The 487,587-nt window shown below is 40.6% G+C and overlaps 1 protein-coding gene and 3 long non-coding RNA genes across 5 annotated transcripts; 1 reads left to right on the forward strand and 3 right to left on the reverse strand.

The window, feature by feature from the left end:
• Positions 1 to 59,867: 59,867 nt before the first annotated feature.
• On the reverse strand, positions 59,868 to 159,537 carry LOC144615695 (uncharacterized). Its single transcript, XR_013554153.2, has 4 exons — positions 155,963 to 159,537; positions 100,875 to 101,053; positions 97,393 to 97,769; positions 59,868 to 59,956 (listed from the first exon to the last, which is right to left on the reverse strand). It is a non-coding gene; the product is annotated as an uncharacterized LOC144615695 (long non-coding RNA).
• A 54,078-nt stretch (positions 159,538 to 213,615) lies between these two features.
• SUCLG2 (succinate-CoA ligase GDP-forming subunit beta) lies at positions 213,616 to 487,292 on the reverse strand. 2 transcript variants are annotated; one of them, XM_060631535.3, is made up of 11 exons: positions 486,908 to 487,292; positions 434,975 to 435,116; positions 355,833 to 355,932; positions 354,763 to 354,853; positions 350,331 to 350,483; positions 348,722 to 348,811; positions 340,427 to 340,523; positions 326,642 to 326,803; positions 324,247 to 324,389; positions 240,935 to 241,055; positions 213,616 to 214,672 (listed from the first exon to the last, which is right to left on the reverse strand). In XM_060631535.3, exons 1-11 carry the CDS (start codon positions 487,271 to 487,273, stop codon positions 214,557 to 214,559), a joined length of 1,581 nt encoding a protein of 526 aa, XP_060487518.2. In that variant the 5' UTR covers positions 487,274 to 487,292; the 3' UTR covers positions 213,616 to 214,556. The 2 variants fall into 2 exon arrangements, with proteins under 2 accessions (XP_060487518.2, XP_078298966.1); XM_078442840.2 differs by lacking the exon at positions 486,908 to 487,292 and adding an exon at positions 478,856 to 479,167.
• Positions 237,459 to 247,135, forward strand: LOC132678736 (uncharacterized). The gene is made up of 4 exons (XR_009609791.1): positions 237,459 to 237,511; positions 238,990 to 239,222; positions 243,857 to 243,992; positions 247,048 to 247,135. It is a non-coding gene; the product is annotated as an uncharacterized LOC132678736 (long non-coding RNA).
• LOC132678737 (uncharacterized) lies at positions 404,449 to 434,968 on the reverse strand. The gene is made up of 2 exons (XR_009609792.2): positions 428,663 to 434,968; positions 404,449 to 410,090 (listed from the first exon to the last, which is right to left on the reverse strand). It is a non-coding gene; the product is annotated as an uncharacterized LOC132678737 (long non-coding RNA).
• Positions 487,293 to 487,587: the final 295 nt, after the last annotated feature.

The raw sequence follows: 487,587 nt of genomic DNA on the forward strand, positions 1-487,587 counted from the left end.
GATGCGGGGCTTGAACTCACAAACTATGAGATCATGACCTGAGCTGAAGTCAGACGCTTAACCGACTAGAGCCACCCAGGTGTCCTTAGCCCACTCAAATTTTAAAGGAAAAAAAATAATGATCTAATCCACAAGAGAAAATGGTACACTTATCTCCGGACGATATACAGGTCTTATAAACATAGATATGCTCCCTGAATGAAATCTATGAGAATTCCTAGCTTCAAGCCAGAGCAAAGTATTCACAGTGTGATGTTACACAAGGACCAGGGTGAGCACAGTGAGATTTTGTAGCACACGGTTCCAAGGTAGGGGTCGATGCTGTTCACAGCAGTCTTTGGAGAAAGTGTGGCAAACCTGACTGCGTGAGTCCTCTATGTCTCTATTATCTTCCACCCAGGAAAGCAAGACACTTAGCCAATACCTCTTTATGTCCTCCAACAGCGTCTCAGCAGACAAGGGGCTTAATTCATATTTGTGGACTGAATGAAACTCAGGCTGGGCCTGTTCTTTATTAACATGGTTATAGTCAAGGTTGACTTAAGGAATTCTTAATAAAATTTATTTTCAGCACATTACTTCATGAATGCTATCCTTGTAGATTCATATATATTCAGTGGTTGATTTGAGAAATCTAAAAATACCGTCCCTTGGCATTTGCCCTAGAACAGCGTGCTGCCTTGATGTAGCCATAACAGCCACACCATATGGGAGGAAACCTGGGTACTTTCAAACAGACTCTTCTTTTAGGATCCAGTCTGCTGCTGTTGCTCGGGCTTGCAGCGTCCTGAAACTCTTTATTTAAGTACAGCATTCCAGGGCTATTATTTCATATGTAGCATTTTTAAATAGCTTGTAGTTTGGGCTTTTCACCACTAGAGTTCAATCTTGCTCTTATCTACATGATTTCATAGAAGAAAAATAAAACGGCACACCACCCAACACCCAAAAACAACAAAAGTCAGGGAAAACTCCCAAAGTGCTTTCTCCAATTCAAATCCTGACCTGTGGCTACCAAGAACTGACTTATTGACGTGCCTTTTCATTTTGACACATGTACTTCCTGATTGGTATTGTCAAAGTATAAAATTCTTGAATGCCTTTGCTTTGTTACAAGTAACTTGTCAGTGCTTGATAAATAATTTCTTTTTTAGAGTCAGTTTGTTTATTTCTAGGTAAAATCTTCAGTTCTAATTTATAGGCTGATTTATAGGAGAGGGTGCTTCTGGTCAGTGGTACTTGGGGGTTCATGGCAGCGAGAACTATAGTAAACACAACACTGCTCTGGTTCTCAAAGTTGATCACTCATTTTTAAAGAAGTTTTCAAAAAACAATTTAGATTTCTCCACGAGTCTGTGATTTCCAAATTTAAAAAAAACTACTGCTTATTCCCCTTCCTTTTTACCCACTGTCTGCAGATGTATTCCTGATGAGACCAATATCAAGTATAAGACTACTAATCCCAAATCTTGCTTCCTATATGACCAGTGACTCCAAAACTTATCATATATGCCTAGAGCATCCCAATCAAGTGACCTTAAGAAGTGCAGTTTTATAGGGTGCAGGCATTCATATTTATCATCATTCTGTCTCTTAGGGCCTTATTCTTTGAAGTATCTCTGATGTATCACACACAGCGCTCGAAGGATACCTTGGAATGAGTTCATCTTTGTCACCTATAGAGGTTTTGCCAGACGTTGGACACAGTTAAGACAGAGAAAACCAGACTGAGTTACATAATAACAGCCTGAGGAAAGATTTGAAAACCTCATCTCATAAATGAAACTTTGTTTTATAAACAACTCAGAACCATTTTACAAGTTAAGGTACAAATAAGTATGAGGTATGTTTTCCTATTATTTACTTTTTGAGGGGAGGTGGGCAGTTAGGGAAATGCATTCTATGGAAAGAAAAGGAACATTGACAAGAGAGGCAGCAAAGACACAATTTTGTCACAGTGATGCTATCAGGCAAAACCTCTAGAGCCTCTAAAACAACGGTGTACCAAATTAGGGATATAGAATAATATGTGATATTTACTGAGTATTTACTGCCTGCTTGGCATTTTCTGTGGTTTATTTCCTGTCATCTTTACATCAGCCTCATTATTCAAGTTTGCTTCTTAGTCCCATTTTTCGAATAAACATATTAATGGATGTGAGTAATTTGATGAGGGCCACCCAGACAGTAAATGGTGATCGAACCCAGGTGTCCACCTGCACAACGTGGTCAATAAGGGTTCTATATTCATATGGTCTGAACTTTTTGGAGTTACAGATTAAGAGAATAATAACAACCCTGATATAAAGAATGGCCATTTCCAGGCAGAATGGAAAGATCTGAAAGGCAAGAGAAGATCTTCAGGAGCTAGATGATAAATCATGTGCTAACAGTGAACATGATCATCAATGAGGGTGTGGCCACAGGAACATCCTGCTCAGAGAGTTGAAGTATGTAGGCTCCAGCATCTATAACAACAGAGGACATGGCCATGTGGCAAAAACCTCTCTCAGTCACATAAGTTAAAGCTTTTATCAATTTTTTTGATAGGAGAGAGAAAAATGAACAAATGAGCAAATACACAATATACATGATGGTGATAAGTGACATGGAGAAAAATAAAATTGGGAAGGGAGACAAGAGGCACTCTTTTGTTTTGTTTGTCTTCCAACTTTGAATAATAATAGTAATATAATAATAGTAATAATGAGAGTAGTTCTTACCACTGAGTCATTATAGACATTGGTACAGCTAACATTTATTCAGTGCTTACTATGTTTCAGGCCCTTTTAATTTATATCTCATGTAATCAACAATCTTTCTGACACATAAGGAAAAAAGACCAAAAAAAAAAATCATACAATTTGTTCAAATCACACAGCTACTAAGAAAAAGATGAGGGGCGCCTGGGTGGCTCAGTCAGTTGTGTGTCCAATTTTGGCTCTGTCCATGAACTTGTGGTTTGGGAGTTCAAGTCCCGCATCAGGCTCTGTGCTGACAGTCCAGAGCCTGAGGCCTCTTTCAGATTCTGTGTCTCCTTCTCTCTGCCCCTTCCTCACTCGTGCTTTGTCTCTCTCTCTCTCTCAAAAATAAATAAACATTAAAATTGTTTTTTAAAAAAGAAAAAGATGCAGACATTCTGAGTCAGAACCCAAGTTCTTAGTCCCACCAGAGGCTTCGTTTTGGGTACCCCTGCTATAGTCTGTAAATATCTACTTAAGAGACAACAATGAGTGAACCCTGCCAACTGAGTTTTCTAGTCCTGCTTTATTTCTTTCATGGCAATGTAAAGATTACCTGTTTATTTTCCAGCAGTAACTCCTCAAATATACTTGCTAAATGGAATAGCTTAAGCTAATTGGAATTATGGTTTATTTGTATGTGTAGAATATGTACCCGCTCTACATTAAAATATTTATAGCAGCTGACAACATTTAGTGCAAAACAGACTATTTGGAAGAATTATAAATTATAAATAGATGAATTTTTAGTAGGCTGTGCATAGGAAAACAAAATAAATCAATTAATGATAAAATCGAATAAGGTTCATTTGAAGGGGCAGGGGTGCAGGCAATATCAGGCATTTGAAATGAACTCATTACTGCTATTAGAAATTGAATTTGGCTATACATTTTCTAGCAGCTCATACAAAGAGAAAACCATGCTAGGTTACACGATATTTATTTTTCTGTTTGGACAAAAAAAGGCAGAAAAGTTGCCTTGAGAGAAACTTTCTCTTGCAGCGGAATTCTTTTAAAAGGTTCATGGGCTAACAGTGAAGAATATCTTCAACTTTGCAGGAGGCACAGAGTCCTGCCAGAGTGATTTTTACCAAGCTTCTATAATAAATGAGAGCATAAATGCAATTGGCATTTCTGAGGGGACCCAACTGAGATAATATGATCCAGGTATTCTGTGTGCTGCATATCTTATTTAATAAAGGGGTAAAGAATGGCAAATTGGATAGTTAACATTTCCATGGGTTCTTTCCCAAAATATCAATTACACTAAGCCAAGTTTTGGCATGTGCTATATCAAAATCAGTCCCATGGCGAGGAAAATTCTCCTCTGCTCAGGATAATCATTCTCTGGCTTTAGTCAGATAATTGCAACAGCCTGTGGCCACAACCAGTATCATCAGAATGTGTAGAAAACAAAACACGTACGTGTTCCCAATCGTCTAGGTAAAAATAACAAGTGTTAGCAAAATGAGAGAACCATAAAAATTACATGAAGTCAGCTCTACTCCTTATTGATAGAGAAAGGAAGCAAGGAACAACTCTGGACACTAATATAGCTGAGGATCCCTCCTCAGGTCCCAGTATAAGGAGAAACAGCTGTGACTCACAGCGGACTGCTATTTCAGAACCAAGGACAGCAGCAGACATCCCTTCCACGAGGGGGCAGAATGGTCATTGGAATTGTTTATGAAGTGAGCCTGCTTCTCCAATAGGCGGAAGACTAGCTCCATTTCCTTAGCCTCAGAGTGAGTAGCCAGGGTCCAAGAGCCCATATTTGCCCTAGATAATAACTTTGGGCCTCTTTAAGGATTTGCGCAAGTATGCAGTGGATACCTCAGGTTTTGCAGTTGGTATCAGAGTGTCAAAGAGCTGGAAAAAAGTACAAAATACCAAACATTAGAAGAGAGTTTTGACAATGTCAGCTTGAACCTACTCCTCCAAGCCCTTGTACAAATGTAGTTTTATTTCATATTTACCCACTGAGTGACAGTAATACAGGCCTTTCTAGGGCAGTTTTGGAACTAGCCTTAGCTAGGCTATTCAAAGATCAAGATGGGGGTTATTCTGGAAGGAATAGAACAAAAATGATTAAATAGATGGTCTTTGGAGACCAACCGATCTGGGTGTACACTTGATGCCTTCACTTACCCTCTCTGTGACTTTGAGTAAGTGATAACCGCTCTTTACCTCAATATCCTCAACTATAAAATGGGAATGGGGTGAATGAGTGGCTCGGTCAGTTTGGCCTCAGACTTCACCTCAGGTCATGTTGTCACGGTTTGTGAGTTCAAACCCTGCCTCAGGCTCTGTGCTGACAGCTCGAAGCCTGGAGCCTGTTTCAGATCCTGTGTCTCCCTCTCTCTCTCTCTCTGCCCTTCCCCCACTCACTCTCTGTCTCTCAAAAATGAATAAACACTCAAAAAATAGGAATAATAATAATGCACATCTTACACAATTGTTATAATGACTAAATGAGTCTCTGAAGTACTTGGCTTGAAGCCTAGCACATGATGCTCAGTAGATGATGATAACCATGATAATAATGATGATGATGGTTCTGTTTTGTGGGAAAAACAACAACAAAAAACCTCATTGTATGTCAACTTACAGTACTCAATATAGTTTATACTTCTCAAACAAATAAAGGAAATGCCTATAACCATTCACTGGTTCATTTACTCATTTATTTGTCAAGCATTTATTAAGCATCTAGTGTGTGCCAGGCAAGGTGAATACAAAGGTCGTCATTAAGAGAGATCACAACTGGGGCGCCTGGGTGGCGCAGTCGGTTAAGCGTCCGACTTCAGCCAGGTCACGATCTCGCGGTCTGTGAGTTCGAGCCCCGCGTCAGGCTCTGGGCTGATGGCTCGGAGCCTGGAGCCTGTTTCCGATTCTGTGTCTCCCTCTCTCTCTGCCCCTCCCCCGTTCATGCTCTGTCTCTCTCTGTCCCAAAAATAAATAAAAAAAAAAAAAACGTTGAAAAAAAAAAAAAAAAAAAAAAAGAGAGATCACAACTATTCTGGCATACGGTAAGGATTATGCCAGCCAAAAAATGACATGCACAATTGCCATGTGGTAGGTTCAAAAGCTTGTGTGTGTGTTGCCATGCTTTAAAAAAATTCCTCCAAAGCAATGTGTAATGCTACAGATAGAGTCTGCTCTGCCAGCCTGGGTCCCTGAAAGAGAATGATGACAATGCAGAGGAGAGGCTCCAGCTAACTCTTGATGGACATAAAATGTGCACAGAAATAAACTGTTTTTTTTAAGTCATTTAGATTTATGATCATTTAATACCTCAGCATAAACCTAGCCTATCCAATATGACGCAAGGCTATTGCTCTTAAAGCAAATTATAATGCAGAATCCAGGGACCAAGGAAGGGGGAAAGCAAACAGGTCAACAATTGTCTAAACTATAGTGAATGCTGTTAGAAAAATAAGAACAAAATGTTATAGAGCAGAAGCCAAAGCTATAACTTTGTGATATGATGTCAGGGAGACTTTCACAAAGAACGTGACACTTTATTGGACTTGAAGTAAATATGACCCTTTCTGGCAGAGATATACCTAGGGAGGGTACATCGGGGAACTCCATTCTAAGCAAACGAGACATTATCTTAGGGGATACAGGGTCTAAAACCAAAAATTAGATACTTCATGTCTGAATGAGTGGGTTTGTGTGGAGTATGTTGTGTGTATGTGTGTGTGCATGTGTGTGAGTGTTTATGAGACTGTGTGTGCCTGAGAGAGACAGAGACAGAGAGAGAGAGGGTAACTCGCTTCTCCTGAAAACTCACCATGCCTTCTTTTTCCTGGAGAGGAGAAATAAAATGTATTTCCCTCCATGATAGTCTACAAGCCCCCAAAAGAAAAGAAAGTAATCAGTGCTGAGGTGTCTGTAGCTACTACTGTTGTTAAAATAACTCATCATGTTACCTTGTAAAAAGTTTGAAGAAGTCAATGTAACCAAACCTGGCAGGAATAGAGAGAAAGGAGAGAGAAGGAGACGTTATCTCCTCTTAGGATACAATAGGAGCTTTCTCAATTAGGACTTGAAACCTCAACTCTTCAAGGAGTAGCAATCCCTTTAACATTTAAATTGTGAGTAGGCTGTTTATTTCTTATAGGATAATCTTGGGAGAGATAACCAAGGACACAGGGACGGTAGCTTAGAGGCAGAATGGACCAGGTACTTTTGATGGCTATGCCAATTTCTGAGAATAGTGCATAGATTTTTAGTAGATATAACTAAGACTTCAGACATTAACTCTAGTCACTGATATGGCCATTTTATTTTTTATTTTTTTTAACGTTTATTTATTTTTGAGACAGAGCACGAACAGGGGAGGAGCAGAGAGAGAGGGATACACAGAATCGGAAACAGGCTCCAGGCTCTGAGCTGTCAGCACAGAGCCCGACGTGGGGCTCGAACTCACGGACTGTGAGATCATGACCTCAGCCGAAGTCGGACGCTGAACCGACCAAGCCACCCAGGCACCCTGATATGGCCATTTTAATAAACACATTGGATACTGATTCCTTTCAGATAAATAGGAAGAAGCTTTCTTAGGGAAAAAGAAAGAGTCTAATATAGGGATTTTTCATTTTCGGTTAGTCAACCTGTTTTCCCTATGCACTGTAATACACAGCTTCAATGCAGACCCAAAGGGTCACATATCTGAAAAGGGGTCAACTCATATACCTGAACAAGGAAGGATAATCAGTTCTCTTAATGAGGCCAGACTGCTAATGTCAGAGCCACAAATTTGATCTCTACCAAATCTATTCATTTCCAGCTGATCTATGGCCATCATCCCTGCTATCAATTCCCTCTGACCATCTCCCAAAAGCTTCCTAAGAGTTTACTAGTTATGTGTCCAGTTATCAACTCCAGTATTACTACCAAAAAAAAAAATCACCCCACAACCCCCCACCAAACTCTTAAACAACAAATTCAGCTAAGCATGGAATGGAACAGGAACTAAGTGAGTAGCTAAAATATTTTTTATTGGAGGGATGAGGTTATAAGTGATTTACTCACTAGCAGGGCGATTCATACGATTCTGCTGAGTTACTTATGAGCATAATCTGATTCTAGTTGTTATGGCAACATACAAGAAAAAAGTGGAAGGAGTTCGCGATTAAATTTTTCTCAAAATGATCCAAAATATTAACTGTAAGTATGAGAATTCTGTAGAAAATGTTATTTAAACTCTTTCTCAGAGCTGCGGTCAGGCTGCAAGTGATGTCTGCCTGCAGCTATTCGGGCAATATAATCCTCTCTGAGACGAGAGCAGAAAAGTGATGAACATTTGCAGAAAAACAGAAATCTTGCTTTGCCCTCAGGACAGCTCTTTCCTACTCCCTCCTCTGTATTAGTATGCAAGGTGTGAAACACGAAATGTCACATCCATGTCATACTCTAATGCCTATGCACAGCGGAATCAGTGTACAATTCTTTGCCAACATGACTTGGGCTAAAAAAAATCTATTAACCAGAAGAAAAGGTCAAAAACATAATTTTTAGTTTTCCTTCAAATTTTCTACCAAAATGAGGACAAACTGGAAAAAAGATTTTCCCAGGCTTTTAAGACACCATTTTCTCAGTTTTCTAGCAGAAAACTTTATTCAGTGCCCTGAATAAAGATGTCATGGAAAAACATCAAACTCTCTTTTATCATTCCTGAATAAAAACTTATAGCTTCGTCCAGGAAAGGAAACCCATAAAACTTTTTAAGGAGAGGAGCCATTGTTGTATCTTCCTTTACAATAGTTTTTCATTGAGATTGTTTTCCAGAGGAGACGTCTATTTCTCACAACTAGGCACTCAGAAAGAAAGAACGTGAAGCACTGATTGTTATTTCCACACCCAGCAAAAGAGAACTCATTTTGTCAGTGATGGACCACTACTATCTCATTCTGCAGCTCTCTTGCACACACCTCTCGAATCTTTATTTCTTGTATTGATGACTCAATAGACTTTAGTGACTGAGCCTTTATGTGGGAATTTGACCAAGGCTAATTTTTCCAGTGGCGGGGCAAAAGCTGTCCACAACCATCAGAACTCCTGTGCGCAGGCTACTAGGTGGGATTAATATATACTTTTGTCCATTTCTTGGCAGGTAGGAGTCAGCAAGGTCACCCCAGAACATCTCTAGTCCCAAATGATCAGTACATAGGCTTTGGTGTAAGTACAACTCCAGAGGAGTAGGGGGCTGCTCTGTGCTTATGGAATATGTAAGCACTCGGTTGTTCCTAATTTGTGGTAGATGACACGGCTTTTGGATTAGCTTTCCTCCAGTCTGCCACTCTATAATTCACCTGTTTTCATCCTCTTTATGAGGAAAGAATTACGTTTTCAAATTCCACACAAGTGGTTTCCATCTTTCTCTGTATGTATAGCCCATGTTCAAAGACAAACTGCATCCTGGAACACAGCAGTCATTGCAACCTAAAGCTTATCATGGTACAATGTTCTTTGGCCTCAGTGCATCTATCGGAGATGTTGCATTTCTCTTGTGGTCACCTCCAAGCCTTGTCTTTTTACAGTAAAACTATTTATTGCCCTCATCAGGTAAATGGGTCCTGGCATGCAGTGGGGAGCAAACAGACGAGGTCCCTGTCTTCCTGTAGTTCAAGTCCTAGGGATGGAGACAGGTGTTAGGCAGATAATTATGCAAACTAGTTAGCCTTATCCTGATTAGTTTAACAGGGAGAGAGAGACAAAACAAGTGACAAACAAATTTAAATACTATTACAGATAAACGTTTTCTCTCCTCTCCTCCTTTTTCTCCTTTAAAGAGCTTGGGGGAAAGTGATCAGTATATTCTGTTCACATTACCAATCAGCAACCGTTAAATACCCTGACAACACCAGATGTCGACTCCAAAATGAAAGGCATCTGGTCTAGTGCAAGAGAAACAGCATGCCCAAGCACAGACCTGGGCTCTGAAACATGCTCTCACACACCTTGGAGGATCCCGGGGAATTTTAGGACAAAACTAGCAACTGGTGCCCCATCAGCCTGTGTCCTCTGGGGATTTCCTGTGGCTTCAAAGTGCTCCCAGAGACAGTGCTTTCTCTTGTAGCTTTTATCAACACAGGATATTCACCAAAGCCAGCACTGTGCCCTTCTGACCACAGCATGGTTGCTGATTTTCTTGGTAAGGGAAAGAGCAGAAATGATATTCGAAGCCCCGGCCAACCGTAAAAGGATTTGTGAACTTGGGAGAGAAAAATAAGCAACTTTGAAGGGCCAGGGGAAGAAAGCTCTGGATGGAGAATCAGGAGACCCAAGTTTTCGCGCTGGCTCCATTACTAAAAAATTGCTCGGAAATGCTGGGCAGGCCATTTCACCTCCCTGGGGGTCCCCTGTTAGTGAATGAGCTGGTGAGATCATCTCTAGGAAAGACAGGATAGAGAAGTGACTAACAAGGGGGCTGCAAGGAAAGGGCAGACGTGGATTTGCATCGCTTCTTTCCCATTTTAGTGGATGAGTAACTCAGGAAGTTACTGCTCTAAACCTCAGTTGTCTCTTCTGAAAAATGGACATGATTATAGTGCCTACTTCATAGGGTCGTTTCCAGGATAAAATTAAGTAAAGTGCCTAGCTAAGTGCTGCATGTTACCTGTTGTTTTTAAGTTTTTAAGAAAATTTATAATTGCCTTGAAATTAAGAAATTTACATAACATTTCATGAAAGGGTAGCCATAATAATACCAAAAATTCTACTTACCATTTCTTTTTATGTTTGTCTCGTAAAGTGTGTGTGTATGTGTGTGTGTGCGTGTGTGTGTGTGTAAATGTATGTGTGGGTATATAAGAACACTTGTTTATTCAATAAATAATTAGAGTACTTAATATGAAAATAATACTCTGCTAGTGCTATTACTGTGGAGATACAAGCACCATAGAATGTTCACTGCTTAAAGTGTAATTGGAGGTAGGAGTTACACCCACAAAATAACTACACATCTGAAGATACAACATCAAATGTGAACTTAGAGAAAAATGGCAAGTACGATGGGATATATGCAAAACCATCCATAGATCACTATTACTTTCCTGGCTTCAGAAGAGTAGAGATTATGCTAAATTTGGGCTTTGTCTAAATAGAATTAGTCACAGAAGTAGTGGAGGGCCTCTATTAGACAGCCTGGCTTCTCAAATGGTGTTCCTATCTACAATTAAAAGAATTCTCCTGAATGTGTGTAGAAGTCTAAGCCTTTCTTCAAAAAGTATGTTGCATGAGGATGAAAAATAAAACATTAAAACTTGTTTTAAATCACATTATGTGTTATCATTTATGAAATCTATAGTTTGGGGGCTTTTGTCAAGTAAGACTGCTCTCTTTGTGGTATAATCAGCTGATTAATAAAAACAAGTGTTCCGGAGATGTGTGCTGGTCTCCATAGGCAGCAGACATGTTTGTCATTGTTTGAAAATATTAAGATGGTATTATGTCCTCAACCACTGGCCTTGGTTATGAAATTTGATTGATTCATGGCCTTTTCTATCCATTTTATAACTTTAATGATAAAAAGACAGCATCTGTATTTGATTTCATGATAAATCACATCGCAGCTTTGTTTATACATACCTTACTCACATATGGTGAGTGATTCCATTCTCCTCCTGCATGTATCCCAGTGACGAACATAGCTTGGGGTTGTCAATCAATCAAGCCAGTGGATATTGAAAAGGCCGGTGTCTCCTGTACATGTCTTCATTCTCCTCACCTAATGGGCATCCCAATTCTGAGACACAATTCCACAAGGTGCCAGTGGGCAACCCCCTGGACCACTGTAGTGAACCTTCATCCCTGGTAAGCCTGATTGCTTCAAGAAGCATGGTGGTCATTTTGCTTCATGTGCCATCTTATCACAAGATTTCATATGCCATCCTTTGGAGACATAACTACATCACTGATAACTTCTATCTACCCCCAACTCCTGCCTTCAAAAAACCAAAAAACCAACCAACAAACAAAAAACTCAACAAAACTCCAGAAATAGTTTTATTTAAAACATCTCAATTACTTGATAATTGCTCAGAAGAGATCCTTCCTTTTCCTTTAGGCTTGTCCAAGAAAACCACCTAGCTGATACCCTGAGCTCCAATGCATAATCAATTGTCGGCTGTCCACTAATTACTATTACTGTTTGTGGATATTTAGTATGTTCCAGGCACTGGTAACTGTGCTCATTACATGGATTATTTTATTTAATCTCCACAGTGACCAATGAGGTGGGCACTGTTAATTGTGCTGGGGAATGAGGTTCAGAGAGGTTAAGAGACTTGTCCATGTAAACTGAGCTAAGAAACTGAAGGAAGGGGGATAGAACCCAGGAAGTTGTGCCACTGAGGTCCATGCTATTAGTCACTCCGCACACCTTGTAACACATAGATATATGAGCTGCCAATCACTGGGTGATCATACTGCATTGAAAGAATTTTCCTAACTATTGCATAGCTAATGGAGTAGTGCAACAGCGATTAACAGAACAGACTCTTGAGTCAGAGTGCCAAGCGTTTGTTTCTTACTCTATGACTTCTTATCTGTATGGCTTTGGGTAAGTTACTTAACCTCTCTGACCTCAGTTTTGTCCTGTTCCAAAATGGAAAAATAATAGAATCTTCTTCCAAGGATGCGTATGAAGACTGAACACGATAAAACAGAGTACAGTGCCACGGGCCAGATGCTCAAGGAACAGTACTAATTATCAACTATTATTATTCAATAAAATAAAGCTTGAATATTTGATTGTCTAAGGAGACATCAGGATATCTTTGTTGGGTGCAGGCTGTGGAGAGGAAACCAGAATAGAAGGCAGTTGCTTGCAAGGAAGAAAAAGGCAAAGTTCTTGGAAACAGGTGCTCAAGGCAGCAGCTTCAGCTGAACCCATCACACAGCCTCCAGCCCGTTGGAATTATTATGTTTTCCCTTTCCTATTAAAGATTCACATCTGGATATAAAGTTCAAACGCAGACTTTGTCAGAACAAGGGTGCACAGGAGTTGCTTCCGCAGATAACTTGGCTGCTGTTCACGGTGCCTGGGTTTTATGTCTCTTGTTTTCCTCTGAATTATTTATCCTGAGCATCTGTGTTACATTATCTTTACGTAATGTCACAACAGAAATGGGAGAATGGATGCTCCCTTCTCATTCACCCACTGAGAGCAAGTGCGCCCTGCAGCTTCCAGGTGTCTTTCCTGTCTTTCGCTCACTTATCCAGCCATCTCCCTGTCATTAATGGCTCATTCCTTCTCTTTGGAAGCTGAGGGAAGCCAGCCTCCAGTCAGCTCAGAGATGACAGACCGTCCCAGCTCTACTTAGAGATAAGCCCAATCGGTCTTTTCCAAGAGCTCCATGGTGAATCTGATTGCCTAACCAACTTGTACTGCAGACTGAATTTTGTTTTTCAGCCACCAAAATACAAATTTCTTCTGCATGCTTGTTGGAATCCCATGACCCAGACTGAACAGCACATTTCTCTGAGACCATGATTATTTGACAAGCAATTTCAAAGTGTCACATCTGGAGGTTTCTACAACAAAGCCAAACATGCTAATAACAATTCAACAACTACTATTTATTAGGCACTAAATATAAGCTAGGAACTAAGTCATACACTTAGTGTAATTAACTCATTTAAATTATACTACAATCCCGTGGGACAGGTATCTTATCTTCACTTTAAACAAATGGAAGAAATGCTGCTCAAAGAAGTGACTTGACTAAGTTCACCACTGAATAGGTAGCAGAGCTAAGATTCAAACCCAAATCTCAGCTCATGATCTTTCTTACTACTTTTTTTTAAAGTTTATTTATTTTGAGACAGGGAGAGGGAGAGAGAGAATCCCAAGTAGGCCCAGCACTGTCAGCACAGAGCCCAATGTGGGGCTTGAACTCATGAATCATGAAACCATGACCTAAGCCGAAATCAAGAGTTGGACACTTAAAAGACTGCGTCACCCAGGAGCCCCATCTTACTACTTTTTTATTAATATTTGCATAGTATGCCTTTTGTCATCCTTTTAACTGGTGTGTGCCTTTATATTGAAAATAATTTTCTTCTAAGCAGTATGTAGTTGAGCTCTTATTTAATCCAATTTAAAAATCTCTGATTTTTAATTAGAGTGTTTAGACCACTTACATTTAATATGATTATCAACATGTTAAAATCTATTATTTATTTTATATTTGTCTGGTGGGCTCTTTGTTCATTTTTTTTTTTTTTTTACTATTTCTTAGCCTTTGAATTGACTGTTGTTTATTTCATTTTGTCTTACTGTTGACTTATTGGCTCTTACTCTTTTTAGTGGTTTCTCCAGAATTCACAATACAACTTATTAGAGTCTACCTTCAAAAAAAATTATATTGCTTCATATATTTCAGCAGAAAATATCCACTTTTCCTCCTGTCTTTTGTATTGTTAGTATATATTTTACTTCTATATAATCTATAAACTGCATAACATGTTATAATTTTTGCTTTATGTATTCAAATAACCCTTAAAGACTTTAAAAAATAAGAAAAAATCTTTTATGTTTACCCACATATATACCATTTTTGTGTTCTTCCTTTCTTTCTTCAGTTCCACATTTCTATTTGGTATTATTTTCCTTCTGCCTGAAAGAATGACTTAAAGTTGTAGTAAAAGACATGGAGCTCCATGGTCTGTTTATGGCTATTCCTATTAATTAATTGAGTCCCAATGTCACCATCAGGGGTTACTGTGTGGCAGATGAGGTAAAACCATGTGAAGCAGGCAACTTAGCCACAGAAGCAATGTAATGCCTGTACACTCATAAACTGGAAACCCTGGCCAAAGTCTGAGATGGATCCTGGAAAAAAAGTCTCCATCAGAAAGCCCAGTTCGGCACCTTTTGAGTTTCGTTGTCTGTGAACAGTCCTTGAATGAGACTGAGCTCAGATTACCACTTTTTAGGAATCTCTTTCTACCCTAACCTATATCTTCATGCCTTTCTGGGACAGATGATTGAAAAGTGTAAGATGCTCTCGGCCAGCTGAGTCTTTACATTCGACAGGGACCCCAGGAATGGGGATGTGTCTTCTACAGAGAAGCTACCTGTTAGTCCTCCAAGGACACGTAACCAGTTCAGCCTTGGGAAAGCCGTTCAGTGGTGATCATACTGGATGGAAAACTGGGTCTAGTTCCAGGCACTTCCATGGCCTAGCTTCAAAAGTTAGAGATAATTATGATGGGTAATAATGATAAATAATACTAGTTGGGGATTTAGTAAGGTCAGTCACTGGTCTAAGAGCTTTACAGGCAGGTTCAGTTAATTCTGATAATAACCCTACTGAGCACCTCTTACTATTTGTGATTATTCCCACATTCTTGTAGAGAGAATTTAAATACCTCGTTCAAGACCATATAGCTATTATGTGTTAGAAGTGGGATTTAACCATTGAAGTTTGGCCTTAGGGTCCACACGTGTTAACATTACCCTAGAAAACTACTAAGCAAGATGTAGCTTCCCACTTTGTCCAAAGCTGCCTTGTTTTCTTCTCCAAACACTCCAGCATCTTGGATCTCTCTCTACTGACTTCCAAGAAGTAGAGGTTCACTTGGTTCCACCTTGTGAGAAAAGATCTCATCCGTTTAGAAGAAGCGGAAGCCCACAAAGGCTCAATGCTTCAAGGTCTCACTTTTGGGTTCTCAACATTGGCCAAGAATTTTTGAGATGTTTCTTTTCCTGGGCTTGTGTAGGAAGGACATAGGGGGTGCATGTTTCTTTTGTTTTGTTTGTGCAGGCTGTGGAAACATCTGGCCCAACTAAGCCATCGGTGCTCCAGCAGGTAAGGCTTTTATAGAACTTAGCCCCTAAAATGAATGCTACTTGTACAGTAGGACTTATCCTGAGGCACAACTTGTAGAAAGTGAATTTCTTTAGAAAGTAGACATCATAAAAAGACATAGCCCTTATAGATGTGGAAACTAAATTAAACAGACCATAATATTCATTGGCATAACACTCTTAGAGCAGAAGCCTGAGATATTATCCTTTAAAAGGAAGTATTTCCCTCACAGTAACTTAGTGGTCCTGGAGGCTCTTCGAATCATTACATGTAGAAATGGAAGCTGAAGTGTTGAGATACTGAGTGCCTTTAGGCAAATAGGGCAGAGATCTCAGTCATTGGAGCTATAAAACTTATAGCTGTAACTCATCGGGAAATGGCCATGGGGAAATCTTGGGGTTTGAATCATGGAGAGGAGGGCCAAGACTTGCTTCCTGACAGGGCAGGAAATGTCCTACATGAAAATGAAAAAGGAACGCTGGGATCCCATTTTACTTTGGTTGTTGAACGTCTTCTCTCTCCAGAGAAGTTGAGTTGACTGCAACTCAACCCAGTGATACCCAATTCAAATCTCACCAACCACAACACTCTGCCTGTAATAATAGATGACAGGGGGATCTTTGAGGTGGCTGAGCTGGCATAGTGGGTTCATGAGGAAGAAGAAAACATGTGCCTTCTGGCAAGCCATTCATATGGGCAATTTTGCTGCTTCACAGCCAGTATCTTTATTCCAAAACCTCTGTCCTAGGCATCATACACTGAAATAGGATTTTATCAAATTTCCCAGCAGAGAGGAAATAACATCTACAAATAACCAGCTATCTGACCTTGGGCATGAAGGTTAGCACTTGTCATTAACCACCCACCTTACTGTGATTCATACACCTTTCTGAGACAGTGGGCAAGGAAAAGGGGGAACATAAGTGATGTTTATTCTTCCATTCTTGGCCTCACAAGACTATCTGCAACTCCATTTTTCTATTGGGTTTCTGTTACCCTGATGTCATCTCACCTCTTATAACAGTGAGTTTCTTTTTCAATGGATGATACATTATGCAGAATTTGAGTAATCATTATTGGTGACCAAGATCAATAACAAAAATCATCAGAGCCCTGGACTTAGACAAGAAGGGCCCTAGCCCTGTGACCCTCACTTAAGAGACCATGCATACCAGAATACTAAAAAAATTAAAAATTTTAAAGAACACATGGGCCCTCTGCCACTCAAGATCCAGCTCTGTGCACCAAGGCATCATAATCTGTAACTTTAATCCTGTACCCCTGTGGCTGACCCTGTTGGGTTTGGGAAAGGCTTCTTCACACTGCCTGTGTACTCAGTACAAAAATGACTGCTTCCAAATATTGTCAAGATGTGTGGGTAGTTGCTATGGAATGCAGAGAGGTTTTGAGAGACAGAATTTAGGTAAAAGATGAAACAAGTTACTTCATACAAGTCCCCTCAGATTTTGAAAATGAATGGATGCTTGCAAAAAGAAGTGTCATTTAAAAAAAAAAAAGAAGTGTCATTTTCCATTAGGGTTGAATGTCCATTTTTCTAGATATTCTTCGTGTTTCCAACCTATGATTCTGGAGATGTAGACAAATTAGCATGGTATTCATAACAAGTGCATGCAGCAGGTGAAGAATATTGTACAATATTAAATTATTCATATTATTCACACATGTATGTATGTTGGTCTACTCCAGATACATCATGCATGAACTGTGTCACTGATGCTTTACGTTGCCAAGTAGGTGGATATTGAAGCCTAGCAGTGCCAAGAGTATTATTTTTATAAGTGGAGACAAGATAATTTGATTGAAATAAAACATTGTAAGACTTTGGACTTTAAAAATAATCGAGTTGTAATTTACAATTTCAATCAATGTTTTCCTCCTAAGTTTAACAATTGCTTCTGGATAATTAAGAAAAATAACATTGTGAGTACACTAGAAAATCAGTTTAATCTCAATTTTTTACATTTAATTTGCATTTCTGATTGAATGGCATTTCATCTTTGATCCTTTAGATTACTGTCAATAGAATATAAAATAAGTGAAAATTATGATTATAACAATTAGTAATTTTGCTTAAATGGAGGCCAGTAAAATAACCTTGGCAATAAATATGTAATCATTTAAGAAATGTCCTTATTTTATTGCTCCTATAAACAACACTATCTTTTTAAAAAAATTTTTTTAATGTTTTACTTATTTTTAAGACAGAGACAGAGCATGAGCAGGGGAGAGGCAGAGAGAGAGAATCCGAAGCAGGCTCCAGGCTCTGAGCTGTCAGCACAGAGCCCGACGCGGGGCTCAAACTCACAAACTGTGAGATCATGACCTGAGCCGGAGTTGGACGCTCAACCGACTGAGCCACCCAGGCGCCCCAACGCTATCTTAATAACAGACTACCCAGAACAGCACTCATAGTAATGAAATTTAGTTGCCTTTGATATTTGGCAAACTGTCAGTCTTATAAAATAGATATACATATTTTGAATTTGCATAACGAAGACTTATTTGCCAAGGTAGGAGAACAGATTATGCTTTATTTAGTACTTTGTTAGACTGATTTATAACTTTTAAACACTTAGAAGTTTTGTATGTAGGCTTCCATTTATTCTCTTGCCCCAGACCCTACAAATATTAGGGTCACAAATGAGGGGAACAAGAGTTCTTTCCAGAGTCACAATTTGTGATACCTATCTCTTGAGAAGTGATCATGATCACCCTCTGAAAGGACTATTTTACAGTGTTGTCCTCTTGACTCATCCTCAGCTGAAAACTTACAACTTAATATGAATAGTGCCATTTTTATAGCTAAAAAGTTGTAGACACAGATTTACTTTTCTATTAACCTTGACAAACTTAAAGGACGTTAGGGTTTAAAAATCTTGGAATTTGTTTCTGCAGCCACCACTAGTGAATTCAGTTCACACACCTCGCTAAGTTTCAGGGACCTATTCTTCTCCTACCTTCCCCAGACCAAACAGTGTCTCTATCCCTTTTCCGAGTCCACTCTGAACCTTTAATTTTCCACTCTGGACCTTTGTCTACCTTGGCTTCCTTAATTTTCCACTCTGGACCTTTGTCTACCTTGGCTTCCTCTCAATATCAACATTCTCCTGCTCTGCCTTTCCTCCTGGGTTTGCTCTTAACCTGGCATGAAAGCTTCCCTATGTCTTGAGTGATCTTATTAAGTCTCTTGCCATGGAAAGGGGCAAGGATAAGCTCCCCTCTTGGAGCAGAAAGGCGCTAGTAACCTCAGACTCAAGGAAGTACGTGCCCCAAGGCACAAGAAGAACTGTCTAGGTATTAGCTTCTTCTGCTGCAAGATGCAGGTTGAGGACAGAGGTGTGAAGGATCCCGTCTACGTGTGCTTCCTTAGGATAAGTTACTGGGGTCACAATAATATATCAGTTTGAAATTACATAAATAGCAGGATAATTTATATATTAACTTGGGTTTGTTTTTGCTGTAGTTTTTCCTTCACCCATTTCAGGCAAAGAGGTTTTATGCTTTTGTTTTTTTCTTGTGCTGACAAATTTTGCAGGGCCAAATAAGAAATGGCAGAAGGGAATCACTCCTTCCTTTCTCTTCTGAAAGTTTGAGCTCATGGAAAATAAGGTGTTAGGTATTTCTAGAGAGGGAGAGGGGGAAATAGCACACTTTGAGGACAGCAAGAAAAGGAGGATTTTTTTTTTTTAAACCTCTAGACTGGGATGGAAGTCAGAAGATCCCATGAGCAGAGGGGACCTATGCCTTACCACATGACAGTTTCTTATAGATCCAAAGCCTTAGCGGTATGATGTTCAGTTCACACATCTTCAGGTATGCTTAACAAAACCGAACCTTAGCTCTGGGATTCTCATTCTTGCCTCTGTGCCCCAAATATGACAACACAATTGTTGGTTTTAAGCGACTTTGTAGGGATAGACAAATGCCTTGAGGGTCCAGGGAGTTCTAAGGACTGGGACTAAAATTCCAGCCAGTCCAGTAAAATGAGGGTTTATAATGTAAGGTTTTTAATTTTTTTTTTAATTTGGAGGTATCTCTGGATTCACAGAAAAATTGCAAAGATAATATAAAGAGTTACCACATGTACCTCACCCAATTTCCCTTTTGCTACCGTCTTACATTACCATGGAACATTTGTCAAAACTAAGAAATGGACATTGGTACACAAGTATTTTTTTAAATTTATTTTTGAGACAGAGAGAGACACACAGCACAAATGGGGAAGGGACACAGAGAGAGTGAGACACAGAATCTGAAGCAGGCTTCAGGCTCTGAGCAGTTAGCACAGAGCACAATGCGGGGCTCGAACTCATAGACCACAAGATCGTGACCTGAGCCAAAGTCTGATGCTCAACCGACTGATTCATCCAGGCGCCATAGTACACAACTATTTAATAAACTCCAAACTTTATTTAGATTTCATCAGTTTTCCCACTGATATCCTCTTTCTATTCCAGGATCCAATCCAAGGTACCACATTGCATTTGTTTTCATGTCTTCCCTATCTCCTCAGATCCATGACGGTTTCTCAGTCTCTCCTTGTTTTCATGACCTTGACAGTCTTGAGGACTAGTGGTCAGGTACTTTGTAGGAAGTCCTCGAGTGGGGCTTTTCTCATGTTCTTCTTATGATTAGATTTGGATCATGGGTTTTTGGAACAGATAACAGAAGGCAAGTGCCCTTCTCATCACAGCATGTCAGGGGTATAAAGATCTTTTTTTAAATAAAGAAAATTGACGATATTTACACATCAGAATTTTTAGATGAAGATTCATTGCTATTTATATATTCATATATAAAAGGAGTTTAGACCACCACCTAAGAAAATCATTACTATAATTATTACAATTGAAGAAAAATTTAACAGCTCCTGAAGTTCTTCTAGGTTGGTAAACATTTCATCAAAGCTCCTAATAGACCTTTTTATGAGTTCCACTGCAATTCTGAGACTATTTAGAAAGGATTTCTTAAGTATTGAAGAAGTCTGTTGAAATCTCATCAAAAATAACTTTCTTACTTTCCATACTATTAATGCCTCTTAGGGCCAAAGAAAATCACTTTTGTCTGAGTCTTCAGGAAAAAGAAAAAAAGTATATAAACTACAAACACACTATGTGTTAGGGGCTCACATCAGCATTCTCTATTTGTAGTTTCTAGGATACAGGAATTTGTTCATAATAACTTGAGTTTTAACAGTGTAGAAAAAACAGGATTCATTATAAAAACCATGAGAAGGACATTAACCAAGGTTATTAGAAAACAATTATTCCTTACCTCTTTTTCACCACAACTTTCAGCCCTTGGCATCATCCAGGTCACCATGTAGGCATTAATCAAAATGTTTCCTCTAATGTTGCTAGAAATTCTGACTCCTGGAAAATGACTGATGGTTCCTTCCCAGAGATCAGATGGCTGTGTCTTAGAGAAGCTGAATATGTGACTAGGGCAGGGAGCATTCACAAGGCTGAACAACTGCTCAGCAACAGGTGTATATCTGTTCTGATCAGGATGACACCCCACCTTTCTTCGTCACACTTCCTTACTCTTATAAAAAGGTTTCGGGATATTGACATATGTCTCTTTCACTGTATGTATAGAAATCTAGAGGCTTTATAGAACAGGTGTTGCTTAATTGTTATTTTAAATAGTAATGATTTAATCACAAGGAACGCTAAAACTGATAGTCTTTAAGTAGGCAAGTTTTAGTGTGTAATGATGGAGTCATCAGAGTAAGAGAGAAGGTTCAGGCTGTCCCACAGAGCAATGAATCAGTATACACTTGGTCTGTTTGGCCACAAGGGCACATTTTCCTCTGACCAATGAGCACTTACATACCACCCTGCTCTCTCCCCTACTGAGGGCAGGGAGATCATTGTTTACTGTATGGAGGAGTCTCTGCCATCAATATCTTTCCCACTGGTTATCTTTTTACTCACAAGAAACAGTTTGATAATATTTTAAAAGAGAAAAAAAAAATAAGGGATGTGTACAATGGTTAAAACACCCAGTGAAATGTCAAAATGCAAGACACATCGCAGTGTCAGGTCAATGTGTGGAAGAGTCTGGGCAGAGCTACGTAGACAGCAAATCTTAAGGACAGGGAGGAGAAATTCTACAAGATATATGCGCTGTATGTTTACTGCAGCATTATTTACAATAGCCAAGAAAAGGAAGCAACCCAAGTATTCACTGAGATGAATGGATACACAATGGACTATCATTCAGCCATAACAAACAGTGAAATCTTGTCATTTGTGGCGACAGGGATGGACATAGAGGGCATTATGCTAAGTGGCATTTTACCTAAAAAGAAAGGTCAGAAAGAAAGAAACAAAATTAGGGCAGAGGAAAAGAAGAGAAAGATAAAAGAAAAACTCAAGTGTGTTCCTAATTTTATCATAACTGTCTTGGCTAATTCAGTCAGTTTTGCATCTTTAATGGATTGTTTGAAAAAAATGATGTTTGTACCAACTAAAAGTTAAGTAGTTAGAAGACTCTGGAGATAATACCTATCTATGTGTCTTCATAAAAAGGGTGAGAATAGAGGTATTTCCGAATTGAATATTTTAAGTATATCTGGGAGAACATTATCTAAAATCTCCATTACAAGTATGATTTGAATCTGCTCCCATAGTTCTGAAGTCATATAAGTAAGCCTTAGGGAAAGAAATGGATTTTCGCATGCCCCTGATGTTTTATCCATAGCCCACACAATAGAAATATAGCATAATGCCCAAACATATGCCTGTGTTCTGATCTATGAATTCTACTTACAGGTCTGCATTCTATAGAAATCTGTTTAGGTAGGTAAAGGTAAAGCGAACCAAGTTCCCTTAAGCATTGTTTGCAACAGTAAAAAGCAGGAAACAACTTTAATGTCTATCAATAGAGAACTAGCTAAATGTATTCTGGTACATCCACATAATGGAATTCTGTCGAACAGTTAAGATTAGGTGTGTGTGTGTGTGTGTGTGTGTGTGTGTGTGTGTGTATGTATATATATATGTACATGTGTGTGTGTGTGTGTGTGTGTGTGTGTGTGTGTTTTCATTCCTTTTTTTAAATGTTTATTTCTGAGAGGGAGAGAGAGACAGAGGGCGAGTGGGGGAGGGGCAGAGAGAAGAGGGAGACTCAGAATCTGAAGCAGGCTCAGGCTCCAAGTTCTCAGCACAGAGCCCAATGTGGGACTCAAACCCATGAATCATGAGATCATGACCTGAGCCAATGTTGGTTGCTTAACCGACTGAGCCAGGTAGACCTACGTTTTCTAACATGAAGAAATTTTTGTGATTACGTGAAAGAAATGGACGTCAAAATTTTGTATACACGCATATCTCTCTGTGTGTATACTTGTGCATACAATTATTCACATATAAACCCATAATAAAAGGTTTGAAAAGACATTCTTTGAATGTTAATAAATTGCTGAATGTGTACATTATAGGTATTTAAATTTCTTCATTTTTCCATAATTTTTAGATAGTTTAATATAATAAGCACATATCACTTTTTGGAATAACACAATGAAGATTAAAGCAAGCACAAAGTCCACAGCAAAGAATTGTAGAGTATTGTTGCTGATGGGAATGGAGAGTTGTTTAAACGTTACAAAGTTCATGGAACTCTTCCATTGTACAGAAGAGAAAACTAAGACCCAGAAGGGAATATCTAGCAGTCGGATTTAGGACTCCTTCCCATCATCCTCCTGCCTGTAACACCCGGCAGGTGCTCAATGATTGATGTAACTGGTTGATCTTGATGCGGAGGAGCCCGGGTGAGATCTCATTCCACTGTTGAGCTGTGGCAAAAAATCTCACTGTGGGCACAGAGATGGTTCAATTTTTCCCTCTGTGCTCATTATTCAAGCCTCAGATTTATGCTGATTGAGACATCTTTTTCAAGAGCAAAGGAATTGATAGAAATCTTAGGTAATGTAAGATTTCTTCTGACTGGGAGTATATTTCATTACCCCTACACTCAGGGGCTATTTTATGAGTGTTCACTGAGAGAAATATTTGCCCTAATTTTATTTATACACTATCTTATATAATATTTATCTTGATAGAGGGACCAGAGCTGGAGTTGTTAATAAGAATGTTCTAGATACAATTATTATTTTTCCCTTTAAGTTTGGAGTGTAAAATAATGTATTGTTGAGAAACAAAGTATGATGATAATGAGGAATTTGAAAAATTGTTTTCTATAAGCAGGCAAAATGCTCACAGCAGAAGTTTAGATTCCAGTTGTATGTTCAACAGTGGGCTTCTGAAGCTAAGTTTTGTGGTCTCTTGATGATGTAGTAGCCAAAAAAGGTGATGGGGTGGGGGAGGCTGCCTGTTGGAGCTCCATGACTGTCAAGAGACCGTTAAATTTTTCAGTCTGAAATGGAGCAGAACTCTTGCATTTTGCCCAATTTCCCAGTTCAGTGGTTTACTAAGAAATGACCAGGAGTTATGGTAACCAATGGCAGAATCTTCTGTTATCTTGCCTTGGCCAGGAACTGGAAGTCACAAAACCCAGGGCATCTTTATCAAAGAATTAGTAGAGCCACACACACAAAAACCTTATTTTCTGCCTCAGCTTCAATGGCGCTGACATCAATGTAGTTGTTAGCACAAAATGGGGGGGGGGGGGATCATGATCGTGGGGGAGAAATAACTCTCTACAATCATCTTTCTTGCCAACAGCTTACAGCCTGAAAAACTATTATTCAGAGAGAGAAAGTTTTATATTTATTAGATAAATCAGAGCCAACCCAGGAGGTGTTTGACAGGAGACATTTAATTTCCTCCTCAGTAGGATATCTTACTCAATAGACGGTGGTTCAGCTGATCCTTTATCCACTGTGTGGAAAAGTGGTGGGAACTGTAAATTGATTGGATTAAGTAACCAGAGCACTGAACTTTCTTGTCCTAGGTTTGTTTTTTCCTCTAGTTTTTTTTTTTTTCCTTTAACCTTCTACAGAACGAGTTATCTCCACAGTGGTGTGACTCACATGTCCCTTTACCTTTTGGGACATTATTTACTTTGCACAAAATATTCCAGCGTAAAAACTGTTAAACTAAAACCAGGATTCAAATGTTATTGCTCTGTGAGGATTTAAAATTTTTCAGTACGTCTAATTCTCCTGAAAATATGTGACCCTGAAATATAGAAGTACATGGACACACAGGACTGAAAAAGCTGAATGAGAACTACAGTCTTCTCTCTATACTTTATTTTGTGCCAATGTTGTGTTTTACATCAATATAATTATGCATCATGGTATAAAGAGCCCTGGATTGGAAGACAAAAGACCTGGGTTCTAGTTTCAGCTCTGACTCTAAATAGATGTGTGATTTTGAACAAGTAACTGCATTAATTTTCCATGGCTGCTGTAAGAAATTACCACAGATTTAGCTGTTTACAATAACCCAAATTTATTATCTCACCATTCTGTAGATCATAAATCCAGTAAACAGGACTGGTTTTTCTGCTCTGAGTTCCCTAAGGCTCAAATCAAGGTGTTGGCCACTGAGGAAAATTATCTGGGATGTGTGGGGAAATATCTACTTCCCACCTCATTCATTCTTTGCAGGTAATTTGGAGAATTGGGTCCATAGAGTTGTGGAACTACCGTTTCCCTGCTCGCTGTCAGCCAGGGGTTATTCTCCGCTTCTAGGTGTCCCCTACCTTCTCTATTGGTTCCTTTTATTTTTCAAACTCAACAGTGAGTTGAGTCCCTCCCAGATATCATATCTTTCCTGCCTCTTTTGCTGCTGGATCTTTCTGACTCCAGCCAGAGAAAATTTCTGCTTTCAAGGGCTCAAGTGACTAGAATGGGCCACCCAGATGATTCAGAGTAAATCCCACCATCTCAAGGTCCAACCTCAATTCCAATTACAGAGTTCCTTTTACTGTGCAAGGGCATGCATTCACAGGTTCTGGAAATTAAAGTGTGGACATCTTTGGGGGGACTACTGTTCTGCCTATCCTATCCCCCTTCTCTGGGCTGCCTCAGCTTCTTCACCTCTAAAAGAAGGGGGTTGAATGAAATTAGTGTTTCTCAAAATGTGTGGGAGACTTCCTCTGGAAGACTACACCAGAAGCAGTGGGATCTGGATGTGAATGTGACATTCAGTCCCATGGATTTACACACTGAAACTGTTATTCCTATGTCATTCTTTTTGAAGTGTTCCTATAAAGACAAGGATAAATCTGGATGGTACTAAGATTTCTTCTACAGTCATCTGATACTTGCTTATGTCTTTTCTCATTGGAGGGGGTGTAGGGAGGAGAGAGAATGGGACTCAGGCCCCAAGTTGAGGTGGAAGCAATCTACCTAGTTAAATTCGACTATGTGATTTTTCTTTATTGTATTCATTCAACTGCTATCTTCCACTTATGGCAAATTGATATTGGTTGTCTATTTACAACACTTACAACATTTTAATTTTAAAACCACTCTATGTAAAAAATAAAATGACTCAATTTTGAGAAAAACATCAAGTAAATGATAGCAGATATAATAAGACCTGTACTGTAAAGGGGACACAAGAATGACAGAGGTGGAGGGCATTCAGCACTAGATGACCACTTAAGTTCCTTCAAGTTCTGAAAAAGTCAATTTAACCACTAGAAAAATGAGCCAAAATTTGAAATAAGCACTTCAGAAAAGAGGTCATCCACATGGCCAGTGAGCATATGAAAAGGTCTTTAGCTTTATTAATAATGAGGAAAATGTGAACTAGAACCATAACGACCACCATTACATACCCATCAAACTGACGAAAATGAAAAGGTCTGATGCTACTCAGTGTGGCAAGAATGGAGAGCAATGGGAACTCACAGGTACTGCCCAGGAAGCATAAACTGGTACTACAGAACAAATTATAAAAGACTTTGGTAAAGACCAAAAAGATTACTAGCTGTCCTGTGCAGTACAACCTTCCAGGTTACTGCTATCTTTCATTCTCTTTCGGCCATTTTGCAGCTCCACAAATTACAGAAAACTGATAGCAGTACAAGTAATTCTTGTCCACAGAAATGTAAATTGTGTCCAGGTGAATGGCACTGATTATTACCCAATGTATCCTGACCAGTTTTGCATCTATTTGTGCATTCTATTTAAGTTTTTATTTTAATTCCAGTATAGTTAACACACAATGTTGTATTAGTTTCAGGTGTGCAATACAGCGATTCACCATTTCCATACATCATTCAGCGTTCATCCCAACAAACGGCCTCCTTAATCCCCATAACCTATTTAACCCATATCTCCCCTCTGGTAACTATCAGTTTGTTCTCTATAATTCAGTCTGTTTCTCGATTTCTGTTTTTCCCCTTTGCTTGTTTGTTTTCTTAAATTCCACGTATGTGTGAAATCATATGGTACTTGTCTTTCTCTCACTTATTTCACTTAGCATTATATCCTTTAGCTTGATTCATGTTGTTGCAAACGGCAAGATTTCCCTCTTTATTTTTCAAATGTGTATATATATTCACCCACTTTCTCTTTATCCATTCATCAGTTGATGGACACTTGGGCTGCTTCCATATCTTGGCTACTGTAAATAATGCTGCTAAAGACACTGGGGCACATGTAACCCTTTGAATTAGTGTTTTTGTATTCTTTGGGAAAATACCCAGTAGTGTGATTGCTGGATCATAAGGTAGTTCTATTTTTAAATTTTTAAGGAACCTCCATATTTTTTTCCACCGTGGGTTGATATTACATATTTGTCTGTTTTTTGGCTGTCACACTTACAGGTTCCCTCAGTGATTAATGAATTAAAGAAAATCTTTGACACATACTGATTTTGTATTTGTATGAGAGTCATGATTTTATATTTTTAAAAATATCCTTTCACAGTACAAACTAGGAAATAGTTGAATATGCATAGCTCAGAAACTCCACTCCTTTGTATATATCCTAGAGTAACCCTTTCACACACACAACAGAAGACCGAAGAGTATTCAAAGAAATAATATTTGTAAAAAATATTTGTAAAAAACCCTGGAAGAACTCAAATGTTTCTTGACAGTAGAGTGTATTAATCCATTATGGTATATTCACATGATAGAATGCCGTACAATGAAAATGAGTTAAACACAACTATGCACAACATGGATGAGTAAAGAACATGATAGTAAGAGAATTCAGATGCAAAAGAATATATATCTATAATTCCACTTTATGTAAGCTTCAAAAAAGAGGCAAAGCTAAACTATATTGTTTAGAGATACATGCTGGGCTGTATCAAACTATAAATGAAAGAAAGGTAATAAGTATTACTAAATTTAGGATAGTGGATACTTCCAGGAGGGGGTCATGCAGAAGTGGGATGTGGGCAACGTCCTATTTTGTTAGCCAGGTGGCACATACACAGGTGTGTCCATTATTATTACTCTTTAAAATGTACATATATATTTCATGTATTCCTATATATATGACATGTACTACAAAAAGAAATCTAAGTCAATGAATATGTTATTCTTGATGCTCTGGGTAAGTAAATTGCTAACTGAAATGTGAGAACAAATGACCTCCAGACACCAGCCTTTGAACCCCAGAGCTGGTATTTCATCATTATCCCTTCATGGTGACAATGTACATCATGCAGTGTAAGCCTAAGTTCTGGCCCCAAATGGCCTGCCATGCAGTCAATCTCAGATAAATACTGTCACCCTCTTCTCTTTCACATTAAATTGTGGGATGAGGGACAGAGTAACAGGAAGACTCAGGGACAAGTAGCAGCTTTGGTCTGTGCCAATTCTGGAGGAGGATGAAAACACCTCTCCCAGGTTCCTGTATCAAAGAAAAAAATGGGGGACGTGGTAAAGGAAAAGTGATGAGAGAACCCCAATTTGATTTGGGGGCCTAGATTTTGAACATAATCTACTGCTTGAGATAATGAACTTCTTCTCAGACAGTAGATGATACACTACATTGTTCCCTTCACCCAACCTCTGTACTTTTCAATTCACATTAGTTTTGGATATTGTTTATTATGATATCAGTAAATTGAGATCTTAGATGTGAATGCATTTTGTAACCTATAAATATAAATGGTACAGCATAGGTATGAATACACCTGTTCAAATTTACCAACCCTCTTTTGGGCTGTTTCATGAAGAAAAAAATTGTTTTGCCTAGTGAAATTCAGGAAAACTTAGATTTTAAAAGCCATCATAATTACTGATAAACCCATATATCTATAAATATCATAAATATACACATAAATCAAAGGTAAAGGAGGATCTTTTAACTTTTAACACCTAAAAGCTAATACAAATTGCTCTGGATGTTCACGCAGAGCGGAACTCTGTGTCAGTCCAATACTTGATAGAAACTGCACATCTCCTATAATCTAGAATTTCTATTATTTCTTTAGAGTATAGTAGACAGCTTATTAATTAAACAATCCGTAGGATAAATGAGTGGCTCCATTTGAAAAATCACAAAGTAGAATGTCAATGTAATGAGATTATAGAGAGAAGAAAGAACGATCTCTCTGTAAATAACCATTTATCACTTCCACAGAAATAATCTCCTAAAGGAAGGAACCTCAAATTCTAAAACTTCTTTGTTATTCAGGACAATTCCTCAATGAGGGTGCCTAGGAACTTTAAACCACCACAACAATGAGGTCTATTCTGTGTCCGAGAGTCCCTATCATTTGTTCAAAGAGAACTTTCTTCAGCTGTGTCATCTACTACTGTAATTACTACTACTAATCCTCTGACTATGATGGTTGCTGCTACAAAGGGCTAGAATTCTCATTTGTTGACTGCTTACTCTCTTCTGAGCTTTATATGTGCAGGCTTGAACCAAGTAGATGAGCCATTAACTGCAGTATCACCTCTTGAGCAGAGTTAGTTGGTGACGGCTGCATGTAATTTAAAAATTGTGCACAGTTAAAATTACTCTTGAAATTTCTTTACATCACCCATTCAATGTAGGCAATATTTTTGTCTGGCAAACCATCTCTTAAGAAGTCAAAAAAGCCAGTTTCCCCAGCAGCATTGGAACTAACCACTCTTTGGTTACATGAGGTAGTAGTGTATATAGTTCAGGGAGCCATGTGTCCAAGTTAAAGGTGAACACGATGTGATTGCCATCACTTTGTAAAACTCCAGTACATACAAAATTTGTTTAATGTTTATTATTATTATTATTATTATTATTATTACTATTATTTTTAAATTTTTTTGTTAACGTTTATTTATTTTTGAGACAGGGAGAGACAGCATGAATGGGGAAGGGTCAGAGAGAGAGGGAGACACAGAATCTGAAACAGGCTCCAGGTTCTGAGCTGTCAGCACAGAGCCTGACGCGGGGCTCAAACTCACGGACCGCGAGATCATGACCTGAGCCGAAGTCAGACGCTTAACCGACTGAGCCACCCAGGCACCCCTAATGTTTATTATTTTTGAGAGAGAAAGAGATAGAGCAAGCAAGGGAGGGGCATACAGAGAGGAGACACAATCTAAAGCAGGCTCCTGGCTCTGAGATGTCAGCACGTAGTCTGAGGCAGGGCTCAAACTCGCGAGCTATGAGATCATGACCTGAGCTGAAGTCAGATGCTCAACCAATTGAGCCACCCAGGCGCCCCCAAATCCAGTACTTTTTAATGAGTAATGATACATCTACTCTTTCTCTCTTTTCAGATTGCATTCTCTCTGTATAATGTAATTCTTCCCTGGAATAAGTTAATTTTCAGGGGTTTGTAACCTTAAATGTATGTGTTTGAAATCAAAGAGCATTCACGTCACTTGAGGACACATGAACTCTATCATGCAACATTTAGAATGGCTGATTTGTTAGCTTATTCCTGACTCCAGTCAAGATCTCGGGCACTAATTTGGATGGCTGGAGACACTGGGATTTAAACCAGTGCTTAATGAGTCTTTAAACAACGGCCTGCATTTAATTATATTATATTATATTATATTATATTATATTATATTATATTATATTGTATTGTATCGTATCATATCGTATCATATAATATCATTTATAAAAGCACCTCAACCAGACAATAAATCTTGCAGAGAAGACTTTGTAGAGAGAGAAATCACATTCATGGATCATTCAAAATACCGATTACCATTCCCATCTCTAAGTTCTCACCATAATAATTATTTAGTGATGTTTTATTATTTACTTTTAGTTTTTCTTAGGCTTCACACCCAGTGCTGAGCCCAACACAGGGCTTGAACTCATGACCCTGAGATCGAGACCGGATGACAAACCCAGTGAACTACCCAGGTGCTTCAGTCATGTTTTAAAAGGTACAAAGATCACATATGCTTTGCAGACCATGACTTTGGATACATTTTAGCCCAAGAAGAATCACTAAGTTCTGTTGTCCTCAAGACTGACAAGGAGAGGAGCTGGAAGTTCTGGAGATGGGATAAATACAAAATCAAATCTGTTCTTTCCAAGTTGTGGATTTGCTTGTGCTTCTTCCTCATGGTCCTTGACCAAGGACTTTCTCCAAACTACCCTAACCTTGAAGCATTCTCCTAATGAGTAACACTCAGAGCAACCGAGATCTGTGGAAGAATTTAACTTTTTTCAGACACTTCTACAGCAGCACCTGCTCACCCTCACAACCGTCAGTTGTGAGTTTCCTTAATTTACCAATGCAAACCACATTTAGAAGGAAATCAAGTGGCATGTTGAAGGTCGCGTATATATTCCGTATCTCACAGGAACCAGGACCAAACGCTAGCTTCTAATTCTGTGCTTCTTTAGCCAAGCCAAACCTGGGTACTGACTGGCTGCAAGGTTCATCCCTGAGTTTCTGAAGTTGTCAAGAAGCATCTCAAGAGATATGTCTGGCTAAGTTCCAGGCTCCTATGTTTAAAAGCCTACTTTTGGTGGTTACTTTTTTGGTGGTTGTTCTTCATAGCTGAAAGGGAGGAAATTTTTTTTCCTGTACCCTCTTACCTTTAGTGGCTGGGAGACTTGTGAATTAAACTGACAACAGATTAATTGAAGAAAAGGCATACACATTCATTAATTTTAATTTCATGCTCATAGGGACATCACAGAAAGAAGTGAATACCCAAAGAAGCAGTGAGGTTTGAGAGCTTACGTACTCTCTTAATAGAGGATAGGGAGCAGAGGGGCACTGGGGGCAGAAAAAATGACTTCTTAGAAGGGAGGGGAGACAGAACCCTTGGAAACAAAAATGCCTTTTTTTGGAAAAATAAATAGGCCCTTGGAGAATAGATGGGAGACACGATAGTGATAGTTTGTGACAACGTCTGTTTGGGTGTGGTGCGGACTACTCCTCTTCCAGAAGAGAAGATGAGAGTAGGCCCCTGGAGGGGATTTATGACAACAGAGTACTTTGGGGAGGCTCTTCTTTTATGCAGATAAGGGATATCAGGAACACAAATGCCTTCCATACAAAACAATTCTTAGGCCAAAGTTGCGTATTTTCAGCTTCCATACCATGATTCTCTTTCACAGCATTTTACGATAGAGTTATTGAGGCATAACTGAGTCACAGCAAGTACTTAAAGCATGTAAGGTATTGAATTTCAGCCTGAGCATGAGAAATAGTATTTCACATGAGTACGCACATGCCTGAGGATGATGGAACCGACACCACAATTAAGATAACAAATCTGTCCACAATCCCCACAATTCCTTGTGGCCTATTGTAATCCATCCCACAGAACAGAACTTTTTACTTTAAACTCCAAACATGTTTCTACCGTATTATGGCAGATTGCACTGCCATCCACCCTGATGCTAACCTAGTACCCTATTCCTCCCTATGTGTTATTTGTCAGTAAGCTGCAGGTACTCTAAACCCATCCCCTCTAGGGTCACCTCCCTAGTCCAAGCCATGTGGTCTACACGGTGGCTCCATAACTGGGTTGCCTGCTTCCACTCTTGCTCACCACAATCCACTTTTGATACAGCAGCTAGAGTGATCTGTTAAAAAAAACAATCCAATCAAGTTACGCCCTTGCTTGAACTGCTTCAATGGCTTTCCACCACCTCTGGAATGAAATGTATGCTTCTCATCAGACCTTACAAGATTGGTGGTTAATCAAGTGCTACCAACCTCTCTGATGCCATTCCGTCCCACTCTACTACGTACTCTGCCTCCATTCCCTTCCACGCCCACCCCAAACTCCCTGCCCTCACTCCACTCTATCTCTGGCTTTCTTTCGGTTTCTAGGATAAGGGAAACATATTCCTGCCCCTCTGTCTTTGCACCTACTCTTGCCCCTGCTTGGAGCATTCATTCTCCAGTTTTGCATAACTGGCTCTTTCTGGTCTTTCACATCTCAGTTCAAAGGTGACCTCTTTGGAAGAGTCCTCTTCTGCCTCAATCTCCCTACTCTTTACCTCCAACCCATTTCCCTCTTCTATTTTTTTCATAGCACTTCCAGTATTTGGAATTACTTATTTATAGTTTTACAAGCTTATTCTTTGTCTTTTCCACAGGAATGCAAGCTAATTGAGAGTTTATTCTTCAGTACTATTCTAGGCTTTTCATACAGTATCTCGTTTTATGATTTGATGATAACCCTTCTGAGAGAGAACCATTGTTACCACTGTTTCAAATCAGGAAACTGAAGCTCAGAGAGTTTAAGTAATTTTCTCAAGATCATACAGATAAGAAATAGTAGAACCAAGTGGCCTGGCTCCAGAATCTTCACTTCTGCTTCTCTGCATGCTGCCCCCCCAAAAATGAATGCATTGGTTCACTCTTACTTTAAACAACACTTGTAACATCTAGGTTCAAATCTTAATTGTGTAGTTCTGGATAAGTGATAGACTTAACCTCTCAACTTTGGTTTTACCGCCTGAACAGTAAGGATAATGTAGAATGTAGCTCAGAGCATATTCTTGAGGTTAAATTACTGTAGGTTTGGGATTCTCAAAGAGTGGTCTCTGGACCAGCAGCATTGGCATTACCTGAGAAGTTGTAAAATATGTAATTTTGCTGTCTCATCCCAGACCTACCGAATCAGAAACTCGAGGGTGCTGCCCTAGCAATCTGTGCTGGAATCCATCCTCCAGGTGATTCTAATGTACACCAAAATGGAAGCATCACACAGAGCTAAACCTTTTAGCTAGTGTGCGCACAAAATAAGTGAAAATAACCATGGCTATTATTATTATTTTTAAAAAATTTTTTAACATTTATTTATTTTTGAGACAGAGAGAGCGTGATCAGGGGAGGAGCAGAGAAAGGGAGACACAGAATCCGAAGCAGGCTCCAGGCTCTGAGCTCTCAGCACAGAGCCCGATGCGGGGCTCGAACCCACGAACCGTGAGATCATGACCTGAGATGAAGTCGGATGCTTAACTGACTGAGCCACCCAGGCACCCCACCATGGCTATTATTAATACAGCCAGGTAAACCATCCCTTGGTGTTCTCACTGGGGACATTGTTGATATGCTAGCAGGACAATTTCTTGTTACATAGGGATGTCTCTCACATTTCAGTATGGTTAGTGTCCTTGGTACCTAGACATTAAATGTCAGTAGCAATGCCTCCAAATTTTATGACAAAGTACACTTCCCCTGCATCCCTAAAAACCACCTGTTGGGGGGTGGAGTGGGAGATTCAGTTGTGTCCCCAGTTCAGAACCACAGTTTACTAAACAGAATGGTTCTCTAATGTGTTTCCTTCTTCAGATTACAAATGCACTTTTAAGGGAGATTTGGATGTGAATTGAGAGTAATTTGAGTTGCAAAAAAACACTGACATTTTGGATTTCCTTTAAGAAGGGTGTTTTTAACCAGATTCTGCAGGGAATGCAAAGTTGAAACAGAAATGGTTTCTTCCCTCAAGGAGTTTCAGTATAATTGGACAAGTTAAAGTAATTGCAAAAATAATTAAATTACACAGAATAGTGGAAGTTGCTAGGAGATGATGCCAGCTGATATTACAGTTCTGAAAGAGTGACCATTAACTCTGTCCAGAACTAGGATGGACTGATTGATGAAAGCAGTATTTGAGATAGGTAAATGCCTTTGGCCAAAAGAAGTTAGATATCCTAAGATCTAAGTTGAAGTGAACAATGACACTATGTCAATGTTTACGGATGAAGACAGACATATGTATGTGGATAAAAGACAGATACAAAAGACACGAAGCAATTATGAGTAAAAGAAATCCTTGCAGAACTAATGACCCACTGCCACCCAATACAAACAAAGTGACAAAGGTTTTGAAGATGGTAGCACCATGCTAACAATCCTAGCAATTCTGGGCAAATTCTTATCAACAGAGATCTCCACGTGTGCGTATCAACCAGTGAGAAGTTCCAGTAGCCTTTAAACAAATGCTGCCTCCCTCGTTGGGCATGAAAACACGTGTTTCCATAGAATTTTAGAAGTGTGGCCAGACCAGGCTTAATGTTTTCAACTTGCAAAATTCTCATGCTGTCCCTTGTTCTGGGGTCACTACAGAAATCCCAGGAAAGGGGTGGTGGGAGGTAAGGAGTGAATACCACCTTCAATGCTCATTTTGGGATGTTGGCATCTCCTTATGGTTGGAATGGCAAAAATTTTGAGTGCCAACTCTTATGAGTTGTTAATGGCTGTCTGTAAAGGATTGTGAGGCCAGAGTAAGAAAGAATGCTGTAATGAACTAGTAGCATCTACCATGAAAAAGTGTTAACCTGTGATAGGGAACAAAGTTTGTCTCATGTAGTTTCTGTGCAGTGGTAAAAAAAGGGTTTTATACTATTCTAAAGGGAATATTACTTGATCAACAGTATAACTGAATCTGTATTATACTGGAGACACTTCATATTGAAATTTTTCTAAAATATGTTATTTCTTAAGTCACACAGAGCAAGATAGATACCATATGTTTTCACTCTTATGTGGATTCTGAGAAACTTAACAGAAGACCATGGGGGAGGGGAAGGAAAAAAAAGTTACAGAGAGGGAGGGAGGCAAACCATAAGAGACTCTTAAAAACTGAGAATAAACTGAGGGTTGATGGGGGGTGGGAGGGAGGGGAAAGTGGGTGATGGGCATTGAGAAGGGCACCTGTTGGGATGAGCCCTGGGTGTTGTATGGAAACCAATTTGACAATAAATTTCATATAAAAAATAAAATAAAATACTTTATTTCTGCTTACACACACAGATCTCTGAAACATATTCTTCCATCTTGAAGATGTGTTCTTCTCTCCACTCTGAGAGTAATAATTTGTTAGTTTGCTCTTTCATTCAGTAAGTCTTTCAGTATTGTGGTTATCTAGTAGGGTGTAACATCACTCCAAAACTTGGTGGTTTGAAACAACAAAAATCATTTTATTCTGTCTCCTTATTTCTATGGCTCAGGAATTTTGGAAAGACTCCCCTGGCTGGTTTTGGCTCAGTTTCCCATGTGATTTCAAGTCAGATGGTGCCTGGATATGAAAGAGTGTGGGGCTGGAGTAGCCAGGGGATGGATGGGCATCTCTCTCTCTCTCTCTCTAGGAGTTTCAGGGACTCTCCATGTGGGTTAATTTGGACTCCAAAGGCAGTATGTATCACTCTGTACGACCTAGCCTCTGAGGTTTTACAGTATCACTTCTACCATACCCTATTGGATATCAGCCAATAAAAGCCTGCCTACCCATATTGAATGGGTGTGGAATTAGTCACCATCACTTGATAGGGAAGTAGTTAGGTCTTAAAAAAACATGTGGGATGGGAAATATTATTGTTGCCATCTTTAAAAAGAATGATCAGCCACAGTCACAAATATTTATTGGGAACCTATTATGCACCAGCCTACATACACATTGACCAAACAGTGATAAGAACAGAAAAGGCCCCTTCTCCTATACTAATTATGAATGAAGAGATAAACAATAGTAAATAAACAAGAAAGGTAATTTTGGGTAGTGATAAGTACTATGAAGAGTATTTAGAAAGGAGAGTAAATGGGTTTCGGGGAGCTTCTTTTGAAAAAGGTGGTCAGGCCAGGGCTCTCTTTATCAGATAACTTAATGAGAAGGTACCAGTCACATGAGATCAGGAAGAACAGAATTCTAGACAGGAGAAAGAGCATATGCGTGGCACATGAAGTGGGAACTATGTTGCATTTTGAGCAAGAGCAAAGGCTTGATGGTGGCAACATGGTGAGCAGGGAGGAAGGTGGCACGAGATGAAGTCTGAGACATCTGAGAGTTTCAAGGCTAAGATAAGAAGGATGGATTTTGTTCCAGTCCTTACGTGCCTTCTTACGAAGCCTTATGTGCTTCTTCTTACACGAGGAGAAGCACTTAGTCTACTTCAGGGTTGGAACTATGAGGCTCAGAGGTCTGCCTAACATATAGCTGGAATTCACATGAGTAGGTTGAATTGAGAGTAAATGAACGAACCCCAAATCTCAAGTCACCACCTGCCCATATCCCAAGGCAAGCTCCTCATGGTGGGACCATCTTCCGAGGTGACAGAGTGGTTGAGATCTCACTTCAAATCTATAGCTTAAGACCGGCTGGGCTACTCAATTGCATCTATTAGCACCTAAATGAAGACACATAATAGAGAGCTGATTATAATGTGTCTTGCCCTGCTCTTGAATAATTAAATGTTTTATTGTGATGTTACAATCTGAATTTATTATCCTTTGCTGGGGAACAAAATTAAACATAATGAAGGCTGTTAGTCTCTTCTCGGTTCGGCCTGTATCCTGTACCGTATATCATTTCTACCACGTTGATTAATGGGTTTAATTTACTTTGACTGGAGTATGTAGGAATCAGTAGAGGGAGGAGGTTAGACTGTTAAAATCCTTTTAATTATACTAATAATGCCAAATCTTCATCTGTTAACAAGGATGCACCATCAATTCACTTTTGTAGGTGGTTTCTGGAAGGTAGCAGAGTAGCTGTGAAGTACCCTTGGTGATACCAGGAGATCGGTTAAGCTGACAAACGGCGCATGACATTATATATTCCCTCATGAAAAAGAGCCTGTAGTATCTCCAGGGGTAGAGAATCGCACATTATAAATGCACATATCCCTACCTTGTTCTGTGGGACATCTTCTATGTATCCCTCCAGGTCTTCCCTTCCCCATCTGTCCTGCCTGGAACATAGACAAAGGGCTTCTAGTACAGGGTTCTGCTTGTTGGTTGGTTTGGCCAATGGAAGCCTCAGCAGGGGATCAGGGTATTTATTCCTTGATTTCTCTAGGAGATTACTAGACGTATCTCTGAAGCTGCGTGTTTCTCTTGACCTAAGATCACTGCTCCTAAAGACAACTTTTCCTACACAACTCTCTCCCCTCCGGGTGCTGCTAACATCTCTCTACTTTTGTCCCCTTTAGGCCAAGGAGAGGTAATAGCTCTCCCTCCATTACTCAGCCCTGATCCTTGTACTACCTCTGTAGCTCCCCGCACCCTACTCCCACCTCTGTAAATAATTCCTTTGAAAATGAACTTTCCTTGACATAGCCTGCTCTGGGTGTGCTGTTTTCTGTTGGGATGTGTCCTCTTGTTAATGCCAATGCTTGATTAGTCTTGTTATATTTTAATTTTGTACAAGTTTCATTAAAATTGACTGCATCATTTAAATAGGTTTCCATTTGCTGCTTTTGAGATGAGATAGGATGATATTTAAAGAGCTATGTACTTTCATACGCAAGCTTTCTCCACAGCTATTATTTGTTTTAATAAGAAATAAAGAGTATTTTTGGCAGATGATGGGTGGGATACTATCTTTAATAGCTGAAGCAAGTGCTTCCAAATACAAACAATTTTTAAAAATCAAGATTTCCCAGAAACATATATATTTTAAATATTTTATTTATTTTTTAGAGAGAGAGAGGGAGAGAAAGAAAGAAGGATATGGGCAGAGAAAGAGGGGAACAGAGGATCCAAAGCAGACCCTGTGCTCACAGCATAGAGCCCGATGTGGGGCTTGAACTCATGAATCATGACATTATGACCTGAGCAGAAGTTGGACGCTCAATCGACTGAGCCACCCGGGTGCCCCCCCGCAATGTATTAAATAAATATCATAATTCAATCATTAAAATTTCCCTTGGGTCACTATTTTTAAAGTACCAATCAATTATTATCTATAAGACGAGTACTTGAAAAAGCTTCACTGTTTATGTGAAGTAGATATTTTAGAAATCTCTATTAATACAAAAATCCACGTACGTTGTCCACACGCACATAAAACGGGCTGTAAGGTTTTAGAAGCTCCAACTATTTGAAGAGAAACATGTACAGAAGCTTCTTTTTTTTTATTTATTTTTTTAATGTTTATTTATTTTTGAGACAGAGAGAGACAGAGCATGAACGGGGGAGGGGCAGAGAGAGAGGGTGACACAGAATCGGAAGCAGGCTCCAGGCTCTGAGCCATCAGCCCAGAGCCCGACGTGGGGCTCGAACCCACAGACTGCGAGATTATGACCTGAGCTGAAGTCGGCCGCTTAACCGACTGAGCCACCCAGGCGCCCCTGTACAGAAGCTTCTTAACAGAACTTCCGGAAATTAGCCACAAGTTTCTTTCTATGTGTGCCAGAGGGAAGCTGACCCATGGTTCTCTCTGGGGAGAGTCCTTAAGCTTTCTGGTTGACAACTTCCAGCTTCCATGCCTACGCATGTCTTTCCATTCCTAAAAGGTTTCAGCATGTTCTGGGTGTCCTAGCTGGGGGGGGTAATGGGACCTGTTAATCCATTCAGTACCCATTTTTTTCAATTAAAATTTTGCTAACAGATTTTATTGGGAAAAGAAACGGTGTTAGCCACATATGAGTTTTGGCCACTGAGATACAAGTAGAGTTATTGGTAGGGTTTCTAAAAAACATGTTTTTTAAATTATGCCTTTTCTCCCTTCCCTTCTTATTTTGCACCTGGAAACTGGAGGTCCTGGCTGGATCACCAGAGACCATTTTGTAACTATTACCCTGAGAAAGGATGGCACCTCCTAAAATAGAAGGGGAGAAGAAAGGAAAAAAAAATGCTAGGACACTGATGATACCTTAGACCTCCTGCAACAGCCCCAGACAACTCACCACCGTCTCTGTTAACATCGCTCTTGTTTAACCCACGGCCATTCGTAATTTAGCGAAATTGCTAAATAATACTCAGAGGAAACTACCCTGGGTACCATCTGTGCCACTTGAGAGAAGAGATTATTTCGTGAAATGAGGAGAGTATATAGACACAACTTTACTTTACTGCCTGAACTTTTGTCCTAACAAGACTAGAAAATCCATCAATTCTTGGAATCTCCCTGCAAGTTCCTGTGCCTAGATCTTTCTCCAGACTCTTGAGAAGCTTCTTCACCCTAATGTGCCTTCTGTACAATTTGTAATATTTTTCAATAGTCTCATTAAATATGACATAGTATGTTGAATTTTTTATCGATTGGTGTGAGTACCAACGTTGAAATTCACAATCTTCCCTGCTAGACTGGGCGTCCAGGAGGGGAGGAACTATGTATATTCTGTTTCCCATGGATCTGATACAATGGCCTCAACAAACATAGGCTGAGATGAGGGATAAAAGAAGAGATCAATTAATAAATAAAAGAAAATAAGTTAGAACATAAATACTGTTTAAACCCTGAAGCAAAAAAAAAATAAAATAAAATAAACCCTGAAGCAATGAGGAGAACTATACAATAGAATTTAACTTTGACTAATGGCAATGGTGATGAAGAGGCTACTAACTGAATCCTGTGTGTATATGATGTGGAGGAAACAGGAGTTTGGGAGACCAGAAGACAATGTCTGTGAGCTCCAGTCTGTCTTGTTCCAGAAGCCAAACTGTGACAAAGACCCCAGGTCAGGAGGAGTGTCCTCAACAACCCCAAAATGATCCCTAAATTCTGGTCAACAGCATTTATGTCCATCATGACAGGAACAACAACAAAAAACTGTTTTGGTCACTATTCAATCAACAAATAACTTCAATCAGTATGTACTAACGGTGGGGAAACCCAGTAACCATAACCCATTTCACAACTGTGTCTGCTACCTTGGACCCTCCTGGCCTGTCTGCTGGGACGCACAAATTCTCTTCAGAAAGAAGCTCCCAAAACCAAGACACATCTGGAGATTGTCTCCTGGGTTTGCCACCTTCACCTTTAAGCATTCTTGCCCTTCTGGTTTCTCATTCTGCTGGCTCACTTATGAGAAGCATTATGCAATCATTTGACCCTGAGCCAAGGACACAAGCCCACAGAGGCCCCAGCTAATGTGAAAATAAAGCTCTCTGCTTTGCGGGGGCTGAGTCTGCTGGGCTAAGCAGCTTCCTAGGACCATCAGAAGGTTGGTGTTACTCATTGTGCAGTTGTTCTATCATATTCTTTTCCTAAGATATGGACGAGCCTTTGCAGACGAACCGTTATTTGCACTTCCCTACTGCCACATGGGTTTGTTTATAACATATCACCAAAATATGTTTCACATAGAATCCAGAGCTTTAAGAGGCTCCATATGGTGATGTGTGCTTTCTTCTTATCTGGAGATCTGAGCCACTGTGTGATTTATGTGAATCCACTTAGCTTTCAGGTAATAAAATCAAACCTACAAGTGGTCAGATTCTCTTTTCTTGCACAAACAACTTTGCTTATATCCGTCCTTTCAGACGGTGCCAGGCAGCGAGCAGGCTGGCAACAGGGGGAAATAACACCAATGTCACCGTGTAAAGGACACTGAATTCAGAACAGGATGACTGTGTACTGGCAGTTTATACCTGTGAATCACAAATTTACTCAAGAACAAGTATGTATTATTCTTTTAAAGCTTGATCATTTAGATTCATTAAGTACTCTACTTAAAAGGAATAAGATTGGTAACTGTATTTTAATAAAATATTTAAATACTTAAACATGTTACTATTTTATTAATAAACAGAGTATATTTGACTCTAGGAGCAGGCTATTATGGCTATTGTTGTTTTTAAATAGACTAGGACTTCGGGAGAAAACCTCGAAGGACTTTAAGTCCTGTTTTTCAACCTGTTTTACAAAGAAAAATACATTTCCTTCACACGCTCAACTACTCATATTTAACTATACATATCTACACTATCAAGAACATATTTGCCTTGACCTAGAGAAAACAGAATCCCAGCCCAGTTCATACTAAATGCCTGCATCGTAGAATACGGCAGAGAGATAGACATATGCGTTGGAATTATTTATGTTGCTTGTGTACTTTGGGGAATGAACATCTTGAAGACAAACTCAGAATTTCAGTAAATCAAATCTGGAGGGTTTTGTTTTTTCTTTTTTTCTTTTTGCAATAACTGAAAGCAGAGGGGCAAATAATCCAGAAAAGCAGATAATCTAAAAGCAACTTAAGTTTAACTGTGGAATATGGTAGGCATCCAACTCCCCCTGGATGCATCTAGTTATGTTTTATGTACATTCCTATTTAAATTGACCTGAGTACTTATTAGTGAAGAACAAGCTAAGGTACTGGTTAAATAGGAGTATGAAACAAGTTATAGAGGCAAAGTGGATTCAAAACCCAGATATAATTCCATTTTCTATTGCTTTTTAACTTCTAGGCAAGCTTACTAAAGAACCACTTTTCATACTGCTCTCAGAGAATATGTCTTTTTTTTTTCATACGTAAGCAACTCAAATGTTAAATGATCATAAAATACAGCCAAATATCAGCTTTTATTTCATCAGTCATAGCCACATGAGCCCAACCATTCATTTTCTATTTCAAACAAACTAACAATTTGGACTTGCCCCAAATGAATTACAGTTTCCCAAATTTGTGTGGCACTACTTGCTTTGCCAGGCACACTTTCTCTGCCCTTGCCCATGAATCAGCTCAGGAGTAGGGTGGCAATGACTTCTGAGGTTTGGAGCCTGATACAGAGGACTCCAAAAAATAGCAGCAATAATTGCAAGTAAGAATGGAGCCCTTCCTCTATTTGTGCCATGTGCTTGATGTGCACCATCTTGTAACATGTTGGATTGTGTTAGGGTCAGAAATATTTAAGGCCCTGCAGAGCAAAGACAAACTGAGCTTGTGTCTCAACCACTAAAAAGTACACTTGTCTTACATCATGGGAAACTCAAACACTCAAAGCAGGTCAGAGAGATGGGGAAATAATGCCGTTAAGAAAAAAAAAACTAGATGGATCATTTACCTTAAATAAACAAGGTGTAATTTATGAGCTATCCCTATCTTCCACATTTGCCTTGTTTTGTGACTTCACGCAAGTTGAAAAGCATGTTTCACAAACCTTAGAGCCAGCACAAGACTTAGGATCCTAAGACTTCAGATGACTGAACCCAGCTTGTGCTACAATTGACGATAAAGTCTTGTATCTTGGCACTAGACATTGCAAAAACACAATAGATAGGATCTGTAACTCACAAAGAAAGATAGGACAAAGCCACTGAATTTTATGAGAACATTGCATCCTGTTCTACTTTTGGACTGTCACAGTGCTTTGCTTATTCTTATATCATGTATTTCTCCCTGTGTTCTAGGTTATACTTTGCAGGTTTGTCTTAATCTCTCTACTAAACTCTACAAAATTTGATATAAGAGATGGATTTTATTTCCTCCTGAGGAAAAAAGAATGAATGACATGGCATTTAGCCCAGTGTCCCACACACCAGTGAATCTCAACAACCATCACTTGAATTGAGATAATAAAAGTTTGCGTGAGTCCAGAAGGATGTTGTTTGCAAGTGATCACAAACTTATGAATCTTCTACCTTCTTGCCCACGCAATAAAATATAGGGACCCACTAGGGAAACATCGTCTCCTACTCTCATGTCAAGAGAGGATCCCTGCCCATCCCCCACTGCAAAATACTCATAACAAATCAAACAGACAGAACTTTTGGAAAAGTAGAGTATGTTTTGCCTTTCAAAATGACTGAGTTTTTACTGGGGTTCACTTCTGGTTTCACTTTAATTTGGGATACAAGACCCAGGAATGTTTTGTGGTTGGCATCTGGTCAAGGATAGCAAACAAACCCAGTGGATAATCCTATCTCATTGGATAGCAGAAAATCATGACAGTTTATTAAGGTGTCAATTTGGCTAACTAGCAGTCTATAGATTACAATTTTCCTTTCTAGTGCTGTGTAGGGATAAGATGCTAAATTTACCTGGAAAAGCTCAGGAATAGCAGGTGTTCCACAAACAGATTAACATTAACTTTGTTCATCTGATCTCCTTCCCTCTCTCTCTCTTCTCTCTGCCCATCCCCTCTCTTACTATATCCCTTAATGCCTGTGGGGAGATTATGTGTTGCAGGATCAATGGGGTGGCCAAAGGGACCCAACTCCTTGAATACAGGTCTCATTTAGCTTAAGTACTTCACTTATCATGAAAATTTCTTAGTGAAGCCTTTAACGTATTGTTCAATCTAGATCAAGCAGATCAAAAAGTAAGGACATGGAAGAACTGAGAAATAAGAGGTAATTTTGGTTTTATAGCTATGCATTAAAATGTATTCCCTAGAGAGACTATACATGTTTACAAGATTAGAGGAACATCTCAACAAAGCCCTCCAATTGGAAATTGCACAAACTTGTCAGATTAGCAGAGAGGAAAGTGGTTAACAGTGTACAGGCTGAGTAAATTTCGACAGGCCCACCCATGTAAGACTGGAAGAAAGTCCCTTAAAACCAGGGCCAGGGAGTGAGAGTGAGTGTGGGGTGGAGCATGGTAAGTTTTCTGGAGAATGATACCCACAAAATGGCATCATCTTTAGACGACCTTCTCTGTGTGTCCTGTGGACAAAGGCTAATGTTTCAATTGCACAGTTCCTGTTGTCTTCTCTAACAGATTATCACCTTCCTCTTAAAAACAGTGCGTCAATATAATACTTTACAAATTGTTAAAATGTGACAGTTTGGGTAAATATGCTTCAGGAAAGCTCTTGGGTCATCACCCCTTCCACTCCCAGCCATGCACCCGGGTCATGTCTAAGAGCTCTGACAAGAGAGGAGGAGAGTGGGACATATCTAAGAACTGGGCTGGAAGGCCAATGGAAATCAAATTTTGCTTAGCAAAGCGATTTGGTTGTTACAAGCTATTCAAATACTGACTCTAACTACCAGAAACACAATGATGATTTAAATCAGGTTTTGCCCTCAGTGTGCAAGGGAAAAAAGCAAGAAAAACAAAAACAAAGTCCAACTCACAAATGGTAATGGAAATGTTACAGGACCAGGAAAGACAGGTGGGGGTTAGTGGAAAGTGGGAGATGGGGAGAGGAGTTAGGGAGCAGTACAACGAAGAGGCAACTTTTTAGTTGGTCCACGGTAAACAAGGGTTAGCAAAAGACTATCAAACTTAGGGAACAGCATGAGCTAAGTCTTGCAAAGAAGAAATAACACAGTCCATGGATAGTTTGGGAAGCCCTAAGAACCTTCAAAGTAAGTAATCCAAGGATTAGTAAAAGTATGTGTTTTTTATTTTAGTGCTTCCTTGACACTCTGAAGGAAACAATCATCATGTTTTCTCCTAATACATCTCAGTTACAGTGATGTACTTCTAAGATTTTTTCCAAACCCAAAGGTGCCAAAACCACAGAGTTAACAAAAACTCTTGGAGTTTACTTAGGAGAGGAACATTTGTTTTTCTCTTTTGATTACCCACAATGTTTCTAGTTGTGTCCTTTTGATCTCACAAAAAGAAACATCTTCTAATTAGTTGTACAATACATACATACATACTGGGAAAATATAGATAAGCATAAAGACAACAAGAGTAGGCTATAATGCCATCACCCAAATATATTCTCTGTTAATATAGTGGTATTGATCTTGCAATGCTTTATTCATGAATAAATACATATACATATATGTTAATATATGTATATGAATATATGTGTGTATATATATGAATAAAACATACATATGACACACCCATATATAGGTATATTATGTGTATGTGTATTTTATTTTTTTATTTAAAAAAAAATTTTTTTTTAATGTTTATTTCTGAGACAGAGAGAGCCAGAGCATGAGGTGGGGAGGGGCAGAGAGAGAGGGAGACAGAATCCGAAGCAGGCTCCAGGCTCTGAGCTGTCAGCACAGAGCCTGACGCGGGGCTTGAACTCACGGACTGTGAGATCGTGACCTGAGCCGAAGTCGGACGCTCAACCGACTGAGCCACCCAGGCGCCCCTGTGTATGTGTATTTTAAACAAAATTTAAATAATAAAATTAAATATGTACATTTAGGAATCTGCCATGTCCCCTTGCTATGGCATTTTCCTCTGTAGTATCATTTATTTTGCAAAATATTCCAGAGTATGGATATTCTAATTTTAACTTGCTATTGACCATCAGAGAATGGCCTAATTTTCACTACCTTTGACCATTTTTTGACTAATTAGAACTTGTCTGGCCTTCCTCTTCTCATGGATAAATTCCCTCAGGGTCTATCTATGTAGTGATGGCTGGGCCCCTCTTTTGGAGTCCTAATAAATTAGTCCATCTAACTGAACTTGATAAAAGACAATCTGGAGCCGGGCAGCTTTCACGCCTAGTAAGCAATGCCTGTGAGAAAAGAAGATCTAAGCCATATTAGTCACTAGATCCTACAATGCCCTACAGATCCCCTGCCTATTCCAATGCTCTCCCTTCTCTCTGCATGCAGGGAAGGACAGGGTCTCTGACTGGGCTTGGTGCTCCTTTTATCTGGTTTCTATTATATGACAGTTGCCGGCTTTTCTAAACTGTAAATGGCTATGACTTTCCGCCCAGCAGTCAAATAACCATGGTCTTTTGGGAAAATGTAAGGGAAGAAATTCAGGTTATGAGAGGAACAACATGAGGCAATACTTTGCTATAATAATCCTTTTACTAGCTGAGGTCCAAAATGCTAGATAGAGTTAAATAACAAGATTAGAATGAAATAAATAATGGCAGCTAAGCGAGAAATAGGTTACAGAGATGTTATTTCAGCCTCCTCAGAAAAGAGATGTCCTTCACAGAAAAAAGGCCCTTATGTTGAGTGTTCAGATAGAAGAAGGAAAAAAAGAAACCGAAGTCCAAAGAGTATGTTAGAAAAAGGGGTATATAATTTCCAACAACATGGCTTGGGATTGCAATGGGGTTTGATGACTGGGAGAGGAGTAGTGGTGGGGGCAGTTCCGGGCTTCATGGTCGAGACCAGTGGTCTGCAAACTCTTTCTCTTAAAGGGTTAGACAGTAACTATTTTAGGATCAGCAGGTCAGCAGTCTCTCCCACCATACCACTCATCTTTGTCGTTTTAATTAGAAAGCAGCCACAGACAACACCTACACAAATGGGTATGTGCATGCGCTAACAAAAATTTATTCATAAAATCTGGTGGCAACCTGGATATGACCCACAGGGCACAGTTTTCTGTGATTTAAATGATCAAAATGATTGTGGCTGTCAACCTTCAATTCCTTTCTCCATAAAATGGAAGTCATACTATCCCAGCTCTGAGTGTTAATGAAGATTAAATAATCGTGAAAGATCCCAACACACTACCTGGCCCTAAACCCACACCAAATGTTAACCTACCCACCACCCTCAAGTCAGTGATCATTAGCCACAAGGAGCATTGCCCCAGTTAATTATGCATGCAAATTAAAAACAGCAAAGCAGGTGGGGAAGGACATGATAAATGGAAGGCAGATATTGATCTGGGTGGTGCTTTTTCTACACACACAACTCAGGACATTATTAAAAAGCAACGTCTTACAAATTGAACAAACAGAACAAAGTGCAACTGCAGAAACAAATGGACTGGGGTTGATCAAAAGTAATTTCCATGACAGTAACCTCCTCATTTTCCTCCACTTTAACTGAGCTTTCCAAACTTTAATACATATCCTTACTTTTAAGAAATGAAATTAAATAAAAGAGCGGAAGCAAAAACTGATTTGTATAGATGAACGGTACTTTATTGAAAGTGTAAAATAGTTCATTTAAGATGATTAATTTCAGTCAATATGGCAGCTTAATTTTGACTGGGAGTGGAGTCACTATGATTTTACTTGAGAAAGTTCCTAACTACCTCTCTGCAGAGCCCCACTACAGATTCTTTGAAGCATTTCTAAATGAGGTAATTTTATTTTACACTGGGTTTCTTGTAAAAATTATTGTCTTTCTGTACATCTAATTAAAATAAAGATGTAATAAAGAATTTACTGTTTTAATTAGGGCATAGATCTTAAAGCAATTAAGGCACCATTAATAATTCTTTAACAGACTCTTGCACAAGATGAATAAAAAGATTTTTACACCATGAAAAATCAATACACATTACTCATTTGCATTAACAAAGCTACACGAAGCAATCTGAGACTTCATTAAATTATTTCTCCTGTAAACCAGAGGAGTTTGGAGAGCCATTAGCTATTTATAACCTAGTGGAACTTCACTTAAAAGGGAGAAATCTTACCCAGAACTAGGTACTTATAGTGGTGGTATTTAAATGCACAACTACATGATACCAAAATGTTAGTGAGTAGAAATGGATTGATAAATTCCATTAGAGGAACTTAATGATCAAAGACAACCCCTGTCATGGTGTTATAAATGGTTTTCAACTCTACTTGAAAAGTAAGTCTTAAATTTTTGTCATGAAGTTGTGATTAAGGTTCTCCCATCACTTTTCCATATCCTGCCTCCCCCATTTCTTTTCTTCCTCCACATTTGGGCTATCTTTCCAACAACATCTAGGAGACATGAAGACCAGTAACTTTAAATGCAATCATGAGGGCATCTCAAGTAGGATTATCAGAGTTTGGTATTTTCTATAATTTCATCTAGTATCATTGTCATATAGGAGAATCTAGGAGGGACAAAACACAAAACCAAAAATACTTGAGATAAATTTTTTCCTCTGTTGGTAAAAAAAAAGGAAAGATGGGGCACCTGGGTGGTTCAGTTGGTTAAATGGCTGACTCTTGATCTCTGCTCAGGTCATGATCTCAGGGTTCATGGGATTGAGCACCGCATCTGGCTCTGTGCTGACAGTGTGGAGCCAGCTTGGGATTCTCTCTCTCCCACTCTCTCTGCCCTTTCCCCCTCAAAATAAATAAACTTAAAAAAAGAAAAAGAAAGGCCATGATGTTATTAAAAAATACTGAGAGGAAGGGGCGCCTGGATGGCTCAATCGGTTAAGTGTCCAACTGCGGCTCAGGTCATGATCTCACAGTTCGTGGGTTCGAGCCCCGTGTCGGGCTCTGTGCTGACAGCTCAGAGTCTGGAACCTGCTTCAGATTCTGTGTCTCCCTCTTTCTCTGCCTCTCCTCTACTCATGCTCTGTCTCTCTCTCTCTCTCTCAAAAATAAATAAACATTAAAAAAAAAAAAAACACGGAGAGGGAGAAGAAAGGTTTGGCAACTTTAACTGAAGCCATTTGTCCCTAATTGATTAAGTGGAGGCTGCCCGGGGAGCCCTACACATGGAAGCAAAGGCCTCAGGCCAGGAAATGTCCAATTCCCCATGGGAAAAATGGCCTACGGGATTGAATGACCAAATGCATAACTCCAACAGTGACTCTGGGTTCTTGTTAGTGGCTGTGTTGTATCCTAAGGTGACAAATGATGGCAGAACAGGTAAACAAAAATTCTTACTGGGTTATTTGGTAAAGCTCTCAGCATGGCCAGTTTTGATGACGTGGGTGGCCAGTAATGTGGATGAAATGAAATCATCAGGTAAGTCAACAAATAACCAAACCAGTCTGTGCAAGAGCTGTTTCTGGGGCTTTGGGGAAAGTTGCTCTAGGAGCCTTCCAAGAATTTTGAGAGGATTTGTAAAATGTTCACAAACTTTTCCAACAAATCATTTGAAATTTGTAGGAGATTTTTAGTTCCTTATGTGAAGTCTCACAATGTGGCCAGAGAAAACCCTCTCAGGGTGCAGGTGAGTAGAGGGTTCTGCTGCAGGGGTGCCCGGAAGGCTCTGCATGTTTGCAGAATGTGCTGCAACACTGTGTCATGCTGTAATGAACTGAATTTTGACTCAGAGCACCCCATGTTTCAGTTATCTTCTATTAACCTTAAAATATTAGATTAAATCATATTATTGTCCATAATTCAGCTTACTGTAGATAGAATTAGCTTTAATATTAATGTATTTTGAAGTTCATGAACTACCTCAGTCCTGCCTACCAGGAAATATAAACGCACTGACACTAATAAAAATATTGATTACATCCAGGGAGATAGCTGGTTATCCTCCCCATATCTATTCTCCCATTCTTTCCAAGTGAGAGGACCCACAAATTCTAAGTGAGCTCATCACTGAGTGTGGTTTGTAATTTCTATCCAGTAACATGCATGGGGAAATTTCATGGGGCATCTTCCTTAAAAACAACCAGATCATACCCTTTATCCTCTTCTTATTCGTCCCCCCATCCTCCTTGCTTCTGGAACACAGATGAGATGGCTGTGGCTGAAGCAGCCATCTTGGACCATGCAATGACTTTGGAAATGGAAGCCATATACATGGAGCATCAAGACTGAAGAAGCTGGCCTATGAGGACTTCAGGGAGCAGGAACAAAGGTTCCGGAGAGGCCTTGCAGCTGACTGTAGCCTAGCTGCGAAGTGAGCAAGTTCATGGTCTGTTGTGGCAAGAGAGAGTTTGCATTTGGATTCTGCAACAATCATAAGGATAACCCTGCTCTGCACGATCAGGGATGTATTTTCACTTGGGATGCAATTTTGAATCTGTAGCCAAATTTACTCACTTTTTTCTTTAAAGTGTCTGAGTTTTGATTGCTAAGGTCTTCTTTTCAAAATCCACTAAAATTTTTTTTCTGTAATTTCCTTCAGAACAGTTGGGTTTTCTTTTTTGGTATTCAAATTCTGTACCAATCTTAAATAAATGGTACTGGAATTGTTTATATAGTAGAGTATGTGTATAATTCATACTTAAGTCCATTTCAATGATCCATAAGCAAGCATTTTCTCCGCCCCCCCCACCCCCGCCCCCCCACTACAGTGAAATTTTTGTTCTCAGAAAGACAGGAATCTATATTTGATAGAAGAAACACATACAACGAAACCTATGGAAATGTTTACTAACAACACTAATAAAAATGTTTTGAGTATTAAATTACTCAAAATTGGAAAAAAGCAAAAAAAAAAAAAAGCATTGCTGACTTGGGTATGTTAATACAGGTACTCTCATATCCTGGTGGTGGGAGTGTGAATTTCTTTTTAGAAAGCAATTTGGCAATTTGTTACAGAAAGCTTATTAAAATTCTTACTCTCTGATCTGGTAATTTCACTTTAGGAAATCTACCCTAGAGAATAAGTTCAATATTTTGACAAAGAAGTTCAAGGACACTTATCTCAGAATTATTCCTAGCAGTGAAGTCTTTTTTCAAAATGTCTGTCTCTCAAACTTGATTAACTTACGGCACATTTATCACGAGGATATTACACAGATGATAAAATGGTTTTTTTGAAGAGTTTGTAATGAAACAGGGCAGTGGTTATAATGACGAATAAGAAATACCATGTATGACTTTAAACTTAAGTAGGTAAATGACTTAAGTAGGTAAATGACAAATGACTTGAAGGAAATGCACTGTATGAATTACCCGAGATTATAGTTTTTATTTCCTGCCTTTATTATTTTTTTGTATTTTTAAGTTTTCCATAATGATAGATTTTTATTGTAATTATAAAGAATGATTAAAAATCTAAGTATGATTCTGGGTCCCGGTTTGAACAACATAAGGAGTAGCACTGCTTACGAAAAACTGACTCAACACGAAGTTTTCCTCTCTGGGTCTGGGTCTGCTGCTACATGTAATACCATTACTCTTTTGCCACCAAATCCAGAATTCGCTCTCTCATTAATAACTTGATGAATGTGAAATGAGTTATAAGCCAATTATAAAAAACTCATTACTGCCTAATAGACATAAAATAACATTAACGCAGAAATGCATCTCTTCGTGCACTGATAGTCTTGCTGCTCAAACTGCCTGGAAAATGAAACCCCCATCATTTAAATGTACCAAATCAGGAAATCTGACCAGAAACTCAGTTACTTCGTCATCTGGCAATGGGGTCTCTTCGTTGGTTAAGTATTAAATGATCATCAAAGTATACTGAACAAAGACTAGTTTTACCTGAAGGAGTCTGAAAGTTCAGAAACTCAAGAACACAGAAATACTGACATTCTGGTAGTCTAGAACTGGATTGATAGCCTCAATAAAGAGTGACATTACATTAGACAGAATAACATTCTACTGATACGGCTGAATATAGAATAAAATACTTTATTCTGATTAATACCAAGTTTCAATTAGCTACGAAATCCTAGCCAATTTATTTAAAATGACCCTAAAGCATGCCCAAAGAGCTATGCACCAAAGTATTGCTGATAGCAATATTTGTATTAATGAAAATAGAAGAAAATTTAATGTCTAACAATTGAGCTTTTTAAAAATACAAATTACGGGGGCGCCTGGGTGGCGCAGTCGGTTAAGCGTCCGACTTCAGCCAGGTCACGATCTCACGGTCCATGAGTTTGAGCCCCGCGTCAGGCTCTGGGCTGATGGCTCAGAGCCTGGAGCCTGTTTCTGATTCTGTGTCTCCCTCTCTCTCTGCCCCTCCCCCGTTCATGCTATGTCTCTCTCTGTCCCAAAAATAAATAAAAAACGTTGAAAAAAAAATTTAAAAAAAAAAAAAAAATACAAATTACGTTTCCATAAAAATCCTATGCCATCGTTTAAAAAATGTTGTCAAAGAATATGGAGTGAAATGGGAAAATGTAGACAACATGTATTAAAGAAAATTGTGGTTATCAGACTGGAATCCTTATACACATATATAGTATACATATGTGTATGTAGAATTTTTCCATTCCTATAAATATAAATTCATATACATGCAATTATATGTATAAAAACAAATATTGCCCCAAAACATCACCTGTAGTTGACAGTATCATAGTTAATTTTCATCTTTCTCCTTTTTGTTTTCTTTTTTTTAAATGTTTATTTATTTTTGAAAGAGAGAAAGAAAACAAGCATGAGTGGGGGAGGGGCAGAGAGCGAGCGAGAATGGGGGTTGGGGGGAGAGTACCCAGCAGGCTCTGTACCACCAGCACAGAGCCCCATAATGACCTGAGCTGAAACCTAGAGTCAGAAGCCTAATCAACTGAGCCACCCAGGTGCCCCGCCTTTTTGTTTTCTTTAGTTTTCTTACAACAAAAAAAGATGACCTTAAAGTCTTCATAATCTTCTCATCAATGAAGTCATTAAACAAGCCACATTAATAATAAAGACATCAATATGTGCTCAAGTACAGTAACAGAGACTAAATCTCAGTAGTTGTGAAATATTTATTTACAAAGCGGGGACAAAAAGCTATTTTAACACTACCAGCAGGTTTTCTATTAGTGGTCATATATAGCTCTTCTATAAGAGGGGAGGAGAAAAATTGGCTCTTCAGTGAAACGTTGGATTATGCGAAGGCAAAACCTTCCTGGAGTGGCCGGGTGTTAATCTGAGATCAAGAGAATTTAATTGCTCTGTGTAACACTGCAAAAGACTATCTTCATTCTGTGTTGAGTTTTCCCTGTAAGGTTTTTTTTGAATTGAGAAGTGAGCACAGAATATGGAGGAGGGGACGGAGAGGGAGCAAAGTTGGTTTCTCTTTCCTATGGGGCTGGACCAGGGGTGGTAGGGTAGTTGTCTCAGAGGCTGGGGGACACCTAGATGCTAAGTTTGCAGAACCCAAACAAAAGCAGGATCAGTCGGCAAGATGACCAGAAACTTTCTTGTAAAGCTTTGACTTTCCCCCTTCCAGAGCTTCCAAAACATTCTGAAAAGTAAGCAACATAATAACCACAAACAAGGATGCGCTCCTTGTCAGGGAATATTAATGAGCTAAGGTTGATGATACAGAAATACTTGGAGGATTAATATTCACTTGGAGTTAGAGGGCAGGACAGGAAATGTTTGTGTCTGTCTCTTTCATCGTCTGACATTATGTCCTCTATCAGGAAGGCAGTTGGCTCCAAGTAATAAATAGAAAATCCAACTAAGTGTGACTTAGCCAGTATAGACATGTATTATTCCATGGAATGACAGGGAAGTTGCTGTCACTGGTTTAGCGATTCAGTGAGGTCACCAGAGACTCAGTCTCTCCTTTCTTCCCTTTCTGCCATTCACAGCACACTGGGTTTTGTCCTTGCGTTTGCTGTCTCATGATTAGAAGGTGGCTGCCAGATCATGACATTATCTTTGCATTCCAAGACAGAAGAAACGGAAAAGAGACAAGCGCACTTGTTTCTTGTGCTAAAATAGTGAAAAATGTCCCCAGAACTTCCATCCTCACCACCAGCAACTTTCTATTGTATTTGTCACCTGGATACTTCTGGCTGAAAGAATGGCTGAGAAAGTGACTATTTCATTTCTTCCCAGCCCTTGAGGGAGGTGGCTCAGGGACAGTGGGCACAGATGTGACTCTCCAGGCAGACAAGGTCTCTCTCCCACTCCACCTTGTGGTTCTCACATTTACAGGACAGTTTTTCTATCATTTCTCGTTGCTCCTTTGGCTGCTCCCCCACAATTGTGGCAGAACGTCTCTATTTTTCCATTTTGTTTGATGTGTCCATAAAGACAAACAAATAACAACAAAATTTTGTGAACGTGGAATCTTAAACACAATGAGAAATTTACTGATGGTTTTGTACTGTACACACGGGCAGCAAAAGCTCTCAAAAATCAGTTCCTTCTGCCACGATGAAGGGAAGATGGTCAGTTAGACCCTGCCCGATTCCAAGAGAGTGGCCAACATTACGTCTTCTCCGCTTCTCTTGTCTTATGTACCTCAGGACACCAAGAGGGCACAGCTGCCAGGGAGATGAATCTGGCTACCGCACACCTTGAATACTCAAAGAGTAGTCTCTATCAGTGTTTCCCAACTTTTTTTGCATTGTTGTTCCTCTCAGAGCCTTTTTAGGCATGTGTTTGCTAATTGCCTCCCTCATAAAATCTTGGTGGACAGATACACTAAATACCTGTTCATGTATCATGTGCCTAACTGTATTTTATATATACAAAGAGTAAGATTTGGGGGGCACCCGGTAACTCCGTTGGCTTAGCGTCTGGCTCTTTTTTTTTTTTTTTTAATGTTTTATTTATTTTTGAGACAGAGAGAGACAGAGCATGAACGGGGGAGGGGCAGAGAGAGAGGGAGACACAGAATCGGAAGCAGGCTCCAGGCTCTGAGCCATCAGCCCAGAGCCTGACGCAGGGCTCGAACTCATGGACCGCGAGATCGTGACCTGAGCTGAAGTTGGATGCCCAACCGACTGAGCCACCCAGGCGCCCCAGCGTCTGGCTCTTGATTTCAGCTCAGATCATGATGTCATGGTTTGTGAGATCAATCCCTGTGTTGGGCTCTGTGCTGACCATGCGGAGCCTGCTTGGGATTCTTTCTCCCTCTCTCTCTGCCCCTCCCCTACTCTCTCTCTCTCTCTCTCTCTCTCTCTCTCTCTCTCTCAAAATAAATAAACTTTAAAAAAAAGACTAAGATTTTTATACTTCCCTCCAACCACAAACCAAGTTTTGCTACCTTGGGATAATATTGCTCCTACTGAGAATGCATGTCTGTATCATCAACTCTTCTACTTAGGGAGGGGTGAATGGCGGTGGGGGGATTAAGGAAAGTATCTTAATGGACTCCTGGAGGACAGGACCAACCTTACGTGCAGAGACAGAAGGAAAAGCATTGGATGTTGTGGGAATGCAGGAATAAAGCTGAAGAGGTAGGGGACTGTTAGGCATGTAGGGGGCATGAAGAATGTGCAACTCAGCTGGTGTCACAGGTATAGATGGGCAATAAAGAAAGATAATCCTCAAAGATATATTAACTTTCAGATGCTACAGCCAAGGGTCTCCATGCTGATACAGAGTATCACCTGTAACAAATGGGGGAACTCACTGAAGGGAAGTGAATTCATCAGCCATGGTGGTTTGGATGATGATTTCCAATTTGACTAGTCTCCACACCTTTATTTTTTAACTTTTCAAAGCAACTGCTTCGAAGTTATTATAAGAATGAGTCTACCTTAATAATCTTTACTAGTGCCGATAAGAACTCCTCAAGTTCCCACTGGACAAGAACAACTCTTTGTTCGGATAAACTATAATGGATACCTACCAAAGCAGCATTTGAGAATATAAGAGAGTAGTAAAAAATGACTTAGGAAGAAATTGCACGAATTCTCAAATGATAAGCTCTCCCTTGAGCTTCTTACTGCAAAGAAAACACCTAGAAGCTTCAGCATGAATAAAAGTTGCTTTGTGTTCTACTTTTCTGCCAAAATGGTCATAATTAATTTTGTTGACACAAATACACAAGAGTTTAAAGAGAGACGGCCCATTGTTGATGAGACCAACCCATTCTCGTCCTCATACACTGGAGAAATACGCCTGACCATTCACCCATGTGAAAGCAATCTTTCTAATGTCTCCAAGGTCAGTGAGACCTCTGTTAAAAACAAACCAAAAAGCTGTTGCTTGAATGCAAATGCACCGGGATCATAGCATGCATTTAATTTAATCAGCATTTCAATGAAATTATGTAATAAAAGTAATTGTGAAACTTACAAAGACTTCTTTTGTGTGCTCTCTCTAGTATTATTTTATCCCCCTTAGAATAACTCTCACTTTGAGACACATACACACACACACACACACACACACACACACACACACACACACACACACAATGGGATAATTTCAAGAGGTATGCATTAAAACTAAAAGAGAGGGGCGCCTGGGTGGCTCAGTCGGTTAAGCGGCCCACTTCGGCTCAGGTCATGATCTCGCAGTCCGTGAGTTCGAGCCCTGCGTCGGGCTCTGTGCTGACAGCTCAGAGCCTGGAGCCTGTTTCAGATTCTGTGTCTCCCTCTCTCTCTGACCCTCCCCTGTTCATGCTCTGTCTCTCCCTGTCTCAAAAATAAATAAACGTTAAAAAAAAAAAAAACTAAAAGAGAAATCTGTCTTGTGAGGGGTCAGTTAGATTAACACATTACAACTGGTAAATTCTTCATCTTTGAGATACTAGGTCAATAAATAAAAAAAAAAAAAAGGAAATGCAGGCAGATTTTTCCCATTGAATTTATAACTCTTTTGCTCTCTTCAAGAAATTTAGAAGTTATCCTATAGGGATTGATTGTTCCTTTTTTTCAGTCTGGGAAACAAATCTGTGTAAGGACCATGCCATTCAAAGCTGAGAGGCCTTCTTTCCAAACTGGTCAAAGAAACCAGTAATTAGATGCACTATCTTTTTACCCAATGGTCAGAATGCAATACGTAAATAGTGACAGAAGTTAAAATTTCTAAAGTTTAAAGGCATTTCCTAAATAAAATTTGGTATCCTGAAAAGGATCCACGATAAAGAATGTTAGTGGAAAAACTGGTAAAATCCAAATCAAGTCTGTAGTTTAGTTAGTAATAATGTATCAGTATTAATGTCTTAGTTTTAATAAATATACTTCCGTTAGGTAAAACGTTACTATTTTAGGGAAAGCTGGAGGAAAGGTATGTGGGAATGCTTGCACTATCTTTACGATTTTTTTCTATAAATCTAAAATTATTCCCCAAAAAAGTTTATTTAAAATTTTTTTTCTCTCCAGTTTACCAGTCCTAGAGAATATCCTTAGCATTTCTTGGGAAGAACCATGTTTTCTGGTCACTCTAACACACCAAGAATTATTTTGCTCTTTTTGTAGATAGAATCAGTTAATAACGGTTTCCTGCATTAAATTCTATGAACAGTATAGCAAAACTGTTAGCTCCGGGGACTAAAGCTAACTTTGCTGGCAGCTTCCCCAAATGCTGGGGATCTTGCGTTTGGATACATAGCAAGTGGTGAGATCCGTCCCTGTGGACAGCTCAATCTCTCCATTTACACCCCATCAGGACAGGACCCAATTACACTCATCTCTTCAGCTTGAGTAACAATTCTGCAAGAATTTCGATCAGCAGGAGGTTTCACAGTAAAACCAGTTTAAACCTCCAGTTCCCCCGCTAACAGGCATGTCACTTTGGGCAAAATCTTTAGCCACTTCTGCGTCCCCTTTCCTCATCTATAAAATGTACTGCTAAGAAGATTCAGTGAGGTGACACATGTAGAGCACCCAACAGTATGTGGAACACTGTGGAAGGTTAGCACACCTCCTCCATAGGACAGCACCATTCACACGGGATGCTATTTATTTTTAATTTTGAAACACTCTCCCAGTACTTATTATGTGTGAGACTCCACTCCAAATGTTTTTCACATAGTAACATTTTATTGTCCACCTTATGAGGTAGGCATTATTATTACTCTCCTATTTTACAGATGAGGAAAATGGAGGCTCATAAGGTATCATAGAACATATTCTACTAAACACACACTTGGGATCAGATATTGTGCTTGCCTTCTTCTCAGCAGTACTCCTCATGGTGCCCAGTACTCAGTAGGTACTCAAACACGTGCATGACCACATGCACTCCTATCCGTCACCCAGCATCCCCAGCATTGTAGAAAGGGACTAACGTTTGCCAAGGGCCTCCAACAATCTAGTCTACCAAGTTTCAAATGTTCGACTCTCATTCAAGTCTCAACACCGCCTTATAAAGATGCGCTGGAATATTTCCATTTCCACCTGGGGAAGTCAGAATACACAGACAGGTACTTAATTTCCACACGTCCTACAATTATTAGAAGCACAGCCAAGATCATAATCTCAGGATTCCTTTCAAAGATCAGGCTCTTTCCAATGTACTCGGTAGCCTCCCAAATGAGATCATTACTGGGGATATATTTTGCCATAAAGATGGCTCTTGATCCAGGTCCCTGCTCAGCCACCATGTCAGAGAGACTTTCCCTTACCACCCCCATGTAAACTGTACACATTTCCCTTGCTATCCTTTTATTGTGCTTCTTTCCTCAATATATTCATCATTATTTGACAGCATCTGGCTTTTGTTTACCTTCTGCCCCCGAGCTCATGGGTACATTCTAGGACAGGCATGGAATTGTCTGCCTTGTTTAGATTGTATCCCAAGACCCGAAACAATACCTGATACAGAGTAGGTATTCAACCAAATATTATGGGTGGGAATAAATGAACAGACATGTAGGAGATTCTAGCAACCGGTTGTTCTTGACCTTATTAATGTTACTCATGCCTTTTATCAGTTAGGTAAGTCATTTGGGACAAAGCTTTATTTACTAAGATAATACTGATAAGAAAACCGAATAAAGAATGTTGGTTTCAACTAGATCAAAGCACAAAGACCAAGCAACACCGCCACCAACCAGGAGACCCCACAGGTGCGGTGAGGACTGCCTCCCAGCAGGCTGCACAGCTGACACCACTCTTACCAAACAGAGCCCCACTTTTCCTGCCTGCTAAATCCTCTGGAGCTCAAAAATATCCCTCCACCCGCTGATCATAAATTGTCTTAATTCACCTCGCATTTTCCCATCAGGAAACAATTGGCTTTGGTTTATTTTTTATCACTTTATTTACATGTCTCCTGCAAGACTGAAGCATCGATTTCCCCCAAGATAATGTTAATAGGATCGATTAACCACAATGAGCACGCATGAAAGTGCTGTTGTTTCGCTCCTAACCCCGGGGAAAGAAAGAGGCTGCAAGCAGCCAGCCTCTGCTGAAATCCGCCCAGCTCCAGTGATTTTGAAGGTGGCAGGAAGGCACCTTTGCTGATAAATTACAAGTGAGCTCAAGCACTTGGATGACCCAGATAACACACCAAATACAGCACAACTGAGAACCCCGTGGGGAGTCCGGAAGCCTGAAGTCATATTTGAAAGCTATCTTTCAATACAGTCTATATGAGGGACAGAAGATGTGGAAGAGGTAGCTAGGGGCAAGGGTCACGCAAAGGATTAGCTCTTCTTCTGAATCCTAGTTGGAGCGCCGGCGGGGGGTGGTAAACTTGAACAAGGTGGTCTTACCTTTCATGGGCTTTCAGAAGTTTCTAGTTCCAGCGTGTCCAATGCAGACCAAGAAAGGGAGCTGGAGGCTTCCTGCTTAGTGGCAGCGCTGACTGGGCCTTGCAGGCGGGTTTATGTGAAGACACAAATGCAGCCTCAATCCCGCCTGTGTCTAGATTCCGCTCCCACCCAGGCAAGCAGGCTTGCAGTCCTGAAAACACACAGGCCAGAGTAGAGCCTCCCACTTCAAACACCAAGTGGTGTCGCCGCGGGACAGCAGAAAGCACTGAGTCTTCAGCTCTCTGGCAGAATCAAGCAGGGACTCTCCCAAAAGCATGCACCTTGGAGCAAGAGAGACCCCTCCCCCACCACCACTAAGCCGATGATTACTCCACTCACCTGTGGTTCCAGAGTTTCCGTGGTCTCAGCTGGACAGCTTCTGGACCTGGTAGATTCTCCCTTCCCACTTCAGACCCACCGGTGAAAAGGCTGGGGACGGGAAGGGTGTTCATTAGGGAATGAGAATCCATATTTTAATCTTTGTGTATTTATTTTTTAAGTTTATTTTGAGACAGAGACAGAGAGAACACGAGCAGAGCGAGAGGGAGCAGGGGAGGGGCAGAGAGAGAGGGAGAATGCCAAGCAGGCTCTGGCTGTCAATGCAGAGACTGACACAGGGCTCGAACTCATGAACTGTGAGGTCATGATTTGAGCTGAAATCCAGAGTCAGACACTTAATCGACTGAGTCACCCAGGCGCTCCAAGAATCCATGTTTTTTAAATACTCTCAAGGGATTTTATAGGACCCTTCAACGAATGTATCTCTGAGAACCAATTCTCCAAAATTTCAAAGGTTCTCAATCATGGTTGCAGATTATGTGAGTTACTGAAGAAGCTTTTAAATAATACTGATGCCTGTGTCTCATTCTAAACCAGGGTTTCTGTGTTGGGGCTGGGGGAGTCCCTGGTCCCTACCCAAAGAGATGGCCTAGCACCTTTCCCTCCCAAACAAAAATGTCTGCAGGCATTCCCTGAAAGGGCGGGCCTACGCCGGCAGACTCCATCTTGTTCTGTGTCCTTCACCTTGACCACGGCTCCTCCCCGTGAGTAACGCCAGGCGACCTGCGTGCCTAACAGGACTGTGACCCTTCCCCAGCCAATCGGCTGAGGCCACAGCCATTACCTCACCAACTGCCCCTAGACCCCAATAAAACTTTTGTGCTTTTGAAACTTGCTCTCTGTCCCCAGTATCTCACCGCTGCATCCGCGCAGGTAGGGGATTGAGCTCGAGCTAGCTCGAATAAAGGCTCTTTTGCTTTTGCATCGGACTCGGCTCCCTGGTGGTCTTTGGGGATCACGAATTCTGGGCATAACACCCAAAGGCATCTTGGGAGACAAAATCCTCTGCCCTTCCTCCCCCTGGTGGTAGTGATTAGTCATCTCATGTTTTCAAGCTCATTTGGATGTGCAACCTTTTCTTCCTTCTTTTCCACTGCATCCATCCGTGGCCTCATAATCCCTGGTCACTTTCAGTAATATGCATATCTTCAATATACACAGGCACATGTGTTTCAGGAAGATAACAAGCCCACATTCTGAGCTACGGTCCAGCTAGCGTGTATATCTGAAGTTACATGTTCATGGCCAGATTTGCATTTGGATTGACTTAAACAGTTCACAAAAGGGACCTGACAACTAACAGTAAATTACTAATGGTGTTAGCAACTTTTTAAAAGGCAAATTAAAAAGGCCAAGAATATTGGTTTTTCCCCCACTGGTTTGGCAAAATGGATTCACACATTAAATGTCTCATGAGTGTCTACAATGCGCCAGCCAGGAAGCACCACACGCGAGGTGGTTGCCATTATGGAGCCTATCCTTTGAATGAGAGAGACCAATAACATGTGAGATTACACACCAAGTAAGGCAATTGTAGAAGTCTTCAGTGTCATAAACGAAGGGAAGGAGAATCTGGGGTGGCACTACTTTAGGGCACCAGAGGAGGACATAGTAGAAATGACATCTGAGCATAAAACTGGTGGTGTGTCACCTGCTGGGGATGACGTGAAAACAGGTGCAGTCTTTTCGGAAGACAATCAGTAAACCACGATGAGCGTGCAATTGTCAATTGTCAATAAACGTCAGGGTGAAAATAATGTGCATCTTACGCAATCATTTAGCAAATATAAGACATCTCTGAAAATATGCCCTGTCAACACCACAACTGAAACAGTATGCCAAGGAAATTTCCAACACACTGCAAAATATCTCAATACTGCAAAAACTTCATAACATTTTGTAAAACTACAAGCTACTGAACTGCCAACAAAAGGAAGTAGTTGGATAAATTGTGATGGATCTACTGAAGTGTGGAGAATGCTTAAGACATAGTGTAAAAATTTATGTGAGATCACAGAACATGTGCATATTGGTCTCTGCTCTGGTTCTTGGCACAGTGCTTCTAAAATCTTCATAATTTCCAAAGTGGTAAGAGCACTAAAGAGCACTAAAAGCTCTTCTAACGTTTGTCTTGCATCCTCAACCTCTTATCAATTCCTGATTACAGCACCAGGAGCATATTTTGTTCCACTGAGGTGACTCTCGGTGGCCTCCTCGGGGCTCTTGGATGGGGACTGGTCACCAGAAAGACCAAGCCATGGTTAGGAGCTTGGAACGTTCAGCCTCTCCCCTCTCTGTCCTCCAGGGAGGGGAGTGGGGCTGAAAATCAACTTAGTTATCCATCATGCCTATGTGAGGAAGCCTCCATAGAATTCCAGGAGCTCGCTGAGCTTCCAGGTGGGCAAATATACCCACATGGGGAGGATGATGCATCCCCATTCCACTGGGTCAGAAGCTCCAGTTGGGACTGTCCCAGATCCCACCCTATGTATCTCTTCATCTGGCTGTTCATCTGTATCCTTTACCATATCCCTTAATAAACTAGTAATAATGATTGTAGTTAGGATTACTGTATTATAAACTTAAAATTTGCTAAGAGAATAGATCTTAAACATTCTCTTCACACAAAAAAAGAAAGTAATGATGTGACATGATGTCATTTTGCAACATATGTCTATCAAGTCAACACACTGCCTCGAACTTACACAATTTTTTGATAATTATATTTCACTAATGCTGGGGGAAAAAGAATTTTAAGGGAGCTATGCTCATTATAATCTGAGAAGCCCTATTCTAGAATATGGGCTCTCAAGATTAAATGGCTTGTTCATCCGTTCCATCTTTTCTGTTTATCTGAAGGGATGAAAGTATTAGAATTTTCCATAGTTAGAACCAACGCTATTGTAAACTTGTGGTCTTTGTTTTGTTTTTTAAGCAAATGGAAGGACAACCAGGCACAGTCAATTTGAATGTAGGCAGTACATCTAGTTTAGTTTTTCTGGATTGGACTATAACTTGGAGACAGTGTCCTAGATAAGGGGATGAATGGTGTAAAAAATCCAGTGTTCTTTAAATAAATCACAAAGTCAATGAAGAAATGGATGAAGGTAGAAATAAAAAACTCTTCAGAATCTTCCTGAAATGACTTAAAGCCAACCTAAATATGACAGTCCAATTTTAAAACAATAGAAAAGTCCTGAGTTTCAAGGGTAACAACGAAGGTGATTACCAGAAGTCATTTTTTTTCTTTAACCTGAGATTAGTCAAATGCCCTCAAAAAAGAGTTTGTACTCTATTAATAATTGCAAATAAATATTCAAATATATGGGAACAAACATCTCTATGATACATCAAGACCAAATATTGACTCTTCCTCTTCCCTACCTCCAGGCACTGATTTCACAGAAGAATTCAATTGTATTTATGGCTCACGAACAAACGTGATGGTAGAAATGCTTTGTGGATATAAACACATTTCTTCCCAGGGGCTCAAACTGCATTCTAGACATTATCTCATTAATTGCTCCCTTAAATCTTTCTCATTGATTTTTTTTTTTTTGAGCCAACAAGTTCACTATTGTTTGCATATGAAGGAAAGAGTTAGCTTCAGTTAGAATTTGAGATCTTAAGCATTTTAAAAACTGTGATATTATATCTCAACTGACAAGGGGTTACTGGAGTGGCTTCAAAAAAAACACAAAGTGGCCTAACAGCATCATTTATTTATTTATGTATGAACTAGCAAAAAGCTTGGAGGATGTCTTGGGAAGATTGTATCAGGAATATAAATATTTGACTAATGTACCTTGGCTGTGTCAACCAGAAAAGATATGTCTGAATACGAGAGATGTGCCACGGTCTCATTTTGGAAAGGGAAAAACAAAATGCTAGTATACATTATTCAATAAGCTGTCTGACAGAATGATGTGGTGATCACAGGGACCGGTAGGGATTCGCCAAGAACAAGGTTATTCCAAACCAGCCACATACCTGATTGGGACGGTCACCAGTTTGGTAAAAGGGAATGCATAGATGCTATAAATTTCAACAAATAATGATAACTGTTTTTCACCGAGCGCTTCCCATGTGCTGGAAACTATGGGGAACACTTTATATACAACTTATTTCATTGCTTGGAATGTATGAGAAAGTATTATTACTGACAGTGAGTATATGAAGAAAAGTAACTAGTCCAGGGTGACAAGGCTGTTCCTGAAGATTATATTCCTGTGCAGCGCACGGTACTATTTTCAGGAAACTAAATTTGCTTGTGACAATTATATGGTCAATTGGTCTCCCTCTGACTGATCTAACACTTTGTCCACAATTTCTGTTATAGTATTTCTCTGTGCAAGCAAAGATACTCAAACAAGGTAAGAAAAGATTAAGAAGCAACCACAGCGAGATACCACCTCATACCCATTAGATCAAAAAAGCAGAAATCAACAAGTGTTGACAAGGTTGTGGAGGAAAGGAAACACTTGTGCCCGGTTGGTGAGGATGTAAAATGGCGCAGCCACAATGGAAAACAATGTGATGGTTCCTCAAAAAATTAAAAAGAGAATGACTATATGATCCAAAAATCCTATTTTTGGGTATATATCCAAAAGAATTGAAAGCATGGTCTCAAAGAGAGTGTGCACTTAAAAATGATTAAAATGGTCTTTTACGATGATTCTACGTTAAGTGTGATTTTTTAAAATCACAATGAAAGAAAAGACTAAGGAGCATAAGAATGAAGAATCATGGCTAGAAAATCTGAAAATAGTTCTTGTTGGTCTCTAGCAAGGTGAATGCAATATAAGAGAAGAATAAAGAGATGAAGGGTAATAGGTCTGTCGCTTAGTAGCTATGATTTATATATTATCTTTTGATATTACTGAGGTTCAACTTTCTCATCTTTAAAAGAGGTTAATAATATCTCTCTTTGCTCCCTCGTAGGCTGTCATGAGGGTCGAAGCAGCTAGAAGTGCTTTGTAAACTTTAAAATCCTCTCGGAGCTGCCTTGTCCCCTTCCATTTCTTTTATTACAGTCTGTGTGCACTTCTGTCCCTTTAATTTAGAATTCAGCTCGTGTGCCTCTCACAGATCCATGCATTCAACGGCCTCTATTGGATGTCTCAGGGGTACCTCAAATTTGAAATGTTCCAAACTGGACTCTGTATTCTCCTTTCAACCCCACTGCCCCTCTAAGTATCCTTATTTAATGACTGGCACCAGTCTCTACCAAGCTGGACTTCCTCCTTCCCTCTGAATGATGCTCACATCTAATCAAAGATAAAGTCCGGTCCATTCTCTCACTCTCCTTTGCACTTATTATGTCTTGGGATCTTTTCCTAGCCAACTCCTATTCATCCTGCAGGGCTCAGCTCATAGTCCACTATCTCTAAGAAGCCTTCTTTGATACTCCAAACCTACATCAGGTAGGCCTGCCGTGTGCTCCCATTTCTATCCCTGTATCTCCCTGATCACTGCGCTTATCACAATGTGTGGAAATTACCTGCTTGTCAGAATCCCCCACTGGCCTGAAAGCCCAGAGGGTAGGACATAAACTGTGTCAATTTCACCGCTCTCTCACATAAGCCTTCTGTTGTCCAATAATGGCCAATCATTGAACAGTCATTGGAATCTCTGCCCTCATGGAGCCTGCCGCTTCGATGGGGAGACATATAATAGAAAGTTGAACCAAAAAGAATTTTTTTTAATAGACAAATGCTACAGTGATAATGATCAGGGTCTGGATTAGACCACATTGGAGGAAAGAGACCTAATTTAGCTGGACCACCAGCAAAGGCCTCTCTGTAAAATGTCATGTGGCTAGGACCTAGTAGTTAAGAAGGAACCAACCATGTCTTGGACCAAAAGAAGTGTCCATACAGAAGGAACAGTTCGTGTTTAGATGTAGAGGAAGGAAAGAGCTTGAGGAGTCTGGAGAACTGAAAGAAACCCAATGTGGTTACTATGCAAAAGAAGGGAGGCTCTAATGAGGCAACACAGATAGGCAATGGGCCACGCGATTCATCTTGAACTTGATCTGCAGAACAATGGAGATCTCTGAAGGGTTTTAAGCAAGGATAGGATAGTCAAGACCCAACTTAACTTTTAAAAGAAGATCAGGCTGACCAACACCTGACTCTGAAAACCACCAATTAATTAAGGGGAAATATTCAAGCATTCATCTTGCTTTTCCTGCACAAACTATATTTTAGGGTAACCAAGTACCCCAAGTTTTTGAGGGAAAAACAGTTTTTCAATTATGAAATGTAGATGAGTGGAGATTTATAAAGAGCACCCTTTTACAACCCCTGCATGAAATAACTCATTCAGGTAACAATCTTCAAGGGACAAAACTACTCAATGAAAGGTTGTGTGGGACCTTTACCAATGCAAGGATAATAAAGCAGCTACTTTCTGAACCCACAAATCAACCTTAGCAACAATGATCTGAGATAGTACACTGTAGCATAGTACATTATCTGAGAAGCACAGAGAGACTACAAAAGAAAGCTTTTTGCCAAAAAATTGAATTAGAAATTATCCAAACTTTTAGAGTTAACTTATGCTTGATATAGAAGGCAGAAGCAGAAGTTAAATACCACCATGTGAAAGCAAACAGAAAAATACAGAAAACCATGTTGTTTCTAGGATATTATAGGACAACTGATCCAGCTTCTTCAGTAAGTCAGTAGTATGGAAAAATAAGTAAAAGGAGAGAGTACTCAACTGTTAGAGACCTAAGAAATACAACACAATGGGGGCGCCTGGGTGGCTCAGTCAGTTGAGCGTCCGACTTCGGCTCAGGTCATGATCTCACGGTCCGTGAGTTCGAGCCCCGCGTCAGGCTCTGGGCTGATGGCTCAGAGCCTGGAGCCTGCTTCCGATTCTGTGTCTCCCTCTCTCTGCCCCTCCCCCGTTCATGCTCTGTCTCTCCCTGTCTCAAAAATAAATAAACGTTAAAAAAAAAAAAAAAAAGAAATACAACACAATGTGATTTGCAGAGCCTGTCTATGAATTTGAACAAGTCAACAATAACATTTCCTAAACAAGTGGGAAAATTTGAATATGGATAAGGTATTAGATGTTACCACACAGTGATTGTTAATTATGTAGGAGGCATAATAGCATTATACATATATAAAAAAATAAAAATTAAAAATGCAAAATAAAAAACATACATGTGAAATAATATCTGGGATTTGTATTTAAATACTTCAAAGATTGAGGAGGGAAGTAGGGTAGGCAGATACACGAAGGCTTGATAAGTCCAGAATTTTTAAAAGATCACCTAGCATGTGTGAGGAGAATGTATAGGAAGGTATAATGGTGTACCGTGTCTGCATGGGAAGTGATGGCAGTCTGGACTGAGAGGGGCAGCACATAGTAGGTCCTCAAGGAAGATCTTTTCAAATAAATCCACGTGGTAAGTTTTACACACATGCACACAAACACAATTTTTTTTTTTTTAAAATGTAAGAAAGTAGAACATGTTCTTTTTGAAGATCACATTAACTTCACAACAAAATTTATGGTCATTATCTGCTCAGAGAAATCTCCTATCAGCTCGTCATGCCCAGAACTCAAACATTACGCATATTTGGGTTTTTTCATAAAAATTGTTATGGCTAAGAGTCCTTGGTTTGTAATGACTGCAGTGATTGTTTTCTCAAATTCTTAGGTGGGAGAAAAGTCAGTCATGTACATCACTGACCCTATTCTTACACGCTTTACCTGCCAAGGCATTCTCCTTGGAATACACAAGAGTAGAGCTGGTTCAGTGTATGGAGGTACATATGTTTCTAGGCCTCTTATAGAAAGCTTCAACATTTTCTTAAGACTTTGTTATTTGACTTAAATTAATATTTAATATTCTAGGTTTGTCCTTTGTGCACTTCACTCAGTGGGAATTCAGCTGAGTACTTTCAGCCTAATTTGGCCAAATCCTTGTGTAATGGTAACCACACTGTGAAACAAACCCAAGCACCATGGCCAGACGGAAAAGCACTGCTTCTCTCCTTCCTGAGAGATTTCCACTCATGTCAGACTCATCTCATGAGAGCAAATCTGGCCACTCTCTCAGAGGTCGGGTTTGATATTTTTACTTTATCGAACTGTTGATTCTCGGAAAAGTCTCCCTCCTTGTATAATGCTGTATTTTTAAAAACCAGTTAAAGACCAAGGGGTAGAATCAGAAAAATATCATTTTTCAGTCCCCGTATGAAATAACTGATTCAGGCAACAATCATCCTTAGACATAAAACTACTGAATGAAAGGTACTGGATCAAACTACTAGATGAACAAGGGTCAGGCTGCAGAAACTCTGTGACGAGAAGGTGATGTGAGGACTGAGGAGGCACAGATATATAAGATGGCATAAGGCAACTGCTAATCCCCAGGGAGTGGGGACAGAGTGGTCGTCTGAGTCTTGCAGATTTTGAAGATGAAAGACTAACATTTATGGTTAATCACGGCGACTACGATGCCATCCCTTAGGAATTCATTCTGGCTGAATAAAGGTGGAATAAAGTTGGAGATATTCAATCACAGGGGACTGGCTTCAAAATGACTTTAGATCCATCACATGGATCACATTAAAAAGAAGATACAGAACTATATTTACTGACTTTAAATAATTTCATTATTTAAAAAAAAAAAAAAGGCAGGCTAACCAGCAGTATGCATGCTGAAATCCTATTTTTATGTATTTTATATAAAATGCCATATTTTCACATGGAACATTCTGAGAAAATTTATATTAAAAGGCCAGAGGGGTTGCCAAGGGATAGTGTTTTTTGTGTTTCTTGTGTTTTATATATTTCGCTTATTCAATTTTCTACTTGCCCAAATTTTTCCTAACATTTCTTTCTACTTTAGGAAAAGTGCACACTTGACGATGTGTGGCAAATCTGCATATTTACAAAAGCAATAGTGGATTAAAAGGGCAACATAAAAGCCAGCCTTTGGGAAGTAAAGGAAAAAGTGGGTGGTAAAGTCTATTTTTTCTGTGTGTGTGTCTCTCTCTGCTCCTCCCCAGCTCAGACTGTCTCTCTTTTTCTCTCTCTCAACGATAAATAAACATTTAAAAATGTTTAATAAAAAAAATAATAAAATAATATAATAATAAATATAAATAATAAATATATAAATATAATATATATAAAATATAAAAATATAATTATTATTTATTTGTATTATTGTATACAATATTACATATTGTATACAATACAATATTGTATATTGTATTATTATTGTATTTGTGATACAGCCCATCACTGTTCTCCAGACACACCATGCTGCCTGATCCCTTTGCCCTTCCTCCTCTCTTTTGTTTATCAAACCCTAAGCGTCCTTCAATCCAACTCAAATTCTCCCCTAAGAAATATTCATGGATCACCCAGTCCAAAGTGATTGTTTCCTTTTATGAATTCCTGAAGCGTGTACTCTTGCCACGGGTCATTTGTCACTTAACAGATACCATCCCTGGGTTGGGTTTCTTTTTTTCATTAAAAAAACATGTTTACATATTACATGTTTAATACATGCAATTGATTCTGGACATACGCCTAGTATTTGGGTCCTACGCAATGAGAGTATCATTGTGGAAACACTATCAGTACCACCAAGGTAACAAACATATTCATCACCTCTAAAGGTTTCCTTGTGCCTTTGTGTGTGGGCGTGCATGTTAAGAACACTTAACGTGTTAACTCTCTTAGCAAAATTTAAAGTGCACAGTACCATGTTGTTGGCTATAGGCACAATGCGGGACAGCAGATCTCCAGGAATTATTCGTGGCACACAACTGAAGGTTATGGCTCACAATTCCCCCTTTCCCCCTCTCCCCCCAGTCCCTGACAACCACCATGCCATTCTCTGCTTTTATGAGTTTGGCTATTTTAGAAACCACATATAAATGCAGTCATATAGTATTTGTCTTTCTGAGACTGGCTTTTTTCCATTTGGCCTAATGTCTTCCAGATCCATCCACGTTGTCACAAACTGTATAGTTTCCTTCTCTTTTAAGGCTAAATAATACCCCACATTTTCCTCATCCACTTATGTGTCCATGAACATTTGAGTTGTTTCTATATTTTGGCTATTGTGAGCAATGCTCCAATGAACATGGGAGTGACCTATGGTTTTTACTGATAATGTCTTATCTTTAAGCTCTCAGAACACAGTGACAATCACTTTTATAATTGCATTCTTAAGATCTAGCATATTGCCTGTGTCGTATGGCTGTTTCCTCAATAATTATTTTTTGGAAAGACACCTGGGTGGATGAATGGGCCACCCAAACTAACGAGATTGTAAAGGCCATGATTAAAAATAAATACAGAGTGATCGGGATGGTTACATTTACGTGTCAGCTTGAGTGAGCGAAGGGATACACAGAGAGCTGGGAAAACATTATTTCTGGGTGTGTCTGTGAGTGCTTCCGGAAGAGATTAGCATTTGAACGCAGTAGACTGAGTAAAGAGATCTGCCCTGTCCACTTTAGGCATGCATCATCTAATCTGATGAGGGCCTGAATGGAACAAAAAGGTGAACAAATGGCAAATTCCTTCTCTCCTTGATCTTGGAGTCTCCGTCTTCTTCATCTGCTCCTGCCCTCAGACGTCAGAACTCTTGGTTCTTCAGCTTTCAGACTCTGGGATTTACACCACACCACTCCTTGGTTCTCAGGCTGTTAGTCTCATACCGAGAGCTACACCATCAGCTCCCTTGATTCTCAGGCCCAGAGACTCAGACTGAATTATACCATCAGCTTTTCTGGTCCTCCAGTTTACAGGGGACTGATTGTGGGATTTCTTGGTCTCCATAACCACATGAGCCATTTTCTGTAATAAATCTATGTATCTAGAGATCTACCTATCATATTGGTTTGATTCTCTGAAGAACCCTAACTAATAGTGATTTAGTTGAGTTTTGGGCTTCTTAAATGATTGATGTTATGATTTTATATTCTAAAAACAAGTTTAAGACGTACACAAGGAATGTCAATGAAAGGAGTATTCCAAATGAAAATTCCAATATTAGAGGTGGCTGGTTGGGCTGGCTCAGTTGGTGGAGCATGTGACTCTTGATCTCAGGGTTGTAAGTTCAAGCCCCAGACAATTCCAACCTTTAGATAATTCACACTAAAAAAACTAACACTATGGAATAAGAATTTAAACAACTGATATTTATCCTAACACTTTAATTTCATAGAACACTAGAACCCTTCCAGTATAAAATCGTTAAAGACTGTGAAATTACACTACACAAAGTATTGTGAGGATAATTATTAAAATTGGTTTAAAAATTTCAAATCTATGAATGAAAATCAACTGGAGGAGGTAAGCAGCTGTCCAGCTAACCTAGGTAAGAAAAGTTGCTGTCAAGGAGGAATTATGGGCAGTGAGGGGGAGGATGGCAGGGGTGAGGATAGCGAAGGCTGCTGTGACAAATGGTGCACACCAGACAAGAATCACACTGCTTTCTATTTTATTTTCACCTCGTCAGTATTCCAAAATTGTCACCTGGATGAATTTGGTGGGGGAAAAACTGTACTTAGAAATACAACCTTGTAGCATAGGATTTTCCTTTTCCTAAAGGATGTATTTTTTAACCACAAGAAATTAAATTCAGTTCCTAGCCTTTCATTTAGTTTTACAATTGACCAGAGAGTTTTTCAGCACATTTCCATTTTTGTTCCTTATCAAAATGAATTAGAGACTTGGAGACAAGTTTTATCCTGCACGGAAATAACTTGCCATGCACGGGTTTTGCTTTTTGCTTAAGGCTTTCAAACAACTACACCATCGTGTTATGGTCGAACGTATGCATCAGATGTTTTGTATGACCATAAACCACCACATTTGCTCAACTACTCACTTCAGTAGAGAGTTCTCCTGTGCTGCAAAAATGCACACATAAAAATAAAAGCAGCTAATTACAACATGAATGCAAATGGAAGGTTGGCAATCTTACAGGTAAGACTGTAGAGATCACCTTAAATTGGAGACACGTGTGTTGCTATTCAGAGGCTATATAATAAATAGACAAGACATATGTCCCTGTTTCTGAAAAAAAAAATCAAAATGAGAATCCTCAGAAATTGCACAGACTGAGGTGGAAATACATGCTTGAGTCCACTGCCCTTCTCCATCAGGAGAGAAAGGCAAAAAAAAAAAAAAAAAAAAAAAAAAAAGAAGGGAAAGAGAGAGAGACAAATGGAGTTTTAAACAATTGTCTCCTTCCGAAACGAAAGGAAGTGCAGGATGGGCCAGAAACAACTATATGCTGTTTAATTTGCAAGCAACAGGCGAGCTCTGCCTATCTCTCCATCTTGATGTCTTTTCCCCCAAAGATCCAAAAGAAAGTTAAAACATTGAAAAGGACAATGCAGTTGGAAGCAGGCAGGCTGGCACAGTGATAATTAATAATTGAATAATTTAAGCACGCTTTCCAAAGCTGAGTGCCTGACAGGAGGCCCGCGCTTCATTGGCATGGAGGCAGGTTAGAGCCAAGGAAGACATTCTGAGAAGTTGACAGAGTCCCTCTGGGAAAATTCTGATCAAAGGAATGATTGAGGGGGGTTGCCAAGGGTCAAACCAAAGGCTTTTATTCTTTGTACTTTAAAAAAATCACCCAATTTGGGCATTTTTGTTGGAGTATGTGTTAGCAATTAAATATGTATTTGCCTAGCTGAATAGAGACTATAATTCTCTCTTAACCTTCTAAACTCAGCTTTCTGGAAGGTTTAAATCATAGGATGTCACTAAATATAGGTGTAAGTTCCACAGAAGTGTCATGAATGAGTCTGCCCACATTGTCACGTCTTCCCCTAAGAGCTGATACAGGTCTTGGCATAGAATATGTCCTCATGTTGAATAGACACATTCATACATTCAAATACACTCATAAATAAGCTTTTAAAGCTTGAGGCAACATTAGATGAAAATAATTAGGTCTAATTCCCCATAGTTTGCAAAATTGAGAAACCGAAAAGCATACTCATAAAAACTTGCGCAATATCAAACATGGATACGAGGAAAGGGAAAAATCAAAGTCAGGTTTTCTACTGCCAGGATTAGCGTTTTTCTACGATTTTATACTTCACAGTGACAAGGATTTGAAAACGTCACTTTCGGTACCAAACGCCTATGTATGAAGCCTTACGAAAAGCCCATATTCTCAAATAGGTGATAACCTTCACAAATAGTCAGTGGGTTCGGGTTTCATGTCACGCCTTACCTCTCCAAAAGCAAGGTCAGATGATGAAGGTCAAAGACTCTCCAGCTTCACACGTGGACTTTTGAGTCTCCAGTCCTGACTCTGCCACTGTTAACGCCTGATCTTGCCCGAATCACTTCATTAGCATATTTGAAGGAATGGAAAAGGATTCTTATCCTTAGTGTCACTATCAGAGTGCCAGGGGTAGTAATTTGTGGTTTTAGATGATGAGTTTTATATTTTATTTATTTATTTATTTATTTATTTATTTATTTAATCTATTCCCCTTCTCTTGTATATCTGGCACTAGATGTAGTAAGAAAGGCAGATACAAAACAAATACATAATAAAAAATTACAATCAAGTGAGAGAAGTCTTTAGAGTCCAGTGAGAGTTTCAGGGAGGTGGCATCCCTAAGGGCCAGGACTTTTAGCATGAAGGACTCATGGGAAGGTAACAAGCATACTCCGGCACATGTAGGTTATGGAGTCTAAGAGCTCCCCCAGAAGATGAACATGCCAAGGGAACTGCACCCTGCTCACGCTGGCTAGAAGAGGGATTAGGGCTGGTACAAGGGGCTAGATGGTACAGAATCTCTCATAACACACCAAGAAGTTAGGCTTTTTCCCTTTAACAGTCAACATAAAGCCACTGAATGTGGAAGCAAGGCCCTAGAGAGCTCATTCTGGCAACTGCTTGGAAGTTAAGATGGGACAGGAACAACCAGACAAAAAATTCAGGCCAAAAATGTCACCAAAATATGTTTATCCAACAAGATGGGAAGCACCTTGATGCCAGGGCTAATGTAATAATCAATAAATGTACCAAACATCTGACATATAGTCGGTGGTCTCTAAATATTTTATTAAACGATTGAGCACAGAACTATATTTTGGGTGACTCTAGAAGGAATATATTCCTTAATTAGGTCACACAGGCCGAATATTTTAACACATTCTTTTGAACTATAAATAATTAGACTTTTAATCATTAAAAAGGAAAAAAAAACAAGGGCCAAAATGAAAACACAAAGTGGATTTATTTTTCTAATGAAGCATAGCTGTTAGCAATAGTCCCTTAAATATGGTGCGTGAAATGGGCTGGTGAATTCTTCCAGTAAGGAAAGGGGCAACTAACTGGTTTTAGTTAGACAGGAAGGACAGTCCTACAAAGACTTAAATTACGAAGGTACTTAGACAATGAAGACCGTCGACTGGGTGACTCCAGTACAGGTGAGACTTTGCTCTCATGATGATTACAGCAAACCAGTCATTGCTCCTTGTCACTCTGGCCATCAAGACAGCCCGTGGGGGTCTCTGTCAATTCCCAGGCAGGCTACTCCACGGTCTAGAGATGTAATCAAAGGGGCTGTGACCGATCAGCTGCTCAGAGACAGGTTTGGGAAACTCTAGCTCTTGTTTGTTTGTTTTTTTTTTTCAAGTGTTTGTTTATTTTTGAGAGAGTGCAAGCAGGGAGTGGCAGAAAGAGGGGGACAGAGGATCCAAGTGGGCTCTGTGCTGACAGGCTGATGCCCGAGATCAAGATGTGAGCAAGCCCAAGTCAGACGCTCAACCGGCTGAGCCACTCAGGTGCGCCTACCTCTTGGTTTTTTGGGTTTTTTTTACTTTTTTTTTTTAACGTTTATTTATTTTTGAGACAGAGAGAGACAGAGCATGAACAGGGGAGGGGCAGAGAGAGAGAGGGAGACACAGAATCTGAAACAGGCTCCAGGCTCTGAGCTGTCAGCACAGAGCCCGACGCGGGGCTCGAACTCACGGACCGTGAGATCACAACCTGAGCCGAAGTCGGACGCTCAACCGACAGAGCCACCCAGGCGCTCCTAGCTCTTTGTTTTTTTAAAACAGAGCCTAGCCACCGCTTGGAGAGAACGAACTCACAGGGTCAGGAAAATAATACTAATAGAAGTTACTCATGCCTGAACGCTGCCCATGTCCAAGGCACTGTGCTTACCACTATACTGGCATTATCTCATTTAAGTCTCAAAAAACCCCTATGAGGTAGGGACCATTATTATCCCCAGTTTACAAATGGGGTAAGTGAGGCTGAGGGAAGCTTAAGAATTTGCCCAAGGTCACAAAGCTAGGAAGTGGCAGGACTAACACTTGAATCCATGCCCAGACATCTGCTCTGGAAGCCTACCCTCGTTAACCATGATTATAGGCTGGATTTAGGAAGCTGCCCTTCCCCCTGACAGCACTTCGCTTCTTGCTTTCAGCCACACTCCTTCTTCTGTTGAAACTAGAAGTGCCCTTGTGAGGTGGGTAAGGCATGGATTATGGTCACCCATCGACACATGATGGGACCTGTGCTAGACAATATGGCATACTCTTGAAGAGGGCTAACAAAAGAATTGCCTGGGTCCAAATCACAGTTGTGTTACTTCCTGGCTATCTGACCCTGAAAAAAAAAAAATCGCTTAGCCTCTTCTGAGCCTCACTTTCCTTATGTACGAAATGGAAAAACACCGCACTGCCTGTCTCACAGTGGCTAAGGAGATTAAAAGGGACAATGCACACGGAAACCTAAAAACATTTGCTGCATACTGACTATTCAGTTCAACGCCCCCCCCCCCATCAAATTTATTTCAGCTACTGATTATTGGGTGTTCAGCAGGTGACGGTATTCTAGGTCCACGTATATTGATTCCTAGTCTTGTGTGTTACTCATGACACTTGAATTTCTCCATCGCTGAAACCCATGGTCTTGTGCTGAGGTGAGGGGCTCCTGACATGAACACCTTATGTATCTCTGGAGAGCATGTACTATTCTCCAAATACATGTCTTCCTTCCTGTTGCTTCTCTCTACCACTGTATTCTTCTGAAACAGTATGGAACTTCTCATCCTTTCTCTGTCCTTTTGTCTTTGGAATCTATGTCTTGGGCACCAATGGCACTCAGGAGCCCACGGGGCATTGCCAAGTCCTGCTTGTAGCCCCTAAGTCAAGAAAGTGGTGAACCTAGTAATTTTCATTTCAAGGAAAGCAGTCATTTGAAAGTTCCATGATGAAATAAAGCTGAAATATGGCCATGCGCATATGAATAGGAGTGGATCACAGCCAGCACTCTGCCTGACGTGAGTGATGAAATACAACATTTGGAAACCATCGCAGAGATCCATAACTGGGCTCTCTTGTGGCCTCCTTCTGGATAAAAGGCTTCCACTGGAGTGCTTGGGTTCATGCAAGTTTGTTTAAGATACATAATTCATAAAAAGTACATAGCACCACCCCTGAATAACTGTGTAGTCCCCACTGGTTTAGGATTAGATGGACTGGCTGCCTCTCATGAGAGGCTCACTCTTGAAATCTGGCATGATCATTCTTCATGGCCCGGGATGGGCCACTGGCTACTCATTTCTGTATTCTCCTTACTCCTTTGTTGTCCCCATCAGCATCTATGCTACAGCATAGATTCTTGAGCAGGTGAAGTTCTTACCTCCCTGCATGTAGTTTCAAATAGAATCTAAAACAATGACAAGCATCTCTCAATCAGGCACCTTGTCATCCACCACCATTATACCAGGACACGGGAACTAACTTTCCCTGACTGTTTATTGCATAAAAAAAAAAAAAAAAAAAAGACGAGAGTGATTCAAAAGATGGGCATAAATTCAGCACTGCTCCTAAGTACTTTTGTTTGAGTTGACACGAGCCAGAAAACCATCTCCCTGGAATCCATGAGGTTGCCCAGATTATCTGTCATCCGATGCCCGATGCTGACATAATAGTCAATTTAGAGGTGATTTATGGTGCTCCTGGCAGGACGGATAAGGAGTAGCTGCACAATAAGGGTTATGTGGGGGAGGCATTGCTTGTGCTCTAACCTGCCCCAAATATCCTTTTCTTAGCACACTCTGATGATTTTTTTTTCCCAGTGTGACAATACCAACCCTTTTAACACAATCCATCAAATTAAGCTAGAAGGCAAAGATAACTTTATGCCCTGAAAAACTTTATGTTCTGGCTCAGCCAACAGCCATTACTATTCACGAGGGCCCTGATAGTGGGAGTTTTCCACCTGATCCTTGTATTTCAACCTAGATACGGGCCCTGTCCTTTGTCCATTTGTCCAGGGCCAAATGTGTAAAAAATGGTATCAATGAGAAGGTCGTGTTAGCTATTGTTTACAATCGACGTTCCTTTAAGGAGCTCAACACAGTGCCCATCTATAGAATTCTTCAGAGTAACTGTAAATAGCGGATCTTATTATTATCCCCATTTTACCCATTTCTGCATCTGTAAGAAAATCTAAATTGCATGTCAGCAGTAGCAGAAATAGCAATACCAATTAAAATACTAACAACGGTTGCCTTTTACAAAGTGTTTGCGAAGAGGTAGGCACTGTGAGAAGTCTCCTATTTCTCGTTTTATTACTTCCGACAAGCCTGAGGGAGGGGTCATTATCACGATCTTCATTTTTCTGACAATAAAATTATGAGGGGAAGGTCAAGCGTCATGCCGCAGGGCACACAGCCAGTAAGTTGCAGATAGGACTTGAACACAGGTCTGAGAATTCCTTCCTTGTAAAAACCAGACGCTGGCTTGCCGAGAGGGCTCTAGAGAAAAACTCCCAACCGCAGTGTAGACAGCAGAAACCGCACCGAAGGGGATGCCGCAGCAAATGTGGATTTGGTTACTAAAAAAGACGAAACCTCCTGAATGGTTGTAATTCATTTAATTTATTTCATTACACCCACTAAAATCTCAGGATCCCACCATTAAGGTGAGTGTCTCGGCACTTTTAATACCCTGCTGGTCAGCCCTTGAGTTAATGGCAGTCTGACCTCCATAAAACGGTGGGGACTGGCACCAGGGATTGCCCTGCAATCATACAGGGACACATAATGCATGCTGACTTTGCCTCTTTAAAAGAATTCCACCTGCTCAAGTAGAATGAAATAAGCTTTTTCTAAGAGAGACAAGGATATTTTTCTCCGGCTGCTCTGAACTGCTTTCTTTTACGGATAGCTACACATATTGACTCCTTACTAATTGCCAGTCACTGTACTTAGACACACTCTGGATACATTATCTCACTTAATCCTCAAGGGGGCTCTAGGAGACAGAGTCCCCTATTACTCCCATGTTTGCTTGTCTTTCGGGCCCCTCACCTGTTTTTCTAAGATGTTTCAAAGGTTAGAGGAGAAACTTGAAAAATTATATTGCTGTGTGAGCCAAGCACATGGACTCTTTATTGCTCTCAGGCTCCCAGGTACACTGTGGCTCTCGGAAGGGGTTCACTGAGCAGCGGCTGGTGGGGACAATAATTACATAAGAAGCAATGTTTTAAGCCAGTCTCCTCTTTCGGCAGGTTCCCAAGTCAACAGTTGTTTTCACTGAATCAAATCACTTAGAAAATTCTTGAAAACTGAACTTAGCCATTCTTCTGGAGGTATGTCCCTAGTCTCCACCCTTCCTGATACAGCTTGCTCAATTTTCAAAGACTGTGGTATCATGAATCCTCACTTAAACCTCACTTCTGTCAATAGAACCTTCTTGACCAATCATCCCCTGATCTCCATTTTCTCATTTGTGAATGGGATGATTCTAGTTATTCAAACAGATGCTTTTTGAGTACCAATTATGATTATGTCCCAGATACTGTCTTTTTTTTTTTTTTGAGAGAGAGAGAGAGAGAGAGTATTAGAGGGACAGAGAGAGAATCTTAAGCAGACTCTATGCCCAGCATGGAGTCCCCATCACAGGGCTTGATCTTAGGACCCTGGGATCATGACCTGAGCTAAAATCAGGAATTGGATGCTTAACCAACTAAGCCACCCAGGCTTAGATACTGAAGATACTGAAGATAACCCTGAAGATACTGTTCTAAGTGCTTCACATTTATTATCTCATTTAAATGTCACAAGAATCTGATGAAAAGGAACTATTATTGTCCCTGTTTTATAAATGAAGGCGCAAAGACATGGTGTTAATGAATGATAGCATTGGGATTCAAAACCTACTGGACTGACTCTCAAGTTCACCCCATTGTCCATTATCCCTGGGGTTCTCGCACCTGAGTGAGCATCAGAATCACCCAGACGGCAGATGCCCCAGAAACTACACGCTGCCCTGCCCGGGGCTCTGCCCCCAGTGTCAGGATCAGAATCAGAATCATAAAAATAAATGTGACTTCAATTCACAACAGGCAGACAGGCTAGTAATTAAAGTTATGGCTTGCTTAATGCATGAAAATAGACATCTCTGAATGAGTGATTCTCATACCACCTCTGACCAGTAAACCTGGGCTGAAATATATATTCATGAATACGTTCACCTGAAATATTTTATACTGAAGTAGCAAATTTGGCCTAGGCCCAGTGGCCTCATATTCAGAGCAGGCTTATTTTTGCCTTGAGGAAGACATACGATTTGTGACACTAAGCTTCACTACTAACAACTGGAATGTTTATCGAATTCTATTGGGATATCCTTGTGGCTGAGATAGGGCCAGGGTGACATCACATGTGAATCGAGAGCAACTATATGCATTTCTGTAAAGATCACCATCTCACCTGCAGCCCAGAGAGCAGATTTCCCACAAGCACGTTGCCCACAACCGTGAGTACTGATCATACTAACATAAACGCTGGCTCTTGTGTGCTGAGTCCTGCTTCCTTTGTGCCAGGCATTGTCCTGAACTCTTCTCATCTAATCCTAACTATAAGAGATAGCGAATGTGATGACTGATTCTCATTCTACAGATCAGAAAATTGAGGCAGAGAGAAGCTGACACACAGCTAATAAATGTCTGAACTAGAATCTGACCCAGTCACTGAAACTCTAGAACTCATGATTTTAACCACTTTACTTACCCCCATCTGGGTTTGCACTGATTGTAGCTAATGAGAAACGGGCCATGGATAGTGAATTAATAACAACAACAACATCGGAAGTTAACATGTGCTGCACCCATATTATAACCCCCCTTCCAATGTGCTGGGCCTTTTTCAATTAACGCTTTATCAATTTATATCTATATGTATAACAATTTATATCTATATCTATCTATATCTATATCTAAGGTTTTCAGAGGTTAAATAGCTAGCAAGTAGCAGAGTTGGCATTCAACCCAGGTTGCTTGAAGTAAAAAATAATACATATTATAAATTCAACCCCCAAGGTCATCCAACGTGGGGCAGCATTCCTGCCCTCTGTACACAGGCACTGGGCATTGGAGATGGAATGTTTGCGGGTCCAATGACAGGCAACAGATAAATCCCACATTTTTGCTTTTTTTTTCCAGATAAAAGCCCTTTAGAAAACATGGTATTTTTTTCCAACTCAATGGCTGTAAAAATCATTGGTTAGCTGAGTGAACATTGACTTGCTATTAATGAGAAGGGGCATTTTGCACACTACATAGTATATACAGAAACTTGCTGTCTTGGAATTAGGTAGCATTTCTGAAATGTCCAATCAGGCCATCCCTAAAGGAAGAGAAACCATTTTTTTTTTTAATTAAAAAAAGAGAAAACAAAAACATTTCTTACGTTTCTCTGCTTTCAAACTTATGTAATTGCCAACTCTTTGGGGGTATCTCCAGGCATCAGCTCTCTTCTTTGATTTCCCTAGAAGCACGTAGTCCAGCAGGTGGGTGTTAGCAGACCTAGCCTTCGTACAGCTGCTGCTTGGGTCAGAAAAGACATCTGATGCAAGGTGGGCCAATCAGGGCTCTTTCCCTGAAGTTCTGAATTGGGTCTATGGTAGAACAGAAAACTTGAAACTCAAAGGTTATCCTGTGACCATGTTATCCATTCATATGAAGTGGGGGGAAAAGTACTCAATAGAGAAGAAGCAATGTACAAAATGAAGTAAAAAGAAGAGAACTTACGGCCACAGAAGAAAAGGAAGATGGCTGTCCACTTCTTGGTTCCAGTGCCTCTCTTGCCCAAAGTGCATTCCTGGCCTTGAGAGACACTTCAGTGTCCTCATGATAAGGGCCCTCATCCCTCCTTTCAAAAACTTAATCTCGCTTAGGTGGGTTTATATTACTTAAAACTAAAAGGGCCTTGGGGCGCCTGGGTGGCTCAGTCAGTTGGGCGTCCAACTTCGGCTCGGGTCATGATCTCGCGGTCCGTGAGTTCGAGCCCCGCGTCGGGCTCTGTGCTGACAGCTCAGAGCCTGGAGCCTGTTTCAGATTCTGTGTCTCCCTCTCTCTCTGACCCTCCCCCGTTCATGCTCTGTCTCTCTCTGTCTCAAAAATAAATAAACGTTAAAAAAAATTAAAAAAAAAAACAAAAAACTAAAAGGGCCTTGACTTGGTAACAATTTAAACACATTTATGGGCAATTAGCTCCGAATTAAAGCAAGCAGAATTCCCCAACAGTTGCTCAAAGGGAAAACAGTTTCCTTGCTTTCTCTCCTGTTTAAAAGGATCTTCTTGAGGTTGGAACGCCTTTGTTCTTTAGCATAAAAAAGGTGAAGAAAGGTTCCAAGTTTGGGATCCCCAAACTAGACCCTGAGACAAGGCTCTGAGTGAGAACAATGTACTTGGGGAGGTAATTTAGGAAGAGGAGGAGGGAAGGAAGGGAATAAAGTGAGTGTTATTCAAACTGTGACTGCCATGAGGAAGGGAGGCCTAATTCCTCTGGGGGAGCTCTGGAGTTAACTTAGACTGTGTGTCTCAGAGCCATCCCCCGTGGGGACACAGAGCTGGGGTATTCACTTATCACCAACTCCCACCAGAAACTGTGGAGGGTTAGTGGGGGGGACGGTGCATTTCCAGCCTGCTGCTTGGAGGCCACCCTGCTTTGAGGACTAGAGAAATCCCCGGGGTGGGGGGGGGGGGGAGCGGGAGCCATGAGGTACTGGGAGTTGGAAGGCCTGGAGGGATGTGGTGAAGTGTTAACAGCAAGTGGATATGTGTGGGACCTATAGCTTCTGGTGCTGACGCATAGGAGAATTACACAGATAAGAAAGACTTTAAAGCATACACTTAACGAAAAGATTATTCTAGTCTATTTACTAGAAGGGAGTGATTAGGTATGGTTAAAAGGGAGCAGTTTGTTCCTCTCGAATTCTTTGTTCTTAGAGTCCTTTTTCCATTAACAGGTTGGACTGCGTAAGTGATGTGGGCCATGGGTTCTTCTAGGCCAATTAAAGGGGCCCAGATAAAAACAGTTTTGACTCACAGCTAAAACTGGAGGAAATAATTCTTTTTTTTTTTTATTTTAAAAAAAATTTTTTTTAACGTTTATTTATTTTTGAGACAGAGAGAGACAGAGCATGAACAGGGGAAGGGCAGAGAGAGAGGGAGACACAGAATCCGAAACAGGCTCCAGGCTCCGCGCTGTCAGCACAGAGCCCGACGCGGGGCTCGAACTCCCAGACCGTGAGATCATGACCTGAGCCGAAGTCAGATGCTTAACCGACCAAGCCACCCAGGTGCCCCTGAAATAATTCTTTTTTTTTTTTTAAAATATGTATTTATTTTGAGAGAGACAGAGAGGGAGAGAGAAGGGGAAGGGTAGAAAGAGGAGAGAGAGAATCCCAAGCAGGCTCTGTATGGTCAGCGTGGGAGCCTGACATGGGACACGAACCCATGAACCATGAGATCATGACCTGAGCTGAAACCAAGAGAGGGACACTTAGCTGACTGAGCCACCAGGTGCCCCCTGGAGGAAATAATTCTAAGAACAGGTTTCCCCTGTTGTCCTGAAGTAGAGCGTTCCTATGAAAACTTTCATGAGCAGAAATGGAGTAAAGCAAAGAAGCAATCACCGTTAATTTACATGGAAATTTTTTGAGCACTCCCAGACCCAAACAATAACCTCTCTTAGGATTTTCTGATAGTTTAGCACATATCCCTTAGGACATATCTTGCAAAGGGATGCACAAAATAAATCGAGATAAAGCACAGATGCTCACAGACACTGTTCGAAGCTAGACAGTTTGATGCCAAGGTGCTGAGGGTAGTTCCTGGGGAAGGAGCTCCGCGGGGCCACTCTCCGTGTGCTGGGTGAGTGCTGGCTCCATAAGAGCTCACCACGAAGCAAATGCTGAATGCTATTTTCGCGTTTCACTGTTTTTTGTAAAAGCCCATGCCATCTTTGCATTGTCTTCGGGCAGCCAAAACAACTACTAACCTAGGTCTTTCACAGAGGAAAGTGGTGGAATAGGAACTTTCAAGAAGCGCCTGTAATCCCCTGCATTCACCTCCTCTTGCAGCCTGCAGAGCTGGAAGAGAGGGGACCAGCTGAAGAATCTCCCACTCACAGAGTGGTGACATGTTTATTCAAAAGGGCCACAGAAAGGGCTGCAACCTTGGTAAGGCTTTGTATATATGCGGAGTCACAGAGGGTGGAAGAGGTCTGTGGTAGAAGCCAATGGTTCAAGGCCCAAGGGATGGCAGCTTTTCTTCCGTAATGACCCCCTTAAGGAAATACGGGAAACAATCCCTTACTTGGAAGTCACAGGGGCTAACGAAGCAGGGGAGACATACAGGGTTCTGCTACTATCTTGGAGAACAGAAGTGGAGGCTGACAGGAGTTCTACCAGCTGAGTGGAGCTTGGGTCAGCACTCACAACAGGCACCATCCAGGGGGTGCTGGGCCATCCGGAAGTGTTGATGTGCCCTCTCTGCTAAGCAGCTTCCTCCTTGCTTTTCTCTGCTGCTCCTTATATCCCTACCTCCTTTCAAACTCCTTAAGCCCCATCCATCCAGATCCTCCAGCCTCCCCACCCTGATTTCTGCTCTCTGGTGATTCTTTCCATGTGGGTGCCCACCAACATTGGACCTGAATCTTGTTCTGTTAGTAGGTTTTTTTCTTATGCACATGCCTAGTCCCTCTATTAGTTCACAACTAGTTCGGGGAAGGGATGGAGACAAACAAAGATAAAAGAGAATAACGAACGCCCTATTTTTTATCCATGTTTCTCACTGGCTGTGGTCCGATATTCTAAAATAACAGCATGGTGGCCAAACATGGATCCGAAGCCAGACTGCCTGGATCTGCATCTCTGCTCTGCCTGTAATGCTTATAGCTGTTTCCTACGTAAACTACCTGGGTCCAAGGGACCGGTACAGTTAGCGCTCAACAAATATTTGCCGGATGGATGAAGGAATGAACCATAGAACAAACAAATAAAGGGAATAGAATGTCTCCTACATGTTGAGAGTTCAAGGAGCAGGCCTGCCTGTACCACCTGTGAGACCTGGGACCGGAGAAGAAGGGAAGCCCCCAGCACGGCTCCATCCACAGGGAGGGGATCTTGCGTCATCTTGCTGGGTGTGCGGACACCCAGCCTGTATGTCTGAGCTCTGCTCTCCGCTACAGGGAAGTCACCATTAGACCACCAGCAGGGCTTAGGGATTGCGGTCTTGGGAAAGCGACCTGGAGAGGAGCCCCAAGCAGGGCCTGGCAGTAGTCTTGCGGCCATTTGGGCAGAACACTGGGGACTCCAAGTACTCACAAGCGGCCTGAGCACTCAATGTGCCTATCCCTTCATCCTGTAGATTCCCGTCCTGTGCAGAGAATATATCCAGAGGAGGGTCAGGTGCATTCACTTTGTGAACTTCACCAGTCTGTGTACACGTATACTTCATGAATTTTTCTGTGTATGCTATACTTTGATAAAATTTTAATGAAAGGTAAATAGGTGTACAGATAGTAAAGCGGATTCTAAATGTTAACGATCGTTGAATCTAGGTAGCACGAGTGTGTCCGTTGTACCGTTCTCTCAATTTTTCCATGTACTTGATTTTTCAAATAGTAACGAGTTGGAAAAATTACTGATAGAGTGGCAAATACTCTAAAGATATAGAGTGGCAAATACTCTAAAGGCCAAGTCCACGATGTGATAAGACCTCATCACACGAGAATGAACGTAGCCAGGGAGGTGTGATCGCTGCCAGGCCATCTGGATCCTTGTGAACAACTAAGAGGTTCCGGCTCCAGTGTCTTAGCTCTGTGGACTCACAGCCTCACAGGGAAACTTGTAAGAAGTAGAAAAAGGCATGCCTTCTGTCAGCCACACCAGTCCACACCAGGGCACCTGGATTGGGAAGCAGCCACTTTAGCATTGTGAACGAATTACATCATCATAAACAGCCTGTTTGGGGAAGAAGTTACTTAGGTAAAGAGGTAGGAAAGAAAATTCCCAGGTAAAGGGATCAGCATGGACCAAGGTCCTGAGGCAGGACTAAGCACGATCAGGTACTGACAGGGGCCTGCTGTAGCGTAGGTGCAGAGAACTTGCAAGAGCTTGATGTGACCTAAGGCTGGAAAGATCCGTGGGGAAGAGAAAATTTGTGACGCGGAAGCATGGCAACTACCCAGTAATAGCAGACATGCTGAAAAAGTGGATTCTGCCATTGGCTAACTATGATGTGGGACTTAACCTGTCTAAACCTCAGCGTCCTCACCTGTAAAATGGGAAGAGTTTTATATTAGAAGATCTAATGAACTCTGGCAAGTAACTCCAGGAAACACAATATTTAATAAATGTTCACAGCATTTCTTCTTCTTACTGCATTCCCTTCTAGCATTTACCCTCCACCGCCAACATCGTGCTGGCATGGCAGCTAAAACTTAAAGCCCATACAATGTGCCAGGTGCTCATCTAAGCCCTTTATATGTATTAACTCATTCAATCTTCACAATAAACTTTTATGATATGGGTACTACTTTGTCCCCATTTTAAAGACGAGGAAACTGAGGCATGTTCACTGATTTGGCAAAGATCACACAGAAAGTGGCTGAGCCAGCATTTAGCTAAGGAGCCAGGCTCTAGAGACTGTGTGTTTAACCACTGTGGACTATTGCTTCTTTCACAAATAGGCAAGAAGGAGGGATCTACACATTTAAAAGGCAGCATACCTGCAAACTGTCCCTTCTGCATCACACCAGGTCCACGGAACAACAGCTCGGGGGCGAGCAGCGCCACCACACCACTAACTTTGTTAGGAGCGCTTTTCTGTGTCCAAGCCCCAGGGGCTAAGACGCTGCTCTGGATCCCCTCCTATCCATCTCAACAAATGCCTCAACCTTGAAGCAAACCTGAGCTGGGAGAAAAATGAAATCAGCTCTTTGGAATGGCAGCATCAGTTTTTATCCACTACTGTCACTGAGTGTCAGTGGTGCAAAGCCTGGGGAAATGTTGACTCGTCGTGGGCTCCTTGTACAACGTGGGGCTGTGAGATTATTCCGGGGCTTCAGGAAGTGAGCCAATCTTTCCACCCCCCGCCCCTTTTCTTTCTGTTTTGAAGGAGCCATCCAATATATCTCTCCGCTTGGGCAGACTGAACTGAACAAATGGGACTGAACTGTTTTCATAACTCTGGGCTAGCTCAAGCAGGGACCAGTGGGAAGATAGAAACATCACTGGCTAATTGAACAGAGAAATTTTAACATAAATAACCGTGAACTAGAAGAAGGTGGCTGATCCCAAGTGAAATCCCAAGTGAAAGAACAACTCCTCCCTCTAGGCTGAAGACGGGGCATGAGGCACAAAGGACCCAAGTCTCCTCCTGTGAGGCAGGGTTCAGATCTCTGAAGAGGGTGCGGCTACTACAGAGCCCGGAGAAACTTGCCAGAGGGCACACTGCTAGAAGTCTCTAGAAGTGGCCTGCCATGGTCATGTTTGGGCCAGGAGTGGTGAGATCAGGGCCTGAGGGCACCAGTGGAGCTGGCCCCTTCCAGAGGACTCAGCTTTCGCATTGAATAACAAATAGAATACCGAACCCTGAAGGGAAGCATCCTCCTGCCTCTAGAGCCTTGCAGGATCATTTCAGTGTCCTCTTTTGACAAAAACCGGCATTCTGTCAGCCAGCAAACGGTCCAGTACTGGTTGAGTCAAAGCAGTGCAAAGAAAGTGAGGATTAGAAGCTGAGAGAGAATAAATTGATAACTAGGATTCAGATGCATATGAAGCAGTCAGAAAATGGGATGTTGGAACTAGCATGCCATTATACTTAATCCTTTTGAGAGCACCTATATCTAGTTCAGTCTCTTAAAGGTAGTAAAGGAACCCAACAGTTATATAGAGAGCGTGTGCAAATGTCTTCCTCTGGCAACAATGCGTTTAAATCTTACAGCTCTGTGTGTGTGTGTGTGTGTGTGTGTGTGTGTGTGTGTGTGTGTAACTGATGCTCTAGGGAGGTGCTCTATCAAATCCATGAAGCAAAAACTGTGTTTCATTCATCATTATATCCCTAAGGCTTAGTATACTACTCTGCATACAGAAAACACTCCACAAATATTTATTAAATGAATAAATGAGGGGTGCCTGGGTGGCTCAGTCAGGTGAGCATCTGACTCTTGGTTTTGGCTCAGGTCATGATTTCATGGTTTGTGAGTTTGTGCCCCTTGCTGGGCTCTACGCTACCAGTGCAGAGTCTGCTTGGGATTCTCTCTGTCTCCCTCTCTCTCTGTCCCTCCTCAGCACGTACTCTCTCTCTCTCTCTCTCTCTCTCTCTCTCTCAAAATAAATAAACTTTAAAAAAATGAATGAATGAGTGAATGAATGCTTGGCTTATCCTGTGGTATAGCCTGTGCTATACCCTTGAGTAACTAAAGGAGCTTACACCTACTCTGATGTGAAAATCAATGGGGGAATGAAGTGTTGGCTGATTGCAGAGGGTGGTACTTAAGGCTCCAAGGGCCGGGACCTCCTACATTAGAATGGCCACCCAACTTCCCTTAGCCAGACTGCAAACATACCCAGCCTGGCCTGGCAAAGTGCCTCCTGGATAACAGCTCATGTGTACTCTTTCCCCAACTCTTCTCATAACTGATTTTTCCTCATCTTTTGAATAAAAGGCCTTCCACTGACCACCTTATCAAAAGTGGCCTCCTCACTCCATCCCTCCAATTATTCCTTATCATAATGATATCCAAACTTTGCTGTCCATTAGAGTCACCTGGGGACCTTTTAGAAACCCAAATTACAATAAAATCCCAAGGCAGTGTTGCTCTGGGTGGGTAGATAGATAGATAGATAGATACAAAGAACAGAATTGAGAGTCTAGAAGTAAACTGTTACATGTATGCTCAACTGACTTTAGACAAAGGTAGAGAGATAAACCAATGGGAAAAGAATATTTTTTTCAACAAATCTTGCTGGGATAATTGGATATCCACATGCAAAAGGATGAATTTTGATGCCTACCTCACACCATACACAAAAGTTTACTCAAATGGATCACAAACTTAAATGCAAGAGGACTACAGAACTTTTAGAAGAAAATTTCTGTGATCTTGGGTTAGTCAAAGAGTTTTTAGAAATGACACCCAAAGCATAACTTATTTTTAAAAAACCTGACAAAACAGACTTCATTAAAATGAAAAACTTTTGTGCTGCAAAAGATATTGTTAAGAAAAATGAAAAGACAAACCACAGACTGGGAGGAGGTATTTCCAGAACTATATGTCTGATACAGGAGTGTCTAGAATATATAAGGAATTCTTACAACTCAGTGAGAAGAAGACAAACAGCCAAGTTAAAAATGGGCAAAAGATGGGAATAGGTATTTCACCAAATAAGGTGCATAAATGGCTGATAAACCGTTGAAAAGATGCTCAACATCATTAGGCCTCGGGAAAATGCAAATGAAAACCACAATGTGATACCACTTCACACCCACAATAATGGCTATAATCACAGAGACAATAACTAATGTTGGTGGGAATGTGGAGACGCCAGAATTGCAGAGAGCGCTAGTGGGAATGTAGAAGAGTACAGCCACTTTGGAAAACAGTTTTGAAGGGGTTTAGAAGGAGCTTCCTTAAAATGTGGCACTTTGGCATGTGGATTATTTTGAACTGAAATCGACCAAGGCCCAAAAGACTCAGAGCATTTTACCTCCTCCTTCACTGCCTAAAAGAAATTTCGATAGAGGGTCTGGTCCAGGAAAATAGCTATCACCAGGCATAACTGCAAAGAGTATGCGCCAGATGTGGTAAACTGGGGAAGTCTGGCAGGGCTTTCAGATAAAATTCCTCTCTGTGTCCCCCTGTCTCTGCATGGCATGACAACCATTTGTTTATCAAACATCTGCTCTTCCCATCTTCCTGTAAATGGTCTTCCTCCCCTTTGAAATACCAGACCCCTGCTTCCTTTTCCATAGCTCAGGATGCATATAAGCCCCAACTGCCTGACTGTGTGTCTTATACTCTAATAGGGCTCCCATATGCCTCTAATTAAATTTGTTTTCTTCCTGTTAATCTGTCTTTAATTTAATTAATAGACCAGCCAGAAGAACCTAGAAGGGTAAAGAAAAAAATCTTCCTCCCCTGAAATTTGATAGTTCCTTAAAAAGCTAAACATAGAGTTACTGTACGATCTAGCAAATACACTTCTAGATGTCCCAAAGGAAATGAAAATATATGTCCGTGTAAAGACCTGTAGGTGAACATTTAAAAAAAAAATTATTTACCAAAAACTGGAGACAATTCTAATGCCAGTCAACCGGTAAAATACACAGTATATCCATACAACGGAACCAATTAAGCAATAAAAAAGAATAAAGTCCTGATGCATGTACAACATCGATGAGCCTCAAAAACATTAGGCTAACTGAAAAAGACCAGGCACCAAAGACTATATATTGAATGATTTCACTTCTATGAAATAGCCAGACAAAAGAAATGTATAGAGAAAAAAAAGTAGAACAACGGTTGCCTAGGGGCAGAGGGCGAGAACAAGGATTGACTGCAAAAGTATACAATGGATGTTCTGGGAGATGGAAAGTGTTATAAAACTGGATGGCGGTGATGGTGGTGAAACTGTAGACATACTAACAATCGTTTAATTGTACTCAAAATGTAGAATAAAATGGATGAATTTTATGGTATATAAATTACTCCTCAACAAAGCTGTCTTTAAAAAATTCCCAATATCCGGGCTCCTGTCATTAAAATTCAATGAAAATTGCTGGAGTGAGTTTAGGCATTTTTAAACCTCCTCAAGGAGCTCTATTGGGCAGACAGGGATGAGAACCAGTGGGCTGTGGGCTATCACCATGCTGCTCAGTGTATGTAGCCTGAGGACCAGCAGCATCAGTATCATCTGGAAGCTGGTTAGAGATGTTGAATCTCAAGCTTGACTCCAGACCTGATTCAGTATCCGCATTTAACTAAGATCCCCACATGATGTAGATGCATATCGAAGTCTGAGAGTCACTGCCCTGTGACCACGCTTTAATGATTTGTTTCAGATATTTCCTTATTTCTTTGCTGTCTACCTCCAGGACAGTTAGTACAACTCCACGTTGAATGCAGTGTGGATAGAGCTTCAACCAAACTTTTGAGAAGGCAGGATCCCTGTCTGCCTTGCTCACTGCTACTTCTCCATACCAAGCAGAATCCCTGCCACATAGCTGATACTAAAGTACACACTTCTGGAATGCATAAGTAATTATCAGCCTTGACCTCACTCCTCTTTTCTAACTATTGGAATCCTACTAATATTCAAGACCTAGATGAAAGACTAGCTCTCCAGAAAAAGTCAGTTTCCCTCTTCTGTGACCCCACTGGTCCTGTATTCGCCTATCAGGAAGCGGTGGGAGCACCCCGCCCCATAGAAAGGGCATCAACCAATGGAGCTACACCATCGAAACGGTTGGAGCTTCTCTGCACAAATTAACCAGTTAATAACATAGAAAGCATTCTACTATTATGAGAGTTCTACTTAATGTTATTATGTGTCTACCTTATGGGCACCCACTGGTGAACAAGAACAATTATGGCCCCTTGTCTTCTTTGGAAGTTACACTTCACTGTGAGAAATACAGGCATAAAGATGCTGGCCATCTTTAAATATTAACAAATACTAACCTCCTTTCCTATGTTCCCCTTCCTTGCTGCATGGAGGCTAACTCTCCTAGCTTGGATTCTCCTAATCAGAGAATGAGAGCAGAGTCTGAGTGGAGGATTCTGGTGTAAATAATGTCTTTGGGAGGTATGGAAACATCAAGGGGGGAATAAGTGAGATAGGAAAGGAAAGAAGCACATAAAACAATGTGTTATCATGTCAGATACCACTGTGGGCAAGTGGGACTAAATCTTAGTGGGGAAATATGGGAGGACTAATGAACTGTCCCAACTGAAGGGCAAAGAAGCTGGAGTATTTTCTGTTGGCTTCCTATCTGTTACTGGTTGAAGGTTGCTCCTGGAACCACTAAGTCTCCATAGCTTCAGATTTGCCAGGGATGCTCCATTAGCCAGAGGGGAGAAAAATAGAGATGTGCAGATATTTAAAACAGGTAGAGTAAAAAAAAAAAAAAAAAAAAAAAAAAGGTAGACTATATGCCAAGGAAATAGTCATGAAAAGCTCAGAAAATAATGTTGAGGTGGGGGGGTGGGGAAACAGATACTTTGCCCTGGGAACTAGAATATGAATGGACGAGAGACAGTCCAATTTTCAGTTTAGTGGCTCAATGAGGCTAACCTGGAAGGACAGAAGTCTTCTGGTTCAGAGGGTTTCTGGTGAATCACAGAAAACAACAACAACAACAACAACCTTGTCTTAGAGGCCAAGTCAGTCGCTGGCAGCATGGAGAAAAAGCAGACTGAGTTAAATAGAAATGACGTTTCATTTACCTTGTCATCCACTCTGATGGCCACCTACAGGCCCTCTGATGAAATACCCAGTGACCATTGGCTCTGACCTCTGTTCTTGGGCCAATGTTACAACTTTGTAGGTGCAGCCCCCAGCGTTCTCTGGGGTGAGTGCTTGTGGATGTGTACTGTTTGGGGAGGGAGACGTAAAACAGGCACTCTGGGGCTGTACTGGGAGTCCCGGACCCAGCCCACAGATAGGCAGTTACTAAGTAGAGCTGAAAGATCCCAGTCAGCCAAGCCGTCTCCTCATTTCAACGTGGCACTCTTCCCAGCTGGGGTCTTTGGTGGCAATTCAAATATTCTATCACATTATTTTCCAATTTCAGGCATTTCCCTAGCTGGACTCTCAAGGGGTCTATTTTCCAAGAGTTCAGAAACATTGTCCTGCTCGCCATCTGCCTTGATGGCCTGACATATTGGACACTGACTCTGGGACCAAAACATGTGTGGCCCAAGGACACCATCCTGCCCTCAGCCTGTGGCACCTGGGAGATGGCACAAACACAAACCTCTGAACCCAGCTGAACCAAACACCAGGCCTCCAGGCAAATGGCCTCTCCAGCCTTGCTGGCATTTATTCAGCCCTTGCTAGGTGAATGCAGATTACATTCACCCCCAAGCCTTCACAATGTCCCATTTGTCAATGAATAATGTGACAATTTGGCTTTTTCCAATATGGTCATGCAGCATCTGTAAGATACCGAAGGCACTTAAATACGGCGTTTTAGTACCAGTTCGACCTTATTAGGTATCAACAACTGGACCTTGGCCCCTAGGCGGGTGGTTAGTTTTTTGACTTTTGCTGCCTCTCCAGCTCTCCTGTGAATCACCCTCTACATTTCAGGGGACTGCATCTAAGAATAATTCATGTTCTTTGAAGGGAGCGGAGAGGCAGGGGCACAGCTGGAGCCGGAACTCTGCAGCTCTCGCAGGAGCCAGCCTGGAATAGCTGCAAAGGACTTGAGCCAAAAATTGCACACCCATTAGTCAGTGTGATGAAAAGTGATTAGCATTTAGCACAACCATGGCAACCTTCGAATTCAGACAAGCCCTTGCCCCCAGCTCACTGCTCGATTCTGGCTCTCGGTGATACCGATGTCACTAATTGGTGACACAACTCATTTTCTTGAGTTCCCCCGCCCCCACTCCCTACAAATCTGTTGTTTGACCCTGGAGGGGTGTGTGTGTGTGTGTGGGGGGGGGTTGGAGGGGTGTGGGGGGGTGGAGGGGTGTGTGTGTGGGGGGGTGGCTGGGCGGGTGGCTGAGGGCGCGCACGCACATGCACACACGCAGCTAGGCAGGACCCAATGTAAGCGAGAAAGGGGAGGGACAAAAGTGGAATGAAGACGTAGGTTAGCTAATCACCTTGGCCCGTGTGAGATGGAATCCCCAGGATGCCTCTGTACCACACAGGCCCGGGAATTCTGTGGCTGAGACAGTGCTCCTTCTGACGGACTGGTTGGGTTCAAAGAAATTGCTCATGGGTTGGCTGAAACCAAACAACTGCTGTTTTCACTCTGATGAACGAGGTATGGTTGCTCATCACTGCACCAAGGCCTCTCTCAAGAGTTGCAGTCTGGCCTATTCTCCTCAATAGAGGAACCCCCTCTACCATACCCATTATAGGTGGTTAGCTCCCGCCTCTGCTTAAGCCAGGGGCGGCACGCTCAGCTACCTTCAGGTAGCTGCTTCAGCGCTGAGCCTAAAACAACAGGAGAACCAGAAACACATGCCTCAGTGAACGGGAGCAGCAGCTTCCGATCTCGGTTTGACTGTTAAACGCAGGATGGAGAGTGGTGTGTGTGTGTGTGTGTGTGTGTGTGTGTGTGTGTGTGTGTGTAGGAGAGAAAGGGAGAGGGCAAGAGCAAGAACACATCATCATTTCAATTATTATTCTTTTTAAACATCAAACTTAAAGAAAACACTGAGTGGGCAAACAGTATCCATCCACAAGTAAGTGATGCTTCACCGGCCACCAGTTTACAGCCGTGGCTTAAGCAGATAACAGGGAGCACAGCTCATAAAGCAACCCATCGCACATAAAAGCTTCTGTAATGTACTCATCGCTTTACGAAGATCTTGTTGCACGGGTCCCATTCATTTTTTTTTTTTTAACTCATTCAAAAAAATTTTAGTAAGTATTTATTTATTATGCTCTAGGTCTTCTTAACTGAGGAATCCATCCAGAAAACCCAGGGAAAAGACGGGGCTTTCTCCTGGAGAGTTCACCCTACCTACCGGAGGATAATTACCACCCCCCCCTCCCTCCGCATCCTTATCATCCCGGTCTTACCATCTTCTGTTTCTAGACCAAACAGCCCAACCCTTCCTAAAATTTCAGGGTTTCTCCTTTTGTTTTTTAGTTTGTTAATATCCTTCCTAAAATGTGGCACTAGGGTAAAGTACTAGTTACGGAGCCCCATTCTGAATGCGTTATGATTCAGAAATTTTCTCAAATACTTTGCGGCACGCATGTTAATGCACTGCTGTTCAATATACCTACCACCCTTTTATGGGGTATCTGGGTTTCGGTGAGGGCACATATCTTCATTTCTAAGAATCCCGACACATAAACTGCTCCACAGACATCTCTGCACGCAGCAAGTACAATCTGTTTTCATATCCTTCGTCACTTAATGGAACACGGTACACGCACAGCCAAGCTTGTTTGCTTTCTTGTGCCTCTATTTCCAAAAGGTCACAGATTTCATGAAGTGCCACGTGACATAAGCGTTTCCGGGAGCACTTGAGGAAAATAACATTAATTGCCTGCGACTCCAATTGGCTTTATGACAGTAGCCAGGCCGGTGGCTGGGAAAAGACACCCCAGAACAGCTGTCAAATACAAAACACGGCAGAAAGGCATCAAATGCCAACAGCCCTTCCTGCATAGAACTGGCATTCGAGAGGCCCACACAGACCTAGCAATCAGAAACATCTCCCTCCACGTGAAGATTTTCAAATCTGCTTAATTTAAAATGGTTTCTGTGGAGCGTGCGGAACATGCCACATTTCAGCTCTGGCTGGCAGTCAGCTACACTTGGAAGAACAAAACCCCAAACCCACTCATCATTAGCAGAATGTTTAGGAATGTACACAATGATTAGGCCACAATTACATTATTTATCCAGCCTTTGCTAGGCGCGTATTTTTGTAATTAGAGATGATCTGGGGAGGACCACATGGAAATGAACAACCTCGATCTGCCAAGAATAACGTGCTTGAGCAATCATTCAGGTATCCTCAAATGATCATCCTGTTTCTCTCCTCTCTAAACATTCATCAGAAATTGGGCATGAGCTCTGGGTAAGTGTTTTTTGTTTTTGTTTTTGTTTTTGTTTTTGTTTTTGTTTTTGTTTTTGTTTTACCTCTTGAAGACATACGAGATGTAAAAACTGAGGCCTGTGATGAGCTGGGAATGTTGGACTCGGTCGTCCCCCTCAGGGTTTGTGTTGCTATAGGAAAACCGGCTTGAGAATTGGAGATCAGGGTCTGATCCTGAATCCTACTGCTTAATACCGACCAGGTAATTGAACCGTCAAAATGATTTTCGAGGAGATCCCAATGCATCTATAGACCCGAGCTGAAAAATATGAAGCACTATGCGGACGTATTGAGCTACTATCATTATTGCTGTTCTATTTCCCCGAAACACCTATGCTGAAATCTTAACAAGTAGTTACAACTACTTGTCATGGTTTGCTTGTTTGTTTTAGCCAGAACTGCAGGATCAGTTACCCAAAGCCACTGCTACTCCTGTGTCTCCCACAGGCTGCGGACTACAGACCCCTGGCTAGATGGAGCCCACAGAGACATTTTATTGGACTTGCCATGTTTTGTTTATTTGTTTATTTTTTTTTTTTAATTGACTTGCTTGCCAACATTTTACATATGTGATTTTTCAGACTGATATTTTCGTTTGGCGTTTTCACAGGCAGGGTTCGGATTTCCTACATCTATTGAAAGAAGATTTGGCAATGTGGGCTTGGATTCCCTACAGCTGCAATTGCAGGAGCTGAGTAGCGGCTGCCCCGAGGGCATGTAACCCCCACCGACTGTGGTCCCCACCTGGCCTCCCTCACTTGTGTCTTCTGTCAAAACCCCATCAGCATCTGGATGTCAACTCCTGCTCTTCCCTTTTTTTTTTTTTTTTTTTTGTTGCAGAGACAAATAGCTCTCTAAAATATCAAAAAGGATAGGATCAAGAATAATAAAGAGAAGCAACGAGGCTGAATAACCAGCTTATTGGACATTAATAAAGAAGAACAGAGATGCCAAACATTATTCGTGAGAAGCAGTAGGGTAATGTGGTTAAAAATATGAACAAAATACTAAAGCAGTGTCAAGTCACGGCTTCAGTCCTGAATCGTGTAGGAAACTTAACTAAAGCTCTGGGGGCCTCGGTTTCCGGGTCTGCCATATGAGAATAATAATAGGTTTTTTAGAATTCATTTCAATAACAAGGATTTACTAAGCACCCACTGAATACCTGAGACTCTTCCGAAGCACTGGTAATGCAACTACAATTCAAAGCAAGTCTGGACTCATGTGGTTTGTATTAAACAAATGAGTTCACGTTAGATACCTAGGACAATCTCTGGCACATAATAAATACTCATTTATTATAATTTTATTCAAAATACGCTGTCGACTCAAAAGTAGTTACTTAAATCAGAAATGGTTAATCTAGGGGGCGCCTGGGCAGCTCAAGTCATGAAGCCTCTGACTCTTGATCTCTGCTCAGGTCATGATCTCACGGTTCGTGGGTTTGTGCCCCTCGTCAGGCTCTGTGCTGACAGTGTGGAACCTGCTTGGGATTCTCTCTCTCCTCTCTGCCCCTCCCCCACCCACGGGCACTCTCTCTCCCTCTCTCTCTAATAAATAAACTTAAAAAAAAACAGAAATGGTAAATCTGTTTAAGCTTATATTTTGTTTCCTGAGAGTAGCCACCAGAAATACGGTGTTAAGAATGAGGCCGAGGCCTCATCCAGGCTCAGCAGGAAGAAACGCAGTGATTGATTATTGATGCCAACACAGGCTTGAGTTACATGTGCAGAAATTTATTTTGATGGGTTTTGTATCCAGGTTTAAAGAATCCCTAAGTTCCGTAAATTACATTTCTGCAAATGTAAATGTCTGCCTCGCTTGTCGGTGCCAACAGTCTCTCTGAGACTCCTTGTTCGGGGAGAGACAAAAATCATCATCTTTGAGTTTGGTCTTTTTAGCAGACAGCTCAGAAGAACAAGGCCATGCTCTGGCGCTGCAGATGTGCTGAGAACACGCAAAGCTCGAAGGGCTACAGTCTGTGATGAGGAAGGGTTTGAAGACGTCTATTCCAATAAGTGGCTCTAACGACGACCCTCTCAGCGCTACAAACCCAACTCAAGGGAACGGAAATGCCTGCTCAGTAAGGATAAATTTCTCTTCAATAAAATACTGAGAAAGAAAGAAAGAAAAGAACATTCTAACAAACCATACCACAAAGCCCCAGAGTTAGCCCCTGGCAGGTCTAGAGGCTACAATGCTCCGTGGGGGTGCCTGTGCCCTCACTGATGTCTCAGGCTTGATTCCCCCTTAAGTCTGTTCTGCAATTCCGGACGAGGCAAAGGTGGAAAGTCATCGCGAGTTTCCTCCCTCACAGACAAATCCAAATGTTCACTCTTTGCAAACTCCTCCGGGGCAAAAATGAAATAAAACCTTTCCCTACAATATTAAATGTAAACCTACCGTGCTCCCTGGAAGCTTGCACCTGCTGCCCCAGCCCAGGGCTTCTTGCCATCTTCCGTCAGAATCACACATGGCAGCCACGTTCACAGGGATAAAGAATTCAGAGCCACAGGCTGCTGATGGGAGAGGTCACTGGATAATGAAATAGAGGAAGCATGTCTGGGCCTCCAGGTTAAAGGTGAACAGTCCAGGTGACATCCCGTTATTAAGCAGACACAAGCAATAATGGTGGGGTGGGGGAGACTCTGCACAATGGCTCAAATGTGCTCTTCCTGCTTAGCTCTTCTCGCCCCTTGGATGCTGGATGTTTGCAAATGGTCCTCTCCAGGCTGCTCACCCGTACATTCTGTTACAGTTCCAGAGGATCCATATTGTGCCTATCCAGGAGAGACAAAACCTGTGTTATGCCCAAGTAGGGGGACTTTCTGATGAATGTGATGGCACAAGCAGATGGCCTCCTGTTCCCTACATGGCACTCAGGTCTAAGCACCTTTCACGTATATCATTTATTATTTATTTGTACAGCTACTTGTTACGGTCAGTCTCCCCTACCAGTTTGTAGGCATTTTACCAACACAGACCGGGTCAGGTTTTTTGTTTGTTTGTTTGTTTGTTTGTTTACCATGCTGTTCCTATACTCCAGCACAAGGGCCAGAAACTTTTTCCTAAAAGGGCCATATAGTAAATACTTTTGGCTTTGGGGACGATAAGGCCTCTTTTGGGGTTATTCAACTCTACTGCTATTGCTTGAAAGCGGCCAAAGATAATATGTAAACAAATGGGCATGGCTGTGTTCCACTACAAATTTATTTACAAAAATAGATGGTGGGCTGTATTTGGTCTATGGGCCATTTGCTGCCACCTGACCCAGTGCAAGAAATCATTAATAAATCTACATTAAATAAAAAATAAGAATTTTCATCTCCTTGTTGAGTCCCATCGAGGACTAAAGACGAGAGTACCATATGATGGTTTGAAAGCAGGGTGGTAGGGACAGAGGACTAGGTACCAGGGGGATGGCCAGGGCCCTTAGGATGGGGAATGTCCTGTTTCCTGGTCTGGGTACTGGTTATACAGTGAATTACTTTGTGAAAATCTTCAGGCCATGCGCTTAAATTTGAGTACTTTTCTGCAAGCACGTTATACTCTGAAAAAAGTCTACAAGCTAAGAAATAAATATGTAAATAAAACAAGGTAAGGGCTAAAGAGAGACAGCACAGCATCACTGCCTGCTCAGTTTGAGCTTCCCTAATGACGGCCGATGAAAGGAAGTGTCTCTCAGCAAATAGAGTGTAGGCCTGGAAGATCGGCCATATCGCCTCTTTGCAAACACAGGTGAAAATACTGCTGTCAGTTCCACAGGTAAAGTTGGTGTCCTGATTATCAAATGACCTTGGAAATAAAGAGGGAGCGTGGAAACTCTCTGAGCCTCTAATTTTTCACCTCTAAAATAATCGCGTCTAACCCACAGCTCTGTCGTGAGGATTCAACCGGATGATGTATATAAAACTCCTAGAACAGTTCTGGTATCGGTGAATGTCTATGATCAGTACCCAGGGAATGTCAGGTAAGAAGAAAAAAGAGCCTAATGGAAAGAACGTGTGCTGGGCATCTTCCATTTGCTCCCTCGTGCATTATCCAATCTCCTCTGCTCCCTGCCCTGAGATTAGCCAGCATGGGCCCCATCAGACGGCTCCCCTGCCTTTCCTGGTTCCCGGTGTGAACAATGAGGCACGAGAAAGAGCCGGGTCACGGCACTGATTTCCCCCGGCTCCTCCCTGCGGCATTCATCAATGAAATGGAGGTGAACATCCCTTTCCACCTAGCTGCTTTGTCTTCATGTCCCCATAAATGATCCTCCCCATGCTAACTCAGGACACTGGGTGGGACCAGTTCCCTGCTAACAGGAACTATGGGGTATGGGAGTATTCCTGTGGTTTCCCCTGTGCACATCTTTGTCCTGGGTTTCCAGGACTCTGATGAGTGCGTCAACAACACATTAGGAAGGTGAACTCAAATGTGAGCGAGGCAGGAAAATTTCTGAAAATAATGTCTTGTCTCTTTTGCCTCGATTATGGGATGTGGAAAAACAAGGGTTATTTTTCTCTAGGCCTGGCACAAAAAGGTTATAAGGCTTTGTCAAATCTGGGCTTTCTTGCTTCAGGAGCTAAGCCTAAGTCGGTTTTTCAGAGGTGAAGACAGCAGTTAAAGGCCAACCTAAATGCATGGGCTTTATTTGAGCATGGATGCTCAGGGAGACAAGGTGATGGGGGGTTTCAAGAGGGATCGGGGGGGGCACACCTTCACTCCCAAGAACAAGCCTTCGGGTGGAGCCGCTGTGCATTTTTAGAACTGCAGCAAAGAGCTCTCACCCGAGCCTTTCACAAAAGTATCTGCCCTCTTGGAAGGCACACATGGGCCGGGCCAGCAAGTCCTACAGCAGTGACCATGATGTGCTGGCAGTTAGAGGCCTTTCTAGTTAATTGTTGGGACCATGCAAAGCCCTCAGGATTTCTCCATAATCTCAAGGGACAACCTTGCTAAACCAGAGCTGGAGACACTCAGGTTCTATCACAATGATTCTGATTTTGTGTGACATGAGTTGGGCCTCTAAACTGCATCTTTAGGAGGTACCCCACGGACACCACTGTGAGTCGTCCATAGGGTGCAGGGAGGTACTATAATTATCTCCATTTCCCAAAGGAGAAGAGTAGAGCCTCTGAGTGCTTAACTCTCTTCAGCTCAAGATGCTTGGGGTCTAGGCTAATATGGGTTGAACAAGAAAAACTAAACAAATTGCCCTTTCTTGTGCATGTAGCACATTTATACCCCTTTGAGAAGCACAATTCTTATTTTATTCTGGGGAATCCTGCCCAAATCCAGATGTTTGCAAAATTCCAAGAGCTAAGCAGTGTTTTACTTCTTCCTTCCCAATCAAGGAAGCTGGAATGCTGTCGCTAGCAAAAACTCTCCCCCAACGCTTATTCGGTAAGACTGGTCTGGGACACTTAGTCTATGAAGGTGCAGGGCAAAACCAAGAAATGTCTGCCATCTTACTATTAGGCGCCGAGCTTAGAAAATCAAGTAAAACAACCAACTTGGCTGCTCACAAAGTCAGCAAAAAATGTTTACGTAATTAATCTTCATCATGGTAGTTCACTCACAACATTAGTGTCAAATATACCCCGAGAATAAATGTAAATTGTAGGTACAAATCAATTTACTTTATGCATTCAGCAGCAATTCCATTTGCCTCCACATGCCCACTTAATAGCTGTTTGAGGCTTATAAATAAACAGTCACTGGTCTTCAGAAAGATGCAAGTCTGCAAACTGAGATCCCATATAAAACAACAACAAAACCGTAGCACCACAGGACCACAGGCATTAGGAGATGCCCGAAGAAGTACCAGGAGCAATTGTGTTAGCCCTTCCCGGGGAGCCGGAAAAGGGCCACTCAGTTATTCATTTTCTCTTTTTCACCTTTTTCTGTTGCTAACAGTCTCCTTGCCATCAAACCTCAGCGTTGTTGGAAGGGATGGTTACGGAGGTTCCCAGATAAAGAATGAGGCCAGACTTGCTTCCATTCCGAATTGCAGTGGAAATGGAATCTCTCTCTCCTGTGAAATGTGACATGTCCTAGGAATTTCCTTTCTGATACCCTGGAGAAAAGAGAAACGTTTTTAAAGGACCAGGAAGTGCAAAGATCTTATGGTCAGGTAAAAGGTCTCAAAAAGCTTGAACTAGGAATGGAGACTTGCGTGAAACTTTGCAATGGAGGTACCTTTCCCCCAAATTCAACTTTCAGTTTTCTTTGTCTCTTTGGCTGCTCTCGGATGGGTGGAGGTAATAGACTTTCTCTACTTTGCAAAATGTTTATCTTAATATTAACAGCCATCTCCTCTGAACCTTTCATAAATCATAGGTATTGATTGGGTTTTGTCTTTCTACCTTCTCTTTTCCGCCTGAACATAGTTTCCCGTTTTCTCCCAAAGGTTATCTTTAAGTATAATTATTATACTAACAGTATTATGAAATAAAATGTCTGGATTAGGGGAACTCTGGTTAATTGAGTGCTAATGAATAAAGATTAAAAACAAAAATTATGTTTAGGGGTGCCCGGGTGGTGCAGTCAATTAAGCGCCGACTTGGGCTCAGGTCATGAACTCACGGTTTGTGAGTTCGAGCCCCATGCCGGGCTCTGTGCTGATGGCTCAGAGCCTGGACACTGCTACGGATTCTGTGTCTCCCTCTCTCTTTCTCTCTGCTCCTCACCCACTCGTTTGCGATCTCTCTCTCTCTCTCTCTCTCAAAAATACAATAAACATTAAAAAAAAACTTTAAAAAATTTATGTTTATTTCTTTTTGAGAGAGAGAGAGAGAGAGAGAGTGAGTGGGAGGAGCAGAGAGAGAGGGAGAGAGAATCCCAAACAGGCTCTGCACTGTCAGAGCAGGGCCCAACATGGGGCTTGAACTCACTTACCATGAGATCATGACCCGAGCTGAAATCAAGAGTTGGATGTTCAACCAACTGAGCCACCCAGGTGCCCCTAATGAAGAAAGACTTCTTAATTTTCCAGTGCTCATTGTTGAAAACTTCTCTTAAATGCTTTCCTTCATTTCATCCTAATTTCTAAGAGACATGCAAAAAAGGACGTAAAGCATCAGCACAGGAATACCCAAATTTATATAGAGAGAAATTAATACCAGCAATCATGGCTACAAAGGAGGTGAGACTCATCAAATTTCAAATACATGAAATCATGACTATGATTCAGCACTAAGTTTAGCCCTAAGCTCCCCGGCAGGCAAAGCAAAATGAGAAATAGATCCCATTTTCGAATTAAAAGCAGCAAAGTAGTTCATATGGCAAGATAAACTTTTGGGGGAAATATGGGGTACTAAAATCAAGTGATAGTGACCTAATGGAAAGGATTATGTGGCTTTTCATTTATCAAGTTGGATTAGCCTGGGCACATTACTGGACTGCTGTGATTTGGGCAGAATGAAATGTTTTCCCTTCTTCTTACACACTCCTCCACACAAGTGTTTTACTTAGTTTTCTTAACTCTTTTGACCAGAAGTTGAACTTATGATGAGATTGTCTTCGTTTGATCAATTGCAAATCAGTGAGATTATGATCCTACCCCCGAACTCTGTTATTTCCACTTAAAAAAAAGGAATAAAACATTTTGATAAGTTTGTCATAGAGCCTTGACACCATCCCCTAAAATATTCTTTAAAGATCACCCAATTATTTCAGTGTTAGTCAGAGACCCAAAGATGACTCAAGAATGATAGCATCATGAGGGCCCACGGACCAACTGGGCTAATACACCAACTGCATTTTTAGGAAACATTAAACATCAAAGCAGGATTTTTCTGAATTTCAGATTATGGATGGCTGAAGGAGATCATACATTGGGCTAAAATAAGGACCAATAATTTCTCTTTAACTCAAATCCAGATCTCAATAATGAGTTTGATTTTCCCTATAACTATCAAACTCTGGTAGAAATTCAGTATTTCAACATCTAGAATTTCCTCTTGCATGTGACAAAAATATAAAGATCTTGTTCAGATTACATGTACTGATTTCTAGTTTATAACCTAGCAAATGTATTTATATCCCATGTGTGTTCATTCGTCTACAATACTAGTCCAGGGACTTTATTACTTAAAAGGCTCTGAGTTACTTGCTTTGCTTAAATTTCATCCACTGTAATGTCTTTAATTTCTAACTTCTATTTTTAATCTTGGGTTTAAGTTATATGCCCTTTGAAAGGCAAACCTTTTCAGCTACTAGAAGTAGACAGGTTTCATATTTTAATTTGGAACCACAGAAAAACCAAATATATTAGGAAGAAAAAGCACAAGATCTGATGTCAAAAGACACATATTTGATTCTGGTTCTCCCCTTTACTGTCCATTCATGAAGTATACTCAGATTTCTTGGCCTCTCTTTCCTAATCAGTAAAATGGGTATAACAATAATGCCTATTTATTAAGATTGATTTGAAGATTAGGTAGGCTTATAAGGGAAAGTCTGTCAACCATAAGATTATACACTTCATATTTATTGTTATTATTAAACCAAAGTTATTTTCAGAGATGCAGAGAGAAAAGTCAACAGTGATAACAGGAAACATTATGAAATTCTTGCCATATATCAGGGATTCTACTAAGCACTTTAAATATATGAACTTATTTGAACCTCACAGCAAACAAATGCAGTATTATCGCTATTCCCATTTTTCAGATGAGGAATCTGAGGAACAAAGAGGATAATAACCTTGCCCAAGGTCACACAGTCAATGGATGTCACTGCTGGGATTCAAACCCAAACATGAAATATGTAGGCTCTTAATCATTTGACCGTATGTCCCCAGCACATGGCTATGGGGATGTTAACAAATGTCACACACCTACAGAAAGGATTCCATCATTAAAAGTGTTTAGGAAATAGTTTAAACAAAAAGTTGAACAGGTTTCTTGACTGTAGGACCTCTCATATTCCTTAACATGCACTGTGAATCTCTGAGATTGAGGTATGGCGGGTGGCATTGCTCAAGACCAAATGGAACCAAATCTGTTTCTTCATGAGCCTTTCAAAGGACCAGTGTTCCATGGAACACATGTTGACAAATGCTGATGGATGAGGTATGATAAATAAGTAGCAATGACATACCACTTGAGGGCTTGTCAAACAATCCTTTGAGGTAGAGGAGACAAGTATACATCAACTCCATCTATACATGATCTCCATCTCACACACTATGTAACACATTAAGTGTGTTGCCCAAAATAAATTAAAAAAACATAAGCATTGCAATTCTCTTTTAAAAATGCATGGGTAAAAAAAAATGCTTTTGTTGTAAAGGAGCTACAGGAGATAATTTTTTTTCTTCTCCAGGATAATTCTCTGAGGTTGACATTTGGAGAAGAAAGATGCCCAAGAAGGACCTGAGCTTTCACACACCTTGTTGCCAGGAGATACTGTAGATCACGTCAGGGCAGGACCGAGGGAAATCTAGGAACCAGTGTGCAAGTGATTAATGTCAGCAACATGACCCATTCACCCCTCCCAGACACTTCTCTACCTGGGCATCTGGAATTACCTTTAGGACATATGGAGAGCGAAGGGAATGACGCTGCTTTTCAACCACTTAAAGTGTATGATCACCTTCATAGAGACCTTCCCACTCCCCCGAGGTAAGTGAAGTTTTGCCTGTGAAATTTTTCCCTTTACATGACAGATACCAACTTACCATCCCTGCTCCCCACCCCCACCTCCTGCCCATGTGGAAACTGTCACTAGCTTACACAGAAACTAAAATAAAAGAACTTAAAGATGTGTGGTTCTGGTCAACCTCCCTGAGTTGTGAAGCAAAGGAAACGGTTGTTATAATATATTATAATATTTGCATAAATATTTGACCCACTTTTTAGAACCCCATGAGGCCTTATAAACCACATTGGATGTGGTCCACCTGGCCATAGGCACTAACTCTATACCATCACTGAACCCCATCCCATTGCATATACCTACCCTGTAACACTCATGGTAAATCCACAGTTGTGTTAGGACACTACCACTGGGGTGAGTCTAGAATTTCAAAGTCTGGAAATTCATGAGAAACAGACGGTGAGAACATCCTCATCTTCACTTTGACCACATGATGCCATTCCTCTGGATGGTTCAAGTAATTAAAGAACAGAGTTTACTGTTATCTGCTTTTCTCCCTCCCATCTTCTTAGCAATGGAGGTATCTCTTGCCTGGAATTCACTTCACTTTCCTCTTTGACCCCCTTCCTGCCCAAACACAGCTTACTAAACTCCCTCTCGTATTCTAATCATTTTTTTTTAAAGAACAGTAAAGGTATAGATGAAGACCAAACTCTTGAAACAAACACTTCGCAGTTAGAATTGAAATTGTCTAAAAAACTGCATCTCCCTGCATGGTCTCTCCTCACACAGATGCAGATTGGCGTCCATGGATGGAATCAATGCATCTGTTCCTTGCAGTACCTTGTAGGAGATCAATGGCCTCTGTAACATAACATTTGTACCTCAATGTTATTGAATTTGCTCTGGCAAAATACTTTAAGGCTGAGCAAGAGTTAGAAGAGTACTATGAACTAATGGTTTCCTGAACATATTGATGAATCTGTTGCACACGTTACTGCACTGGTTGAAATAAATACTGATTCCAACATTGAAATAAAATCTTTAATCTTTCTAGGTGGATTATAAAGGCAGCATGGAGAGAAAATAAAAGAACTGCATTGGAATGAACATTTTTGGTTAACTCTGATGCCAGTTGGATCCTCTGGGAAGTTGATGCTAAGAATGAGTTAGGAGTGCATCAAGTTTATTGGAAAGTAACATTTGTAAAAAGAAAGGGGAAGAAGTTGAATTGGGCAGGGAGCCTGACAGGACTCTGCGGGGCACAGCCTACCCTTTGGAGGAGTCTTCCACTGGGTAGAAAGGGCTCAGCCCTTGTACCACTGTATTGCTCAGTCATTAGTTGGGTCTTCCCAGGGAAGACTGTGACCCTGGCTCAAAAGCTAGGTCCACTGAAGGAGGAACAGCCAGAGGCTTTCAGCTAACCATACATCTTACAGTTGAGCAAGGACTTCTTTCTTAAAGGGGGATCTGAATTACATACGTCTGCTATGACTCCCAACATGCATTTCATCCCTTCCTCATTGTGGAGCAGATATATGATTTAAGTTAATACAGAAGAACCTCTAATTATGCATTCTCAACATTGGGGCTCTCATTGATGCAAGCTGCTATAAATATGAGGAAAGAAACACACTACATCAAAAAGCCCATTAAATACCACCACAAAAGGCATTAGTGGTCTCTTTGACTTACAAGTAGAATCTTTCAGAACTAAAGCAAATAGAGAGGCTTTCTAGATATGGTCTATGGATTCAAACAACATATTAATTTACTACGAATCAATAATGATTTAGAGTAAATTAACTGAAAGAAAACTGTCACCTTGGACAACCAAGATCAGGAAATGGGATCCATGACGGATAAGTTATACTGATGAAGAAAAAAGATTCCAAGCCGAAACTGACAAACACAGTCATGATGAGAAATTTTATCACATCTCTTTTAGTCACTAGTGAATCAAACATACAACATGATTGAAGATATATAAAATATTTAAGCATTAAAAGTTAATGGTCATTAATTAAAAGTTTAATCTATGTTGATGTCCCTTATTAGGATTAGCCTTAGAGAAACAGCTTCAAAAGCAAAGACCAAGAGAAAAAAAAAAAACTGTAGAAATCTTTGAATTGCTCATCTTTCTGCTTTATCTTTTGTTTCCGTTAACACGTCTCTCTTATCCTCACAGGCTTCAGGCAGCCATAGCACATATCTGCCTTGTGGTCCACACACCAGATACTGTCTTCATTTTTATGTCCCATACATATGCATTCCACGTGCATTCACACCAGGGCTCTCTGTCCTTGGGCACCTCAGATCATGCCTGCATCACAGCTGTTGGGTGCCTTGGCCAGTGACACAGGTGACTGGATTTGCAGGACACAGGTCACTCAGCATTCATGGATTCGGCACTTGCGGGTCTGATTACACGAGTGTTCCAAAGGTGTTTGGAACAGAGCTACGTGTGGTTTTCTTAATGCCTGAAATTCTGAGGGTCTGTCCCAGGTGAACTGAGCTTGTGGATGACCTTAGCAGACAGCCCAGCCTCCACTAGTCCCCGGGTCTTTTTTCTACTCATTATAAGCTTGTAATCTCTCTTTCTTGAGGGATGTGGGGGGTTGACTTAAAATTTTCAGTCATATGTTATTATAATTTATGGGAGAAAATTCATGTTTGAAGTTATGTCTTATGACTTCTGGTGAGTCTGTTTTTTTGAAAGTGTGGTATAAAGAATCTATACATAACCTTGTCTTCCACATAAAGAATATGACTTTTTAAACATTCATGGACCATTCAGAAAAACGGACCACATTCTATCTCACAAGTCACTAAAACAAAATAAAGAAAACCATAAAGAATTAAAATTTGTACTCCATGGACCACATGCTCTTAACAATAAAAACAGATCTCAATTACAAATATTTAATGAACCCCCTGCCCCCAACATTAGTAAGAGTATCAGTCATCATTCCAACAGGGAACACTTCATTCAAATTAGGAAAATCCAAGGAGGGCTTGGTGAAGGTGATATTTAAAAGATGTGGACAGATGTAGGAAATTACAATGAATAGTTGAGTACCCCAGGGTTAGTAAGAGTGGAATGATTACTTACCCTAGGTCTGAAGAGGCAAGGTTCAGGAAAGATAATCAGAGCTTAGAAGAAAAAAAGTCGTATGAGAGGGCAACTTTGAGAAGAGAAGTAACCTGAGGTTGAGGGTATAGCCAGTCTGAGGCCCCAAAGAGACGGCAATACTAACTCTATTCCTAGTATATTTGCAGCCACTTCAACTGAGCCTCAATACACATAAACAATGCCAATCTTTCGGTACGCTGGAAGGCAGTATGTCTCTTTATTGTTTTCTCCAGAGGCCCAAGTAGATAAGGTAGAGAGGACCTTATGTATTTCATCTCTTTCTTCTCAGCAGAAAGAAAGGCCCCTTCAATGCCAGACATCTGGTGAGGTAGATAAGGACAGTCCAAAAGAACAGTGTCTATATCAAGATGGCCACCGTGTCTGTTAGCCTGCTGCCTTTGGGGCAGGCAGTCGGCCTCAAGTTTTAGGAAAAATGCTTGGCTTTGGATTATTTTCCACTGAGATTGGACAGTCCAAACTGAAATCTGAAAACTTTCCATTTTTACCCTAGAAAAATCTCTTCCAGCACTTTCCTATGGTATCGCTAAATTCAAGCTATACCATCAAACTATCACCTCCATTTTCAAACTTTTAGATTCATCCAGGTTTGAGTGAACATTGACGTTGAGGGCAGTAGTTCTTCATATAGGCCACCCAGATGTCTCTATTCCCCTTCTCCAGGAACACAGAACTTACTTTAAAGTTACAAGAAACTTTTGTAACAAGTCACCTCCAAACATTCTTACAATGTTTGCACTCTTGCACTCTTGCAGTCATCAGTTACACCTGGCAACTACAGAGGTGGCCCCCTATAATTCCTGGAGTATGGCAGCTTGGAAATTTTCAGTACTAATTCATTTTGCATTAGTGCTTAGCAGCAAAAAAAATCTTGACTCCTGGCCCTGAGAAGTAAATGATTCTTGGAGTACTATTCTTAGATGCTTTGAGTTTAATTACCTTGTAATTTCCAGGTCATGTTATTACCATGAAGTTACATGATTTTGCAAATTTATTTACAGCCTATAAAAAGAAAATGACTTCAGAAATGAATGTTGCTAAATTGGTCCCTTGTAAATAGCTCTTCCCTTGCTGTTTAAAAAAAGAAACAAAAAGCTTTCCTACAGGAAAGTGTGGCCTGCTCAAATGCCTAATCTTTTAAAAATCAAGAATCAGAATCTTGAATTAAAGATGTGAAGTCACTCAAACAGGAGTTAGGGATCTCTGAAAGGTCAGGCAGGCAGGTAGCATTCAGAAAGAAGACCAGGGGTCAGATAGAAAAACAATGGTCATTATCAGGGTCAGGAATTTGGTCAAAGTCTGAAATATTGGTACTATTTAGGATCCAAGGGCCAGATGTTTATAAAAAATTGACAAGTTTTGTTCAATGGAAATTCACAAAGGTAGGGGTTGACTTCAATATTACCCTTGGTGGACACTATTTTATTCTACCCACAGTGTATTTATGTAACCAAGAAAGTGAGGCACGATTGGTCTCTAGGGGGAGTCAAGACTGTTTCCTTCCTTTCTCAACCCTGCCTGACCTGATTTCTACCTTTCTAAGATCAGTAGCAAGAAATCTGGCCTCCCAAGAAGGGAAGAGTTGCTAAAATTTACAGATGTTGATGGGCCTACTTTCAGAGGAGATAAAGGTTATGTCATACTTGGGCCTGGCCTGTTTTCTCCTTCTTCCTTGATCCACCAGAGAGATAGTAAGAGCCTAGAGCTGTTCCTGCAGGGCCTGGCATTTCTCAGTCCCTCCTGAGATGCCCTCTTTCCTTCCTGTTTGGTAGCTTTGGAAGGGAACCTTGGCCAGCTTGATCCAGCAAGATTGCCCATGGTTGGTAGTCATCGGACATCATTAACCTCATGGTGACTGAATCAGAGTCTGAGCATCTGGGGACATGATGGATAGAGTCAGAGCTATCTTTCCTACCTGCTTTATCTGAGGCTGATGGGGCCTAACTGGCTTTGGAGAAAAGAGACTTCCATTTGGTCAAGCTATGTTATTAAAACTCTGCCTTGTTATTAAAATTCTCCCTGTGTTATTAATAAAACTGTTACAGCTAGGTTACAACTAATACAACCCTGCATTTAGGTTCAGATATAATAATATTTAGTTAGCCTGTCACTGGTAACTGTCTATAGGCATGTATCTCTCAGGAGGACCTCATGGAGAAAATGGGTGGCTGGCCCAAGGCAGAATTTGTAGTTTCTTGGGCCATGGGAGTGACATGTAGAACATCAGACACATCCCAAAGTCCAACAGGGTCAGTATGTGGGTGGATGGTCAATTTCTATGAAAATATGGCTTATTTTTCTCAATCTGTATTCTCTCTCTAGGGACCTTTTCCCCTTTCCTGTGCCTTTCCCTTCTCTCTACTTAGTCCCTCAACAACTTGTGTACTATGTTTTCCCCAAATACCTACTGGCTACTCCACATTACTTCCTCTTTATCACTTCTTGACTTCTAGCCCGTATACCATTGCTAACTGTCCCCCAAGTTTCTTTCCTCCAAAGCAATATCAGGGAACACTCAAACAGAACATTTCACTAGAGAGCAAAGAAAAAGATTGTGCTAATCCAGGAGTAAAATGAGTAAAATCATCAACCAACAATTGATTATTCTCTAACTGATATATCATGACCATTTTGACTGAAATGCCTAAAAGGGGTCCCTAGTTCATAAACTTTAGCATTTTCAAATTTTCAGTGGCCGTATAAGAGGGCAAATCTTACTTTTAAATGGCATTGCATGTTTTTTAAAAACTTCCTAAATGTTTCAAAGCTGACATCATGGGATCCATATGTTGCCAAATAATAATTTGAAATAAATATTTTATACACATTGTTCCATCTACTTTTGGCCTGTATTCCAGAAATAGTAAGCACTCAATATACATATTAACTGCTGGAACCAAAAAGGCATGACATATTCAGCAGCTTGATGTTTTATTAAAGTTAAGCCAGCTGGTGGCAGTTTGATAACTGAAGTTATATCTCAACTCCCTAAAAAAGGCTGTTACATTGCAATGCACTGGAGGCAAAACAAACAAACAAACAAACAAACAAACAACCCCAACCCAACCATCACGTGGGTTTTGGCTACAAACAGCACTTACCTAATTCTTAACTTTCAGGCTAGAATTGTATTTTGGGGCTAGGTTTTACACACCACTGCCTATAGATTTTGCAATTACTGCACTTCTGAGAACTAATTTTTTTCAATGTTTTACTTTTGAGAGAGTACAAGCAGGGATGGGACAGAGAAAGGAGGAGACAGAGGATCCGAAGTGGGCTCTGCACTGACAGCCATAAGCCCGACATGGGGCTTGAACTCATGAATCAGGAGATGATGACCTGAGCCAAAGTGGGACGCTCAACCGACTGAGCCATGCCGGCGCCCCTGAGAACTAATTTTTAATAAACATAAGATTGTGTTCTGCTAAAGAAAAGTGAAAACTCATTGGCTCTCTATTTTTTGGTAATTCTTGTTACTAAGAACCTCTGATATGATTGCAAAGACAATCTAAATATTTAATGATAGAAATTATGAGTGGACAGTGTCCCTCAAGGACTTGAGGGGGTAGCAGTTCCTTGGCAAAAAAAAGCTGTCATGGTAGTGAATAAACTAGGCTCTCTTCCATTAGATTGAGGCCCTTTTAATTTAATGAATACACGCAATCATTACATTATCTTGATTTGGTATGTTCATATAAGTACTACAGGATTACAGAGGAGAAGCAATTAACTCTGCCTAGTGGGTTGAAGGGCAGACCTGAGATGATGTTAATGGTTAATGAAAGACCTCACAGAGGAGGTGATACGTAGGCTGAGTCTTGAGAAATGGTTGAAGATTGCCAGGTGAAGAGCAGGGAAAAGAAACATGTACCACTTAGACGAAACAAGGGGATGGGAAAGGGTCTGTACAAATGTTAGTACTCTACTAGAAAACTCTATAAACATCCCCTGTTCATGGTCTCTTCTAGAGAGCCTGTCCCCACCTCAGATCCTGATGGTTCTATATGCCTACAAAGATGGATACCTTACCCAATACATGGTTGTTAAGTCAGATGGTCTTTAGAGAATCTGAAGTAACCGGCCAGAGATACTTAGGCTGAAAAGTTGAGACAAGGGTAGTCACATTCAGCTATCTGTGGTAAATATATCAGGCCATGTGCAGGCCAAGAAAGGAGAGGAAGCTGGTCCAGAGTAAGCAAGAACTGAACAGACTCATGGAAAAAGGCAACGATGAAAGAACTGCATAGATTTTGTTTCTGGTCTTTGTATTAGTCAAAACACACCAGGTTACCTTACAGCAGGGGATGGTAAACCACAGCCCTTGGGACAACCTAGCTTAGGGTCTCTTTTTAGATAGCCTAAACTAAGAATTGTTTTTACGGTTTTAAGAATCATAAAGAAGGAGGAAGAGGAGCGTCAACTACCTATGTGGCTTGCAAAGCTTTTATAGAAAAGGTCTGCCAACCCTGCACTATAGTAATAACTATCTCCAAAACTTAGAAGTTTATAACAAGAGGGACGCCTGAGGGGGGTGGGGGGAGGCTCGGTTGGTTAAGCTCCAACTCCTGATTTCAGCTCGGGTCATGATCTCACGGATGGTGAGTTTGAGCCCCACATTGGGCTCTGTGCTGACAGTGCAGAGCCTGCTTGGGATTCTCTGTCTCCCTCTGTCTCTGCCTCTCTCCCTCTCTCTCTCTCAAAATAAATAAATAAACTTAAAAACCAAACAAAAAGAAGCTTATAACAAGAAAGGTTTATTTCTCACTTATGTTGCCCATCACTTGGGAGCTTTGCTCCCAGTCTCCTTCCTCCAGGAAGGGAGCTGCCAGAGCAGCCACCATGCCGAACACTGTCAAACCCTGTGGCAGAAGGGAAGAGCTCCAGGAAGTCTCTCACCAATGATTAAATGTTCCATTCTGGAAGTGAGCCACATCACAACCAGGCAAAATACATTGGCCAGCACTAGTCACACATACCCGTTCAAACCCAAGGGGAGGTACAATGCCACGATGTGCCACGAAGGTAGAGGACTGGAGATGTTTGACAAACAGCACTGAAGATTAAAACAGATATTGAAAATTGCAACCACACCCAAACTATTTTCAGTAAAGTTCTGTTCCTTCAAATGAATATAGAGAAATTGCAGGAGAGGATCTATAAAGTCAGGTGGGAGTCAGAGAGGAAGGAATCAGATTAGGAATATTAACTATTATCAAGAGTTAATAGTTGTTTTTTTTTTTCCTGTGTTCAATGTTAAGTCTTAATGGGCTTCTGTTAATAGGACTATTGGTTTTTACCAAGGAGTTACCTACTTAGACGAGCCTTTTAGAAATATCATTCTAGCTACCACATAGAAATAAAAATTGAAAAATTTATTAAATAAATTCATGAGTCAACATGGGGGCCCAGTTGGAAGCTACTGCAGTGAGCAAGGCGTCAGTAGATGTGGATCTGAAATAAAGTAGCATCCAGGAGAATGGGCAAGACACCTACACCGAAACAATGGCATAAGACAGGTTCACGAGATTTGTTGCCAAGAAAAGTGGCAAACAATAGGCAGTGGGCAAGCCTGAAGTTTGACTTTGGACAAATAAATGGGTGTCAAGACTAATAATTTAGATAAGAAGGTGGAAAACAAAATAGTTCACCGGCCCTGTCCGTCATGCATGGTCTCTGAAGATTCTGAGGTTAACTTCTGACCTAATAATCTGACTATATTCCGCTCTCCTTGAACTTTTATTTCTGGATCCATAATAAATAAACTTCAAATCCTTTCTTCTTACAAATTGTGACCCGCCGGTGGTGCTTCTCCTGTTTCTTGATTTCTTACGCACTGGTAGGTAGCATTTCTAGACTTCTACACTGCAATCCACCATCTTGAAGGGAATCATGGCACACAGCCACATATTTGTTGATTTACTTCTTTAGTGCATCCTGACCACTAGGGCATCAGTTGCTTGTTAGGAAATTGGGAATGTGAGAATGGAAAAAGTTTACTATGTGGCAGCTTAGCTCATATTTCTCTCTGGAATAAACTGGAGAAGAAGTTTGATGTTTAGCGGTGGCTAATTAAACACGTTAATGTATAGGAGGCAGATGGAAACGTAGATGATTAAAAACAAAACAAAACAAAACAAAAAAAACCCCAGATTGAACACAGTTCTTCTGGGATATGCTAAAGATGCAGGCTTATGCATTGGCAATCAGAGACACAATTCATGGGAATCAACTGATCTCAGATGCCTGTACAGGAGTTGATGGAAATGCACTGATGCACCGTTCATGGCCATTTCCACAGTTCTGTGAACTATGTACTACTAATGAGGGTCGAAACATTCAGCATGTTATTTAATGTCACTGAACATATGTATCATAATGTAACATCAATAAGTCACATATTGCATATATTCTTTCCTGTTTCCAAACTTTGTGGCCCCATTTGTCAGCTGTATTGGTGATGTCACTCAGATGTCATTTCCCTTTGGCGCCTGTGCTGATCATGTGCCCGGTTGCTCTCAGATTCATTCCTATACTTTCTCTGCTCTGCTTTGTACCAAAGGAAGTGGGTGGCTGAAAACTATAATTCTCAGGGTCCTGTGCCGACGGGTTTCTGGCTAGGTTCTTCCAGTGGGAGGCCATGTAGACAGATTGGAGGGCAGGTAGAAACGAGCAGCCAGGGTAGTTCTCCCCCTTTCTTTCTGCTTCAGGCAGCATCTTCTCAGCGGCTGTGAGTTCCTGCTAGACACATAGTCCCTCTGTTTTCCTTACTTGTTCTGGAATAACCCTGTGTGAGCTCCAGCTCACGAGTAGTCCCTTCTCCAGACTCCACCTTTCACCTGACAGTCCCAGCCACATAGTCCCATAGGACAGCTCCTCCTCCAGCTTCTAGCTCCACCCAGGCACCCCTGACTCCAGAATTCTAACACCATCCCTTCTCTTGCTCTAGCCATAGCCACCCCTTCCTGCAATTGTTAAATTCTGGGCTGGCCCCTCTCCTCCTGTCCACTCTCCGTTCCTTCAACACCGCCACAACTAGGTCCCAACATGTTCTCTCCAGCTACTTTGAGGTATAATTGACAAATGAAACTGTCATATATTCAAATTATAATATATGCAAATGAAATTGACATCTACTTAAAGTGTGCACGGTGATGATGTGGAAGGATTCCCAAAATAGAGTCCACTGACACTACACCCGTATATTGAACTCCCTCTGTTGAGTAGCTGGCAAGGGTTCTCTCTATGGTCCATGAAGATGGACCTCAGCAAGCACAGCAGCTTCCAGGGGACATCTGGAGTTACAGGACTAAGTCACTGACATAGGCATAAAAGGACAGGATTCTGAGTCAAGCTGTGCTGGGAAGGAAAGACTGAATTCCCAAGGATCTCGTGCTGAATGGACACTTCAGAAGAAAGAAGAGCAAAGGCCCTGGAGGGGCTCTTTTTCCTCTTCCTGCCCCAGCACCTCCGCCAGCTTTTGATATTCTCAGGGTGCAAAATCTCAAGCAATAGTGGAAAACCTATTAACAACCCTATACCCCACATCCTCACACTAAAACACACCCTAGGAGAAAACTTGACTGCTTCCTCTGAAAATAAAATTGAAAAAAAAGGGGGGGGGGATATTCATAGATTAATAAATTATTGAGAACTAAATCAGTGTGTAAGAAGCATCCTTTAAAAGCAATCTTATGGTGACTTTTGTAGGACTGGAAAATGAGCTTATCTAACCTCGGTTAGGTTGCGTGACTCTGGGTAGGTTTGAGATTTTTTTCCCTCCTCCAGACGGGACAGAGCAATGTGTTTTGCTATAATCAAAGGGCTTATAATATCTAGGCAACATGAAAGCAGAAAATGGACAGAGAAGCAGTCGAGCCTAAAAGTTAAACATAGAGGCTCGTGAGTTTGGATGATCCTGGGTTTGGACCCTAGCTCTTCTGCTTATAATAGTATGACTTTGGGCAAGTTACTTACATGTCTGGGACTCAGTTTTCTTAAATGTGAAATGGAGGAAGTTTGTTAAAAATGTAGAAGGTTGGGCCCTGGCCCCAGAAATTCTGATTCAAAAGGTCTGAGGGTGAATCCTAAAAATGTCGACTTTTGTAGATTCATACCCAGGAAATTTGAATGCCTCTGGGCCAAAGATCTCACTATGAGAAATACTCTCCTTTTTACTTCTTTCTCTGCCTATTTGTAACATTTACTTTGACTCTACTCTTTCCTTTACATGGGTGATTTATCTGAATCCTAAAGTTGTTTTCTTAACACATCATGTTAGTCAGGAGAACAGAAAGGAGATCAGAGAGCCTGGACATTAAAAATGGGTAAGTTACTTAGTGACCATGTAGATTTGATGAAGTCACTTCATCACTTGAAACCTTAGTTTTCTCATCCAAGAAATAGGAAATAATACTTGTCCTGTTTATCTCTCAGGGCTGTAAAAAGGAGCCACGGAGAAAAAGGATAATAAAAGCATTTTTTAAACTAGCAGGCACTACACCAACATGAGTTATTATATGGAGCCAGTTTGATTACAGCCTCAATTTTCTGAGTTACAAACATGAAAGAGTTTCATTTTTTAAAATTTGCTACCGAGCTTTGTCAAAACTCACCTTTCTCACTATAGAGAAGCTCTTTTGATACTCTTACTTCAATTCCGTAGCTTTTCAGTCATTTTTAATTCTGCAACCGGTCTCACGAAAGTTGAGATTCAATCTTTCCTATCTTCAATCTAATATTCCATTCAGCTCAAAGGGTTTTCCAATCCCCCAGCACAGGTGTAGACTTTGGGACCAGGAATTTGGAGTGGAGTGGGTATGTGCTCCCACACCTTGCTTCCCATTCCAAACCCTGTCCTTGCTCATCTGGTCTGGGGCAGGATAGGAGATAAACTAATGTTCGCTTGTGTCCTTCTATCACAGCACCATGATTAAGTGCTGTTCTCTTTGTAGGTAGTAATGGCCGCTTCTGAACGTGAGTGTCCCTATGCCATGTTGACCAGATTACTCTTGCCTTTCTCTGTCTCATGACAGCTAATAGTTCAAGGTCTGAAGAGTCAATGTATTGCTGCGCAGGCTCCAAAAGGCCAGACAGGTGAGACACTAAATCCCAGTACCTGCTTCCCTGCTAGGGATTATTTCCCACAGGATTTGCCCATGTTTTGTTGCTGTTACCATCAAGATACATACCTTTGACACAACCTGTTTGCCCTACACATAGGTGGTTTCCAATAAATATGAGGACCCCATTCTCATCACCTCAGTTCTGGTGGCCTGTTGGCACAGATTAGCTCCATCTTAGGGACAGACTACCTCCAGTAATTATCCAAGTTTATTCTCTAGTAATGCCCTTGCACCCACATTGAGAGCACAAGCATAAGCAGTGAGTCTGACTGCTTGGGATATAGTCAAGGGGTAAATAGGACGTTTCTCTTCCTTCTTACAAAACTTAGAAACTAGTCTGAAAATGCTATAACTATTTGATTCCAATTATATGACATTTTGAAAAAGGCAAAACTACAGAGACAATGAAAATATCAGAGGTTGCCAGGGGCTCTGGCATTGAGGGACAGGAATAAATAAATGGGGTAGGAGATATTTAGGTCAGTGAAACTATTCTATATGATACTGTAATGGAGGGTATATGACATAATGCATCAGTCAAAATGTATGGAACTGTACAACACAGAACTCTAAAGTAAACTACAGTTTCTAATTAATGTGTCAATATTGGTTCATCAATTTTAACAAAGGTAGCACACTGATGCAAGATGTTAATAATATAGAAACTGGGCAGGAAAGGTATATGAGAATTCTCTGTACATTCTGGTCAATTTTCTGTAAACTTAAAACTTCCCTAGAGAATAAAGTCTCTCTTTTTTTTTTTTTAAACAATAAGCCCATTATTATCAACTAGGCTTATTTTATAGAAGATTTATTTTATTTTTAGAGAGAGAGCATGCAACAAGGGAAGAGAGGTAGAGGGAGATAGAGCAAGGGAATCTCAAGCAGGCTCCATGCTTAGCATGGAGTCCAACGCAAGGCTGCATCCCATGACCCTGGGATCGTGACCTGATCAGAAATCAAGAGTTGGATGCCCAACTGACTGAGCCACCCAGGTGCCCTAACTCGTCATTATTTTATATAGCAGTTCTGTAAAAGTCTTACTTGGTGTGTTTTGGGAGGAAAAAAGTCAACAGTGCTAGTGGTTGATTTGAAAAATAAATGAAGTATTTGGCATGTTATGAGAAATACTTTGGCATCAGGAAATCCTAGCTCTGCCATCTTGCAGGCTGTGAGACCTTGGATAGTTTAATTAATCATGCTGGGTTTATATTTACTACCTCTAGATTGGGGATAATAATAGGAGACTCAAAGAGTTGCCATGAAAATTAGTTGAGAGAATACATGAAAAGTTTTAAGCACTGTGACTGGCTTAAAAAGTGGCAAAGATGATGGTCCTGAAGATGAAGCCTAGAGAAAGGATAGGAAGAATAGAAGGAAAATATAACTGATCTGAGGGTAAATGAGCGCTTCAGAATATTGCAGGTTTTTCATATTCAATTCTGATCATTACTACCGTCAGCAACCTGAAACTCTCAATTCGAGCTTAACCCTATAGGTTAGGAAAATGACAGGAAAAATGTGGAGTCTTTCAAAGTAATTTCAAATTGTGCATGAGTCATATGGAAATTCCACCCCCGTATAGCAGAGAGGGGGGAAATCCACACAACTAAGCCTTAAGTAAAAAATAAAAATAAATCTCTGGGTATTTTTCCAAATAAAATAGTAAGTTTGGGGGGAGAGTTGATATTTTGCCTCAGTTTCCACCTTTACATTCACCTTAAGTATCCTTGAAGAAGAGTTAAAATCTAATGAGGACATCATAGTTTATTATTTTTTTTAAAGAATTCTACTTGATTCTTCTACAACTTATTTTCCTCCCTGATCCAACTGATATGCCAAACAGGAGCACAGGAGCCAGGTGTAATGCCCCAGTTTCCACAGCAAGGGCTGAAAGCTTTAATTGTCTTAAATGAAGAGTCCTGTGCCCTGGATTTGCTGGAGAACCTCTATTTTAAGCGACTCCTCTTATTATTCTGTTTCAGGGACTCTATTTTTCAAAGCCCTGATTTTGCCTGGATGCCAAACTGTAGGAAGTCATATGATTTGGGGCTGCATCAGGTCTAGTATTTAAAATGCCAGAGAAGACTTAGCATTTTAATAGAGAAGGCTTGGAAACGCATTACCTCATTTGACTGGAGATAAAACTGAAGCCCAAAGTTGGTGGATAGCTCACCCCAAGTCTCACAGTTCGTACTTGACAAGCCAAAACTTATACCCAGGTCTGTGTGACTTCAGAGATCATGCCTTTAATGACACACTGAATTTCTGGGTTCTTAAACCCCAACACGCAGTGGTTCAGTTTTGGGGACGAATCCTATTCCAAAAGCACAAGTCAGTGGGAAAAATTAATTTAAAGAGAATCCCATTCTTTGCTTAAATCTATCAAGAACACTAAAGCATAGTAAATGCACAGTCCAAACACAGTCCCAAATCCTGTTTCCTCTCCTACCCTCACAGCTAACAACTGTCATGTTAGTTAACTGTGAAACTAACACTCCCAACTCCTCCTTCATCCCAGGCCAAAGTGCTTCCTTTTCTTCTCCTCACTCACTTTGGTTAAATAGATCAGCTCACCCATGCAAACCGAAATCTTTTATCTTTTCCTTCCTCCCATTTCCCTCTCCACTCCAACCCACCTGCATAGCCCTATTCTCCCAACTCTACATCCTTGAAGCTCAAGGAGACTGTCTGCAAACTCAGAGCTTCCCTAAGCAAATATCATCTCAGAACCCCTTAATTTAAGCAAATGTGGGGAGGAGAAAAGAGTGGAACACTCTCAAACTGCAAGTGCTAATAGTTTGCCTTCTTCACCTCCCAAGTCAGGTCCTAAATCCCACTCATTTTTGAATTTTTCATGCAGTTTTGGTTGCTGTCCTAGATTACCATGCAAGGGACAACCCTACTTCTAACATTATGTATCCAGGCTTTTGTGGGAACGCTTTGTACTGCAGAAGTTTAGGAAACTCTTGTTTCCAACAATTACAACTCTGGGACATCCATTAAATGTTTAATCAGCCGTGACGGCAGATTATATTTTCTAAAACTGGCTGCAGTAGCTTATATCCCATCCCACATGCCCTTTTTACAATGTGACTTTGACATGCTTCCATCAGGAGGTAGGAGTGATGTTCTCTCCTCTAGAACCTGGGCAGAATTTTTAAAGTGCCTCAATCAACAGAATATGGGAAAAGTGGCAGTGATGTCCAAGACTAGAACAAAAAAGGAAATGCAACTTCGACCTTTCTTTGGATTATTTACCCTGGGAAAGCTAGCTGCCATGCATTGAGAATATTTAAGCAGCCCCGCTCAGAGACAAATTGGAGCCCCTAGCCAAGAGCCAGCACAAATTGCTGTGAATGTGAATGCAGCAACTTGGAAGTGAGTCCTTCAGCCCCAGTCAAACCTTCAGATGACTGCATCCCGACCAATTTAAGACTGCAACTACCTGAGAGACTCCACTGAGAACAATACATCAGATCCCTTTCCAAATATCTGAAGAACCAGAAACTGGGGGAGGTCTACTTCAATATTGCTGATTAAGTCACTAGATTTTGGGTTGATTTTTATGCATCAATCCATAAATAAACAACCATTAATGCCTAATCTTAAATTTGTCCCAGTTTTAAGTCAATCCAGGATAATTTTAGTGTAGCTTTCAGGAAAGGAAGAATTTCCTAAAAATTAAGGCCAGAATTGGGGAAGAGGATTCTCTTATTACTCCAAGGATCAGAGAAAAGTGCTCTAAGAAGATGAGTGCATTCAGAAAATATACTATTTCTCTGCCTTGTCTAAGAGGCTGCCTGGATTGAAATACTTGCTGCAGCCAAATCCTAATTCTCTGGAAGAAGAAGAGCATTTTATTATGGGGGTAAGAACTGAAATCTTTCTCATTAGAGCCTTCAATGAATCCTGTCTCATCCAGAGATCATTATATCCACTGTCTGTGACTTCCTTCCTGGGTTGAAAGAAAAATTCAACCACCAGGTATGGGCAAAAAGGGGCTTCTGAAAGCCTACTGATAAAGAATTCTGGGAGCCTTGCAATAATCTGATGGTGACTTTAAGGTCAGGGAGGCACTGATGTTTCTCTGGAGGAACACAGGCTGGTCTGACAACCATCGAAGGATGTATCAATGAAGTAGGGATATAATATCCTGTACAGAAGGTTCAGACAAGTTATGGGAAAATGCATGATTTTCCAAATAAGCCATTTATTTCCCTCCTTTGATCCGAAACAGCGAACAGCTGCTTGGGGAAGATTCATTTGGAAATATGTTTTTGAGTCAGCTTGGCCCTTTTTATATGCAAGGAATAAAGAGTTACTCAGACTTCCTTAAGACATGGGAGTTATTATAAGAATAAATGTGGGGATAAGCAAGACAGCTTAATACAGAAGACTTTGCTTCTTGACACGGAGATACATGAAACATCACATTCCTCAATTTTCCTAAAAATCAAAACAAATCTAGTCCCACCTTCCCCCATGTCCCACGAACACATGGGTGGAAAATCTTAGTCCTTTTGGAGAGATGGATGAATATGACCTCTGGAATCTATAGAAGCCCAGTAAGCCTGGGAAAGAGCCTCTAATATTCATAGTCCATTATGGGAAGCAGCTAGGATTTTCATTGACTAAGTTCCTATATTTCACTCAGCGCTGCTCAGGCATCCACTTCCTTTAATATTTTAGGTCCCAGGTTCATAGCATATAGTCCCCACTCTCTAGGCATGCAAATGCCATCACTATAACAGGTCTGTTTCTCCTAGGGGCTACATGGGAGGGGCTGCTCCCTTCCTTTTCATCCCAAGGAGGAGGAGTGTAGCTCTTGTTCAATGACGTCTGCCCTCAACCTCTGGAAGCATGTCCCTTTTTTTTTAAATGTTTATTTTTGAGAGAGAGAGAGAGAGAGAGAGAGAGCAAGTGGAGGAGGGGTAGAGAGAGAGGGAGACACAGAATCCAAAGCAGGCTCCGGGCTCTCAGTTGTCAGCACAGAGCCCATCACGGGGCTTGAACCCATGAGTCGTGAGATCATGACCTGAGCCAAAGTGGGACGCTTAATCGACTGAGGCACCCAGGCGCCCCTGGAAGCCTGTCCTTTTGACAGTGGCATACCAAGGGTAGCTGGTGAATATACTCAGTTCCAAGACAGGTAATAAGATGCCTTGTTTATAAAAAATGTGAAAAAAAGAATAAACCCCACAAATTTGCTTTTTTATTGTCTCCCAGAAGGCAATTTAAAAACATTCATTCATCTCTGCCAGGAGGCAGACCATCCCCACTTCTCATCCTTGGAATCCCACTGTGTTTTGAACAGTCAAGTGCTATGTCCCAGTGAGCCTAGGTTTGGAAAACAAGCCCTCTGAATTGTCTCCTACCACAACAGACATTTCAACATTTTGAACACGAAAAGCCTTATAACCTGGTATTTGGGAAGAACAAGAACTATAATACACCTGGGCTCATGGGAATGAGAGTCTGTGTAATCCAGTTAATCCTCATTATTCTTGTTGCGTGGAACTTTCCCACTAGGTTGCCTTTGAGTCAGGTGCCCACTTCTGGCCCAATCATTGGCGGGGTAGGGCTATAAAATGCCCCAAAGTTGATTTATGTGGAAGGAACTCCAATTCAATTGTGATGTAGGCATGGTAGGTATTAGGAGATTTAGCCTATACAAACAAAAACAAAAACAAAACAAAACAACTCAGTTTGTTCTTGGAAAAGTGATGGGGGCATGTTAGAATGATATACTACATGAGATCTCTGAATTGCCTTCACGTGTGGTCCACACAGTTGAAGAAGATCATGTGAGGTCAGAATATCATGTGAGGGCTAAATACTTGCCTTAAGAGGAAATCTTTTCCTGCCCCTTAATTTCCCTACCTGGAAAGGAACATTAACACCACCAAGATAAGTCCCCAGAGGATGTCTGAATCGATAATAAAAAGGATTAAGTGACTTCAGGGTTAGAGGATACTTACCTATTTCATATTTTAAGGGGCATAGCCTATTTCATAGCTGTTACTAGCTTAAGTACCACTGAGTAAGAAGGAAAGTATGAATTTAAAGCAGTGTTGCTCAAAGTGTGGGCCATGAACCAGCATCATCGGCATCAACTGGGAACTTGTTAGAAACAATCTTTGTTGTTGTAACTAAAGGAGAATTTGGAGCTGTTCATTACTGAAGCATATGTAGGCTATCCTGACTGATACAACTATAAATCAAGAATTGTGGCACGGATCAAAACTAGTATTTAAAGAAAATGTGCAGCTCTGGATCATTATATAAGAAAAGAAGACAGGCTGAAAATTGACAGGCTAAGCAACATGTTAAAGTAATTAGAAAAAGAATAATCACACAGACTCAATGGAAGTGTAAGAAAAATAATTCTTTAAGTGAAATAAAAACACAACGCTCAATTAGAGATAATCCATTAAGCCGAAGTCATTTATTTGAAAACACTAGTCAAGTCAACAAAGCTCTCCTAAGGCTGATCAAGAGAAAGAGACAGCACAAATCTGAAAAAAGGCATTTGGAATGGAAAGGGGCTAAATTGACCAGAAAAGTTACAACCAGCCACTTTAAAGAAACAACTCCAATCTCAGTGACCTAAAAAAATTCTAGTCACTGCCCAGTGAGGGTCAATTGGCTCCCTTTGGTGGCTCTTCTCCAAATGGTGACAAAGATTACATAACTGTCCCCACTGATATTCAGTAGGAGCAGGCGAATGCTCCCAGGAGCAGTCAGGACCAGGATGGGTGTGAACAGTGCATCTGGACTTTGAGATTTCTAGCCCACTAGCTTTTCAGGCTTCAATTTCAGGTTTAAATTTCATTCATCTAAAAGCAATGTGATCCCATATTTCATGTGCTTGAATTTTCTGGACCGCATGTATTGGTTATGATGGGGTTGTACTGTATTAGTGGAAAAAAGTAAGCCACAAAACTACTTGCGGTACGTTACCATTTTATAGGGCTTAAAAATAACCACAATGAGGGGTGCCTGGGTGGCTCAGTCGGATAAGCGTCCGACTTCGGCTCAGGTCATGATCTCACGGTTCGTGGGTTCGAGCCCCGCGTCGGGCTCTGTGCTGACACCTCAGAGCCTGGAGCCTGTTTCAGATTCTTTGTCTCACTCCCTCTCTGACTCTCCCCTGTTCATGCTCTGTCACTCTCTGTCTCAAAAATAAAAATAAATGTTAAAAAAAAAAAATAACCCTAATGAAATAGTAAATTGTTTAGAAATGGAGGAAAATGTAATAATATCACTTTGTAAAAAGGAGAGGTATAAGAAACAAACAATTTAGGATAATAGCTCTGGGGCTATCTACGTATGGATTTAATGTAATTAGTACTATTCTGGTTCTTGAGTTGGATAGATTATTCTCCATATCATTTCGTGATTGTATTTTATGTCTCATTGTATTATATATATATTATTTTGTATGTATTACAGACCCCCTCTAATTACCTGTGGTTTCCATTTGAATATTTTAGATCTTAGTATCTCATTAATCAGCTTTCTTATTTATGAAATGAGAAGTAGAACACTAGCTTCCACTTGCTTCACTGGAGAGTATAAGAGTAAATGAATATTTTGAGAACATAGGGCAAAAGTGTCTCTCTATTCCAACTTCCTTGTCTTCTCCCGTAAAAATCAGGCTTAGGACAGCTGAAAAATGTAAAAAAAAAAAAAAAATCCCAAGAGATGGTGTGCTCTTGTCTTAATGTGGTTGCATGCTTACTGATCTTATGATCCTCACTCAGAACAGGCTTTTCATCCTCCAGTTCCATTTTGTGAAGACGGGCCGACCCTGGGTTTAGTCACATGTGAAGATGCATTAAATAAGCTTCTAGTATTCACCTGAGAAGGGACTTGGGGGGCAAGAGAAAAAGGAGAGAAATAGGGAGAAATTGTGGGGCTGTCCAGGACCAGGAAGAGAAGACAGCTTTAATGACTCATTTTCCTCCTATGAAGTCCAGGAAGCCTATGAGAAACTGAAACACATGGTTCACCTTCTCCTTCCCCTTGTCCAGCCAACAACAGGTGATTCCTTAAAAACAAACAAACAAACAGCAAAAAAAAAAAAAACCCCATATCCCCTGGACCAATGACCTGGAGTCACTAACTTGTGTCCAAAGATCTGTCTCTCCACTGGCAAGAATAAACTTCGAGGTCCCAGAGAATGAAATGATTTTTTTAAAAAATATTAATACACAAAAGCAGGAAACAACCCCAGTGCATATTTTCCAGCTAATTCTAGCACAGAGAGTTAATAAGCAATAATAGTTTTATTAAGCTAGAGCAGTTGGGGCAATATTTATTCATCTCAAACAGCCCAAGAAATGTAAATGATGAAACAAAAGACATTGCAGACTGGGGACAATAAACAAGCCACCAGTGAGGCTGAGTGGAGCTTTTCAAAGAAACCATAAAATGTGCCCAAACGCAGAGGAGGGAAATTAAAGATCAAAAGGAAATTATCATATTCAAGCAGTTCTGCCGTACTGAGTCGACTCTCCTGGACTTTGAGAGGAAAGCAGTCAGTGGTAATAATTAAGAAAGCCTGCACTTGTTTTTTTAATAAATATTTCATGATATGTCATCTGCTTCCAAGAGGAGCCATAACACGCCACAGCCACTGCATACTTAGCAGTTGTGGAATGACAAAAACTGGGCTAATTATGCTAAGATCATACAAATTTAGAACAGAAGGCAGTGGAAGCTGACAGGCCATGTCAAGGGCTATGAATTTGGGTTATACACAGAACCCCAGGAGTTAGCAGTGTCAGCTTATTATGTGCCAGGCACCCCGGCAGGTCTTACTCACTGGGGCACCCCAGCAGAGAGTTCTAAACACACTTTTTGGCAAGAACAGCACTTCAGCGGCTATCAGAAATCCATGGACCAAAGCCAGAAGGGCCTGAATCCCGAGTGTCCTCATCTCAGAGAGACCTTACGTTTCAGACGGCAATTACTATTGCCTGTTTCAACCTTCGGGAGCATGGGCAATTTCTTAATCTCTCTGAGGTTTGGTTTCTTTATTCATTGATTCCAGAAATATGTATTGAGCACCTACTACGTGTCAGGGCCTGCTCTGGACACTGGGGACACAGCCATGAACCAAGAAGACATGTTTTCCCTTGCTGCATTCTCATTCTGGAGGGAAAGACAGACTATAGACAAAAGAAATATGTAATGTTTTAGTCAATTCTGTGTGCTAAGGAGAAGGATAAACCAGGGAAGGTGTTTGGAAGTGATACAATAGAGTGTTTTGTGGTTGGTTTCCTAGCAAGTGGGAGCAGGAGAGGCCTCACTGAGAACGTTTGAGACAAGCCTGAAGGAAGCGAGGGAAGAAGCCATGTGGATACGTGAGAGCAGAAAATTCTAGCCAGAGGGGGCAGTAAGCACAGGGATTCTGAGAAGAAAATGTGCTGGTGTGTTGGACAATCAGCCAGGCTGTGAGGGGGCTAGAGAAGCATCAAGGAGGGTAAGGTTGGTAGGAGATGAGGTCAGAGGGGCCACCATGAGGAGGCAGAAGATCATGTCACTCCTTACAGGCCACGTGAGGACTTGGATTTCCCTCTGAAAAGATGCGCAGCCATCAAGGAGCGTAGAACAGAGGGGACAATCATCTACCCTAACCATCCAATGGCATTTCCCTGGTTCCTGTGTTGAGTAAAGACTATCCTGGGGGCAAGGTCATAGGTGGGGAGAATGGTCAGGAGGCTCTTGCAATAATCCAGGTGGGACATGATGCCTTGGACTAGTGGGTAGCAATAGAGGCCCAAAAGAGAGGGTCCATAGGTAGAGCTGAAATTACTGTTTTGTGGATTGAATGTGGGAGCTCAGACTAAGAGGTCATCCAAGGATGACTCCAAGGTTTTTTGCCCTTAGCTATTGAAAGAATAGAGTTAATAATTACCAAGGAGTAACTAGAAAAGGAGCACATTTAGGAGGAATATCAAGAACTTGGCTTAGGTCATGTGTAGATGCCTATTAGATACCGAGTGGATGGTTGGGTATACAGGTCTGAAGTTCAGGGGAGTATCCTTGGCCCAATCTATTAAGTTAGAAGTCCTTGGGATCTAGATGGTATATGAAGTCATGAGGACAGATGACATCCTCCGCAAATAAGTCAAAATAGAAAAGATTGGAGAACAACCAACAACTGAGTCTCAGGGTATTTTAATGTTTCTGTAAGATGGCAAACGATTGTCTCTGCAAAATGGATATAATAATATTACGTCTCATTGAGTTGTGAGGCTTCAGGAATAAATACAAAGCAGCAAACATATACATCCTAGCACACAGCATCAATACTAAGTAGATTTAAACAAAACCATTTTGTTGGAGACTATAACTCCCATTATACAAAAGTGAGGAATAAGGCTCAAAGAGGGTTTGCAAGCTTCCTGCCTTATCACATACAACTAACGAATTCTGGAGATGACATTTGAACTTGGTTTTTCTAGCTCCAAATCAAGTATTTTATCCTCATTTGCCACATGCTTTCTTGCTAATGAACAAGCCACAAGCTTGTCCTCAAGGAGCTTGCACATTAGCAGAGGAAGATATAAGGCAAGAGTGTATAAATTAAAAAGATTTAAGTGACAATTGAACACAAGGGACTTCCTAGAACCAGTGTCGTGGGATCCCTGGTTATGAGAATTCTTCATGTCAAGGCAATGGGGTCTGGCCCAGTCGGTGCTGCCTTCACGGTAAGGACCTCACAGTTATCCATAGAGAGAATTATGAGGAAGATTCCCTTCCCTAGCCCTTAGGCCAACTGGAAAACTGGCCATGGCATCATTCACTGTACCACTCTGGAATTCAAGAGCTGGTTGATGTGACCACATCAGCTTAAACACAGTTCCTGGATCAGCCAAGTCTCCTTCGCTGGAAACCCTTTCCCTTTTTGAACAATTTCCTGGTACTCTGGTGGGGAGTTGGTTCATAAACTGGCCCCATTACATGGAGGGTCAGAAGAGACTACAGACAGAAGACAGGGGCGCCTGGGTGGCTCAGTCGGTTGAGCGTCCGACTTCAGCTCAGGTCACGATCTTGCGGTCCGTGAGTTCGAGCCCCGCGTCAGGCTCTGGGCTGATGGCCCAGAGCCTGGAGCCTGCTTCCGATTCTGTGTCTCCCTCTCTCTCTGCCCCTCCCCCGTTCATGCTCTGTCTCTCTCTGTCTCAAAAATAAATAAATGTTAAAAAATTAAAAAAAAAAAAAAGACAGAAGATAACTCCAGATTGGTGGGTGGCAGTTTTAATAAGCAAGGAAACTTACAAGACTTGTCTTGGGTGGCTGCAAGACAAGTTGATCTCCACAACCACCGGTCAAATCTTAGAAGTTTACAAAGAGGCCTTAACTGGGTTTGGTCCAGATGGTTTCAACACCTTACTCTCTCAAGGCTATGTTCTTGGAACAGTTTTCACTGTGGGCACATTGGCAGAACGTACATTCCAATGACAGGCGAGGGGTTGAGGAGACTTTGCACAGATTCAGCTCACAGGTCAACATGTCCTCTGGATGACCACCTCCATCATGAGCAAATGCTGACAGACAAAGCTCTTCCTTTTGCTCTAAAGACAGAGTTGGTGTAGGGTTGTGTGAGCAACAATAACAAAAGCAACTCGTTATTACAACTCGTTATACATTTCAAGGTCTTAAAACGTCCTCATTCAGAACTAGAACCACATGGCAAGACCATTTTGGGCCTTGTGCCAGCATTTCATACTGTTATTAATAGTATCTAGGCTTTTACATTTTCATTTCATTCTGATGACAATAAGGCTGGTATTTGCTATCAGTATTCTCATTTTATAGAACAGGAAACTGAAGTTCAGAAAGGTTCTCTGACTTGCTTGTGGTTACATAGCTACGAAGTGACGAGCAAGCATCTGGACCCCAACTTTCTGATCCCATATCAGCAGCACTTAGCAATAGGGACATACAATTGCCTAGGAGTCTGTATTTTGCTGTCACTGCATAGCAAGGTAGTGACAAAGCAGGTATTTGAATACAAACCTCTCATTCCTCTTTCCCAGTGCATGTCCCAGGGACATCCAATCTCTCATAGTTAAGACAAGTTTTCAACGTTTATTTTTTTTATTTTTGGGACAGAGAGAGACAGAGCATGAACGGGGGAGGGACAGAGAGAGAGGGAGACACAGAATCGGAAACAGGCTCCAGGCTCCGAGCCATCAGCCCAGAGCCCGACGCGGGGCTCGAACTCACAGACCGCGAGATCGTGACCTGGCTGAAGTCGGACGCTTAACCGACTGCGCCACCCAGGCGCCCCATGACAAGTTTTAAGAAGGGCCTTAAATTATTTCTCTCACTAACTTTCCTGGGATGGAATTTAAATGGACTCATATGATTTGAAATTTCCCCTAAAGCCAAATGCCAAACCTAACCAAATCAAAACACCCCGCCAAAAATAAAAACCAAAACCCAAGCCAAAGTCTTCATAATTTTGAAGACCTAGTATTTCAGAAAAGTTGATTTTTAGTGGCCATGTACATTCCCTAATACCCAGAGATACTTATCAATGTGACCCTACAGGATCTTTCTTAAAAAGATTAATCAACGCATGGACCTTTTTCCTCACCAAGCTGAATCCGATGTTGACTTAGTATTACTAAATGGGCAATTAAATGCCTACACATTTAATTCCTACATCTGTAATCCACCCAAATAAAAGTTCTCAAATGTCAGGAGTCACCCACATGCTATTCAAAACCCCAAATCCACACTGGTCCCACACTTTCGTGACTGCCTCCGTCACTCCTCATGTAAACACTCATTGTTTTCTAAATGTCTTCATTATGCAGCCAAAAATAAGTCTCCACTCACAGCAACCCACTCAGATAAAGTTTCCCTTCAACTTTGCATCCAAGTGTCCAAAAGAGAAATGGATATCACAGAATTTGGTTCTTTTTCTGCTTCCAGATAATTGGGTAAGGAAGAGATATAAGCATTGTCCTAACTAAAAATGTAGGCAACATGACTCAGTATATCTCAAGTACAGCTTGCTCTATAAGAAGGAATCCTCTTGGGCACTGTGGAACGAGATCTCAGGGGCAGTAGGAAATTGATGGAGGACGGAAACATGGGATCAATTCCCAGATCTTTCTGGGTACTCTGTGTTTTTATATACATTGAGGACAAGAGGGGAAACCAGGGTCCTCTCAATCGGTTCTTTCCTGGAAACATTCTATGTTGTACAAATGGTGCAGAAAGCGGCTTTGCGCTGAAAAAGCTGAAGCTCTACAAAGACACAACAGAGTGGTTCGATGTCTCCTAACTAACTTTTAAGCTTTGGAATATGCATCTAATGAGATGAAGAAATGATATGGCATTAAAGATGCTACTCAACTTGCTGGTGAATGTCTTTCTTCCTCCTTTGCAGTAGAAAAGGAGAAACACTGAAATTACCTCTCTAGGCCCTCTGTCTACAGAAAAGGAGACTTAGAGGAGCAAGGAGGACTAGTTTTCCCTCCGCCTGCCGAACTCTCACCACACCAGCATGTCAAGCACTCCTGACACCCATTGCCAAGCCACTGTCATCACCCACAACTGCTCTTTTTCTTCCCTATCCTTTATCCACCTCTTTCCTTCCTTCCCTGTGCTCTTTGAGCAAACTTCCCAATTCATCATTATCCAGCCATTAAAAATGCTCATTTTATGCTTTAAGAAGGTTATTTATGGGATGGAAAAAAGTTCATAAGAGACCAGAAGTGAAAATCATTTTCAAAATAGTAGGTAGTGCATAATCCCAATTTTAGAGTGGAGAATAAAAAAAATATCTAGAAGAGTACCAAAACATTAACAGTGATCTTCTTCGATGTCATGTAACCATATCTAAATACCCTTCTTTTTTGCCTTAACTAAATCCTTCTCAGTTTTACAAAAGAAATGTGTGTTACTTAAAAACTACAGAGTATCGGGTCATTGCAATAAATTTAACAAACATAGTTGCCTACCTATTGTGTGTGGGATCTTCTAGTACATAATAAAACACTATAAAAGGAAAGAAGTTTCCTCATCAGCAAAGAACTTATAGTCTAGTTAGTTGGCTTGAAGACAACAATATGGAAGTGACCAAAATATCATGAAAATGACTTTTGTTTTTTAAATAAACTTTTTATCTTAGAAGACTTCCGATTTTCAGAAAAATTGAGCAAAGTACAGAGATTTCCCATATATTTCACACCCAGTTTCTCCAATAACATCATGTTATTTTATTTATGTATTTATTTGAGGGTGGGGGAGCAGAGGAAGAGAGAGAGAGAATCTTAAACTCGATGTGGGGCTGGATTCCATGATTCTGGGACCATGACCTGAGGTGAAATCAAGAGTCAGATGCTCAACTAAGCCACCCAGGTGCCCCAACATCTTGTTATTATGGTATACTTGTCACATCAGATGAGCTGATCCCAATACATTAGTATTAACTAAACCTCATGCTTTATTCAGATTCCTTTATTTTAAAACTATTGTCATTTTTCCGTTCCAGGATCCCACCCAGGAGACTATATGACATTTATTTTTCATGGCTCCTTAGGCTTCTTCGGACTGTGAAAGTTGCTCAGACTTCCCTTGTTTTTGATGGATGGCCTTGGCAGTGTAAAGGAGTACTGGTGAGGTATTTTCTATGATGATCCTCAACTGGGATTTGTCTAACGTTTTTCTCATGATGAGTCTAGAGTTGCAGTTATTTTGAAAAGAAAGATCACAGAGGTAAAGTGCTATTTGCATCGTGTCATGTCAAGCGCACATACCATCAATGAGTCTTACTGTCGATGTTAACTTTGATTACCTGGCCAGCTGAGGTACTGAGGTTTCTTTATAGTAAAGTTACTTCACTCCCCCATCCATGCTGTAAACACTCTTTGGAAAGAAATCACCATGCACAGCATGCATTTAAGGAGTGTGGAGTTACGCTTCACCTCCTTGACAGCAAAGTACATAACACGAATTATTTGGAATCCCTCTGCATGGGAGAGCTCTCTCATTTCTCTCTTTGCCCCATTTATTTGTTTATCCAATCATTTCTGTGTGCCAATATGGACTCATGGATATTTATTTTATATTTGGGGTTATCATACAACTTCTTGATTTTTCTTTTCTTTGAATTTTTCTAAATTTACATCCAAATCAGTTAGCATATAGTGCAACAATGATTTCAGGAGTAGATTCCTTAATACCCCTTACCCATTTAGCCCATGTCCCCTCCCACAACCCCTCCAGTAACCCTCAGTTTGTTCTCCATATTTATGACTCTCTTCTGTTTTGTCCCCCTCCCTGTTTTTATATTATTTTTGTTTCCCTTCCTTTATGTTCATCTGTTTTGTCTCTTAAAGTCCTCAGATGAGTGAAGTCATATGATATTTGTCTTTCTCTGACTAATTTCACTTAGCATAATACCCTATAGTTCCATCCACGTAGTTGCAAATGGCAAGATTTCATTCCTTTTGATTCCCGAGTAATAATCTATTGTATATATCTACCACATCTTCTTTATCCATTCATCCATCGATGGACATTTGGGCTCTTTCCATATTTTGGCTATTGTTGATAGTGCTGCTATTAACATGGGGGTGCATGTGTCCCTTCGAAACAGCACACCTGTATCCCGTGGATAAATGCCTAGTAGTGCAATTGCTCAGTCGTAGGGTAGTTCTATTTTTAGTTTTCTGAGGAACCTTCATACTGTTTTCCAGAGAGGCCGCACCAGTTGGCATTTCCATTTATTTTTCTTCTTGCTTACATTTTTGTAGCTTTGGCCCCGGGAAGCTCTATCAACGCCAGTTTGACATATCATCATTATTGTGGGCACTATTGTGTGTTTCATTTTTGTGTACTTCCTTACTTTCTCACACTACAAGATGCTCCAGGATCATCTTGTATATATTTCCTGCCTCAGTCCTAAAGTCGGCCATTTCTATAAGAATTTCTGTTTTCTTTGATTGGAGAATGGTATTAGAAACCAAGATCTGGGCTCTGTTGTACTCCATGCTACTGCAGGATCGTTGCTTATAGGTCCTTTCAGCTCACTCAGCAAGAAGATATATGTGAATATACTAATCCATATAGAACCATATATATATGTATAAAATATATATAAAATATATATGCATATATATATATATATACATATATATATATATTTCTCTAAATATTTCTACATGTAACCATCTGTATCTATACTAACTCTAACATGAGTTCATACTGATGTTTTTGAGTTTGATCATTGACCACATGGATCATCCTAGTTTACTCCTCTGGCTTATTTGTAACATCTCACTCCAACAGTCAAAAAGCAAAAAATCAGAAACTCTGGGAAGGGATCCAAGGCACTATCATATCGTAAAGCTTCCATTGCTACATCCTCCACTCCTCTAGTGATTCTAACATGCTGCTATGGTTGAGAACCACTGTTCTGGTCAGATTACGGTCAACGTCATTCCAAAATCCCCAGTGCCTAGTACCTAATACATGATAGGTAATCCAAAAAATAAATAAATAAATAAATAAAATAAGGGCTGACATGAAGGGCTGAAAATAAGGGCTGACATGGTTGCTGACATGAAGCCAAGACTGAGGTTGGAAGTGACATGGACATGAGGAGGTGTGGCAAGAAGGAAGGAGTGAATCCAAGGATTTAGGGCAGAAGAGGTTGCCTGAAAATAAGGAACAACTTGAAAAAGTTGGGAGTCTGGAAGAGGATGGGAGCAGCTACCCTCATACACGTGAACGAAATGCACACAACAGCTTCTGCTCTACGTTTCCCCATCTACACAGAGACCAGAAGACAGAAAGCAGGCCAAAATCCCAGCAAGCATGCTTCGCTATAGGGAATAGCGTCTTCGCTGTAAAGATGTAAAAATAGACAGCAGTCTGTGTAGCCCCTGTGAATCTATTAAAAACTCCTGGAGACATTGCTACTGAATTGGGTCAGCTGAGAAATGCAGTTTGGAAAAGGAGTTAAAATTCTTAAGAAAAAGTCTCTCAAACTTTCTTCTGCCAGGAAGCAATTAATTCCCTAGGGATCTAAACCCCCACTCTGTGCCAGCAGCTCAGTGCCTCACCATAGGCTGCATTTGCTGGTAAGATGGGCGGGTCACACCAAATCCTCCGTAAAGCTTTAATCCTTTCACTCCCACTCATTGACCACATGTGTGTGCGCCCCCCAATCTCTTGTGATTCTCCGAGGAGGACTCAGGATGGTGTCCTGCATGGACACGGGCACACTCTGAAGCTGAATGCTGCCCACCTGCGTACTCCTCCTATCACTCCAACTGTCTCCCACTTACGCGTCTTCAAAGGCCTCCTGTTCTTGCACACCAGCAGCCTCTGCATGGCTGTGTCTTGCTCCTCCTTTACCAAGTCAACTTCTTTTGGTCTCAGCTCAAGCCTTTCTTCTTCAGGGAAGCCCCTGCTGGCTGCATAACCTAAGTCGGAGTCTCCTTGTTCAGTGGCCTCATACAACCATGTTCTTCCTTATTCTGCAGAGCAGTGGACATAGCTCACAGATATATAATTGCCAGTGTGAGTCTTTGATTAGTGTCTATCTCCTCTCCCAGACTGTTCTTCCTGAATAACAAACCACCCCAAAATGTGGTAGCTTAAAACAAAACTGTTTTGTGCATGAATCTGCATATTGGATGGGAGTTGACAAGGGCAGTTCATCTCTGCTCCACATGGTGACAGCTCTACTGGCATGGGAGGATACACTTCTGAGATGGGTCACTCACATAGCTGGCAGGTGACGCTGGCTGCCATCCCATCTGCGCGGGGCCTCTCGATGGCGGCATGGTGACTGGGTTTCGAGAGTTAACCTCCCCAGAGACACGGAGTAGATGTTGCGAATTTCTTAAGGTTTGAGACTAGAAGCTGGAGCAGCATCATTTCTGCTATATTCTATTGCTGAATAGTCGCAGAGCTCAGATTCAAGGACAGGAGACATAAATTCCCCCTCCCCCTTAACGGGAAGAGCGAAGCCATTGGGGGCCAGACGTTAAAAATTCCACAAGCATGATTTTTGTCTAAGTTTCTTTTCCTTTGTCCCCTGAACGTCGGGTACAAATCCTGGCACAGAACAGGCACGGGTTGAGTAAGGGAATTGCATTTTTTGCATCCTCTGTTTTCCAGGGAGCCTGTGCCTGGCCACAGTATTTCCGAGCTGACTCCTAGCTCTATGACTGTCTGAACTTTGCCTACAAGCCAACCTGTTGTGCCGAACACCTAGAAGCCATTTCATTCAAGCCCGCTACTTGATTCCTAACTCACATTTCTTTTAGTTGTAAGGGAAGATGGCAAACAAGTAGTTCTCACCATTCGCAAAAATGGCAATTATAGACACTTGCCTGAATACATGGTGTACTCTAAATTAGTTACACATGACTAAGGCAAGTCACACCCACCTACAGTTGACATTCAATACCACCCACAGCAGAGTTCACAGCCACTAATCTAAAACCGCTGGGGAAATCAGCCCTGCAGAAAGCCTGACTGGGAGAATCTACCCAGTTATGAATCCTGAATGTAGCCTCATTCATTTATATGGTTGGGGGACTGGCTCATGTCCTCCACTCACAGGCCCAGTTATAAACAGAGTGCCCTTACTGAGCACTGACTACGTGTCAGGCACTATTCCCGAAGCTTTATATATGTTAATTTGTTTAATCCTGTCAACAACCAATGAGATCATTACTATTAGTATCATCACCCTCATGGAGGACAGGCACTAAGATGGCCCCCGCATTCATGCCTTCGTGTGATCCCTTCCCCTCGAGTGTGGGTGGGACCGTTGACTTGTTTCTGACCAATGTTATATGGCAATGGGATGGGATGTGCTGATCACACCATACTGCCGTCTTGATGGAGTCTCTCTACTGTTGGCTGTGAAGAAGTGAGCTGCCCCAAGTCCCACAACCACAGGAAACAAACTCTGCCAACAACCTGAGGGAGCTTGGGGAGGGTACTCTCCCCGGTCGAGCTGCCAGATGAGCCCCCAGCAAGGCTGACTTCTTGACTGCAGCCTTGCAGGGGACCCAGCTAAGCTGTGGCCAGCCTCCGGACCCCTGGAAACTGTGAGATCATAAATGTGTGTTGCCTGAAGTGGCTAAGTTTGTGATACTCTTTTAGGCAACAATAGATGATGAACACATCCGTCTGACAGGCGAGGACAGTGGGGATGCTAAACACGCCACACAGGAGCTCCCTGGGCTTTAAACTGGCCCTTCCTTTCTATTCTAAAACAAAAGCATTTTTGAGTACTTACAACATGCCAGGCATTGTGCCAGGTATTTCATGTGCATCATTCCCTTTGATTCTAAACAAACAAACACGCTCCGAAAACCCATGTGCAATAGGCGTTACATCACTTTACAGCTAAGGGAACTGAGGCCACAAAGGTTAATCTGCCCAAACTTACACTTACTTAGTGTTGGGACCTTAGTGTTGGGAACTCAGACAGCTTGACTCCAGAGCTCATATTTACTCCTAAAGGTGTATGATAGTGCTTTCTGGAATGATGCAAAGTAACTGCAGGTGTGTTCTGATAAAAGGGAAAGGCTCAGGCCTCTGGCCATTTCAAAACCACTGAGGAACGCTCAAGGGAGAGAGTCAAGTAGAAATGGGGCCCAGGGACCATCTATCTCAATTTACCCTGACCTAGATTCTATTTTTCTGATAATCTAACAGGCTATGTACTCAAAGATGATCAAGACGCAGTGCTTGCTTTAAAGGAACTCATATTTAAGAAGAACTCACAGACATCAGCAAACAACTAGAACACGGGAGGGTTGATGTAAGCTTGAACAGAGGTCCACATTGAATGCAACAGAAACACTAACGCAGGAAAAATGATCCAGAAAAACGGTTAAGTTCCAAATGAGTAGAAGTAGGGAGAAAGGTTGCTTCAGAAAGAGGAAGCATTATGTTCAAGGATATAGAGATGAGAGATACAAAGAGTATACACAGAGCAGCAAGAAATAAACTAGACCTAGCGTAAGGGGGAAGGCAGGTTAAGTAACAAGTCATAATGGGAGAAGATAAGCTGGGGCCACACCAACTAGGAATATGAACGCCAAAAAGAAAAGAAAAAAAAAGACATTTGATCACTATTCAATAGAATGGGGAGTCCTAAAAACTTTTTGAAAAACCAAGTACAGTAAAACCTTGGATTGCAAGTAACTTGTTCTGTGACTTTCTGTAAGATGAGCAAACATTTTAATACATTTTAACTTGATAAATGAGCGGTGTCTTGCAATACGAGTAGTCCGTGATGCTGAATGTCACATGATCACAACTGAATCAATGGTTCTTCTCTCTCTCTCTCCTCTCTCCTCTCTCTCTCTCTCTCTGTCACTGAGAGATTGTGGGTGATTGTGTCCCATGCTCAGATGCTCAGTCTTTAGCCATTGTGTTTGGCAGAAATCAGTGATTTTTCAGAACGTTGGAAGGTGCCCACAACTAGCATTAGTGTATTTTTTTGTCACTTAAAACACCTGTGGACAGTCCTTTGCTTTTCCATGTAAGAGTAAGCATAGGAATGCTTTGCTTCATTCTAGGTCATTGGATAGGTTCCTTGTTAAAGTTGCATGGAAAGACAAAGATTCCACTGAGCCAAAATTCTGTTAGTGATTGTGTAAGTCGTCCTACACAATAACCCTCCTCTCTTTTGTCTCCTTCACACCAGCCACAAAGATTTTCAAAGGTAAGTGTAGGTTAATTTATTTTTCTTTATATTTTGTATTTTCTTTGTTATTTTGTATTATATTACAGTATTGTAATCATTTTTATATGAATATTTTGGGGTTGTGGAATGAATCATCTGAGTTTCCATTATTTCTTATGGAGAAATTCGCATTGATATACAAGTGCTTTGGATTACAAGCATGTTTCTGGAATGAATTATGCTCACAAACCAAGGTTTTAACGTATTTAAATTTGCCACTTAAAAGAGACATCATTTCTCCTTATATAACGGGTTCTAGAGAAAGAAGGGCATTGGTTACCTTAGAGTACTCTAAGGAATACTGACCACATGAAAGTTTCATAAAGTACAGAGTCCCATGGTGAACCACATATCAGAAATGCAAATATTCCTCTTGTGGACATCTGAAATGTCTGTTAGGATGTGAGAGGCACTGGGATGTCCCACAGTAGGAAAAACTATTTAACTGCTTCACCCAGTGTTTTCCCCAGTATTACTACTGATTTTTGTCTTTGAATGAATATATATTAATATTTTTTACAACTAGAGGATGCATCATTGCAAGGGATTGGTGGTCTGCGTCCTTCAATTTTTATGCTAAAGAAGAACTTTCTTAATGGACTGACCACGCCCTTATAACCCCTTATGGAAGATTGAGGCCGCCATTTCTCTCCTACAATCAAAGAGCCAGTTTGGTGACTCTAGTGTGTGTGTTGTCATCTAAGAAAATATTTCGTTGGTCACTTCCCTGTTTCAAGGAACGGAAAAATGGCAGCATTCACTGCTGTCTTTGCAGTTTGAGGGCCCCGAATGGGCTTGTCTCGATACATGTATCCGAGCATTCCACACTAATTACACGGGTCCATTAGCAGGCACAGGAGTGATTGTGCCTGTAAGTAAATGGGGCCAGAACATATCTGTGAAAGCACAGGGCCTAATATAAATCAGACCCAAACTGCCACGGGGTCTTCATTGGGATCGGGAGCATGATGCAGCCATAAAGTGATTCATGGCTGCTGCTTCTCTCTCCTTCCATATAAACACTCTGGGCCTCGTGGATGGATTCTTTACCGCCTATTCCGGGCAGCAGACCCAAAGATACTGCACAGAAAGGGAGCATAATTTGGCTATAAAAATGTTGTAATAAGTGATTTTATATAACTGAAATGCCAGTTCCTTTACTACATCCTCCCACTCATTTTACAACCAGTTAATATTTTTCTGAACTTTTGTGTTATATTCTACTCAGCCGCCTCTGCAATCTTTTTTGCCTATTTTTCTGCCAGAGCCACAAGAATAAAGCTGTCAGATGGCCCGCGAAGCCATTTTTCTTGTCTGGCAAATTGTCTAGAGGCAACCATAACCTCCTACCTGCTCCACGATATAACAGAAGTAGCCTGTCTTAGCAAAACAGAATTTAAATATTCTTTCGATCTGTGTTATCTACAGGCACCTAGGATAAAATTGGTGAAAATATAATCCCCAACATTTTTTGACCTTGTTCTAATGGGAACGGAGTAGCTATTCCTATTAAGTACACACTCACACTGACATGCTTGGAGAGTGTTATACAGCTCTCCGACAGGATATCTCAAGGTATTTGAACTGTAATAACAAATGTGGCTCCTCCGAGGGGAAGAAGGATACAGCAGGAAAAGTACCCAGAAGATGATTAAGAACTGAACTGAGCTAATGGTATACAGTGGTTAGGCTTTGAATGTGATGAGGATTTATGGTTTCAATTAGTGCTGGAGAGCAGTTTTAGAAAGTTATTAGCAGGCGACTGGCATTCTCAAAGATGGCTCATCTGTGTATTGCTCGAGATTAGCTGGGGCTTTTAGTTGTTTACAAACACACATGGTGGCTTGCATTGTAGGTATAGAAGTGACTGTAATATTCCATATTCAGAGCTCTTTAGCAGAGATGAAGCCTGGTGCTTTGGTTTCTTAGTACTCCTGTGTGGGCAAGGCAAAACTTGATTTTGCAACATTTTCTCCCATTAAAAAAAGTTGAGTGTCCCCACCTGTTCTAAACTCTGACACACTATTTCAAATGAATAGCTTCCTTATTCTGCACACTCCCTCATATTTAAAATTCTTAAATGCCTCAAATACTCCATGTTGTGCTGCCTTGAATACAAATTAATTTTTAAATCTCCCCACTGAAATGTTTTGCACTGAAACCCATAAATCTTTACGTCAGAGTGTGCATATTTTTCCCTTTTAAAGCCTTTGGGGCGTTATTCATATGGTGCAAACATTCTCAAATAGATTAGAAACCTGGCTGAGGCATTTGCAAACACAACAAAAAGTGCTCAATCCCAGGGCACAAAAAACTGTGCCTGGTTCCCCTCACAGGGAACACTTAGGAAAAACACTGCATCATCTTGAGCCAGCAGACCTTGACCTGAGCATTCCAGAGAGACCGGAACAGTTTCCCTACCCTGTTCATACAGGAAATACAAAGTAATGCTTCCCACATAAGGTTGCAATAGGATTCCTCATAAGATGACAAGCCCTTGGTCCAGGGACCATGTTTTCACTACAGGAGAACAGCATCTGTGTCTTGTAAGCCTGATCTATATGGCTATTAAGGGTATAGTTCTTCAATCACAATTCAAGCGGGTAAAAAATGTCCATTTCCTACTTTTCCCTATTTATTTATGTCCTAACTAAGGATGTCTCCTTATTTGAAAAACGTACATTTTTATTTTTATTATTTTTAATATGAAATTTATTGTCAAATTGGCTTCCATACAACAGCCAGTGCTCCTCCCAACAGGTGCCCTCCTCAATGGTGAAAAGCATAACTTTTAAATGAAAATACACATTTCCCTAAATCAAATTAATGTACCCAAACATTATTCCTCCAGCTGAAAGAAACTAGAGTGTAATGGAGAGATGCTGGGAGATTTATCTGATGGAAAACAGGGCCAGGGTGTGCTGACATCAACTGTCCTATTCCACTATAGCCATGTGAAGTTGAGGATCCTTCTACTTCTCTGCCAACAGACACACTGCCATGGCACCCATTCCCTCCTGGGATCTATTTCCTTTTCCCCTGACCCTTCTGAGCAGAAATAGGTTCAGTAAATTCAGGAATTTATCCAAGGTAATAGGAGCAGGGATCCCAAGAAGATTTAGTTTTGAGTCCTGCAAAAATCCAAAGACAAAGATAGACCAAGAGAAGGTCTGGCTCTCTGGAATGGAGCAAAAGATAAGAGAACCCAAACATGCAAATATCTCTAAAAAACTTATCCTGCCTTCAGTCTGTTATAGATGGGAGGAGGTGAGAAACCCTTTCTTCACCTTTTCTTTCCTGGGTGTCTTCCTCCCAATTTTGATTATCGTGGGTGTTGGCTTGCAGATTCAGGAATGTTCTATGAGCATGTAGATCTAAATTCTGAGTGATGAGGAGATGAGGGCATGGTTTTGACGGTGGGTGTGAAGAGACAGACATGATATTGATTCCAGCTTTGACAGATTATGGCATGTACATTGACCAATCAGATTGAACACCCATAAAATGAGGACAAGCTAGAGAAATGATATGGCTGTACTGGTAAATATGGCTGAATATTAGCTCCGGAACTGAATAAATACTGAGTGATTTTTACTGAACTAATTAGAACAGTGTACTATGATTGAGTCCAGAAAGGTATGAAAAAAATCACTCCTCCTACCTAAGTCAGAGATATATAACAATATAAAACAATATAAAAATATTATGAATATAGAAGTAATATGAATTGTGCATGTGTATGAATATGTATGTGTTCACACACACATACACATATATTCATAAAAACACATATAAATATATGTATTCATATGTGCATACACACACATATATCCATCCAAAAGTAAATTAAAAAGAATAGCTTGACATTGAAAATTCAAGCCAACACTTCAGAGATTTGTCAACTAAGGGGAGAGGGGACTGGAGTTTTGATGCACCAACTCCTGCCAGTCACTGGTGGAAAGCTGCTCTGGGGACTTGAATTCTCTGGCACTTACAGCCTGTCCCATAACATGCCAGCTGAATAGGCTGGCTGCTATGGCCAGAGAAAGCTCTCAGACAAACAGACATAGTTGCTTGCAGTCGGGAGCTGTTGGGTCTGCTAGCATGGAAACGGTGAGAGCTTAGGGGCTATGGGAAGGTCAATACTGTTTGCTTCAAAAGGCAGCTGCTCCAGGCTGATATCTGCCAAGCTTCATGTCTAATGGGTGAAAGAAGACCCTCCCTTTTTAATAAATTTAATTGTTCCAGCATAAGTTCTGAAACTGTAGCCTCTGGTAGGTTCAAGTGCAATGCTGTAGCTGGTCAAGCCCGGGCTATGTGACACCAGTCTGACAAAATGAAGAAATAAGAAAAGTAGGGAAGAATGATTGCTCTAAGAAACTCAGGTAATAGTACATCACAGGTAGGGCGAATGGATACAAGGCAGAAAAAAAGGTATCCACTAAAAGGTGATGCAGTGATGTTATAAATACTGAAATACAAATACGATCCTTTCATTGCTACCCAGCCTGGTAAGTAAACTCATTTGGAACACATGGTTAGCTGAATCTCTACAATGCCAATGGTGGGTGTCATCGTTTTATCTAACCCTTCACTTGACACAATTTCCTTTTGCCCTAGGGTGTGACTGTATAGATTGAGAGACCCTGGAAAAACAAAAATCAGGTACAAGAAATCAGGAAATAAAGCACAGAGGCAAACATCAGCTTAGTTGTTCTTTCATACCAAAGAAGATCAGAGGAGTTTTAGGAAATAATCAGTTGATGGGAGTCTTAGGATGGTCCATATTTAAGCCTCTCTACTCTATGGTTTGCAATACAAGAGCCAAAGCAATTGCAGACTTGATTTCTCTACGGACATAAAAATAAGGAGAGAGACCCAGAACTTATGACTGTTAGCACTGAAACAACTTAACCGACATGATATTTTACCAGTTCCATGTCTGATCAATCAAAGAATGGGATATTTCATTCAAAGTTCTTTGGAAGAATGGTATAATAATAAATTAAGAAAAATATCAACAATAGCCAAATTATGGAAAAAGCCCAAATATCCATCAACAGATGAATGGATAAAGAAGATGTGGTATATATGTGTATACATACATACATATGAAATCTTGCCATTTGCAAAAATATGGATGGAACTAAAGTGTATTATGCTAAGGGAAAGAAATCATTCAGAGAAAGAGAAATATCCTATGATTTAACTCATATGTGGAATTTAAGAAACACAACAGATGAACATAGGAGAAGGGAAGGAAAAATAAGATAAAAACAGAGAGGGAGGCAAACCATAAGAGACTCTTAAATAAAGAGAAGAAACTGGGGGTTGCTGCAGGGGAGGTGGGTAGGGGGATGGGCTAAATGGGGGATGGGCTAAATGAGCGATGGGCATTAAGGAGGGCACTTGTTGGGATGAGCACTGGGTGTTCTATGAAAGTGATGAATCACTGGGTTCCATTCCTAAAACCAATACTATACTGGATGTTAACTAACTTGAATTTAAAAATATATATTTTATATATATATATAGTATAACATATAATATATATGTTATATATATTATATATATAATATATATAACATAGTATATATATATAGTATAACATATATAATATATATGTAATATGTATATAACAAAAAAGAAAAATGTAAATTGTATGCTTGCATACTAAGAAAAATTGTATTCTTATCATACCAAGAAAGCACCTCCCTTCCCAACACTACTGACAACAGGACTGATCCTCAGAAGCTCTGATTGGGACAAATGTCTACTTCTGAACCAACCCCAGTGGAAAGGGGCTAAGTGCCCCTTTTGCAAGTGAGACCTTTAAGTTATGGGCCACTTAGAGTAACTTCAGTCAAGCGAGAAACATCAGCATGAACTTGTACTGATATTCCCAAGCTTGCTCTGAGATATGCCTGCCTACTTGCCTATTTCTTTTCCCAATTTTTCTATAATGCTTGTATCTGGGGGGGAGGGGGTGAGGAGGTAAAAATGCTGCTTAACCTTGAAAAAAATGTGCATTTGTCCTTATTATATATATCACTTTGATCAAAGATATTTCCTGATGGAGAGAGCATCTCTAATTTGTGAGATCTTGTTTTGCTCACTTGTTTTGATACAAGTAGAGAAATATACCTCACAGGTGAATACTAAGGGTTTTTCATAGAAGTACACTGCATTCAAGGGTAGTGTAATATCACGCGTGATCTGCAAAGAAGCTGAACAAAGCTGAAATCTACTTTGTATATTCTGAATTTTAATATGCCGGGAACAGCAGGCTGTCTACCGATACAAATTGGCTTTAAAAACCAAGCAGTTAATCTCAAGGCAAATAATCTGTTATTTTAATAATTAATTCAGCTCCTTAAAAACGATGGGTAAGAAGCCAGTTACCAAGAGGCTTAAAAAAATAGTTATTTTATTGGATTCAACTTTAAATGAAAGTTTAATGTTTAGATGTAGACAAGTGAGGATATAAATGTTTTAATAATAGGTTTAGATTATTTTGGTAATGAATTCAAAAGATCGTTAATAATAAACTTGCAGCAACTGGTAAAAGAGTCAAGGTCAAGGAAAGATTCAGAAAGGTTGATACAGAGAGCACTGAGGGAAAATGGGGAGAGATAACATGGGAAGGAAACAGTCAAGATACAACATTTATTTCCCTTGGTTTTTGGTCAAAGTTTTACTCTATCTTTATTATGATTACAGTGTCATCAAGCATGTAAAAATAATTTAACAAAACAAATTTCTTACTGAGTTTTGGTGAGAGAACTTTTGTTAAAACAAAATGTTTAAAATAGAATAGGGAGAGGATGTCAGGACCAGAGGAAAGAAACTACATAGAGACTCACGAAATCCAGGTTCCAGACTCAGTGCTAACACTATCCACATAGCTCTGGACAAGTCTTAATCTTGCTCTATCCCAGTTTCCTCTGCAAATAAAGGTGATGGACTAGATAATTCCAAATATCCCTTAGAGCCTGCAATTGTGTGATTCTGTACATCGCTTAAAAAAAAGTTGATGCATTACAATTCCAACAGAACTTCTAAAACAGACATCACCAGCAGTTGTGAATATTGAAATATATTCACATGAGAACAAAATCAAGTTGTCAACCATACCGAATATTCTCCCAAGCTAGTTTCCAATTCTCCCACAGCCTACATAGTATTTTTTGAGTGATGCTATTGAAGAGAAATTAAAAGGCAGTAACAGACATTTTTACAAGTCATATTATTTACTTTGATAAATGTAATGTGTGTTGGGAGGCAAGAAGTGGCATTTCAGTTGCTTTTATTTCTTCTTTTTTTCTTCTTCTAAAGCCTCTTGAGTTTCCTTTGCCTTTTTGAAGAAGCTAACATGAACAAAATCAGGTCCAATTTGCACACCGCATCTCCTTCTCCCAGGACCCTTTGTCTGTGTGCTGTATCCATCTTGGCAGTTAGCAGTCCAGGGAAGGGTCCTTATTTGTTGACTCCATGTGCTTCAGAGGTTCAGATACAAAGTACTTTATTAAAGAATCTGTATTCCAGAAAAATAATCTCTGTTTTTCTTCTCTATGCCTGTTTTCCTAGACGTAAGGAACTGGGACTACATTCAGAATGCTTTAAGTCTATACTAAGAATAATGAAGTCACTGGAGATTGCAAAATTTCCATTTAGGTTCCTGTGTGTGTGTGTGTGTGTGTGTGTGTGTGTGAGAGAGAGAGAGAGAGAGAGAGAGAGAGAGAGAGAGAGAGAGAGAGAGAGATTAATGGTGATGCCACTCATGAGCTGGAGAATATGAGGAAAGGACAAAATTTCGGGGGAAAGATGGTGAGTTCAGCAGGTTTGTGTGCGTTTAAGATGCCCTGGAGAAGGCCAAATGGAGATATTCTAGGAATATAGAATATATGAGTGGAAAGCTTAGTAAAAAGTCTGTAACCAAACACCAAGGTGGAAAACACTAGCATGTCCTTCTGGTTAATTAGAACAATGCATCCATGGAAAAGAGTCTCTGGAGAGGAAGTACCATGATACAGATAGATCTCTTGCCATGTCTCATGCCATTTATACCCTGCAAAAACCTCATGTGTGAATATTATTAACCTGATTTACAGATAAGGGAACTGAGGCTCAAAGATAAGCAGACAAGAGCTTCTCTCATGATGAAATGTTCCTGTCTTCCTTTATCCTCTACTTTTTCTCAGGTCAAAATGATTAAATGTGCCTGTTCCCTCCCCAGTCTCCGTTCTAATTAGAAAAAAATCATGGACAAAATAGCAGTCACTTCTAAAAATCAAGGAGGAGGTTTTGCCTGTGATTTCTCAATGAAGACCTATGTGACTTCTATTTTGGATGATGGATGCTATCAGATAATGACAAGAGATCAAAATTAAGGCAAGAAAAGCTGTAAGTCATTCTCCTTGAACAATCAGCTGTAGAGCTACATAGGGGAAGAGTTTGATATTTGTAGTATCATTTCTCATTTTTATTTGGGTCTTGTTAGCCCAAGAGTTTAATTTTCTTGCATTACTTTTTCTATTATTGTCTTTCCATTTTTATTAGGTGTCTGCCACTGGACTTCTCTATGGTGGGAATTTCAATGTCTCATATAGTTTTCAATACCAGCTTGGACTTTGGAATTACTCCACTGCCATGTTTTTGTTTTTGTTTTTGTTTTTGTTTTCTTATTGACCTGTCCACCTCTTTTTGTCATGTCACCCTTAACAGTGAAAGGCTGGAAGCCAGTCAGACACACACACACAAGTATTTACTACAGGAAACATAGGGAGGGATGTTGGAGTCAGCTGAGGTTGAGGAAGGAGGAGCTAGGCAAGTCAGATAGCTCCATAGCACGTACCATAATAACTTGAAGTTTGTACTAACAAACATTTCTGAGACCCAGACAGTCCCCATGGAAACAAGGCTTTGCTGTTGAAGTTATATCAAAATTCTCTTCAGTAAATAATCAGGGACAGCGTGTATTTACTTTCCTTCATTGTCCTCGTAAGAATGCTGAATCATCAAATGGAAAGAGAGAACAAAAGGAAAAGGATGCTATTGATTCCTGAATGATAGGTGAAATGCCTCCTAGAGGACTCCACCAATAAGGAAGAGACGAGACAATGGGAGTTTCAGGCTGAAGGGTTTTCAAAAACCCAGACAACAATGGAAAAGTACATTTGTCTTCAGGCTGGCTCATGACTTGCTAAAGAGGTTATGGTTCTGGGTAACTTATTGCCACTGGTGAATATTTACTGTGTTCCAAATAGCAAGACTTTATACTAGATCCTGACCAGGAGTGGGTCTAATTCTGTAGCGCCTGGAGCTTATATGATGAGAACAGGAAGCAGAGCCGGGGGTAGTTTTTAAGAATGATAATGTAGGGGTACCTGGGTGGCTCAGTCACTTAAGCATCCTACTTTGGCTCAGGTCATGATCTCACGGTTTGTGGGTTTGAGCCTTACAGCCTTACAGGCTGACAGCTCAGAGCCTGGAACCTGCTTCTGATTCTGTGTCTCCCTCTCTCTCTCTCTGTCCCTCCCCCACTAGCACTCTGTCTCTCTCTCAAAAAGAAATAAACATTAAAAAATTTACAAAGAATGATAACGTAAAATCTTTAATATACAATAAAGTGCAGTGCATTGGAAGAACCCTCAAGCAAAAATAGGAGCCCTGAAGCTTAAGCTTCACTGATTTCTTGGTAAATCTGCCTGTGACCCTAAAAGTAGAGTAATAAATAATAACAAGGACACTAACAACAATAACAACAACAGGAACAACTATTATATGCTGAGTACCGAGATTTGCGCTAAGCACTTTACATTCATTGTCTCATTTAAAACTCACCATAATCCCATGAATTAGATATTGATTTTTGCAGATGAGGGAACTGAGACTTCGTAATTTACTGAAGGACAGACGGTAGTAGAACTCAATTTGAAATCAGAAATTCTGACTCAACACTCCAAGCTCTTCGCCACCAAAATAGGAGATTCTTAAGAAGTCTCAATAGTATTAAAGCATCATTAAGTGAGATAGCTGAGACAGACTTGGAAAGTTCACAAAAGGTTTTTTTTTTTTTTTTTTTTTTCTAAAGGAGACACTATCTAAAGCAGTAGGTCTCAAACTTGGCACTATTTACATTTGGGGCTGGATAATTCTTTGTTGCGGGGGCTGTTCTGTGAGTTACAAGATGTTTAAAAACATCCATCACACTCTTCTCAGTTGGGATAATCATAAATGTCTCCAGACATTCCCTAATGTCCCCTGGCTGGGGATGACAAGGATAACCTCAGTTGAGAACCAATGACTTAAAAAATAAGAGGTAGCTAGGTAAAAAAGTGGCGGAGGAACACTCCAGAAAGAGCTCACAGCAAGAACAAGGGCAGAGTAGGGAGAAACAGCATGATAGGTACAGGGAAGGGAAAGCAATTTTATGCTACTTGAGGCTGAAAGTCAACACTTAGGATTACTTGGTGATGAAGTAGGAAGGGGTCAAATTTCAAAGGCCACTAAAAGTCATGCTAAGGGGTTAGAGTTTTATTCTATCAGAGGGGAGGGGATACATTTCTGTCTCTGGAAGACAGAAATGTCAATACAACTCTACCAGGAGGTAGACTGGCAATGCTATCTTCCAGTAAGATGTGCTGGGAAAGTCTTTCGTGCTAAACAATTGCATCAGTTTCATGAGGGAAACAGGGTAGAGAACAGATGAAGGCAGCCATGGAAACCTGTATGAAAAATCCATTCTCTTTTTGGCTTTTCTTAAAATAGAGAAGGAAAAATAAAGAACCACAAAGATGTGTCCATGAGCATCAACCTCGTTTACTTCCAAGCTGAGCCATTTAAGTAGTAAGGATTGAATTTTTATAGTATGGCAGACATCGTTCACTGCTTTATCTAATATCCACTCTCCAGTTAGTAGTAGTTAGTTGTCCTTACTAACAATATCCTGATTTTGTGGGGGCAACAATGTTATGCTCTAAGCTAAAATTACTTAGGAATTTTATGATTCCTATGCAACCAGAGGTAGCCAAGTGACCCAGACAAATAAGATATATGCAGGTGCTGTTGGGTGGGCTCCCCCTCCAAACTCACTAGTAAAAGTAAATATACAGTTAAATTCAGAATACTCTAATATTGTAAAGTGGGTGGTAAATCACTTATAACTCGAGTATAAATATTAAAAGGAAGAAACATTTAAAAACTATAACTACAATGATTTGTTAATAAGTAGACCAAGTAAAAAGATGTGAATTGTAACACCAACAACATAAACTGTGTGTGTGGGGGGGTTATAAAATATAGAACTTTGTATGCATCTGAAGTTAAGTTGTTATTAGTTGAAAACAGACTGTTATAACATGGTTTATGTAAGCTTCATGGTAATCACAAAGCCAAAGTCTATAGTAGATAATAAAAGAGAAAGAGAAAGAGAAAGGAATCTAAGCATACCACTACAGAAAATCATCAAATTACAAAAGAAGAGAGCAAGAGAGGACAAAAGGAACAAAGAAACTACAAAACAGAAAACAATTAGCAAAATGGCAATAATGAGTCCATACTTATCAATAATTGCTTTAAGTGTAAATGGATTCAGATCTGCAATCAAAATACACAGAGTGGACAAAAGGTTTAAGAAAAAAACAAGAACCAACTATATGCTGACTACAAGAAACTCATTTCAGATTAAAAAAATTTTTTTAACATTTATTTTTGAAGGCGAGAGAGATAGAACGTGAGCGAGGGAGGGGCAGAGAGAGACAGAGGGAGACACAGAATCCGGAGTAGGCTGCAGGCTCTGAGCCATCAGCACAGAGCCCAATGTGGGGCTTGAACCCATGAACTGTGAGATCATGACCTGGGCCAAAGTTGGACACTAAACCGACTGAGCCATCCAGGAGCCCCCACATTTCAGCTTAAAGATACACATAGGCTTGGGGTACCCGGGTGGCTCAGTTGGTTAAGCACCTAACTTCAGCTCGGGTCACCATCTCACGGTCCCTGAGTTCGAGCCCCACGTGGGGCTCTGGACTGATGGCTCAGAGCCTGGAGCCTGCTTCAGATTCTGTGTCTCCCCTCTCTCTGCTCCTCTTTCACTTGCATTCTCTCTCTCTCTCTCTCTCTCTCTCTCTCTCTTTCTCTCAAAAATAAGTAAACATTAAAAAAATACACATAGGCTTAAAGGGAAGAATGGAAATAGATATTCCATTCAAATGGAAACCAAAAGAGTACCTATACTTGTATCAGACAAAATAGATTTTAAGATAGAAACAATAACAAGACACAAAGGTCCTTATGTTATATAAAAGGGGAAATTCACCAAGAGGATAGCAGCTATAAATATTTATGCGCCAATACTGGAGCATCTAAATAAATAAAGCAAATATGAAAAGATCTAAAGGGAGAAACAGACAGCAATATGATAATAGGAGACTTCAATACCCCACTTTCAACAATGGATAGATCATCCAGACAGAAAATCAATAAGGAAACAATGGACTTAAACTACACGTTAGACCACATGGGCCTAAAAGACATAAAAAGAACATTACACTCAACAGCAGCAGAATACACATTCTCTAGGACAGATCATATGTTAGACCACAACACAAGTCTTAATAAATTTAAGAGTAATGATATCATATCAAGCATCTTTTCTAACCACAAGAGTATGAAACTAGAAATTAACTATAAGAAGAAAACTGGAAAACTCAAATTTTGTGGAGATTAAATAACATATTCCTGAGCAGCTAAAAGGTCAATCAAACAAAAAAATCAAATGGGAAATCCAAAAATATGTTGAGACAAATAACAATGGAAACACAATACAGCAAACTACGGGATGTAGCAAAAGCATTTCTAAGAGAACATTTATAGTGATAATTGCCTACATCAAGAAAAAAGAAAGATTTCAAATAAACAGCCTGACTTCATGCTTCAACAAACTAGAAATAAGGAAAAACTGAGCCCAAAGTCATTAGAAAGAAGGAAATAAGGATCAGAGCAGAAATTAATTATACTAAGTCAGAAAACACAATAAAAAAGTATCAGTGAAACTAAAAGCTGATTTTTTCTTTAGAAAAATATAAACAAAATTGACAAACTTTTAGCTAGACTAAGAAGAAAAATGAGAAGACTCAAATAAAGTCAGAAATGAAAGAGACTTTATAACAAATGATACAGAAATATATGAATTGTAAGAAACTACAATACACAATTATATGCCAACAAATTAGATAACCCAGAAGAAATGGATAAATTCCTAGAAATTCAACCAACCAAGTTGAATCATGAAGAAATAGAAAATCCAAACAGACCAATTACAACTAAGGAGACTGAGTCAGCAATCAAAAATCTTCCAACAAAGAAAATGCCAGGACCAGATGGCCTTACTGGTGAATTCTACCAAACATTCAAAGAATTAATACTTACCCTTCACAAACTCTGCTAAAAGACAAAAGAGGAGGGAACACTTCTAAATTAATTTTACAAGACCAGCATTATCCTCATATCAAAACCAGACAAGGACACTACAAGAAAAGAATATTGTAGTCCAACATCCCTGATGAAAAAATATATAAGAATCCTGAGCAGGATATTAACAAACAGAGTTCAACAATTCATCAAGAAGATCATACACCACGATCAAGTGGGATTTATTCCAAGGATGTAAGGATGGTTCAGCACCCATCAATCACTCAATATGTTACACCACGATAACAAAACGAAGGATAAAAAATCATATGATCATCTCAACAGATACAGAAGACGCATCTGACAAAATTCAACATTCACTTATGATAAAAACTCTCAATGAAGTGGGTGTAGAGGGAATGTACCTGAACATAATAAAGGTCATATATGAAAAGTCCACAGCTAACATCATACTCAAAGGAGAAAAGCTAAAAGCTTTTCCTGTAAAGTCAGGAATAAGACAAAGATGCCTGTACTCACCACTTTTATTTAACACGAAATTGAGAGTCTTAGCCAGAGTAATAGGCAAGAAAAAGAAATAAAATGCATTCAGATTAGAAAGGAAAAAGTAAAACATGACATGGCAGTTTATATATAGAAAATCCTAAAGACTCCACCAAAAAACTGACAGAACTAAAAAAAATTCACTAAAGCTGCAGGATAAAAACTCAATATGTAATAACCAGTTGCATTTTTATACACTAATAATAAACTATCAGAAAGCAGAATTAAGAAAACAATCCCATTTAAAACTGCATCAAAAAGAACAAGATACCTAGCAATAAATTTAACCAAGGAGGGGAAAGACCTGTACCTGAAAAACTACAAGACATTGATGAAAAAACCTGAAGATAAACAGGAAGATATTCCATACTCACGGATTGGCAGAGTTAATGTTGTTAAAATAACCATACCACCCAAAGCAATCTACAGGTGTAATCCCCATGAAAATACCAACCGCATTTTTCACAGATATAAAAAACTATCCTAGTATTTGTATCGGAAACAGAGATGACCTCAAATAGCCAAAGAAATGTTGAGGAAGAAGAACAAAGTTGGAGGCATCACAATTTCTGATTTCAAACCACATTACAAAGCTATAGTAATCAAAACAGTACAGGATTGGCACAAGAACAGATACATAGATAAATGGAGCAGAATAAATAGCTCAGAAATAAACCCATGCACACATGCACAATTAATATATGGAATGCAAGCCAAGAATCTGTAGCGGGGAAAGGGCAGTGTGTTCACTAAATGCTATTGAGAAAACTGGACAGCCGCAGGCAAAAGGAGGAAACTGGACCACTATCTAAAAACACACACAAAAATCAACTCAAAATGGGTTAAAGACTTGAACAAGACTATTTTATTACTCCTAAAAGGAAACACAGGTGGTAGGATCCTAGACATTGGTCTTGGCCTTGATTTTTTAAATTTATTTAACATCAGAAGCAAAGTCAATAAAAACAAAACTAAACACGTAGGACTACATCAAACCAAAAGACTTATGCACTGCATGGGAAGCAGTCAATAAAATGAATAGGCAGCTTAGGTTACAAAATGGAAGAAAGTATTCGTACATCATATATCTGATGAGGGGTAGTATGCAAAATACATAAAAAATTCATACAACTCAAGAGCAAAAGAACCAAAGAGTCCAATCAAAAAATAAGAAGATCTGAATAGACATATTTCCAAAGAAGACATAAAGATGGCCAAAAGGTACTTGAAAAAGTGCTCAATATCACTAATCATCAGGGAAACTCAAGTCAAAACCACCAAAAGATATCACCCTACAAGTGTTAGATTGGGTATTATCAAAAAGGCAAGAAATAACAAGAGTTGGTGAGAACGTGGAGAACAGGGAACAATGGCGCATTGTTGGAGGGAATGTAAAGTCGTGCAGCCATGATGGAGAACAATATGAAGGTTCATCAAAAAATCAAAAATAGAATTACCATATGATCCAGCCATTCCACTTCTAGATATTTATCACAAGGAAACAAAACCACTAACGTGAAAAGATATCTGCACCTTCATATTTATTGCGGCATTATTTACAATAGCCAACACATACAAGCAATCTAAGTATCCATTACCAGATAAATGGATAAAGAAAATGTAGTGTACTGTATGCAACTATTATTCAGGCATACAAAGAATGAATTCTTGCCGATTGTGACAGCATGGATGAATCTTGAGGGCACTATGCTAAGTGAAATAAGGCAGAGAAAGACAAATATCATATAATCGGACTTTTATGTGGAATTAAAAAAAAAAAACTTCTAGATACAGACAACAGATTGGTGATTGCCAGAGGAGGGGGTGGGAGGAAAGGGGTGAGCGGGGGTGGTCAAAAAGCACAAACTTCAAGTTCCAAAATAAGTAAGTCCTGGGGATGTAGTATACAGTATGGTGACTATAGTTAATAATACCGTATTATAACTTGGAAGTTGATAAGTGTGGATCTTAAAAGTTCTCGTGATAAGAAAAAAATATTGTAACTATGTGTAATGATGGATGTTAAACAGAGTCATTGTGGAGATCATTTTGCAATATGTACATATATATCCATTGAATCACTATGTTATACACCTGACACTAATATAATACTGTGTATCAATTATATTTCAATTTTTAAAATGTCATGGTAACATACACTCTCTCCAAAAGTATTTGAAGGCACATACTCTTCACATTTTTACCAGCGTTGGGTAATAACAAATCTTAAATTCTTACTAACCTGATAGGTAAAAGGAAAAAATAAAGTAGTATTTTAAGTTAGATTTTAATTATGAGCAAGGTCGAATATCTTTTTATATTGTTTATTAATTCTTTCAATTTGTCTTTCTTTCATTCTTGTTAGGTGGGTGATTTATCATAGGCTTACTGGCCATTTGCATGGGGATTAGCTGTTTTATAATTTCCTTGTAAGAGACCAGGAATTAATACTAAACACATCTCAGTAAAGGATTATTTTCACGGTGCCAAATAGTTGTGAACCAGTTTGTAATTTATCAGTTTTATCTGATCCAAGATTGCTGAGGATGCCAGCATGTGTCTGAGATTATTTGCCCTTTAGATAAGACATTGCTACCAGCCTTTCTATAAGCACAGTGTTTAGACAATTCGCAATTTTTTAATCTATGATAAGACATTTATGCTCTGATGGAGTCTATGTCCGTGGTAGTGGGACGATTCATATATTGTCAATGGTCTTTGAGTATGAAACATAAATGATAAACTTCCTTTTACTTTTTTATACTTGAAAAAAAAAGTTGGAGGCAACAGGAATAAAGTGCTGGGTTAGAGAGCAATGAGATTCACAGCTAATGAAGGGGACCCCTCTCTTTCCATTTCTTTTCCCCCTCTCTTTCTGCTCCACCCCAAATCCAAAGGTCTGTCCCTCCTGCTCTCGTCACTCACTAAGCTGCAAGCTCACAAGCCTTCCAAGAATACCTCTAACAGTCACACTCTCTCCTGCCTCAGGAACACTGCATTTGCTGTTCCTTGTTCTGGGCCTCTCAGCGAGGCTGGCTTATCTTCCTTCAGGTTTCTGTTGGGAGGTCAGTTCCTCTGAGAAGACACACCTGATGCCCACCATAGGTGGCCACAGTTATTATATTTTATCACGAGACTCTGTTGGATTCCTTCCTGGTACGTACCACAACTATTTAATTGTGTGATTTAAAAAAAAATGTAAATTGTAAAAAATGAATCATTTTGTGTATTTTTTTTTTATTTTATTTTCTATTTTCTCCCACATGAAAATAAGCTCCATGAGAAGCGGTTGGTTATCTGGTGTGCACTGAGTTGGCAAAATATCTCCTTGTCTTGTGCTTGGGCTATGGAAATACTCCCAGACAATGAGGGGAATCGAGCGGTGGGAATATGCTTTCCTGGGCTTGAGTGGGATAGATTACAAAGCCAAGGCTTCTCTTTAGGACGATATTGAGGAGAATAACATTTGCAATAATTCACATACCCCTCTCCAGACCCCTCCCCCCTCTAAAACAACCCCTGCAATTGTAAGTGTCCTGGAGACTAGGTTTCAGGTTAGAAGTATACTCGCTATCAATTTAGCTTGTGTTTAAGCAGAGCTATAATTAGGCTCATGGTATGAAAAGTTACATCAGTTTACACAGACACTTGATTGCTCAGCTCATCATTACCAAATGTCTATAAAAATGAACTAGAAGCTGGAACTTATCTTTGACTCATTCTCCTGCCTAATTACATTTAGGGAAAGAGGCAGTTGGCCATATATATTATTCACGGTCTACAAACTGCCATTTAACAATATTTGCCAAAAGAATAGCACCCACAAAAGGCAAGAAAAGCCAACAATATGTTTTCATTAAGTACATGTATGTATAAATGTGTCTATTTATATATAAAAGATATAAAATTATTTATTTATATTACATATACGTGTATATACATTTATCCAAAACTAATAGGATATATTTGTATTATTTATATTTATGTAAAACATATATAAATACCAAAAATAATTTGCCTAATTAATTAAGTGCAAAAAAGCCCAAAGTAGCAACTGCTCATGTATAACTACACATCAATTTTCATAAATTATATAGTCACTACATTACACATACTCCTCTTTGTTATCTTGAAGGTAGTTGCCAAGTTTAAACTGAATGGGTTTTTTATAACTCATAAGGAAAGAAAGTCTCCATCCTTTAAGGGACAATCCAAATGGGCATCTTAATCTATTCTCATATTTCTCCACTGTGTGTTTGAGTTCTTCCTAATGTCCTCAGATACTTTCACACTTTATAAAACAAACCATCCTCTCCTCTAAGGTTGAACAGGAGCTTACTCTTTAGAAAAGGTCAAGAAATATTCTTTCCTGAAAAGTAGTCTTACCGTCTGATAATGATTCCATCGCAACTCATTTGCTTTATGCCTTAAATCCGATGGCTACATATGACAGTATTTCAGTGCTCATCATTGCCCCAGTGCACTTGCTGCTTGATAACACAATAGGAGAGAAGAGACAAAAGTGGCCAGTGATTAACTAACACATTTCTCCCCAGAGCAAGTCTTTGGAATTCAAACAAAGGCTTCCAACACGTTGGGCTTTGTGATTACTACATTGGGCAACAATAGCCCAACGCAAACTAAGGATGCTTTCCCAAAGAGTCTCTATTAGAATGGACTGGTCTTACCCCTGAGTAAAGAAAAGCTGCTAAGACAGAATCCTTAGGGACCTCTTAGACTTCTTAGAAAACCTCTGGGTTTCATTGCTTGGCCATATGCCCTAGAATTGTGTGCGGGTTTAGGGTAACAAAACAGGAGACAAAAAAGGACCCTAAAAAAAATCACTCCTAAGACATGCAATGACACTCAGCAGCTCAGTTAGATCACTTCCACAGAGAAGGGCGAGTGGGATTGTCTACTACCATCCATTCTTCAGGGTCACCTGGGCAAGGAGAACAGGAGGACCAATCTTTCCATAGCCTGATCCTAAAATCCCACAATCTGCATCTAAGCCTTTTGGGCAAAAAGGTCTGGGATGCCAGGGAAAGCTCCCCAGCACCTCATGCTTTCCAAAGTGACCTTGATAAAAACAGGGAAGCGACAATGTCGATGCTCATCTCAGGGGAGGCAAGGGAGAGGGAGGCCCCGATCAGGCGATAGAGAAGCTGTCTGCCGCTCCTTTCAAAGTACAAAAGATACTTTGCCAAATATTCAGAAGCACTCTTTGGAACTCTCATTTCTACTCACGTCTACTCATTTTTATTGAGATACAAAGCTTGTCCTCATTTGTGCAATAATAGGCGCTTGTTGCAAAATCATTTCAGTCATGAAATAACACCCACGACACGGTTCAGAAATTAAACTTGCAATTTAGCAGGACTACAAAGAACTGAAAAGAGCTTCCTCTTTCCAAAGCCAGCTATCCTAAGGTGTAATGTTTCAGTGCATTCTAACCGGATATGCTGAAGCTCATTCATAGAGCTTTGGCCCTTGATACGAATATAAATATGGGTGAAATATGTAAGCATACTGAATGAGAGGGGAAAGCCACAACAGTTCCCCAACATTCTTTCCAATTCTCATGGATCTTTTCCCACACCTGGCACTGTAGTCAAGAAAGTCCTTTTGTTTGTTTACTGAAACATAAATCTGCCAGGAAAGCCTAACTCTAAATTACTGTTGCATTTCTGATGGAAAGCTGCCACATAATTTAAATTTCAACAGCTCCACGGGTTCCCATATTTCTTATTTGTGATTTGCCACCTCACAGGCGAAGTGCACTGTACTATCATTTTAATAAATAGTCTCAGAATGAAGGTCGTTTTTCTTTGTGTTCAAACTCCATCTGCTTATTTATTTATTTTCTTTCTTTTTACTGACACATCCCGAGATCCAATAAAGGGCTTTGAAAAGTCATTTCATTTCAGAGGTAGCCATCACGTTTCAACAGCCAATAAAACAAATGACCAAATAGAATGATGTCTTCAAACTGCCAAAGAGGCAGTGAGTGAGCGACAACTCTGGTTGTGTCGCTTCGTCTAAAGGGAAAGGACTGTGGTGATTCGTCTTGTTTAGCCACGTAGCTGTGAGTCCACATTATTTTTTAGAAAATCAGCTTGGGTGGGTTTTCTCATCAACGAAGTGTTTCCCCCGTAAAGGCAGATAATTACCTAGCGTATGTGGGAAAATGGAGTCCACTTCATGAAAGAGACGGTACTTAGATACGGATTGAGTCCAATTGGATTCACGGTCCAAGATGTGAAGAGATGGGTATCAAGCGGCTTTTAATCTTGTATGAAACAAAAGATTAAACTGTCAGTATTACAATGAACCACCGTGACGAGCCCTATGATGGAAACCACACTCTTAGAGCTGCTTCTGACGATATGTATGCAAGGAATAGATTTTTCCTGATAACGCATGTAATTAGAGTACAGAACAAAATGTTCTGTTCAAATTCTTGACATGCCCAACTAATAAAGGAAGAGAGGATAAGGCCCTTGCTATTTATTTGCATGAAAAAGCTTCAATATAGGATATACTTTAGAGAAATTAGTTTTTAATCTAGGTGACCAGATGAGATTTTTGACCCTGAACTGTTTTTTGAGTTGACCTGTGAGAATTTATGCAGAGATAAGGTTGCAGTGCTTACAAGCCAGACAGGCATTGCTTTTTTTTTTTTTCATTAATTCCTGAATGTCTCATATAGTCAAGAGAAGCAGAAAATTGGTCCTTTTAAGAGCCCACTGTACGAGAATTTGCTTTTATGAAACATAATCAGCAAGGGTTGGTAGGAATCTTAGCAGGAATGTATTCTTTTTAAATTTAGACATTCAAGAAGTTAGACACATTGATTCAGCAGTGATGGTTCTCCACTGACCTGTATAAAACAGAAATCTGCAGTTGTATATTGTTATGAATATATTTGAGAGGGCCCCTGCTATCATACTATCAGCTTTTCAGGGTGAATTATGGACCACACAATGGGTACTTGAAAGAAAGCTTTACATCAACTCTTGTGCTTGTTTTTCCATGATAAGGGTTACTGTCACCTCAATGGTTATACACAAGAAACTGCTTTTAAGAGAAGTATTTTCCTTGTTTTTAAAAATAACCGGTATCAACATTATCCATACAATACATTACGTAACTGCAGACATCTACACTTAGGATGCAATAAAAAATAGGTAACGCATAAGATAAAAGGCAAATGTATCAAAGCTGTGTTGCTAACATCACTTGAAACACTAACAAGTAAGAATAACTGTTCTCTTCTTCATGCAGATATGAACCATGAAAGTAGTCTGGCTTCTGTTAGTAAGAGACACCAAGTTCCACTCAAATGCTCAAGCCAGATCCAGAGGGCTCCTCTTTGCTTCCTCCTTTTACCTTTCCTTCCACTTCCGAGCCATCAACAAGTTCTGTCAATTCTCCCTTCTAACATGTGCCATGAAGTGGTCAATCCTTTCTAGCTCCATCCTGGACCAGACCACCACCCCTGGTTGCCCGGTCTCCTAAAAAAGTCTTTGTTGTGTTTTGAAGTTCTCTATCTCTGATACCCTTTATTCCATCTTCCATAAAGTAGAGGGAAGAATCGGAGTAAGTTGATCTAGCTTAAAATCTTCAATGTCTTCCCACTGCATTTAGAAAAAATCCAAGCGTATTAAATTCAGAGCCTCTAAAGGTTAGCCTCTGCTTCCCTATCTAACCTTGTTTCCCATGGAAGCAACAACAGTGTACCCATACCTCTTGGCCACCCTAAATTCTTTCTTATTTCAAGGAATGCTCTTCTTTATGTTTGGACTATGTTTCATCCTTCTCTTTTCCTCCTATCTCAGCTAAAATAGCTTCTCCTTGGAGAGCTCTTTCTTCATTGGTATATCTAGAGTAGATCTTGTCCCATTCGGCAATTTCTTTTGTTGTACTTTTCAAAATTTGCAATGATTTTGTTGACTTTTTCTTTGTCCATCTCCCCCCCGCCCCCCCCCCCCCCCAAATATCAGTGTTGTGAAGGCAGGGATAATGTTACTGTTGTGTTTACATGGTGAGCCCTCCCTCAGCATTTGTTGAATGAATATATATTAACTTATTGCCACTGTGCTATTGAACTCTGCTTTCATAGACAGAGGCTGCAAAAACACAGAAATGCAGATAAATTCCAGGGGGAAAAAACAGTCCTTGATTTGGTTCATGTTCAGGAAGCACAGGTTTTCGTTTTTTCCCTACTGTAACATAAATGTTCAATTCTACCTAATTTTCACAAGGGGAAAGTAAAAGGAATAGATATTCCCACACATCACAATCATAAAGCTTACTCAAAGTGTCTATATATTTTTTATTTGTGAGTGGGTGAGCCAGAATTTCCTCTGGATGTGAGCTAAACCCTTTTGGAAGTTTTCTATCTCTTTGGGGCCACTTAAGTAACAGGAAGATACTAGAGTTGTTAACGGTCCCAGAGTGCCACATTTATTGCCAAAGAATATGTAAGCTGACTGTACTCATCTTCTGTATTCACTGTACAAAACAACCATAACAGGCTTGTAAAGAAGTGAAAAAATTCTTGGTTGACATTATTGAAAGCTCTTACATATCAAGCTACAATAAGAGAGCTGAAGAAACCATTTTCTTCTTAAAATTTTTTTTAAATATTTATTTATTTGAGAGACAGAGAGAGAATGAGAATGAGTGGGGGAGGGGCAGAGAGAGAGAGAGACACAGAATCCAAAGCAGGCTCCAGGCTCTGAGCTGTCAGCACAGAACCCGACACGGGCCTCGAACCCACGAACCGTGAGATCATGACCTGAGCTGAAGTCAGACACTTAACCAACTGAGCCACCCAGGTGCCCCTGAAGAAACCATTTTCTAACAACAAATAAGGAAAAAGGATTTTATGGACAAATGTGCTTTAAATGGACAAAATATTTTTACATCGTCCTTCTATTTTAACTTGAGCACTATTTTCTTACTATTATCCATTGCTCACAGGAAAATTGGAAAGCAAGAGAAAAAGAATTAATGAACAAACTACCCCTATACTTATTAACCTAGTAGAATTGCCAAAGGTATGAATTTTATTCCATGTAATTCAAAACTTAGCAAACATGGACATAGTAAGGGACATAATGGAAACTTCATGGAAACTTTAAAAACAAAATGGATGACTTTGAGGGAATATGTCCAACACCAATGTTAAAAGCACATTCTTTTCTGCAATTAGGGATAATGTAATAGCAATTTTTGTAAGCATGGCTCAAATATGATTGAGTGAAATGTTCTTTCATGTAAACCAGGAACAGATACTGTCAAATAGAACTAATCCAGTTATATATAACAGTCTATCCGTCAAGATTAAGGCAGTAGGGGGATTCTGACCTCATTAGGTAGACAGGATCATGTGTCCCCAAAATGCTGCCTACCCCATATGAAGGGATTCCAACCAAACAGATGCAGGGTGGACACAGAGGCATTGATAGGGCCTCTGTGGTTCATGGCACTGGTACTTCCCCGGCTTTGACATGCTTACTTAGGCACACACACGAACCTGTGCATTTGTGCGTCCACATATGCCTGTGGGCACATTTGGATACAACCCATGTGTCAGAGGGAGTAGTAGAGTAATACTGCAAAATTCTGGGCCTTAGTAGCAAACAGGAGTAGAGTATCGCCAAGTCTCTTTCTAGGATCAAAAAGATCCTTACTGGTTGGACTCAACCAGCTTGTTCGCCACCAAGAAAAGGGGTTTGAAAGTCATCCTGTGTCTGCAGGTCAGGCAGAACAGACATCTCTAGGAGAGAGACGGAAAGCTACCGGACTGTGTAGTCAGAAAGAGAAGTCCTTCTACAGAATCACAAAGGCACCTTCCCTCAAATGATGGGGCGGGCGGGGGGGGGGGGCGGAATGTGCCCACTTAACAGCTAATCTGAATCTGAAGCTAGAGTTCTTCTGGTGGAGTAACAAGATTACCACGATGAGAAGTTGGCTGCTCTCGCACATCCCAGGGTGAGACGAGAATGACAGATACTTACAGGAGATCGGACCTATTAACCAAACTCTTCAGCAGCTGCTAAAAAAAGAGAGGAAAAATGAAAAACTAGAGCCTCGCTGTGACCACATACGCACACCCACATGCACGAAACACATGTGCACACACACATGCACAAATACATGTCCACACCCCTGCACACACTCACAAATACACACACACACACTAGTTGGGATATACTTATACCAAAAACAATTGTTTCTCTGAAATTTAAATTTAACTGGGCACCTTGTATTTTCTCTGGCATTTCTACCTCCGTATCTATTCAGTTTTTAAATTCCAGTCTGCTTTGCTGGCCACTGTAGGAATTTAAATTCAACAGATCCTGAGATTGGGCTTCAGAAGCACATGATTGATTGAGAAGGCTCACAGAGAAAGGGAGCCAGGGAGAGGGGCAGGAGACCAGGGGAGAGAGCTATGCAAGGCCGTGTATTCAGCTGGACCTTAGCTTTAGCCTAATCCCAAGAAAAGCTCTGAATTACAGACTGGACCCCATAGTTGGTCCCACTTTGGAGCAAGGAGGGGTGGCCTTTTGTGACCTGTGTTAGGCATTTACGGTAGGCAGCTCCCAGAACTGGGAATAACTTCCCAAGTGAGACTAACCTACTTTGCTGAGAATTCTCTGGGGAAGAAGGTAAATGTCAGCCCTCAGCAATGAGCAATAACATTCATAGCAGGTGGGAGACACGGGAACCTTCCGGGTAAAGAGGATCTTGGCATCAACGTCAACTATAGATATCCTAGTTGTAGGTAGCCAGTTGGACTACATGGACCATCTTTTCACGTTCAAAATCTACTCACGATTTTGATGTTTCAAAAAGGCAGCATCATTTACTGAACTCTGCCTTGGCAAGACTTAATTCTGTCTGGACATACTACACAACACAAACACAGCACTAGTAATAGATATTTCTTTATAATATCTATATGACCTTTATCTGTGATCCAATCTAATTTAATCCAGTAAGCAGTTACTGAGCACTTACTATGTGCAAATCATGACTATGTATCCCTTGGTGTTCTTCTCAAGCACTCTGTGACATAAGCAGGCTAGATCTCCTTAGCTTCATGTCTAGCAAATTAGAGAACACAAACTCTACCAAATATTCCAGTAAATACCATTGAGGGCCTTCATAGAGGTTAATTTACTTTCCCACAGCCACAAAGCTGAAATGTGGAAAAGTCAGAACTTAAAACCAAGTTTTCTGAGACTCCCTTCGTTTTTGAATAAGTATTCAGACCAAAGTATTCCTAAGTGGGCATTTATAAATAATAAACATGCATGGTCCTAGAAAGTTAAATAGAAATTCATCTGGTAAATTTTCTTTAAAGCTATTAATTTTGCAGGAACATTGGATTCACAGGAAGTTCTAAAGATAGTACAGAGATGTCCCTATATCTTGCTTCCTCAATGGTTATATCGTACCTAATTATAGTATCAAAACAAGGAAAATGGGAAAATGTGTACGTTACAGTTCTATCTCATCCTCTCACATGTGTAGATTGATGTAACCACTGCCATAATCCATAAACAGAACCATTCTGCCACCATAAAATATTCCCATATGCTACACTTTTAACATCACACTTGGCCACACTTTTCCACCATCCTGAACACCTGGCAAATACTAATATTTTTTCCCCATCTCCATATTTTTGTTATTTTGATAATCTTACCTTAATGGAAGCGTACAATGTGTGACCTATTGGGATGGGCTTTGATCACTTGGCATCCCGTCCTTGAGTTCTATCCAAGGTTAAGACGTTTATCACTCGCTTACTCCTGTTTTATTCCTGAGTGGCATTCCATGACCTGAATCTACAACATTTTGTTTAACCATTCACCTACTGAAGGATATCGCAGTTGTTTCATTAATTTTACGTATTGTTTTGTATTCAATGTTATTGATTTCTGTGCTTATACTTGTTCTTTCTTTCCTTGTGCTCACTTTGGGTTTAATTTGCTCTGATTTCTCTCATTTCCTAAATTGTTAAGATTTGATTATTGATTTGAGGCTTTTCACCATCTCTAATTCCATGGGTGATTTAGAAGTAGGTTGTTTAGTTTCCAAGTGTTTGGAGATTTCCCTGTTATCTGTTTTTCATTTCTAGCATGAAGAACACACTCTGAATGGTTTTAATTCTTTTAAATTTGTTGGGGAATGTTTCATGGCCCAGATTATGGTCTATGTCAGTGCCATCCCATGAATGCTTGAACAAAGTGTGTATTCTGCTCCAGCTGGGAGGGGGGTTTTATGTGTATTGATTAGATCCTCTTGGTTGATGGTGTTGGTGATATATCTTTGCTGACGTTCCGTGCTGGTGTTTTGTCCATTGTTGAGACACGGCTGTTGACGTCTCTGGCTGTAATTGTGATTTGGCCCATTTCTCCTTTCAGTTCATTCAGTTTTTCCTTCACATATTTTACGACTGTAGTGTTAGGTGCATATCCATTTAGGGTTAAGTATGTAGTTTTGGTGGGTTGATTTTTATCCTACGTACTGTCCCTCTCTGTCCCAGGTAATTTTATTTGATCCAAACTCTACTTTGCCTATTATTAATATAACCACTCTTGCTTTATTTTTCTTTTCCTTTTCCCCCCTTTTTTTCACTTTATAAATTAACAGCTTTGTTGGTATATAATTCAGATATCATAAAATTCACTCTTGTAAAGTATACACTTCAGTGGTCTTTAGTACACTCACAGGGCTGTACTACCCTCATGACTACCTAATTTCAGTACATTTTTACCACCAGAAAGGAGCCCTACAACCATTCCTCCCTCCATCCAGATCCCAGAAACACTAACTTAACTTCCCGTCCCTATGGATTTGCCTATTCTGGACATTTCCGATAAATGGAATCCTATCACATATAGCCTTTTGCAACTGACTTTTTCCACTTAGCATAATGTGTTCGAAGTTCCTCCACGCGGTAGCACGCATCGGCACTTCATTTCTTTTCATGGCTGAATAACACTCTGTCCTATGGATATACCACATTTTAAAAGCCTGTTATTCAAATCCACACTGTCCGGATTTCAGTGGGACTTAGGATTCTTCTAGGATCTCGTTAGAGAGCCCGCTTCCCTGGCTCTAAAATCCTCTTCTGCCCCGGCCACAGCCATTTCACTATGATGTCGCATAGGAAGAAATGTTCATCTCTTTGCTAGATCTCCAAAGCCCGCCTTTGCCTAGTGATTTTTGCCCAAGCTAGGAGCTAATCGCAAATTTTTGCAAGTTTCATTGTTTTGTTCTCAAATTCCTTCAAGCCTTTGCTCATCTCTAGGGTTTAGTGTCCAGAACTTGATAGTTGGTCTGTTATTTAATGATTCTCGGTGTAGCCAGACCATGTTAATCTTTTATAACATCTACATTGCTAAGATAACCTTATTTAAAACTATTAAATATGAGCCATATACAATACCTGCAACATAAGTGTCAGTCTGTGATTGGTGAGTTGGGTGTATCCGTAGGTTACCACAGGAAAGAAAAAGCATACTCAAGATAGGAGCATAATTACAGAAACTGTTCACACACAAGAGGTATTTGCAGAGAACTGTTTACAAAAATGATATTGAAGAATAAGGTGTGAACAGCAGCCCATCTGTCACCAGACCCAGGCCTGCAAGGACAGAGGAGCAGCTACCGCCACCTGGGAGGGGACAGCCATGCGGAGAAGTCCATTTGGAGAACAGTTTAGAGAGCATGCAGGCCAAGGCAACCTCCGAGCGGGGAGAGAGAATTATCCAGATCTCTCTTTTCTCCTCCAAGCTCTTCTTAGGGCTCCTAATGGTTGAACTTAAAAGGAAGTCAGGGGACAAGGGAGCTGACATCAGCCTCTAAGGACAGGATGCCAGGTAAAAAAAAAAGGTACACAAGGGATCTGGAGGCGTGAAAGACGGTATTCAGCCTAGGTGGTTTGTTTATTAGTATCCAGGCAGACATAAATAGCAGATTGGTTAGACAGGATGCTGGGAGAATATCTGAGAATCAATTCTTGAATCCTATCAATTACTCAGACTGATATTACCAATTTAAATGATTAGAAAGTCATCAGTTTTGTAAAAACTCATGCCTATGAAATACTGATGATAGCTTTTATCTAGTGTCCCTATAACCAAAATATATGAGGTAACCCGGGCTCAGGGTTTCAGGTTACTCTATGATAAATTTGCCTGAGAAGGCAATCATGATATTCAGACAGAAACTATTGAATAATTTTTACAGTCTTCCAATTTCTCATCCTCAGCTTCTGCCATGCTTTCTGGTGCCTCACACCTGTCTCTTATTCACCTTATAACATACAGGAGCCTAGAAAAAGAAGGGGAACAAGGGAGCATAGGACTGCTTCCCACTGATTTCATCTGACTCACTGAGTATATATGCATTCCCCAGCTTGAACTCTATAATATTTTTCATTCCCTAACATAGTGCACAATTGGGAAACCCTTTTTATTTTTGGCTTCCCTGAGCTCACAGAACTACAGGATCACCTTTAAAGGCAGCCTGACTTTATCTTGGCTATTCAGTATGATTTTTGGATACAACACAATTACCACAAGCTTTGAGATACAGGAGGTATCTCAAACCCCATGACCCATGACTGATATTAATGCCAATATCTTCCCATGGAACAGAAGGACACTGAGAAAACAGGAAATGGGGGAAAAAAGATGGATTGGTGATTACAAAGAAAGGCAAGAGACTATAGAACCTCTATGTTCTCAGAGGATGCACCAAAGTCAACATACTTCATGAGCTAATGTGCTCCAGAGGGAAGAGGAGGGAGGCCAATGTGGAGAAACAAGAGCCCGGGGCACTGATGTTAGAGGAAATGGAACTTCCAGAGAATAGAGTGGCAGGAGAATGCCATTCACCACCAGCTGTCAGCACGGGATGATGGAGTGGGAGCAGAGAAAAGGAGCTGTCTTTCGGAAGAGTATTAAGCAACTATTGAAAAGAATGTATTAGCTACCAAAAACTACTGATTTTGAGACAATTTGTACTTTCCCGAGGAGGATATAGATACTATTAACATTTTTAGTAGATATGAGACCAGACTCTACCGTAGCAAATCAACGTTGTAATGAACTCTGGTGAAATTATTTCATTTCTAATGTTAGATTCTTCTCATTAGAATAATTGTCTAAGTAAGAAAGGATAGATGGTAACTTTCTCTTATGTTCACTTGTTCTAATTGCCAGTATTGCCTAATTTGTCTCTTTATTAGTAAAGTACACTATCCTGTGTTTTCATATTGAAAAACACATATTTTTAATGAAACATGGCAGTGGAAATTCTTGAAGGTTTTATGGTTTCCCATGAGTTTGTGTTTCCTCTGACAACTGGTTGTAGAAGATTCAGGTAAAGTATCAAATAAGCCAATTAGGTGCTTTCCTTAATACTGAGACATGAATAACAGTCAGTAAGAGAGCTTTATGCAGGATATTCTTTTTCTTTCTTTTTTTAAAGAGAGAAAGAGAAAGAGAGAGAAGGGGAGGGGCAGAGGGAGAGAGAGAGAGAGAGAGAGAGAGAGAGAGAGTGAGAATGTCAGCCAGGCTCCATGCTTAGCATGGAGCCCAACTCGGGGCTTGATCCCATGACCCTGGGATCATGACCCCAGCTGAAATCGAGAGTCGGATGCTCAACCACTGGGCCACCCAGGCAGCCCAGGGTATTCTTTTTCTTTTCACTGCCCTCACCCATCATCAATGAATATTCTATTGATTATTAAAATAAAATTTAATCCCCAGCACCTGTTATTTACTTTACCCCAAATGTTACAGACCTACTTATCTAAAAAAAGAAAGCCTCATCCACTTACTAAATGGGAATCTACGTGAAGTGACAAACACCAAGTGGTTTGAGATTGCATTCTGCATCTGGAAGGGATCCCTAAGACTGCTACACTCAACATGAAAAAAAAATATTTACTTAAATTTCTACCCACATAGTAAATATCAGTGTCAGGAATGATAATGAGAATAATATTTTAATATAGCAGGTTTTGTTTGGCGAGTTAATAGAGAAGATGCTTATTGGAAATAATTTTAAAAATATTAAAGTTTTTCATCACTGCTCTTTGGTATGTGAAATTGATGTATAAATAAAATGTTAATAGAGGCTGGTGGTTCTACTCAGAATTCCCAATCGGTGTGCTCAGGGTACGTGAAAAGTATGCAAGGATATTAATACCTACAAACGTCAGGGGTATGGGTTGGGAGGCCCCAGACCATAACCAGCCTCTAGTATCTTGTACATATACGCTATGTATGTCTTGACATAAAAATACTTAGCGCTGGTCTCTGTTCCAGACTGTTACATTAAAAAAGATGCATGAACTGTTATGTACATGAAGCTTGGCCAGGATACTATGAAATCATTTTGTTTATAAAAGTCTTCTTCAGGGGCATCTGGGTAGCCCAGTCGGTTAAGCGTCTGACTCTTGACTTCCGCTCAGGTCACCATCTCACAGTTCGTAAGTTTGAGCCCTGAGTCGTGCTCTGTGCTGACAGTACAGAACCTGCTTGAGATTCTCTTTCTGCCCCTCCCCCGCTTGTGCTCATGCTCGCTCTCTCTCTTTCGAAATAAATAAACTTAAAAAAAAGTCTTCCTTGCAATCACGTATTTAATTTGAAGGGAAAAATGCATTTTCTCCTCAAAATTTGCTTCCAGGTTTAAAAACAAGAGTCCACCTTCAGCTTCAGGGTGAAACTTCCCATTTGGGAGAGGGCAGTGAGGGATTTGTAAATTCCTTAATGTGATCGGCATGGTTGGCCTGTTTTTCATTCAGGGATGACTTAATTTCTGTACAGTTGCATGTCCGGAGCCTGGCAAAGGTGTTTAGATACTTGACCGAAATGCCATGTGATATATGATCTTGATATGCTGCATGCCTCTTCATTTGGAAAATATCACCTGTGACAAGGTGCATGAGCTTTCCAAGGGAAGGAGCTTGAAAGTCACTAGGAAACCTAACCCTGGGTGAAAGACATCTGATGTTACTGGTATCTGACATCAGTAGTTTAGATATATATTTTTTTCATTCTAAGCAATAGCAGAAGAGGGGGGAAAGAATATATAGCTTTTGAAAGTATAAAAGAGGCCAAATATCTACACCTCTCCTCAGAAAATTGTGGTTTGGAATGGTAAAGATACTCTCGTTCCCAAGAAAACACTCATTGGATCAAGCCAAGAGGTCAAATCTACCCCTTTTCATGAGGGTATTCAAAAACCTATGCAACGTGTCTGAAAGTATGCTACCCACTGTTCAGACAGCTTCAATGATACCCCATTTGTTCCACGACATAATCACTCCCCATTTCCCTACCACTCATGGTCTTCAGCACTCGTACTACCTGGCTCTTAAGTGACTGAGCACCGAGCCCTCATAACAGAAGAGACGAAACGCTTGATGAATTCCACAGAAACAGAAACACATTTCCTCCCAGGGCAACTCGTCTTCAAGCAAAGTTTTAAGTCCATGAAAAAAACAAATTACCATTAAGAAAACAACACTACTCATGTTAATTGACTCATTCTCTGTCAGTAATCATTAAAAAGGCCAGATGAGCCAGTGTTTATAAATTCGTATTTTTAGTGGGGGTGTTTGACTACTCCATAGATCTTGCCCTCTGCCTGACTGTTCCTTTAAAATATTTGATTTATGGTGGTTAAGTGGAAGCTAGGGTCGACCATTAATTGACTACAAACACATCTGGGTAAACCCAGATATTCGTAACACGATTATAAAAAAAATGTCTTGCATCTCCATGCTAAACAGAGAACCTCCAACATGAAATTTACCTTCTTTGAAGCCAAATGCACCAGTAATTAAAAGACATAACCCCTGGGTTGAATTCAGCTTATATAGTGTTTCTTTATATTGTATAGTATTTTTAAACAAATTGGAATTAGTAACATCTGAAAGTCAAGATATTTTACATTAGATCAAGTTCATCATTGATATCTAGTAAAACACGGAAAGTTCCCTCAACCTGAGTCCCATGTCACCCCTTGGCAACACTGAGCCTGTGGTCCGCAGGGACTCGTCACAGCTGACCCTTTAAGCAGGGGTGAGCTATCCGGTTTGTACAGTTTCTTATCCAGCTCAGTCATTCAGATATTCATTTATACATACATTCAATAAATATCTCTTAAGTATCTACTATGTGCCACAAGACATTTTGCTAGATTCCGTGTTCCTAGAATGTACAATCTAAGGGGCAATGGAGAGTAAACAGCTCTATAAAATTACGAATTTAAAAGAATGCAATGAGGAAAAATGTGAGGGTGCTACGACCATCTGCTAGAGGGTCCTGAAGGGTCATGGGGGTGGAGCAAAAAGCATCAGAGGTTTCCTGAAGGAGCAAATCTCCAAGCTGAAATGTGAAAAACCAGGAGGGGTGAACCAGGACCAGTGCGTTGCAGGGAGAAAGAACAGTAGGAGGGAAGGCAAAAGCAGGGTGGATTGTTCAAAGACCTAAGAAGAAATGGCTGGCACAGAATGAGGCTGAAGCAGATGTACACAGGGTGAGACCAGGAATCTTGTGGGTCATGTTAAAATCATTGGCCTTTGTCTTTAAGAGAAGCGAGTGGACACTTAAGGACTTTTTCAGCAAGTAGGTAGCAAGAGAACCGTGTTTTACAATGATCGTTCTGACTACTGGGTGGAAAAGGGTTTTTGTGGGGGGCAAGCATGGAAGCAATTTCGGATGATATGCACTACAGTTGACCTCATGGAAAGGGCTTCAAAAACTGACGTGCAGGGGCGCCTGGACGGCTCAGTCAGTTAGCGTCTGACTCTTGATTTCTTGATCTCACAGTTGTGAGCTCAAGTCCTGCATCAGGCTCCACGCTGAGCATGGGGCCTGCTTAAGATTCTCTCCCTCTCTCTCTCCCTCTGCCCCTCTCCCTCACTTGCACTCTTTCTCTCTAAAATTAAAAAAAACAAAACAAAACTGACATGAATGTTAAAAACCTGAATGATACGAGAAATGGCACAAGACCGTAACGAGAGACCTTTGGTTTGCTGCTCCAGATCTACTTTACCCTGCTGCGTACCCAGGAGGCTGAGCCACATGGACTCCATCCGCAGGCTCCCTCACCTGCTACGTTCTCGTAACATTCATTTGATGGGTGTGCCACCAACGGGAGATCAGGGGATAGGATCAGAAGAGCGACATCAGGGCATTTATTTACCCAGCTCCCTCCCGGCTGGACTGTAGTGGTTACATTCTTCCAAAGGGCGTGGCTCTTGTCAGAATGTACTCTTTCCACTTTCCTTCATCTTTCCCTGTCTTTGAGCTTCAAGGTTAGGGGCAGTGATGGCATTCCACTGTCGCCCAAGCAAGGATTTCATCACTCATTGTTAGTTTCTCCTAACTTCTGCCCACACATTCCTAAACAGTCCTTTCATTTAAACTCTCTTTGGTTGGGGCGCCTGGGTGGCTCAGTCGGTTAAGCGGCCGACTTCGGCCTAGGTCATGATCTCACGGTCTGTGAGTTCGAGCCCCGCGTCCGGCTCTGTGCTGACAGCTCAGAGCCTGGAGCCTGTTTCAGATTCTGTGTCTCCCTCTCTCTGACCCTCCCCCGTTCATGCTCTTGTCTCTCTCTGTCGCAAAAATAAATAAACGTTCAAAAAAATTAAAAAATAAATAAATAAACTCTCTTTGGTTACCCCCATTTGAATATGCCATTTGTTTCCTGCCAGGATCCTTGGACTTAACCTAAATCATTAGCATTAGTTGGAAACAAGTCCAGTGAGGAGCTTTTTAAAACTCCTAATCCTCCTACCTTTAAAGGTGAAGAGACAAAAGAAATGATAATTAAACCACAATGACAAAGCCAAAAGAAAAGCATTTAAGATGCATCATTCTGCCAGTTCTCTTTCCTATAATGAGGTCAAGAAGGCATCAAGAACACTTAAACACACAAGAGACGAACGGAAAGGGAATTGTAGCAGATGCTGTTTTGTAGCAAACACTGTTTTGTAGCGGATGCTGGGATGTGTTGCATAGATACCCTCTTCGTGCCTGCACCTCCCTCCTCCTTCTCAGTTGCTGCCAGTGTTGAGTGTTGGTGGCTGACGGGTCTCAGCTGAGTTGCACTCCAGGCCATGCCTTTCTTCAAAGCAAGCCTGCACACAAAGACTGACTGATGGCATAGAAAGGCCCAAGTAGGTCAACTCTGACCTGAAGCTACCTAGCTTCATTCAGGCTAATGTTCTAGTGCAGCCAAAATACCTCCTCTCTGCCCAGTCCTTCTTTCCACACCCCTCACAGATGTTGATCCCAGGGGCACGCCCCAGTAAATTTCCTACCTGCTAAATTCTACTTCATAGTCTGCTTTCTGAACTACCTGACTTAAGACAGGTATAATGAGCCATTTTCTTATACAGATGTAAAAACATCAAATGTCAGAATTTTAAGTTCAGGTATGATAATCAAAAAATATAGTGAGGGGGCGGCCGGGTGGCTCAGTCAGTTAAGCATCCAACTTTGGCTCAGGTCATCTCACAGTTCATGAGTTCGAGCCCTGCAACAGGCTCTGTGCTGACAGCTCAGAGACTGGAGCCTCCTTCGGATTCTGTGTCTCCCTCTCTGCCTCTCCCCCACTCATGCTCTGTCTCTGTCTCAAAAATAAATAAACACTGGAAAAAATAAAAAAAAATATAGTGAGCTTAATAAACATCCACACAAGGTAGATACTCAAAAAAAAGTTTATTTATTTTAAGAGAGAGAGAGCAGGGGCGGGGGGAGGGACAGAAACAGAAGAGAGAGAATCCCTATGAGGGGCTCAACCCAATGAACTATGAGATCACAACCTGAGCTGAAACCAAGAGTCAGACGCTTAACTGACTGTGCCACCTGGGTACCAATGTGATACTTTTTTTTTTTTTTAAACATTTATTTATTTTTGAGACAGAGAGAGACAGAGCATGAATGGGGGAGGGGCAAAGAGAGAGGGAGACACAGAATCGGAAGCAGGCTCCAGGCTCTGAGCCATCAGCCCAGAGCCTGACGCGGGGCTCGATCTCACAGACCTCGAGATTGTGACCTGAGCTGAAGTCGGACGCTCAACCGACTGAGCCACCCAGGCGCCCCACCAATGTGATACTTTTAATATGGATTTCTACAGTAGGAACTAGAGGTAGCCAAATTGTCTTTTTATGGAGGTTACTGACACACAAATCCTGTGTTTGAAGAACAACATACATATGGTTTGGGAAAGTAGTATTATTTTAAGGCTCATTAAGATAAGTGACTTTTTGAGAAATATGCTCCATGCAGTAGGCTGTGGAAAGGGCCAAAGATACCTGGCATGAACTTTCCCAGGATATTTGTAAGTTTAGTCACTGTTTTACTAGTTCCTATTCCATACCAGGTCTTGTGCTAAATGACCCATGTGCATTGTCATATGTAATCTCTAAATAACCATTTGAGGTAGATGATTTTATTATCCATAAGTGTGGTAGAGGAGAACCAAGCCAATATGTCCTTGTGGGTTCAAGTCACTGAACCACCCTGGGCATCAGATTCCACAGCGGAAAATGGGCAGGACAACTGCCTACAGGTGGGGGTGGTGGGGACTGAATGAGATACAACAGGCTTAGAGATGCTTTCCAAGGTAAGTTGCCAGGCAAACATTACAAATGATAATCACCGTAGTTTATGCGGGTGCGAATGAGTGAGGGAGTGTGTATATGTTGGAGAAAGGGAGAGAGAAAAAATTAGTATTCAATAGATGAGCAGATGAGTACCTTCATTTTTTTAATATTTTTTATTTATTTATTTTGAGAAAGGGGCAGAGAGAGAGAGAGAGGGAGAGAGAGAGAATTCCAAGCAGGCTCTGTGTGGTCAGTGCAGAGCCCGAGGACAGGGCTCAATCCCATGAACTGTGACCTGAGCCGAAATCAGGAGTCAGACACCCAACCAAATGAGCCACACGGGCGCCCGTGGCACCTTCATTTTATCTATGAGCAACAGTGGCACGAGAATTAAATATACATTTCAAATAATTCATTTGACAGGAACAAGATGATCGTATGCCATTAGGAAGAAAAAAGTGGGGCATCAGAAAGAAGACAGAGTTGAGACACGCTTTCGAGAGCATTATGCTAAGCGAAATAAAGACAAATACCATATGATTTCACTCATATGTGGAATTTAAGAAACAAAACAAATGATCATTGGGAAAAAAGGGAGAGAGAAAGCAAACCAAGAAACAGACTCGTAACTACAGAGAACAAACTGATGGTTACCAGAGGGAAGGTGGGTGGGGGATGGGTGAAATAGGTCATTGGGATTAAGGAGGGCACTTGCGATGAGCACTGGGTGATGTACAGAAGTGATGAATCACTAAAATGTACACCTGCAGCTAAGGTTGCTCTTTATGTCAACTAACTGGGATTTAAATAAAAACAAACAAAGTAACAAAATACCGAACATGATTCCTGCTGCCCCATTTTCCTTTCTAACAACCGTATTGGTATTATTCAAGGTAGAAGGTAATCATGTCTACATTCTATTGACCAAACTGGTCCCCACATTCCCTGCCAGTCAAGAATATGTTCACTGGACAATATTCCGCCCACTCTCTTAAGAAAATTTACCTGATCAGAGGACTTTCAAGCCCTGCCAGTTCACTGTGGAGTGATAAAACACTGGCCACAAAGCCAAGTATATTTCTCAGCCACGTGCCACGGTGATTGGTGGGATTCATGTCAGAGTTTTGGAAGAAATACAATACGTTTCATTTCTGTCGTCTGGAGTGTTGGTTCCCTGGGAAACATTTATAACTAAGGCTGGTGTTCACATGCAGGCTATGGAAGAAGAAGGTAGTTCCAAAGGGGAAATATGCTGAAAACCCACCCGCATAAATTTGAGCTAATATTACTAACTTGGGGGGATAGATCATTGTTCACAGGCTTGGGTGAGAAAAACCAGTGTCTTAGGGCCTGAATTATAGGGATAGGAACATTGATTTCTAAGCAGACTTCACATGCAAATGCAACACAGAAATTTCCATAGATTCTTTTCTGATATAAAAAGAGAGTTTTTTTTGAGAGCCTTAGAGAAGGCAGTGCATGAAGTTGTAAAGTCTGCACTTTATATGATACCAAGAATGAGAAAATCTCAAGGATGATTTTTCAGTTACCCTGGGAGTGTTTAAGATTGTTAAGCATATGCTAGCTCCATAGTTTTGTCTATATCTAGACCCAAAAAACCAAAAATCTAAAAAAGAGAAGAACTTTCTAATCTGGGAATGGCTTCAATTGTCAATCATTCATTAATACATTAAAAATACAATCTGCTAGCATGTACTATATTCTGGGTTCTGTGCATAGGTTGAATGCTAAAAAAAAAAAGAGTAAGACATAATTTTTATCTTCAAAAGACACAGACTTGAGAGTCACGATCTTAAGAGAAGTGGGTGCTCTATGTCTTTTCTGGACAATAGATATTTCTTGACTCATGATTGTGCATTTCTCATGACAGTTACTGTGGGAGAATGGAAAGGAATTAGGAAGGATGGGAGGAGGGGGGAAGAAGAGAAAGAATTAAAAAAATAAAACAAGACAAGCAAATCAACGTCATCATGACTGCTTGAGTGAGGCCAAACCTTGATCCAGAATCGAGTGAGTTACTCCAGAAGTAATGAGCTCAGTAACAACACTGGATTGTTGTTTTAACTTCCACCACCTATAATTCTCTCTTGAGATAATTTCCAAAAACAAATGGCTATATGCAAGCCCTTCTCAAACACTGGGTTTTTGGTGGGGAGGAATCTAACTTAAGACAAGTATCATTTAGACAAATTTTAGCTGAGACTGGGTCCACATCCACCGATTCCTGGTTAAAATTAAACATATAAATATGTAACAGGTACTGTGGCCCAAAAACCTGTATCTATGCGTCCTGCTCCAGCCTCCTCAGAAAGTAGTTCTAATTTTGTTTTTATTTATTATTCAGCATGGTCCTGTGCACCAAGTCCTGAGGTGGCAAATAAGCAAATAACAGCGTCATAAGTCATTAGGGAAACTCAAATCTATTGAACTTCACCAAACATCTATTAGAATGGTTAAAATAACTATTTAAAAAATTCTGACGGTACCACATGCTAATGAGGATGCACAATAATTGCAATTCTCAGACCTTACTGGAGGGAATGCAAAATGGTACAGCTGCTTTGGAAAGCAGCCTGGCAGTTTCTTACCAAGTTCAACATACATTTACCATATAATCCAACAATCCATTCGACCCATGTATCTTTCAGTTGATGAATGAATGAAAAAACCGTGGCACATCTCTGCTATTCAATTTCAGTCAGCAATAAAAAAGGAGTGAATTGTTGTTACACACAGCACGCATGACTATCAGATGAATTACGCCAAGTTAAATAAGGCAGGCTCAAAAGGCTGTGTACTATCCGATTCCATTTATGTGACATTAGTCCAAAGGCAAACAATAGAGAAGACAGATCAGTGATTTTCGGTGGGTGGGGGTGGGGGAAACCACTGATGACCAAGGGGAATGGGGGACTTGGGAATGCTATAACTGTTCTATGTCGTGATTACGGTGGGGGCAACAGAACTGTTTTTGTCAAAACCCATTGAAATCTACAATGAAAATGATTCCATTTCATTCTATATAAATTACACTTCAGTAAACCAGACTTAAAGAGGTTAGGTAGCAAGCACCAAAAACATTCTTGAGGGTTTATAGATTTTCAATTTTATCTGAGCTTCAAAGATATAGTTGGTTCTTTTCAGGCAAATATAGTTTAGAAGCTTACTTTCTATATTAAAAATACAATTATTAACACAGAGTTCAAAGCTACACCAATAAGTGCACCCACTGGAGAGCAATAAATATCATTCTCATTGAACTGGGAGAAAAAAAAAAGAAGTGACTATGAAGTAGGAAGGCACCCAGTTGAGAAAGTTAATAGGAAATTGCCTTACTTATCTTTTTTCTTTATTTAAAAAAAATTTTTTTAACATTTATTTATTTTTGAGAGAGACAGAGAGACAGACAGACAGAATGTGAGCGGGGGAGGGGCACAGAGAGAGGGAAACACAGAATCCGAAGCAGGTTCCAGGCTCTGAGCTGTCAGCATGGAGCTGGAAGCTGGGGGTGGGGGTGGGGGCTCGAACTCAGGAACCACGGGATCGTGACCTGAGCCTAAGTTGGTTGCTCCACTGAATGAGCCACCCAGGCGCCCTGCCTTGCTTTTCTTACTGACGGGGTATTGTTAGGAGAAGAGGTGAATTAAAAAGTGGGAAAAATATGCAGAAACCATGAAGAGAGGGAGAAATGGCATTAGTTAGAATGAATAAAGGTCTGAAAGAAGGTCTAGCATTAAGAATCTAGAAATACAGGGGCGCCTGGGTGGCTCAGTTGGTTAAGCGGCCACTTTGGCTCAGGTCATGATCTCGCAGTTCGTGGGTTTGTCAGGCTCTGTGCTGACAGCTCGGAGCTTGGAGCCTGGAGCTTGGAGCTGTTTCGGATTCTGTGCCTCCCTCTCTCTCTGCCCCTCCCCTGCTCACACTCTCTCTCTATCAAAAAAAAAAAAAAAAAAAAAGAATAAACAAAAAAATTTTAAAAAAGAATCTAGAAATACTAGCGGTACTTATAAGCAGAAGCAAATACATACAAGCTAGAAATATTTTTTCTAATTCCAGGTCTTCTGATGGTCTGATTAGACAGAACTATTGTATGCCATGTATCGCCCTCCTTTCTAGCTGTAGCTTCTAAAGCCTAAGAACAACCTCCCTATGGTTTTCCCCAATAGTTGTACCAGTTTACATTCTTACCAGCAGTGCACAAAGGTTTGCTTTTCTCCACAACCTTACCAACACGTATCTCTTGTCTTTTTGATGACAGTCATTCTTACAGGTGTGAGGTGACATATTATCATATATAAGTGTCAACACATTGCACAGCTTAAACATACACAATTGTGCCAATTATATCTGAGTAAAGCTAGGGGGGGAAAACCTAAGAAAAATCCAGACTAGTCTTAATACCAATGGGCTTAAGAGTAAGCATCCTATGATTACACCTGCAATGACTTCATCTTATGGACGCACCTGGAACAGCTTCAGCTGTGTTGGCAAAGGCAGCCAAGTTCTCTGAGCCATAATGGCTAGGATGCTCGTTTCCAGGAAACAAGTATTTGCTTGAGATAGATACATAGAAATATTAACATTAATGTATGTGTGTGTTAGCTATACTAAAGACACCACTCTGTTATCAGCTTATTCTTTACAAACAGCAGTACTAAAAGACGCTTTATAGAGTACAGAAGGTATGATGATAGGCTCAGAATTTATTTCAGAGATAAAAAAATAAACGTGATTGATGTAACAATCCTCAAGATAATGCACAAAAGTATTCAGCGGGACTCAATATACAAATTGAAACAGGCCTTCAACCATACAGCCATAGTCTGTTCCAATTAAACTGAACACATTTCCTAAATTAGCTGAATAGAAAATTAAACTATATTACAAGTAAATGGAAACAAGAACTCACATTTCAGTAATAGGTAATCCACACAGTTATAGGAATAATTACTCATACACAAAGAGTGATTTAAAATAGCAATCTTAGAAGAAAATGTGAATCTTTACACTTGCACAGAATGAGAGGGATAGAGAAAAAAGTAATGTCCCGTAACCTACTAATATTCAAATGCAGGTTTTAAACCTCAATTCAGAAACAAAGAAAGTGTTTCTTTAAGAAAAATACCTACCTTTATTCTTCTGTATTATAAAAGCAGTAAGTTTATTTTCAATTTCAAAACAAAAAAAAATGATTATTTCAATTTGTAGTTAAAAACCTTCCCACAAAGAAAAATAGTCTTCACTAGTGAGTTCTACAACACATTTAAAGAAAATAATAATACTAACCCAGATAAGCTCAGGCAGGAAATAGAAAAGAAGGAAATTCATTTCATAAGACCATCATATCCCTGATTTTAAGTCAAAGACATGACAAGAAAAGATAAATCCAGATGACCATCCTTTAGGAGCACAGGTACAAACATCCTTAACAAAACCTTGTGAACTGAATATAGTTATTTATAAAAAGAGTAATACATTGTGGCCTAGTGAAATTCAACTTATGTAGACAAGGATGGTTTAACATTAAAAAATCATTGTGATTTATCATATTAATAGACCAAAAAAAAGTCATATGTTCATCTTGATAGATGCAGAGAAAGCATCAGACAAAATTCAACATCTAACGAGTATAAAAACATTCAGGACCAATAAAGAAGGATCTTCTTCAATTGATAAAGGGCATCTACAAAATAGGCTTTAGCTAATATTCACACATATTTTGTTTCCCCTAAACCCGAGAACAATTCAGGGATGCCCCCGGAGCATTTCTGTCTAATATTATATCATATTTCATTGTAGCTAACATGCTAAAGACAAAAAAAGATAATAAAAGCATACAGATTGGAAAAGAAAAAGTAAACTCTCTTTATTTGCAGATGACATGACTGTCTTCATAGAAAATCCTAAGGGATCTACCTAAAATGCTACAAGAATAAATAAGTGAGAAACTTCTAGAAAAAAATACAAGATTTCCTAGAACACAAAAAGCATAAACTATAAAAGAGAATGTTGATAAACTGGATAGCATCAAAATTAAAATATTAATGGACAGTTTATGAAGCTGAAAATCAGACCGAAAAAAATACTTTCAAGAAGTGTATCTGGGGGCGCCTGGGTGGCTCAGTCGGTTGACCGTCCGACTTCGGCTCAGGTCATGATCTCAGAGTCTGTGGGTTCGAGTCTCGCATCGGGCTCTGTGCTGACAGCTCGGAGCTTGGAGCCTGCTTCAGATTCTGTGTCTCCCTCTCTCTCTGCCCCTCCCCTGCTCATGCTCTGACTCTCTCTGTCGCAAAAATAAATAAAAACATTAAAAAAAAAAAAGAAGTGTATCTGATAAGAAACAATTTTATCTAGCATACGTAAAAAAAATTAATAACATGACAAATACAATTAAAAATGGGAAAATATTTAAATACGTAACCAAAGAAGACACACTAAGGCAAATAAATACATGAGACAACAATCAACATCCTCATTCATTCAAGAAAAGCAAATTAAAAACACAGTTACACACCATTACATCCAATAGAAAGTTACAATAAAAGGATTAACACCACCAAGTGTTGGCAAGGATGTTGTGCAGATAAAATCCCACTGATTTGCTAGTGGGAACTCAAATGATACAGACACTTCGGAAAAATTCTGACAGTATCTCATAAAGGTAAATGTACACTTACCCTATCACCTAGGAGTCTCTCTTTTGGGTATTTTCCCAAGAGAAATAAAAATCTATTTCCACCTAGGGGCACCTGGGTGGCTTGGTCAGTTGGGCACCTGACTCTTGATTTTGGCTTAGGTCATGATCCCAGGGTTGTGGGATCGGGCCCCATGGTTGGCTTCATGCTAAGTGTGGAGCCTGCTCAAGATTCTCTCTCTCTCCCCACTGCTCCTCTACCCCTGCTTGCACTCGTTTTCTCTCTCTCTCAAATAATAAATAAATAAATAAATAAATATTAAAAAATATATATATATATTTCCACACACAGTCTTGTATGCAAATGCCCATGTCACAATTATTCGTAATATTTAATAACAAGATATAAACCAAATCTCCATCAACTAGATAACAGGTAAGCAAATTGTGGCATACCTATGTAATGCGATATTATTTAGTATTAAAATGATCTACTGATAAATGAACACCATGAATGAATCCCAAAGCATTATGCTAAAAAAGCCAGAAACAGCAAATACTTCCAGTAGAGACAATATGCTAGGTCCTAGAACAAACTTCAATAAATTTGAAAAAGTAGAAATAACATACAGTATGTTCTCTGACCCTAATGAAATGGAATTAGAAAGCAATAGCAGGAAAATTTTCTAAATATGTGGAAATTTAAACAACACACTCCAAAATAACCAGAGGATCAAAGAGGAAATCAAAAGAGAAACAGGGAATGCTTTGAAATGAATGAAAAGAAGGGCATGACTTACCAAAACTCATGCGACGCTGCTAAAGCAGTGCTTAGAGAAAAAAATTATAGCTGCAAATTCCTATTATTAAGAAAGAAGAAAAATCTCAGGTCAATAACTCAGCCTGCTGCACCCTGAAATGGAAAAGAAGAGTAAACTGAATCTAAAGCAAGCAGAAGGAAAGAAACAATAAATAGGAGAGCAGAAATTGATAAAATAGAGAACAGAAAAATAATAGAGAAAACCAATACAACTGAAACCCGGTTCTTTGAAAAGATGAACAAAATTTACAAACCTTTAGTTAGATTAGCTAAGAGAAAAAAGGAAAGGGAAGATACAGAAAATAAGAGGGAATATTACCACTGACTTTACAGAAATAAAAATGACCATAAATGAATGCTACGAATAATTACATGTCAACAAATTAAATACTTTGAGGTGGATACATTCCTAGAAAGATACAAACTACTGAAAACTGTCTCAAGGTGAAATAACCATTTTAATGAACCCATAACAAGTCAGAAGACTGAATTAGTAACCAAACACTACTAGTAGGCCTGGATGATTTCACTGGTGAATTCTACCACACATTTAATGAAGGGCAATTCGTCACACACTCTTCTGAGAAACTGAACAGGAGGGAATCTCAACTCATTTTGTGAGGCCACTGTTATTTTAATACCAAACCCAGATAAAGACGTCACAAGAAAACTGCAGTCCAATATCTTTTGTGTATATGAATGCCAAAGTCTTTAACGAAATACTGGCAAACTGAATCCAGAAACATATGAAAAGAATGTACCACAACGAAATCAAGTATACATAAAGAACTCTTACTGCTCAATAAAAAGACAACCCAATTTAAACACGGGCAAAGGATCTAAATACACATTTCTCCAAGGAAGACATACAAATAACCCATGAGCACACGAACAGTTGTTTAACATCATTAGTTATCAGAGAAACGCAAATCAAAACTACAGTGAGTTACCACTTCACATCCACTCAAACACCTAAAATAAAAAAGTCAGATAGTAACAAGAGTTGGAAAGAATGTGAAGAAATTAGAATTCTCATATACTGCAGGCTAGAATGTAAAATGGTACAGAAGGAATGGAAACCAGGAGTTTTGTTTTTTTTTTTTTTTTTCTCAAATGGTTGAACATAGTTACCATGCAATCCAGGAATTCCACTCTACCAAGAAGAAAAAAAACACGTGTTCACAAAAACCCTGTAAATGAATGTTCATAGGAGTATACTCATAACAGTCAAAACGAGGAAGGATACTGCATAACCCAAATTTCCATAAACTAACTGGTGAATGGATAAATAAAATGAGATGTATCTATACGATGGAACATTATTCAGCCATAGAATGCTATGGAATGGAGTACTGATACATGCTACAACATGTGTGTGATCCTTGAAAACATTATGCCGAGTGAAAGAAGCCCGTCACACGCCAGAGGATTCTGGAAGACTACATGCCAGAGGATTCCATTCCCATGACATGTTCAGAACAGGGAAAGGCACGTAGGCAGGAAGCAGATTCACAGTTGTTTAGCACTCAGGAATCAGAGAAGTAGAAGAGTGATATCTAAAGGCTTTCTTTCTGAGGTGATGAAAAGTTTCTAAAATTGGCTGTGGTGATTGTTGCATGTACTGAACATACTGAAAAGTAAAACACACACATAACATTGTGTACTTCATATGAATGGATTCTTCGATGAAACTGGGACAATCTTTTAAAATGTATATTTCCATTTATATGAAATTCTGGAAAAGGCAAAATTGTAGTGACAATAAGTTCAGTTATCATCAGGGAGCAGGAGTGGGAACAGAGTTTGCTAAAGGGCCCAAGGGGAATGTCTAAGGTGACAGAAATGTTCGATATCATGGTTGTGTAGAGGGTACATTTGTCAAAATCATCGTTTGTACTTTTGAAGTTGAAGATTTTTAATGCATGTAAATCATACTGCAAAGCTGACTTTCAAAAGGTGTGTGAAAAAAAGCAACACCAAGCAATTTAAGATTTTTCTAGGCCCTAATTCTTCTAGATACAATATCAATGCCAACTGATGAACATTTTGATAGCCGGGGTAAACACTAAAAACTTTGCTTATTTTTGTTTGTTTTTTATAAAACAGATTTTATGAATGAATGCAATCTTGCCATTGGCAACAACATGGATTAATCTAGAGGGTATAATGCCAAGTGAAATAAGTCAGAGAAAAAGACAAATGCCATGTGATTTCACTCTTATGTGGGGTTTAACAAACAAAATAAGTAAAGAAAAAAGACACAAGCCAAAAAATAGACTCTTACCTACGAAGACAAACAGATGGTTACCAGAGGGGAGGTGGGTAGGGGATGGGATATAGGTAAAGGGTATTAACAATGCACTTATCCTTTTGAGCACTGAGTAATGGATAGAATCATTGAATCACTATATTTGTACACCTGAAGTTAACAAAACATTGTATATTAACTATGCTGGAATTAAAATAAAATTTTAAAAAGCAGATTTACGTTTCATTGCAAAGGATTTCTCCATCAGGCAGGCACATGGATATTGACATATTTAGTCATAAATAGACTCTAAAACATAGTCATTTTTTGGATAAAGATCCTTAGTTTTCTGATGGAATCTATACAGTAGAAATTATATCTGGATACAAAGAATTTTATTCTCTAGAATAGTTCCTCAGAAACAGGGAGTTTATTATACATTCACTCATTATAGGGTGCCTTTTTCAAAGGCTTTGACTTGAACCTGCTGAAATTGGTTCTTTAAAAAAAGAAGAAAAAGAAATTTAAACACAGGTTTAATGTTTTTTTTTTCATTTTTCCTGGAGAAATGACCTCACTGTAGCAAGAGTGGATCTCACTGTAAACAAGCCTTTTAAAAAACAATCCAGAAAGTGATTCCGCTGCAGAGATGGGGAATACAAGCCCACGAGACAAATGATGACCCTCATTTACTTGTATGCTCTAGCAACATTAATAAACCAAAGCTGAACGGGGTGGAATTGTAATAAGCTAACCTTTGGGGTCTACGTGCAGTGATCGTAGTTATCGTTACCAGGCAAATGTACAGTCATGCTCTCTGAGCCTGACTTACTGATTCTTGCTCTGCCTCCGGAGAGACACAACAGACCCATGGATATGCCATAACTAAATAGGAAGCTGAATATCTGGCTTTGCATCTCTGACTTGGGACCAAGACATCTGCTCATCAGAACTGTTGCCAATCTCACTGTTAGCGGATGTGCAAATTTTGCCACGGACGCTTTGAAAAGTCAAAACCAGACCATTATTTTCCCGGAGAATGAACAACAAGATTAATACAGCACAATTTTAAAGGTGGTAGTTTCACACCTTGGAAATGTTATTTTCCACGAGAGAGGCCAACTAGCATAGTGGTTGTGAAGCCAGACCATATGGGTTTGCATTCTGTATTTACTACTGATAAATCAGTGACGTCTCCACGCCTCAGTTTCTTCTGTAAAGTGAGAATATTAGTAGTACTTAACTCGAGGGTTATTGTGTGGGTTAAGTGAGCTAGTAAAGTGTTTAGAACTATGCCAGGAACTACATATGTCATTTATTTGACATAGATGAGGCAGGTGTCATTATCCCTATTGTGCAGGTGGGGAAGATGGGGCTTAGAAAGAGTGAATGGGTCACACAGCCCGTCAGTGGCTGAGCTAGAACTAAACTGTCCAACTCCCAACTCTAATGTTCCACTTTCTATAATACATCCTTAAATTCAGAATCAAGAAAGATGGGCTTGACTCATTTAAATCTGAGGAAAGCAATTACCAAAGACCTGTTCACTTTCTGATTATGACATTCCACAAGCTGCAAGAAATTGTTTGAGCTATTAGAACAGTGCTTTTCTTTCTTTCTTTTTTTTTTCCAGAGAGAGAGAGAACGAGCGAGCGAGCGAGTGCTACCAGGGGATGGGAGAGGGAGGGAGAATCTTGAGCAGGCTGCAAAGTCCAGACGTGGGGCTCAATCATGAAGTCATGACCTGAGCCAAAATCAAGAGTCGGACACTTCACCGACTGAGCCACCCAGGTGCCCCTAAGAATAGTGCTTTTCAAAAGGCTAGTAGTAATCCATTAATGGGTCAAAATTTAATTTAGTGACTTTCAAACAAAATTTTAAAAACCACAATGGCATAGAGAATATTAGAAAATACCAGGGGCGCCTGGGTGGCTCAGTCGGTTGAGCGTCCGACTTCGGCTCAGGTCACGATCTCACGGTCCATGAGTTCGAGCCCCGCGTCAGGCTCTGGGCTGATGGCTCAGAGCCTGGAGCCTGCTTCTGATTCTGTGTCTCCCTCTCTCTCTGCCCCTCCCCCGTTCATGCTCTGTCTCTCTCTGTCTCAAAAATAAATAAATGTTAAAAAAAAAAAAAAAATTAAAAAAAAAAAAAAAAAGAAAATACCAAAGTAAGGGTAATCATTAATCTGTGAAATTTTAGTTCACTCACATATGTACTCATATACGTGCACACATGTAGTGGACTGTATTATTTTCCACAACTATTTCCCTCTCCCACCTCCCTTTCCTTATTGAAGGACTATTCATCCTTGGCCCCTACCGGTTGACAGGCAGGGCTCCTAGGAGAGGGGAATGCTTCCACACTGCACTGATGTTTGGGAGTGGTTACGGGACCTTCTAGTCAATGGAAGGAAAGCATGTGATGTATGCCAACCTGAGCTATCGCTTTCACAGCAATTACATAATTTGGCTCAGGGTTTTACCTTTCCCTCTGCCGTGAGCACATATCACGATGAGGCTGTTCCTTTAGCCTGAACCCTGGAATTACAAGCTACCTAGAGAAGAGTCACAGGCTCCCGATAGCCTGAAGGAGACAGCCACAGCCCGGAGCAGCGCCACTGAGAATGCACAGCCTTCGTGGAATATCGTGAAGGAGAAAAAAGCCATTGTTATGAAGCCAGAGAGATGATGAGTTGTTTCTTAAACAGCATAACTTGACCAATGATGACTAATAAAGATGCAAATGTGTATTGGACTGATGAAATAAAATGCATCTCCAATGAGGTTGATGGCCAAAAAATTTAAAAACCACTTCATGGAATGACCATTTGGGAATTTGAATCTTTAAAATATTAGTTTAGCTCACTTGATATATTAGGTGTTTCCCTGGATTTCCCATGGATTTATGCTTCACTTTTATTTTTGTCTGCTTTTCGCTGAGCAGATGTGGACTCAGTCTATCCCTTAAGACTTAGAACAGTATTCCTTAAATTATGGCATTCACGGATGAATGACAAGCACATCACCACATTTAGCAAATTAAAATATGTAATAATGCAACAGTATTTACTACTTAATGGTAACCAAAGGTTTATCAACAAGAGAGATGGTTTTGTAATAATAATAATCTAAACTAGTATCATAGGCTAATGAGGTATACATATCCACTTCTGTAGTAAGGAACATTACCTGTAGGTGAGGTGCCTCACCCATTCTACCTTTAAATCTTTTATTTCTAGGAAATGATATGTGATCATTTATTTCTAGAAATGGTATGTGGGCCAACTATAGACCCATTACAGGGAAATTTCTCACTGGAGACCGTGACAGTTCAGTCTGATCCTGGAGACAATAACCATACCACATAACCCCCTCATATACTCAATGTTTAATTTGAAGGATGACAGAGAATGGAATCCTAATATACTCCAGAAAGTATTTGTCCTTTCTTGTCATTTTTGGAGGGGTTCTTAAGCATGTCCAACAATATGTCATTAATATCCTTCATTGATAAGAAGGGAACTCACCAAGCATTTGAAAGTAATTAAATTTGCAAAGAATGAGATGTTTGCTCCACAGTTTGTTGTCCTTAAGAAATTCTGATGTTGTATCTTCAACAATAAAAAAATAATGATAATGTTTCCTTAAAGTGATGGGGACTTCGATTCAAGATCCTGAATAAATCATAAAATCTGTCACTTGAGCAACCATCTGAAATCATAGAAACAGTTTTGACTGGCACCATGAGTGTAATAAAAAATGCATTTCAAAAATCTCACCTCTCATTTTAAAGTTCACGTAAGCATCTTACTCCTTGACAGCAAAATAGAAAAGTAACATCTGGGGGGCGCCTGGGTGGCTCAGTCGGTTAAGCGTCCGACTTCGGCTCAGGTCACGATCTCACTGTCCGTGAGTTAGAGCCCCGCGTCGGGCTCTGTGCTGACTGCTCAGAACCTGGAGCCTGTTTCAGATTCTGTGTCTCCCTCTCTCTCTGACCCTCCCCCGTTCATGCTCTATCTCTCCCTGTCTCAAAAATAAATAAAACATTAAAAAAAAAAAAAAAAGAAAAGTAACATCTGAAATTGTCACATAACAGCACAGTATTCTGTAAAGAATTAAAATCAATTGCCATGATTTAAAAGTATTTTTTTTTTACTATTTCTTCAATTCTAAATCCAGATGCAGAGACATATTATTGACTACCAGCTATTTTCTGTAAATAAGATGGTGCTGGATCACACATAACCCTTTTAATTCAAAGACCTTCATTGCGGCCTATGTAGTTGGCGCTCTTATGGGACTAATTAGGACATACATTTTCTATTCCACCTCATAGCTTTTGAATGACCATCAACCAAAGAAAATATCTCTTCTCTAGAATGAATGCTCACTGGTAAACAGAACAAAATCATTGAGCACTTCTCTCTTAGATATACTACACATATACTGTTACTCAGCTGTGATCAAAGCACCTGTCAACTCACATTGAGAGTGCTTATATTCCCCAGTGAATGCCACTTGCATTAGATGATGGCCATCAGTGTCACCTGATGAAGGAACTCTGCTCTCCAAGTATGTATGTCACTAGCTCAACATTTTGCTATGAGGTTGCAAGTCTGCATGACGCCTCTGTAGTTCTGTTCCCTGCCCTTATCTACACAATTGATTACTTTTTGTAACAGCAAACTTACTGTGCACTTCTTTTTCTGATAAAATATTATTACTTTACCAGCATAATATTTGAAAAGATAAAAAAAAAAACCATAAAATACATTGTGGCATCGTGATAAAAAACTGACAGTGGGGTGAACATTGGGCTCCCTATGGCTCCAATAAAGCGCAACTTTCAGATGTTCGTTGTATTTCTTAGACATTTTATGCTGTTTTGGCTGTCTGAGTAATCTCACACCTGTAAGTTTCCTTGTGCCAGCAGATAGATTCCGATTCTGTATTCAGTCCTTAAGCTTACAACTTCATCTTAAGCTGCAGTAAATAACAAAAAGTAAACAATTCTACTTTCCCTTTCACTATTTTAAAGCTTGAACTATTTCTAGTCATTTACTCATTGTAGTCAATTGGCAGAATAATGTAGCAAAATAACAGGAAAAGTGCACACTTCATAATCATAAATAATAGCACCCAAGTAATAAAATTACTTTAGCTGAAATGAAATGAACCCTGTTAACCACTTGGAAAAGCATTTAAAAAAAATGCTTTCATGAGGGCATTAAATGAAAAATTACCACTGGTTGATCCCTGAATAGTGGGGGTTGTTGACAAGTATTCTCGCCTCCTTTCCCATTTTCCTATTTCAGACCTTTCCCTTAGAAAGTCACACAAGGCACTTTCACACAGCTGGACACTAACATTAACACTTTCATGTTCTCTTCTTACCTTAAAAACTGGCAAATACAAAAAGATCAATTTTTCCCTATCAAAAGGGCCAGCTTGTGCTTATGGTCTATCTGTCCAATGTCCTACAATCAGTATTTTTAAAAGTTACTGGTGGATATTCTGAGTGCTATAATTTTCCTCATCGATAAGAGGAAATTTTGTAAAATGACAGAATCATAAAGGGTTACCTTTGCATATTCTATGCTATAGAAACCCACATCTACCTGTTTTTAGAGGGAAAAAGAAACAAAACAAAACGATGTTGACAAAATCCCCAAGATCTCCAACCTGTTGCATTCTTTCGAAGGGAGACCACTGTGGGTTAATGCTTCTCAGTGTTTAACAGAACGATGATGAGGCCAAGCGGCAATGTGCACTAACATAAAAATTTGCCATCAGATATTTGCACCCTTAAATACTGTTGTGTGAGATATTTTCATCTACGACTGAAATCTGACACATGTTGACAAGTTTAGTTTTTATATAGCTACCTGGCTCATTCAATAAGGTGTCATTTAAAGTACTTATTGTTCCAGGGTGCCTGGGTGGCTCAGTCGGTTAAGCAACTGACTTTGGCTCAGGTCGTGATCTCATAGATCGTGGGCTCGAGCCCCATGTTGGGCTCTGTGCTGACAGCTCAGAGCCTGGAGCCTGCTTCAGATTCTGTGTCTCCCTTTCTCTCTGCACCTCCCCTGCTCATGCTCTGTCTCTCAAAACATAAATAAATGTTAAAAAAAATTTTCAAATACTTGTTGTTCCTAAAAATACAATAGTCAGTGGTAAAACTTAGGCTTTGATGTGAAACTGAACTATAAGATTAAAATGCTGGGATTTTACAAACGGTATAATCTGGATCAAGTAACTCAACTTTTCTAAATCTCAAATCAGGCTGCATAAAGGTGAGGAGGACTTCATCTACTGACCTCATAATTTTACCTCCATAATTTAACACATTACTTGGGACACAGTAGGCACTTAACAAATATTCAATGACTGAAATAATCAATTTTGGGAATAGTCATGGGAATAGTCATGTACCTTATCTCATGGGGTAGATGTGAGAAAGACACAGGATAAAGTATGTAAATGTTGAGCACAGATTTAGAATATAAACATTAGCAATTAGTTATTATTAGGGTAAACATATAATTCATCTGCATATCTGGCTGCTTTTGCGAGTGATAGAGGGTGCTGTTAATAATTACATAGAGACAAAAGGTATAAACTAAAACTTTGCAAGTCAAACTAAGGTATGTACCTCTTACCTTACCTCTTACCTCTTGCTGTTATTAGAAAGTACAGGAGATCAAGAGAGGGGAGAATATGTAATTATAGGTCTCCTTTGAAAATACTTGCAATGGATACAAATAGGGACATAAAAGTGTCTAATTTGGCAAAAGGTGTCCCCATCCACTTGCCTGAGGCCTTAGGAAGAAGAAAGAGTTGAAAAAGAACTTCCTGGATCGAAATATTCATACCTGTTGTCTTGTGTTCCTTTGTTCAGATTAAAAATTCTCTTTATCAAATTTATTCTTTATCAAATCTCTCACAATGATTGTTATACACCTTTGCCCTTCTTACACCCATTCCTGGCCCTGGCATCTCTAAGCAGATTTAATAACCACTTACATTATCAACCTAGGCTTCTCAGCCAAACCTTTTCCTCTTCAGGATCTCTCCAGAAGATCACCTTCCCTTTTTTCCCTACATCTTCTGTCTCCAAGGAAAACACATCCTACCTTGAGGCCATGATCCAACCCCCCACTGGGTGACTCACCTCATAGGCTCTACGCTATTCATCAATTATTCATTTCCATCTTATTTACACTTTCAGTGGCTCCATCTTGTCAAGATTCAGAAGTTCAGTGGGGCGCCTGGGTGGCTCAGTCGGTTAAGCGTCCGACTTCAGCTCAGGTCATGATCTCACAGTCTGTAAGTTCAAGCCCCGCATCGGGCTCTGTGCTGACACCTCAGAGCCTGGAGCCTGCCTCAGATGCTGTGTCTCCCTCTCTCTCTGCCCCTCCCCTGTTCATGCTCTGTCTCTGTCTCAAAAATAAATAAAAACATTTAAAAAATATAAAAAAAAAGATTCAGAAGTTCAGGTCTCAGGCCCTGGAATCAAAAATTCAGGTTCATATTTTGGCTCTCCAGTTTATGTGATCTTGAATAAACTGCTGACCATTGCCTCAGTTCATTCATAGGTAAAATGGTCATACTTCCCTCAAAGCATAGCAGTGATGATTAAATGAGATAATGCATAGCAAATGTTTAAAGGACCTCCTGGCAAGATGGCGCCTTAGATTTAAGCCCTGATACACTCTCCCTGCTCTAAGCAAATAACAACACAGGAAGAATACAAAAAGAGAAAAGCAATAAAATACACCCTGGCTTGGAAACAAGAAAAGTGTGTTTTGAACCAGAAATAGAACAAAAATACTAAGTAACAAATGAAGCTGAAACTGCAGGAATGCTCTACTCTGTGTCTGAAGGCAGCAGTGACAGCTGAGATCTGGGCTCCTATGTTTTATTTTATATTATTTTTAAGTTTATTTATTTATTTTGAGAGAGAGAGTCCCCACGTGAGCAGGGGAGGGGCAGAGAGAGAGAGTAAGAGAGAGAATCACAAGCAGGCTCTGCACTGTCAGCACAGAGCCCAACATGGGGCTTGAACTCATGAACCTTGAGATCATAACCTAAGCTGAATGCTTAACCGGCTGAGCCACCCAGGCACCCCTAGGCACCTAGGTTTTAACAGGGACCAAAATATATGTACAAAAGAGAGGCAGAGTCAGATTCACTGCTATAAGCTAGGGATAGGACAGCGGACTGGGGTGGGGGGTGTGGAAATTGCACACCACTGTGTGGGATTAAAGCTTTCAGCAAGCTGTAAACTTCAGGGGACAAGAGGCCAAAGACAGGGCTGTGTGAATGGAGACTGAACCATGGAGAAGCAGGAGCCTCAAAGTGATACCATAGAGACTCTAGGTACAATTGTCTAATGTCAGCAACAGAGAGAGGAAGGGGGGGTGGGTACAGAGGAAGAAACAAGAAAACAAACATTAAAATACAGACTTTTTTGTTGGCAAAATTTGCTCTCTAAAAAGTTTATTTTATACAAGAGTCTGACAATGACTTTAAAATAAATGGAATATTTAAAGATAAAAATAAAAGGAACAAAAGTCATTAAAAGAAGAGACTGTGACACATAAACTTAGACAAGAAACAATGATGGCTAACTAAAGAAACTGATGAGATCTCCCAGTACATTTGAGAACTGACTACTTTGGGTGTGTTTTAAATATTGTATTTCGATGAAAACAACAAAATGGGGAAGAGAGCAATTTGGTTGAATTGTGACAAGAAGGAAGATTAATAAAAAACTTCAGATTTGTTTAAAATATTTATATCGAAATAGATATGTGGGGGCAAAAATTAAGGGTTGTTACTAAAACTAAAGACTACCAACGTATGCCTTCTCTGTTTTCTACTGCCATGTAACAAATTACCACAAACCGATCTGCTTAAAACAAACGCATTCAATATCTCAAGTGTTTGTGGGTCAGGAGTCTGACAGGTTATCTGGGTCCTTCCTGCTCAGAATCTCACAAGTCTGCAATCAAAGTTGGCTGAGCTGGATCCTTATATGGAGCTCTAGAGGGAAAGAGCCACTTCCCATTTCCCTCAGCATTCATGTCGCTGCAGCTGTATGACTGAAATTTTGGCATTCTAATGCTAACTATTGGCTCAGGCCCTTGCCACATGGTCTCCTCCAGAGTTAGTTCACATCATGGCCATTTGTTTCCTCAAGGCCAATAGGAGAATCTCTCTTATTTTCAACCTCTAGACTTTCATTTGAAGGGTGCACCTGATTAGGTAAGGCCCAATCAGAATAACCTCCCTCTTGATTAGCTTAAAGTCAGTTGATTTTAACCTTAACTGAATCTGCAAAATCCCTTCACCTTTGCCATATAATGTAATTTAATCACCAGAATTTGTCCCATCAGATTCACCAGTCATGCCCATACTCAAAGGGAGAAGATTATACAGGGTAGGTACACTGGAAGGTGGAAATCTTAGGGGTCATCTTAGAATTCTGCCTGTCATATTTTGCTCTCTGATTCATAACAATTTACAACCTTCCCAAATGCAACATTCACTCACCCTTCCAAGGTTCCCACAAGTCTCTTCCTATTACAGCGTCAGCCCGCAGTAAAGCAAAAGGGAGAAAAATAAATAAATATGTAACAAACTTTATCAGCTGAAAAGGAGAAATAAAAAAAAAGAAATTTTAAACATGGTAAACAGAAGATATAAAATAATATTGTAGAAAGAAATACAAACAAACCAATTACCATAATAAATATAAAGAAATTAAATTTTCAAAATGAGAAAAAAACCCCCAAATAATCCAGCTGTATGTTTTTATGTAATGGCCAAACTAAAATAAAACATGGAAAATTGAAAAGTAAGGAAATGAAAAACATACGTCAGTAAAATGTAATCCCCCCAAAGCTGGGGCTATAATTTAACATCAGGCAAAATAGAACCTAAGTCCAAAAACAAAGCATTACTGGAAATAAAGAAGAGTAATATCAATGATTATACAAAGAGTAACTCCCCCAAAGATATAATAATCACGAATTTACACATATCTAACAACACTACTCCCAAAATGAAGACAAATTTAAACTGAAAAGTTTTAACATAGCTTTGTTAAAAATGGGTAGATCAAGCTAAAAGAAATTAAGGATAGAGAAGATCTGAAAACAAAATTATTATTTAATAGCAATATATTGAATCCTCTACCACTATATTCTTTTCAAATACAAATGTGCCATTTATAATAATTGACTATGTCATAAAAATATCAACAGAATTCAAGGCTTCACTAGCACACAGACTATGTTTTCTCTGATAGTAATTAAACCAGAAATCAAGAATCAAAAGATAGCTAAAAGACCACATATTTAGAACATTAAAAAAAAAATCACTCTTATGTAACTCGTGAGCCAAAAGGAAAACCACAGTGAGGGAATTATCAAATATTTGGAACAGAAAACCAGTGAAAAGGCAACATAAACTAATGGAAAATAGATTTTAAAAATACTTAACTACAGAGAACAAACTGATAGTTACCAGAGGGGAGGTGAGGGGAGGGACACATGAAATAGGTGATGAGGGCACTTGGGATGGGCACTGGGTATTGTATGCGAGTGTGGAATCATTGAATTGTACACCGGAAACTAATATTACACTGTATGTTGACTAACTGGAATTTAAATAAAAAACTTAAAATAAAAATACTTAGAGATAAGTTTAAATCCATATACTCATATCAAAAACGCTAAGTATAAATGAATTAAGTATTTACACTGAAGATCTACAAAAATATTTTAGAAAACCCCTAAATTTCAGAAGAAAAAGCATAATAAACGTTATCAAGAAATGAACAAAATAGAAAACAAAAATACAGTAGGAAGGATTAAAAAACCAAATACTGATTCTTGGAAAAACTAAAAATCTCTAGAAAGGCTAATAAAAAAACAAAACAAAACAAGAGAATGCATAAATAAAGACTAAGAATACCAAAAAGGAGACATATTACAGATATTAAAATTTTATTAATCTGGGAGTAACATAATTCTATTCCCTTTGCTAGTGATTTACGTAGGCATAGACCTAAGACAATTCCTTGTGAAAAGGATGAGAAAAGAGGAAATTGTGCTATAATACTTCCCGGAAAGTTCCCCCACCGCCACCCCCAACCCAGGACTTAGCACAAAACAAGAAACTTCCCTTTTCTGTCTTTGGGTGCTATACTCTGAAGAAGTGATGCTTGGTGCTGTGGCAGCTATATTGGAACACGAGGACAAAACCAAGGGAATCAGAGGAAGTCACAAGAAAATTGCTGAGCCTCCAAAGAAACCAACCCCAGAAATAACTTCAGATTCTAGTTATGTGAAATAAGTACATTACTTATTGTTTAATCAGCTTATAACAGTATTTTATGAGTTGGAGCCAAAAAAAAAAAAATTGTGATGGACATAGCATTCTGAAAGCAGTTTCTTTTTTATTTTCACAATGGGAATTTAATGCAAAAACCACAACTTTGCTTCCCAAACAGAATGGAATAACCTGAAGAACCTTCTTTCTTCAATAGCAACTGCACTCTTGGAGTCAGGCATGGAGAGAAGCCACCACAGGATGACGGCTCTAGAACCTTAACTCTCTGCCTCCTTCTCATCAAAGTCCAAACAATAAGCAGGGTTTACGAGGGATGTCACATAAGATGTCTAAAGAGAAAGGCCCAATGGCCCATTCTCCATCTTATTAAGAAGCCAACGCTCTTGGAAAATCTGATCATAGTCCTTGACTACACTTTCTCTTCTTTCCCATGGTTCTTCAAATGCCTCAACCAAAGAAGTACATGTGTTCCACAATGTTCCTACCTAAACACAATCCTAAAATATTCTTGGGAGATTGGAAAGGTATAATCCATGCTCTTCAATTTTTCAGTTACTTTACCAGGAGGCTGAACTTCAGTGTCAAAAAAATTTTTGACAACAGTCATTAATTTATGAAAGCAATTTTAGCAAAGGTTTCCTAGAAAAATTAACCTTTAACATAAAAGGATGTCCAATAGCACACTTACTCAGATTTCGGTCAGTGACATGCTCTTGGAAAGCAATTACAGTCTCATGTGAGTTTTCCGTTTCTTGCTCTAAGTACATACAACTTCCTTGTTTTTCATAACAGTACTTGAAATTAGAGTCATAGACTCATGACTTTTTTCTTGCAATATATTTAGACATGCAAGATTATGGGATTTACTCCCACTCATTGATGGAATATAATGTATTGCTGGTTCTTCTCTTGCCGATGGAGTATGCTAAGAAGAACATACTTTTTTTATTCCTGCCTCTCCCTTATTTGCTAGGAAAATAACTCCATGGTCCCCCTCAGATTGCGGACATTTAGATAAGGCAGCATGAAACAGATGAACTTTCTTATCTCCAGACAGAAATAGAAACTACATACAAGATTTTCTTTAAAAAATAGAATAGAGTGACTATAATATAGCCTAGACTGGAAGACAGGGCTCTCGAGTCCAATTGTTCAGTCATAGACTTATGAGATACTGGGGGGAAAATATCACTCAAGAACCTCTTGGTACCTCTCTGGGCTGCATCTATAAATGGTAATTATGCTTTTCTATTATAGAGCTCTCTAACATCTATTGTGATACACAACTATCTCAAAGGAGTGGTTGACAACTTAGTTAATGCACGGAGTATAAATCACTTTGAGCTTCCGACAGGAATGCAAAATGTACATTAAATTCCAAATCAAGAGGTACAGGAAAGGAAAAAGAAACCATGAATCATGAACAAGGCACAGACAGATGTCTTAGGATAGGGGTTATGTGGAGTAAATACAATTGCAGCTTATAGGTGAAAAAGGAAAATGATGCAATTGATGACACGGGTTAATTCCTAAGGCAGAACTGAGGAGATAAAGAGGTCAGATTTCTGCCACAGATTTGCAAATGGGCCATCGTGTGGGCTACAGCAACTCTGATACAGATTGTAAGGTCCAACACGGTCTGGCCACTGCCTGCTTCTCTATTACTGGTTTGATTCCATTAATGACCCAATTCTTTGTGCTTTCCTGGATCTATGCCTTTTGTTCACGGGGTTTGAAGCAACTCCCATCAAAACTGGAGTGTATTTACTGTATCGATAGAGTTTGACTTGGGTCATGTGACTTGCTTTGGCAAATGGGGTGTTAGCAGTTGTGATGCAAACAGATACCTAATAAGTGCTTGCATATTTTTGGTTTTGCTCTTGCTTTTCTGTGACTGTGAGGAGGACACGTCCCAGCAAGGGCGCTGAAGGATGAGACATGGAACAGAGTCAAACTGCCCAGGTGTCCCAGCCAAAGTCAACCTAGATCACCCATCAGCCAGCTTGCTCCCAGACACGCGAATGAGCCACACCAGCAAGAGTATAATCTAAATCACTGACTCGACTCAGGAGAAAAATATAGGCCTATTATTAAGCCACGGAGTTTTGAGACGATTTGTTATACAGAATTCTTGTGGCAACTGACTGGGTATAGTCAGCAATGCTTCTTCCTTCTCTCTGAACTTCAGCAACATTAGACATATCTATTAAAGAGAATGTGCACGCATATAGGGTCCTTGCAAACACTGTTCCCTCTCTACCCGGAATTATCTCCTGTGTTTCTCTCCCTAGTCCTTTACCTTGGTCAGTTTCTTAGTTGAGTATATTTATTCATCAGTTCTTGGCTCAAAAGCTTTTCCTTGCACCGCAGGGTAAGTGAAGTTTCTTTATAATATATTCATGTTACTTTATTATGGAGCACTTTCTACTGATAGGTCTTCTGCTTATCATTACACACGAATTTTTGTGATATTGTGAAGTCTGTCATCTACACTAGACTGCAGAGTCCAGGAGGTTAGAGGACACAACTCTTGGTGCTCCAGTGTGCCCTAATGCAGTGGACAATGTCAAATACTGTGACTTGCACTAGTTTTTATGGAATAAAGAAAGGAGTTGTAGAAGATGCACCTATCCTCACCTTCTGTGGGTGGTGACAGTTAACAACTAACGTCTGTATCCTTCTCCAGAGGAATGGCCTTGAGTGACAGGAGTCGTTTCATTCAGAGATACCTTAGAGATTACCCAAACCAGCCCCAGGGGAAACCAATAACCAGTGACTGACCAACACAGGTACTGAATAGTCTGGCCTGCTCCCTTCTGGGTGAGACAACCTCTGTGGTGCAGCTCCTATGAGACCATGCTAAGCTAGGCTTCCCTTGACATCACATCTTTGTCTAGTCCCTTCCTTTACACTATGCCATTCCTCTCAGTGCCCTTATCCTTCTCTGGAGAGCCTGACCTCAATAAATCACTTGCAAAAGAATCTTTGTGTCAGGTTCTGTTTCCAATCAAACCCAACCAAAGACAGGAGTTCAAACTGAACATTTCTTGCCCATCCAAGAAGGAAAGCAAAGTTAGAACCCTGAAATATTATCCACTGGGATAAATCTTTGTATAGAGGCAAGTTAAGAGCTCACTTTTCTCAAAGGGTCCAGAAATTCACAGATGTCTAATTAATGTCAGGGTTCATTAGAGCCTCCATGGTCATTAACACTAACTCCTTCAAACATAAGATTTTCTGGGGCGCCTGGGGGGCTCAGTTGGTTAAGCATCTGACTTCAGCTCACATCATGATCTCACACTTTGTGGCTTCGAGTCCCACATCGGGCTCTGTGCTGACAGGTCACAGCCTGGAGCCTGCTTCGTATTCTGTGTCTCCTCTCTCTGCCTCTTCCCTGCTCATACTCTGTCTCTCTCTCTCTCAAAAATGAATAAACATTAAAAAAATTCAAATATAAGATTTTACTGAGTAAATAAATGTATTAGCATATATAATGCTTTATTCCTTCCTGGAAATGTATATTCCCTTTACTGTATCACTATATAATAACACATTTCTCAACAGAACTATCCAGGTAAAGAGCATGCTCTATATTTAACAAACAGGAGTTTTGTCTCACTTCTATAGGTGGTTTGCTACTTTCAGAAGATAATTAAAGAGGTGATGGTGGCTACAGAAATGCTCATAATATAATGTTAAAAGAAAAATGACACAAAGCTACACATGGTAAAATCCTAAACAGTAAAACAAATCTGTCTATCTCCCTAGGCATTGAAAAATTAATGAAAGGAAGCATACCAAGGTGTAAAACATTAGCAGGAGAGTTACGAAAGATTTTAATTTTTTTACACTTTTTTTTTAATCTCAAATAATTTTTAACACAAAACATGACTGAAATTTATTTTAATGGTTTAAAAAAACCCAAATGGGGCGCCTGGGTGGCTCAGTCGGTTGAGCGTCCGACTTCGGCTAAGGTCATGATCTCACAGCTCGTGAGTTCGAGCCCCCATCAGGCTCTGCGCTGACAGCTGGGAGCCTGGAGTCTGCTTCGGATTCTGTGTTTCCCTCTCTCTCTGCCCCTAACCCACTCGCATTCGGCCTCTGTCTCTCTCAAAAATAAACATTAAAAAAAAAATTTAGTAAAAAAACCCAAATGATAACTCAGCAAAAAATCATAGAGAACAATGACACTTTTTCTTCCCCTAAATGAACTCAGTTCAAATGTCTAAGAAGGGGGTCTTCTACTTGTGAAGAAAATGGAGATGTGCCTTCCTCTTTTTCTCCCAATAAGAAATATAAATCTTGCACATTATGTATTAGACAAACATAAGATGAGCCTTACAGGTGACGAAAAGGAGATCACTTAGAGATCTCAGGAAACAAAGAACAAAAAGGTTCTCAGGAAGCAAAGAACATAAAGGTGACTTTCCTGGAGGTTTTTTGCCCCCCATATTCTAAACTTGGAGCTGGCGAAGTTGGTAACCTGGAAATGCCAATGGGTACAGGCGAGGAAAAGTCCCACCAGAAGCAGTTCTCCCTAGACAAAGGACAAGAAAAAGAGCAGCCTACCAAGACAGAAAACAGTCAAGAATGCCACTTCCTGACTTCAGCCAAACACCACACAAATAACCTGTAACCCACTCCTAGTCAAGGTAGCAAAGGCTGAGCACGGAGCCTACAATGAACTCCCCCTTCACCAGGCTGTAAGGAAGTGTCTCACCCTCCTGTGTCCAGGCCCCAGTGACGTGCTATTTTAACTGCAGCTAACACACAAAGGCTCAGAGGTAAGCAGAGAAATGTTTAAGACATTCAAGTGTTCAATACATTTGTATATATAGAATGTGGTGTTTTGTGTACTCATCAGGTGTAAGAGATGTTTAGATTAACAGGTCAGCATCACGTTTCCAATCTAAGATGTGTGAGTGAACACTTGAAAAACACACAAGATTTTACACTGAAATCTTACTAAGTATACAAACAATATGAGCACATTTAAGATAATTTAAGAATGACTATTTTTAACTTTATTAGATTAAGGGAATTGCTTTAAGTAGTTCGGATGGCCTGTTGTAAAATTGGGAACACTCAAAAATGAAATAGAATATATTAAATTTGCACAGTTTGCATGTTTAAAAGAATCTAAGTTTAGAAACAGACTGAAGCACGAACCAAGGGCCCATTAAAAGGGGACTGGATAGGGGCGCCTGGGTGGCTCAGTCGGTTGAGCGCCGACTTCGGCTCAGGTCACGATCTCGCGGTCCGTGAGTTTGAGCCCCGCATCGGGCCCCTGTGCTGACAGCTCAGAGCCCGGAGCCTGTTTCAATTCTGTGTCTCCCTCTCTCTGACCCTCCCCCATTCATGCTCTGTCTCTCTCTGTCTCAAAAATAAATAAACGTTAAAAAAAAATTAAAAAAAAAAAATAAAAAAATAAAAAAATAAAAGGGGACTGGATAGGGGCGCCTGGGTGGCTCAGTCGGTTAAGCGTCCGACTTCGGCTCAGGTCATGATCTCGCGGTCCGTGAGTTCGAGCCCCGCATCGGGCTCTGTGCTGACAGCTCAGAGCCTGGAGCCTGTTTCAGATTCTGTGTCTCCCTCTCTCTGACCCTCCCCCGATCATGCTCTGTCTCTCTCTGTCTCAAAAATAAATAAACGTTTAAAAAAAAAAAAAAAAAAAAAAGGGGACTGGATAGATTAAATTGGATAGATTTAGAAATAGAACAAGAAGATCGATAACTTTAGTTAGTAGGCTTTAAAATTTATAACTCAGTTATTAACTTTCATACCAATTTAAATCTTTAAAAAATCTTTTCAGTACATAAAATCTGCCCCTAAGATGTAAAAACCCCTCACACCGACATAAACATTACAAGAACACATGGTATGATTATCATCTCTGGGAAATTCTTGTCAGGTTTCTCTAGGGTTTCATTTTCCATCATGGCTAAAAATCCTGTCAAGTTCCAGTGAGTGGTTCTAAGGACATCTGGATTATCCACTCCTTCAGTAGAGGGTCCGTCCTTATCTAATCTGTTTTCTCCCAGCAGCTGCCATCTTGCCAGTGAGGAACAGATGTTAGACAAACATTTGTTTGAATTAAACTTAATTAGCTACATTTTTCAAGCTCTACTTTAAAATGGCGTCTGCTGGGAGAGTGATCCTGAAGAGGTCTGGTGTTCATGGCACACTTTCAAGTACTAGGATTTTAGATACAGGATTAGCATACTCAGAAGAACCTGAAACCCACCAGCCATATTTACGACATGAGCACCAGTGGTGATGACGTTGAGTAGTACTGGGTCCTGTCCAGGACTCTGTGGCAGTTTGGCAAGAAGGGCTGACAACCTAGAACGTGCTTTTTTTGTATACGGAGGAGGCAAAGCTACGCCATGTTCCCTTTATCCAGTTATGTTTCTGAGGTTCTGGCTGGTCCCTATACTACACTTCTTCATAAACAGCAAGTTTTACCCCCAACTAAATGCCTCAACATAGATCCATATACTGTTTTGACACTCATCACTGGGACACTCTGTGGCACAATTTCAAATATTAGAATTTTAGATACCACACTTCAAAGATGCAAGGGACTTCAAACAACATGAAACCATTAATACATCACAACTCATATTATAGCAAAAAATAATTTAAAATATTGCAAAAGTGGGGGGCATATCCATGAAATCTGGGCTTGTTGAGAATCAGTAATTATTCCAATCCCAGGCTGAAGACTAAAATTAGCATTTATTCTGAGAACTACAATGAAAAGTGACTGAAGAGATTTTTAAATGTTATTTAAATAGGCCATTTTAGAAACCAACACTTACTCAAGGTCTGTACTGACCATATTTTCCTTTCTTTCAAAATTTAATATATATTCTCCCCGATGAGAATGTTATTTAAAAGAACAGTATAACTTACACAAGTTTGCACTCTTACAGATGATTTGCACTGCAAATTAATCCAAGATCCCTAACAAGAGACTGAAAAAATTAATTTATATCCTTCTGAGTTGAATACATTCATCTACTAAGCAAACTCTTCTCCAGTTCCACATTATATAGTACTTTTCTATGGTAACTTCATGTTTATTATACCAGTAACCCACACTTACGATAGTAAATTCATAAATACAATGAAACCGGCATTTCTCAATCTCAGCATTACTGATTTCGGGCTGAATACTCTTTTTGTTGTGGAGGGCTGTATGTATGTGAGGAGGCTTTGCAGCATCCTCAGTGTTATTAGAAGTGACTGGCATTCTTCTAGTGGCAACAGACAAAAATGTCTTCAGATATTGCCAGATGTTCCGGGGAGATCAAAACTGCCCCCGGCTGAGAACCATTAAATTAAATGAAAAGAAAACAAGGCACCTATTTTTCTAGCAAACTTAGTTTATACCTTTACGATCAATTTTCTATTTCTACATATACAAACACAAGGATAATGGACAAATTTTTAAAAATGATCATATATATTGTTTTGTTACTGCCCCTCTGCAGCATATAATATGTATGCTGTTTCACAAATAAGGCTTCTTCATCATTCTGAATGGCTACATAGCATTCCATTGCTTAGATAGAATACAGTTTATTTGTTCAATTCACTACTTTCCGATACTGAAGTTATTCCCAGTCTTTCTCTCTCACAGACAATAATATGATAAAAGTGCTCATTTTGTTGGTTAAGATATTCTTGGGTAACACTTTCTTTTCCTAAGAATTTTAAAGAATTTTGCGTTTCATTGTCTACTGATATTAAAAGAGGCTGGAGAGAAACAGAAGTCCAGAATGCTTTCTTTTTTGCTTTCTTGGTTGCATGTGCTCTCAGGAAACCTGAAGGATTCTCGTTTTTATCCTGAAGTTGAGAATTTTCTTTTTTTAAAATTATTTCTATTTTTAAATTTACATCCAAGTTAGTTAGCATATAGTGCAATAATGACTTCAGGAGTAGAATGCAGTGACTCATCCCCTACATATAACACCCAGTGCTCATCCCAACAAGTGTCTTCCTCAATGCCCCTGGCCCATTTAGTCTATCCCCCCACCACCGACAACCCCTTCAGCGACTCTGTTTGTTTTCTATATTTAAGAGTCTCTTATGTTTCCCCCCTCCCTGTTTTTATATTATTTTTGCTTCTCTTCCCTTATGTTCATCTGTTTTGTATCTTAAAATTACACATGAGTGAAGTCATAGGATATTTGTCTTTCTCTGACTAATTTTGCTTAGCATAATACCCTCTAGTTCCACCCACATAGTTGCAAATAGCAAAACTTCATTCTTTTTGACTGCCCAGTAATACTCCATTGTGTGTATGTATGTATATGTGTGTGTGTGTATATATATATATATCTCACATCTTTATCCATTCATCTGTTGATGGACACTTGGGCTTTTTCCATACTTTGGCTGTTGATAGTGTGGCTATAAACATTGGGGTGCATGGGCCTCTTTGAAACAGCACACCTGTATTCTTTGGATAGATACCTAGTAGTGCAATTGCTGGTTCATAGGGTAGTTCTATTTTTAATTTTTTGAGGAATCTCCATACTGTTTTCCAGAGTGGCTGCACCAGTTTGCATTCCCACCATTAGTACAAAAGGGTTCCTGTTTCTCTGCATCCTCACCAACATATGCTGTTGCCTGAGGTGTTAATCATTCCAACCGGTGTGAGGTGGTATTTCATTGTGGTTTGTACTTCCCTGATGATGAGTGACATTGAGCATTTTTTCATGTATCTATTAGCCATCTGTCTTTTGAAAAGTGTCTCTTCATATCTTTTGCCCATTTCTTCACTGGCTTATTTGTTTTTTAGGTGTTGAGTTTGATAAGTTCTTACAGATTTTGAATACTAACCCTTTCTGTGATATGTCATTTGCAAATATCTTCTCCCATTCTGCTGATTGCCTTTTAGTTTTGCTGATTGTTTCCTTTGCTGTGCAGAAGTTTTTATCCTGATGAGGTCCCAACAGTTCATTTTTGCTTTTGTTTCCCTTGCCTCTGGAGACGTGTTGAGTAAGAAGTTGCTGCGGCCAAGGTCACAGAGGTTTTTGCCTGCTTTCTCCTCTAGGATTTTGATGGCTTCCTGTCTTACATTTAGGTCTTTTATCCATTTTGAGTCTATTTTTGTGTATGGTGTAAGAAAGTGGTCCAGGTTCATTCTTCTGCATGTTGCTGTCCAGTTTTCCCAGCACCACTTGCTGAAGACACTGTCTTTATTCCATTGGATGTTCTTTCCTGCTTTGTCAGAGATTAGTTGGCCATACGTTTGTGGGGTCCATTTCTACATTCTCTATTCTGTTCCATTGATCTAAGTGTCTGTTTTTGTGCCAGTACCATACTGTCTTGATGATTACAGCTTTGTAATATAACTTGAAGTCCAGGATTGTGATGCCTCCAGCTTTGGCTTTCTTCTTCAGGATTGTTTTGGCTATTCGGGGTCTCTTCTGGTTCCACACAAATTTTAGGATTGTTTGTTCTAGCTCTGTGAACAATGTTGGTGTTATTTTGATAGGGATTGTATTAAATATGTAGATTGCTTTGGGTAGTATCAACATTTTAACAATATTTGTTCTTCCAATCCATGAGTATGGAATATTTTTTCATTTTTTTGTGCCTTCTTCAATCTCTTTCATAAGCTTTCTATGGTTTTCAGTGTATAGATTTTTCACCTCTTTGGCTAGGTTTATTCCTAGGTATTTTATGGGTTTTGGTGCAATTGTAAATGGGATAGATTCCTTGATTTCTCTTTCTGTTGCTTCATTATTGGTGTATAAAAATGCAACTGATTTCTGTGCATTGATTTTTATATCCTAAGACTTTGCTGAATTCCTGGATCAGTTCTAGAAGTTTTTTGGTGGAAATCTTTTGGGTTTTCTACAAAGAGTATCATGTTGTCTGAGAAGAATGAAAGTTTGACTACCCCCTTGCCAATCTGGATGCCTTTTATTCCTTTGTGTTGCCTGATTTCTGAGACTAGGACTTCCAACACTATGTTGAAAACCAGCAGCGAGAGTGGACATCCCTGTTGTGTTCCTGACCTTAGGGGGAAAGCTCTCAGTTTTTCCCCATTGAGGGTGATATTAGCGGTGGGTCTCTTGTATATGGTTTTTATGATCGTGAGGTATGATCCTTCTATCCCTACCTTATTGAGGGTTTTTAATCAAGAAAGTGTGCTGTATTTTGTCGAATGCTTTCTCTGCATCTATTGGGAGGATCATGTGGTTTTTGTCCTTTCTTTTATTAAAATGATGTATCACATTGATTGATTCGCAGATATTGAACCAGCTGTGCATCCCAGGTATAAATCCCACTTGATCATGGTGAATAATTCTTTTCATGTGTTGTTGAATCTGGTTGGCTTGTTATCTTGTTAATAATTTTTGCATCCATGTTCATAAGGGAATTTGGTCTGTAGTTCGTCTTTTTAGTGGGGTCTTTGGTTTTGGAATCAAGGTAATGCTGGCTTCATAGAACGAATTTGGAACTTTTCCTTCCATTTCTCTTTTTTGGAAAAGCTTCAAAAGAATAGGCAGGCGTTAACTCCTCTTAAAGATGTGGTAAAATTCCCCTGGAAAACCATGGTTTTGGGGAGGTTTTTATTTCCTAATTCAATTCCTTTACTGGTTATGGTCTGTTCAAATTATCTATCTTCCTGTTTCAGTTTTGGTAGTTTTTATGTTTCTAGGAATCTGTCCATTTCTTCCAGATTTCCCAATTCATTGGCATATAATTGCTTATAATATTCTTTTATTATTGTTCGTATTGTTGTTTGTGTTTCTGCAGGGTTGGTTGTGATCTCTCCTCTTTCATTCTTGATTTTATTTACTTGAGTCCTTTGTGTCCCACTTCTACACTGTCTACCACCAAGCCATCAGCCTGCCAACCGGCACCTCCCTCCCAAATTTTATCTCAGATGGGGTTGTGTTGCCAATCCCCTCACTTGAGGGCTCTGCAGCTTGAACTCACTCCGACCCTCTGGGGGAAGGTCTCGCCAAGCAATGGCCAGGTGCCAGCCTGCCCCTGATAATGTTACACGACCAGGTCTCTGGAGAGGCCCAGAGACTGCAGTCAGGTGCCAGCCCACCCCAGAAAAATTTCGTGCTATCGTGTAGCAGCAGTGGTTCAGGGATTATATTAAATCACAACACCCATCTGGCAGCAGGCTTTTCCATAAATCTACCTTCTTTGTTCTAACACCAGCAAACGTGGCTGTAATCTGGGGTCCGATGAGACCTTTGCCTTTGGGGAGGCTGCATGGCCTCTACCAAATGTCCTCCCAGCAGGGGAAACTCCTCTCCCCATGTGGCCCAAGGACCCCTTGGACCTCTCTGTCTGCTCCTAGGGATTCGTTCTTTCCACCACAGCACTGCCAGCTATCGAACTGTGGAGTTTCTTACTCTGTGCCCCTGCTTATAGAGTCCTAATGGCAACAAAACCTTCTCCTTTCTCCCCTTCTAGTTCAGTTTCTGCGGGTGTTTCCACTCTTTCTCTCCAGATGCTTTTGGTGGGAAGTGCTTTTCTCGTACTCTCCCCCATCTCCATCCTCTCTCTCCGCAAACAAAAAGCTCCCCACTCTCCACAGCTTCTCTCTCCCCCAGTTCACATCTCCAAGCCTTGTACCTGCTGAGTTCTGTGGCTGAAGTTACGCAGATTGTTGTTAGTCCTCAGATCAAATTTTCTAGGTGTGCAGAATGGTTTGGTGCTGATCTAGCTGCATTTCAGGAACGAAAGAAGCAGAGAATTTCTAGGCTGTGCCACCATATGAAGGTCTTCCAGGGAATTTTTTTTCCTACTTTTTGAATAGTTGCTTTTCCAAAAAAGATCATTTGTATGCTATGTGTGGTGCTCCTCTCTCTCTCCTTTACTACATGGTAAAGACACCATGCTCTTTCATTTTTTCTTGTTCATGATTGACACCAATCGTTCCATGTTTCTATGCTTTGTTCTGAAGTTGTACGTGCAAATTCTCTTTGGTTCTTTGCCCACCTAATCAGAGAGCAGTTTTCCACCACTCTGAGGGCTGGGAAGTGACATTCCAACTCGTTTGCTGAGTCTGTGTGCCAGCAGTGGGAATGCTGGTGGGGAGGTGCACAGAAACTCAATCTATCTGCCGTCTCAGAAGAACTAAACCACGCTCTCTCCTCTGTGGCTGTGTTACACATCCCAGAACAGGGCTACCTGGAGCTAATTGGGACTGTATGCTGTCCCCATTCACAATGGTGGTGAGGAGAGAAACCCTCTGGCCTGAGATCATTTCTGCTTTTGGAATGGAGCTTCCCACTTTTGCTTCAGACAGCTCAGCCCAGGTGTTGTCTCTGTGTCACTGGGAGCCATTCAGCAGCCATTTCCAAATCCTGAAGACATGCAACTATGAACTTTTTCAGTCTGTTAATCTGCACCAAAAAACTGCCCTCTAGCAAGTTTTTCCTGATTACACAGCAGTTGCCAAACTAAAGAGAAATATCCATTTCATTATATTTTTGCCAATCTTGCTTACTAAAATGCTTATTGTTAACACAATTGGGTTTTTGTAAAAATTAAAAATAAAACTATGGAAAAATACAGTTTAATGCATTTCAATGCATTCAAACATTTAAAAAATATTTTTAAAACCCACATGCAATATTCTGAGAGCTTACAAATATCAATGTGTTTACACAAAGCATGTAACATTCTAATCATATATATATATATACATACACACACACACACACACACACACACACACACACATATAATTTGAGAGAGAGAGAACAGGGGAGAGGGGCAGAAGGATAAAGAGAGAGAGGATCATAAACAGGCTCCATGATCAGCACAGAGCTCAATGCAGGGCTTGATCCCATGACCCTCGGATCATGACCTGAGCCAAAATCAAGAGTTGGACGCACAGTCATCTGAGCTACCCAGATGCCCGTAAACTGTGTAATATTCTAAACAACAGAAAGTTAAAAGAGTTCTTATTTAATACATGTATAAAAAGTCCCACAAAGGGCATCTTTGAAAGGCAAACTTTAAAACCAAATATGTAAAACTAGGGGTCATTTAAAAAAGAAAAATAAACCTCAGCATTCCATGACATAGTGTTTAAGGTGGGTAACAATGACTTTATTGTTTATACACAGAGGTTCAGATATTTTTCAAAAAGTAATCTATTTCTCATTGAAATCTAGAAAGCAAGGTGACTACTGTTCTTTCCATGAACACATACAAAAATGAGCACCAACTGGTAGGGTCACCTGACTATATTCATGAGATAATATAAACCAAGAGCTGGAAATAAAACCCAACCAATAATTTTATAACATGTGAAATTCTAATTCAAGGTCTTCCACCTATCCATTTATCTAAAATGTTTTGAGACAGGTCATATGCTATAAAACTCACCCTTTAAAAGTATACAGTTCGGTGGGTTTTAGTATATTCAAAGAGGTTTGCACTATCTCCACCATCTAAATTCACCCTAAAAGCGAACCTGGTACCACTTACCAGGCACTCCTCATTCTCCTCTCCCCTCCAGTACTGGAAACTACCAATCTACATGCTGTGTCTATAGATTTATCTATTCCAGAGATTTCCTATAAATAAAATCATACAATATGTGGCCTTTGTGACAGGATTCTTTCATTTAGTAATGTTTTCAGGTTCATCCATACCATACCATTTCTGTGCTTTATCCCTTTTAATGGATGAATAATATTCTCTCACATAAATACACCCCATTTTATTTATCCGTTCATCAGTTGGTAGATATCTGGATTGCTTCTACTCTCTGAAAAAGTTTTCTGCAAATTTTTAAAAACTTTAATGAAGTGCAGTTTAGTCTTTGTTTGTAGTGTATGCTTTTAAAAATACAAAGTCTTTTAAAAATGGGCAAATAATTATAAGGATTTAGAGCACACAAATATTCAATATTAAAGGAGAATTCGAAACAAATTCCAAATAAAAATCTCCAAATCAGTGTGTCTGGGTGGCTCAGTTGGTTGAGGATCTGACTCTTGACTTTGGCTCAGGTCATGATCTCATGGTCAGGAGTTCAAGCCCCGAGTCAGGCTTTGTGCTGACAGCACAAGTCTGCCTGGGATTCTCTCTCTCTCTCTCTCTCTCTCTCTCTCTCTGCCCCTCTCCGAGCATGAGCATGGCGTGCTCTCTCTCAAAATAAATAAATAAACTTAAAAAAAAATCTTCAAATCTTCCAGTTTGTCTCACCAGGCTTTGTCTGACCTCAGAGCAGATATCTCTGTGACTGCTACATTAATGACTTCCATTTCTTTCTCTGCTAGCTAGAAAATAAAGTTAGATAAACAAGCTCCCAGTTAAAAATCATGTCTCTATATACTGCTTCTTTACACACAAAGGAAGAACAAGGGGAAAAAAAGCATATTTTCCCATAGTTGGCATATGAAATCTAATCAACTTTGGATTTGTTAAGTTCGGCATAAGGTGCCTAAGAATCTCAACTGGCCTCTTTCAAATGTCAAAATCTGAGACAACATTTTTGGACCGAACATACTCCAGAAGAAAGGTGATGTTGCTAGCTACACTTTCTCCTACTGCTGTGATAATGCTGTCTCCAGCCTTCACCTCCCCGCCTTTTGTCTTACAGGGTGATTATGGTTTTGTATATTGGGAAAGGCAATGGATTTATGAGAAGGCACTTGGAATTAGGACTCTGGAAAAGGGCCCTTGCCTTATGCACTGTGCAAATCCAGGAAGGTGCCATTCCCATTGTAGTCCATGCTATTTGTCCAATTGCATAAGATTATCTTTGGGCTTTTAACTTGTGTTTCCCAAGGTATGGGGTACACTTAAAAGGAAACAGATTCAAGAACCCAGGTTCCTAAATGTCTTAGCCTCAAACATTCTTTCAAATTTTCTATGACTACAAGCAGCACAACTACACGGAGTTGGGGTTTAAAATCAAGAGCAGTGGCTTTGGATGCAAAAGATCAGAATTTCAATCCTGACCAGCCAAATGCCAGTTGTGTGTTCTTGGTCATGTTCTTACCTTCCCTGAGATACAAGGTTCTCATCCATAAAATAAGAATGAAAGACTCACAGAATTGCTAAGGGGATTAATGAAGGCAACACAGGTAAAGTTCCTAGCAGACAGTAAGCAGTAAATCAATGTGAAGTCTTCTGACGTCAAAGTGATGCATCCCAAAACCCATCAGATTTAGACTACAGACCTATGCTGTTCAATATGGTAGCCACCAGCAACAAGTGGCCATGAATTAACTGAAATTAAGCAGACTTTAAAATTCAGTTCACAGTGGTCAAAAGTCACCTGTGGCTAGCAGCTACATATCGGATAGAGTCAATACTTATCACTGCCCTCAGTGAAGAAAGTTCTTTTGGGCAGGGATGCCACAGAAGTGATAGGATTATCAGAAGTCCAGAAGTCTAAATTTTTGCCACTAACTATGTAACATGACCAGAACAACTTTTATCTCATTATGTTACTAACTCCTCAATGGTAAAAAGGAATAATGCCTCTGCAGCAACGTTGTGGGCGGCAGGTGCACTGAAATGACTTTTTTCTTACTTTCTTATCATCTTTCCAGGACCCCAAGATTAAATTATGTGCAACAATGTCTAACAAGGACCACTTTGAAGATGACTCAATAGCTACAGCTCTTTGTGAGCTCAATATTCATAGCCATGATTTGATATTCCAACACACCCCTATGTAGTCAAGAACAGCATATGTTCAATAGCACACCAAGCTACCTGCAGGCAATTTTTGTGGTGATGAAAAGACACAAATTAGCATAACTGAGTAAGTTTTCAATGGCAAACGGCCTTTCGTAGACTACTAACTTCTCCCCAGATTTAAAATGGAAAGATCAGAGATCCTATTTCCTACTTATCGGTTTCACTTTAATGTCTAAGTCTGCCTTTCCCCAGTTTGGAAACCATAATCTGTTGCTGTCAGTTTTGGAGAAATATTATATTTTTTAATTTATCTAGCTAAATAGACTTTATCTGTTTATTTTTTCCATAAAAGAGCAAATAATAAATATTTTATGGTCGTAAAATCTCTGTCACAACTAGCTAACCTCTGTTGCTGCAGCATGACATGAACCACTGACGACAGAAGCATAAAAAGGCAGAGCTGTGTGCCAATAAAACTCTAGTCACTCAAATAGCTGCTTAGATCTTAATTTGCCAACTCCAGATCTAGAAGGATATTTAAGAACATCTACTTGAAGAACATATCCATAGAAGACTATCTTCTCACATACCCTTCCTTGTTCTTCCCAACGTTTTTTTTTTTAACCACTATTATCTGTTTTCCATTTATTTTAATTTTTCAAACATAGGTTGCATCCTGCAAATGATCACGGGCTTTTCTTTTTTTTTTTAATTTTTTTTTAACGTTTATTTATTTTTGAGACAGAGAGAGAGCATGAACGGGGGAGGGGCAGAGAGAGAGGGAGGCACAGAATCAGAAGCAGGCTTCCAGGCTCTGAGCCATCAGCCCAGAGCCCGACGTGGGGCTCGAACTCGCGGACCATGAAAACGTGACCTGAGCTGAAGTCGGACGCTTAACTGACTGAGCCACCCAGGCACCCCTGATCACGGGCTTTTAAATGTTTAATTTAGAAATGTCAAAACATAAATTTTTCTTCCCACTTTTATTAAGATCTTGAATAAAAAAATATATAATTCTTTAGGATGACTTCTTTCCCTTTCAGACCACAAACTGAGGGGTATTAGTTCATAAAAGAACTAATTAAAAATGACTCACAGATCCAACCAGGCCATTTAAAGTTTCCTGGCAATGTTACTAATTTACAAATTGAATTACAACTTAAATACAAAAGCAAAATTGAGCTAATTGCCACAACGTCATTATTTCTTAGACGTTACTGTTCAAGACAAATCAATTAAGGTCAAATATTTAGATGACTCAAGTAACATCTATAAACAAAAACTTAGTAACTTGTATGCACAGGTGAAAATGTCATTCAAAGAAATGGTAAGAAATTACTAGAACAGAATCATGAAATTCTAGAGTTGGAAGCATCCTTACGGAATAATTCGTTCAGCCTCATTGCTTTATGGTTGATGAGCATGGTTGTCTTCTGTTATTTTTCCTTCCCTGAATACACTCTTCTTATTGGAGCTCTAGTTTTCCTTATGGAGCTACTCCTCCCTCCCAGCTCTGGCAGTTTGGGTCAGGCTGGCATCATCCTTAGGCCAACAAGGTAGGTATTTAATCCAGATTCGTCAGAGGATTCATCATACAGGATTCATCAGAGTCCTGTAAACTCCTGGCCAGAAGACTGGCCCATGGATTGTTTCGTGGCCAAAACAGTTGGTCATCTCAATTCTGGAATGTCTCTTACAATTACCAAGAGAGAGTAGCTCCCCTCCTTCCTTCCTCTTCCCTCCCTCAAGCTTTCTCTCTCTGTCTCCTCTCTCTCTCTGTCTCCCCCTACTTCCTTTCATTCTCTCTTTCTCATCTCCTCTTTCTCTCTTTCTCTTTCAGGGATGCTAAACCTGAGAACATGTTCTAGGCATGAACAGCAGCCATTCTGCCAGTTTGTGGAAATGGCCTGCCTGGAACGAAAGCAACATGGACACAAGCTGGTCTGAGATGCAGAGTCCAAGTTCTGAGGGTTTGAATCTCTGGATCCAGGCTTAAGTGAAACTGGAACCCCTGTCTTTTATAATCAAAAGAACAAAACAGTTCTCCCCCGTTTTTCTTAAGTCTGAGTTGGGTTTTTGTCATTACAAGAGACTGGACAAATATCACTGGTTAATCAACTCAAAGAAAGTGAATGTTGCTAAGTGGGAGGGGTCAGGACTTTAATCACTTCTAAATCTGATGTTTGTTCCAGGAGAAGGATGAATAGAGTAACAAAATCTTTAAAATCTCATGTGCAAAGCATTTCAGGTAAAAAGTGTATACTACTCTGTAAACTTCTTGCGTAGTGAGTACTATGATTGGACTGTCACCTCCTTTAATGGATATTCTTGCTTAGAATAGCTTAAAACATACTGCTCTGGGAGGGGGGCGGTGTGTGTGGGTGGCTCAATCAGTTGAGCATCTGACTCTTGATTGCAGCTCAGGTCATGATCTCAGGGTCGTGAGATAGAGCCCTGCATTGGGCTTCGTGCTGACTGTGGAGCCTGATTAAGATTCTCTTTTCCTCTACCCCTCTCCCCTGCTCACACACACTCTCTCCCTAAAAAAAAAAATTACTGATCTGATTTAAAGGAAATTACTGTTCATACTTATATATAGATCAGGAAACAGACTTCAAAGGGATGCTGGAAGGTCAGAAATATAGGGAATGCTGGTGTAGATAACATATGGAAGATTTTAGATACACCAACACCAACTGTCCCTAATTCTACCCTGTGTCATCAGTCACAATAGCTGGGTCAACACACACATACCCGTGATTCATTCCAGAAATATTTATGGAAACTATGCTGAGGTCTGCCCCAAGATATTATGTGAATGACATAAACTCAAACTTCGAACTTCCAAGAGGGAAAAAAGAACTTAATTCTGACAAAAAAAAAAAAAAAAGGAAAAAAACACTTATTTGAAAATAAAGGACTATTTGCTTACTATTAACCCTGTTAGAAACTGACCACATGAATGACTTCATTCCTTTATCTCCTCCTCCAAATTGGCTTCATATGAAACAACAGTAAATATAGCTATGTGAACATAAGCTTTTACAAAGGGCAAAAAATTTAAATATGCTGATTTTTGTCTAGTTGACAATGTATATGTTATTTCTTTTACCTGCTAACTAGTTATTAAGCGATCAAAAGCCAAACCACATTTAAAAAGACATTGGTAATATTTTTCATTCATTGCATAACAATTTAAAAAGACTGTAAGACTGATCCATTCAATGTTTTTTTTTCTCCGTGGCAAATATGGAACTATAAAAAAAATGACATTTTAACTGCTGTCCATATGTGAGATTTATGAGAACAATGTAAACTGACTAAACAAACAAAAGCCTGGTCTGCTAAACATTCATACATGAAGAGAAAGACCTTCAATGCTGGCAATTGAACCTCATTAAATAGGATGAGTTTACACCTATATTTCCTTCAGTGCTATGCAGACTGAAGTCACATTTTAACCTGTTAGACACTGTAACACTTACCTGGGCTTATAATTTTTATTCTTTCATTGCACATTCTGCTAACAGAAATGGTCGTTGATAAAGGTGAGTGAAACTGAAATAATCCTGGAACACTCCAAATTTTCTAATTTTGGATTCTTATCTAAGACATAAAATTGAGGGATGAAATTGACTAACACAAGAAATACACAGCTCTTACAGCTTACAAAACATAGGATTTTATTTAAATTTGTGTACAGATAAGAATTTACTAAAATTTCAACAAAGACCTAATTCAAATCCTTTCCCACCACAAAAACAGGCATTATGAAAAAAAAGCCAGATTCTCTCAATTACATTTTCCCAGCTGGTAGATTCTGGAGGGAAAAAGGAGGGGAGGAAAGATACCAACACAACATAATTTGATCTTGAGTGCTGTCTCTTCTTGAAATGACTTAATTATGGAGATTTCCATAAGAATCAGCATTCTTCGGTATTGACGTTGAAATAGAAGCTTCTATTCCAAAATCACAAATAAGGCTTCTGGCGTTATTTTTAGTTTGAGGTACACAGTATATTCACTATTAAGGCAAATGGTAGAATACATGTGTGGGATATTAATGTCGATCTTCCACTGTAAAACAACGTGTTTTGGAACATTCATGGACTTTCTAAGTGCGTTGGAATTAGAAACTTGTAAAAGCTGTTGCAGTGTATAACAGTTTTGAATGTCTTCGCTGTGCCTTTTTGAAAGTTAAGCTGTTAAATGTAATCTTGTTTGACTTTTTAGAGCATGTGAATTTTTTATTATTAAAAATCGTAGAATTGGTCTGATCTCAAATTCTGTATATACACACACTGCTTGGCCAAACAGACTGCTCCCCTAAAGTCGGCAACAAGCAATGCTTACTGAGCAGGTTCACAGTGACCGAAAAGTATGAGAACAGAACATGGAAGACTGTAAGCGACATCAGATTATTGAGGTGGGCTAGCGATCTTATTCAAGAAAATGCAGATTTAAGATTTTTCACAGAGTGATTATGGCTCATCCCCTCACCCATTTCCCCCCCAATTGGATGACCGTTTCCTTCATAGTGATGAATCATTCCTTTTTATGAGACAATGGCCTTCTTCCTCCAAGGGTCAGGACGAAGCTGTCACTTCTTAGCCACGCTGGCCACAGACTTCTTGGCGGCATCCTCCAGGTCCACAGCTGAAGTAATGGGGAGTCCACTGTTACTGAGGATGTTTTGGGCCTCGTGGACATTGGTTCCTAGAAGGTGGGCAGGGGGGTATGGACAGTCACTGAAATGAAACTGGAGGTGGGGCCCTGGAAAGTTTCGTACAACCTGAAATTGTGCGAGACCCAGGTCTCACCAATTACAGCTCAGGTTCAGCTTTTTTATGATTCAGATTTGGCTATTTAGATGTATCCACCAGAAAAATTTACTTTTTTCCTTTTTTTCACCTCAAATGTCTGGCATTATAAGACATATATATATATATACACACACACACACACACACACACACACACGTATATATACATATACATATATACGTGTATATATACACATACACGTATATGTATATATATAAGATATAAATAAAAATACATATAAATATATGTACACTTATACACACACTTATACAATATAAATTATATAAACTTACTTAAATACAAATAAAATATATAAATATAAATAAATAACATACATGAAATATTACATAAAAATATACTACCTATTTTTTTTCTGGCATTTAAAAAATGCAGATAATGACATTCTTATAAGACTGAACGAAGAGAGATTAACAACTACTTAGTCCACTGATTCGAAAAAAGAAAATCTTATGAAACCGATGTGCCCCTTGCTTGAACAACCTGAATATGGAATCTAAAGAAAAAGCTATGTGTCCAGTATGAGTGAGAGAACGGCGAATCGATGGGTTGGTAGCCACAGAATACTGAAAGCAACAAGTGAAGATGCACAGGACTGATGTGAGCTAGCTTTTCACCAGGAAATGAAGTAAATATATGTTCTAATCGACATCACTCACAGGGAAGATGACGTGGCAAGATCTCTAACAAGTGGTGGTCTGGCTAATAAGCAAGATGAAAGACTGGAATTGCCTGAGACTAATGGACATTTTTTTTTTTTTACTGATAAAAGCAGACATTTCAGCTGATAATCCACAGTCGAGCGGATTTAACGTGGTTTTGGCCCATACTAGAAGGCAACTGTCTTAAAGATCTCATGAAACTAAAGTTCTGAGGGTCTGCCCACCTATGGCCATGAATCCACCGCTTTGGAAACAATGATAGTTATTCAACACACGTGTTCTCGCTTCCTCCCTGCTCCGTATGACAAAAAGGGCAGAGGGCCCCAAAAAGAGTACTGCAGCCTGTGATGGTGTATCTTTGTCTCCCATTCCCGGTGGATCTGTAGCACTTGTGGGCCAAGCTACCCCACCCAGAAGTGTGCTTCTTCGACTTGACTATTTAGGAAGCAAACTGCTCTTCTGTTCTTGCAGAGTGAACAAGCCCCTAGGAGAAATGTGGTAACATTTAAGAGTCTAATGAAATACCTCATCTTACATCATTTCTTGTGCTTTTATCTAGTTAGCAAGGCAGAGCCTATTTATATACAAAGACCTTGAAATATAGGCCTTGGAGGACCTAAGAGTACAAATAAAAAGGAAGCACTTGGTCAGCATGTTTCATACAAACAGGCAAATGCCGAGTTCAAGAGGAACATTTGCGCTAACAAGGTGATGTAGTGTGGATTCCCTGGGAGCCGGGGGCCACCACACCTGTGGTGAAATGAACACTTGGCATTGCATCTTTAGTTCAAGGCTAACTCACTGCTCTTTTCCACAGGAAATCTGTTAAATATCCTCTTTGGGAAACAAAATTCAAAAGGTAAGGAAGCTGTTTCCTGGGTGGCTCAGTTGGTTAAGCCTTGGTCCAACTCTTCACTTTGGCTTAAGTCATGATCTCACAGTTTGTGAGATTGAGCCCAGAGAAGGGCTCCTTGCTGACGGTGAGGAGAGATTCTCTCTCTCTCTCTCCCTCTCTCTCTCTCTCTCTCTGCCCCTTCTTGGGCTCCCTCTCTCTCTCAAAATAAACAAACAAACAAACAAAAATCCCTAGCTTCTCACCCTGGCTCTGTTGTAGATTAGTTGCACAGTTTTAGGTAAATTATGTAACACCTTTGAGCCTCAACTTCTTAATCCCCAGACGTAACATTATGATCGTCTTCCTCATAACTAATACACACGCCAGACATAATGCTAAGTGACTTCCACGCAGTATATGAAATCTTTATGATGACGATGCCTAGATCTTACTGTCCCTATTTCACAGATGAGGCAAGAGAGGCACAGAGAGGTTAAAGAAGTTTTCTACAGTCACAGACTGTATGTGGCAGTGATGGGAACCTGAACTCTGTTCTAATAATACAACCTGAATGTTCTAACCAGAATTCTGCTGGTTGGTTTCCTTGTTTATAAAATGAGGATAATAATGCTGACAGCATGGGTTGTGAGGAGGAGCAAATGAAATAACACATGTGAAAGGATTTTGTAAATGTCTAGGAATCTGTGGCCGACTTAAGCTCGCCATCAACCAGTCACACTCCTCTTCTGCCCAACCAGGAACTACATTTCCCAGGTCTCCCTTGCATGTATGTGGGGTCATGTGACTGAGTTCTGGCCAAGAGTGTGTGAGCGCCATGAAATACGTGCCCATAAAAATTGCCCTTGTGAGCTCCTGCACTCGGTTTTTTCCCTGTGTACCTTCTGGAATGTCACCAGCCAAGACAACTCTGAAAATCCCCTATTCTGGACATGGCAATGCCTCCTTCAGCATGGATACCAGAATAATTCTGTAGAGCAGAGCACCCTACTCATGCACCCTTTCAGACTTCATATTAATGAGAAAGAACTTTCTATTACATTAAGAATCACATTTCAACATTTACCTGTTATAGGAGCCGGCGTTACTTTGACTGACACATTACTTTGTAAGGGTGGTAGGCAGCTTCCAAAATGGCTCTCTGTGGCCAGTTCCTACTTCCTGGTGTCCACGCCCCTGTGTAACCCCTTTGGCTATTGGTAGAACCAGCAACTTGCTTCTAATGACTAAGAAGAGCAAGAGTGACAGAATGTCATCTCTGAGACTAAGTTCCAAAATCCCAGGACTTCTTCCTTGTTCCTTCTGACTCTGTTCATTCTGATGCAGCACATTGCCATACTGTGGACTGCCCTATGGAGAAGTCCACGAGGCAAGGAATTCAGGGCTGCCTCCAGCCAAAAGCCGAGGAGCAACTGAAGCCTTCAGCCTGACAGCTCATGGGGAACTATATCCTGCCAACAATGATGTATTTGGAAGCGATCCTTTCCCAGTCGAGCCTTGATATGGCCCTATCCCTGGCTGACACTTTGACTGCAGCTTTGAGACCTTAAACCAAAGGACCCAACTAAGCCACACTCATATTCCCTACCATAGAACACGGAGATCAACAACGTTCCCTGTGTTAAAGGCAATTTGTTACACACTAGTTACCTAATGCAGATGTAAAGATGTATTATTTCATTAATCCAACCTCAGTGTTCATTTTGATACAGATGGTAGAAGTTTCCGACAAGGTCCCAGAGGTTGAAAAGTAGAACAGAGGATCAGACGATGGCAGGTGTTGAATATTAGGCTAAGGAATTCTGACATTAATCCGTAAGTAGGGCTTTCATGGAATAATGACACACTGTGCAGCAAAGTCCTGACTGACACAGAATGGAACTGGTCTTTGGACCAGAAGGTCAATGAAAGTTAAATATGTAAACCTCTATCTCCTTCAACAGAGACACAGAGTTCTCTGCCTACCTGTCCTCTAATCTACCAGGGAAGAAATCTAAATTTGGGTCAGAAAGGCTCTTCTCCTTCTTTCCTTTCTCTTTAGAACAGCCTCCACACAGACAGCTTCCAAGAACCCCACGCATCAAGAGGCAGATTCATCTCCCTGAACATTCCACATCTCTGACTACCTTCCTTTGGTGACAGAGTCCTCCTGTGAACACAGATCTTAGCCAAGCCTGTCAAGTTCTCTCTGAGGAACTGAACCTGTAGGAGAATTAGCAGCATCAACAGGAGTGGTAACAGTAACAAAAGCATTAACAGCAACTTAGCAGGTGTCCTGCAATGTTCATTTCTATTAGTTCATTTGCTACTCAATAGTATCCCTGAGAGAGCTACCATTATTATCTCCTTTTACAGAAGGGAGGACTGAGGCACAGGTAAGTTAAAGGCTAAAGTCTAGCTAGCATGGCTAGGAATAGTTAGGAAGTAGTTGAATGAAAACTGAACTTGATCTCTCACTGGTCTGAATGATTCCTGGAACTAATGCTTGAAACATCCAATGACAACCTTTATAAATAGAAGATATCGTCATAATCACATTGACAATAATAAAAAAAAATAATCTGTTTTCCAGTCTTCCCACATTACTTTGAGCCTTTGAACTTGTGAATTTGGTGGTTCTAAAAGACCTGGTGAGTCAGGTCTTTATAAATGAGTGCTTTTTATTCATTTATTTATTTCTTGGTCAGGAGCACTGAGGCCTGGTGATTGGCAGGATGAGCTCTCAAAATCCTTTGGTCTTCCCACTCTACTTTGATTTCCTGGTGACTCCTGTTTGAGGAGTCAAATTTACAATTTAAAATTTGTGGCACTTTTGCACGCATGAGATCGTCTAAACTTCAATGATACTATAAATTATTTGAGAGCAAGGATCAGGTACAAGTAGGGTGTCTGCTTTCTCCAGCCTCCCTGCCTGGCTACACCGACCCTACCAACTGTCCCCTTCTCGAGGAGGGACCACATGGTGATCTTCGTCCCAAGGCAGACATGGACTGTTCCCAAGATGACTGCACCTGACCCAAGGGTGGTGCAAATACAGATGATGGCCATTAGCTTGTGCAGTCAGGTTTGCTCTGCTGAGAATCTGAATGGGTAGCACACACGAAATGGGAAACAGTAGCATGAAAAGGACTTAATCAGCCGTTAGTAAGCAGGTGAGACAGAGGCAGCGCAAACATGCAGAGAGGGGTGGAGTCAAGTGCACAGGCTGCTGGAGTGCTGCTCCTGAGGTTGGCCTCCACGCCACATCCTCCTCCTCCTGGGGGCCAGCTTCATTATGGCTGCTGTCCATTCTGAGAACTGTTTATTCAGTTTTACCTGAGTTCTTTTCCATAGCTACAGACTGGCTGTGGACCGTTTTAGGGTTCTGAGACTACTGGAACAAGTCACTCTTCCTTGCAACCAAGAAACCTAACTAAACCAGTTCCTGAATTAACATCTTCTTCAGGACTTAACTGAGCATCAGGTATTCCCAAAGGTGGAAAACGACTGATTTAGAAATCCGTGAACCCGCAGACATGCTGGACCTTTGGCCTCGAGTCCTCCAACCAGAACTCTTGTCTTCTGTTTGGCCAACACCCAAACGTTCATGAGATATTGTTTAAATGGCATTTCCTGGGCGCCTGGGTGGCTCAGTCAGTTGAGCATCTGACTTTTGGTTGTGGCTCGGGTCATTATCTCATGGTTTCGTGAGTTCGAGCTTCACACTGGGCTCTGTGCTGACATCGCAGAGCCTGCTTGGGATTTTCTCCCCCTCTCCCTGCCCCTTCGCGTCTTGTGCTGTCTCTCTCTCTCTCTCAAAATAATAAATTAATTGAAATAAAAATAAATGGCATGTCTTTGGGGATGCCTCCCTTGTCACTACTCCCCCAGCCCCTAAACTAGAGCAGGATTTGTAAATGAGCTTCCATCCCACCTTGTACTTCCGGAATCACAGCACTATTGGGACTGCTCACTGACGCTTCTCTCGCCCCCACCAAACACAAGCTTCATCTAGGCTGACATTCCGTCAGGCCGGCCCACCAGGATCTCTGCGCTCAGTGCAGTTTCCATGACACAACCTGGGCTTGCTGATGGGCTGAATGGCGGTGGATGGACTCACACATACCAAGTGTGCTTGAGTTGGTGAGGTGTGGGAGATTTTCTGATCACCTTGCTGGCCCGACACCCCCAAATAGCCCATTTTTTTAATAGCACTGAAACAGAAGCCCCAAACGACCTGAGGGAAATTAGGAGTGACTGTTCCTGAGTTTTCTCGGGTTCTCCAGGGGCTTTTGTGGTGGCCTCTTTCTCTAAGAAGGGCTGAACAGCAGCTGGCTCTATGTGGTGCCCTAGAAGACTCCAAGCTGCCACCACTCCTCTGTCCCTCCTGGCCAGGAAGGCCTTCCTCAAGGTTAACAACCAGGGGGTGGGGCCGGAAGAGACTGGGTAGAGCAGAGCCTAGGAAAATGGGCCCTTCTCTCCTTCCAGCTGCTCTTGCAGGGCCATAGCAAAATGCCTAATTGCTTCACAATTCCAGGATCCATTAAAGTGAATTTTAATTATGCTTCCAGTTACACTTTAATTACAGCCTTAATTATTAAGCACAGGCTAGGCATACTCAGAACCCCAGCATGAAACAGGGAGAGGGAGAGGAAGAAGAAGAGAAGAGAAAAAGGAGAGAGGAGAGGGGCGGGGAGGAGGGGGGAAGGAAAAGGGTTTGGTTCTGGGGGGCAGGGGGAGGAAGGAAGGGAGGGAGAGGGAAGGAAGGGGGGGGGGAGAGAGAGAGAGAGAGAGAGAGAGAGAGAGAGAGAGAGAGAACGAACACATAGTAAGGAATATCCCAGAGGGGGAAGACACACGAAAGAGGCATAGAGAACAAGGGAAACAAGTGAGCCCGCCAAGTCCCATGGCACCAGCCCCTGCCCTGATTTTGCCAGCACCCTGTCCTGGCTTCCAAGCTGGTTTCTCCCTGGTTGGTTCTCCTGCCCACAGGCCAGGGAGAAAGAAGCAAAGCTAGGGCAGGCCTTGCTGCCCACAGACCCTGCTGCCTGGTTCCTATGGAGAGAGCAGCTAGAAGGGAAAGGGGGAATGCACAGAGAAGAGGGTCAGAAAGAAAACCAGCAGCCTGGAAATGAGGTCACTGGAAAAGAAAAGAGAATCAGGGGAAGCCTTGGGCAAAAGCTTGTTGTTGTGTGGATTTCTTTCATTAATGCTGTTCTTTGAATATTCAAGGTTGGTTTCTTCTGGATTCACCAAGTGGCTGACACCTGCTACCCACCCCCTTGCTTGCCTTTATTTCCAAATAGTGAACCATCATAGCCACTTTAAACCCTGACTCGGAACTGAGAGTTCCAAAGACCGTGTTTATGCCTGTGTACCCAATTACAAAGGAAATTGATCTCTTCCCCACATTTAGTGCCGCTGACATGTTCTAAAAATTATTAAATGCTGCATTGCTTTTTAATGAGGCTGCAGGACTACAGTTTTAATAACCACCTGTACAGATAACTGATTGACTCACGTTGGTTCAACTTCAAGTACTTCTTAACATCTGCTTGCTGAAAGCTGCTAAGCTAAGTGGTTATCTCCCCGACGCGTGCCTTAAAAATGGCAATACACAGACAATCAAAGGGGAATGATTCTAAAATGAAGTCTTGCTCTGCCAATAGAGGATATTATGAAAAGAATAATTATGAAATTTTTAAAATTCTCCACTTGTGCATGTTTTACCACTGACTTCCTGCCACCAGGTGGAGTGAGAGAGCTGTAAAGAGAGATGAAGGTTAATTTATCAAAATTTGTTCTTTGCTTTCATGACCTGGGAGAGAAGATCATGGTAGTGGATAGAAATCACAGGGTTTTGTTCAAAAGGTGGGCCCCTTGCCCCCAACTCAGGCCAGTCTTTTATCACAGGGCTGTGAAGAAAATTACTCTCTAGTCAAAAGTATGGAGAAATTAGGCTTTTTGAAAAAGTATTATTTGCGGGGGCACGTGGGTGACTCGGTTAAGCATCCACGTCTTCATTTCAGCTCAGGTCATGATCTCACAGTTCATGAGATCGAGCTCTGTATTGATCTCTGTGCTGAACCAGATTCTGCTTATGACTGTCTCTCACCCTCTCTCTGCCCCCTCCCCTGCTCATGTGTGTGCTCTCTCTCCTCTCGCTCCCTCTCTCATAAATAAATAAATAAAGAGTAATATTATAATAGGAATTGAGCTTTTTAAGAATGCAACAGTTAGCACCTATCGTATATACACTAGGTACAATAAATATTTGTTGGATACAGGAATTAAGGGGTTCACAACTATCGTATCACTTCAACCTTCATAGCAACCCTAAAAAAGACATCATCTTCATCCCCATTTTACAGATGAGACGACTGAGGCACTGGGAGGCTGAGGAACTTGCCCAACATCTCCGAGCAAGTCAAAGGCTAAGCCAACGCTAGAACACAGATTTGTATGACTGCGAAGCTGCATGACAACCGTGTAACTTGGCGTCCAAGTGCTGGGAGGAATCCTAAGCGTCCTTTAGGATCAAAGTCTCTTGTTTTCACTAGAGGAAACTGAGGCCTGGAAATGCTAGGTGATTTGCCCCGGTGAAATAATCAGCGAGCCATGTACAGGACTGACTCTCGGTCTGGTGTTCTAAATCAGGGCTATTCTAAGTCAGCTAAGAATAGTTGTTACATTTTTAAATAGTTGGAAAAAAATCAGAAGAATAATATTTTGTGATACATGAAAGTCACATGAAATTCAAATTTCCGTGCCCATAAATAAAGTTTTACTGGAATGCAGCCAAAGTGATTCATTTGCAGATTGTCCATGGCTGCTTCTGTGCCACCAAAGGCAGAGCTGAGCGGTTGTGACAGAGTCAGCATGGCCCATCAATCCTAAAATACGTCGACCCCTGCTCTAAGTAATCAAATCTTTCCCCGCCTCCACCCCAGGGAGAAAGGAGGTCAGTGGAAACAAACCAGGTTCCACAGAGCAGCAGATTCCTCCTAAAATGGTCACTGTCCTTTTGCCCTTGCTCCTCTTCCATTATTCTCCTTTCAAGTGACAACCAGATAGAAGGGGCCCATTTTCTTGGTGACATGTAAATGTAGATAACTTATCACATGTCTTTTGTTATTGTACTGCTAAAAATGGAATAATTCATTGAGAATCAGAGGTAAAACTCCTGCTGCATCAGCAGGCTTCACTTGCCACAGATGATGTGCAGCCAGTATCTAACACCTTGCTTGGCACTTTGCTGCCAGCCCACAGAGTGCCCCTGCTTGGCACACAGAGTGCCCCCTGGTGGAGTTACAAACAAGAGCTCGAGTAATAATGGCAGCCAACGTTTACAGAGCCAGGGACTGTCTGGGTTACTGTAAAACTCATCTTTTCCTTGCAACAACCCCATGAGACCGCCATATTTCTATTCCTGCTTCACAGGTGAGGAAATGGAGATTTTAAACCTGGTTGTCACCGAGAAGCTGAGCGACCTTGGGAAGTTACTGTAGTTGGAAGAGTATCTTACAGAAATGCCCTGGATTCCTCACATTTTAGAAAAATTAAAAATGACAAAAGACATCCTGTGCACACCTATTCTCCTTGATGACTTCTCCTCCCAGGGTAAGAAGAAACCACCGCCGAGGGTGTGAGTGTTATTCTCATGATGCCCGTAGGAACCACCAACGCAAGTGGCAGGAAGCCGATGGCTAGGGTCTTCTCCACAGTGCTTCCAAGAAGGGTGTGCAAGCCAGATTTAGAACCAAGTCTAACATATATTCACTGAGGGCGTATGCTAGGTGTTCACACTTTTGCTTTCAACCACGTAAACCCTCAAAAAAGCAACATATATGTTAACCTAAGACAAATGTATGGAATGGAATGTATCCTCTGGCAAGCCAGAATGCCCTACAATTCTGTACCTGCTCGGAATAGGGCCGTTCTCATAAAGAACAGAATAGAGCCTTTCTCATAAAAAACATCGACACAGACTTAGAAAGATTTGCCTTCCTGGAGTCTACCGCATGGCTTTCAATTCATGTATATTCTAACTTAGGCATGATTTCAGGAATTTTCAAAGGTAATTTTGGCAGTGTGGGACTTTTGTCTGTGATCCTGACCCTGGAGCTCCCATGCTGCCTGAGAAGTGACATCATGGCATCACTGTCTGTGATTCTGTACTTATGTGGGGGGAATGGCCAAGTGGATCTCACTGCTGATCTGTTCCTTGAGCTGTTAGGTTCTCAGAGCTTAGTATCACCACATTTTTCTTGACTTTTAAAAACCCTTTCAGAGCTGAGGACGGAGGAGGCTTTAGACTCAGGTACCGTGGGGAGTTTCCAGAATTCCAGGCCTTGCCACTGGTCTCTTCTGTACAACAGGCTGCAAATTATGTCCCACTGTCTTTGGAACAAAGATTTACCGTGGCACAGTCATCCCCATTGCTATACTGTCTACGCTGTTTCTGTGCTACAACGGGAGAGGTGAGTTACTGCAATAGGGAATACACGGCCCACAAAGCCTCAAGTTTGGCCACTGACACTAAACGTCTGCAGACCTTTGCTCCATACAATCCAAATTTCTGGGGCTGTGGCTGTGGAGGACAAGAACCCGGCCTCATCTTGTACTTCTCCAGCTTGCGGTTCTTGCTTCCCACTTCTGATGCAGCAAGCCGCTGTATTTCCAGGACAGAAAATTCTACCTACTCTTGCTCTCTTTGAATCAACAGTGGCTGATAGTTGGCTTGAGTGCCCCTACTCTCCTTTCCCACAAACTGCAGAAGACGATGACCACAGGGCTCTTTTCCGCTGACCTGGGATACAGTCTCAGCATCTTTCTCGGCCCAGCACTGTGGGCAGCCACTGCCAATAAATAGAAGGTGGCATGAGATGAAAGCTATTTATTTGTCCTGCCTGTTCCAACCCATTCTTGGGCAGTCCTTCCTCCTAGATGGCTCTGCCTCAGGACAGCCTCAAGGTGGCACCCTCTGGGAGAGTCTCAGTCACAGGACACATCTGTTGCCTTTAAGTAGGACAGACAGAATCTACCAGTGTGTCCCCTTCCTGAGCAATGTGTTTTCTCCCTCTTCGGTGGCTGAACAAATGTGACTTTCAAGTGTTATATAAAGAAACTGAGGCACGGAGATACGAACTGACTGATCACTCAGAAGACACCCACAAAGCAGAAGGTGGTGTCGTGATGTGCAGAACTTAGGATGTGTCAGTCCCCAGACCTGTCATGCTCTAAAATCCCTCCTGATTACAAGTGTCCCATGGGAACAACGTGAGGCCCCTGCTTATGAAGCAAGGACCACTGCCTAGACTGAGGTGGGCACCTGACCAAAAAGCATCGGCAGCCCGTGTCCAGGGCAGACTAATCACCTGGATGTGCGTTAGGGGGTGTTTCCTTCCACACACAGCATGATGCTCCTGGGCTCATCTTTGACCACGAATGACACTGCACTGGCAGTGGAGAAACCTCTCTGCCTGGGATTTTTATTTTTTAAAAAAAAATTTTTTTTAACGTTTATTCATTTTTGAGACAGAGAGAGACAGAGCATGAATGGGGGACGGTCAGAGAGAGAGGGAGACACAGAATCTGAAACAGGCTCCAGGCTCTGAGCTGTCAGCACAGAGCCCGACGCGGGGCTCGAACTCATGGACCGCGAGATCATGACCTGAGCCGAAGTTGGACGCCCAACCGACTGAGCCACCCAGGCACCCCAACCCGGGATTTTTGAAAGAAGAAAGTTGGTATGTGTAGCCTAGCCCCTTCCTTTGCCTGTCCTTTGGACTGTGCTCTCTCAGGGAGCCCACACTGCCCCTCAGGGTCTGTGGTGCTTGTAACTAGGCGCGTCTGTGACTCAGAGTAAGAACGCTCACTGTCGGCACACGATACGGTTCATCCTTCACCTTCTTCACCAGTCTCTTACTGCGTCACTGTATTTCTCACCAGGGTCCCCAGAGAAGGAAGGATCACCTCAAAGACCCAGCAACATGGACGGGTTGGATGCCTACTTTCTTCAGGGTCAATGAGTGGCTTTCTCTTGTGCAGATGTCCAACATGGTAAAAATTTCAGTAACTCACATGAACCATCTAGGGGTAAGATGAAAATTCAAAAGACCAAGTATAGTTGATTAATGTATGTCTGGAAACTTAAATATTTGCTCTAAAAAGGCTTTAGCTACCCTAATACTTTAGCTTATATCCTGTGAGACTTGGTGTAATGTTCAAGTGTGGCAAGGTTGAAGCATTCAGAAATGTTTATCGATTTAGACAATGAGAGGATTTAAGCCTTGATGACAGAGCAGGATGGTCTCCACCATGTCCTCTGGTTTAACCTGGTGATGATGAATCAATACTAGGGAGGATACTCAGGAAGATGGTGCTGGTGACAGAAGCGGGGAGAGGTGACAGCCACTGACAGCAAGTGAACTCAGTCCCAGGAAGGGTACATCCACGGACAGTGAAGGAAGGGAGGGGACGAGGAGGGGTGAATGGGCACTAGTGAGGCAGAAAGCAAGGTGAGGAGAAAGGTGTGCAGAAAACACGGACCAGGAGAATGGGGACAGGAAGAACAAGGAGAACGGAACCCAGAAAGGAAACGAGATGAGCACTCACAGAGAACATCTGACCCCTCCTCCTGGAGCCACATCTCCAAAGACCACAGAACAAACTGAGAAGTGGAGGGAAGGTGTGCTTGGAGAGGCTGGGGGTGGAGGTGGGGAACAGGTCCACCTGGCCTTGCAAGGGAACAGAGAGTGAGAACAGGAGAGAAGATGAAAACTCGGTAGAGAGCACATGCTGGGAAATGTGCTAAGAGGTCGTGGGATGTTAACTGGCACAGCATCAGCCCCTTGGCCCTGCTGGGCATCCACGTTCCCTCCGACCAGGATCATGCCGTCCCTCGACCAGGGCTCCCTTATTCTCTGATGACTCTGGGGGTCAGCAGCAAACCTAGGGCTCAAATAGCCTGAATGAAAAGTCTTCCCAGCTAGTCGGCCACAGTCAGTCTGCCAACGCTGCCTTTTATGATGGGAGTCAAAGGAATAATTACTGGCCTCCTCTCTTGGTCTCACATCTTAGCATAATGGAAGACTGGCAGAATGGATGGCTGCCAAGTGTGTGGATGCAGCTGAAAGCTGTATGGCTGCCCCTGAACGCTTTCATACTCGAGGCTTCTTTGCCCCTTGAGCAGACTATAGCATCACATGGCAATTTTACAGTGTCTGTGCTAAGAAGGATACTACAGGTGCACTGCCCTGGCTGTGGCTCCAATGTGTCAGTATTTCAGAGAGCAAGAATAAGGCAGTGTCCACAGAGAAGAGCTGCCGGAGCCTTGGTCAAGAAAGTAAAAGAAAACGGGATACGAAGTTGTGGACTTGGAGACATTTATGTTCTCAACAGCTATAAAAGGACTCTAGGGAATATTAGAGAGATTGATAAGAACAAGCAAGGGAACCACAAGGGACTGTTGTTTTGAAAGATATTTGTCAAAAGAGAAGCAGAATGTTTATGTTGCCGAAACAAACCTTTCTGTATTATACGGAAAAATCAAACTGAACGATTTGACTAAGAAACAGGATCCAATCTATCAATTATCTAGGCTCATTATTATTTATAGCCTAACGTGTAATCACAATGAGCACCTGAGAGAAAAGCATATTCCTCTTCAGCTTATCTGAGGTATAGAAGTTTGCTGCAGATTTAAATGGGACAATAACAAAAAAATGAAATTAAAAAAAAATTCTCTATAAAGATACTGGAAAGCCCTGATCTAGAATAGTAAAACTACCTGTACAAAACCCAAAGCTTAGGCTAAAACACCTTTGCACACTGGACATACAAAGCTGTTAATAAATGTCTGTACATTTTTCTCAATAGTATCATGGTTTGGGCTAAATTAACCATCTAGTTAACTTTTGTGCCAAGTATATATATTTTTCAGAGACAAAAAAAAAAATAAACACGTCAGGTTATTTGTCCTTTATTTATGCCAGAAACAACTGTGTAAAAAAACTAAATTCCCCCATCAAAATGTGATTGTCTGATTTACCAGGGAGTCTTTTAAATAAAAATAATCCTGTGTCTCAGCTGGTGAGTTCTGTTGCAATAAGGCAAGTAAATATATGTAATTATGAAGTTACCATTTTCAAAGAGGTGAGTAATCTTTTCCTTATCCACTGGTAAAACAACTTGTACTTATTACACAGCTGAGAACAAAGATTTGTCCACAAAATCCCACTAAATCAAGCCTGATTTGATTAAAACTTTCCTCATCAAGACATTTCTATTACATTGTATGTGGCAATAGAGTCTTGAAAACGTGGGTCATAAATCAGTGAGAATTATGGCAAGGATCTTGGATCTTCCAAATGGCCACATAACAACTAAGACAGACTACCTTCTTTATTTACAAGAAGTAGACACTTATAATAAAATCTGCCATCGGCTTTTGAAATGCCTGTTTTCTTGGTCATTAAAAATCTGACATTTATTTAGACTATATAGCTATATGTCAGAGTATCTGAAACTTAGCAAGTTAACAAATGTTAGCAATAATAATTATTTATTATTGCAATTCAGACTCCAGTAAAATTTTTCTACCACACTTAGTTTTTTATGGGTTGCTAAGTTTTATCACAGATGCTGGGATGACGGACATCTTTTCCCATCTCCTTTTGACTAGCTACATGATGGTGTGCGTTCGGGGAATGTGAACCAATCGGAGTATTAACACGAATAAATACAATTAAAAAATTCATCAGTTAAAATAAAAGTATAGTGTGATATCAAGTTAAATAGCAACTACACTAAAATTCTCCACAATGTTCCTGCCTCTTCGTACCACTTTATCTTGCTTGCTGTGTCAGGACAGATGAAGAGCTGCTTAATTAAGAAAAAAAGAAGGATCCGTATCATAGTCTAAGGTTGGGTAAAATATAACCGAACGCAGAGATTTGTGGGAGGAACAGATTTTGGGTTCCAACCTAGAGAAAGCTAATGGAAAATTTATATTAAGTATAAGAGAAATTCCTCAAAAGGTCCCAGAGTTAGCCACTGTTTCCTCTTGGAAGCAAGTTTTCTGTAAGCAAGACTTTCTGTAATAGGAGAGTTTTGTTTGGGTTGGTTTTTCCTTTTAACTTGGCTGTACTGTAGGAGACCAATTTCTTTCTTTCTTTCTTTCTTTCTTTCTTTCTTTCTTTCTTTCTCTCTCTCTCTCTCTCTTTCTTTCATGTTTATTTATTTATTTATTTTTCAATATATGAAGTTTATTCTCAAATTGGTTTCCATACAACACCCAGTGCTCATCCCAAAAGGTGCCCTCCTCAATACCCATCACCCACCCTCCCCTCCCTCCCACCCCCCATCAACCCTCAGTTTGTTCTGTTGTTAAGAGTCTCTTATGCTTTGGCTCTCTTCCACTATAACCTTTTTTTTTTTTCCTTCCCCTCCCCCATGGGTTTCTGTTAAGTTTCTCAGGATCCACATAAGAGTGAAACCATATGGTATCTGCCTTTCTCTGTATGGCTTATTTCACTTAGCATAACACTCTCCAGTTCCATCCACGTTGCTACAAAGGGCCATACTTCCTTCTTTCTCATTGCCACGTAGTACTCCATTGTGTATATAAACCACATTTTTTTTATCCATTCATCAGTTGATGGACATTTAGGCTCTTTCCATAATTTGGCTATTGTTGAGAGTGCTGCTATAAACATTGGGGTACAAGTGCCCCTATGCATCAGTACTCCTGTATCCCTTGGGTAAATTCCTAGCAGTGTTATTGCTGTGTCATAGGGTAGGTCTATTTTTAATTTTCTGAGGAACCTCCACACTGCTTTCCAGAGTGGCTGCACCAATTTGCATTCCCACCAACAGTGCAAGAGGGTTCCCGTTTCTCCACATCCTCTCCAGCATCTATCGTCTCCTGATTTGTTCATTTTGGCCACTCTGACTGGCGTGAGGTGATATCTGAGTGTGGTTTTGATTTGTATTTCACTGATGGGGAGCGACGTTGAGCATCTTTTCATGTGCCTGTTGGCCATCCGCATGTCTTCTTTAGAGAAGTGGCTATTCATGTTTTCTGCCCATTTCTTTAATGGGTAATTTGTTTTTCGGGTGTGGAGTTTGGTGAGCTCTTTATAGATTTTGGATACTAGCCCTTTGTCTGATATGTCATTTGCAAATATCTTTTCCCATTCTGTCCGTTGCCTTTTAGTTTTGTTGGTTGTTTCCTTTGCTGTGCAGAAGCTTTTTATCTTCATAAGGTCCCAGTAGTTCATTTTTGCTTTTAATTCCCTTGCCTTTGGGGATGTGTCAAGTAAGAGATTGCTACACCTGAGGTCAGAGAGGTCTTTTCCTGCTTTCTCCTCTAGGGTTTTGATGGTTTCCTGTCTCACATTCAGGTCCTTTATCCATTTTGAGTTTATTTTTGTGAATGCTGTGAGAAAGTGGTCTAGTTTCAATCTTCTGCATGTTCCTGTCCAGTTCTCCCAGCACCATTTGTTAAAGAGACTGTCTCTTTTCCATTGGATATTCTTTCCTGCTTTGTCAAAGATGAGTTGGCCATACGTTTGTGGGTCTAGTTCTGGGGTTTCTATTCTATTCCATTGGTCTATGTGTCTGTTTTTGTGCCAATACCATGCTGTCTTGATGATAACAGCTTTGTAGTAGAGGCTAAAGGCTGGGATTGTGATGCCTCCTGCTTTGGTCTTCTTCTTCAAAATTACTTTGGCTATTCGGGGCCTTTTGTGGATCCATATGAATTTTAAGATTGCTTGTTCTAGTTTCGAGAAGAATGCTGGTGCAATTTTGATTGGGATTACACTGAATGTATAGATAGCTTTGGGTAGTATTGACATTTTGACAGTATTTATTCTTCCAATCCATGAGCACAGAATGTTTTTCCATTTCTTTTTATCTTCTTCAATTTCCTTCATAAGCTTTCTATAGTTTTCAGCATACAGATCTTTTACATCTTTGGTTAGGTTTATTCCTAGGTATTTTATGCTTCTTGGTGCAATTGTGAATGGGATCAGTTTCTTTATTTGTCTTTCTGTTGCTTCATTGTTAGTGTATAAGAATGCAACTGATTTCTGTACATTGATTTTGTATCCTGCAACTTAGCTAAATTCATGTATCAGTTCTAGCAGACTTCTGGTGGAGTCTATCGGATTTTCCGTGTATAATATCATGTCATCTGCAAAAAGTGAAACATTAACTTCATCTTTCCCAATTCTGATGCCTTTGATTTCCTTTTGTTGTCTGATTGCTGATGCTAGAACTTCCAACACTATGTTAAAACAACAGCGGTGAGAGTGGACATCCCTGTCATATTCCTGATCTCAGGGAAAAAGCTCTCAGTTTTTCCCGATTGAGGATGATGTTAGCTGTGGGATTTTCATAAATGGCTTTTATGATGTTGAAGTATGTTCCTTCTAGTCCGACTTTTTCGGGAGTTTTTATTAAGAAAGGTTGCTGAATTTTGTCAAAGGCCTTTTCTGCATCGATTGACAGGATCATATGGTTCTTATCTTTTCTTTTATTAATGTGATGTTTCACGTTGATTGATTTGTGAATGTTGAACCAGCCCTGCATCCCAGGAATGAATCCCACTTGATCATGGTGAATAATTCTTTTTATATGCTGTTGAATTCGATTTGCTAGTATCTTATTGAGGATTTTTGCATCCATATTCATCAGGGATATTGGCCTGTAGTTCTCTTTTTTTACTGGGTCTCTCTCTGGTTTAGGAATCAAAGTAATATTGGCTTCACAGAATGAGTCTGGAAGTTTTCCTTCCCTTTCTATTTCTTGGAATAGCTTGAGAAGAATAGGTATTATCTCTGCTTTAAACGTCTGGTAGAACTCCCCTGGGAAGCCATCTGGTCCTGGACTCTAATTTGTTGGGAGATTTTTGATGACTGATTCAATTTCTTCGCTGGTTATGGGTCTGTTCAAGCTTTCTATTTCCTCCTGATTGAGTTTTGGAAGTGTGTGGGTGTTTAGGAATTTGTCCATTTCTTCCAGGTTGTCCAGTTTGTTGGCATATAATTTTTCATAGTATTCCCTGATAATTGCTTGTATCTCTGAGGGATTGGTTGTAATAATTCCATTTTCATTCATGATTTTACCTATTTGGGTCATCTCCCTTTTCTTTTTGAGAAGCCTGGCTAGAGGTTTATCAATTTTGTTTATTTTTTCAAAAAAAGAACTCTTGGTTTCATTGATCTGCTCTACAGTTTTTTTAGATTCTATATTGTTTATTTCTGCTCTGATCTTTATTATTTCTCTTCTTCTGCTGTATTTAGGTTGTCTTTGCTGTTCTGCTTCTATTTCCTTTAGGTGTGCTGTTAGATTTTGTATTTGGGATTTTTCTTGTTCCTTGAGATAGGCCTGGATTGCAATGTATTTTCCTCTCAGGACTGCCTTCGCTGCGTCCCAAAGCATTTGGATTGTTGTATTTTCATTTTCATTTGTTTCCATATATTTTTTAATTTCTTCTCTAATTGCCTGGTTGACCCATTCATTCTTTAGTAGGGTGTTCTTTAACCTCCATGCTTTTGGAGGTTTTCCAGACTTTTTCCTGTGGTTGATTTTAAGCTTCATAGCATTGTGGTCTGAAAGTATGCATGGTATGATTTCAATTCTTGTATATTTATGAAGGGCTGTTTTGTGACCCAGTATGTGATCTATCTTGGAGAATGTACCATGTGCACTCGAGAAGAAAGTATATTCTGTTGCTTTGGGATGCAGAGTTCTAAATATATCTGTCAAGTCCATCTGATCCAATGTATCATTCAGGGCCCTTGTTTCTTTATTGACCATACGTCTAGATGATCTATCCATTTCTGTAAGTGGAGTGTTAAAGTCCCCTGCAATTACCACATTCTGATCAATAAGGTTGCTTATGTTGTGAGTAATTGTTTTATATATTTGGGGGCTCCTGTATTCGGCGCATAGACATTTATAATTGTTAGCTATTCCTGATGGATAGACCCTGTGATTGTTATATAATGCCCTTCTTCATCTCTTGTTACAGCCTTTAATTTAAAGTCTAGTTTGTCTGATATAAGTATGGCTACTCCAGCTTTCTTTTGACTTCCAGTGGCATGATAAATAGTTCTCCATCCCCTCACTCTCAATCTGAAGGTGTCCTCAGGTCTAAAATGAGTCTCTTGTAGACAGCAAATAGATGGGTCTTGTTTTTTTATCCATTCTGATACCCTATGTCTTTTGGTTGGCACATTTAGTCCATTTACATTCAGTGTTATAGAAAGATATGGGTTTAGAGTCATTGTGATGTCCGTAGGTTTCATGCTTATAGCGATGTCTCTGGTACTTTGTCTCACAGGATCCCCCTTAGGATCTCTTGCAGGGCTGGTTTAGTGGTGATGAATTCCTTCAGTTTTTGTTTCTTTGGGAAGACCTTTATCTCTCCTTCTATTCTAAATGACAGACTTGCTGGATAAAGGATTCTCGGCTGCATATTTTTTCTGTTCATCACATTGAAGATCTCCTGCCATTCCTTTCTGGCCTGCCAAGTTTCAGTAGAGAGATCGGTCACGAGTCTTATAGGTCTCCCTTTATATGTTAGAGCACGTTTATCTCTAGCTGCTTTCAGAATTTTCTCTTTATCCTTGTATTTTGCCAGTTTCACTGATATGTCGTGCAGAAGATCGATTCAAGTTACGTCTGAAGGGAGTTCTCTGTGCCTCTTGGATTTCAATGCCTTTTTCCTTCCCCAGATCCGGGAAGTTCTCAGCTATTATTTCTTCAAGTACACCTTCAGCACCTTTCCCTCTCTCTTCCTCCTCTGGAATACCAATTATGCATATATTATTTCTCTTTAGTGTATCACTTAGTTCTCTAATTTTCCCCTCATACTCCTGGATTTTTTAATCTCTCTTTTTCTCAGCTTCTTCTTTTTCCATAATTTTATCTTCTAGTTCACCTATTCTCTCCTCTGCCTCTTCAATCCGAGCCATAGTTGTGTCCATTTTATTTTGCAGCTCATTGATAGCATTTTTTAGCTCCTCCTGGCTGTTCCTTAGTCCCTTGATCTCTGTAGCAAGACATTCTCTGCTGTCCTTTATACTGTTTTCAAGCCCAGCGATTAATTTTATGACTATTATTCTAAATTCACTTTCTGGTATATTGTTTAAGTCATTTTTGATCAGTTCGTTAGCTGTTGTTATTTCCTGGACGTTTTTCTGAGGGGAATTCTTCCATTTCGTCATTTTGGATAGTCCCTGGAGTGGTGCGGGACTGCGGGGCACTTCCCCTGTGCTGTCTTGAATAACTTGCGTTGGTGGGCGGGGCCACAGTCATACCTGATGTCTGCCTCCAGCCCACCGCTGAGGCCACAGTCAGACTGGTGTGTGCCTTCTCTTCCCCTCTCCTAGGGGCGGGATTCACTGTGGGGTGGCGTGGCCCGTCTGGGCTACCAGGCTTGTGGTGCTGGGAATCTGGCGTATTAGCTGGGGTGGATCAGCAAAGTGCACAGGGGCGGGAGGGGCAGGCTCAGCTCACTTTTCCTTCGGAGATCCGCTTCGGGAGGGGCCCTGCGGCACCGGGAGGGAGTCAGACCCACTGGGGGGATGGATCCGCAGAGGCACAGCGTTGGGTGTTTGCTTGGAGCGAGCAAGTTCCCTGGCAGGAACTGGTTCCCTTTGGGATTTTGGCTGGGGGTTGGGCGAGGGAGATGGCACTGGCGAGCGCCTTTGTTCCCTGCCAAGCTGAGCTCTGTCGTCCGCCGCTCAACAACTCTCCCTCCCGTTGTCTTCCAGCCCTCCCGTTCTCTGAGTAGAGCTGTTAGCTTATAACCTTCCAGATGTCAAGTCCCTCTTGCTGTCGGAACACACTCCGTCCGGCCCCTCTGCTTTTGCAAGGCAGACTCGGGGGCTCTGCTTGGCCGGCGGGCCGCCCCTCCGCCCCGGCTCCCTCCCGCCAGTCCGTGGAGCGCACACCGCCTCGCCGCCCTTCCTACCCTCTTCCGTGGGCTTCTCGTCTGCGCTTGGCTCCGGAGACTCCGTTCTGCTAGTCTTCTGGCGGTTTTCTGGGTTATTTAGGCAGGTGTGGGTGGAATCTAAGTGATCAGCAGGACGCGCAGTGAGCCCAGCATCCTCCTATGCTGCCATCTTCCCAGGATCCTCCAATGTTTATTTATTTTTGAGAGAGAGCAAGAGAGAGAGCACAAGCAGGGAAGGGGCAGAGAGAAATGGAGACACAGAATCCAAAGCAGGCTCCAGGCTCTGAGCTGTCAGGAGAGACTGACGCGGGGCTCAAACTCACGAAGTGTGAGATCATGACCTGAGCTGAAGTCAGACGCTTAACTGAGTCACCCAGGTGCCCCTGCAGGAGACCAATTTCTCATGCAGCCAGATCTGAGCGTGGTTTACTGGAGGACTTCAACATGGGTTGACTTGCCCATTTTTCTATGACATTTCTCCTTGGGTCATTCCCCGTATTCCTCCATGTCTACCTCGAAACGTGCTCCATCTGACACTGTACAGGGTCATCTCAACCAAGGATGACAATACCCCTGTGCCACATCTGCCTCCGTTCTCACTGGTTTCCACTTCGGACTTTCCCAGGTCAGTCAACCATGCCTCCATGGTTGCCACCATTGTCAGTCACTATTTAAAACCCAAGTTTCCTTTTTATCCCCTCTCATTTCACTTTTCCTTCCTTCCTTCCTTCCTTCCTTCCTTCCTTCCTTCCTCCCTCCCTCCCTTCTTTCCTTCCTTCCTTCCTTTCTCTCTCTCTCTCTTTCTCTCTTTTCCTTCCTTCCTTCCTTCCTTTCAAGTAGGCTCCTTGCCCAGCATAGAACCCTGAGTGGGTCTTGAATTTATGCCCCTGAGATCAAGACCCAAGCTGAGATCAAGAGTCAGACACCTAACCAACTAAGTCACCCAGGCACCCCCTCAGTTCCACTTCTATCTCTGCCATTGTCTACTCTACTTTTACCTCTATGTGACAATCCTGCTTGGGTTTTAGATACTACCTAATGTTGTAGACTCTAGCTATTGACATGATTTTTCCACTTTTTTTTTAATGTTTATTTATTTTTAAGAGAGAGAGAAAGAGAGAGAGAGAGAGAGAGAGAGCATGAGCGGGGAAGGGGCAGAGAGAGAGGGATACACAGAATCTGAAGGAGGCTCCAGGCTCTGAGTTGTCAGCACAGAGCCTGACGTGGGGCTCAAACTCATGAACTGTGAGATCATGACATGAGCGGAAGTCGGACACTTGATCAACGGAGCCACCCTGGCGCCCCACCCCACTTGGTTTTTTTAGCCATGACATATTGCTGCAAAGCCATTCCTCTCTCCAGGACAGCCTCCTGATCTATCCAGGTCCTAGGCTGCAGGTTTTACCACTATTATGGTCCCAGTAGCAGCTGCCAAGTATGGAACAGATCTGATGAGTTGCTCCTGATCGTTTACCAAATTCCCTCCCCCTTCCTTTCCAGGGATTCAAATCTTATTTCAACTTATGCTCAACTTGGAAAGTCTGCTTTTATGATATTTCTCTGCTGACTCACATCTCTAAATGTGCTATAATTATAGTAGTCAATGTTGAGTAAGCTTAAAGAAAGGAGTATGCCAAAGAAAGTGGGCTGAGATACACAGGCACTCAGCTTAATGGACACATATTTTACAGAAGTCTACATTCCTTTCACATAAAGAGAACTGGCTTGGTTTTTATTTATAGTTCTTTTTTATGGGGACTTTATGGGTAAAACCATCACCAATATTCTGCATTTTGTTATCTATGAATAGTGAGGAGAGCTCGGTTAAAGTAGAATTCTTCATCTTTCTCTTATTTATTATGTAGGACGAACACAATTTGGGGACAGGTTTGCTCTTGGTGTGGGGCTGCTGGTTTTCAAGAAATCACATATGGTAAAATATCGCTGTCCTTGGTACAAACCATGTTGAGCGTGAGAGGCATTTTTCACACGAGAGACTAATTCCTACAAGAGGAAGAAAAGAACACCAGCTAGGACTCCAGAAATGTCAAAATCTTGCCTGCTTTTCTCTCTTGATAAAAGGCCCTCGATGCTTATTATGGGATAGGGGGCATCACAGTGAAGAAGAGTAGTCACAAAGAAGGTCACCATGGATATTTTTAGCCTATGTAAATTTGGGGGACAGTATGCTTTTTGAGTTCACCTTGAATCATCACATATGATTCTCCATGATACAGTGGGCGTTGCAAGGTATCAGTATTTGCAAAGATTCCACTGGCCAAGCTGATGGCTCTCTGGGATGCCCCAATAGCTACTGCTACTAAGATAGAAGCAGAGTCTATTGGGGCAAACACCTGTTAACATTTTGTATATATTATCTGTACTGTTAATTTTTTCTTTTTTCTCTTTGTTGTATTTTTGCTTATCTAGTAACTGACAGAGTTTTTTTACACTTCTATACATCCTAATGTCTAAAGCGCAATGACCTGCACATAGTATTTATTAATTAATCAATTAAAAAAAACACGAGCATATATTTTGGAAGCACCATAACTTAAAAGATGCACATCTGATTGTCTAACAAACAGAAACTTCCAGCTTCTTCCTAGGAGCTCAGATAGACATCTGATAACAGCCAACAAAGACTATTGGGGAGAAAATGCTGGAAGTGGTACTTTTCATATTTTAGCATGTGTATTAATCAGATACACACAATAAGGATATGTTAAAGGATGGGGATCATTTAATACTTCTGGAACAATAGTGCAGGGTGAAAATAAAAGAAGGGCTCCTTCAGAAAAAAAGTAAACAGTAAAGTGGAGTAACCTTCATTTCTATGAATGTACTCGTGACTAATAATTAGGGGCCTCTGCTGACCATACAGGCATGGTGAGCATCACTAGAAAGAATGAGCCCGCCCTAGTATACACTCATTTCTAGTCATTTCCAAGGAACAGACATGAGTCTAATCTGCTTGTAGAGACTTGCTCCCCTTTAAAAACACAAGGAGAGCTAACTTCTAGAACCTGAGGGTCAGTGGTCACTCGAACCCTGAAAACAGTGTGACATCAACATTTTAACCAGAATTATACCGACACTGACGCACCCACTAACTTCTTGGTCAATTTTCTTTTCACTGCAGCCTTGCCACTAATTTTCCTTTTATTGAAATTACTTTTATAGGGGTCAATTATGTCACATTTACATTTTTAAGAAGATGTAATTCACTCGTATGTTTTAATGTCCATATTAAACTCTGCCAACTGGCACTCCAGCTATTTCCATTTTTTTTTTGGGGGGGGGGGAATCATACTTCTTTCAAGTCCATATGGTACAGATCTACACTTGTGCGGCAGAGAGGCTCAGGGTGAAAGGAGAGTGGCAGAGAGCGAGAGAAAAAAGAAACAGAAAGAAGTAAACAGAAAAAACAAACAAACAAACAAACAAAAGCCAAGCTGCAGCTCTTCTGGAATCTTGACCTCAAAGGACAGGGATACAGAACAGGGTCAAAAACTCCCAGGACTTTATCTTGAAGGGAAGGACCTGAGGTCTCTAGGGAATTACGGCACCAGCTCCGAACTTGAGGAAAAGGAGCTGTCTCAAGAATAGTACCGCAGAAATTTACCCAGAAGGCAGCTGGATCACTGTAATCTGAATATGCTGATCAGCTGGTTGGACCTTCTGCGTAGTTCTCACATTAAAGTCCTTCTTTTGCTTCTCTCCTACAGCAGTTTTCAAAGTGTGGTCCACAGAACCTTGGGGAAGTTCCTGATATAAAACTATTCCACAACAACAACAACAACAACAACGATACTCTGTTGGGATTTGCACTGATGAAGCAAAACAAGGGAGGGTGAAACTAGCAGCACATTACTGTGGAATCAGAGTCCTGGAACCAAGCTGTACTGACAGTCACTGTTTTCACCACCACATACTTGTAGTAAAAAGTTGCCACTTTCAGGTAAGAGTGTTCTTGGTGTTCTTGGTGAACAGTAAAAGAATATTAACTTATGTTTTTTTAGAGAGAGAGAGAGAGAGAGAGAGAGGGAAAGGGAGAGGAAGAGCACCAGCAGGGTAGAGGGGCAGAGGGTGGGAGAGAGGGAATCTTAGCCTGGAGCCTGATACGGGGCTTGATCCCACGACATGGGGATCATGACCTGAGCTGAAATCAAGAGTTGCATGCTCAACCAACTGAGCCACCCAGGTGCCCTTTTCAAGAATATTAATTTTATTAAATATCAAGTCTTGAGCACAGGTCTCTTGAATACTCTGTGACCAAACGGCAAACGCACAGAGAGCAAGTCTGGGGCATCCTGAACTCTGGTGGCTCTTCTGAAACAATGCGTTTGTGCAGCTGTCTGAGTAGCAAGCGAAACCACCTGATTTTCCATGGAATATTCTATTTTCTTGGAAGAATGACGGACACACTATGGTCATCCTGACTTCATGATGTGGTGGAAATTTTCTCAACTATGAGTGAAGTGAGGCTATCACTTTGAGGAAAGCAACTGACCGTTGTGTGGCTGATGATAAAATTTATGCTTTAAAGTGAAAATTAGATTTCTGGAAAAGTTGCATCTACCACTCTTGACAACATGCCAATATTTAGACGTCTTTCCAATGAGGATGCTGTGATATGAACAAATGTGAACTTTTTGATAGTGTATGTTGAAATGTGCCAAACTTTGGAAGATCTACATAATCTAATATTTTGCATACCGAACAGTGCAGGATATACATGTATAAAATGCATCTAATGTGCAAGACAGATCAATGGATTTTAATATAAGAGTATCAAAAGCCCACTGAAATAGTGTCAAGTTTCGCCTAAAACTAATCTTTAAAAAGAAACTACTACCTATTAACTTTAGTGTCATGCCAATGAAGAAAATTCACAATTATATGAAATGGTTATTAGGAAACCCCCCCATTTTCCAAATAAACATCTCTAAGAAGTCACATTTTTTCAGGCACTTCAACCAAAACAACATATTGCAACAGCTACTATGCAGGAGCCAATAGTAAGCCAGATGCTAAAGGGATTTGTAAAAAGTAAAACAGTCCTGCCATTCTCACTAAAAATTTTAAAAGATATTTTTTATAAAATATATAGCATCTATATTTATACACAAAATAACAGAACACAAAAAAATGTTTAAAAAGAAGTGTTTAAAAAGTTCCAATTAGTTTTACCTCTTACCAAATTAATTTGTTAATTCAATAATTTAATTAGTTAATTAGTTAATACCAACAGTTATAACCCAGAATAAACCTTGTGCTCTTTAGGGTCCTCGATTTTAACAAGTAAAGGAGTCCTGAGACCAAAAGGCTCAACAAGCAGTGCTCCCCCAGGATGAATGATTCTGGGAGCAGCCTTTCTCAGTGTGTTTTTTCCCAAAGCACTCCTCTCATGAAAGGATTCAAAATAAAACGGCTCCCCACTGGAATGAGTATGGAAAATCTGGAGAATCATAACGTATGCCATTCTTGGAGACTTGCAGTCCTTGCTACCCTGATAGAGACTCGGAGAAGCACTGCTGTACAGCATCTGTTTCACCTTATTTAATCCAGGGTTTCTTCACATTGTCCTAGGAAGATTGTGAGTGCAAAACACGCTGGTCACCCAGTCTTGGAGAAGGGGTACGGGCGCTGTGGAAATCGACTGTAACTCACCTTCCAGCCGGACCACCAAGGGCACCTTGAGTTCCAGCTCCCGACAGGCTTTGGTGATGCCGTTGGCAATAATGGCACAGTTGACGATCCCACCAAAAATATTGACAAGGATGGCTTCCACCTGAAATCAAAAACAGGAAGGTGCCCGTCAAAACAGTGCTAGCTGACATTAGCATTAAGACTCCTTGCTGTTGTTGTTTTAACACAGATTATAAACTATAAGACAGAAGGCCCACAAGATGTTAAGAAAGTCAAAATTTAGTACTGAATTAGTAAAGGTCAAGACACACCATTACCATATGAACCCCTATTCTTCTATCACTCACTTCTCTGAACTCAAAATGAAATCAATCCCCACACATTTATTATATACTCTCTTCTGGTTTTCTTGTGTTGTTGTCTAGAACTGTTTCCGGATGAGTAGGGTCATTTAAAATCTCATGCACTTATTTCTTTTCCCTCCATGATTTATACTCAAATTTTTATCTGTCATGGTACCTTATGGGATATTTCAAAACTAAGAGCCAATTATTTGTTGTTTTGTACTAGCAGGTAAGATTCAAGCTTTTCCATGCTTCCTTAATACCTCTTTGATATGCTAAAGGTACAGTCTCAAAAACCAGAGATAGTTTAATTATCTCAGATAACAACCTTTTTCATTTAAAAAAAAAAAAGAGCCCCAGAAGAATGAGATACAAGCTCATACCACAAGTAAGAATCGGAGGAAAGTCAAACCATAACTGGAATTTTTCAGAAATGTAAATTTAAACTGATTATGTTAACCTGTTTGTACACATTCCATATTCAAAGGCATGCGGGCAAAAAAAAAAAAAAAAAAAAAAATAGACTTATCCTGACTTGATAAATAGGTTTAAGAAAATCCTGTATAATTAACATGAAGAACAAGATAATGAAGAGAATTCATTACCTAGACTAATTGATAACACCCAGAGAAAAAGGCTATTCATCACACTGGAGGCATCAAAATTCCAACAATGTCATCACAATTAAATTAGGGTACACTAAAGCATATATATGTGTGATGCATGCCATTTTCAAATCCTGTCATCTAAATATGCTAAATTTACTACACAAAACATATCGGGAAAGACTGCCTGGTATTTGTTCAGCACTTCACTGTTTTAGAAAGTGCCCGTTACATGAACCCTCATTTAAAATTTTTATTCTTGCCCAAACCCTATTCGGTAAGTAAAGTGAGGGTGAGCCCTCTGTAGCTGATAAAGCTCCACAGAGAATTCATGAGGTTACACAGCTCACATGTAGCAGTGGTGAGGCTCGAAGTCAGCTCTCTAGCTTGCCTGCTGATTCTTCATGCATGTCAAATCTCTGAACTTGAATCTTGCAAGCGGTATATACCCTGTCCCGAACACAGTTTCCTGCTCTAAAAAATGGGACTAACAGTACCTTGTCTGTAAGGTTGTTGGAAGGCCTAAATGAGGTAATACACGTAAACCACTTAGTACATGCCTGCAAAGTACTCAAAGGATACTTATATATGCATTTATTTGCAACAAGCCATGATGAAAATGGACAGGTTACCTAGATAGCATGTAAGAAATAAGAAAGCCTCGTTCAGTACACTACAGCTATGCTGAATTAGAATATAATGGAAACGCAAACTTACGGAAGTCCAATCAAAAGGTAACGTCTTATGAATAAAATAAATGACCAATATTTTTTCAAACCAATTAGAGGTTGGGGCCACTCCCCAAACAGAAATCTCCCATTAACATTCACAGCAGGCTGACTGGTAAGCAGAAGCCTGCTTTCTAATGACAGCTATTAAATGCTGTTAGCACTGAGGCTTCGTACAGAAGTAGTTTCCAAATAGCTGTGGGATGGAGAGGAACTTGCCAAAACAATGAAATAAAAAACACTCAAGAGCAATAATGACTCCACGGGGTCCAAGAGAGAAACTTAGTAACTGCTGAGGCTCACTGAGGTTTGTGTAAGGAAAACTAGGCTTTTCTGGTAAAGCACACGTTGGCACCTGTAGACCTCTGCCATGTTTCAACCTATACGTTCTTTAAGGATGAATTCAGAGGTCAAAAAGTTCTAGGTGAACTTCTCCTGCCTCATTAGGTTAGGGTGAATTGATCAGTTTCACTCATCTTTACAGAGTAGTTATATCGCACACAACAAACTTATGTGAATTCACCTAAATAGGTAGGAGGTGGGGAGCAAGAAAAGATACCCATGACCTCCTGTCTCAGTGCTATTGAGGAGGTGCATGCCCTGCAGGGAGTGTCCATGTGAGCTCTGGATTGGCGTGTCAATATCTCACAGTGTTTAGTGAGCATCTGGTATTACAAATAGATACACTTTAAAAATACATACTCTTCATTTAACAACTTGTAGCTAAAAGTAAGCCAACCATGTGGACCGGTACAGACCCCAGGAAAATGCCCTCTTTTCCAACAGTGGAGGAATGATTAATCACCCCTGTTCCACTCACTGAGAAATGGACTATTGTTCTCTACTGTAGTTTATTCACCTCTCATCCTGCAACTGCACTCCTAGCAAAGAAGGGTCACCTTTGTGCTCCTCTACAACCGGGGCCATGGGTTTTTTCCATCAGCAGCTAGCACAATCCATGTCGTAGCATAATCATCAAATAAATGGTGGTTTCAAGAGTGAATGAATTAACTTCAATAGATGCTTCATGACCATCATCCTTATACTGGGTACAGAGTTAAGTGCTTAGGATGTGGACATGAATAAGGTTATGTTCCCTGTCCTCAAGGAATTCAGAGACTAGTTTGAGAGCCAGACCAGTAAGTAACCTGGTGATTACAATCCACAGTTAATAGACGCCTTGCAGAGCTAAGGTGAGGGGAAGGCAAAGCCAGTGATGCAGACTGCTGCTACTCAAGAGGCTTTCTGAGAAACCTCTTGTTACAGTCAGCAAAGAAAAGGAAAGAGTAGGAACTCAGGTGAAAGGGAGCAGCCATGACGAAGGCAGAGCAAACACCCCACTTAGTTCGTTCGGGACCTACAGATTAAATGGGGATGGAGTTGCAGGTGCCAGAGGTCCAGGGTGAGTACTTGGTTCTTTTTGCTTATTCCTTCTCTTTCCAGAGCTCGGTGAAGGCAAGGTGTCTGAAAGCAGCCTTTCATGAAAGTAGCGAATGTTGAGATGAGAAGTATAGCCCACGTGAGAGGGGTGGAGGAGAGAGAGAGAAAGATCAGGAATATAAAAAAGGAGGGGCGCCCGGGTGGCTCAGTCAGTTGGGCGTCCGACTTCGGCTCAGGTCATGATCTCATGGTTTATGAGTTCAAGCCCTGCATCAGACTCTGTGCTGACAGCTCAGAGCCTGGATTCCGCTTCAGATTCTGCGTTTCCCCTTCTCTGTGCCCCTCCCCTGATCACATTATCTCTGTCTCTCAAAATGAATAAATGTTAAAAAAAATGTAAAAATGAGAGAAAGGGAAAGAAAGCAATGAGAAACAAAGAAAGACAAAGAGTTTGACCTATACTAACAAGTCAGGACTTTTAAAAGAACGACAAGACACAGAAGTACACAGACTGCTTAGCTCAGGGAAAGGTGACTGCTTAGAAGATGTGCCTTGCCATACAGCACAGCGAGCAAGATCACCCGCAGGGGTGGTGGAAGACCCCAGTCCACGAGAGATGATGCCATTCTCTTCCACTATATAGCAATTTGCTGCAGTCATGCACTTTAATGGAAATCTCATTTAAAGTTTCACTCTGGACCGATTTCTATAATTAACTACTGCAATCCGCAATCTCAAACTGAGAATGAAATTAAGACACTCTGCAAAGGAAAGCCTTGTGACATCACTGTTATTATTTAGCATGTATAAAGCATGTCCCATTTTCCACGTGTCCGTCACGTGTCCATTCGTTATGACAACCACTAATTGTTCCATGACAATAGCAATAGCAACTTTAAGTAGTCTTTTGTTTTGTTTTCCTGGCAAAGAGAAAGCTAAAAAAAAAAAAAAAAAAGGCAGCGGTTAGGTCTATTTAAGTATCAAGAGATTTTCCCGGAAGATTCCTAAGTGCTTTCACCAACAGGCTTCTCCGAATTCTCAGGTGAGAATTACAAGGGTTGCTATTTACTGTTTCACAAAAGTAAAGATCATCTAGTGAGGCAGTTATGGTGCCAGATGCACGGCGCAGGTCCCCGGCCCCCAGACAGCTACTCCCACGGCAAGGTCTGCGGCGGCTGCTGGCAGCTGTGCAGGTGGTCAGGGGGTCCAAATGCAGGGCTTTCAAATGTCTCTGTGTGTCTGGCTTTGCAAGATACCCTCTGCCTGCATATTTGAGTCCACAATTAAAAGTAAAGAATGAACTTCAAAAGAAGAAAAGCGATATAGCCGTTGGTATTTATCAAGCTTCTTTCAACCCCATATAAACAAAGAAACCAACAGAATCACAGACTAAAACCCTTTTTTGGCAACATAATCTCTTTGAGGATCTGATGAAATGAGGGAACTTCAAGCTCCTCAACTCACACACACGCTAAAGTTTTTGGGGGTAATTTTAGATAAGTCCTGTGACCAGACTCTCCTTTAGGATTTGGTCTCAAAGGCAGATAATGACAAAGGATAACATGTAGTCTGTGTGTGTAGGATAGGGGTACAAGTTTCGGCGGAATTGTGAGTTCTTTGCAACTATTATAAAATGCTATGTGAATGTATACTTTTCTGGAAGAAGTGTCCATAAGAATTAAAACTAATAATAATTACAAAGAACAAGAGCTAATGTTTACCAGGCATTTAGCAGATGGTAGACAGGATTCTAATTATTTTACATGTATTAACATGTTTAACAAATGAGTAGTATATGAGGTGGGGATAACCATTTTCCCCACCTGAGGCTCATGTACCCGGAGCCTGAGAAGTTGAGTGGTGGGAAATGAGATGGACCACCCCCGGTTGGGATCAAATCATGCAGAGTCTTAACAGAGTAAACATCATGAATAGGAGTCTGAGAAGCCTTTGGTTTCAAGGCACCTGCACAGAATTCAGGGACAGTGGAAAGGGAATTAGCATTGATTCAGCAACCATATTAAGTTATGTGATAGGTTTAATGACCTCCATTTTATGAGCTGACTGAGGCTCAGAGAGTTTAGGGTCTCCTAGCTGTTAAGAGGTCCCAAGTTCAAACCACGGTCTGTTTCACCACACTACACGCAGGGTTGTCTGGAACAGGTAACACTGACACATACCATACACGTTGGGGCTGGCAAACTTATTCCCTTAAGGGACAGTAAGTATTTTAGGCTTTGTAGATCAGTCTGTGTCCCAACTACTCAACTCTGCCACTGTAGCATGCAAGCTGTCCCAGACAATATATAAATGAATAAGTGTGGCTGTGTTCCAATAAAACTTTATTTACAAAAACAAGTGGGTCGGATTTGCCCTGTAGGCCAAAGTTTGTCACCTTCTGACACAGACATGATTTGATTTGTGGTTAGCCTCAAGTCCACTGCAACCACCACCTCTCCTTTGCGTCATTTGAAATCTCTTTGATAGAACTTTTCACAATGTAAGTCCTCTTCCTTTGGCTCACCATTTTCTTGCCATCACTGTAGCAGTAGCTGATTAAATAAATGTGCCCATGCCAACGTTAATATCATTTCCCTGAAACAAAGTCTGTACCTTTCACAAGTCCATAAAATGTCTTGAATGCCTTTTCTTTATTCTCTTGTTAACATTCTCTTGCTAACTCTCTTTCTACCATTGGCTGGAAGCGAACAAATCGCCTTCACCAATAAGCAAGCCATTTTGTAACGGTGATTGCAAATGCTGAAGTACTGGCTGCATTTAAAACACATGGTAATATCTACAATAAGCACAGTCGGTGCGACCAGTGGGTTTTGCCTCTGCTTATTCTAATTCAGCATGCTAATGTGGTCTCGTTACAGTAGGCAAGACTGATAAAAATCAAGCAAGCATGTTTATATTAGGCAAGATAAGGGCATTTTTTAAATCACAAGTTACTTTAATTCCAAATGTTGTTGCTCTTGTTTAAGCATCTGTTTCTGTTAAACTGCTTTTCTCTTTTTTGTTGTTGTTTTTATTTTCCTGCTGAATTCTAATCATGCCTTCTAATCCATTGGCAGCCAACGAAGGAAAATAAACGGTGAAGGAAATTAGATGCAGCTTGGATAATTGATGTTTGTATGCCTGCCTTTAATAAAAATACTCCGCTAAATTAGAGGGGAGTCTAAATGGATTCAGTCAATAAGGAAGTGATTCAGGTGAGGAATTCAATCTTGGGTTTTGTTGTAAACTTATAAATAAGGCGACTGCTCAGTTCAACTGGGATGAGCTGCTCTGGCTTGCTTTTCTACTTTTGGTTTGTTCTTGGAATTTCAAATTATGTTCTTTTGTGAAAATTTGTGCACTAGGATTGCTGGGTTAAAGCAAATGATACACCCTCCAAATCCCAATGAATGGCATGAGAACAAGAGTATCTCTTGAAAAACTCACCCTCTCACTCTGCCCTTTTAATTTCTTCCATTTCTTAGTAAGTTTACACAACACAGCCTGAATAATCTCAGAGTCAAAAGAAATATCTTTATATACCACCCTTAATATCAAACATTTGGCATTTTTAATTACTCATTCAAGATAAACCCAACCATTTTATTCCAACCCTGGAATCAGTTATTCCAAAACTGATAGCATAGAAATAGCATCTGTAGATAAACAGTATCTGGATGGAGAGCCAAGTTTCCATTGAGCGTGACCTCTGAGAACAGCCAGAATAAACGGAGGGAAATGTCTGATTTGTCCTTGATTTATTCTTCTCTTCCTTAATTCCTTCCTAGTTATATCCTGCAATCTTCTCCTCACTAAAATAAGTAAAATGGTATGGAGGATGAATATGTATTGCATGTTGATTTTCCTAGGTGCTAGTAATCACATACTACCACTGCCCCAGTAAGTAAGCTGAGGCTCAAAGAGCTTAAAATCACTTGTTCAAGGGCACAGAGCTAGGAAACAATGGAGGCATGATTTGGACCAAGTCAGTCTTACTTCAAAGTTCATGGCCTTTCTATTCCTCCCAGCTGTCTCTCTATAGCCAGTGACTTCCACGATTAGTCCAAAGCCCCAACACTACTTTGGCTCTATTCTAAACTTCAAGGGCACATTTCTGAGTCCTATATTCTGGTACCCATGTATTTCTTGCTTCCAAATCCCAAAGCCTTATTAAAATGGATCAGAGGGAAGAGATCTTTACAGTTTTCTGGAGCAACGGGTTTCAGTTCTTTACTATCCAATGTTTCCTGTTCACAGTTAAAGAGCTGTCCAGAGCTTGCTGTCTGCAATCCTTAGATGGGATAGCAGAGTGATGATGATGGTGTAAGAGTGGATCCTGGCCCTCAAAATTTAGAGTCTCTCCTGAAACAAACAGATGTCCCTATAAGACCTCTCTCTGTAGACTGATAAGTCTTCTTGTCATTTCTGTCATGGTGAAAATTATCCCTTTGCCATTATTATTATTATTACTAGAATATGGAAATATTAATTATTTCTAATTATGATCCATAAAATTCTAATGGAGAATATGCCATTTGAGACATACTGTTGATGTAGATTTTAAGTATTAGGTGATGGAATGGTCACTGCAAGGTGCAGTAACTCTGCAGGGCTATTTGGAGTACTATGTTGAGAACGAGGTTAGGGTCATGACCTGGTTTAGGGGGATCTGTGACCTATAAGCAATGTCTGCCACGCAGTGGAGGAAAGAGTCAAATCAAGTGTATTATAGGTTTGCCTCCCTAACTTTGGAGTCACATAACACAAACTTTGATAATTAGAATTGAAAGATTTAGTCTGTCAACACTGCCTTTTCTGTACAAAAAAAAAAAAAAAAAATTAGTAAGGAAACCTAATTCACATCCAGCATAATGACTACAATCTCATTAATCATGTATGTTTAAGTACATGAAAACCAAAAACAAACAAACAAATGAATATCGACTTCCAGCACTAGGCAGGACAAAGGCACCTTCCGTTATGAATACTGGTTATTTTAATAGGTTAAAAAATACTATGAATAGTGCACCATAGACATTATTATGCCACACTTCCTCTCCAGATGAGCGCCTATTAGAAAGTGAAAGCTTTCTAACATGTGTCCTAAGAAACTCTAGGCCTGTGTAATCCTGTATGAAAAAAGTCATCTGGTCAAATAGTATGGATTCTAGCTTAGGACAACTTTAGTGGACGATCTGTGTTCTAACTTCTACATCCTATTTTACTCATTTTCTACAAGAGTCAAAGGGTTGGAAATTTGATCGCCAATGAATTCAGGAGCTAGTGTACTGAGTGTTTGGATGCCCCAGGGATCTAGGGTTTTTCTCCCCAAGGATACTAATCATGTCACTATTTACATCACATTTATAAGTGGTAAGTAAGTGTCTGCAAAACTGGAAGGCTTTTGTAATCAAGAACACCAACCATGAATGCCAAGGCCACTCCAAGAATGGGATACAAATGTTTCCTCACTTGCCAGCAAACACTGTAGCTGGGGTTAAGTCAGCTATTAACAGGAAAAAGAAAAAAACATCTAAAGATGGAAATATTGGTTGGCATTATAAGCAGGCACAGGAGACAAGAAGTTAAAATGACTGAAGAATACAGATATTTGAGGGAACAGCACAGACATTTTTTTTTTTTTTTTTTTTTTTTATCCTCTGCAGAGACATTTCCCATATCCTTTTGAACTGAGAATCAGAACCATTGTCAGGATTACAAAAACTACATGGACATCCAGAATGGCAAAAGCAAGGTTCTTTTTTTGAGTGTCATGTGTTTAAAATAGCTCTTGCAAAAACTTCTATGATGTATAATTTGGCCACAGAGCCATTTCAAACTAAAAGAAAAGAATAAAAACGAACACGGAGGTTTTGGTCTTACCCATTCACCAGGAAACATTAAAGGCTTTAAAAAAAAAAAAGAGGCATACAATTCTCACTTAAGAGCTCAACTATCAGAATTGACTGTTAAAAAATATTTTAGTTACAAAACTGCTTTCCCAGGTTAACAGATAATTGCTTTCAAAGCAGGATACTCACTGCTCATAAGGCAATATCTGTATCTTATTTGTAATGGGAATCACATTGGTGCAGACTAAGAATATTTATTGGCACATTCTTTCTGAGTAGTATTTTGTCCAGTCCTCTCAGATTTATGTCATCTTGATGAATGTGAATATGTATGCTCCATCATCATTCATTAGAGAGTTAAAATAGAAAATACCCATAAAATTGGCAACCTGGTGAAAGACCCATTTATTAATCTATAAGCTGGATGTCTACTATCTATTGCTGCAACATAACGTCTCCACAGGGTAACCGTTCCTACAGGAAAGGTGGAAAAATGCTTCTATGGGTGATTTCGTTGCCTGTATTCATGACTGACATCGATTAAAAAAAATTAGCTAAGCAGACAGAGCCAAAACTTGGGACCACACAGATTCACACTTCACACCATAGAGAAATGAAGATAAATTTAGTTAATAGCAAAACCCACTGTTTCCGTAAATAACAAGTCTAGTGTAAGATGAAGGTGGCAATATAATGATTCTGTGATGCTTCATACATCTGTTCAGATAAATAGATTAGATTATTTAGTTTTCTGGAGAAACAAAGGATTGACAAAAATTCGTATCAAAACCCCAATGGATAAATATATAACTCAGAAAGTCAAAATGTAAGCTTCAACCAAGATCTTAATAAGTTACAAGCTATTCATTATGCACTAAAATTTACATTAAAATTTTTAAGTAAAATAATTTTAAAAATACATACATATGTTTCTTCTCATAACAGATCTTTCCCATATATTTGTGAAAATCAGTATACTGCCCCAAATCTTCTCTGTGACAACATACTTCTGGTTTATTTCCTAAAATCCCACCCTTTGTCCATCTTAGTAAAGTGACCCCACCCTCAAACTTCACACCCCTAATGATGGACACCAAAATACTCACTGAAGATACTATGTATGCCTTAGCATCAAAAGTTTAAATTCATGTACATTAAGCAAAACAAAATGAAACAAAAAACCTCCAAGAAAGTTACCCATTAAAACATTTGTAATTATAAAAATCAACATCCCACCAGATGTAGGGCTTCTCTAAATTGCCTGGGCAGAACTGGGCAGCCCTGTAAGATTTAATATCCGGAAGAGAGGAATCTACAGAATTCATTTTTCACCTACTAACAGCATCCAATGTCACTGTCGCCAAAAAACACCCTGAGCTATAGACAATATTCTAAAATTACTGATATCACTGTCTGACCTTGCTGTAATCTATTGTGTAGAAGTCTGATCTATTTATTTAGCAGTTCAGGAAATGTCAGAATAACATGTCTGGAGCAGATTACTTCCCACAGCCTGCTCAGGATGAAATTTAACAAAACTTTTCACCTCAAAGTGATCTAAATCATTGGTTGGCCACACCTTCTCTCACCCGTAGTTTAACCTTTTATGGACTTCAGTGGAGTTTTCAAGTTGTTAGACTTTCTCTACAAAAGAATTCCCAAATATTCTATCCCTTGAGGCACAGGCTCAACCAACTATCAAAAAAATGTAATTTAGGGTCACCTGGTTGGCTCAGTAGGTTGAGCATCTGACTCTCCATTTTGGATTAGGTCAGGATCCCAGGGTTATGGGATCAAGCCCCACAATGGGCCCCATGCTGGCTGTGGAGACTGCGTAAGAGTCTGTCTCTCTCTAGCGCACACACGCGCACGTGCTCTCTCTCTCGCTCTCTCTCTCTCTCTCTCTCTCTCTCTCTCCCTCCCTCTCTCTCTTTGCCCCCCAACCCCCGCTTGTGCTCTCTCCCTCTTGCTCCCTTAAAAAAAAAAAAAAAGGGGCGCCTGGGTGGCGCAGTCGGTTAAGCGTCCGACTTCAGCCAGGTCACGATCTTGCGGTCCGTGAGTTCGAGCCCCGCGTCAGGCTCTGGGCTGATGGCTCGGAGCCTGGAGCCTGTTTCCAATTCTGTGTCTCCCTCTCTCTCTGCCCCTCCCCCGTTCATGCTCTGTCTCTCTCTGTCCCAAAAATAAATAAAAAACGTTGAAAAAAAAAAATTAAAAAAAAAAAAAAAAAAAAAAAAAAAAAGATGTCATTTGGGACCTATGTTCTAGATCCCTGTTCCCCTCCTGACCCATCCCACCTTTTTCCACCTTGTTCCTCTCGGTCCTGGAAGGCTGACTGTAGAGACAAATGAATGGGCTCCTTTCTCACTCTGGCATTTGGGAAGCCTTTGATGGAGGAGGGGAGAGTCAGGATGTTTACATTCCTCCAGGTCCTTCCCAGTGAGGTTGTCTTGAGTGGGTACATCCTTCCACAAAAGATCCCTGATCTCAAGAGAGCCTTCATTATGGACTCTTTAGTTAAGTAACTAGCCCCTTCTCTCTTCCTTTTGGTTTAGAGATATAAGAGGTTCCAGGCCACTAGTTCTCAGTCCCCAGGCTTTCTCTTTTGGTTCTTGTACTCCTTACCCCCACCTTCACTATCCACCTCTCTGTAAGTCAGTTCTTCTCCATATACCATGAGTTGAATCAGTAATCGTTTCCTAGTGAGACTGGTAACAACACCCTATTTTGACCAACCCAGCTTGAATTTGAGAAAGTCCATTCATCTGAACCTTGTAGAACTAGAAGGTTAATTGTTTAGTTTTCCCTTCTCCACAACGTATCTGTGGTTAAACAATGAAATAAAAATTAAAAAAAATTGTTAATACTCACAGCTCAAGCCATCTTAATGAGTATTATCAAATACTTCCTTCTCTGGTCCTTTTTGGGAGATGCCTAACACCTAAGAATCTGAAATTATTGCTCATTAACTGTCTGGATCTACACCCAAGGTAAAGCTGTGAAAGGAAAACAAGCCAAATGCTTTATTATCTTGGGTCCTGTCCATTATAAATGACAAATGATAGCTTGTTAGGTGAAAACGAGCATCTCAGCACTAAAATGGCTTTATTTGGTTTATTAGCTGCAAACGAAAACTAAGGAAGGCCCATCTAGAAGGAGACTTGCAAACCTTATTTTCAGCATAATGAAAGATAGGCTCAATAAGTCCCAATCCCCATGTGGCCTCCCAGCCTGTCTAAAGGAGGAATACAGGTAACATGAAAACAAACCTGAAAAGATGGTTAATAAGTAAAAATGTAGGTCTGCAGCCTTGGAAAAAGATGATGTTTAACTTCCATGAAACTACAATGACCCAGTTGTAAGCAGTGGTCTCACATTTATCTCAAAAGTCACATTATTCTGCTTTATCAAGTAAATAAACGGTATCATTGAGCTGTTAATAGTCAACAATAAAAAGTACCCCAAGGGAATACATACAGGATGGCTTAACAACCAGGAAAAAATATAAGAAAAGAAACAGAAGCATTCAAACTATGTAAAGATCTATATAGCTTTTCTAAGAAGTCAGCATCCCCTGGTAGGTCAGACATGCACGTATACTACTGGAATCCATAAGATTCAGACACATATTTGTTTTTTCTGATATGTCAGAGATTCTTCTTCTCTTCCCTATAACTGACCTTTATACTCTGAAACACCTGGGAGAAAAATAAAAATCCCTTTGTTTGCAGAAACCCATCTCCCCAGCTCCATATCCCACAGCGTGGATTTATTTAATGAGTGTGTATTTTCCTACGTGCTAAGTCTAAAAGGTAATCTTGAATTATTTAAAGTCTGTTTATGTCCTACCAAAGTAGAAGCTCCCTTGGATTCAAAGATGTATTTTTGTAAATGCTTTGAAATGACTCCTTTTTGTTTCTTGTTAAGATCATCCTGAATACCATGTCCAAGTTTTCACTCTAGAAACTTTGGGATAGTTTTCTGACTTGCTCAAGACTGAATTGCTCAAGACTGAGTTGCTCAAGTTGCTCAAGTTGACTAAAGTCAATTCCAGTTTCCTGTTTGCCCTGACTGGGTGACAACTCCCACAATGCCCATTCCTGCCACACATGTGGCCTAAAAAGTTTCCTTCCACACGATGCCATCTAGCTACCCTGCAAAGTTCTCATCAGCTAGGTGGGAGGACTATAAGCTCTACCCAGTCAGGTCTGTGAACAGGAATTCCTGCTCAGTTTCATGCTGTAGTTCTCTCCATGGAGAGATGCATGGGGGATCTTGAAGGTGGAGGCCCTTCCTATGGCAGATTACACCATGTGACTAAACTGCAGAGTGCCAGCCTTTTAACTGGAGAGAGGGGTTGCACACTCAATGCCTTCAAGGGCCATGGAGGTCAATAAATGAGTCAGGAGGCCCTGGATTAAAACAACAGATTCTGACACACTGAAGAAGACCTGCTTTTTCTAAAGGGACCGTTGCTACATACTCCATCCAATTGTTGCCATGGGAATGTGAGCTAAGATCTTTGCATTTTCAAAAGCCAGAAGTATGGATTTTCGAAAACATTGAGCTTACTAGACAAAACGTATTTGAGAGCTGCATCCGTCCTCAGTGCTTCATGACTGAAACTGCCTCAGGGGCCAGGCATGTCAGCATCCTGGAAGGTTCTCTCCAAACCTTCCTGCCGCTATGCTCACCCTCTCTGCAGCTTTCTGACTTTTCCTCTCTCCCAAGTGATTGTAGAATCTCTGCATGGTAAGAAATATTCAGGCGGACAACAGTTGCATGGGTAAATGGAGGGATGCAGAATAAAGCTGTAAAAGCAGAGAAAAATTTAGCAAGTTTGAAGACGAGATCCCAGCAGGATTTCTTAGGCTAAGGAAGAGTGGAATGAAGAGTTAGAGTGTGAATCCACATATGGTAACAATACTGCTATGCCAGAAGCAGTTTGGCCAATGCTTGTTGATCACTTTTTAAGATGCCAAGCGGTTTTCTAAGTATTTTAGATGGGCTCACTCACTTCTATCTCACTATGATCCTATGAGGAAAGTGATGTTTTTCCCTCTTTTATAGACAGCAGTCCAACACAGAGATGTTAGGAGGCATCCCCAAGGTCATACATCTGGAGAGTGGCAGACCCCTAGCATGGCTCCAAAGCTACCATGCCATACTCCCTGCCCTGCACGCTGTCCCCAATACACCTGTCACCCCAGTGCAACGTCCTAGCTCTAGTCCTTGTGTGTAGCCTGAAACACCTTTGCTTTTCCTTTCTTTTTTTTAAATATGAAATTTATTGTCAAATTGGTTTCTATACAGCACCAAGTGCTCATCCCAACAGGTGCCCTTCTCAATACCCATCACCCCCCCACTCCCTCCCACCCCCCATCAACCCTCAGTTTGTTCTGTTTTTAAGAGTCTCTTATGTTTTGGCTCCCTCCTTCTCTAACCTTCTTTTTTTCCTTCCCCTCCCCCATGGTCTTCTGTTAAGTTTCTCAGGATCCACATAAGAGTGAAAACATATGGTATCTGTCTGTCTCTGTATGACTTATTTCACTTAGCATCACACTCTCCAGTTCCATCCACGTTGCTACAAAGGGCCATATTTCATTCTTTCTCATTGCCACGTAGTATTCCATTGTGTATATAAACCACAATTTCTTTATCCATTCATCAGTTGATGGACTTTTAGGCTTTTCCCATAATTTGGCTATTGTTGAGAGTGCTGCTATAAACATTGGGGTACAAGTGCCCCTATGCATCAGCACTCCTGTATCCTTGGGTAAATTCCTAGCAGTGCTATTGCTGGGTCATAGGGTAGTTCTATTTTTAATTTTTTGAGGAACCTCCACACTGTTTTCCAGAGTGGCTGCACCAGTTTGCATTCCATCCAACAGTGCAAGAGAGTTCCCGTTTCTCCACATCCTGGCCAGCATCTACAGTCTCCTGATTTGTTCATTTTAGCCACTCTGACTGGCGTGAGGTGATATCTGAGTGTGGTTTTGATTTGTATTTCCCTGATAAGGAGTGACGTTGAGCATCTTTTCATGTGTCTGTCGGCCATCTGGATGTCTTCTTCAGAGAAGTGTTTATTCATGTCTTCTGCCCATTTCTTCACTGGATTATTTGTTTTTCGGGTGTGGAGTTTGGTGAGTTCTTTATAGATTTTGGATACTAGCCCTTTGTCTGATATATCATTTGCAAATATCTTTTCCCATTCTGTCCGTTGCCTTTTAGTTTTGGTGATTGTTTCCTTTGCAGTGCAGAAGCTTTTTATCTTCATGAGGTCCCAATAGTTCATTTTTGCTTTTAATTCCCTTGCCTCTGAAACACCTTTTCTATGCATACCAATCCAACCTGAAGGGCCAAATCCTCCCATGATGATTATCTTTTCTGGTGGCTTTAAAAATCTGTCCACAAATTCTTCAATATCTTCCCTTCAATGTGTAGAGCTTTATTCCTCTTGAGTGTGGGCTAGACTGAGTGACTCACTTCAAATAAGAGAATATGGTAGCAGGAAGCAACTTCCAAGATGAGGTTATAAAAAGCACTGGAGCTTCTTCCTCTTTGCTTTCTCTCTCTCTCTCTCTCTCTCTCTCTGTCTCTGTCTTTCTCGCTCTCCCACTTTCTTTCTCTCTCCTCTCTATCCTTGATCACTCACTGGGGGGAAATCCAACAGTCATGTCATAAGGACACTCAAGGAGCCTAAATGAGGCTCCTATATAGCAAGGAACTCAGGACTCCTGCCAACAGCCTGTGAGTGAGCCATGCTGGAAAGGGATCCCCAGTCTAAACCAATCAAGTTCGCCATCATAGTTCAGATGACAGTAAACTTGGTTTACTGTTTTATTACAACTTTATGAGAGACCCTGAGGCAAAACCACCATATAAATAAAATCCAGTGCCATTTATCAAATAATTAGAGGTTTGATTGTTGGCTCATTGGTAATCGAGAGCAGATTTCAGTAATGGTTTAAGCAGCTTTATTAAAAATAGGATGAAATTGAGTTGTTTCAATAGAAAATACTTAACACTTGAATTTATAGGAGATCACCAAATAAATATGGATGTAGTTTTACCATTTATTGACTGTGTATTAGAATGAAGACTGTCATCCTCTGTCATAGTGAGATATGCTTATTAAACTGCCAAGTCCAAGGAAGTGACATGGATTTACACTTAGTAAGAAGATGTTTTTCTTAAATTTTATATGAGTGAAAACTCCACTGTGATGATGTTCCTTTGGAACATGTCAGCTATGCTTTGTTTTTATGGATATAAGATAATTTGATATGTCATTAATATCTTGTTTAGCTGAAGAGAGTATTTGGGTTGTTTTCTAAAAAAGATGTTACAAATGTCTTAGGTACAATGTGTATTAAATGAGAAATACCATGGCATTAACATCACAATTCCATCTTACAAAACTCCAGCAAATAATCTAAATTTGTTAAGAACATTGACAAGTATGGGACTATCCCCATAAAGTTTAATCAACTGCATGCTTAAATCTCCTTCGAACTTCTGATAATTCTGACTGTGGTGCTTAATATAGATTCTTGAAAATTATTAAAATATGTGGTATAGTGTTACAGTAAGTGAGTTAAGGAAAGATCGATATGAAACATAATTGTGACAGGTATCCACTAGAGGCCAGTGCAATTCAGCACAGAGAAGGAATTTATAATCAATCCCTGTGGAAAAACTAACATTATTTCTTCCACTTAAAAGTGGAGCTCTTGTGAATTGGAGAAAAAAAATGATGAAGAAAGCTTTTTTGATTCTCTGAAGAGGAAATTTCAAAGGATAAGAAAGATGAGTTGAGAAAGGATGAGTCATGAAAAATTGGGGAAAAGAGAATTCTTGTCTTCAGAAAAAAACAGCACTACCATAAAATTTTGATGTTTCACCAATGTAAGCATAAATTTTCAACATACCTAGTTTAATTGTACGCTTTTCCATAAATGTTTCATATGCCAAAGATTTTAGAAATTAAAGATATGGAATACCTAGGAAGTACCACAGTAATCTTATTTTCAGGGCAATCACCATTACTAGCTGCCTAGACAATGAGAAGACTTTTGAAGAGGGGTGGGAAAAACTGTACATTTGCAATTTCCTTCCCGTGAACAACTTTACTCAGAACAGCTACCAAGTGGTTCCTTCTCAAATATGGAATAATCACATAAATTCATCCAACACTACATTCATACTGTATAATACATTTCTTAATAATGGCGCTACATCATGGTCATAATACTTTTTAACAAGGGACTAAACCAGCTTCTTAAAACTAAACATGAAAGTAGAAATGAGAATTTGCTTCTTTAGTAAAGCTAGACAATAACATTTGGCAGGATCCTGTGTAAGAGACTTAACTTTCTAAGAGTGAAGGCTGAACCATTTAACACATAACCCCCAGACGAGTTCTCTTTCCCCTCTCCTCCAGCAGAGGAAGGCGCCTTATGTAACATGGACTTGCCAAGGATATTAATTAACCATAAATGAACCATTAGAGTCGGACAGGACCTGAGAAGTCAGCCAGCCACAGCTTGAACCTTTTCAAAGACAAAGAGTTTCCTCCTTTGCATGGTAGCCCATTACATTGTCAAGGCTATAATTGTTTCTAAATTATTCTTTAATCCTTATATTAAGGAATCTCATACAACATACAACAAAATGCTGTTTTGGTTCCAGAGGTCAAAAAGAGGAGGCAAGATACAAAGATACATAACATATAATCCGGACTTTGAGGAGATATATAATTCTACCTATGAGACTCCAATTTAGACCTCTGACCCACAAGTACTGGTTCTATCAGCTACTAGCTATGTGAATTACTTAACTTCTGTAGGCCTCAGTTTCTTCATCTATAAAATGGGGATAATAATAGTACCTACCTCACAGAGTTGGTACCAGGATTACATGTGATAATTCAAGTAAAAACACTAAGCCTAGCACGGGGTAAGGTAAGTATTCAGTAATTGTTAGCTATTATTGCTAGACACTGTTCAGTTAACAAATAAATCTTTACCAAATGCCTAGGGGGTATGATTTATCTATTATTAATTACACTAGTTTTAGAGACAGGAGAACTGATTCATGAAGCAGCTTATAAGCACCAGCAGCTAGTCAATGGCCACACCAGGATTTCAACATAGCTTTGTCCCACTACAAAAGCTTTATTCTGCTACAAAAGCTTTTAATTGAGTTGCTTTGATAAAAAGTGAGGTGAATCCCTATTCCATGTGATAGTGAACTTTACCCTTCTCTGACCTACAAGTGACCAGTACCAAAGTCTAACCACAAGACCCCTCCATTCTGATCCACAGTACATCAAGGGATCCTGGAGGTGGACATGGTGGCAGACTTTGAAATGTGAAGCCCCAAGCCCTGCTTCCAGGGGCGATCTCTCTTGCTGCTCAGTGTTCTCCTCCTGGAGCCCCGTTCCTAGTTTATTGCCACCTCTGTAGGGGCAGGATGTCCCTGTGCCTGCCACTGTTCAACAGGGGAAGCCCCAAAAGTTTCCATGCTACAACATGACCTAGATATATGCTAAAGAATTATTTTTCTATTTCCAAAGCCAACCTTCCTTTACGTAAGAGGATATAGTAAAAACTAAACAACCATAGAAATAGCTACACACACACACACATGCTTAGTGTATGTTCCAACTAGAGAATAATAAGAAAGAAGGCTATTTAATGCTTCCTGTTCTACTGCCATGAGTCTGATTTTATCTTCAGACACCTATGGGTTTGTCAGTAATCCATTAACTGAGATAAACATGTAAATTAACTTTTTGTTAAAGACATGGCACTGTGTCAGCTATAACACTAGGCGCATCATAGGTATTTGGTCCTGTCATCCTCACCAAAGTTCAGGTGTTGACATTGGAGGGCTTGGAGGTCAGTACCTTGCCCTAGGACCAATGGCTGCTTGAGGTCTCAGCTAGAGTTTAAATCCAGTTCTACTTGACCATAAAGCCCCAACTCTTACCCAACATGGTACATGGCCATGTACCCCATGTCCTGCCACCTTGAGGGTACCTCAGATTTCACTACTATAGTACACCAGGACCCCAACCCCAGGCTAAAAGGAGGCCTTTTTATATTTCCCCAAACAATCCTCCTTCACTTAAAAAACAACACGAAACAGGGCACCTGGGTAGCTCAGTCAGTTAAGCATCCGACTTCGGCTCAGGTCATGATCTCGAGGTTTGTGAGTTTGAGCCCCGCGTCGGGCTCTGTGCTGACAGCTCAGAGCCTGGAGCCTGTTTCAGATTGTGTGGGTCCGTCTCTCTCTAACCCCCCCCCCCCCAAACTTGTGCTCTGTCTCTCAAAAATAAATAAATATAAAAAATTTTTAAAAAAAGAAACAAAACAAAACAAACAAAAAAAGCACGAAGAAGCAAGCATATAAAACATTTCACCAGTAGTCAAGTGGCAGACTTGGGTCTTTGCTCCAAATTAGGTACGGGAACTTGGAAACACCTCTTCATTGGTCATAGCCCCAACTGCATCATCTGTTTCGGAAACCCCAGGGAAACATTCTTGCACCAATGCACTAAATGCATACGCAAGTAATACATGCCGGTCACGGGGGACACCGCCAGCACTGGGCTCTTGTTGCACTGTGTCGTGTTTCTGTAAACTTTTTAGTACTACAACAAGGAGAGAGAATTAAGCAACACGGAAAAGAATGGGGATCAGAAAGTCAATGTTTGGTCATCCACCACTACATATCTAGGTCAAATTTGGCTCTCATGGATAAATGAAGATTGAGAAGAAGAGCTGCAAACTCAAAGAATTTAATTAGGGGATAGTGACACTGTCAGAACTGAATTGCATCTTTTGGCATAAAGGGGACTGAAAAATAATTAAAATGGGCTTTTAAAAAGCCTATTGTAGGTTATGTTTAGGAGCTGAACATTTCAATGAGAAGCGTTTCCAATTCTTAGAATTAAATCAGTGAAGATTTACACATTAATGAGCTTAAATATATGTACATTTCTCCAAGGTAGGGAGAAGTTTACTCAAAAGAGGAAGGTAAATGCAAAACAGGAGTGTCTCTCAGCTCTACTGGACTCAAACAGACTAAGCTTCAAAACTTATTTTTTTCTATTTTACATAGCCTTGGGAACAATACAGTATGACAAGGATATTAGAGGAAAGAACATTCAAAAGAAATTGACAAAGCTCCTACAATGTCTCTAGCATTGGGTTGAGATGTGGGGAGAGAGTAAGTTGATGGCCAGAAAGTCAGGTTGCCTTTACTGATTTTGTAATCCAGTGGTGAACATGATCTAGAGAGTGAGAAAAAGATTTCAAAGAATAGGTCAACTAAGAATATCTCCTTATAAATGCCAAAACCCCCATTTAATAGCTACTTCACCACCTACTTAGAATGATACCTACAGAACGACCATATTTATTGTCTGCATATCTTATTAAAGGGGATGACAGCTGACACATAAATCATGTATAGTGTTCACATTGCCTCATCTATACCACGAGGTATAGTCAAAAGTCAAAAGTTCACCAGGACACTCATCACACCAGGCTGAAGCCTCTAGAACTGAGAACAGGAGATAGGGTGATGTGGCCATTGCCTTTGGAGACAGACTGATTAGGCTGCAGAAGGCAGGTTTCCTTGAATTGGGCTGCCACAGCTGATTGCGTCTTATTTGAGGATGGTTAATGGGTGTACCCTGAGAAAGAATTTCATGCAGTCTCCTTTAAAAATTTTTTTAAGTTTATTTATTTATTTTGAGAGAGACAGAGACAGCGTGAATGGGGGAGGGGCAGAGAGAGACAGAGAGAGAGAAGCCCAAGCAGGCTCTGCCCTGTCAGCACAGAGCCCAGCAAAGGCTCGAACTCACGAAATCATGAGATCATGACCTGAGCCCAAACCACGGGTGGGATGCTTAACCAACTGAGCCACCTAGGTGCTCCCCATGCAGTCTCCTTTAGAGTTTAGGATGAACTGAAAAGAACACTCAAGTCCACACATTAGAATTCCCTTTTCCTTGCATCCACTAACTTCATCTTTGTCCTTTCTATGCCTCGCTTTTGATTATCTTCCACATCTCTCCTTCAACTCTCAAAGCCCAAATGCCCACAAAATAATACTGCCTTTGCCAAAATGTGCCTGGGTTTCTCTCCTTCACCCGCCACAAGATTTTGTAAAGACTGGGGTGGAACTTCCTTCTTATCTCCTCTCTTCGAAGACAGAATCCTTTAAATACTTGACTATTTCTGACATCGGAATCCATCTGGGAACAGACGCCCTCTCATACTGAAGGCTGTTTTGCCCCTGAAACACTACTATTAAACAAGTGCTATATTTTAGAATGGTTCAGAGTCTAGAACAGGAGACATGCCGAATTTCTATTGTTTAGTTCCTCACCAATAGCAGCACTGATACTAACAACACACCAGTACCTCCCTCCTCTTCTCCCACTTCCTGAAAGCTCTCAAGGATCTCCTGTGTTTGGCTCACAATCAAGTATAGACACTGGGGTGCCATGATTTTCTTTCCTCTGTACTCAATCTTCAAGAAGTGCTTGAGTGGAATATAAAAGCCAATGTTACCTCATTCAAAAATGACCACTGAAGGACACCTCTTAGGAACTCTTTTGTCACTGGTAAACGTAGTCTCACCCATCACGGATAATCGTGTGATCTGCCAAACATTTCTACCTAATTCCCCCAAATCTCTATAATATGTACCGGTGAGGCAATTCAATCCACTGTGACTAATGAAGAAGAGAACAAAGGGTGTGTACAGAAGGCCAAAAATTATCACCGTTTCTCACAAACCTGATTATCATCTTGATGTCTCTATCGTATTCCCAAGGATTCCAGGATTCTTTATTATCCCAGTTATCCTACTTTGGATGGACTCCAGATAGCAATGTCCTTATTAGAAGTGTAGGATGGTACCTCGGAACTGCCACTTTCTGCAGATATTTATTGGCCAGATGGATACAGGAAGTATTTAAGAATGTGAACTACGGTGTAAAATTGCCTGGGCTCAAATTCTGACTTTGTAACATACTAGCTCTGTGTTCTTGGGTAAATTATGAGCCTCTTCTAAGCCTCCTTTCCTTAGCTATGAAACAGATTATAGTAACAATGCGTGCAGGTAAAAAAAAAACACAAAAAATGCAAGAAGCTGGCATATACTAAACACTCAGTAACTGTTGGGCATTACTAATACGACCACTATCACCTCAGCTCTATCAGTGCTCTCGTTTGATGGAAAACTCCAAATGAACATCACTTCGGTGCAACAGCAGATAGGAAGGTGACACAAGTTTTCCTTGGACTCTGCGATTTGACCCCTTCTTACTAGATGATCTTACTTATCACTCTCCTTTTTTACAACCTGAACAATCTTTTTACCATCCTCTCCTGCTTGATCATTCAGTCTAAAAGACCTTATTCTTTCTTTTCCACCCTTCCAACACTTATCCCTGCCTCCAAGAATATGCTCCCTGTACCCACGCGTAATCACTGCTCTTTCTTCCTCACCTTGCATCAGATAATCATTTCACATCTGATTAAGTGCTCTTTAGTTTTAAATTCAATGCCATATAAGATTACTATGATCTATGGCTTCCTAATTGACTCATAAATTTAACTTGTCTTTCTAATTACCGGGTGAAGTGTTTCCTATTCTTATTTGGTATTGCCTTCTTGCAGTTGGCAACATTCTGGGAACACAGAATAAGACACAGTGACTGTCACTGAACTAATTCACACTTATTTTTCAAGTGTATTAATTATCCCTAGAATTAATATCAGGAATCTTGAAAATGAAGTAAATCTTCACTGGACAGCAGAGTAGCACTTAACATCAGGGCTAGTAGGGTTTCATACAGTAGAAAACACAAGACATTTAGCCTCAAGTTGAAACCTGTAAAATGTTACTGTAAGCTCAGAATTTGATGTACAGAGAGGAATTCTAGTTCCAGAAGATCCTGCCTTCCTGTAATCTAGAACACAACCCATTTATTAACTGACTCACTTAAAATAACCAACACACAGCTGCTAAATGAAAGATTCCATACTAGAGGGTAACAGAATATGTTAAGGGGGGTCCACTTGAAGGGTGATGGACATGAATAGAGGATTGCCAAATTAGTATTTTAGAGTACATTTTCCTGAGCTAAACAACGAATAAACAAAACAAGCACGGGAACAAACAACAAAATTCCATCATCACGGTTATTTCACTACTTATAAAACCCAGAATCATGTTAGCACCTATGATCATTAAGTTTGGTTTATACAATTAAAAACAAAATAAGCAAACAGACATACAAGAAAGGACTTGTTGGCTGGAAGACTCCTCTGATTACTACTCAAAATGCTAATAAAGTCTCTGTGCACAAATAGCTAAAAGTCATTTCAAACTCCATTTGTTCAGAATGTAGATGTGGACTTATCTGAAATTTACTTTTGCATTATCTAAGAGCAAGAATTTGTTGAGTAAAAAAATATTGAAGTAAGACTGTGAAAAACACACTTATCATACTTAAGGAAACAAACTTTTCTCTAGAATCAAAACATCTCACTTATAAATATTTGACTCGTTAATAACAAGACATTCCTTACTATTAATTTGATTGATTGACTGGTTGATTGACTGCTGTTTGGGATGCTTTATTTCACTGCAATAGATAAACAAAATAGGCTATTAAAGGGAGCATGAGAGATTATTTGTAATAAAAAGCTTATTAAATCTGACATTATTGAGAAACACTGTCATAGGCAGTAAATGCTTTATAATTAGAACTTATTTTATTGAAGTATAATTGACATAAAACATTATATTAGTTTCAGGTGCACACATAATGATCCAGTATTTATATATATTGGAAAATAATCACCAAAAGAAGTCTAGTTAACATGGTCAACATACATGGTTATACCTTTTTTTCTTGTGATGAGAACTTTTAACATATAGTGTCTTAGCAAATTTCAAATATGCACTGGAGTATTATTAACTAGTCACCACGATGTAGATTATATCCTCATGACTTATTTATAACTGGAAATTTGTATCCTGTGACCATCTTCACCCAATTTACCACCCCCACCTGCAGTCCCAACCTTGGGCAACCAAAAGTCTATTCTCTGTATCTACAAGCCTGGGATTTTAGGTTTTTTTTTATTTATTTGTTTTTGTTTTTAGATTCTACATACAAACAAGGTCATATGGTATTTGTCTTTCTTTGCCTGACTTATTGCACTTACCATAATGCTCTCAAGGTCCATCCATGTTGTTACAAATGGCAAGATTTCATTTTTTATTGCTGAGTAATAACCCACTGTACACACACACACACACACACACACACACACACACACACCAGTTTCCTTACCCATTCATCCACCGATGGGATATTTACTTTTTTTTTATATTTTGGCTATTGTAAAAATGCTAGAAGGAATACAGTGGTGCATGTACTTTTTTGAGTTGGTGTTTTATTTTCTTTGGATAAATATCCAGAAGTGGAATTACAGTAAGTGAATATATATGAAACGTCTGGTGCTGGTATATACACCATAATCCTTGTCTTCTTAGAGCTTATACTCCAGCAGTAGGGGTCAGACATTGAAACAATAAATATGTAAATACAAGTATTGTGACTAAATTTCACTAAAAAAGAAGGCAGGGCCCTAAAAGTGTTCATGGGAGTGGAAATTTAATCATTTAGCCTGGGCAAAGAAGGTAATATTTCAGCTGGGTAACAAGTAAGGGAAAATTAAAATTATATAAAAATTCATAAATAAATGAAAATAAAATGAAATCAGTAGCAAAAGATATCTACTCGACCAAGGATCACTTGCCCACTTCAAATACATTAGAGGGGCACCTGGGTGCCTCAGTCGGTTGAGCGTCCAGCTTCAGCACAGGCCATGATCTCACAGTTTGTGGGTTCGAGCCCCGCATTGGGCTCTGGGCTGACAGCTTAGAGCCTGAAACCTGCTTCTGATTCTGTGTCTCCCGCTCTTTCTGCTCCTCCCCCCGCTCCTGCTCTGTCTCTCTCTCTCCTTCAAAAATAAATAAAAACATTAAAAAAAATTTTCAAAGACATTAGAAATAATAGAATAACAATTAGGGATGTAATTCACAATAGGATCTCTTCCTGCTTATTGGCCTTATCATAGTAAGGTTGAACAAAAAGGTTTTGTCTTTTATCAGAGAAGACAGGATTATTTTTCTCTAAATAATACTTTAATGACTAGTAATGGGCTCAGTCACCTAAATCGTGCTTTATGTTTTTCGTGCTCTTCTCCTTTTAGTGAAAATAATTTTCCCTTAGAAGTAGCCCACCAAATTCACATGTGAAACTGAGTCTGTTGCTGTGAGATCAGATTTTAAAATAACTTCAAGGAGGAGAAGGCCCTTGACAGGGGAGTTAACAATAGAAACGAGGTCACCAACTCAAGACCTAGACTTTCTTTATTGTTCATGGACACAAATGCTTGGTTTCAGAAGTGTATTGTTATCAAGGAAGCAATAGGACAGAACTATTTCTTTGGGAAAATTATATCTCTGACACTAATGCAGTCAGTTCCACCTTCAAAGTGAAATTAAACATAAACAAGGAATAATCACTTAGAGGTTCAGCAACTGGTTCAGCTTGGTTGGGCAATGGAGACCAAGTTTGCTCTCCCTGGGTGGTATACACTGAGGGCAAGTGACCTTAAGAATAGGAGGAAGGGATGATGGATGGTCTGCTCAGATTCCCTTTGTCCCCAGTAGCATTTTTCAGCTGTCGAAAGGTGCTCTAGCAGGGACCAGATTTAACAATGGGAGATCACCTGAGGGGCTAACGACCTGTTCAACTATATCCTTGGCAGATGACAGCAGCACCTTCACTTTTACAGCTGGTAATACTGGGTTGCTAGTCATCGTTTTGTTGATTAATTAAACCGGTTTTAATAAACAAGCAGCAAGTAACTGGCTACATGGTACAGTAGGCTGAGAATTCCTAATGGACAACAAATGATCTTAGTAAATGCCAAGTCCCAGGTGCTGAGGTCAGCGCTGTAGGTGATGATGCTAATTTTATGATCACCAAAGTCTATCTTTAGAGACAAACTTCTACACAGTGGTAAAACTATGGGCAAACAGCTGTGAAGGAAACTTTCTGTGGTCGTCTGTGAATGCTCAGCTACACTAGTGATTTATCTATTTCAAATCTGTCTGAGGGCAGAAATGGAACCTTGGTTATTTTTGTTACCCTTCCACCTGGAAACCCCTTCTCACAACAGCAAAGGCACAGAATAAAAAGGAACAGTAGCTTGGTACACATTTATTGAGTTGGATTAAATTACAAGGAGTGTCTAATTTCTCCTGAGTTTGCTTCTTAAACCTTCAAGTGGGTAAGAAATAAAATCATGGTGGTACCTTATCATGTTGGGCAGTTCTACTCGGAGGGAGACGGTGGTCTGTGTATGCCAGTCCATTTCACGGTACCTCTGGGGGGAAACTGTTGATAGCCATTCCCTCGAGTAAAAGTTCAAGACACAGTTTCTATAAAAGCCAATTGCTTTATAAAACATCACTTTATAACCATATTAAAAATCTGAAAGTTGACCTCTAAGGAAAACCACTTCATATGGCTTCTTCCCCAAACCCTTGCTCAAACGAGTATAAAAACACTTAGCTGAGATATTACTTGAAGTTTATTTTCTCATTCCACTGACCAGCTGTGACCTAATCTGTGGCTGATATCGGGTGAAAATGATCAATTTTATTCAGTTAAAAGAGATTTCGGATGGGAGGTGTGATGACCTTTCAACAACGAAAGGTTGGGGAGGTAGAAGATAAGGGTGACAGTATTTTCTAGGTGTGGAAGGGAGGAGAGAAGGACCTGGGATAAAGTTATCAAGTGACCTTTCTGTGTTTAGCCACCATGTTGGGAAGAAAGGCTATTCCTTCCTGAAGAACTGAGAAGTGAGGTAGAAAGTGAGTAGTGATATGAAGTAAACTTAACATACAAGCTGACTTAAGCAAACTGCTCAAACGTCCAGAGGGACAGACTGTTCTTCAGGGAATTAATAATAAATGCAGAGAGTGGATAAATTAAATTTAAGGTCTATGGACTAAATTGGGGCCATATTAGCCAGGGATTGTAAGGTGCAGGATTTAGCAAAAAGGGAACTAATTTGAGGTTCCTGGGTGTTTTAGTTGGTTAAGCGTCTCACTCTTAATTTCGGTTCAGGTCATGATCTCACAGTTCATGGGTTCAGACCCTGCAGAGGGTTCTGTGCTGACAGTGTGGAGCCTGTTTAGGATTCACTCTCTGTCCCTCCTTTGTGTGTGTGCTCGCTCTCTCTCTCTCTCTCTCTCTCTCTGTCTCAAAATAAATAAATAAACTTTTAAAAAGGGAACTAATTTGCAGTGAGAGGCTCAGTGAAGTCTAGCTCTATAAAACCATCTATAACCTACACATTTTTAACTGTCTATTTGCTGGTTTCATAATTAGTGTGACTTCTGCTCATAAAAACAACTGCCAAGAAGAAAGCTTTCTACATCTATGGGAAGTCTATCTAATTGAGCAATAAGGTCAAATCCACAAATGCCACTACAGATCCAGAGGCTGACAAAGTACTTGGGAAAACAGGTCTCAGGAGTGCTGATCTCACATCCCTAAATCACTGAAGTGAGAATAACTGCTACATATGCAGATTGATCCCATGAAATAATCAGTTAAAAATCTCTGTGAAAGGCAACAAAGTACACACACATGCACACACGTGCGTGCACACGTACACACACACACACACACACACACGTTTGGGATGACAATCATTACTGCTGAATTACAGAGTCATGAAACTAAAATAAGTTCAAAATTGCATACAGGGTACCAAACAAAGAAATATCTAAATTATTTTTGAATACTTGAGAAGGGAGGAGAAAGCCAGCAGTGAGATGTCATACTGGCTGGGGAGATGGGAGACGGTGAAATGTGAATACAAAGCAAACACTTCATTTTAAAAATGTATTTCCTTCTTTACTTATTAATTTTTGCATATACGTCCACGTACAGGCCACGTGTCAGGATGAGGTGCGGAGGTTTCCTTTCTTTCCTCTTTCCATTCCAAATAAACAGGCAAGAGTACTATACACAGGAAGAGCTGAGTCAAGTCGAAGGTCATATGTTACACTGTTCTCAAATGTGCATTCTTCAGGTGTCCTATCCATTGTGGTCCATCATAAGGAACTGATAATAGTTAAATATATAAACCTATGAATGATTCACTTGTGCTTCCAAATGAAGTACAAAAGACTCAAGGTCAACCCTATAATGGTTTTTCTGTCACTTGCGTTCTGTATAAATTTGCTGGAGTGGGGAGCTACAGTAACCTCTCTCCTCCACTGGGTGGTGTAGCTATAGTTGATGAAGGTTGAGGACCAGCTGCTCTGTAATTCTCAGCAAATCACAAGTGTACTTAAATGGGCACAGTCCACTACCTTGCAATACTGACTTCGACCCAAACAATGTGCTTGCGGGATCTTTTAACAATTATTTTCCTTTTGAACAACACATCGAGAGAATAAGCTTAAAAGACTGTATACTTCAATCTTTTCCTTCAAATGTAGGTTGCACTGGGATAAAGCAGAAAATATGTATTATTAACACCAGCAGTTGTTAATGGTTGTAATGATAATATGTTATCTCCACCACATGGTGATAATGGGTTTATTATTATTAAAGTAAGCTTCGGCCTTTATTTATAGACATCGGTTAAATCAGAGAAAATGAAAATGCAAAATTACTACACTGTTCAAACTGAAGCAGCTTTAAGACTCAGTGGGGAAAATGTATATGCATCATTGTATAGATTAAAAAGAATACAAGTATTTTAGCCCATTATAATGTCCACACATAGGGGCTCTAAGGCTGTAGGAAGAGAAAAGCTTGTCAAAATAAAGGAAATATTCTTTTTATGATGTGATTTTTTTTACAAGAAAATGGATTCTAAAAGCAATCAGTTTTTCTTAAAACTAAGTAAGTACAGACAAGAGAACATTATATGCTCTTTTCAGTTATGACTCTTCCCCCTTAAATAACCTCACTTAGAAACAAATATGCACACAGCCAAATGGAATTTACACTGAGCATTTAGTAGAGTTTAATGTTCTCTTCCTCTTGAATTTTAGAAGCAAAGCTCTACTAATATCGTCTGAAACATGAGTGTATGAAAAATGGTACCCCCCAAAAGTGGCCTCTGAAATTGCATTTGCTGTCAGAAAGATGCATATGTTTTAGTATGGACAGATTTGTGAAAACTTGGAATTCTAGTAAATTTGGGACTCTGGAGACTATTCCATTTGGTTTGATCAATTCAGAAAATAAAATAAAATACAAAGAATGAAAGTTGTGAGCATCACAGAAATGCATGTAATGAACTCATATCTTAGCAAAGTGCTTTAGGTAAGAACAAAAGAACAAAAAAGGCTTAAAAGTTGGAAAAGAAAAATAAACCTGTTTTTCCAAAAACAATGTCAGCTAATAACTGCTAATATCAAAAGAACAAGGAAAAAATAAACCAATCCAAAACCCTGCTTTGTTTTAGTTCTGGCAGGAGAAAAGGTATCTGATCCCAACCAACTTGAAGCAATTTAATGTCTCTGCTCACCAGCCCTTGTCTAGACACTCATACTGCGGTGACCTGAAGCAGACTCCAAAGGAGAGCCCCATAGGAGATTATCAACCATCGTGGATGGCATCAACATGTTACAGAAATGACTGGAATAGAGAAGGTAAACCCACAGTACGAAGGCAAGACAGCTAAGTATCACTGACTACAATTTACAAAAATCCTATCACCAAATAAGACCAACAACTCAAAAGTCTTCACTTGTTAAAGTTCAGATCTGGTGGAAACAAACTAGAACAGATGTGCTAGTAGTTTGTTGCCTAAATTATTACAGGACTCAGACTAAACCATTACTAAATTGTCATCAATAACATTACTATGGATTTACACGGTGCATTGCCCCTGCAAGTACCAGGTAAAAACTCACCAGTACTTTTCTACAGACATCTCATCCAGTTTTTGTTTTCTTATACTGACATATGATCACAATAAAATTCTAAATATTACATAATCTTAAATCAAATTATATATTTTCCTTGGAAGCATTTAATGAGACATACACAAATTCACAAGTTTTTCCTCCTAAGTAATCAAATACTTCTCAAATGCTACCCATGTTTAAACACCTACATGTACCTTATCCTTTTCTTTTTTGTTCTTTTATTTCTCTTGCTCTTTCTACATGTTTCTCCATTGTAAAAAATATATATATAATGATCTCAACAGGAAATAGAAAAATACAAAAAGCAGACCAAATCACACATATACACCTAATACTCAAAGACAAAGTGTGTCATTACTTTGAATATTTCCTCCCAATATATTTCTGAGGTGAGAAGAAGACTGATGTCAGATGTAGTTAAAATCTAATTTACTGTGTGTTAAAAAATAAAGAGAATGGCAGCTACCCTGACAGAAGCCACAGTCTTTTCATAACTTAATCTTTTACTTCTCTTCAGCAGAAGTGAATCACCAGGTTCAGCCCCCATACAATGAGAGGGAATTACCCAAGAACATGAACATCAGAAGGATGAGATCAATCATGGCAGGCCATCTTGCAAGCCGTCAAATGCAACATTGTCCTGTGCTAAACATCTTTCTGCATCAAAAATTTTGGCATTATTTTGTTAAGACAAAATTGCAGAGATGGATTATGGGCCCAATGGTATGATAATTTTTATCGTATGTTGAATCCTATTCAATAATAAATTATTATAGATATTCTTATCCACGATCATACTGATATTGAGAAGAAAAGCTGATAAAAGCAAGATAAAAGAGGCCAGCCAGATGTCCGAGGTCCGATACTCCCCTTGCATGCTTTTGGCTTCTGTAATCTTGCTTGCCTCCTGCATCCACAACTGCCTGCGTAGTGCCACTGATAAGTGCTCCCTCCCATTTGTCTTTTTTTCTCTCAACCCCCTACCATCAGCTATAAAACAAGGGTGATACCAAGGTTTGGGGCTCAGCCTTTGGAGGTGACTCTGCTGGGCCAGCACCGGTGTGCGAATCAGTCTTTCCTGATTCCCCAAGGGTGTGTGGCTTGTCTCTTCCTGGGCACCGAGCATTTGCTGTAAGGTGCACTGTCCGGGAATCCGGCAGCCCCGCTGGCCCCTTGAGCCACCGTTGTCAGAGGCCATTCTTCGTGGGCCCTGTGACGGAAAGGAAGGTGTTCTGCTGGTGATTTCACTGGACCCCAATGCTCACCGGGCCCAATAGCTGGTCACCACTGCACTCAAACAGATTCCAGGGGGAATCAGAAAATGCTGCCAGGACAGGACATTGGATTGGGTTAAGTGTCCGTGGAGACCCAGGACCACGTTCAGGCCCACCCTAGAGGTGAAGGGGAGCTTGATCACGTCCTGAGTGACACAGTCACCACGCACGACAGGGAAGTCCTGGGTGGAAGTCTGCAATCTGTCTGAACTTGTGAGTGTCTATGCTGCACGGTTTTGGCTACACAGCCTGAGTGGGTCTTACCCTAGATTCTGTGATGACCTCATATGGCTCAAGGCAGAATCAGGTCCACAGACGCCTGATCCGAGTCAGGGGTTTATACTGGCCTGCCAATGCTAAGAAGTGTCGAAGTCCCTGAGAGGGAGTGGCCAGGCAGACAAAGCGACCTCTTCCCTTGTGTTGGTCCTGCAACACTACACATTAGGAGGGATCCATCTGGAATCCCAGGATGGGGGGAAATTCCTCAAAACCAACTGTTTTGGAATATATGATTAAGAATTTTAAAAAGGGATTTTCAAGTGACCATGGTATCAAATTGACCCCCAGGAAGTTACATACCCTCTGTGAATTAGAATGGCCTGCATTTGGTGTAGGCTTACCCCTCAGGGCACCCTAGATATCCCCACAGGTCTGAGCTGTTTATAAAGTAGTTAGTGGAAACCCTGGCCACCCAGATCAATTCCCATATATTGATCAGTGGCTGGAGATAGCCCAGGTCGAGCCTCCTTGGGTCCGGTTCTGTGTTAATAGTAAGGGACAACATGGGGTCTTAGTGGCACAGGCCGAGAAGATCTCGCAGCAGAAAAAAACCGCCCCCCACCCTCCAAGAAAATTCAGAAGAAGTCCCTCCATTTCCACCACCATATGCCCCCAGCGCCCTATCAATTGAGCAAGGGGAATCCCTCCTGCCTGACAGTCCACCCCCGTCAGTCTTACCTCAGCCAGCAGCCAGCCTGCCCCAACCAGGGACACCTGAGCCAGTAGGAAGATGCCTTAGGTCTGTGGTTCAAGGTCCAAGGCCCCATTGGCAATGCAGATTCCACTGTAGGAAACCAGGGGTCCCCAGAGAATAGGCCTCCAGGAGACCCTACAAGAGGTGGGGGGATCGGTTTTCTACTACCAACCGTTCTCCACTACTGACCCCCTCAACCGGAAACACCACACACCATCCCAGACGATGACGGATCTCCTGGAATCCATAATCCAAACTCACTTCCAAACTTCGGCAGAAGAGCGCTGACAAATTGTCACCGAAGCCAGAAAACGGCTGCAGACTCAGGCAGCAGATGGGCATCTAGACGTTGAGGCTTGGGTACAGGAGACTATGCCTGAAGAGAAGCCCTGCTGGGACCCCAGCACAGAGGCAGGAAGGGCCTGACTGGAAAGAGACGGACTCGCCTTCCTCCAGGGAGTAAAAGCAGGGGCCAAAAATCCCACAACATGGCAAAGGTATCTGAAGTCCTACAAAAGCCAGAAGAGAGTCTGGCTGATTTCCATGAAAGATTATGTGAAGCCTTCAGAGTTTGCTCTCCTTTTGACCCAGAAGCCCCTGAAAATCAGCGCATGGTCGATGCTGCCTTCGTGGGACTGGCCCAAAGTGACATTAGACAGAAGCTCCAAAAATTGGAAGGATTTGCTGGAAAAAAACACCACCGAATTACTGGAAATCACCGACAAGGTTTTTGTAAATCGGGATCAAGCTGCCAGATAGGAGGCACACTGCAGAATGAAACAAAAGGCAGCTCTCCTGGCCATGGCCTTGGGGCAACCACCCCCTCTAGAAGGGCCCCCATGGAAACCACAAGGGATGCAAGAACCAAAAGAAGGGTGCCACTGCGACGGGATCAATGTGCCTATTTCAAAGAATTTGGACACTGGGAAAATGAATGCCCCAACCGTCAAAAGGGAAAACCAAAAACCTCTGCTCCACCCAGCTGCTACCAACTAAACCACCTGAGGCTGACCCGGACTGGCAGGAGTGTGAACTCTGATTATAAAACACCAGGCTCTATGCAACTAGGCCTCCATGACCCCATGGTCAAAATGAAGGTAGGGGCCAAACAAGAGACTTCACGGTAGACACTGGGGATGATACACAAGGTACCACCTCTGTCGGGTCAAGAAGTCACCATCGTAGGAGCCACAGGGGTGCAAACCTGAGGCCATTTTGTGCTCCCCAACAATGCCAGCTGGGGGGGGTGGTTACCAAATAGTTCATGAATTCCTGTAACTACCCAATTGCCCTGTCTCATTGTTAGATAGGGACCTCATAGCCAAGCTGGGTGCAGAAACAGCCTTCACCTCAGATGGACAGATGCAACTGCACCCTAAACGAAAAGGCCCAACCCATGATTTTGTCCCTCACAATTCCAAGGGAAAAGGAATGGCGATTATATACTTCCCCTCCTGGTGAGACAAGTGTGGCCCCGGAGCTAGAAGCTGAATTCCCTTCAGTTTGGGCAGAAGGAAACCCCCGCCCTGGTCTGGCAAAAAACCACCCCCCAGTATTAACTGACCTAAAGCCTAGAGCCCAATCTGTCAAAATACGCCAATACATGGTCCCACAGCAGGCGCACCTGGGGATCCAGACACACTTGTACAGGCCACTCAGATGGGGACTTCTAAAACGATGCCAGTCCCCATGGAATACTCCCCTGCTGCCCATGAAAAAGCCTGGGACAAACGATTACCGTCTTGTGCAAGACCTAAGAGCCATTAATGAAGCAGTTATGCTGCATTTAGTGTTACCTAACACATCCACTCTACTTAGGACTCATACCTTCTGAAGCAGGATGGTTCACACACTTAGATTTAAAGGACTCCTTCTGTCTCCAGCTAGTTCTTCTAATATCCAACCCTTAATTGCTTTTGAATGGGAAAACCCTACCACAGGGGCAAAGGAACAATTCACTTGGACTAGACTGCTGCAGGATTCAAAAATTCACCAAACTTATTCAGGGGGCGCTGGCATCTGACTTAGCCAGGTTTCTAGGATGGGACCTAGGATGTATCCTCCTCCAGTATGTGGAGTATCTCCTGCTAGCCAGTGCCACATGGACCCAGTGCTGGGAGGGAACCAGGGCCCTACTCAGGCTACTAGCAAGGCGGGATACAGGTGTCAAGGAAAAAGACACAGATTTGCCAACAGAAAGTTAAATATTTGGGATTCAAAATTACCCAAGACAAATGGATGCTGGAAGCTGAAAGGTAACAGGCAGTCTGTGCCATTCCGGTTCCCACTACCCATCAGCCAGTCCGAGAGTTCCTGGGAGCAGCAGGATTCTGTCAGGTACGGATCCCAGGGTTCTCAGAGTTGGCCAGACCTCTATACGAGGCACTAAAGGGAGAAGAGATAGCACCCCTTTTCTGGGGCCCCAATCATGAAAAGGTGTTTGAAACTATAAAAACAAACTCACAGAGGCACCAGCCTTGGGACTGCTAGAATCATGAGATTTCAACCTGTTGGTAGATGAGAAGAATACGGTGGCCCTGGGGGTTCTCACCCAGGCATTTGGACCTTGGCAAAGACCAGTGGCATACCTTTCAAAGCAGATTGACTCAGTTGAGGCAGGATGGCCACCCTGTCTGAAGACACTAGCAGCCACCACACTGTTAATCAAGGAAGCAGACAGACTCGTGTTGGGGCAAAACCTAAACATTAAGGGTCCCCATTCTGTTATTACCTCGATGGATGCCAGAGGGCAACACTGGCTAACACATGGTCAGATGATACAATATCAGGGTCTGCTATGTGAGCACCCATGAATAAGACTGGAAGCTGTAAAAATTCTAAATCCTGCCACTTTCTTGCCTGCAGTGGCGGGGGCCCCAGAGCATGCTTGTCTAGATATACTTGATGAAGCCTATTCTAGCCAACCCGACCTATCACACAGGCCCTTATAAAATCCTGACCTCATCCTATATACCCATGGCCAGAGCTTCATGAATGAAGGCAAAAGATATGCTGGTTATGCAGTAGTCTCTGATTTTGAGGTCATAGAAGCCAAGGCCCTTCCACAAGAGCAGAACTGTGGGCCCTAACAAGAACACTAGAACTCAGTAAAGACAAATGGGCCAACATATACTCTGACTCATGCTATGCTTTTGCCACTCTACATGTACATGGGGCTCCATACAAGGAGAGAGGACTTTTGACCACAGGAGGAAAAGAAATAAAAAATTGGGAGAAATCCTTAAACTATTAAGGGCAGTCTGGGAACTGAGGAAGGCAGCAGTCATCCACTGTAAGGGACACCAAAGAGGAAAGGAGTCAGTGTCAGAAGGTAACCAATGGGCTGAGGCCACAGCTAAACAAACAACAGGAAAACAAACAACACCCTCAAAAACCATGCTGGCCCCGGAACTGCCAACTTCACCAAAGTACACAATCCAAGAAACAAAATGGGCACAACAGGAAACAGGAGGCCAGACAAAAGAAGGATGGTGGGTACTTCCAGACCAAAGAGTCTACATACTGGAGCAGCTAGCCCACCAGGTGATTCTCCAACAGCTATGAAAAACCACCCCTGAACCCTTATTGAGCCATCACTATGTAACAGCTCGACTCCCGTCCCACTGCGCCTTGGTCTCTCAACACCGCCTCCTATGTGCTCAAAATAACACCAAACAAGGCCCCACTGGGCCCATGGGAGTCCAACGATGTGGTCAGGCACCCTTCGAAAATTTTGAGGTAGACTCTACCAAAATAAGGCCCAGTAGAGGATACAAATATCTTTTGGTATTCATCTAGACGTTTTCGGGCTGGGTCAATGCCTATTCCACACGCACCAAAAAGTCAAGAGAAATTACCAAGGCCCTGCTAAAGGATATCATTCCCAGACATGGAATGCCATTAACCATAGGCTCGGACAACAGCTCGGCTTTTGTGGCCAAGGTGATGCAACAAGTAGCCAAAACCCTACATGTCCAATGGAACTTACATGCAGCTTACTGGCCCTAGAGTTCAGGGAAAGTGGAACATACGAATAGGACCCTTAAATCAGCCCTGGCAAAACTATGTCAGGAAACTAACTTGCCGGGCCAGGTATACTACCCCTACCTCTTCTCCGAATATGCTGTTCACCCCGGGCAAAAACAGGATTCTCCCCCATTTGAGATCCTATATGGAAGACTCCCCCCACTAGTCAAATTCAAGGGGGACCTGATAGAGCTAGGTTTAGAAACACAAAAACAACTACAAGGACTATGGAATACTGTATTTGAGATACATAGGTGGGTGACAGACAGGATACCTATTTCCCTAGGAATAACTGTACACCCCCACAAATCTGGGCATCAGGTTCGGATAAAAGACTGGAAAAATGAACCACTGAAAACTACCTGGAAGGGACCTTATTTAGTTGTGCTAACCACGCCCACAGCTCTCAAGGTTGCAGGACTAACCACTTGGACCCACCATTCCTGAGTAAAGAATGTCACCTGTCACCTGACAACTAAATGGAAAGGACTGCTAAACAAAATAATCCTCTACAGATCACCCTTAAGAAGACAGCAGATGATAAGTGGCCTGCAGCCAAGACCTGAGATCTCTCTGTAACCAGAAGCTTGAGGAAAACACCAAGCAACTTAAATGAACTATAACATATTGTTCTCTCTCAGATTTCATTGTCATCCCCTACCTATTTCTCTTTCCACACTTGTTGCTATACTCTTTGCTGCAGGGCTGACCCAAGTTACTCCCACAGACTGGCACCTCAGTCACAAACTCTTGTTAGGCTTCCTCTACCTACTAGTGTCAGGATGCCTTATTCTCCCTAGATGTATATGATCTGAGTTATGATTGATGTCTTCCTCTGGATGTTGTTCTCTGCCTTTACAACCATCTCCTACCCCAGGAAGGGACTGGCCTATCGCCTGTCCCCGCTACACATATTTCTGTTCCCAACCTGTTTAAGAGGAGTCTTCTCACTCCCACCATGCAAATGCATGACTTATCACTCGCCTTATCCCCCAAGGCACAAAGAGTCACTCTATGCCCCCAACCATTGAACCCCATCTACTGTCTCCATGAGGGACAAACTTATGTTACAGGTGCACGGGGTTGCACCGCCTGCTACCCCACTCGGCCTCCCCACTGTGCCCTTCCTGCTCCAATCACTCCCCCTGTGCCAATTCCTGCTCCTCTGGTTCGCAGAGGTAAAACGACACTACCACCATGTCCCTGTGCCACCGTGTACCCCCACGTGCTGAATAGATGTTATGACACCAGGAGGGTCACTCCCTGTACCAGAAACGGGAAAACTTACTGGAGGGGAAAAATAAAAATAAAACACTACCTGATCCACCCTGCCCCAATGTTCCCCATGCCTGCTCAGTCACTTCTGACCTAACCCTTCAAAACCTCTGTCTGAACATAAATCAGAGAGACTACTTGTCTTAGATCCCCATCTAGACCAAATGTCAAACTCAACACATCGCCTCCTCAATGATACCAATCCCAGCCTGGCCAGAGCCTGCTGGCTCTGCTTGTCCACAGGACCCCCTCCATTACACAGCTACTTTGATAACACAGGCAACTGTAAATGTTACCCTGTTAACTAAAGACCCACGCCCTCACATGGTAAGACCAGTACTAACTTGAGTTGAACTGTCCCAAACAGCTCCCAGGTGCCTGACAAACAAAATGGGAATGGAGCCAGTCGGCAACGTGACCACTGGCAAATACAGACTCTTGACAGTCAGAAATTCAGTCATCTTCCTATAACCCAACTCCGGGGTCGACCCCTTCTAGGGCTTCTCTTTGTATGTGGGTTGGATGCCTACCTGTGTCTACCAGCCAATTTGATGGGCATCTGCACCTTGGCCTTCCTCACTCTTCAGATGAACGTTGTACCCAACAATCAGTCTCTCATAGTACCCTTGGCAGCATAAACTCGATCATAAAGAGCCATTCAAGTCCTAGCCCTGACGACTGCCTTAGGAATAAAGGAAGAAGTGGGCACTGGAGGAGGAGGAATAGTCTCCCAGACCACTTATTATCATGAATCATCCAAGGACCAAAGAGATGACATAGAACAGATTACCAAATCTCTGATGTTTTTAACGTTTATTTATCTTTGAGGCAGAGAGAGACAGAGCATGAACGGGGGGAGGGGGGTCAGAGAGAGGGAGACACAGAATCTGAAACAGGCTCCAGGCTCTGAGCTATCAGCACAGAGCCCGACGAGGGGCTCTAACTGACGGACCATGAAATCATGACCTGAGCCGAAGTCGGCCGCTTAACCGACTGAGCCACCCAGGCGCCCCAGCCTCTGATGTTTTTATAAGACCAAGTAGACTCCCTAGCAGGCGGAGTCTTACAAAACTCAAGAGGGCTGGACCCGCTAAGTGCCAAAAGGGGAGGACTAGGTCTCTTCCGAAATGAAGAATGTTGCTTCTCTGTCAACCAATCAGGGATAGTCTGAGATATGGTCCATCAGTTAAGGGAGCAAATCAACAAACGAAGACAGGAACTAGCAGATTCATGGAACTCTTCGAGCAACATATGGAATTGGGCATCCTGGCTCCTCCCTTCAGCTGGTCCTCTCCTAATGTTTTTCATTGCCCTCCTGCTTGGTCCTTATGTTCTTAATATGCTAACCAGGTTTGCTTTCTCTCATCTAGAAGCTATAAGACTCCACACGAGGTTCCAGTTGGACCATTCTAGCTGTCCCTACTCTCCTTTGAATGGTGAAGAACCCTAGCTGCCCCACCCCACCCTCTGACGCTGCTGTCCAGAAGGAAGGAGTCAGAACGGTCTTTGCCCCTCCTCCTATGGCAGCAAAGGGTTCCCTGGCCCCCACAAACTGATTTTCTCTAAGTAAGCTACAGCAGCCTCAGAATCAAGAGAGGGGAATGAGAAGAAAAGCTGGTAAAAGCCAAGATAAAAGGGGCCAGCCATATGTCCGAGGCTGGACACTCCCCTTGCATGCTTTTGGCTTCTGTAATCTTGCTTGCCTCCTGCATCCACCAAGTGCCCTCATAGCACCACTGGTAAGTGCCGCCTCCCATTTTTCTTTTTCTCTCTCGACCCCCTACCATCCCAGGCATAAAAGGAGGCTGGTGCCAAGGTTCAGGGCTCAGCCTTTGGAGGTAACTCCGTTGGGCCAGCACCAGTGTACCATAAACAGTCTTTCCTGATTCCCCAAATGCATGTGGCTTATCTTTTCCTGGGTGCTGAGTATTTGCTGTAACAATATCAGTCTAATAACTCCTTTGTATAAATTCTGGTTTTATATCAAGGTACAGTTCCTTCATTCAAAAAAGGAGGGGGCTTTTACAATATGTGACAGTTTATAGAATACAGACTTGGGTCAGGAGAATTTCTGAATTAGCCACTTGGTTTGGGTATAAACTTCTTAAGGAAGGATGATAATAAAACTCCATTATGATTATCATCATAACTTAATTGGTACCGGTACTGAGCTCTCATCAAATCTCACTTTCCCATTTTAGGGATGAGGAAATAATGCTAATATAGTATGATAGTTTTAAGGACATGTCCAAAACTTCGATATTCCCTTGAGAAGATGAAACTTAAGCATGGTCTGGACTTCCTGACTCACTTCTAGTGAATGAACATAAACGTCCCTTCTGAGATTAGGTTATAGAAAGACTGTGGTCTCAGCCCTGTGTGTGCTCTCTTGCCATGTCACAAGCAATCCTATGAAGAGGCCCACGTGCCAAGGAACAGAAGCCCCTACAAATTTCCACCTGAGTGAGCTTGAATGTGTACGTTCCTACAAGCTCACGAGAGACCTGGAGCCAGAACCGTCCAGCCAATTTGCTCCCATTTTCCAGTCCATGGAAAATGTAAGTCATGATAAATGCTATTTTAAGCCGCCGAATTTGTGTTTGGTTACAAAGCAGTATTAGATAACAACACAAAAAATGATTTGCCCAAGGTGACAAGGCTAGAAGTGGAAGAGTTCAAGCTCTTAACCAATTTGATAAGCTTGCTGTTTGGGAAACTGGACAGGGTGGGAAAAGAACTAAGAATAATCTGGAAGGTCTCCCCTGAGGCTGAATAAAAACAAGAGAAACAGAGGGGCAGCCATTCTGGTTTACTTCTGTTCCTGCTCCCCAAGTTTATACAAAAATACCTTTGTCATTTTATTACTTGTTATCTTGTTCTGAAATATCTGAAATAAAATATCTGAAATACTTGTCAAACGGAAGTGTCTTTTTAAAGATTTGGTTAAAAAAAACCCTTAGAGAAGATCAATCAGGTTGTCTTCTTTCAAATCACAATAGGATTTCCTGGTCCAGTGGTTCCCAAAGCATGGCCCTGGCATGGTCCCTGCACCAGCAGCCCAGGCTGGTGGAGTAGAGAGGCCGAGGCCCAGGCCCAGGAGCTCATTCAAAAGGCCCCAGGGCAGGCTACTGAGTTGGAGTCTCTGAAGGTGAGCTCAAGAGTTCTAACAGGCTCTCCAGGTGATTTTTATGCACGCAGGAGCTTGAGAAGCACTGCTCTAGATTTAAGACTTGTGAAAATGACAATGGCTGCCCTACAGCTTTAGGCCTATTAGAGCTCAAAGTGTTTTCAAGATGAGAGCAAAGGCTTTGGGTGGCCTTCAGCCTAATTAAAATGTTTAAAGAGAATTTAATTACTAAATGCCAACCCATACAAATGTAAAGATCTTTCCTAGGGAGACTGTGTGATGAATTGAATACATTTTTTAATCAAGTGCTTGGCAAGCAGTATGGCTTTTCTTGTTTGTAAACAGCTATACGAATGCTGAACATATTTATTCACAAGTTGACAAGAAATACAGCCTTATAATTAATCATTTCCCAGTCCTAATTCAGAGAAGATACAAATACAAATACAAAATGTGTATCCTCTTCTTAATATACGAGTCACATACATAAATAATAATTAGGTCTATCTGGTATGTACATATGTGCAGGTCTTTTTAGGGAAAACAATGCCAGATACTAAAAGCATGCTGGTCATGAGAAGGACATTTCATTTTTTTTAAGTAATATATGTAGCTAAGAAAATCAGTGTTCATTTTACTGTGTTCAATTTTAAGTTTTAAAACCCAGACTATCTATTAATTTGACTTCCATTAGTGTAGTTTTTTTTAATAAAATGCAAACTTTTAAAGAATCACCTATGTTTGAGGAAGAAAATGATTAAAAGCTAAAATTAACACCAGTTCCTCAAACAAGTTTTAAAAATCATCACTGGCAATTAGCTACTGAAAATACATTGTACTTTGGTTCACTTGTTTTATTTAATGTGTATTCTCAAGATGCATATGTTAATAGGAATCACTCTCAACTGGATAGCCTGCTAAAATTCAAGGTCTATACACCTGGGTTAGTTTTTAAAAAATTGTCTTACACCTTTCGAAGGATTTCTACCTCATTTCCCAAGAACACTAATACTAGAAGTACCATAAGACACTTCAGTTAAATACAAAATTCGCGAGAAAGACCAACACCAGAAATGAGGAAAAATGTTACCAAGGCATTATAGGAAAAACAACTGTTTGAATATAAAAAGAGGTATGATTTTATAAGTGTGTGTGACTGGGGTTTTCCCATCATCTTTTCAAAATTCAATGAGCAATTATTACATGAGGCAGACAGCTACAGAAATCAATAAACCTCTGGTCTGAATGCTGGGGTGGAGAGGGCAGTGAGAAGGAATGTTTGTGGTCAGGGTAGGAACACAGACAACAACACAAGGTGCAGACAAAGCCAATGTAAGCAAGACTGTTGAAGAGGAAACCTGAACTCCCACCACTGGAATACTAGGTCACTAATAAACTATATTATAAGCCAACATATCTGCCAATACAGAATAAGGGTTCATAAAAACCCGAGCCAGTCTGGGGTGCCTGGGTGACTCAGTTGGTTAAGTGCGGACTTCGGCTCAGGTCATGATCTCAGAGTTCGTGAGTTTGAGCCCCACGCTGGGCTCTGTGCTGACAGCTCAGAGCCTGGAGCCTGCTTTGGATTCTGTGTCTCCATCTCCCTCTGCCCCTCCCCGCTGCTTGCATTCTGTGTCTGTGTCCCCAAAATAAATAAATGTTAAAAAAAAACTTAAGTAAATCTGTTTTAAGAAGTAGCTAAAGTTAAACTATTCATACATTCTTTTAGCAATTTTACTTCTAACAATTTATCAGAAATACACACACAAGTTCATAAAGACACATAAAGTTAATGATCACTGGAAAAAGAAACTGAAAAACTTTACAGCCATCAAGATAGGGCTTTATAATAAATTATCAGACATTCATCTCATGGAATGAAAAAGAATGAAGTAGTTCAGGTATATTAACATAAAACTCTCTCTAAGATCTACTATTAGGTGAAAATGTAAGTCACAGAAGAACATATACAGGATGGGCCATTTATTTAAACAACAATGAAGATGCACATATGTGGGTATAAGTGCACGTACGCAAACACATTCAGTGAGTGGATTGGTAAGGGGTACACCTAAATTCCGCCTATGATTGGTTCTGGGAAGCAATATACTTTTAAATCGTTTAAATGGTACATGAGAATACCACATTCCTGCATATGTGTAAAAAAAGTTGTCTTTCGGTGGGTAAGCTCCAGTACTACTGACTGCTTATCTCTGTTTCTGTTGATTCTCAAAGTGGAAAAAAACCCTCAAATTCTATTGAGATAGTAATGAACATAAAAATCCTCCAATGGGCAGATGGAAGTAATATAAAAAACACTAACTAACTTGTTGAATATTTCTTGCTTTTTGTTTTTACAGAGACACATTAGTGTATATTTACTTTGTAGAAGAGATGTACTTTAAAATATTTTCCATATTCTATTAAGAAAAGAAAATTATATGAAGAAGTGACTGTGACATACAATTAAAATCTAACCCTCAGCCAGACCTGGCTTGGTGAGTTACTCTACTGCGTGGCTTCTTCTTAATTCAGGAAAATATATACATAAATTAACATGAACATACACATACACATATATATTTATACACTTTTCTCCCCCCAAAAATATGTCAATGATTTTCAAAAGCAAATAAAGAGTGCCAGATCTTAAGCACTAGACAATCAGCAATCTCTATCTTGGAACTCAGCTTTCATAGGCTTTTAAGGAAAATGTGAATACGAACAAATGCAGTCATCACTCCGCATAGATGTTTAACAGTGGCCATAGGAAGTCACAAATCATGTTCATTTTGTAGTCATACAAAGGGCAGAAGATGAATAATATAACTTCTGGAAAGTGAGGACTCTTAAAATTCTTCATAACCAACATTTTCCTACAGCAGTTTCATGTACACCAGCCCTACAAAATTGTGTTTTTCCCAATACCAGTGCACCATCTATCTGTCTACTATTTACTGGATATTTTAAAACTTAACTACATTATTTGAAGAGGGAATGATACCACTATCAACAAGAAAAAAGTGCTATGAATTACCATGAATTAAAATAATAAAAGAAATGGAAAAAGTAAAGTATTCTTATTAAATTCCAGCTAGATACATCCTGTCACTGGCTCCGAGCCAAAGTGAAGTGTTAAAGCCACAACAGCACCAGAGACTTTCTTGAAATTTTTAAGAACTGAAAGGGAAATAAAGAGTGAACAAACCTTCTCATTTGTTCCAATACTCTACTGTGAAAATTTTCAAGTATTCAGAGAAGTTGAAAAAGTTGAACAGAGAACACACATGTCCCCATCACGTAGAGACCACCAGTTGGCATGTGCTCCATTTTCTTTCCTGTCTTTTACCCATCTCTTCATCCAGGAGCTGTGGTTATTTAACACTGTTATTTAACCACCTGGAGAGAGTTCTCTCAAGAATCACTCAAGGTCCCCACCCACAATTCTGGAAATACTGTTCTGAAAGGTAACATGATCACTCCCTAACTCCTTTGCCTACCCAGGAAGGCTTATTACGGTATCTAGCCCCTTCTTCAGTTTCTTCCAAATCTCTAACTAGTCCCAACACACAAGTGCACAACTGAACTGAACCAACTGTTTGCAGTCACCATCACTTAGAGGATTTTGTCTGATGACCTGCACAATTAAAAGGTCGAGGGCAGCCTGGCCCTAATTCACCCATTTCGCCTCATGGTAACTCCAGGAGCTGGTTTTTATTGAGTGCTAACTGTACGGTAGGTGCCATTCCAAGGAATTTTCCTGGCTTATCTCTTCTTCCCCCACAACAGCTCTATGAGGAAGAACTTCATATGACTCTCGGGTTTATGGGTAAGCAAACGGTAGCAGAGGAAAAGTTTCTAACCCTGCCCATGCCTGTGTTACTCTCGATTCTATCACGGAACCATTTTATGCACTGTCTCAGTGTTCCAGCAGCCTTTACGTAGCACACGTATGTTTCTCCCAACACCCTGCGTGATTGCATGCTCTGCACTCTGTGGCTTCTACTGCTTTACTGCATTCCCTATACGTCCTTTACCTAAGCCTTACTCATTCCTTGAAACACAACTTTAATGTCACCTTCTCAGTGATAAGTGCTCAAATGAGCCAATACTTACATACAAGGCCAAAATTTCTGTTTGATAAACTAAATGAAATGTTAAGTCTTTTGGTAAGCAAGTCTTTAAACAGCCAGGATGAAAATATTTCTAACATCTGGTTTGAGAAAGAAATTATAAGACAAAAACCCAGCAGATTCTAAATAATCTATAAGGGAGTGACTTCAAAACTGTTAAACTAGGTATTAGCACCTTCGTATGATGTTTCCCTAGAGGGCATCCCCTTTCTAGTATCCTTGAATTCTTCAGGTCCTCGACACAATCGATACAAAGATACTCTATTAAAATGACTACTCAGATATCGATTTTCATTCTTTTCCTTATGCTTTTATTTCTGGTGACAATTATATCACTAATTAATTTAAAATGATGGCTACATCTCTCAGAATGTCTGTAAGATTACTTTTTAAGTAATGGGTCATAGATTCATAGAGCCTTAAAGTTTGAAAAGATTTTCCAGATAGTGTAGTCTCTGGCATGCTAGTAAACTGGATCTCTAGAGGGGAGGCGGGGGGATGGTGGCAGTTGTAAGCCCTGATTTGTAGTGTTTACCAATTTCCATGGCATAAAGAAGTACACCATGGCCAATCTCAGGTTACCAAAAGTTTAACAATCTGTTCACATAACTCCTAAATACTTACCATTACTGTTAGACTCCAGATCTGTTACTGAAAGGGTGAGGAAACTGAGGGATGAAGAGGTTCAAGAGTTGGTCAAGGTCACAAGAAAAAAAAAAAAACACGTGTCTGGTGTAGAAGCCAGATTAACTGACTCTTGGTCTAGCCTAGTTATTCCCCACTCATTAGAATTATCTTGGAACTTTGGAAACATACTTGCTCAGTCTTATGCCCAAAGAATAAAAAAAGAATCTCTACAGATCTGCCTCCTCCCTAAAAAAACAAAAAATCCTCAGGTGCTTCTGATACAACCAAGTTCAAGAACCCCTAAAATTCATTCCCCTACCTTACTTTGCCTAGTTAGGAGATCCCCATTTCTTCCTGTGAACTTGGGCAGGGAACAAAGTGTACATTAATAAATATCAAATTATATTTTTATTTTTTATCATAATATTTTTAAATGCTGTGAGTTTCAAACACGCTCCATGTATGGCCATGAATTATACCTGTGTGAGTATTTTCTCAACTTTTGGGCCTACTTTCACAAAGAGACTGATCTGTAATTAGTGCGTTGGTTTTATGTAAATAAGTGCTTCCTTGTTGATTAACAGGCTGGCAAGAGTTAGTCCTCTTGACAGATAAAAAATACTTTTTCTTCTATTAGTTCATGAAACCCTCTCTTACATGTAGTAAAGAGGTAACGTTCAATTAGTCATCTAAATTAATTATCACAAGTTCCTTATCAAGTTTACTAAATAATTCCACATCCAGTTTAGCTCCCCCTCCCTCTCTCCTCTTTTCATCCCTTCCTGCCCTGAGTTCACATACTCATTGAGTGTGTGTGGAGTAGAGGCTACTACAGCCAACCTAAGACACTTTCCTGGGTATAAGAGATAACATCCAATCAATTCATCTAATTGTCACTCAGCAGTTGAAATTCTATTCCAGTCTGCATTTGTAAATTACACTTCAATTAGCAGCTTTATTTACAATTCATGAACACCATTTTAATTTTGTAGATTTCGTGGGTATGTTTCAAGAGTCTTCTAGCCAAATCAGGGGCTGTTTACAACTGAGTGATCTAATGTGTTTTAAACGAAGCATCCGATATTATTTCCTTTTCAAATAGAAACACAGATCAAGGTCTGCCGTAGACCTTCCTATTACCTTTCCTTTAAGTTCCTTAAACTTAGGACAACCTACAAATCTGTCATGTATTTCTGCTGCACTGCCCTTCATCCTTACCATGTTTTTCTCTTTACCTCTCAGCTTATCAGCAAGGACGGTAACAGTGTTCTTTAAACGTTACAAAGCCTGAATTACGTGAGCATTTTCTCCTTCTAAGGAATGATGGGAAGGAAATGTTGAGTGTGACAACGCCCCCCCCCCCCCCCCCCCCGCCTTCTCCCCCCTTCCCCCACCCCCACCCCGCCCTGCACTGTTTCTGGTTATCTGGCTAGAAATTAGAAAGCAGGGGGTAAAAAAAGAAAAAAAAAAAAACTTTTCAATGTAGTTACCCTCAGGTAGCGGGGCACTCCAGACATTCTCTGGTAGAGGATCCATATCAACCACTTGCCTCCTCAAAGGCCCTGCCTCTGGAAAATTGGCGTGTTCACAGATCACATGCACATTGGTTACAAATGGCACTATCCAGTTCAAACACAATTCTAGGTGCAAACGTTAAGAAATACATCTAGATACACCCACAATGCTACGATGTACTTGGGCAAGCTCCCAAGGTTGTCATGGTTACGCTTTCATGTTTAAACATGGTAAGCATGTCCATTATGGCCTACTGTTCTTGCACAAAACTTACTAAAAAATATTAGATGTTACAGGCTGAGTGATTAGAATCAATATACGCTGCTTAAACAAAAACCTTGGGCTTAAACAGAATCAAATTTCTATTTTCACTTGGAAGATTTTATAAGAATTTCGCTTAGAACTAAATAAAAATAGCAAAAGAAATATACTAAATTATGAGCTCGTGAAGTAAAGAGATAATATCTTACTCACTGATGTATCTTTAGCACTTGGAATAGTACCTGGCACATACAGTAAATAGCTTGAAACTGAGTTTTGTGGATTAAGAGAAAAAGGACACTGTAGAAATCTCTGGCTCATCCTTCTCATCCTTTGAGTATCCAGAGGTCATTTGGTCCATTCTCCTGCAGGTCAGGCACTATTTTGCTCTTGATATACACATGGGATTCGGGGCATTAAATCATTATAGGCATCTTGCATGTTTGCCTCATCAACTTAGTTCAAATCCACTGACTAAAAAGGGAGCCTACTTTCCAGAAACAGATTGGAGGAAAAGAGATTTTTCATTTATTCCTGCTCCTAAAAATGGAATGCTCTAAGGTGATGTATATTAAAAATGTAAAATACTTGGGTGGGGAAAGGAGGAAGAAATCAACTTTCCAACTTGAACAATTTCAATTTTATAATTCTCGATGTTAGGATAAGCGCTGTAATCAAAATAAACTATGTGTTCCAGGTAGAGGGTGGAGGAAAACACAGAAGGGATAGAGATCTTGTTAAGGAACGTGGCAGAAAAAGTGATGACAATGAGGACCAAAGATTTCAAATATGGGAACCTGAAAGGGTGGATCTTTCCATTTTTCTTCCACTACCTTGCACTCCAATCCCACTGCAACATCCATCACAACATTCTAGGACATCACCACACATCTCTCAATCTACCTTGGGCATATCTGAGGTACGTAGCAGTGTTTTGTCCAGTGCTCTTCCAACTTCAAGGACTGTCACAGTTTTAGCTATACTTCTAACACTGAAAGTAGTAAGACCTCAATCAGGGATGATTCACTGCCAAGACATCCACTGGTATATGGCAGAGCTACTGAAAAGCCAAGTATTAATTTCTCATGTCTTCCTTAGTAGCAAAATCTCAATAGAAAGTCAATTCTACATGTTTTTCAGCTTCCCTTTCAACACGTGTTCATGTGACTGCTTTCTCACCAGTGACAGGTAAACAAAAGTATGGTGTGGCACTTCTGGTATCTACCGGGCCACAATGTCATTCCTCCCCAGTCTCTATGCACACTCATGCCCTGTTACCAATCAGTCAACAATTCGTTGGACCAAAAATGTATAGCCCATTATATACAAGGGTCATAATACAGGCAAATCTTAGAGATGGAATAACAGAGAAACGACAGGAAAATAGGTTTCTCTCCAGAGGAAAGCAATGCTCCTCACATGTTACTGAACAAGGTGTTTGCTCAGTCCCAGCATAAACCCTCATTCAAAGGTTTTTTGGGGAACGCTGGATGGCACATGGATAGTAGGGGTAGATCGTAGGTAACAGGGACAGAGCTGCTGTGCTGTCCATGGTACATGAGGGCACAGGGAAATACACACTCCCCTCAGACAAGAGCATGGTAATTTCAGGCTTCATTAGAAACACAGGGAGGTGAAATCAATGTAAGCCAGACGGGAAAGAATCAAAATCAGTAAGGAAAGAAAATTTAATTTCAAGCTTCTAGGGAGAGACTATAAATAATGCAAAGTTTAAAACATATTAGCAAAAATAGATCACGGTATCTTTCTCTCTCAAGCAAAACAGCTGAACTTAAAAGTTGCTTGAAGACTTTCAGCCGTGACTATTTAAAAGCACATGCACCTATTTGCCAGAAAGGAAAACGTGTTTGGGATAAAATATTAAAATGATAGGTCTGGGATGAAACACACCAAGATATTAATGCTGACATGAATGCCTACAGGTGATTTTTGCTTACTGCTTTATACCTTTATGGTATTCTCTGAAAATTTAAAATTGTGAATATCTAACTTTCAGAAGTAGAAGGACAAAGAGCCTTTGCAAAAAGAAAAAATGTTCAAGTAGTCATATAATAACACTGTATGAACACTGGACACAGAAAGCTCATCAAATCCAAACATTTCCCAAATATCTTCCACAGAACAATCCAATATCGTTATTGGTATCACCTAATGATATCTATTTGGGGATGCTGCTTCTGGTTGAGACCTCTGAGTTGTAGATTATAGCCTTACTTCTCAAAGTGTAGCTCTCAGGACCAGCAGCATGAAAATCACCTCAACACAGGTGAGAACTCATGCCAGAAGAAAAGAGATTTTTAACTTCTTGCTGCTTATAAAAATGTAATGTTCTAAAGTGATATATATGGAAACTATAACGTACTGTTAGTGGGGAGAAAATGCAGAAACGACCTAACATGAACAATTTCAATTTTACAATTCTCAATGTCACAGTGATGTGAAATGCACAGCTTTGGCCCCAACCAGGCCTGCCTGAATTACAGGACTGGGGAATTTCCTGGACAATTGCTGAATTAGGGAATTTTCCTCTGTGCCCTACTGAAAAAAAGTATATTTCCATCTGTGGTTTTACAGCAGAGATCCCAGAAGTACTGTGGATGGTGATGTCTTAGATTTAAACTAAGATCTCTAGAAATACAATTATTTACTCTTTCACAACTTCTATATGAAATATTTTCCACAGACACCTACATATAAGAACAACAAAACAATAAAAGCAATTCTTACGACTACTAATACAACAAAAGAGAGCAGCTAACATTCATTGGGCCTTTACGATGCACTAGGCACAATGGAGGAAGTGTGTGTTAGTCCGCTGTACTGATGTCCCTTAATGCCCGACTGTAGCCCCTCTTGGATTCTTGTGGAGCCTGTGACCTGCTTTCGGCACGAGAATGTGTAGAAGAGATGCTGCATAAAAGTCCTGGCAGTCTCTCACCTTCCTGGAAGCCGTGAGGGGCCTGCCATGTAATAAGTCAGGGTTGCTCTGTCGGGAAGCAGCCTTGGGGTCCTGTAAGAAGGGACCACATGGAGAGGCCACGTGAAGAGGGAGAGGCCCTCAAACAACACGGGGTGTGCAAGAGTCCAGTGGCCCCAACAATCACAACTGAGCCGAGCCACCAGCCAGCTGAATGCAGTCCAAGACCAAGAACAGTAGAAGAAATGTTCACCTGACCCCAGCTCAAACTGCTGAACTACGAGAAAAGAAAAATGACTATTGTTCTTAGCCTCTGAGAGTTGGGGTGGGTCACACAGCAGTAGTAACTCAAACGGTGGTTTACAGATACTTGTTTCATTTCAATTGCAAAACAACCCTACAAATTAGGTTTTACCAATATCCTCCTGTTTATCCTCTAAGCAGATGGGTTTATCTAATGTGAATAAAGCATCACATCAGTAAGCACAGAGACAGGGCTAGGGTTTCTGTGTATGAGAACAATTCTATCTGTTACGTTATACCCAGCAGTACATTTTCTGATGTGAGGACAGACTATGATCACACTGTGCCAGGCAGTGTGGCTCCTCACCTGTAAAGTGAGCAAACTCACTGGGTGTCTGAGGTCCTGTCAGATCTGAAATTTCATGGCTCCGTTTACAGTAGTAGTTCTGTAACTAGTGCTTATCTAGTGTGTTCTTCATCACAGCGTATCTCACGCAAGCGCATGTGTCCTTAGTTGAACAAAGGTCAGAAGTGCAAAAAATATCCTGGGAATGTCACATACCAACTGCCCAGGCAATCAGAAATACAGAAACCAGCCAGAAGGCTGGAAGGGAAGGGTTAATGCATATTAAAACAATCGAAGCACACTACCTTTCTAGAATGTCTTTCAACCACTCTGTCATATAGCCCTTTGAGGCCCTGAATCTAAAAGGAAATTGCACATGTAAATATTACCTTCTCCTTACTCAGTCTACTAATTTGTGTTCAGAAAAGGCTTCCAATATGAAAAACACATGGTTAATCACCTTTGAGACCCAACATAACAAAATAGCCTAGAAAGAGAAAAGAGGCTTTTTTTATGATTTAAACTGCTATGTGGTCAATCAAATCTAATCTATTCTAATTTATTCATACAGAAGGTCAATTATCCCAAAACTCTTAATACAGCCTGTACCTGATCTTGGTGGCCAGTGAGCCATTTAAAGAGCAGCTGTTTTGTGTGTGTGTAGAGGAGTGTTAATATGAATTAGTTACCACATTTTTACCTTTTTCTCTTTTTTCTACTATTTAAGTTAATATGGTCTGCTTGACAAAGCACTTTAAGTGGGGGGGGGGGCATTAAACATTTTTTGAAAACATATTCACTATGGCCTCTCTCTAGTCAATATATAGGAAAAACATCAGATTCACTGTACAGCCAACCTGTTTGAAAGAAAACCTCACCACTGCTTTAAGGTAATATTGGTACCACCTTTAGAAAAACCCCATATTGAACAGCCGATCATTCCTTTCTTTAAAACAATTTCATCTTCAAAATAAGCCTAAAATGCATGTTGAAGAATAACATACATTTGTCTTTGCACTTAATACGAAGGCTTTTGTTTGGTGATTTGCTCAAGGATCTAGCTCAAGAGTCAACTTATCTGTTACACTAGAAGAGAAATTCACCAGAAAAGAACAAAAATGTTGAAGTATTCCATGGTAAATGTGAAGAAGTATGCCAAAGCCCTCAGGGGTAAGACTGGATCGGTCAAGAACAAAGAAACAGAGGGATACAAACATAAAAGTATTTATTCTCTCATATAAAAAAAGACAGGTAAGTACATGGGTCAGGAATGTATATCACTATCAAGCAGGGCCTCAGACCCTTTGACCTTCTCCACCATCATACAAGGCTACCAACTGAGGTTAACTCTAAGTCTGAGAGTGCTGGTGGAGTGCCTGCCGTTACAAAGGTAATCCAAGGAGCAGGAAAGGACAATAAAAGGGAAAAGGGCTCCCTTCTCAGCTGCTTCAAGTTTTTAAAAACAACCCTGCCAGAGGTCCCCGCCTTACTTTGGTTTACACCTCATTGGCCAGAAGGCAGTCACATGACTCCAACCTAACTGAAAGAGAGGCTGAAAAATATCAGGGAATTGACATTCTGTTGCAATTCTGTTACTAAAAAAGAAATACAGATTTTATACTGGATATCCCAATAGTATGCCTTGTGTCAATTAATGTCTTGTGAGTGAGTAAATCATCCCCGACCGAGGTCTTATAACTTCCAATTAGAAGTACAGCTAAAAACAATGACAGGGGTAATAATATCTTAAATCTAAAAAACTTGCATGTAAAAGCTATATCTGGCTTACACAATAATAGCACGATAGTAACAATAAGAGGAACAATAATAATTAATATTGATATCAGAAATGAGTAGCAGCACCTATCATGCATTGAACACCAGGTTCTTTATGATGTGGTCTAACAGCTTATTTTAACCAATCTTTATACGTCAACTTTGCGAGAGTTTAATGAACTCCATTTCTCAGAGAAGCCATTAACTTCAGAGATAGGAAGTGACTTTTCTAAGGTTCTACTTCACCAGAAAGAGACCGAATTGCAATACCACCAAAGCCCTCTTGATCACATTGGTTGTAATCATCACCATGATGGGAGTCATTAATATTCCCATTTTACAGCTGAGGAAACTAAGGTTCAAATAATGGAGTGCTTTAGTTTACTATAATTACAATGTACTATAATTTTTTAAAAAACGTTTTTAATGTTTATTCTTGAGAGAGAAAGAGACAGAGTTTGACCGGGAGGGGGGCAGAGAAAGAGGAAGACACAGAATTCAAAGCAGGATCCAGGGTCTGAACTGTCAGCACAGAGCCTGACGTGGGGCTCAACTCCACGAAAAGTGAGATTGTGACCTAAGCCAAAGTCAGACTCTTAACTGAATGAGCCACCCAGGCACCCCGATGTACTATAATTTTGAACCAATGGTAGGATCTTGTTTGTAAAGTGATTTTTTTTACCCACTGGCTCTTATGAGGCCCAGAGAAGGAGCTAGAGAATCTAGCTTCTCATCCTGGCTCTGTAGGTTAGCATTGACTCTGGTTTGACTGAAAAGGAAAAATTCAAACAATACAGAAAAGAAGAAAAGTAAAAATCACTCCCCAAATACACCAATCTGAGAAAATGTAACCAATATTAACATTTCAGTGCGCATTCTCTGGGGGTTTTCCTCACTCAGATTCATGGATGGGTGGAGGAGGGAAGGGCTGAGTAATTTGCCTAAAGTCTCTGATCTAGGAACCAGGGCTCAGATTCATTCTACCCAAGTCCATCTCATCTTTCCTGCTGAAAGACATTCCTTACACACATGTGCCTGAAAATTCTATGACAGGGACTGCCCTTTTTCAATGGGTTTTTAAGAAAATTCCTCTTTATGTTTCTCTTCCAAGGACCAAGATGCAGAAAACTAAAATGGCAACCATTAACAAATAAACCGTGCCGTATAGGAGTTTGACACAAGACAAGACTCAGGGGTTTTGAACATTAACAATGCATTGAAGCTACCTCATTTCTCATTTTCTTTTGCCAACTCCATAAATCTGTTTGAAATCTTAAGTGGAGATTATATATTTAAGCAACTCCGGTATTCTGGCAAGTAAAAACATAAAATGTAATTAGGTTTCCACATAACTCTAACAGAAGAAGCACAAAGAAAGACAGCATTCTGAGGAGGAAGGGGTTTGTGTGTTCATTTCAATATGTTTTTAATCATATACTGTGTATCAGGCACTGAGAACTCAGAGATTTAAAAAAAAAAAAAAAGGCCTTCCAGTGAAACATTTTTCAGTCTTGGCACTATTATCATTTGGGAGCGGATAACCCCTTGGTAGGGGGGGCTGTCCTGTTTATCGAGGGATGTTCAGCAGCATCCCTGGCCTCTACCCACTAGATGCCAGCTGCAGAGCCAACTGATAACCAACAATGTCTCCAGATGTTGCCAAACTTCCACTGGGGGCCAACGTGATCTGCACTTGAAAACTGCTGATTTGGTAAACACCCTCCAGTTCATACTATCTGGGGAGATTTCCAAGGAGGTCAGCAAAGTTGGGGAGGAAGGACGCACCTTCTGGGGCAAGGGTACTTGGTACATATGGTAACATCGATGTCAGCAGCAGAAGGCAAGGTTTTCTGGGGCCGGATGACATGTGCTTTTGGATCTCTGCCTCAGGAGTTTAGAGTGTAGTCTGCAGAAAATGGGGATCAGCTTAAGTGTGTGAGCAAGAACTGAGGCAAATGCACAAAAGCCAAGTCCTCAGAGGTGAGCTTGAATGTGAGCTGCTGTGGCTTCTGCCCTTTTACTGCTTTAATTAAACACCAGCGGGGGGATGATGTAATTATAATCCTTCTCTACAACTGCCTATTTAACAAAGTGGCTGAACAACACTGAAAATTTTCCGCTTTTTAAAACAAAATATTTTAACTCCTAGAAAGTACTTTGCACATTGCCTCACACACAGTGGGCTCCGTCGATGTTAACTCCTCATTGCTATCGCTGTTGCTGCTATGCTCATTGAAAGACAGGGTAATGACGGCCAGTGTCAGCATTTCTCAGGTATGTCCCGAAAAATTCTGGTATCTGGAGGTATTAAAAATACCTGTATATGCACAAAGATGTACACATGGAGAGAATTCTTTAATTTCCAAAATTTTTTAAAGGAAGTCATTTATGACAAAGGATGTAAAATAGGAGGAATTCTTATCTCCATATATTTTCTTATAAAGGCTTAATTTCCCTCATATTTTCCTATAAAATAAAAAGAACACATAAATGATTTTTTTACATCTTTTCTTGAAGCAATTCATTTGTCTATGAGGCCACTCTTTTCCTGTCCTCTCTCACGCTTTCCTGTTGGTGTCCCACTCTACTTGAGATATTGCAAGTCTGGAAAATACTGATGTGATCAAGCTGACGGGGACTGTCGGGGAAAGACTCTGGCTGTGGGTCCCTGAGGTTATGGAAGGGCCAGGGGCCATCTTGAAATGAGGAAGAAAGTGTCATCCCTGTGAAAAGGTCAAGGAGAGAGCTGCCTTGCCAGCTGTCTGCACACATCAGTCTAAGGCAAACAACCAACAGAGAGTGAAATAATCTCAAATAGGTATGAAAATGGCCATCAGTGTTGGCAGAAGGCCAGAAAAACACATGTGCAAATGCCCAAACAACTGGGTGTCGATAGTTTGGGAGTTGGAGGGCCATCCCTTTCTGTGCATCTGAGGCAATTTTCTCCCATGACATACTATGTTTTGTCTTCCTGAACATTTAACCTCTGATTTGGACAGCAGAGACCTGGCCTAGGTCCATTCCTTTAGAGTGTGCTCAAATGGTTACCGAAAGTGACACTTTTCTAATTATTCTGTCAAGCATCAATCTCAGAAGTTCCCAGTTGCTCAGCGCTCTGACTGACAGGGCAATCAGTGCTTTACTTAAAGCATAAGCACGGACTTCTCCTGGCCTGCAAGAGCTCCCTACCTGCTGACAGAACAGAGCGATCCACAACTTGAAGAAGAGGAGAAGTTGTCACAGGAGTGAAATTTTACAAGTGTGGGAATTGAGCTTTTCTAAGCTGGCATTTCTTTGAAATGGGGACACTTCCAATTCCCAGGGGCATATTTCCAAATCTCACACATCATGGCTAGGATTTACTCTGCTTTCACTGTGTCTTCTGCAAATGCAATCAAAAGGTACAGCAAAACAAACAAACCAAAACCCCCAAAACAATGTGTCAAAGACATCTGCAGCTCCAGACAGACCAGAATGCTCAGTGGTGGAACAGGAATCTAGACCATCCAACGTTCCAACCTTCTTTCTTACACACTGGGCTTCTGGGGTGGGGGCTGTGCAAGAATTGTCATTACAGGAGAAATTATTCTTAACTAAGTTTAGCTAAATTCCATTCATTTGTTTTCCTTTAGAAGTTGTCTCCATATATTAACCAGTGTTATGCTTCAGTTTTGCCCTTGGGAATTTCTGGGACAATATGTAGAATGAGAAATGAGATTGGTGGGTCAGTACATTTTGGCTGGTCTGAATGTGATGGTCAAGGTCTTTGAAAGTTGCCTTAAAACATGAGGCTGCATGCACAGCATGGAGTTCAAAACCAAACGGGACATAGAGGAGGACAACAGGTTATATGAGGAGTGAGAGCCACCAGAATAAATCAGAAGATGGGCTTTGCAAAATGACTGCCTGAAATATATTTTGGGGGAGAAGAAAGCAGGGCATCTCTAGCAAATTCCCTAAATATAAGCATACTACCCACCATATTTTCAGGACCCCAAAGGCTTGGATAAGAAGAAAGTAATTCAAAGCAGACAGTTTTTTCTTTATTTGAGAGAGAGAGAGAGAGAGAGAAGAGAGAGAATATCTTAAGCAGTTTCCACGTTCATAATGGTACCGGATGTGGGGCTAGACCCCACCATGCTGGGATCATGACCTGAGCTGAATTCAAGAGTTGGATGCTCAACCAACTAAACCACCCAGGTGCCCCCAAAACAGATGGTTTTGTGTTGCCTAGATTAATACTAGCTAGACTTCTAACTGGCCTGTTTTCTTTCTTCCCTTTTCCACAACGTATACTCCCAGCTTTGTCTCTAATTTCATCATCCCGGTGCTTAGAGCCATTAAGAGGCTTACCATTTTATCAGAATACAATTCAAACTTCCTAATTTGGCCTACAAATTATTCCCTAGCCAGCCACAGCCTACCTTTTACCTCCCACTCAGTTCTCCTCACTGCTCTGCCCCTGAAACGTTCAGTTGCTTCCTGCCTTTGAACTTTTGCCCTTGCTTTCCCTGCTCTTTCCACTTAGCCTCAGATCACCACAGGTTAACTCCTTTAAATCATTCAGGCTGCAGCTTAAATGTCACGTCCTCCAAGAGGCCCTCCATGGACTTGCTCATATGACTTGCAAATACAGGGAGCCTGACTGGCTGTACTGGTGTCAAGGTCACACTGCTCCTGGTCTGTTCCCAGCCAGTGACTCGGTGTAGAGGGGCATTAAGGCAAGCCCATTCCCAGGAGACCTGAGACTTCTCTATCAGTGACTGCAGTTCCAGGTCTATCTGACAGCCTGGCCAAACCTTTCTTACTCTGCACATCAGTACAGGATGTGTCTGCACCCAACCTTCCTTCCCTCTTTCCCTCATGCAGGGTCAGACCTGCATCACAGTCTGATGGCTCCCCAGTCTCTTTTGGTTCTTTGCCATTCCCTCTCAAAGGTACTGCCTCTAAGAGAAACCCTGCACATTAATCCTGCCTTGGTGGTATCTAAGACCCTGACCAACATATTATCACCTCATCACCCAGTTTTATTAATCTTCTTAGCACTGAGCACTAAAGAAAATGACCTAGAACACCACCCAGCAATCAGCATTTACCAAGCCCCTTCAGGTAGTTCTGGGACAAGCTCAAGTTTGAGAAACAATGACCTAATATTATACAGCTAATGACAACCAGAGTAAGAATCAGGACTCAGCCTTGTGAATTACCAGTTTATTTCTCAGCAACTGGTAGTCTTAATAACACAATCCTTAGATGGTATCTTTGCAGAAGTACTTTACTTTAACAAATGAATTCAAACCCTTGTCGGTTTCTTAACTTTCTTTTTCTTTTAACAAATGGACATTAACTTACTAGGTAAGCTGAAGGAATTTCCAAAACACTGATCTGATCGTGGCTGAATGCCTCCATGTATCTAACCGGCTTTGTAGCTTTTAGGCAGTAAAAATAAACTTCTCAATTTATACCACTCTCCTCTGAGGAAACCTTAATCTGATGTTCTGCCATTACGAACGTGGGAGAGCTGGAGCACTATCAAGATGGCGTCTGGCAAGATGAAATGGTACTGAAGTTTGTCACTATCGATTTCTGTGTGGTAAAACCTGTGTCTTGTTCACTTTCTCCGTTTAGATCAAATACTATGATCTCCAGAAAGAAACTGCTGAGGTTCTGGCGCACAGTGATGGCAAGAACTCAGGCACCGTGCAGGCAAGTATGATAACGAGACAATGGATTGATTACAGTCGGGAAACGTATGGGCGGTAAGGTATGAAATACTATCTGGCTGAACACCCAAGATAAAAGGATATAACATGCTTTACTGCTTATGAGGAGGAGGCGGCAGAAAGTTTCCTTTCCAACATAAATCCGTAAGTATCTTTTCCCCAGGGGCAAGGTATATTAAATCAGGTCCATTATAACTTTAGATACAAGTCAGAAATCTGAAAAGTACGAATACTTAATGCGTTCTTAAGAACTGAGAAAGGGAACTTGCACAATGAAATGAATTCAGAGACAAAGACCTTCCTTCCTAATTAATGACCTCTGGCCTTCAAGGCCATCTGCAGAATTTCAGAATGTTGTCCACAACTTTGTTTTTCTCTTACTTCCTCAGGTAGACGGTGTAAATACACTTAACTAGATCATTACTCTGTGGAATCTAAGGTTTACTATACTAGCCACAATCTCTTAAACGTTGCCAGTCAAAATAACAGCTCTGATGTATTTTTATAATCTGAAAAACTGAGAAATATGAAATTTTTCAGTTTCTCACACTTTTCTTACCAAGTGCAAAGGTTAGGTCAAAGCATGTATCATACCTGGTTAAGCTCCAGGGAGAACAACTTTGACAGGTGAAGTGAAGAAAAACCAGCTCCACTGCCTTCCTATAAACATGGAAAAAAGCTGAATTGGGAAAGCCCAGGATGACAGCTTTTTCAAATAGAGTTTTAGTAAAAGGATAATGTCTTTGGGAACTTATACTGTAATTTTACCTTGTACAAGTATAGGGTAGGATGTCGGTGAAAGGGAGTATTTGAAAATTGTAAAATGTTTATTCACTCAGCAACTATGTATTGAGTGACGGCTTTATCAGCACAACAGGAAATCCAAGAGTTACTGGAAGTGAATAATAACAAACAGCATGTGCTACAAGCCTGATGTCTGATCAGCTTATGTAATATTCCTAACGACCACTGTTTCTATTAATATGCCCATTTTACTGGCAGGAAAAAAATAAATGAGTCTTCCAGGAGTTAAGTCACTTGCCAAGGTCACATAGCTAAGGGTGGGTAGAGAGCTGGCATTCCATTCAAGGTTAATTAGTAAGTGGCCCGGCTTAACTACCACACGCTCTTGTCTGATACTGAGCTCAGTCTCCTGAAAAATATAATGCATGCTCTCAAGAAACTTGACTGGGGAAAACAGATGAGAGAGGAACAGTTGCTCAGCTGAGTGCTACATGAGGGGCAAATGTGTGAAATAAAAGCATGCTGGATGGTAACAAATTCTAGAAGATATTGGGGGGCACAGGTAGGAAAGGGAATTTAACCTAAGAAAAAGCAACAGACCGAGTTCACTTATATTTGTTTCCTAGCCTGATCTTATATTTGTTCAAGACTTTTCCCTGGAGCTATTCATTTATTTGCTCAAAAATATTTTTTCAGCACCTACTATGTGCTGATACAGTGTAAAACATGGACCCTGACGCCATGAAGGTCAGAGTCTGGCTGGGGAGCTTAGGCAGTTTTCAAAGATGGTCACCCAGTATCTTCTCCCACCACACGTGCTCTTCCGCACTGTGATTCTGCCACTCCGACATTAAGAGAGAGGGTCTGATTCTCTACCATGCCCTCGCCTCTGAATCTGGGCAGGGCCTGTGACAGCTCTAACAGAATATGGCACAATGACACAGTACTGGTCCTGAGGCAGCAGCTTCCATTCCCAGACTCCTGGAAGCCACTCACCATACAGGATCTTTTTGACACCACCAAGCTGTGGGAAGGCCACACCACGTGGAGGGATGAGAAGAGATATGAAGAGAAAGAAAAAGAGAGAGGCCCAGGAAGCATAAGGCACCACGCATGTAAGGAGGCTTCCTTGGAGATCCAGCGACCAATGGCTGCAGCTTCACGGCAGACTTTGCATAAGAACCACACAGCAGAATCCAGGGAGCCCACAGAACCATGAGAGACAGGATTTCTTCTATCCAAACCCACTACGTAGGCCTGAGGGTGGGTTGTTGGGAAGCGATGGATAATAGGAACAGAACTGAATACAAAGTTACCTATATGACTACATAATTAAACTAGAAGGAGAGTATAATTTGAGAAGTCCTAATGGGAAACAACCCTCACCTTCAGAAACCGGGTCTGTGGGGGTTTGCAGAAAGCTCGCTGCATAGCTGCAGTCAGGCTGAGTCCTGAAGAATGAGGACAAGAAAGAAAAACATGAGAGGAGAGAACATGGGGTGGAAAGAAGAGGATGGGGATGTGCTCATACATTCCAGGAAGGGAGAGAAGATCAGTGACCAACTGAACCAAACTGGAAAACAAGAACAAAAACAAAAACAAAAGGCACAACGCGGTCTGGAGAGTTGGCAGGTAGTGGCTCACAAGGAGCCTCGTAAGCCATGGTGGCTGGTGGGCACTGTGTCTTAAGCATAATGGGAGCCCAATAAGAGGAATGACCAAGACTTGTGGTCACTGTAGGTGTCACTGCAGGTCTCAGGGGAAGTCAACAGGGAAAATGACTGGACATGAGGACTTTAAGATTCAAGAGCAGAATGCCCTGAAGTGAAACTCAGCCTTTATCTTTTTTTTTTTTTTTTTAATTTTTTTTTTTCAACGTTTTTTATTTTATTTATTTTTGGGACAGAGAGAGACAGAGCATGAACGGGGGAGGGGCAGAGAGAGAGGGAGACACAGAATCGGAAACAGGCTCCAGGCTCCGAGCCATCAGTCCAGAGCCTGACGCGGGGCTCGAACTCACGGACCGCGAGATCGTGACCTGGCTGAAGTCGGACGCTTAACCGACTGCTCCACCCAGGCGCCCCTCAGCCTTTATCTTAAGTGCCATGTTGCTGTAAGGTTCTTAGCTAAATAAAATAAAATACTAAATTTTAAAAAAAGGAGTACAGTGTCCAGGAAATTTAGGGAATTTACTTTCTCAATTCGAACTTTACAATTCACAAAATGAGCTTAAGAGTATAGTCCGCACATAAATCTGACCTAATCCAGGGAGCGAAATGTGGCTAAATTTAATAAACTAAAGAAAATAAAAGAAAAGGCATGGCGTGGTGTAACCAGCTTAAATGAATTTTTCACATTTCATGTGGTTTCCTCAGGCCCAAGTTAGCTAAAAATGAGCACATAATGAGCTTCTTCTACTTCAGCTTCTGCTCCAGCTGTCTGCTCCTGCCCAGTATGTAAATCCATTTTCTCATCGCATTTACATGCTTTTCTCGAAAATGCCCATGTTTTCAAAGACTGCCACTTAGACAGACAGATAAGCTCTGCCATCACTGCCCTACACACCGTCCTCACCTTGCCCACCAAACACGTAACACAGGAGAGCTCTTTCCAAGCACAGCTTCCGCACATCTGAAAGACTCCATCCCTCTGCCACGAGAGGGCCTGCTAATGGGTGACAGGTTGTGCAGAAAGGGAGACCAGCACTTTACTGCCTAAGGCCAGAAACCACAGGAACTTAACATACCGTGATGAGAAAAACTCGGAGACCATATATGTTGCTAATGGTGATGGGATCTGAGTGGTATCCATCTGTTTTGTTCGCTTGCTTTCGTGTATTTGCGAAGATGAAGAAATGTTCAAGAAATAATTACTAAAAATCATAGTATCAGGGTGCTCTTACGATGATATTAAAATGACACTTGGCCACAGCACCCGGGGAGTCTGGAGTGTCTCAGCGTGGACGCTAAAGTGGTCACACAGGGTCAGCGGGGGAAACTATGGGCCATCGAAGTAAGGCAAGTGAAGGTGACTTCTGTAATTAGCTGAGGTGACTGCACTCAGATCTTACTCAGGTTGAATGACAGAGCTGAGGACTTCTTTAGCCAAGTTAAGTTCAAGATATTGAAACATCATAATTGCTCCCCCATCCCCCAGGCTCCAACTCCAACCCTCTCAATCCAAGTTTCTTAATGTACGACTCCACTGAAACCAGAAAAACTCACTCTTCTAGAGTTACAGGAAGAGTAGCCAGACAGAAAGAGAACATTTAGTATTTACTCCATAAATGGCTCTGACTGGTCTCGTAATTACTGGTCCTGCCTTCTGTGGAGTAGGATACAAAAGAAGGAGGGCAAGAGAAATGAGGAGGAGGAGGAGAGGAGAAGAAGGAAACTGATGTGGCCAGCTTTAGGGGAGAACCTTGGTCTGTGTTACATGCAAGGAGGACCTCGGAAAGGGACCATAACATGTATGAGCTCCAGACCTTTTAAATGGACACTTTGACTCCACCCACCAGGTCACTGGCCAAACAAACGTGCTTTAATGACACAAATCAGATCCATGGATTTCTTCCTCACAGCAATTGTGAGGAAAAAAGTAGATGCACGAAACTAGTTCCCCCAGAGGCCACATGTGATTAAGAAAACGTATTATACACACACGCACACACACACAAACACACAATCATCCTAACTGCTGGGGTACCGGGGTGGCTCAGTCGGTTGGGCGTTGGGCTCTTGATTTTGGCTCAGGTGGTGATCTCACAGTCTTGAGATTGAGCCCCATGTGGGGCTCTGTGCTGAGGGCAGAGCCTGCTTAAGATTCTCCCTGTCCCTTGCTCTCTGTTCCTCCCTCCTCTCTCTAAAATAAGAAAAAAAATTAAAAATTAAAAAAAACCATCCTAATTACTACCAAAAAAATGTTTTAAAAATCTTCCATGTGTATAGAATGCCTGATGGTCTTGATTTAAGACATATAAAATGAGTGAAAAGAATTTAATGTCACATTAGACACTGATACTATCAGTGAAAAAAATCAAGTCTAGTTTCAAACTCAGAGAACATACATGTTGCTAACGGTGTTGGCAATCACTAGTTTGTCCACGAAAATCCATAACGTGACTCCAACAAGAACACAGGAAATAAGTTCTTTCTTCACCTCTAATTTGAGGCAATTTTAACATAGTAATATTTATCTCTTCAATACATGGAAAAGGTAAAGTCTAGAAAGTTAACATATTCTTTGTTTACTACTGGCATATATTAAAAAAAGGAAATTTTTTTTAAAAAAGATCATATTTCCTTAATTGCTGCATGCAAAGTTTATAGCAACCACAAAGTGTCATGTATTTTGTACCAGATCCAAAATCTGATAAGCACACATTTACTACAAAATATACTAGATTGTTATGTGATTTTTTATACTCTACCATGGACTCTGTTTAGTGGGTTGTCTTATAATGAAACACCCTTGATGATAATAATTTGTTGTTATCTAACTGTCATTATTACAGTAAGATTTATTTAGTTTAATTATATACATACTCTCAGAAGACATCTGTTAATGTCTAAGCATCTATTTGTTAATTGGTTTTATTTAACATTTGGGATCATTTAGCAAAATGCTTTGTTCAGGGAATGATGGAAGCCAACCAAGCTCAATTAATTAAATGGTCACCAGATACCATTTTAGGGTAGGACAGCAAAAAAGAAAATGCTTTTATGTATAGGTATAGGGTTAAAAAATTAGAGTCCCACATCTCAAAGGGGGGAAAACGCCACCAAAGCTCCAATTCCACTTATAAATTTATACCACAAAAATATTTTTAAAATGACCACATTATGATAAGAACAAAAATAGGAAGCCAGCTTAATGTCTTAACCATAAGAAAATAACTACGAACACAAGGGTGTATTCACGTAATGGAACACGACATGGCCACTAAAAATCTTGTGGCACAAAAATATTTAATGATGTGGTAAAATGATTTCAGTACATTGCTAAGTGGAAAAAAAAACCAAAACAGTACAATCCCCATTTAGTGTAGAGTCAGTGTACTTACACAGAAAGAAAGAAAACACTGGAAACACACCAGATCCTAATGAGAGTTATCTCTGAGCTAAAAAATTAGGGGTGACTTTATTTTATTGTGAGCTTTTCTATATGCCAAATCCTCCCTAATGACCATGTATTAAATTATGGAACTCAATTATTTAGGAAATGAAATAAATCTCATAGACACTTAACTCTAAAACTAAAAAAAAATCAGTAGTTTAGAAATTAATTTATAATTCCAAAAAGAATGAGCATTGAGGGATACGTTTTAGACAGGTAATCATTAGGACTCTTGACCACACAGTTCAAAGCACGTAAGAGGAGGCACTGCGACTTTATTTTGGGGAGAGTTTTGTTTTGACCCACCTTCATGATAAAAGGCATTGTGGTTGGGAAGGACATAAGGCTGTTTTCTTGAGATAATTCTGAGTATCGGCACTACCAGCCCTGAACTCCTCAAGGCTTGCCAAGCACAGCAATAAAGCCATGAGTGTTGTTTAATTAAAACCATTTCCTTAAAGTAAATGGAACACGAGTTCATACTGCCAGTCCCCTCCCAATTTGCAAAGCCTGCTCGGCTCTTCTCTAAGGGGGCTACTGCTTCTGTCCCTAGTGATGGCAAATGGTAGAAAGTTGGGGTCATCTTCCTGGGTCCATTAGGTTTTAAGAATACACTGCCCAGCAGAAATTATGATAGACTTGGACAAAGTACGAATATACTAAAATTTTTCGGGAATTTATACATTGTGAACGTTGAAGAAAGGAATACTGCTGTGTTCAAATGCCTCAAAATAACCCCTGTGAAGGAAGCTCATTTGCTCTGTTCTCGTTGGTCTCACTCTATGGATTCCCACGGATATATCAAAGAGCTGACAGAGAGGAGACAAGACTTGATTTACTTGGTGACTATAAAGGGTTTGGCCCCCTTTCAGAAGAACATGCCAAATCCTGCTACATTTGCTGAGACTTAACTCGTCTGATGAGATTGCTTTCTTTCCTATTTAGACGGTCTCACCCAATTTTCAGATACTGCTTCATGTGAAGTTTTAAAACTGTTTTTTTAAAGAAGCTTCACTTAAAATCAGATTTAGACACATACTTTACTGGCTTAATGGAACCTTCCTTTAATTTGTTTTTACTTTTGTTTTGTTTTGTTTTCAATGCCCCATACAGGCATCCAGGTCACTCATGATTCTCATACTTATATTGGATCCTTTTCCACCAAAGGCATTTCTCCCTCAGAAAAGCCCCACTCCTGACCTAGGAAGGGGAAGAGACACAGGGGTGCAGGCTAGGATTCCATCTCTTTCCAGCTACTGACAGAGTGGACCCCACAACCCACACATAGCCAGACTCCATGTTCCCCAACCTCAGGACTGCTCACTCAGGACAACACCTAGCTCCAAAGGCCCTTTCTTTCCCCCGGTCTGAAAAGATGAGAGAAGGAAAGGGAGAAAGGGTGCTACCGAGGAATGAATTTAAAACACAAACCCAAATACTGAAGACTTACTAGTCATGTTTCTTGCATTAGTGCTAAATAAGTAAGTGTAATTAACAAAATGCCACCGAGCACATGACTCAGAGCAACCGACTCACGGCTGGTGACCCCTGAGAAAGCATGCGCTTTAGTTAAGACTACTTCCTATTAGCAAACTAGAAAGAAACAGGATATAAACCCTAGCTACCTTAATCAAGACATGAATACCTCAAGGGTGAAAATGTTTCTCCATTTGTAAAAAAACAAACTGACTTCTTTCTCATCACGGTAACAACGGTGAGAGAAACTTCGAGTTTCCCTTCCATGTAACAAAAGACGTGTGGTTCGGGAACTCTGATTAAAGGCAGATACACAGTTGAGAATATACAGCCCCAAAGAAGAGTCCAAGAGCAAAGCCTCCAGGGAGCAGTAGGAACTAAACAATTAGGAGGATGTCCTGGAACTTGTCAGCTCCCTGTAACCTGTCCTATGATGTGTCTTCAATGAAAAGACAGGCCTTGTCGTCCCTTTACATTAAGTGACTTGCTGAGCACGAAGCTTTCAAGTTCTCCCACCACCCAGGATGTACTTTGCACATGCATTTCCTCCAGGTGTTCCCTGATAACTGTTTTTTTTTTTTAATTTTAGAGAGAAAGGGTGTGTGTGTGTGTGTGTGTGTGTGTGTGTGTGAGAGAGAGAGAGAGAGAGAGAGAGAGAGGGAGAGAGAGAGTGTGTGTGTGTGAGAGAGAGAGAGAGAGAGAGAGAGAGAGAGAGAGAGAGAGATCTGGGGAGGAGCAAAGGGAGAGAGAGAGAGAATCTCAAGCAGGCTCAGCCACACTTAGTGAGGAGCCCGATCTGAGGCTCAATCCCACAACTTTGGGATCATGGCGTGAATTGAAATCAAGAGTTGGGACGCTCAACTGACTGAGTCACCCAGGCACCTCTGTTTTTTTGTTTGTTTGTGTTTTTCTTTTGAAGGTCCATGCAATTATAAACCTAAAATACTGCCTGGAAGGATATCTTCATTGGAGTAAGATATAGAAAAATCTCTTAGAACCTCAGAATTTGAACAGGCATTCTTTATGTCTCTCTTTCAACCACTGTATAATGACCCTTTCGGTTGGAAAGCTGCATGTTTAAAAAAAAGATCTAATATGCATGACAAAAATACTCTGCAACAATTTCTAAGCCCCTGGTTTTTACTGCTGTCTTTATACCTGCACTGGAGTGTTATTTAGCCTCATCCCATACATCAAAGTCACATCAGACACACATTTAATTTATATAAATCCAACTATGCAGGCACAGGGACGGAACAAGCAAGTGAGCAAGAAAGAGCCAAATCTAGTGGGAGCCCCCAACACCGGTCCATTCAAAAAACACAAGTTGCTGAGGGAGGTGAGAGGGAATGAGCTCCTTTGCTCACAGGGCACTGTATAATCCAGTTGGTATGAAGAAGGACTAGAGGCAGGCTGCTTGGGTTTGAATCCTTGCTCTACCACTCACGTGTGTGATATGGCAACTTTCCTTTGGCAAGTGAGGAAAGTGCCTCACTTTCTTCATCTGTAAAATGGCCATGATTTATTACCTATCTTAGGTTTGTGGTGAGGAATAAATGAGTTCATATTTGTAAAGCCCATAAACCAGTTCCTGGCACATACTTAATGCCTATGTCAGTGTTAGCTGCCATTATTATTATTATTTATTTTATCCATTAACTTTGATAGTTAATTTTTTTATAATTGAAGAAAAATAATTACTCATTGTGCACCATATTTCTGCCACTTTGCGAGGAGTCGGGAGGGAGTGAACAAAACAGAGACCATCCTCCTTGTGGGAGTTTATAGTGTCAGGGGCCAGACAGACTTTAATAAAACATTCCACCGGTTTTTTAATTATAGACCACAGTGGTGAGGAATGTCATGGAGAAGGATCAGCGTCTCCTCACCCATACTAAAATTTATGAGTGGACTTAAAAGGATTTCCAAAGTTAAGTTTGATTATAAATTTTTTTTGCCTTCTGAAAGGTCTTTTTAGAGCCTCACCTACATGTGAGATGTGATTACAAGGTGTAGTAGCTGCAGTAAGTTAGAGACGTGCAGACCTACAAGTAGGGATGAAAGTGAGCTTGTCTCCTATGTCTTGTCTGGTCCACACCCTGCCCCCCAAGGAAGACGTGAACACTCAAGAACATGATACAACCCCAAAACTGGAAGAGACAGCAATAAGGTCTCAGCCTGATACTGAAAATATGAAAGGAAACCATGCAAATCTCAATTTTCCAATGGTAGTTGATATATCAAGATGACCTAATAGTTGGAGAAAGATATATGCTGATTTGTCGGCACACAGAGTAATCTGTAAAGGGAGCTTGTACAAAGAGCCATCAAGATAAAGAAACATTAAATTTTGTTTTTTACAAGAAGTGGTTTTTTTTTTCATTCCTCATGTATACCGGAGAAAAATTCAGTGAAGACTTTATGTCACATATCATTATGAATCAATTTTCTTGACCAAACATAAAAGCTGATTCAACATCTCCACCTTGAAACACTCTATTATCATGACATTTGTCAAATACTGAAAGATCTGACCACTTCCCTCTTCCCCAAATAGCAAAAGGAACTCAGATAACAAATGAAGGTTGTACTTTGTAACAAGAATAGACAGGAGATTGAATCGCACCAAAACACTTACAAATCAAGAGAGGGGAAGAAAAGTACCCAGAGAGATTAAATGCACAGAGAACAATAATAGGAAGGAAATCTCTTGTGAAAAGAAGCAGCTGATGGTAACTTAATCGGGACAGAAATGAATTAGATCTACTTCAGTGACTGAACTCAAGATGAAGTAATTTCATAAAGTTTATAGAAAGTCACTTGAAAACTATACAACTTGTTTTTGTTCTCTACTTTTAGAGGGAAGGGAAATAAAAGTTCTCCATGAGGGAACTGATCTTCAGAAAAATGCATTTACAAACCCAGCTGAGGAATGTTACCTATTAACTAGAAGATTATCCTTAATTCTCATTTGGATAGAAAAGTCACTTTAGAACTGATAGAGTCCCTCTGAGTTTTAGGGAGAGATTCTGACACAGAAATAAGGGAATAAAAATCTTAAAACACACGGGGATGTCAAGTGTATGGAGAAAGAAATTCAAATCAGTGTTAACCGAGTGGAGTCCCGGGCTACTATTTGGCACAACAAGGGTGAGCTGGGGCCAACTGTCAGTTTTGTACAAGTAACACATACAGCACACAGCACAGGAGTCATTCTAACCTCAAAGGTAAACAGAGAACGAAAGGGCTCCTGGCTGAGATGGGAGCTGAAGCAGCTCTCATAAGCCAGAGGACGCTAACAGAGCTCCAGCAGACATCCTCAAACATGACAATCACCTAAGGGGCTGGCTAAGGTAGAGACTGCTGGGCCCCACCCCAGACTTTCTGATTCAGCAGGTTTAAGTGGATGAAGAATTTGCATTCCTAAAGAGGTTCCAGGTGACGCCACTCCTGCTGGTCCACCCACTGGAGAAGCCAGGCCCTAGGAATGAAGCCCTATGACTAGGGGAGCCTGTATGGCACAGCTCTGCTCCTGGATCTTACTCATGCTGTCACCAAGTGGAAAGGGATACTTAGAGCCTCCTGGGCCACCTTGTTTTAGTTTGTGATCCCACAGGCAGACGGGCTTTTGCATGAGTGTCATGAGAACAGCAGCAGGGAAGCCTCTGGCTGGACTGAGGGGCTTCTGCCAGGCGCCCACCCTTGAAAGCAACCCTCTGCCAGGGATGCAGCAGAGCAACGGGCCCGGGCCAGGCATAAGGATTCTCTGTGGGCAGGAGCGGGGAAGAGAGCATCCAAGTGGGGATGCAGACGGTGAACGAAGGCATCACCAGGACCATAAGGAGAAGTATCACCAACGAAAGCAAGACAAAGCTTGATGAGCAAAGAACAACAGGACAATGTGAATACTGCAGCCCGTAATAAAGCTCACTTTAGCATCAAGATGTACCCTGTACAATCACCTTCACTTACAGTACTGGTTTTTACACACGTACCCATTGAAACTCACAGAGCAGTGCTTCTCACATAATCTGTGGTGAAGGACAATTTTTTCTTAAATGCCCTGACAGTCACTGATGTTTTTGTAAAACACAATCATATGAAATGCTAGAAAATTGATCTTCTACTTGTATGTCACAGAAATTTGGAATACAAGTTTCTAGATGCTGATTCTGTCTTTGTATTTATTATAGACCTAAAACAGCCCATAGGCTGGTGCTTCTATACAAATTGACACTAGTCCAATACCACACTCCAAGCATGCCGACCCTAGACCACTGGGGACCAGGTCTCTGTCACAACTACTCAACTGCTTAAGGAAATGAATGAGCAAAGCTGTGTTCCTATAAAACTTTACTTATACAAATACCCATGAGGCAGAGTTTGGCTGTGAACTGCAGTATGCCTCCCCCTGCTATGGACCAGTGCCCCCTCAAACTCTAATGTGCAGAGAATCCTCTGGGCATCCTGTGAAAACACGAATCCGGACCCCACTGATCTGAGGTAGAGCTACGTTCCTGCATTTCTAACGGCCTTCAAGTTGATGTCAACACTGAAAGTGCATGGCCCACATTCTGAGTGGTAAGGCTGCACAGACTCTTCTCTGTGAACCCAGAGAAGAGGGTGTGATGTCAGTATGAATAGATGCTTTACACTGGTCTTCTTTGAGCTTAGCAAGGACTGTATCTGTCAATCAGGATCAAGTCTTCCTCTGCTTTAAAGGGGTAATTACAACCGGAAGACTTGACAAGGACAGCGTAATGGAACCAATGACATTAAATGCTGGATGGTTTCCCATTCTGTTGACTGGCTCGGGACCTGACACACAGTAGGTGATCAAGGAACAGGCAATGACTGCCCACTGAAGGCCGGAATCACAAGCTGTGTTCATTAGGGGGAGGAAGCTAGGATGATGGTGAGGCTCGAATTTGTCCTGTTGTCTTACCTAAGATGTTTTGCATTGTTTAATAAATTGGTGCAACTTACAACAGGGAGAGCTTTTAAAGATATATTGGTAGAGAAAAAGAGAATCACAGAATTTATGCTTTCAGTAAAGGTTCTCGTTTTTTTTTGGGGGGGGTATTTTTTACTTTTCCCTTGTTTACTCTTCTCATTTGATTACCAAACACCTCTCTTTCAGAATCTGGTCAGCAGAGTCTGCATCTGGATTAATCATTTGGCTTTGTAGTTCAGTTTAACAGACAAGAAGATCCACTCACAGTCACAGGTTGTAAAACAGAAAAATATCAGAAATATCTAAATTTGGGCATTTCTTCCTCATATCTGCTACCAAATGTCCACATTCTTGGATAACAATGACACACTGAGGATTCTAGGTCACTCATACCTCTCAGAGGAATGTGCTATTTGGGATTAACGAGCACGTGAAATCTAGGTCAATGGTTAAAGGTCAAAATGGATTTCTGTTCACTACTTATGATCCTAAGGCTTCTGAGTATTAAAGCAGACACCTAAATGTTTGTTCAGAAATACTCCAGTGGAGTTCTAATTGAGAAAAAGGGATGTGTCCAGAATGCTTACAGATAACGATTAATGAAAGAACTCACAGATAAGCTGGAAGAAAAATAATTAACTTGGATTTGTGCCAGCTGCCCCTTGGGAATGCTAACTAATATGTGTGTTCAAAGTGCTCCGTTTTGTAAGTCCTCAAAGTTGGAAGCAGAGCATCCCGAGGAGAGGGTCCTGGGGATGGAGATAAAATATCCATCGATATGCACAAAGGACCTCTAAGTGGAAGACAGTTGCCACCCGAATTACAGCAAAGTTCAAGTGGACCAAACCTCTTTTTTTTTTTTTTTTTTAAGTTGATAATAAACCAAGCGAGGTGGCTTAGGACACTGAGGTAAAGAAGTAGTGAGGGACACCTGGGTGGCCCATTCGGTTAAGTGTCCAACTTTGGCTCAGGTCACGATCTCCTGGTTTGTGAGTTCGAGCCCCATATGGGGACTCTGTGCTGACAGCTCAGAGCCTGGAGCCTGCTTCGGATTCTGTGTCTCCTTCTCTCTCTGCCCCTCCCCCACTCATGCTCTGTCTCTCTCCCAAAAACAAATAAACATTAAAAAACATATATTAAAAAAAAAAAAGAAGTAGTGAGTAAACATGAAGGAACATAGGGCACCTCCAACGGGTGCAGATATTGATCAGATTCCCCTCACTGGGAGCATTCATGTCATTGCCTACAAACCCAAACTCCACATCTAACAGTCAGGACACGTCTTTCTCAAAGGTAAACTCATCAGAGGGCTTCTTGGACAAACTTATCAAAAATAACAAATTTCTGGCATCCTCAATTTTATTTTTAACCTTATACCACCACCCAGTATATTACTTATCTGTTTTGTATAATGTATCTATTTACTCTCTGATTTAACTATCTTTCCCACTCTGAAATGGTAGCTCCAAGAGAACAGGACTCTATTTCACTCACTGCTCTACAATTCTGGGTCTAGAGGAATGCCTGGCATATATAACACCATGCATTATCATTTGACTGATATCACTGAATGGGTTTCTGTCCAGCTTAGTCATTCTCTGGTCTGGAGAACTAGTCCTGACCTCATAAAGTGGTCTGAGGAGCTGCCCCAACAAGCTGGGGGAGAACCCCCCTCCTTCCATAAAGTTGTTCTTGCTATGGGACGAGCCTAGTGAACCTCATGGTTGACACAGTGACTTGTACTATGGATGAATTCTTGCCTTACTTGCCTGCCCAGCCCTCCAGTCTCCTTAGAACCAAGCTTCTGCATATGGGATGCTTTGCTTTGTATGAAGGCAGCTTGGCCCTGCACTACAGCCTGGGGACTGTGGCACTGGCTACTGGTTAACAGAATTCCCTAAATACTCCTTAAAATTGCCTCCCTTTGTTGGCACACTTGCTGTCTTCTACTAACACCCTGCTTTCAGGTAAGGGCCCCTGCCACTTGCAGTTCTTCCTGTATTGTTATTAACGACTGCCGCTGAGTCTGGCTGCTGTACAGGACTTCACCCAACCCTCTGCAAAGAGGACCTTCCCTCCACTGCTTCCCGGACCCTGGGGAGGCAAGTCTTGCTCTAGACAATGGTCCCTACCAGGCTGCCCCGTCCCATGAGAGTCTTGCCAGACACAGAGCACTGGCACCTACCTTGGGAAATGGTTTCACAAGGACAGCTCATTAACTTATTATGCTTCTCTTGCTGACTGAGACCACTGAGCCATAGGATTTCCATGGAAAGAAAGAGACACGCTGTCAATATGAATTTGCTCTGAAAAGACATTTTTGGAGGACCTACTATGTTCCCTGAACTATTAGAGTGGCTAGAAATAATGAAGTGTATTAGTAATAGTGGAACAGGACAAAACCAGGCACTGGGGGAAAAAAAACTCTAGGCAAAACTATACTTGGAGCTATTTTCAAAGAATATGGAACAAATGAAAAGTTTAATGAAACAGCAGCAAGAAGTGGGGGTGGGGGTGGGGAAGGGAGAATATTTCTAGGCGATTTTATAAGATTTAAAAAGAGAAATGTATGAATAAAGGAGATGATTAAGTGGTAAAGACTGTAACTTGTAAATACCCCAAAGAAAAGAAAAGGGAGACCGGGACATATTATCACATATTATCATTGAGGTGGCATCTGATGAGGGCTAGAGATTAAAAAGGCACCTAATTAACAAGTTTGCCTAAAGTGTCTTGCTCTTTACAAAGACAAAAGATGCACAGAGAAACCAATGAATTCTTAGGAAGAATGCTGGCAAGAAAGAGCAAGGAAAAATAAAGGTGAGTCTATTCTAACTTTTGCAAGTCTTGTTTTGGACTCAGTCTCACCTCACTGAACCAGATATATCAGGAGGATACAGGGAAGATCTTCAATTCAGCCATCAGGAAGGTACATTAGGCCACACTTGGAATTCTTAGGTATTTCAGAATTTAGGCAATTCTAAATGACTGTATCAAATATTAAAGAATGATTCATTAACCCTGCGATAATTAAAACAAAGGCAGATCAGTAGTCCACTGATGTAGTAAATGCATAAGACGCTAAAGGGGTATCTAGCTGAGCCTTAGAGAATGCTGATTTTCTTTTTTTTTTTTATTGTTCTATAAGTCTGTTTTGTACCAAAATGTTTTTCACACTTGTTACTACTGCATTTGTTAACTATATTGTACTCTACTTTAGCAAACCAGATTTACAAAGTTCACACATTTTCTGAAAATGACTTTAAATGCTGAGCTTTAAATAACCTTCTAAATAACAAGAGGCCTTTAACACACTGCCCACTATTAATATGCTAGTAAAACTAACAGTAAGAGAGAGACCAGCTAACAACACTGGAGGATGTACATCATGTAATACTGGATATATTTTTTAAAGGCCATCAATAGGAAGGGTATTCTAATTATAATCTTATAAAGAAGATATGTGTAGATAATGCTGGAAGGAAATTTAACAAAATTGTAATAGTGGTCATGTTGTAATAAAGTTAGAGACAATTTTTTTTAAATCTCTGACTTTTAGTAGGAAATGCAAATTTCTAAAAGTGGAAAAAATAATCAATTTTTAAATGTAAAGAAACCTTTCAAAAAGCATAAAGTGAGGGACTTACATGTGTAAGGAAATCATTCTTACCTGGATAGTGGAAAAATTAAGTTAAAATTTTCTCAAGGTTTATTCATTTAATCCTTAAACATAAAGGTAATATGTCTAAAATATCATTACTGACATATTTTGAAGGTTTTCATATTCATAGTCAAATTCCTTCCCTTTAGGAAGCATATAAAAGCAATTGAGGAAAAGAAAAGAGTTTTTGACTTTACATTCATGCTAGGGGTTCCGGACTGTCCTTTCTTAGATAAAATGGAGCAGCTCTTTCACATAATCTCTGAAGAGCCATCCATAATTATCCAAAACATTATTCAGGCAATTCTCGTTATCCATAGTAGTCACGGTCTATCAACTTTCAGCGAACACTGAGTTAGCAAATACGGAACCACTGCTCCTGAGGAAACCAAGGGCTAGTTTCCCATAAGCCTCACACCGTTTTCATCAAAACATCAATGCATAACCTGTTTTCTGTGTTTCTGTTTGAGGATACCTTCCTTCATATATACTGTTAATTCATTCGTATTGAATTTTTACTCACCCTTGAACAAAGATTATCTAACATATATTTTCTCTGTAAGATCCATCATAGTAGACATGACTTAGGAAAACCATGCAGCACTGTGGCACTACACACGGGGCCACTTTAAACAGCCAAGTGCATACTCCTCTCATTGACAACAGCCTTCTACATCCTTCTACCTACTGTGGTGACAAATAGGCAGTCAGTATGAAAACCTTAAAATCTTCATACATAGTTAGCCTCATACTTCTAAGAATTCATCTTATTTTATTTAGTTTGAGAGAGATTGAGACAGAGAGACAGAGAGAGAGGGAGAAAGAGAATGCACATGTGAGCAGGGGAGAGGGGCAGAGGGAAAGGAGAAAGAATCTTAAGCAGACTCCACACCCGGTGTGGAGCCTGACATGGGGCCCAATCTCATGATCATGGGATCATAACCTGAGCTGAAATCAAGAGTCAGACGCTCAACCAACCGAACCACCTAGGCGCCCCTAGGAATTCATCTTATATGAGTAATCTGAAGTGTACGTAAAGTTAAGAGTACAAGGAGGTTACGGCAGCATTATTTTAAGTGAGAAACATCCTGAATACCAAATAACAGAGGACTGGTTAAGTAAATTTATATGTTCATACAAGTGAATACTATTCAGCTCCCGAAGATGCTGCAGAGGACTGTACAATGACAGGGGAAAAGGTACGTAAAAAGTGGAAAAAAGCAGACTACAGAAGAGTGTCAATCATACTGATACCAGTTTTGTCAGAAATAATACTACTCTGTGTATTCATTTTAAGTATATGTAAAAGTGCATATAAATGTAATTTGATCTATTTTTGTACTTTTCTATACTTTATGTTTCTCTAATTTAATAATTAGGAAAACGGGGATGCTGTTTAATAAAACAGCCTTAAAAAAAAGACAAAACACTTTTTATCTTGCAAGCCACTCTGAGTCAAGCCAATTTCTTCGGCAAAGCCCACATGGACGTGTTGTTCATTTAGGAACAAGACAATCATTCCTAACTCCTAGTTCTCTGGCAGTGGGTGGAAGGGTGGTGTAGAGGAAATTCACAGTGTCTTCAACCTTCTGAAGGCAGTTGGGCTCATCCCACCAGACTACAGCTGACCCCTATAAAGGAGAGGACCCAGAACCCTTCCCAGTTCAAAGGGTCTTCACCTTGTTCTCCTGAATTATTTTCCCAAGTTACTTCCTACATCTAGTGATTCTCCCACAAGGCATTATTTGGATTCTAAAACAATACCTCAAAAATAATAATAGTGAAACTTTCAGATGCTTGATCAGTCTCGCATTATAGGAAAATTCTTAAGACTCAGAGATACCTGACATTAATCCTGGCATTGTTAGAAAATGCACTATTTTCTTAACTGTTGAACTGAACCATGTCTTTTCACAGTGCAGTAACATTAAGAGAAAAAATATCCCCAACTCTTCTAATAATTATATATTATTTCCAATCTAGGTGACATTATACCTTTATTAGTGGTTCATTTCTGTTTAACATCTACAAAGGCTTCTCCATACAGGATTCATAATCAATTATGAGCATGTTGGGACCAATGATAAAATTTACTAAAATATCCCCAAGTCTTAAAATTCTTCAAATTACTTACCATGAAACAAAACAAAGCACATCCAAATTTGAATTTTGAGAAGCAGAGCAAAGAGTAAAAAACGTTATTTTTGATTTATTTCTGACAGTATGTCAGCAAGCAGCATGAAAACAGATTTAGAGAGTTCCATTAGGGATGCGTGGAAAAGGGGTAGCTATCAGAAACACTGGTCTTGGGTAAGATATAGAACCGACGGCCTTCCCAGGACCCAGCTCTTACTGCGTAGTACTGGCCGATAAAATGGAATGAGTGCATGTTGGACAAGGACAGCAAGACATTTTTGGAAATGTGGATCAACTGGACATCAGAGAAAGAAATGCAACACAATAGGAAAAGCACTTGGAGGAAACAAAGAGAAATGAGAACAAGGCAGCGAGCTTTCCATTCTCCAGCTTATACACGGTGTTCCCCTGCACAGGGCTGAAACCAGGTGACAGGTTACAAATTCATAAGCACAGAATCATTTTTATCCTTCTCAGACTAGACTACCAGGCAGCCTATCACCATAAAGAATGGCTGCCTGGACTTACTCTTTCCAACTTTTAGATTTGTTTTCAAAGAGGCCTGTAAGAACAGGGATGGGGGAGTTATTTCAAAAATAATGCTCGTGTTGTGTCAAGTATTGGGTATTACATTTGAAAATCAATCTCTACAAGAGTTCTTTTACCCACCGAAAATAAATATTTCCCTGCAGATAAGGTATTTCAGCAAATACAAGTGGTCTGTAATAAAATGAGTTTTGCTTCATGCCTCTGATATAAACATGTGAATAAGTGAAGAAGAGGATATTGTGGTTTGTTTTTAAATATATTCTAAATGTATGATGATCAACAATATGTACGTGAGGCATTTAGCACATATTAATATCAGCACATATTTATTACAAGTGAAGGCATTTGCATGCTAAAAGGCATTTGATACTGAAAATATGGCATGCATTTTTACTTCTCTAGCCTCAAATTCTAAAGAATTTTGAATCACATACCACAGAGCTAAAATAGCTGGGCTCTTTTCAAATTTATACCAAATGATATTCTGTGGTTCTTGCAGATATGAATTTAATCCTCCCTCTATTAAGTTGTGTTTTCTTGGTTGTCTGAACAGAGAATCACTGCAAACTACTGAATTGTTTACCCATTTCATCAACTTCAAAACAACCCATACAGTAACACTGGTGTTAATGGATCTGTTTCAGATACTTCCTATCCCAAAGATGAGCATTTACTTCCTCTTGTTTCAATAATTATAAATCTAAGCCTCAGAAATGATAATGCAATTGAACGTTAAAAAAAAAAAAAGTCAACACATGGGCTCTGTGCTGACAGCTCAGAGCCTGGAGCCTGCTTCAGATTCTGTGTCTCCTGCTCTCTCTGCCCCTTGCCCGCTTGTGCTGTATCTCAGTCTCTCTCTCTCTCAAAAATAAGTAAATAAACATTAAAAAAATTTTTTTTTAAAGTCCACACAAACGAAAGTTTTCCTTGTGCTTTAAAAATATTGGCCAAGTACTCACACATATATTATCTCCGCTGATACTGAAAGCCAATGCTTTGGGGTATTATTTTCATGTCTACTTTACAGACAAGGTTAACAGAAGTTTAAAGAGTATTATCCTAATAGTAATAATTATATGAAAAGGTGTTCAACCTCATTAGCCATGAGAGAAAGGCATTAGACCACAGTGAAAACTACCATACATCTATTGGAATGACTAAAGTCGCAAAGGCTTGACTGCACCAAGGGTGGGGAAGGGTGTGCATACACACTGGAACTGCCATAAACGGCTCCCAGAGTGTAAAGCTGGCACATCTGGAGAGCTGCTTGGCAGTATCCGTTCAAGCTGAAGACACGCATATGTTATAACCCAGAAATCCTAGTTCCAAAAATATATCCCACAGAAATGTGCTCCAGAGGACATGTATGAGAATGTTCACAGCAACGTAGCAGTCAAAACTGTGAATAACATAAATGCCTATCAACAGAAAAGGATGAAAACTTCTGGCAGAGTCACACAGTAGGACAGCATACGGCAGGAAGAATGAGTGAACCACTGCTACATAAAATGTAGATGAATCTTACAAATAAAAGTTAAGCGAAAGATGGCAAACACAAAAGAATGTACACCGCATGACCCTATTTATGTTAAGGCAAAACAAAATCTACGACATTAGAAGTTGGGATAGCTGTGTTACCTTCAGGGGAAAGCAGGGTAGAAGTATGGCGAGGGGGTACTTCACTGGCTTCTGAGATGGGGTACCCATTCTGAGATGGCGTACTGGTCTGTTCAGGCTGTCTAACAGATTACCATAGACTGACTGATGCGACAAAAAACATTTCTTTTCACAATTCTAGAGGCCAAAGTCCAAGGTGAAGGCACTGGCAGCTTCAGGGTCTCATGAGAGCCCACTTCCTGGTACAGAAATGGCCATCATTTAGATCTGTCCTCCTATGGAGGAAGGAGCGAGCGACCTCTCTGGGGTCTCCTTTATCAGGGTACTAAGCCCATTCATGAGGCTCCACCCTCATGACCTAATTACCTCCCAAAGGCCCCACCCCCTAATATCACCAGATTGGGGGTTAGGATTTCAACATATGAATTTGGAGGGACATGAAACATTCAGTCCCTAACACTGGTCATGTTCTATTTTATGATCTGGCTGCCAGTATGTTCACCTCATGGTAACTCATCAAGCTATATACTTACGATTTACATACTGTTCTATATGAAGCTTATACTTCAATGAAAATTTATTAAAAATTTTAAATGACACTATCATATGAAATTATTCCTCCTTTAAATGGGAAATGTGTATGTATAATCTCAGTTAATGTAATATGCGATTCTCTGATTATATGTCCTTACCACAAAAAATAAATTAGTTATGAAACATGATAGAGGTGTTACCTAATGCTACAGTGGTAATCATACTGTGGCATATAGATATATCAAATAAACACATTATATATCTTAAACTTATATGTTACATGTCAGTTATATCTGAATTTAAAAAACTTCAAGAAATTTAAGCTCTAAATACTTGAATAAATAAATAAAGCAAGCAAGCAACCCGCAGAGGTAATAAGTACTGTTATAATTTCACTTTATAAAAGAGCAAACTGAGATATATACAAGTTAAATAATGTGCTCAAGCTCCCACAACCAATAAGCAGTAAAGATGGGATGTGGGACAGGAACCTGGGCAGTCTGGTACAAGAATCCCACTAAGAATCCTTCCATTCCTTTTTGAACTGGTACTTGGTGCTTATGTAGCACATTTCTTCCTGGATTTTTTTTTTTTTTTAGTGTTTGTTTATTTATTTTGAGAGACAGAGAAAGAGAGAGAGAAAGCGTGCACATGTGCACACATGAGCAGGGGGAGGGGCAGTGAAAGAGGGAGAGAGAGAACCCCAAGCAGGTTCCACACAGATGCGAGATCATGACCTGAGCAGAAATCAAGAGTCGGACACTTAACCAACCAAGCTACCCAGGCTCCCCCTTCCTGGATTTTTAAAGAACTTTGAAAGACACTATGTTAATTATACTTGGAATCAAAAAAATAATATTAAGAGAAATAAAAATTAAAAAACAAAGAGCTTTGAAAACACGACTCTAAGTTGGATCTAACCCAGGAAGCACAGGGACATATCAGGTGAGGAGTCTTCAGGAATGTCAATCCCACACTACTGCTTTTCAAAGTCAGTCCTCCAGAGGGCAACAGATTTGCTTAACTTTGGCCAAGAGTTGGGGTGAGTGCTCAGATTCTGGTCAACTGTCTTTTCCTATTATTCATTGATGCAAGATGTTTTACATACTCCAGATGTCATTTGTACTCATTTTCTACACCTTTGGGATTCTAAGTTTAGAATTAGAAGTAAAAGCCAAAGTATGACTCAGGAAAACAAAAGTTTAAGGATAACACAATCCTTGGAGGATTTTTCCCTCAAGTTTATTCAAATTCTTTATAACTTACCACAAACCCCTACTTCTACTTCCTATTTAATGTGATCTTTACTACTTAGGATTAAGAATCCTAGGGCTTACAATACCGGATGTTAAAAATGATGATCAGGTTATACCACCAACAGAACAAACTACATTGTTCTTCAACTCTCATCTCAAGCTCAACTAGAAAACTAGGGAATTATAAAATATTTAATGTGAATTCAGTTTTTTAAGCTATCTTGAAAAGACTCTTGTCTTAGTTTGGCAGACGAGCTCTGTTTCATATATATTACAAACAAATAAAGAACACATTAGTTATAAAGGCATTTGTGTTGGGTTCTGATGAATGTAAGCATTAGGGCTAATAGGCAAAATAAATTTAAGTTTCAGCTCTATGGCTGACATTATGTGTAGAAATATATGTTGTTCTCGAATGATGTTCTCGAATGATGACATTTATTACTTGATCAAAAGAATTAGCTTATACAGATGACAAACAACTAGTTGTTACTATCAGTTGATTCAAGTTTAGCAACAAAAGGCCTTTTTCAATTTTGAATTTCAGTGTCTTCAACTGACTAATCCTTACATCTAACGAGAAAATCAATACCTTTGTAATAATCAGCTTTGGGTTTTTGGGATTCTTTTCTTCTGGGCAGCTGAATGGGGTTCTACTTGAAATAATTACAGCCAGAACTGTAACCAGTTTCCTTGCAAAATCAAATCAATTCATCTATACTATTTTTTAGCCTCTGTTCTCTAAAATCTGTGAAACAATGCCAGGATTGAAAATACCCATTACATTTCTATGCTTTTTAACTGTCTTTGAAATTTCAAGATTTGGAAAATTTACAGTGAGATGGGCTGTGCATTCATTTTCCTGATATAGCATGAGAAAAATAAAATAACTCCCACATATCTTTCTCTACCCAAGATGACAGGCAATCTCAAAAAAGTTTAAATACTCCAAGCATTTGAAAATATTCCATTGGGCAAAGTCAAAAAATTTTTAAGAGACTGTTTTAAAAAAATGGCTCTGCAAGTGATTTTTCCTTCTCCTCCTGCATTGTTACAAAATTAAAATTCCAGATCAGCTACTAAGAAAAGATATTCCAAAGAAAATGCAATGATTGTCCTGGTAGATTTACTCCCTCGATAGCACTCTATTATTCTTAGCACCGAATTTCAGTAGACACTAAAAGTTCTATTTTATTACAATTGCCCTGTTCTCTAAGTACACTGTGGTTCAAGCAGTTTAAAAAGCTGTGTGTGAGCTATGTTCACGGTATTTACAAATTTCAATTGATAAGAAAATCTCTGGAAGGAAAATGATGCTTCCCTTAGAAAATAAGAATAAGAAGGGATAAATAAATTAATAACTAGGAAGCCACCGACAATATTCCTACCTAACCAACGGAAACAAGGTACTTATAGAAACAGAAAAACCAACCGCACACACATTCTTCATGGCTGGGCGACTTTGGATTTTGATGACTTTGTTATTCCTGGATAGCACTGGAAAACTGAAAATAAGTAGCTGATAATACCTTACCATTTATTTCATGAATCAGAAGGGAAAGACTTAGCAAAAACATAAGGTTAGCAACTATCTGAGTCATAATGAAAATAGAAGACAAAGTTTTATAGTTGTGAACCAAAAGACTATTATTGGTACACTTATTTATGAAAAGTTTCCATATTAAGTTCAGACCACATTTCTTAAAAAACAATATGGGGGTGCCTGGGTGGTTCAGTTGCTTGAGCATCTGTCTCTTGATTTCGCCTCTGGTCACAATCTCAGGGTTCATGGGTTTGAGCCCCACACTGGGTTATATGCACTGACTGGGAAGAGTCTGCTTGGGATTCTCCCTCTCTCTCCCTCTCCCTCTGCTCCCCGCCCCCATGCTGTCTCTCTCAATATAAATAAACTTTAAAAATTAAAAAAAAATTAAAGCTGGTATCATTTTCATTTGTTGTTCTTAGCGATGGTTCAGACTTCCCATGTGTTCAGATACATTAAGAACCAACAGAGGGGTGCCTGAGTGCATCAGGCGGTTAAGCATCCCACTCTCGGTTTTGGTCCAGAACATGATGTCACAGTTCATGGGTTTAACCCCATGTGAGGTTCTGCGCTGACGGTGCAAAGCCTGTTTGGGGTTTTCTCTGCTTTCCCTCTCTCTCTGCTTCTCCCCTGCTCACTCACTCACTCTCTCTCTCAAAATTAAATAATAAATGAACACTAAAAAAAAAAAAAAAAACAAAAACGAAAAATAACCAACAGAATGTATCAGATACTCTAACAGTATAAACATAATGATTCTGAAAGCTTAAACTCAGAATTGTTAAGAGAATTAAATGGTATATATCAGATGTTCAAAACATGTTAGTTTTTTCCACGTAACAAACATCCACCTAAACCTTGTTGTCATAAACTACTCAGTACCTACAGTTCCAACAAAGCATAGTGGTATTTAACTCAAAAAATGTTCACGGAATACCTACTATACACTAGCATGGGTGTGATAGCTATACTCTAGTTAAGGAAAGAGGGTCATAAAGCAACATTATATGCTACCTAGTACCTATGCTGTAAACTATACAACTATCAGCGATGAAAATTAAAAGCATACAGAAGAATGTGGGGTTATTATTTTCTAGTGATATACACTTCTATAATCCTATAATTTTCTTCTGTCTCCAATCGTGTGATGATACTTGCGGTATCTTTATGGAAGGAATCTGAGAATGAGTCCTGTAAGTCATGTGAAGAATGGGACTAATCGCTTCAGTATAAATTACTCAAATAATGTTTCACACCAACCGGTATTTCCCTGTCTGGAGCACTACCCCCTTTTTTACTTCCTCCTATCTCCCAGGACTTTGGAAACACAGAAGCTGAAACTGGATCCTAGGAGTATTTATTAGCCTTTCACCTGAAACGAGTCGAATCATTGTGTACTACAATCAGATCTAAGGCAGGATTTGCATCTGGGGCTACAAAATAAATGTTTGGCTTATTATCCTTTAGCAGTAGGAAAGAGGTGGCTCTTGATGGTGAAAAATCAGAACATGACGCGATCTGCCTACAACGACAGGTTACCTTAGGGTCGGCTGTGAGCAGTTTGAAGGCTTGATACACTTGAGCTTCCTTTACTCCACCACCAAGATCCAAAAAGTTGGCTGGCTTCCCACCATTCAAGAAGATGATGTCACAAGTAGCCATGGCAAGGCCAGCACCATTCACTGTGGAATGCAAATGGCACACACAACAAGATCAATTTGGCAACAGGAAAGGGTGCATGAACGGTTTCCCTCGCCCATACTGCCAGAGACAGACCCCTGTCACTACCAGGCCAATCTGTCCTGCCTAGAATCCTGTTCAATCAGATAAATACATAGACTTTTAGGATAAAGACTCAGGAAATGTACAAACAAAAAAATAAACAAAAAAAGACCTGGGGATACAAAGACAGGTTTATTAACAAGTTAAATCAATCTGGCAAACAGATAAAAGGGAAGAGTTTGCATAATTGATTAATTTGAGCTAGTAGTAGAAGAAGGAGTTTTGGGTTCTGGAAAAATACAGAACTCAAATGAACCTAGAAAGAGAGAAGAAAGGCTACAAGAAGTTGCTTGGGTCTATGAATTGCATTGTCTTTAATATCCTTTAAGAGACCTGAGTAAAAAAAAATGGAATTCATTTAATTTTCTGCTTGCTGAGAATATGCTTTGAATATGGCATCCCTCTGGGGTTGAACCACAGGGGTCCCAACTTCAATAGGACTCCATGCTTTTTTACACTCAGCTCAACCACGCATATTTATAGGTTATGTGGATAAACTCACAAAACAAATGAACAAATGACAGCATCAAAATAATACTCCTATCCCTCTGTTCCTTCTTCAAATTAATATGAGAAATGTTCACTAGCAACCTGATCATTAAAACTAGAACCAAAATGTGTTAACATCTTAGGAGGGTTTTTTTTTTTTAAGAAAACAAGTAAAAAGTTTTAACACTGCAATTCTTATTTTCCAGAGCTGAGTTTTATTAACCAATTGTACTTCTTTCACTTCTTATGCTTAATTATATGAGATTACTTTCCTCAGATTAGAAAGGTGGTGGGGGGGCGGGGAAGAAGAAGAAAAGCAAACCTTCAGAACACAGCAGAAACTCGCATGGTAAAATTATACTTCACTTTTTCTGACCCTTGAATTCCCCAGACATGCCTGTGAACTGTGACTAATTTAATTAAGTCTGGGGCAACTACAATAAAAATGGTTTATATAAGATCTTAAAACAATTTGAAATGTGTTAATCGTAGCTTTTGAGGCTGCTAACTTGGTCAGATCATGCATACTCCCACAGAGGCTACAAAGAATCTGTATTTAATTTGTTCTCAACACACCATTATATCATTCTCCTTTCTAAATGCCTACAAATATTGAGAGCGCATTAGCTTATCAAGATCAGAACAATGCGCGTGATCTGGTACATTACAGTTATTACTCCAATACAAAGCAAGTGCTTTTGGTATCACTTGTAATTAGATGTCATTTTCTATTGTATTGCACAGCAGACTACTGGATGAGGTCTGTTCAGATCTGAATATAATAATACTGTTGGCTTAATGAGCTACAAATCTTTTTTATTTTAATTCCATTAAGATTAAGACCTCAGTTTCCAGGGCAATGAATTGGTTCTACCAGAAACACAGACGCGTTATAAATCTCAGTTCTATAAGCTGTGGACAATAACAGAAATTGTATTGCCTCTATAGATCCATTCTTATCTCAGCTGAATAAGCCATTTTCACAAATTTAGATGAGTATGATTGAATCAATTGTTTTATTAATAAACTGGATAATGGATTAAACATTTTATCATTTGGTGATCATAAAAGCCGAAACTGGAGTATAATGATTCAAGTGTATGTTCTCTTCCACTTCCTCGGAGAAACTGTATCTTAAACACAAATTTCCAGAATGGTTCCTAGCATATTAACACTGACTGGGGTAGTAAATATTTCCATTTTTATGACACAAAATTTAACTGAGATGCTTTAACATAGTATTTCTCAACTGGAGTGATTTTGTTGACAAGAAGATATATGGCAGTGTTGGAAGACATTTTTGGCTATCACAATGTTTTTGGTTGTCAATGGCACCTAAAGGCCAGGGGGCACTGCTAAATACCTGACAATGTACAGGACCCCCACCCCAACCCCCAGAAAAGAATTATCTGACCCAAAATGTCAAAAGTGCCAGACTTGAGAAACCGCGCTTTAAACCAGTGACCACTGAGCAAAATGTATTGGGAAGAAACTCCAAATTGTTTCCTAAGACTTTGGGGCTACAAAAACAAACAAACAAACAAACAAACTCCTATTTTTACTGGCTTTTAGGAAATAACAGTTCAGAAAGGTTCAGAAATCAGGAGTTCCTAAATTCCCCCCAAATCCACAAATCATTCTTTTGATAGAACTACTTTCTTACCAAAGCAGGCAATGTTCCCATCCAATCCTATATATTTTAGATCATATTTGGCAGCTTCATTTTCAATGGGCTCATTCTCTGATTTGTCATCCATAGCAAATATGTCCTTTTGTCGAAATTCTGCATTGTCATCAAAGTTTATCTTTGCATCAAAGCAGACAACTAAAGGGAACAAGGCACATACGTGAATATCCCTTAAGAATCTACAAATTAGTTAGTTCCCCAGGCTAACACAGGAGAAAGAAAAATAAAATACTGTCATTTTTTCTCATGATACAGGCGGGAGAAGTGGTTATGGCTTTCTTGATCTTACACTTTAGGGCTACAAAGACGATTATGACAAAGACCCTGTTCTCAAGGGACTTACATTCTAATAACGAACATAGTAATTTATACCTGTCGGTCTCTGTTTAATAAATTAGTAATATAAACTGTGGTCACCCATTACAAGGTACAGACTGCCACAGTTAACACAGATTTGATAGGCCATTTTCATTACATTCATTTTTAGTATTTAACCACTAATCATCACCTTTACTTTCTGTGCAAAGAGAACCTAGATTATAATGCTTAATCCCACTGTCCTTTGTCCTTCTGATGCTGTAAAGTGAAATCTTTATTTAATCAGTATCCTCACTAATATTTCTGAAAGATATCTTGGAAAGAACACTTGGCAAAAATCCATATATTTTTTTTAAGTTTATTTACTTATTTTGAGAGAGAAATAGCACATGCGCACACACGAACAGGGAAGGGGCAGAGAAAGGAGGAGACAGAATCCCAAGCAGGTTCCTTGCTGTCAGTGTGGAGCCTGATGCCTGCCTGCTCAATCTCACACATGGGGAGATCATGACTTGAGCCAAAATCGAAAGTTAGATGCCGGGGTGCCTGGATGGCTCAGCTAGTTAAGTGGCTGACTTCTGCTCAGGTCAGGATCTTATGGTTCGTGAGAAAAGCCTCGTATTGGGCTCTGTACTGACAGCTTAGAGCCTGGAGCCTGCTTCAGATTCTGTGCGTGTGTGTCTTTCTGTCTGCCCCTCCCCTGCTTACTGTCTCTCAAAAAAAAAATGAATAAACGTTAAAAAAAAAAAACTTAAGAAAAAAAAGTCGAAATCTTCACCGATTGTGCCACCCAGGTGTCCTAGAACCAATAGTTTTTATTTGACCCTTAACTAACTCTATGACTTGATTAAAAAATAATCATAATAACCTACTTCCTCTCTGGGCCTCAGCTTTTTTATTCAGAAAAGGGAAATAACAGTCCCTAAACTGCTGATATACCTCCTCCAGGGTCTGCTCAAACCAGGACCATCATCTTGATACGTGCAGGATATGATTCTTTTGATTCAAGTTATAAAACACTAAGACTGATCAGATATAATGGAAGGTAGCTAGGCATTATCAGCTCTGTTTCTACTCTGGTGCAGGTAGAAATCTCCAATTCTCTCAAGGCCAAGAGACTTGGACACAGTTGAAACTCACTGGATGATATGGATGGACCAAGAAAACAGCACTTTCATTGACTTACAGGATATCTCTATACGAACACTCAGGGAGAAGCGGTAGTGGGGAGGGATGGCATGCAGGTTTCCTAGGATCTGACCCCTTTTATTATATTTCTTAGGGCAGAAATTAGTTGTCTATGATGACATTCCATTGTAACCTTCTTTTACTTTACTTGAGATATTGGTAGGCGGGGAGTTTTGACTCAGCCTTTAGAGAAATTACCCATTCTCCCCCAGCATAGCTGAAAGGCACCTACCTCTTCAGAGGGGAACAACCACCCTGCAATAATTCACTCCAAAGCAATGACCATAGACTGTTATTCCCAGCTGCTTACAAGAAAATGTTGCTACATTACAACATCCTAGAGTTACAGATCCTACATAGAGGTTTTTTACAAGGGTCTCTCTACCACAAAAATCAAGTACTTTGATACAAGTCTATGCAGAACTGGCATATTAACATCTAAGAATACTTGGCATAAATAAAAGCTCAAACTACAAATTATTTATTTATTTATTTACTTTAAATTTTTTTAACGTTTATTTTATTTATTTTTGAGACAGAGAGAGACAGAGCATGAACGGGGGAGGATCAGAGAGAGAGGGAGACACAGAATCTGAAACAGGCTCCAGGCTCTGAGCTGTTGGCACAGAGCCCGACGCGGGGCTCGAACTCACGGACCGCGAGATCATGACCTGAGCAGAAGTCGGACGCTTAACCGACTGAGCCACCCAGGCGCCCCAAACCACAAATTATTTAAAGTAGCACTGACTGTCAAGAAAGAATCTTATGTAGAAGTTAATGTCTGCCAGAATCCTTAGTCTTGCCACAAAATGTCCAACCACTTTACCCACACACTGTGAATACACAGAGCAAATGAGTAATTACTTTCCAGAATACTGCAATCTTGATGATGGAATCCTACAATTACCAAAGGAATTGGCCAACGTTCTCTGCCTGCTGCAATGGCATTTTGTCAGCAGTTAATGACTGGTATAATAATCAATAGGAAAGCAACTTCATTCTTGGCTTTCCACTAGGTTATAAATACATTTTAATTAATGTATTAGTAATTTTAGCTCCTCAATTACTCATTGGCACGACTATTTGTAACTGACACCTTCAAAATGAATGGACAAAGGCTATCAAATTGACTTCCTAACTGAAAAGTTTCAAATAAAAGACTTCTCGGTCAAAATCAATAAACTAGTAAATCAACATAGGTCCAGGCTGATCTTTGCCCCTTACAAAGGCTACAATTCCAAGCTACTTCATGGAACATAATTAATGGATACGTATGCAAAGTTCAGAAGGCAGTCCCACCTAAACTCTGCAAAACCAGATTTTCAAAAAATGCTCCTTCCCAGGGGTATGTTGGATATACCAAGTCCAGAAATGAGTTCATTATTTGGAGACCACCCCACAAAAACTTTAAACTAGAGCTTGAAAATGGTGATTGTGGGATAAAAGGGGTACCTACATGAAGAAATAAAGGTGGACATACAGGTATCATACTTGTGGGATAAATGGCCTATCTATAGTGGGATAAATGGCCATACTTGTGGGATAAATGGCCATTTGTTCCCTCTCTGTAGAGAAAACCAAGGACACACCTAGGTCAATGTATGTTACATTCAAGTGCTTTAGCAAGTCATAAATACCACATAAATAGGAAGGAAGGAAGGTGACTCGGGAGTTAAAAAGGGTGATCCAAAACTAAATTGTCACCCTAAAAGCCTTAATCTTTTTCTGTAGGTGGAGGGCAGGGAGAAAAAAAATCACTTTAAGGAGCTAGACTCTTTGAGACACATAGTTGTTATATCTGCTTAATATTTTAAAAGTGGTCCCAAACATACAAAGGGCTTTCCTGCCTCACTATCCCAGTTCATAATGCCGTATCACCTGGACACTTTCCCGTGAACTTCACCACTTAGTGAACTCTGGCATCACACACACCGGACACTTCCTAGTCAGACACTTCCAACATCACCCACTCTCAAGCCCAGTGGCCTTGTCTGTAAAATGGGGACCAGAGTATTTTCGACTGCATGGTGTTGGTGCAAGCAAAGACTCTGTGCAAAGCACTTAGCACAGACAGCTGGCACTCACTCATTATTATTATTATCACTACAGCCATACTCCACCCGCAAAGTTTTTTATTTTTTTAACATGAAATTTATTGTCAAATTGGTTTCCATACAACATCCAGTGCTCATCCCAACAGGCGCCCTCCTCAATACCCATCACCCACTTTCCTCTCCCTCCATGCCCCACCAACCCTCAGTTTATTCTCAGTTTTTAAGAGTTTTTATTCTCTCTTATGGTTTGCCTCCCTCCCTAACTTTTGTTCCTTCCCCTCCCCCATGGTCTGTTAAGTTTCTCAGGATCCACATAAGAGTGAAAACATATGGTATCTGTCCTTCTCTGTATGACTTATTTCACTTAGCATTAACACTCTCCAGTTCCATCCACGTTGCTACAAAGGGCCATATTTCATTCTTTTTCATTGCCACGTAGTACTCCATTGTGTATATAAACCACATCTTCTTTATCCATTCATCAGTTGATGGACATTTAGGCTCTTTCCATAATCTGGCTATTGTTAAAAGTGCTGCTATGAACATTGGGGTACATGTGCCCTATGCATTAGCACTCCTGTATCTCTTGAATAAATTCGTAGTAGTGCTATTGCTGGGTCATAGGGTAGTTCTATTTTTAATTTTTTGAGGAACCTCCACACTGTTTTCCAGACTGGCTACGCCAGTTTGCATTCCCACCAATAGTGCAAGAGGGTTCCCATTTCTCCACATCCTCGCCAGCATCTGTTGTTTCCTGAGTTGTTCATTTTAGCCACTCTGGTGTCAGGTGCTATCTCATTGTGGTTTTGATTTGTATTTCCCTGATGAGAAGCGACGTTGAGCATCTTTTCATGTGTCTGTTGGCCATCTGGATGTCTTCTTTAGAGAAGTGTCTATTCATGTCTTCTGCCCATTTCTTCACTGGATTGTTTTTTGAGTGTGGAGTTTGGCAAGTTCTTTATAGATTTTGGATACTAGCCCTTTGTCTGTTATGTCATTTGCAAATATCTTTTCCCATTCTGTCAGTTGCCTTTTAGTTTTGTTGATTGTTTCCTTTGCAGTGCAGAAGCTTTTTATCTTCATGAGGTCCCAACAGTTCATTTTTGCTTTTAATTCCCTTGCCTTTGGACGCACAGTTTTCTTACACTCAGCCTCACAATGCTGCAGCCCAGGCTAGATTCTCCCCTCTTCCTGTCCCTAGAAATGACTTGTAACTTGGTCCCCTTTCCCTTATAACCCTAGACTTCTATTTACAATGAACTGAAACTAAAGCCTACTGGAGTTTACAGATGTACAAGTTACCTATGATTTTCAGTGAAATGCCATATTCAGAAAACATAAGTATGTCCCACAGGAAAGATTTTAATGGTTGGCCTTTCCGGCTTTGTAACTGATGGGAGAAGGAGATTATTGTCTAAAGGCAGAGATGACTTTGGTGACCCTCAAATCACACACCGCACCTTTGCATAAGGCCAGTGTGGCCAAAGATTGGTACAAAATAGCCCCAAATGAGAATCTAAGTCAGAGGATGGCAAAGTATAGCTGTTGGGACTGGAATGCAGCCACACCCATTCGTTTACATAGTTCAGTAGCTGCTGTCCCCAGACAATAGCAGAGCAGACTCCATACAACAGAGGCTCTCAGGCCCTTTACAGAAAAAGGCTGCCAATCACCAAGCACCTCATCACACTTCTCCTGCTGCTATAGCCTCAGGTACCAAACTTATTACAGTGAAAGAGAAACTCAGAAAAGTGCATCTGGCATGAAAACAAAAAAGCATTAACGGGAAAAATAAACAAAAACTTGCAACTTGCACAAAAGGTGTGGATTAATCCCTGAATATTGATGGACTCTGACATGCTTGTTTCCCTCTGTAAGACTGTCCAAGTACACTTTTAGAATGAGCATGTTAAAAATGGATTGATGTCTATGTGAACGGCAGGGCAATAAAATAAACCTGCTTACTCAAACCTTAGCTTTTTCATTTATTATAACAACAAACTATGGTAAAATATATGTTTGGAGGTACTGATCTTGGTTCGACATAAGATTTTGAGTGTCACATTAATGAAACCTCAATTCCATAGAAAATTCATCCTGAACAAAGGCCATTCTGTTTACAAAGTGGGTGAAAAAACATACCTATTAATATTTATAAAACAATTTTCACCATCAAAAGCACATTGTTACATGCTTGATAGATTATACAAATGAATTTTCCTTCTGAACAAATATCAAAGAAAGCTGCGGTACTTAGATTCATAGGGCGTTGTGGTTTTTTTGTTTAGCGGTGTGAGATTCTATGAGTTGCCAATTCACCAACCTAGATGAAGAATCTGACTGGCGGTTAGCAGCCTCTGACCCTAGAGTTTCAACAGAAGAATGTGCTACAGAATTAAACAAAAGAAAACTACATTTCAGAGGGGAATTCGCATATAAAAGAAACATAAAAACAGCAGGAAATGAGACTGTCATAATTAGTTTGAAAAATAATCTGTCTGCAAGCACTGCACTGTATTTGATTTGTGTTAAGTAACCATAATGGGCTACTGAAATGCACCTTGCCAAGATGGCCTTAAAATGCTGATACTTTAAAATTGGTCCCACTTTCCATTAAATAGCGATGTTCCAAGAGTTGTACACTTTTTAGAACTTTTCTGGAGTTGCTGTGAAAGAGAAAATAGATATGAGGCAGGAGGGGGATTTGGGTGAAGGTAGAGAACTGAAAATGTTCTTGAAAATAGAGTCTTATGTATAAAGAGAAAAACAGAGACAAACACCCACCAACAACATGGGCACTTGCTAACATGAAGCAACAGGGTAGCTATTTAGGGAAATTCATTTGAAGCAAGAAAGGGATTTGATGTGCAAATTAACTTTGGATCACTCACCCCTAGCTCTCATGGAGTCTTGGCCAGGTAGTCAGGGTTTCAAACTGGGTTTCATCCCTTTAGCGTGGTGAATGGATTTGGGCTCCAAATGATGAAAATGCCTTGGAGCAGGAATTCTCAGGACTCCCTGGTAGGTGAGGTGAGATCATTTTCTGTGCTGTGTATAGCACAATGTCTCTGGCCTCCACACACAAGAGGCATGTAGCATCCTACACTCGCAGTTGTAATAAACAAAAACGGTGTTAACTAGATTCACGGTGGTGATCACATGGAATCATTGTGTTGTACACCTGAAACTAATACAATGTCATATGTCGGTTACATCTCAATTAAAAAGTCTCTAGGTATTGGCAAACATCTCCTGAGGGGACAATATGCTCATTCTCCTCACTGAAAAACATGAAAGACACCAAACAAAGAAGTCTGTGTACAGCCAGATCTGCCTGAAAGTGGGAAGAAATGAAATAGAACATAAAATCCCACAGGAGCTTGCAAAATAGATGAATGAATGCATGGACAGGTAGATAAATAACAATAAAGAAAACCCTGCTTCTAACTTGGCCACATATTTAATGGATTAATTCTGGCAATTCAACTGGACAAGCAAGGAAAATAGTTAATTTCTCTTCGAATATTTAATTAACAGTTTACTTTCATGTCAATAAAAGTTAGGCGAATTTGGTAGACACGTTGTGACTCAATGTCCCTTTCTGCATTGAGAAAATGCCTTTCTCCTATACATGTGCTTCCAGCTCAGTGATTGGTCTACATACGGATATGTGACCCATGCGGGGCCAATTGGAATCATTGGAAAAGATTGCTATGGTTCCTGGGGGAGAATGATGGAAACTGGGAGCTATCTTGGCTGTTACTTCAGAAAGCCCAGCTGACAAGCCAATTCTGAGACAAGATGGGCTGGAAGATCAGAGAATCCCTACTTCCCTTCATGCCCTAAACCAGTCCACTCTGTAGACTTCCCTGTTATATGAGGAAAACAGGTATCCTTCCCTGACCTGGAAGCTTTTTAACAAAAACTAGATTGATACAGGTTTCTGTCACTAACAACCATTATAATCCTAGCTAACAGTCACTAAATTACATTACAGTCAATGATGCCAAATTATATTCTTTGACTCAAATTTTTAATCACGTTGGAAAAAACAATTCTTGGACTACAGTTTTTCCCCCACATTAAACATTTCCCATAGGTGACCTAGCAGCATAGATGTTATCAAGATCACCGTTCTTCATCCAACCGGGTATCATCTGCTGTGCAAATATATGACCAATCATCTGGACGTTTAAAAAATGGTCCTCATTAACCAATGGAAGATGGAAGAAATTCTCTTACAAAGAAGCTCTGCAATGAATAAGCTTAAAGTAAAAATGTCTGGTGTGATGCCAAGCTCCTTAAACTTCTAAATTAAGAGTCATTATTAAATCACAATTTTAATGTGAAATGTTATAGGCTCTGCTATTACTGATCTAAATGGAAAAAATTAAATATTCACATTATAAATATTAAGATTATTAATACTTCTAGGATATAAATGATTTTTTTTACAGCTCCTAACTAAAGGATTGCTTTAGGGGATTGTGACAATGATGAAGATCAATTTGTACGTTTGGTCATTAATCACCGTTTCCTAATTGGGTTTAATTTGACTACTGCTCATTAGAGTTATAAACCAACATACTCATTTAATTGTGATTATAATTCAATAGCTGAACTTTTATGGTACAATGAACAAATTAATAGCTAAAGATAATTCTGCTCTTAAAAATATCACATAAGACTTATGCTTTAATGAGCTGTATACACGGAGTATATTTTATGATGATTCCTTTAAAAAAGTTCAAGAATTTCCTTTCTCTTGATAGTTAAAAAATAAAAACTTCCAATTTCCTGAGGTTTTACAAATACACGTTAGGGAAAATTTCTTGTATCCTTATAACCTGTGACTGACAACTTACCAAAGAGTTGAATGAAAGTAGCTGAATGAATGATTTTTACCCAACTCCTTGGCTGAATTTCCATTTTTTTAAAAATATGAAATAACCAGGTTGCTTACGCATACTAGTTTGAAAAGCAAGCCATGACCTTTAAGAACTTCTATTGAACTTCCTTCTCTTTTGTTTCTGGGATGTAATTAATAGCCACTCAAGGCAGCATGAATTTTGACTAACATTCCCAAACTGGAGACTACATCCAGATCACTCTGATAAAAGTAAATTAACAGTTTAAAGAGAAAGAAGGTAGAAAAGAAGGCAGTCTGGTATGTAGAAACCAACATGTACACTGTCCTGAGAGAGACATGGGTTCAAATCCCAGCTTCAGTAACTGGATGTCTATGGTGGAGTCACACTAATTTTCAATCCTCTGTAAAATGGGGATAATAACTCCTCTTATTTTTCCGGGTTGCTGTAAGTAATAAAAAAGAATGTATGTAAAAGTCTATCACAGTACACTATGTCATGTGAGTTCAAAAAAGAATCTTCTTCCATTCACTTCCTCTCTATATGAAATACTGATGATTTTATAGTCAGACAGAATTTTTAAAATATTTACAAATAAAGGTAGTTTGCTTACAAATGACCCATCAAATAAAAATCTGGTGGGTCACATGTGTAAAACATGGAATATGTTATTTTCAATGGCTTCCTAAACATTAGCTATTTGTCTATCCTAACTTGAAATCCTTACAACAAGAAAAAAAAAAAAAAAGAAAAAAATAGGTAAAAAGATGAAATCCATACCTTTTCTGATTATTTTTTTTATAGCTATCATTTAATTTAACTATTTGTCAATGAAAATGGAGAATTTATTACAAGAATACAGAAGCCTCCACCAGAAACACCAAAAGACTCATGGAGGGAATTGAGGGCTATTTTGTATTAGTTCAAGTGCAGTTGGTGACAATTAAATTTTTAAACAAATCCTAATCTTTGTATGATGTTTTACCTTCAATGTCTATTATTTGTTTGACTTTCAAAAGGATAAGAACTAATAAAATCATAATAGCGAATGCTTTTGTACCTCTTACCATATGCTATGCTTTGTTCTGAGAACATTACCATCATAATAACCTTCTAAGGTAGGTATTAATATTATTGTCCCCATTTTGTGTTTTTTAAAACATTCTGGCATAATTAACATACCGTGTTATATTCGTTTCAGGTGTATGATACAGTGACTCAACAATTCTACACATTACTCAGTGCTCATCACAATGAGTATCTTAATCTCCTTCACCTATTACACCTATATCCCACACCTACCTCCCTTCTGACAACCACCAGTTTCTTCCCTGCATTTAAGAGTGTGTTTTTTTGTTTGTCCCTTTTTTGTTGTTCATTTGTTTTCTTTCTTAAATTCCACATGTGAATGAAATCTTAAGGTTTGTCTTTCTCTGACTTAATTCAACTTAGCATTATATCTTCTAGATCCATCCATGTTGCAAATGGCAAGATTCCATTCATTTTTATGGCTCAGTAATATTCCACTGTATGTATATACATACATAGGTATATATAAGTGTATATATATTTATATGTATGTGTGTATATATACATAGGTGTGTGTATATATATATATATATATATATATATATATATATATATATATATAGGTGTATATATACACACATACATACAGACACCACATATACATACACACACCACTTCTTTATCCACTTATCTATAGATGGACATTGGAGTTGTTTCCATATCTTGACTATTGTAAATAATGCTACAAAAAACACAGGGGTGCATATATACTGAATTTGTGTTTTCGTTTTTCCCCCACATTAAACATTTCCCATAGGTGACCTAGTAATATCCAGTAGTAATTCTATTTTTAAATTTTTGAAGAATATCCACATTGTTTTCCATGGTGGGTACACCACTTTGCATTCCCACCAACAGTGCACAAGGGTTCCTTTTTCCCCCTATCCTCACATACACTTGTTTCTTATGTTTTCTATTTTAGCCATTCTGAAAGGTGTGAAGTGATCTCATTGTGGTTCTGATTTTTTTCTCTGATGATGAGCGGTGTTAAGCGTCTTTTCATGTGTCTATTGGTCATCTGTATGCCTTCTTTGGAGAAATGTCTGTTCATGTCTTCTGCCATTTTTAATTGGCTTAGGTTTTTTGGTGTTGAATTGTGTAAGTGCTTTATATAGTTTGGATATTAACCTCTCATCAGATATATCATTTGCAAATATCTATTCCCATTCAATAGGTTGTCTTTTTGTTTTGTTGATGGTTTCCTTTACTGTGTAAAAGCTTTTTATTTTGATGTAACCCCAGTAGTTTATTTTTCCTTTTGTTTCTCTTGCCTCAGGAGACATATCTAGTAAAATATTGTTACAGCCAATGTCAGAAAAATTACTGCCTGTACTTTCTTCTAGGATTTTTTTTATGATTTCAGGTCTTAACATTTAGATTTTTAATCCACTTCAAGCTTGTTTTTGTGTATGGTGTAAGAAAGTTGGTCCAGTTTCATTCTTTTGCATGTAGTTGTCTGGTTTCCCCAACACCATTTTTTAAGAAACTTTTTCCCATTTCATATTGTCTCCTTTGTCGTAATGTCTCTATTTTTGTACCAGTACCATACTTTTTTGATTAATATAGCTTTGTAGTATATCTTGAAAACCGGGAATGTGGGGCGCCTGAGTGGCTCAGTCGGTTGGGAGTCCGGCTTCGGCTCAGGTCACCAAGCCCCGCGTCGGGCTCTAGGCTGACGGCTCGGAGCCTGGAGCCTGCTTCCGATTCTGTGTCTCCCTCTCTCTCTGCCCCTCCCCCACTCATGCTCTGTCTCTGTCTCAAAAATAAATAAAACGTTAAAAACAATTTTTTTTTTAAAAAAGAAAACCGGGATCGTGATACCTCCAGTTTGGTTCTTTTTCAAGACTGCTTTGGCTATTCAAGCTCTTTTGTGACTCCATACAAATGTTAGGATTAACTGATCTAATTCTGTGAAAAGTGCTGTTGGTATTTTGATAGGGATTGCATTAAATCTGTACATTACTTTGTTTAGTATGGACATTTTAACAATATTTGTTGTCCTGATCATGAGCATGGAATATCTTTCATTTGTGTCATCTTCAATTTCTTTCACCATTGTTTTATAATTTTTGGAATACAGGACTTTCACAATGTTGGTTAAATTTATTCCTGGGTATTTTATTATTTTGGGTGCAACTGCAAATGGGATTGTTTTCTTAACTTCTCTGTCACTTCATTATTAGTGTATAGAAATGCAATAAATTTCTATATACTGATTTTGTATACTGTGGCTTTACTGAATTCATTTATCAGTTCTAGCAGCTTTTTAGTGGAGTCTTTCAGGTTTTCTATATATATAGTATCACGCTATATGCATACAGTGAAAGTTTTATTTTTTTCCTTTCCACTTTGGATTCCATTTATTTATTTATTGTTCATTCATTCATTCATTCATTCATGTCTGATTGTTGTGGCTAGGACTTCCAGTACTATATTGAATAAAACTAGTGAGACTGGACATTCTTGTCTCTTTCCTGATCTTAGAGGGAAACCTCTTAATCTTTCACCATTAAGTATGCTGTTACCTGTGGGTTTTCATAGATGACCTTTATTAAGTTGAGATATGTTCCCTCTAAACCTACTTTGTTGAGAGTTTTGATCACAAATGGATATTGTACTTTATCATATGTTTTTCCTGCATCTATTGCAATGATCATCATAAGGTTTTTATCTTTTCTCTTGTTGATGTGATGTATCATTCCGATTGATTTGCAAATATTGAACCACCTGGCATCCCAGGAATAAATCCCACTTGATCATAGTGAATGATCTTTTCAAAGTTTTGTTGAACTTGGTTTGCTAATATTTTGTTAAGGATTTCTGTATTTATGTTAATCAGAAATACTGGCCTATAGTTTTCTTTTTTTGTAGTATCTTTTTCTGGTTTTTGTATCAAGGTAATGCTGGCCTCACAGAATGGATTTGAAAGCTTTCCTTCCTCTTCTGTCTTTTGAAATATTTTGAGAAAAGTAAGTATTAACTCTTATTTAAATATTTAGTATAATTCACCTGTGAAGCCACCTGGTCCTGGAGTTTTGCTTGTTGGCAGTTTTTCCTGGCCTATCTGAGAAGAGGAGCATCTGTGAATGTGTGATGCTCATCCATTTTGTGTGCGACAGTGGATGCTTACACAAACACCAGTCACCTCATTTGACAACCACCCGATACGACAGTTACCATTTTTACCACTCTTTCGGAGTAAGAAACAAAACAACAAACAAACTCCAAGGCTTAGCCCAGGTCTGTGGCCAGAACACGGCAGACCCAGAATTTGAACCCAGGCCCCTTTGTAAAACAGTGTACTGTCCACCTTGGCTTACTAGCTGGTTGTATTTGCAAATAACAGATCACCTAATGTACCAACTCAGTGGCAAATCCCTCTTTACGAACTGCCCACAAAATGCTAGATACCATACAAGACATTGGGAGTGAAATGTGCTAAAAAAAAAAAAAAGGAAAAAAAAAAAGACAAGGTTCATGGAACTTACATATTGGTATCAATATCCTATCCACCTGATATCCCAGCCTCTACCTTTAAACACACACACATTCACAAGCTTTTGTTATCGAATTAAAAAGAATTTACTGAACACTAGCTGTATATAAGGCACAGGGAAATGGTGATGGGTGCTGACATAGAAAACAGTTCTTTATACTTTTTAATTAACTTATGGGTAGGAAAAAACCTTCCCTGCAAGGGAAGTTGGGGAAACCTTTTCCCACCTGAATCAGAAGCTAAGTAACTAAGTAAGTTGGTAAGTAAGTAAGTAAGTTGGATCGTGGGCACTAGGGTCTCACTATGATGATGTAAATCCAGCAGGGGAGGACAAAGTGATTTTGTACAGATTTAGGCAAACTAAAAATCTTCAAGCATTTCTAGCTCCATAAAAAGCAGGTGCATTCATTACACCCCAATGGAGAGGATCCCATTTCTACCCAAATTTCTACCACACTATAAGCAAGAATGGCCCCGAAGAAACAAGGCGGTGCTGGTGGATGGATATTTCTAAATAAAACAAGAAGGAGCTTCCCCTGAGGCCTGGCATCTGACTGCAAACAAACTCAAGTCCTGAAATGTTCAACCGTATCACGGGAGCATTCGAAACCATGGCAGAAATTAAATTACTGAACAAAATGAACGCAAAGCTACTGCTACAGTCTTTTGTACAATTTAATTCATAGCTTGCATAAACGATTATATTCATTTGTTTCTTTGTTGTTGTTGTTGTTGTTGTTCTGGTTACCTTGTCCTCCTGGGGTTTCACCAAAGGGATTCACTTCCACCTGAGTGGCATCAATTTTCAGGAAGAGATTATACAGCTTCTTAATTTGGTCTGCAGCCTAAACAGGATCAAGTACAATGAAATTACACCAAAGCAGTAAAAGAACATTTATTTTGCTGTATTAATGTAACCTTAAAAATATTAAGTTATGTCTTTATGTTCAGTTCGGTTTTCTGAAGGGAAAAAGAGAAAAGCATAAGTATTTTAATTTCCACTTCTATTCATTAGAAGGAATTGCTCAACTTTCCTCCAGACACCAAGAAAGACCCTTATCAGGAAAACAAGATATTTTCAGTACAGCCTAAAAAACGTTAATCTTTTTGTAAATTTTCATGTTCCTATTAGCCAAGCTATGATGCAGTATGAGCCACAATCATTAATATAAACAATCTCCATTTAAGTAAAATGTAAACATGATTTTGAGAGTTTATAATGACCAGGTTTTCCTTATTATGCTAAAGTAAAAGTTATTAACATTCATCAGCCCAAACCTATAACCTGCGAAACAACAATTACTGAGTGTCTTATGGAAACTGTTGCAAGATAGGAAGATGAAAGTCCTACACAGTACAGTTACTGAACAGCCCAGCCCGTTCACACTGAACAGTCTGTCACAAAGGCATAAGCCACAAAGAGCAACAGTATCCCAAGTTTCCCTGATGGTATGCCCTGACTTCATTTTTCTCAAGGCTGCTGGAAATTCACTCACCCAATCATTGTTTTCAACCAACTTTTATTCGTGGCCTATGTCACAGCATGCTGGCATTGTGTGAACAGGGGTGAGGGGAAGACATCACAAAGGAGGCCTGACACCACCCTGGAAAGCTCACACCTGTAGTGAACACCTGTGATGCAACACAGCAAGACTTGTGTACAATTATGGCTGAATGCTGGGGATCAGTCTCACGCATGGGGCCATCTTTTTATTATTAAAATTTTTATTATTTTTATTACTGCCGAGACGTAATTTTCCCTTGGCAACATTTTTGCTCATCGTTCCAGCCCTGCATTTTTGTCCTCACACCCGGTTCTGGCTTTTCTCCATCCTTATTATGTTTATCAGGGGAGCTGACACTTGGAGGCTGAGTTTCCAAGCCTCCCGGGCTAGATGGTTTCCAGCGCAGTTCAGCCAATGGGAGGCAGTGGAAGGAGACGAGAGGTAGGAGAAATGGAAAAGCTGGGGTACTTGGACACCTCTCCTGCTTTGCAAACGCAGCTCCTCCAGGGGCGCCTGGGTGGCTCAGGCCATTAAGCGTCAGACTTCGGCTCAGGTCATGATTGCATGGTGCATGAGTTCGAGCCCCATGTCAGGCCCTGAGAGCCTGGTGCCTGCGTCAGATTCTGTGTCTCCCCCTCTCTCTGCCCCTTCCATGCTTGGGCTGTCTCTCAATCTCTCTCAAAAATAAACTTTAAAAAAAAAAAAAAAAAAAAAAAAAAAAAAGCATCTCTTTCACTGGCTTTAGCAACCACCAGAAGCCCAGCAGGGTTCTACCTTCTGTATCCCAAGATACAGAAATACCACGTCCTCACGTGGTCCCTCCAGCATGCAGGGAGCAACAATTTCCTGCTATGGCTTAGCTCTACCTTGCCTCTGCCCATCCTGGAATTTCTCAACTCTTGAATCACCATGTAACCAAGTCCCTAGAATAAAGTCCCACTGTGGTTAAACACTGAGAGTACTTTCTCTGTTCCAGTACTGACTGAAAAACTCCTGGAAATGAAATTCACATGGTCTTTATCATACACACACACACACACACACACACACACACACCTTTCTTTTCTCATATATGTATATAGTTATATAAACTTTCTTAAATCCTAATTTGAAACCCAGTAGCTATAAGTAAACACGCATAATGAGTAAGACTGAATATTTTTTAATATTGATTTTTTTTTCTGGCTACACAAGGGTCATCCTATGAACCTTCACCAGACTCCCCAGCCACATGGCTCCCGTCTCATCCAGCAGCAGCCCCCTTCCCGGCTGGTGCTTCACTGAGGGACAGTCTGTGTATGTGCAAGTACACATATTCTGAGCTCACCTTTCTAGCAAAAACCACCTTGGTTCTATACTTTGTTTCTTCACCTAACAGATTTTATAAAGCCTTCACCAGCCACACAAATACAATGATCTTATTCTTGTAAGTGGCTACATAATATCTTTTTTTTTTAGTTTTGTTTTTTGGTTTTTTTTAATTTATCTTGAGAGCGAGAGTACACAAGCGGGAAGGTTGCAGACAGAGAAAATTCCAAACAGGCTCCCCACAGTCAGTATGGAGCCTGATGCAGGGCTCAAATCCACAAACCATGAGACCGTGACCCTGAGGTGAAACCAAGAGTCAGACGCTTAACCGAATGACCCACCCAGGCGCCCCTACAGAATAGCTTATTGAATGGATTTACCATAATTCAGTTTACCTGTCTCTTAAACAATAGCCTTTAGGTTTCCAATAGCTTGACATTACTTAAAATGTTGCCTTATCCATTTCTGTATGTATATCTAAAGGATAAATTCCCCAGAGTAGAGCAAAGAAAGAGATGTGGGGATTTTAAATAATAAAAGGTGATCTTAAATAATTCTTGGTAGAAGCTCTCACTAATTTCCCACTACACAAACAAGGATCATAGAAACTGTTTTTCTATTCACAACCACAGGCTATCAATCTTTGCCAGTATGCCGGGTAAAAATGGGTCTCTCATATAGACTACTCCTACTATTAGTTAATTTAAGCATTATTCTCTGAGCTTAAGAGACATTTGTATTTCCTTTTCTGTGAATTTTGCCTATTCTTCTGTTGAGATTTTAGTCTTTTTCTCACTGAGTTATAAGAAGGGTTTTTACATGAAGGAAATTAGCTCATCATCCCATATAAATTGCAAATATGCTTCTCCTTTAACATTTACCTTTCACCATGGGTCTGTTATTTCTGCCACATAAAATAGTAATAATGGAACTCTTCATTAAGCGCTTCTAGCTTTGGGTCAGACTTGAAGAAGGATGGTCTCACTCTGAGGTTCCCCAATTAGTTTTTTCAAATACTGTAAGATTTCTTTTACTTGATGTTTACTTTTTTTTTTTTTTTTTTTATCCAAATGGATTTTGAGTTACAATGCTAAGCTGATATGTAACTCACTGCCAAACAGACTTGATTTCGGGGGGTTTTCTAGGCCATTGATCTGAGCCTGCAGTGTTGTGCATGAGAGAGGCATGCCAGCTATCCGGTACCCACACAGCCTCTGTGCAGAGTCAACACGCAATAAAATACTGGCTCAATTAATGGCTGATTGGATAATGAGGAGAAACTACATAACAGAAAAAATCTTCTGGATGCCTACATATATAAGATCTTATCCCAGGTCCTTTAAAACTTTCTTCTTTTTAGAAATACACTTACTATAAAATTCACGATCCCAATCATTTCTACGTGTACATTCCTGTGGTGTTAAGTATACTGACCGTGTCATGCAACCACGCTCCAAAACTTTCTCATCCTGCAAAACTGCAACCCTATACCCATTAAATAACAACTCCCCATTCTCCCCTCCCCTAGTCTGACAACGACCATTCTACCTTCCATCTCATATAAATGGAATCGCATGTATCTTTTTGCGATGGGCTAATTTTACTTAGCACAATGTCTCACGGTTCATCCATGCCTCATCAGAATCTTCCTCTTTCTCAAAGCTAAACAACCTTCTGTTGCGGATCCACTTATTTGTTAGTGGATAGCTGGGTCACTTCAAAACTTCTTAAGCCTCAGGGCACCTGGGGGGCTCAGTCAGTTAAGCATCTGGCTTCAGCTCAGGTCATGATCTTGTGGTTCATAGGTTTGAGCCCCGCATCAGCTCTGTGCTGATGGCTCAGACCCGGGGCCTGCTTCAGATTCTGTGACTCCCTCTCTCTCTGCCCCTCCCCCATTCACTCTCGGTCTCTCTCAAAAATAAATAAACATGAAAAAATTTTTAAAAAGAAACAATGTTTCTTAAGCTTCTATCAACATAACTTACCATGAAGCCCAAATTTTCTAAACATTAGTGCCACTACAATCACATACTAACACACCAGTTGGGGGTATTCACTGTTAGAACTGTTCATTTCTGTACAAAGACAGACCATAAGCATTTTTTTGAGCAGGAATGAAGCATGATTAGATTTGCGTTGTGATATCTCTAAGGGATACGTGTTACAAAATCTGCGATGTAAGATCTAAAAAAGGGAGAACCAGCCTGGCTTGGAGACTGAACGTGCCCTGTTCCAGAGGCCATCCAAGTAAATGACTGTGAAGGCTAGGCAGGCAAATGTGTCAGTCTGAGCAGGTACAACAACAGAAATGGCAGGGCCTGGGAAAAGTGGGGGTTAGCTCCCCAGTTTTCCAAACATGTTCAGATTTAAAGAATAAACTAAACACAAGTCAAAGGAAACATTCTGCTGTTTACCTTACAGGCAGCCAGCTTCCTACTGCCACCTACTTCCTCAGTTCATAACCACACTCTACAGACTATTTGTTTTCTCTTCTTTTGCCACCAATTAATGTTATTTTAAGGTTGTTTGCTAAGCAATTTAAAAAATTACGATGCCTAAAATCAAATATCCTTTGGGCCATATGTATGAAACCCTGACAAATTTACAGGTACCTTCAAAAGTGTTTGAATAGCTTAAAAATTTTAGCAATATTTTGGTTTGATTCCAGGAACCAATGTCATCAACATTCACACACAGTTCTTAAAGCTAGCCAGAGGGACAAACCATTCCCAGAGGTATTGGTGATCTTTTTTAACTGGGCCCATCAAATCTTTTCATTAGCTTAAATACTGAAGTTGCATATTGACAATACAGGGTGCTTATGTTTCAGAAATTAATAGTATTAGGGCGCCTGGGTGGCTCAGTCGGTTAAGCGTCCAACTTCGGCTCCAGTCATGATCTCACAGTTCGTGAGTTCGAGCCCCGCATCGGGCTCTGTGCTGACAGCTCAGAGACTGGAGCCTGCTTCACATTCTGTGTCTCCCTCTCTCTCTGCCCCTTCCCTGCTCATGCTCTGTCTCTCTCTGTCTCAAAAATAAATAAACATTAAAAAAAAAGAAAAAAAAAGAAGTTAATAGTATAGAGGATAACTAACACAATTGACAGATCTATGAATTTTCAGTCCTTTTCTGCTTTCCTGTGGCTTTAGTCTTTTCAACCAATTCTTGCTGAAATGAATTCTGTCAGGAACACATACTTGGTAATTTCTGTACCAGGTGATATTTCTTTAAGTCTAACGTGAATACCTCACTGAGTTCAGACACAACAGGCATGGGTTGGAAAGATATTAGTAACTTTACAAGATAATCATTTTATAAGTTGTTCATCCAAGAGAGCACAGCCTCCACATGCCTAAACCATATCCTAGATGAAAATTAAGTAATGTTCAAGGTCACACTGAATCTAAGGTACCTTGAAGGTACCATTTCTTGACCAAAGGATCACTGATCGATGGCCATTTAAATAATCTTCTTGGAGCTCTCGGTGGCTCAGTGAGTTAAGCATCTGACTTCAGCTCAGGTCATGATCTCACGGTTCACGGGTTCAAGCCCTGCACTGGGCTCTGTACTGACAGCTCAGAGCCTGGAGCCTGCTTTGGATTCTGTGTTTCCCTCTCTATCTGCCCCCTCCTCCACTCGTACTCTGTCTCTCTCTCAAAAATAAATAAAAACATAAAAACAATTTTCATGTTTTCTCTTCTTGGGAGCCTCCTCCCAAGTCTCCTTTTCTTGCGAGTAAGCCTCTGCTTACTAGACACTGACTTTCTGGAACATTTCACTGATCCCTGTGGCTTAAGGAAGCATCCTAATGCATGCCCAAATCTACCACTCCAGCACACATACAGTCTCCTTCCTAGTGTACAAATAACATCAGTTGTCCCTAGATGAACAAATTCCCACACACCTACAACTAGGATTACCCTCGCGCTCCTTCCTACTCCCTGTCCCTATAATCGCTACCAGCACCTGATCACTGTTCTGGGAGCCCCTGGAGAACAGTGGCTATTTCTCATCATGTTTTCCAGGGTCCAGCAGAGTGAGCAGCACCCAGGGAGAGCTCACTCCAACTTTGCTGAGCAAACGGAGATTTAAAGGCTTTCATTTGGTTGGCAATGAAAAAAAAAAAACAAACAGGAAAAAAAAATGAATTCAAAACTTCTTTCCTTTCCTTAGCACATTTAAGTCAAAAATACAATGACATTATAGCTCTTCATGACCCCTGAGAACTTGCATGCTCATCTTCCTTCCGCAGGTAATTCATTTAAACCCAGAGTGTCTGGGGTGCTGGAAAAAAACGTGATTCAACCATTTAAAAAGCTATGACTCTTAAATTTCTCTTCTAAATGAAGAGTGGTGGAAACTATCTTCTGGGGTCCCTAGAACTATTACTGCCTTCTCTAGAACTCTCTGTCACATTCACCTCCTGAGCTGTCAAGCCAAGGGGTTAGCAGATTTGCCCGCTCCAGATTTATTCTCCTGCCTATCACCAACTCCCCAGGAAGCTCTTCGAAGTGGACATCCTGGACGTGTTGTAGCACCTATTCACGCATAGGACGAATGTTTGCAGGGCATCTGATATACCTGCCAAGAACTTCGCTTCCAACAGAGCAGTGAGCAAAGCTGACAATGTCCCTTCCATGGTGCACACCAGGATCTACAAAGGCGACTGCAAATAAGTAAGACAGACAGCAATGTGCAGAGGCATACAGAGAATGTGAATAGGGTTATGGAGCACATTCTGGAGCTGACTGTAGGGCAGTGTCGCTAGAACACGGGGACCCTATGGAAGAACGGTCCCAGTGACCACACCCCTACACAAGAAGTCCCACAATAAGTGTCAAGTGGACGGCTAAGCTAATTAGTGACCTCATTCTCAGGAGGTGACTCCAACCACGGCAGCCCTTACTCAGGAATCCACGATAACTTCCTTTCAGCACGTCACTAACTTGACATCTCTTTGACAGTCTCAGAAGTGACAATTAGTTCTTGTAACTGTCCACTGAGTCCTGGCTCTTTCTCCTGCTAAGGTTTAGTCCCACATGTTCCTGCCCCTTCTTCCATCTTGAACCTTCCACCTTCCAAGGGAGCCTTTCCTCCCAAGTTCAAGTTAAGTGCTGTCCTCTCTTAATTCAAACGTAGATATTTTTAAAGTCTTACTCTGCTTTACCCTTCTATGACTTGCCTATTTCCAGCCTTCAATTTCTAGAGATAGAGTCAATCAAAAGAAAAAGAAAAGAGTGTGAAATCTGTTTTATTAGAGGAACGTTGCCCAACTAAATAGCAGTAAATACTCTGGAACCATTGGGGGCCCCAGGAAACACACACATACTCACGTATACACTCACATATACATACACACAGGACTTTGGGTTATTAAGGTGGCTTCTCTTGGTAGTGGAGAAGGAAGAAAACAGCCAGTAAATCCTTCTCCTTTAACTGTGAGACAAAGAAGCTTGCTCATGTAAACACCCAATGCGGCTCGGTGGGCTGGACCAAGGACAACGCAGAACTGTGAAGCTCAAGACAGAGTCTCTCCCCCAACAGCTCAGAGGACAGTTTTTCTGTCTTTGAAGCCATGAGATATGATTACTAAATTGGCATAATTTAAGCTGTTTTCTGTGAAGTATCACTTTCAGGCCATTAATATTCATCTCAAATCCCATTAGCTATGAAAGAATAGCAATTAGTTAAGTAACGTGTATTATTAATAACAATAACAGCTGACCTTTCTGGAGTACTGACTAAGCACCTGTGTACTGGGCTTACTCTGTCCTAACAAGAGGCCTCCCATTTGGGGTCTCATTATCCCCATTTCACAGACGATGACAGACATTCAGATGGGTGGAATCAGGCATGCTGGATGGCAGTACAGGATTCAAACTCAGGTCTGCCTGACTCTACAGCCTGTCCCTCTCACCACTATGCTGCCTCATCTAATTCATGGGCTGGCACTGTAGTGCTGCAGAAAAAAACAGAGAGACTAACATACACAGCAAAATGCATGTATCCGCACACAACGCTCACACGTATATTTGAACACATCTCATAAACACCCTTTTCTAGAACACAAGGGAAATATTTTTCTTCATCACAAACGACTGGGGAAAAATGGTTGGACAAATAAATAATCCTGGGTCCTGGAGAAGCACAAACATCAGAGGCAAGTAAGGAAGGTAGCACACATTTTCTGAAACAAGTCATATGCACAGTGGCCTCCAAATGCTCAGGTACCTGGTTTTTCAAAGGCCCAAGGAAGCCTAGGTTTTCTGCCATCCTCTGAGCTTGGCTGTCCTTTATCCCTTCAATAATGTCGATTTCTTCCTGGGAAAAAATGAATAAAATAAGGAAAACTCAAGACAGGCAAATGAAAAGATTCACAACCTGGAAAGAAAGGCTCAGTATTTATTTGCAAATGAGTAATTCAAGGGTGGCACCTTTCCAAAGATCTCCGAGCAGGGCTACTGCAGCTGCCTATAGGGTATGTTTTAATTAGCAGACCATCTAAAACACAGCCTTTCCAAAAACCATGTAATTCTTCAGGGTGGCATGCTGACAAGACAATCGGATGCCAGTTTTCACTTTTAATTACTATACAGATGGCACCGACGAATATTTAGTCAGTTAATTTTTATGACATCTTTTGGAAGGCTTCCAGAGTAAGGTTTTCCTGCCTAATATTGCTGTTAAGTTTAGAGCTTGTCATATGTAGGTTAAATATTACCATATGATTTAAATACCCTATTGATGATGATAATTATTAATAATACCTGAGCTCTACAAAGTGCCATTCTCTCCAAGATACTAAGTGCTGTTCATATACATTATTTCAGGTGTTCTCTTCACAAATGGAATGGCTTGTTTAAATCACAGTAATTTTGAAAATGAGTAGGTATTATTGGTAAGCTAGCATGTAAAGTCTCAACTTAACCTGCAAGGTAGCTAACCTAAAAGATGTAATGTGGGTGAAAATATTCCAAAACCAATCACCCAAAGTATCAGTACCTGATCTAAACAAAGAGGTTCAGGAAAAAAAAATTCCTGCTTTTTGAAGGGAAACAAAATCACATTCTAAAAGAAATAATATATCTTTCTGCTAAAAATTTCTAATGTGATTTTTTGACACCAAGAACCCCAAATTAAAAACCAGAATTACAGTTCTAAAGACCGTAGATTTTTCTTCTCACAGCTGAGGTAGGTTGAGAAGCACTTTGTACACATCACCTCATTATTTCTCACAATTCTGTGGGGTGGAAATCACTGAAGTGATTCAAAAACAATGAGGCTTGGAAACACTGAGATGCTTGCTGGTGAGTTAGGATTTGACCTCAGCCAGATCTGTGACCAGATACTAAGGGCAAGCTTTAAAGGATTGAAGCACACTGATAGAATCTGAGCCCCTGAAGGATTCCGGTTTACATAAGCTGTACTGAAAGACATCATGGCAGTCTCCAGCTCACATCTGGTGTCCTAGGAGCGGATTTCTGGATCATATACACTGTGCGGTGGGGTGGAGTCAACTGAGGGGAAATGGAAACACCACAGTCCTCTCCCATTGGTTAATTCTTGGGGGGGGTATGGAAGAAATGAGGAAGGAAGAAAAGGCAGGAAGGAGGAATAAAGGGAGGGAGGGGGAAAGCAAAGAAAAAGACCCTGGATAGGGAATACCTTGGTTCTGCCCAACCTCAGCATAGCGCTCAGTAAGAAAAAGGACTCAAGGTCTTTCATGCCGTAAATCCCAGGAACGAACGTGCTGCTACCAGCCTCAGACTGCACATTAAATCTTTAACAGCTCGTGCAACAATAGTCAATGAACACAGCATAGTCAGGAATACAAACATACCTTAAAAATAAGCTCTGGATTTGAAGCGGCCACCTCTTCGATGTCAACGCCCCCCTGAGGGCTGCCCACCAGCACAGGGCCATTGCAGGACCGGTCCATCAGAATGGCCAAGTAGGTTTCTCTGGAAATGTCCAAGGCTTCAGCAACCATCACCTACCACATTAGTGGGAAAGTCAAATTAATTCAGCATCAAGCTCATTCCCACTTGGAAATCTATATAAACTTGCTACACAAATCAAACAGCTTCATTTTAGGCTCTTCAAACCCACTGAGTTACCTCCCAGAGATTTGAGAGTTCTGCTTTCATGGTACAGAATGCCCATTTTCACCTCCTTAATTGATCCTGCTAACTTGCTAAAGTGACAGGTATTTGGTTTGCCTCAAGGAACTTTCCCACTTTAATCTTTTTTTTTCTTTTCTTCTTCTTCCTTGAGAAACCCTGACACTTAAGAAAAACTCCAGGGAAGCAGTTGTTATTTTAATTTGAGACATTAACAGTACATACATATTACCACATTGATTTTTCTCAGATTACACTAGTGGAAAACCAAGTTTGCTGCCCAAGAAAGGATTCTTTTACAGTACATCTGATGCTTTATATGTATATATGCCTCTATCTCATTGATCAAGTGTATTGCTAATTCAATTTATGCTTCCTTTTAAATTACAAATATACTATTTGCGTGTTCAAAAATAACGCAAAAGGTACTAGACGTATATAAATGACACAGTGAAAGCAGCCCCCAGCTGCACATATACAGCACTCGGGCCTCAGCAGTTAGGGTGATCAGGAGCCCATATGAAACGTTTGTGATCATCAGATAAAGTAGCACCTTTGGGAGGATATGGTCCAGTGTATGCAAGGACTGTGCTTGGGCAAGAGACAAGTGGGATGGAAGGGTTTCATTCTGTTCTCACTGTTTCGGCTGGCTGTCTTGCTCAGTACACAACCACAACAGCTGTGTGCAGCAGGCCTACCAGGAAAAATCACTGCTGACTTCTCTCTTTCCTATACATCTACAAGCATTACCGTAGTGCGCATGGAAGCATATTATACGTGCTTGAATGCTTTTCTTTCTTCTTGTTTTTAATATTAATATTACAGCTTGGAAATCTTTCCAACATTCTCTCTCTTCATTGTGACTAGATGGTACTTATATGTCAGTATTTATTTGACCATATCCCTACTGACAGACATTTACGTGGACTTCAATTTTTCTCAAATGCCACTTGAGTGCTTATTTTTGTGTGTATATCTTCACTCATTTGTTTTCATATCCCTATAATAAGGTACCTAGAAAAAAGATGGCTAGGTTTTAGACTCTTCATATTTAAGATGTTAAGTACTATCAAATTGCCTTAGAGAGAGAAACTGTACCAAATGACACTCCAAATAAAAATGGTAAAAGATGCCTTGGATGGTTAAAAAAGAAAGAAAGAAAGAAAGAAAGAAAGAAAGAAAGAAAGAAAGAACAAAAGAAGGAAAGAAAAGAATATTCATCATTAGTACTAGAAGTGAAAATAATGAAAGCATTTACATTGCTTTTCCTAAAAGTAGTCCACTAATAGGTTTCACAAAAGAAAGTCACAGATAAAACATCATTTCTTGCTAATTACCCAGATGTCATAAAACCACAAATTTTTAAGTCACATGAAATGGGATAAACATGACGACCTAAAATGCTATAAAGAAATGAACTCAAAATTTCTTCTTTTCAAACACTTGTGGAATTTATCACTGGTTAAAAATAAAATGCCTGATAAGAGGCATCATACTGACTCTTTTATCATAAATGGTAACTCATGACTATGTAGGAAATACTTCTTGGCACGTGGTGTTAAGATTTTCATAGAAGCATTCTGTTTTCAAGTTCACTTTCTATCTAATAAGAGCTAGTCTAGAGAACAAGATTTAATGATTTTCAGTAGTTATTCTGAGAAGCAACACAATATTCTAACTTTTTAGGAGACGTGTCATTCAAGAGTCCTATTCTTAATCTTCTAAAATGTTGACAGATGTTCTGTACGTTCCATCAAATTTCTATTTGTGAGAGACCAGCTGCTGTCTGAACTGGCTCCTGCTTGGTGTAAATAAAGTATCACTCTTTAAGAAAACATTCCCAGTGAATTCCACAAACACTCTCATCCCACCAGGAACTCAGTTAGACACGTCTCAATAATGTGACTTCATCTGTGACTGACAAAAACAGTATCATCAGCACAGCCTTTTCGTGGAGTCCCCCAGGAAAGAAAGCTTTTTCACTTACTTTACCCTACTGGACCACTGAACCTGGCTGGTTGGTCTGTTTTTGTTTTTGTTTTTAATATGGTGCTGTTGAAACTGTGGATGAGTACCAGTGCACAAACTATTCGCAACAGGACCATGATTAGATAACATTAAAAATATATTCAGTTTCTGAACTTTGCTTGCTACACAGCAGTAAGCTTTGCTGGTACTGAATCGTGAAGAACATAATGAGGAGTGCAGTCTCACCTCCCCTATTATTATTCTAGGGAACACACCTAAAATGCATTGGCACAGACTTAGAAAAAAATATCCAATGTGTATAAATGTACGTATGTGTGTTTAAACAGCTTCTCAATTAAACTTAGAAATAAAAGTTTCTGGGGGACTTCTACTGATGTCCAAGATATTCATATGTAAAAAAAAATGCATGTTCCTTAAAACCACATATAATATTATTATAGAAATGGGGTAACATACATTTTATACAGAAAAAGGACAGAAATGATATTTCACTGTGGTGAGAATCCAAGAAACTTTTATTTTCTAATTTCTATATTTCTGTACTACTGGAAGTTTTTATGTGTGTGAATCACTTTTACAATCAGGGAAAAAAAAAACACTACTTAAAAGTAAATCATTCTAGATGTTTCCTAGCAATGACTCAATGTACAGGAATGCACTTATCTTCAGTCTTTCAAAACCTATCTACAAACTAATTTTATGCATTACCACACAGTGCAAATCTGCTTTAGGTATTTTTTACATGCTTTTAAAAAGTATCACAAACTATAATCTAAAAAGAAATATATTCATATAAAACAACGAATTCCTACAAACAAAAAAATACTTATCATGTCCTCTATGGACAAATTTTGAAGAAGTTAACAAAGGCACAGGCTCATAATCAGATTTAAAAGGCAAATACAAGTACTGTGTTGGGCCAAACAAAAATCAAAACAAAACACTTTTGAGTTTTAAATAGTTCTTAACTGTGAGAAGTGGGGGTAAAGGGAAAACAGCATAACCAGTTTCGTCAATACGCTTTCCTAACATTTATAAAAGCTTTATGTTCTCAGAGTGAAAGAGCTAAGGACCACCAGGATTTCCATCTCCCTCTTTGGGACCAAGATAGACCCTGTCATGGTACGCTAAGTAAACCACCCAGCGATTTTTTTTTTTTTTTTTTGGTCATGTTAACAACTTTCCACACAACTCACCCTGAAAAGTAAAAACAGAATGTACTACCTCAGGTTCTCTAGGCATAACACACTGGCAGAACCTGGATATATTTTTAACCTTATCTAATCTGCTCCCCAAAATGCTGGGCCCCCTTGCACCATCAGGGACTTTTAACGATCTATGCCTGCCAGGGCTGGGGTTTGTCCTTATAGTCAAACTTATAGGGGCCGAAACTCAGAAGGGTCCTCCTCTTGGTCTCTTGGTGTATTATTTGTTGTAAGTGACTTGAAATTTGAGCGAGGGTCCCCGCATTTGTTTTGGCACTGGGTCCTGCAAATCAGGTAGCGAGTTCTGGTGCTTCCATTGATGAGGAGCGTACAGCAAACAAAATGACAGGAGGAGACTTAGGTTCTGGCCTCGACTGCGCCACCCCAATTTTATGCCTGAGGCAGGCCACTTCACACAGAGCTCTAAGTTCTGCAGGTGTGTATGATGTGCAGCCTATATACACTTCAGAACCCCAAAGGACCACTAATACTCCATAATTCCAGGGATAACATGGCTTTAAACGCTACTAAACTCAAAGTAAGGTATAGCGACACTTAGAAAAACAACATTACAGGTAACTCTGATACATAATGAAATGGGGTTGTGGAGGAACAGAGAATGTCCTGCACTGAGCAGGAAGAGCTATCAGCAGGAAGAGCTGAGTACGAAGCCCTTTCCAGCTTTAAACAGAATGTTCTGAAAGGCAAAGCAGTTGTTTTGATCACTCACCCGCACCTACGTTTACTAAATGCTGATGATGATAAACACTCACACTATCACAGAACCCTTTTTATTTCTCCTCAAAGTCATACCACAACCTAAAGAGATTATAAGAAGTTTAAAAAACAAAATGGCACATGGCCAAAGTGCACTGCTTCATCAGACTGTCAAAAATGAAATGTGATTTTCTTTTCTTGTAACACAGACACAGAAAATGACCAAAAGCATTCATATTACCTTGTTAACTTTCACACCTTCTTTTGGAGTTTGTTTTGTTGCTAGATTATAGCCAATCATCTGTTTAGCCAGCTGGCCTACAACTTGAGGGCTAGGAGTGAAGGAAAAGGGAAAGAGAAAAAACAAAAACATTGTCTACGGTGAAAATTATTTTAAAGCAGAGTGCATGTTATGTCCTCATGTCCACACTGCACAGGGTCCAGCTCCACCCTCACAGAGTCCACAAGGCTTTCTGCTATGTACTAGGTACCTAGCAAGGTACCAGAGGCTCATTGAGAGCAATATATATGAGGGAGGGAGGGAAGGAAGGAAGGAAGGAAGATTGAAAAAAGGGAAGGAAGAAGGAAGGAAGAAAGGGAATGAGGAAGAGAGGAAGGGAAGGGAAGGGAAGGGAAGGGAAGGGAAGGGAAGGGAAGGGAAGGGAAGGGAAAGGGGAGATTCTTGCTTCCCTCTGCTATCCTCTCTCCCCAAAATAAGTTACAATCACAGTAGAAAGACAATACTGAAATGCACAACAGATTTAGATAAGAGCTGAATAACAAAAACTTGACTTGGGTAATGTGAGAAGTATTGGCCAATGAGGGCATAAGGGAGAGGGTATGATTCAAAGTAAATAATGAAAAGGTATGTGACGGAAGAGAGGCACAGGAGCAGTGCTGGCAGACACAAGAGACAGGCCATGATAAGGGAAGGTTCAGACTGTCAGACAGGAGGGACAAGTGAAGCCACTGGTAATGGGGAGCCACTTGCAGGCTCCAGAATAGGCAAGTGACAATATGGCGGCAGCATTTATTTTGTGTTATCATTTTCAACATTTATGATGGATCACTGACTGAGGGCAGACGGAGTGTCAGGTTTTTTACCAATTAGTGAGGAAAAAATCCTTTTATGGGAGAAAGAACACTGGAGCATTGCCAGAGCCCTCCTCTACCTATAATTCATTTCCTCTACTTGCTACCTTCTGCTCCCACCCCATTCCAACCATTTTTCTCAATGCTCCCTTCAATCATGAGTAAGATCTTCCATTAATACTTAGCCAAAAGACAGAGAAGTAACACCTCCAGACTTACTCTTTTGTTAAATGAACGCCTCCTTTCAAACCGCTACTGAAGACACCTTTTCCTCTTCCTCCAGCTAAGATCTGGGCTTTCAAAACAATTTCTTTTGCATCTGAAAAAGAAAACCCAGAGTCAGTAGTAGGTTTTTCTGTTGTTGTTGTTTTGTTTTTGAGCAACAAGGAACGTGGAAATGCACCTAATTTCCAAAAGTGTTTGTAAAAGCTCTATTAAACCAACTTTGAAAATAAAGGCATAAAAAACGTCCAGAAAAAAAACATCAATGCACCTAAATACAAAGTCTTTATCGAGGGCATTAAAATATTTCCTACCAGTTTAATCTAATACTCAACCATCCCAAGAGAAAGCAAGGCATGTGTTCCCCTGCTCTTTTGAGTGTCAGAAGATGCTAAATAAATCCAGGCTGGAGGTATTAATTTTACTGTGTAATGACACTCCCATGTGACTGAGGCACCAATCTGCCAGTCAGAAGAACTAACTACCTGTCAGCCGGCTGAGATGTCGAAGGGAAGACTGGATTACATAGGGGAGACGTTTAAGACAAGATGCAAAGAGAGCAGTTAATAACTGTATTCTTGGAAACCACCAGATTTCTGAGCAGTTGTTCTATATAGTGATGGGACTGGATAAGGGAGGAGGAAATGGATTGAACCTGAAAGCAAGCAATATTTCTGAAATGGTGGCAGGGTAACAAAACATCCTGGAGGAAGGTGGCTGTGGAATTTTTGTTTCTCGACATACTCAAGGAACAGGGGCGGGGGGGGGGGGGGGGCAGGTACTGCCTGTTGTTGACCTTTGAGACCTGAGTCATAAACTTCAAACATCTTCATGCGCCTGGCTTGAAAGCTGAATGCATGAAGCAGCCCAGTGACAGAAATAAGGTCTTGAGCAAAGAGGGACACTGCCCTCCCCAACCACAAAAGGAAAAAACAAACAGGCCTCAAATCAAACATGTTTCATAAACCAAATAGTACACATCTTCAACCACAGCTGGCACCCTCTGTTTGTCGTTCCTCTTTGTCTAACATCAGAAAACTAAGTCAATCTTCTATAAGGCTCTAATAGCCTTCTGGTTTAACACACCAGGTTTAGAATCTGCAGACTGGGTTTCCATCAGGACTCTGTCCCTCATCCAGGTGACGACACCTGGCAAGTTACTAAATGTCTCTGAGACTCCGTTTACCCAACTGTAAAAAATGATGAGGATTGGTTTAAGAATTAGACAATACATGTAAATACTTTATCCCAAAAGCCTGAAACTCATATGATTAATGAAAGGCTACTGCCATGACCATTTAGTTCATTTTAATACCTTTCTATCTTCTAAAGAATCAAAAGGATTATTTCCACTCGGGCAGATGTGGGCGAATAATAATAATAATAAGTTTGCTGGTGGCAGCCACCATTCATGGAAGGTGGAGGGCTCTGTAAGCGTTGGCTGTTTCAGTGATTTCTATTATTGTTCTTCTTACTCAAGACAAGCAGGCAAAGGTTCAAAGAGAAGGAGCCACAGAGGGTTTTGTCATGAACGCAACAAGGAGCTACAAGATTTGACATTATGACAGCACTGGGTAAGACAGCTACTCCAGCTGAGGTAGTCAGATTATGAAAGTTCTTGGTCTTTATTCGTTGGTCTTCCCTTCCCCTAAATTTTCTTAACACTCAGAAAACCAGGCTTCACCTTCTCCCAGAAGCAAGCATGGCTCCTTCTCTGCTGCCCTCGATGTCCTCCTACACCTGTTGCTGCCCTAGATATGAACCATCACAACATCAGTCAAACCCATGTCTTAGGATAAACTGGCTCACATCAACCTGAGTAAAGAGCAAGTTGGGATGACAACTCATTACCAGAAACTCACCAGGAAAGAAACCAAGTAAAACGAATGTATTTCGTATCTTGGCTATTGAGCCTAAGAACAGCAGTAAGAGCGCGGACTGTGGAGTTAAACAGACCTAAAATCTCTCACTCTGCCTATCACTTTCTTTGTAGACCGGAGGAGACTGAGGCTCAGAAAGGGAAAAGTGACATGCCTGTCAGTAAAATGGCTATAATAATCTATAGTGTTAGGATGATGTGAAGAGTAAGTGAAATATAGTAGGTAAAGTGCTTATCTCAATGCCTGGCACATTAAAAAGAAGTCAAAATATGGTAACTATCATCGCTAATTATTTTTAGCAATTAACCAAAAAAATAAAGGTATATAGGAAGACATTTCCTATTTCTCTTTTGGAGCCATCAAATAGAAAAAATACGGTCTACTCAAATTTTTAATTGTGATCCCTTCAAATTATTTAAAAAGGATAACCAGCATTCCATTGCCATTATCAATTTTCACATGCTTGTCATCCAGAAGAAAGAGATGCTTTTCTCTAGATCTCCAGCAGCAACACTTGAAAGCCAGACAGAATACCTAATTGGGCATCGTTAATTGGCACTAGATATGCTTAATTAAATCAGCCTTAGGCATGAACCATCAAGACAAAGAAACAGTTGTAGCCTCAATGAAGTGGTTGTCAATTACATGTGTCACCATTTGACCACGTGTCAAAGGATTCCATGCCACCAAGCTGGTAGACCAAACAACCATTTTGGGCACTGTGAAGCCATACTGGGACAAATGGCAAAAGACAAAGGAAAAAACTGTATCCCATCTAGGTATGTCTCCTGCAACTTACACCCCAGGCCAAAAATAAGCTCACTAAAATCATCTCTTCTTATTAGATCTCAGATGTTAAATAAGTTATAGGGCATCAATAGCCTAAAAGAAAGCAAGTTTGTCTCATCTTGACTGCAACTCACGTGAAGTAATTTAATTTAGTTATTTATTTGGAGGGGAGAAAATTAAGCAGCCAAATCCTACTGAACAGTAGCTATTCTTCTCATCCAGTATTAACCAAGCTGATTCACACAGTCACTGTTTCCATTCTATTTAAAATAAATCTGATTTCGCCAAATATACACATTTTTGGATTGCTTTTGGGTTTTCACATTACTCTCCTAATCCCAAGCAAAATTACAAAAGAATATCTCAGACATGAAATCCAATGTTTGTCTGCCATAAGATGATTTAACCATACTTTAGGGGTAACAAGCTAAAAAAAGAGATGGAGGGAGAAATAACATCTACTCTAATAGCTTTTGTATGGAAACAGATTACACTTCTGTACTGATAACCATAGTACTGGACTCCGAGGTGGAAAATTCCAGGTATGTATAACTCCAAACTCCTTGTCCTTAACTACTACTCTTATATGCAGCAGCGTAAATGTGCAATGCATTCACTTTATTTTGTTCCCTTTCTGGTTAGTTTCTGATAATGAACAGTGCTCATGACTAGGATTCCTCTTGGTTAGATGGAAACCAGTTTACTATGATTTATATATATTTTAGGAGAAAAAGCACTGTGACATATTTGACAAGCTTATAAATATGTAAGATTCTCAACTACCAAATCTCTTATGAGAACAATATTTATAGCCATTTAGAAAGCACCCCCCCTCAAAAAAACCCCACACCATGGTCTTGTTTGACTCTATTAGCCACATTAAAATAATACTTTTTCAAATATTTTCCTTTCATTTCTTATGACAAGTTTCATTCTAATTACAATAACAAAGTTTTATGCCAATTTTTATGGTCCTATGCTGGAAAACAAACATTCTTAGAAGCATTATTAAATATACAAAGAAAAAAATTAAATTAATTAAGAAAAGCATAACCTAAAGAGAATAAATAAGAAATGTTTTCAATTAGACAAGCTTTGTAAAACTGGTTCACTGTGCTTTTTAGAGGCAGCATTCTGAAAATACATTTATGCAAAAGAGTGCTTATAAGAAACAGTTCAGAACCATAATGCAAAAGGACCTAGTATATGTGTGAAAATGTTTATCAGGAATATCAGTAAGAATGTTATTTTCAGCTATCTATTTAAAATAGTTTAGTGAATTCAACCTTGCTCTCTTCAAAAATATAACAGCTTCCAGGGCATGTGGGTGGCTCAGTCAGTTGAGCGTCCACTCTTGATTTCGGCTCAGGTCATGATTTCATGGGGTTTGTCAGTGGCAGCTCGGAGCTCAGGCACGGGGCTCTGCCCTGACAGGGTGGAGTCTGCTTGGGATTCTCTGTCTCCTTCTCTGTGCCCTTCTTTCCCAAAAATACATAAACATTAACAAAATATATAATAGCTTCCTAAATGCAAATGCAGCAGTATATACCTGGAAACTACTAAGGTAACCATCTATTTCAAGTCAATAACATTGGCTTTCTTGGGGGAACTGTGATTTCCATGGTTCACTGACTGGAGCAAAATTGGAATATCCAGTTTTCAGCACAATTGCATGGCATAATTTCCAGCACGGTGATCACCTTTCATGAGGTTTGATAGGATTCTTAATTGAGAAAGTTACAATGTATTTCAAATTGACCTATTCTGGAAGGCAAGAAGAAGGAGGAAGGTGATGCATGAAAAGAGCTGAAAGATATTACAGAAAGAGGAACCTTTATAAAGGACATACAATTATAGGGTGATAAGTGCCTAAGTGCCAATTTCCCAAAGAAAATGAGTTAACTTCTGTGACTTCATTATGACCCCAGAACCCAAACCTAAAATTGGAGAATTACCTATCTTCGATTATTATAATAGCTGTTGTAGATGGAGTCCTATTTCATCAAGTTGTAATTAGGTCACTGGGAATGAGACAATATTGCAATGACTCTTTCCATATGCCCAATGTCATCTCTGAAACTAAAACAATTATTTCACCTTTCAACATGTCTGATGTGGGCTTGCCCAGTACTGGAACAGAAAATTTCAAACATGAAAGACGTCAGAATAAACTATTTCATCACTGGTCACATCCATTGATTGAATTAGGATTACAGATACTTGGCTCCCCACCAGACTGCTACCCAAGAAGATTCAAATTACACACACCTGAAATAGTCACTTTTTTTTTTTTTTTTTAATTTTTTTTTTTCAACGTTTTTAATTTATTTTTGGGACAGAGAGAGACAGAGCATGAACGGGGGAGGGGCAGAGAGAGAGGGAGACACAGAATCGGAAGCAGGCTCCAGGCTCCGAGCCATCAGCCCAGAGCCCGACGCGGGGCTCGAACTCACGGACCGCGAGATCGTGACCTGGCTGAAGTCGGACGCTTAACCGACTGCGCCACCCAGGCGCCCCAAATAGTCACTTTTAAAGTAAAAGATGGAACTAGAGCCATCTCTAGGACAAGGGTTTTGTGATACAAATTAGGAAGCTGTTTAGGGAGACATTATTTTACATTAAGAAATCCTTTACTGATAAAGCTTTTATGTAAGTTTTAAATCCTTAAGTTCCTATCAAACACAGTAGTCAATTAATTCCACTTTATCTAAAGTACTTCCTTCATCTGGATAGTGTAGGGGCATGATACTGCCATTTGGAACAGATTGTTGATTATAAAGGAGATAATTATATCATAACACACTTTTGCTTTCAAGTGAATAATTTTAATTTTAGTTCCTATACAAATTCTTAAAGTTTGACATTGTATTTTCAGATTGCCAAACTTAAAAAATATTGTATATTTATTACATTATAGTTTTCATTAAAATCTCTAATGATAAACTAGTCTACTCTTCTGATCTTGTCACTGATGTTATTAATTATTTTCATAACGATTGACACAGACTTTGTTGGTGATAAAATTTTTAAAGCTAGATAAAAATTACTTCAGAAAGGCTCAATTCAGTTGTGATATCTTACTATTTCTATAGCTTAAGACTACTAAAACAATCTTACATTTTGCCTATCAAATTAAAAGATATATATTTCTGTAAGAAACCTTTAGGGCAGAACCTCCTAACATTGATGACGAAAAGACCACATTTATTTAGACACCTGTGTTATCAAAGAATCTCGGGGCGCCTGGGTGGCGCAGTCGGTTAAGCGTCCGACTTCAGCCAGGTCACGATCTCGCGGTCCGTGAGTTCGAGCCCTGCGTCGGGCTCTGGGCTGATGGCTCGGAGCCTGGAGCCTGTTTCCGATTCTGTGTCTCCCTCTCTCTCTGCCCCTCCCCCGTTCATGCTCTGTCTCTCTCTGTCCCAAAAATAAATAAAAAACGTTGAAAAAAAAATTAAAAAAAAAAAAAAAAAAAAGAATCTCTAACATTATAAGATTGCAACCAGAGGACATGAAACAGATCTCCTGCAAATGAAGCTACCTGGAAAAAAAATGACAACTTTTTAGGAAAAAAACAGTTTCTTCAGAAGAGGAAATTTCCAGATAACATCTATACTGTGTTTTGTACAGATTACAGGACAAATTTATAATATACATTGATAATAAAGATTTGTGTATAACATCTGCAACTTCAACAGATCTTGAAAACAGCCACAGAAGATTAAAAGCATTTATGAGCCCCAATAGCATTTCTACAGTATTGTGTGATGGACTTGAAGGGAAAGAAGGATAAAGGAAAACTAGGTATCAGAAACCATTTTGGGGCAGCTGGCTGGCTCAGTCTGTGGAGCACACGACTCATGGAGTCATGAGTCTGAGCCCCAAGTTTGATGTAGAGATTACTTAAAATAAAATAAAATAAAATAAAATAAAATAAAATAAAATAAAATAAAATAAAATAAAGAAATCATCTTCTTTCTGATTTTCAAAGCAAAGATGTGTTCAGTCAGGGTTCAATTAGGGAAGCAGAACCACTATGAGTTATGAATAAGGGATTTATCACAGGAACAAAAAGCTGACAAAATTGGGGGAGATGCTGAGAAAGAAAAGGTCTGAAAGTGAGGGCTAGAGATCACAGGGGTCACCAGTGAAAGAAAGCACACCCAGGAGCTGTAGGGTAGATACAGGCCTCATGACAGGTCTGGGTCAATGTTCGTCAGCAGGGTCAGAGGATGGGTATGAACAGGTAAGAGCAAGGATGAGCGGGACCACCTTGCCAGCATTTCTACAGCTGTCCATCTGTCCATCACAGCGTAATGGTTGCATTCCAAATTCTGTGCAAACTTCTCATTTAGCCCACTCTAACCAGGAATTATACAGAAGGGGATTCTGGGAAATGTAGTTCTAGCTTAATCAGGCTTACACAGTAATAATTACCACAGATGGTAGTAACAAGAGGAAGAGACCCCAAGTGTTGCAAATACAGAATTAACACCTCTAAACTTCTTGGGGTGGCTTGAGAACCCCAGGGTTAGAGACCCCCTCTTGCAGCAGCACACACCTGGAAGCTACCTTTGAATACAGACAAAAAACAAACCTCTTGTGGATCTTTAACCAGTGATGAACAAGAGGAGGGGGAAAGATGGTAATACTGAGAAATGATATAAATATAAACTGATATAATAAAATGAAGGTTTTACTTTCAGAAGCAACAGGAAGGACTATGGAATTTAAAATGTACCATACACATTGCCCACCTACACCTGTATTTACAGAAATATTTCACAGAAATATAACTAGCATTCTGAGATCTCCAACTTTCTTGATTAGAAAGGCTGTCTTCTATTTTGTCTGGGTACATAGATTTCTCCGGGGAGCCTTCCATTTGGTGAGAGGTGCCATGTGCTGCTGTCTGGATTCTGCTCTGCTGTCTGCTGTCATTCTACACCCCGTGGTCACACCACAGCCAGTTCCTCTAGGTTTCTCCCCGGCTACCATCAAGGAGGATCTTTCACCTTCCCGTGAACGCTCAAGGAGAGCAGCTGAGCCCCTAGTGACCCAGCTTTTCCCTTGGCAGGGCAGTCTCTATTCCTGACGCACACTCTCTCTGGGGGAGAATGGTGCAGTCAGGCACCACCACACCCTAAACCTGTGATGTCTGGGCCTTCTACACTGCCCGGTCACCTCCTTTCCTCACAAAGATCATCTCATAGAAGTGGAGCCCCTCCACTCTCTAACAAGCTCTGCTCCCAAGGGACCCTTTCTCTAGGCAGGCCTAATGTATCTGATTTCCTGATCGGGGAGTGCACTCAAAATCCTTCTCAGACCTCTGAGCCCAATGCAGATCACTGGGTACCTGGTTCCATGCTCTGGAAAAAGTCACGGAAAAAGTCATGGTTAAAAAGCATCTGCAACGTTCTCAATTAGGAGGTCCACCTACCCAGGGCTCACAGAAAATTTGTGGGTAGAGCAATCCCACTTCTGTGAAAATCCACTACAGAAAGAAGGATTTTTCACTGCAGTGTAATTAGAATATTGAAACACTTGACGACAACCAAACTATCACCATGTGGACATTTGGGATTAGAAAAATAAATTTTATATAGTCACATAATGAAACAATACTATACTATAGGTCCATTGACAATGACTAAATATATCTTTATGTGTGAACTTGGGAATAAGCCCACATACACTATACACTCTAAACAGACCTTAATGATTAATATTTTAAAAAAAATGAATACTCACATTTGTGACTAGTTATATACTCATAATGAAGTCTAAGTGAACATAATAACTGAACTGTTAACTGAGGTTATCTGAAGGGGCAAGCAGTGGCATCATGGGGGGAGCATTACATCTTTTCAGTAGTGATTTACATTTTTTTCCCCAATTATCACATGTTGTACTAAAAATAAATAAAAAGAGTTTAAAATGTGAGATAAACACAGGAAGTTGTCCACAGTAGCTTGTCTTGAATATTTCAATGTTCCTTTCTGTATCAGCCTTTATAACTTTATCATATGGGGCAGGGATGTCATATTTGCAGAGGCCTCCAGAAGACATCTTCAGAAAACACGGCTCAACATCTAACAACATGACCCCCTAAAGTGTCATGCAAGAAAAATGACAGTGGCAGGAAAATGTCCTGCCCATTTTAAACAGCTACTGAGCACCTACTCTGTGGGAATTCAAAGATTTAAAAAAAAAAGTCAGAGTTCACGCCTTCAGCAACTTAAAACTTCCTGGACAGAAGAGATACAAACAAACAATTAATGAAAAATATTAACACTGTAATAAATGTTAAGAACGCAGCGTAGTGAGCAGGGGAAATGGTGCCACATTGAGCGAGGCAGGAGAGAACAGAAGAGCCATAAAGGAGGGCTGATCGATGTCACAAGGAAGAGACTTGTTTTCCAGACAGACAAGGCTAGGAAGAGAAGACCTAAAGGCATCCACAACGGACAAAGGCTACTTTGCTTTTCTGTCTGTATTTGTTTGGCTTCTTGGTTATCTATTTAAATTAGAAATCATTATAGCACCGCCTCAAACAAACCAGTAAAGCATGCCAACATTCAGCACTGTAGGTCACTCACATTTGTTATTTCGGATCTTCAGAAAAATCTGTCCATATTAAAGTTTATTTCCCTATATTCAAGAACAGAAAATAAGCAGAAAAACACATTTATGGCCTTTGTTAAATTTATTTTGCCCTAACTGCTTTTAAGATCTCCCATAATTTTATCACAGAGGTCTTAAAAAAAAACAAAAAAACAAAACCTGAAGCAGGTAAGCTAACTCTCAAACAGGGATCCTATGAAAGCTCCCAAGGGGTCAGTGAGATTCAAACTGAGCCGTTAACAGCAGCAATAATAAAGGATATGTCCACCCCTTCCCACCTGCAAATAAACACATATTCCAGACTTAAAATCTGCTACAATCCAAGTACTGTAGTCACAGAATTCTGAACAACGGCTCAGTGGTGCTGCCATAAGAAGGAACCCAGAAGGTTTTTCCTTCCCACGGTGGAGTGGTAAAGTGGTTTATGACACACTGGAGTTGAACAGAAGCCAGGAATGACACACGTCAAGAGAGAGGGAGGGCCTCAGAACCCCTTGCCCACGACACACACGTCTACTGAGGTCCAGAATAGTTTGTTATGTCGCTTTCAAACTGCACTGAGTTTTAAATTGCAGCGTCTTGCTCTTTTATTGCCTGTCTGGATCCATTCATTGTGCCTGAAATCTCAGTCTATTGCTTGAATGTTAAACACAAAGAAGAGTTTAGGTTGCATCCTGGAGGGTGAAAGCACGCAGTTTCCAGGAACTGGGAAGGGTTCATATCGGGCTGACTTGCAAGGATTGTGAAGGCCTGAGAAATACTGTTTCCTTTTATGAGAGCTTTCTTTGGTTTCCTTCCTTTATTCCTCCATCCTTTTCTCTTCCTCCTTTTGTCCCCCTATTCCTTGTGAATATGTCCAAGTTCCTCAAGCGCATGCTCAACTGTATCTGAGGTAACTGACTTCGTCCTGAACAGGTCCATCCGTTCAGTCAGAGAGATCAGCAATGACTTCAAATTCCACCTCCTATCACCTCCTCCTCAGAACCACTCCCCAATAAGGACTTATAACCTTAAATCCCTGTGAATTGGAGTGCTTGATATATTAACCTGTCCTATGCCAGACCTCATAAATCACAAAACCTACATCTATGTTCTTGGACTGTCTTCTTTTCTGATTATTTCTGAAACATTCAAGCTAAAACAGTCTCTTTGGATAGGACTTTCTCCATCTTTATAAACAAATGCCTGGTTTCACCAAGAATTCATAGCAGAGGGAGCCAGGCCAAGTGTCACAAATAGGAAATTAACAAATTAATAAGCTGCTATTCATTTTACTCCTGGGGAAAAATAATAAGACGTTTGGAGTTGACTTTGGAATTGTAACACCCACAACAACACAGAAAAATACCCAAGAGCTAGCATCCATATCTGGTAAAACTCAAAGAAAATTCTGGCATGTTCTAAGTAGTTTTCCAATGGTATCAATGAAGCAGAGAAATTGAGTCCTGCTTCATACTTGACGAATCAAGCAGTCCAGTATGAAGATACCCCTGGAAATCCCAGTCATTCCAAGACATCTACTCGGAAGATTGATATTTCATCACTGCAGCTGGAAAGCTAGTATCCAAGCCTACTCCTCCTACCCACTAACAGCTCATTCTCCTCTCAGAATGTGGCCAATATTTGTTCTATATCCCACACTTAACCTCAACACCATAGTTTTTTTTACTGTTTTCCACCCGACTTCAGAGCAGCACAATATCAGACATCCAGCAGTAAACAGCACATCCACAGAACTATCCGAAATTTTCTCCTCCCATCCCCTTACTGCTGTGTATTTAGACCCAGCTGCAGCCTCTTCCAGGTTCCTGACCCTTTCTCGGGGCCTCCCAGCACCAGGTTGGAACAGGCTGTCATAATGCATAAATATGATTCGACTCTGGGAAGGGAGGGAGATCCTGACACCTTAGAAGAATTTCCCAGGACACAGGTCCTTAGAGCAAAAACAGGCTAAGCCCCCAAATACTAGATGGCCTAGGCTCACACAAAGGGAGTAATTTTTACGATGAACTAAATTAATATCGACTCAGAAATGCCACAGTGTCTAACAGAGCAGATGCCACTTCTCTGAAACGCCTTCTAGTTTAAAGGAGATGCCAGGCCAAGGAGGAGCAACAGAGCCAGGGAAGCGTCCTGTCAAACCGAATGAAGCCACTCTCAGTTTTGCTAATCACATTCCTCACACCTCCACTTGTGTGGAAGTTTCCACTGAAGAACACACACAGCACGATGCAGAATGCGACTGCCTCATTCTCCTGAAAATGGCCAAATGAGAGTGGCACATAGTGGGCCCTCAGCATATGGTGGCACACAGTGCGACCTCAGCCTATGGTCATTCATTTATAATCATCACTTCCTTTAATCTGTGAAATCATAACCATAGTAGTTGTTAGGAGCTTACCATGGAATGAGATTTGTGCTAAGTGTACTCATTATCCCTATTCAACACATAATCCAACTGAGGTTTCGTTAGATGGAGTCACGCAGGTAGCAAGAAGCAGTCAGAATTTTAAGCCAGAAAGATAATTCTAGAGACTGTGCTTTAACCCCTTCAGATACAGCCTCGTTACTGGGTTTGCCCCCCAAACATTTTATTATGACAATCTCCTATCACATAAAATATTTTAACACCAAGAAGTAAACATCCACATACTGACTACTTGGATTCCTTAACTGCTCACATCTCACTACATTTGCTTTATCACACATCTCTCCATCATCAGAGCCACCTTATCTTTTACCTGCACTTGAAAGTTGCAGACTTTAGTACAGTTACCCTTAAACTCTTCAGCACGCGTGTCAATAGCTAAAGTTTGATATTTGTTTATGGTTCTTTTTGCAGAGACAGAAAATGTACATGAAGTGAAATGTCCAAATCTGAAGTGCACCATTCAGTAAATTTTGACAAATGCATATATCTATATGATTCAAATTCCAATCAAGAAATACATTACTACTGCTGAAAACATATTACAAGAGTGTCTTTAGGACAAAATATCTAAATAGAAGCACACTGACAATGGAGATCTTAAGTCTCTTAAGACTTTGCTAACTAATCACAGTAAAATACTGAATTCATACACCTCAGCACAAAGGTCAATGCCTGGCCTATCGTAGACACCCAACAGATCTGCGACTAGTCACGGCTGTGTAAAAAAGGACTCACCTCCTCCTACTACCACCTCCAAATCAGAACCTCGTTTGAAACGTTCCTAATTGAGTGATATGCAAAGTGCTGGTTTCAAAGGGGATTTCTTTTTAACCATGAACATATACAGCTTTTTGAAAACAACTATATTATTACATGAATTTTTACAACAGTGATGTTTTATAAGCTCAGAGAAAACTACCCATAATAGCTGCACCAAAGGTGTTTCCTTGCCCCACACCGGTGCTGGTATCTTGGTGTGGCTATTCCATTTTGAAAGGAGGGAATTCTCCAGGGATACCTACACCTGAAAAGCCAGGATGATGCTTGGAGCCTTGGTCTGGTGCTTAAGTGATGGAGTGATGAAAATGACAATCTCTAAGCCAAAGTTTTTCTGTACTGCCAATATCAACGTCACTTGCCTAAAGCTTAACATCATGGGACTCCAGACTTTTGATAAGCCTGCAATGTATTTGAAGGAAAACTACCGGAAAGTATTGAGAAGATTAAAAGACAAAACATACCTGTGTCACAAACTAGAGTACATTACCCTTTTGGAAACTTTAGAAAATACAGATATAAATGCCTAAAAATCTGAAATGATAAAAAACCCACATCATCAAAAGGTTATCTATATGGGTTAAAGTTCAAATGATTTTTACATCTTTCTTTATTTTTTTAAGGTTATTTATTTATTTTGAGAGAGAGAGAGAAAGTGTGGAGCCCATCTTAGGGCCCAAACCCACAAACCGTGAGATCATGACCTGAGCCGAAACCAAGAGGCAGATGCTCAACCCACTGAGCCACCCAGGTGCCCCATCTTACAACGAGTTCTTATGTCATTTATAATCAGAGAAAAAACTATTTTCAGATAAAAAAAAATGTTTATTTGACCTGGTAAGCACAGTAACGGTATTACTGTCAGATGAGGCCAGGGTAGGGGAAGAAGCGTGCTCTAACCCAAAATTTATAACATTAAATACAACATATATACTGAGGAGAGATTGGGAATAAAATATACCAAGGTATTAACTCTGACTAGAGGGGAGGATTATGGTTAACTTTTTCTTCTTTTTGACTACAAATCTGCTACAGGGAACATGTAGGATTTCTATAAATAGGAGAAAATAAAAGCTATTTTTTAAGTTTTAATTTAAATTCAAGTTAGTTAACATATAATGTAGTATTGGTTTCAGGAGAAGAACCCAGTGATTCATCACTTACATATAATACCCAGTACTCATCCCAACAAGTGCCCTCCTCAATGCTCATCATCCATTTAGCCCATCCCCCGACCCAACACCCCTCCTGCAACTGTTTGTTCTCTATAGTTGAGAGTCTCTTAGGGTTTGCCTCTCTGTTTCATCTTTATTTTTCCTTCCCTTCCTCTATGTTCATCTGTTTTGTTTCTTAAGTCCCACATATAATAACAGCTATTTCTGAAATGAGCTTACTATGCATTAGATTTTCTCAGTGCCTAAGATGTACACAGAACACTGCCATTCAGCTATACTGGCCTTACCACACCACTTCACTCCATGGGAGGATTGACTCACGGTGGAGGCTGGGGTAAACACTGCCACTTCTCAACGCTGCAGCTGACGCTCTGGCACAAAGACAGTCACAGCATTGCGGGCCTGGGGGCCACATGTATCTCTGCTTGCCAGAATTAGCTGCATCTGGTCCAGGCAAGTAACGTAAGATTCATCCCGCTGAGACTCAGGACGAGTCACTGTGCCTCAAGTGCCAGGATCCTGAAGGGTGACTAAAGAGGGTGCGGCGCCCTCTGGAGATGCCCTCCAGCACCAACATTCTAAGAGGTACAGGCAGAATCCTTAAATCCTCTAGCGTCTATGTACATAAATGTACCATCCCTCTCAAGCCCCTCCTAACGAAGACAACACACTGGAGGTGATTAGAGTACAGTGGATAAGTTCATGGGTCAGAAGTTTTGGATCAGAACTCAGGCTTTGCCGCTTACTAGCCAGCTGAGTGACCTTGACTATAGAACAGAACCTCAATTTTCTCATCTGTGAGATAACGCTGATAAAATTAGCACTTACCTCACAGAGTTGCTATATGAAGGATAAATTAAGAAAAAGCTGCATGTAAATTATGTAAAATATTTAACACAATACAATGCCTGGCTTAAACTTACTCGTAGCATCCTTACTTGTATTGGCTTTTAATTACACTTACCTCTTATAAATACCAAGTTCATGGCATGTGATATCATAATGATAAATATGCTGTCCACTGGGCAAAACAATTTTCATAATAAACAATAAATCTACTGCTACTGACTTTTGTAAGTATTAAGAACACATTCCGATACCTAGGTCTTGTATTGTTTCCAATCATTCAGACAAGATAAATAAAATGTGCTCATGGTTAATGAGAACATACAAGATCATATTAATTCAAAAAGGTCAGATGAGGGCACTTGAGTGGCTTAGACAGTTGAGTGTCCACCTCTTGATTTTGGCTTAGGTCATGATTCTAGGGTGGAGGGATAGAGCCCCAAGTGGGGATCTGCACTGAGAGTGGAGCCTGCTTAGGATTTTCTCTCTCTACCCCCAGCTCGCTCTCTCTCTCTCTCTCTCTCTCCAATAAAATTTTAAAAAGAGGCACGTGGGTGGCTCAGTCAGTTGAGTGTCCGTCTGATTTCAGCTCATGTCATGATCTCACAGTTCATGGGTTCGAGCCCCATATTGGGCTCGCTGCTATCAGCACAAAGCTCAATTCAGATCCTCTGCTCCCATTCTCTCTTCAAAAACAAAATAAAACAAAACAAAAGCGAAAACAAAAGGTCAGATGCCTTCAAGAGCAGCCCAAACTCAATAGACATTTGGCACTGCCCTGCCACCACCGAGAGGCACCACCATTTTGTACGTAAAATAACTATCCCTGGATCCTAGATAGCATTTGCCTGCCACAGACATACACCATGTTTTTGTTTATGTTTGTAACATTTGTTTAGTCCCAAGGTCTTCATGTTCCCTTACTTTTCGCCTGTCTCCCTTTTGATATATCTACGGCTGTTGCCTGGCACGAATGGCCCTGGCTGTCCACCACGTTTCCTGGCAGAGAAAGCGTCACTCGACTCCATCTGGAGCTGCTCAACTTCAGGCCTCATTGGCAGGCTGAGGCTTGTACCAGCACAGGCCTCCCTCCCCCAACACCGAGGCTGGGACCACTCCAGTCCTGCGGCAGCCTGCAGACGAGGGTAAGTGAGCTGGGAAGAAAGCTAGATGCTGGGTTGTCTGGTGTTTTGTACAGTGGCACTGGGATACAGGGCTATGCGTCCTCCAGTGTCCTCACGATTCTTAATACTGTTACTATGGCAGTTGGGGTTGTCGTTATGTGTTTTAAAGATACTTCATATTCAGCAATGACTTTGTCCCAAGAACTGTTCAAAGGACTTAATACAGCACATCTCATTTAATCTTCACATAAGCCCCCTGCTCTGCAGGTGATACTATTCCTAGAGATCAGGACACTGAAACTCAAAGTCAGTCCCTTGTCTAAGATGACAGAGTGTAAATTTGAGCACAGGATGCAGCCAGGGCTGTAGCTCTACCCACACCACCTGAGGATGACTGTCCATTATCCTCAGCCATTCAACACTGTGGGAGTGAAAGAGGTTGGGAAAAGAGGGAGGTGACAGTGGTCAAAGAGAAGGCAAACTATCCACTTTCAAACTGGACCAGAATTCCTGATGATGACTTCCAGGGTAACTGGCTGCCAATTAAAATGGAAAAAAGATAATGGCCCAATAAAAGCATTAATAGCAAAAACCTCCCATTTTGAGCTAGGACAGGCTACACCCACCTGGTAGTTCACAAGGATTAACAGCTTCAAGGACAATTCCTTTTACTACCTACACAATCAAATGTTTTTGTGACTTAACACACCTGATTATCTTGTAATAAAACAAAGCCCCCTCCATTGGTGTATTCTCTCAATACTTTTATTATGCCTGTTAAAAAAGAAAGCAATCCAAACTGATGGGGTACAAAAGTCACAGAGAAATTCTGTGAAGTCAAAGGCAATACCGGCCCCTACCTTCTCGGTGTTACTGTTACTAAAGACAGGAGTGTCTCCAACAGAGGGTGCAAGAGTGTCTGGGGTCTACTGTATAGCATTAGGGTTCCTGGATCTAAATTCAGTTTCAACAATTCTACTTAGCTGTGTAAAAATTTAAAAGTCAACCTCTCTAAACCTCCATTTTTTTCCACCTGTAAAATGAAGACGACAATAGTAAATACTCACAAGTTATTGGGAGAATCCAAGGATGTGATCTACATATAGACTTTACACAATGCCTGGCAACGTAGCAGATAACCAAAGAATGTGAACTACTGTAGGCTTTATGTCTTAAATCCTCTCTTTTCTTCCCAAACAATCCCTAAACAATCCATCAGCCTTCATATCTTCCTCTAACAAATGCCACTATTGTTTGAGCCCCTACTAAGGGACAGGCAAGGTACTGGGTAGTTTATGTCTGTTATGTCTAATCCTCTCAACAATCCCATAATTTAGAAATTATTGTCATCAGGGGCGCCTGAGTGGCTCAGTTGGTTGAGCTGTGACTTCGGCTCATGTCATGATCTCGCAGTTCTTGAGTTCGAGCCCCATATCAGACTCGCTGCTGTCAGCGCAGAGCCTGCTTCAGATCCTCTGTCCCCCTCTCTCTCTGCCCTTCTCCTGCTCATTCTCTCTCTCTCTCTCTCTCAAAAATAAGTAAACATTAAATAAAGAAATTATTGCCCCCAGCATATAGTTAAAACACGAGAGTTCAAAAGGCAACAAGTGACTTGAGATGTGTGACATCCGGCCAATGCTTTTTCTATTACACCTTCCAAGCCAACCAGGAGGGGTATGTGAATGTTATCTTGCCACCCAGGGCTTGATGAGGGCTGACAGTTCCCTCAACCTCACAGCCCAGGTAGTCTCACCAGCAATCTGCTTTGGTGACCAGCCTGGCATTAGGGTCGACCAGCACTGCTTGTCCACTGCAGATTTGTGATTACAGACAACACAGCAGAGGAGTGTTCACTGAATCGCTGTGTTTGGGAGAGGTAGGGGTGCTTTGCTGCAAGGAAGAGCTCACATACTGTTTTAAATAAAATATTTAGTTTAGTAAAGTGACAAATATTTAAAAATACATTTTTCCCATAAGCCTTTGAGTTCAACTTGAAATTCGTATCATTCTACTTGTCAGTTTAAAATTTTAACATTCATTTAAAAACTCAAGTTGGACACACTAAAATCCTCCTCGGCAATCAGCATCATTTGCAAATTTAATTTTTCTTAAACATTTTAAACTGAATTTCCAAACTAAATATATCCATTTTCTTTTCTTAAGCACATCCATGGTCTGACCTCTCAAGAAAAACCTTCCCTAATAATAAATTGGACTAGTAGTTCCCAAGTTAAAATAAAAGAGTGAACTTTGAAAGCATTACATCCCTGTTTATAATCTTTGTCAAAAACCTTATCTTTCCATATAAAATTTACAACAGAAATGTCAATCACACAATTAAATATATAAAGTAGAATCAATCTGTACCCTGTTACTGTAACATGTCAACTTCTCTTAAACATTACAAACACATCAACTAAAAAATATATGCACGTAATTAATAATTCATTAGGATTCATCATATGGGTTTTGGAAACTTCATCCTATATTTACTAATCCCAGAATCATCACAGTCCCTCAATACATCACTTCCACTTCAAGGTCAAACTGGCTACTACCGGCCATAACCAAATCACAAGTCTGTAACTAGCTGTAGGAAGACCGGGAAATGCACTCTTTCCTTTATGCAGCCATATACACTTAGTGAAAAAGTGAGGAGGCCCTAGAACCTGAGAACAAGGGGTGCTCAGGAGACAAAGGGGAAGGCTCAGGAAGGTACTTGCAGCGTGCCTGCTGGAGCCCAATACATAGTTACTGAGGGAAGGAGGGAGGAGCCTCACGTATGCACATCAATATCATCTCTGACAGCACCCCAAAACTGAAGAGGTTGGGGTGTGTGTGGTGCGCAGACAGCACAATTGGGAAATAGGTCACATTGATAGGTTATAGTAAACTGATTCAGGCAATAGCTATATAATAAAATATAAGTGTGCATATATAAGAGGATAAAGAGAGCCAGGTTTCTGAATGGGGGAAAAAGTATTTCCCAACATGGAAAGGTGGGAGGCTAAAAAGAACTCTGAGATTTAGGACTGAAATCACAAGTACTGATATAAATATACGGTTTTTGTAACATATGCAAAGAAATGGTTTTTGATATATTTATGTATAAGTAAATGTGTACACGTAGAGTAGAATGCGTGCAGTTATTTTATATATTTATATGTACACCTGTGTGTATATGTATACACATGTGTGTGTGTATACACATCCAACTATCTCCTGAGATGGCCTAAAAATAATAACACCTCAACAATAATGAGCACAACCACATGCCCAGATCCTGGTTTATAAACACCATCTCTAGTAGAAGGAACCATGGATTCTTAGAGACATGGCTGGTATGAGGGCTGGAACCAGGGAAGTACAAGTTGAAACAAGGACATTCTGGGAAAGAAAGTAAGAAAATGCTCAGAGAAATGATGAAGCATGTCAAAAAGATTTAGGAATGGATGACAATGCACTAAATAAAACAGGAATTCATAGGTCTTTGATGACATACACACACACATACACATACACAGAGAAGGAAAAGCTCTTCCTTCAGTACACCGCCAACTTATAAATGCAGAACAAATGACAGAAATGAGACTTACCAATTGGCAAACCATCAGAGAGGTAACTGATCGAGGCAACATCCATGAAGGTCAAGGTTAACGGAGTAGAGGTCAGATGAAGAACATGATATTGGTGTCATCTCAGAACACCTCCCCACACAATTCTAATCAATTACTAGGATAAAATGTCAAATTTAAGGTGGAGACATGGCAAACACAAACCTGACCACTGGTGGGACACATCATGCACTAAAGTGCCTAAGGTCATGCCTAAAGTGACCAAATGTGAACAGCTGACCATCACTGTTACAGCATTTTTACCAAGAATGCAGGACCTGAATCTGGCCATGAGGAGTCGCAGGACAGACCCAGTCTCAGAGACAATCTACAGAAGGAAAGCCCCAGATGCTTTCAAGAAAGGACTTCAAACACAGGGAAAGATGAAGGAAATATTCTGGAACAGAGGAAACTGGAGTCTACTCATGACAACTACATGCAACGTGTGTCCCTGACTTGGATACTGGTTCAGGACAGAAAAACAGACACTTGTAAGGACAGCTGATGAAATCCAAATGGGTTTTGCAGGCTCAATGATGAAGAGTACATCAACATTGTTTCCTGACTTGGAGGGTTGAATCATGACGATGCGAGAGTTTTCTTGTTTCCTGGGAAATACACACCACAATGTTTAGGGGATGAGGCATCACCAGGTCTGTAGACTTGCTCTCAAATGTGAACAGTTGGGGAATCTAGGTAAATGTGATCTGGCAGCTGTTTGCATGGTCGTTGAAATTCTTCATAATTTGAAATTATTTCAAAATAAAGTATTAAATAAAGAAACTCAGGGTTCCATTGTTCAGGAAGAAGGGGAGCCCTGATAAATGAGACACAGCTCTTGGTCTCTGCGGGTCAGGCCACAAATCATACTACTGTATGTGCATGTCTTCCCTGGCTTTGTTCAATGCTACAGTAATAACCCTTTCTCTCACTGTCTCTGCCCCAGTTATTCACCTTAACAATATCATTTCCTTTCCTCTGGTCCATCAAGGAGATTGCCAACCTGCCTTGTGTCCAAGCCAGTCAGAGTAACCATAGGCAACACATTCTGGGATAGATAACAGAGTATTTTCAACATCACAGTACCTGCACAGCATTTACGAGTCTCTCCACATAAGCCTACCCTGAGGCAGAAATTGAGTAGGAATAGAAGAATGGAGGTAACACACCCAAGAAAAGTAGAGAACAAACGTAATATCCAGGCACCGTGGGGAGTATGAGACATCACAAACTGTAGATAAAAGAGAAAATGGGAGCAGGTTTCTGAAATACAGCCTTAGAGCACCTTTATACCATGCACAAAGACCATCCACCATTACCTCAAAGACCACAACTATAATTCTAGACATTGCCCTTACAAGTATCAGTTAGGTGTGCAGACCTATCACTTATGGGAAAAAGAATAAAGACTAGGAAAAATCTCCTTCCTAGTTTCAAATCCATGGATTTGGTCCTGAATGACCTAACAGAAGGTTGGACACTTTAAGAAATACTACCATCACAAATTCAGGAGCCATTATAACCCTGTCATTAATATCAACTCATGATGAACAGAGACAGTACCCAATGCCTATAATGAAGAAAACATAGTTATTAATTTTAAACATGAACTTCTCTTTTCACATCAAACTTGTATGTTTAAATGCCCATGAACATCTATTAAACTCCTACCCTCTGTGCTTTGAACACCAACGTGAGGGGCGCCTGGGTGGCTCAGTCGGTTAAGCGGCCGACTTCAGCTCAGGTCATGATCTCTCAGTCTGTGAGTTCGAGCCCCGTGTCGGACTCTGTGCTGACAGCTCAGAGCCTGGAGCCTGTTCCAGATTCTGTGTCTCCCTCTCTCTGACCCTCCCCTGTTCATGCTCTGTCTCTCCCTGTCTCGAAAATAAATAAAACGCTAAAAAAAAAAAAAAAAAAAAAGAACACCAACATGAATAAAATGGCCAACTCCCTCACTGAGGAAGGAGACAGACAGGTAAACTAACAAATTACATTCATGAAAAGCACATGACATCAAATTGTTCACTATTTCTATGTTTACCAAATGAAGTATCAGACCCTAGGCTAGATTTTTACTTTTACTTATTTCATTCTATTTTAAAATTGGGAACCAAGTTGGGGAAACTGCACACAAACTAGCTATGGACTGCATCGTTTAACTATAAACCACTTAAATCAGTGGTTTCCATGGCTGAAACATCTCTAGGGTTTCTTCATAATTCAGAAATCCACAACTAATGAATCAAAATCCCAGGAATGAGAATGTGTTTTTAAGAGTTCCTCAGTGAATCTGGATGCATAGCCAAGGTTGAGAACTTCCGATTTAAATTAACTGTCACTAATTCTACTATGAGTGACCTTTAGCATACTATGACACTAGTTGGCAAAATAAAAATCAGTCTCTTGGCTGTGAAATTCATAAGACTTCTGATTAATTCATTCGAATATGATTAAACTGCTTCCCTCTACCCTGGGTTTGTGGACGGGGAGGAACTGAAATGTTTGCTGCAGCATTCATTATTAATGTTCTTCCTTTCCCAAGCCTGTCCCTTTGACCTCTCTTTATCCCTCCTGGTCTCCTATATGAGTTTATAGTTACTTGTTATATGCAATTACATCATGCTGAGGATGAGGACACCCCACAAGCTGTTAGCTATATTAACTTAATAATAGATTTCAGGGTGTGATTTCCAATTAATTTCATTTTCCATATGCACATACAGCTCCATGGGAAGCCAGAATTATAGAGTAGCCATATGGTGCCTCGTAAGTAACAATTAAAACTAATTTTCTATTCTTTGACACTAAAAAAAAAAAATAATAAAAAATAAAAAAAATCACACAGTTTAAATGCCACAAAGAAAATTGAAACTTCAACAGCAACCGATGTTCTCTAGAAAGAAGATGCCCCACTTTTCACATTTTGGCCCCAATACTCCTGCTTCTAGCTCGGCAGTGGCTGGGGGAGTACGGAGATTGCAGCTGGCTTTTAGCATGCTTATTTCCTCACGTCTGTTAAACTGGCGAAATGTCTTCTAGTGGCTATGAGAAAGTGCTGGGCTTCTCCCTCACAGCAGTGAGCTGGGTTGAAAGAACAGCCTCCTTTCATAACAGATGATTTCTCGTAACAGAACTTTTCTACTGACCCGTTTCCAAAAGGCAGTTTTGGAAACAATGTTGCAATGTACCCAGGCGAAGGGGGACAACAAGCAGTCCCACTGAAAGCCAGTCATGTTTTCTAAGGAGTGAACACAATTATTCAAGGCTGGGGGAAAAACCACTCCCTCTGGACGGTCTGACCAGCATGCTAATTCGATGGACAGTCCTTTTATATTCATCATAGGGTATGAGTTTTTCAATTTCCGAGGATCCAAGTTTGGCAGATTCATCACTTGAAGGGTTAAAAAAATAAAGCAAAACTTTGATATCGAGACTCAATTCAAGGTAAACAGTGTGACAGAAAATAAAAATGCTCGACTTTATTAAACTTTCACAAGTTTTCATCTCTCGACTTGTCCAGTTTTTATGTGAGAATAAATAATATCACAGCGTAGATTTACTCTAAAGAATACCTTGGGGCATGCGGATGGCTCAGCTGGTTGAGCGTCTGACTTTGGTACAGGTCATGATCTCAACGGTTCGTGAGTTCGAGCCCCACATCGGGCTCTGTGCTGACAGCATGGAGCCTGAAGCCTGCTTCGGATTCTGTATCTCCCTCTCTCTCACTGCCCCCATGCCCCGGTTGTGCTCTCTCTCTCTCTCTCTCTCTCTCTCTCTCTCTCAAAAATAAATAAGTAAACATTATAAAAATAATATTACCATGTTTTGCTGTAAACCTGATGAAATTGCATGTTGTCATATTTTATAACAAATCCCCTCCATGGCTAATATATATGAGCAGGAATCTATTATTCCTGAGGAACCATGAGCGAGGGGAGCAGGAGATCTGAAGGCTCTTCAGATTCTCACATGAACAAGTGGGAAAAAAATCACCTATGTGGTTTTTTGTTAGCAAAAAAAAAGTATCAGAGGTAAAACTTGATGAAATCAGTATTAAAAATTTCATCAATAAACACTGTACTGGCTACAAAAAAAAAGAAAAACCCTGAGTCTGTGTTATAGGTTCAATCATATCCCTGCCCCAAACTCATATATTGAGGTTCCTATCCCCAGGAACTCAGAAAGTGATCACTGCAGATGTAATTCATTAGGATGAGTTCATTAGGGTGAGCCCTGATCCAATGTGACTGGCGTCCTTGTAAAAGGGAATGTTTAGAGACAGACACAGGTGTAGAGGAATGCCATGTTAAGAGGAAGGCAGAGATTGGGGTGGCCAGCAGACCACCAGAAGCCAGGAGAGAGGCAGGGCACAGTCTTCCACACAGCCTCAGCGGGAACTAATCCTGCCCACACCTCCAGCCTCCAGGACTGAGACACGATAAATTTCTGTTTTTAAGCCACCCAGTCTGTATCACTTTGTGACAGCAGCCGGAGGAAACTTACACACTCAGCATCAGGAAGGTTAAGGCAAAAAAAAAAAACAAAAACAAAAAAAACCCCAAAAAACAAAAAAACAAAAAAACAAAAAACCCAAGATGGGGGCGCCTGGGTGGCTCAGTCAGTTAAGCATCTGATTTGGGCTCAGGTCATGATCTCCCAGTTTGTGGGTTTGAGCCCCGCGTCGGGCTCTGTGCTGACAGCTCAGAGCCTGGAGCTTTGGATTCTGTGTCTCCCTCTCTCTCTGCTCATCCCCGACTCATGCTCTTTCTTGCTCTCAAAAATAAATAAACATTAATAAAAAAAAAATGGGGAGGGGGGACAGCTGGGTTCAGGCCCTGCTTCTACCACCTCTTAGCTCTGTGACCAAGGGCAAGAGATTTCTCTAAGTTGGATCTCCTCTCCCAGATAAGCGCATGATAACAATACCATCCTCACAGCGTTCAGCATGCAGGTTAAGTGCCCCCTACCCACACACCACCAGCCCCTGCCCCGAGACGAAGCTCGGCCTCTGCGAGCAAAGGGAAACCTCGGGTCATTTTTTCTAGCACATCCTCCCAGTAACTCCAATCATCACACAGGGTCTTCATTTTCACACCCCTAGAATGACAAACTGCTCTGTTCTTTCAGGTTATTAGACAGCAAAACCTCTATTCCTTTCTGCCCAGCCTTGAGATGTCAAAGTTGGCAGTGATCTCTATTAATAATATTGAGCAGACAAGTTCCCCTGACCCCCAACCTGCCCCCATTTATTTCCTTTCTTCATCAGCCCCACTTACAATGTGAATTAAAAAAAAAAAAGGCACAACAAACATAAAATCAGCAACTTAATATTAACACAGCTGTATATATTCTGCTCATTTAGAATGTTAGGCTTCTAACCCTGCCAGATGCTTGGAAAACATTAAGAAAAAAATCCTCTTTGATAGCTAATTTCCTTTTCTATAGGGAACAACACAACCCTGCCAGACACTTAGCATTATATTCACTCGGTCTTATTCCCAAAGGCTACTTGCGTCTTGTTTTAATGCCTCCCACAAACCTGATGAGCAAAAGTAAGGTGATAAGCATTTTGTCTGTTATCTTTCTGTAGTGGAGTTAATGACCATTGAATGTAGCCGTTACTTACACCAATGTTTGTGGACACTGATGAACACCAAGAAAATGAAGTGGGTTCTTTGATATCTTTTATTCTCTGCATTATTTTCGATTAAACATTCCCAACACTGAGACAATATTACATGCGGTATTTGACGTGAAGCAAATATTAATGCTCTCAACAATTCCCCCCTCCTCAAGTCCCCTGAGAGAAGAAGAGCACAAACTTAGCAGCTGCAACATCTTTTTTTTTTTTTTTTTTTTTGCCAACTAACTATATAAACAAAAATGAGCTGGAAGATTTTATGCGTCTTCAAGATTCCAGTGAAAATAAATATTTGGAAAAACAAATGTTTGATCACATATTTCTCCCCTCAACATTCAATCGACGTTCAATCATCCCCTCATGGTTTCTTTTTTTCCCCACTCTATTCCCATGCCCTCTGTGAAAATGACTAAAACAAATTCTTAGAGGTTCAGTTTTCAGTGGTGCATACCCAAAAATGAGATGAAATGAAACAGCTGTGAGTATCACGTGCATCCTAGATTTCTGTGCTCCTTTCATTACCAGAGTAAAATACAGAGACACATATGACACGCACTGTGTAAATAAATCTAAGGGTAGTCTGCTACCATATTACATTAGGGGTTTCCAAAACCCATCCTATCACGTTTGAAGTTATGGTTCATCCTATAGTTATCAGCCATCCACGAGGCTTTCAGATCAGAGTTAGATCCGAAGACTGGGTCAGACCAACGTTTGGTTTCCATCAACCTTCTGTCCCTCTAACATTCCTTTTTTAATTTTTTTTTTTTTAATGGGCGAAAGAGGAACAGGTCAGTGAGAGGTTGAAGAGACCCTGGTCATTTAAAGCCACCAGTTGCCCCTGCAAAATCCCTCGCTAGGAGCAGATAAGTGGGGCACGTTTTCACTGTGAACTCCTTCTTGTGTAATCTGCAGGCAGTCAGGGTGGTTTCCTGGTATGCCTACCCTTGAAAATGCAATCTGAGAGCCCAAGTTCCCCAATTTACATCCTCCTCAGCAAAACAGTGCCCCAATTTTATTGGCACAGAGTAAAGTAGTAGCATGATGTTGGTGGTCAAGAGCATGGCAAAGTATATAAATTTCTCGAGATGAATTTCCTTGTCTGTAAGATAGAGAAAACATCTTTCACCTCATAAGGTTGCTGAAGCATTAAAACGAGCTGATTTTTATAAAATGCCCTAATTTAACACCTGGCACAAAGTAAGTGCTCAGTAGGTAGTGGCTCCTATTACTCCTATCGATATTATTCTCATTAACGCTGAAAGTTTGATTCATGCAAACATTAGTGGGCTGTGTATGTATATACACACATGAAAAACATATTTACATATTTTAATACTATAATTTCTAAAATATATAGCTCTATAATTTATACTTGATTAATTATTAATTAAATTCAAACGACTCCACACTGCAATTTATAACTTATAATGCACATAATTTATACTCCATTATTTTTAATTTTTATTATAGTTTATTATTTATAATCATAACTGTACTTCCATAATATATAAAATAAATTTCATCACATGTGTTCTCTGAAAATCACTCAATACCACAAAAACAGACTAGAAATGCATTGGGTACCCCCCCAAAGCCTGGGTCTGAAATCACTGTCTCAGGGTAGAGTCTTTGGAATTCTGCTGTGAACAGCGAAGAACAATGTTGTGTCGCAGGGAGAACTAAGCCTCCTCTTCTACTTTGAGCAAGTTGGGTCATCTGGAAAACACTCTGTTGTTCCTGTTTCCCCGATTTTCAAGTCTTGAGACACCTCAGAAGGGTATTTTTGGACCTCTAACAAGAACACTGGGGGAGACGGGGCTGACAGAGATGGTTAAGTAAACAGGGTGTATTCACAAACTGGGATAAATGAAGAAAGTTCCCTATACAACGACCTCTAAGACACTCCTCAGTAAAGAATAGCAAGGTATGGAACAGAACATGTGTTACCTGTTAAGCTGATCAAGCCTCACTGAAGTTCTTAAGGGGCCTGCATTTGCTCTATTATTAGCAGATGCTAACTAGAAGAGAAGTAGTAGTTGTCCTTGATGCCCTCTTCTGCCAATTAATTAATACATGTGTGAAGGAATAAAGGGGGAGGAATTTAAAAAAAAACACAACTTCCAAGATTGTTGTAGAGAAGTTAAGCATATCCGCAGTATCAACGTAACTTGAATAACCTAACAGGCGTTTTCTTTTTGTAATCAGAGCAGGCTGTACACACGGAAAGGAAGCATTCTCTATTTTGTTGGACAGCTTTCTTCCCTTTGGATTACTGTATCTTAAGGGTTAGATCCTCGCATATATTCTAGCATATTAGAATCCAGATCCTAGCGTATACCTGCTAGTATTCACTACAATCTTTATTTCATATTTGAATTTGATTTAGATTTTCAGCAACCTACAAAGGAGTCTACTGAAATAAGGAAGGAAATAAGCCAGAATGGCATGCTACAATGGTGAAACTGGATGGAAACCAAATGCCACAATTATAATCTCTACATTCGGCATAATGGGCAAGAAGTCCTAAAGGAAATACTCTTTTGTGTGTACTTTGCAGGCCTAATTATGTTCTACAATCTACACAATAGATTTAGAGCCTGAAATCCTAGTACTCTAGCAGAAAAGAATCAGAATTTGTTTCAAAAGTCAAGGACAAAAACATATTCTTCTATTTAGAGCAGCACTTCTCCTGTACCTTGTATTGGAGCAGCACTTCTATTCTTCCTGCTGGATTTTTTAAACAATGAAACATATATTAGATTTTCAGTCTGTGGCATTTGAAAAACAAAGTAATGGGCTACTCTGTTACCTAACAACATCAATCAAACCTTATCTTAAAAGGAATTTTGACATGAATGCATTATTGAATATATGCTCTATACCAGGCACTGTACTAGGTGCTGGAGATATGGAAGTAAATAAACAGGGTCCTGGCTTTCACTGGGCTTATGTCTAGGAAGGGAAAAAGTCATTCCACAAATAAGTTCATAAATCATTTGATGCAGTCATATATACTTTAAAAAAATCTTTCTATGAAGAAGATCAATAAAAACTCTACCGAATATGGTGTAGTCTTCTTTTTAATACACGTACAACAGTATTACAGGACGGCCTGGAGGTTTCTGTGTCAAAACCAGCCACTTTATGATTTCAGTCTAACTCTATAATCCAGTATTAGCTACTAGAATACAAATGTGCCATGTGTTTAAAAACATAATACCTTTCACTGGTCACTGGTTTGAATCCAAACCACTTAACACTGGCTACAATTACAAACTGCCTCCACGATCCAACGGTGTGAGAAACGCCACTGTCCCTGAGAAGCCTTCCCAACTCCCCAGGTAAGGTTTGCAACCTCTCTGTCCCCGTGATAACTTACCTGTATGTCTACTACTGTGTTTATCACATTGTACTAGAGTCACTGGTCACCTTCAGTAACCCGTGAGCTCCTTGTGCGCACACAGCGTATCTCCCTGATGACGTATCATGAGCACCCTCCCCGGTACCCGGCACACTGCAGCTGCTCCATATAGCTGAATGCCTCCGGGACACAGGGTGAACTCGACCCTCCAAGACAGCTGTCCCTCAAAGTCACAAGGCATACTCACTGCTTAAACTGGAAAGGCCCGAAAACGCTTGTCCATCTCAACAGTCTGCCATATCTGAAAATGATTCCTTCCTCTTATCTTTGATTTACTGTGGCACACTCCATCCCAATCTCCGTGGTGGCGACGCGGGCTCAATCAGAGAGAGAGCGTGCAGGGCAGTGGAAGGAATTGCACACCACCCACTTAAGACAAGATTTTACATTCAAAGTCAAGACCGTGCAGGAGGGTGCTGAAGTATCAGGCAGCTGATGGGCCTTTTCCGCGAACCCTTGGTTCTCTGAAGATGGTGAAAATTCCCTTATAAAGTTATGTCTTTAACCTCAGGTTGTAAATTTACACCCAATTTAGAGAAAGCAACCTGAAAATCCTACAAGAGAAAAGCTGTTAAAAAAAAATTCCCATTCATCAAATGATGGGTTTTAATACAATCATCACAAGTATATTTGCAGGGAATATTTAACTACATGAAAAAATTTTCATCTACCATGTTAATGTAAAACAGCAGACTACAAAATCATAAAGCATGATCTCAATTTTATGAAATAAAGCTATATGAAATGCTTAATATATAGACTGGCACATAGAAAAATAAAGGCAATGAGTAAATTGTAATCTCTCTGGGAACAAATCATATAGATGAGTTTTACTTTCTTCTTTATAATTCCCTCTCAGTTCAACACTTTCTACTATGACCATGCAATACATACAGAAATTCTGAAAATAATGTGTTTTTTTTTCTAAAAATAAAAAGCATACTTTCTTCAGAGATTTTATAGACTTTGAAAAGCAACAATTCCTCCACTATCTCCCACTAATAACACAGTATCTGTTTTTTAATTGAATTGTATTCATTCAAAACATATATACCAGAAGTAAAGAAAAACCATTATGTTCTTCTCCATAGTGAATAAATTAACTTTTAAGAAATTTAAAAGATCTAATCATTTAGGATTTTAAAGATTAATGGTTATTTATAATTATGGATTTCTTCCATTCTCCATTTTTTATAATTTGGATATCTTCCATTCTCCATTTTTAAAAAAAAGTTTTTAATGTTTATTTTTGAGAGAGGGAGACAGAGGGCAAGCAGGGATGGGCATAGAGACAGGAAGACAAAGAATCTGAGGCAGGTTCCAGGATCCGAGCTGTCAACACAGAGCCCAACACAGGGCTTGAACCCATGAACCATAACCATGAGATCGTGGTCTGAGCTGAAGTTGGATGCTTAACTGACTGAGCCACCCAGGCGCCCCTCCATTCTCCATTTTTAATGCTTTATAATTATAATTATAAGGTTTAGCCTCCTTTGGAAGGGTGGGGAAAAAATCACTGGAAATTAACAAAACGCATTTTTTTAAGGTTATTTATTTATTTTGAGAGACAGAGAGAGAGACTGAAAGAGGCCGAGAAATAATCCAAGTAGGCTCCAAGCTGTCAGTGCAGAACCCGACACAGGGCTCGAACTCACAAACCGTGAGATTAAGACCTTAGCTGAAATCAAGATTTGGACACTTAACCAACTGAGCCACCTAGGCACCCCAATTAACAAAATACTTTTAAAGATAAGGTACACTGCATTTTAATATGGTACACCTATACTTCTTTGGAAATCTTTTGATTCTGTTCACTATTCATTCCTACTGCCACAGAAGAAAACTTGAGTCTCTCTCTAATTTATTCCATGTGAAAAGAGGCTGCTTAAAGTCCACCAGAGAAACAGAGACCAAGCCAGGCGTCCCACCTTGCCCTCTGTTGAGACTGCCAGCTTTTCCTTTTGATCTTTCTTTGTACCTGCAGAACATAAAATTGATTCTTTCCCCAGCTGAACCAAAGTAGAGGAGGGGCAATGTTTTATTAAAAGATTCTTCACTCATTCAGCATAAAATGTTCTCTTTATTTATACACAAAGAAAATCTGTCTTTTTTGTTCTTCAGAAAATGTTTCCAGAAACTGTTGCTCTGTAAAGTCAATTCAATTGTATGTAACCCCAAAAAGAGATGGGGAGAAAAGACGGTGATGACAACCCTGTTAGCTGCCTCAGCAAAGAATAAAGATGGGAGTTGATTAACTCTCTCAAGAAGACTTGGCAGAAATAAAATTCCACCAAAATGTAAAACACAGGCACTACAGAGACCAGTTTTGCATGACTTTTGTTGCTCCTGAGGGAGAGGCCACGACAGCAAAAGGACTATAGTATTAAGGTCACTGAACATTTTTCAATTTAAGCAAAATTCGGTGTTGGGCCTAAATGTGCAAAAGAAAAGGGGATTTGTGTTATACAAAAGGCAACAGAAAAAGGAGAATCTGAGATGATCCTGCAAATGAGGAAAGAGTAAGGGGTGTGGTGTGGTTTTCAACCAAATGGTGAGAGCCAGCTAGCTACAACTCTGAGGGGAAAGCATCAGATAAATTTTAGAGCAGAAAAGTAAGGAAATGATGAAAAATAAACAAAAGACTGAAAAGCAATGATTCTTTGATCCCATGTTAGCCTGAGATTCCATAGCAACACAGAAAGAGACAAATGCAAGAGAAAATGTGAGAAAACTAAGGCTTTCCATCCTAGTCTTAAAACTTAAGAGACTTCTTTTTTCCTTTTCTCAATAAGTTTTATTTTTAGACCAGTTTTAGGTGTACAACAAAACTGAGAAGATAAAGAAATTTCCCACATCATCAGCTCCCCCCCACCTACAATGAGACATCACAATTACCCAACGTCCAGAGTTTACATTACGATTCATTCTTGGTGTGGTACAATCTATGGGTCTGGACAAATGTAAAACAATATTTGTATAATGACCATCATTAAAGTACCACAGAATAGTTTCACTGCCCTAAAAATCCTCTATGCTTCACCTACTCATCCCTCCCCCTCCCCTCTAACCACCAGGAACCAATGATCTTCTCCACAATTTTGCCTTTTCCATAACATCAAATAGTTGGAATCATAGAGTATGTAACCTTTCCAGACTGGCATCTTTCACTTACTAATAGGGATTTAAGTTTCTTTCATGTTTTTTCATGGCTTGATAGTTGCTTTTTCTTTTCTTTTTTTTTTTTTTTTTTTTTTAGTGCTTTTTAAAAAATATTACACTGTTCAAATTTCTTTACTGGTTACTGTCTGGATGTTCCATAGTTTATTTATCCATTCACCTACTGAAGGATGTCTTGCTTGGTTGCTTCCAAGCTTTGGCAATTGTGAGGAAAGCTGCTATAAACATCTGTGTGCAAGTTTGCGTGTGGACAAGTGACTTATTTTTTAAAGAAAAGTCACAAATACTTTATGAACACGAATTATGAATCCTTCAAATTATCTAGTCTCATTTTTCCAAAAGCAGAAAGCTTTTAAAAATTAGGAGCGCCAGGGTGGCTCAGTCCATTGGGCGTCTGACTTCAGCTCAGGTCATGATCTCGCATTCAGTGAGTTCAAGCCCCACATCGGGCTCTGTGCTATCAGCTCAGAGCTTGGAGCCTGCTTCGGAATCTGTGTCTCCCTCTCTCTCCATTCCTCCCCTGCTCGCGCTCTGTCTCTGTCTCTCAAAAATGAACAAATGTTAAAAAACTTTTTTTTAATTAAATAGATAAATAAATTAATAAATAAATATTAAAAGCTCTCAGAACAATTTTAGAGCTATTTGGGGAAATCATTCCTAAAGCTGAGCTAAGATAATTGGTGGAAATTAAAACTACATTAGAAACACATTTTGGGATGATGACTGGACTGATGAGCTTTTCAATTATCATGCCCAATCCCATCTGGAAACCTGAAATTCTCAATCTTACCAAAGCAAATGCATGAATTCTCTTTTATGATTCACTAATTCAATAACTTCTTATAAGATATGAGGCCAAAAAAATTACAAAAAAAAAAAAACCCTCAGGATATTCCAGATAAATATTTCTAAAGTCTTAGGACATAACATCTTCAACCATAGAATTTATGGCTTATTACAAGTATTTATTACACTAGTTTGTTACAATTATTTATACAGATAGATCTCTGTTTCCCCAGCTTGACTGTAACCTGTAAGAATATGAGGATCAAGTAGGACTTAGTATTTCTCGAATTGGATAGACATATCTAATCATTTTAACTTTGTTCAGGAGTTGTAGAGGTGAGACTGATGCCCTCAGGGGCTGAGGCAGCAACCCTGCTACCCTAATGGGCCTAGAAGGAAGAGCTAACACCCCAGTGGTCTCAGAGGATACAGCATCACCAAAACAAACAAGGGCACCTGGGGGGTTCAGTCGATTGAACATCTGACTCTTGATTTCAGCTCAAGTCACGATCTCAGGGTTGTGGGATCAAGCCCTTCATTGGGCTCCACACTGAGCATGAAGGCTGCTTGGGATATTCTCTCTCTCTCTCTCTCTCTCTCTCTCTGCTCCTCCCCTATTTATGCACACATGCTCTCACTCTAAAAAAATAATAAAATAAAATAAAATAAAATAAAATAAAATAAAATAAAATGAAATAAAACAAAACAAAACATCTTTCAGCCTTAAAATCTAAAAGAATTTGCTTTACACTTGCTTGGAACATGTGATATCTTTCCTCATTCTGATTTCCCCCTTTTGAAATGGGAATTTCTATGCTATGTCTGGCCCCACATTGCACTGTGAAAACAGATCATTTGTTTTCACAGGTTCACAGGTGGAGAGGAACTTTGCTTCAAGATGAATCATACCTAGAGCCTCATCAGTGGCTGATTTAGATATTTAGATGAAATTTTAGAATTGATGCAGGACTGGTTTAATACATTTGGGGCTATGGGATGGGGGAGTATAGCTTGCATGCAGGAAGGACATGAATTGGGGTGAGAGAGACTGGAGAACAGAATGTCATTAGCTGAATTGTGCTCCCCACCCACCCACCCACCCAATGCATATGTTTAAGTCCCAATCCCCAGGACCACAGAATGTAACCATATTTAGAGACAAGGTCTTCAAAGAAATGATTACATTAAATGAGGTAATTAGGGTGGAGTCCTATCCATTATAATTGTGTCCTGATAAGAAGAGGGTGACACCAGGGATGGGTGGGCATAGAGAAAAGACCATGTGAGGACATGGCAAGAAGACCCCTATCTGCAAGCCAAGGAGAGAGGCCTCAGATTAGCATCAACCTGCTGCCACCATGATCTTGGAATCGTAGCCTCCAGAACTGTGAGAAATATACTTCTTTCGTTTAAGCCACTACATCTGTGGTATTTCATGAGAACAGCCCTAGCAAACTGCTGCGTCTGCCCTTTACACTATCCCTGAATTGCTACTGAGGATATGTGCCATGCTCCTTCAAACCACAAGTGAACATCTGTTCCTTTTCTCAGGGTTCGTGTAATAAAGAATGTGACCATGACCAAAGAGTGGTCTGGCCTTTGCCCTCAACTTCTAAGAAGTAATCTGTGTCATTCCTGTTAGAGAATAGTCTTAGGGTATGGGCTGGCCGTATCAGAAAGATCAAACGTGAATTTTAGGGTGGAGAGTTTGGGTCGCACAGGTGCTGAATCAAAACACGGACAATCAAGGGCGCCTGGGTGGCTCAGTCGGTTGGGCGTCCGACTTCGGCTCAGGTCACGATCTCGCGGTCAGTGAGTTCGAGCCCCGCGTCGGGCTCTGGGCTGATGGCTCCGAGCCAGGGGCCTGCTTCCGGTTCTGTGCCTCCCTCTCTCTCTGCCCCTCCCCCGTTCATGCTGTGTCTCTCTGTCTCAAAAATAAATAAACGTTAAAAAAAATTAAAAAAAAACAACAACACGGGCAATCAATCAACCAACCATGCCTACATAATGGAGCCCCAATAACAACTCTGAACACTGAGGCTCAGGTGAGCTTCTCTGGCTGGCAATACTGTATGTAATGTCACATACACTTCAATGTCACACAGGAAAGGGACAAAGGAACTGCAAGTATGGAGTGCTGTCACACCCTGCCTTATCCAACTGTTCCTTTGGCTGCTTTTAATTCGTATCCTTTCCTGGTGATAAACTGTAACCATGAGTATAATAGCTTTCGGTGAGCTCTGGGAGTCCTTTTAGCAAACCACGAAACTGAGAATGGTTCTGGGGAACTCCCAAACTTGAACTGATGTCAGAAGTGAAGGTGGTTTTGGAGACTGTGCCCTCAAACTTTACAGTCTGGCTTATTCCAGCAGGGATAAAATCTCAGATATTACCATCACCAATGGTAATTTCTTCTACCTACCTGAAACATTGAACCATGATTTTCTTCTCAAGGGACCAGAGCACATAATCCTAATCTGCGTGGTAACTGCAGTGGTTCTGAAGTAAGGGCAATATTGTCCCTCATGGGATGTATGTCAATATCTGGACACTTCTGGTGATGTCAACTCAGGGCTGCTCCCGACATCTAGCAAGTAGAGGCCAAGGATGCCACTCAACATCGTGTGATGCACGGGACAGCCCCACAACGAAGAATTCTCTTGCCCAAAGTATAAACAGTGTAGAGTTTAAGACACTCTGCATCATATACTTGACTGTCGCTGGGTGAACACCCAGATCTGAGATCACATCTCTAGAGGTAATGAGGAGATAGCACCCTGACTTCCAAGGGGCCAATGTTCAAATGCCACCTCCATAAAAAGCCCATTTGTTGACACTGGCCAAACAAACCCTCAAAGCCTTTGGCCCTCAATTTTTTCATCTGTAAAATAAAACCAATAATAGGATTTATCCCTTATGGAAAAAAATCAGCAAAGAATTTGAACCAAAGTAACCACCAGCTGAATATTCACTCTATGCCACTTCATTTTCCTTGCACAACGAAAACCATTTTTTAAAATAATTTTTGCACTGATTGAGACACTGGTAAAAACAGGTTCACAAATGAAGTTTTCTTGATTTGTTGCAGAACAGATAGATGACTCCGTGATGTCATAAATCCAAGCTGCCAAAGAAATATTTCTTTCTATGCATAATTTGTCTTTGGTACCCATGAGCATTTTTTCTCTGTCTTTATCATCACCACACATGGTAACTTTTGTGTGTGTCCACTTTCTACAAAGAAACAAAGTTTATATGACACATGACAGTGACGACAGAGGCAACGACCAAGGACAATAAACCAAGCAATCCAGAGCTGGCACTACTGGACAGTCCGTGGAACAAAGAATTCGTCCCGTGTGACCCATTTCCCAGAAGACTACAAATCTCCCGCATTTGTAATCATTCAGGTCACAGACCTGTGCACGTTGTATCTTTTGCTCCTTCTACATCCAACACCTTCCATCCATTTGAATTCCTCCTGCAAAGGGCATAACTTTTCCTTCCCAGGCCCCAAAACCTATCATATGGCATGCTGTATGTGTTAATTCATATCTCTTGGATGGATGGGAGAACAGATGGACAGATGGCCAAATGGATGAAAAAGTGTAACAGCAAATGGAGGAAGGAATAAAAGAACGTACAAATGAATAATTAAAATGGTTCTTTCTTTAGCTTATGAACAGCAGTACTACCAATTTTTGCTTGAACTTGCACAAAATTAAAATACGAGTGTTCTTATAATATTTACACAGGGCATAACTGTTCGACAACAGAACTTGGTTTAGAGCCATACTCTGAACAAGGAATAAATGTACTTTCCCACTTTCAGTGAATGATAAAACCCAGAGCAGTAAAACAGGCTTGATTCTTGCTAGAAGTAAGCTGCTTTCCATTTCGCAGCACCACAGTACAAGCTCTAGGTTAAAACATCCAGAAATATAGCAATTATCATACTTAATGGAAATATCCTACTTAATCAGTCTCACGGGGCTAAAATCAAGGTGTTGGCAGGGTTATGTAACCTTTGTGGAGGCTAAAGGGGAGAATCTGTGTCCTTTTTCATTTAGGTTATTAACAGAATTCAGTTCCTGGGGTTGTAGTACTCAGATCCTTGTTTTCTTGCTGTCACCTGAAAGCTGCTTCCAGGTTCTAGACACCAGATACATTCCTTCGCTGGTGACTGCCTTCCTCCATCTTCAAAGCTAGTAAACAGTGGGTTCAGTCCCTATCATATTCCAATATGTACTACCTCCTTTTTCCATCTTGTATCTCTGACCTAGCATGGAAAAGTTCTCTACTTTCAAGAACTTGTATGATTAGAGGGACCCCACTCAGGGGCCCAGGATACTCGCCTTCTCCACATTCATATGTAATTGTATCTGCAAAGTTCCCTCTGTCATATAAAGCAACCTAAGTCACAGGTTCTGGGGTTTAGAGCATGTACATCTTTTGGGGGTTGTTTTACTGCCTACCACATGATATAAAGACAGATATACTGATGAATGGAACAGAATCGAGAGCCCGGAAATAAACCCTTAAACTGATTATCAACTGACTTCTGAATAAAGTGTCAAGGCAATTCTCTGGGGGAAGCACAGTTTGCTTAAAAAAATGACTCTGGAACAATTGCAAAAAGATGAACTTAGACCCTCAACTTACATCATATATTAAAACAGACTCAAAGGGGATCATAGACAAATGTAAAAACTAAAAATAATAAAGCCTTTAGAAGAAAATACAGGAGAAAATCTTTGAGACTTGAGCATGGTAAAAATCTCTTAGATATGACATCCAAAACACAGTTCAAAGACGAAAAAGTTGTTAGGTTGAACCTCATTAAAATTCTAAACCTCTGCACTTCAAACAGCAACACTGGAAAAATGAAATGACCAGAAATAGTCTGGGAGGAAAAAAAGTTGCAAAACACATATCCAACAAAGGACTTGGCTCCCTAATTTGTAAATAACATTCACAACACAAGAATAAAAAGACAAAATTCAATCAAAAAACGGGCCAAAGATATGACCAATTTGCCAAAGAGTTTAGACGAAGGGCTAAGTACATAAAAAGATACACAACATCATGTCAATAGTCAAATGTAAATTAAAACCACAATGAAATGCCATTCCATGCTTTCTAGAATAGCTCTACCATAAGAGACAGAAAATAACAAATAGTGGTGTGGGTAAAAGGAAATAGGAAACTTCCTGCATTGCTGACAGAAATGTAAAATAGTACACTACTTTGGGAAACTGGTAGTTTCTCAAAAAGTTAAACACAGTGTTACCTATGAGTCAACAATTCTAATACTAGCCATCTACCCAAAAGAAATGAAAACATATGTCCACACAGAGACTTGAACGTGAATATTCATGTAGCAGCATTATGAACAATAATGGACCCATAATTGAAACAATCTCTATGTTCATCACCAGGTGAATGGATAGACAAAATGCAGTATCATCCATTCAATGGAACACTATTCAGTGATTCAGAGGAAACAACTACTGATACATGCCATCAGGGATGAACATCAAAAACATGCTAAGCAAAAGAAGCCAGACGCAAAAGGCCACATATCCTGATTCCAGTATACCAAATACCCAGAAGAGGCAAACTGAGAGGCAAAAAGTAGATTAGGGGTTGTCTGCGGCTGGGAGCAGGGGAAAGGATTAACTATAAATGACATCAAGGGTCTCACTAGGGGTGGGGGATCAAAATGTTCTACAACCTATGACGATGGGTGCACAAGTCAACCAAGTTACTGAAAGTCATCGAATGGCACATGTGCAATGAGTAAATTATGCTTTGTAATTTCTCCAAATTTTTGGTGTTTCTCCAAAAAGTTGCTTAACAAATTTATAAAAAAGAAAACAGCCATGAAATCCATGAGAAACACCCCAATATGAAGATCTGATCTCAGAAAACTATCAAAATTATGCCACTAACAATGAATTTAAGGATAAAAAACAAAATTTCATCCAGACAGATGTGAAGAAAATGAATGACATGAAGTCAGCTATCTAGTGGATTCTGGGCAGCTGTTCTCTGGTCTACAATGAAGTGAACTAGAAAAATGGGGCACTTCCCATGTGGCCACTCTCTACACATAAAATACAGGAACATCCATAAAGAGGGCTTAATTGGGTCTCCACTTCTGCGGACCTCTGACCCCTTTTTACCCTGGCTTTCTAGATAACTACAGCTTACTGGATATGTTGGAAAAGACATGTTTCCTTGCTATTTTGACACCAATTTGTGTGGATGTGATTATAAGTATGTAAACTTAATTACTCGTCAATCATGATGACTAGAAGAAAGAACTCCTCAACATAGGTCTCCCCAAGAAATCAAAGATCAAATCTTACCTGTGTGACAATTTCATTGAGAACGCAGAGAAGTTGTTCGTTCAGAACCCAGAGACCCTCTCTGAAGGGAAGGACAAATCATGGTATGATAGGATTTGCTTAAAGCAGAAGACAGTAACATTTCACATGGGCCAGTAAATAATCTGTACAACTTATATAGAAAAAAGGGAGCCTTAGGAAAGTTTCCTGATTCAGAACCGAACAGTTTTAAGAAGTATTTCCCATTCACAAATGTGTTGAAACATTCTCTTTAAATAGCAAATAGATAGATGAATTTAGATAAACATATTTAAATTCCCAGAGCAATCTTGAGGAGCTGCAACCGTCTGGGAAAATGTCAAGAACACCCTCTGCTTGAGAAAACTGCTCTGCTATGTGAGATGTAGATTCTATCAAGGAAAATAAAACCTTCTCAAAGAACCTTACTGAGAATCAGATTTTTCCCAACTGTTGATTTTAGAGAATTTCACTTGAGAGTTACCTGCGCTCTGCCAACTAAATATAAATATCTCAGGCCAAGTGGATTGGGGGGGAAGCAAGTCGAGAAGACAGAAAATGCTACAGGTTCACTTGATTCATAGCTTGAACACTTCACTTCTCACTAAGTATAAATAAATAATAAAATAATAAATAAATAACAAAACTGTTATAACAAAAAATTGATAGCAAAATTGTTCAAATGAACTTTTACTATCAATACCAAAACAGTGATTTAAAAAAAAAAAACCTCAAATTGCATCAACCACCTGAGTGTAAACTATTCTACAGGTTGACCCGACCCAGCTGGATAGCATAGTAAATAAAGAATTAAGTTCAACTACAGCAGTTAAGAGTACAGTTCACTCTGTGATAAAAATAAGCAACTGAGAAGAGAATTACAAATTCTATGAGAAAAATTAAGGAAGAGTCATAAAAGACCCCATGCTGAGCATAAAATAAACAAGTAGTACTTCTCCGAAGTATCTGAAGTCATGCTGAAGTCATAAATAAAAGAACTTTTAAGAATACAAGGTATGGACTGCCCTCCAAATCCCACCGCAAACACTGCCGCAACTGTGATGCCAGAACAAAAGAAGGCAGAACGAATCAGCAGCAGCAGCAGCTGCCACCGGAGCAGGTGCCACTGCCAGAGGGGGAAGACACAGGAGACGAGGAGGATGGGAGCCCCATGGGATCACCCAGGCTTCTGGGCCCTCCCCCATGGCCAATGGAAAGCCTGGTGACTGCAAGTTGGCTCTAGACTGGAATCCACCCACATGTCCCCCACCAGTAGGACGGATGAATAAGATGTTGAGTGTGCATGCAATGAGATACCACACTGCAATGAAAATGAAGGACTCCCATTACAGGCGACCTGGATAAATCTCACAAACATGATGTTGAGCGAAAGGTAACCGGGCAGAAAAGAATACAGATTCTCTTTGCACAGGTCCTCCAGGATCAAGGGGACCAATGATTCCACCGCCACTGAGTCTCCCAGCTCCTCCCCAGGGCAGAGGCCTAATTCAGGGAGACCTAGGCCCCAGGTGTGGCCCATATGGTCATGGTTGGTTGGGGGCCAATACTGAACCTCCTTTTCCTGGACCAGGCCATGGGGGTCCTTCCAGGGGAGCCTTTCACAAAGAGCAGAGAAATCCTCAAAGCTCAAAAGTTGGTCTCTTATCAAAAATGCCTGTCTCTCCAAGGATGGCCCCCAAGTTATGGAAGACAAATCCAACTACCTTGTCTGCCGACACTTTGCCAAAAAGGGCCACTGTTGATATGAGGGCCTGTGTACCTTCTACCACTCTGACGTCAACAGAGCTTCTCTGTAAGACTGTACCTTCCCACCAGGCTGGAAGGAGCCCTCTGGGATTGGCCACATATTTCCATGTGGCCCTGTAACTGCCACTGTGAGGCTATTCCACCCACCACCCTCAGTCAGTAACACCCACTCCCATCTGCCACCTCCTCCATTTGGGGTACAGAGCTGTGTTTCAACACTGGTGCCCGGTGTATGCTCTTTCTTCTGCTCCAGCCTCTAGAGACTGCCTTCAGAGCCTCATCACCCCATCTTTGCCCCCTTCAACTGTTTCCTGGATCCTCTTCCCCCTCACCAACTACTGAACAGGAACCTCTTTGCTGCTGTTTCTTGTGTATCTGTCCACCCAGTCGCCGGTACTGCCCTCGGTTCCTGGGAGCCCCTGGAGCAGTTTCTTAGCATTCCCTTCTTCTAGCTGCTTGGCTTAAGTCCCTTTCATGTGACAATCCCTATCCCCAAAGTTGCCAGTTGCTCTGTGGAACTCACCAGGTTGACCTGGTGTCAAGTATGGATGACTGGTGCAGCGTCGCCCCCCTGAAAGGCAACTCAACCTGCTTTTCGATTTTGTAGTTTCTGCATCAGTAGCACGATCCCCACGGCTCTGGTCTGTGACTGCTGTGCTTTGTGAAACTGTGCATCCTCTCGTATGTAGCCTCTCTCTCAGTGTCTGTGGCATCTCTGTGACTTACCTACACTTAAGTTTTTCTGCCAAAATGAGTGAGGCTCTTGGTGCCCTTTGGACGTCCCGCACCTCCTAATGTGGGAGGCTTGTGAAACTTTCCGCAAGACTGTCTCCCTGGTCTCCCCAACCTGGTGTTGGTTTTTCTAGTTTTGACAGAAGCCCGTGAGATGTCCTCTAAATCCTCTCATGGGCTACCCTATCTCCTCTTAGTTAAACCGCATCACTGTGAGGCCACCAGCCCTTTCATCTGAAATCTGTGACTTTCCAGCCAGCTTACCTGTGCATGGAACCTGGACAGTACTGTCGCCCCTCTCTACCCTTCTTCCTTACATCCCTGGCACTGGTTGTTTTCTGTGAAAACGGCAGTAAACAGGCTCAGTTTTGGACTGGTCCTGAGGAAATATGTCAGGAGTGGAGAGGGCAAGGATGCGAGGGAAGGATGAGAGAGCCGCTGGAGAACTGAGAATGATTTTTTTTTCTTTTTAACATTTTTGATACTAGTAATAAATGCAGTGAAAACAAACAAAACAAGAATACAAAGTGTGTTCTTCATTACAAAAAAAAAAAAAAAAAAAAAATTAGGACTCCGAAAGCACAGTCTGGTTAATAGATCTTAAGTAGAATCATGAAACTGGGAAAAAAAAAAAAAAAAAGAATTAGACCAAGTAAAAGAAGACACTTAAGAAGAAACTTTGCTTTAAATACTAATTTTTCACAGCTAAATGTTAAATGAAAGACGTCTTGTTACTATAAGACAGAGACTTAAACCATGATGGCATTTTAAGCAGTGGAGACCTTACAGAATATATTTGTTTTTAATGTTCAGGGCAAAAATCTGCCAGCCACGGAGCCTGTAACTGAGCCTCTATCCCAACTGGATGTTTGTCTTCCAGTAATGGCAGGACTGGGGAGAGAGAGGAAAGAAGCTCTTCAAAATCTCATTATACAACTCGGGCAGCCAGGTGCAGCTCTGTTCCGGAGGGACAGCCACATTATGCTCTAGTCAGCCATTATATTACATATTTTACATGCAGTTACTCTTTCGACTTTATCTTACTGGGTAAGAGAATCAAGTCTCCATTTGCCCAAAGAACTAATAAAGGCCAAGAAGAGTGAAGGGGACTCACTTTATTTCTCAATCTTCAGAACATTAGGAGGAAAGGGAAGGAGTTTCATACATTTTCAACCAATTGAAGGGCACTTGGTAAGAGTAGATGGGGTGAGGAAATGCTAGGGGGTTATTTCCTATCTTTCTTTCTCTGTGTGATTTTTTTTTTTCTCTGATCTGGTCATAAAATAACATCCTAAAATCCTACCGCTTACAAAAAAAAATAACATGCCTACTTTTCATTAAGATGATTCATTACACACTGCATATTAAATAGAATAAATTCAGTAATATAATCAACACATAGTAATACAGATTGCATATATTTCATATGTATATAAATAATTTATGGACCACATGTGTGACTCAGTCAGTTAAGCATCTGACTCTTGATTTCAGCTCAGGTCATAATCTCATGGGTCATGAGATCAAGCCCCACACTGGGATTCTCTCTCTCCTCTCTCTCTGCCCCTCGCCTCATTTGCACCCTCTTTCTCTCTCAAAATACATAAACATTTTTAAAAAATAATTTACATTGAACTTAAATACTATGTGTGTGTATATATATTTACACACACACACAAACACACACACACACACACACACACACACACATATAATTTAAAAGGCTATTTTTATATCCAAGAGGTAAAGAAATTGTGGCACCTCAACAAGAATAAAGGCATATGTCTGCTGAATTTGTCTTGTTACCTAATAAATATTTACACAAAATAATGAAAAAAATGTATGTTTTCAAAATGCCTCAGACTGGCTTATCCAAAAAGTAAGAGCATACTTTTTAAAAAGTATATGCCAAGTATATTATGTATTTTAGGGTGGAATCTCAGGTAAGCCAAAAAGAGAGGAACGGGGTAGAGAGGAAGGAAGGAAGGAGGGAGGGAGGGAGGGAGGGAGGGAAGGAAGGAAGGAAGGAAGGAAGGAAGGAAGGAAGGAAGGAAGGAAGGAATGGAGAGAGGAAAGGAGGGAGGAAAGGAGGAAGGAAAGAAATACAAAGTAGTATGTCATTGCCAAGGTGGCCTGGGCTTCAGCAGAGAGTGCAGCTGGTGTGTTGGTCATGGAAGATGGGATGTCCCCAGAGAGGCCGCAGGAACCTCTAGGTGTCTAGGAATAATCCATGAGGCAGGAGACAAGGAGAAGATGGGAAGAAGGGCAGAAAATGAATTTACCTGCAGGCTTTTCGGGTCTTCTGTCTCCCTTTTTTCACAGGTCAAAATTTGACAAAAACTGACGAGAGGAGCCTGACCCTCGGGTCTGGCATGGTTGAGCTTAGGCCTCAGAAGGGACAAAGGGTGCCTACCACCCATGCCCACAATGTGGGGGAGCCATAGGGAAGGATACAGCCTACAAGAGGGCCCGAGAGCCCCTGGCTACCCTGCAGTTCATCCCAAAAGCTAAAATTTGTATCATGAAATCTCAAAATTTTTCTCAAAAAAAAGAGTAATTATTAATTTTAGTATGTTATATCTAATACCAGGATTTATATTAAAATAAAGCTGAAAATAAAAGTTTTACTTCCTCATGAATGAATTTTTTTACAGCTGAGTTTTCAGCAGAATAAAGGGTCCAAGTTCACACTTTATAAATCATGGCAAAATGAAGCAATTACGAGATTAAGAGTAGAAGAATTTAGAATGTCAAGTGGCATTAATTTAAGTGGGAATAAGTTCTCTACACCTAATTTAATTAATGCAAAGTGCTCAAAGAACTTTGTTTTTCTGCAATGAAACTTGGAAGTGGATGAGACTAATATAGTAATCATAGTCTAATATGCTGCCCTTCAGAACTACAGGTTTTATTCCTTACCATTAAAAAAAAAAGAAACCTTATCGTTTACAATGCATGTAATACAAAATCAAGGGGGGAAATCCAAACAGCTTTTAAAAAAGCTTACTGCAGCTAAACCACAATTCAAGAAACCTCCAACAGGGGTTCTCTGGCCTGGCTTCACTCCCACCTGATAGGAAAGACTGTTCTGGGAGCACAGTGCTATTCCACTGATACAGCACTTAAGGCTTTCAAACAAATCAGGATGTTGTTAGAAAAATAAAATTTGTACATGGCATGGGAAATGGAGTCCATGCCCATTGTCCAGCAGATTTCAATGTCATACTCTAAAAATCATGTTAGTACTTAAAAAATAATTTTGTAGAACACAAGACACTGAGTAGCAAGTAAAACTGTGCATATTATTCTAATGAAAGTAGATATATTACAAATATTTAAGTCACAGGTGTCAGCCAAGACAAGACTTTAAAAGTCAAGACAACACAAGACTTTAAAAAACCAGGCAGTAAAAGAGAAAGCATAATGGTGAAAGAAAGAAAGAGAGAGATGAAGGAAGGAAGGAAGGAAGGAAGGAAGGAAGGAAGGAAGGAAAGAAAGAAGGAAAGAAGGGAAGGAGGGAGGCAGGAAGGAAGGAAGGAGGAAAGGGAGGGAGGGAAAACCATCAAACTAGAATATGCTCTGGCAAATCTCAATATACTAGAGGTTTTATAATTTTGTCCAACCTTACTCTATTTAATCCTTATTTAATTCCACTAATGCTTTATGACTATACAATTGACCTTTGAACAACATTGGGATTAGAGTTCCCAAACCTCTACGCAGCCAAAAATCCACATAGAACTTTGACTCCCCCTGAAACGTAATTACTAAAAGCCTACCGTTGACTGGAAGCCTTCTGGATAACACACACATATTTTGTATGTTATATATATTAGGTACTATATTCTTACAATAAAAGAAACTAGAGAAAGAAAATATTCTTGAGAAAATTGTAAAAGAGAGAAAATACATTTACAGGACTGTACCATATTTATAAAAAAAATTAAAAAAAAAACAAAACCCATGCATAAGGTTGACCTGCTCAGTTCAAACGCATGTCGTTCAGGGGTCAAGTGTATTCCAAGAGTTTAAAAAAAAAAATCAAACTTCATAGAATAAGGCATACAAAGTAACGATTCCTCACTACCTTTGTGGGTGTGCTTGTTTCAGCTTACTGAGACAGAATGGCAGCCCAGAGAGAACAACTCCCCCGCCCCCACTACCTCTAAAGAACACCCCCTCCGCCCGGTCCGTGATAATTCATTCATATCACAGGCAAATACCTTAAAGCTAAACCTCAACTACATGCCAGGCTTTTCCAGCAGGATCACTGTGTTCCTGTTCTGTAGCATGCACTGGGTTAAGACTGCAGGCTCTGTAGTCAAACATAACTTTTGTCTTTTCTTTTTTAATTTATTTATTTGCATATAATTGACACATAACTATTACATTAGTTTCAGATGTACAGGTTTTGTTTTGTTTTCAATTACTTGGTGTTTGGTGTAGGGCCAAGCTCTCTATTTCCTCATCTGTAAAGTGGGTGCTGTAGAAATCTGTAGAAAACCCTACCTCACAGGGCTTTGTTAAGGGCTAAATGAAGGAAGGCATGCAAAAACATGCAGTATCTGGCAAGTGGGAAGTATTGTGGCTACTTTCACTAGGATGTGGCAGAAGGCCTCCCCCCAGGGTACAAGAGAAGAGCACTATTTTTATAATCCAAAGGGCAAGACTTACATGTCAAATCTGTCCATGAACAGGCAATAATTTACTTTTATTTGCAGTCACTGTCTATAGTGGGTTGAATGGTGACTCCCCAAAAGATACATCACCCCAGAAGTAGTGAACGTCGGGTTATTTGGAAAAGGAGTCTTTGCGCAAAATAGAGGATTCTCCAAATGAGACTGTCCTGGGTTATGCAAGTGAGCCCTAATCCAATGACACGTGTCCTTATAAGAGAAAGGCAGAGAGAGATCTGAGGCACAGAGAAACTCAGGTGACAGTGATGTGAAGAGACAGACTGGAGTGATGTATCTAAGGAAAACTGTGGCTTCCTAGCAGCCACCGCGCGCCAGGAGAAAACCAGGGAAAGAAGAGCATTTCTCTCAGAGCCTCCAGAAGGAACCAACCCAGTCAACATCCTGACTTCAGACTTCTGGCTTCCAGAATTATGAGAGAATCAATTTGTTTTAAGCCACCCATTTTGTGAAAATGTGTTACCACAGCCCTAGGAAACCAATAAAGTGCCCCAGTGGGCTTAAGTCCAAAATGTGTTCTCATCAGACTCCATGAACTCAAAGGAAGCGATGTTCAAGAAGGTGTCTAATGTGACGTCTGACATGGGAAAGACCCTCAACATAATGTGAGCTTTCCTTCTACTGCCGCCTGCTCTCAGCCCAGCCATGTACTTCACCTTCAAATTAGGGCTCCCAAACCATCCACCACAGAGAAAAACCAACCATTTCCCAAGAGGGAGATAACATAAAACATCCCTGCACAGGGTGATACGAATCCAGCCCTTTCTCTAACCACAAGGCCATGTTTTTCCCACTCACTTTTAGCCCCTTACTGCCTGCAAAGCTTCTTCATTAACTGCTGCCTGAAACACAGCCCCCACCCTCTGTATTTTTTTTTTTTTTTTTTTACCCACCCTCTGTATTTTCAGCCTCCTGGTTGTCTGCTCTCCTGGGTTTGGCCCCTCTAGAAGGCAACAGAGACTTTAACTTTTCCATTACGTTATAGCCCTTTTCAGAGTTCTTATATTCATGAAATTTCACTCGGTCTTCACCACACCATGTGAAGTAGACATATTATTTTACTAATCTTACATATGAGTAAAGAGCTTTGAGCAGTAATGTGACTTTCCCAAGTCACAAAGGCACCAGAATTAGAAGGAATGGAACAAAAAATTGTGATTACCACTCCTAAATCCATGTCTTATTTTGTTTTCAACAACGTTATGCAGACACACTATTTGCTCAAATAAGATTCAATAAATGACCAGTGCAAATAAATTACATATGGACCCTACAGATGAAAAAAAATGAGGAAGAATCAGTCCTCTAGAACAGCATAAACTACACAGGATAAAGACAAGAGATGACAAGAAGACATAGTGGACGCCACTATATAAAAAGAATGTGGGTAAAAAGTCTAGCAGAATAGCATGAGGAAGCAGGCAGAATCACACAGAGGAGTGACAGCTCCTGATTTCTGAAAACGAGACTTGGAAAACTGCCCATAGATGAGGGTTGAGGGCATTCTCATGGAGACCAAGTTGTGAAATTCCTCTCACTAAAGGAGAGCGACTGGAGATCTGTGTACACCTTTCACACATTATTTTGTGTGCGGGCTACAATACCAAGAAGGCTATCCATAGCTTCAAGGAGTCTATAATCTACACTCATACGTACAAAGAGCTACAACATGCAGGAGCCAGCTAGGTCTCAAATAATACGATATAAAGCCCACAACATACTGCCTGCTATATTCTCCATGAGAATTAGTGCTAGTGTCCAAAAGATGACAGACAAGCTAGCAAAAACTCAACAAGAATAACAATACGCATTTTCAGAGAAGATGTGGGTGAACAGGTACACCACACGTTTACTCACTTTGACTAAGAGTGATTCAATCATCACTTTAAGAGTGTAGAGCGATCCAATCTCGCACAGGCAGTAAGTCTCAAAAGACTATCAAAAGTGAAATACTCAGCAACCAGCAATTCCACTCCTAAAGGACTAATCACTCCTAAAGGCAATCGTCTTTAATGTTTAAGAAAACGGGACTGCTTAAATAAGACAAATTGTAGCTAATCGTGATTTTGTACATACTTACAGTATAGAGCTCTCTAATCCCTGAGAAGGAAAGATCATGACACCTTAAGTAAAATGGGTAAGCCCAGCACAAACCACATTTTGTGGCTGTGTGTGTATATATACACACCTGCAAGACCATCAATCAGACAGACAAGAGTGGAAATCTCTGGGTGGGATAATTCTAACTGATCTTTTGTTGTTGCTGTGGAGGAACAAATTGAATGAATGAATTGATTAATTAAAACATAATGAGAGATACACTCTCAAAGTGGCTTTCTTTATTCTTTGACCCAGTATTTGCTGAGGGCCTACTCAGAGCACTCTAAGAGACATACATACATAGGGTGGCCAAAGCTCTGAGTCTGAAATGAATCCTGAGACCACCAGTGGACACGTTTCCTTGATTAACTACTGATATTATCACGACTTCCACAGGGGAGAATGTTATCCATGGGTCACAAAACTTGGAACTGGTTCATCTTCTAAAACCTACCATTGGTCAGTTTTGAACACAATCCAGTTGAACATTATAGAGTGTCAATCATAATTTCACAACTGAGTTGCCAGAAAGAAAAAAAATATATCTACTGCACTTGGAAATGTCAAGTGTAACCCAATAAATGTCAAATAAAATTGAATTGTTTGCAGGAACCTGTGAGTGTCCGAACAGGGAGCCTGGGCAAGACCCTCTGAAAATGAGAACCCATGCATTTGGTTGAGTATATGTTCCTGAAATCAAGGGTTTTTTTTCTGCCTCCATGATACCCTGTACAGTAAACTGTGCTAACTTCCTCTGAAGAGAACTTTATCCTTTAAATACTTGGCTGTCCAGTCACTGTCCTGATAAACACATTTCTCACACACATATCTCTGTGCAGTGATCCGGGGAAGTTACTAAGGCATGCAACCAATGCTGGTTCTTAAGACTTCTCATGGCAGTCTTTTCTCAAAAGCAGACTCCAAAGATGGAGCCAACTTAATAAGGCACGAGACCAAAAGTGTTTACTACATGGCTGTTTCCTTTAGGCTGAAAAGGATCTCAACAACCAGATACGGCACACACATGTCTGTAGTCAACATAATGTACTCTCTTCTGCCACATCTGTTTGTCAGAAGGATTGCAAAGTCTGTCAATCACAAACTTACTTTACCAGGACATTTCTTTTTTCCCTGAGATTAAATGTTCAATATTTTCTTAAAAGAGACAGGCACGCAATAAAGTGATTCTTTGCTTTAATGCAACCAATATTTACCAAGGACTTCCTGTGTCAGGTTCTTTGCACCAGGGATGCAATGGTGAATACTGAGCCCTGAACTTTTGGAACTCAAAAATCAATTTAGAGAGATGGATGAGAAGCAGACAAAGACAAAACAGTATAAAATGAGCAAAGTGCCAGGAGTGGCAGCATCTCAAAGGGACACCTAATTTGAAGGTCAGAAAAGTTTCTTGTAGTATAGCCTAAGAAGTGACTTGAGCACTAAGTACCAAAGGAAAAGAAGAATGATGTGTATGCAAAGACCCAAAGGTGTTTAAGATATGGGTTCAGTCAGGTAAAGATCACTCGTACCAGTATGGTTGTCTGTCACACATGCATTTACATCGTCCAAACAGTGAATGAGCAAGTCATGAATTCGTCACAAAATACTTGGAGAATTAAACACTAAGTGTTTAATTAGGAAACCAACTTAGCAAGTCTGCTTATCTCTCAGGTCAATCAAGCTAAGTATGTGCTTTGAAATTTTTGCACCTAACACTTGATAGTAAGTACTAGAGACATTTTGCAATGTGCATGACATATCGAGACAGCACACATACATTTTGTGGAATGGCATTCCACACCCTCAAAACCACCTTTTAGTACATGATACTTATTCTTCTCCTATGAGACAGTTCTTCATATCCAATGATTTTGATGTTCATTTTCCTCTGTCAAACTTCCATCACCTTCACCAGTAACTCGATGGTCTCAGGGTAGTGAATGGGGGTGTTTATTTATAAGCAATGATGAAAGGGAAAATATCTTACAGCACCCTTCTTCTACCTCTGAGTCCATTGCACGCCTCCCTCTTCCTCTGAGAATTCAGACTCCGTCTGAGACTGACCAGTGGTCCCGGGATGTTCAATCAACAAGTGTTCATGGGTGCTACCATTATCCCTCTTCATGGCACCTCCCACCATGCCACCACCCCCAGAAGGCCAAATCGACTCCAAATGCCTCTGTCACCCATATCTCTGTCCCAATTCCAACTCGGGCACAGCGACTTTGGTCAAAGCTGCCATCATTGCTTGTCTTGCCTCCTGACTGTTCTCCCTACTTCTGCCCTTGGCTCCTCAACAGGCTTGTTCCAGCACAGGTAAGGGATCCTTTCAAAATATCATGTCACTCCTCTGCTCAAAACAACTGCAAAGTTTCTTCAAGCAGAAACTTATCATATTACCCAGTAACTCTACCCTAGGGATCTACTCGATCAGTTTTCATTTGCTGTTGTAACAGATTATGGCAAACTCAGTGTAGGGCTGAGGTCTGGCACCATTTGACTGGATTCTCTGCTCAGGAGCTCCCTGGGCTAAAATCAATGAACTAGTCAATTCTGTAATACATATTTGGGGCTCAGGAGGGTCATCTTCCAAGCTCACTGGTTACTGGCAGAATTCAGTTCCTTACACCTGATGGACTGAGGTTTCCATTTCCTTAACAAACGGTTCTTTATCTTCAAGTCAAAACAGTATATCAAGTCCTTCTCATGCTTCAAATCTCTCTGACTTCTGCTATGTCTCTCTGAACTCTTCTTCTGTCCTCCACTTCTGCTTATAAGGGACCATGTGATCACACGGGGTCTATCAAGTTAATCCAGAATACTCCCCTAATCTTAGGGTCAATTGATTAGTAACCTTAATTATACCTGCAAAGTCCCTTTTGCCACGTAATGTCACAAAATCCCAGTGCACTACTAGAAGGGAAGGTCATGGGGCCAAAATTCTGCCTACCATACTACCCAAGAGAATTAAAGATATATCCACACAAAGATTTGCACATACACGTTCCTAGCAGCATTAATCACAAGTAAAAATTCCAAACGACCTATATTGCCCACTAGCTGGTAAGTGGATAGACAAAATGTGATATACATCTATATGATGGAACACTATTCATTAACACAAAGAACAAACCACTAATATATTCAACAACATGAATGAACCTTGAAAACATTATACTATGTGAAAGAAGAAATGAGACTACATATGTTGAATGACTCAATTTACATAAAAAGCAAATCTATACGGACAAAAGGAAATTAATGGGTGTCTATGGCCAGGAATAGGAACAGGGTTAACAGTAATTAGACGAGAGGATTTTTTTTTTAATGTTTATTTATTTTGAGACAGAGAGAGGGCAAGCAGGGTAGGGGCAGAGAGAGGGGAAGAGGGAGAATCCATACTGACCTGAGCCGATAATAAGAGTTGAACTCTTAAGTGATTGGGCCATCCAGGTGCCCTGACATTAGGGATTTTATTGGAGGATGAAAACATTCCAAAATCAGCCTGCGGTGAAGGTTGCATAACTTGATAAATTTTATTACTAAAAGACACTGAACTATACACTTGAAATGGGTGAATTTTATATGACTCAATAAACTTGTTAGAAAATTTAAGAATAAATAAAACCATTGCAAAGTGGTTCCTCTTTCATGCAAATTGAAAGTCAGCATCCCTCCAACTGTTTACAAGGTCCTATATGACTTGCATTCCCAGCACCTCAAAGTGACCTCATTTCCTACTGGGCTTTCTTTCCTTTAGCCCATTCCTCCCATACTGACTTCCTTACCTCCGTACTGATTACTCTACACACATTCCTGCCTCAGGGCCTTTCAATGTATCCTATCAACTCAATCCTCTGAATTAACCTGTCAAGGCGGCTTTAGATCCAGCTCTCTCTTGAATCCGTTCTCAATTAACATGGTCTTGACCATGGAAGGAACAGGAGGACACTCACTGCTTCCCTCTGCTTCTCTTTGCTCTCCTACAGGGCAAAGGAATGTATAATGAAAAATGATCACACTGTGAAAATCAGTGCAAGTTGAGCACTGTGATACTTAGAGAGCAGGCAAAGGACATTCTTCAGAACAGGGCTACTCCATCATCTGTCTCCAGCTGCCACTGGATGCCAATAAGCTGCTAGAATATAATAGCTGACTACATCAGGAATGCACAAATCACTGCCACGCTGAAATGCTTTCTCCCTGCTGCCACTCTTGCTCCCCTGTCCAATATGAGTACTGGTTTATTTCAATTATTTCCAAGATAGATTATCCTCAACATTTGCAAAATAATGCCAACATCAACCAACCTATATCCTAAATGAACAAAAGGTCACCACCTCCACTTTATCAGAACCACTCATGCAGTGAAATAAATTGCAATTTAATTCCAAAAGAAACCATTATTTCCACTTTTTAAAAAACCAGGCTTTCTTTTCCCTCCCTCCCTCCCTCTCTCTCTCTCTCTCTCTCGCTCTCTCTCACACACACACACACACACACACACACACACACACACACACAAGGATAGACAGTACAACTTGTAATGCTCAAGGCTTCCTTACAGGCTGGGGCTACTGACCATCAGGAGAGGCTCTTTCCTTCTTACTATGGCCAAAGCTCTCATCACCCAATTCACAGTACAGAAACTTCAGAGTTCAGAGAATAGTGCTAGTGAAACTCTGAAAGCCTAAGTGCACGGGACCAAATTCTTTTTGCAAATGAATTCCCTTATTTAAAAAAAGGGAGCTTTTAATAATAATGAAATCTATTGATTTTGAGACATCAGAAACAAGCAAGCTTTGTATCAGATTCCAATATGCCAATCTCAGTCCCCAGGCAGTCAGTTAATCTACCTTCCCCAATCGGTCTGACCTCTAGGACCCCAGTGGAGTATTTTTCAAAATACTTTTAAGCTTTTTGTGTTTAAGTTATGATGGCAACACAGTATGATGATTAGAAACACAGGTGAGGACAGGCACAGGTTCAGATCCCAAATCTGACATTACAACACTCAGGTTTAAGTAACTTGCTCAAGGCCACGCACAACTAGTAAATGACAGGAGAGGGGTCTGAAGCAACACAGTCTGGGTACAAAGTCTACTGGCTTAATCACTACTCTAAGCTGCCTCCCATTTACTACCATTATTACTGCTCATTCACCAACACCACCATCATCATCCTCATCATCACTATCAGAGAGCCACATTATACACAGTAATTAATACCATTTTTAAATTAATCAAGTCAAACTCTGAAAAGCCACACTCAGCAAATGCCATCCAATAAAGAGTCACCACATGCATTCATTTTTCTAGTGCCATTCCAGTGAAGTAGTGAAGAAAATGTCATAAACCTCATTTTGCCGACTGGGGAACTGAGCTAAAAATGATTAAGTCTTCTAGCATCAGCTGATGACTGAGAGGCAGAGAGAGACTAATGAAGCTCGACTCTATTCACCTAGTATTATCACTCATCTTAAAAATATTTAAGCTTCCCAAATGAAAATAGGGAGGACTGTTTCCAGCCATCCGATCTACCTGGAGAAAAACAAGGCCAGGCTGGCTTGCTAAGCACATTGGAATAAATAAAATATTAAGACATGAGTAAGGGCCTATCATAAAGAATTCCCACACTGTCTGCAGTCAGCATAATAACTGTGGCGTTTCTTATCGTTTTGCATTCAGCCTGGGTAATTCGGTGACACCTTAAAAGTGACAGATGAACATGAAAAAAAGCTGACATCTCTTGCAAGATGTGAGGAGATGCCAGGAGGACCCTAGCAAAGTACAATGACAGCTGCAATGGAGGATGACAGAGCTTGAAAAGCAACTAACCACTTATTTTTTTAGGTTTAATTTTTGTACGAGAAAGACAAAAGAAACAACATGAGATGGCAATGAAAGAAACATATCAATAAACCCTTTCTTAACTGAACAGTTAATATTTCTAAATCTGGCCATAACCAAAATGAATGACAGTCAAACATCCCACTGATGCCAGGAGTCCCTGTTCTATAGTTCTTTGGCAAATATCTTTAGCGAACTATTCAAAACATGTAAGAAAAAAGGATTCTTACAGATTCCACCAGACTTTTATTTAGGAAGGCCCTAAAAAGTTCTAGAGCTTTATAGTATTTACCAAAAAGTCTGCTACAAGCATATTTGCCAACATTTCACTAAAACAAACCTCTTAAAATTAATAAATTACCTGTCAAATCCCATAAAAACAGATGGTCACTTGGAGACAGGAGAAGATGTTATTCTGTTTTACACAGCTGCTCAGACTAGGAAAAGATCATTTCATTTTCTAGAACACAGAAGAAAGCTTGTCTGAGATTTCCAATATTATACATAAAAATGAAAATTTCATGCAGCTGCGTCTATGTTACACATCTGGTTATGGCTGAGGAAACAACTTCAAGAGTAAAATAACACCATTATGATAAATAAAAACTAAAATTGGTCTGTTTGTTTTCTCTTAACAAACATCAAGCTATTTCTCAATGCTTTGCTATCAAAAGACTTTAAATTGCTGGGTATGCCTAAACCGGGGCACTGTGACATGCTATACCTCCCAATTAAGAACCTATTAGTCATCTCTTATCAATGACAAAGTACACACAGATGAGTATCTGATCATCACAATGGTTTCTACCTGTTACTCCTTTCAAGAAGGTGTTTTAGAAATTTTATCAGAAATCTAACACATGAAACAATAAGTCAACACAACACTAATGTCACACATCTGAAATGAGATTTTGATTTGTTAGTCCCCAACACATTACTTACATTACTATAAATCGCATGAAGATGAAGACATTTGGCACCTAAGAACAGTTATGAAATAACCAACACCACGAGCATGCCTGTATTTATGCTCAGAGCTCTCCTGGTTCTATATTTTTAGCAAAAGACATGAAACTTGATAGCTAAATGTATGGCCACTTTTTTCACAATACTTGTAGGAGCACCAATGCTTAAGTCTTTGAAATGTCCACAAAATATATCTGTGACACTCAACTATTGTTAGAGGAGGAGGATTTGTACGGCAGGGGGATCCATTTAAGATTGGCAAAATAATTAAAATGTTGACAGGCCACTTCGAGTTAACTGTGAGGTAGTGAACTGCATCAGGAAGTTTTACTATCACTCCCCTGCTTCTAAAGGATCCTATGGGAACAAATTCAAACCCCTTACAGGGCCAACAACGTCCCACTGGCCTCCTAGATGCTTCTTTTTCTCCAACCTCATCTCCTTCCACTCCCAACCAGCTTTACTCAAGCCTCCATGGTCATCTCTCTGTCCTTCGAGAAAGCCACCAAGCTCATGGCCATCACCTATGTTACCCAGCTGCTTGTGGCACCCCTCCCTAAGGTCTTCTTTGTAGCCGTTCAGCACTCATATCACAAGCATCACTTCCACAGAAAAGCCTTCCTTGACCATCAACCTTGCTCCTACCCTTCAATCTCTAGCCTGCTACCCTCTTTTATTTTCTTCACAGCACTGATACCCTCGGGACATATTTTCTAATTATTTACACACTTACTTTCTATCTCCTCCCACCAGAATTTAAAGGTCTTCCAGAGAGATGTCTTATTCATAGCTATCTCTGCAGCACCAAGTAGCTGCACCTAACAAATACATCAGGAAGAAACTTTGTTTTTCACCACACTGACTCGAAATGGCCAAACAATCCATTTGAATTCAACCTGTTTCTTGGATACCCCTCTACTGGCCTCAGAATCAGACTTAAGAAGGGGTGAGAAGTCATGAAGCCAACAGAACATACCCAGAGCCTATTCTGTTGAAGTTTCTGCCCAAATGGTCTCCCAAGGTGGGCCTCATCTCAGGATCTGGTCTTCCAGGGGAAGAACATGGCACCCCCTATGGATACTCCCAGGCTGAAGGTCTGGCCAAGGGGTGGCTATCTACAGGAGATGTGGATGGATCTACACATGAATGTACATGAGGCATCTCACAATACTGGATGGCCCTGGGGTGACAGGAAGAAGCACAGGCCAGGCAGGTAATCCATATGCTGCACATTCTCACAGGGAACTCCATGAAGTCCAGTAATGGGAATTTTAGATCAGGCCTTCCAAGTCATTAGGAAGGTGTGTTTGCCAAAGTAAGATATTTTATTCTATTGTGGACATATTTTAGTCCATTTGATCGAATGTTAGCTTGGTTTATAACACTGTATTTGGAACAAATGGGAGACAAGCCTCTATTTGTACTCTTGCCTGAGTCCTACAAATGTTGGGGGTGGGCTTGTTGGTCCTTGATCCTGTCCCTTGAGTTCTCTGAGCCTGTTTCCTCACTAGAGAAAGAGAAGTAATTCCTATTCTGCCAACACCTCATATTATGTAAAGAACAAATGAGATCATACATAAAAGTCTATAGAAAGCATAATTTAAAAATATTTGTATTGTGTTCTTTCCCACATGCCTCCCTATATATTCTGGCAAGTGAGGACAATGACAATTTCCACTGCTGATCTCAGAGCCACCTTGGCTTTTGAGAAACTTTCAAAGTAGATGGAATTTTGCTTTTGATTTCATTTTTTTGTTCAGAGTATTAGATACTCATAAAATTATGTCTCTAAACTGCAAAGTTTCACATCCTTCCAGAAGGAAAAAGATATCAAATTGCCTAAGAGTTTAGACATCAAACAAGAGAGAGAACTGTCTTAAAAAAAGAAAAAGAAAGAAAAAAAAAAAACAAAACGTCTTGGGGCAGCTGGGGTGGCTCAGTTGGTTAGGCGTCCAACTTCCGCTCAGGTCATGATCTTTCAGTTTGTGGTTCGAGCCCAGCATCGGGCTCTGTGCTGACAGCTCAGAGCCTGGGGCCTGCTTCAGATTCCGTGTCTCCCTCTCTCTCTGCCCGTTCCCCACTCGTGCTCTGTCTCTCTCTCAAAAATAAAAGTAAACATTAAAAAAAAATTTTTAATGTCTAGAATCATTTATAGTTATTTATAGGTATAATACAGGCATGCCAACTGAAAAATGCCTCTCCTACTATTTAGCCCACTGAACACAGACCTGTTTTCCAGGAAAAGCACATAATATACACAAGTGCTGTGCATTTATTGATCTCTAATCAGTTGTTAGAATGAACTGAAAGTGAAATACACCCTTTGGAATGTTTTAGATCTACCAGGCTATCTGTCCAGAAGCCTCTCCTCCCACCCCAGAGAAAGGATGATCTCAGAGATTTAGTAAGTCAAGAGCACAAACAGAACATATAAAGAAGCTAGGATAAATAAAGATTAACTCAAAAACTTAAAAGAAAGCACAAAAGTAAGCTGGCCAGAATGCAGTAAAAGTTAAAACAAACTCTGGCAAATATAGGACAAGGAAAAATGGAAAAAGATGTCAGTGGACTGAGGTTCAAAAGGGCTGCATTTTAGATGATCAAAACCATTTTATAAAAGGCATTAAACTCATCAAATGGAGTACACTAACTGCTATTAGAAAAATCACAAACTGCCAAAAAATAAATAATGAAAATCTACATCAAAGTACCCGTTAGAAGATTATCACAACATAAGCATTTCAATTTTCTAAATAACTAGGTATTTTTAGCTCACTGTTCAAGACTAAAAATCAGGTAAATTTAGCAGAAAACCTACTATAAATAATAACAGCAATAATAATTAAGAAGGCTTAAATTCATTGAGTGGTTTTAATTTTCATGCACTGATTCGGCTGTGTTAAGACAACAAGTTATTACAATTAACATAATAAAGAGACGCACAGCAAATCTCTAATGCTCGAAATAGTATTAGTGCCTTTTTAGATGGGGAGACTAAGTCAGGAGGGGTTAAGTAACCTGCCCTCGATCTCATGCCAACAAATTAGAAGAAAAACCCAGGAGGTATGGCTTCACAAGAAAGCTAACAGTCTACAGAGTTAAGTGACAGAATCAAGAATAATTATTAGAAAATGGACACTTTATCTGCCATGCCTTCCACACACATGTGTTTATCACTACCACATACAAGAGTGCAAGGCATGGTGGATGACCTGAGTCCACATCTGGAAACTCACTGTCCCAGGGGAGGAGGAAAAGGACCTTACTGACAGGACCTCACAGAGTACCATCATATACGTTCTCTCATATTATCCTCAGAACTTCCCAGTTATTCTCTGTCCACAGAGGAAGAAACTGAACCCGAATATGCCAAACAAGTTATTCAGAGTCACAAAAGTATTGTGGCATTGTCCACATGTAAACTAGAGTTAATTCAATGTTAATTTCACCCAGTATTCCCCAAATGGTCCGGGGGAACAGGTCCTCCTTGTCATTCAAGATATTAAACTAAACAGGTGAGGAAAAGGAGTCGGCAATATACAATCACAAGCATACATATTGCTCTCCCCCTTAAAAAGGAGGGGAGGGGATGACTGAATACGAAAGCCACTACTCGAATTCAGACTTTCTGAATCTTATTCAAATATTCTTCCCATGTACAGTCACCCAAGATACCATTTAGGAAACATGATATAAATGTAAGTGTAAATCATGATGGGTACAGCCCTCGGCAAATCAAAACAAAAACAACAGGAGCCATTTTCCAATATCAACTGTTTTTTGTTTTTATTTTCTTTTTTTAATAATATTTTTATTTATTTTTGAGACAGAGAGAGACAGAGCATGAGCAAGGGAGGAGGAGAGAGAGAGAGTGAGACACAGAATCTGAAGCAGGCAGGCTCCAGGCTCTGAGCTGTCAGCACAGAGCCCAACACGGAGCTCGAGCTCACAAACTGCAAGATCATGACCTGAGCCAAAGTCGGATGCTTAACCGACTGAGCCACGCAGGCGCCCCGAGTTTTATTTTCAAAGAGCAAGAGAAAGAACGAGTGGGGGAGAGGCAGAAGAGAGGTGAGAAAGCACAGAGCCTGATATAAGGCTCGAACACATGAACTGTGAGATCATGACCTGAGCCAAAATCAGGATGCTTAACTGAATGAGCCACCCAGGTGCCCCTCAACGGTTTTCACTGTATAAACAAAGTGCTATGGTGAACTGAGGTGGCTGATGCTGGCTATTAGGAAGATTTGCTTTTTTTGTGTTTGTTGGTTGGTTGGTTTTGGGTTTTTTTTATAATTTCTCTGATACAACCTGTTGACATTATTATAGGATTGGGTCACTGCACAGCACACTCCACATTTATTCCACTGATTTCTTTGGCGTGGTTTGAAAGAGAAATAACATCTTGTGTGATGACAATACAGAATGTATTTGCAAGTACCGGTTTATTGTAATATTCTTGCAATGATTATTAAGATTTGTTATTCTCCTCTATGGGATATTCAGATCATCATGCTCCAGCCAACAGCATATTCAGCTGGTCTCACACATCCTCAACTCCTTTGTCTACCACATCCCATACAACAAGTCCCATGAGCTCTACCTCCAAAATATATCTCAAAGACATCCTCTTCTCTCTACCTCCTCTGTCACCCTCATCCTCCAAACTGCCATCTTCTCTCACTTGAATGACCAGCAGAACAGTCTACCTCTTCCTACAGCCCTGTTAATCCATTCCTCACAGGACAATCCAGAATAGGAAACAGCTCAGGACAGTCTGCCTCGGATTTTCTCGGTTTTATCAATGGAAGTCCCCTATCATAGGAACCCTCTCGTTACCAGGCAATCCAGGACAGTTGGTCACTCCAGTCTATGGTGAACATTTTATACAATAGGTAACATCAAGTCATTGTTGTGCATGAATGAATCATGACCCCCACTCTTTCCCCTTCCCTGGATCCACACCCATTACCGTGGGCCCTTTAGGGCTCCTTCTACTACAGGCCCTGGTCCTTTGACTTTGGGCTCAACTAGTGGGATGTTAGCAGATGTGATGCAAGCAGAGGCTTGAAACATGTTTGTGGTCAGGCTTGCTCTCGTGACATTGGCCACTCCCCTGTGGAGATCTGGTTGTTAGCCTGCTGTTCCAAGGGAGCTGAGAAACACCTGGAGTGGGAATCACTGCTAAACCAATATGAAGACCTGTGAGCAGAACAAATGGCTCAGTGAGTCTTGTGGTGGCTTGGTATCTAGCATTGTTGAGATGCCCAACTGATAAGGATTCAATAAAATTCTCTCCACAGCTCCCCATTTCACTTAGAATAAAATCCAAATTACTTACCGACACTTAACAAAAACCTACCTCTCAGATCTCACCCACTGCCCTTCTCTAAACATCAATCTCACAGGTCTGTGTTCAAACTAACAAAGCTGTTCGACTCAGGATCTCGGCCTTATCCGTCACTTCTGCATGGAACACCTTACTCCCCATTCTTCTCACGACTGGTTGCTTCCATCCTTACTTATGGACTTAAAATCATCTCCTCAAAGACTTCCCTGACCATCCTCAGTCCTTCATGACTTGACCACTTGTTTGTTTCTGTCACAGAACTCCTCACAATCTGTAAATTGTTTGCTAATTTGTTTGTTTATTCTCTGTATCCCCACTAACTTCACTTATACAAACTATTTTCTCAGTAAGTTACTGAATATCAATTGAATGTTGCCCAATGGTCCAGGAAGTCTGTTAATCTGATACCCTCCTGGTCTTAGGCGTAAAAGATTTTTATTATTGAAAACAGAAAGTGAAAATCAATAAGATAGTAGAGCTACAGATGATGTTTATCAATCACTGATACAGTTTTAAATTAAAAGTTCATAAGGGATTTAAGAGGGAAAAAAAAGTTAGCTGAACTGAAGTTTATAAAAACCAGAGAGAACCACACAAGACTTTTAATTGTATCACTCTTTCCAAATGAACAGTACTCAATATCAAAGTTCTATAACAGTACCCTCCACACACACACACACACACACACACACACCTGGGCCACAACCATCACCAAAACTACTCTGGTTAAATCAAAGGAAGCTGAACAAATAAAAAGTTGCTTGGCCTATTATGGATGCACAAGCCTTTCAGCCACAGACGTTAAAAATGAAACAATGAAAGTATCATTCTCTATCATTAGTTGGAGTTCCATACTATTGGCCAAGTAGAAAATCTTAGCAATCCACCTTCTTCAGGGACTTCAACGTTCACCAAAGACCCCTTTAAACTCTAACCCACTGTGAAGTTCAAAGGCAATGAATCATGACAGCGGATGTTTCTATATTGAGAATATCTTTGTGATGTGAAACACAACAGACTGAAATCCTTGTTCAGCTAATGGGTGCTGCTTGCAGTATTCACTGCTGGGGAAGGGGAGACACCAGGACTCTTGAGAGTTTCGATTAACAACATCAAGAGATCCAAGAGACAGGATGTCAGACAGGCCTCAAGCAGGAAGGGAGGGCTTTGGTGGGTGCCTGTCCAGTCGAGAGTGTTTTGGACTAAACTGTGGGAAGCAAGAGGGTGTGCAGACGTGCATCAGAGTCCCAGGAAAGCAGCTTCCTCGGCAGGGCTATGGACACTAGAGGCCTTGGTCCCTTGGCTTTGGATGCCGAAGTAAAAGCCTTTGTCTTTGCTTTTCTGTCACTCAGAAGAGCTCTATTTTTTTCTGGAATTTGTACAGCATATTATTATACCTATTAAAAGCGCAGCCTCAGAGTCCAGCCTGCCTGGACCTCTTAGGATTCTTCTACAAACAAGATGATGGCTTACCTCCGTAAAATCTTATGAGGATTTTGAGACAAAACAAGCAAAGCACTTAACCGCATTTATTAAACATACATCAAGTTCTCAAGACAATGTTAGCCACTATATGTCCAACCACTTAACACATGCGTCCAATAAATATTTGCTGAGTGCGTGAGTATTCTGAAAGCCTCAGCTTCTGCTGAAGTGTGCTCTTCTGCTTGGGAAGGGGAAAAAAAATCCCAGGTACAGGTAAAACAACATAAATCTGCCTTCTAAGACATCAATTAGGGTGGTAGCTATGAATATCCCAGTCAGAAGGAAAACACTGCATTTTGTAAAAGGGCCCAACGGCATTCTGGCTTACACATCACTCTCAAGAGTTTGGCTGGTGAGTATCTAAACTCCGTAGTCTGTTGAATTCTGACTGGGTACCCAAAAGTTTACCAAGCTACAAAGGAAAAAAAAAACAATCTGGGGTATACTCAAAGTAGTATCTCTTTGAGGGGTTGTCCATAGAATCCTATCACGGAAGGTGGCCACGTACACTTCTTTCGGGCAGCATGCTTCTCTTTCCCGTCAGTAATTACCTAGCTGATTTCTCTGTTGATGGCTTCCACCTTCCTGCCACAGCCCATGGGGCTGCTAGTCCCTAAGTTTTGCCTTCTTCCTACCGAGCTTAAGGACATGGCCCAATGGCAGTAAAGAAAACCTGCTGGGTGTGTGCATCAGAAAAGTCCCTCTTGGCAAGCGTTAACCTAGATGGAAGGTTCTTTAGGCTATCTATTCTCATTGATTTTTCCAATCCATAACCATTTATGGAATGCATACTACATTTCAGGTACCAGGCATGCAAAAATGAATGGGAAACAGCCTTAGCCCTGGAACAGAGGCACAAGCTTTGTCCGACCCAAGTGTTTTATACCCCTGCGCCTGCATTCATCCCTAATAGTGTCAGGAAGGCCTATTCATTGCCTGTTTGTCTTTCACTTAAAAGCTGAGTGAACTAATGGGGTAATACTCAAAGCTGTCATATTCTGTCCTACTGAACAGGCTTCATATTGAAGACAGTTGTAATCAAAAAGTCATCCTTAAAGTTACTCTTCGAGTAAGGTGAGCACATACTTCATTGTTTAAATGGGAGACAGTTTTGAGAGTGAATGGAATTGCTATTAATAACAGTTCTGGAATAACAGATGTATCCACGTCGGTCCCAGGCAAAGTTAATAGAGATAGTCATCTATGCTTAGAGACATGTATGAAAATTTTAGGAAGATAATTCTTGAAACCTCCTGTCTTGGTTTATGGGAACACATATAATCTATTTCTCACATACAAAGCATTGTGTGGGAGGTCAGATCACAACTATCTCATGAAGAGTGTGCTTCTTCTGGGATATAGACCCCTCGGGTTAAATTGCAGCTGCTGCCCCCACTGTGTGCACACACGTGGAGCACAACACTTACTGTAACAGCAAAAACCACGGCAATATGCCAACAACTGCCCTGTTGGTGAGAACATAAATTGGTGTAGCGACGATGGAAAACAGTATAGAGGCTCCTCAAAGAATTAAAAATAGAACTATCCTAGGATCCAGGAATCCCACTTGTGTATAATTGTACGAAGGAAACGAAAACACTAACTTGAAAAGGTATCTGCACCCTGACATTTATTGCAGCATTATTTACAATAGCCAAGACATGAAAACAACCTGAGTGTCTGTCAATGGATGAATAAAGATGTATAACCATACACATTCTCTCTCTCTCTCTCTCTCTCTGGAATACTATTTAGCCATAAAACGGAAGGAAGTCCTGCCATTTGCAACAAAATGGATGGGCTTTGAAGGGATTAGGCTACATGAAATAAGTCAAAACAGAGAAAGACAAATTCCGTATGATCTCACTTATGTGTGGGATCTAAAAAAACAACAAACTTACAGAAAAAAAAAAAAAACTTACAGAAACAGAGAACAGATTGGTGGTTTCCAGAGGCAAGGGGTGCAGGGTGGGTGAAATAGGTAAAGGGGGTCAAAAGGTACAAACTGCCAGTTATAAAATAAATAAGGGGCACCTGGGTGACTCAGTCAGTTAAGCATCTGACTCCTAATTCCAGCTCAGGTCATGATCTCACAGTCGTGAGACAGAGCCCCGTGACAGGCTCGGTGTTGAGTATGAAGCCTGCTTAACATTCTTTCTCTCCTCCCTCTGCCCCTCTCCCCTGCATGCACTCTCTCTCTCTCTCTAAAATAAAATATAAATACATAAATAATAACTAAATAAGCCACGTGAACATAATGCACAGCACAGTGACTATAGTCAAAAATACTGTACTGTATATTTGGAAGTTGGTAAGAAAGGAGATCTTCAAAGTTCTCTTCACAAGAAAACAAAAAAAGCTTCTAATTATATGTGGTGATAGATGCTAACTAGATTGGTGATAGATGCTAACTAGATTGAATGTAGTGATCATTCCCAATATATACACATATTGAATCATTACGTGAAACTAGTATGTCATGTCAATTATATCTCAATTCAAATATATAAATATATATTATGACAACATCTACCCATGTTTCTTCTGAGCCAGACACTGTAATAAGACCTAGGACATTTCCCCAACCAATCCCATAGTACTGATGCCCCATATTTTACAGATGAGGAAGTGGCATTTAACTCCTACAGGAGTTAAAATGCAGCTAGTAAGGGGGTACAGCAAGGCCTGAAACCAAGGCTGTGGACTCCAGAGTCCACCAACTTAAACACCACCACACACCTCCCAGAAGGTATCCATGAGAGGTGACAGTTAAGCTGGACCAAGATGAATGGGAGATAATAACAATGACAATGATCCCAGCTACCCGCTACTGAGACTCTGCTATCTATACCTTATACACACGTCTTCATTTCACTTTCATAGCTATCCTAGGAAGCAAGTATTATTGCTAAACCCAGGAAGCAAGTATTATTACTAAACCCATTTTACAGATGGGGAAACTGAGAATTCTACAAGTTAGGTCACTCACCTAGGGTCACACAGCTAGCATGGGGCAGGCTCAGGATATGAATTTAAGACCAACTCCACAGTGATCTCCACTGGGTTAGAAGGTACTCTGGGGAGGAAGGAACATGAACAAAGGCAAGAAAGAAAGCGATGTGACCACACAACAGAAAATAAGCACACAGAGGGAGACAGTGGGGGAGAGACAGATCATGAGTACGTCATGCACAAGCGGCCATGTGAGTTTAACCTGAATCCACTGAGGACATTAGAGCAGTAAGGAATTCCAAGCAAGAGGAAAGTCATGAAGGGATCTAGATGTTCTCATGTTTACGATGCTCACGTGTAGTTTATTTATAAAGAAAATATACATTTATGTGAAGCTGTTCTTCAGTGCTACATCTAGCACCTGAAGACTGGGAACAGTTGGGAGTTTTGCATATCAAATACTTCCAGCACTGTGATTTCTCCCCTGTTATCCACACCCCATCTGCTTCTTTCTCCCCATACTGAAGTGACTAGTATCTTTGCTCAAATAAAAGCCTTGAAGACAAAAAATATTCTAATACTTGGCCCACATTTAATTTGAGAGAACAACAGACTCACACATCCCTTAGCGTGTTCCAGGTTGAATGAAAGTAAAAACAAAAAAAAAAATACATAATTGAGGTAGCTTGTTTACTCATCTGGTTTTCCTCCTAAGGTAAATCAAGCAAGGTTTTTTTTTAACTTTCTCAATTCATTTCCTGATGTTTTTGTAAGTAACCTAGAAAACTCAAGTGGAGCCTTAGTACGACTTGTGAACATCTGTTAAACACTGCCAACTCCTGTAACAACCACCTTGGGGAATAGCGTAGCATCTTAAAAGCATAATTCCTTAGGTAATATTTATTCTGTTACAGTGTAAAAAAGAACGGTTTTCATTTTCTTTCAAAATTATTCAACTTTTGATTTCATATACCACCATCTCCCTAGAAAATACCAACCAACAGTATATGAGTAATATACTCATTATCAAATCATCTGACGAGCTGCACACTAAATATAGTTTAACATTCGGGTGTTATTTCAAAAGCACTGAGCCTTTTTTTCATCTGTTGTTGATGTTTTTAATAACTATTATTATATTCCTTTTATTACACTTCAGAACACGCACTCAGATTGGGTCAAAAAAGAAGGAAAAGAAGAAGGAAGGGAATTGGGTGAGTGCCTCACTTGTAGAAGGCATTTGCGTGTTTTTATCAGAATCGTTCCATGAAGTACGCATCATCATCCTCAATGTTCTAGTCAAGTCAGTTGTGGCTGAAGTAATCAAAACACAGCAGGAGGGAGAGGTCTGTTCTCACTGTACAGTCCACGTTCAGCCTAAGCCAGGACGCAGAGAGACCCATTTCCTCCAAATTCTAAATGCTACAGAGAATACTACATTATCACCACACCCACTTGCTCCTCTTCCTGAGTGTGCCTTGAGACAACCTCCCAGTCTCTCTTGTTCACTGTGATCAGCTGAGGAGCTTCAGCCATTAGAGTGTGAGCTGAAGCGATGTGGCCCCATGCAAAATGTCCACAGGTAATCCTCCGTGCTCTCTTCACCTGTTAAGTGGTTGGGATGAACACAACTGCCAGGTCACGTTTGGGAGCCATGTGTTGAAGGGGGCAGAGTGGAACGACAGGAAGCTCGATCTGTGAGTCGGCACTTGGAGGCAGACTAAGAACACCACACCGGGCTTCTAAGTGACTAAGAAATACCTCTTTAGGAGCTCCTGGTGGCTCAGGCGGCTAAGCGTCCAACTCCTGATTTCAGCTCAGGTCATGATCTCGCAGTGCGGTTCATGAGATCGACCCCCACGTCGGGCTCCACACTGATGGTGCAGAGGCCGTCTGGGATTCCCTCTCTGCCCCTCCCCACTCATTCTCTCTCTCTCTCTCTCAAAACTAAATAAATAAACTTAAAACAACTGAAATACTTCTTTATTATATTAAGCTACTGGGAATTTGGTAGTTTATGTATTGTAAGACTAGCATTACCTAATATGCCAAAACAAGAAAAAAAATCTAAATGAGTCATGATAAGAAATAACATAGCCAAGGGGTGCCTGGGTGGCTCAGTCAGTTGGGCGTCTGACTTCAGCTCAGGTCATGATCTCACAGTTTGTGGGTTCAAGCCCCGCATCAGGCTCTGTGCTGACAGCTGGGAGCCTGGAGCCTGCTTCAGATTCTATGTCTCCCTCTCTCTCTTCCTGCCCCTCCCCCACTCACACTCTGTCTCTGTCTCTCTCAAAAAATAAACAAACATTAAAAACGTTTAAAAAAAGAAATAACATAGTCAAACTGGAATTACCATACAACCATTAAAACAGTGTTTTTGAAAAAAAATTAATATTTGGGTAATGCTTAATTTATGATGCAAAATTTGTAAAGCAGAATTACAAGCCTATATGCATTATATTTTCCCCAAATTTACAAACAAAGATTGCCTCTCAATTATGTTTATGTACATATGTGCACAGGAATTAATGTTGCTGACTGACTGGATGAATGAATGCATAAGAAAAATGGAGGGAAATATGTTCATGTTAAGGAAGGGAATTCCCTCTGGATAATGAGATTTGAGGAGGTTTCCACTTCGTTGTACTTTTCTGTGTTTTTTTAAATCGAAATAATAAAGCATGTTACTTTCATAATCAGAAGAGACCTGTCTGTTTACATTTAAGAGTTCATTAAAAAGGCCACTCTATCTGGACAGTTAATACAGAGCTACTCCCTATGCCCACCTAGCCCAGGCAAAGTTGTTCTACATTTACAACCCCATAAGCTACCCTCTGGTGACTTAAAAGACCCCAGGGAGCAACAGTTCACAGGAAAGTCCTGGAAAATTAGACCATGTGGCAACATAACTTCTTTGTTTACTCACAATGAGGTAGCTCTAAAACACAAGTTGATAAATAAACTGCATTAATGACACACTGAGAAAACAGAAAGTAAAATTATGTCAGTTACCGTGGATACACAATCATGGGCATGTGGAGATCTGGTGATATTCAGAACCAGTCCCTAAAGGAAAACGTCTCCCTCTGGTTTAAATGAAGATTACATGAATGCTTACTGAATGCTCAGCATGATGCCAGGCACATAGCAAGAGGCCAAAGGTTAATGTCACCACTACAATTTTTATTGGTTAAAATGTGAGAAGAATAATTAATCCTTGCTTTAGTATACCACTGAAATTCAAGTTAAGACATTTACTTTCAAAGTGCTGTTCTCATTAGTTTCTAAGGAAACTGAGAGGAAGTTACATGTGCACTTCCCTAAAGCCTGCCTGCCTACAACCTGCCTTGATCTTGTCCTGACTCTATAGGTCCCCTGCCATTTCTATCAGTGAACACCAGAGGACAATTAGGAAAAAGAAGCGAAAATTCTAGAGAGAATTCTAAGGAGAGAGAGAAATTCTAAGGAGATGACCAGAGAAGCCCATGCATATCTGCAGATTCAGGAAGAATAGAAAGGAACATTTTATAAAATGGGGGATCTCTTTGGAAAATATGTACCATATAAAATACTAAAAGACACAACTTGTTGAAGGGGATCCACTCATAAAGACAGTTAAGGAAAGCCTTTAAAGTCAATCAAGGTGTTTCTTTAAGGATCATTTGGAAGTAAACATGAGCAAGTGAAAATTTTCTAAGTAAAAATATTTATTGAGCATTTACTATGTCTCAGGACCTATGCTAAGCACTTTTTGTTGTCTGGATGAGTCAGAGTTCTCAGCGGAAAGCAATGAAAATTAACTCTAGTTGAAATAAGCATAAAGTAAATTACAGGAGATATTAGGAAGGTGCACAAAGGAGGTGAGAAAATCAGGCTCAAAAAATAGAAAGGCATCAAAAGACATCAAAACAGCCAGGAACACATCTCATCACAGAAACCATCTATCTCGTGAAGGCACCACCATTACTCCTAGAAAGCAAACACTGCTCCAACTCTGATGGGCCACACTTGCCAGGACTCTTCCTTCTTTGCCCTGATTCCAGATTCAAAATAATGAAAGGCTGATACAAAAGTAAAATTAAGATTTAATACACAGAAATCAAGGCTATCCTCAACTGTCTTTATAAGACAATCATGACCATCATTTCAACACACAGGATGTAAAATCTTTTGCAAGATCCTAATGACATAAGGTGATAGGACAAAGCCACAAAATCGAGGAGGTTTGCCATGAATTTAACTGCCTACAGTGTTAATAGTATACGTCAATCAGTAGTCAATGGGCAGCAGTTTCCTTTTTACATAAAATACAATTCCTTAATGCTGTAATTCACCAAGCTTTATAGGATGTGATTATATAAAACTCAGAGAATAAGTTATCATATTGACAAATGGAAACATGTTGTAGCTGAAAGGAATCCAAAGCTATTCAAGTTCAATAAAAGCTCCTTATCTCCATTTTAGGATGCATGTCATTAGCTCAGAGAAGATTAATTTTTCCATTCATGTTTCAATTTCTTTCCTGGCAAAAAATAAAACTGTGAGTTTCTGAATTATACTCTTCTTGCTTAATCAAATGTTGAGAGTCTCACATCAACATGACTGGAAAAATTAATAAATTATGGAGATTCCTAAAACTAAAAGGTAGTTTCACCTATAGTTATATGCAAATACTCCTTTAAGACAGGGTTTTGATTTACATGAGAGACATATTCTTTCATTCACCTTTAAAGAGAACTGAAAGGCAACATAAAGATTAGCTATGCATACAGTAGGTATTCTGTAATTAACTATTGATTGTATACATTAAATTTAACAACAGAGGAAAGCATGACTACTAAACCTTCTGAGAAAATTGTATGCAAGAGACACAATGCCCTCCTTAAAGTATGATTACAAAAGGTGGTTCATACATACTGCTTCAGAAATGAATATTATCCACATATTAAAAACTTAATTCACCAAACCAAATTTACTCTCTCAATCAGACATAAGTCTACTTTCTACACAAGAAAATGAGGCTTTCACTCAATATGTTATCATTATGAATTGTGTTTCACAAAAAAAAAGGTTTGCATTACCCATTTCAAACAAATGTTCAAATGAACAAGCTTTCCATAACTATATGGCAAATGTTCTTTTGCCCAAAGAGATACAACAAAATGAATCATTAAGAAAATGTCTGCAGATTACAGTTTCTATAAATTGTGCCTTAGAACCTGCCACATCGTTTTAATTCAATCTTCTAATTTTATTAATATGCATTTTCCATCTTAAACATGCTGACTCACACACAAAAATCTCCCAAGAATATCATCATTAGGTTAGCAAAGAGGAAAAACGTTTGGGGAGGAGATTAAATCTAATCTGGCTGGTAGAAATCCTATCTTTGTCATTTATTAGCTATACAACTTTGGCAAGTTTTTAACCTTACTCTACCTGTTTCTTTGCTTAACAAAGTAACAACACAGCACTAAAAACGGCAACATTTGGGGAAGGAAGGGAAGATGGTGGTGGAGTAGGAAGTTTCCAGGTTCACCTCCTCCTATGATTACAACTAGATAACTATCATATCATCCTAAATACTCCCCAACTCTAAGGAATAGCAAAACGAACTCCACAACTGAGGGTACAGGGGAGACTACATCAAGGAGGATGGGAAGAGTGGAGACAGCTTGGGAGAGAAACCGATTGTGGCCATTATTCCAGTGGAGGGAAAGCCACAGTAACAGAAAGGGCCAAGAGACAGACTAGCACATTGGAGAATCCACAGGGAGGGTGAATGCCGGCAGCAATTGGCTTAGAGGGCCATGGGTTCTTGCAGCCAGCAGTGCTTGAAGTCTGGAATTTTGAAGGTCAGCATGCTCAGTTCTGGGGGAGCTCAGAGGACATTGGAGTTGCTCATGGAGAAAAGGCAGGGCAAATACCCCATAGACATACAGCATGGAAACAGCCATCTGAAGAGCACCTGGGGCTTCCACATCTTGGAGTATGTCCCAGAGGGGTAGAACCTGTGAAGAAACCCCTCCAGGAACAGAGGAACTGGGGGAAACCATCTCCCTCCACCATCCCTCAGTATAAGCACAGGGCCACCTGTGGGAACCAGCACAGCTCAGACACTTACTACCTAGCTTGCTTACACCAAGCCCCGCCCCACCACATCCTGGTGGAACCGCCCTTCCCAGTCCTCCTTCCTGATAAGAGTAGTCCAAACTCCTGTCCACAACACATCTCCCAACCAAAGAGGTTTGTGGAGCCTTGGTTCCAGTGGCAGCAGCAAGAGGTCTCATTTCACAAGCAGATCAGAGCACGTCTAGTTAAAACAAGCCACATTTAAGCCAAGGATCCAACACTGTCCACATCAGGCAAACAGGCCCTTTGTAAACAACTGGACTAGAGGATAAAGTGGCTGGAACAAAATAGCACAGCATGCACAGCACACACTGGAGACACTCCCAGAAGCATCAACCTTTGGGAACAAGAGACGTGACATGGCAGGGCGCTACAGGTTCTCGTCTTCATAAGGCCATTACCCTCAAGAACAGGAGATGTAGCTGACTTTCCTAACACACACAGAAAGAGGCATACAAACTTAGAGGAAATAAGAAGACAGAGAAATTTATCCCAAAAGAAAGACTGGGACAAGGCCATGGGCGGAGATTTAAGCAAAACATATAGAAATAAGAGTGATCATATGTACACTCATTAGACTTGAGAAAATTGTAGAAGACATAAATGAGGGCCTTAACACATAGAGAAGGAAAAACAACAGAGATAAAGGGTGAAAAGTAAATGCAGTGAGAAACACACCTGAAGGAATGAACAGTAGGATAGAAGAATCAGAGGAATGAATTAGTGACCTAGGAGACAGACTTATGGAATGTAACCGAGCTGAATAAAAGAGAGAAAAAAGAATTATGCAAAACAAGAATAGACTTAGGGAACCCAGGGACACCATTAAACATAGTAATATTCATATTACAGGAGTCCCAAAAGAAGAAAGAGAAAAGGGGGCAGAAAATTTATATGAAGAAATAATAGCTGAAAACTTCCCTAATCTGGGGGAGGAAACAGATATCCAGATCCAGGAGGCACAAAGAACTTCCATCAAAATCAACAAAAGCAGATCCACACCAGGACACATAATAACTGAAAAACATATGATGAAAAAGAAAAGATTTTAAAAGCAACAAGACCAAAGAAGGCATTAACTTTCAAGGGAAAACCCATAAGGATAGTAGGAGATTTTTCAAGCAAAAACTTTCTAAGCTAGAAGGCAGTGGCATGGTACATTCAAAGTGCTGAAAGGCAAAAATGTGCAGCCAAGAATATTCTATCCAGCAAGGCTATCATTCAGAATAGGAAGAGAGGTAAAGAATTTCTCAGATAAAACTTAAAGGAGTTCATAACCACTAAACCATCCCTACAAGAAATATTAAAGGGGACTGAGTGGAAAGGAGAGACAGAAGTGATAGTATAAAGGTAGGAAACACAAAAGGAGTAAAAATGAGTATTTCTGTAAAAACATCAGTCAAAAATTTAACAAAATAAAGGGATATAAAATATGACACCATATACTTAAAATGTAGAGAGGAGAGGAGTAAAGAATGGGTTCAAACTTAAAGGACCATCAACTTAATCGAGAATGCTATATGCAGAAGAGGTTATATAAAAACCTAATGGCAACCATATATCAAAAACCACTAATAAATATGCAAAGAATAAAGACAAAAAATCAAAATATATCACTAAAGAAAATCAGTAAAACATGAAAGAGAGAAAAACAAGAAAAGATCAGAGAAAATCTTCAGAAACAGACATCAAAACAAATAATAAAATGACAATAAAAACATACCTACCAGTAATTACTTTGAGTGTAAATGGACTAAACATGTCAATCAAAAGACACAGGGTGACAGAATAGATAAAAAAATAATAATAATAAGACCTGTGGATCTGCTGCCCACGAGACTCATTTTAGACCTAAAGACAAGTGCAGATTCAAGGTGAGGAGACAGAGAAACATCTATCATGCAAATGGAAGTCAAAAGAAAGTCAGAATAGCGATACCTATATCAGACAAAATAGACTTTAAAACAAAGGCTGTAACAAAAGACAAAGAAGGACACTATATAATAATAAAGGAGACAATCCAACAAGAAAATATAACAATTATAAATTTTTATGCACCCAACAGAGTAGCACCCAAAGACATAAGACAGTTAATAACTAATTCATAATAATACAATAATAGTAGGGGACTTTAACGCCCCACTTACATCAATGGACAGATCATCAAGACAGAAATCCTATCAACAAGGAAACAATGGTTTTGAATGACACCCTGGAACAGATGGATTTAATAGATATATTCAGAACATTCCATTCTAAAACAGCATAATGCACATTCTTTTCAAGTGCATATGTAACATTCTCTAGAACAGATCTCATGTTAGCCCAGAAAACAAGCCTCAACAAATTCAAGATCAAAGTCATAGTATGCATCTTTTCTGACTACAACGTTATAACATTGGAAGTAAATCACAAGAAAAAATCTAGAAAGACCACAAATGCATGGAGGTTAAATAACACACTACTAAACAATGAATGGATCAAAAGGAAATCAAAGTTCATAAAAAAGTACATGGGAACAAATGAAAATGAAAACGTTAACAGTCCAAAACCTTTGGGATACAGCAAAAGTGGTTCTAAAAAAGAAGTTTATACCAATCCAGGCCTACTCAAAAGCAAGAAAAACATTAAATAAGCAAACTAACCTTACACCTTAAAGGAGCCAATAAAAGAACAACAAACAAAACCCAAAACCACAAGGAAGGAAATAATAATGATTAGAGCAGAAATAAATGATATAGAAACTAAAAAAAAAACAATAGAACAGATCAATGAAACCAGGAACTACTTCTTTGAAAACATCAACAAAATTGATAAACCACTAGCCAAATTCATCAAAAACAAAAAAAGAGAAAGAACTCAAACAAAGTCACAAATGAAAGAGGAGAAATAACAACCAACACAAAAGAAACACAAAGTATTGTAAGGGAATATTATGAAAAATTGCAGGCCAACATTGGACAACCTAGAAGAGAAGGATAAATTTCGAGTAACATATAACCTACCAAAATTGAAACAGGAAGAAATAGAGAATTTGAACAGACCAATAACCAGCATAGAAATAGAATCAGAAATCAAAATAAAAACGCAACAAGCGAAAGTCCAGGACTAGATGGCTTCACAGACAAATTCTATCTAAGAGTTAAAGAAGAGTTAATACCTATTCTTCTCAAACTTTTCTTAAAAACAGAACACTTCCAAATTAATTGTAATAGGCCAGCACTGTCCTGACACCAAACCAGATAAAGACACCACCACAAAAGAGAACTACAGGCCAAAAGCCCTGATCAACATAGATGCAAAAATCCTCAATAGAATACTAACAAACTGAATTCAACAATACACTAACAAAATCACAACAATCAAGTGGTATTTATTCCTAGGTTGCAAGGGGGTTTCAACATTTGCAAATCAATCAATGCGATATACCCTATCAACAAGAGAAAGGAGACAAACCTTATGATCATTTCAACAGATGCAAAAAAGCATTTGACAAAGTACAACATTCATTCATGATATAAACCCTCAACAAAGAAGGTTTAGAGGGAACATAATAAAAGCCGTATGTGAAAAACCCACAGCTATCATCATCAATGGGAGAAAACTGAGAACTTTTCCCCTAAGGTCAGGAACAAGACAAGGACATCCACCGTCACCACTTTTATTGAACACAGTACTAGAAGTCCTAGCCACAGCAATCAGACAACAAAAAGAAATCAAAGGCATCCATATCAGTAAGGAAGAAGTAAAAACTTTCACGATTTACAGATGACATGATACTATATATAGAAAGAAAATCTAAACAACTCCACCAAAAAAACTGCCAGAACTGATCCATGAATTCAATAAATTTGCAGGACACAAAATCAATGTAAATAAATCTGTTGCATTTTGGGGCACCTAGGTGGCTCAGTCGGTTGAGCATCTGACTCTTGGCTCAGGTCATGATCTAATGGTTTGTGAGATCCATGCAGAAGGAGAAATTAAGAAAACAATACCATTTATAACTGCACCAAAAATAATGAGATACCTAGGAATAAAACTAACCAAAAAGGTGAAAGACCTGTACTTTGAAAACACTGATGAAAGTAACTGAAGAGGACACAAAGAAACAGAAAGACATTTCATGCTCATGGATTAGAAGAACAAATATCGTTAAAATATCTATACTACCCAAAGCAATTGACAGAGTCAATGCAATCCCTATCAAAATACCATCAGCATTTTTCACAGAACCAGAACAAACAGTCCTAAAATTTGTATGGCACCACAAAAGTGATGCCAAAAGCAATCCAAATAGCCAAAGCAATCTTAAAAAAGCAAAGCCAAGCTGGAGGCATCACAATTCCAGACTTCAAGTTATATTATACAGCTACAGTAATCCAAACAGTATGGTACTGGCACAAAAACAGATACATAGAGCAATAAAACAGAATAGAAAACCCAGAAATAAACTCACAACCACATGGTCAATTAATCTTTGACAAAGCAGGAAAGAATATTCAATGGGAAAAGAGCAGTCTCTTTAACAAATGGTGTTGCGAAAACTGGAGAGTAACATGCAAAAGAATGAAACTGGATGACTTTCTTACATCACACACAAAAATAGATTCAAAATGGATTAAAAACCTAAATTTGAGACAAGAATCCAAGACGAGAACACAGGCAGGAACTTCGTGACATCAGCTGTAGCAACTTCTTTCTATGTATGTCTTCTGAGGCAAGGGAAACAAAAGCAAAAATGAACTATTGGGACCTCATCAAAATAAAAAAAAACTTCTGCAAAGTGAAGGAAACAATCAACAACACTAAAAGGCAACCAATGAAATGGGAGAAGATATCTGCAAATGACATATATGATAAAGGGTTAGTAGCCAAAATATACAAAGAACTTATTCAACACTAAAAAAACTGCACAAAAAATCCAATTAAAAAATGGGCAAAAGACATGAGTAGACATTCTTCCAAAGACATACAGACAGCCAAAAGACACATAAAAAGATGTTCATCATCATTTAGTATTAAGGAAATATAAATCAAAACTCTAATGAGATATCACCTCACAACTGTCAGAATGGCTAAACTCAACACACAAGAAACAAAAGGTGTTGGCAAGGATGTGGAGAAAAAAGAACACTCATGCACCGTTGGTGGGAATACAAACTAGTGAGGCTACTGTGGAAAATGGTGTGGAGGTTCCTCGAAACGTTAGATTCAATTGAAATAGAAACTTAAAGAGAAAAAAAAAAAAAAGATGATCTGGAGGAATCTCAGATGGGTAAGTAGGAGGAGGTAAGAAAAAGAGAAGGTTTGGAGCAACCTCCAGAGGTGACAAATTCCATTTGGGCCAAGAAAGATGGAGGCACCCACAACGAGATGGCCAACAGGAGCCAGGAATGTGGGTTCAGACACAAAGAAAGAGCTTTACAATCCATATGGAGATTCCTGGAAATCAAAGGCATGACTAACACCAACACTTATTTGCAAAGTATTTTATATGTGTCATTGTATTTCAAATACAGCCAAATATGAATAAAATAGAAAGGTAATAAGCAAATGCATTTCAGTCATTTACAAATTTTTCAAATTAAAATATGAAGTCTTGACACAGGATCAAGAAACTACTGATCACACGTCTCTTATCTGTCTATGAATGTGAATCACGACAGTGGTGAATTCCTTGGAATCATATGCTGCTGCTGCTGCTGATTGATAGTGACAAACTCTTATATAGCACTTACTATGTTAAGCATATTACCCTTTTCTGTAATTTTTCTCCATTAAAATATCCTAATTGTCGGGGCAGGCAGAAAAATGCATGTGTAGTCCAGCTTTAACCTTAACCTCAAACCTACTTAGTAAAACTTGTGCCATTGATTCTTGTCTACCTTGTAGCAACAATCAGGTAAACGCGGTGAAGTTTTGCTAGATTCTTCTTGTTTTGCTCTCTCTAGCCAACCTCAGTGACTTTTATATTTACAATCAATTTGTTACACTTTTAACTAACTAGAGTTGGTACCATCTCTTCTTCCAATACTATAAATATTCCCTCTGATCAAAACTGTCTATTATACAACAAAAGCCAGAGGAGACCCTCCTTCCTCCAAAACTCCTCCCTGAGTAAGAGAAGGATTATTCATTCATTCAGCAAATGAGAGGCTTGGACTTGTTCTCTAAATTCCCTTTTAGCTCTAAATAGGATCAGAGAAGCACTCCCATGGCCACATCACTTAAATGAATTATCACAGGTTTGCACAGGCCCAGGTACAGACACAGCTGGGTCATTCTCAATCCTTTAATCCAGTATGATTTTCCTAAAACCACTCCTCAAGAAACAAAATGGCTTTTTGAAAAGTTTATTTTAATTTTCTTAATTTTACTTTTATTTAAACTTGCTTTATTGTCTCTTTCCCTGCTTTCACCCTGGGCCCAGCATATGAAGGGCACCTCGTTAATTCCTGAAGAGCAAAAACTCTGTCTTACAAACACAGTAGAGAATGCCCAACCATAAAGTGGCAGCTATATAAATGTTTATAAAACTAATCTGTGACTAAGAAGCCGCTTAGTTCAGTAAGCCAAAATCTCCACTGAAAATCTGAAAGGTAAGCCCTCCCTGCTATGCTATACCTAAGTGGGGAGGGAGTAGTAATCAGCTGGCTTCCAGAATTCCCTTAAGAAGAATCCTTGGACCTGGAATACTAGTATGTCAGCACATTTGCAGAAATAATGGGGAAAATGAAGACCAAAGACCGACTTGAACTTTACATTTCTTTGTTCTCATTATCCATTCCCCGAACCACAGGAGTATAAAACAAAAATGATCCTTTCATGTAAAAAGGTTGGAATACTAACCTTTACTGAGTCTATTTCCACACTGCACAGTGGAGCTCTCATCCTCGTGTAGGCCGAATTTTACCTTTTTTTTCACCATGAAAACCAATTTTGATAGTTTTTGAAAATGAAACCAATTTCCATTTCTTAAACTATAAGTCACTCTCAATTTCTACATTTAGCATCTGAAAATTACAAATTAATTTCCTTCTAGAATGTAAGTTTTAAAAAGAAAGAGGGCTTGCTTATCTTCCACAGCTGTATCCACGGTGCCTAATACATGTGGCTGACAATCAATAAATACTTGTTGAAGGAAAGAATAAACATACATTTCAACTGACATAACATAGAAAGCATCTGGCAAATAAGCATCTGGGGGAACTCTGTAAGGGAGATAAAAGAACAATTACTACCTGAAGTACCTCGCCACTTACTCTTAAAAGAGCATAGAAAATTGGGAAATTGAAATGTGGAGCCTGCTTCTATCTTGCACTCTCAAACTTGTTTGCTACGGCTGCCTGGCAAGGACAGTTAGCAGATGCTCTATTCTTTCTGGTGGGAAACAACTGCTCTCCAAGCCTGAAGACAAAGAATACACATGTACATCCTTCTAGTGTCCAGATCTAGGCTGACTGACACCACAGCCACCAGCCCCACATGTTTATCAAGTATCTGAAATGTGGCTTGTGTGAAACGAAATGGGCTGGAATGTCAGATACAAACCAGATTTCTAAAGACGAGGACAAAAACTGGACGTACACTGTCCCATTGATAATTGTTTTACGTTAATTACATGTTGAAATGATAGCAGTTTGGACATATTGGGGTAAACAAAATATATTAGTAAAACTAATTTCACCGATTTCTTGTTACTTTTCTTAATACAGAAAATTTTGAAATATTTAAGTGGCTCACATTATATTTCTATTGGACAGTGCTAATCCAGACTGACAGTAAGAGAGTCTGTATGCTACCAGAAGGAATATGCGTGGAAAAACAGCAGGATCTGGTTCCTAATTTCACAATCTATAATTACGGAGATTAGATTTTCTACCACAAACCAATGTATAGTCTCCCTTGAAGGCGCACACCAGCATTAGGAGATAACACATTAGCCTTAATAGATAATGAGGAAACTGAGCCACAAAAAGAAGGCACTTATACAGAGTTACAGAGCTGATAAATGGGAGGGCAAAACCCTGACCCAAACTCAGCATGTCCAAATGCATGTTCTTCCCCTTCCTCTCCTCCACTCAGAGAACTTTCCCTACTAGAGGCTTAAAAAGGATGCCAACCATCTTTCCTGCCTTACCCTGCTGTGGGTTTCTCTTTGATACTCTACACCCTTATTTCTCCCAGCCACTAACCCAAAGAAAAGAGAACTACGTGACAATATGGCTGAATATTTTGGAAAAATTACCAGAGTGACATCCCATATGCTGCTATCTCGTGAAGAAAAGAATCAAGGTCTCCTAATTGGGCTCTTTTGCCTTTGCGATTCAAAAGCTTTCCACTGTATCGGCACCGTTCGTATAACACGCTACATAGAAATTTACCTACTGGGACACTGCTACCTGTGAGGTCACTAATTTGGGCAAGTGCATTTCACCTGTTGTGAATTAGCTTACTTAGTCTCTTAGCAGCCTCCAGAGCTTCGTTGGCACTGTCTGCTACAAAGAATCTTTGAACTTTCACTCCATTGTCAGACATCAGTTTCTTGCTCTGGTATTCCTGCAGGTTCAGCCATCTTCGGGGGGTTAACTGCACTGCCTAGAGAGATTGAGAGAGACAGAGGTAAGAACGCTTACAAATAAGAAAAGGAACAGTCAATGTATGTAGCCAGTCTTATAGGTACCCACAAACAATCAGCAACACCTTTTTTTAAAAGGAAAAAAAAACTCCTATATAAATTCTTCATGCTTGTTTTTCTAATCAAAAATGTTTAAGACAACCACACACACAAATGAATGCAGGTTTAAAGAAATGGTGAGAAGTGAATAGGGTCTATCATCTAGTTAACAAGAATGTACCGATATCAATTTCCTAATTTTGATATTGAACTAAAAAGACCTAAGATATCAACGTGAGGAGAAGAGGGGGAAGGGTATGTGGGACTGCTGCACTTTTTTTGCAGCTCCCTGAGTCTGTAAATATTTAAGAATAAATGAGACCATTTAAAAAAAAAGAATAAAAATTATTTTCTTAAGTTTATTTATTTGAGAGAGGAAGAGAGAGCATGCAAGAAGAAGCTGGAAGGGGCAGAGAGGGGGCGGGAGGAGAAAATCCAAATTAGGCACTGCACTGTCAGTGAAGAGCCCAACTCGGGGCTGGAACCCAGGAACCATGAGATCATGACATGAGCCAAAACCAGGAATTGGAGACTTAACCACCTAAGCCACCCAGGTGGGCACCCCTTAAGAGTTACTTTTTAAAATGTTAAGAAATGCATTATAAAGGATATACCTCCCCCACATTCCTACCCCAAATAAAGTTCATAGCATTATTTTAATAACTGTATGCACATTGTTAATCACTAAGGTATCTCAGAAAATTTTCTTAACACTTTGAGGCTCAATGGACCACAGACTAATCCACTTCTTTGCCATAGTTTTTAATGGACTCTAGGTACAATCATTATGTGATGAAGAAGATTACCTCTTTCACAAACCACATTTGAAGACGGTAACCTGAAACAATTATCATAAATAAACTACTTCCTAAAAACTGCAACTCGTGTGTTAAAGTAACTTTGCCTATGTATCATGCAGAAGTTTTTTCCAATGTGCGCTATCAATTACTTTTTAATCTGTGCTGAAAAAAAGTAATTAAGGAGCAGAATAACATGAACAAATAAATTCTCATTTTTTTCAGTAAGATCAACATCATTCCCTATTTTTAAAAGAAAAAAAAATGAATATACCTAGTTTAAGCTCATTTCCATCCATGAGTCCTGATGCAAAAAAACAAAACAAACAAACAAAAAAACAAAAAACCACTGCCCCAGAGTAGGTAAGACAACGATACCATTAATGCACAAACCGAAAAAGTCAATCATACAACAGGATCACAAGAGTGAAGGAAAATCACCTGTCATACTGCCTAGCGTCTTTTGTCAATGGCCTTGGTGGGCGGCCAAAGCAGCATTACAAAGACCATAAACTAAGGTCTACAGGGCTTTACAACATGGAACCATTAGCTTTCAGGACCTCAAATGTGTCCTTAAAATGGCATTTTCTTCTGGAATTTCCAAGCTACAATGCACTCATGGAGCTCTTCTGGATAAGGGACATTCCAAAAGGCTCTAGAACCTTTCAACTAAGCTGAGTTTTACCCAAGGGCAGAGTATATCTTTAAATTGTTTGTATCTTTAAGAAGAATATGATGGTGCCTGGCATATGGAAGATAGTCAAGAATATCAGTACAATGGCCAAATGAATAAGTCCTGCCTTTTGTTCATTTGTTCCCAGCTACAGGTAATTTTTCATTTCCACAAAGTGACTTTCTCTAAAAATAGAAAAGCAGAAGTCCTTCAGACCTGAAACAACCTAATTTGTACACACTCATAAAAAATTCAAATTTTGACATGATCTAGTTTAAAGATATCTTTCTGTTCCACTCTTCTGAATATTGGTAATGATGTTTTCAATGGTAAAGTTGTCTGCACTTCTTTAGAAATAAATAATACCAGAGTTTTAAAATAAATTGCCAGAGAAGTTATGGTCACTGTTACTGTATGATTTATTAGCTGTATATGATTTGTTAATCTTACTTCTGAATTTTAAGTCTTGATGAAACATTAGTAATTTGAAAAACACAAAATTTCACACGTGAACATACACATTGACCTAACAGTCTTATTAACACATCACATAATGTACCAAAAAAATTCAAGTTTAAGACATTTAGTGAAAGTCCCCTAATGAAAGAAAAGATTAAACATTAGATGTATACTATATTCTGGGACCACTTTTAAAAGGCAGATGGGGAAGGATCAATAGATTAAGTATATGTTGACATACCAACTTAAAGCCATTAACAGAAAAAGAAAAAAAGAAATACAATTTGTGAAGAACATTTGAGAGAGACTAAAACTGCCACAAGTATGGTGTGGTCAATTCCTTTTCATTAGAACACTCACGGTATTAATTTTAGATATGTTAATGCAATCTGCTGCAAACTAATTGCAATTGATCGAGAGACCAGCTTCATAGACATATAATACATATTGACCGTTTCTACATTGACTCAGATGAAAAAGCCTGCTTGAAGTCTGTTGCTCTTAAATTGAAAACCAACACAGTGAACACAGTTCTGAGCCACTGCAGATACCCAAGCTATCACTCCACAAAGCAATCATCTTATAGAATAATCGGCTACCTTTGTCAAACCTAACATCAGAAGAGCAGGGTCCCTGACTGGGTCTAAAACTGCATGAACTCAGCTGCACTAAGAATTTGTGGTACGTCTAGAGAGGAAAAGGTTAAAACCACCTCTGCATTTTCAGGAGGAAGAAAAAAGGAGAAGAGAAATTTACTAAGTAAGTGGATGGTGTAAAGTATGCTAGAAATATAATCAACTGCTGAATCATAAAAACAATAATAAGAATAGTTTCATCTTCTATTACGGAGCATTGGCCATGTGTAGGCAGTATACTAAGCATGCGTGTTATCTTATAGTCAAGGAAATCGTGAAAAATGAAGTAGTATTATTTCTCTCTGCAGCTGTCACTGATGCAACCTTCCTTCTTCCAATACTTCCTTGCCTCAGATGAAGTTAGGTACAGCCGTGTAAGATCGTTCATAAATACGTATGGTGTGTAACTCACCTGGACCAACATCTGATTGCCAACCCTTCTCCCCCTAAGTTCTCTCTGTCTCGACAGGGGGAATGGGAATATTCATGTGGCAGCTAATCTATCAGCCAGGGGCCTCAAGGAAAACAGACACATTCCCAGGTCACTCACATAGAATGTGTCATGAAAAATAAACCTTTGTGGATTTTTACCCACTGAGATTCCGGAGATTACTTGTTACTGTTACGGAACCTAGCTTATCTCTACCATCCTGACTAAAAACCATCTTGAGGCACCTGGGTGGATCAGTCAGTTGAGTGGCCAACTTCAGCTCAGGTCATGATTTCACGATTCGTGAGCTCAAGCCCCCTATTGGGCTCACTGCTATCAACGTGGATCCTGCTTCTGATCATCTGTATGCCTTCCCCCGGCCCTCCCCTGCTCACACACACACACACACACACACTCTCTCTCTCTCTCTCTCTCTCTCTCTCTCTCAAGTTAACAAACAAAACCAACCAACCAAACAAACAAAAAACATCTTACAAAATCAGGAAACCCAGGCTGAGGGTTAAGTCACTGGCCGAAGATGACAGGCAGCTGTGAAGCAACAAAACTTCTCTGATCAACAGCATCAATCTGCTGTGTAACACTGTTGGTCTCCTGTGTTTATATTCTGGTCTCGCATTCCCAGAGGCCCCTTGATGATAAAGACTGAGACCAGGATCAGTGACATTGTGTCCTTGTCTTCAGAAGGCCAGAGGTCTATTAGGAACGGACACACGCATGATGCGTGTGAGGACAAATGTGTCAGGCTTTGGGAGGGAAGGAGGTGGAGATGAGAGCAGAGGCTCACCTAAGACACTGGCAGAAGCAGTTTATTTTAGCTCGTAGGAAGACTACCTGTTAAAACCTTAGACTAATCTCTTCTCGGGGAAGCCTTGAACTCTAGAACGTGAACGGTGGAGAGCAGTCTGAAGATCATGTGGCCCAGTAGGTTTCAACTGTTCCTGCCAGTTATTTGCCTGTTTGCCATCAGGTCAGTCCCCAGGCTCTTTGCCAACTGGCTTCTGCCTAAATCTGAGACTGTGCTCAGAGACTGAAAAGTGAGAAGAAGACTTCAGGCTTTGTCTTCCTCTGAGTCAGGTGGCGACTCCAGCAGTGACTGCCGCTCTTCTGACGTTTCAGCCCCCGATCCCACCCCAGAAAGCCCTTCCTTCATAATTCCAGCTCACACTGTCCACCCCACCAGGACTCCAGCACTGAAGGGCTGGCCCTGGACTCTGCTAACACCACCTCCTTCTACCCCTCAAGCTCCTACAAGATTCCTGCTGTTGCCAATCCCCGGGTGGCCTTCCCAGCCCTGCTTTGCCTTCCAAAAGTCCTAACGCCTTTGTCAGTACTTGGGTGGCCCCATTAAACCTATGAAACAACGTGGCCCTCCACAGAGCCTGAAGGTGCCGCTTCAAGGCACAGGAGTAGAACGACAATGGCAGGGGCCCTCTTAGGAAGGGGACTTTGGGGCCCTCCTCTGCAGCGGTTTTTCAGGAAATCATGTTTCACAGACTGGGCTTCCAAAGGATGGAAGGACTAGTGGGGTCCAACCTCCTCATTTTACAATCAGGGACCTTGAGGCCTCTACAGGGGAGGTAACATGCCTAGGGATCCTCTAGGGGGACAGCAGCAGGTGGACAACTAGACTAATTCCAATGTTGTGTCCTTCTTTCATTCAGATTTTGGCAAACTGACCATATGAGGAACAGCACCACGTTCTCAAAACAGCTAGGGTGGGTGGGCACCCGGGGTTAGTTCCGTCTGGGCCTGCATGCTGACCTTTCCATGGCTACCTTCCCTACCGTGTTTCTTGGCCAGAGCAAGCATTTCCAAGCTTAGGGAAAGTAGGAAATATAACTTAAAAGAAAAGCACGGCATAAAGATTTAAGGGCCTGTGGGAACAAGGGAGCAGAGGTAGACGAAAAAGAATGAAAAATGAGGGGAAAAGACAGAGAGAACCAAGAGATAAAAAGACAATGACTAAGCAGGCAAAAATTCACAAGAAAACTCAAAGCACAAAATTAGACAGCTACATACAAAAAAATGACACGACCAAGAAATCATCCTTCGCCCCACGGTTTTAAAATTAGAGGTGCCAAGACTACTGAAATAGCAGCACAGGAGGAGAAAAATCAATAAAGGGAGTAAAGAAAATGTCATTGAGTGGGGCGCCCCCCAAAGGGAGGCTTGGTGAGCCACACCTGCCCACTGGCTCTCTGCACTCCCTCGGTCTTTCTGCAGCCTGACAATCCACAGCACTGCCTCACTCAGGAAGGCAGAGGAGCAGAGTCTGGAGAGGAGCTGAAAATCCACTAGCAACCAGGGAAGTAGAAATTACAACAAAAACAAAGGTTTGGTGATGACACTGGTGAAGGTAGGCTAAAACACGCCTCCCAGTACACGACACACCCACGCAAAGAGAACACCAGTGCAAGCACCTTCAAGACCAATGTGAAGGCATTTATGAAAACTAGAACAACTACACCCTCTAAACTGGAAAGTCTCCTCCTTGGGTGCTTAATTCAGTGAAACATGAACTGGGGACATACAGTGGAATCTTCTGCGTACTGCTGTGCACAGTAAAGGTAAAGTTGGAAGGTATCTAATGCACACCAAACAGGAAATGGGCTGAATAAACCGCAATATATGAGCCATTCAAAATATTGGTGGCAACACAATTAGCACCCAGTATACTACGTGGTCCCCTACTTCTCAGTTCTTTTGCAGCTAGGGTGCCACAACTTTTAAGCAACCAGGCACAATCCTCCGGGACCCTTTTCCTTGGCTGCAAAGTCCTGGAGACCCCAGGTGGAGAGGGCGGGGTCACAGGGTTGAAGCAGCCTGGATTACTGACTTACTGTACAGACCACTGCCTTGGCCTTGCAGTCACCTGACCCACAGATGCATGAATGAGAAATAAACCTTTGATGTGTTTACCACTGAGATCTTGGGAATAACTTGTAATCGCCTCATCGAACTAGTCTAGACTGATAAGTATGAACGTCTTAACATTGATTGTTCTCCAAGGCACATTACTGAAAGAAAATAGCCAGTTTCTTTCAATATTTAAAGTAGAATAACATTTATATTTCCGACACGTGTGTCCACACACAACGCCACATTCTCTATCTTTTAAGAATGGATGTAGCTATGGGGCGCCTGGGTGGCTCAGTCGGTTAAGCGTCCAACTTCAGCTCAGGTCATGATCTCACAGTCTGTGAGCTCAAGCCCCATGTCCAGCTCTGTGCTGACAGCTCAGAGCCTGGAGTCTGCTTCAGATTCTGTGTCTCTCTCCCTCTCTGTCCCTCCCCCACTCACACGCCGTCTCTCTCTCTCTCACACAAATAAATAAGTTAAGAATGGATAAAGCTACACATACATACATGCATACGGAAAGCTCCAGATTAAGTTCACTAACTCAATGCCAGTAAACTTGGGAGGGCAGACCAGAAAGATGGTAATCAAAGGAAGATCTACCCTAGTCTATAATTTTTAAAACATTTTTATAGAAAAACATTCATTTATTATTTGTGCAATGAAAATCAATCTCCTTAGAGACAACACTGAGGGGAAGTAATCAAACCCAGGCTTTAACCCAAAGGCATAGCCTTAAGCATCTATTAACTCGTCTGGGAAATGAGGGCTTGCACCCTTACTTTCGCTACCCAGAGTTCTCCAAATGCGGTGTGAAATCAAGGAGAGGGGGCCAAAGGCTTGCATCCTCTGTTACGCAGAACTACCAACCCTAATATAAACTCCCACTGTGAGACAGGAAGAGGCTCTTAAACCTCATTTCAAGCTTTCAACAGCAATGACGACGGCAGAATACAAACAAGGAATTAGCTGTACACTCGAAGGAAAATACATTCCCCTCTCACTACACGCACGGCAAGGCAGGCAGATGCTCAGTGGGCTGTGGCAGGCCAAGAGTCGGAGTGTGCTGGTTATATTTTAGTTTCTGTCAGTGTTATTCTGTATGCAAATCAGGACCCATAAATCCACCTTAGTCACGTTACCTAGGAAATACGAGGCTTCAAATAAACGTGTTGATGCACACGAAAAGACAGATATAACTCAGTGTGTCTCAATATGGGTATCACAAAATAAAAGACCCGCTTGCTTAAAACAGGCTCTGATGAAGAAGTCACTTCACTATCACCCTGTATAAGGGACTGAGTGGAATCCTGTTTCTAAGAGGAAAATTGTAACAGCAGCAATGATAACAATAAAAATAGAAGTACTCTTCCGTTTAACCCCTAATGTGATGATGTCAACTCCTCCTCCATAAAGACAACATGCTAAAAAAACAAACAAAAAAAAAAAAAAACCAGAGCCTATAGAAAAGAAAAACCAATGTCAGACGAGGAAGAAAGCGTAAGAATATGCATACCAACACTCTGCTACATTTCATTATATGTTCAGGCTAAAGTGTGGGGCATTCATTTGGAGTCACCTTTGGAAATACACCATCCCTTTTATCTAGAACTGGCATGTTCCTGACCCTTCTCCTCTTTGCACAAAGAAATGAATTAACCAATTAATTAGTACTCTGCGGCTGAGCTCTTTGCTCTAGTAGGGGTACAGGGAGACCATGATCACTTACAAAATGGAGGAAACTAATCCATCCTTACAGGTCGCTTTGAGGATTACATGGGTTAAAATGTGCAAATCAACTGGGATAGTGTGCAGCATATCATAAGTACTCAAAAGAATGTTCTGCTCTTATTACGAACGCAGAACTACAAAGGGGGAAAGAAAGTATAACAAGGAAATACTGAACAATCCCCAAACTAAAAACAGTAGGTGATCCCGTCAGTGATAAAGAGGTGCCCACCATGTCCTGCTCTTCGTTTTAAATGCATATGGGGAAGTATTTTTAAATTGTGATAGTGGAAGGGCACCTGGGTGGCTCAGTTGGTTAAGCACCGGACTTCTGCTCACATCATGATCTCACAGTGTGGGGGCTTGAGCCCCCGCGTCGGACTCTGAGCTGGCAGCTCAGAGCCTAGAACCTGCTTCAGATTCTGTGTCTCCCTCTCTCTCTGCCCCTCCCCTGGTTGCTCTCTCTCTCTCAAAAACAAATAAACATTAAAAAAAAATAAAAAAACAAAAAAATAAATTGTGATAGTGGAATCTCTACACTTAAATTACTCAACAGTCACAGAAAGAGAAAGGACAGTAATTTACAGTAAGAAGGACCAATTTCACATTCAGTGAGCAAATTAAAATGTGCCATGCTAAGTACATTGACTTTCTACCTCATTTGAGCCAGGGTACCCCCACCTCGCAGAGGAGCAAATGTGATGGTCAGAGAGATTAAGTAACTTATCTAAGGCTACTCAGCTGGGTGAATGAGTCGAGATTTGAATCCAAGTCTAAAAACCCCAAGAGCTTTCTATTATTCCAACGTGTTTTCTGTTTTTTTGTTTGTTTTGGTCAGTTTCTGAATCCTATGTCAATAAAAAGGTCTTGGAAAGACCACAGACAAAAACCATACTGCCATTTGTGACTTAAATACACAATTTCCCATTTAAAAGGAGGGCAGCTAAAGCAGCTGACAAACAGAACACTAACGAAGGTTGTGCGGTACCTGAAAGAATGTGCTCACGGGATGTGCAGCTTCACTAGAGCAAAGGGCTAGAGAAGGAAAGTAAAGTTTACTGATGAAAAGGAAAAACAGCTGGGCCCTTCTTTACAAGAGATCAGACTAGGGTCAGAGGAGGAGCCCCAGGCCAATTGCGTTCCTCTGGCACTGTGTCTCTGACAATACCACACCACTCCGTCTAAGGATCCCACAGAAGGGGTGGGGGGTGGGGGTCAGCATCTGTTAAAAAAAATTAAAGAATCTGTCCTACCAGAAAAGAAATTAAAGTTCACCTTTCAGACTATCCAGAAGTTGGATCACAGCAGGTTTCTATTTTAGAATTAATTCTTCCCGGGGTACCCCAACAAAATCTCGTCTTTTTAACCAAACCAAATACTAGCTAACACGGAACAGTGCCATGAAGTTATAGAAGTTATACTATACACTTGGAGAGCATTACCTCATGTAAAACTCGCAACAACCCTACAAGGAAGAAACTGACAGAAGACCATTTTACAGATGAGCAAATGAAGGCTGAGAGAAGCTAAGTGTTGCTAAGACTAACAGCGATGGTGAGGGGCTGGGCCATACTTCAAATGCAGGTGTGCCTGACTCCACATCCACTCTTCAGTGAAACAGTAACAGGGAATTCCGCCCCTCCCCTCAAGTCCACAAAAGTGGGTCCTGAGCAGTGACTGGGGCAGGAGGAGAAACAGGAGGCCCTGTATAGATTTCACCGCAGGAAGGTACAAAGCTGTCCTGAAAATGAGGTTGGAAAGAAGAATGGGAAGCTCTGAATGAGAGAAAGATTTGTGGATGAGATGAGTTGCACTAAGTCAAAAGAATTAAGATTCTCAAAGATACTGCCTCCTTTTTATCCTAGGTTCAGCGGAAAAGCAGCATTTTTTTTTTTTTCAAGGAGCAAAGAAATGTAAAACTCTTTGTAGTCAGGACAAATGCCCAAAGGAAGTTTCGTTCCCTAACTCCACTGCTCTGCCAGCAGCAAAAAAGAAGGAGAGGGGGGAAAATACAACACTGATAAACATTAGCGTTATTAACACAACAGCAGAAACAAACGTATAAAAGGCACTGAAAAGACTGAAGTGCATCATTTCAAAATGCCTGCCCATCCCCTAGAGGACAGAGTGCCAGCTTGATTGTGTTGCACAGGAATATCACCTTAATTTTATACTGTGAACAGAAGTGGGCAAGGTTTATTTACATGAAGAAAGAAAACAAATTAAGGAAAGGTAAATACAGACTCGCATTTAACTCTACTAAGGAAACTGCAGAATCTGTACTTTGTTCATTCAACAGTCTTCCACTGGGCATTTATAACGTGGCGGCCACTGTGGCTGGCATCTGAGATCCGCTGGTCCACAGCACACACAAGTTCTCTGTTGCCACAGAGCTCGTGTCCTAGGAAGGGATGCAGGGAAGAAGGACACGAACACATAAATGGAGAATGTAACTACAGAATGGGACGTGCTAACACATACATGATGAATTATGGATACAAAGAGCACACTGTGCGGTAACCTCTGAAGAAATGACATTTGTGCAAAGACCAGAAGACAGAAAGGAAACAGGCATGTAAAGAAGCTGAGGACAAACCTAGCAGGCATAGTCCAAGGCCCTGAGGCAGGATACGGTTAGTTAGTGACAGAAGCTAGGGGGAATAAGTCAGAGATGAGAGTGGAAAGGGGAGCAGGGACCAGACCACGCAGGTGCTTGGAGGCTGCGGTCCAGAGTTTAGTTAGATTTTATTTACTTAGTGTTTTAAGCGGGGAAGTGAGATCAAGTTCACATTTTGGAAAAGTCATTGTTTTCTGTTTAGAGAAGGAAACCACTTATGAAAACTGCATTAAACCAGACCAGACTCAGCAACATTTTCTATAAACATCCAAATAGTAAATAGTAAATAGCCAAATAGTAAATCTGGCTCTGAGGCCAGATACTCTCTGCGGCAACTCCACTTTTGTCAAAGCAGGCATAGATAATATTTATAAAAGAATGGGCATGGCTATGTTCCAGCAAAGCTTTATTTGCAAGAACAGTTTTAGCAGAGAGGCCACAGTTTGCAGACCCTCAACTAAATAACAGAGAAGAGCAGTGGAGGTAGAAACAGAGAGGAATGAAGGGATTCCAGATAAGTCTGGTGATGAAGTAAAGCTTACTATGAATTAGATGTGGGCTTTAAGGTGAAAGGGAATCTAGTATTAGACACACACACACACACACACGACATATTTAGTTCATGTGAATCTAGTGAATTTTATGTACCTGCTATCTATAAAAGAAGCATTTCTTTAGAAGCATTTCTATAAAAGAATCTTAACTTTGGATTTTTTGCCCAAACTGGTCTTCGTGTCACACTTAATTATTGAGAGTCCCATCCACCATTCCAACACATCAGAGCTTCTGGTTCTTTGATCGTATAACCATCTTCCATTATTTAATATTAATCCCAGTGTGTGACACGCAAACCGCCCTGCTACAGCCCCATTCTGCTATGCTGGCCATCTGCAACTTCTTACCAAGGAGAAAACAAGGCGTCCCTTGATTAAAGAGACACCACGTAGGAATAACAAAAAAAGAAAAAAGAAAAAAAAACCAACAAAGAAAAACCTAAGAATGAGGAAGCTGTGATCTATTCGATGAACACTATAAAACAATTCAAATAAATAAGGCAGTTCTTGAAATGTATCAGCACAGATGTACTTCCAAAGTAAAACACAGAAAAAAACAAGTGACAGATAAGAGGGACACATAAGAGTATGCATATTTAAAACAGGAAAAAAATTAAGCCATCTTACAGAGACAAATGAAGGGGTTCAGAGTATGACACCCTAAAATATGCCATAAGCATTATTTTGAACTGAAGATAACAAGAAAAAGTCTGTTCCCCTTCTCCCTCCATCAAAGAGGGCAGGATGAATCTCAATCATGGGACATAAATCTACACCCTTAGTCCAGAGACAGCAGCATGAGGGTCACCATAACAAACGTCAGTAATCCTTATCTTCTACTGGTGTCCCCAGAGACTTTCCTCCCCATAGTTTGCTGCCCCTAGAAGCTCCAAGTCCTTTTCCTTTGTCTTGGTACTTCTCTGCAAATTTACTCTTCTTTTGTTAAGATGCAACATAAGCCCAAGTTCTGAACACCACTTTGAGTCACATATGAGTATTCTCAGGGCTGTGTGCACCTGTTGATAAACTTATTTTTCTCTAGTGAATCTGTCCTGTGGCAGACTAACTTGCAGGACCTCACCCAAGGAACTTAACAAGGGTAAAGGAAAAAAGTGTTCTCCTCACCTCCAAACATAAATTGCCATACCAAAAGTCTAGAAGGTGTCTGGGGCACCTGGGCAGCTCAGTCGGTTAAGCATCCGACTTCGGCTCAGGTCATGATCTCATGGTTCGTGAGTTCAAGCCCCGCATCGGGCTCTGTGCTGACAGCTCAGGGCCTGGAGCCTCCTTCAGATTCTGTGTCTCCCTCTCTCTCTGCCCCTGCCCTGCTCACATTCTCTGTCTCTCAAGAAGTGAAAAAACATTAAAAAATTTATATTTTTAAACATTTTTAAAAATAAAAAATAAATTAAAAAAAAGTCTGGAAGGAGTCATGTCAAGTTTAGGACAGTGACTCTGTTAGAGAGAAGGAGAGAATGCCACAGGTTTGGGGAAGGGGCACCAAGAGACTTCAAGTTTATCAGTTATGCTTTATGTCTTTTATTTAAAAATGATCTGAGAAAATGTAAGAAAATAGCAATATTTAAAATTGTTCATACTGGACACACAGATGACTGTGACATAAATCTCAATATCCTGCATTTTTTTTCTAAATAAAAAATGATTACATACTTAGTGTAATAAAGTTAATAACCACACAATTCCATGACAATGAAGTTATTAATAAAATGAAAGAAAGGCTATAAAACGTAATTGTAATCAGAAAAAAAAATTTAAAAAAAGTTCTGGAAGAAACCTGAGATCATGCTGAGCCAATGGCCCATGCTATACAGGAGGGGCTGAGGCCCGGAGGCATTACTATGCCTGCCCCCCAAGCAGGCATGGCCTCAACAAGCCAGTGCAAAGCATCCAGCCACGTGCCCTGGCACTGCCGTCACAGCACACCAACACTACACCTCTGAGGAACAGGCAAGCTCAGAGAAGGAGGGCAAGACACCGGTTTTCATCTCTGGACTCTTGAAGGTTTATGCCCAGTGCCTTGGTCTCATGTCAGCTTTATGTTCATAAAAATCAGGATTTTGCCCACTTATGACTTAAGTGAATAACTCGGAAGTTCTTTATCGAAAATTAGGTCACCGCTTCATCTCATAAAAATGGGTGTGTATGTGTGTGTGATTTCTTTAACTCACTCAAGTGAGTCTTGCTACCTCTGGCAGCAAAAAGGGGTTTTAAAGATTCTAAGAATAGTCTCAAGTAAAGTGCTAACTTCAAATCAAATTCAAAAGAGTACAATAATGGTATAGCCATGAGCTCAACCTTGATCAATCTGAGGCCATTAATTGCTCAGCTAACCCCAGCCAACCTTTTTACACATTTACACATGCCATCAGAGCAAACTATTACTCTCACGAGTTAAGAGTCAGAAGGGAATAACACTACATATTTTTTTCAACCACATTAAACAAAAAGATCATCAGGACGAAAAGACCCTACGGGGTGTTTTTCAAGTTCTCCACCCAGAATGAGCTTGTGATATGGAGCAAGTAAAGAGATATTATTAAGACACAACACCCCACCCTCCAGGGGTGCTGGGAGGAAACATACACGCAAGGTTTGTGAAGGGGCTTTGTCATATGTGCGTTCAACAGAGCCATAACAATGGGTCAAATGTGGTCAAAGTCAGTGCATCTGATACAGCTCCGTCATAAACCCCTGTCCCCTTCCTTCCTCCACCCTCTTCTGTTCCCAATTTTAGCCCTTCTTAAACTAGTCCCAAAAGTCCTATCCAATAAATTCAGGGAAAGCATGGAAGGGGCAGACTTCATTTTAATCAACCCACTCATGTTCTTTCTAACAATCTAACAGTGTTTAATCGTTCAGGATACATTGAGTTTGATGGGATTTACCTGATAGAAAGAGACTTCTCATCACTTCTTTATAGCGCCAGTTTTGAGCGACCAAGCTAATTCACTCTCCCAGGTTTGCCTGTCACCCTGGCATGCTGAAGAAATGACCAAGAGTAGTAAATGAGCGACCTTTGCTGGAGAAATTCCTGAGACTCTTTGACATTTTGAAGGTTTGTTGTACAGAATGATAATTGGTGTCTGCAAGGTTCTAAGTCCACTGTTTGTGTTTAGAAACTGATTTCATTCTTGGAGCGCCTGGGTGGCTCAGTCGGTCGAGCATCCGACTTCAGCTCAGGTCATGATCTCACGGTCCATGAGTTCGAGTCCCGCGTCGGGCTCTGTGCTAACAGCTCGAAGCCTGGAGCCTGCTCCAGATTCTGTGTCTCCCTCTCTCTCTGCCCCTCCCCCATTCATGCTCTGTGTCTGTCTCAAAAATAAATAAACATTAAAAAAAATTTTTTTTAACTGATTTCATTCTTGTTGATGAGTAAAATACTGCTACTATGGAAAACTAGACCTTAGAATTTTCTATTAAGAGAGGTGACAACAAGATAGGGATTATCCCTTTTTTCACATTTGCATTGTTAGAATCCTCATTTACAGAAGAAATTAAATCCACTGCCCTTCCCAATACTCTACATGTCATGTCCTAGTTATGAACAAAAAGTGCATGCCAAATCTTTCAGTTCACATTAGTTATCTTTTCTATGGCAATAATTTGAGTTTCTTTACCCAGAGTTGGGGGGGAGGGGGAGAATCACAAAACCTTACCTATACCTGTGCAAATAAACCACGGAAGTTAAATTCAAGGCAAGCTTTGAGAAAACTTGATAACATAAAAATGAAACTTCAAAATAATCCCCGAAAAGAGAATTTATACAGTAGTGTAGCATACATGACATTCATTTTACTTCAGAAAACTTTTGAAAGAATACTGTCATTCATTTGAAAAGTCTACTATAATGATGGGAAAATCCAAAAAGCCCACACAGAAAAGAGGACCCCTGCAAAACATTTAATCTGACACTTAATACCCAAGCAGCAAAGAAAATAATATTCTAACCATAGCATACCTTCTTAAAATTGGGAGATTCAATAAAATCAAAGAAATCTCAAGTATGTTTAATCCCCATGATTTTTCTTTTAAATTCTTATACACTGAAATGCTGTACGATATTACCACAATTTAACAAACGGTCCAAACTGGAAGTTAACAGAGAAAATGAGACATAAAAGAGCAAAATATGACATTTGCTCAGCAATGTCCTGATGACGGGTTCAGGAGCTGATGGTGAAAAACAGGCCTAACAGGGTGAGACGGAGACTCGTAAGCCATCTTTCCCTGGGCACTTAGGGCAGGTAACTTTAACCTGTTTACTTAGGCTAAGTAAGAATATCAACCACAACAACCTTAAAAGGTTGTTGGAAAGTAAACTAAAAGATTTTTGTGAAATCCTTTTTCAATGGGGTCTGGGATCCAGAAGCAACTTCAGAGCCAAGAAATTCCACCACAATGGAAACACAGTGTTCCATTACTTTCCCTCTGGCCAGATCCAGCCAGCATCCAAACGGCAACTTAAGGATAAGTAGCCTAAATATCTCTTCTCTTGAGGACTTCCTTGTTTGTATGAGAGGGCACGGTCATCTAAAAATTGCTCTCTCAAGATCCTGCTATCTTTGAGGCACCAGACCTTCCCAAGATAAAGGAAACATGCCAAGGAAGTGCTGCCACACTGATGGCTAGAAAAGTAACTTAAGACCTTGTGACCAAACCCCAAAAGCAATCCACTGGAGAGAAAGAATCCCCTACTCTACAGGGCCAGATGTTGCGCTAAGCAAAGGCAGGAACAGATACAGAAAGGAAGAATACGAGATTGGAACAATATGCCTAAACAAAATATTCATAGCAGCACTGGGGAAAATAATAAAGAAGGCAGTGGGCGCCTGGCAAACAAGAAATTGAGAGGAATCCCTGAAGAATGGCAGGTCAATAAGAAATAGATTGAAGTAAAATCCCACAGCTAACAGAGTGCAGGACGAGACTGTACCAAAAGTGGGAATAGCTCTGGTTATATTTTAAAGTCGAAAGCTCTAAGGGACACAGGGAACAGAGGAAGTGCCAAGGCAACCATTTGGAAGACACTGTGCTAGGATATGCTCCCAGACAAAATCAGTAATGGTGGGGCATCTCCGACACATGAAGAAAAGCCCAGTTCCTGGCACCTATGGCGTGGCCACACCCTCTGTACCTCCCCCCCCCACCATTACTGATGTCAGGATACTGTAAGCACATTATCAAGAATAATTAAACAATGGAGGCCCACTAGCATCAGCAAAGAAAAACAAACAGAAGAACAAACAGCTGAGGAAAAAAGATCATGGAGCATACAGCACAAAACCCCTTGAAGACGTACCAGAAATCAGAGAGATGGGAGAGGACATTATACCCACCAAAACATTAACTAGAAATCTTGAAAATTTAAAACTGATCCCTCAAAGAAAGTGGGGGAGGGGGGGAGGGCAAGGTTGAAAGTAGAGGGGATAAAATCAGAAAACAAGGTAGTGAGCTAGAAATTGAAGAAGGAAGGCTCATGGTCAAATATTTGTGAAATATGTCATTTTGCTTTCCTTACTTAGAAATTCTCAATACACATCTTATTAAAGGTTCTGAGAAGTCCAACCATTAAAAAAAATCAATAACTATATTTTATATGGTCTTCCCACACTTGGGCCATATTAGTGATGTGCCAGTTATTGAGCTATTTTTTTATCAGCTCCAAAACCTCCCTTCTAGGCGGCTCACCACTCGGCGGGCTGAAACTCTCCAAATGACCTTCTCCTTTGCCAGCTGGCTTCCCACTACGTCCCGCCAAAATGCGGCACCGCTGGGAGACTAACAGGCTGAAGGACAGAGAAAGTATGTATCTGCTCCTCTCGCGTGCCTGATGTTCTACCATCAGAGCCCCAGCCCCAGCTCTTCACCCTAGCTGTAGCAACTGCCTCCAAGAGCAGTTAGGTGCAGCTTATGGGTTCCGCCAGCAACCCCACACCAGCCTCAGAGCCGGGGGAACCAGCCAGGCAGTGCCTCTTCCTTAATGCTCTGGGTCCCTGCTCTGCAGGAGGGCTCCCTCCATGTCTCCAAGCTCTTCCAGAGCCCCGGTCGCTTCTTTTTATTCCAGGCATGGTAGCTGCTTCCTGCAGTTACAATCTCTGCTGGAGTCCGAGTTCTTTTTGCCCTTCCAATACTTCCTTAATCAGTTCTTGAGGTTAAATGATCCCTGTTAAAATAACTAGGGTCATTTCTGACTGGACCCCAAATTATAAAAGTGGGAGTCGAAAGGAAAGTCTGAATACAGAGCAATGTAGTCAGTGCTTCTCCCTGTTTCACTTTCTTACCTGTAACTAATATTCTATACTTGCACAGCTAAGACACCACCTCCACTAAGCAAACTCTTGTCTTGTTCAGGATGAACGCCCAGCACCTACAGCACTGGAAGATATACAGTCAGTACTCAATTCAGTTTTCTATTGCATGGATGTATGTATGAACGTACAAGATGGATGAAGGTGGACCTGCGCTCAAATCCTCTCAGCGTGTCTATGGCTGTCAAGCCAAATCCAGCTTTGGAAGGAATATTTTGGTAAGCTGCTTGGGGTGAGTGGATGAGACACCCAGAAAGGCATATTTAAGTAGTTAGAGAGGGTCACTAAATTCCTATCTAAGAGAAGGGGTATAGCTGACTACAGGGCTTTTTGATGTGTGGAAATGCAAGTCTGGGGACACAGTTAACTGATGCAGGGGAAGCTTCTCAGTGTGAGGGGAGAAGGCTGAGAGAAAAAGAGAAAAGAAGGGACAAGCGACACACCTGACAAAAAAGTCTCAGGTAGGCTGTCATTTGCCAAGGTTTGCCAAGCCTTAACATTTCCCCTCAGCAAAATCTGGCTCACTGATGCTTTGGTGTAAGAACGTTCTTTGTGCCAAATATAAAGAGATACTGAGCCCTACAGTGAATGAAGAGTTGGCAAGAAAGGACATTATCGTGGCGTTCCCTAGCACCAAAATACATGCGGTTCTCCCATACCAGTTCTCCAATTCTCGTAACACCAACTACATGTCCAACAATTCAACTCTGTCACTAACTCCCAGAGTTAGCGCAGACCCCACAGGCTATAGCCCCACAAGATGACTCCCAATTCAGACACCAGCTGCAAATGGGGTTCCCAGGGACCCACAGTTCTGCCCAACCAGCTACAAATGCAAGGGTATGGCACAGAGCTCCTCTGCCTTCTCAGGATATACCACCCTCCCAGGCAGCAGTTAGATTTGTGGAACAATCTGGAAGCTCCCCTAAGCTATTGTTTCAGAGTTTACCTCAAGGTTTCATTACACAGGAATGGCTGACTAAATGACTGTCCACTGTGGACTGAACTCTACCATCTCCAAGCCCCCTCCCCTACTCATAGGTAGGATGAGAGAGGGGACTGAAAGTTCCAACAGAGGAAGATCCCCCAGCCAATCCCCAGAAGCTAAGGGCCACCAGGAGTCACCTCATTAGCATAAACTCAGGTTTGCCTGAAGGGGCTGGTTACTGATAACAAAAGACACTCCTACCACTCAGAAAATTCCAAAGGCTTTAGGAGTTTGGTGCCAAAGACAAAAAATGCATTTTTTTCTATTATGCCATGCATCACATGACAGAAAAGCCCACTTGATGGGGATTACTGCAGTCTCTTATCCTGCTCTCAGCAACCTTCTCATCCTACAACTCTAAAGACACAAAAGAAAAGTGTGATACAGCCATGAAATGTGTATTATGCTTGTTAAAAAAGCATTCAGAGTATTGTACGTGTATAAGGCACCCAGCTCTACTTACTATAAAGAAGTGAAACCAATTTTATGAAGCACACATGAAAAATCACTAATTACCCATTCTATATATTTGAAAAGAAATATTCATACAAATTCTAATTGCACTGTATTGTTTGTATTATTTGTAAGAAACATGAGAGCCGTAGTTACAAATGCAATAAAAACAGAACTAGAGAAAAGCATGTTGTCAAAAACAAAACCACGGGTCCCAAATGGCATTACTTGGGCTAGGCCAAGTCCTGAAACCAGGGCTTAATACCTAATCTAATTACAGTTTCAACCCACCCCAGAATAAGTCTTAATCTGTCAATGAGGCATTTTCTGAGAAGCATCAGTTACCAGTTATGTAATCTACCACAAGGATCTTGTCCATCCTCCAAAGAGGAGGTATTTTGCATAAAAAGAACTCCTATCTTTCCCCACTAAGGGAAGTCCTGATCTTGCCTGAAACAAGATTTTTTTCTTTTGCTTATATCTTTCTTGCCCCACCCTCCCACAGAAACCTTGCACTTTGGAGGTCTCTTCAGATCACCCCTCTATTTGCTAGATGAGATGCTGTCCAATTCATGAATCCTTTACTGAAGCCAATTAGATCTGCAAATGTACCTGGCCACCTTTAACGTCCCCAAAGAATGACCTTGGCCTCAAAATCCTCATCACACAGCGCTCCACTGGATACCATCAATAAGAACTGAGATACCAGGTAAAACCTACTTGCCTGGTGTCTCTATCAACTCCTGAGGTTTTAACAAACCACCACATATTGGACAGCTTAGACAAGAAACATTTATTTCTCACAGTTCTGGAGGCTGGGAAGTCTGAGATCAGGCTGCCAGCATGGCCGGTTTCTGGCAAGAACTCTCTTCCCAGCTTGTAGATAAGAGCCATCCTGCTGAGAAAGGAATCATCTCCCTTCTTATAAGGGCACTAATCCCATTCATGAGGGCTTTAGCCTCATGACTTACTTTCCTCCCAAAGGCCCCACCTCCAAATACCACCACATTGCAGATGAGGCTTCAGTGTAAGAATCTGGGGGGAGCATAAACACTCAGTCCACAGCACCTAGAACACTAAGTCTTAATCAACCGTTCTGAAAATACAATACAAAGGCTTTAGTATTCCGTCTCCCCATTTGTGCATTGTCTGTAGCTGCTCTGGCACTACAACTACAGCGGAGTCACAACAGAGACCATATGGCTGCAAAACCTAAAATATACACTATCTGGTCTCTTAAGAAAAAGCTTGCTGACCCCTGTCCTATATTTGAGAGATGGGGGAAAAACTCCTTGGAGTTCAGAGGAGGAAACTGCATCCTTCTGCCTTCCTACATCAGCACCAAGAGTCCCACAGGAGAGATATCTACCACAGTAGCTAAGTGAACGCATCCAAGTGGCTTCCCAGCGTAGATATATTAAGACATTGCTTTAAGTAAAAACCACCTATGGATTTTGATGAGCTTCTCTGACTGTCATCAGAAACAGCCTGCCAGCCCGAGTGCCCTTTCTCATCAATCCAGATCATGGGAGAAGACGATGATAGCCTTGGTCTACCTCAAGAGGCACAGGGCAAAGGGAAGGGAGGGGGAGATTCTGCTTATGCTACTTTATTTCCCAAATGAGAGTATGCAAAACAGCCAGAGGATTACATCACAATGTGATTCCACGACACGAAATAAAGATGGGAAATTCCATCCAGGGACTATCAAATCCAAGCCTTCAGCACGTGCTGGGCAGACTGCCACACACACTTGGCTCACTTGAGAAGAGTTCCCTAAGTTACAAGGGAAAGCAGCATACGAAGCTCCAGACTGTTACTTTCATTTTTCTTGCCATTCCGTGGCAATTCCAGAAGTGCTCCTTCTCCTCACAGTAATATCATTTTCATTATCAGAATGTCTCAGGAGTAGACACTAGTTTTCACAAATCCTCATCTATTTCAAGGACTGAAAGGCTGTGTCCCATTTACTGATGGAGAAAAAAGACTACATACGAGTGGACTTCCCTAGCCCCATCCCATCACGGAACAGCAACAGGTCCAGGAGCAGCAGCACCAGTCTGTATGGGAATATAAAACTTGCCTAACTCAGCTTCCCACATTAAGGACTTTAAAAAGTCTAGTAACAGTCATAGGTGTGACTTATAAAATACACTATATACACACAACACTCCACCCAAAACTGGCAAGAGTGTTTTCTTGTGAGGAAGGGCATGAGGGTGGGAGAGATTTCATTTTTATTATAATACCCTACGTACCTTTTAGAATTCTGTACCGAGGGCATAAATTACCTTTTCAAATAAACAGTTTTCTCTGAAAAATCTTTCCTGATTCCCTAAATCAGGAGTCAGCAAATTAATCAATGGGACTTATCTGCACACCTGCCTGTTTCTGTAAGGAAAGTTTTACTGAAACACAGGCACATCTATTCATTTACGTATTGTCCGGGGCTGCTTTCACAATGCAGGGACGGAGTGGTTATAACAAAGAATGTAAGGCCTGGAAATCTAAAATATTTACTATATGGCACTTAACAGAAAGTTTGCCGACTCCCACAAAACCCATATTAGCACTCCCCTCCCAAGCTAAGCTTTCTCACTCTAGTCCATCATATCCCCTCATAGCATCTCTCAAAGTGCAATTATGTAATCTGTCAATGTCTAGCACATCCCATGAGACTATGCATTCACAAATGCATCCCCTTGCCCATACAATCCCGGCATGTAAGACGTGCTTCCTAAGTATTTGCTAAATGTTAATTAATTAGATACAAGAACCACTGATAAAATGACCCTCAATCTAAAACTGAGGCCCTTGACTTGCCTTCATGGCAGACAAATAACAGTGGTCCTCATGATAGTAAAATACATTAGACAAGGCCAGGCACTTCGCCAGGCTAACAGTCCAGTAGGTATGTTTCTAGAATTATACAGCTATCAGCCCATCTGCCCATCATTTATTTCTAAGACTCCAAAGCCGAGAAGCTTCTCTCTGCATTCTGCCACATATTATCTACAAAAGGCCAAACAAGTTTAAAAACAAGCTCTTCGGAGACGTACCTCAGAGTATATATACTAAGCACTTACTATATGCCAGGCAGCATACTGTAAGGTGGTTACACTCAGGGACTATGGAGACAGAGACCTGCTTCTGAGCCCTGGCCCCACTATGATAATGACCTTGATCATTAATAAGAGGTGACCAGGGAAGGCAGCTCCATCCCAGTGCGTTCACTTGGAAACAGCAAGGTAGGAAAAGGATTATCCCTGATTATAGACAGCAACCTTGAGACTGAGACATTCTTCCGAGATCTCAAGGATTCACACCAGACGTGTGGACCTTGTGGCCTTAATCACTATAAGATCACGTTACCATATGTCATCAGTGAGATGCACCCTCTGAAACATGTATCACAGGAACTAACACAAAACACATATTCACTAAATGCTTTCATGATAATAACTATCACATCACCATAATCATCTAGACGGTCAAGGAAAGAACCCAATTGGTTTTTCTCAGATTTAACAAATGTGTACAAAAATGTTTCAGAGTCCTTCATATTGAAATACAAATCTGTGCTTTATGATTTTTGTCTTTCTACTGCCCTCCTCACTAGAACCACAAGTGTAGAAGGATGGATGTACAGGGACTGCCTTTTTTAATTAATGTTGCTTAAGCCAGAAACCAAAAGCAAGAACAAACTAATAATGAAGAGTAAGATGTTTTTAAGGTTATTCAAAAGAACATGATGATGTTTTCTGGCTATTTCACAGGTAATGTTGTTAGCTGATTCAAGTAAAACTTCTCTAATTCTATCCCAGATGAAGTACTTACTAGCAAAATGTATCTATTAAATATTTATTATATCAATATTCAAAAACATTATAATACAATGCAATCAGTTTCAGTAGTAAAGTCATTTACACAGAGGTCAAACCTTTAAAACACAGAAAAAGCAAATGAGTTTTGCACCTTTTCAAAAAAAAAAAAAGGTTCTAAGTCAAAACCCTAATGGTTAACACACCCTGATTCCTTCATTCTGTTACTTTTCTCATGTCCTGTATCCTATAAAATAACGTTAAGTCCCCAAGACTTTGTGAAATTAAACAAATATCCCATAATAAAACGCCAAGAAAAAGCCACTTTTGGTAAATAACAATGAAAGAACAGCACCTCCTATCAGTGTCAATAAGTGTTCTGGGCAAAGTACAGCTTAAACTTCATTAGGCAAATAAGGAAAAATAATATTTCAATGGAAAGTTATTCAATGCACTGCGTGGGCAGACCAGGAAGGGCTCACAGAAGAAATGCTGCAGCAACGTGGGCCTCATTCAGTGCAGTTCCCTTCCTTCAAGGACAGACTCCTCTCCAGTTTTTACCTCCAGTTTTTAGTTCTGGTTACTCTCCAACACTTTCAAATATTTTTGAAATGTTGTCATATTTTGCGCATTTTGTCCAGAGGTTATCATTGTGCTCTGTGTTATCTATTAATACAATTTAAGTTACTCCACTGATAGGATAAAGTGTCCATTCTATAACACGGTGTTCAGGAGAGGACAAATACCCACAGGCGGTCTGAAGAAAAGGGAACAGAGCAGAAAGATCGCATTGCCCTCCTGGACAGCCTCAATATATGTTACCTAAGCCTAATACTGTAACAGCTTCCTTTTGTACCCACAGAGATCCTATGTCATCTAACCAGTACACTGCGGTGCTCAGCATATCATTAAAAGTTCTTCAGTGCAACAATAGGAAGTGATTTTTCTTTCCTCTGCCCATTCTTTTTTTTTTAATTTTTTTTTTAATGTTTATTTATTTTCGAGACAGAGAGAGACAGAGCATGAATGGGGGAGGGGCAGAGAGAGAGGGAGACACAGAATCGGAAGCAGGCTCCAGGTTCTGGGCCATCAGCCCAGAGCCTGACGCGGGGCTCGAACTCACGGACCGTGAGATCATGACCTGAGCTGAAGTCAGACGCTCAACTGACTGAGCCACCTAGGCGCCCCACTCTGCCCATTCTTGACAAGGACAGGACCACCACCATCATCAAGGTTCTGGTCAAGAGCCTGTAGGCCTCTGAGCAGATGTAAGAATTCCAGTCTGAACAAAGTAAACTATTAGTTATCAGCGAAGTTTATTTTTGCCTTTCATTCTAATTGACTAAACTCAGTAACTTGCTCCTCAACATGAGTAAAAATTTCAGTGGCATTTTAGCCACAAGAGTCAATAAACAACTGCCTAGGCAGAATCTTCTTCATCTGAGATAAATTAACTGCTCACTCATATTTTACCCCTTTAACTAAATTAGGATTCAATCTTTCAGCCTACACTAGTATTTCTTAACCTTTTCCCTACCAGGCTCATGCCAGTAAACTTGATAGGACACAGCAGCGAGAAAATGGTATTTTTCACATTTATCGTGCTCAGGAATCTACTCGAACTCAGTACAGACAACAGCTATTGAGAACGTGCACATGAGTATATACCATACTAACCTATCTTCCTCTTCCTCTTGGCTCCTGGCTTTACCACTTTACAGGTGTGCATTCAACCTCTTTGAGCCTTTATTTCCTCAACCATAAACCAGGAATAATCAAAGAGGTACCATGAGAAGAAAGTGAGTTACTGCATGTAAAATGCTTAGAACGGTGCCTGTCGTGTAATGAAGGCTCAGAAATATTAGCTATCGTCATTTATGAGAACTGTGATTATTACAACATTCAACTCTGCTTCCAACACCATTCTGAAAAGTAAACAAAGCACATGAGGTAAGCATGACATCAGAATGCATAAGGGCAATCTTCACAGCACGCCAGTGACTGCTCAGAACAAGTGGGACCTGTGGCAGAACCAGCATCCTTAAAATCTCGTGTCAAACTCTTGCCTTGGAAGAGGCTTTGTGTTAGTTCTAAATATTTTAGACCTCTTGCCTGCCTTCTAAACGCAACAACTGTGAACAAAGCATATGAAATCCAGACAGGCAACTGAACACTGGGGAAGTGTGTATTTACATTGCATGTATCAGACATAAGTGAAAATAGCTGAGCTCTCAGTCAAGCGTGATTCATGGGTGACACATATTCAGACTCAAACTGCGAACTCTGTCTCATGGGCAGCACCTCCAATCTTAGTTCCAATCTTTTTTACTTTGGCTGGGCCATCTGCAGTCAGCCTCTTACACATACCCTTCCAAGGATATCTCCTGATTTGGGTAGACTTTACACACCGAATCCAGGACTCACTCCTCTCTGTCTCTCCTTTCCAGAGTACCCCCCGCCCCACCTCATATTCCAGCTACCACGCTTACCCAGAACTCTGTCCTCTGGTTCTTCAGAGCAGAAAGACTAAGTTTTCTGTTGGAGTTCTACACACCATCATGGCCTGCTCTCAAACAAAAACAAAACAAACAAAAAACAAAACAAAACACAAAAAACAAAGAACACAAACAAAACAAGAAAAACAGAAACCGGAAACTCAGTATGTGTGAGTATGTCCCTTCCAATTCTGACTTTATTCCAAGATCTCCCTGCTTTTCTTCACTCTCCAAAGTCTTCCAGTAGTTGGGTTTTGTATTTTTGTCCCTAGTATATGATCACTAACTATGGAAGGTTAAATCTGTTAAGAGCTTACATGGTCATACCGAAAATGCAGCCTGATACAAATTCAGGAGGGATTCAAGCAGACATGTCTTTTCTATTCCAAATAGCCAGGAAATACTCATTAGCAGACACAATACTGGGAGCATTCATATCGTTAAATGAGAGGAAGAGTTCTCACCTTAAGACACAAGTCACTTCCAAGAACAAATTCCAGAGGAATGAACGAAGACCGGTCAAGGATTAAGTCTAGTAGCTTGTTGTGAGATACACACACTTCGTAGGCAGCTTGAGAAATTTGAGATCCCTTGGGAAGTGAGGTGCTATAGAGAGGCCCCATAAAGAGAAAGACTGTCATCCAAATCGGTAGGAAAACGGGAGTCTATGGCAGAGATTTACAAGAAAATCGATCAGCTGATATTGTAACTTACTCGAGAGATCAAAAGGAAAAAACATGCAAGTCTAGACCTAGGACAGCCAACATCAGGATGACGGGTGGCAGAGAGCCTGCTAACTCTGACCAACTGGGAAAGGTGCCTTGGCGGCTACATGAATAAAGTCCCAGAGGCCTTGTCTGGGCTCACCAAAATGGTGTCATGATTGATTACTGATGTCTGCCACAAAAAGAGAGAGGGGAGGGGCTGCACGGTCCCACACACTCACAAGCCAGAACCTAGCCAGAACCAGAATAAGGTTATGGAATTTGAGAAGAGTAAGACAGGACGGATTCGTCAACATCATCATTATTAATAACACTGAGTATCTTCAGTATGCCCAGATGATGTTTAGAGTAATTTAAATTTAAGTGAAATTAAAAAGGGATATCAGACAGACTAAAATAAAAAAGTGCCTTGAATCTTAATAAGCCCACAGTACATAAACTGCCTCTAAGAGGCAGGAATTAGATTCAGGAATATGACTCCTTTTGAAACCAACCAAGAGAAAACACTTATTCAGAAGATTTCAATGAAAAATTAATAACCACTTGGTTCCACTTTATCATGCACAGACCTCAACAGTGGATTTTAAAAAACGAAAGCACAGTCTGTCTCAGAGAAATTATACTTGTGAGTCCTTCAAGAGCTAGGACATTTTAATCAATAAGGTGTAAGGGCAATTTACTGACTTACATAAATGAACAAAATACTTGCTGTTAAAAAAGAGTGAAGTCTGTCACTGGGTTGTTAAAAGTATCCACACTACCAAATTAACAACAACAACAAAAAAAGCAAGCCAAACCTGGCTTCCAACCTGATTTTCACATTCCAGTTAGCAAATTCCTTATCTGGATAATGCAATTGAGGTTTTTATAAGTTATTTGGCCTTATGCCAGTCTTTTTCAAAGAAATGGGACTTGCCTAAGGTACATACAATTACAGATGGGGAGCATCTATGCCTCCGATTTCTGGTTCATACAGCTTTCCCCTACACCATATTGTGATTTGCTAAGGAAGACAATCAATCAAGCAGGGTAATTAAGAGTATAAGTTTTATGGCTCAATAAGTACCACAAACATTAACCGATCGGTAGAGCAAGTGAGGATGGGATTTTCTTTGGTGTCCTGGCAACTTTCCATCTGGGTTCTGGGGAATAATGTTCACTTTATGATTACATATGAAACTACACATAGGTGGTAGGGATTTTATTCAGTACTTTATGCTATTTCACAATTTTAAGAAGCTTGAAATGAAAATGCTTGCTTAGAAGTCTCATGGTCCTAAATTCAAATCTAGACTCTCACTTACAAATGGGGTGAATTTAGGCAAACAACTTAACCTCTCTAAGCTTCAGTTTCTTCTTTTGTAAACTGAGGATGATGGCAGATGATGATAATTTGGTACAGACCTCAGAGTACTGTTGTAGGTATCAAGGAGAAAACACGTACTTAGTGGGCCTCCTTTGGGCTGTGCTGTCCCTGCAAAGGCTCAGAAACTGGCTCTTGCATCATTTACAAGCTGACGCTCATCAACACATTTCCAGGTTGTAGTTAACACTTGACGTTGCACCTCCTAACTGACCCAGTATGCCACTGGGGCAGGACACTGCTGAATGCAAATGTAGTCCTTTAACCGTGCTAAGAGCTCAGGCTTGGTCTGTAAAGAAAGCCAGCAAGGAGACACATAAACATAATCTGGGATTATTGACCATCAAGAAACCAATAAGAAAAGGTGCAAGTGGAAGCCTTTATAGCAAGCAGAAAGATATTTAGGGACGCGTACGGCATGGGAGAAATCATGAAGACTTTGGGGTCTGACAAGAGAGAGAGTTCAAATCTTAGGTCTGCCACTCACCAGCAACGTGGCTGGAGTGGACACTAAGTGATTCCGCGTTTTCTAAACCATTCAGCAGCAGTCTCAGCCAAAGACGAGAATCCCACCCTTTGACAAGGGCTGTTGCAGCAGCAAGCAAAATACCTAATCTTCCCCCGGCACCAAATGACAGGAAGCCTGATAGGAGGGTTATGGGAAGAACTTCTTCTCCCTAGGAGAATAACAAAAAGATCATCTCTGTTCTTCCTCTGAAAGTTCTCTCTCTCCCAGAAATGCAAGGCATCTTGCTTCCAGAGTGAGGTCAAGATCAATACCAAACACTTTATGGCAGAGAGAAGCAAAAATCCTGGAATCTCAATCATATATGTGAGCCACTGAATCACCCAACCTGGGTCACACCATACTGCTGGAGTCCCTGACATATGCTATGATAAAGACTTCATTACTTAGGCCAGTTTTAGACAGAGTTTTTACTAATAGCCAAACACATCCTAACTGAAAATAATTTAAGATTCTAAGGATTTCTGTTGCCTCATCTAGAAATTAGGTTATTAATGCTGAGCTTACTCAGTTGTGGAAGGTTTAAGAAAAAAAATTATTAAAAGCTATTAGTACAATGCGTGGTACCTATTAAGTACCCAATAAATGTTCCCTATTTTTCTAAAACACACTCTCAAATGAATTCTCGTAAGAAGGCACTAAAATATTTCTTTTCCTTTCTTCAAAAATCATAAATGGACCCAACTGTGCCTTTCCCCTATGCTAGAGCTAAAATGGATCCTAAAGATCACTAGACCCATGCATGATGCTCAAACATTAATGTGGGAAATTTTGTTAAAATGCAGATTCCTGGGTTTTAGACACAAGTTATATCCAAGGGGACCCATGAATCTGCATTTAACAAATATCCCAGGTGATCCTGATGGAGGTAGCCTAAGAATCATCTTGGATCGTTCCATTTGACCCTCCAAACAGCTTCCTAACTCCGGCCTCCCTGCCTCACTTTTGTGCCTATGGTCTACTTTGTCCAATAACCAAAGTGGTCTTTTGAAAACTAAAAGTTAATCACATAGCCTCCTTGCTCCAAACCCTCCACTGGTGAACAGTTAAAAGGCTTAAGTGAGTAGGGGCACCTGGGTGGCTCAGTTGCTTAAGGGTCCAACTTTGGCTCAGGTCATGATCTCACGGCTCATGGGTTCAAGCCCCAAGACGGGCTCTGTGCCGACAGCTCAGAGCCTGGAGCCTGCTTCGGATTCTGTGTCTCCCTCTCTCTCTGCCCCTCCCCCTGCTCTCGCTCTCTCTCAAAAATAAATTTTTAAAAAGTTAAAAAAAATTTTTAACAAGGCTTAACTGAGCGACACAGCATGAAATAAGCTTCAGTCAACCTCCCCTAACCCAATTATTTATAATACACTAAGACCCTGAGATACATCCACCAGGTTACAAGAATTCAACTTAATGAGGAGTTTCATTTAATAAACCTACTTTGACATACATTTGCATTTGTATACGCAAGGCTCATTTGGGCTACCTCACGACTTCGGCGCAGCTGAAAACTGAGAAACAAGAGTGAGCGTGCAAGCAGCCTTCTATGTGGACATTTGCTATTAGGTGTGCTCATGAGCTACCAGTTCCTAATAGTGATTGTCTCCTATACTGTTTGCATTGATTTTTTTTTTTTTTTTCTGTATACTTTATGGTTTTCTTAAGCAGGGCTCAGGGCTTGCATTAAAGTTCCCATTACATAAACAGTGAATATCAATGAATGCCTGGGAAGTCCAATATTAAGTGTGCTATATGTAAAGCTAAAACAAAGCTAAAGGAACATGAGTGACAAACACGTCACAGAGTAAATAATGAAACGATACTGTCTTGTTACATATCTCACATACTGACTGCTGATTTTAACTCTTGAAGAAACTGTGTCCACTTTAACAGGAGTCAACAGTGTTAACATAAACTGGTGTTAATTTTGGAGTTCAGCTGTGCACTAACAGTAACTGTATTTTTTCATCTTTCTCCAAATTTTTATTTAACATACCGTGTAATATGTTTAGTTAACATACAGTGTAATATTACTTTTAGATGAAGAATTTAGTGATTCATCGCTTACACACAACACTCAGGGCTCATCACAACAAGTGCCCTCCTTAATATCCATCACTTATTTAAAAACCCATCCCCTTGCCCACCTCCCCCATCAGTACCTATATATTTGGCTAATAAGAATTAGAATTTAGGGGCGCCTGGGTGGCGCAGTCGGTTAAGCGTCCGACTTCAGCCAGGTCACGATCTCGCGGTCCGTGAGTTCGAGCCCCGCGTCGGGCTCTGGGCTGATGGCTCGGAGCCTGGAGCCTGTTTCCGATTCTGTGTCTCCCTCTCTCTCTGCCCCTCCCCCGTTCATGCTCTGTCTCTCTCTGTCCCAAAAATAAATAAAAAACGTTGAAAAAAAAAATTTAAAAAAAAAAAAAAAAGAATTAGAATTTGTCTTAGGAGATTTTCAGGAACAAATTTCTTCCTAAGAGAGAAATAATTTTTTATTTATGACAGATGAAAAAAATGTACAATCTTTGCAGCATCACAGCAATGTAATCTGAAATCAATGAGAAGTTATGTCCCGTCTAATAAGCAGGAAAACTTTTTTAAAACATATTTGATGAAAGTGAGGATACTACACAACATACATTGTCATATACTACATCCTGACTTCCTTTATCTCTGAAAGGAGGCTAGGTTTTTTGAGGAATAAAACATTTAATCCACACAAAGTGCTTAGAATAGCATGTGGCATATAATTTGTAATAAATTTTAATAAGTAGGAGCCACTATTATTATTGCTATTATTAATCACCACAGGGAGTATAAATCTGTACAGCCTTTCTGGAGGGCAATCTGAAAAAACACCTCAAAATTTATTTGATTAGTAAACAAAAACTTACGTTCAAGAATATCCACCACAACATTAAAACAGTGGAACATCAGAAATAACACAAATGCCCGCTAATAAACAAATGACAAGATAAATTAGGACATCTACATGAGGGCAGCCTCCTTTCCTCCAAATTTTTGGTATAAGAAATACTATGTGCAAAAAATGTTAATGCACAGGTTAGTACTCTCGATTTGACGTCAGGTGGGAGGGAAATAACAAAATTATCTAATGAGTGTGATCCTAATTTTAAGAGAAAACGCATACATGTATCTAATGCACATGTGTGCAAAATAATGAAAACGTCCACACTGTTCTTGACAGTGTGTTATCTAGGGAACAGGTGACTGCAGGAGATCTTTATGGCCTTTTAATACATTCTGTAGCTTCTAAGTTTTTTATGGTAAGTGCAAGATAAATTTTCTTATTCATATATAAAACTAGAAATGACATAATATTACCTGTTTAGACAAGACATCTAAAATATTTAACATGCGTAGGTTTTAATCCAAGACTTTGCTTTTTATATCGGTCACTGTACATCAGCAACTTCATACCTTGAAAATATTACTCTGATCGTCAAAAAAGTGTTTCAAACATCTTATTAAACTCCTATCAGAACTAAAGTTTCAGTATACAGTCAAAGGCTACCTGTGAAGCTAGAAGACATCCTATTTTGAGATGGCTAATAACACTTAGATTAGTAACAGAAAAAGCCAGAGTTGGTGGGAAAGAGGCATAAAATATCCAGATAATGACAAAACAGAACCTTTTTTTTTTAATCAAAAGGGTTTCTTCCTGAAATAGTTTTCACACCCAAACAAATGAAATATTTTTAAAAAGACTAGATTTTGGCTCTGACACCCCCTCAAATAGTTTATCTCACTGAGTCATTCGTTCTTGCATTTCATACCATGAAATAAATGGAAACATCAGGAGCCACCAAGTAAACTCTGAAAACTAAATATAAGTTAGGATTAGGATAACAACATTAACCAATGAAGGATTCAAATACTCTGTTCTTTATGAAGCAGATTTCACATTAGAACCAAAAAGCTTTTCCAACTCACTCCCGTGTTTATCTGTCAGGTTGCCGTGCAGTATACTAAATTCTTACTGAAAAGCAGGCTAACGGCTATAAATAATATAGAAAATAAGAGCCAACTAGAGGTATAGCACCAAGTTCCCCAGCCTGTTCTGAAAGCTAAGAACAGATATTAAACCATCAACACTTAACTTTTCCCTTACAATCTATTCCCAATCACACTCATTAAAGGGCTCCTCGGGTAAAAGGATGAAGTAATTGGTTTTTCACATGGGGGGTGGTGATGAAAATGCCTGGAAGCAGTATCTGATTTTTTGTCCTCAATTAAATTTTGATCAGTTATTCATGGGCCTTTTTTTTTTATTATTAAATGAGAAAGAGAACTGTTGTCTCAACTTTTCAAGTTCTAATGACGCCATCCAGATACTTCCTCCTGGATAATTTAAAGTTACTAATCATCCATCAAAAGCAGCTAACTCCTTGCCTTCGATTAACTGCCAACCTCTGTGAGCCAGCAACTGGACATACTCATTCTTTTTGCTGACTTATTTATTTTTGAGAGAGAACGTGCAAGTGGAGGAGGGGCGGGGGGACGCGGGGGGGGGGGAGGCAGAGGATCTGAAGCAGGCTCTGTGCTGCTGACAACAGTGAGCCTGATGTGGGGCTCCGACTCGCAAACAAGAGGGAGTAGGGGAGGGATGCCAGCAGAAAACACAGAAGGCATTGTAAGAAGTACCATTTGGGCTAAATCTTGAAGACAACAAAGAGACATGTCAAGAAAACACATTTCCAGCAGAGGAAATGATGTACAGAAGCGCATGGATAGCCAAGTCCAGTGTTTGAGGGGACCTCATAGTTCAGGGCAGTACAAACATCAGCATGTGTTTTCATGCTGAGTCTACGTGCAGGAGGAGAAAAGAGAATGAGGCCCAGAGTGGGTTGAAGAGCAAACAGGAAGCGTGTCCATAGACAACATGGTACCAAGTTCACTATCTAAGACACGCTTCTGATGGTCCAGAGAGAATACCATCAGAATGATTCTTCCTTTCCAAACTTGTAGGTTGTGTGTTTATCTTAAATTATTTAGCTCGCTATTTGAAAAAGCATACCACACAATCCAACTTCACGGCATACCCATATGTAAAATGATCTATTAAGAAAATGTTTGGGGCGCCTGGGTGGCTCAGTTGGTTAAGCGGCCGACTTCGGCTCAGGTCATGATCTCGCGGTCCCCGTGAGTTCGAGCCCCGCGTCGGGCTCTGTGCTGACAGCTCAGAGCCCGGAGCCTGTTTCAGATTCTGTGTCTCCCTCTCTCTCTGTCCCTCCCCTGCTCATGCTCTGTCTCTCTCTGTCTCAAAAATAAATAAACGTTAAAAAAAAAAAATTTTTAAAAAAGAAAATGTTCAATGTATTAAACAACCAGACAAAATTATTATCCTTCCTAACAACTAGTACTCCTAATAACATCACCATCACCACCATTTATTGAGCACTTACTACACGCCCGGCAGTCTTTACCTCTGCAAGTCCTCACCCCCTTTGTTGTAGTTCCTCAACTGACACAGGTGGAAAAGTTTTGACAGTTTAAGTTCCCCACCAGAGAACACGCAGTTACTAAGGTCAGGGTCAGGATTAGAACCCAGCCACCTGAGCCTGTATTTTTAATTTTGTCTTAGTTTGTTTGCCTTCATATTGCTTAATTTTTATTTTTTCCCTAGCTTTATTGAGATATAACTGACAAAACTGTAAGGTATTTAGAGTACACAAAGTAATGATTTGATGGATCTATATACACTGTGGAAGGATTCACCCCAACAAGTGAATTACCACATCCACCTCTATCTCCTCTCATACGTACCTTTTTTTTTTTTTTTTTTTTTGGTGATAATATTTAAATTCTACGCTCTTAGCAAATTTTGATTATGCAATATATCGTCACCAACGGTCACCATGTTATAATTAGACCCTTAGACATTACTCATGTTTAAAACTTAAAGTATAAACTTTAATCAACCCCTTGATAACTTTTATCAACCCCTATTTCCCCATCCCATAATCCCTCACCTATGTTTTTAACCCACTAAACTATACATCCTGCTTCACAGCCTTAGTCAAACGGTATTTGCTACTAAAGGTGAATGCAAACAAAGTCTTTAAAGCACCAATCTGAGTTCACGTAACAGCCAAAATCTGGGGTAGATTTCTGTCTCAGGGACCATAAACAAGTCTTCACTGCCCATATAAAATGGCCCTGCGGTTTGCATTAGGACTGAATCCTTTTCAAAGTTCCTTATTGTCTTCAAATTCTATTAACCATTGTTAATGTAGAAGTACAATCCATATGTGGGATTCTTTAAAATCTCCAAGAAAACTTGAGCATCTATTTTCTCCCTCAGAGAACCACAGAAAGGAGACCAACACAAATTGGTACACTCTCCAGGTTCCTGTGGTCCATTACACTTCAAACGTGTAAGAAGAAAGCCTCAAAACAAAAAAAAATACAGAAACTCATTTCACCAAAATGTCAAGTTTTGAGAGAAATATCTTTTTAATGCAGATTAAAAAGCTAGGATTTATTAGGGCAAAGGTTCATGGGAATATTAACCCAAATGTCCAATAACACTTCGCAGAAACTCAAATGGTTCTTAATTCGGAAAAGCTTAAAAACCAAGCAATGCCATGCAGAGACATAAACCACAGAATTTACATCAAAAACAAAATATATCCCAAGGCCCAAATACATTTTCCTCACCTGATTCGGAAGTTGTAAATCAGTAAAAAAGTGTAAACACCCTGGAACAGGAATCAAAAGACAAGGGTTCAAAGTTCCTGCTATGACCAAGGCAGTACAAATGGTCTCCCACATCTAACTTCTCTGCAATTCAGTTGCTTTATCGTGTAAGAGAAAATGTCAAAGATGTCTAACCATTCTAACATTCCAGAATTTCATCAGAAGAATTAAAAGTTTTCCTACTGTTGTTATTCTAACCTAGATGAGGAAACCAAGACACGAAGGACTAAACTAAATGTCCAATGCACAAAGCTGAGTGGCTTACATGTCACTTAAGTATGGAACAGACTTGCAGCAGTTGCTATCAGGGCTCCACCCACATGGCCTCGGATCCCTCTACACAGTCCCTGTGTGCTCCCACTCCCAGCAGCCAGCCCCTGTTGGCCCTTTGTCATGGGGTGCTGATGCTCACTTGCCCTCGAGCATGAACAACCGGAAGTGCGCGGGAATTCATATCCTCACGGGAGGGATGAGGATGTGTAAGTAACCCAACTCCCACTGCCCCTAATGGGGACAACTGCAGTGTGTAATGCACATACACCGTCTCCCAAGCTGCCCTGTGGAATTAAAGCAAAGGTACCCTCCCTGAGTCTCAGCTGAATAACACACCCTCCTTATCCTCCTTTTCCTACTGGTTCAACTTCCCTCATACCATTCCAAATTTCCCTGGAAATACCTCCCCCACAAAGTTACTTCTGTGTGAATACTTTTCTCACTATCTGCTACCAGGGAATGCAAACTGAGAGCAATTCCACGGTTACTCTGGTTCAAAGTTTTCCAAATGACAACTGCTCACACACAATGCTTGCTATATCCACAGAACACTAATACTGTTACCAATTTCTTTACATGACTGGTTTTAACTTATAAGATGACTTTATTTTCAACAACGACCCATCTGTTTGCCTAAGGAGAAGATAATTATCAACACAATCTAAAAACAAAAGGGATTGATCTGGCTACTTCAGATAAAAAGTCCTGAGCTGAAGATCTTAAAAAGCACACTGGCACAAAACCTAAAATTCTCCTGGACAAAATCTTAAGGTGTCAAAGATATTTAAGAGAGCAACTTCCTCACTGTGTGACTCACTGGTATCTGATACCACCCACTTCTGTGTAGTGTCAATGATATGCGCCCTGCACTCTGGGACGTGTTACTTTCGCAGCCATCCTGCCAAGCTGTGCCTGTCCCTTGCACGTGGCACAATTCCTGGTGTATAACCAATGTACAATAAGCATTAAACCATTTAATAAGGAAACTGAGGCTCAGAGAAGCTGAATGTCTTACATTGTCAGATACAACTGAACCGTTTCTCTCCATGCCACCTGCCAGCATCCAGAACCAGATGTGATTCGTTCCTAAAACTCTAAGACTTTTCCTAGATGACTGCATCTATGGCAGTAAATCCATACAACTATACACATTTTGGCTCTTATGATCACTCTTACGATCTTTGTTTCTCCCATTCTCCCCCAAACTCTTTGAGAATTCCATAGAACATCACTGCTGATTTTCATCCACTATTTGCCTATTGGCATAACCTCTTTTTATCACTCTCCTTTTTCAACTACTGCTATTACTCCTTTTTTCTTTCATTATAACCCTCAGAATTGATTTCACTTTTATGTTCATTATTGTTCATTTATAATCAGCTTTTGATTGCATGCTGATTATTCTTAAATTTCAACTTTATACTACTGAAGAAAAACACTGCTTAGTGTTAAGCTTCTGATTACAAAATCAGCTGGAATAAGTTATGTAACTGTTTTTTTAAAAGGCCTGTACGTAAGTTTTAAAACGTAGTTCTCTGTTTAACTTTGGATGAGCTGTCTGAATACAGAGAATGGTTAAGAACTGGGTGAGATCAAAAAATTATGAACTTTGTTTTTTATGTAAGCCAAATGGACAATACCAGAAATGACACATCTGAATAAGTAAGGTTCTGTATTTATTTCAATTTCTTGCTGCAGTCAACACATTTCCCAATTCCTATTTAGGAAGTGATATCAAACCTCACACCCTATTTCTTTACAATATTCTTCTTAATTGCAATTCTTCCTGCTTTAAAGTGATCTCACTTTTGGGGAGCCTGGTGGCTCAGTCGAGTGTCTGACTTTGGCTCAGGACACAATCTCACGGTTCATGAGTTCAAACCCTGCATTGGGCTCTCTGCTGTCAGCGCAGAGCCTGCTTGGGATCCTCTGCCCCTCTCTCTCTGCCCCTCCCCGACTCACACTCCCTGTCTCAAAAGTAAAAATATGTAATAAAATAAAATGACCTCACTTTCAGAAATGGTCAGAGCTTCCCAAACCCACACTGGTGAATAATATAGTGGGGAAACAATGTTTGGTTCAAAAACAAATATATAAAGCATAAACCAAGACAACTTGTATTCATGGTCCATAAGCTGGCTTTCCAAGCAGCTATGGAAGATACACATCTCTAGGATAAACTCAGAGAGGCCAAAAGGGCCAGGATGGAAAAGCTCACAACCACAAAAGGCACCATGTTCGTTTCCTATGGCTGCCAGAACAAAGTAACACAGACCCGGGGGCTTAGGGGTAACGTACTGGGTCACAGGTCTGCAAACAAGGTGTCCTCAGGGCTGGTTCCTCTGAGGCGGTGCCTCTCCCGTCACTTCTGCTGGCTTGCCGGCCTTTTTTGTTGTCCCACGGCTGAGAGAAGCATCACTCATGTTCAGATGGGCGTTCTCCCTACTAACATTTCTGAGTCTAAATTTGCCCTTTTTTATAAGGACACCAGTCTTACTGGATTAGGCCCCACCTTAGTAATCTCCTTTAATTTGATAATCTCTGTATGATGCTATCTCAACATGAGATCACATTCTGAGGTACTAGTGGTTAGCCTTGAAGTATAAATTTGTTTTGGGAGGAGACACCACTCAACTCACGACAGGCACAACCGAACAGACGGATGTGAGTGGCAATGCAAGTTGCCGTGTGGGACAACAGCTGTGACAGCAGCTCTGTGCAGTCTCTGAACCACAGTCTGCCCCTTTTAAAACTGGGCCTGGTGGGGGCGCCTGGGTGGCTCAGTCGGTTGAGCATCCGACTTCGGTCAGGTCACGATCGCACAGTTCCTGAGTTCCAGCCCTGCATGGGCAGAGCCTGCTTTGGATCCTCGGTCCCCTTCTCTCTCTGCCCCTCCCCGGCTCACTCTCCCAATTTCTGTCTAAAAAGTAAATAAATATTTTAAAAAATGGGCTTGGTGATGGCAATAAGAATGCCTGCCTCCTAGGATCACTGTAAGGATGCCATGAGGCAGTCCTCTTCCAGTGCACAGCACCAGGCTTGGCCCGTGAAATGCGGGCGGGAAGTGTCAGGAGTCTATTCCTGCATGTGCCCAACTTGAGGTTTCTAAACAGACACTATGACCAGCCACTGTGTAGGCGAGCCCTGGAGAAACGGTACTGGTGGTGCTGCATTCCAGAAAGCCCTGGGGAGCCCTCTACAACACCAAACGCCTCTCCCTGTAACTGACCATTTCTCTGTGGTCTCCCCCTGACCGTTCCTTAAAGGCAGCATCTGTCCCATGTGCCCTAGCGTCCTATCGACCTACCATCTTCTGAGCCTGATAAGTGCGTTTAACAAGTGATGCATTAACAAACACTCACTGGAAGAATAAAAGAATATGATTATTTAAGAAAATATTAACAGCAAAGGTGTTTCTTAAACATTCTAACCCGACATGGGAAACGGGAAATATAGTTCAAACTATACATCGGAAAACATTTCTACTCAGGATAACGTCAATAGAAAATATATATCCATTGTACGCTCATGCTCACAGAGGCATTATTCACAAGACAGAAGGCGAAAGCAAGCTAAGTGTCCACTGATGAATGAATGGATCAACAAAATGTTACACACACGTATAAACATACAATGTATACACCCACAACTGAATATAATCCAGCCTTAAAAAGGAAGGAAGTTCTGGCACTTGTATGGGTGAGGTTTAAGGGCATTATGCTAAATGAAATAAAGGACACAAAGGACAAACACTGTATGATTTCTCTTACATGATGTCCCCAGAGTGAAATTCATAGAAAAAGAAAGTAGAATGGCAGCTTGTGGGGCTGGCAGAACGGAAAATGGGGAGCTAGTATGTAATTTGTACAAAGGTCAGTAAGGGAAGATGAAAAAGTTCTGGACGTGGCTGGTGGTGATGGCTGCATAACAGTGTGAATGTACTTACTGCCACAAAAATGTACATGTTAAAATGACAATTTTACATTACGTATATTTTACAAAAGTAAAATAAAAATTAAAAAGTAAATTAATAAAAAATTTTAAATAAAAAAATACAGGGGTGCCTGGTGGCTCAGCCAGCTAAGCATCCAAATTCAGCTCAGGTCACGATCTCGCGGTTCATGAGTTCGAGCCCCATGTCGGGCTCTGTGCTGACAGCTCAGAGCCTGGAGCCTGCTTCAGATTCTGTGTCTCCCTCTCTCTCTGCCCTACACCACTCACGCTCTGTCTCTCTCTCTCTCTCAAATATAAAATGAACATTAAAAAAATTTTTAAATAAAAAATAGATACACATATTTTTAGTACCTTGAGAAACATGAGAAGTGAAAAACAAGGTTTTCAGAGACATAAAAGGCATTTTCAGCTTCAAATTATGAATCAAAAAAGCAATCCCTTTGCTACTTCCCTCAACATCCCAAAATTCAATCACAAAAACACTGCTTTGCATTCATAATTAATTTTACTTAAATTACGACAATATTGTTTATTTGAAACTTCAAAGTTCCAAGAAAAGGATTCTTTTCTGGCCTATTAAAAAAATACTTTGAAGTATACTGGGGCAAAATAGACTCATCCTGTAGCACAGAACAAAATATCTTCAAGAAAGGAATACTGTAACTCATGGATTACTGTAGACATAACATTATTGATATACTGCCAATACTAAGATAAATGAAATGTCATACTCCCTTGCAGCCTTTTAATGGAAATGGAACTTAATAACTTTCTCTCATCTCTATCTGAAGTTTAACTCTGTAAGTTTCCCCATGTTAAATTATATTTTATATAAAATAGTTATAAAATCAATTTTATACCACTCATAAAAGCCTCACCGTAAACCTTTATCAGACAAAAAAGAAAGCATCCATTACGCTCCCAATATGCTCTGCTACGAGTTTTAGATTTGGTACTCCAATCCTAAAAGCACCTGTGATGTTGTGATTTTATTTTTTTTTTTTTAATTTTAATGTTTATTTATTTTTGAGGCAGAGAGAGACAGAGCATGAACGGGGGAGGGTCAGAGAGAGAGAGGGAGACACAGAATCGGAAGCAGGCTCCAGGCTCTGAACCATCAGCCCAGAGCCCGACGCGGGACTCGAACTCACGGACCGTGAGATCATGACCTGAGCTGAAGTCGGACACTCAACTGACTGAGCCACCCAGGTGCCCCGATGTTGTGATTTTAATAAGAAATGTGTATTTGGTCTTTATCCATGGTCCTAGTATGGAGTTCCTAAAACCCCTGGAAATTCCTAAGTGATGAGAGTGATACAGGTCTGTTATGTGCACAAGGTGACCTGGACCCCACCTAAGGATGGGGGCTAGTTGCCAGGGGAACCAAGCTAGTAATCAGAGGGTCGGAGTTTTCAGTTGTATCCCTCCTAAAGGATGAGTGAGGGGCTAGAGACTGAGTTCAATCACCGATGACCAAATATTCAATCAGCCATGCCTAGGTGATGAGGCCTCCATAAAAATCCCTGACCTACAGGATTCTGGGAGCTCTGGAGCTGGTGAACCCACCGAGACCCGGGGAGAGTCATGTGCTCAGAGAGCATGGGAGCTGTACAACTCTAGTAGCACACCTTGCCCTGGGTGTGCTTGACTTACACCCTTTATTGTAAGAAACCAGTAGCAATCTAGTAAGTAAAATGTTTCTCTAAGTTCCAGGAGCTGCTCTAGCAGACTGAATGAACCTGGGGGGGGGGGGGGGGGAGTGGGGATCACGGAATCAGCAAATCTATGGTCAGTCAGAAGCATGGGTGGCAATGTGGACTTGAGACTGGTGTGAGGGAGGGGGTAGCCAGAAGTTTTAGGATTGAGCCCTTGACCTGTGGGATGTGACATTATCTCCAGCAAGCAGCGTCAGAATGGAGTTGAATTACAGGACATTCAAATGGTGTGTGAGAACCGCCTGGTGGTGTTGGAAAACCCATACATCTGAATCGATGTCGGAACCTACCCCATAGGCTCAGTCTCCCCAAGGACCAATCACAACAGTTCTGCCTCCATTTCAAAGGAGCCTCCTCAACACTTAGTCATTCAACCCTTCTTCATCATTTTAAATTAGTGAGGATAATCGGTTTACAACTCCACTATCTCAAAATGTATCTCGTTTTTCTAACTGGCCAAATAGCACATTTATTTTTTCATGCCAATTATAAAAAAGCTATCAACTGAAAAATTCATTCTTCTTTTCCCTATACTGTTGGTTTTCAAGTTTAATGATATGTCACTTTAAGAAAGAGTTCTGAGTCTTAACAAAGAAACACTCACCATTAATAGTTTATTCCCTTAATCAAAAATAATTAATAACTTTCAGCATTCTTTCTATTACTTATTAAAGGCCTATGTAAGCCCTAAGGCTGGAATAAGAGTGCATATTAAATGTGGTTTTCCTCCCCTTCTTTTCAAAGGTAAGTTAACCCAAATAAGTCCTTCAAAGTCCAGGCAACTGTAACCACAGCATCTTGACAGCAACTAGGAGAGCAGGATCAGAAGATGGGGGGACATCAAGCAAACGATACCATAGTTTCCTTATAAAAATGTGAAGACAGGTCCATCGATCGGGGGAAAACTAATATTTTCTGATAAGGCTAAAAATCTGGTCTCCACTCCCAATCAGTGCTGAGGCAAGAAAGTCCTTTTCCCAAGAGATTTTCATTTTCTTCCTCTGCTCCCGAGCACACACAAGGGACCACAAGCAGCCTTGCCCTTGCCCCTCATGTCATTCCATACCTTGACTCTTCTGAGTCTCTATCCTGTGGTTCCATTACCCACCTTTCTTACAAGCCAAGGCACTGAGCAGATTTAGAGGGAAAGTGGGGGAAAGATCAAAGGGGGCCTTTTATGAAAATAAAGCCTTTATGATTATAGTTAGTGATAAAAATACCAAAACCAATGACTAATATTTATTAACCATTTAGGGCGCAGTGCTAAGATGGTGTGCATGAGCTCAGTTAATGCTCAGTGCAACTCTGGGGGGTGACTACTCTACCTCTCCCCATTTTGCAGTTGAGAAAGCTCAGGCACGGTGTAATTTCATCAAACCTAACAAACAACAGCGTTTTCATACCATCTTTATGTAACCATTGGGGAAAAACCCTCCCAATCAATCTATGGCACAAGCGTAAAACACACCTGGAATTCAGAGACACTGAAGTGTGGGGGGAAAGCGTGTGTCTTACAAATAAAATACATAAGTAAGTTTCACAAGACCATGCGTTTGAATGAAATGAACTCTGCCCCCTCAGTCCCAGCAGACTGCACCAGGGACTGGTGTGGGAACCAGCGGCCTCTGCACGTAGCTTGAAGGATGTGCCCAAGAAAGCAGCTCATTACTGAGTGGTGGCAAAAAGACCCAAACAAATCCTCTTTGGGAAGTGTAAAGTGGAGGTGAACCACTTCAACCCACAAGAGAAGCTGGGTTACTTCAACGCAGAACACTCTTCCAAGTAAAGCTGAGGAAGTGCCCTGGGCTCATAGAAGCCCACTGTCTACACGTGTCTTTGAAATACTCATTTGGGTATTTGGACAAATGAGCTGACTTCTCATGACAACCCATCTTCCCACTTAATAATTCCTTCCTGAGAAATATTTTTCATTGTAATCATAAGAAAACAGTCTAAAACAAGGCCCACTGCCATTATCTTCAACCCCTGTAAATTAGTCCAACACAGACAAAAAAGGTGAATCGTAAGGAAATCTTCAGAAAGTTGGAAATGTGCAAAAGGAAACAAATCAATCATGAAAATGTGATCTTAGAGACAAGAAGTTCACAAAGGATGGAAAATATAATGATGTTCTTAATGGACCAGGCCACGCCCCCCCCCCCCCCCCCCCAGCACTGCATGCAGAGCTCTGCTACATGGGGATACCATGGTGCTGCTCCTAAGACCCACCCCCCATCTTAGCCATGGGCTGCAGGGTGGGGGTAGATACCTTATGCCAAACAGTCCATCTATCAGCTGGCCAGTGACCCAAACGTGAATACAAAATGGTGAGCTAGACAAACAAGATTTTCTCCTAAAAAGTATACTATTCTGGGAGATGGAAGCTAGATGATGTTTTGGGGATGGGAGGCTAAAGTGGGCATGGGACTGGACAGTCAAAGTCATGTGCAGGCAGAAGTTACAAAGAGATGTAACCATGAGTAAGTGACTGGTTACAGTACAGAAAGGGCACAGAAGAGCCAACACCAAGGAAGATTAGTGTTGAGTTCTAGTACATGTCCCTTTCAATAAACCTTTTATTTTTCTTGCGATAAGTCCAAGCAGGTCTCTTTCAACCAAAGAAGATTTAAGAAGCATCAGCACCACCCACACAAGACTGAGAGCACAGAAGGAAATAACAAAGCCAGAATGCACCATTTCAACAGGGCCCAGGATGTCATTAACCCCAGAAAAGGCTTCAGGCTTGGGAAAGCATGTCACTGTGCTCAGGTTTAGACATCTGTGCTTGGGAAGGCTGGCAGATGTATGGGGCTTTCTATTTCTCTTCCTTTATTTGCATGTTCCTTTTCTGAGGCCCTAACAAAGTGTCCAGAGAACACCCAGCCATAGGGTCAAAGTACTTGGTTCTAGGAGTAAAGATAAGCAGGGACATTTTATAACCAGAGTGGCTGCTCCCACCCTCTCGGCTCAGGGATGGTACAGAGCCTTTTATCACCTTTTTGCTTTCAGCACAGGATAGGAGGAGGCAGCACCTTGTGGATCAGAAGAAATCATGGCTCCTGACCAGTATATTGCCTTAATAACGCCAATCTTTCTCTCCTACCCCCATTACCAACATTTCATCCATTTCAGTTAGGGTTTTCCAGAAACAGTCTTGGTTTGTTACACCTGCTGCCCTGGTGTGGTAACAATTCACAGTGCTCACGGTCACTTTCATTCAAAGTATCCCAACCTGGCAACAAATTATGCAGCCAACCTAATTTTGGTGCAAGCCCCCATCTTCTCCCATGTTATGTACAACTGGTGGAAGAAGAAAAAAGGAAACCTGTAGAAAAAAGGAAACCTGCCTTACGCACATTCTCCTGATACAATTACTAAGGGCACTGAATCAGTGCACAGTCCCCCAAGGGAGCCCCATGCTTGCAACATTCTCCCACACATCTCCATCCTATATGCAGAAAGGGTCCTCTAAAGCTTCAAACTTCCCCCTTTGCCTCACTATCTAAACTCTTCAATGATTCTCCACTGCCCTCAAGAACAAACCTTAACTCCAATACCAGATGCCAGGATCAGCAGAATGGTGCCCCTGCTTTGGTCTCCGGCCTCATCTCTGACTGCCCCGCCACCCGAAACTCCACAAGGCAGCCCTCCTGAATTCCTCGGTGCCCACAAGTCACAACCTTGGTACCCGGACAGCCCAGAAATGGAAGCGGGCCGGGCACATGGAGAAACAGGAAGTAGTAGGAAAAGAGACACCAGACCCACATGCCACCCCCCCCCCCCCCACAGGTCCCAAATTTGCACACAACTACCCCTAATGCTTGGCCACGTCTCCAACATCAATTTATAAATTATACCAAATCCCTCCAATTTTAAAACAAAAATAAACTTTACAGAGTTAAGCCTAAGAAATCTATGCCTTCGTGACTGGTGCTGAAGTGCTATTCTTTTGGAACCATTTTTGAAAGAGGCAAAAGCTGGCCGTGTCACCTGCACACTGATCCAAGTCTGCAGTCAGAATACCAGGAAGCTCTGTCCTCCAGGAGCACCCCCCGGAGCCCACCCTGCAAAAGCAATGCAATTTCACAACTTCAGAATCCCCGAAACACTACAGTCAGTGCTCCACACTTGGGCAGACAGCGAAAGGCACCTGGGACTGGCTGTGACTACAGTCTATTCTTTAGGTGTCCCGCCACCTCAGATCTTTGACGCACATGAGGTCCAGAAGCCATCACTACTAAGTAAACACGAAGATGTGCAAACATTTCTGGAATGAGCCACATCCAGGATGGTGCAACAGAGCTCACCATGTGACCTTCCCCACTGCTACCTTGGGCTTCTACAGACCTTCACTTCATGCCCTCTTCTTCACGCCCTCTTCACGCCCTGCAGAATAATGTAGAACTGGGGTACAGGAGGCAGGCTGTGGACTGTCTGAGCCTCAAGTGCTCCAGATGTAAATGGAAAATGATCATCTCGGTCCCACGTGGTTGGTGCAAAGATTCAAGGGAACAAAACATATGGAAAACACCAAGCTAGTGCCTAACCCTGAGATGGCAGCAAACAATACATGTGTATCAGATCTGAGAAGGGAAAATGCTTCTAGCTTAGTAAAGCATAAAAAAATGCAAGTAAAGTTAGCTTCAAATTCGCCGTAAGAAAAATAACCGTTGTGAGCCAACCATATCATTATGTCAAATGTACTCTCTGTAACCACATATGAGATTTATCCCTTTTCAGAGAACAATAAATCAAGGTTAAACCAAGTTCAACAGTTTTGTAAAGCAAGAGCCTGGCAGACCCAGAATTTGAATATTGTTCGATTTGAATGCAGAACTCACACCCTCTTCTCTGTTACCCTGTTTCCCAGAGCCTGAAGCCAGCCAGGGAAGGAGTCAGATAAGAGCCTGGAGAAGACAACCTGGTACACAGATCAGTACACCTGAGTCAGCACAAGCCACTCAGGGCAGAGAGACTGGGAAATGCAAGCAATCAGTGTAACCGGATGTTTCCGCCCAAATAGGATCCTTTAGCAACAGTTTAATGTTTTAACAGCCTAGGTGGCTTGTTAGCATGAGGCAGGTGACTTGCTCGCCTCTAATTGTAATTAAGCAAGTTGCTCTTGACCTCTCCGTGATGTTCCCTTACACGTGTCACGAAGACAATACAGCCTCCTTAGCAGTAATGTTGCAAGGGCTAAAGAAATGGTATGCAGAGATCACGGTGCATAGGGTCTCTGCGCACATGCGAAATGAACAGTCTTATTATGAAAGTCCTTTCACAACTAGACTTGTTACAGCCCCTTCCTTCCTCGCTTGCCTCCATTGTCTGCATCGTTGCTCAACTTCTGTTACTTACCTGCCCTTCCCTCTTCTCTATGAACCGCACTCAGTCACTGAGACCACAAAAGCTTACTGAATACCTTGTCAGGCGAGCTGGGGAAACTGGTGATGCATAAGAAAATCTTCGGCCTCAATGAGCTCACAATCTTCTATTTGTGAGAGAGGGAAGAAGACAGACAATAAATAAATATACAAAGAAGAAACACAATAAATCACCAGACTTTAAAACGTTAGCATAATAAAGCAAGTAAGGGGTAGAGAGACATCTCTGGGGAGAGGCAGAATCAGATAAAATATTCAGGGAAAGCCCTGTCTGAAGATTTAACATGGAGTCAGAGAGCTAATGAAGGAAGAGAACAGGCCTGGGAGCAGAGGAAACAATGTTTCAGAAGGAGAGCACAGCAAGCCCCCCAGTGCAGGAACAAGCACAGCCACTGAGAGGACCAAAAACACAGCCCAAATGCAGCATTCACATGCCCTAGTACAATTCTTGGTTTGCACGCCAATTTTGCCACCAAACTCTGAACCCCCTGAGGGTAGGGGCCGTGTATCTCCCATCTGCATTCACTCAGTCATGTAGCAACCTCGACATGCCCAGCATTCTCGTCAACATTGGGTTTACAGGGAAGAACTAAACTGACATAGTTGTCGCCTTCAGGGAGCTTATACCCAATACCACCAGGCACAGACCAAGTGTTCAGAAAACCAACTACACGAACAACACTTGCAGGGCGCCTGGGTGACTTGGTCAGTTAAGTGTCCGACTTCGGCTCAGGTCTCATGGTTCGTGAGTTCATGCCCCGAGTTGGGCTCTGCTCTAACAGTACAGAGCCTGCCTGGGATTCTCTCTCTCTGTTACTCCCCGCAACACCCCCCCCGCCCCCAAACCCATGTGCTCACTCTCTCTCTCAAATAAATAAACTTAAAAAAAAAAAAACTCACTAAATAAACTTTTTTTTGTTTAATGTTTACTTTTAAGAGAAAGAGAGACAGAGCCCAAGCTGGGGAGGGGCAGAGAGGGAGACACAGAATCTGAAACAGGTTCCAGGTTCTGAGCTGTCAGCCCAGAACCTGACACAGGGCTTGAACCCACGAACTGCAAGATCATGACCTGAGCCTAAGTTGGATGCTTAACTGACTGAGCCACCCAGGTACCGCAATAAATAAACTCTTTTAAAAAATGAACAATATTTGCTTGGTTTTTAGTTAGGATGGAATTCTATGCATGCTGAGTTCTAGGCTTTCTACAGCCCATCCTCCTTCCTCATTTGTCTAGAAGATCACCTTCAGTTACATACCTGCCTCTCCCTTCTCCATGCAAAAAGGGGTGGCAAGAACTGACTCCTGCACTTTCCCCCACGTTCTCTCTCCCCTCTGCCTTTTTGCACACTGCCCACCCCACCTGCAGTGCCCTCCCCACTTCCTCTTCACCAGACTAACTCAAGTATTATCTCCCAAAGTTTCATTAGGATATTGATTTTACAATTTGCTCAAACGTGGGCAAATCTCTCAAGTTCTTGAGGCAAAACATTTCCATCGAGTAACAGAAAGTGATAAATCAAGTGACAATCCCACACTGAGTAGTAAAGAGAACTGAAGGACAAATGATCTGAGGTTAGGTAGATAATTTCTCTTCCTTCCCAAAATATGAGGTATTATTTCAGTGACTTTCTGGGCATTGTGCCTGCGGAACAGGGCTACGATACACAGGCAGCAACGTTCTCACTACCGGGGGTCTGCGCACTCCATCCCTGGCCCATAAAAGATCAGTTTCATTTACAGTAAACAAAACCAATTTGGGACACTTAAAGGTCTTCCCCACACAGAAGGTCAACAGTTTAGCTTCTAAATTATCTGAGATAGATTTCTTCCTCTAACAGAAGAAATTGCAGCTGTAAAAAAAAAAAAAAAGTCAGATATTTATTCTTTTAGGCAAAAGGCACAAATATGTGAGTCACAACTTCCGGCCCAACCTCCACAGGCTCATTTAGCTGATAAGGACTTACACGGGACCTTTAGTCCTTCACTTCTAAAAGCCATGCATCCCTCTTTCTCCTCCTACATCCTGAAGGAGCAGAAAATTAAGCTGGAGCCACCCACTTAGAAGAATACAACAGCAGGGGCATGGGTTTAAACAGTTTCCTTCAAAACCATGTGTTCCTCTAGGAGTTCCTGGACAGAAGCTCTGGGCTTTGCAGAGAACCACACAACAACTCCACAGCTGGGGACCTGACAGGCAGTGTTTCCCACAAGGTCTACCCTTCACCACACAGCAGCTCCGCAAACCCCACCCTGCCATTATGAGAGGGAACGTGTGCAGAAGGGCAACAATACCACCTTTGGGATTATCATTAACCATTGAAACTCTGTGCCCTCAACCGAAATTCCCATGTGACATGACCTACAGAGTAGGCTCATCTCTGTGCCCACCACAGCCGTGTCATGCTGTATGACATTGCCATGTAGTACAGCATCCTGTTCTACTGGAGGACTATTTGGACCCAGCAACATAGCCTTTACATGTGAAAAATCCCCTAACAATGATGAGATCTTTACTAGAGTACTGAGTTCACAGAACATTCCCCCTAAAAGTTTCAAAGCCAGCCTACGTCTGCAGTAGGAATTATACAGTACAGTAATTACATGCCTAATCTTTAGCAGCCAGGACTGGGTTTCAGACCCAGCTATTTTTTTACTAGCTAAATAACTTTGAGCAAGTCACTTATCCACTCTAGACTCTTAAAAGCTCCTTATCAGATGCTGCAAATCCCCACATGATCTGGCCCCTGCCTACCTCAAGCTACTACTGGTACTACTACTTTCCCCTCTTTAACTATTTGGACATGTTGAGCTCACTCCCGCCTCAGGGCCTTTGCACTTGCTGTCTTCTATGCCTAATACCCTCTTCCCCAAAGTTTCACCTGGCTGGCTATTTTTGGTTACTCAGGTTCTCAGCTCAAATGTCAAAAAGTCACCTCCAGGATCTCATAAACCTAATATTGAACGTGTGACTACATATTGTACAATTCCATTTACATAAGTACAGAAAGGAACGAGACCATGGTATGGTGGTGTAAGTGTAGGGACTTGGTGACCCTTTCCAGGGTGGAGGCAGCAACAGGTAGAAACACCAGGGGACCCTCGGGGTTGCCACTAAATGATTAGTTTTTTTATCTGAATCTGGTGACCTGGGCATATTCCGTTTGTGAGAACCCTTCAAGTTGGTCATTTATAATATGTACATTTTCAGTACATGTGTTACATTGCAACAAAAAAATCAAGCCAAAACAAAACAAAACAAAAACCCCACCTTATCAAGTTGGTTTACCTTGACCACCTAATCTACGTACACCTTCTTGGCTAAGCTATTCATTCTCCATCCCAGGATTCTATTTTACCTTTGTGTAGCATTTGTCCCTGGCTGAAATCATCATCATTATTTATGTATGTATGTACAGTCTAGCCCTTCCCCACCCCCATTAAAATCAAGTATGATGTGGCCATGTGCTCTGCCGGCTTTGTTCTCTACCCCCAAATATCAGCACCTAGAACAGTCCTGTCCTAGGTATAGACTGAATAAAAAATGTATGTAAAATAAGAAATGGCTAAAGCAGGCTTTCTAAGACTATAACATCAATCATAAGTCAAATAGCTGAAGCCAAGAGCAGAGGAAATAAGAAATTTCAATGACATTAAACCTCGGGAATATGTGTCAAATGTTAAATTTAACTACAGGGTGGGTGAGGGGAGGGAGCTAAAGTGTCATTCTAGGGACATCTTTTTGAGTGGTTACAGTTATTTCTCAAAGCAGAAACTGGGCCTTTTATCTCTGCATACCCAACAGCTCTGCACGAGGCCCTAGTAAAAACTAGGTGTGAGGCAAGAGTGGCAACAAATTTCTCAAAATACTTAGGATTTTTAAGGTTCGTGGGAAAAGGGGGTCATGTTCAACTGTAATGTTTGCCGTGGCCAAGGGAGTAGGTACGCACAACACCAAAGGAGACTCTGTTGGAAGAGATACTAAGAAGTACCCAAGAATTTAAAAAGTATCTTAAAAGTCATGAGCACTACTCTCCTAATACTGTCAATTCTAAGAGATTTATAAAAAAAAAAAATTTAGGGGCGCCTGGGTGAATCAGTCGCTTGAGCATCCGGCTTTGGCTCAGGTCATGATCTCGCAGTTCGTGAGTTCGAGCCCCACATCAGGCTCTGTGCAGACAGCTCAGAGCCTGGAGCCTGCCTCAGATTCTGTGTCTCCCTCTCTCTCTGCCCCTTCCCCGCTCACGCTCTGCCTCTCAAAAATGAATGAAGTTAAAAAAAAAATTGTTTTTTAATTTAAATGTCAGTAGTTCTAGGACTTGGATGTTATATAGTTGCTACTTGATAAGCAGACTAACCTCAATGCTAACATGACGCATTTTAATGAAGTCTACACTCACCAAGCAACAGCCCGGTGTAACAGAAACTTAAAAGTAAACTATTCTGGAATGGGGCTCTGCCACAAACTCTCTTTATAACTTGAACAAGTCATTGAATTTCTTTAGGCCTCAATTTTCCACCTGTGAAATAAGCTGGTTGCACTAGATACTGGCTAATGTCCATTTCTGGTTCTTGGGCACTAAGTACTAACCTGAACTTCTAAAAAATTCTCATCTTTGAAACCTTGTGCTTACAGGGTAACACATCATCCAAGAGTGATGTAAATCAAAGCTGCTGGATGGAGCGAGGTAACAGAACCTTTTGCCCAGTCCTGCCAAACCAAGGCTATCTGTCCCCAGACAGACTCCCTGGAGTGTTGCGTTCAGATCTCACTTCTGGGTTAGGCAGGAAGCCCTACCACACCTCGGCTAAACACTTGGGTTCCTTGTACAATTAAAGCTTTGAGTTTTCACTGCCCAGGGCCCCATGTGTCTCATCAATTCAAGCCTGCACTCATAGTTAGCACTACAGTTGTTTTTTGTAACACTTAAATAATGAATAGGACTTGATCACCTGGAGGTATTCTCCTCACTGCATTACAATAGTTATTAGTGATTTTAATTAGACAAAACTGCCATTCCTTTCCACTATCCCACCATACTGTCAAGTGCCTATTAAGGCTATTACAGTAATAAGTATTAGCACCTTTTAAATTTACGTTAACAAAAACAGAGAAATGAGAAGTCAGGAAATGAGAGAGGAAAAAAGAAAAAAAAAACAAAACCTTGCATATAATTAGCCAACGCTTAGAGTAACCCAAAGAATCATTGGTAGCTATCTTATAAATGTCCTAAAAACTATGCTATGCATATCCTGGTTAAAATTGCATGTGATAATTTGACTCTCATAAATTAAAAACGGGGAAAATGAACAAGGACGTTGCTCAGCTGTGGCTGAGCCCCACGCTGCCCTTTCTTTAAAGGGGGCAAGAACTTATCTGTGGACAATCAGAAGTTGAGCAGTTGAGTGATTTCTCCAAGAACCATCACCAACTTTTAACCCCCCAAAAGGCTTCTGAATACTTCGACTCGTACCATTCTGCAGAAACTACAATCTACAGGAGGCCAAGTTTGAACAGCTACTCGGCATCCACCCGCGGCCCCTTAGCTTTCTATTCTCTATAAACGAGGAGAAAGTGGACAGGGGGAATGCTCTGACGTGTGTTTGTGACGAGGCTGATTCCTCGTTGTAGGGAAAGGAGAGCGTTTCCCACTTTCCTCCTCGACCCCCGCATTTTGCCAACTCAGGCGCCCCTGAAATCTGCAAAAACAGTCCCCCCGGAGAAAGTTCCTCAGGGAGGTGAATCATTAATACCAGCCAGGCTGGGATGGGTTTCTGGGCATGTTCTTCACGTGGCCTAACACACGCGCTCAGAGGTCGAGACGTTTCTAAAGGAGAGCTGGCAACGTGGATGGTAAAACCGGTCTCCTAAACCCGGCCCAAGAACTTCTCGACTTGCCAGGCGGAGCCAGGTGCGGTGCCGGCGCCCTCCGCGTGGGCCCAGGGAACCGACGCCAGCGACTGCTGAGTGCTGGGTGGCGCCCTCCTCGGCCCCGGGGCCACACCCGAGCGGGGGCTGGGGAGGGGGGGGGGTCTCCCACGCGCCCGGGAGCAGCTCCGCGCGTCGCCTCCGGGGGTGCAGCGCCCGCGCCGCCGGGCACCCGCTGCCGGGAGGAAACAGGCGGCGGCGAGGACGACGAGGGCCGGGAGGACCCGGGCAGGCGGCCGCCCCGCCAGCGCCCTCCGCGCGGCTCCAGCCACCGGGAGCGCTCACCTGGGACCTGGCCGCCAGCAGCGGGGGCCGGAGCGCCAGGTCTCGCAGAAGTTTCCGGGCCTGCGCTGCCACGGGGGACGCCATCTTAAACAGGAAACTCGGCGCGGGGGAGCCGACTGCGCGCGGGCGGCCGAGGTCGGAGGAGGAGGAGGGAGGAGGAGGAGAGGGGCGGGCCCGGCCGGCCCCCGGACGCCCCCGCGCCCCGGCGCGCGGCCCCTCTGCGCGCGGCCCCGCCCCGGCGCCCCACGCCCCACGCCCCACGCCCGGCGGGGCCAGCACCGCCCCCGGTCCCCGACCCCGCCCCGTCTTCGCCTTTAGCCTGCGGGGGTCTTTTGGCCTTGTCACCGCGCCACCCACTGTGGGCATCAGCAGATCCCCAGCCCTGCGGTCGTGGGGTTTAAACTCTACCGAGGACCAAAGGGCAAGCGAACAGTAGTCACTGCCGCGAGCGGTGGAACTGTAACCGGGGGCCTTCGGAGCTCAGATCTCGTCTCGGGGTCTCAGAGGAGCCTGTGCACGCTGTGTCTGAGCTGGCACTGAAGGACTAAAGGGGAGGCGAGGGTTCTGGCGAAGGCGGTGGAAGCCTTCTAGAACTCAGTTAAGACGTTTTTATCCTTAACGGAAGATCAATGCAAAACCATTGAAGGGTTTTGAGCCCGGTAATCAGCATAATAAGAGCA

The sequence above is a fragment of the Panthera onca genome, chromosome A2 (assembly GCF_046562875.1).
Source record: "Panthera onca isolate mPanOnc1 chromosome A2, mPanOnc1 haplotype 2, whole genome shotgun sequence".
Taxonomy (NCBI): domain Eukaryota; kingdom Metazoa; phylum Chordata; class Mammalia; order Carnivora; family Felidae; genus Panthera; species Panthera onca.

Coding starts and splice junctions, on each gene's coding strand:
- SUCLG2 (XM_060631535.3), bottom strand. CDS start 487,273: ATGCCCACAGTGGGTGGCGCGGTGACAAGGCCAAAAGACCCCCGCAGG. Junction 348,812..350,330: donor ATCCAGAGCTTATTTTTAAG/GTATGTTTGTAT, acceptor ATTTTTTCCCAG/GAAGAAATCGACATTATTGA. Junction 326,804..340,426: donor TGAAACCCCAGGAGGACAAG/GTAACCAGAACA, acceptor TGTTCCCTTTAG/TTGTCTGCTTTGATGCAAAG.